Source organism: Mauremys reevesii, linkage group 10, assembly GCF_016161935.1.
Source record: "Mauremys reevesii isolate NIE-2019 linkage group 10, ASM1616193v1, whole genome shotgun sequence".
NCBI lineage: Eukaryota > Metazoa > Chordata > Testudines > Geoemydidae > Mauremys > Mauremys reevesii.
This window is the reverse complement of record NC_052632.1, coordinates 18,067,970-18,631,813: the sequence shown is the minus strand read 5'-3', so window position 1 is coordinate 18,631,813 and position 563,844 is coordinate 18,067,970. Positions and strand designations below refer to the sequence as shown.

The 563,844-nt window shown below is 43.3% G+C and overlaps 9 protein-coding genes, 2 long non-coding RNA genes and 1 other non-coding gene across 33 annotated transcripts; 9 read left to right on the top strand and 3 right to left on the bottom strand.

Moving 5' to 3' along the window:
- Positions 1–10,931: 10,931 nt before the first annotated feature.
- Positions 10,932–27,015, top strand: USP50 (ubiquitin specific peptidase 50). 3 transcript variants are annotated; one of them, XM_039492355.1, is made up of 8 exons: positions 10,932–11,179; positions 14,378–14,410; positions 15,909–16,109; positions 17,448–17,643; positions 19,870–20,076; positions 22,329–22,471; positions 24,628–24,760; positions 26,721–27,015. In XM_039492355.1, exons 1-8 carry the CDS (start codon positions 11,127–11,129, stop codon positions 26,910–26,912), a joined length of 1,158 nt encoding a protein of 385 aa, XP_039348289.1. In that variant the 5' UTR covers positions 10,932–11,126; the 3' UTR covers positions 26,913–27,015. The 3 variants fall into 3 exon arrangements, with proteins under 3 accessions (XP_039348289.1, XP_039348290.1, XP_039348291.1); XM_039492356.1 differs by having other exon boundaries at positions 10,942–11,069; XM_039492357.1 differs by lacking the exon at positions 10,932–11,179 and adding an exon at positions 12,261–12,355.
- Positions 27,016–30,259: 3,244 nt separating this feature from the next.
- On the bottom strand, positions 30,260–64,246 carry USP8 (ubiquitin specific peptidase 8). 3 transcript variants are annotated; one of them, XM_039492734.1, is made up of 21 exons: positions 63,927–64,246; positions 54,422–54,506; positions 51,809–51,984; positions 50,803–50,947; positions 49,987–50,072; positions 47,720–47,867; positions 46,462–46,519; positions 44,864–45,023; positions 44,280–44,442; positions 42,117–42,261; positions 41,712–41,941; positions 39,424–40,002; positions 37,234–37,308; positions 36,409–36,489; positions 35,766–36,028; positions 33,976–34,188; positions 33,143–33,353; positions 32,577–32,813; positions 31,874–32,016; positions 31,304–31,436; positions 30,260–30,960 (listed from the first exon to the last, which is right to left on the bottom strand). In XM_039492734.1, exons 3-21 carry the CDS (start codon positions 51,910–51,912, stop codon positions 30,775–30,777), a joined length of 3,360 nt encoding a protein of 1,119 aa, XP_039348668.1. In that variant the 5' UTR covers positions 51,913–51,984; positions 54,422–54,506; positions 63,927–64,246; the 3' UTR covers positions 30,260–30,774. The 3 variants fall into 3 exon arrangements, with proteins under 3 accessions (XP_039348668.1, XP_039348667.1, XP_039348669.1); XM_039492733.1 differs by lacking the exon at positions 54,422–54,506 and having other exon boundaries at positions 63,927–64,245; XM_039492735.1 differs by lacking the exons at positions 37,234–37,308; positions 54,422–54,506 and having other exon boundaries at positions 63,927–64,241.
- Positions 64,247–66,909: 2,663 nt separating this feature from the next.
- Positions 66,910–73,798, top strand: LOC120373813. The gene is made up of 3 exons (XR_005585739.1): positions 66,910–66,992; positions 67,339–67,491; positions 73,654–73,798. It is a non-coding gene; the product is annotated as an uncharacterized LOC120373813 (long non-coding RNA).
- A 6,755-nt stretch (positions 73,799–80,553) lies between these two features.
- GABPB1 (GA binding protein transcription factor subunit beta 1) lies at positions 80,554–118,455 on the top strand. Of its 4 annotated transcripts, XM_039491352.1 has the most exons (10): positions 80,554–81,018; positions 81,139–81,247; positions 88,868–88,975; positions 89,957–90,124; positions 90,666–90,860; positions 91,884–91,995; positions 92,363–92,476; positions 99,018–99,203; positions 102,242–102,357; positions 116,728–118,455. In XM_039491352.1, exons 1-10 carry the CDS (start codon positions 80,876–80,878, stop codon positions 116,878–116,880), a joined length of 1,404 nt encoding a protein of 467 aa, XP_039347286.1. In that variant the 5' UTR covers positions 80,554–80,875; the 3' UTR covers positions 116,881–118,455. The 4 variants fall into 4 exon arrangements, with proteins under 4 accessions (XP_039347286.1, XP_039347287.1, XP_039347285.1 ...); XM_039491353.1 differs by lacking the exon at positions 81,139–81,247 and having other exon boundaries at positions 80,934–81,018; XM_039491351.1 differs by lacking the exons at positions 80,554–81,018; positions 81,139–81,247 and adding an exon at positions 81,288–81,310.
- A 17,499-nt stretch (positions 118,456–135,954) lies between these two features.
- On the top strand, positions 135,955–147,543 carry HDC (histidine decarboxylase). 5 transcript variants are annotated; one of them, XM_039490058.1, is made up of 12 exons: positions 135,955–136,092; positions 138,057–138,229; positions 138,750–138,863; positions 140,336–140,458; positions 141,612–141,746; positions 142,572–142,715; positions 142,979–143,045; positions 143,817–143,979; positions 144,094–144,184; positions 145,350–145,448; positions 146,365–146,466; positions 146,666–147,543. In XM_039490058.1, the coding sequence occupies exons 1-12, from the start codon at positions 136,065–136,067 to the stop codon at positions 147,401–147,403; spliced, it is 1,977 nt and encodes a 658-aa protein (XP_039345992.1). In that variant the 5' UTR covers positions 135,955–136,064; the 3' UTR covers positions 147,404–147,543. The 5 variants fall into 5 exon arrangements, with proteins under 5 accessions (XP_039345992.1, XP_039345993.1, XP_039345994.1 ...); XM_039490059.1 differs by lacking the exon at positions 138,750–138,863; XM_039490060.1 differs by lacking the exon at positions 142,572–142,715.
- Positions 147,544–148,699: 1,156 nt separating this feature from the next.
- SLC27A2 (solute carrier family 27 member 2) lies at positions 148,700–178,907 on the bottom strand. 3 transcript variants are annotated; one of them, XM_039490221.1, is made up of 10 exons: positions 178,310–178,907; positions 172,605–172,814; positions 170,874–171,032; positions 169,736–169,860; positions 162,182–162,376; positions 161,411–161,501; positions 158,515–158,713; positions 157,406–157,503; positions 151,854–151,984; positions 148,700–150,214 (listed from the first exon to the last, which is right to left on the bottom strand). In XM_039490221.1, exons 1-10 carry the CDS (start codon positions 178,785–178,787, stop codon positions 150,038–150,040), a joined length of 1,863 nt encoding a protein of 620 aa, XP_039346155.1. In that variant the 5' UTR covers positions 178,788–178,907; the 3' UTR covers positions 148,700–150,037. The 3 variants fall into 3 exon arrangements, with proteins under 3 accessions (XP_039346155.1, XP_039346156.1, XP_039346157.1); XM_039490222.1 differs by having other exon boundaries at positions 158,515–158,653; XM_039490223.1 differs by lacking the exon at positions 148,700–150,214 and adding an exon at positions 150,516–150,627.
- A 17,961-nt stretch (positions 178,908–196,868) lies between these two features.
- Positions 196,869–217,820, top strand: GATM (glycine amidinotransferase). The gene is made up of 9 exons (XM_039491042.1): positions 196,869–196,937; positions 199,209–199,427; positions 207,602–207,797; positions 209,329–209,519; positions 211,633–211,770; positions 212,046–212,210; positions 214,130–214,193; positions 214,315–214,431; positions 216,710–217,820. The coding sequence occupies exons 1-9, from the start codon at positions 196,869–196,871 to the stop codon at positions 216,820–216,822; spliced, it is 1,272 nt and encodes a 423-aa protein (XP_039346976.1). The 3' UTR covers positions 216,823–217,820.
- Positions 217,821–223,458: 5,638 nt separating this feature from the next.
- Positions 223,459–478,551, top strand: PDE8A (phosphodiesterase 8A). 5 transcript variants are annotated; one of them, XM_039491037.1, is made up of 23 exons: positions 223,459–223,628; positions 229,071–229,261; positions 419,970–420,026; positions 424,287–424,477; positions 425,834–425,890; positions 429,098–429,155; positions 430,773–430,861; positions 431,117–431,195; positions 433,691–433,828; positions 440,431–440,519; positions 442,332–442,383; positions 442,481–442,523; positions 446,967–447,044; positions 448,257–448,327; positions 449,432–449,596; positions 453,837–453,885; positions 454,141–454,276; positions 459,334–459,532; positions 463,878–464,095; positions 465,317–465,449; positions 475,037–475,204; positions 476,065–476,194; positions 476,973–478,551. In XM_039491037.1, the coding sequence occupies exons 2-23, from the start codon at positions 229,094–229,096 to the stop codon at positions 477,077–477,079; spliced, it is 2,475 nt and encodes an 824-aa protein (XP_039346971.1). In that variant the 5' UTR covers positions 223,459–223,628; positions 229,071–229,093; the 3' UTR covers positions 477,080–478,551. The 5 variants fall into 5 exon arrangements, with proteins under 5 accessions (XP_039346971.1, XP_039346973.1, XP_039346975.1 ...); XM_039491039.1 differs by lacking the exons at positions 223,459–223,628; positions 229,071–229,261 and adding an exon at positions 259,575–259,653; XM_039491036.1 differs by lacking the exons at positions 223,459–223,628; positions 229,071–229,261 and adding an exon at positions 297,256–298,867.
- Positions 478,552–490,000: 11,449 nt separating this feature from the next.
- On the top strand, positions 490,001–497,935 carry LOC120374039. Of its 2 annotated transcripts, none has more exons than XR_005585855.1 (4): positions 490,001–490,103; positions 491,673–492,082; positions 492,299–492,462; positions 495,954–497,935. It is a non-coding gene; the product is annotated as an uncharacterized LOC120374039 (long non-coding RNA). The 2 variants fall into 2 exon arrangements; XR_005585856.1 differs by lacking the exon at positions 490,001–490,103 and adding an exon at positions 490,172–490,354.
- On the top strand, positions 493,296–493,426 carry LOC120374186. The gene has a single exon (XR_005585923.1).
- Positions 497,936–498,732: 797 nt separating the features above from the next.
- On the bottom strand, positions 498,733–526,628 carry FSD2 (fibronectin type III and SPRY domain containing 2). 2 transcript variants are annotated; one of them, XM_039491576.1, is made up of 12 exons: positions 525,804–526,628; positions 525,619–525,714; positions 524,548–524,781; positions 518,696–518,718; positions 517,420–517,541; positions 514,590–514,745; positions 513,621–513,755; positions 512,119–512,272; positions 511,433–511,566; positions 508,948–509,080; positions 503,158–503,334; positions 498,733–499,825 (listed from the first exon to the last, which is right to left on the bottom strand). In XM_039491576.1, the coding sequence occupies exons 1-12, from the start codon at positions 526,578–526,580 to the stop codon at positions 499,573–499,575; spliced, it is 2,394 nt and encodes a 797-aa protein (XP_039347510.1). In that variant the 5' UTR covers positions 526,581–526,628; the 3' UTR covers positions 498,733–499,572. The 2 variants fall into 2 exon arrangements, with proteins under 2 accessions (XP_039347510.1, XP_039347511.1); XM_039491577.1 differs by lacking the exon at positions 525,619–525,714.
- On the top strand, positions 501,914–556,914 carry WHAMM (WASP homolog associated with actin, golgi membranes and microtubules). 3 transcript variants are annotated; one of them, XM_039491574.1, is made up of 10 exons: positions 501,914–502,146; positions 540,216–540,389; positions 541,765–541,915; positions 543,129–543,298; positions 545,408–545,573; positions 546,589–546,776; positions 548,441–548,527; positions 548,617–548,712; positions 550,864–551,326; positions 555,047–556,913. In XM_039491574.1, exons 1-10 carry the CDS (start codon positions 501,961–501,963, stop codon positions 555,340–555,342), a joined length of 1,977 nt encoding a protein of 658 aa, XP_039347508.1. In that variant the 5' UTR covers positions 501,914–501,960; the 3' UTR covers positions 555,343–556,913. The 3 variants fall into 3 exon arrangements, with proteins under 3 accessions (XP_039347508.1, XP_039347509.1, XP_039347507.1); XM_039491575.1 differs by lacking the exon at positions 501,914–502,146 and adding an exon at positions 508,977–509,072 and having other exon boundaries at positions 555,047–556,912; XM_039491573.1 differs by lacking the exon at positions 501,914–502,146 and adding an exon at positions 534,555–535,322 and having other exon boundaries at positions 555,047–556,914.
- Positions 556,915–563,844: the final 6,930 nt, after the last annotated feature.

The window sequence follows — 563,844 nt, the reverse complement described above, 5'->3', positions numbered from 1 at the left end:
GGGAAAAGCCCCTGGAATCCAAATGGAGAGCAATGTTTTAGAATATTCGTAGATATCTTAATTCCAAAGGAACTTCAGTAAACGAAGCCTGAGCTAGTCTAGTTTCTGGAACTCAGGGCAGTTCATTAACCCCTTCCTGCCTGACGACGTGGGGGCTGCCCACACAGTCACTAAAACTATAGCCGTTTCGATTCTGATGTATTACTGTCTTGGTTTGATTTTTAGATCGTGGAAGCAGTCAAAAAAATTAAGGATGGAGGAAGCTGTGAGAAGATCATCAGGAACAAAAAAATTTGCATCCTTCAGTAGAAGGAACCACGGAATTTAAACCACTGGAAATAGCACCTGGATTCCAAGTTGGGAATAGATTCTTTTAATGACTGTTTTTGTCAAAAAGATGATAAAAATCAGGAAAAAAACCCAAGAAACTGTTCCCTGGGATGCAGAGCTCAAGTGTGTCTTACTGAACTACAATAAAGAGAAATGAGTTCTTTGCAATTTAATTTCCACCTGTGGTTTTTTTCCCTTAACTTTTGTTTACCCTAATTTCGGCTTGAATAGCTATATTATGTATAGCATTCCTGTACTATGCATTGCTCTCAGAAGATTAATGTTGTTTTATTTCAGTGGGCCTAATTTGCAAGGAGATTAAAGGGATAATCACAGATAATGGGAGAAACAGACAAACTGAACTGTGATTGTCACTGAGTGTGGATGGCTCCATCATAGATTCCCTGATCACTGAGATGCTCCATGACTGTGCTTAACTTAAATCAAAGCACTTCAGACAATTAGAGAACCTTATGCTAGAGCAGTCAGATATCTGATGACGCCTGCACTCCAGTACGTTTGCATAGAAAGGAATGTATGTTCAAGGAGTTCATGAAGTTAAGAGCTATTGTGCAACAGATTTTTCCATTTACAGGTATGACAAGTCGTTTTTGTTTTTTTAATCTCTTCCTGAAGTGAAGTCCAATGCTGATTGTTTTACAAGTTCATGCGTCAGTAGTTACAGTCCTAAATGAAATTTCTCATTTCCAAAAGCAGAGCCAGCAGGTGTGACATTAAGGTAGAAGAGCCAATTAAGGACTCAGGTGCCTCTTGTATCTTAAAATTATTCACATCAGGATCACCAGATACTGCAAGCATAAGAACATAAGAATGGCCCTACTGGGTCAGACCAAAGATCCATCTAGCCCAGTGTCCTGTCTTCCGACAGTGGCCAGTGCCAGGTGCCCCAGAGGGAATCAACAGAACAGGTAATCATCAAGTGATCCATTCCTCTGTTGCTCATTCCCAGCTTCTGGCAACCAGAGGCTAGGGACGCCATTCCTGCCCATCCTGGCTAATAGCCATTGATGGACCTATCCTCCATGAATTATCTAATTCTTTTTTTAACACTCTTATGGTCTTGGCCTTCACAACATCCTCTGGCAAGGAGTTCCACAGGTTGACTGTGCATTGTGTGAAGAAATGCTTCCTTGTATTTGTTTTAAACCTGCTGCCTATTAATTTCATTTGAGGGCCCTAGTTCTTGTGTTATGAGAAGGAGTAAACAAACTTTTTTCTACTTTCTCTACACCAGTCATGATTTTATAGACCTCAATCATATCTCCCCTTAGCAGTCTCTTTTCCAAGCTGAAAATCCCAGTTTTAGTAATTTCTCCTCATACGGAAGCTGTTCCATACCGCCAATCATTTTTGTTGCCCTTTTCTGAACCTTTTCAAATTCCAATATAACTTTTTTGAGATGGGGCGACCACATCTGCACATAGTATTCAAGATGTAGGTGTACCATGGATTTATATAGAAGCAACGTATTTTCTGCCCTATTATCTATCCCTTTCTTAATGATTCCCAGCTTTCTGTTTGCTGTTTTTGACTGCCGCTGCACATTGAGTGGATGTTTTCAGAAACTATCCACAATGATACCAAGATCTTTTTCTTGAGTGGTAACAGGTCATTTAGACCCCATCATTTTATATGTATAGTTGGGATTATGCTTTCCAATGTGCATTACTTTGAATTTATCAACATTAAATGTTGTTGCCCAGTCACCCACTTTTGAGAGATCTTTTTGTAGCTCTTTGCAGTCTGCCTGGGACTTAACTATCTTTAGTAATTTTATATGATCTGGAAATTTTGCCACCTCACTGTTTTTACCCCTTTTTCCAGATCATTTGTGAATATGTTGAATAGGACTAGTCCCATGGGGGGACACCACTATTTACCTCTCTCCATTCTGAAAACTGACCATTTATACCTACTCTTTGTTTCCTATCTTTTAACCAGTTACCAATCCATAAGAGCACCTTTTCTCTTATCCCATGACAGTTTACTTTGCATAAGAGCCTTTGGTGAGGGACTGTGGTGGGCCAGCTGCCCCACCCCCATGTGAGAGGGGGCTAGAGTAGGCCAGAGAGGCTGCGCAGGCTGGCAGCCAATCAGGAAAGGGCTTACTGAGAGCCAATCAGTGCCGAGATTGGAGACAGCCAATCAGGGCTCAGCTTGGCCATATATAAAGGCTGCCCAGAAGAGCAGCAGGTAGTGTGTCCCAGACCTTCATGGGGGAAGGTCTGTCTCCAGAGCAGGAGACCAGCACCTTGGACAGAGCAGTGCTGGGCAGGCTCAGGGGAGCATAGTAAGGCTCCAGCCCAATACCTGCCAGACTGCAGGACCTGATAGAAAGGGCCTAGAGGGTGTGCGGGGCCAGAGGGAAAGTGGCCCAGGGACAGATGGACAAGGGGAGAGAAGGAGGGCAGGGAGGCTGCCACTAAAGGGTCCCTGGGTTGGGACCCAGAGTAGTGGGTGGGCCTGGGTCCCCCCCTTCCCCCTTGTATTGCACCTGGCCATGCAGTAAAGTGGCTCAAACAAACTGCAACCGGCCCTTGAGACAAGGAGCTAGACTTTGGAGGTTGTGGTTGGCCACTGAGGCCAGTGCACGGATGGTTGCTAACCCCTCGCCCCCTGGAAGGGGGCGAGGATGGACTAAGGGGAACTGCTGGAGGGCAGTGGCCTGAAGAGGATGCCGCCGAGTGGGGACAACGCGGGTCCAGACACCGGCAAGGAACAGATGGCGGATGGGACCCCACCAGCAGAGGGCACTCCCCATGAACTGAACTAATTCCCGGACGGAACCAGTGGGAGGCGCTGTGGTGGTGAGTCCCAACCCCATCACAGGGACCTTGTCAAAGGCTTTCCGAAAATCTAAGTACACATTATCCACTGGATCCCCTGGGTCTACATGCTTGTTGACCCCCTCAAAGAATTCTAGTAGATTGGCGAGGAATGATTTCCCTTTACTAAAACTATGTTGACTCTTCTTCAACAAATTATGTTCATCTATATGTCTGACAATATTTTTCCTTATTATTTCAACCAGTTTGCCCGGTACTGAAGTCAGGCTTACAGGCAACTGGAGAACTGCATATTTTAGTCTAATTTAATTTAAAAAAACCTCAATTCTCCTGATTTGTTTAGAACTGGTGACAGAATTATTCAGAATACTTGCATACAGCATAATTGTAGAGAATACATTTTCTAGAAATGCTTAGTAAGAAATCCACTAGATGCTGTTAAAAAGAGCCACCTTTTACTCTCCGTAGCCAAGGCATGAGCACACTCCGGCAAGCTGGACCAGAATTCTGTGGCAGGGCCTCTGGATTCTGCAGCATTCTGGTGTGGCAGAATTATATAGCAGCTCCAGATAAATGTTAGAAAGTGCTTTTAAAGCAGTTAAATGTGAAGGTAAACAATACAGTAGGATCAGTAGCGCCTATTTATCTTGATATTAAATTCAGTTTAGTTTTACACTCTCCTCACCCCCCCCTTTCTTATTTCAGTATCATGTTGACTTATATCCTGACAATTCAGATTTGAATCATGTAAGCCACTGGGGGAAGCTGTATTTTTTTTTGGCCACTGGGAAGGGACATGTTGGAGTTTCGGCATTTGGGGAGGCAGTTCAGAATTATTTAACAAGTGTATTAGGTGGATGTTCTTACTAAAATGAAGACTGATCAGCAGTGAGATAGCTAAGTGTTAATAATATTTAAATTGTCATAATTGCATTAACCCACTGAGATGAATGAGGAAATTCACACCTCTTGGAGCTATTGCTTCCAACAGATTTCAGGCTCAGGAAGACAACATCTGCCTCAGTTACACTTTTTCAATATTTTCTTCACAACCATGAGGGCTGAAACTTTTTTTTTTAAACTAAAACCTTAGATTCTTAATCACAGGACTGTGGCTGGCAGTGAAAATTGTGGCAAATTGTACAGTCATAGAATCATGGAACAGATGGAGGTTTGCATATTACTTAAAGGAAAGCCTTCCAACTTGTAGTTTAGTAAGGGACATTGAAATGAATATATAGTTTCTACTTATCTAGTGTCAGGTGCAGCAGCAGTGGATATGGCCATAGATCTTTACAAACTAAGCTCCTGGATGAGCAGTGGGTGTCTAGGGCATTATATTCCCTCTCTTTTAATAAGTTTCTCAGCCCAGACAATTGCAGAGCACAGATGCACGCCCCTGTACAAACCTGATATTAACTTGCAAAATTCTTCTTTAGTGTGAGGCCTTCTTGATTCAGGTATCTTATGAGGTTGCTCTCCCCTGACTGACTGCTCTTGAGTTATCTAGCAGTAGGGCATTAAGTCATCTGAAGCATCACTCCTCTGGTTCCCCAGAACAATTGCTGTATATCCTGTGTCACTGAGATGACACCTAAAGTAAGTGCACTTCAGGTGCACTGGTAAATGTGTTCTGGAAAAGTCCATCGTTATTACAGTGACCTCTTTCATGCAGTGTAATGTGACTTTCATATGGGACTGACTGGTAGTTTTCCTCCATTTGCTTCAAAATATAGCAATCATTGGGTGACGAAGCAGGAAATGTAACTCTACATCACTATCAAACTGACTTCCATAATAAAAATCCTGTGCAATTCAGGAAACCTGCTCTAGTGTGAAGAAAGCAAAACCAAAATAGACAATTTTTTTAGCAAAGAATAACTGTGATGGGTTTCAATCACAGAAACCCCCTTGGGAACTGCCAACTGATGTGCCAAGACTACTTCTGCCCCTGCTTTCCCTGCCAGCTTGGGACTCCAGCACCCTGTCTTGTTGAACCAGACCCACTAATCTGTTCCAACACAGACTTAACTGAAAGCAACTTAAGAAGTCTTCCTGTCTTTAACACTCAGATGCCCAACTCCCAATGGGGTCCAAACCCCAAATAAATCCGTTTTATCCTGTATAAAGCTTATGCAGGGTAAACTCATAAATTGCCCTCTATAACACTGATAGAGAGAGAGATGCACAGCTGTTCCCTTCCCCCCCTCCCCCTGGTATTAATACATACTCTGGGTTAATTAATAAGTAAAAAGTGATTTTATTAACTACAGAAAGTAGGGTTTAAGTGGTTCCAAGCAGTAACAGACATAACAAAGTGGATTACCAAGTAAAATAAAATAAAATATGCAAATCTAAGTCTAGTACAGTAATGAAACTGAATATAGATAAAATCTCACCCTCAGAGATGTTTCAATAAGTTTCTTTCACAAACCTGACGCCTTCCTAGTCTGGGCACAATCCTTTCCCCTGGTACAGCCCTTGTTCTAGCTCAGGTGGTAGCTAGGGGGTATCTCATGATGGCTATCCCCTTTGTTCTCTTCCACCCACTTATATATCTTTTGCACAAGGCGGGAATCCTTTGTCCCTCTCTGGGTTCCCACCTGCTCCTTCTCAATGGAAAAGCACCAGGTTAAAGATGGAATCCAGTTCAGGTGACATGATCACATGTCACTGAAAGATTTCATTACCCACTTGCCAGCACACCCGTATACAGAAAGACTTGCAAGTAAAACAGAGCCATCTACAGTCAATTGTCCTGGTTGATGGGCGCCATCAAGATTCCAAACCACCATGAATGGCCCATACTTTGCATAATTACAATAGGCCCTTAGAGTTATCTTTCATATTTCTAGTTTCAGATACAAGTGATACATTTATACAAATTGGATGATCACACTCAGTAGATTATAAGCTTTGTAATGATACCTTACAAGAGACCTTTTGCATGAAGCATATTTTAGTTACATTATGTTCACACTCATCAGCATACTTTAATAAAATCATATAGAGTACAATGTCACAATAACCTTACATAAATGGCTGCTTGAAACTGTACTCAGACTTTTGGCTACAAAGATTAATGGTTTTTAGACTGTTCAATAAACATCAAATCCTGATACTTTTAAACCATATCTCCAAGTTAACTTAAAGAATCAATCCTCATGGTACATTCTCTGCGTTCAAACAAATCTCACAACAAATTGCAATCCAAGATAAGGCATCGTTTTTTTTCACATGTTGTTGTGACAAGGGCCTAGCACACTTTTTCACACTTCAAAATAATTATTCTCAGGTCAGATAATTAGGAATATCTTCCATTTCTGCTTTTGTGTTTAAAACAAAACAAAAACAGCAGCAACATCAACAAAAAACTTACCAGCGCTCTGAAGGGATCTGTGATTTATGTGAGCATAAATAGACCCATTGTTACGGGCAGTTGTCCGATCTGTTAAGGTTTTTGTAGGCACAGCTACATAACTCAGTAAAGTGATGGCTTTCATGTCATTCTTGGGGGGGGGGCGTGGAGAGAGGTGCTTGTGCAGTTTGATATCACAACAGCACAACTCCCAATAAAATGAAACAGACAGGAGGTTCACTACATGAAAGATTTTTATGCTGTTGGAATTCAACTACCAGAACTTTACTTTGACTTTTTCCTTGAATCTGACACCGCATTATGAGTGTCCTTTAGGCTCAATCCTGGCCCTACCTGCCAGCAGCTGAGAAGTGACTCTCCTTATAACTTCATTATTTATCTTCCACTCAGTAACTTCTCTTTCTACGTAGTGTCTTTGTGACCTTTTATTGAGTTGTCCAGAACGATAAGTCACCTTGTTACCCTTCTGCCTAAGCGAGAGAGAGATTTGCTGCAGCTAGACTGGGTGTTGGCTTCCAACAAACTCCTCAGGACGCTGCCAGGCCTTTCCTTGCCTTGTAGGGAACTTTTAGTGCACCTACTTCCCAAACCCTCTGGAAGAGCATTCCTCTGCATGATCCAGCCCCGTCACTGGATGTCCACAGAATACCAAGTCAGCTGTCTCAAAGAGAAGGAAGAGAAACCAGTCTGCTGGCTCAGCAAAGGATGCCCTCCTTGCTTTAGTATAACAGCACTGAGTGAGATTTATAATAAACCAAAGAGAAGTTCATTAATAAAGACAGAGATTTAAGTGATACTAAGCAGAGATCATAGACACAGAAACAGGTAAGTCAAACAAAAGAATAACATGCTTCTAAGAACTTACATGTAGCCTTAGCAGGCTCCAAGCTTTGTCTGAAGCAGTTTTCTGACTTCTACAGTCCCTTTTTCAGCATCGCCAACCCTCATAGCTGCAAAGTTCATAGACGCAAAGAGCGCTGACCTCTTTGTTCCCTAAGTGATGGGGAACGAGATTTCCTTTTCCTTATATTCTCCAAAAGTCTTCATTTCAAGAGTCAGGTTGACCCATGGGCGTTCAGACGGTGATGTCCTCCAGTGAGCATCCATGCACACCATCCATCCATACATCACACAATGATATTATTGACCAGATGTCACCGGCTTTTATTTGATACTACATGTGACAGCTTTACAGATAAATACTATGACAGTAGTGTGTGAGGTGTACTAAGTGTGTCAGGCCTGATAGGAGTCCACAGAACAGTTAGATTGGAAACATTCATTAACCTGGGAGGGAATGTGTCCGATCCTTTGGGATTGGTAGAACCTTTTAGTTTACATGATGAAATAAGATTTACAGAATTTTTCATCATATTTGACATGGGTACCTGGATGGAGGCTTGAGGTTGGATCACTTTAAGGGAACTATGAGGTTTGGGCTTCTGAGTAACCAGTAAGGTAATAAAGAAGCCGTTTTATGCTGACTTGGTAAATCTAAGTATTGGAATATCCACCAGCTTTTGGGGGTTTAGCTGCCCCATTCGTTGCAGTTCATCCTAACTGAGTGACCACAGCTGGCCCCCACTAGGACCCCAGTCACAGGGGGTATGAAAGGTGGAGCATCCCTGCCCTACTTTTGTTTCATCCACCTATCCTGTTTTATGTGATACCTAGACTGTAAGCTGTCTGGGCAGTCATTGTCTTTTGTTGTTGCAATGGGACCCTGAACCTTGACTGGGGTTATGTGCTACTGTAATATTAAAAAAAAATTAGGAAGGAAATATCTGATGCAGAAAAAATGAGCTGGCACAAATAGCCAAGATAAAACAACACCTGCAAAAGACGCCTGAGGATTCTACTGAGTGCCTGGCCATCCATCTTCCCCATTATTCTGCCCTCTACTGGTATGTCTACACTGCAGCAAGGATGAAGCCTGGGTAGACAGACTTGCACAAGTGGAGCTTGAGCAAGCATGCTTAAAAAATAGCAGTGTGAATGTTGCTGCACTAGCAGAGACTCGGGCTAGTCACCCAAGCTTGGACCCAGCAGCGTCCACACTGCTATTTTTAGCATGCACAAGTCCTATTAGTATGAGTCTGTCTACCCAGGCTGGGAAGCTCACTCCCAGCTGCAGTGTAGACATACTCTAAGAAGAGCCAATGACCAGATACTGCTAACATGACACTGAGACAGCTCTTTGTTACAGGGACCATCTCTTCCTAGGTCTGTACAGCATCTAGCACAATGGATAAATGTGAAATATTTATGCCTTTCATATTACTAGAAAGTGCCAATTTTTGTCAGATATTTATGAATTGTATAAGAAAGAATGAACCTATCATACTAAATGACCATGCTGAAAGGTTGGGACCTGGTTCACGGGCAATAAAACTATGCTGGTCCTAATATGAACACTGCATTTGTAACAATCCAGGAGGTGCAGTGAGTCCCTGAGGAGTGTCAAAATGATGCCTGACTTAGGGAATTTCTATGCCAAGTTCATTACTTTTAAGACCAATAAAGTGAAAGCAGCAGCTTTCAGGGAAGTAGAACATTTTAATGCAAAACCTGGGCCTAACTCTCATCAGAAGCTAATGAAGAGAGAGTACTACTTACTACTGGTAGATGATTTTAATACTGGATAAAGTTAGGAAGAAGATTAATAGTAATGCTCGCAAACTAAAAAGGGCCCAGTAATTTGGAAGGCAGTTGAATGAAAGGAACTTCTTGCTTGGATGGACATTATTCTTCAGTGTGCTTTGTCTGAAGACTTCCAGGGAAGTCCACAAGAGGCTATGGCTGTTGCTTCTTTCCAAGCTAGAGTGGAAAAGTTTTCCAGGGTATGCTATCAGGACATTCTGCACCATCTGTGTGAGATGAATCGGAAAGATGCTGATGCAAAGGTGTTTCAAGAAATCCACCTACTGCAAGCCAGGCTTACAAGGAATTTCCAGAAGGTCTACACTTGTGCACAGACCCTGTGTGTCAAAAAATGCCAAGTGCAGATGAGTGGTGCACAGTCCTATAGTGACTTGCACCTGGCTCTCCTCCTGGATCTGGAAACTGGGTATATATGAAATATCTGTATTTATTCTGTTACATATTTACTTACTATGGGGGAAAATATCCCCTTGATTTATGTCCTACTCAAAGTTCTTACATCTTATTACTATAAGAGATATGTTGTGAAATTGGAAAGTTCTGCTTCCATTAAGGGAATAAGAGAGGAATGTTCTGCCTGTGATATAAGATTGCTCTTTACTGTCTATTGGGAAGAGCCTCATAACTCTGGGTATGTATCATCTCCAGGATGAAATCTACACATGGATAACTATAGAATGTATGGACGTTCTTCAGCTGCAGATCAGCTGAAGGGCTGGACAATGCCTGCAGTATTTCCATTATCCAAAGGAAAAGATGCCTCTCCATTCATTTACCTGCAGGGCTTTTGGCTTCTCATCCACATTGTTTGCATCAAATGTTTGTCTTCTGTGTTCTCTGCAGCTGTCCCAGTCTTCTAGGAAAGGATCTCTAGGTGAGTTGACAAAATCTCTGCTTTGGGGGGATGAATGCATTTTATTTCAGTCACCCCTCTGTTTTTGCACATTTGAACAGAACAGTTTTTACAGATGAAGGAAGTCAATGTTAGTTTGTCTTTTTGAAATATTTTTTTAAAAAGTGTGTGTAAACAAAGTGTGAATGCACGTGAGAATGTGCGTGTTTATTTATAACTACATATATCTATTAACAAAGATGGCTTAACTTGCAAAATTTGGATCTAAATTTCCAACATCTGCAGGTTTTGGTTCTGCCCATTAGAAAATTACAGATCATTTACACAATTCATATCTCCATTGAATTTTGAACATCCCAAAGTTTAGTGTGTCTCTCTCTTTGTGGTTTACTTGGAGGAGGAGGCTCCCCTGACTCTTTAGCCAGGTTCTTGAATGTTAACCAGGTCCTGCTGGATGTACTATGTTAACGTTTTATTGTGACTTGAATAAACAGTTTTAAAAATGAGTTATTTTTTCTTAACCCTCAGAGATGCTCTAAAATGGTGTTTGAAAACCCAGCTCTGTTTTTCCTCCTACTTACAAAAACCAGCACAATTCTTCAATCAGAAGGGGGAAAAGTTTCGGCTAACAAACCAGGGCTAGGTCTTACATACATTAAAGCCAAGGGGAGTTTTACTATTCATCTCTGTGGGAACAAGATTGTGTGTGTCTCTCTCTCTCACACACACACTCACACACACACACACACACACACACACACGCAGCTATGAACTGGAAGATACATGTGAACAATCGTGCAATATAGTCAATTTTCTGACCTTAACTAGAACTCATGGGAACTCAGCAGCATCACATAGCAACAAGGTAGAATGTTGTCTTATGATGCCAGAAGAATCCAAACTGGAATTGTAGGGGAAGAACAATGAGAACTCTAGGGGAAGTACATACTTTTGGGCAATTGTGCTAGAAATGCTATGAAATAAGGGAATGACTGTATGAGAAGGGAAAGAAAAGAGGTGGTGAAATGAAGAGAAGAGGGTAAGAGGTAGCTTCCCAAAGCCAGTGGAAGTAACAAGCTCTTTTTCAAGCCAAGAGATGGCTTCCCAATCTACATCGACACCTGATGATTTCAATATATTTTATTCCCTGTGAGTCTGCATTTTATAACCTAATCTGTGAAGGAGATGATGAATGGTCATTGAATAGAGTAGATGGAATTCACCTGAGCATGTTAAAAGGAGCTGGGGTGATGGGCAGAGCTGATTAGAAAATGGTAACAATTTTCTCACTTGTTGAATTTTTAAAAAATGCGAGAGCAGTTTGAGAGTATTGGTGTCCTTGAGGAGGTTTTGGGGAAAAAACAAATGTATATGTGCAACATTGCTAAGGCAACAAGATAGAATACACATTCTATAGTATTAGAAATAAATATGTATGTAGGAAAGTGCAGTACGACCAGTCCCAGCTGGTGGTGGTTTTCCATCATATGTGGCTTCGAAGAGCAAGTGCATTATATAAAATGGAGTCAGTGGAAGACCCCACGTTCTAGTATGTTACTATTTAATTATACATCAGTTAGTTACTCTACTGGCACTGGCTGGGAGGTGGGGAGCAAGGGGATAGAGCTAACAGAACAAAAGCAAGGGAAATAAGCTCCCAAATGCCTTTGTTGTTCCCCTCTATCTAACCCTGCTAAAGTTGCACCATTCCCAAATGCAGAGGAGGCACCGGGGAGATGTGCTATCATTCTTGCAATTCTATGACCTTCCATAAGTCTCCATGCAAGCATCCTCAGAGAAAACAGATGGAGGATTGCCACAGTATTGTGGGCACTTTTGACTGTGAACCAGACTAATAGGGAAGGGAAACCCTGAGCAATGCTGCTGCTGCTGCTGGACTTGTCTGTAGGAGTAACACAGAGCGTATCCTAGGGTAAAACAATAAGACTAACATTCATTTATTAACAAAAACAAAGCACTGGGCTCAGGCCTGGAAAATGCAGAGAATCGACAGAGGGTCCATAATGTGGAGCGAAGGGCCCTGCCACAGAGCAGGAGAGAGGCGAACCCGTCTGTTCTCCTGAAAAATGATCTCTAGGAGCCTTGGAGGCAGATGTCATGAATGCATGTGGAAAAAGCATGCAGGATCTGTTACAGGTGACAAAACAAACCAAGCCTGTGGGAAACACATTAGGCTCTCTATCCCTCAGGGCTAACCATACAAGGTGCTGCTGAGGTCTCCTGTGAGCTATTAAGCACCCGCCACTACCATTAAAGTCAACGGGAATTGAGGGTGCTCAGCACCTTGCAGGGCTGGACATAAAGGTGAGCAAGAAGAATGATTGTCCCCCTCTGATATTAGCCCAACAAAACATCAATTGATGGTCCCATGTTAGCTCTCCATAGCATGGCATGTAGTAGCCTCCCTAAGATACCCTGTTTGCTATTAATGGTGAGGTTGCAATCTGCTTTCAGAGCTTGCTTGGGGTGGAGGGAGGGGGGCTGTTCAGGCTCTTTCTTGCTATTTGTTCCAACTCTTTGATTCAGAATCAGTTGTGAGAGTAGCCAGCGGGAGGTGAGAGCTGGGCCCAGCTAAGTGTATGGATCCGCCAAGGGGCAGCTTACTGCTAACTGGCTTGGAAGACTTTTCCCTGGTTAGCCAGCTGTGAAAATGTGAGACTTCACATCTAGCCCTCGGTGGGGTGGCGTGGGGGGCACAGCACTAACCCCCTTCACCCCGTAGCATTTTTAATGATCTACTTTAAGATTATTCTGTTGTCACCAAGGGTTGCGAGGTGTCTGGTTTTTGGCCATTAAAATCCAGTGGGCGGCACAGCAGGGACCCGGGACTAAGGCTACCCGCCTGTCCTAGCACCACACAGCTCCCGGAAGCAGCCGCCAGGTCCCTGCAGCTCCTAGGTGCATGGGGGGCCAGGGAGGCTCCGTGCGCTGCCCCCGCCCCCAGTGCCAGCTAAGCAGTTCCCATTGGCTGGGAACCGCGACCCAAGGGAACTGAGGGGGCAGGGCCTGGAGACAGGAGGGCAGTGGGCGGAGCCTCACTGGCTGCCAATGCGCCTGTGGGCTGCACTGCAGGGACCTAGCGGCCCCTTCCTGGGTGCCGCAGTAAGCACTGCCAGGACCCCGAAACCCTGACCCAGCCTAGAATTCTCTCCTGCACCCAAACTCCCTCCTGGAGCCCACACCCCCGAAACACCCCAATCCCCTGCCCCAGCCCCCTCCTGCACCCCAAACCCCTCACCCCTGGCCCCACCCTGGAGCCCTCACCCCCCACACATACCCCAACCTCCTGCCGCAGCCCGGAGTCTCCTCCTGCACTGAAACTCCCTTCTGGAGACCGCATCCCCCACAACCCCCTGCCCCAGCCCTGAGCCTGCTCCTATACCCCAAACCCCGCACTTCTGGCCCCACCGTGGAGCCCTCACCCCCCCCACATACCCCAACCTCCTGGAGTCCCCTCAGGCACTGAAATTCCCTTCTGAAGACCGCATCCCTACAACCCCACCACCACAACCCCCTGCCCCAGCCCGTAGTCCTCTCCCACACTCTGAACCCCTAATTTCTGGCCCCACCTGGAGTCTGCACCCCCATCCCAGAACCCATACCCCACCCCCACACTCCAATCTCCTGTCCCAGTCTGGAGCCCTTTCCCCCTCTCATCCCTGGCCTCATCCCAGAGCCCACACCCCCAGCCAGAGGCCTCACTCCCCTCCCACAACCCAACCCCCACTTCAGCCTGGTGAAAGTGAATGAGGGTGGGGGAGAGTGAGCGACGGAGGGATAGAGCGAGTGGGGGCGGAGCCTCATAGAAGGGGTGGGAAAGGGTAGGGGTGTTCGGTTCGGTGTTATTAGAAAGTTGGCAACCCTAGTCACTATCTCAGTCTCCTTCATCTGCTGCATTCTCAACACCAGGTGCTGCGCTTGCTGTTGGTTTTATTGTGAAGGGTTGTGGTAGATTCTCCACCACTGGTGAGTTTTAAATCAAGATTGGACGTGTTTCCAAAAGATCTGCTGTAGGAATTATTCTGGGGAAGCTCAATGGCCTGTGTGATATAGGAGGCCAGACTAGATTAACACACTGGTCCCTTCTGGCCTCATTAACTAGGACTTGAACCAGAAGGGCCTCAATTTTTCTCTGCAAGCAGATGGGCCACGTTTTTCTTTTCTGTGGAAGTACCCCTCAAATCAGACATTCTTGGCTCTAATGTGATTCTCCAGCATCTCCTCACCTCAATTATAGAACAGGCCAAACATGGGCCCTACATTTTTACAGGCTTTGACACCTGCAAGTATTTACTGCTGACCTGTTTTTCCTTACATCCGATCTAGGCACTTCCTATCGCGACCCTCACGCCCTCCCAGGTGGGTAATGTCTGAGTGCTTCTACTCTACCTTCTGTGTAACCTGACTGAGGTGCTCTAGCGAACGAGTCCTCCCATTTTGACTGTGTGGGAAGGGATGGAAATAAGGTTTGGCTGCGGCATCCCACTGAGTGGTGGGAGGCGGAGGGCTGGACTTCCCCACCTCTGCCGAACTGACACAAGTGCCGTATATGCCTAGCTGGGTTAAAATGGAAATAGCTGTAGTCCTGTTCCACCAACACTGGTTTTTTAAACTCTGCCCTGGATGTTGTTAGGTCCCTGTCAGCACATCCCTCATTAATGATGGGTTTGCCCTCTCCACTCATGTTAGCCCTGATCAGCCATATCCAACCCAACCCACAGTGCTAGTTTTGCTCAGAGACTAGAGACACGTGAAACTGGGCAGGGAACAAGGATAGAGACAAGTAATCAGAGGCAGGGAGGAACATGGAGCGGGCACTGAATGTGGCAGTCAGGGGATAGGATGACCTGGTGGGAGAGATGTGGAGCAGATAGATGGTGGAGGCAAGCCCTGCTGCCACCCTCTATGCTGACATGGGCCGATCCTGAAAGGTGCAGTCAGTACTGTCCCACGGGTGATCGATCCCTCATCCAATAGGGCTTGTAATTATAACACTGGTGCCCCAACAAAGAAGTAACCAAAAAACAAACCCTAAAATGCCCAATGCCAAGCTTCACGGGAATCATATGGGGAAATGTCTATCCACCTGCCAAAAGAGAGGGAAAAATTGATATGAACAAATTCTAGCAGGGTGCTACAAACAGTGAGCTTGATCCTTCAAGTCTCCTGAAAACTCCTAGTAAAGTCAGTGGGAGCTCCAGGAGTAGAGGGCTTGCAAAGTTGAGAGTAATGGCAAGTAAAACAGATAATTGCAAACTAATTACACCTCTACCCCGATATAACACGCATTTGGATATAACGCGGTAAAGCAGTGCTCCGGGGGCGGGGGGTGGCTGCGCACTCCAGCGGATCAAAGCAAGTTCAATACAACGCGGTTTCACCTATAATGCGGTAAGATTTTTTGGCTCCCAAGGACAGAGTTATATCGGGGTAGAGGTGTATCTGAATCCCTTCCAAGCTGAGGTTGGGTCACTAACATCCCAATTTAACATTCCAAGAAGACAGAGACAACTTAGGCGTAGGCTTGGTCCCCAACTTGTGTTAATTTTGCAGCTATAACAATATGCACAACGTTCAGTGCTGATCTGTTCAATACATTTGGTCGCAACTACTCTGACTTGCTCTGAATTTGTCAGTTTTATTTTGCGTGTGATCAGTGGACGTATGGTGCTGTTATTAGATTCAATAAACAAACCACAGTTATGACTATGAGTGAGTATTCTTACAAAAGAGACCTTGACACAGCAGGCAATGGCTTTCTTTGAAATAAGGCCGATTTGAATGTGATAATAAAGAGACCGTTGCATTTTAGGTGACAAAAATACAATTTTGGATTTTGTTCTTGTTGGAAATGCAGCTCTGAAACTGTGCACCTGGAGCATTCGAAGGATTCTAGTGAGGAATCCAACGATGAGACAAGCCAACCATACCAAGGCCTCACTGGCCTGCGTAACTTGGGGAACACTTGCTACATGAATGCAGTTTTGCAGTGCCTCTGCAGTATATCCCCGTTGGTGGAGTATTTTCTCTCAGGGAAATATGTAGCCGCCCTACACAAGTAAGTTGATTTATTTGCTCTCTGTTTTATTATTACTATTTGTAGTGCAGTTGCTCATAGGAGCCCCAGTCATGGACCAGGACCCCATTGTGCCAGGCGCTGTACAAACACAATATTTAGGATGTATTTTTCTGTCTCGATATTTAAAGTTTTTCCAAAAGAAATGAAGTTTCAATTGGAGCCTGGCATTAGAAAGCACAGAAATACTCATTGGTACAAGGAAACCAAAAGCAGCACACTTTGGTCTGACTTCCTGGGCCCCACACACCATCTCTGCCTCTTCCTCAACTTGCTTTTCTTAGCCAATGTTCACCTTCTGGCTTCTCTCTGAATTCCCTCTTTTCTGTCCTATGTGGGCTTTTATACCACACTCGTTGCAGGCTCTGAGAGCCTTTCTGTGGCGCAGTAAGCAATGTGACTAATGTGTCACTCATTTGTTCTCTCATCCCCTCCACGGGGGTGAAGCATGTGCTGTGCATTGTGTTCTGTTTATTTATTTACTTATGTATTTATTGGAGGCAGTTGGTTTTGGTTGGTTGGTTTGGTATGAATATACGTGCTACTGCGGTCAAAGCAATGCAACTTACACTTGGAGCTTTGGAAGGTGGTGAGGTTTATAATAATTCTTAGTTCCTGGGAGAGTTCGTTCCACAGTCTTAGACTGGCCCCTGAGAAAGTTCTGTCTCCAGCACAAATGAGCTTTCCCTTCCCGTGGAGAGTTCTGTCGTGCCAAAAGAGTGAAGTTGTTGACCAGGTCTTGGTCCCAGAGCTTTAGACAATCTTTCAGATATCCTGGGGCCAGGCCATGGAGCACTGCGAAGATAAGGATTGAGACCTTGTAACTGATTCAATATTCTATGGCAAACCAGTGTAGAGAGCAGAGGGAAGGTCTGATGTGCTTGCTGTAGCCTGTGTTAATGAGGAGACTGGATGCAGCATTCTGTACTAACTGGAGTTTCCTGAGTGCTGAAGACTTCATGCCCAGGTATGTTGCATTGCTGTAGTCCAGCTGAGAAGGGACCAAGGCATGAATAACTGAGGTTAGGTCATTCACCAGCAAAGGATGGAGTCTCCTAGTGAACCAGATGATAGAAAGAATTATTCATGGATGCTGCTAAGTGAGAGCTTTGCATCAGCGAGGAATCCAAGAGTACTCCTAGACTACAGACTGAAATAGCCTATTGCGAGTGTGACCCTTCAACAAACAGAGTCTGCACTGTGGCTATGGCCTCCTCACAATGTTTCCTCTGCCCATTCAGCTTGGCTTTTGTGTTCACATTTTAAGCACAGCCACCACATCTTTGTACTCCAACTAAAGCCCCTTTTATGCTACTCCAGGGAAAACGGTGAGGTTGCTACAGCCTTTGCCTATTTGATGGCCGATATGTGGCTGGGAGAGTTTGAGTGCGTCTCACCAGAGGTGTTTCGTTCAGTCATCAGCGACTTATGCCCGGCTTTTACCAAGAAGACTCAGCAGGACGCCCAGGAGTTTCTGATTTATGTACTGAACGAATTACATGAGGCACTTAAGAAGGTAAGACTGCAGGTATGGCCTTCTGGGGCTGTGAAGTGTAAGTGCACATCTGTCTCCTCTCTGCAGTTCATTACTGCATAGCATGGAATACAATAATTGTCTCCTCTCTCCCTCCATACTGTACAAAATGGTGCTGTAAAATCATCATCCTCTCCAACTACTACACACAGTGCAACCTTTAACCCCTTCATTAGCTTCCTGTTACCGCATCCCATTCAAGCTCCGTAGCTACATCACCAAGGCCCTACCTAATCCCCCATCTACACCTCTGCTGTCATTTCCTCCTCCTCACCCTCTAGTCTCTATATTCTTCCCTATCGTGCTTCCTCCCTGTGCCAAGAATCTTGTCTGCCCAGATCCACCTCTGCTTCTTTCTTCCTTCAAATCCTTCCTTAAACCACTCTACCAGCAATAAGTCCCTCCAGCCTATCTGCTCTGAGCACTGTCCAGTGGTTTCTCATCTCCCTTTGGTTCTGTGCCCTTTGTGATATGGGATATGGCTTATTGTGGATATATAAAGTGCGGCATAATAACAGGGCTCTATGCATCATTTTAAATCATCATTAATACCAAATGCTAACTTATGTAGCCGATTGCAAGGCAATCTGATTTGTAAATGCACCAAGTGCTCTCACAGAAGTTATCTGTGTACCAAAGTTCTCCTTTAGAATGATTGTAGAGGGGAAATCAGATGGATTTTTCTTGCCCCATTTACAATTCCAGGTTAGACATCTCAGCACTGTGATTACTTAGCTCGGACAGCAAGTTAGAAGCTAGAAAGTCCATGGCGAAATTAAGTGTTACTGCAGTTCCGGAAAACTTTGACAGTCTCTGGATTCTATCCCTGCTATGTGAGGCTTGGGCAGGGGCATCAGTTCAGTTAGCTCATCCCTAGAGCTCCAGTTTAGAATTGGCACCTTCTTTGTTTGCTCTGGGGTTGAGAACCCTGAAGGTGGTGGAACAAGGGAGTGCTCCATGCTGGACCCTATTGTGAGAAGCAATAGAAAATGGTTCCTTCATGCAGAGAAAATAAAAGAATATGCCTCCCAGGGAAGCACTATTGGAAGGAAGAGAGGGGCAGGGTGTTGGGCACATGAGACTGGGGAGGTGTTTGAAAGTCTTACAAAAGAAAACAATGTGTGGCTGTAGCTAAAGAGATCTTAACAAGGCCTTGACCCTGCAAAGCCTTAGGCATTTGCTCAACTCTACGCAACATGAGTAGCCCTACTGATGTCAGTGGAGCTACTCAGGGTACGTCTATACTACCCGCCCGAGTCGGCGGGTAGCGTTCGACTTCTCGGAGTTCGATATATCGCGTCTCATCGCGCTCCCGTCAACTCCGGAACTCCACCACCGCGAACGGCGGTGGCGGAGTCGACGGGGGAGCTGCGGACTTCGATCCCGTGGCGTCTGGACGGGTGAGTAGTTCGAACTAAGGTAGTTCGAGTTCAGCTACGCTATTCGCGTAGCTGAACTTGCGTACCTTAGTTCGAACCCCCCGCCTAGTATAGACCAGGCCTCAGTGTACAATGTTAAGCGCATGCTTACGACTTGGCCTAATAAAGGCTTCAAACAGAATGGGCTGATGGCTGGAGGTGCTGATAAATGGAGCTGGTTGAACCATACCTTTCAAATAGTATTCATTACAAATATTCCCCCTTTCTTGATTAGCTCATCCTTTACAAACCAGTCCTCGTTTCAGGAAGGTATTTTCTCATCTGTAAGTATTTGCTAGAAGTTCTGAAGAATAATTTTCTGTCAATAAGCTCTTCGCAAACTGTTGATCTCAACTGTTCATTATTTGTATTGTGTGACTGATCTAGCTTCTGCTTCCTGAATGAATGACTGAAGATTTTTTTAAACATATGACTAATAAACTTCTGGTTTGGTTTTGCAGACAACTTCATGCTAAAACTCGTGAAAACATTGGAATTTGTTAACGGAATTCTCACAATTTAACTAATCTCGCCCCATGAGTCAGAATGAACTCGACAGTGATCCTTTTATTCATGAATCACTATTCAACTAGGGCCCTACTTATAAATATGGAATACAATGTCTTATAAAGAAAGAGAATAGATAATGGATTATTATAAATAATCTGTTTTTACTGCCACCTGGGATCACGTGTGCTTCCTTGACAACCGGTACAAAGCATGTTTAGATGTGTTTGTAAGGGTTGGTGTCAGTAGTTTGTTTGGTTTTTTTTGTTTGTTTTTCTTACAGCCATGCAAAAGGAGATGCTATGGGAACACATCCACTTCTAGGGAAGATAGGGGAACCGGCAGTGAAACATCAATCATCACCCAGTTATTTGAGGGGCAGCTCAGTTATGACATTACATGCCTGGCGTGTCAAACCACCACCGATAAGAATGAGGTCTTTACAGTTCTCTCTCTTGCCATCCCTTCTGAGAGTGCCTGCTCGCTACAGGTAGGGTTTCTGAGAGCTCCTCCCAGCTTTTGGTGGTCTCTGTTCAGTATAGCGGTGGAAGGTTTATGTTAATAGACCATCTTACGGAAATATGTTCCCAGCACACGCCAATTCCAGGGCATCATCTAAAAGGGATACATTCTTTTCAGTAGAGAATTTGGCCCTAGGGCTAGAGTAGATGCTAGATCAGACTTCCATTGTCCTTTTGGCTGTTAATAGTGTAGCTTGTGTTGTTTGGAAATGCCCTGAATTGCTGTGGAGTGAGGGATGGTCAGAGACATGTCTCTTTTATTTTATATTGTATAGAAAGTAACTGTGAGGCATTTTCTTTCAAATTCTCACTTATCAAAATGCTTCCGTAGAGGAAAACACATTAAATTTTAGCTGCTTTGTATTCTAAGTGCGCTCACAGAGCTGTACCTAGGCATTTTGGCACCCTAGCATATTTACGCCCCCTACTGGTTTTTTTAGATGATATGAGTTAGGATATTATAGAGCAGCGGTCCCCAACCTTTTCGTCTGGGCGTCGTTTTGAGAGGCGTTGCCGCCGGCCAGACAGAAGCTGCGCCCCCGCGGACAGATGAACTGCCGAATTGCCGCGGCTGCGGGAACGCGCGTGCCGCCCTATGGGCACACGGACTGCCCCCGCTGTCCGGCGGCAATTCGGTGCGCTGCTTGGGGGCAAAAACACAGGGACTGCCGCCCCTTGCAGATTGCTGCCTCAAGCACCTGCTTGGGATGCTGGTGCCTGGAGCCGGCCCTGGACAAGGCCTAAGTGTGGAGACAGAAGAAAGTACAGGGCTGTGAAATCAGATTACGCTGCGCTTTAGTGTGAGACAATGCCAATGCCATGGTTATAGTGGCTAGATGGACATATCAGCGAAGTGATGGCTCTGGTCTCATAGAGAAGGGAATCAGGAGCAGACTAGTTGGGTCACAGCCCAGAATGCTACAAGCACAGGTCACAGCTGACATGTTTCTTCGCCAGTGCATATCTCACCAGCAGCCCCACTCCAGATCTACACCCAATGCACATTTCCCTATTGGTCTCTTCACCTGTGCCCTAAATGGTCTGTATTTGTACCTGTCTGGGCAACTGAAAATTGTCCCTAGCCCAAAATTAAAGGCCTTTTAAAAGAAAGAGCCAAGGTGTGTTCAGCATCCTGGGCCAGTCTGCCCCGAAAGTGTCAATTCCCCGATGTGTGAGTGCAATTGCTGGCCAGTGAATGGAGCATTGTGACAAGCGGATCAGCGGGAGGCTCCTTATTCTGTTCTCTGTAATAAAGTCTGAATCAGGATGGGCAGCAACAAGTCGGGGTCGGTCACAGTAACAGAAAAACAGCTAAAGGCAGGAACAGGGCGTGTTTTACCCCTAGTGAGTGTTGGCTAAAAAGGCCGGTTTTACTTGGGCAGTGTTTACTTTCTTTGTTGCTCCTGTTGCTTCCCCCAACTGTAAATCACAAGCAGCCCAGGACTTCTTCATTTTCCTCTCTGAACACTTCCTCCTAAGCATGGAAGTCCCTTTGCCCCTCCCCCCCCATGTTTTTGCAAACAGGGCAGGTGGCTCATCCCATTGGGGTAACTGTTACCCTTCTGCCCCTCTCTGTGCTGGGGTGTTGCCACTTTGCCCTCCACCACCATCTGGCAGTGCCTCACCCCTGGCTCCTTGGTCCCACTCCTGTCCCTGCCTCCAGCTGGTTGACCCCCTTCCCCGCACAGTCAGTTTCCACTCCTTGCTCAGAGCCTGCCCATTGCCCCCCCGCCATTTGCCCCCTTTTAATCCCCAGTGAGGGCAGCAGTTTCAGCAGATGTGACTGAGCAATGAGCATGCTCAGCGGGCGCCAAGCAGCACTCAGCACCTTGCCCACCTGCTGCCCCACCAGGGTTCTAGTGCTGGGAGCCTGCTCTGTCGGGGGTCACTGGGCCTGCGATCCTGCAGAGAGGCGGGGCCCTGGGCTCCGACCAGATGCTGCTGGGCCCAATCCTGTGGGCCACCCCAGTGTTGCAGCCTTGGTGGCTCTGCCTCATGGCCGGCTGCCCCGCCCTAGTTATGGCCCTGTACACTCATAATGTCACAACCTCACTGAATCATGTGGCACAATTTCCTCTGCGGTGTACAAACAACACTGAGCAAGTTGACTTCCGCAACAGGCTTATTGAGACACCCGCCCTAACCCAGCTTAGTGGTCAGAAATGCACCTCTTACACAGAGGCCTGGTGTTTGTTTTACCAAACATGTTTTCCTTTCACAGGACTGTCTTGAATGTTTCTTTCAGCAAGACACACTGACCTGGAACAATCAAATTCACTGCTCCTTCTGTGGAACTAAGCAAGATGCTGCAGTAAAGGCCAACATAGGCAAGGCGCCAAAGATGGTTATTTTTCACTTAAAAAGGTACAGCCTGCATCTGGTAGGACAGCTACGGCTCCTCTGATTTACATGGGATTTGGGAAGGCCACTTGCATTCACAGGCAAGGAGAAATCAGTGCACGTAGTCTTTTTGCACATACAGTACCTGGATAGTTACAAAACAGGACAAGCATGCGAGTCAGACTTCTGATAAACCCAGAGAATGTGTTACTTTATCCACGCCATCGAATTGCAATCTCAGTGCGTTTTTGTACTGCTTCTCCCTCTGCAATAGAGGCAATTCTGAAAGGGGAGGGGTTGGTCATAGAGGGGAAAGTGACAGAATTGTGGAATAAATGAAGATAGAAGGGTGGTTGTTGTAAAACTGGATTACACTAATAAATGGAATTTTACAGTACAGATGATGCTAGTCCTGATAGCTACTTACAGAGCTACTAACGACTGTGAAGGACAAAAGTAGAGAATAGTGTTCTGCCACATCAACAGTGCGGGTAGGGCATTATTCCTCCACCCATCCCTTTACAAAGCGCAGAGATCTACAATTGCGTTTGAGCCCAAGATTTTAAAATGATGTGTTCTGTAGCCATTTTGCCCTCAACTGTGGAAGTATTATGCTATACAAGGCACATGGGATCTATTTTTTTGGAGGGGGGGAGGCAAATACGCTGCATTTATTGAAAATACAACAGTTAGCATATGCTTCTCTCTCTCTCTCCTGCCAGTTGATGTTTAAAGTTACCAGTCTGTTGTAGCTTGAGTCAATCTAATGGCCAGTTAGATTGAGCACGAATGAGGAGCTGGGCTCAGTCGGTCACGATCCGATGCTCCGAGGCTTTGCAGGACTGAACCCAGAGTTCCATGGCTAAACACCCCAGCTTTATAGTTGTAAATTCCCATTGGAGTCCATGCATTTTGCAATGTCGTCCTGTAATCATTAGTCCTTAAGTGGTGTTAATCTTAGGATTTTCTGCTGTTATCATTTGATGGTTATTGTCCGGGCTTCCCATTGTTATCATCTATTTGTTGTCTCGCCTTCGGAGGTGCCTGCCTCACCTCTGAGGTCATCAGTGCTGCTAACATGTTTAGCATCGGATACAATGGATGTTTTCTGATTGTCTCCTGGTTTTTCCAAGTCTCTCTCTTTTTCTTGACCATCTGGACATTTGTGATGGCTTTCACACCTTATCTTTTCCTGATGCATGCATTCCTCATTCACACAAACAGTCTCTCACAGAAACCTTCAAAGGTATACAGACAGCAGTATTTTATATTCAGCAGAATAAAAGGTAAAATAAGCCTTGCTAAATCTTATAACTAAAACAATTCACATTGGGGCTTCAGGCCCTCAACATTTCTTCTAATCTTCTTAACATAGATACAATACAAGATCCTGTCTCTTACTTACTAAAACCTTAAAACAAGGAAATGTATATTTAACTAGAGTGCCTAATTTGTAATACATATAGGAAACCATAGTAGACATTATAACTTATCCTAAAACAAAAGGGTGACCATAATCAGTTGTTCTGGTCTGTCATTCCTTTCTGCTATTCAAAAAGGGTGACTGATAGGATAAAATCAAATCATACATTAATTCTCATAGTACAATTATAAAATCTTGCTCCTACAGACGTGGGTGAGGAAATCAAGGAATCTGCAAGTAGTTGGCTTACTTCAGTGCCCAGCACTTTTTGTTAAGTTTGATTATGTATCAATTATTTTTAAAAAGTGATCATTTCCTACTCCTTCCATGTATCCATCTTACTCCTTCTCGTTCTTCTCCCTAGCTCCTCAGCTAGTATTACTCTAGCATGGTTAGTGCTGCAATGGCCAGAATCAGCTTTAGTGCTAAAGCTGGATTTAGCGTCCCCTGTTGAGCATGCATCTTGTGACACATTAACTGTGCACTCACTGGGGCCTTCCTTTCACTCCCAACACAAAGCAAGGACCTGCTTGTTCTTACTCCAAAATGTCACTTGCAGTCTGTTTATTTAATCTTTGTTTGGGGCAGTAATTTACAATTATTACTTAGCCTGAAGAGAGCACTTTACATTTAAAAGAACTGCAGGCGGTAGCTATTTATTCCTCCCAGTGCCCATGTGAAGGTAAGCAAATGCAGCATTACAATAACTGAAAGCATTTGTAGTGGAAAATACTGTCTCAAAATGTTTTATTTTCAGGTTTGACTATCAAGGCAGCTATAAAAGGAAACTGGGGACTAACATCTACTATCCACTAAGCAACTTGGATCTTTCGCCTTATATTTATCCACTCTTTCGGAAGAATCCAAAATACAACTTGTGTGCTGTGGTGGTAAGTTGGATGCAAAGTTATATCCTAGCTTTATTGGTAATACTATGAATGTTTGTTTGAATGACATCAGTGATTGATCTTGGTGCTAAGCAAACAAGCAGGCAACAGTCATCTCTGCCTCAGCACCCAAAGTTTACAGATCAGGGGAAAAAAATGGTACAGATACAACCATCACTGACTTATACACAGCTGGCATTTCAAAGTTAGGAGATGTCTCCTCAACTAACCCATTACTGATAAAATTAACACATTTTTCATTAGCTAATGGAAGATGGCAGGGTACCTCAATTGAAATTACCTGGCTGTCAGGATTGAATTATAGTTACAGCAGGCCTGTACACAGATACAGTTTGACTATCAGGGCATCATGGAATGTAACATGCTAATCCTCATCCCTGTTATAACATGGCTTGGTCTTGTCTGTGTAGATTAGGGGTGGGCAAACTATGGCCCGCTGGCTGGATCCAGCCCGCGGGATTGCTCCCCGGCACTGCGGGCCCAGGCGGGGGGCAGAGGGCTCCACATGAGTTGCCCTTGCCTCCAGGCACCACCCCCCGCAGCTCCCATTGGCCAGGAATGGGGAACCCTGGCCAATGGGAGCTTCGCGGGAGGTACCTGGAGGTGCAGCAAGGGCAGCGCACACAGAGCCCTCTGCCCCCACCCTTCCCCAGGGGCTGCAGCGCTTCCTGGAGCGGCGCGGGGCCACGGCCAGGGCAGGTATGCAGGGAGCCTGTCCTGGTCCCGGTGTGCACCGCTGCCACCCTGGAGCCCGAACCCCTCCTGCACCCCGCCCCCCAACTCCCTGCCCTAAGCCCCCTGCCTGCACCTCGCACCTCTCCTGCACCCCAACTCCCTGAGCCCCCTCATACACCCTGCACCCCTCCTGCAGCCCAACTCCCTGCCCTAAGCCCCCTGCCTGCACCTCGCACCCCAACCCCCTGCCAAGCTCCCTGCCACACTTCTTACCCCTCCTGCACCCTTGCCCTGAGCCCCCTGCTGCACCCCACACCTCTCCTGCACCCTAATTCCCTTCCCTGAACCCCTGCATACACCCCGCATCCCTCCTCTGCCCCAATCCCTTGCCCTGAGCCCCTTTGTGCACACCGCACCCCATCCCAGACCCCGCAATCCCTCCTGCACCTCAATCCCCTGCCCCAACCCTGCATACAATTTCCCCACCCAGATGTGGCCCTCAGCCCAAAAAGTTTGAAACCAGTTAAAGAGCAATTTGGGGCAGAGTGGTAACCGTGTTAGTCTGTATTAGCAAAAACAAGCCCACGAAAGCTTATGCCCAAATACATGTGTTAGTCTCTAAGGTGCCACAAGGACTCCTCGTTCTTTTTGCTCTTTAACTGTTATTGGTTTATAATTGTGTTACAGGTCTGTACAATGATTAACACAATTTGGTACTACTTGTACAGTGATATTTATTACTCGGACAGGGTACTATTGTATTATGCAGTGCCCCACAGCGTGCCAATTCCTGTGTAGATAGACTCTGTGTCAAACCAATGAAATAATTAAAAACAGGGCAAACATTGACACTTGATGCAGGCTGTTTAGTGAATGCCCTTCATTCAAGGACCCTATTTCTGATTGAAAGTGCTTTCACCTGAAAGCTTCTAAACACAAGAACAGATGCTCCAGCCGTTGAGTGTGGGTGGCCAACGTGAGTTTTGCTGGGAGATGGATTGCCAGGTCAGAGCTGCTAGCTGGGCTGTAAATTTGATCCCCCAACGTGGAAAAAAATGTAATTATTGTCCAGACAGCATTTATTTGCTCTTCCTGCCACAGAGCTCTACCTATTTCAAGTGTTTCTTTGGGGAAACTGGAATCTTATTTTTCCCCCATCATTTTAATAGCTGAGTGCAAATTAAAATGATCACCAGATTCCTGGCTTTGAGTCTTTGCTAAAATTGAAAGTGATCTCTCTCTCTCTCTCTCAACTTTGTTGTTGTAGAACCATTTTGGTTATCTGGATGGTGGCCATTATACGGCATTCTGCAAGCACACGTTCACCCAGAATTGGTACAGTTTCGATGACGCACAGGTCAGCGAGATTCCACAATCCTCAGTGCAGTCTGCTGCAGCTTATCTCCTATTCTACAGCTGTAAAGCCTTCTCTGTACCTACCAAAACCCATAAGTACTAGGAAAATGTCTCTGTGAGAACAGTCCAATTATTAGAATTCACTGACACTGGTGGCTAAGTCCCGTTTTGCCATTAAACTAGTGCATCTGCATTGCTTGACTGTCTATTGAGATCTTTCTGATTATGCTTAGGAATTGATTTCAAGGGAGAAATCTGAAAGTTGACCTCTGCTGCACAACTTTCAGTGTAATAAGTGGAGTGTCCCTCTACAAAGCCCCTCACTTCCCTCTATTAAGTTATTTCTAAAAAGCCTCTCACTAATATTCTTAGCACCATTATTATTATTATTATTATGGTTTGCACTACGGCAGCACCCATTCTAAACATAGGGGAGATATGGAGCTTGCTTAGAGACCCTTCAATCTATATGGACAAGACAAATCAAATACATGGTAGCTTCTTACAGACAAGCTTTCTTCTCTACTCTCCAGGTGCCCCAGTCCACTTGCTCTGCCATAGTTTCCCAAATGTAGCCTCCTTCCACCCTGCCCACCCCACAGCATTAGGCGCAGGTTCAGTATGAAAGCCTATGGACAAAACAACAGCTGGTTGACAGTGCTGATATTAATGACAGCATTTAAAGGCAGGGAGCTCCCTTGAGGAAAGAGTTCACATGGCCTCACCCCTGTCCTACACTCATTGCTCTACCCCCCACCCCATGTCCTCTGTAGTTGTGAGTGTAGGAACAAGAGCCCACACATGGCCTCATTTGTCCCCTACTGCTTTCACTCCCTAGTCCCTTCCCCTATGCAGCATAACATTGTCTATTAGCGGCACAGAGCACCAGAACTACAAGGTGGGCTCGCTCCAAGAAAAAGCTATTTCCCTCTTCCCTACCGACTGCTTTTTTCTCACTCTGGGTTCTGCATAAAAAGCATGAATGCAGCAGATGGCTGGGGAGATGCACCTTAGTTGTACTGGGATGGTACATATTCTTTTTGATATAGCTATTTGCACTTTATCAAAAGGAAAATAATAAAAAATAACCCCACAGAAGCCAGTGTCTAACCCACTCATCGAACTGACATGAATGTTTTTACTACAACCTCTTGCGTAGGTTTATTAGTGCTGTCTCCATGCTGACCCACCCCCACCAGAAAACAGAGTGAAGTGTTCCAAGTCTACATTGAAACAACCTAATGGAAAACGCCAATGGCTCAATAGTTAATGTTGGGGGCACAGAATCCATGGTCAATATGCCTCCCTCTCCCTGCTTTATGCAAAATTTTAATTTTGTTTTAAAATTATTTCTAGCGCCTGTAGGTGTGAAGGAAGCCTTCCACATGTGAACATGCTGTGTTGTCTTTCTGGAGCTGTGGCTAGAGCGATTTAGATGGTCCCAGTGCTCTGAACTTCCCAATTCATCACTGGTTGTAAATGATGACGCCTGCCTCTGACCATTAAAATGTGAATATTTATTATTATTGGGTTTTGCTATTAATATGCTGAGTCAGAGAGGTTTAATAGCACAGAAGTTAAATATGGCAGACATTGTCATGCTACAGAAGATTTCACTCTCTCTGTGGTCATGTCAGGTGAAATACCAACACCTGCAGACTAGTACAATGGGAGCAAGTATGTGAGTTTGACAGAGGCAATTGTTATTGAGAATGTGCCTTTATGCACAATGCAACTTTGCATGGAAGTCCCACAATAGCATAGCTGCTGTCGTTGTGTGCAGATCACCACAGTCCCCTAGCGTTCTCACTATTTCATATAGAGAGAATTGGAGGTAATTTTCAATGACTTCATATTCCATTAATGCTTGTACCTTGCGAGGTGGAAAGATCTTCTGGAGCAAGTAGGAAGGCATGAAAGGAAGGGTATTTCACGGTGCTGGAATAATTTAAGTTGCATCAGGACATATGGAGTTCACACAGCCCACCATCAGTGGAATATCGCAGCACTGTACAAAATTAAAGAGCACAGTAGTACTTGTGACAGGGTGGCATCCGGCATCTACTTTGTGTCAAGTGAGATGCAGAAGCATGACTAGGGTAGCATCTGACACAAAGCCCTTCTCTACTCTTGGTCGCTGTTTGCCTCAAAGACTTTGCTTATTCTGCTAAGAGCTTAGAAGGAGGATTTATTCTTTAAATGTTGCAACTTGGAGCAAAGTTAAGTAATGGGAGGCACTCTCTGCATTAGGGCAGGATAGATCGTGCTCTCGCCATGTGTGTCCTTGTACCCTGTCAGAGTCAGAACAGCATCAAACAGGAGAAACAAGCAATTAAAGCTTAATGAGCCTGGCTCGAGTAAACATGAAAAACACTAACTGCGTTTCCTTAGGGCAATCATCCCCTGCTAATGCTGGCTGATGGTCTCCTATGCTGGATTCAGCAAAAGAACCCTCTGTGATGATCTTATGCAGGTGTAACGTGGATACGTTTGTATCTAGGCAGAAGGCACAATTAAGTCAGTTTTCAACCTTAAGTCTGTATTGCCTGGGTTTTTGGTGCTTGATTTAACGTTAACATTGCCTTCACATTTTTTCATGACTAACCTCACATCTGCACCTGCGGAATGCAGAGTTCAGCTTGCCGTAGACAGTAGTTTAGCATCTGTAAAATTGTGTTTCCCTAGTTCACTCAACCGTTTGCTCTCAAACAGCTTTAAGTCATTGCCTTCCTCAGTAAAAATGGTGGCAATGTTGACCAGGGTACCAGTTAATCCCCTACTCTTTGAAAGTGTTTACAATCTCATCAACAGGTAAGTTACTTTAAGAGTGTGGTATTCCCTAGTACTGTGCTGCTGTGTTAACTTCTGGGATGAGTTCAAGTGCTACCGCTCTCTAACTGTTGGACAAGAGTCAAACCAGAGTGATATATATTGATAAAAGCTCACCGCAGAGGACTGAAACTTCCAAGAACCAATGCAAGTCAGGAGTGGAAACTATGAACTGTTGCCAGATAATGGAAATGTGTAGCATTGAACCAAAATTGCTCCTAAACTAATTCACTCTGAGCAGCTGGTTGTCCTTCCAGGTGGAGTGCCTGCACTCTATGGAAGAGGTACAAAATGTTGCCATGTATAATAAAGCCCCCAGGGACTTTGACTGATAATCAAATTTTGTAGATGTCCAAGAAAAACCAAATCCCTCAAACAAACATTTAACAGGATAGTGTATTTTAAATAATTTCTTTGTTAATATTCTTAATGCACATGTACATGAAATCTTGTATTAAAAAATTAAAGAAAATCTCATTTCTTTAGAAATAATTTTAAATGCAGAAATATTCACAAAGGCTAACAGAAAAATACAGCTTTGCTTTGTCTATACCTATAAGAATTAAAGTATTGCAGTTATTTAGAACTGGCAAATAAAAGCAATCCTCTGAGTGCTAGAGATTTTCACAAAAGGACCACATTTTATTATATACATAGCTCTGATGTGCAAGTATGCAATCAATATGTACACTTACATTCCTAACTGTTTCCATCATTCTAGAGTATTCACAGTAGAATCAAGCTTAAGGTTAGAAATGTGAAAAGGCCATAACAGTGATAGAAAAGAAAACAAATTAAGATATGCTGTGGGATTTTTCAGGACATTTAAACCTACTTGCTAATTAAGCTAGAATTTCATTTTGGAGCAGACTAAAAATATAGTTTTGAAATAAGCTGTAACTTAAGTATGCTTGTTGTTATGGTTTCATAGAAGTTGCTATTATCAAAAGCATTATCAATCAGTCTTCTGACTTAAGCAATTGCACTGACCAGAAAGACCCTGTTGCAGAGAAGCTGCTGCAACCTTTCCCTAACTAAGTGGCTATATATTTGTCACTGTTTTGCATATTAATATGCATTTCAATACCTGTGTTGTGCATTAATAAAGAGAACCAATTTTCTTCACTCAAAACACTTTATGTGGCTATATCTGCTGCTCGCAGTTCAAAAGAAGTGTAAAAGAGAATATATGCAGCTGAGGACTTCACAGAGGATCCTGAGATCTCAGATACTTCATGATCATCAAACTTATACCAGCGCTGCTTTGTAGCATTTCTGCAGTATGCTGTGTAGTGCCCTCCATCCAACCCTCCGTAATGATTCTGGGTGGGGGAAAAAAAGTGAAGAGATTAAAATAATACTTTTTCTTTTTGGCAAGAGCCTTTCTTACAGTCTGATTCATGATTTAACCAATCTGTGCTTTGTTACCACTTCTGCCCTTAGCTAGAATAATAAGCTTGAATGCCATGCTTTGACCAACATGAAATCTCATTGCAGTAAATACCAGACTCGCTTTCCTTTTTTTCTACAGTTTAATTTGTATCCAGGCAGGAGGCCTAGAAACCCATGTGACCCAAAATGACTTTGTAATACTGGACATACAGAAAGCAGTAAATCCATCTTGTTTAAAAAACTTAAGTTTTAAAGTTGGCTGTGGTTACTTACCGATACTGAAAATAGGTTGTATCTCTTCAAATTACTCTTTGGACCAATAACATATTGTGACAGGTCAAGACTTTCCAAAGGGAAATCTACATATGTTTGTAGCTTTTGCTTCCACCTTCCATCATAGGAGAATCTAGAGAGAGCACAAATCAGCACTAGCCAGAGCAATGGTTCAAGAGATGTCCCAAATTGATTCCATGTTTATAATTATTTCTTACTCACTAATTTTAACTGGGATCTGAGCTACATAAGACTAAACAGTAAGTTTCACAGCTAAGCAGAGTGTCAGGCTACCTTACAAATTTAAGGCTGCAATACTGCAAATACTTCCATTGAGTTCAGTAGATAAAGTTACACACACGTGACAACTCATGTGAGCAATTCCAGGATGGGGGCCGATGAAAATAGGAAGCAGATGAAAACTAGATGTAAATTCTTGATACCCATGGGCTCAGGTTGTCTGTATAACATTCTGTATTTTAAAAAAAAATGTCTATTGCTTTACTGAAGTCTCCATTAAGGCCAAGTTAACTGCATTTATAGATACACATTCACAACTTATTGTCTTACCGTTTCAAGTGCACCAGAAGAACAGGTGGCAATTTCCAAATCTCTATTTTTTTCAAAGAATCCCTTCGTGTTTTGCAATGGCTACAGTAAAATCTGTTGTTATCTGTAAGTTTCTCCTCTTTGGAGAATAATCTAAGGCATTCCTAGGACAAAACATAGAAAACACAATTTAAAGCCTGGTGTTTATAAAAAATAAAGATGTAGCTCAAATATCTGTCTGCTATTGTACAGGAGCTAGCTACATGTGCACCATCTTTCATAAGAATAATTAGGAGACTTTAGTTCATAAATCTATTAATGAAAATAACTTTTACTCCACATAGGTAGTAGTTATGTTTCTAAATGTAGCTACTGCTTTGTTAATAATAATAAAAAAGCAAGTATCCTACTATGATCTGCAATATAGAGTTTAGTTACTACAAAAAAGTTGTTTAAACTACACTAGCACAAAAAGGCACCTACATCTGTCAGTGTAGTCATCTAGGTAAAAATGATTAATTGATTTTTTTTAAAAATCCTCCCCAAATAAAAAACATTGAAAGAAAAAGACAACCATATATACCATGGTTCATCCTAGAGCAAGTTACACTGGCCATACCCCCAACCAAAAAGGCTGAAGCAGAAGTAGCACCATACAAAAAACCTAAAGCGTAATTATTTTATTGCAGTAAAAGCACATATTCCCTCTCTATTACTAACTTACCTGTAGTGTACATTTACTAGTGGATGCAAGTGGCAATGACAAATACATGAAAGCCTCAAACGTTCGGGACTTTTTGTGACACGTAAGACATTGCACTGTAGATTTGAACTGGCCTTGAAAAAGTGCCACAATAATAGATTCATTGAGCTGCTTGTGTTTGTGCCAGGCTAGTTCTGCTGCTTTGAAGTCATCAAGATGATCATTATTTTCTTCCTTATACCTCTTCCGATTGTCAGCCTGGATATCATAAAATTAAAATATCTTATCACCATATAGCATCATTTTATATGTAAGTACAAAGATGTGAAGCTGTATGATAAGGTTTTATACACTATGCAAAAATTTTTAAGCATTCCAACAAGCTATATAATTGTTATCTAGTCATATTTCTGTGTTGTCCTCTTTCGCACTTCTTACAGATGCACAGGATAAACACTTATTGTTAGGATTTCACACCTCATTGTACTGCCATCTGTAGAACACCCCATATGCAATCGCAGCACATGCTTCAATATTAGCACAAGTGCCTAAAATGGAAGTTGATTTATCAGCAGGGGATTACTTACTTTATTTAGGTCTTCATGCAGTCCATCCATTAAAAACAGGAGCAATTCTTGCGAGTCTTGTTGACTGTATCCTGAAAATTGGTCATTGATCTTCCCAATTGTAATTTTAAAATCTTTTGGACTGATATATCGGTATTGTCCTGTCCACAATGCTTTCATTATGATGCCAAACTCTTCTGCCACTTCGCCTTTATGCCCCAAAAAATTTAACCTACACAGTTAAACAGAAATACTGAATATTATATTAAGCCATTAAAACAAGACAAAATATTAATTTCCTTTTTTAATCCAAGATTGTGTAAAGATGAAGTACGTTTTCCCAAGATTAGACAATCACTTATGTCTTGATCCTGCAAACCCTCATGCATATGTTTAACTTTACAAACCCAGAGACAAATGTTTGCTGGAGTGGGGTCTTACTGAGAGTCTTATGTGATACAGTTTAAGTATACCAGGCTGAAGCAGTTAAAACTTTTATTTACTTTGACATTTTGCTGTTCACAGCAAGAGGGTTCCATGGGGCGATTTTCCACTTCTCTGATTTGTACCAACTGTTAGCAAGACTTGCTCTTTTGAATCTCTGCAATACACCCAGGCACCGAGACGGTGGGTGCGATAGAAATTTTTCCTGGCAAAGCAGTCTCACATATCCAAAAGTTTGAAAAACCCTCACAAATTTATAACATGTTACTTTTAATATAACTGAGGTTTTAAAAACATAATGGCCCCATTTTCTATGTTTTGAATGAAAAATAGTTAGTGGTAAATACACATTTGGAATTCGGCCATGGATTAATTAAAATAATCCAAGATAGAAGAAGAGTATTTATTACCTGTTAATGTCATCTTGATACAAATTTCTATTGAAATAATCAGCCAGAAGTGGTGCATTGCAGAGACACTGCAATATGGAGTTCATATAGCAAGTGTTCCCTAAATTACGAAGCCCCGTGAGAGCTGGTCCCGATCCCCCAAACACAGGGTTAAGATTACGAATCTGTGGTGCAGAGAGCCTTGAGATTTCAGCTTTAGTGTAGCATACTGGTCTGTAAGGAAGAAACTGTTGTTAGCAAACTGGAGTTTTCTATTCTTATTACTACGCTTGCCTTATGGCCTATCATAACGCTCTGTTCTGCCATGTGGGCACCCTATCCTTCCCTCATATCGTAGGTCAGAATAAACTGGGAGCTCTGAGAAGCCAGTGAGTTTTAGCCCTTGCAGTTAAACCAGGGGTGGGCAAACTACGGCCTGCAGGCTGGATCTGGCCCCTCAGGGTTTTGGATCCGGCCCGCGAGATTGCCCTCTGTGGCGCTGTGGGTGCCGCGCTGCCCACAGAAGTGGCTGGCACCATGTCCCTGGGGCCCCCAGGCAGCTGGGGGGAGGGGGGGCAGAGGGCTCCATGTGTTGCGCTTGCCTCCAGGCACCGCCCCCGCAGCTCCCATTGGCCAGGAACGGGGAACCACGCCAGTGGGAGCTTCGGGGGAGGTACCTGGAGGTGCAGCAAGGGCAGCGCACATGGAGCCCTTCACTCCCCTTCCCCCAGGGGCCGCAGTGCTTCCTGAAGTGGTGCGGGGCAGGGAGCCTGCCCTGGCCCTCGTGTGCACCGCTGCCACTCCGGACCCGCTTTAGGTAAGCGGCACCGGGCCAGAGCCCGAACCCCTCCTGTGCCCCAACTCCCTGCCCTGAGCCTCCTGCTGCACCCCAAACCCCTGCTGCACCCCAACCCCCTGCCGAATCCCCTCCCGCAGTCCACACCCCTCCTGCACCCCAACCCCCTTCCCTGAGCCCCCTCATATACCCCACACCCCTCCTCTGCCCCAATCCCTTGCCCTGAGGCCCTTCCTGCACGCTGCACCCCCTCCCACATCCTGCACTCCCTCCCACACCCCAACCCCCTGCCTCGGCCCTACATACAATTTCTCCACCCAGATGTGGCCCTCGGCCCAAAAAGTTTGCCCACCCCTGAGTTAAACAGTGTGCCTCATGTCATTTAACAAACTTCTCCAACCAAGTGGTATTGACCAGCTCTGAAGAGATACCGGTCCTTGGCCAGAGATGCAGATCCGTATGCTCAAAGCACATAGAATATCAACAGACCCACCCTCCTCACTAGGAAATAAAATATCCTGCCCAAGGAAGCCATAAAATGCCATCATTTAAGGTATTCAAGACTAGACAAGGGAATCATGGGAGATTCTGTAGCAATTTATAAATACTGGCCTGCAGTGATGCACAGGGATAGAATAGATCAATGTTTCCAAACTGTGGGGTCAAGGAATTAAAACTAATATAATTTATTTCACAATAAACAGCAGCCTAAGGCCTGACAGCACGCGGACAAACAAACGGCTGCCATTTAAAAGTCAGCATTTACCAATACTCCCCACATAGTGGTGTCTAAAATCTCTATATGTTATTGTTGGTAAACAAGGAGAAATCACGGTTCAGTGGGGATCACGGTATACTGTGTTCTGCTTTGAGCTCTGCAGCTATGTAGTTTAAGTCTATCAGAAACATTCCACGTAAACCAATGGGAAAGAATTAATAGAATTCAGGTGGGCAAACTCGAGACCCTATCATATTGTACTAGCTGTGATGTTTTGACTTAATTTATCAGACATACTTATTTTCACGACTGATTGCAGGAGTTGCAGGAATTTTTTTCTTCTCTTCCTCCTGAATGGCTTGGGTTATGTCTGGTGAAGAGTAGGATCGCTTCAATTTGGGGTGTTCTCTGTCCCGTTCAGCAGTCACCTGTGGCTTGGCTTTATGAGTTGGTGGAGTGGATGGAGGGGTGGATGAAGGAGCCATTTCCGGAGGATACATCTGAACAGTATTTGTTGGCGAGTGGTAATAACGAAAGGTCCCAGTGATTGGATCCAGAAACTTGGGTGACAAAAATTAAAGTTTAAAAACAGAGTAAAATCCATCAATAGACTAGTTGATTAATACTATTAAACTACTAAAAACACTGGCCAGAATAATTCTAATATGAAGAGATTGCAGATTACAGTAATGTGACTTGATCTCGGCATCTAGTGAATAGCATCATTCTTCCCAAACTATGCATTAAATACTGCTGACAAAGCTCCAGTCATTTCATTAACAATAATCTTAAAGTTCAGAAAATAAGAACAATCATGTAGAAATGTAAAGAGGGGAAAAAAGTCAACCCAAATCTATTTTATAACGAATGTGCAAATAAAAGTCATTACCACATTCAGGTGGGTGACTTAACTATCTAGATTTTTGGAAATTATAATTACCTTTGCCCAGCCTGCAGGCAATCCTGGTACTATCCTCCCCATTTCCTCACTTCGTGCTCTCATCAACGGCTCCCGCTGGGACTAATATAATACAATTAAAATATAAAGGCACATGAAGTTATTGTTATGCAGAGCAGTGTGTCTAGTTTGTCTTTAGTATTCTGTAAATTCTCCATGTAGCTAAAAGCTTACACATAGAACAATTCAATAAGAACCACTAAGTAGAAATTTGGATTTTTTTTTGTCTAGAGCAGAAAACGGATAGTATGTTTCTATTATTTAGCATCAATTGATCTAAATGAATGACATTCATCGTCACACACCAAAATAATGCAAATCCATCTAATTGTACATATAAAGCAATTTGATTTTCCAATTCCTTTATTATCAAAATCACTTTAGGTATGTGTGTGCTTGTGTGTTCTCACTAAATATTTACGAATAACTCTCCCACTCCCCACAAAAAACAAACAAAACACAAAACAAAACAACTCCACCACAAAAAGGAAAAAAAGGAAAACAGTGGGATGACAAAAAAAAGTGTGTGTGTGTGTGTATACATAAAAAAAAGTCATGAAACACTTGTTAATCCCATAGGAGATATAAAGTACTTTCACTTGAAAGTGTTAAATATGTTTTGCTTTTTACAGGAAAAAATGAAAAATGTATGTAAAGTAACACAAACAGCTGCAGGACACAGCAAAGAATCCTCCTAAAGAGAAGATCTTAAAAATAAATGAGGTGGAATTTAACATGAGATAAAATTACAACAATATGACATCTGCTCTGGGTTTCTTTCAGCTACATACAACACTCTGTATTTACTTTAAGTCTTTCAGTATCTTGTTCAGTATCCTCTTTTTGAGCTCCACTTTCTGGTTGTTCTTTAACCCCAGTGTGCTGTAAAAGATTTTGAAAAGAGACTTTCAATTTTCATATGGAATTACTGAGTGTCAGTGAGTAAGTGGCACCTCGCTACAGCAAGTGTTCCCTAAATTACGCTATAGCAAAAGATTGAAGGGTAAACCTCAGTTTGTTTCAGTGACTACAACAGGTACATACTGTGGCACTCCGTACCTCAAATCAGAATCCTGGAACCCCCATATTCATTCCTGTCATACAATTATGATATATTCCATACAAAGCATGAAATAGAGAATCACAGAAATGTAGGACTGGAAAGAACCTCAACGGGTCAGCGGCCAGCACATCCCTTGGCCCATGCCGCTTCCAGCAGCCCCCATTGGCCTGGGACGGCGAACCGCGGCCAGTGGGAGCTGCGATCGGCCGAACCTGTGGACACTGCAGGTAAACAAACCGTCCCGGCCTGCCAGCAGTTTTCCCTGATGGGCCGCGTGCCAAAGGTTGCCGATCCCTGATCTAAACCATTCCTGACGCGTTTGTCTAACCCAGGGGTTGGCAACCTTTCAGAAGTGGTGTGCCAAGTCTTCATTTATTCACTCTAATTAAAGGTTTCGCGTGCCAGTAATACATTTTAATGTTTTTAGAAGGTCTCTTTCTCTAAGTCTATAATATATAACTAAACTATTGTTGTATATAAAATAAACAAGGTTTTTAAAATTTTTAAGAAGCTTAATTTAAAATTAAATTAAAATGCAGAGCGCCCCCTGGACTGGAGGCCAGGACCCAGGCAGAGTGCCACTGAAAATCAGCTCGCCTGCTGCCTTTGGCACACGTGCCATAGGTTGCTTACCCCTGGCCTAACCTGTTCTTAAAGAACCTCCAGTGACGGAGATCCCCCAACCTCCCCAGGCAATCTGTTCCATTGCTAAACTACCCTGACAATTAAGATGTTTTTCCCTAATGTCCAACCTAAACATCCCTTGTTTCAATTTAAGCCCATTGCTTCTTGTTCTCTCTAAGACAAAATCATGGTGCAACTCTAATTATGGAGCTGCAAGCACACCTTCACGATATTGATAAAGAAAAAAAGGATAAACAAAAAGGGATTTGATGGACTAATTGCTTACATTTAATATGGTATGGAAAGTTTAAAAGTAGGGGGTTTTGTATTTCTATATAAAGTAGAAATGTTTACTTCTAACATCCCCCAGTTATTAGAGCGACGCAAAATGTATGTCAAAATTAAAAGACACTAGATTTGTTCATCTGAGTTTATGGAGCTCCTGCACGATTAAAGACTTCCTTTGCATTAATATCACTGATGTTAGGCATGAATTCCACTCCCCTAATCTGAAGGTCAGAGAAAATGTCAACATCTTTTTATGGTGCATTTTCAAGCTGTAAATGTGGCTATTAACCTGCGGTGAAGCTCAACCTATTTCTTCAGATCTTCCGATTAGCTGATTCTATTTTATGACCACAGAAGGGTAAATGTGACTGATCTTGTTCTTTTCTTAGGCTTTAGTGGGATAAAGGAAGGAGGTATGATGCCAGAAGAGGGAGTGGGGAGCAGGTCTGCTCTCAAACAGAACACTGGATGGGGGTAGTAGACTACTTGTCCTTCCCACACTTGTTAACAATACTATGACCTTTATCCTCTCCTGCAAGAGTTCTGTCTAACCTAGGGCATTTGGGAACCAATTATGGCTGTGTGAGTCTGTCCTTCCCCAGCACAAGCTACAGCAGTAAATAGAAGATTGGTATAAGAGTAGAGTGCCACCATGCCTCTGAAATGCCGCCTATGCTGGGGATGAAAGGATAGACAGAAAATGAGTCAGTTCTACTGGCTCTATATCAGCAGGGATTTCCCAAGCCCCAAGGGCATTCCCTGCTGCCCAGCTCTTGTCAGAATCTGGCCATTTTATGTTGCTTAAATAGCACAAAGTGGGAATGAGGATCTGCCCCTTTGGGGTTTGTTTTGTGTTTTTCCTCTAGTTTTAAATCAAAATGTCAGGTCCCAAACAAAACCCAGTTATTTGCAGTTAAATACCTCAGCACTGGCACTTTCCCAATGCAAGCAATCTGATACACACTGACAAAACTGTGCCAAATGATTACTTTATTTTCATTTTGAACTGCTCGTTTACTAACCTTGCTTGAGACTGAAACCCCTGTCACAGATGTATCTCCGAACGTACGCCTCTGCATTTCTGGTGTTCGAGTTCCCTTTTCTCTTTCTTCCACAGGTACTTTTTCAAGCTCAGGTTTTTTTGCAGCAGTGTTTTCATGTTCAGTTTTATTTTGTCTTTTTGCTTCTAATACTTCTTTGTGTGCTCTCTCTTGTTCTTCCTTTTCCTTTTGTTCCTTAATTGCCTGATCTTCCTCCTGTCTCCTCTCTCTCTCTTCTTTTGCTTGCTGTAGCTTTTCTTGGTGCTCCTTTTCTTCCTGTTCCTGCTTCTCCAGTTTGAGCTTCTCTCTTTGTTTCTCTTGTTGTCTTTCCCGCAATTCTTTTTCCCGTTTGCTCTTCTCCAACATGGAAGCTGTTTCTGCGTGTATGCGGCTTTTCTCTTCTTCTGTCAGCATGGTCTTTGCATCAAACGGTGGCTTTGTGGAACGATCTGGAATCATTCTTCCATTCTGAATAAGATGTTTGTCAAGAGTTGTACCTTCAGATTTTGGACTATTAACATCATCAAGAAATTTTGCTGAAGGCTTTTTAGTACGATCAATCTGGAATAATAAAAACGAAGTATAAAATGAGAATAAAATGTCAACTAGAAACATTTGTTACAGTCCCTAATATCACATAGTACTAGGATCTTCTAGCAACACTACCTTCTTTAACTAAACTGCCTTTGGACTTACACAAGTAAAGCCGACCACATTGTTTTAGCCATCTTGCTTTTCAAAACTTCCATTTATGGAACCTATTAGTGAAAGATGTTCCATCAAAGTTCTGTGCAGACTTCAGTTTACTTACTCCTGGTCTTTATTAACATTCCTTGAGGGCTGAAGCAGACATTTTCGGGGGGGGGCGGCACCACCTTAGATTTGTATTCCTCACGTTTAACATCTTGGCTGCTATGCTATAGATTTATAATAATGAAGCTTTCAGTAGAAAGTCCTGAATAGAAATCAAAATAATAATGTTTCTTCAATGTAAAAAAAAAAAAGTATGTGAAAGGGCAATACTGAAAGACAACTTAAAAATGTCTACTTCTGCCAGATAAAAACAAACATGATGGAAGCAAGCAGACTGTTGTGTCATCCATTTTGTTTGATCATCCATTTGATTTTTAAATGGTTTTGCATAATTCTTCTTGACCTGCCTATTCCACCAGAAGGCAAAGTTGTTTAGTAGTTGGGGAACAGGACTAGAGCTGAGAACTCAGTGTTAAGAGTCTTGAGTGGCCTCAGGCAAACCACACACTGTGCGTGTTTTCGTTTACCCATTAATAAAACTAGGATATTAGGTGAGTATTAACAGTTTGTACAGCACTTTGAAGGTAAGTAGGGTTAAAACTGATTATTATTAGAACTCAACGCTAGTTCTCACGTTGTCACAAGGTGAGCTGGACGTTTAAGGGCATTAAGCCCCAGCTCTGACTTGGGCATATCCTTCCCTTTCTTCTGATCATGTGACAGAGCATGTGACTGAGTGGGGGAGCAGGTATTTAAGAGCTGCCTGTGGCTCAGACCAGGGAGAGACTAAGGGAAGAGCAGAGTGTCTGAGGAGTCTTTTCATGGCTGCCTAGGGAAGGCCCTTGAGAAAGCAGCCTAGGGAAAAGAAAAAGTGAGAGGCATTTCATGGTTTAGGGTTCCTGGGTTGAAGTCTAAATTAGAGGAAAGACCCAGTTTCCCCTTATGCCTCAACTACATTGCCAGGAGAAGGAAGCTAGTGCTCCTGTGATGAAGAGGGAACAGGACTGCTGTAAGCTCCTGCCAAAAGAGGAGAAAGTAGAGAACCAGGAGAAAGGGCTGTGGCAACAGGAAAGTGAAGAACCTTGTGAGCCCCCTGCAGCGAGAAGAGCAAATGAGTGCTTTTTATTTTTGATTGTCCATATGGGGAACATTCTTGCTTCAGTTAGAAGACCAAAGCACACAGACCACTAAAGCACCTTAATAGCCTGGGAAGACAGGCTCCAGAGGCATGGTGACTGGGAAGCTGAGGTTTGAGATAATTAAGAGGTAAGCCATGCCCTGATGTGGACCAAAATGCTAAAGTTCACCACATGCTGTTTGGTCAGAGTAATTGGGAATTTAATTGTATTAAGTCAGCAATACTCAATCAAATGCTGAAAGCTGTGAGGAAACAGTAAAACTAGACTTTTCCCATTTGCAGGTCTCTTTTTAATAAAATATAATTAACATGGACAATACAGAGCTACATAGAGGCTTTCTTTTAAATGAAAGCTTAAACAAGAAAGAACATATCTTACCTGTGGGACATTTATCACAGCATATATTGGGTGGACTTCATGTGAACCATCAGTCTGAGGGGTAGCAGCAACTGGTGCACTTGGAGTTGGTGTGTTATGTGATCCTGTCCTCCCCTCTTGATTACTTCCCATTTCATCATTTTCAGTCACTTCTACTGGAGTGGGCTTTACATGGACAACAGGTGGTGGTGGAGGAGCTGGCTCTTCCAGAGAGGGATAAGTAAAATCCACTGAAAACCACAGAAATATAGAGCTTTTTTAAGAACAAAAACAGATTATGTATGTAATTAGCATCCTAATCTAAAGCAAGAGCAGGAGCAGATTAAGTTTTTAATATATATTTAAATTACTGTATATAATCTTAGATTGCTTATTTATTCTTTAAAATGTCTTCCTTATACTTACAAGAGACAGACACCGCTTCACTCTTGCCACGCGGTGGTGGAGTTACTTTAGCATTTGTTGTGTGTTGGGGATAGCAAAGAAGCCAGGTCTCATAACCTCCTTCTAAGACTAAAGGCTCACTCCGCAGTATAGTTTTACTTTCCCACTGGAAAAAGTTAAAATGAGACAGACATTCTGAATGTAGCAACAGAGCCTTTATGTTACAACTCAAATTATGCTGAAAAAAACTTACATGCCTGGCTGTTACATTTTAGCAGACAGGTTATTGTTCAGATTGACAATCAATCAGTAAAATCATTATTATTTAGATTGTAAACCCTTTAGGGAAAGGATTCTCTCCCCTATGTTTGTACAGCACCCAGCACAATGGGGCTCTAATCCCAACTGGAGCCTTTAGGCACTACCATAGTATAAATACTTACTACTATTAGCAGCAACCCTTGAATTCTGAAAGTATGCCATTTATAGTAAGCATATGCTTGCAAATGCCTCTCATGGGTTGATGTTGTTCTGTGAATAGGTATATTAGCTTTAACATTTTAAAAATCTGCCATTAACAAAACAAAAGCCCAGAATTTCAGACTTGAGCCTGCCACCCTGCCCTGAGCTCACTAGTATGACCAGAGAGCTTTGTGGGGTTCACAAAACGTGTGTAGCAATACATATAGAAAACAGGCTATGCCAGCACTAATTCTCAGTCCTTCTAACTGTGCAGCTTTAGGTGACAGAAAATGTTGTGTGCACAAGAGTCCTTTTACAATCTCAATCTATTTCAAGAAAGCTGAGAGGGGAAACACTTAAAATTGTAGTATGTAAATTCTATCAATTTTATCTTTCACCACTGAACCATTTTTAAATAGAACTGTTCAATTTCTAAACTCTTACTATAGCTGAAAAACTCAGGCCAATCTAATCCGTACTCCCCCAGTAAACAGAACCAGAGAAGATGGCCAAGAGTGTCAATGGGGGCTTCTCACTTTCTCCCAACTCCTCCAATCTTGGAGGCGTCTGGCTCACAGCGATTTACCTCCACTTTGGCAGCCATGGATTGCCTCAGTAGACATTTGGTAGTGGACCTCTTCCCAGAGCTCCAAGGAATGATGTATTATGAGTTAGCAAGAGAGAGGAGAGGGACTGACTGAATATTTCCTTGACATACTAATACAGGGATGGGCAAACTACAGCCCAGGGGCTGGATCCGGCCCACCAGCCATTTTAATCTGGCCCTCGAGCTCCTGCTGGGAAGCAGGGTCTGGGGCTTGCCCCACTTCGGTGCTCTGGCACTCCAGTTGGGGAGCAGGGGGGCCACTCCATGTGGCTCCCGGAAGCAGTGTCATGTCCCCCCTCCGGCTCCTATGCATAGAGGCAGCCAGGGGGCTCTGCTCTGCACGCTGCCCCCGCAGCTCCTATTGGCCAGGAACTGCAGCCAATGGGATCTGTGGGGGAGGTGCCTGTGGGTGGGGCAGTACGCAGACCTGCCTGGCCGTGCCTCCGCATAGGAGCCGGAGAGGGGAAATGCTGCTGCTTCTGGGAGCCACCTGAGGTAAGCACCACCTGGAGCCTGCACCCCTGAGACTCTCCCCACGCCCCAACCCCCTGCCCCATCCCTTATCCTTCTCCCGCCCTCGATCCCAGCCTAGAGCACCCTCCTGCACCACAAATTCCTCATCCCCAGACCCACTCCAGACCCCACACCCCCAACCAGAGCCCTCACCCCCTCCTGCACCCCAACCCCAATTTTGTGAGCATTCATGGCCCGCCATACAATTTCTATTCCCACCTGTGGCCCTTGGGCCAAAAAATTACCCACCCATGTACTAATACGAGGACAGCCGCTTCCCCAAATGATCTGTAGGTCAGGCAGATAAGAATTTTTAAAGAGATGGTTCACAACATTTATCACATTTACTCTCCCCACACAGTTAGCTATGTTGTCCTCAGCCAGAAAGAGGAAGCAAGCAAAAAAAAAAAAAGTGAGAGATGCACATTTGTGGTATCAAAACCACACAGTCTCGTTGAAAACCATAGGAAGAGATGCTATGGGGTTTACCCAGAATGTTTTATCTGTTTTTCCTGCATTTTAGAATTACAGTTACTTAATAACCACTTCTCATCAACCAGGATAATAAAGTTAGACAAATATAAAATACCAAACTTGTGTACCTTAAAAAGTGCATCTTTCAGGCTCTGTAGAGTTGTTCCTAGCTGCAAGTCTCTTGCAGAACTAAACCAGTCAAGTAGTACAACATAATCGACATGTCCCCTCTTCTTCCATGGATCTTTAGAACTATCTGGGAGTTTAGCTTCAATCCAATTAGTAGTGACTCTGGAATATAGGAAAACGTGTTTGAGTACAAACACCACATTTTGTCCAAGAATGCCTAAAAACATTTTTTAGACTGTGTATAGATGATAAAGGTATGATTATATGCAATACATATAGCAAAGAAACAATGAACCTAGATCTGTTCTTATATTAGTGCACCTAGAAGCTTAAACTGGCCAAATGTTCACAACTCATTCATTCACTCATGCCAGTTACTTTCTGAAACTGAAAGCACAAGCTTACTTCACTTTAACAAGTTGCTCATAACTCTTGTATAAGGAAATGGTTTTCAGTCAGTCTAAAATGGAATATGGTAAGTAAACCAGAGAAATATATTTTATTTCTCTTCCACCAAATGGTTAGAGTTCATTAATATCAGTGCATAGTCACAAGATTCTACCACACAAAGGTTATTCCATACCCAGGACTGATGGCCTCTTCTGGAACACTGATGGAATTTGGAATACAGGATTCCTGATAATCTTTCAAGCTTCGAGCATCCATTATGAGCAATTCAATGTTTTTGTCCATCATCATTGGAAACAGTTTCTCAGCAGTAATTGCTCCTTGAGATACAGGAGCTATTATATGCAAAAATATATTACAAAGAGAAACAGAAATCATTTGTGATCACATCTCATGGGAGAGGTCAAGACCCTGGTTTGCAAATAAATAAGACCACGGAATAATATTGTTTCAGGAAAAACTGAATTTAACATCGAGGCCCATTTCCCATGTGAAATTCTGCCCACAAAATCATGAAGGTGGGACATCTGATATGAATATCAGATGTCTTGGCTTCCACTATAAACAGACAGTAGCTGTTCTTTGATTTTATACAATATTTAAAAAACACCAGCTTAAAATAATCAGTATTGTCACACTAGTCTGCACTGGTTTATAGGTTGAAGGAGAATTCAAGAGAAGAATTTCACATTTGTACAGTGTAGAAATGGAGCCTGGGGAAAAAGGTCCTTTATTTAAATCAAAATTTTCTTACAAAAGTCACTGAGACACATGCCTTGAATATTTCATACCAGTTGTAGCTGGTGACTGTTTTTTTTTTTTGTCCTGTTTGACCATGCCACGCTTAGTTCAGTTTACATATGAAATAACTAAATTATGAATTATTGTGTAATGATCAAAATTCAGTAATTCCTAAAAGCAACCACTACCAAATCACCTGATGACACATAAATTGAGGACAACTTTTATGAAAGTCATGGGGAAGTGAGCAAAGAAGTCATAAAAAACCTCAGCGTCAAATGTAATTTTAACAAAAAAGCAGACTGGAGAGGCTCAACTGATATACTGAATGTCATAATTAACAAGTACAATGCTAAATTAAGATGGTACACTAATTTTGATTTTTAAAGAGAGGAAATCATAACTGGGGGGAAGTGAAGGAAGCTATCCGAGAATCCAAAGCCAGAAGGGACCATTGTAAATGTCTAGTCCAGGGGTTCTCAAACCTATTTGACCGTGCCCTCCTCCTTGTGTCTGTGGTTGTTTATGACCCTCTCTCCTATGCTTCTGCTACACAAGTACATATAGGACACCCAGCTATGAAGGCAGAGTGGCGGCTACTGGCTGGCTCGGAAGGCAGCGCTGCTACCAGCAGCACAGAAGTAAGGGTGGTGATATTACGTATACCATGCCACCCTTACTTCTCTGCTGTGGCAGTGGCGTTGCCTTCAGAGCTGGGTACTGCTCTCCTAACATTTCTCATGCCGCCCCCACCTCCTCTCAAAGAAATTCCCCCAGTCTGAGAGCCTCTTTTCTAGTCTGACCTTCTGCATAAAACAGGCCATAAAACTTCCCCAAAATAATTTCTGGAGACTATCTTTTAGAAAAATATCCAATCACAATTTAAAAATGACCAATAATGGAAAATCCATGATGCCTCTATGCAAGTTGTTCCAATGGTTACTTACTCTCACTGTTTAACTAAACTGTATGAAGCTTTTTTTTTCCTGTTAAACAATGAAGACTTTTCCTGTGAAACATTGTATCACTTACCACTCAATCTGTCAAGTTGATCTTTTCTTTCCACTGAACCCTTCTTCTCACCATTGATCTGTATTATTGTAAAAAAGTGTTAGAAGTTGCTGTTTTTATTTTCTAATATAAAGTAACAAGTTCAGTAAGTGGCCTTGACTCGCAAAACATGAATACAACAGGAAGGACCCACTATAGGGAAATCTCTACAAAGATCTGCTGTCAAAATGTCCAGAAGTCCCAAGAAAGAGGATGGGAGGGCAGTTGCCCGTAACCGAGGGGAGCTGTGGAAGATGTAACAAAGCCTGGGACTGCGGTGCTTGTTAGGTAGAGTTGCTGCTGGGTGATTTTGGGGGGGGGAAGGCAGGAGAGAGAAATGATGCATGACTCCCTGGGACACTACTTTTGCCCACTCAAATCACAGATTCCAGGCCCAACTGAAATTTGTCCATAGTTTGCCAGCACCCTCTCAAACAAGAAGCATAAGATTTGCAACATGGAGGATCATTTCCATGCACAAAGCTAGGGATACAATTCCATTCACTGTGTTTAAATAACAAACAATCTGACATAAAATGATAAAACAAAGGAATTCATTATGAAAGCTTGTAATATCTAGACAGAGCAGCAAAAACAATGTCCACTCATGCATTTATCCAGACATAAGAGGACTCTCTCTCTGCACATGTGTAATGTGCCCAGCCATTTGATGGTGTCGTCATCAGCCCGGTGGAGAGCCAGTAGCCTGCCTTTAAGAGGACTTAAAGGACGGAACACAGCTTTCACTTGAACTTGCTCAGTTTTGTTACCATTAAATCTCAAAGTATAAGAAGGCACAAGTGTTGTATACTAATGAATAACATAATTTTTAATTTAAGGAAAAAAATTGAGCTCTATGGAAGAATTGAAGTCTATTATTCTGTTGAGCTTTAAGAGTTCTGTGGGGTCCTGCAGGTATCAAATATGTCCACAAAGGTCTATGACAAAAATTACGTTTAATAAAAATTCATATCTTTCAAAAGTTTCATACTTTGCCATAAAAAAATAAAGCCTTTTACCAAAAATGGTAGAAGTAAACTTAAAATGGTTATCTTTAAATGATAATGTTTAAATTTCTACAAGGTAAACAATCTAGTCATGGGTGCAACATTACTAGTTAACTCAGTTTCTTCAATAAAATAAGTGGCCTCATATTAACAGTTGATTTAATGAAGTGCTCATTTAAACATCATGCAGTTACAGATTTACTAGCATGTCTGTAAATATTCCCCTCCATTACCCTTTGGTTTTTTCCCTTGGAATCTACTGCATTTTCTGAAGAGTGTTTGGCTAACGCCTTTCCATCATCTTTTACTTCTTGCTTTTTCTGCTGCTCTTCTTGTCTCTCTCTTTCTTCAAGCTTTTTCCGAACTTCAGCTTCCTCATATCTAGTAGGAAAAAGTCCATTTTTTAAAATGTTTAACTTCTGCTTCTGTAGCTTTGTGCAATTTTTCCTCCCATTTTAAATATTGAGGTCTCACAACACTTATTCTTGACTTCCCAAATTCTTCCTATTTTCCTCAGTAGCTGTTTGATATTATTCCTCTCTGTGCTTCTTGCATTTCATAACTAACCTTGTTTTTTGGGACCAACTGATGTCCTCTGCTCTTCTCAAGGCTTACAATTTCTTTCCCTCAACCTCAGCTGTTTATGTAAAATACTTCTGCTCTGGCATCACTGAAAATGTTAAATTTCCCACCCTCTTCTGCATTTATACAAAGTACAACTACATGTAAAGATTTAAATAATGTTGACAGCCGAATGTATTAGTCATTCTCCCTGGGCACATTTTTGCTAAGAAAATCTAGTCTGGCATCTAATAAGTAACAGTATCAATAATAGCTAATTACTGTAAGAATAACTGAGCCTATAGTTTTCTATATTTTCTCAGCCAGAGAAGTCTTCAGCCTAGTCTTTATTCAGTATATTTTTAAGACGTACTGCATCAGAAAATCACAACTAATTATGTGCATCAAGTACTTAAATAAGTGGACTGATTTTTTTCCAACAGTTTTGAGCACCCAGTAGCCATCGTTAAAGAATTCAAAACACTGGAGTTCCAATAAAGTCAGTTAGAGTTACTGGGTACTCAGGACTTCTGGAAAAAAACCCGAAACAGGTCAGTTATTTAGGTGCCTCTTTTTTTTAAGACATTTGGCCTAACCTATTTTTTTTTAAATATGAAGTTTTTTGCCTCTCATTGTAAAGATAGCTCTAGTATTGTAAACACGTAGTCATATGAATGACCATTTATCTTAATGAGATGTTAGCTAATTAGGACTTCTTGAAAGTCATCAATTCAACCACTGAACTGTCCCAAGTCAAAACAGGGAGGTTCAATTAATAAACTACATCACTGATGCGAAATGTACCTGTCACATCCTGGTTCACTATCAGTGTAATGAACATTCCATAGGGATGAGGCTGCAAGTTTGGAATCTGATGTTTCTATGTAACTTTCTAGTTAGTGACACAAGCACTGATTCAGGAAGCATCCCTATTTGAGACAGCACATAAGCACACGCTTCAGCCCCCTTAAATACATGCTTAAGTCTCACTTGAAGTTAAGTGCTTTATTGAATCTCAGCAATACTGAATGTCTACCCACCACTTAAAAATATGAATACAATTCTTACAAAGTGAATTAAGTCAAATTTTTCTTCTGCTTCTACGATGTGCAAATTGGATTATCCATATTGAGATTCTCTTACTTCAAGGCAAATGGTGTTTTACTACCTGAACCTCTCAGAGTTTTAAATTTGGTAACTAACTACTCTCCAAAAAAAAAAAAAAATGCCAGAAAAATAGTAAAGTAAATTGGTTCATATACTTATTGTAAAGTGGCTTCTGTGACTGTACAGGAGCCACCTTTTTCTTTTTAAGTATCTTTAAACATGTCAATACATATTTTAATTGCTCAAGTACATATTCGCACAATACACTTGAAATAATTAGTCACTGTATCAACCCTCAAAACTTTGTTCCTTTGAGACAATCCATAAGCTCCAAAAAAGCAGCATTCAAAAACATTGCCTTTGAGCAAAAGTGCAGTTTTCCTGCTAAAAACTGCATCCACACTAGGAGCACTTTCCCAGTATAATATACTGGTATACCTATCTTGGCAAAATGCTCATGGCATACACCTGGCCTTAATATGATCACGTGACAGGAAAGAAAACTAGGGAAGGACTTTTAATAGAGTGACTAACAGCAATTATCTAGAGGTGCAGCTGACATTTGTTTATGGTATAAAGTTCTGTTTATTAAAAGTTAGAGAGAAACTGAAGGTAGATCTAAGCACATGGGTTTGAAGTGACTGGGATGAATGATGGCAAATGAAATCCAGTTTTAATAAAAGGCTCAAATCAGAAAGTTTAATCTTTCTGGATTACAGGTATCAGTACTACTGCAAACAATGTCTAAAAGGCAAAACTACAACAGCAGATGCACAAATTTCAAGTATTCAGCAATATTTACATATAGCTTTGTAAAAAATGTTGCACATACCTCAGTTTCAGACTCTCTGAGAGTCTTTCAGCTTCTTCAATAGCTTTTTTTATGTTTGTAGGTCCCAGTATAGAATGAAAGTAATCCTAAAACAACAAACAACAACAAGAACCACCCCAGCATACAGTTAATACTGTCCAACGTGCATTCAGGATAGAATACTTCTGCAGACACTACCAAGAACAACAACATTTAGCACCTAGTTTACAGAACACTAAAGTTTACCTACTGAAGGAAAAAATAATCTAAAACTAATTTTATATTATTGCCATAGTTACTCTGTGAATAAGTCAGATGTTCTTCTCTTAAATATTTTAAGAAAAATACCACACTATTTATAAACAAGGCAAATATTCATATGTATGTTAATATTTAATTTTTATAATGTTAACAAGCTCTGGTCACAAGGTTGGGAGAGTAAAAAACATTTTATCCACTTTTTAACTAAGGTTATGTTAATTAAAGGAATAAATAATACTCAATTTAGTTTTGTACCAGAAAAGGACTTTAACAGGAAAGATAGCAGGACTCATACTATTTAATGTCCAGTAGATGATATGCCAATGTAATTAGCAAAGTGTACTGTAGTAGAATAATAAAGGAGGCTTACGATAATGGACTGCCTCGCTTATCAACACGAACTACAAAAGTTTATTTAAATAAATACAATTCCTTTAATGAAATTACTGTCTCAGTAGTGCACACAAATGTAATTCTTTCAACTGCACCTAAAGTCTTCAGATATAAAGACCACTGATTCCAAGTACTTCTGTTACTTCTACCAGTATAAAAAATGCAGTCGGAAAGATATATTACCTGTTGTTGCTTGAAATCAGGTCTTTTTTTAATAAGATTATATACAGTCACATATTTCATATATAGGACGTAGGCCTTTTCTTCATCTCTGTCCAACCTGCATTCCTCTGCTGCCTTGAAGATCTTAAGGGCACTCTGCACATAACTTGAAATTGGAGGGAAAGGGTCGATTAAAAAAACCCACAATTATTGACCTAGTTTTCAAAAGAACAGTTAGTTTTGTAATGAACTCTTGACTTAAATGTTCACATTCTGTGCCCATGTAGTTTAAACATCCCTTTGGCATCACTATCCAAGTTTTACAGTTAAAATATATCACAGCTACTTTTTTCCCCCTGAATTATATTTCTCTTTGCTATTGTTTATTAGCTTGCTAATTAAAGTACTGAAAAGAAATTATTCAGTAATAAATTAAATGGCAGTTTAAAACATTTCAAACAAGAACCCATCTACAGAGGGTCTGTTCAGAACCAGTTCTCTCTAGAATGCAGAGTGGACTGGTTCTTTTAAAGCACTAGTCCTATGAAAACATACAATGAAGTGCATGAAGATTCAGTCTACAAATTCCAAAGTTAGGCTGTTTCTATTCCCATGTGATGGCTGAATTTTTCAGCTGATGATAATAACTTGCATTAATATAGCTTGTTGTCTCGAAGAATCCTAATGCACTTAAAAACTTTCACAGATGTCATGTTCACTTCACTGTTGAAACATTATCTCTTGGATGATCTCTCCATATTTAGATTGACAATCCACAGCAACACTATATAGGACTGAGGGAAGCTATGCTATTGAATTGAAACTCAAGAGAATTTATGTACACAACCTGAGCTGGAATTTGGCCAGAAGTGCAGCACTGCTACTTAATGAGTTAATGCTTACTTAGAAAACTGGTCTACATTATCACCATCTCTATAGAAGAGCACTAAACACTGCATCACTTGTTACTTAGCTGTGGAATTTGAACAATTAAAAAAAAGCCAATTAAACAAGGAAATTCACATACTTTTTTGTACTGGTCTTCTCTGCTTTTATTTCTGTTTTCTTGTTAAGATCTTTCAATGAAGTACAGAGGTATAGTTCCTTAGGTACAGAAGCCACAGCAGGCATGTTAATGTATGGTTACTTATGTCCCTTCAAGGATAGTATGGCTGTTTAAATGTCTCTAATATTGGTGTTTTTCTGAAAATAGAAAGATAGGGTATTATTGAACACATTCTGTTAATGTCTTCAACTGATTTTTAAAATATAGGTTTTAACATGAAGCATAAGAAGTTAAATGCAATAAATCTATATGATTAATTAGCTTAACATACAGATTTGCTCAACTTCAAATGAAGAGCTTATTAGTAATAGAACCCTCTGGAAATTATGCAATAAAGAAAACCTAATTAAATGTAAAAGCACAGTTTTTAACTTAACTGAATCATTGGGCGTACTTTGATTTATGAAACAGAACTGTAGTACCTAATCTGTCAATTACAGAATTGGAAAGAATTGACAAAATTGTGGCACTGCTATTTTTAACACTTATCTATATTATTTTAATAGTGTTAAGTGTAACCTGTTAAGTAAAAAATTAATACCAAATTACTAGTTACATAGAAAAGCTTTTTCCTAATTTAAAAAAACAAATTGTCATGTACTACAGGAAGCGATCATACTTTTACATTTTGTATCTGTAATACCATATTTGTTAATTTGTCTGGTATCTCCCTGAGCTTTAATACTCAGCCAGAAGAGGAGGAACATTACCATAGAAGTTTAGGATATAACCATTTAAATGTTAATTTCCTCAGAGTCCTGTTACTAGTCTTATGTGCTAGCAATGCCAGACAGATGTATTTGAGTTTTTGGATGAATATAAATAAATCCCTCAAAAAATTATGGGGGAGTTATTAAAATATAATTCTAGGAAAATAATTGGAAATGGGAGCAATCTGATGTCTTCATGGTACAACAGGAGGAGAGAGAAAGTAATTCTGAAATTTAGGAGGAGAAAAACTACTTTATCCTACAAAGATTAATTTTAATGTAAAGCCAATAAGTATATCAGAAAGAAATTGACCTTTTATGTATTCATAATCTTAAAAGGATAATTGATTTATGACTTGCTTATGGCTGACCTCTGCACACAGACATTACCCAAGAAAGGTGACTGGTAATACACAGGTAGCAGAGAGCGCTCATGCCAAGTGAAGGCAAGCTGCAATAATCCATAAATTTGCAACATCTCTGCCACACCTCCCTAGATATTAATAACTAGCTTAGACATAATTGCTTTTGTTTTTCATATAGAAGATTCCTCCAGGCAGCCATCAGCGTAACAGCTGGGCATCTTGCACATGTCCACCTTATCCAGTATTATTATTTTACAGTAAATATGATTTTATTCTGAATTAAATCAGACTGTTCAATTTTCATGGAAAGAGAAAATACTGATCGATACCCAAAAAAAAAGAGAAGTCTCTTTTCTTTACTCAAGAAGAAGGGTGGAGTGCGGGGAGGAACTTGACTTGCTAATTTAACCACAGAGAATACTGGTTCAGAAGGGGCCACTCTAAAAACTTGCCCTTATTCATTTTTATGCCCAGACTAGTATAAGTATCAAGAAAAGAAAAACAGTTAGCCCTGTATAAGGAATGAACAAATCTCCTAAATTGCTCTGTGCTAAGTATTATCATTTAGAGGTAATTTCACATTCTTGCTTTTATCTCCTGATTTGATAATCTGACAGTCATCTGAAGCAATGCTTAAATTCATCTTTAATATAGTTAAGGACGTATCTTAACACCTCAAGGTCTGACATCAGGAAGAAGCTTTGTTATTTATCTCTTCAAACTTGCAGCCATAATTTAGGAATGGCTACTATCAAAATTGAGTAATAAGTCAGTTAAAAGCCTGACTTCTCTTGGTTATCAACAGAAATTACTTCATTGTTATGCCCATGTGATATAAAGAGTTCTTTGGTAGTTACCACATCTCACTGTTTCATGGTCTATGTGAAATTAGTTGATGGTCTCAGCCCATTTCCTAGTAGTCAGATGCTTAGATCAGAAAACTAACAACATTAAAAGCCCCAATTGTAAGTCTTAGCAGTGATCCTAAGATCGAATGGGAAAGGAGAATGAACTACCCCCCTCATTCTCAAAAGTGGATAAATGGAAGACTTCAGATGCCTGTGTTCTCAAACAAGCACGTTTCACTAACGACGACAAAAATTCATAGAGTTTAAAAGCCAGAAAGGATCATTAAATCACCTAGTCTGAACTCCTGTATGTACTGTAGAGGCTATAAAATTTGACCCAATTACCTGGTTTTGAACAATTGAACTAATTTGTGTTTGGCTAAAGCATAACTTCCCAAAGGCATCCAGTTTTGATTTGAAGACATCAAAATTTAAGAATCCATCAAATGTTTAGTTTAAGTGAAACACAGAATTAAGAACCTTCCCCTAAAAGGCATATGCAGAGATAGTCAATACTTTCAAAATCCTGCTTTGAAAGAATGTGATAGGTTTGGATACCCTCCCCCCCCCCACGTACTACTTTTTTTTTTTTCCCCGTTTTCTTTTTTATTTATGTACATCTGTTATGTCAGATTTACTCCCGAGCCATACGTTTTTGCTTCTTCAGCTTCTTTTGAGAGATCTTTTTCTTCTGAGCAACTTCCTCTTCTGGCTTCTTGCAAGGTAACAGCCTTTTCTGCACAGGGTGGAGCAAATTTGGGGTAATGCTGCAGTTACGTGAGAAGATTTCATTCTCTTTTTAATAAGATTTTCACATTACTTGTTCAATCCCCCATCTTCAGAGGACAGCCTTAGCTGGCTTCTGTCTTTTTCTAAGGACTGTAAATAAAGACTTCATTTCCCTGAAGCTTTAAGTCCTTTCTAAATATATCTTCAAGGTTCAATGTGTTATGTAACTTTTATATTCTCTGAGACTCTTAGCAGTAGCAGGTAATTGAGAATTATAAACTGTCTTACAAGTATTATAACTTTAAGTGTGAATTCTGACACTGGTATGAAAACTCCCTAGTCTAGAAAACAGACATTTTGTAAAATGGGAAAGATGCTAATAAAAATCTCCCAATAATTGACATTAGAAATTCTATTTGGGATCTAATCTACAATAAATATAGAGTTCTATCTGGTCCAAAATTACTCTAAAGATTTTTTTTATGAGAAAATGAGGTGAGTAGCAGTCTAGCCACTTATTCATTTGTACAATTTCTCAGTAGTGAAGCAAACGTCTTCCCAGATTTTACTATTCTGCTGCTGCGGTTATGAGCCCCAAGATCATGCCATCTACACCACAGTGCTAGATTTAGTTTTCTTTTCCTATCAGAAATGTTTCTTCACTCCCCTTATCTTTTTTTCAAGATTTTTCGAAGAGTAAATTAACTGCCAAACAGTTAACGGCTTTGATTCTATCTGTACATGGGGCACTGGTTTAAGACTGGTGCTCCAGATGCTACTGCACTAAACATAAAATTAATAAGGAAAGGATGTAGGAGTACTGTAACTGTCTTTTTGAAAAGAAATCAACAGATTACTTATTACACTTTTTGGTATCAGACACAATCATGATAAACATTTGGCTTTACTGTGGATTTCATAAATTCATCTAAGATTTCTACTGTAATTTCTAACTTAACCTTGCAAAAGTGCAATACTCAACCTTAAGTATGTAACGGTGACTAGCACCTTCATAATTTTCCAGATCAATGGTTCCCAAACTATAGTCTGTGGATTACTGGTGGTCAAAGAAGTACTCTGTGGTGGTCTCCGGAGAGCTGGCCAGTCACAGAGTGCTGATTCTGGGCCCCCCACTTTTTTAAGCTGCTAAAGCATATTAAAAGAAGCTAAAATACCTTAGTTTTCTAAAATTGCTCTTCGTAACATAGAAATATTATTTGATTGCCAGTGGGAAGGGAAGTGGTCCCTGCAATTGAGTGGGAAAGAGCGTGGCCCACTATGAAAGCTTGAAAACTCCCGATCTAGACTATTTTATAAAACGTGTCTTGAATTTCTCCATAAAGTTGTGTTTTCCTTAAGAATCAGAATTCTAAACAAACATGAATCTACATTGCTAGTGCAGTAGGAGTATGAATGAGGTGAATCAAACTCATCAGAAGTGATGAGACATTTATACAGTGGGTCACTGACTCTCTTCACCCTATCTCCAAAACAGATGAAGAGCTAAAAGGTGATATGGAAAAGCTATGGTGACATAATTTGTTACTGACATTGTTGTGCTGGGCTGAACAGCACTGAGCTATAGTGTTATCTGAACTAAATCAGTTCCAAGGTTCATTTTGTTTTTAATCTGTCATTGTTGCTCCTGGAGACCAACTCCAAAATGGAGGAATAATGAACATTTCCAAATGGAGCAATAGCCTCCTTGGGTAGAGATGGGCTGGAAATAAGACCTATTTAAACAAAAAAGCCACATGTAACAGCAACAACTTATAAGACTCTTAAACAAAAGTGTTTGTGCTCTTCCCACAGTTTTTGCAGCAGAGATAATATTGTTAGATTGGTATTAACATCAATTGACAACGTGAGTTCACACAAACATTTGGGCATAATACAGTTTTATGCAAACTGAAGCTGTAATTAAATACAGAAATGTCAATTTTAGATAAAGTCAAAGCACAAAGAAAAATCAATGCTTGACAGGTCATATGCCTATTTCACAAGAAACAAATGTTTTGTACTCTATACTAAGATTGCTTAACAATGTTCTGTTTAGGCTTTGTCATTATATAGACAAAACCAAAGAGATTCAAAGTTAGTATTCTTTCTTTCCTTAACTCACTATTGCATTTAGTTATTGCAGTAGACTCTAAAAAGTGTGTGATGTTGTCGTCCCGCTATGCCCATACACAAAGTGTATTAGGGACAGAGTAGCAACCTGAGCTCTGGATTTCCTAGCTTCTGTTGACTTAAAAAAAAAAAATCAAAAAAATAAATAAATCAGGTGCTGTTTACAATACAGAATTTAACTAGGGCTGTCAATTAATTGCAGTTAACTCACGTGATTAACTCAAAATAATTAATCACGATTAATCACAGTTTTAATCACACTGTTAAATAGAATACCAATTGAAATATTTATTAAATATTTGTCTACATTTTCATATATATTGTATTCTGTGTTAATTGAAATCAAAGTGTATATTTTATTACAAAAGATAGTATTTTTCAATTCACCTCATACACGTACTGTAATGCAATCTATCATGAAAGTACAACTTAGAAATGTAGATTTTTTTGTTACATAACTTCACTCAAAAACAAAACAATGTAAAACTTTAGCACCTACAAGTCCATTCAGTCCTACTTCTTGTTCAGCCAATCACTAAGAGAAACAAGTTTGTTTACATTTATAGGAGATAATGCTGCCATCTTCTTATTTACAATGTCACCAGAAAGTGAGAACAGGCATTTGCATGGCACTTTTGTAGCTGGCATTGCAAGGTATTTACGTGCCAGATATGCTAAATATTTGTATGCCCCTTCATGCTTCGGCCACCATTCCAGGGGACATGCTTCCATGCTGATGATGCTTGTTAAAAAAATAATGTGTTAATTAAATTTGTGACTGAACTCCTTGGGGAAGAATTGTACATCCCTTGCTCGGTTTTACCCACATTCTCCCATATATTTCATGTCATAGCAGGTCATATGACTGTATGACCCAGCATATGTTGTTCATTTTAAGAACACTTTCACTGCAGATTTGACAAAATGCAAAGAAGGTACTAATGTGAGATTTCTAAAGATAGTCACAGCACTCGACCCAAAGTTTAAGAATCTGAAGTGCCTTCGAAAATCTGAGAGGGATGAGATGTGGCGCATGCTTTCAGAAGTCTTAAAAGAGAAACACTCCAATGCAGAAACTACAGAACTTGAACCACCAAAAAATAAAACCACTACCTTCTGCTGGTGGCATCTGACTCAGATAATGAAAATGAACGTGCTTCGATCTGCACTGCTTTGGATTATTATTGAACAGAACCCGTCATTAGTATGGACGCGTGTCCTCTGGAATGGTGGCTGATGCATGAAGGGACATATGAATCTTTAGTGCATCTGGCACGTAAATATTTTGTGATGCCAGCTACAACAATGCCATGCGACTGCCTGTTCTCATTTTCAGGTGACACTGTAAACAAGAAGTGGGCAGCATTATCTCCTGCAAATGTAAACAAACTTGTTTGGCTGAACAAGTAGTAGTACTCAGTGGACTTGCTGGATCTAAAATTTTACATTGTTTTATTTTTGAATGCAGGTTTTTTTGTACATAATTCTACATTTGTAAGTTCAACTTACATGATAAAGAGATTCCACTACAGTACTTGTATTAGGTGAATTGAAAAATACTATTTCTTCTGTTTTTTACAGTCTAAATACTTGTAATCAAAAATATAAAGTGAGCACTGTACACTTTGTATTCTGTGTTGTAATTGAAATCAATATATTTGAAAATGTAGAAAACATCCAAAAATATTTAAATAAATGGTATTCTATTGTTTAACAGTGAGATTAATTGCATGATTAATCATGATTAATTTTTTTTAAATCGCTTGACATCCCTAAATTTAACATTTCTTTTCAGGGGTTAAAAACAGTCATTGGCTCTTTACTGGAGAAAGGAGTTCAAATTTTGTTCTAGTTTCAGGAAAAAGCAAAGTCACAAAGACACTCCTGCAAAAGAGTCACCTGTGATTACATACCTATGAGGAATATGTCAGTACAGTTTAGAGTTCGCAATTTATTCCTCTGCTGCTTTGACTAGCAGCAGTTCTTGAGATAAACTGAACCACTACCACACACACTGCTTCCAAGTCAACCATTTAATTCAGACTGCTGACAAGTCTCACTGGCTCCCTTCCCTCCATTGGGCTGGCTACAGAAGCTTGTCTTATCTAACTACTGTTACTAGGTAGGGTGCTACTATCCCCTCAGAGGGAAAAATTGATTTATGATCAGTTACAAGAGCACTCAGCTTGGCATTCAGGAGTGGAAACATGACAAGCCATGCTAGTCCATTCACGTCTCCGGGCGGAGTTCCTCTGGGCGGTGTCCGCTGGCTCCCTTGACGCCTTCGAGGAGCAGTGGGCGCTGTCCGGGGTTCTCTGCTCGGTGTCCCCGTCAGGCTCCCTTCTTATGACCCTTTGACCGCACTCCTGTCCCTGTTCTTTTATTAGTTGTCCCCCGCAATTAGTGGGTTTCTAAGGTCCTGTAGATCCTCCCCTTAGGCTGAGGGGGGGATCCGTTAGCATGGGGCGGGCTTCCACCCGCCCCGTTTCCTGGAAACCCAATAGATACCTCCTCTCCTAAATTTCTCTCTCCTTCAGTCTCATACTTTTAAAATATTTCCCCTCAGTGTCTTCCCCACACTTTCACCCAATCACTCCTAGCTCACCTCCTCCACTTCAGTTAAAACACTAGTGGTGCTCATGCCACTCTGCTGCTTCAATCCATCCTAGATTTGCATTAATAGCCTCAGGGGAAGAACTGAATAACCCCTTACCAAATCCCTGACCTAGCCATTCCTCTTACAAAATTCCTTTGTGGAATTACAGGATATATGGGTCCCTGTCTATAGACAGTTTTCTGCATAACTGATCTCCAGAGTCTAAGCATTCACTAAGAAAATTGTTTCCAGATATTATAGTTGCAAAAAAACACAATTTTTTTAACCGAGTGTAAGAGCCAGTGTACACTGCATAGATTCTAAGGCCAGAAGGGGCCACTGTGATTATCTAGTCTGACCGCCGATATGACGCAGGCCATAAGGCTTCCCAAAAATAATTCCTAGAGCATATCTTTCAGAAAAACATCCAATCTTGATTTAAAAATTGTTGGTGATGGAGAATCCACCATGACCCTTGCTAAATTGTTCCAGTGTTAATTACACTCCCCATTAAAAATTTTGTTTTATCAGTCTGAATTTGTCTAGCTTCAACTTCCAGCCATAGGATCATGTAATACCTTTCTCTGCTAGATTGAAGAGCCCATTATTAAATATTTGTTCCCTGCGTAGATACTTATACAGTACAAGCTTTGTTTATCTGACAAGTTGAAGGACTGGGGGGGGTGCTGGTAAGTGAAAAATGCCAGTTAACTAAGAGAGAGTGAGTTTGAGGGCATGGGGTTGGGGCACGGGAGGGGGTGCGGGGTGCAGGCTCTGGGAGGGAGTTGGTACAGGGCCGGATAACACAGCTTTTACTGTATTCTGTACTCAAATCACCCCTTAACCTTCTCTTTGTTAGACTCTAGGAGCTCAGTCTATTTAGTTTATCACTATAAAACACATTCTCTAATCCTCTAATAATTCCAATGGCTCTTTTCTGAACCCTCTGATTTATCAACATCCTTCTAAAATTGTGGGCACCAGAACTGGAATCCAGCAGTGGTCGCACCAGCGCCAAATACAGATGTAAAATAACCTCTCTACTCCTACTCGAGATTCCCGTTTATGCATCCCAGGATTGCATTAGCACCTTTTTTGGCCACAGCATCACACTGGGAACTCATGTTGAGCTGATTATCCACCTCAACTCCCAAATCTTTTTCAGAATCACTGCTTTCTGGGATAGTCCACCATCCTGTGAGTATGGCCTACATTCTTTGTTCCTAGATGTATACATTTACATTTAGCCATATTAAAATATATATTGTTTGCTTGCACCTAGTTTACCAAGCAATCCAAATTTCTCTGAATCAATCACCTGTCCTCTTCATTTCTTAACACGTCCCCAATTTGTGTCATTTGAGTACTTTATTAGTGATGATTTTACGTTTTCTTCCAGAGTATTGATTAAAATGTTAAATCCCTGCAGGGCCTCCCTAGAAACATATCCCATTCAATGACGATTCCCTGTTTACAGTTACATTGAGACCTATCAATTAGTCAGTTTTTAATTCATTTAATGTGTGTTATGTTAATTTTATATTCTAGATTTTTATTTAAAATATCATGCAGTACCAAGTCAAACGTCTTATACAAGTCTAAGAATATTACATCAACACTACTACCACTCTAAAGTTTTGCAGGCATAGTTATGTCTGTAAGGAGGGTGACTTTTATTTGTTAAAAGAGATAAGATAAAAGTATAAGCGATAGCAGTATAAGCACTCTAATACCAATAATCTGCATCTACACTAGAAGGCTTTTGCTTATTTAACTACGCTGATATAGTTAAACCAGCAAAACCCTCTGAATGTAGACTAGACTTAAATCAGTAATGTGTCTTCCTGAGTCTGCAGACAGTATAAAACAATAGATCTAAGAGCTGTAAACTACTCTACTCATTATAAGTGTTAATACTGAAGAAAAACAAGTGCCCATATTAACTATTGAATTGCTTGTCATCTTAACAAGATAACCAATTAGTGTTTGTTTATCCCAAGCCCCCACCAGTGTCATCCCAAGTGCCAAGAGCCTACTTAGGCCCCAATCTGGCAAAGATTTACACATGTGCCTAACTTTACTACCACGAAGAGTTCCAATGATTTCAAAGGGATTATTCCCAGTAGTAAAGTTAAACATGTGAACGTCTCTTTTAGGATTGGGCCTCTACTTGCTAAAATTTCCCTCTTTCAACTTTGACAATGCAGTTCTGTGTTGTTACTGCAGCATATTGAAAATTTAGGGGCAGAGTAAAACTGAATTTAAAATAATAATATATACAGGAGCTGTATTGATCCTATTTTAATATTTAATGCAAGTAACACTCCCTTTTTAAAAACATTTACCCGAGCTGCTGTCAAATTTCCATATTGCTGCATCTGAATACTACAAAAACTAACACAGAATCCTGTGGCACCTTATAGACTAACATCCGACCAAGTGGGTATTCACCCACGAAAGCTCATGCTGCAAAACGTCTGTTAGTCTATAAGGTGCCACAGGATTCTTTGCTGCTTTCACAGATCCAGACTAACATGGCTACCCCTCTGATACAAAAACTTAGGGGCTAGTTAACAAGGAAATACATGGGACTTTTTTGTAAACAAACATTTTCATAGAATACCATTTTCACTTCATTTTGTAAATAGCATTTAATCTGTTATGACCAGGAAACTAAATTTTGATTTAATCAGTCCACTAAAACTAAAAGGCCACATCCTATCCTTGGCTCTAATGGCAAAGGCCAAGCATGGCTGAGACACCCTCTAGAAACTCTCTAAGGTTCACCTCACTGAAGTTCCCCAAAAGTTCCTTTCAATGAGACAGGGAGTGATGCTCAACATCCAAGGAGGACCTGGGTCTCCATTTGGCAGATGTCAGAACATCTGCTAGACTGACTACCTCCTACAAGATTCCTCTATTATAGCACAACACCCCCAGAAGCTATGCTGCACTGACAGAGTTAGGAGGATAGGGTCTGTACTCACTGCCTCAGGCTGCCGACCCGGGGCAGGCCCACGTCCGAACAATACCGCTGAGGAGACTCTACATGGCCATAGTTGCTGAGACAGAACTCAAGTGGACTCCTCCCAACCCAATCCCAACCTCTAGACTAAATAACCTATGTGTAAAAGATCTTTTACATAGTTAATTAATGATTGTATTTACAGAGGATATGAGTAAGCAGTGACTATAATAACCAGTGGAAATAATGGAATATGCTACTTGCAACATGACTCTGCTGTCTTTTTGACCTAGACTGACATGGCAAGTATTGCACACCACGTTCTGGTAGGTAGTGAAGAATTAATCTTTTTATACATATTTAATGTCCAAGAATTCAGTAAGTGGGAGACAGGTTTCTCCCAATTTTAAAAGTTAAGTTTACTGCCTACATTCTGCATGCAAATATTTGATCTTGTTTTGTTAGAATTAGATTTGTGAATCTACTCTTAAAATTTTTCAAGATTAACGTTTTAGTGACTGTTTGTCTCAGATTGCATGACTGACTGATTCCAATGGAACTCCACATGGGAATATGGTCCTTCAGTGCAGATTCCCACTGATCCGTGTGAAAAGATTTCAGATTGCAGGATCAAGGCTCATATTATCAACTGTTCAAAAGCACTTTAGCACTTTTGAGGAAGCCCTTTACTTGACTGCTAGATGAATACATGTTGTCAGGTAGTTTAGGCCAGAAAATTGGTTTTGTAAACTATTGTTGTGTACACAACTCTAAACTACTAAAAAAGTTAGTGACTTTAAAGAAAGGGGGGGGGGGGAAGTTCAGTGAAAAATAATTCAATCCAAACAAGTTACTGTAGAAATAAGGGAACCAGAAAGTGAAACTGGCTAACTTGTATATTTATCCAAATTGCGTGAGGTGCCAAATATATTTTATTTATTTATTTAACTTTCTACCACTTATTGTAATTTGTTTTGGTTTTTAATCACTAAAGTGGTAATACAAGGCTACTTTAATTTTTGTTTTTTAACCAGACAGTTTCCTTTTGATATAGCTGTGGGCACCCTAAGTCCTTCAAAATAGACACCACACACCACACCATGGCAGCTCCCAAAACTATGGATCTGCATACTTCACCCAGCATAAAACATTCATAATGCTTGTTAAACTATCAAAATAAAATCATAACTTGTTTCCTGAAGCTCTTACAGTGCTTTACAAACATTAAGCCTCCTGATCAGGTGCCTAGAGCCAGTTCCATTTTACCTACCGGTAAACTGAGGCTGAAGAGGATTAAGTGACAAGGTCACACAAGCAAGTTACTGGCAGTCAGGAACAGGACCCCCAGCCCTGGATACCAGTCCCCTCCGCTAACCCATCCCCGCACCACCCTCTCCTGTCCTGCAGGGCCTCCAGCCAGTCTCCCCTCCTGTTCCCCGACCAGCCCCACTGTCCCCCATGCGCCCACACTGAGCCCCTGTCCCTCACCAGCCCGCACGACTGTCCTGCACAGCCCGGCCTGGGCAGCCCTGGATCTCGGATCGGCTCAGCGGTCCGGGTAAGCGATGGGCTGCCCCGAGCCAGGACCTGCCCCCGGAGCCCCGCCAGCCCTCACAGCCGAGCCCGCACCTACGGCCGGAGGAAGAGGCCGTCTCCCATCCGGGCCTCTCACTCGCGTTCTGCCCTCGAGCCCGGCCACCAGGCCCAGGCAGGCGGGCGGCCGGGTCCGTACTCACCGCCGGGGAGACTCGCTGCCTCAAGCTGCCGGCCCGGGGCAGGCCCATGTCCGAGCACTACCGCTGAGGAGACTCTACGCGGCCATCGCTGCTGAGGCGGAACTCGAGTGGGCTCCTCCCACTCCACCCCCCAAGCTCCCCCTGCGAGGGCGGGCGCTCTCCCGCAGCCTCGCCGGGACACGTCCCCCTGGGGCGGGGAGACACTCCCGGGCTAAGCTGGGGGCAGGTGAAGCGGCCAGGTACCGGCGTCGGCACGCTGGGATGCGACCCTAGGCCGTGTGGGAAGGAGCGTGCGCGGATCTGGAGAGAGCCGGAGTCAGGAGGCCTGGGCTCTGCGCCAGGCTGTGGGAAGGCGTGTGGCGGAGCGAGTCAGGCTGGCAGAGCTCTAGCCCCAATGATCCGGGCCTTGTAGCAGCTGTAGGAAGGAGCGTGGTCAGAACTGGGTACTAGGACTCAGGATTCCAGACTCAGGGGGGTGGTGTATGTTTACACTGCACCCTAAGTTATCCATGACTCAGGTTTGAGCACAAAGCCCCCTTCCGTCCGCACACAAATCAGTCCAACTTGGCTTAGGAAGCACTAAGGACCCTGCTAGAGGAGTGGATCAGAGCCCAAGTCCAACTGTGACTCAAGTCCGAACCTTGTCATTTTTCAGTGTGGACACAGCACAAGCCACAGACTTGAGTCAGAAGGTCTTTGTAGGGCAATATGGACGTGTTAGCACAGCTGTGAGACCCACGTCTAGCTATTGTAAACCATTTGCAATGCACTATTGTGGCTCCCCTTCCCTCTAGAGCAGTGTTTCCCAAACTTGGGATGCCACTTGTGTAGGGAAAGCCCCTGGCAGGCCAGGCTGGTTTGTTTACCTGCCCCGACGCTGCTTCCAGCAGCCCCCATTGGCCTGGAGCAGCGAACCATAGCCAGTGGGAGCCACGATTGGCTGGACCTGCGAATGCGGCAGGTAAACAAACCGTCCTGGCCCGCCAGGGGCTTTCCCTACACAAGTGGCATCCCAAGTTTGGGAAACACTGCTCTAGAGCTCAGATATAGCCTTGAAATACATCTACTTTCCAAAGTGAAGGAAAAAGAAAAAAGGAATTATACAATAGTGTGGCATACATTTTTTATTAGCATGGGTTTGGGATAAGTGAATTAATCATGAATCGCAATGCAACAAGTGAGATGTTCAGGTCATCCCAAAAGCATGCTAATAAAACCTTAGTACCAGAGCAACATGAATTCTCTATATGCCAAATATATTAAGCAAATCACATAAGCATGTGCTTACCTTAAGAATGTATTAAGTACTCTACTGGATCAAGGCCTTAGAGAACAATTTTTTTTAAAAATGTTATTGTTGTATTCCTCTGTCTGTAAAGACAGGTTCCCTTAGTACCAGGAGTCTAGTTTGTGGAAGCAGGGAAAGAAAAGAAAGGGTTTAAGTGCAGCCATTTAAGTGTCAGAGACAGAGCAACTGTTCTGTCAAGTCTTAGCCTAATATTGCAAGACCTGTAGAAGCAGGACTCATGTCAGAAGCGAGTGGAAAACAGCAGAATAGTCAGTGTGACCTACCCTTGAGATAATGATGTTTGAGAAGAGAAAGTGAGAAAATACTGGAATAGATAGAAAATAGCCTAAATAAAATGCAGATATTTTTAATTAATGCATGTCACAAAGAAGTATAAATGCTTGTGTGATTTTGCTTGTACTTTGGAGAAACTGAGGCAGAGATGCTCTCTATCAGCTGTGTTCTTCCCTTGCAATTGCATGTCCTGAATAAAGCTGTCTCTGATTTTGTTGCTTCCAACCTGAGAGTGGAGTTTGTTTCTTCCACAAGTTAAATAAAACTGATTTTTTTTAAATACTTCAAAAAATTACCTGAAATAGTTTTTATTCATATAAAAACATCACAGCTTTAAAGTCCAATATCTCAAGGCCTTCCAGGGCTAGAAGCAAGTTTTTTGTATCCCACTGAAAAGCTATGAAAGAGAAAGTTACTCACCCTGTGCAGTAACTGAGGTTCTTCGAGATGTGTGTCCCTATGGGTGCTCCACTTCAGGTGCGCCATCCATTGGAGATCTTCGGTACCAGTGCCCGGTCGGGACATACATGCGCAGTTGGTGTCTCGCAGCATCATTTGACTCTGCTTGGCGTGTGTGTGTTCCGACCCCCTCAGTTCCTTCTCCACCATCAAACTCCAAAGTAGAGGGGAGGAGGATGGCTAGTGGAGCACCCACAGGGACATACATCTCGAAGAACCTCAGTTACTGCACAGGGTAAGTAACCTTCTCTTCTTTGAGTGGTGTCCCTATGGGTGCTCCACTTCAGGCGAATGTAGAGCAGTACCCACTATGGTTGGGGGGACTTTGGAGTTGCAGGTTTGACAGTGACAGACAGTACTGTATGACTTACTATAGTGTCCCCTCTGGCATCTTGTATGATGGCGTGGTGTTTGGCAAACGTATGGTCTGACGACCATATAGCTGCTTTGCGTATGTCAATAATGGTACCTTTTGTAGGAACACTACCGATGTTGACACAGCTCGAGTGGAATGAGTTCTGATGCCGTCAGGAGGTTCAACGTCGTGGATCTGGTAGCAGGACCTAATACAGTCAGAGATCCACTTGGAGAGACGCTGTTGCAAAATAGCAGCTCCTTTGGAGTGTTCTGCAGTAGATATGAAGAGTCTAGGTGATTTACTAAATTATTTTGTTCTGTCCAAGTAGAAGGCAATTGCCCTTCTAACATCGAGGATATGAAGTGCTGCTTCCTGTGGATTTTTGTGGGGTTTGGGGTAAAAAGTGTGGAGGTGTATCGACTGTTTAAGGTGGAAAGAGGACACCACCTTTGGCAGAAATGTAGGGTGTAGTCGCATCGTGATCTTGTCCTTAAAGAAATTAGTGTATTGGGGGTTGGCCACGAGTGCACTTATTTCCCCGACCTGTCTGGCAGATGTGATGTCCACGAAGAATGCAACCTTCATGGACATGTGGAGTAAAGAAGAGTTGGCTGTTGGTTCAAAGGCAGGTCTCATGAGGCCTCTAAGGACAAGGTTCAAATTCCAGGTGTGTGTGTGGGAAGGGAGGCGGGAGGGGGGTGGTAGACTTCAGGGTAGAGGTTTTGGAGTCTAGCAAGAAAGCATTTTGTAGTAGGGTGTGTGAAGACAGAGGAGCCATCCAGTTTCTCGTGGAAGGCACTGATTGCTGCGAGATAAACTCTGATGGAGCTGAGTGATAGACCTTTGTTTTTGAGTTCTAAAATGTAGTTTAGGATATCGGAAAGGGGTGTGTGCTGGGTCTGAGGGTTTTCTGTAAGCACCACATCGAGAATTGTTTCCACTTTTGGAGGTAAGTATTGCGGGTAGAGTCGCGTCTACTGTGTAATAACACGTGTCTGACTTGCTCCAAACAGGCTAGTTTCGTGCAATTGGAATGAAGGAGGATCCAGGCTGTCAGATGAAGTTTCTCCAGTTGTGGATGGAGGATGCAGCCCTCACTCAGACTGGGAGAGAAGGTCCGGTATCATCGGGAGAGTTATTGGAGGGCAGATCGACATGCGAAGCAGGTAGGGTTCCTATGGGTAGGGCGCCGTGCCCTAGGGTGAGTGTTCCTATGGGTAGGGCACTTGGAGCTAGGGATAGGGTTTCTATGGGTAGGGCACCTCGCACTAGGGTTAGGGTTCCTATGGTTAGGGCACTTGGAGCTAGGGTTAGCGTTCCTATGGGTAGGGCACTTGGAGCTAGGGTTAGGGTTCCTCTGGGTATGGCTTCCCACCCTAGGGTTAGGGTTTCTAAGAGTAGGGCACCTGGAGCTAGAGTTAGGGTTCCAATGGGTAGGGCTTCCCACCCTACGGTTAGGGTTCCTAACAGTAAGGTAATTGGAGCTAGGGTTACGGTTCCTAAGGGATGGGCACTTAGAGCTAGGCTTAGGGATCCTATGGGTAGGGTGCCCCACCCTACAGTTAGGGTTCCCAAGGTTAGGGCACTTGGAGCTAGGGTTGGGGTTCCTATGGGTAGGGCACTTGGAGCTAGGGTTAGGGTTCCTAAAGGTAGGGCACCTGGAGGTAGGGTTAGGGTTCCTATGGGTAGGGCTTTCTACCCTAGGGTTAGGGTTCCTAAGAGACGGGCACTTGGAGCTAGGGTTAGGGTTCCTAAGGGTAGGGCACTTGGCGCTAGGTTTAGGGTTCCTATGGGTAGGGAGCCCTGCCCTAGGGTTAGGGTTGCTAAGGGAAGGATACTTGGAGCTAGGGTTAGGGTTCCTTTGGGTAGGACACTTGGAGCTAGGGTTAGGGTTCCTATGGGTAGGGCACTTGGAGCTAGGGTTAGGGTTCCTATGGCTAGGGCTTTCTACCCTAGGGTTAGGGTTCCTAGGAGACGGGCACTTGGAGCTAGGGTTAGGGTTCCTAAGGGTAGGGAATTTGGAGCTAGGGTTAGGGTTCCTAAGGGTTGGGCATTTGGAGCTAGGGTTAGGGTTCCTATGGGTAGGGAGCCCCGCCCTAGGGTTAGGGTTGCTAAGGGAAGTGTACTTGGAGCTAGGGTTAGGGTTCCTTTGGGTAGGGCATTTGGAGCTAGGGTTAGGGTTCCTATGGGTAGGGCTTCCCACCCTACGTTTAGGGTTCCTAAGGGACGGGCACTTGGAGCTCGGATTAGGGTTCCTATGGGTAGGGAATTTGGAGCTAGGGTTAGGGTTCCTAAGGGTTGGGCATTTGGAGCTAGGGTTAGGGTTCCTATAGGTAGGGCACTTGCAGCTAGGGTTAGCATTCCTATGGGTAGGGCACTTGGAGGTAGGCTTATGGTTCCTAAGGATAGGGCTACCCTTCCTAGGGTTAGGGTTCCTAAGGCTAGGGCACTTGGAGCTAGCATTAGGGTTCCTATGGGTAGGGCATTTGGAGCTAGAGTTAGGGTTCCTATGGATAGGGCTCCCCGCCCTAGAGTTAGGGTTCCTATGGGTAGGGCATTTGGAGCTGGGGTTAGAGTTCCTAAGGGTAGGAGATTTGGAGCTAGGGTTAGGGTTCCTATGGGTAGGGCACTTGGAGCTAGGGTTAGGGTTCCTACGGGTAGGGAGCCCCGCCCTAGGGTTAGGGTTCCTAAGAGACGGGCATTTGGAGCTAGGGTTAGGGTTCCTAAGGCTAGGGCACTTGGAGCTAGCATTAGGGTTCCTATGGGTAGGGCATTTGGAGCTAGGGTTAGGGTTCCTTTGGGTAGGACTCTCCGCCCTAGGGTTACGGTTCCTATCAGTAGGGCATTTGGAGCTAGGGTTAGGGTTACTCTGGGTAGGGCACTGGAAGCTAGGGATAGGGTTCCTATGGGTATGGCTTCCAGACTTTGGGTTAGGGTTCCTAAGGGTAGGGCACTTGGAGCTATGGTTAGGGTTCTCATGGGTAGGGCATTTGGAGCTAGGGTTATGGTTCCTACGTGTAGGGCACCTGGAGTTAGGGTTAGGGTTCCTATGGGTAGGGCACTTGGATCTACGGTTAGGGTTCTCATGGGTTGGGCATTTGGAACTAGGGTTAGGTTTCCTATGGGTAGAGCATTTGGAGCTCGGGTTAAGGTTCCTATGGGTAGGACACTTGGAGCTAGGGTTAGGGTTCCTATGGGTAGGAAACTTGGAGTTAGGGTTACGGTTCCTATGGATAGGGCTCTTGGAGCTAGGGTTAGGGTTCCTATGGGAAGGGCTTCCCGCCCTAGGTTTAGGGTTCCTAAGGGTAGGGGACTTGGAGCTAGGGTTAGGGTTCCTATAGTTAGGGCGCCCCGCCCTAGGGTTAGGGTTCCTAAGAGAAGGGCAGTTGGAGCTTTGGTTAGGGTTCCTATAGTTAGGAGGGCCCTGCCCTAGGGTTAGGGTTCCTGTGGGTAGGGCACTTGCAGCTAGGGTTAGGGTTCCTATGGGAAGGGCTTGCCACCCTAGGTTTAGGGTTCCTATGTGTAGGGCGCCCCACCCTAGGGTTAGGGTTCCTAAGGGTTGGGCACTTGGAACTAGGGTTAGGGTTCCTATGGGTAGGGCTCTTGGAGCTAGCGTTAGGGTTCCTAAGGGTAGGGCACTTGGAGCTAGGGTTAGGGTTCCTTTGGGTCCGGCTTCCCGCCTTAGGGTTAGGGTTCCTAAGGGTTGGGCACTTGGAACTAGGGTTAGGGTTACTATGGGTAAGGCTTCCCGCCCTAGGGTTAGGGTTCCTCAGGTTAGGACTCCCCTCCCTAGGGTTAGGGTTCCTATGTGCAGGGCGCCCCACCCTAGGGTTAGGGTTCCTAAGGGTAAGGTACTTGGAGCTACGGTTAGGATTCTTATGGGTAGCGCATTTGGAGCTAGGGTTAGGGTTCCTATGGGTAGGGCTTGCCGCCCTAAGGTTAGGGTTCTTAAGAGTAGGGTACATGGAGCTAGGGTTAGGGTTCTTATGCGTAGGACATTTGGAGCTTGGGTTAGGGTTCCTAAGGGTAGAACACTTGGAGCTAGGGTTAGGGTTCCTTTGGGTAGGGCATTTGGAGCTAGGGTTAGGGTTCCTTTGGGTAGGGCACTTGGAGCTAGGGTTAGGGTTCCAATGGGTAGGGCAGTTGGAGCTAGGGTTAGGGTTCCTATCGGTAGGGAGCCCTGCCCTAGGGTTAGGGTTGCTAAGGGACGGGCACTTGGAGCTAGGGTTAGGGTTCCTATGGGTAGAGCAATTGGAGCTAGGGTTATGATTCCTATGGGTAGGGCTTCCCACCCTACGTTTAGGGTTCCTAAGGGACGGGCACTTGGAACTCGGATTAGGGTTCCTAAGGGTTCGGCATTTGGAGCTAGGGTTAGGGTTCCTATGGATAGGGCTCACCGCCCTAAGGTTAGGGTTCCTATGGGTAGGGGTTCCTGCTCTAAGGTTCCTGTTCCTAAGAGTAGGGCACTTGGCGCTAGGGTTACATTTCCTATGGGTAGAGCTTCCCGCCCTAAGGTTAGGGCTCCTAAGCTTAGGGGACTTGGAGCTAGGGTTAGGGTTCCTTTGGGTAGGGATCGCTGCCCTAGGGATAGGGTTCCTAAGAGAAGGGCTCTTGGAGCTTGGGTTAGGGTTCCTATTGTTAGGGCGCCCTGCCCTAGGGTTAGGGTTCCTATGGGTAGGGCACTTGGATCTAGGGTTAGGGTTCCTATGGATAGGGCACTTGCAGCTAGGGTTAGGGTTCCTATGGGAAGGGCTTCCCACCCTAGGTTTAGGGTTCCTAATGGTCGGGCACTTGGACCTAGGGTTAGGGTTCCTATGGTTAGTGCTTGCCGCTCTAGGGTTAGGGTTCCTATGGGTCGGGCACTTGGACCTAGGGTTAGGGTTCCTATGGTTAGGGCTTGCCGCTCTAGGGTTAGGGTTCCTCTGGGTAGGGCACTTGGAGCTAGGGTTAGGGTTCCTTTGGGTACGGTTTCCCGCCCTAGGGTTAGGGTTCCTATGGGTAGGGCATTTTGAGCTAGGGTTATGGTTCGTATGGGTAGGGCACTTGGAGTTAGGGTTATGGTTCCTATGGGTAGGGCTTCCCACTCTAGCTTTAGGGTTCCTAAGGGACGGGCACTTGGAGCTAGGGTTAGGGTTCCTATGGGTAGGGCATTTGGAGCTAGGGTTAGGGTTCCTAAGGGTTGGGCACTTGGAGCTAGGGTTAGGTTTCCTATGGGTAGGGCGCCCCGCCTTACTGTTAGGCAGTAAGTACTGTTAGGCAACCTATGGGTTGGGCACTTGAAATTAGAGTTAGGGTTCCTATGGTTATGGTGCCCCGCTTTAGTGTTAGAGTTCCTATGGGTAGGGCACTTGGAGCTAGGGATAGGATTCCTATGGGTAGGACTTCCCGACCCTAACCCATTCTAGGGTTAGGGTTCTTAAGGGTAGGGTACTTGGAGCTAGGGTTAGGATTCTTATGGGTAGGGCATTTGTAGCTCGGGTTAGGGTTCCTAAGGTTAGAACACTTGAAGCTAGGGTTAGGGTTCGTATGGGTAGGGCTCTTGGAGCTAGATTTAGGGTTCCTATGGGTAGGGCTTCCCGCCCTAGGGTTAGGGTTCCTATGTGTAGGGCACTTGGGGCTAGGGTTAGGATTCCCATGGGTAGGGCACTTGGAGCTAGGGTTAGGGTTCCTATGGGTTGGACTCCCCACCCTAGGGTTAGGGTTTCTATGGGTAGGGCATTTGGAGCTAGGGTTAGGGTTCCTAAGGGTTGGGCGCTTGGGTCTAGGGTTAGGTTTCCTATGGGTTGGGCTCCTCACCCTAGGGTTAGGGTTTCTATGGGTAGGGCATTTGGAGCTAGGGTTAGGGTTCCTATGAGTAGGGCTTCCCTCCCTAGGGTTAGGGTTCCTAAGGGTAGGGTACTTGGAGCTAGGGTTAGGGTTCGTAAGGATAGGGTACTTGGAGGTAGGGTTAGGGTTCCTATGGGTAGGGCACTTGGAGCTAGGGTTGAGGTAAGGATACTAGTTCTGTCTGGCGTATGCCGGGGCGATACGTATTACCTTGGCCTTGACATCCCTAAACTTGTGGAGAACTCGGTGTATTAAAGGAATCGGTGGGAATGCATTCATGAGTGTCCTGTTCCATGGGAGCAGGAATGCCTCTCCCAGGGAGCCTGTCCCAAGTCCTGTTCTGCAGCAAAATCATTGGCATTTGCAGTTCTTTGCTGCAGCGAATAGATCTATCGAAGGAGAGCCCCAAAGGGAGAATAGGTGAGATGTGATTGTAGGATTTAATTCCCATTCGTATTCCTGTGTTGTGCCAAGGGTGCTGGTGGAGGGGACTCTTTACTCTCTCTCTCTGTCTTTCCTTACTGCAAGGTGGAGAAAGGCCAGGGCATAATCTATCCCCCAAATAGAGATACACGTCTACCCTGATATACCATGACCCGATATAACACGAATTTGGATATTACGCGGTAAAGCAGCGCTCCGGGGGCTGCGCACTCCAGTGGATCAAAGCAAGTTCGATATAATGTGGTTTCACCTATAACGCAGTAAGATTTTTTGGCTCCCGAGGACAGCATTATATCGAGGTAGAGGTGTAACAGAACAGGATTAGAAGCAGGACTTTTTCATACTGAGGTCATCCATTACAAAGTTTTATGGGAACCACAAACATTACTTATGCTGCTGAATTAAATTTATACTCCTCTGTTACGACAGCAACAATATAATAAAATGCAGCTATTTAACATTCCTCATCCAAGGATCACAAAGCACATTAAAAACACAAATTAAGCTTAACAGTATCTCTGGAAATAATATGCTAATTTTACAAATAAATAAACTTATTACAGAGGGTAAGAAAGCCCACCTACACAAAAAATGTTATCATGTAGAAGGATTGTGAATTCTGATATAAAATAGTTTGGTCTTGCTTGCATGGACATGACCAAACCAAGTTATGGACTTATGTTACAACCTGCCTATATAATTAATTTTACCATGTGGGGCGATCTGTTAAAACATGGTAATATCCTGACTGTGTTATAACATGCTTTGGCGTTGTCTGTATAGCGGTGACAAATTATGTTATAAGAATGTTACTGTATTACAGCCCTGGAAATATAACATTAAAAAAAAATAACCAAGTAGAGAGCATAGAAAGTTAGAGAACAAAGAGTGCTTTTTAGTAGAATATATTCCACTTAATTTATTAATAGAATGATCTTCATGGAAAAAAAGAACTGCCACAAACTAGCAAGATTCAGCCTGCTGAATTGTGCGGAAACTTACTATACTCAACCTTTTCTCAGTTTTGTATTTATTTCTATTTTTATCTTTTATTTTAGACTTAGGTCTGAATTATTACATGGGCATGGAGAGGAAAGAGCCTTAACATTCACCCACAATTTCTTCATGTCCATATTTCGACTAAGAGGCAGGCAAAGATGTCCAATTTATGTGCTACAAGCCTCTTCCTTTTCTGTAGGAACTTCTTTGTTAGCCAGATCATTTGAAATTCAGTATTAAAAAAGAGTCAAAATGTACTAGATGTTTTACGGACAAACATTTTCCTCTCAGCTATAACAACATGTATTCTGAATAACAGCTGTTCTATTTTGGAAAAAATGATACTGACTTGGCAGTCAAGCTTAGGTTATGTCTTTATCCCTGACCAAGGTTAGTGTGTAAACAGCATCATCCTAGGTGTAGTCCCAGAGAAACCTTCTGATACATAATTCTTCCCCTGCTCCTCTCTTGTTCCAGGGAGTATGTATTTGGAGTGGGGAGTGGCTGTAACTTACTGCACCCCTTGAAAAGGTGATGCTTACTTCCCCCATTCATGCATGGCCAGTCACTATAGATCAGTGGTTCCCAAACTGGGGTTCGTGAAATGTTACAGGGGTTTCTCAGGGAAAAATTCCCTAATGGTGGACAGAGTTGTCGCTAGAGACTCCGGGCAGCATGGGGCCAGCAACCTGGAGCCCCTGGACTTCCAAGAGCTAAGCAGACCAAAGCAAGCATATCTATCACACTGAGGAGATTTAAACTTCAAGACTCCTTATAAGTAATGGAAAGGGAAGTGGATATTTTTTGCTGTTTTTAAAATTAAATAGGCAGCTAGTACTGTTTTTAAAATTATTATGAAGAACAAGTTTAAGCTTTGTTGTAACATGCGTTGTTTGCCTGGACTGCTCAAGACCTGAATGCTTGTGTAGGAGGAACTCTTTGAGTTGGCTTCTTAAATCCCTTCATGCTGTTTCACATCTGATACTCCTTGATGAAACATAGGAGCCTTGTCTTATAACAGGCTTATTCAAAGTGATACAAGCTATGAAAGTGAGATCTTGGAAGAGTGGTGCCGTTTTCATAATGTAATAAAAATATTGTAATGATAAATAATAATTAATAATAAATAGTGTGTAATAAGCATGTCATAAAAACAAATTTAATATTTCCAAGATCACTGCTTTTATAACTTATATTCAGGTAAAGGAGAAAATCCCTTGAAATATTTATTTTTAGGAGGGAGTTTGCTAGACTTGACATTTTAGTGAAAGGGGTTCACACGTTGTTAAAGTTTGGGAACCACTGCTATAGATGGTGGTGGATGGGCCAAAGCTCCACCTCCTCTCCATCTCGCCTCACTCATTTGCTCACAGAAGTATCCTGGGATCAGGGGCTTTGCTCCACACCTGACCTAAGCTAGTGATAGATCATACTTGGGTGGGGTAAGTGGCTTGTTCTCATTTACTCAGTTGAATAAAATGGGGATGTAATCTAATTCTCAAAGCTTTGCATAATTTCAGTAGGGAATATACTTTACAGGCATTAAGCTCCTTTCTCTCACTTTTGTGATGAGATCTGCCAGATGTGTATGCCTCTAGATACCACTATTACAAAAAAGTTATTGTCGCCTGCTAAGCTTGCTCAAAAAGCTCCTGAACGGGTCATTCTGTTGTCAGTCAGAATCTCCTTTATTAGTCTACATTAGTTACATTTGTGTAGGTTAGAAATAGTGTCAGGAACTTAAAAACAAACTGCCAATTCCTTTAAAAGAGTTATTTCTTGGTGGGTGGGGGAGGCACAGCTAAGTATAATAGAATGTGCCTTTCATGTAGTAAATTTTGATCTTCACAATAATGAAAGCTCACATACAGTTTAAATGAGACTTGGCTACTAGCCAGAGGCATATTTAATTCTTCTTCAACTGCACTATACATTATTTTTAATAATATTAAGGAGGAATTCTGTTTTGCTATCCCATGGATGCCAGTGCTGTCTGAATCATAAACAATGGTGGTAGTGGTGGTATTGCCTGTCTGTGTTAGGATGGAATAACAATTTTCTATAATCAGCAGCTAATGAATAAATGTAAACCAATGTTATGTGTTCATGAGAAAAATTTTTTATTAAGAGGCACAAAAAGATTTTGAGAACACACTTATCAAACACCCAAACCAATTTTTACATAAGAACGTAAGCGCTGTTATACTAGGTCAGCCTCTGATTGCCAGAAGCTGGGAGTGGACGACAGGAATGGATCACCAAATTTCTGTGATGCTTATTATATTAATATCCTCATTTAATGCCAGGCAGTCTAGTTCACCCATCTTACTATTTAGACTTCTAGCACTTGTATATAAGCACTTGTACATTTTGTCAATATTTAATTGCATGCCTTCATGTTTTGTTTAAATGGAACTCTTTAATGTTTGACTGTCCCTTGCTAGCTCCTATCTGTACTTTACCAATTTCTTTCCTATCCTCTATACCAGTGGTTCTCAAACTGGGGCACAGGGCCGGTGCTACCATTAAGGTGAACTAGGCAGTTGCCATGGGAGCCAAGATTTGGGGGCGCCAAAAAGCAGTGCCCCCAATTTTTTTTTACAGCGGTTCCTCCCCGAGCGTGCGGTTGCTGCTCCACTTCTCCCACCTCCCAGGCTTGCAGTGCCAATCAGCTGTTTGGCGTCGCAAGCCTGGGAGGAGAATTAGAGCGGGGGGCGGCGTGCTTGGGGAGGACGCGGAGCAGAGGTGAGCTAGGGTGGAGAGGTGCTGCACGGCTCCCCGGGGGGAGGGAGCTGCCGTGGGGGGGGTGCCTCAGGGTGGGGGGGAGCTGCCATGGGGGGGGGGACCTGCCGCAGGGCTGGGGGGGGCGCCAGGTGGAAGTTTCGCCTAGGACGCAAAACTTCCTTGCACCGGCCCTGCTGGGGCCACCGCTTCCCGCAGCCTCCATTGGCCTGGAGTGGTGACCCACGGCCAGTGGTAGCCACAATCGGCCAAACCTGCGGACCTGGCTGGTAAACAAACTGGCCCGGCCCGCCAGGGGCTTTCCCTACACAAGTGGCGCTCCCAGTTTGAAAACCACTGCTCTATACTAGGATATAAAGTTCCCTCTTTAATAAATTCAACCCTAAGGGATGTCTCCATCTGAACCATGTGCTTTTCCGTACCTGTCAGCTTTCCCTCAGCCCTTAGTTTAAAAAATTCAATTAAGGTTGGACCTGTTGTTTCCTCATTCTGCTTGCAAGCATTGCAACCCCCCAAAAAGAAGGGGGTATCTCATGTTGCTTTGTAGTGACCCCTTCTGGCAGACATGGGCGCCAACTTATATGGGCTCGTGGAGCTAAAGCCCCAGGAATATTCACAATCAGGGGCTCTGCTCCACCAATATTTGGAGCTAGGTTTCGCCCCTTTAAATCCCAGCCGCAGCCGGGAGTCAGAGGGCTCTGGGCTGCCGGCAGCAGCGGGGAGCCCAGAGCCTTTTAAATCCCAGCCGCGGCCGGGAATCAGAGGGCTCTGGGCTGCCGGCAGCAGCGGGGAGCCCAGAGCCTTTTAAATCCCAGCCGCGGCCGGGACTCAGAGGGCTCTGGGCTGCCCGCTGCGGCGGGGAGCCCAGAGCCCTTTAAATCCCAGCCGCGGCAGGGAATCAGAGGGCTCTGGGCTGCCTGCAACCGCAGGGAGCCCAGAGCCCTTTAAATCTCAGCCACGGCTGGGAGTCAGAGGGCTCTGGGCTGCCTGCTGCTGCGGGGAGCCCAGAGCCTTTTAAATCCCAGCCGCGGCCGGGAATCAGAGGGCTCTGGGCTGCCGGCAGCAGCGGGGAGCCCAGAGTCTTTTAAATCCCAGCCGCGGCCGGGAATCAGAGGGCTCTGGGCTGCCTGCAGGCGTGGGGAGCCCAGAGCCTTTTAAATCCCAGCCGCAGCTGGGAATCAGAGGGCTCTGGGCTGCCTGCAACTGCGGGGAGCCCAGAGCCCTTTAAATCCCAGCCGCGGCTGGGAATCAGGGTTCCGGGCTGCCGGCAGCAGCGGGGAGCCCAGAGCCTTTTAAATCCCAGCCGCAGCTGGGAATCAGAGGGCTCTGGGCTCCCCGCCGCAGCGGGCAGCTCAGAGCCCTTTGAATCTCAGCCCCTGGCCGCTGATTGCCCCCTCCCCAGACCCCTGCCCCAGCTGCCTCCGAGGACCCCCACCCCCTATCTAAGCACCACTGGTCCTTGTCCCCCGATTACCAACTCCCGAGACAACTGCCCCTAACTGCCCCTTGGGACTCCAGCCCCTATCTAAGCCTCCCTTCTCCTTGTCCCCAACTGCCCCCGGCTGAGGCCCCACCCAACATCCCCTAGGACCCCACCCCCTACCTGTCCCCTGATAAACCCCCTGGACTCCCATGCCTATCCAATTGCTGCCTGTCCCCTGACTGCCCCTCCGAACCTCTGCCCCATCCAACCCCCCCTGCTCCTTGTCCCTTGACTGGCCCCTGGAACCCCCTACCCCTTCTCCAACCTTGTAATCTTGTGGCACTGACGCGCTGTAGCTTCATTTTATATCGGCTTACAGGGCGGGAGCGGGGGGGCACCACCATTTTGGGCCCCACCAAAAATTATACAAACCTGCCGCCTATGCTGGCAGATGCATGAAGAAGCACTGATGAAAGACAAGCAACTTGGTCCTCTTTCATCAGCATGTGTTAACACAATGGAAGGCCTTTGAATGTGGTGGAGTAAAATGGGACTCATTGGGGTTTTAGGATAAGTGTGGAGGACTCCGCAGGCAGGAAATGTGCAAGTCTGACAGTATGATGTAGTGGTCTGAGCATAATATGCTTAGGCAAGGCCCTTGGGTTTTATTTGCACATCTGCCAGTAAGGCAACTCCCTTATTTTCTCTGTAATATAGTTCCTCATCCGTAAAATGGGGATACTAAACTGACCTACAGTATTTCACAGAGGCATAGTGAAGTTTAATTCATTGTTTCTGAGGTGATTTCAGATCTTTGGATCATGATGATTTGTACTTTTCCCTGAGGTGTCCGAGGCAATTTATAGGACAAAAGAAAGACCACTCTGAAAAATATTATAATTCCAATAAAAAGATGATCTTTTAACAAAGGAAATCTAGTTATTATTAATGGATACAAAAATAACAAAAAATAAAGTGGCAAACACTTTTCACAAAATTATCACTCCATAGCTGACTTCTCAGGCCAGGTCTACACTAGACGTATACTGGTATAACTAACACACTCAGGGGTGTGAAAAATCCATACCTCTAAGCAACATCGTTATACCAACCCAGCCCCACCATGTAGACAGCACTATATTGATGGCAGAGCGGCTCCCGTCAACATAGCTACCTCCTCTCAGGGAGGTGGATTAACTATGCTTACAGTGTAGGAGCATCTTCACTTAAGTGCTACAGAGACACAGCTGCATCAGTGCAGCTGTGCTGATGCACCGTTTTAAGTGTAGACTTGACCTCAGGCCTCATCTTCAAAGGAAACCTGCACAACACCTTCAAAAGATGAGCCTGGGAACTTAAATTCATAATTTTTCTAGACACTATAAATCCTTAATACAGACACTGGATTTATAGCTTATTACAACAACCTGTAACCGATTAATCTCCCTTTTTTTGTTCTGATTTCCAAAGTGTTAACGGGAGACTTCACCTTCAATGGTCTCTTATGTGGTAAAGCTTAATAATCTGTTCCACCATCTATTTTGCTATGACACTCTAAGTACCTTTAATCCAGACCTGAAGAGCTGTATGTTGCTCAAAAGCTTTTCTCTCACCTACAGAAGTTGGTCCAATAAAAGATCACCCACTTCTCTCTCTCTCAAAAAAGCAACATAACCCTGTGATTCAGGTATCTTTTCCTGGTGGCTATAGGGCAGTGGTTCCCAAACTGGGGTTTGTGAACCCCTGGATGTTCATGAACTGTTACAGGGGGTTCTTGGGGAAAAAATTCCCTAATGGCAGACAGAGCTGTCCCTAGGGACACTGGGCAGCACAGGGTCAGCAGCCTGGAGCCCCTGGACTTCCAAGAGCTACGCAGATCAAAGCAAGAATATCTATCACACTGAGGAGATTTAAACTTCAAGACTCATAAGAAATGGAAAGGGAGGTGGATATTTTTTGCTGTTTTTAAAATGAAATAGGCAACTAGTATTGTTTTTTAAATTATTATGAAGAACAAGTTTAAGCTTTGTTGTATTGTGTATTGTTTGTCTGGACTGCTCAAGACCTGAAAGCTTGTGTAGGAGGAACTCTTTGAGCTGGTTTCTTAAATACCTTCATGCTGTTTCATATCTGGTGCTCCTTGATGAAACAGAGGAGCCTTGTCCTATAACAGGTTTATTCAAAGTGATACAAGCTACAAAAGTGAGATCTTGGAAGAGTGTTGCCCTTTTCTTAATGTAATAAAAGTACTGTAATGATAAATAATAAATAGTGTGTAATAAGCATGTCATTAAAAATAAATTTTATCTTTCCAAGATCACTGCTTTTATAATTTATACTCAGGTAAAGGAGAAAATCCCTGGAACTATTCATTTTTAGGACGGGGTTTGCGAGACTTGACATTCTAGTGAAGGGGGTTCACAGATTGTTAAAGTTTGGGAACCACTGCTATAGGGGCTAGGAACTGGAGCAATTGTGGTAGCAAGAGCTCAAGACTCAGAGTAGTTGGGGGTCGGCGGCGAGGGGCCTTTGGGCGAAGCAGTTTGGGGACCCGGGGCGGAGGTCCAGCAGTCAGAGGGGAGGGCAGGAGTAGCAGGACTGGCTCATTCTGGAGCGGAGGTCCGTGCAGTATGTTCACCGCTCTGGCGCTAGCTTCACCACACGTTCACCGGCGCGTTTTTACAGCTAGTGGACTCACTGCAAACCCACGTGCGGACAATGCCTCGCAGGCTTTGCCGTGACGTACTGAGCCTCGGCATAGCATCGACAAGTACAGTGAGGCGCAAACTCCCCGCGCCCAGTGTCCGCGGGCACTCCTAGGGGGAGCGCTCCGGCTGTCCCGAGCCTGGCAAAGCCGACCCCGCCTTAGCGGGTCCGTGGGCGGGCGGCGAATGCCCTCGGCCCGCCAGACTCGCAGGGAGCCCCTTCGTGGCTGTGCTTTTACAAGGGTTTTGCCCACTCCCTCCCTCCCTGCCGCTGTCATCGCCCGCCTGGCCAGGACCAGCTGAACCCACCCCGCTCGCCTGTGCCTCTCCCAGCCAGGGCAGCATCCCCAGGGCCTGCGAGGCGGCTTCCCCTCCCCCCCCTGCCGGCGGGAAGCAGCGCAGGCACCGAACATGGCGGGCGCTCAAGTCCCAACTCCCCCCCTTGCTCCCGATATCTGCGCATGCGCTGTAGGCTGCGCAGAGGCCGTATCCCTCCGCCAAGCCCCCTTTTGTCGGGGATATTTGTGTAATAAGATAATCCCTGCACCCCAATGGTAAGTGCCATGTGCCCCTCAAAGCGCTGCCGCCTCGCCGGCCCGGGTTCAGCGCAGAGGGGGTGCACTGTGCTGACCTGAGCCGCCTCTCCCCTCCCGTCCGCTGTGTCCCTCCGCTAGGCGCAGCAGCGGGGACTTTTGTGTGGGGCTTTTGGGCGCCGTTGAGAGGCGGCCTTTGGCGCCCGTGGTGGTTGTTGTGGACGGCGGCGACGGCCGGGCAGGCAGCACGGTAAGGCCCCATCGCCGTGCCCCGTCTCTCCCCCACCCCCCCGGGCCGGCCAAGCTTTTCCAGGTCAGTCTGTGCCTTTGTAGGGCCCTGTTACCGGATGTGGAAGTTGATCTCTTCGCTGGTAAAAAATAATTCCACTTCCCCCGGAACCCGGCGCCGCGGCTCCCTCCGCAGCGCCCAGCCCAGCCAGGATTTCCTGTTGGGGAGAGCGGCCGGCCTTCCGGGGACCCCGCCGCACGGGGGGTGCCCGGAGGGCTGGGCGCGGGCAGGGCTCCGCGGGGTGGCTGGGCGGGGGTGGGTGTACGTACGAGGGGCGTGGGGGTGGGGAGGCTGCAGTGTGTGAAGGGATGGGGGCTCTCTGAGCTCGGGGGGGGCAAGGGGTCTGTGTGGCGGGGTATGTGTTGTGGGGTGGGGAGGCTGCAGTGTGTGAAGGGATGAGGGGGGGCTGAGCACGGGGGGGGAGGTAAAGGGTCTGTGGTGGGGTGCATGTTGGATGTGGGGGTGGGGAGCTGAGCAGGGGGGAGGTAAAGGGTCTGTGGTGGGGTGCGTGTTGGATGTGGGGAGGCTGTGGTGTGTGAAAGGATGGGGAGCTGAGCGGGGGGAGGTAAAGGGTTTGGTGGGGTGCGTGTTGGATGTGTGCTGTGGGGAAGCTGCGGTGAGAAAGGGAATGGAGGGGCTTGCTGAGCACTGGGGGATAAGAGGTGTGTGGGGTGGGGTCCAGGTTGGATATGTGGCAGTGGGGAGGCTGTGGTATGTGAGGGGATGAAGGGGCTTGCTGATAACTGTGTGGTGGAGAAATAAGGGGTGTTTGTGGTGGGGTTCATGTTGGATGTGTGCCATGAGGGTGGGTAGGTTGTGGTGTGTGAGGATGGGGGGAGGCTCCCTGAGCAGTGGTGGGATGCAGATTGGATGTGTGCCAGGGGAATTGGGAGGCTGTGGTCTGTGAGGGGATGAAGGGGCTTGCTTAGCACTGTGTATGTGTGTGGGGTGGGGGGTAAGGGTCTGTGTGGCAGAAATACATGTTGAATGTGCATCCAAAGGATGCCTGCATTATCTCCTTCGCTGCCTAGTGCCGAGCAAGTTGGCTTGGTTAATATTTGTGACCTGTGTCCCTGGTGAGTGTAGTGTGAATAATAGTTGTCTCTAAAGCCCAGTTGTGTGTATGCTGCTGTGGCCCCATCCACTTGTCCTGTACAATGTTATAGCGAGAAGCAGGCTAGTGGGCAGGTGACAGGACTTCTCCAGTAGCTCAGCAGTGGACTTTTTCAAAGGGATGTTGTCTCCAGGGTCACAGCATGGCTCCATTCTTTTGCCCCCACTGTGGCAATCTGACTGTGCATTTCCTGTCTTGCTTTGGGCTGGCGTGCAGGTTACTATCGTTTGTAACTATTGTAGCTTGTTTGGAAGTATTTCAGGCCCAGAAGTGCTTATGTTTTACTGATGATAAAATTACCCCATTTTGTAGTGTATCATTTTAAAATGCTTGTAATCTTTTGGGATAAAAGGTATAATATACATGTAAAGGTATTCTCAAAGGTGCATTTGTTTGAACAGTTGACTGTCACCTCTAGGAATCAAATTGGTTTACATGCTACCAGACCCCTGACAACAACCCCATTTCAAATCTAGGGCTGTTAACGTCAAACCCAGACTAGGATTCTAAGAATTTACCTCTTAAATCAGTTTTAAATGATCTCTTATGCCTGCTACTAAAGTGTTTTTTGCTTAATCTAGTTGGGTGTAATAACAGTAGATATTATTCTTAAATTTACGTGGATAGCTATGTAAAATGAACTTTGAAATAGTTATCTGTTTTCACTTGTATTTAAAATTCAATGTACGTATTAGGGATCTGAATTAGGATAAAAGCTGGGTTGAATAAAATGTGCAATTTAAAATAAATTCCATATAAACTGAAACCTTCTTTCCTTCAGAGTGTTAAGGATATATACAACACAAGTTCAATTCCCAATATACTCCAAATCTGACTCTTGCTCCCAATCCAGTTTCTCTTATGCACTGTAACAAGGACAAGTCCAAAAGTAAGGAGTCAGACTCAGTTCTCAATTAGTAGCACCTGGCCACCTACCATTCAAATAAGCCAAGTATGCTCTTCCTGAAAACAGTTTGCCTTCCGGGCTTTGGGCCTATCCACAGAATAGTAATTGTCAAGGGTCCTCATTATAGATGTCTACGTTAAGAAAGTGTGTTTTAATCTGAAGTGGGAACAACACGTGTATCCTCAATTCGTACTGCAGACCTGTTCTGTTTAAAGCTGTAGTACAGTTCAGGGCATAGTTAAAACATAACTAGACCTTGGCTGTCAATACAAGATAGTGTTTATTAGGGGAATAACAGTTGTAACATAGGTAAGAGCCAAGTGTATGCTTTCTGGCTTAAGGAAAAAAATATTTTCTATTATTCTGAATTGTACAATGAAGTCTTATTGATACATGGGCATATTTAAAATTAAAAGGGTGAGAACAAAACTACTGACAAAATTAAATACTTTGACCCACCACACGACAGCAAGTGTTTACTATTCATATCACCTGTTCTCTGAGAGAGCAAACTTTTTCTGAAGCATATATTATGTTGACGTTTAACCAAAAAGTCTAGAAACCGTGGTTAGCTACCAGTAGGAGCAGAATTGCTGCACCGTTAAAATAAAAGGCTGGCATTATAAAACATTATAAATTAAAACAGTTTACTTCTGACAAACTGTATATTAAAATACAATTTTAATTCTGTACTCTAGCTCAGCTTTTTAATATCAACCTGCATACTTATGTTGATCCCATGATGATGTGTGGGAATTACAGAATAATCAGTGAGTTATGACAATTTACAAGGAAATAACTCAGTTTGATGGATTTATTTCCTTAAATTATTAGATGTTAGATGATATATGCATGTGAAAATAAAATTAATGCATCAGAAGTGGTCTTAAGAAGCATTACTGTATGGAAACAAGTAGTTTAGGCTCTATGCAGGTACTAGTAAAACCATTTTTAGTTAGATGAAAGAGGGTTTTCTTTTATTGGTGGTGATGGGGGCAATACCTTGCCCTGAATTCAACCATTGTGGTATTGTGTCCGTACTGGGAAAATCAGAAACAAGTTGATTTTAGTGACAATATTTTAACACTGATTAGATAATGAAATATAAAATGAGATATTTGTATTTTATTTATTAAATAATTTTTGCCAACACATTTATATATCGATATATGTTAGGAATTTTCAGTGTTTTCTTTGACACCTCCCAGGGCATGTATACAAAATCTAATTGAAAAACCATTAGCCTGATTTTTCAGCGATGCCAAATAAGCTTCCATTGAGTTGCGTTCACTAGGAGCGTGTGCTGGTATAGCCATACCAGTATACCCTTTCTAGTGTAGAAAAGGCTTTGCAAACAAACAATTGGTGTAGCGACTACTCATGTTATAGGCTCAAGATATTATCCTCAACCTACTGACATCTTGTTTGTCATGTATGGAACAAGCCTGTTTGATTTTTTTCCAAGTTCCAATTTCAGAAATGCAGCTGGAGCCCAAAGACCATACTATATTGGTCAGATGAAAAGGATGTATACAGTATTTGAAAAGGACCATCTTCCCCCTGCTCTCTATAATGCTCAGTCCCAACTCTACGGAAGTCCAGTAGCACTTAGTTTATAATGGATTCCAGTTTTAAGTGCAAAACTCAACGTTGACTATAATATTTTACTGTACTGCATATAGGGCTAGATTCTTGGTCTTGCTTGTGTCACTTCAAGCAGCTGGAGTGTCACAAAGTGACCTTAAAGTTGTCCTAAAGGGGCAGCTGAGGATTTCTCTGGCAGGGGAGAAATCCTAGGCTGCTGGTATAAAACCCCTCCTGAGATGCTCTCATGCAGGCAGAGGAGTGGTGGGGAATTGTTCTGGGGTGTAGTGTTGTGCTCAACAGATTTTGGGCCAGTGCAGCAGTCTGTAGGGGGCTGTTCTAGCCCTCATACATTAGGACAGCTCTTTGATTGCTCTAACTTTTATGCCAGGGCTGGCTCAGAAGCAGGAAAGTGAAGATGGTGAAGAACCACCCTTGCCAATATCCACCCCAGTATAAGAACATGCACAGTTGTGTCAGGCATGGGCTTGATGCCGCTGAAAATTGTGCACACATTTCTCAGCTCCTAAGGACAGCCCTGAATTCCAAAAGCTACCAATATGCTGAGAAATCTACAGTAGCTTCTGGGAAGTACCATCCAGAAAAGCTGCAAAATCGTATAATTTAAGGTCCAATGTGGTTGTGCACAAGTTTATTTTAAAAAATAACCCATTTTGAGTTTATGTAAGTGCAACAAACAGCACTCCAAAAGTAATATTAGAACAGTGTTTTCACAGGTAATTTTTAATTAAAAAAAAATCAACTTTAGCTGAGTAGTCATGAGAAATATCATTAGTGATACGTTTTTTGTCTATGGAAAGTTTCTAAGTACATAGAAAGTCTTTCAGTGAAAGAACTAGTTGGTTCTCAACAACTATAGTATCACTGCTGCTCACTGCTGTAAGTTATATAATTTGATTTTTATTTTGTTACTGGCTGACAATGTCATTTTTGTTAGGGTTATTTTTACTCTTGTCACCACAAGATGGCTCCGTGAACATTTCTTTTGGTATCCGATGAGAAATAAAATTAACTGTACTTGTAGGTCACTGAAAATTAGATGAGTTTATGAATGTAGAAATTTCAATATGTAAACTCCTGAAAAAGAATACTTTGTCTAACTTTTAACCTAGCCAGTAATAAACATATAATGGATAAATGACATGACAAAAATACTAATTTTATTTGTAATCTTCCAAGTCCTTTCCTTTGCCTTGGTTGGGACGCTACTTATTAAGTATAGTACAATTCAGTTAAACATCATTAAGACATCAAAATCAAATGTTAAGAAAAGCAAAAATAAAGTAGTATAATTTGAAAGGGAATGCTACAGCAGTGATTCAAATGAACAAAACAAACCCCCTGAGAAAGTGTCTTCAAATATCTTCGAGAGTGTGGACTGAAACATCTAGTGGGAGCAACCCCACAGGGCACCATAGCAAAAGTTTATTTACTTGTTCCTCGAGGTGTGGGCTTGGAAATTCTCAAAAGAAGGTTGCATCAGAGTTCAGACACCCCATTGCAAGACTGATGAATTTTTTTTTATATACAGCTTGGTTCCTCCTCCTGTAAAAATACAATCACAAAATCAAAGGAGAGAAATCAGACTGTGAAGTTCATGAATTATGTTGAGAGCGGGTCAAAACTTGGAATTTAACGATTCTCAACCTAATTTGGAATTTGAATTCTGACATTTCAAAAATTCCTTTTGTCCCATATTCGAACGAAAAGTTGAAATTTACCGTGAAATAAAATATCTGAACAATTTTTTGTTTTGGAATTATTGAAATGACCTTATCAAAGGTTAAAGCACTTTGTTTTATCTTTATTCATTAATAGAATGGCTCATTTCCCCCCCCCTCAAAACTATTTTCACAGTTATACTGTAGCCTTTCAGTAATATACTCTTTACTTTTCTCCTGTTCTTGACTTTGTTGTGGAACAGCCATTTGTAAATTATTAGTTTGATGTTTTCTATTGCAAAGATTCTTCCTGACAAGAGTAAAAAGACCCAGTCCCCTCTCTTAATGAGCTGGTTTTACTTCCTTATGCTAAAAGACAGGTTAGTTCCTGATACTAGCACTAATATAGATGTCTACAGTGCTAGTCATCTTGTTCTCACTCCTCCATTTCTCAATCAGGAACTACCATAATTAAAGAAGTCACAAAGAAACTTTACACATTCATTGGTTTTGTGACTGATTTTGGTTCCATTTAAAAAAAATGAAAATAATAGTTTATTGGTATTTCTTTCTGAACTTCCCTATCATTTGTGTGATGGAATTGGAGCTGTTTTGTAATAATTTATAAATACTGTATATTCACCTGGCTCTTGGGATTTTTACTGTATGAATGTATTGATTTTGTTTAATAGGGGACTGTAGGGAAAAGCAAGCAGCGAAGGAAAGAATGGGTCAAGATAAAACACTTGTGAGCAAATATTTGAGAATTAAGAGGCAGTTCCAGTTCAGGAAAGAACTATGGCATATTTAATAAGGGTCTCTTTAGCGAAGGTGTGAGGGGGCGCTTGTTCAGCGCAACCAGGCTGACACAGGCACCCGTTAGACTGAGCGTCTGAAGAAGTTAAGGCCTGCCTAAGTTACCATCAGGCAATGATGTGTCCTTCACTCAAAGCTTTGTTCCTATTCATAAATAAATAATACTTTGTTTTTAAGAAGCCTGACCGCACACTGGGCATCACTAGTCTTGGACTGCCAAAGGGAAGAACCTCAGGTGTCCAAACTCAGTTGGACCTGCAGGGTGAGAACAGTTGACATGCAGGGTACTGTAGTCCAGGCCCTGATTTAAGTGTGGGAGAACTGCGAAATTCCACCCCAGGACAGATAAAGGCATGACGAAGTGCACTCATACATCACGCTTCTCATAAACTATGACTAATATAATATGATCTGACCCCTTTGTCGTGCATGACTGGAAAGTAAATTGGTAAAACCCATTCTCAGTCTTTGCAGATGAAATCATTGATAAAAGAATGAAAAGTTCGTTATGTTTTGGCTGATAAGGTAGTGTGTGAAGCGATGAAACAGCTAGATGTTTTGAATATGAATTTCATAAATTTTAGAAAGCATGGGGTTTTGTGTGTGTTTATATGAGCATTTGCCAGATCAGATAGGAATTCTCTTTCATACTTAACTATTTTTCTGAAATGATGAATACTGGATTTTTGGTTTTATTTTGAATTTTAGTTCAGTCATTTTGAGTCACTTATAGTGAGCATATCCACTGCTTCTAGTGCTTGGCTAAGGATTTCCGTTTCAAGTTTTATTTTTTTGTTTTGTTAATTTTGACAATTGATCTGGCTTTTGTGTATTTACAAGGTGAAGCCACAACTGCCCCCAAATTCCTTGTTATCAAAAGCATTGTGCTTCCTGTCTATCATAGTGTATTTTCAGCATGGAAGCTCCTTAATTAATCAAAGTAAATATCTTTTCTGAGTGTATGCAATGCCAGTGGGAAATATGTACAGGGGACATAAGTAGCCAGAAATCTTTGGTACTGTTTGATACCCTTGGTACCAATGTTGCTGCGCTAGGTTGCAATCAATATCAAGTAAGGGAGTATAAATCATTGTTTATTTAGAGTCTGTTATTTAGTTCAGTCTAATTTGAGGCTGGAGTAACTTTTTAAAAAAAAAAAGAAAAACCTTCCACAGCTGTGGACAATAATGCAAGAAGGAATATTAAGTATTAAACTCTTCACCCAACTTCAACTCTATTTGAATGTCCAAGAAAGGTTGCATGAACGGGTTCGCTGTGTATTAAGCAGGTGAGGAAACTTGTTATAATGCCTAAAGCATCATCTAATTTTTAAAAGTCTTGCGCCCCCCACCCCCAAATTATAGAGAAGAAAAATGATTGGTATTTTTAAAAAACTCTGGTAGCATTTGTACACGTAAGAAGTAGTGTCAATTTACTGTTAAACTTTTCATCATTTTCCTCCTACATTATTTCACAAGATGTCCTTGGTAGATTTGGGAAAGAAGCTTTTAGAAGCAGCACGAGCAGGTCAAGATGATGAAGTTCGCATTTTGATGGCAAATGGAGCACCTTTTACCACAGACTGGGTAATAAATTTTTTTCATTTGTTTGAAATGTTTTTACATTATTTTTGTTTCTCTGTGATACCTTCCCTGGAAAATAGTGTAACTAAATTATCAGAAATCTATACAATCACATTGAGGTTTATATATATTTCCATATTGATTCTGAGGTTGAACATTGGACTATAGCATTGCAAATTGAAACTGGCTAGTTAATTGTATTGTCTGATCTAGGAATTAGGTACCCAGGACTATTTTGGGCACTCTGAAGTAATTGATGATTGTGAACTCTGAATGAGTTAATCTTTTAACGGCAGTCCAGGTGGACTTTGGAAAATATAATAAAGTATGTACATCCTTCATTCAGAAAGAAAGCTCATCCTGATTACGTGACCATGTGTTAGTTTAGGAAGAGGACCCAATTAATACCTTTATTCTAATTGCTGATGATCAGCAGAAGTAAGGTCAATGACAAACACCAAAGCTGGAAGTTGGTAGAGTTGGAACATTTACACCTCTACCCCGATATAACGCTGTCCTTACCACGTTATAGGTGAAACCACGTTATATCGAACTTGCTTTGATCTGCCGGAGCACGCAGCCCCCCTCTCCCCCTCCCGGAGCAGTGCTTTGCCATGTTATATCCAAATTCTTGTTATATCGGGTGGTGTTATTTTGGAGTAGAGGTGTATGTGACCTTGAAGAGGCAAGCCATAGACAGTGGTCTCTTCTCTGGATGATGGGAACTTGTTAGCAGAAAATCTCAACTTGGAACTCTTTCTTTTATATTTTGTTCTTTCAACCTGCTGCTCCTTCTTTCCATGAAATTAAAAGGGAGAAAGATAGGATTATTAAGAGAAATAGAGTTAGAAGTGGTTGACTGATGCCTGGGTTCTGTACCTCCAGGATAGAAGAGACAAAACAAGAGGGTTGGAAGTGAGTACTTCATGCTGTTTTTTTTGTTTTTGTTTTTTGTTAATAGTCCACTTTTGTACCACATTACAGTTGGGAACATCACCGCTTCATCTAGCAGCACAGTATGGGCACTATTCAACAACAGAAGTATTACTTCGAGCTGGTGTAAGTCGGGATGCGAGAACAAAAGTGGACAGAACTCCATTGCATATGGCAGCATCTGAAGGCCATGCAAACATAGTAGAAGTCTTACTTAAGGTAGAAACTTATTTTTATGTTATCTGCCATTTGAAACTGAACCTGAATCTAGAAGACTAGTTAATCATAAGTCTGCATAGATGTAACTTTCTTTAATCCCTCAATTGGCTGAAAATGACTTTTTAAATAATTTAAGGGCTTTTTAAAACTTTAACATCTGTACTAAAGGTACAGGTGGCACATTCTTTTTCCCATTCAGTTTTGTATTTTATTTTTAAATATTTGTTACAATCAGTGTGCTTTCAGGCAAATTGTTTATTGGCATCCAAAAATAAGACTTCTTCATAATGCAGTGTTATATAAATAAAATCTTCTAAAACCTACACATGTGGTCCTAGGAATTATTTAATCCTTTGTGTTAATGTGTGCGGTAATTACTATAAAGTACTTTTAATGAAATAGTAATTATAAGACAGCAGGAAATTCCTTGCAGCAAGCAAGTGAAAGAGTATTTTCATCATCTTGGACATCATTACATTTGCAGAATTTACAGTTAAAACAGCCTGCGCTTATTTGATTTATGTAATGTTTTTGTTTGCAGCATGGTGCTGATGTTAATGCAAAGGACATGCTAAAGATGACTGCTCTTCACTGGGCTACAGAACACAATCACCAGGAAGTGGTGGAGCTCTTAATAAAATATGGAGCAGATGTCCACACACAAAGTAAATTTTGCAAAACTGCATTAGATATTGCAATAGACAATGGGAATGAAGATGTAGCAGAAATATTACAGGTAACTTTTTGATTTATGATGCAGATGAAACTTACAGAAAGATGCTGAGCAGCTAAATTGTTAATTTAGTAGTTGTAGGAGGTTGCATGGTGATGAGCATAGATTTTTCTCCTCTCTGCTCCACAGCGTAGAAGTGAAATGATACTAATACAATATGTATTATGTGTGTAAAAATTGGCTGAAGAATGCTTCTAGCCCCTGCCAATCAAAGAAGGAAGGGCCTTTAGGCTTTTTAACTTGCTCATTCTGATTTACAGAATAGCTGGGATAGTTTGCAGATGGGGTATGGCAGCTAAACTTTAAGCTATGGGCATCTCTGACAATATGTCCTGACTTCAGGACATATTAGGACTTCAGGACGTGTTAGATTAGCTTCCCATGTTGGGGCTAAATTAGTTGGTGAGGATCAGAGACGGAGGAGATGCCCTCTTCTTGTTGACTACGCACCAGCCCAACTTTCTATACTAGTGAGGATTGGATCCATTATAATGCCCAGATTCACATTGCCAGGCTTTGTGGTTTACTGGTATAGCCGCTTGCATGGTAGCTTCAGACCTTTTCAGATGCTGAGATTATGTAGTTTTATATAAGCTTCATGATTAAGTGGGCCGCTTTGGCCTAGAATAAGTGAGGGTATTGAGTATTCACTATTGAAATGCTAGGGAAACAGGTGTTGGTGGCAGTCTGCTGTTTTACTTCACTCAGTTTATGTTGCCTTTATAAAGCAAATAAGATAAAGTCTAAAGTTGCAGCCTCTTGGCCACAATTTACATAATTTGGTCTGAGTCCTCATCGGTCCTTGTTCTTTCCAATCTACCTGAAATAGCTCCTAGATTATTACTTTGGGGGGGGGGAGTGGGGGCTGACTGACTGTAGATTTATATTTTGATCTAGTCTTATTTACCTTCTCCTGTGGAGGAAGCTGTCATTTAAAAAAAACAAAATGTTTTTATTGAAGTATAATATGTTTGTTTTTAATGTTTATTTGCAGAATGAATACTGTTGTTGTCTTTTGACTCCTAGATTGCTATGCAGAACCAAATCAATACAAATCCAGAGAGTCCTGACACTGTGACAATACATGCAGCCACACCACAGTTTATCATTGGACCTGGAGGGGTGGTGAACCTTACAGGTCTGGTATCTTCTGCAAATATATCAAATGCAACAGCTATTTACATGCATTTAGGATAGCTATTGGGATTTTATACATGGTTGATTTGCCATTTTATGCAAAGACTATTAAGAACAGTGATGGTAAGATTGCAGCAGGTGCCTTATTCCTCTTTGTTGTCTTTTGCATATTATAAATATCCAGTTACTTAGAATAATAATGTAAATTGAGGTAACTCATCAGAAACTGCATTAACCTAACAAACTTGTCTTCAGAATAGCACTTTTGGTTTATAACAAGACCAATATATGTCTTCACTGTGAAAAATAGGGACTTGTGTGACATTCTATATAAGTTTGTGAACTGACTTTATTTTTTCTTCTACTAGATGAGACCGGAGTATCTGCTGTACAATTTGGAAATTCATCAACATCAGTATTAGCTACATTAGCAGCTTTAGCGGAAGCGTCCGCTCCACTGTCCAACTCTTCAGAAACACCAGGTTAGAAAGCAAAGTAATTTATTTGCATTGAGTAAACGAACACAAACAATGTGGAGATAAAGCTTTTGGCAGTACAATTTGTCTGAAAATGGATTGAAATTAATTTTAAAAATACTGAAAAGAAATTAATACCCATTTTGCTCAAATCCGCAATGTATGAGGATCATATCATGTAAAATACTTACCACGTATAAGATGTAACTCTTTCAGAGTAGGCCTTTTTTTTTCATTTACAGTTGGTATTTCTGAATCTACTGGAGGCGGAACACATTTTCGTGAAACATGACATCATTCAAGAGCCTATAGTCAGATCAAAAGCTGGTTTCTGACCTGCTGTATTACTAGTTGGGAGAAAAACTTTTAATATCTGAACACTAAACATTTTGTTTACAGTATCAGGGGGGTAGCCATGTTAGTCTTTATCCACAAAAACAACAAGGAGTCCGGTGGCACCTTAAGGACTCTGCCCAAATAAATCTTAAGTTTTCCTGGGTAAAAAACCCACTTCTTCAGATGCATGGTGCCACCAGACTCCTTGTTGCATTTTGTTTAAGTTAATATTTTTTTAAACTAGGAAAAGATGGCCATAGAATACAGCATTCAAACAAAACACACTCATCATGTGAAGACCACTAAATAATCTTCAGTATATTGGATTAAATCAGGGGTAGGCAACCTATGGCATGTGTGCCAAAGGCGGCACGCGAGCTGATTTTCAGTGGCACTCACACTGCCCGGGTCCTGGCCACTGGTCTGGGGGGCTCTGCGTTTTAATTTAATTTTAAATGAAGCTTCTTAAACATTTAAAAAACCTTATTTACTTTACATACAACAATAGTTTAGTTATATATTATAAACTTATAGAAAGAGCCCTTCTAAAAACTTTAAAATGTATTACTGGCACGCAAAACCTTTAATTAGAGTGAGTAAATGAAGACTTGGCACACCACTTCCGAAAGGTTGCCGACCCCTGGATTAAATCGTTAACTAACTTGAGTGCAGTCTATAAAATTGTTACTGAAATGTCAGGTCCGCCTAGCTGAGAGCCAGTGACAGCCAGACAGGGATAAGGAAAGGTTGCTTTATTCTGCTGAAGAAAGGAGAGCTTTGTACCAAGATACAAAAATTCTAACTCCATACAAAAAACAAAAATCTTTTATATACACTCACATACAGGCTTCGGTCGTGTTAGCATTTGATTGGTGGTTAGCAAACCCTGCACTCCTGCAATCTGCTCAGCAAAAACCAGTTCAGGACTAACTTCAACTGCCTCTAGACCGATAAGGGAAGACAGTTCAAAAATTCAGGCTACTGTGTCCCTGAGGTGTCCAATTTCCCCTAATGGTTGCCAGCTATTATAAGCTGCTTAACTAGCTAACAGTCAGGGGAAACTCTACTGACTGTCACAAAATGACATGTGGGTTCTCTCCCAAAACACTGAAGCACCTTACCTACAAATATAACATATGTATGTAGAGCTAAATACTGCCTGGATAGCACTACTAGTGTGACCAAGGATGCTGGAAAATGTATTCACTGTTCTAGGAATCCTGCCAGTGGGGATAGGACTGGGGAACACTCTTCTGGGCACATATTGCTGCTGCACTGAAAAGGAGCAACATGCATCTTCAGCTAGTATCTGCACCCATCTGTAGCATGTCTCACTCTGCAAGGCTGTGGGAGGACAGAGAATCAGTTGACTGCAAAGATAGTATAAAGTGTCATTAGCCCCAATTACTCTGAACATACAACAGCCTACATCTTTTATTCCTTTAAAAAAATAATTAAATAGGGGCGTAGCCATCTCCTTCTCTCTTTCGGGAACTCTTAACGAGGCTTGGGATGGCCTGATATTTTCCAGAGGTGGTTTTTACCAAGTAAAATCATGGTTTTTAGCATGCCGGGATAAACTACTTCATCCCAGTTTAAGGCATTTTCTATTTTAAAAACTGTTTCATTAATGCACGCCATATTACACTTAGTTTTAGTTACATATTCAAATTGGGGCTGCATAAGGCAGTAGATTCATAGATTAATTTAGGGTTGTACAAATAAAAAGTAAAACTGCAGTGGATGTAATACTAATACTTGTAATTATAATTCTGAACATTGGAATATCTATACATTTTGGTTTGGTATTTTCTCAAGTAAATTGTGTCTCATGACTCATATTTCAGTTTTCAATATTATAGTCAAAAACATTTGACTATATGAAAATTACAGTAATGCAGAGTTGTAGACTTGAAGCATTAAGCCATCAGAAGCATGTAGAGTTGCAGACTACCAATCCAAGTTCATTTGACTGTGCAGCATTCTGTAGGGAGAGATTTGCGCTGGTTAATCTCTCTCTCTCAAATAAATAAGACTACATTTTTAGAATACTTCAGAGTTTAAATGCTGGAGAAAATCTACAAGATTAGCAGTGTATTTAGGATTCAGTGGTAGATGTTCTTTGATAACTGGCTGAGAGCTCTCATAGGCTCACCTTCACTATGATGCAGTAGAACCCAAGCCAAATGCCAGAAATCCATTAAAGATGCAAAGCCGTGGAAAAAAATAAGCTTTACAAATAAAACAACCTGAGGTCTCTAATGGCTTTTAAAATGTATAGCAGGAAAAAGAAGTCATTAATTACGTGTGTATCAACACCAATATATTCAAGCAAAAGGCTACAAGAGTGTCATAATTATATGTAAAATAATTTAGCAAACCTTTAGAGTCTAAAACCTCTCCAGCGCATCATCAGGGATCTACAACCCATCCTGGACAATGATCCCACACTTTCACAGGCCTTGGGTGGCAGGCCAGTCCTCGCCCACAGACAACCTGCCAACCTGAAGCATATTCTCACCAGTAACTGCACACCGCACCATAGTAACTCTAGCTCAGGAACCAATCCATGCAACAAATCTCGATGCCAACTCTGCCCACATATCTACACCAGCGACACCATCACAGGACCTAACCAGATCAGCCACACCATCACCGGTTCATTCACCTGCATGTCCACCAATGTAATATATGCCATCATATGCCAGCAATGCCTTCTGCTATGTACATCGGCCAAACTGGACAGTCTCTAAGGAAAAGGATAAATGGACACAAATCAGATATTAGGAATGGCAATATACAAAAACTTGTAGGAGAACACTTCAACCTCCCTGGCCACACAATAGCAGATCTTAAGGTGGCCATCCTGCAGCAAAAAAACTTCAGGACCAGACTTCAAAGAGAAACTGCTGAGCTCCAGTTCATCTGCAAATTTGACATCATCAGCTCAGGATTAAACAAAGACTGTGAATGGCTTGCCAACTACAGAACCAGTTTCTCTTCCCTTGGTTTTCACTCAACTGCTAGAACAGGGCCTCATCCTCCCTGATTGAACTAACCTCGTTATCTCTAGCTTGCTTCTTGCTTGCATATATAAACCTGCCCCTGGAAATTTCCACTACTTGCATCCGAAGAAGTGGGTATTCACCCACGAAAGCTCATGCTGCAAAACGTCAGTTAGTCTATAAGGTGCCACAGGATTCTTTGCTCCTTTAGAGTTGGGCATTCATTTTTGGCTCTTATCTTTGCTGTAGCTTTCAAAATATACAACTGTGAATAGATCAGGAGGAAGAGTTAGGTTTGGTGCATATCTTCTGTGTGGATTTCAAACCTTTTACTTCTTTCCCTCTTTTCCAGGTTGGCCTTCCCCCAGTCCCTTCCTACTAGCCATGTATAGTTTAGCAATTAAAAATAATATATTTTACAAAGCAGCAGAGAGAAAATGCTTCTCACTGGACCAACAAATAGTTGTTTATTTTAATTGCTATTCCAGTGAATACCCCTATGTGAAGAGGGGTCTTGCTTCTAAGTGTGTGGTGGAGCATGGAGTCTCTGCCTGGAGGGAAAAACATCAGAGAAGCACATGGTTCTAAATAAATACTTGGAGTGCAACTGTTCACATCTGAGGTTGAACCCAAGTGTGTGCACAGGATTGCTAACCTGCACCTGCACTTCAAAAAGAAATCCTACCTTTTGATTACTTCTGCATCTCTCCGGATAATGGAACTGCTGTTTCCCTTGGCACTAATATACCTGCTAGTGTCTAAGGTAGTTTGGTGATTGGTCCATTATAAATGCATATGTACAGGGAGAGCAAGGGAAGGGCTATTTTCCCCCCCTCTTTAAATAGAATAACAACTTGGAAAATAATTTTCCATCCCCTAATAAAGGGTATCCCTGCTACAGGCTCCCCATCCAAAAGCACAAGCTTTAACTTTAGTCCCAGCTCCTTGAAAGGTTAGAGCAGTTTGCTGAAGTAACAGACATTTTCACTTTGCAGCCTGAACAGAGACTGTGTGACAGTAGAGTCATCATTTTTGGCAATTATTGAGCAGTAAGCCTATGGTAGAATTTTTTTATTTTGAAAGTTATACATTTCTTTAAAATAAACCAAGTTTATTTTAAATTATTTCCTTGCATAGCCTCATTGTTTAATGTAGTTAAGGCTGGTTTGCTTTCTTGCATAAACACTTCCCGAAGAGTGTTGTTAGTAATTCCTTAGGATAGGGATCTCTACGGACAGTGCTTCAGAAGGCAATGATTGCAATCATTATTTGAATGGCACAGTCATTTTAAATTGCGCTGTCATTAATTGGAAAGATGAAAGCTTCTTAGTTGTATCTATCTGATCTCTGACATTTCTGAGATGACATAGGCTATAGTTTTAAATTTTACTCTGATAGAAAGCCTTCTAGTGTCTACTGCTTAAATCAAAGCCTCTGCTTTTAACATAACATAGGCTGAACATAAACATAGGTTTAATGTGCTTGAAAATGTTCATGATTGTCTAGTGCTTGCTTACATTGCTCTTTGTGCCTTAGTATTTTTTTTATTTTTGGGGGGTGGGGGGAATAGGGGTTTTCCTCCTGACATTTTCAAAAATAAGGGACACTGTGACGGGGCCTATAATTTAAAGGGCAAATAAAAACAACCTGAGATGGATAACACATAGTTTATCAATGCTCTGAATAATATCTTTGCTGGTTTTTAGCTTGATTCATAAATGTAATATAGAAGAATTTGAGTGGGTCATTGCGTATATACATTCTGGAATCATGGGTTTGAAATGCAAAGGTTTGTTTTTATTATTTTTGATCTTGTAAAAGTGTTGTACAACATTTAATTTACCTTTTTAAAGTTACTTGCTTCTTATTACTTTCCCAAAGTAAATATTTTATTTGACTCCCAAGTTTTTATTTCTGTGGGAAATAGACAAGATTACCCAATACTGTTCACTTAGCCCTGCTTGATACCCTCTACCAAGACCATTTAGGTATCGTTTGGCTTTCTGTGTGTGGAACACCCATACAATACAACTTTAAGATCCTGCAGAGGTCTTTTTACCTATTACTGCCTAGGAAGGAGATATCATAACTTGTTGGTCTTGGGCCAGATTCTTAACTGGTGTAAAATGACATCGCTCCACTGACTTCATTGGATCTACATGAATTTATACCACATGAGGATCTAGACCCGCATTTCTATCCAAAACTTTTGTTACAAGTCACCCTGAGATTATTATAACTGAAAATATTAAAGAACAAAATATTATTTTTTCCAGTTTCTTTACTTTATACATGTGACAGGAATTTGACAACATATAGTTAGGGCCCTACCAAATTCACGGCCATGAAAAATGCGTCACGGACCGTAAAATCTGGTCTTTTGTGTGCTTTTATCCTATACTAGGCAGATTTCACAGTGGAGACCGGTGTTTCTTAAATTGGGGGTCCTGACCCAAAAGATAGTGGTGCTGGTGTTGGGGGACGGTCACAGTATTGTCACCCTTACTTCTGCGCTGCCTTCAGAGCTGGACGGCTGGAGAGTGGCGGCTATTGGCTGGGCACCCAGCTGTCAAGGCAGCGGCCCTCCTGAAGCAGCGCAGAAGTAAGGGTGGCAATACCAGACCATGCCACCCTTCTTTTTTTAAAGAATTAGTGAATTTAAAAAAATTCAAATTGATCTTTTAAAGATCTCAGGGCACATTTCAGCAGACTGAGTAAAACATTTGTTTCATTACTAATCTTCTCAGAGTTTCTAATGTACAAAGCTGTGTGCAGACAACACAACAGCTATTGGGCTCTTCAAAAAAATTATCTCACTCTTACTGCAATACTAATACCTAACTCAAGATATCCCAAATTTATTTTACAAAGTATGAAAAATGCCAACTAAAACCAGATTATATTCTTTTGGGCTGAATTCTGCCCTGTTCAATCCCATTCATTGCAGTCAGGGCAGAATTTGTACCAGTACATATATTTTTGAAACTTCACGTTTCTGGCACTGATGAAAGATTACCATTGACTTCAGTGAACTTTGGATTAGATCATATAAGCATAGTTTATATGTTAATAATGCATTAGATTTATAGCTGCAGAAGAAACATTGAATTTGAAGTGGCATGTTAAAGGCTTCTAATAGTTACTAAATTCTGAGTCCCAATTTGTAAATTATAAATATCCTGACCTTCTTTACACTTTATCAACAGTTGTAGCAACAGAAGAAGTAGTGACTGCAGAATCTGTGGATGGTGCAATTCAGCAAGTTGTCAGTTCTGGAGGTCAACAAGTTATTACTATAGTTACAGATGGCATTCAGCTTAGTAATCTCCATTCAATTCCAACCAGTGGAATAGGTCAGCCAATCATTGTGACCATGCCAGATGGACAGCAAGGTGAGTGGAAACAAGATACTCAATGTGAACTTCAAGAATAATTTTAGTTTAAAATATTGATCGTTCAGGAAAATGTTGGACTTTTACATGATCTGTTTCTGTGCACAGCAGATAGAATTGACATTTGCTATATGCAGTGAATTATTTCTCTAGATCTGCTGTGGTTGAGTGAGATGCCATTTGAATTGCATTTTTCTGTAGATGTGTAAGTCCACTAAAATGGATAAAAAATAGACTACGGGGGAAAAATAAAGTTTAAGAAATTAATTTAACCAGTGAGATTTGTGTATGTAAATATATTAAGAAAAGAGTGGGGGAGGAAGAAAAATTTCTAAGGTATAAGGAGGAGAGATAAGATGTTGAAGGGAAAGGTGATGCTTGTCTGAGTTAGCTCTGTCAACCCGGGTTGTTATAAATTCAGTATCAAAAATAGAAAATATAGAACACCAACAATAAAACCGACTTTCAGTAGTTAGGACCCTTCTTCAGAGGAACTCAGGCAGAAAAGTGGGGTGCAGAATTTGAGGACCCAATTCCAGGAACAGCGTTTGCATACCATGGGGATTTGCTCTGTGGGGATCCTCTTTGGACTCCAGGATACCCAGGACTTTTGAGGGTGGTCTGGGAGAGGGGTAGGGGCAGAGCTGGTGGATTCATGAATACACATTGTACCCACTGGAGCAAGAGTACATTTACTGCGGGAGCTATTGCTGCCCTGACGCTGCAATAATGGTTGTGGAGTTTTGTGTAAATATTTCCTGTAACAGCTACTCCTGATGGAATTGATTCCTTTCTTGGTTTCCCATCATCAGATCACTTTGGGATTCCCACACCTGGGATTCCCAATGCAGAGCTTGGCTTCTTAAAGCCATGCAGTGTGGTCCAGGATTTGGTCTACAGTCTGTGGGCAGATACAGCCATTTATCACGAAACATGAATCTATACTGTTACTAATTGAACTGACCTTTAGAAGAGCATATAGCCAACCAAATGAATATTTAGGAAATATGTATACAATGATATAAATATGACCATAATTTTTTCAGGGTTAGGGAACTGCTAGATTTTTTTCAAATTGCCTACATGATTGACCTCAAAAATATAAGCCATGTTACTTTTCACAAATTATTTAAAAGGAGATAGTCTTGTAGCTGAAGCACAGAATTGTGAGTAGGGAGATCTAGTTTCTGTTCCCAGCCCTGCCACACAGATTTTCTCTGTGACGTTGTGACTGGTCACTTAATGTACAGTAACTCCTCACTTAACGTTGTAGTTATGTTCCTGAAAAATGCGACTTTAAATGTAACTATGTTAAGTGAATCCAATTTCCCCATAAGAATTAATGTAAATAGTGGGGGTTAGGTTCTAGGGGAAAAATTCTCACCAGACAAAAAACTATATATTATATAGATATACACACAGTATACGTTTTAAACAAACAATTTAATACTGTTCACAGCTATGATGATTGTGAAGCTTGGTTGAGCCGGAGTCTCTGGGAGCAGCTCCAAGGCAGAGGGCAGGAGCAGCACATGGCAGTGGGGCGAGGGACAGCTGAACTGCCAGCAGTTGATAGGTTGCAATTGGTAGCCTGCTGGGCAGCTGCAGCATAGGGAACTTAGGGGAGCGGGGAGCTGATTACGAGTCCCCACCAGCTAGCTGCAACAGGCTGCTCTTCCTGCAAGCAGTGGACAAAGCAGGAAGAAGGGAGCATTGCACAACTTTAAACGAGCATGTTCCCTAATAGATCAACAATGTAACAATGGATCAATGTTAACCAGGATGACTTTAAGTGAGGAGTTACCGTATGCCTTGTTAACCTGTGAGTACAATGGGGTTGATACCACCTAATCATCACCCCGGCTGTGTTGTGAACCTAAATTTTAAAGACTTTTGAAATCTCTAATACAGGGGTCTCAAACTCAAATTACCATGAGGGCCACATGAGGGCTAGTTCACTGGCCTGAGGGCCGCATCGCTGACACACACCCCTCGCTGCCTCCGGCCCCGCCCCCACTCCACCCCTTCCATTAGGCCCTGCCTCTTCCAACCCCTTCCCCGAAGTCTCCACCCCAACGCTGCCCCAGGGAGTGCAGAAAGGGTGCAGGGTGTGGCAGGGGCTCAGGGCAGGGAGTTGAGGTGCAGGAGGTGTGCAGGGTGCGGTGGGGGCTCAGGGCAGGGAGTTGAGGTGCAGGTGTGCAGGGTGTGGTGGGGGCTCAGGGCAGGGAGTTGGTGTGTGGGGTGCAGCACGGGGTCAGGATGCAGGGTGTAGCAGGTGGCTCAGGGCAGGGAATGCAGGAGGAGTACAGGATGTGTCGGGGCTCAGGGCAGGGAGTGCAGGAGGGGTGCAGCAGGGGGCTCAGGGCAGGACGTTGGGGTGCAGGAGGGGTTCAGGGTGTGAGCTCCAGCCCGGCACCGCTTACCTAGAGCGGCTCCGGGGTGGCAGCGGCGCGCACCGGGGCCAGGGCAGGCTCCCTGCCTGCCCCGGTCCCGTGCCGCTCTGTTCCAGGAAGCAGCTGGAACTGTGTCCCTGCAGCCTCTGGGGGAGGGGGAGGAGCTCAGGGTTCCCTGCATCTGCTGCTCTTGCTGCTCCTCCAGGTACCTTCCACGAAGCTCCCTTTGGCCGCGGTTCCCTGTTCCCGCCAGTGGGAGCTGCGGGGGGTGGTGCCTGGAAGGAGGCAATGCAGGAGCCTTCTGCCTCCTTCCTCCTCCCCCCTCAGACTGAAGAAGCGTGCTGCCATCTGCTTCAGAGAGTGGCACAGGGCTCGCAGCGCCACAGGGGGCAATCCTGTGGGTAGGCAGAGGGGTGGGGGGAGGGCGAGCCGCATGTTTGAGACCCCTGATCTAAGAGAAGATGCACTAAAAGTAGTAGTATAACATTTTGAATTTAATGAGTATTTCATTGAGCTGTAGCTTTTCTGTCGGAAAAGCTGGCTTTTCCGTTTACTCTTGAAAGTAGAATTTTACATATTAGTTTTATGTAATGTAAATACTGGCCCTTGTATTCATATTTATCTATATAAATGTTTTTATTGAAGTATTAACAGTACCAGCAACAGACATTGCTGAAGAAACTGTGATCAGTGAAGAACCACCAATCAAGAGGCAGTGCATTGAGATTGTTGAAAATCGTGTGGAATCTGCAGAAATAGAAGTAAGGAGTCTATTACCTGATGTGTTTTAACTAGAATGTTCAAAACTGAATGTTTTGTTGTTTCTTGTTTTATAGCTGAGTTTCTGTGCAGCCACAGAATGAAGATAACCTGTTTGTATTCCCATATCTTTTGTTAATTTATATCAGAACTTGTGGTTTACAAAATTGCTATAGGAAAAAGATAGCATATATATGTTCAATCCTCAGGTTGCCCATTTGTGCGTATAGATGTCACTTATTTTTGTACTTGGTTAATTTTTTTCTTTTAATGTCACCAGTAAATTCCTAAAACTAAATACTGATACATCATCATCTGATATGACTTTTCATAAACAATGAATGAGAATAATGTCCTTTCATTTCTCTCTTAAAAACACATTTGATTACTGAAAATATATCATGATTTTACCATTAATGACATCTAGGTAAGATATTTAATGAGTGAAAGCACAAAACAATAAGATTCTATCTTGCTGTTATAAAGAGCTTCAAATTTTTACCTTTTTTTTTTTTTTTTTGACTGTGTGCGCAGAAATATGAATAAAGCATCTAATGGCACCATCTGGTATGCTGAAATTTTGGTGCGAAAGTCCTAACTTAAAATAAAAGTGAGATCTATCTTTCTTATATACATGTATTTATTTAAAACCAAAACATTTTTCTGCAATCCACAATTGTGCATTGGCAACCTCTTTGCTCCTTGCTCTATCCCTGCTACTTACTTTGATTGAAAGTCTGTGAAAACTGCTGCCTACCCTGATTAGACTGTAAATGCCAAATTATTTTCTTTCTGTGAACCTTACAGTATTTTGTTTCACAAATGTATTTCTCCTAGTTTTGTTATACTGAATACTGTTTTGTACCTCATTATTGTACAGTGTGTGGAAGGATACCTCATGCATGACTAATAGCTATAATTAGCATATTTTCTCAATGACTTTCTCTCTCCATAATATATCACATGAAGTACATTCTGTCTTCAGTTGTGTGATCATTACAGACTATCAATACAGTTGAGATTTTCTTGCTGCACTTTTTTAATGTATGATTTGTAATAAAAACAAAACTTCTGTTCACACTCTTCTAAAAATCTGCCTGAATTTTTCTTAGTAAAGAAAATTATAGTTCCTTGATCTCAATAACTTAATAGATTTATTAGAGACAAAAAACTGATTGATTAAAAATGAATCAATTCATTTCTAAATACAGTATGTCATCATGGTAATATAAATACTTTTTTAAAGTGACACTGTTAGCTTAAGTTATATATTTTAAACAAGCCTTTTTAACTGTTACTAAAAATACTTAGATTTTTTAAGTGTTTCACTTATCTTTTCAAAAAATTTAAGTATCAAGATAAATTTAGGCCTTGATTATGAAATGAGAGGTGTACAGGCAGATCTGTGCACCTGCACAGAACTCTGACTTTGGGGGACAGGACCACAGGAGTTTGTTTGATTGCATCCATTTTATTGCAGGATTGGGAAATCAGTGGTTAGGGTCTCTTTAAGCTACTTCATGCTGTTGTCATAGCTTTAGATCAGAAGCTGATAAATGCTTGAAACAAGAAAAGAAAATAACCTAATATCTGAAGAGCAAAACTTTCATCTCTTCTTGAATTTAATGTTGCAAACGTCTTTATCGTTGCCTTCAGTTATCTGATACCCCTTTTATTTAAAAATCTAACATTATTTAAGGCTAATAACAGCTTTCTTCACCGTTTTAAGTTCTTAGCACATCTATATACTATGGGCTTTATTTCTGAAATCTTTATGTAAACCAAACTCCCTTTGACTTCAATAAGAAGCATTCCTGTTTAGTGGTTGCAGGATGAGGACTTTGGTTAATTTTTTCAGTTTGACTTCTGAGCTCTAATAAGAGTGTATTAATCAAAGTTTGAATTGCTAGGAATACAACTCACTTAACTGCAGGTTTGTGAAGAATGTCAAAAATTTCAGAAATCACAAACATTTTCAATGTACTTAAGTGGCAAAATTTAACTTACACAAACTTTTATTTTTTGATAGCTCGAGTTAAATATTGGCTTCCATCCATAACTTAATATATTAATTTACAATGATTCATATTCACCATTGAGTTTGACTTCCACTTTTCCCAGAGTAGCTTAGGAAAAGTGACACATATATTAAAAACACCAAGCAAATGGAATTATCATTTCATAAGTCTTTTTAATTGAATTTTATTGTAAGTTCATCTTAAAGGATCACATTTCTTCTTTTTATCAACTGTTACATATTACCTGATATTTTCCATTATTTCTAATTATACACAGCACTATCTGTGCTGCCCATAATAGCACCTAATATAACTATAACTGAACAAAATTCTCTCTGTAAAAATATAAAAATTGGCAATGGGGGTTATGGGGCATTTGTAGTTAGTGAAACTACCTCTAACTCACTTTTTTCTTTTAAATATGTGTCTCTCTTTTTAAAATACAGCCAGACTTCAGATGAATACTTGTGTAAAATAGTGTACAGTGAGAAACACACTTTATCTCAGGGAAACTGTGAGAATGAACTATCTGCCTACTCAAAACCACTACCCATCCATATCTTCTGTAGCGATTCCTAGCACTGATGTGGTTCCTTTGAGTCCCCAGTCCTTCTGTCTCTGGTAGACAGCTTATGCAGTTTATCTCTTCATTTTTGCTGGTGAGATTTTTCCTCTCCACCCGCCCGCCCGTGTTCTGTCTCAGAAAAAATGTAACCGCTGTGCTTCAATTGCATATATGCAGCATACAGGGTGGTGATGTGAGTTCCTCACTCAGGAGCAAGTCCCTCTGTAGTCTATCCAAATTAGAAAAGGCTCTCCTGTTCACTTCAGCCATCTACACTTAAGGGAAGTATTCTAAAACTGGGTTCTTCATCAGGTGGATTTGTTTGTTGGGATTAGAGTTCAGCAATTCTCTCTCTGTTGTACTAGGTATTGGGACCCTCATGTTTGGAGGGTGAATGCCCTCTCATTCAACTATCTGGGGGCCTGGATGTAGGTATTGGATTCCCCCTACTTATAGCAAGATGGCCAGGAATGTATCAAGAGGTTTCAAGCAAAGATTATTCCAAGTGCCCTCTTCTGAATCTGAAGGTCTTGGTTCTCCAATGTGCTTCCAAAATCCATCTTCAGCCCATAGCCTCTCTCATTCTTCAAGGATCAGCTGTATCTCTATCTAGTTCTTCACCTGAACCTGTCAAGGTTAAAGTTAACAGCCAGAAGATTGAAGCTACAGTCCTTTAGCCACTGTACTTGGTGCAAGTTTTAGAAATTCCAGCCACTAAAAGCATCCTTGAGTCCTTACTTACCTACAGTTGTTTGTAGGTTCAAATGTCAGCTGTTGGAGCCCTAAACCTGATTAACTGTTGATATACCCTTCCTGTACATCCTCACGTCTCCTACTTCCACAGAGCTGTCAGTTGTTTAAGATCATGTATCAGAAAGTATCTGATGGCTTGTTGGTGCTTTACTTTTGAACCTCTGTGCTCATACCAAAGCTCTTTTTAAACCCAGGAGTGAATCTTGTTTATATTTCATAGCAATCAAAGTTATCTTTCTTGTGGAAATCACCCTGTTTAGAAGTGTGAGATGGTCTGAGTCCTTTCCTGCAAGGAGCTATTCTTTGGGTGCTTGCTCATGTTCATTCCATTCTAGGTGTGTGCACTCCCACGTGCATAGTCTTCGGAGATTTTTGCCTTAGCGGTATTGGTAGGGTCAGTTGTGGCACCCCCTTGAGTGCCGCGCTCATGCACTGGTATATCAGGCACTGCCAACCCTACACCCTCAAAGTTCCATCTTACTGCCCATGATGGTCAAAGCGCCTTGTCTAGCATTGCAAGAGCATTAGCAGTTTTTTACACTCGTTTATCATCTTTGTATATAGTTTGTAGGTACGTAGTTAGCTGTTAAGTGAAGTGTTAGGTTAGTTTGGTAGTTAGAGTCCCAGCTGGGACTTCACTCTGGAGTGGGGCATGCCATGTTCTCCCGGCTTCAAACCATGCTCGTCATGCAACAGGCCGATGCCTATTAGAGACCTCCACGACTGTTGTTTGAAGTGGTTGGAGGAGTCCCATAGAAAGGTCAAGTGCAGAATAACAACTTTGGCCCTAGCATCTGAAAGGAGTGGGATATCTGCTTGAGTGCCCTCCTGTTGGAGGTTGTGCTTCGTCTTGCATTGGAGCCCTCTTGCTCAGATCCCACGCCAAGCACCTCGGCATCTGTGCAGAGTACATCATCGGCACCATGCTCCGCCTGGCACCTTTTCCCCTTACCAATGCCTAAGAAGCGGCAAAAGAAGAAGAGCCCCCTGGCACCAGAGGTAAAGGGGCTTCAGGCAAAGGACTCGTGTCAGGCCATGTGCCCACCCTGGGGCTTCGTGGGAGTACTGCTGAGGTCAGACCCCCTAGCCCGGCCAGGGATCGGGCTCTTGGGAGCATCAGGGGGCTCTAGCTTTTCCTAGGGCCCTCGTTTCCTGAAGCAGCCCCAGCAGCTAAAGAACAAGCAGGCCGACCAGCATTGCAAACACTGTGCCAGGCGCCAGACTCAGCTAAAACCCGAACACCTGAGGGCAAGCTGGTCATGGGACCACCCCATAGGGTGCAGTGGAGAACTCTTGGTCCCCATCTCTGCAGCCTAGGACCCTGGCATCGCACCCTCAGTCTCCGATCAGAAGGCCCAGGTCCCCAATGCCACACTCTCTCCCTATGAGGCATGGGACATGAGTTGAAGCACTGGTTCCAATACCCCCGGTACCGGCAAGCTTCCCGCCAAAGATCTCAGGTTACCTTCGCCTAGATGTTCTCCCAGATGTCAGTCCCCACCGCGGCGGGATCGTTCCCTATCATGGCACCGATCTCCACCTCCCCAGTACCGCTCATCGATCAGGCACCAATCCTCTCCCTCTTCTCATTGGTCACCAACCAGGATCAGTTGGCAGACTTAGGCCTCGATGGCTTTGCTCTGGTCGCCGGAAGGGCAATGGTCCGAGTTGGACTGGGAGTTCAGCCCGAAGGGGTGATTCGCCGCCAACCCACGAGACCAGGGCGGCATCTGCAGCGGCAGCATGGCAGCAGTGACAGTAGCCCACTCAATATCCATACTGGAACCTGTCGGGCGTGCCCATAATTCCAGTCCCATATTCCCACCAGCCTTCCCTGTCTGCCTTGGACAAGCCCTGGCCGGCACCAGAATTGGAACACAGCACTGAATCCAACGCAGCGCAGCAGGCTCCAACACCTATGGAGCTGTCCCTTCCCCAGCAGTGCCGTTGTTGTCATCATCTCTGGACGAAGCGGTGGCAGGTCCCTCCCAAACGGGCAGTCCCCCCAATGACTTAAAGGAGCACTAGGCCCTCCTTAAAAGGGCGACTACCAATTTGAACTTAAAAATTAATGAGTTCGTGGAGGAGTGCGACGATCTCTTTAATGTTATATCCTTCTCCACCCCAGCCCTTAAAATTGCCAAAAGGCTGTGGCAGACCCCCTCTTCCATTCCGTCCACTTCTAAGAAAGTGGAAAAGTAGTACTACATCCGTGCAAAAGGGTTTGAATATTTGTGTACACACTGTCCAGCAGCATCCCTGGTTGTGTCCACTGTTAATGAAAGAGACAGGCAGAATTAAGTCAGTGGCATGCCGAAAAACAAAGACATCAAGAGACTGGATTTGTTTGGCAGAAAAGTTAATTTGACGTCCAGCCTGCAATTTCAGGTGTCTAACCACCAGGCCCTGTTAGGCAGGTACAATTTTAATCTTTGGGACTCTCTTAACAAATTCAAGGAGTCCCTCCCTTAGGACCGAGCCCAGGCCCTCTCACAGGACCGAGCCTGGGACGCTGTGGACTCAGTGGCCAGAGTGATCACCTCTGTGGTGGCCATGAGATGCAGCTCCTGGTCTCTGGGTTTTCCCAGGAGATGCAGGCCACCATTCAGGACCTCCCGTTTGAGGGGGCTGAGCTCTTCTCTGAGCTCATGGACTCAAAGCTCCATGGCCTTAAAGACTCCCGTGCCATCCTCCGCTCCTTGGGCCTTCATACTCCTCAGCAGGCCAGGAGGCCGTTCCATCCTCCACCTACCCAGTCAAGGTCCCAGGGAACTACCCAGCTGAGCACCCACAGGAGAAAGGATAGAGACAAGAGGTCTAAGTGGAGACATCTGTTGTTTTCCCATTCGTCTGCTCGGCCTGGCCCTTCCAGGAACTAAGGAGGCCAGAAGCAGACGTTTTGAGGGGGTGTGCTCGAGGACGGCACCCCAGTTACTTTCCAGGATCCACCCTCCCACTCTTTCCTCAACCACCTGAGCCCCTTCTGGTCGGCCTTGTCTCATCTGACCTCAGACCATTGGGTGCTCAATGTAATATCTTCAGGTTACATCCTGCAGTTTGTGGCCGACCTTCCTTTCCCCATCCCTCTTCAGAGACCAATCTCATGACCAGCTTCTCATCCAAGAGGTCGAGAATCTCCTACACCTGAGGGCAAAGGAGGAGGTCCTTTGGGACATGAAAGGAAATGGGTTCTACTTCCGCTACTATCTAATCCTGAAAGCAAAAGGGGGCCTCAGATCCATTTTGGACCTACGTCGCTTCAGCAAGTCTCTCAAGAAGTTGAAGTTTCGCTTGGTCTCCCTAGCCTTTATCATCCCCTCCCTAGATCCAGGAGACTGGTACGTCGCCCTTGACGTGAAGGACACACCTTTCCATTTTCCCAGGGGACAGGCACTTCCTCCGTTTTGTGCTGGGCCAGCGCCATTTCCAATTCATAGTGCTGCCATTCGGTCTCTCATCAGCCCCAAGAGTATTCACAAAGTGCATAGCGCCAGTGGCCGCTTACCTGAGGCGCTGGGGTGTTTAGATTTACCAGTTCCTCGACAACTGGCTAATGAAGGACCAGTCCCAGGATCAGGTGCGGCAGCATCTCGATCTGGTTTGCTCCGCCTGTCGCGACCTGGGGCTATTAATAAATGAGAAAAAGTCGACCATAGTTCCAGTGCAACGCATAGAGTTCATTGGAGCAGTCCTCGACTCTACTGAGGCCAGAGCCTTCCTCCTTGAGGCTTGGTTCCAAGCCATGGCGGACCTCATCTCGTGCATGCAAGCCCACCCTCTCGGCACTGCCCACACATGCCTGTGATTGTTGGGTCATGTGGTGCCCTGCACTTACATGGTCCAGCACATGCGGCTCCGCCTCAGGCCCCTGCAGGCGTGGCTGGCGTCGGTCTACATCCCCAACAGACAGCATGGATTGTGTGGTCAGGGTCCCGGACCACCTACTGTCGTCACTCATCTGGTGACAGAATCCTGCATTGGTGTTCGAGTTCCCTTCGCAGCTCTGTCCCCATTGATGACCCTCATTTCTGGTGCCTCGGACCTGGGGTGGCGATCTTAGCACGCAAGGTCGTTGGTCAAGTCACGATCACTCCTTACACATCAGTGTCAGGGAGCTCAGAGCGGTTCACCTGGCCTCCTAAGCCTTCCTACCTCACATAGAAAGCCTGGTGGTCCAGGTCCTGACAGACAATACAGCAACTGTGTTCTATATCAACAAGCAAGGTGGAGCCAGATCGTCTGCCCTTTGCCAAGAAGCCTTCAGGCTCTTGGACTTCTGTGTAAAAGTAGCCATCCTGCAGCAAAAAAACTTCAGGACCAGACTTCAAAGAGAAACTGCTGAGCTTCAGTTCATCTGCAAATTTGACACCATCAGCTCAGAATTAAACAAAGACTGAATGGCTAGCCAACTACAAAAGCAGTTTCTCCTCCCTTGGTGTTCACACCTCAACTGCTAGAAGAGGGCCTCATCCTCCCTGACTGAACTAACCTCGTTATCTCTAGCATGATTCTTGCTTGCATATTTATACCTGCCTCTGGAAATTTCCACTACATGCATCCGACAAAGTGGGTATTCACCCATGAAAGCTCATGCTCCAATATGTCTGCTAGTCTATAAGGTGCCACAGGACTCTTTGCTGTGTGCAACATGACATCTATCTCATAGACGCACACCTCCCCAGGGCCAGGAATGCTTTGGCAGATCGCCTCAGCAGGACCTTCTCATCTTGCCACGAGTGGTCCTTCCATCTGGAAGTGGTCATCATCATCATCATCCAGAGGTGGGGGACTCCCCAGGTGAACCTGTTCGTATCCAGGCAGAACAGGAAATGCCACATTTTCTGCTCAATTCGGGGGATCGACAGAGGCTCCCTGTCGGATGCTTTTATGCTCCCATGGTCGGGGGCTCTGTTGTACACCTTTCCCCCAGTGCTGTTAATTCACAGGGTCCTCATGAAGATCAAGCAGGACAGGCCAAAGGTGATCTTCATAGCTCCAGGTTGGCCATGCATCTGTCCTTTCGGTGGCTGCTCCATTACAGCTACTGCTCAGGCTGGACCTGCTGTCCCAAAACCACTGCGGTCTTCTGCATCCGAACCTGACAACCCTGCACCTGACAGCTTGGCTGCTGCAAGGTTAAATGCAAAGGATCAGGAGTGCTTGGCCAGTGTCCAACAGGTCCTGTTGGGCAGCAGAAAGATCGCTCTGGTGGCGGGCTATCTGGCCAAATGGAAGCGGTTTGCTTGTTGGACCTCAGATCAAGGCATTTGGCCCAAGTGCGCCTTGTTGCAGTTAACACTGGACTACCTTCTGCATCTCAAGCTCCAATGCCTGTCAACCTTTCATCTATCAAGGTCCACTTGACTGCTATCTCAGCCTTCTATCCGCCACTCAAGGGTAGGTCAGTTTTCATCCAGGACATGACTGCCAGGTTTTTCAAGGGCCTCAAGTGCCTCTACCTGCACATCAGGGACCCCTTTCCTCCATGGGACCTGAATCTTGTGTTGTTGCGGCTCGCGGGGATCCCGCCCTCCCCCCTTCGAGCCTCTGGCTTCCTTCTCTTTCATTCTCCTTTCTTGGAAGGTTGCATTCTTGGTTGCAATAACATCTGCCCAGCGGTCTCTGAGATTAGGGTGCTCACCTCGGAACCGCCCTATACTGTCTTTTACAAAGACAGGATCCAGCTGCGGCCGCACCTGGCTTTCCTGCCCAAGGTGGTCTCACAGTTTCATATGGGCCAGGACATTTACTTACCTGTCTTTTTTCCAAAGCCGCATAAGTCAAAGGAAGAGTGTAGGTTGTATTCCCTAGATGTCAGGAGGGCGCTATCCTTCTATATTGAAAGGACCAAGCCATTCCGCAAGTCAACATAATTGTTCATGGTGGTGGCCAACAGGATGAAAGGTCATCCAGTGTCTGCTCAAAGAATTTCTTCTTGGATCACTGCCTGCATTCATTGCTGCTACAATCAGGCAAAGGTGCTACCTCCAGCGATTGTAAACACCCACTCAAGCCTATTTGGCAGCTTTCTTAGCCCAAGTGCCTATCCAGGACATCTGTAGGGCGGCCACCTGGTTGCCCATCCACACGTTCACGTCCCATTACACACTTACCCAACGGTCCTGGGACGACGCTGGCTTCGGTAAAGCAGTACTGCAAGCTGCTAGACTGTGAACGCCAAGCCCACCTCCAAGGATACTGCTTGTGAGTCACCTAGAATGGAATCAACATGAGTAGGCACTGGAAGAAGAGAAAACAGTTATCTACCTTTCGTAACTGTTGTTCTCCTAAATGTGTTGCTCGTGTTTATTCCAATACCCGCCCTCCTACCCCTCTGTCGGGCAAGAAGGATCTGAGAGGGCATAGGGCCGGTGGCACCTAATATACTAGCGCATGAGAGCAGCACTCAAGGGGGCACCACAGCAGACCACACCAATACCGCTAAGGCAAAAATCTCCGATGACTGTGCACATGGGTGCATTTGCACACCTAGAATGGAATGGACATGAGCAACCCATCTCAAAGAACAATAGCTACACAAGGTAGATATGTTTTTCTCTGTTTCTTCTAAAAGACGACGAATGGAATTCACATCCAACATATATTCTCTATTTTCTCTTAATCAAGAAATCCATTCTTCTCAAAGAAATTATTCTTCTCTCCTTTTAAGTACTGTATAGCCATGACAGAAGCCGGATGCTGTCTTTTTGATTTAGGACTGCACCAGGAAAAGTTTTAAAGCATCTATTTGCAGAGGAGTCAAGACTGCCATAATAAATCCTGCATAGATTTAAGAAGTCTCATCTATCAAGAATCCATGTGCATGCTGCAAGATCTCTAGCACCTTCATGGCAGGGAAGAAAAGATCTGCCAATGAAGACATCTGTGAAGATCCTCCTTTAGGGCTTGCTTCATTCTTATGCCATAGGTTTTCTTCAAGCTGTCTGCTCTGTTTGTTTATATTTCATGTGTATATAGTATTTATCTTTTCCAGCACCCTCCCCTTCTGTTTACATGTCTTGTGACGTGAATTTAAATATTTATTTTGCAAAAGGCAATTATAATTGGCCAGTCCAATTGTTGGATGGGTTGATTTAAACAGTTCACATGATGTCTTACAAGGCAGTGTTCTGGTTCCAAAGAGGATAAACTTAGAAGTTGAATGCCAAATTATCTTGTCAAGTGAGTGATCCAGATCATCACCTTTTAAGATGGAGCACTCATTTTATTTGTGCATACTCCAGCTGAGACAAACCTATTTATTTTAACAACGAGGAGTCCTTGTGGCACGTTAGAGACTAACAAATTTATTTGGACATAAGCTTTCGTGGGCTATAACCCACTTCATCAGATGCTGGTGAAGTGGGTTATAGCCCACGAAAGCTTATGCCCAAACAAATGTGTGAGTCTCTAAGGTGCCACAAGGACTCCTCATTGTTTTTGCTGATACAGACTAACGTGGCTACCCCTCTGAAATCTATTGATTTTTATCTTCCCTTTCAGCCCAGTGTTCAAAACCGTGTAAAGCCCCATATAAAGCAACTATAGTATATGTAGTTTATTCCCTTCTCTATTTTGATGACTGACATTTATGAAACTTAATAAAATCTCTCCTTCACCCATTGTTTCTGGTACACAGATGCTAACATTAGCACTGATCAATTAGCTTTGTAATTATACTCTGACATATTCAGCACCACATGTGACAGCTAAAGGTAGCTCTAGCATTGGAGACAATAGGAAGCAGAAGGCATACTATGTGTATTATATTTATTTAACATTTTTAGGTACTAATCATGCAAACAGGTGAGGAGTAGGGTTACTGAGCTGAGAGAGAAGTATTTTATTAAGTATTAAAGAAAAGTATTTCAGACCTGCTTGAGGTCTGAAATGGTCATACAGTTTTGAGCTGCTAGAGTGACGGAGAAAGCATGAGGGCGTATAGTGATAATGTCTTTGTCTTATTTGATAGACCAACATTTTCCTGAGGGCTAGCTTGGCAGCTTAATTTTCTGAGAGTCTTGCTTCCACAACTACTACTTGGTGATTAAAGTGAAAAGAGTGATTGAATCAGAAATTGGCTTATCCATGAAAGTATGGTGCACTTATTTTAATAAGATGGCTTCTGCTTGAGTGAAGATCAAAACAAAGCTATTTCCCAAGGCAGTCATTTTTCAATAGAATGCAGTTTGTCAGGGTGGCTCTTCTGCATCAAACAACATGGCAGCGTCTACATTAATAGCTGAGTACAATAAAAATACGTTCAGCTATGTTTCCTAGGACACAGGAAATGTCTCCTGCTTTGAAATGAAGTGTCTCACTTTGCCTTGAAACCATTCTGTGACATCATATTTAAATACAGCAGATGCAAGGTATGCCAGACAATTGGTTTGTAGGATGGCCAACTATAATTCACTTTGCACAAATTTAAAAAAAATAAATCTAGCCAAACACTTGTTAATTCATAAAAGTACAGTGTCCTTTTGGAAAAATATCCAAAATATTCTTATAGATTATGTAGTCAGTGACTGAAACACAAGTCTTTTTTTCTAAATGAATGAGAATATAGAAGTTAGATAATTGTATTGTGAGCAGCCATCGCTTTACAGCGTGGAGAGCCATTAGTTAAAATGTTAAAATTATACTATCCAGTTGGCTGAATAGAAATAAAAAGCATGGTCTTACTCCCATTGAAGAGTCAGTAAGAATTTTGTCATCAATGGGAAGCAGATCACACTCAAAAGTAATTGTAAAGGAGCTTTGTTGTATTATAATAGTATTTGATTGGCATTCTTCTGCTTTTGTCTCCCAAGTTTATTTTCCATAAAAGCCTGGTTGTCATTTATAGTGAGGAGCAGCAAGCTACTGTTAGCTGTTGACGTTAAATTCTGATCAAACTAACTGTGTATAGTAAGCGCTGTCAAATGCACAAGCTGGTGGGGGTGGGGAGGAGGAAAGAAAAAAATATTTTTCTCTAATTCCTTTTAGTTACAGTAATCTTAAGGGATAATTCTAGGCAAAACTTTCTTGTAACAATACTAGGTTTGAAAAAAAAATTCAAACAAGATTTAAGGTGTCCGAGTCCCTTTTAAATTATTTAGTAGATTAAAAATGTACTTCTGATGGGCTGAAAAACAGTTACCTCATTAGAATGCAGTGTTCATTAATTGTTCAGTGTACACACACAGCCAGCACAGTATTTTATTTGATCACCTATTGTAGTCTGAAATATGACTCGAAGTAATCTTGTGAATTTCCATGTTTGTTGCGTCTCATTAATTTCTAAATCAGATTGCTCACTTTACAAGTAAAATAGTTTTTTTCCCGTTAGTTGTGAATCTGAAAGTCAAGATGTGTCCCTTCTGGTTTCTGCATTGTTGCCAGAAATAAAGATTCTGCAACTGGAACTTAGCCTCTGTCCTTACAGCTGCAGCTGTGTGGGAAAACCCCTATGCCTGCATGGATGCAGATGCATGATTGGCCCTTAGGGTTTGGCTACACTTGAGAGTTGCAGCGCTGGGAGTTACAGCGCTGGTCATCCAGCTGTGCAGGAACAGCGCTGGTGTGTGGCCACACTCACAGCTACCAGCGCTGGTGTGTGGCCACATTTGCAGCATTTGCAGCGCTGTTGGGAGTGATGCATTATGGGCAGCTATCCCAGCGTTCAAGTGGCAGCAACGTGCTTTTCAAAAGAGGGGGGTGGGGTGGTGCATAGTGTGACAGGGAGCGGGGGAGAGAGAGAGAGTGGATTTTTGGAGCCAACACTGTGTGTGAGCTTCCTGCCTTGAAAAATCAGAAAATGTTCCCGACCCCTTAGTCTTAACTCTTAATTGCAAACAGCCTGCATCCAACGGACTCCCTTTCTCTGTCAAGCAAACACTCAATCCCTGTGAATGAGGCAGGCAGGGAGTATCTCATTTGATTGTTCACAGCCAGGTACAGATTGATCACAGCAAACAGGAGCTGTGTTTGTTTTTTAGATAAGCAGCTCCGGGAGCAATGGAGCTACGGAGCTCCGAGTTCACAACAAAACAAAGAGAGGCTGCATAACAAAACAAAGAGAGTAATTTAGTTAAAAGCATTCTGGGATATCTGCTAATACCCTGGAGGCCAATAACAGCGCTGGTGTGTGTCCACACTTGATGAGCAGCGCTGGATCACCAGCGCTGCACTCGCTACACCCCAAGCAGACCAGGTGTTCAGCCAGCGCTGCAGCCAGGGAGTTGCAGCGCTGGATGTGCCTTGCAGGTGTGGACAGTTACTAATTGCAGCGCTGGAAAGCCTCCACCAGCGCTGCAACTTTCAAGTGTAGCCAAGCCCTCTGTTAAGAATTTCATTGATGAGCAAGCTTTTTCTCCCTCCAGTTAGAGATGTATGTGTTGTAAGGTGGAAAACCCCTATTTCACCTCACCGGCGGAAAGAATAGGTTGCCAGTCTAATTGCTTCTATCGTTTTGTAGGAGAAAAACCTTGTTTTTAATATATAGATATATCTGTATCTATCTATATCTATCTATCTCCTTGGCAGAAGTTATTTTTATCATGATATAAGAGAATTAGTCCCTATTAGAAGTTCTCTTTCTATGCTGACGTGTCTATTTTTAATTATATACACACTCATAATGGGAAACTTGCTTGGATATGAACTGTGTATTAATTTTTTAAAGAAGTTTGAACTTTTTAAAAAATAATTCAGATTCTGGAAACTGAGTCGGACATCTGTGCCTGAATATTCAACATATTTTCCAAAGATTTTTTTTTTCCCCTGAGAAAATGTCATAAGAGCATACTCTTAAAGAGCGAGTATTTTTTGGTATATTTGCACTTTAAATCTTGTGAGCGATTGTCTGACCCGATCTTTCATTGTTTACTTACACAAAAGTATTTGAGAGAGTTTTGCCTGAGTAAACTGCAGGACTGGACCTCCTAGCTTCTGATTCTGTGTATGATGCCTTATACCTTGGCTCTCCAAAAACTGCCATTTTATCTTGCACTTAACATGCATTTGACAAAACATTGCTGTTTTGTTTTTAATAGGAGAGAGAAACTCTACAGAAACAGCTGGATGAGGCAAATCGAGAAGCACAAAAGTATCGACAGCAGCTTCTAAAGAAAGAGCAAGAAGCAGAGGCCTATCGGCAGAAATTAGAGGCAATGACCCGTCTCCAGACTAATAAAGAAGCTGTTTAAATATTGAAATGGACATATTGCAAAGTCTGTTACTTTCAGTCAAGAAAACTGCAGTACAATCTTGAACTGTACACTGTATAGGTACAGAAATGGGATTACATAATAGCAAAGATGCTACAGGTTGATAACTGGACTTAAGCCATGAGCTCTGATGAATTTCTTGTAACATAAAAGCTGAATTTAGAAATTGTGAAAAATATTTAAAATGAAATACTGTAAATAGTTGTTTTTTTACAGTTCCAAAGTGAGTTGATAAATCTTTTTGAAGGGATCCAGAAACACAAGAAGCCAATGTTTTTGTGAAATTTTGGATTTTAGTATAAATCTAATTTCTGAAAAACAGAACAGTTTTAAGGGTGATGTTGCTGATTAAGATTGACAGTTTGAAAATGAATTATGTGACAAAATGAATTAGTAGTTATTGAATAAGACATGTCCTGATGGAAATCTTTGTACAACTTTAAGTAGTTGTCTTAGATTTTCTGAAAACCCTTGTTTTAGAAAGTGAAAATTTTATATTTAATTTCCAATATATCCAAGTAGATTTACATGTATATGAAGCTAATATTTTTTAAACTTTTCAGTTTGTACATATGCTGCATGTTTTTATAATTTCTACACACATCTTGCATAGGTATTTTTCAGCAAAGATGAGGAAAATTATGAGGAAAAAATGTTTAGCCTAAATGTCATTTGAAGTAAGCTAGCAGCCAGTTTTATTGTGAATGGTATATTTCTTGGAAGAATGTAATTTGTAAAAATAAAAAAAAACTTAATTTAAGTAATACAGACATTATTTGAAAATGCTGACAGTGAGGGGGCATTGAAACGTCACTTTTCTGTGTCTTATAACTTTCATGTGCAAACATTTTTAAAGTACAGAAGTATGAAAGACTGTCTCCACAGGAACCCACATAGCAATTCCTTTTAAATATTCTTGTTAAGCTGTTTCCCCAGTAATCTTCAGATTATCTCAAGGACACATTTTATAAACAGACTTTTGCATTTAAATTATGCACCTGGACCTGAAAGTTGATGTTGTTTTGGTGCTCTTGTTACCTACCATCATTGTGCTTCACTGTGATAAATGTCTCTGTGCAGTGATCTGTATGAATACTTAGCATTTATATAGTGCTTTACATCTTCAAAGTGTTGTATAATCAGTAAAGAATTAATCATCACTATGTCCCCTATGGTATGGACATTATTGCCCTCATTTTACAACTGATGTAAGCGTGATACAGAGAGGTTAAGTGATTTGCCCAAGGCCACATTAAGTCAGTGGCAGACCCGGGAATAGAACTCAGGAGTTCCCGTCCTTAGGTCAGGCTGCCTTAAGACTGTTTGATGCCGTGTTACAGTCAACTTTGAACTATTGTGCGGATTCCTTTTTTGTAAAACATAACTTGTCTTTTATTTGTGCTTTGCTTTGTCTTTCCATGTTTCACTGCTTTTATGATATTGTTTATATAAACTTAAAGTCTAGTTTACCTATACTGTATTCAAAGGCATTGCCCTTAAAACTGTACTCTGGCCTACTTTTTCTATTTTACAATTAAATACCTTTTCCACATATTCACAGTGTAGAATCCAATACATTTAAATTGTTTTATATGTACGTTAAAAAATCTGAATTTTTATCATGGTTCTGAACAGTATGAAAACACTGTTACACACTAGGTGTTAAGAATATCCTTTGGGGTGGGGTGAGGTGCAGGGAAGTGTGAGGAGAGAATTGAATTGGCAAAATGTAAATTCTGTAATTCATTCATTTATCATGAGAAAAAGCTCTAACCAGTATTTTGCAAGAGTTTTAATATAGCAAAAAGGCTTAAGAACAATATATATAAGGCAATTTAGCTGCTCTTTGGAAACACTTTAAGTATTTAGTGGCTACTGTGAATAATAGTTACTTAGATGTCACTAAGAAAAGTGCCCTCAATATACTCTTGCATGGGGCTTGACAGAAATGTGTTGTGCAATATTTCTAAGTACACAGCATGGAGGCTAGAGCTAAAAAAAGCAGTCCTACAGACTTCAGTTGGACAACTCGTGATTAAGGACTGAGCCTGTGTCTCTTGCAATGTATGCAAAAGAATAACTCCTTGTACCTGTAAACACATCCAAACCTTCCATTGTCCCAGAGCTTGGCTACCAGCACCTAGATATGACAAGGATTGGTGCTATATACTAAGGCCCTGTCTGTGTTAGAAAAGTCTATTATGTAATATCAATAGATTGTTAGTGCTGCATTGCTGTCTTGATACATGTCCCAGAGTTGTTCTTCAAGTAGTGTCCCTATGAGTGCTCCAGTTCAGGTGTGTTTACGCCTTGATTGAAAACTTGTTGGTAGTGCCCATTGTGTCCTACACATCCTCAGGCCCTGCACTGAGGACACATAGGGTTGCCAGGGCAAACCTACCTTCACAGTCTGAGAGAGAGTGATAATGTGTCTTCTTTTCTATTCAAAGCTTGTCCTTAGTCTAATTATTTTCTTTCTTTTCCTTAAATAAGCAAACATTTCCTTAAATAAGCATAAAATTAAATTATGTAGAGGGATTTGTTCTATAATCTCTTCACCTCTAGGGGGGCTTTTTCTTTTGAGATCCACTGTCCTGAGTTTCAATCATTGCCTGACTTGCCAGGAAGCTGTCCTGATCAGTGACTGGCACTCTTGGTGTATCTATAGTTTGAGGAAAACTTATATCCCTCAGAAGCGTGCCATCTGTTCAGCTTTTAAAAGCAGAGCCAGGAAGAACTGAAGTAAAACTTAAGCTCTTAATAATGTAGTGTTATCTCCATCTGGCCTTGGATCCAGGCATCAGGCTCTGAGAGACCATAGTGCCCTGTCAACATCTGCACTCACCCAGACTTCCTCAGGAGAGCCTTAGACTCATTCTCATTTTTAAAGAGTCTGCTTTGAAAAAGCCTCAGTCTTCTCAAAGTAAGACCATCCTGGAGACCTCAAGTCCTGCTCTGGGTACCACTGAGGCTCCAGGCTCCGTCAGTGTTGACCCTATGCATGGAGCTCCAAGCTTTTCTAAGGCTAAATGCACCAAACATGCCTCGGTATCGATATCTTGCACCGTATTGCAGAAGCAGGACACTGCAGCAAAGGAGTTTAAGCCCTCTACTTCCAAAAGGGTGATACCTACAGCTCCCTTATTACCCTTCATAACTAAGCCAGCCACCAAGACATCCTCAGTACTGGGAAGATGACACACTTCTCATACTCTCGCAAATCCTCCTAAGCCATCTTCGTCAGAGCCAGCTACTTCTATCGTATGAGACTTATCAGAGCAGTCTATGCCTGTGGTACCAACTGTGGAACCTTGCATTGTGCCACAAACCCAATACCACAGGAATTCAGATACTCCAGGGACTTACTCATATTAAAGAGCTGGAGTCTCCTCTGCTAGTGGTTACTGAATGTCTATTGGTACCGCGAGTGACACAGTCACCAAGACTGGACATTTCCTCAGTACCATTTGATTCTCCAACCCTCAGAGTGGCAGAGTTGTTCCTTCAGTTGAGGAGTTCTCTTCTGACTTCCAAATCTCAGTGCAGGATTCCCATATTCACCAAAGGGACCTCCCTCCTGACACTTTCCCCAAAAGAGAGGAGTTATACCCAGGACTAACCCACATCCTTTCACACTGGTTCAATCATCATTGGGTGCCACTCCCATGCCTTATGAACTCTCTGGCCATATTGGGGTCCTTAGGCTGCATGTTGACACCAATTTTCACAAGTCCCTTGTCTTTCATGTGGCGACCGCATAAGGAGACATTCTCCTACCCCATCTATCCCTCTTCCATTACCTCAAGTGCAGGAATCCTTTGAAGGGCAAGAGGCCAAAGCAGATAAGGAAGCTTTTCTGCAAATATCTCCTCATCATCTCCAGATGAGATGGTAATACCTCCTCCAGCTTCTCTGGCTGATGATTTCAGACAATTTCAGGGCTGAATGAAATGTATGCAGACTCTTTACAGATCCCCTTAGAGGAGGCTAGAGAGTCATAGCATAAGCTCCTGAACATTCTTCAGTCAACTTCCTCTGTTTGAATTGCCTTGCCAATTAATGAGGCTCTGTTGGACCCTGCCAAGATCATCTGGCAAAGCCCAGCAACACTACCACCGACCTGCAAGAGTGCCAATAAAAATATTATGTCCTGGCTACGGACTCTGAACTTTTATTTTCCTAACCATAACCAGAAAGTTAGGTGATGATAAGGAACAAAAATATCTTGACCTATTTGGCTGTAAGAACTACTTGTCTGTGACACTTCAGTTTAGGATCACAAATTACCAGGCTTTTAGAGCAAAACATAACCATACACATTATTCTAAGTTTACCACCTTTATTGAGCACCTGCTGACAGAACATCATGAACAATGTCAGTCTATTATTAACAAGGGCCAAGGGTTAGCTAGGACCTCACTGAGGGCCTCTTTACTGTGTCTCACTCCATTTCTACAGCAGTGGTCATGCATAGAACATCCTTACTCCAGCTGTCTGAGTTCCCAAGAGAGGTCCAAAACAAGCTCGAGGTCCAAAACAAGCTCAAGGTCCTCCCCTTTGATGGATTAAAACTTTTTGTGGAAAGCACCGACAAATCTTTGCAGGAATTCCAGGGCCCCCTGGAGATTCCCACAAGCAAGCAAATGAAAGTTTAGCAGATCACACCTGGCACAGAGATTCCATTTTCAGTATTTCAGAGACCCACATTGCTGCCCAGAAAGAAGCCAAGGTTTCAAAGAAATAGAACACCCTCTTCATCTGCATACATCACTCAGCCTTCGTCGTCATCAAAACAACAGTTTTGATGGACAGGTCAAGAGTCTGTAACAACCCCACACTACTGAGCTGCACTATACAATTCTACCTGCCTTCCCCACACACACCTTTTGGAGGCCTTCTTTGCCACTCTAAATCCACATGATAGCAGTTTTCCAACATTCATTTGTTCTATGTAGTTATACGATTGAATGGCTCCATCAATTTTACCTCCCTGCACCTCCCCCCGACCCACCTCTCTTCCCCATCTCTTTTCAGGGACCCTCTCACAAGCACTTGCTGAAACAGGAAATGGACTCCCTTTTAAACTGAGGAGGCACAAAACCAGTTCCATCTCAACACGGGCAGGGTTTTTACTCCAAGTATTTCAGGTCCCCCAAAAATGGGGAAATGGAGACCGATTCTAGATCTAAGACTACTAAACAACTTCATGTAAACAAAAATTCAGGATGGTGATTCTTGCAGCTATAATTCCACCACTGGAACCAAAGGATTGGTTCTCAGCCTTCAGGATGCATATTTTCATGTCACGATTCACCCTATGCACAAGAGATTCCTTTGGTTTCTAGTCAGTCAAGTTCGCTTCCAGTATCAGGTGCTTCCTTTTGGCCTTTCTTTGCCATGCAGATGTTCTCCAAAGTACTGGCAGTGGTTGCTACTTATCTTTGACATCTGGGGATAATTGTTTTACTTTGACAACTGACTATTCAAGGGCTGGTTTTAAAACTATGTTCTTTCCACAATGAATTCAGCAAAGGTTCTGTTCTGCCGGCTAGGTCTGCAGCTCAACATCAAGAAATCCACTTTGATCCCGCTGAAAGGATAGAGTTCCTAGGGACCTGCTTAGATGCAGTATCCGCCAGAGCTTACCTTCCCAGGGACAGCCCTCATGACATCAACAAACCTCATCTCAAAAATTCAGATCAGTCCACAGACATCAACAAGAAATTTCCTTCAGCTACTCAGACATGTTGCAGCTTGTACCTTTGTGATGCAACATGCCAAGTTATGCCTTTGATGTTTCCAGGACTGGTTCAGGATGGTTTATAGTATACTGTGAACAAACACAGCCTGAACAAGCTGGTGTCAGTCTCTTGTCAAGTATGAGACTCTCTCAATTGATGGAAAGACCCAGACGTTTGTGCGGGTGTTCCATTTATCCAACCCTCCCCAATCATAACAACAGATGCATCTTTGATGCCTTGGGGAGCACACTTAGGGATCAACACCATTCAGGGCAAACGGTCTGCCCATGAAGCATGTTTGCACATCAGCTTCTTGCAGCTGACAGCAGTCAGGAATGCCTGTATCCAAATGCTGCCACTAATCAGGAACAGATCCATAAAGAGCGCAACAAACAACGTAGCCTGCATGTTCTATATCAATCAGTGAAGGTCTGAGAAAGCTGAGATCTCCTTTTCTTTGTGCCAAAGTGGTGAGGTCTGGAACTGATACGTAGGCTGCTGAAATTAAGATGCAGTTGGCTGTCTCCCAGGAGTACAAAACACAATCGCCGATGACCTCATCAGGCACTTGTCCCAGGACTATGAATGAGAGTTGGACTCCTAGACTCTCACATTTTCCTGAGTTGAGGAGTTCCAGAAGTGGATCTCTTTGCCACCATTACTAACAGGAAGTGCAAATGGTTTTGCCTGAGAGAGGATTTGGGCCCTCACTCACTGGGAGATGTTTTCCTTGTTCCATCAGGGTTCATTTGGTGATTATAACAGCCTTTCATTCCCTGGTTGAGGTGATTCTCATTGCTTGCTCATCCCATCATGATGAGAATCATTAAGGGGCTGAGGAACTTTTCTTCTCATATTATAGAACCCATCCATGATTTAAACGTCATACTCAAGAGTCTGTGAAACCCCCTTTCAAACACATAGCCACCCATTCCCTTCTTCACCTAACCAAGAAAACAACTTCCTTGATGTCCATTCCTTCTGCTTGAAAAGTTGGGGAAATGGGAGTTTTAATGGTGGACCCTCCCTTTACAGTGTTTTTTAAGGACAAAGTCTCATTACATCCACATCCTAAATTCTACCTAGGGTATTGTCTGAATTTCATATCAATCAAGTCATCCATCTCTCAGTTTTCTTCCTGAAACCACATCAGATCAAGGAAGATGCTACCTTCTATATCCTGGATGTGAGGAGGGGGTACTAGCCTTTTATTTGGACAGAAATACATCATTTAGAAAATTTTCAAGACTGTTCATATTAATTGCTGACTGGTCCAAAAGGTCCACAATCTGCACCCAGAGACTCCAGATGGATTTCTGGATGTATTATTTCTTGTTATGGATTTGCCAATTTACAGCCTTCTCTGCGGATTTTAGCCCTTTCTATGGTGTCTCTCTCTTCCTCTACAGCATTACTCAAATGTTCCCATTGCTGATGCAAGGCCGCAACTTGGTCTTTGATGCATACATTCTCCCAGTGCTACATGGTGGTTCATTCTTCTAGAACAGATACCGTCCTTGGAAAAGCAGTTTTATCTTCCGTATTGGACTCGACTCTAAAGGTCCCTCCTCCTGTTGAGGATATTGTTCAGAAGTCACCTGAAGTGAGGCACCCATAGGAACACTACTCGAAGAAGGAGAGTTTGCTCACCTTGTACAGTAACTGGGGTTCTTCAAGAGGTGTCCCCCTATGGGTGCTCTATAGTTTCTTCTATGGGACTTTGCAGTGGAGAAGAAACTATATGTGCCTCAATGCTGGGCATAAGGATGTGTAGGGTGCATGCACGAGCCAAAGGGGCACTACAACCAATAATCTCTGATCAAAGGCTCTTGGAGTGTAAGCACACCTGAAGTGAAAATTCTGAAGTGGAGCACCCAAAGGGACACCCACGTCAAAGGAGTCCAGTTACTGCACAAGGTGAGTTACCTCTCCTTCCTGGCTCTGTTCCATGTCACGTTACATTCTTTGTACTTGTTGATCAGGATTGTAGATACCGCTAGCAGGCTAGGAGAATTGTGGGAGGAGAGGTTAAACTCCCACAATTCCAATGGGGGTACAGTAGGCCCCATAACAGCACCATTTCAATACTGTTCTATCAACATGAAGATTCATTTTTGTACTATGTATTTGCTGTGTTTTAACATACATTTCCATTTCTTGTTGGAAAGACAAATAAAGATTATCAGATGATGTCAAAACACTAGTCTGGTCTTCCAAATCTCGCTTATTCTACTGGGTGAATTTCATCAAATAACAATGGGCTCCTATTTAAAAAAAAAACAAAACCTATAACAAAACAAAAAAAAAACCCACTTCTCCTTTCTTGCAGGAAAGGTAGACTTTTAAAGGAATCAGACTGTTCATTAATCTTCTGTGTATGCTATGTAACTTAATAAGGATGAGACTCCCATGTTTGCATGTACCACTGAAATCTGGTTGGCTGATTCTGGGCCAGTTTTAGCACAGTTGTCATCAAATTCAGTACATAATGAATTAAGAAGGTGATCAGCAGAGTAATTAATTGCTTGGAGCCTGTTTGGTCCAGCACTGGAGGTTCCAGAGAGCTCAGGAGAATGTTGTTCCCTGATAGACCACTTTCTTGGTGGTTTGATAGGACTTCATAATAGTCTTTACCCTCCACCATTGATGAGGTGGCTTCTAGGCACCCTCTTCTTTCTTCATTCTCACAGCTCACCTTGGTTTACAGGTGATCTAAAATGAAGCAAGAGGGAAGACCAGAGGTCTGGGCTGAGGCTGACAGGTTGCAACATGTAGATTTAAAAAAAATATGCTGTGGCAGTGTGTGAGGTGAAGAAAAAGTTATTTTTTCCAACATAGTATCCACAAACTCAGACAGAAGGCATTATCTGGGTTGTAGATAATCTGGTAATCCAGGCTCAACCACTCCTGTTGTGAGGAAATTCCTTGTATTTTTTGTGTATAAAATTGATCAGACTAAGAATGAGATGACTGCTGCTGTGGTGCCAGAGCAAGGTCCTGGGGAGATAAGGGCCTTATCTTCCTGGCTAGAATTTCAATTAGCGGTGCTCATAGAAGTACCGGAGGTGTTGAGACAATTTTTTGCTCCTCACCTACTTCCTGTCTTGTGAAGGCTAGTGGGGAAGTAACTTGGTGTTGTGCTGGTGGAGAGTGTCAACATCTTTCTTAGAGAGGGCAAGATTCTCTTTTGTTTTGAAGGAAGTCTTAGTAAAGCCTCTGCATAAGAAATTATCACTTGACGTTAAGAATCTGGCTAATTCTTCTTTGAATGTCTTCTGCGTATTCCCACTCATGGGATGCACCATCTTAGACAGTGGAACTTTCTCATAGCATTCCCCTTTAGAGCGCTCACACGCCCTTCCTACCCCTCTCTTCACTGTTTCGAATGTTCTGAGGGCGAGGCTAGAATAGGGGGCATGGTGCTCTTTGCTGACTCAGTTCCGTTCCTTCCAGCCATAGCAGCAGATGGACACAAACCTCTCTGGATCCCTTGCTTAGTAGTATCTTAGCTTAGTATAGTTACAGTTTATAATTTATTTTAGCCTTAGGATATGTTAGCTTAGTAGTTTAGAAAAATTACTGAGAGATCATTAGTTTCATTTACCAGTTCCATGGTGGATCCAAAGTTGAAGAGACTTGGTTTTAAAAGGTGTGCACCTTGTCCAGAGGTCTTCCTGGCATTGAATGCTCATCCTGGATGCCTAGTTTGTCTTGGTGAGAGCCACTCTCCTTTGAGATGCTCTGTCTGCAGCACCTTCGCCTTGCAAGCACACAAGGAATAGCAGAACAGGCTACAATCTTTATTCCTTCTAGAAGATTGGTGTGCAAAGCTTCCTGGATCCAGCACCGCTAAAGGATCTGATCTTAATGAAGAAAGGCCAGTAATCAGACACTTCTGGATCTAAGAAAAAGACTGTATTGCAAAAGGTACAAGTCTCAGCTCCAGGAGCCATTCCCAAGTCATTGGATCAGACTTTTAAGTACTTACCACCAAAGCCAGTGTCAGCCTCTGATGTAGGAGCCAAACCATGATAGAAGTCATTGGGTTTGACTCTCATAGTTCTGAAGAAGAACATATTACAGGAGAAGATGGCTCTGATTTGTTAGAAGGGAAAAAGGATGGAAAGGAAAAAGTGTGTGTGTGTGTAAAGACAAGAGACCCCTAATGCTTTGTATCTCCCTAGGTACGGCCTCCCTGTCCAGTGTCTGTCATCTGGTAGGATCCCTTCTCCTGCAAAGAGGACCCCTCCTACCCTGAATAATGAGGAGTCAATTAATAAAGGTAAAATCAAATAAAGTGTATTGAAGGGTTATAACAAAGAGTGGGGCAAATAAAAGGGGAATAAACAGCAAAATGGCATGATACAGTGATTACCCCCTCAAATTCAACCCCATAAAACAAATATATTAAAAAAAAAAAAAACCTTCTTCATAGATCAAAGCGATGGCAGGTGCTTGGGACTTCAATCCTCTGGCTAATAGCAAGCCTTTGGAGAGGAGCTCCAAGGAGTCCCTTGATGTTCCTTCGGGATCACAGGAAAGCAGAACAGATGGGACACTCAGGAGATGTTGTTTCTTCTCCTTCTCTCTTCTTTTTACAGGTGAGGAAGTTGTTGGAGCAAAATCCCTAACCCTTCTATCACAAGGATGAATAGACGCCTGCAGGTAAAACCCATGACCGTCCCTGGCTGCCACTCAGATGGACAGCCCTGAGGCCCTGTCCGGGGCAGCCTTTTATACACTTGCCCGGGAAACCCCTTAGGGAAAAAAAAACATTCTGCCTGGAAGTTGTTTACAACTCCAGGAGAAATAAAAGAGCAGGAAAAATAATCCATAGCTCATGTGGGCATAAAACTCCATTTTGGAACCAACATGGATTCTTGTAGTCACAAAACATCTGAAAGTGAACCCAACCTAACAGGTTGCTGAAATTAAATCATAATTGGGAGACTTCTTGGATCTGTCAGAAGAGGACTAGAGACTAATGGATCCTAAACCAAAGACTAAAGTTTTGGAGTGGGATTTATTTCACAAGATTACCCCCTTGTTCAGAGGACCAGTGTAAATTGGTGAACACTTTAATAACTGAAAGCCAGACAACGTCAAAATGTGCACGCAGAGCTTCCTTCATTGTTTCAGATTTGTCAGTGAGGGCAACGCATCTGTTACGCTACTCTATAGACATGCATCTCTGAAGTCTTCTACTCTTCCTCCTGAAATGAAATATAAAATAGAGAATCTTCCTGTTGAAAGCCAATGGGCTATTTAGTAAGAAAGTGGATGAAATATATTGGAAAAGATTAAACATGATCCAGAGCAAGATCTTTGTGTCTCTTTCAACCTTATAAAAAAGGAATCCCTGGATCATTTTTCAGCTACCATACTGAGTTTTATCCTCCACCTTCGTTGTCTTACAATGCCCAGAAAAAAATCCAAACAGCAATCACCTTCCTCCTTTCAACCTCAGCCTCAAGTGAAAGCAAAGTATTATTCAGCTTCAGTTTCTCTTCTAAATGTCAGGCCTCAAGTTTGAAATAAGATCAAGACCTTCAGACTAATTGGCAACGAACTTTCCTCCCCACCTTTTGGAAACTGGCTTTCCTGTTTCATCAGCCCATGGAATTTATCGCATTGAACTAATGGATTCTAGAGATGATAGAAAAAGGCAATCCCATTCAGTTCAAAATCCTTCCTTCTCTCAACTCCTTTCCTATTCCGGGACCTTTGTTATGAAAGCATGTTAAGATCAGAAATTCAGTCTCTGCTACAGTTAGGAGCAATGGCAGAGGTATTATGGGAGTTCATGAATTTGAGCTTTTATTCCAGATATTTCCTGATACCAAAGAAAGATGGAGGTCTTTGTACAATATTGGATTAGAGCAAGCTTATACCACAAAGTTCTGTTTCCATACGTTGATGTTAGCATTTAGTAATTGCCTGCCTTTCAAGCTAGATTTGTTTGCAGCTCTCAATCTAAAGGATGCACGTTTCTATGAGATTGTGTCATAGAGATATTTACAATGTCACAGTGGGGCAAGATCGTTTCCCTTCTAATGCCCATAGCAGTGTATTTTAGACCACGTTGAATTTTTGTTTAGTCTTATCAAGATGATTGATTCCGAAGACTCATTGAAAGAGAGCTTTAGCTTATCTTAAGACTAAAGAATTTTGAAAGTCCCTTAAACTTTTTTTTTGGTACACTGACAAATACAAAAGTCATGCTATTTCTTCACAGTCACGATCTATGTGGGTTAGATAATGTATAGAAGAGGGATGTAGGATTGCATCTAACACCCTCGACTAGAGCATTGACTACTTCTTTTGTGTGCCTTAAACATGTTCTGATTGTTGAGAGATGTAAGGCTTCCATATGGAGCTCTATTCATACTTTTACAAAACACTGTTCCCAAGACTCCCATCCCTATTAAATTAGGACTCTAAGTCCCACCATCTGTTCATGGAATACTGCTTGCCAAACTATCCTGAGTAGGAATATGCCGAGGACTATCAAAGAAGAACTGCAGTTCTTCAAAGTGGACTCTGCGTAAACACACTCCCTGCTTACCTTTCCCTCTTCTTCGCGGATCTTTAAAATCCTCTGAGGAAGCAGTGGAAACATCTGAGAACTTGGAAGAAAGGGATAGGAGGGGCATGTGAGCACTCTAACAAGACGGTTCTACAATCTAAACTGCACTGGCCAGCGCATCCCATGAGTATCGGAGTCCATCTTGAAGAACTCCAATTACAAGTAACTTCTATTTCTCACCCTTTATTGCATGTTCCATTTTTGAGTAAGATTGCTGAAATGGATGTGGAAGGAAATGCTCAATATCTAGATTCCTCTGATCTACTTGACCTTTGTCAATTTGATTATAGAATTGGCTTCAGCACAGATTACTTTAGTCATATTGGTCTTCTCTCTGCCTGGTCAGGACTCAGAAACAGCTTGTATGTGCTTATATGCCATACTGTCACTTTTTCTGAGCCTGACGTCATCTTGTCCCATCCCACCATCAGTGTCACTGGCCAGTCAAAGCTGCTCTATATGCTGATGGACAGCTTATATTTTCCTTTTAAATATTGTTTTTAAAAATTCCAATATTTTACCCACTCCATGACCTTGGCGGAATTAGTCCTGAATTTCAGATGAGCAAGGGAGAGAAGACTAAGACCAAATTAATTGCAACAGTGCAGACCGACTCTGTTGTCACTAACGGTCTTCAACAGAAATATTACACAAGTATGAGAAAGGGAGAGAAATGACACTGTGGGATCTTTGTTCTTCATGATGTGGTATAAAAAAGAGGCACCCAGCTTCCTCTTCAGATCCTTGTTTGAGTTTGTAGAGCTGGCAGTTAGAAAAAGAATGTTGTAAACTCCAGCAAATTTGACCTGGAAATCATCCTGAGACAGTAAACACGGATTGCCATGATGCTATTTTACAAGAATTATTTTCGAGAGTAGTACTGAACTTTAATTGGTGCTTGTACACTGGGTAAAATCTATTTGTAACGTGAAATTGGAGAGTACGTGACATTTTCATGTCTCTTTGGAATTTGTAACTGATACAGTATCAGTAAAGAATATAGAAACCCAGCAATAGAGTGAAATGTTACCTGTTGATTAGGCACTGCTCCAATTGAACTGCTTCACAATCAAAATAACTTCCATGTCCTTGCATCTTGCAAAACTTAAATACAGTTTAATCATTGTGAACGCCTAGAAATGATGATAAATTCAGCTCTAGCCTGTAAAGTGATAGTGGAAACATTCGTGTCCATATGGAGGATTTCCCAAGGCTTTGGCAACACAGACCTATTTAGCAAATAACAAATAAAAAGCTTTTCTATTCACACTGCTTCCTGTGAGCAAATATTCCATCCTTCTTGGTCTATAACCAAATCAGTTTGAGTGCAGGGTAACTATAACAGAGAATTGTTGTTTACTTCAGGTAATATTTGCCATATGTGCATTTCATTATCATCTATCTAACTTATACCCGTCCTGAACAAGACCTACTGTTTGTTCTTTTCTACACTGAATGAAAAATGCTTGCTCACACTGTGTCATTTTGGAGTGAGAAACGTAAGATAAATGTCATGAGGAATATTTATTACGTGTAGCTTAGGTCTGAAAACATGTTGGAGTAAAATATTGCTCTGTGTTTGTTGTTCCATGTTGAAATCATAAATATAATTAGCAGCCCACTTTATTAAAGAAACTTGTTGGAGGCTTATAATAAGATCTGGAATCACATAAAATTGACACACTGCCTTTTACATGGTTATAAAACCTTTTTAAAAGGTTTTATAAGTGTATGGCTCTGAATAGATTCTTATAGTAATACCTAGCTCTTGTAGGGTGCTTTTTCCATCGGTAGGTCTCAAAGCACCTCATGCTATTTAATGTTTTTTGCCTCACATTGCCCCAGGGAGGTGGGGAAATATTAGTCTCCCCATTTTACCGATGGGGAACTGAGGCACGGGGAGGCTGCTAAGTGACATGCCTACAGGACGTTTGTGGGAGAGCAAGGAATTGAACCTGGATCTCCCAGGTCTTAGGTTATTGCCACAACTATTGGACCATCTTGCTGTCTGTATTACAAATACAGGAATACATACAGACACTTGGAAATGTGCCCATAATTCAATTGTGTAAGTGAAATGATTAATATTAATTTGTTACAGTAGAATCCTGAGGCCCCAGTCAGGGATCAGGGACCCCTTGTGCTAGGAACTGTACAAACATATACCCCTTTGTCATTAGTTTTCAGTAATAAATACTGGAAATAAGGAATAAATCCTTGAAGAGCCAGATGCTTTAAGCATGGGTGTGTTATGGGCTCAGGTAGCCCCTTGCTCTTCTCGAGATTCATGGTGAGGAAGCAGCTATTGGAGATGCTGAGTGCATTGGAGTGCTTGCTAGCACTACCAGCAGCACTTAGTGCCCCAGAGGAGGCATGCCCAAGTGGGGTCAGAGCACGATTATCTGCTCTGCTCACCAGCAAAGCAGTTGCAGAGGTTGTAGCTACTACAGAAATACCTCAGGTTAGATCTGGTGTGGAACAGGTTGGGTTAGGGCCGAAAGAAGTGGTGGGCTGGGAATTCTCTGCATCGTTCTCATTAAAGATGTGGACATTCCTTACGTAAATACTGAGTCAGGATCCTCCTGAGGGAAGTTCTGGGAGCAGCCTGCAAGTGGTGGTTGCCCTTGCAGCACAGAATCAGTGGAGCTGTGCTACCATAGAGGGAGTCAATAGGAGGCAGTACAGAGTCACAGAGACTCCATAGAATTGGAGTGACCCTTTCCTCCAGCAGTTCCACAGGGTCTGTGGATTTTGTGGGCTGTCTCCCCTGTTCATTCTGCTGAAGGGCAAGTTCCCAGCCCATATTCCAAGGGGACAATTTGGAGGAATCTCTGTGAGAAGAAACTCAATGTGTTTCCTTTCAATTACCTGGGTTACTCCCATGCATGCAATCCAAATAATCTTGGGCTATTCTCGGAGCCTGATTAATCTGCATTATAATTCCCTACTACTCAGGCTGTGCTGGTCAGAGCAAAGAGAAATGAAGTTTTTGTAGCATTCCCCAAATTCTAGTTGTGTGAGTTTGTTTGTTCTTTTGCTAAAGGCTCTTTCGTGATAAATACATTTCTGGCATATTTGTATATAGTGGTTTCATGCTTCTGGTGTGAATGCCTTTGTATCAATGTTCCTTCCTTCACTATATCAATACTTCGATTGTATCATTATTTCTCAGAGCAACTTTGTCATATCTCCAGAACAGCTGTTCCTTATCAAATATCTACTGGAAGCAGAGGCTCTGAAAGATACCCAGAGTTGTTATACTGTAGGCTGCTTGAAGGGAAACTAACTTGAAACATCTCTTTATTCCAAAGTGTCCAGCCTGCCTTACAGCACATCCACTATGCAGGCACGAAAGGCAAGCTTCTTTGAAACCCAGCCCTCAGCCTTTTTCATCTTTCACCATGGGACTATTCCCTTTTGACAAATACAATTTTAAGTAAGATTCTAGGTACAGTCCAGGACTGCTTATCGATAGTGTGGAACAGCAAGCACTCACGCAGAGAAAAGACTTTGCAATCAACATTAAAATATAATGTGAAATGCACTAGCAGCAAAGGCAGATGAGGCAGTGTTTTGAGCCATAAAGTGGGAAGGGGTGAGTCCTTTGAGACCAATCTCGTGGGCTGATTATGGTTCCATGTTGAGGGCCAAATTAAGGCAGAGGTGTGCTTGATGGGGTGCTGGGGACACTAGGCCAAGCAAAAGTGCTCAAGCACATTACACCTGGGAAGGGCAAGAACAGACATACAGCATGCTCCCAACATGCCCTGTCCCAGCTCATCTCTCTAGGGACTGTTGGGTCCATGGGACGGGCATGAGAATGAAATACAACCTAGTCCTATCTAGCTACCATTTGGAAGAGTAGATTATCCAGGAAGGGCATAATCACTGTACAGCATCGATGTAACTGTAGCATTTGAAACCATCACTTATGTCTCCTTTCCCTGCCACAGCAGAAGAAAGATTGCTTGCATATAGGGTGAGACTTGCTCCTAAGCCAGAGTGACTGGGCTCAGTGCAGGGATCTCCACATGGGGATAGAGTATCCAAATCAAAGTCCCTGTAGACAAAGTGAGATATGTATAAGAGCCATCCTTGTTCATCTTTTCCAACATTATCTCAAAAAAATATTGTTCAATTCTGAGTCAGACTGTGCCAAGACTATAACTGTGCAATGGCAGGGAATAGTGAGAAGCTTCACAGATTCATAGATTCCGAAGCCAGAAGGAGCCACTGTGATTGTCCAGTCTGAACTTTATAACACAGGTCACAGAGCATCCCCAAAATATTGCTAGAGTAGATCTTTTAGAAAAAGATCTACTCTTCATTTAAAGATTGTCAATAATGGAGCATTCACCATGACCCTTGGTAAACTGTTCCAGTGGTTAATTATTCTCCTTGTTAAAATGTTATGCCTTATGTGATGGAGTAGGGAGTGGGGAGTTTTGACCTGGGAATGTTGCATGGGAGTTTTACTGGTACCGTCTGCATTGGTGCTGGATGGTGGTGGGATATCAGGGTGTGACTTCACTTGAGGGATGATACGTGAGCACGTACCCTGAGCCCAGGAGGAGGTTGGGGCTAGGTGACACCTTCTGCGCAGGAAACTGGACAAAGGCTGGAGGAGGAGCTGGGGTGTGTGGTTGGGTGAGACTGCTGGAGGGGGTTGGGGAAAAGGAGGGAGGCCCAGAACTGGAGTCTGGGCTCCCTACCCCCCAAGATGGACCTGACTGAGGGGTCCTGGTTTCTGTACCTACAAGCTTTGTTTTGCACTGTGTTCCTGTCGTCTAATAAACCTTCTGTTTTACTGGCTGGCTGAGAGTCATGGTAAATCGCAGGAAGTGGGAGGTGCCACCAGTTGTAATGGAGTATTGGGGAGTCACATCCCTGCACCCCCCACTCCCTGCAATTCACTGTGACTCTCAGCCAGCCAGTAAAACAGGAGGTTTATTAGATGACAGGAACACAGTCCAAAACAGAGCTTAGTTCCTGTCTGATTTTGGCTAGCTTCAACTTCTAGCCATTAGATCATGCTGTACCTTTCTCAGCTGGACTGAATAGCCCATTATTAAATATTTGTTCCCCCGGGTAGGTTCTAACAGACTGTAATCAAGTCACCACTTAATCTTCTCCTTGTTAAATTAAATAGATAGAGCTCCTTGTATCTATCACTATAAAGTCAGGATTTCAAAATCCTTTAACCATTCTCATCACAATGATGTGTGGATTTCTTATTTTATTCTATGCTTCAACCCTCTGATATCTTTTATGAGTGATCTTCAGGGTTGGTGGAAAATGCAGGGTTGATAGCCCTGGAGACCAGAGTCTTCTATTGGTCTGTAGAAATGGCAGACCTGACAGCAGCTGTATGAGCTTCCTGCCACTCCACACTCCCAATGTGCCTCAGCCCTGCTCTGGAGAGACCAGCTCTAGGCAGGAGAAGGCAGGAAGAGCAGTTGGATCTCCAAGGACCACACCATCCCTGGCCACTGTGCTTGGTCTCCCAGCAAAGCTGCTGGCTGCTCTGATGGCTTTTTGTAAATGTAGACGCTTACCACTTAAAACTCAGAGGATAACCCCTCCATTAGCATGTATATAATGAACAATGGGTTCCTATAGGCACCCACCAAGGGACTATAATCCCACCCCTTCAGTGCCAAATACACAACTTGAATTAAAACAGTAATTCTGTTAGTAGCCAGTAAGTAGCAGGCTCTTATCCTCCCTGGCTCCAGCCATTACCAGGACACAGAATTTCATGCACTACACCAATATATGGCCCTGAGGTCACAAGACCGCTATCTGTAATGATTTTGGTCCCTACTGGCCTCAGCCCAGTTCAGCCTCTATAATCCACTGTCACAGTGCCCACCCCCCGCCCCGAGACATCCGTTCCTTCTCACATTTATTATTTGTCAGTATTACCAACCCCAGCCATTCACAAACCATGAGGCAGACCGCCCAAAATCACGAGACTGTGAAAGGAAGGCAGATAGGAAGGTTGGGTTCTTTTAGTTTCCTTTCTCATTGTTGCGGATTTAGGGTGCACTTGGGTCAGATTTTCAAGCTTTTCTTTCCAACTGTGAACATTAGTAACATTTTTTTCCCCAAAAAGGAAAACTGACTCTCACATCACCTCGTGCCTCCAGGAGCTTTAAGAAAAATACCAAATATTTCAAGGCTTGCAAGAATTGACAACACTGCTTCTGGCTATTGGGCTATTAGGCAGTTGTCTGCTGCAGCCATCAAAGACTGGCCTAGCCCATGATGTAACATGCGAAGGTTAACAATACTAGGCTGGGTAGGAAAGTAAGTGCCACTGAGACTGTTCCCAGTGGGCACAGACAATATGGAAAAGGATTCTCTCTGCTTTTCTTTATCCCCATGCTGTGTTGGGCTGCTTTTGGAACCATCCTGGTCACCCCCCGCCCCCCATCCTCATCCAAATTGTACATTAACGTGTGTTTGGTTTATTTCATAGGGAGTGATTTACTCTGTGGCTGTTGACAGAGACTGACTACCAGGCTGCATTCCCAATAGTAAAAAGGGTTAATGCAGAAACAAATCATCTGGAGGAAATTATCTTAGACATCAAAAGGGTGCAGGGAAAACACACACACACTCTGAGAATCACAGTGGGGAGGAGTTAGATACATAGTTCCCACTGCATTAATTTGCCTACGCTAACCTTTTTCTGAAATGCGTGGGTCTGGCAGATAAAGAGAGGTATAAAGGCGGAAGGATGAGTAGCCAGCAGTGAAGGAGGACAGAGCTGCCTGCAGCCAACTGAAGATTCACAGCCCAGATTGGAGGGGGTGACTTTGGAAGGAGCCATCATGGAACCAGGGGAGTACAGAGAGAGAGGTGAGTGAGGCAGATCTTCCTGCGGACCTCTCCAGGCTATCAAAATGTGCGCGGGGAAAGGGGGGCATTTGCTTGCTGGGAGAAAATCTGTTGTGGGGCTGGGAGTGGAGCATGGCAGTCCAAGTGGGTTTAGGGTGACCAGATGTCCCAATTTTATAGGGACAGCCCCGATTTTTGGGTCTTTTTCTTATATAGGCTCCTATTACCCCCTCCCCCCCGTCCCGATTTTTCACACTTGCTGTCTGGTCACCCTGGGTGGGTTCTGCACACTGAAGTGAACTTACACACCCTTACCCATGCAGACTGACACTGTGCACTCAGGTTAACGGGAGTTAACATTGTAAAGCAGCAGGAGAGAGATTGGGTGGAATATCCCTCCAAAGATGAGTTTCAGAGGATGGCTCTGATGTCAGTTCATTTCCTTGCCATTATAAATAAAATACTACAGCAGCCTACGGCAATGGTCTGTAGCCCCGCAGTCTAGAATAACCTTATGGGAGAGGGTTGTGTTATGTACCGTGGACCAACTGCCGGCCTGATCGACACCCCATGAAACCCTGCTGATGTCAGCGTGGTTGCAGAGGTGTAAATCAAGGCACAGCTCAGGCGCATTAGAACATGTCATATAGTTTAAAAGTTAGGCACACTCCATGGCTGACTCAGGAAGGGGAGAGTGTCTAGCAAGTGGAGAAGGAGCCCAGAGCCGTGATTGCATTCAGGGAGTGATGGGATAGTCCCTGACTGGCACGGAGAGAGAGAGGACTATGAAAGGTTTGAGCATGATCTTTATTTCCCTGAAACACACCATTTCAGCCAATTTCAGTTGAGGTTGAGACTATCTGAATATCCATCAGTGATTAGACACTGCGCCAAGTTACAAGGCGCTTGAGAAATACCGTCTGATACTTAACACTGACACAGCTCTCTTCAGCTGTGATCTCAGAGCTTTTTACACACACGCTACAAAGGGCTCTAGGCCACTTTACAGATGGGACATGGAAGCACAGAGAAGTTAAATGTCTGACCCATTGACAGAAAGAGCCAGTTCAGAGCTGGGACCAGAACCCAGGTCTCCTGGCTCTGGGCTCCCTGCCTTTTCCAGAGAAAAGGCTGTTTTCCTTCATGAGGAATATTCAGAAACCCTTTGCCTTTGAGAGGCTGTTTCACAAATGCAGCTCAGCTGTGGTGTGCACTGTGTGTTCTTAGGGGAACAGGAGAGTACAGGTCCACGAGGCTGTTATAAACTGAGTGTAGTAATTGAAACTACTACCATGGAGTCTGGTGCTCTTTTATTATATGGGCAACGAAACAAGTATATTGCTAAGCAAATGCTATCAAGGGAGGTTCTTCTTGGGGACAGAGAGAGTCTTAAGCAAACTCTCAAGGCACTAGCCAAAGTCAGCTTCTGAGGAGAGATGCATTTTTAACTAAATTCTAACAATCTGTACTGGAAACCCTGGGGCTACTTTAAAATGGTCACTGAAGAGAAGCAACTGCCAAGCACAGGGGTCCTCAGTATAGGTTTCAATGTAGTTGGCATGTTAAGCATTTTACAGACATCAGTGGATTTCCTTTGTCTTCCTGACCTGCTCTTGAGTTAGGGGGTTGAGACCAAGGCACTTTAGAGTTTCCAGCCACTGTTCAGGGGAGGACGCATGCCACTGTACCGTTGAAAGCCAAAGTCCATCACTCAGGATTTGCTGTCACTGGGTCACTCCCAAGAGACATGTGAGATACAGTACAAGAAGCAGCTGACTTACAGGGGGAAAACATGTCTCTTTTAATGTACTCAGTTAAGTTTTCCAAGCCTTGATGGCTCTGGAGTGTCCACTGTATTCAGTACTGCAGCTATTCATTGAGCAGTTTGATAACTGAGCCCTATCAAATGCAAAGTGTGTGTGTGAGTTGCTATGTGCTGTTGTTCCTATGGCCTGACTTCAAAGGGCACATCCTGCCTCTTCCAGGGAAAGAAATGGTGGATTACATTTGCCAGTATCTGAGCAACGTGAGAGAGAGACGGGTGACTCCAGATGTGCAGCCTGGTTACATGAGAGCCCAGCTGCCAGACAGTGCCCCTGTAGAGCCAGACAGCTGGGACAACATCTTCAGAGACATTGAGAAGATTATCATGCCTGGGGTAAGAACTAGAGTAGAACCGGACTCAGGAAAGTGTCATTACCATCCAGTGTGAACATCTGCACCCTGGAAATGAGTAGTTCATAGTGAACTCTACTTAATTAACTAGCACAGGCATTCTAACAGGGGAGAAGATCCATGGGATTGCAGTTCAATAATGGTGAAATCAATAAATTGCAGCGAACTCCATAAAATACAATTATAAGCCTCCCTGAATAATCTGATGTAAAATAAAGTTACTGTAATGGATGGCTGCCAGAGGACCATTATTTCCTGTTTGAAAATGTATGGCTGTATGTTTAATTTAGATAAATACTTCTGGCTTAGTTTGGAGTTTATCTAGTTACTGCATATTACTATCTTTTGACAATGCTCTTTTGCTGTTAATGTTGAAACTTGCTGTTATCAGATCTTCAGCCTGGAGTGGTGAGCCTTTTCCACCACACTGTTTTAATTTGTATGGCTGGTTCAGAGTCTCTGACATCGTTCTGGGCATAATTTCTCTGCATCCTCTGATCTAGGTTGTCCACTGGCAGAGTCCACATATGCACGCCTACTTTCCAGCTCTTACCTCCTGGCCTTCCCTGCTGGGGGACATGCTGGCTGATGCTATTAACTGTTTGGGATTCACATGGGTAAATAATGTTGGTTTTATATAGTTTTGAAATGCTGTTCCTTGGTCTGTGTTATGCAGAAGTCCAGACCAGATGATCATAATGGTGTTTTTTGGCTTTAAAATCTGTGACTCGATAAATTAATGTATTTACTTCAAACCATTTTAAGCTGTTTGCACAACTAAAATATAAAACTGCTTTAAAAAAAAAGAATCTCCAATTTTTAGATGTCATAATTTCAATGAATGGCAGCAAGAGCAAGGATGATACACCAGTAAGGGCTTGTGCGCATATAAAGTTGTTCCTGATTTAACTGCTCCTAAATGACTCGTGTGGATACTCTTAATCTGGAACAAGAGTAGGGTTGCTAGTTTTGGTTGGATGTATTCCTGGAGGTTTCATCACATGACAATCTTTAATTAAATATTAATCTTTAATTCCTGGAGACTCCAGGACAACCCTGGAGGCTTGGCAACCCAAAAAGCCTTGTGCTTATTTAGTTTAACCCAACCGGGGCTAAGCTAAACTACCTTAATGTGTGCTAACCTGCAAGTACAGACAAGCCCTAAGAGGCAAAATGACAAAAATCAACCATTAGGAAGGAACCTGATCTCTTTGCTCTGGGTATGGAAGTAGCACAGCAACCTCTAGTCACAGTCCCTGTCAATTCCCTTGGGCTTATGTTGGTTTAGACTAGGTCAGTGAGAGTTTGGAGATCACCCTTTCTCAGCATGGGGGCTCACGTTGCAAAAGTGGTCAAAAGTTATTGTGTGTATTGCAGTAGTGATGAGATCAGGGATCGGCAACCTTTCAGAAGTGCTGTGCCGAGTCTTCATTTATTCACTCTAAATTTTAGCATTTTTAGAAGGTCTCCTTCTCTAAGTCTACAATATGTAACTAAACTATTGTTGTATGTAAAGTAAATACGGTTTTTAAAATGTTTAAGAAGCTTCATTTAAAATTAAATTAAAATGCAGAGACCCCCGGACCAGTGGCCAGGACCTGGGTAGTGTGAATGCTGAAAATCAGCTCATGTGCCGCCTTTGGCATGTGTGCCATAGGTTGCCTACCCCATGCTAGATGCTGTCCAGCGTGCTTGCAATCTGAACAGACAAGACAGACCAAGGATGGGAGACAGGAAATGTTATTACACATATTTTACAGATGAGGAACTTGCCTGAGGTTACAGAGGAAGTCCCTGGCAGACTTGGAATTGAATCCAGATCTCCTGAGTCCCAGCCTAGCGCCTTAACCATAGTCCATTGCTTCTCTCTCAGAACTGCCAGTAACAACTTTGGGATATATGGGATATCCTCCCGTTTTTCTTAGACATGAATGTCAGCACAGCAATCCATGGCTTGTCACATCCAAACTAGTCAACTGCAATGGATATTTTAAAAACTGTAGTATTGTCACTTAAGGAAAATATAGGGTATGAGGTTTACTATCAGAGGGATTAAAACATGACTGAGTCTATTTGTTCCAATTTCTAGGCCTCCAGTCCAGCCTGTACAGAACTGGAAATGAATGTAATGGATTGGCTGGCGAAAATGCTGGGCCTTCCAGATACGTTCTTGCACCATCACCCAGACAGCCAGGGAGGAGGAGTATTACAGGTAGGAGAGCTCAGTGGGTGTTCTGCAGAATTGATTTGCACACTTCAGAATGGCTATTCCTTTGCTCAAACAAAACTCCCTTTAGAAGTTAGTGGAAGTTTTTACCTGAGGTAAAGTTTCCAGGAGTCCTGTGTCCAATTCTGGGTACCACATTTTAGGAAAGATGTGGATAAACTGGAGAGAGTCCGAGGAAAGCAACAAAAGTGATAAAAAGTTTAGAAAACCTGACCTATGGGGAAAGGTTAAAAAAAAAAGTCTAGTTTAGTCTTAACAAAAGAAGACTGAGAGGGAACTTAACAGTCTTCAAATATGTTAAGGGCTGTTATAAAGAGGATAGTGATCAGTTGTTCTCCGTGTCCACTGAAGGTAGGACCAAAGGCAATGGGTTTAATCTGCAGCAAGGGAGATTTAGGGTATATATTAGGAGAAACGTTTTAATTCTAAATGTGGTTACATTCTGTAATTTTAAAATCCAATTTTTATGTAGCACCATTGCATGATGGGTCCCTGAGTTACGATATCGGAGCTTTTTCTCTTTGGACCTGTGTTATTGCTAAATGAGGCCAACATAACTTTTCCTGATTTCTTCATTTCACATCATCCTTGTATGCTCCAAAATTATGTGAAACCACCTGGGGATAGTGGACACTTCTCTAGCAACCTTTCTTCATGCCAGTAACCCTGCCCCATTTACTTCAAGTCCTGGGTACTTTGAATGTGTAAGAATTGCAGGATCAGGCCTTGCATTTTTTAATGGTTTCCATAAGCCCTCCTCCAATGCCCACTGAAGTCAATGGAAAAACTTCCACTGACTTCAGTGGGCCTTGCTCCAGGCCCATAATTTCTGTGGATTATAGTACTTTATAGCCAAAAGAAAATGTACAATACTTTGTTCTTGTTAATGCTCTCCTGCTCATTCAAAGCACACAGCATTCAAAATGCATCACTTTTTGCTGCTGGTCCACAGAGACCAGCAGCACAATGGAGAAAATAAGTGGGGTTCCACTGCACATGAAATAACTTGTGGCAGAAATAAAATAGGGGGTGGGTAAGATGATTGCTTTAGTGACTAGCAAATCCATGCCAAACTAGCAAGAAAGGAGGAAAACACTTCTGGATATTCTGCAATTAATAAGCAGCTGTTTCTTTGCAGAGCACTGTTAGTGAATCAACCTTGATTGCTCTGCTAGCAGCGAGAAAAAACAAAATTCTGGAAATGAAGGTTTTGGAGCCAGATACTGATGAGTCCACACTGAACTCTCGTCTTGTTGCTTATGCATCTGATCAGGTAGGTTCCCACTGTTATGCATAAACAAATTAGCTCCTGTGTTATCAGACTGAATAATAACACTTTTCAATTTTATATCAGTAGTCAAAGTACTGTGCTGCTGTGAATGAACCCTGAGGTGGGTGGTGGTGTTTCCGTTTTACAGAGAGGAAGCTTTTACAACAAAGTGAAATGCCTTTCTTAAGGTCATAGTGGCACTAAGAGCAGGGGCGGCTCTAGGAATTGTGCCGCCCCAAGCACGGCGGCACGCCGCGGGGGGCACTCTGGTGGTCGCCGGTCCCGCAGCTCCGGTGGACCTCCCGCAGGCATGCCTGCGGATGCTCCACCGAAGCCGCGGGACCAGCGGACCATCCGCAGGCACGTCTGCGGGAGGTCCACTGGAGCAGCCTGCCACCCTCCCGCGGGACGCCGCCCCAAGTGCGCGCTTGGCGCGCTGGGGTCTGGAGCCGGCCCTGACTAAGAGATCCCCATTCACCTGACTCCCACTCCTGCGTTTAGCCCTTCTTCCTTCCCACTATTGGCCAAACCTCCCATGTGCTCCATCCAGAGCACAGCACCTGAGATCATCTGTTTCCTCAGAACATACATATTGCCATAGAATAGATGCTGGAGCTGGATCTCCCTCACTATAAATGAGAGAGAGGTTCTTGGTAAGGGCCCCTTGTTTTTGGAACTTTCTCTTCTCCCTTGGTTCATCTGTGCCCAGATTTGCTATCCTCTCAGGCACACTGTAAAGCCCATTTCTGTTCTCTCCTTCCGACGTCTCCAGAGGAGGGAATAGAGTGAGGGAGCTGTATTTCTAGGCAGCACTTTCTGTTCTTTTAGGCTCATTCCTCAGTAGAAAAGGCTGGTTTAATTGCTCTTGTGAAGATGAAATTTCTGCCTGTGGATGAGAACTTTGCCCTCCGAGGCGAAGCCCTGAAGAAAGCCATCGAAGAAGACAGAAAGCAAGGCCGAGTGCCTGTCTTTGTAAGTTCTACTTTCGGGTACTGACATATTGGTGTATTACTATTGTCCATGTAAAAATGTGTCTGAATCACTTTGCTACTATGGTAACAATAACGAATTCAAGGTAGAAATACATGTGAATAATTTACACTTTGGTCTATTCAAATAAGAAGATGCAATTTCCATTCTGACTGAATTCTTAGTTCTGATTAGTTCTTGAATGGGTGGGTCAAAAAAAAGCTTATTTAAATATCCCATCTTGACAAGTCTTTGTTTTCTTCCAGGTTTGTGCGACGTTGGGTACAACTGGTGTCTGTGCTTTTGACAGTCTATCAGAGCTGGGTCCAATTTGTAAGCATCTCTTTAACCATAAGATTATATACAGGCAGTAAAGGGAGGCAAGTGTGGGAAGTTTTGTGGAGCCAAGAGCAAACAGGAAACCACTATCCAGCTGACCTTTTAGGGCCTGATCCAAAGACCTCTGGAGTCAATGAGAATCTCTCCATTAATGTCTGCAATGTTTGAATTAAGCCATTAAAATATGTCCTGTTCAAAATGCATGAAATTCACCCACTAGCAGAGGTTCCATGGATGTCCCACTCTGGAAGAGGTTTTGAAAGTAGGGGCTGGCAGGACATCATTGTGGCCACTAGGTCTATGCTTCAAAGGAGTGGGAAGTGATTGTGGATCCTACTCCAACCCAGGTTCTGATTAGTGGGTGCAGAGAGACTGGTGCGCTGCTGCTTACATTGCCATTGGTTGGGTGGGGATTCCATTCTGCTGGGATCCCCCGACTCTGGCTTTATGGTGGGGATGTGATGAGGAATTTCACTCACTATCAGTACAGATGACAGGAGCTCAAACTTTAAGAGGCTGCCTTACAGAGTGGGGAGGATTAGCCAAGGTTCTGTTGTGGAGAAGAGATCGGCCCATCCAGATCCAATCTTTTCTAGTGGATTTAGGTGATGCAGAAACATCTTTGAGATGGACTGGTCTGTCTTGCTTCCAAACTCTTTTCTCTTGTGTCCTAAACAAAATGTAAGCCTACTTCTCCAGAATGGGGAAGCTACATGTTAATTTACTGAGCCACCATGACCCCACACACACTTTCTATTTCTCCAGGTGCCGCTGAGGGACTCTGGCTTCATATTGATGCTGCCTATGCAGGAACCGCATTTCTCTGCCCTGAATTTCGATTATTTTTGAATGGCATAGAATATGCAGATTCTTTTACTTTCAATCCTTCCAAATGGATGATGGTTCACTTTGACTGTACTGCATTCTGGTGAGTAGAGAAAAACAAGCAAAGGGAAGTAACACTCGAAGTACAACATACAAATTGCAAGGTCTTCCTCTGAGGAATTTTTTTACTAAGCACAATTCATTCTACTATTGATAGGGTCAAAGACAAATACAAATTACAGCAAACCTTCAGTGTTAATCCCGTCTACCTCAGACATGCCAATTCAGGGGCTGCTACTGATTTCATGGTAAGTAGCTATCTGAACCAATACTTTACATTTCCTACAGAATGTTTGAACAGAAATTGCCAGATTCCTAATACTCCTGGAGCTTGTTTCATGTGATGATAAGAATATCTCTAATGCAGAGTATAGAAGCAATCATAGTGAAGTGTAAATACAGTTTAAATAGGGGAGCATAGCATGAGCTCTGGCAGTAAATCTGCATTGAGAGTAAAATTGCACAGAAACTCTTCTAGATCAAATATAGAAGCTAGAAGTGATAAATATAGACGCTAGTTAGGTTAATTGAGCAAACAACTCTTGGATATTACAATCTTCTGTTGCCCTGGACACTTTTTGTCTGTGTGTACTGAGATATTGAGCCAGATTCTCAGTTGATGTAAATCAGTAAAGCTCAATTAACTTAATTGGAGCTACTTTAAGTGACATCAGCTGAGGATCTAGCCCACTGCCTCAGCCAGAAAAAGGTCACTTCCGTGTAATTTATTGTCAGAACAGTCCCAGACAATGGGGTTTTTACATGTTTGTGGGGCTTATTCCTACTCTAACCTACAACAATTAAACAATGGAAATTCCTTGATTTGAAACAGCAGTAAAATAATAAAATAAATTAAAACTTCATTGGGCTTTAAATGCAGCTGGTGGTGGTGGAGGAGAGCTAAGAAGCAAATCATTTCAGAGCTAGCTAACTAAAACTGAATACCGTGTTACAAAATAATATTCTATAAGACCAGTGTTTCAGCTATGTGGTCATGAAGGTCCTGAAAAAGGCAATTGTTTTCTTTCTTGGTATGGTATAGTTTATTTCTTTAATTAGCATACATTGCTCCCTCTGGTGGTTAATTTGGAGGCATGTAGTTTTGTGGATTCTTTAATACAGTTTCTTTTCTTTTAAATATAGTCTGGTACACTGTAATATCTGAGTGCAGTAGCCAAAATATAATGGTTTTTCAGAACACCTGGGAAAATAACTACACAGAATCTTCCTTTAATGACTGTTTGTTATGCCAATTTCCACAGTCTTTTTTAATCAGGTCAAACTCCTTGTCTGAGTAAGGATCACTCACCTGAGAAGAGGGGTACAGGACCACACTCTATTATGCTGAAGTGGGACTCTCTTTAAAATTGTTTTTTATTTCAGCTTGTTGATGTGCCGTTGTTTTGTTCACAGCACTGGCAAATTCCACTGAGTCGTCGGTTTCGCTCTTTGAAGCTCTGGTTTGTGATTCGTTCCTTTGGGGTGAAAAAGCTTCAAGCCCACGTCAGACATGTATGTGAATTAACAGGACAAGTGTTAACATATTGATACTGCTTTTCAGCATCTGAGTCCATTAAACACAGCTGTGAGGCTGGGTAGCAGAGATCCTCTCGCACATGAAGTTTGTGTATATCCAAATGCTAATGAAAAATGTATGCTGCTTTTAGCCTGTTAGAGGTCTTGACTCTGTAGTTCCTAGGGAGGCAAAATTCTCATTGGATTTGCTAGGAGTTTTGCCTAAATAGGGTCACAGGATGGGACATACAGACAAAATATTTTTTTTCAATCCTCCACAAACACAAAGACTCTCCATGGGGAGGGGGGTGAGTTATGAAGAGGCCAGGTAAGATCCAACACCCCTCTGCACTCCACAAAGCAGGACTCTACAGAGGCTTTCTTTGGAACAATGTGGGGATAGTTCTGGAAATAGGCAAGGGTCAGTGTGTCTACAACTATGCAAATCCACAGGCCTAAACCCCTGAGTGTAAGTACAGGAAGACACAGTATGATACAGCATCAGCTGTGGAGTGTCTCTACTGGTGATCCACAACCCAGAAGCATGGGGACAGATTCCATTCTCCAGTGTTTCTCCAGAAAACCCCAGCCAAGCCCAGTCATTCTAGTTTTGTACAGATATCAAGAGTTCATCTGTAAGGGTCTGATTCACAACCCATCAAAGTCACCGTCTTTCCATTGACTTCAGTGGGTTGTGGATCAGGTGGTGAATGATCAGGCCAGATATGTTGGCAACTGGATGAAATCTTTATTACATTGCAAAGCTGAGAACCTCAGTGTTTTGGCATTTGGTGTGTGAGGTGGTGGTTGGGGAAGGTAGTTGACTTTATTTATCTACTTAATTTTGCATCTTATGCGTTGTTTGTCATTCAAGAGAAATAACCACTTTAAAAAAAAACATTTTAAATTACAGGGCACTGAGATGGCCAAATACTTTGAATCTTTGGTCAGAAGTGATCCCCTCTTTGAAATTCCTGCCAAGAGACACCTCGGATTGGTTGTATTTCGTTTAAAGGTAAAGATGATGATTATTTGTATTAATTTTGGAATGAATCAGCAGTAGCCAGCATCATGTCTTCCAGCTTGATTGCTATGGGTAAGGGTTATATGAAGGAATGTAACAAGATCACTAGCAATTGTTACAGACTGTTGTAGATCTCTAATATGCAAAGTCCACTGTAATATACATTTCTTCTTATATATTTTTAAAACAGGGTCCTAACTGGTTGACAGAAAAGGTCTTGAAAGAACTGAGTAAATCTGGCCGCCTCTTCCTCATTCCAGCTACCATTCATGACAAGTTCATCATCCGCTTTACTGTAACGTCTCAGTTCACAACCAGAGAGGACATTCTGCGAGACTGGCACATCATCCAACAAACTGCAGCCCAAATCATTAACCAGCATTACATGCTGCATCCCAGCAACTCTGCTGTTGGGGCCAAAATCCCCAACATAATAAGTAACCCCAGTCCTATTGCAGATAATGGTACTTCTCCATTTCACATGGAGGTAGGCGAACACAAAGCGCCTTCCAGAAAGATAATAGTGCAGCCTAAAAAGGTAGCAGTCAGTCCCACTACATGTGTGGTCAGCCAACACCTGGAAGCCCAAGTGGATCCTCTGGATGACTGCTTTCCAGAAGATGTCACCCAACATAAGTTATCCTCTTTCCTCTTCAGCTACTTATCTGTACAAGACAAGAAAAAGACAGCCCGCTCCCTCAGCTGCAACAGCGTGCCAACCATCGGCCACCCAAAGGCAGCAGCCTCTGAGAAAAATGGCTCTCACCCCGGTGATAAAATCCTTTCCAAGCTGCCCAAAGAGGTGATGATGCTCAAAAAAAGTGCCTTCAGAAAACTGATCAAGTTCTACAGCGTCCCTAGCTTTCCCGAATGCAGCATTCAGTGTGGCATTCAGCTGCCTTGCTGTCCTCTGCAAGCAATTGTTTAACAGGAGAAACAGATTGGCCTCCCCAGGTGGAAGAGAACCAAAGTTGGCTTATTCATATGCAATATTACCTGCTACCATGTTTTATAGAGAAACAATGTGAATGATCATTAAGAAAAGTCCTGTGCTTGTACCAAAGCAAAACAGAGTGTGTATTTATTGATTAAAATGACAAATAAACCTCTTAAACTTGTTCTGTGAAGCTCTTCCTTCCACACTGTGGTGGGGTTTGAATTAGATTTTGGATTGTTAATTTCTGCTTTGCCAGAAGGCTGTTCCTAGCTAGCAGTCTGGATTCGTTGCTGATTTAAACGAGGAGCAATCCCACTGGCTTCAATGGGAATGCATGGGGTGTAGCTCAGCTCTGAATTTGGACCATTTATTCCAGTGGCTTGATTTTGATTGAAAAGTTCTTGGGACTGGTTCACACCTGTGGGAGCAGGGGATGCTAACAGCTTCTCCACACTGTGCCAGAGAGAGGAGTTCACTCATGCTGCCCTTCCCAGGAGGGGCTGCCAGACAAAAGCAGCTTCAAGTCAGGGAGGGCTTTGCAGGAGCCCTGCCTGCATATCTATTCAATTAGTTATTGGCCCTCACGGTAGTGGGAGTGGTGGGCAGCCTACACCATTGCAAACCCTGCTCCAGGCAAATCTACCACTGCTGGGCACCTGGAACATGTGCCAGCACAACCTAGGAAGGAACTCTGGCTCAGTAATAGAGCCAGCATTAGGCATAAGTAGAGCCCTGCCAATCCGTGGATATCTGGTTTATATCCACAGATATCCACATCCAGATATGGGTATCCACAGATCATTTTTGCGGAGTGCAGTTCAGATGCAGATACAAATTCTGTTTCCATACAGGGCTCTAGGCATAAGCAGACTAAGCAATTGCTTAGGGCCCTGAGCAGCTCAAGCGGGCCCCCTATTAATTATTAGTGTGTGTTGTGTGTGGGGAGGGGATGGGGCAAGAATATTCCTGCATAAGGGCTCCCAATGAGCTAGCACCAGCTCCGGTCAGTAAAACCACATTTTGCCTGAGTTACACCCATGCAGCACCAGTGGAGGCGAACCTCCCCGCATCCCCCCCCCCCCACGCCGCGCGGAGGTAAATTGGGCTGTACAGATATAAACAAGGGCAGCGTTTGGCCTATTAATCCTGTACAGTGTTTCTCTCATATTGTTTGCCTGGCTTTTTAACCCTAGCAGAACCTAACCCATCCCAAGAACATGTTTGATTATGGAGACACTAGCCTTCCACACAGCCCTATTAATGCCCCACTGTAACTCTGGCAAGGAAAATTCTTGTGAATTATTATAAAAATCAGTCCTTTTTAGCACATTTATTATTCGGTGCATTAAAAATACTTTAAAGTGAGAACATCTCTGCTACAATGAAGAAAAACTAATGAGAGCATCTAATCCAAGGTTCTGAGAGCAGATAAGACAGTAATCTTAGGCCTGATCCACACACACGTCGTGTACCTGTATAGTAATGTTGGTTAGGGGTGTGATTTTTTTTTTAACTGATAGTCATACCAGTAAACACCTTAATGTAGACACAGTTATACTGGAATAAAGGTTCCTTATGCCGGTATAGGTTATTCCCCTTCCTGTACTGGAATAAACTATACTGGTATAAGTACATTTATTCTGGTATAATTGCCGCCACACTGGGGGCGGGGTGGCGGGGGAAAGGTTGTACTGCTTTAGTTAGTGGTATAGTTGGCGTGTACAAAGGCCATGTGTGGTCCGCTCTTCACTCCAGGTGAAATCAGTTAACAATGTGGCGTGGCTCAAGGGTAACACGACTTGAACTGCTTCAGAACTAAAATCCTGAAAGTGAATTACCTGGAGTCATATACTGATTTATAGTGACTTCAGTATATTGGCAAAAAGCCTAACAAGGGACCCAGTTCTCTGAGGTGTGTCTGCAGAGATTGAGTGGCATATGGACACACAAACCTACAAACCCAGCACCACAGCATTCTGATTTATTATTTCTACAGCACCACAGAGTCATTCACGGCGCTATATGACAATCGAAGACAGGTCCCTGCTCTAAAAAAGCTTACAATCTACATACATAACACAAGTCAGAGCACAAGTTGATTGTGATTTGCCTAATAAGCTGTGTATGTGCCTTGCTAATTCTGAATTTCCTCTCCTGTTCCGTTTTGAGGCCCTGACTCAGGAAAGCATTTGAGTACAAGATTGCGCACAAGAACAAGAATGATGGTGCGCTGGGTCATGGAGGCTGTTCCAGGCACAAAGGGCAGTGTGAGAGAGGCACAGAAGAACCAGTGGAGGCAGGGAGCAATATGGTGATGGGAGTGGACAGTGTTGGGTTCGAGAGGGGAAGAGGAAGGAGCAGCCAGCCTGAGATGTAAGTGGAGGCAGAGTTGTTGTGTATCCTGGGTGAAGGTGGGGAGTGTGAAGGTTAACACACAGACCACATGGAAAAAGAAAAGGAGTTTTATGTAGATTGTGTCACTATTAAAACATCTCCATCACACAGAATTTCGGATAGAGGCACTTGGTAACAGTTATCAACTCACCAAAATGGCTTTTTGGACTTTTAAACGCACTAACGTGTTTTGAAAACTGAATATTCTAGACCAGTGATTTTTGGACACGCTCATAGTTTTAGGCTATTGTTATTTATAGCGTTATAAATGTCCTGCGTCATCGGCACATACATCTTTTCTTTGTCATCCAGGAAATACATGCCATCCCTGATGACTGCTGGGTTGAAGCCCTCCTCCACTAATTGCACTTTACGGTGTTTAAAAGTTGCTGTGATCTCAATAGCATCCTAGAAAAAACAAAAAGGATACTCTGACATTGACAAGCAACCAACAGTGGGTGCTATCTTTAAAGCAGTAAAAGTCAAATCATTCAGAAGAAAACTGTCTTGCATTTTCTCCAAGTGCAATGGTTACATGAAGAAAAATGTAAATCCTATCTCCAGTGGTATAGACATTTAATATCTTTGAGATGTGGAACTCAGTTTTGATGCAGCTCTGTAGCCTCATAGCTAGGAGTCAGAGACAAGCTAACAAAAATGTACAAGTACCTAAATTTACCCAAGAATTATTTCTGCAGGTTTCAGCATGTGTGCCACACAAGGCCTTCTGCACTGCCCTCCATCCTGAACAGATCTCTATGGCCTTCAGCAACGAGGCCAGGAGACTCATGTGAGCATACTCATGCATGTTCCATCTGTAACTTAATGAGAGACGATTGTTTCAGGGCCTGATCTAGCAAAGCACTTAAGCACGTGCTTAAAGTTAAGCCTTAAATTTAAGCATGTGCTTAAATGCTTTGCTGAATCAGGGCCTTACTAATGTCTATTAAAGAAATGGTGTGACAGGGTCTATAGCTTCTTTCAGGCCACAAAGGGTGCCTTGCAGCCATAACATCCCCCATCCCAAGATCTTGAGCATCTGGGCTCCAGCACAAAGTGGCCTCCCGGAACCAGAGTGAAGCCAGCGGAAGGCTGGCTCCAAGGGAATCCTTCCTGGAGAGCAGGGAAGCTAAAACAAATCCACTGGCTTCCCAATGAGGCCTGGTGCAGTTAGGAGCAGTTGGAGCCTGTTCTGAGTTTAAGAGAAGTGGGGTGTGAAAAGCGCAGGATTTCACTCAGAAAAGGAAGGGGAGGGAAATCTCTACAGGAGGTTAGGTAAGTCTCTGGGGGTTGCGTTGTGGATGGCAAAGCACAGTATAGTTTGCCTCGTGATTATTCGCATAGCTACCCAAAGACAGAGGCTGGATTAAATAGTTTGGGATGTTAATATCTCTGTCTTTCTTCTGATGAACCATCCCAGTAAATACATGGTCTTCTTAAGAGGAGAATTCTTTTATTTGTAATAAATAGATGCATAGAATCAAATTACCCTCAGGATTGGCTTCCTCAGTTTAACTTAAACATTATTTTTCACCACGAATAATATAGAAAAGGAAGCCTGAGGTTGTTTGTTCATCAGTGTATTAAAATGTAGAAGTGTCAGGGCCCCTAGCCTGCCGTGCTCCAGGTGGGTGGATCCCTATGTCTGCAAGAGCAGTTTGCAGAACAGCACAGCCTAAGTCTGAAACTTAGCTCCCTTCGCTGTGTTAAGGGTACGTAAGAGGAAGTCTGTATGTTTCCACTGAGACACCTTTCTGGTTCATAGGGACACGCGTGATACATTCAGACACATGACAGGCATCCTGCAGTCTCATGTGCTCACCCAGCTTTCTGGTTCCAGGCAGGATGGAAAAATCATGGGCCTGATTCTCCTTTCTCAGTGGTGTAAAACAAGTGTAAGTGAGGGAAGAAAGAGGACCCTAGAGTGCTGCCAGCATAATTATAAGTGTCTGAGATACTCATAGAAACAAGGGAGAAGAGAATGCAGACAGACTAATGCCCTCTTTTTTTGCAGTGAGGCAGGAGACATGTAGGAAGGCTGCCTTACCTGAATCCTTACAAAGCGAGGTCTTGCATAATTCGGTAGGTAGTCCACAATGTGTCTGTATGTCTGCTCCCCATTAAATTCACAGCCCTCCTTTAGTCTAATGGATGCCATTCCTATTCTGCCTTCGTGACCTAGAGGAACAGTTATAGGCAAAAATAATGGTTGATAACTAAATTCCTGTTGTATAAATACCAACACTTGTGTTTCTCAGGTATTTCATTATTTAAAGATCTCTAATGATGGGAACAATACATTTATAGAACTGAGGGGAAACCCCAACCCTGTGCAGGATCTCCCACACCACTTTAACTCTTAGGCAGAAATTGCACTCAGGTGGGACTGAGTGAAATCTCAGAACTTACTTTTAACATTGGGGTTAAGTTGTGCAGAGAGCTCACATGGGTTTTATGCACAGGGTGAATTTGATCCCTAAGTAGAAGAAATATGAACTCTACTGTAAATTGCTGTAAAAAAAGAACCCGGCAACTGAGCACAGAGCATGTCTCATTTAAATCCATCCATCCTCTGTTTGCCAGAAGCTGGGAATGGGCGACAGGGGATGGCTCACTTGATGATTACCAGTTCTGTTCATTCCCTCTGAAGCACTTGACCAGGGGCGGCTCTAGGCATTTTGCCGCCCCAAGCATGGCAGGCAGGCTGCCTTCGGTGGCTTGCCTGCAGGAGGTCCGCCAAAGCCGCGGGACCAGCGGACCCTCTGCAGGCATGCCGCCGAAGGCAGCCTGCCTGCCGCCCTCGCGGCGACCGGCAGAGCGCCCCCAGTGGCTTGCCGCCCCAAGCACGTGCTTGGCATGCTGGGGCCTGGAGCCGCCCCTGCACTTGACACTGGCCACTGTCTGAAGACAGGATACTGGACTAGATGGACCAATGGTCTGATCCAATATGGCTGTTACGTTAATTGGTTCTGGTATTTCTGGCATATAAATGGTTCAGAAATGTACAAAATGGACCCTAATGTGGAATTGTTACAGATCCACAAATCTCCAGTGTTTTTCTGCCTCCCCATCTACCAAGAGTTCTGTTCAAGAGTTCTGTCCTTCTCTGCAACCCTTCAGTAGCCTCCTCCCTAGCCCTTCCAAAATCACTCAGGATACTTAATATACAGCAAATATTTTAATAACTAGGACAGGGAAGGAGGGGACAGAATGGTTTCAACAGGAGATCAGACCTGATATTTAAAATAAATTCCTAGTCATTTTGTGACTAAATGGATGTTCAAACAGGGGCATTATGGAATTAATTTTAATCCATAAAATAATAGAAAACCTGCTAGACCTGATTTTCTCATGCACTGCTTACAGTAGGCCAAACTCTGGCAGGTCCTGACACCTGCAACTACCGCAAAAGTCAGTGTTTACATTATACTATAGAGCAGTTTAAGCCAAATTGCGTGAGGGTTACACTGGTTTCACACCTGATTCTTTTTGGATTTCATACTAACCTATATTTTCCACAGGTGAATCTTTCCCTCCAATCCTATTTTGTTGTTAATGGGTATTTAGAGCCAGCTTTTTTCAAGAGACTCCTATTCCCATTTAAGCACCAAAACAAGTGTCCAGATTTTTAAAATAATTCAGCATGTCAGGTACCGAGTTCCTCTGACAATCTGACCATAAGCATCACAATGGGAACTGCTGGGCGATGAGTGTTTTTGAAAATCTGCCTTCTATTGGGTCCCTAAGTGGGAGCTGAGCCCTTCTGAAAGTCTGGTGTCAACCTAGAGTGCCAAGCACTCTAAAATCTGGCTCTTATTGTTTAAAAAGGAATTTAGGAGCCCATTCTGCTATCTGCTACACCAGTGTAAATCAATGTCTAGATTTACACTAGGGTAACCAAGTGGTAAATATGGCCCAGAATTCATTAATTGCTTTGCAGGATAAAATTGAAGCAAGGTATCACTTTAAACATGCTAAACATTATTCAGTTGTGCAAGCCGCTGATATATGATAATCCCATGCTCTTTTGTCTCTATCTGGTGTCTAGTGCAGGGGTTGGCAACCTTTCAGAAGTGGGGTGCCGAGTCTTCATTTAGTCACTGTCATTTAAGGTTTCGCGTGCCAGTAATATATTTTAACATTTTTAGAAGGTCTCTTTCTATAAGTCTATAATATATAACTAAGCTATTGTTGTATATAAAATAAATACGGTTTTTAAATGTTTAAGACGCTTCAGTTAAAATTAAATTAAAATGCAGAACCCCCTGGACTGGTGGCCAGGACCCAAGCAGTGCCACTGAAAATCAGCTCGTGCGCTGCGTTTGGCACGCGTCCCATAGGTTGTCTACCCCGGTCTAGTGGGTGTCAACAAGAAATACTGTAATTCTGGACATTCCTTCTGGATTTTTTGCTCAAACTCGTACATCTTGGGTGAGGTTGGAGAGTAGGGTGACCAGATATCCCAATTTTATAGGGACAGTCCCAATTTTTGGGTCTTTTTCTTATGTAGGCTCCTGTTACCCCCCACCCCCGTCCTGATTTTTCTCACTTGCTCTCTGATCACCCTAATGGAGAGGAATAAAATCCAGTCTCTCCTCATTCATCCCCATCCAAAAGGGATGTGCATTTGAGTTCTGCATAAATCCAAATAACTGGGTATTTGTATCTGTTACATTCTTGATGTTTTCTTGCCTGAGATATTGATTGATGGGGGGGCGGGCGGGCAGACAAAACAGCATAAGGGGCTGATCTTTTCATGGTATTTCTATCACCCAGGAACACAAACACCATGGGGCAACTAGCCCGAGCAATACTACAATCTCATAAATACCCCCCAAGCATACACCTATCCTATGGTTTTCTGTAGTAGCTTTGTAGCACTGTAAAAAGGACAAAGACATTTTCATAAACCAATGGAGCCCCATGAAGACACAGCTAATATCCCCACAAAAGGCTTTGCAGCTGGCAGTCATGTTAATGCTTGACATAGGGCTGTGTAGAGGCCCCATTATCCAGACAGAATGGGAAAGTGGACGCTAAAGGCAGTGCAGAGCAAAAGAAAAAGTTGTGAGTTTATTGAGAGCAACGGGCATAGCCCACCATCGGAAGCATGGTTCTCTTCCTCCTTCCAGATCACCTGCTTAAAGAAGCCACCTGGCATTCAGATTTGTTTACTCATATTATTGAAAGGTCTGGTTTGGTGCTTTCTATTTTTGCACCTGAACACACTGGATTGGTTAGCTCTTCCCTGAGCTTCTGTATTTTATTTTGTGTGGTTAACCCCCAGGTGCATTAAGAGATGGAAATACAAATATTTGTAGCCTATAAAAACAAGTTTACGTGCAACAAAATCAACAACTGTATAATGCTGCGGTAAGAAGAGAACTGCTTTGAGCAATTACCGTTGCTTTCCCATAAGGCCAGACAGTAATTGGATACTAACACCTCTTCTAGCTGGTTTTACAAGTCCAGTGGGAGTTAGGCTAGATTTCCCTCATCTCCGACAATGTAATCTGAGACGAGGCTAAGGAACTCTGGACTATTCACATGGTTACCTGGCTTGTGAAATCTCTCCCATGGCAATTGTGTGTTTATCTCCATCTCAAAGGCAGGTGCAACAAAGATGATGATTTAAAGAGACAAACTCTAATTTTGCCTTAGTTGTTAATGGTGATATGCAAAGAAATCTTGGTTCTTTGTCCGTTATGGTTTCTTTTGGATAAATACAAATGGCCTGAAATAGTGGTGGGTGGGCTAAGGGGTTTTGCTGGGTTTTGGTTTTGGTTTTTTTTTACCCTGGAAACATCAGGAATGTCCACTATGGTCAGCCCTGCTTTGGCCAGAGGAATTACTGGATGTGTCAGAGATTGTATTGGGAGTTCTCACGCTTTCAGGAAATAGATTGGGGAGTGAAATCTTGAACAAAGACTTCCTAATTCCAAAGTGTTAATTAGCCATTGAAGCTACACACATCTGAAGAAGTGGTCATAGCCCACAAAAGCTTATGCTCTAATAAATTTGTTAGTCTTTAAGGTGCCGCAAGACTCCTCGTTGTTTTTGCTGAAACAGACTAACACAGCTACATTGTAGTGTATTCTAGGCTAGACTGGGCCTGAATTTCAAAGCAGGAAAAAAGCTCTTTCTGAAAAACCTGTTGGTCCTATCACCAAAAGCAAATATGGGCCCAAGGCTACCCTCCCCCCCTTTACAGGAGCCACAAAAACTACAAACAGCAAATGTAAGACAAGTTACTGATTCTAAACTGACATTCTCTTTGTTTGCTTTAGGGTCCCCCAAAGTTTCACTGTGATCCCCCCACATGGATCGTGCTGGGATCTACCATCACAAAGCCCTTTTCAGCAAGACCTGACAGATGGAGAAAGGTGTGCAAATCAGGTGAGCGACATTGCATGGCATATTGAGGGTATCTGAAATGTTTCTATTCTATTAAGTTATTAGATTACAAACCCGTATGGGTAGGGACAGCATCTTCATCTGTGCCCTGTACTGCACCAAGCACACTGGGCCAGATCCTCAGCCACTTTTCACCCTCTGCAGCATAAGGGGCATTTGATGGAATGCAGCGTGCTCCAATGATCCTGGTCTGTGGAGTGGCTCCTTGGGATCTGTCATCCACAGGAACAAATTAGAGCAGCCTTGGGGCTGCTCTAACTTGCTATGGGGGACATTTGGGCCCCCGGCAGCCTCCAAGATAAAGGAGACAGAAAGGTGGTGTAAAGCTACATACTTTGACCCCTTGGGTCAAATAAGGGTTAATCTGACACACCTGAGAATCTGACCCAATGTCAGTGCTCTTAAAATTACATAATGATAATTGCCATGATACAGATTAAATGGGGATGAAAGACTTTATTTAATGTTCTGAGGACCACCTGATTATCTGGGGAGTAGAAAACTGTACATGTGATACAAAAGAGAATATACATGGTTAGAATTGCTTTTGGGGATTCAGCTCATTGAAGAGAGGTGGGAGGAGACTCAATTTCCCAAACTACCTTCTTCTTCCTTTTCCCCAAAATCTCTTTTCACAGTATTTCCCCCCTCTCACTCTACAGTAAGTGCAGATCTGGTAGCTATAAAACATAATGGCTAGTTATCTTCTAGTGTGGTTTCTAAATCTCAAATCCTCTCCTACTTTCCTGTTAACATCCCTCGCCAAATACTAGATTAAAAAGGAAGTTTTTGCTAAGGCTCTGCAGCTAATAGGCATTGTACACACACAAATGACTGATTTCAGAGTAGCAGCCGTGTTAGTCTGTATCCGCAAAAAAAACAGGAGTACTTGTGGCACCTTAAAGACTAACAAATTTATTTTAGCATGAGCTTTCGTGAGCGAAGAAGTGAGCTTTAGCTCACGAAAGCTCATGCTAAAATAAATTTGTTAGTCTTTAAGGTGCCACAAGTACTCCTGTTTTTTTTTACAAATGACTGAATTTACCAGATGCAGCACATGAAGAATAGAGAAGCCATAAGAGAGAGAGCCTTTTTGTACAGTTCACTTAGTATGTGATGAAATTAGGGTAATCTATGTAAAAAAAAGATCTTGTGTTACCAGATTTTCAAATGATTCATTTATACCTGGCACAGGCACTCCATACACATTAACTTCTTGGACAAAGTTGATCAATCCTAAAATATCTGCGACTTCAGTAGTAGCCACATTTTCCCCTTTCCATCTGGAAAACATACAGTAGTGAGCAGATTTCATCATTTCTGATCAACAACAATTTTGTCATGGGCTTACCATTGCACTTGCACTTTAGGGTCAGGGTGCACATTCCCATTGGCACGAGGGACCTGTTTTGATGCCCTACCTGTTGGGGTACATGGAACCTGTGAGGTTCCAAAGAGTTCAAGGAAAGACTTTTGTTCTACCTGTAACTCAGTGTATTGCCTTCTGATTTTCTTTTGTCAACTGTCAATATTGTGGGCCCTAAACACCCTCTCCCCAGCTCTAGTATTTTGGGGTCTCAGTGGCTTACAGGGAGAGAGGGGAGTCCCAGGCTGAGTCTAACAGATTGAAACATACAGATATTTTGAAGTCTTCTGCTGTGGTTATGCAGAGGGTGAAGGAAAGCTATTTTGCCTCCACCATGGCACCTGGGCAGTACCATGCTATAGAACCATTCCTGGTGCTGGTGGTGGACAACATGGTCAAGCTGAGCTGCCCCCACCTGATAGTAGAGATGAGTCTCACTGTTGAGATTTTTCATGTTACTTTGAGGATGAAACCTCCTGAATCCAAATGGAGCTGTCTGCCTCCATGCTGACACAGCAGGGCCTGTTGAAGGGAGGCTTGAGTTCCAAGTGGCTAGACATGTTGGGGAAGCTCCAGCTACAATCTGTGAGCTGGACCCATAACCTCTCTAGATGGTGAAGGCACTTAGAACCCATTACGCTTGTTGTAGGAAGAGACTCCCTAAACCAACCTTTTAGGAAGGCAGGGTACCAGTTTTCCTTAAAGAAGCTACTATGTAGCTCAAAAAACCTTTTGGCAATCTTGCCAGTTAGCAGCTTGCATCTAATCTCCCTTTCTGGAGCCAGGTTTTTGAGAAAGATGCAACAGATAACTCGTTGAGACAAGTGAGTGCTCTTCATCAATCACTGAGAGACGCTGGACAAGGAGTCAGAAGGAACTGAGAATGAATTAATATTTTCTTCAGTCTTAAGTATCTTAATTAACTAACCGGAATGTGTCGCCGACTCTGTCGTGAAAGTAGATGAAATTGTCCTGGTCAACCATTAAAAGGTCACCACTATTAAAATATAAATCCCCTTTCTGGAAGACGTTTGTTAGTTTTTTCTTCTCTGTCTGGTTTTTTGCTCCTGCATAGCCAGTAAAAGGAGACAATGGTGTGATTTTGCAGATCAACAGCCCTGCTTCACCTATGAAGGGGGAAAAAATGTCTGTCATGTGTTTGCAAACCACCACGTAAACTGATGACACTATATATGTGATTTTAAATGATATAATAGCAGTGATGATGTTTGTAGATGTTATAGAATCATTTTAGTCTTCTTTCATAATCACCTGCCCTTAAAATTAGCCGTATAACTCTAGGTTAAGGGCTCAGTCTCATCCTTTCAATACCATGGGCTCTCACAAATACAGCAGATGTTATGAGTTACACAATACTACCAACCATACTCTAGCGGACAGGTGAACAGAGTCATTAAAGATTTAGGCTGAGATTTGCAAAGCCTCTTAAGAATTTGGATGCCCAATTTCCATTAAAATTAACTGAAACTGGGTGTCTAGATTCCCTAGGCAGTTTTGAAAATCTCAGCCTACACAGGGCTTGATCCCACCTGGGGATAAGCAGGATTACTCCATAAGCATCCTCTGAATCGGGCCACTTGTACTCCACTTCCCTACAAACCAGGCTACTCCCATGCTGTATGAGTGCTTCAGGGCTTGTTCACCTCTTAGGGTACGTCTATACTACCCGCCGGATCGTGTAGTGTAGACACGATAAATCGATCCCCGATCGCTCTCCCATCGACAGCTGAACTCCAAGCTTGGCAAGAAGCGGAAGCAAGGTCGACAGGAGAGCCGCGGCTGTCAATCCCGCACCGCGAGGACGGGAAGTAAGTGATTCTAAGTCGATCTAAGATACGTCGACTTCAGCTACGCTATTCTCGTAGCTGAAGTTGTGTATCTTAGATCAATCCTCCCTCCCCCGCCCACCCAGTGTAGACCAGGCCTTAGTCATCCAACAAGCAGCACAAAGAACCAGCTGTGAGGGGAGAATGCATGTAAGGACTCATCCCACTCACTGTGAATGCATAAAAAACCTGCTTAGCGCAGCCACAGCTACAGTACGTTGCTCCCTAGACCAGGAGAAGCTATAGTTATGGAGTGACTTGTGCTGAGGGATGGGAGTGTAACGTTTGGAAGGAGGCGGTATTGCACCTGTGTTGATATGCAAAGTGAAATTCACCCATGTTCAGTGGGAAGATAGGGCCTTGTGTGGGTGCTGTGCTCTGGGGCGAATTTTACCCAGACTGTGTGCAAAATAAATTGCAGCTGCACACTTGGCAGCCTTCTCCATCCTGCTCTCTTGGGATTTGGTGGAGATTTCACATTTATCCATTTTATGGATACAGAGTTTGTTTCTCTAGCACTTCATAATCATTCATAACCAAATGCTAGAAACAGCCCCCAACTCAATGGCTAAAACCCCAACCTCCCCTGATATAAACTTTTACACACAATACCAGGCATGTGCGCTCTCTCCTTCCTGCCAGTCCATGATGTGGGGTTGTGGTTGGAGCGGGGAGAAGAAGACACACCATGGGGCAGATCCTCAGCTAGTGTATATTGTCATTGCCCCATTGACTTCAGTGGCATAGGCCAATTTACACTGGTGGAGGATCTTCCCCTATACATAGAGCAGGAGCATGCATTTCTGCTCCACCCCCCAGCCCTCTCTCACTCCTCCCTCACACAAATATGTATCTGGCATTTTTGTAGTCCAAAGGCCAAATCCCGCTCTCAGATATATCCGTGCAATTCTGCTGACTTCAGTGGAGTTGCATGAGTGTAAATGAAAGGAGAATCTGGCCTCAGCACTGAATTTTTGAGCAGCTCCATGTATGAGATTGAAAAGGACAGCCAGGGAGATGAAGTTGAAAAAAAAAATCGCCTGAATCCTGCACGTGAAATCAATAGCTGTAGGGAGTGTTCAGTTTGAACTCAGAATTGTACATTCCAGTTATAAAGTCATCCTCCATGTGAAAATGCTTAACACATGTAAAGTATCAAAGTAGTTGCCTCACTTTCATAACTGCATTTTCCATTAAAAACAATGAAAGTTTAATCTACAGGGGCACAGATTTTACTATATAATAATTTTGTAAATGTTTCTTTCGGAGTCAGGTTAAGTAAATTTATCAGACACAAACAAGATGGCTCAAGTTTAAAGCCAAGGTCTGTACTATGAAAAGATTGTTAGCTCCAAGGTAAAAATGTTAAAGCACCCTCAGCTAAAAGAGACTGCAAACACAGTGAAGGCAGATAGAATTATTATTTGATCTGGCATCATCCCTTGTCTTTCCTTAAAGCTGCATATCAGATCTCATTCCCACAGCAACAAATTTTCTTATTTGTGTTTAAAAGCTAGAGCAGGGATCCACAACCTTTGGCACGCAGCCCATCAGGGAAAGCCGCTGGTGGGCTGGATGGTTTGTTTATCTGCAGCGTCCGCAGGATCGGCCGATCACAGCTCCCACTGGCTGCGGTTCGCCGCTCCAAGCCAATGGGCGCTGCGGGAAGCAACGCGGGCTGAGGGACATGCTGGCCACCGCTTCCCACAGCCCCCATTGGCCTGGAGCAGTGAACCGCGGCCAGTGGGAGCTGCCATTGGCCGAATCTGCGGACGCTGCAGGTAAACAAACCATCCCGGCCTGCCAGCGGAGGTCCCTGATGGGCTGCGGGCCAAAGGTTGCCAATCCCTGAGCTAGAGATCACCCAACTGTCCTTAACAACCTTTTCCATTAAAATGAGCATAGAGAGGTTAATTTGTGATTTTAAAGAATTAAATTTCTTTGTGATTTATTTTTTTAAGGAGTAAACATTGGTACCTTTAGGAACTCTTATGCAATATCCATTTTCGTCTCGGACTGGTTCATCTTTCTCTACGTCGTATTTAATCAGCTCATAGTGTACCATTTTCTAGTGAAAATGTACAAAATATACATACACGTGAATATCTGAATCGAATTCTCAATATAGTCTACATATTAAAGTGTGGCTTTAAAAAGTGCTAACTTCATAATATTTCAGAAATATGTTCAGTGTCCAAATGCTCTTTTGTCTGAAATGCTGGCAGCTGTAGGGGGCTCTCAGGGCATGTTTACATTGCAATGAAACACCCCGTGGCCGGCCCAGGTCAGCTGACTTGGCTTTGCAGGGCTGAGGCTGTGGGGCTATAAAACTACAGTGAAGATGTTTGGGTTCAGATTAAGTCTAGAGTCCAGCCTCCGGGACCCCTCCCCAGGCTCCAGCCCGAGCCCAAGCATCTACACTGCAATTTTATAGTCCTGCAGCCTGAGCCCTGCAAGCCCAAGTCAGCTGACATGGGCCAGCTGTAGGTATTGTACTGCAATGTAGACATACTCTTAGTGAGATGGCAGCAGTTATGGTGATGTCTAGCATGAGACAGGCACAAGCTAACGTTGGGGAGTGCAAGGATCCCTTCCCTGGGTATGTCTGCATAAGGTTCAGCTGAGCACTGGGCTATGCATTTGCCTCTTAGGACTTAAGTGATGTGGAGGGCCCGGGTAAGCCCTTGGCAATGAGTTGAACTTCTCCCCTGAAGGACAGAATGCCAGCGCTGATGTTATTTTGCTTACCTTATGGAAGTAGTTTACTCTCCCCACGGCACCGACTTTTCCAGTGTAGTTAATAAACCCAACGTTTCCCTCGGTTGCAGCATAGAACTCAAATATACGGATGTCTCCAAATCTTCTGACGAATTCCCTCCAAACATCAGCCCTTATCCCATTGCCTATGGCAATCCTTACTCTGTGATCACCGTCGCTGTCTTTCTGGACATGAAAACCCAACAGACATAGATTAATGATTAGGTTGAGTAAAACGAACAAGTTTAAAGGAAACATCAGTCTGCACACACAAAGCACATTTTGAAGTATAACAGGCGCACACATCTTTACAGCTACACATGCAGTTGAGAGATGGATAGATGGCCTGATACTTACATTCCCGAATATCAGAGACAGGAGAAGGAATGTTGGAGCAGCACTAGGCTGACTGTCTGTCTTCAGCTGAAATCAGTTGCAAAACTGACTTCAATGTGGGCAGGGCTGGCCCCTGAGGGTGAAATTCACCACCTGCAGAGGGTCAGCATGAAATTTATGCCCCATTTTATGTTCCACTTAAGCCTGTTTTGTGCACAAGATTTGTAGTGACCCTCTGCATGGGTTGAATTTCACCCTTAGTGCTGTCAACGATTTAGGAGGTAAAAATGGACAGATTTTCAAATTTCCTATATTTCAAAATGACATTCGGGGGGTGGGGGGGGAGAAGCTTTCTTGGCACTGAAGTCATTCCCTAGGCAATACATTAGCCTGTGAGAGGAGTGCAGGACTGAGCCCATTAAAATGAGAACATTATCCTCTCATTTTTTAATATGCTGCCATAAATGTGCTCTTCACACAACATATAAATATGGAGATGACCAAGACAAGGGTGACAGTTCATCCGGTTGCTTAAACAAATTATTATTTATTTACTTACATCCCAGCAATAAAAGAAAACCGATTTGCCTGTACATATAGTCTATAATACACAAGCAATTCTAATGGGCTTTAGGAAACAGTGAATGGAGCAATAGTACTCTGGGAATTTTGACAAAATCTGGGGACATTGCTCTTCCAGATCTTCTAATTTCTGAGGAGAATTTGCTCCTCATAGTTATGTAACTTAATACCCAACAGCATTTCAAGGCCCGAGAGGGGAGTTTGTTTTTTTTAAAAATACGTGTTGGCTTATTAACCTGGACTGTTTTCACTGTTGCTACTGGCCCAAATTCTATTGTAAACCCACTGTCACAAGATGGCTGCCTCCACGGCACCCCCTTGTGGCCCAGAAAGTGGCCCTCTGTCTCGATTTCCCGCTTCTGGTGTCCCCACTTCCCAGGGCTGATCACCTGCCTGCATTCTCCAGCATAATTTCATAAGGTGGCCCCTTTCTGGAGCGCCCTCCAGTGGCAGGCTACAGCACCACCAGTGCACATTCCTCAGTTTCCCCCTTCTTCCAGAGTCCCCAGTAACTCCACACAAGTTTTCAGAGTATAAATAGCCTTTTGCAGAGTTAGTTTATTACAAAAGGTCTCACAACCACAATTCAGATTTCCTCAGCACAGTCCACACAGTACATTCACATTTCAAGTCCCAACATGCCATCAACACACAAGCTACAGCTCTGGCATCTCTCCCCACACCACACCACACCACATCCCGACTTTCAGGTACAGATCCGGTTTTTCTCACCACACCTCAGCATCTCTCACTTTGCCCCACCCCAGCCCCTCTAGCTGGGGTGCTTCTCTGCCCTGAAGGGATGGTTCCTGCTCTTGCCTGGAGACATACACAGGCTCACCCCTCCATCATTCCCCAGCCTGCAGCCCTCTCTGGCCCTCTGGCTTCAGCTTTACAGCTCAGAGAGCCAACAGGCATTTCTGTCTGCTGTCGTCAGCCTTCAGCCCTCTCTAGCCATACCTCTCTGACCTAGGGAAGTTTGCCTTCCTGCCTTCTGCTTTCACCAGCCTGCTCTGGCTCTGTTCCTCATGAAGGAACTCTGACCCCTCCCTTCTTCCCGGGTATCCCCTCCCTGATGCTCTCAACGCTTCCTCTGAGCGCGCTCTGTCCCTCTCTCTGCCCCGTGGGTTCCAAACTCTTCCTCTCTCAGGGCTGGGTTCTGGACTCTCTCTAGCCTTTGGGCTGTCTCTAATTTATAACTCCAAGCAGCAGCCCCACCCTTATTACACCAAACTAGAGTGCCCCTGGAGTGGAACACGAGAGCTGGACTCGATTTCATTTAAGGGGACAGCTACCCTGTTATATCTACAGTTCAATCCTATTTTTTTTCCCAGGCAGCAGGTGGCATCTCAGTTATCGGAACAAATGAAATCCTGCTTGATAGAATATTAGGCTGTTTGCATTTTCTCAAGCACCCCGACTCCAATGGGACATCAGCAAGACACAGGAATGTCCAGCTGCACTGGATGGATACCTTAGCTCAGTGCATCTCAAAGAACAGTGAGTGCAGGACTAGCCAGATGGGGAAGAGAAGGATGTAGAACAGTGGCAGTGGCAGTGCCAGTTTCCCCCGGCTGCCCTAGCATGGAGAGGTTGAAGGTGACCACAGTTAGTTTTATTTTCCTGAAGCTTCAACTTTCAGAAGTTTGGGAAATGCTGCATTAGCTGAATGTTTCTCACCCAACTGCCGGCGGTGAAATGGTTAAGCAATTTCTTGTCATTTAAATGTTCGTAATGAGGCTTCAAAGTTCATGCTTCTCTCTGTGCTGCTGTCTATCTGTCTAGTTACAGAGACAATGAGCAAATCTCTCCCTGGGGCAAGCCCACTAAAGACAAGGGAGTTTCTCCAGGGAGGAATCTGGCCCCATGAGACAGCAGTTTGGATCCATTTACATTGTTAGATGTTCACAACAAAAAAGGACCAGAAACTTCCATGGTAATGAGGCTGCACGTTTTGAATATGCAAATGCTCTAATTATAGTTTGCTTTTATTTTTTGATTATTCCAGCACATGATATTGTTCTGGACTTTATTTACGTAGCTTCTGGGTTATTTTTGCTTTTCTACACAAGAGGTCCAGTAGTTCTGATTGGCTTTCCTCTTTGATTTACTGAGAGATTTGCCATTCAAATGTCTGAGCAGAGCCAAGTAGCATATAAAACAACCCAGACTGTCTGCTGAAGTTCTGCACACTTGTGCCCTAATCCTGTATGGTAGAGTTCAGTTATTCCAAAGTCTTTCCGGGTCGACAGTAACTTGCGCGCTATCGAGGCCTGCACAATATGTTCGTGTGTCCTGGGAGGTTTTTTCTTACATTGTTTGACTGGGGACTAGTAGGGCTTTGAGACCAAATACGTGTTTCCATTTTGAAATGTTGCACTGGGGACTGTTTGTTTGTTGGTTCACTCCAGACCAGCAGGCTGTCCCTCCTCTTTCAGGGTCCTGAAGTCGCTCTCTCTCTCATTCATTCTTTTCCATTTGTTGGTTATAGAGTCCAAGGCCAGAAGGGACCATTGTGATCGTCTAGTCAGACCTCCTGTATAACGCAGGCCACAGACCTTCCCCAAAACAATGTCCAGATCAAATCTTTTAGAAAAACATCTAATCTTGATTTTAAAATGTCCAGTGATGGAGAATCCATGGGAGGGTGTAAATTAAGGCAGAAGGTAATTTACAGCCAGGTAAAACTTACTTAGGCTGCCAGCTCTCTGAGGCAGGGACAGTCACTTTGTTTGTGCAGTGCCTAGTGCAATGAGACCAGAACCTCAGGGCACTGCCGCACTACAAATAAGAGCTTCTGCCATGTCAAGCTCTTTTGCATGCTCTCTCTAAGGTCTGAATTGCGGCTTTCTGGGAGAGGCACATCTACTGAACATGGCGTACCCGTGGGCCCCCACACCAGACATTTGAGAAGCCTGTAGGCCCTGCTTGTATGGAAATGCTTTCTCCAAAGATGCTGAATCCTATGTGCTGGGGGCGATGATAATTCCAGGGTTAAATAATTAAAATAAAGCTGTGTGTGGGTTTTCTTTTAAAGTCTGATCGCCATATATAAACTGCTCCCACTACCGAGTAATGCCCATGGGAAGCCTGCTTCCCCCACGAAACGCCACTCAATTACACTACCCTATCATTTTCAGGAGTATAATTCTTTCCCTTGGCTTCAGTTTCAGCCTTGCAAGTTTCTCAGCTGATGTAAGACGCCCAGTATTTTCATTAACATGTCAGCAGTTCAGCTGTTTTTGCCTGTGCTGCTAACATTACTGAGGACCTTCACCCCTCTAGGCATTTACAACTGACCTGTAATCAGGTGGCAAAGCTGCCACCAGCAGTCTGAGTCCTTGAGACCTTGGTTAAGCTCAACATGGCTTGTGATTCCTTTGTAGTCTATGATTAAATGGGGCATGATTGCCAAAGGATAAAATTCAGTGAACTATGAGCAACTATAAACTAACCTATTTATGTTAATAGCAAACCCCATGTTGCAACCAAAGTAGTAACTTGTACATAAAATATATTAAGGCATGGCGTGGGGAAGAGTTAGCCACTTGTTAACTAATATAGATAACTGTCAGAATCAGTGCTATCACAATCAGGAGTTCTTGGGGAGGAGGATACTTGAAGTGGTTTTAAGTATTTATTGTGTTAACAAATCCTGGCAGAATGGTCATGACTATTTATGAATGGCTGTTAGACCTTAGTATTCACCAGTATGCACATGCTGGTAAGTTTACTGCCTGCAGAAATAGATTCAGAGTGTATTTTTTCTCTAGCGTGTATCTGTTGCTCCAGCTCCATGGGTTCCTCTGCGGTGGAGAGGGATGGGCCCACATCCTCTTATCCTCTGCCACCCCAATCCTGGGGTGTCAGACTCCCCGGCCCCACCTTGGGCCAGAAGGCCTGTGTAAGTCTACTGTCCGCCACACTAGGACTCTAGACTCGGTTAGTGCTCACCCCTACCTGAGCCCCTAGACTGTGTTGGTGCTCACCCCTACCTGAACCCCTAGACTATCTGGGTCAAAGACTATCTGACAAAGAGTCAGAGCCTCGATTGTGTATTTGCTGGCTGCCTTAGCCTACAAGTTGAGACTAAAGCCTGCGCCCTGCTCTGTCCCGCCCCAAAGGGCCAGAGTCTGCACTCTTAAGTGCTTTCTGCCCCAGCCAAGAGGCGGTGGGCTAAAGCCTGCTCTCTGCTTCGTCCTGCCCGAGGGGCCGACAGCACCAGACTGTCCCTGCATCTCGGCTAGGTGGCTACAGGATTACAGATTCCGTGTGGCTCGGCCCCAGCAGTGAGGCCCGAGCCCAAGAGTTATTGCCTAATACAGTGAGGCAGAATGGCCTCCCTCCTCACCTGAGGGTGATGGACCATGACACCCACTTACACTACCACTTTATTTCACTGCCCAGAGTGGCCCAGAAACTGCAATGAAGAAATAGTATTCGGGACCAACGATCCCACTTACACCCTAAACCCAGAGTAACTCCATTGATTTCAATGAAGTTATTCCCTATTTATAGCCATGTACTTGTCCTACATAGTCCACAAAGTGCTACATAGTTGATACCCTACACACACACAAATCCAAACGAACAACAAGGATTCCAGTGGCACCTTAAACAGCAAGAAACCTCAGGCCTGATTTTGCATGCACAGAGAATGGGGGGAGGTTTCACCATCTTTACACTGCTTCTATTATATGGCTGCTCTAACCACTACACAGGTACCTGTGGCCCCATAGAATACAACAGAAAATGCTGATGGGTTACTTAGGTAGGTAGCACATCTCGTGCTTGACTATGACTATCTCAAAGATTGTGCTACTATGCCAGATGAGTGAAGCTCTCCCTCAATCTGGTTATTTGGGGAACTTTTCACTAACACTTTCACCTGTGAGGGTCACATGACTATCCTGGTCTAGTGTTTCTTGCTAAAAACTGATTCTAGCCAAGTCCAAATGTTAAATGACCAGCTCCTTGATTTCCCCATGGGACCTTTCGTGTTTGGTCTGAAGCTAGCTAGATTATGGCAGGTGTGCACTTCCTCCGTTCATTGTTATGGAATATGAAGCTGAGAGCCTAGTTATGATGTGTTCATATTGTACTACTCTTTGTCAAGATTGTGCAAAAGAAATGCCCACTTTAAGTCAGTGGTAGTTAGTTTGAAAGACATTTCATGTTAATCTAAATTAGACTGTAAACTCCTTGGGCTAAGGAATTTGTCTTGATTCTGTATCTGTAAAATTCTGTGCAAAGTGCTTTTACTTTCTCAGGTGGAAAGAGTTATCTAAAAAGATGTAAAATAATATATTACACCAAAATAGTCATTATTATTTTTTTTTAAATATTGAAAATGTGAATGCGTAAAATATTAAACGAAGGCCCATCTGTTTTTCACTTTAATACTTTTTGTTTTTATAAACTGAGTCTTCACAATATGGAGAGTATGTTACATACTTGCTAATGTCAAAACAGATTCATGTGTCCTTTGCACTAATGGGAGAATACATTGTAAAGTGTGAGCAGTAAAGTAGGCAATGGGAAAATGAGTCGGTCCATATAAGCAGATATTGACTTAAGGAGTTTCTTCTCTCAATATTAAAATAAAATAAACATATTGCATTACCATTAATGGGAATTCTTTGGCTAAGACCTCCCAGAACACAGATTCATTAACTAGGACTTGATTCTGAAACTAGGGAACAGCTTTTAGCAAAGAAACTATGGCTTTGCTCCAGCATGCCCCGTTCTCTTTCTTCCCCTTCCAAATGCTCCTCCCTTCTTCCTCTTATGCTGAGGGGATGCTTATTACACAGGAATAAGACATCTTAATGCTGGAGGAATTCCCCAGTTGCAATCTCTGCACACTCTGTATGTTTACACTGCAAAAAAAACCCCACCAGGGCAGCGAGTCTCAGAGCCTGGGTCAAATGACTCAAGCTCACAGAGCTCACACTACAGGGCTAAAAACAGCAGTGTAGACATTTCCACTTGGGCTGGAGCTCCGGCTTTGAGATCCACCCCCCTCGCCAGGTTTCAGAGCCTGGGCTCCAGCCTGATCCCAAATGTCTACACTGCTATTTTTAGCCCTACAGCACAAGCCCAAGTCAGCTAACTTGGATTCTCAGGCCATGTCTACACTAGCAAACTTACAGTGGCACAGCTGTACCAATGCAGCTGTCCCGCTGTAAGATTGCTCATGTAGTCGCTCCATGTCAATGCTCCCATTGACATAAGTAACCCAACTCCAATGAGCGGTGGTAGCTATGTCAGCGGGAGAGTGTCTCCCTCCGACAGCACTGTCCATACCAGTGCTTCTGTCAGCGTAACTTATGTCGCTCAGAGCGGTGGTTTTTTCATATCCCGGAGTGACATATGTTATATCAACAAAAATGCTAGTGTAGACATAGCCTTAGATTTGCTTCAATGGGGTTCCCCCGCCAAGTGCTGATGTACCATTAGGCAGTGCAAAATGAACTTGGTTGAACAGAGAATCTGGCCCCTGGGTTAATCTGTGGAACATCTGAGGCTCATTATAGTCCATTAAGATATGAGAAGTATTACACAGGTAATCCAGACAATATTTATAATCAGTTGGCAAAAAACACTCTGGCGCATAGAAAAAATTACCTTTGGCACGTTGCATAAATACCGAAGCACCTCCCCAATATACTGGATGACTGTTACGTTGTATTTCCTGCAGTCAACCCAAAACTGGCTGGCTGAAAATTTGGCGCGTAGAGCGAAGGTTGCACCTGCGCAAAGAAGAAAAAGGGGGAAATAACAGAACTGGGCTATAACAAATAGACTGTGAGAAAATGGTACCATTTCCTTTGTAGTTTCAGTGATGAGTGCAGGAAACTTGCAGGATGACAGATTATATAACTTCATCTTAAAAGGGTGCGACCCTTTCCTAAAATAAATTCAGATACAATCCATGGCCAGGAACTAGCTTTATCCTTTAATTCTGTCCATCAAAAAGTATGGGAGTATTCATAGTGGATTAACTTTGTGGCATTCTGCACCACGTAACCCCTGTGGTTGTGCTGCACAGGAGGAGCTGCCTGTGACAGACATTGCAGGTGCATACAGTATCTTGGATGGGGATGGGGGGAGAATCACATTGTATTAAGTTGATCAGTGGTTTCTGTCTCACTGTGGGCCAGAGATTGTATGGAACTCCCTGGGGGAAGGTTACCAGTGCTCTTCCAGGAACTAAAAACTATGTGTGCGCGCGCGCAGGGTGATTATAGCAACTCACTCAGACTGTAAACACCTGCAGGGAGGTACTACCCCTAGGGAGATTTGCCTATACTGGTTCAAACTGAGTGTGCCAGAGACCAGCAGACAAAGAAAAGGCTTTTGGTATAAAAAGGCTGAGTCTGAAGGGCTTTCTTTTTGATACAGCAAACAGACAAAACCTTCTGTCCAGCAGGGGCCCCAACCCTTGCGGAAGAGTTGGAAAGACTTTGGCTTACAAAGGCCTCATAAGACAAGCTTTTGGCCTGTGGAGAGGAACTTCTATTATTTTTTATGCTTTCTCTGTCATGCTTTTGCCCTTAGAATAAATGCATTTTGCTTGTGAGGGCTGGTTGGTAACTGGTATTCATGCTTGTAGTCCCTGGAGACAGGTTAACCACAGGTGCAGTTAACCTTGAAACTGTGACACTGCCATGAGGTTATGGCTGAAGAGCTGGCTCCGGGTATGAATTTTGCTGTTTCTTCCCATATGCACAGTAACTCATTTACACTGTAAGGTGCACTATACCTTGCATGATGCATCCATTAACTCCAATCAGGAGGGCAGCACTGTGGTACAGTGGCAGGGCATTATACACAATGTCCTCAGAGGTCACGCCACTTGTACTGAACAAACCACAAGCTAACAGGATGCGTTTGTGGTTAATCACTGCAGCCTTTGGAAGACCTGTGTTAAGACAATAGAAAAGGTGTGCTCTTTCATACGATTGGAACACCTAATGACCAAGGTGGTTCAGACAGGGACTTCCCTTAGCGGAGGAGTTATTAAAGGGGATACTCTATATCCTCATAAAGATCAGAGGCTAGAAGTTGATAACGTACAGATAGAAACTAAAGAGAAATAGTCAAATGAAAAAGAGTCCTGTTCATTTACATCACGTGAAGGTATACAACTAAATATTGACAAGTTTTATAATTGCTTGTATACAACTACTAGAAGTCCAAATACTAAGATGGCTTAACCTGAAGGCCTGCTACTGAATGAAGATACTGATATAATAGGTATCACAGAAACTATAGGAATGCTAGAGTAGGTCACGCTGGTGGGAGAGTGGCATTGTATGTAAAAGAAAGTCAAGAGTCAACTATAGCAGGGGTAGGCAACCTATGGCACGGGTGCCGAAGGCGGCACGCCGGGTCCTGGCCACTGGTCCAGGGGGGCTCTGCATTTTAATTTAATTTTAAATTATGCTTATTAAACATTTTTTAAACCTTATTTACTTTACATACAACAATAGTTTAGTTATATATTATAGACTTATAGAAAGACCTTCTAAAAATGTTAAAATCTATTACTGGCACGCGAAACCTTAAATCAGAGTGAATAAATGAAGACTCGGCACATCACTTCTGAAAGGTTGCTGACCCCTGAACTATAGTAAAATATGGTACAGTTTGATTCATTTAAGATACAATACACATTTGATTCACATACAACTTGAAAGACATTTACTTCCAAATAATAGTTAATGAGCACCATCACTTTGAAATCTAGTCAATTAAAAGAAAAAGTAGTTTAAAATAGCATCTAGGACTATATCTATCTCTGAGTCCCCCTGCCAATTTTGAAGATTGGAAAATCACATCTGCCTATTTTTTTCCAAAAGTTCTTCTCCCCCCCGCCCCAATTGGTGTGTTAGATCAGGGATTGGCAACCTTTGGCACGCAGCCCATCAGGGAAAGCTGCTGGCAGGCCGGGATAGTTTGTTTACCTGCAGCGTCCACAGGTTCAGTCGATCGCAGCTCCCACTGGCCGCGGTTCGCTGTCCCAGGCCAGTGGGGGCTGCAGGAAGCAGCGTGAGCCAGGCCACTTCTTCCCGCAACCCCCATTGGCCTAGATTGGCAAACCACAGCCAGTGGGAGCTGCGATCGGCTGAACCTGCGGATGCTGCAGGTAAACAAACCATCCCGGTCTGCCAGCAGCTTTCCCTGATGGGCCGCGTGCCAAAGGTTGCTGATCCCTGTGGTAGATGATCCACACAAATAAGGGAAAATGACCGTACACAAAGTGCTTTCAAATGCCTAAAGAAAAGAAAAAGCAAAGAAAAACATATTTTCCTCTAATCTCTTTCATTTCCAGAAATCTTGGGTTTACTTGTAACAACAGCAGGTAAAATATTTTCAGACTAAAATGAGATTTTGAAGATGACGTGTAAGAATTACTAAGCAGAAAAAAGGAAAATTAAAATCTCATTCCAATCATTTCTTCCCCCACGTCGGATAACCCCATTTACATTACCTGTAGTCCCAGAGGTATAAATATACATGGCAGGAGTTTTAGAAGTGACATTTGATCTCCAAGAGTGTGGAACAGGCTCATCTGAAACCACTTCCATTTTGTCAATGAAGCTGTCAACCCCTTCTGTATCGGATGTCCTGCTGAGGTAGAAGACTTTTACATTTTCTTTTTTCAGGGCTGGCAATATGTCTTCAACAGCTGCTTTCAATTCTTACGGAGCAAAGAAAATAGAAAAGAATTCTAAGAAAATTTTGCATGGCCGAATTTGTGTCCCAACTTTTGCCATGGGAGATCTTGTATTTAACTGCACTCAGGAATGATTCATGCCTATGTTGGTTCAGTGTCTAATGAAAGGACTGAGGCCATGGCTATGTGACAGTGACACAGCTGCACTGCTGCAGCTGTGTTGTAGTATAGAAGCTTTCTACACTAACAGAAGTGGTTTTTCCCTTGATGTAGATAATTCACCTGTCCGAGAGCTGCTACTACAGTAAGGGTTAGGTCAACCTAACTATGTTACACAGGGCATGAACTTTTTCACAGCCCTGACCAATGTAACTTGGTCAGTCTCAATTTTAGGTGTAGACCAGGCCCGAGGAAAAACACTTTGTGCCTCCCTGATCCTGAGGCTGACTCAATCGTAAGTACAGGTTAGCTCACCTTTGAGAGGTATATGCCTTGCAAGAACCAAGGAGTAGGAATGCCCCAGACACACTTCCTCCTGCTTGCAGCCACCAGGGACAAGATCCCTGGGATGGGGGAGGAATATATGGCTGGCCTAGCCAGTCTGTGTCTGCTGAATAGGACTCATGCTGAGGGTGTTTCCCAGGGAGCCGTACACCCTCTTTGCGCCCATTTTGTGCCAGATAGGGGGTGGACAAAATGGCCACTGAAGGGTGGTGAATTTTCCCCTGCCAGGGAAATACACTCCTGTGCAGAGTTCCCACACCAGGTCTATATACCACTATGTCCCATCCATCCTTCGTACAAAGGCAAATTTCATCCACAGTGAGCCTGAATGCAAATGAAAAAAAAAAGTTGAAATTTACAATAAAAAGGTCCAGTGTTAGAAATGACAATGCACAGGCTCTCTTCATGTACAGCATGAGGTTTATGTGCTCACTTGTTCTATTAGAAAAATAAGATTATTTCCTTTGGCTGGTATAGTCACCAGTGGCTTGGCTAGTTTCTTGCAACTCAAAGTCCTCCTTTAAACAGCAAATGGCTATATGCATGAAAACAGAAAAGAGAGTCGACATTTTCATAACGTTGGGTGGAATCTGACAAACACACTGCAAAGCAAACAAAAAGACCTTTCAAATCACAGGTATGACAATTTCCCTTTGAACTAGTAAATTCAGATAATTTAACATGGACTCTCATCACCAATTTCACTCAAACAGCAACTGCTTCAGGATTCTATTCTCAAAACAGCTTGAAGCAGGAATCAAACTGTAAAACTCACACACAAATCAAACCAGGGAAAATTCACACCCAGGGACAAATTGGGGTTGACTTACTCATATAAATGCTCCCACTGAAGTCAAGTCAAAGGGAGTTTTATGTGAGCAAGGGGAGGGAAATTTGGCCCCAGGCACATGCTATCAAATCTGTTGATGTGTAGAGAGAGACAAACAAGATTCTCAGCCGGTGTAAACTGTCATAGCTCCATTGACTTCAATGGATGTCTTGACGGCTGCTGGGTGTCAAGGGTGCAGAAGGGAGATCAGGGGGCAGAAGCTGTGTTGATTTCTATGGAGATACATTGATTCACACCAGCTGAGAATCTGGCCCCACATTTCTAGGATGTTTTATAGCACGAAATATGTGTTTTAAATGTCTGAACAAAACCCTGACACCCTGTCCAATTTGATGTCTACAGTTAACTTAAGTAGTACTAAAACCAAAAGTGAGAGATTACTTGTAAAAGGTAGCTGGTTTATGTACTGTCGATATAAATGAGTCCGTATTCTCTGAAGGAAACTGACTCAAAATCCCAGGGACTTTTCTCTTCACTCAAAGGACCTAATTCTTACACAAGCCATTATTTAGATGTTCATGTAATTTGCAAGAGTCCTTTCACTTAATTTATATGAATCCCTTCCCCAAGTCATGAAATGTCACAAAAGCAGGCTGTGTGCAGTTTTCTTCTGTGGAAATGCCATCAAAAGAGTTGGAACTGTTCCCAATATGCAACCTACTGTTGGATTCAGCAACCCAACCTGCTGTATCCAAAACCAAACAGCTCTGCCATTCACTTTGAATTTAGCAACTGGGATGAAAAATTGCTCTTATTGGAACCAATATTTCTAGGGTAGTTGCCTGTCGATGTTCTTGGGAATGGTATTTATAAATATACCAAGCCAACGCCCAGACTGTAAAAGTTTGCCCCGCTAGCAGAAAAGCTACCCCCAAATCTGGGAGGTCGCAGGGCCATCCTTGTGCAGACCCCAGCCGTCTGCTGCATCTCTGGCTCCCACCTACACCCCTGGCTCCCTGCCAGCACAACTCCATTGGTGCTGTACTGCTAAGGACCGCCCCACCCCAACCCTCCGTAGCCTCCTCTGGAGTTCAGGAAGGGGAACTAAAAATGGTTAATATGGCTTCAGGCTGTATTAACATTTTTGGACATCTTCTGCAGGACTGGAAGGGAGAATGATGTGCATTCAGGTGGCCTGCCCCTCCTGTTCCTATCCACCCTCACTCCACCCCCTCCTTCTACACAGACCCTGGACTGCATGGAGAGTTGAGTTGGGTGGCAGGGAGGGGAATGTTCTGCAGAGGCACCTGAACCCCCTTTCTCCATGGAGGGTTTAATATAAGACCCCTCCACAGGTAGATCTAATGAGCCATGGTCTGGCAACAAACACAGATGTAAATACAATACACTCTACTCTTATTTACAATTGAATCAGCATATTCCTTTGCAGAAACCTATTCAAAAGTAAATAACAATGATCACACATGATACAGTTGTGATCAGAAGAGATTTACCTTTGACCTAAAGTAGCACAGAAATGCAGAGTAAAGGTTGAAACTCAAATCAGGGACGAGAAAGTAAATGTTTAACAGAGGGGAAACCTGTCTTTTTTGGTACTCTCCTTATATTATTTTAACAACTGCCAGTAGTGACTACTACAGCTAAGATTGGGGAAATTGTCATTAATAACCCACTTTTTTCAACCATTCGGCTTAAAAAAAAATTCTCATTTTGGGCTGAAACCTCCTTTGTTTGGTCTTTTCCCAGAGCTGAATACTTTTTGGAACACATTTTCCTGTCCTAAACACTATGTCCTAAACACTTTTTCCTATGGTGCTAACTTAAACATTGATTAATTTAGAAAGTTTAAATAGGTATAGTTCCTGTGTTAGGCTTGGAAAGATTTGTTTTTGAGTTCATAAAATTTAGGTGCATTTAAACATCTGCATAGAAATGGCCTTGACCCTCCAAATATTAATGCAGATACTCTATCTGCATACATACATATAAAGCACCTGATGCCTAAGTAAACTCTCTTTTTCTGGAGATTTCCCCTTACTATATAAATTGGAAATGAAAATATATTGCAAATGATTTGGGAACATCCATCGATTCATAGATTCTAAGGGCAGAAGGGGGACCATTGTGATCATCTACTCTGACCTCCTGTCTCACACAGGCCATAGAACTTCCCGAAAATAATGCCTAGAGCCGATCTTTTAGAAAAACATCCAATCTTGATTTCAAAATAGTCAATTACAGAGAATCCACCAGGACACTTTGTAAATTGTTCCAATGATTTATTACTCTCACCATCAAAAACTTACACCTTATTTCCAGTCTGAATCTGTCTAGCTTCAACTTCCAGCCCTTGGGTGGTGTGTTATGCCTTTCTCCGCTAGAGCGAAGAGCTCATTTTTAAATATTTGTTCCCTATGTAGTTACTCACAGAAGGTATGTTACATTCTTACACCTGACTTGATGCATCCTCTGCTTATCCCACAAAGCACCTGGATGTTTAAATGCTACATCTATGACTGCCTGGCTCTTTGACAAAAACCTTCAGCACTGTGGCACAGATCCTACAACCTATTTCATCCGGGCAGACCCTTCTTTGCCCACCTGGAGCCCCATTAAGTCAGTGGGGCTCAGTGCAGGTGCAGGGGACAGAATCAATTTCAGGATTAAGGTTTAAGGCCCAAACTTGATGCTGATAGGGCAGGGGTGGGCAAACTATGGCCCTCAGGCCACATCCGGCTTGCGGGACCCTCCTGCCTGGCCCCTGAGCTCCTGGCCCAGGAGGCTTAACCCTGGCCCCTCCCCTGCAGCCTCAGCTCACTCCGCTGCCAGCACAATGCTCTGGGCAGTGGAGCTGCAGAGCTGCAGCCTGACCTGGTGCTCTGTGCTGTGGCGTGGCTGGCTCTAGCCGGGCAGCACGCTGCCCTGTCTGGTGCTCTGGGGTGCGCAGCGCTGGCGGCGCCACCACACCACCAGGGCCAGGCGCAGCGGGGGCAGGGAGCAGCAGCATGGCTTGGATAGAGGGGAGGGAGTTCAGGTGGTGGTGGGGGGGTGGGGGGGGGGCATAGACGAGTCAAGGGAAAGGGGGGGGGGGGGGGGGGGGGGAACGGAGGGGGGGAGGGGGGGGAGGGGCAGGGGAGGGGGAGGGGGGGGTCGGAAGGGGTCGGGGCCGGGCCACGCCTGGCTGTTTGGGGAGGCACAGCTTCCCCTAACCAGCCCTCCATACAATTTCAGAAACCTGATGTGGCCCTCAGGCCAAAAAATTTGCCAGCCCCTGTGATAGGGCTACTCACAGTGTGTAAAGTTAACCATGTGCATTGGTAGGACTAGGGCCTTAGACTGCATCTTGCTCTTCTGCACTGGCTAAATATTGGAAGAATCCCACCTCCCTTGCTGGAAAAAAACAACTGGGCAAGGCATCTCCCTTGTTCCAAATTATTGACACTGGAGAGGCCAAGTCTTGCCAATGAAGTTGTAGCAAGAGGTTATTGTACATGTTAAAGGAACAACCCGCTCCCCACTCCTGGGGCCTGCCCCACATTCCCGCCTCAGAGGGCTGCAGGGAAGGCGAGCTGTCCCCCTGAGCTAGGGTGACGAGACAGCAAATGTGAAAAATTGGGACGGGGGTGGCGGGTAATAGGCAGGGCCAGCTTTAGGCCTATTCCACCAATTCCCCTGAATTGGGCCCCACGCCTAAGAGGGCCCCGCGCCCAGTGAGAATCCCTTCCCTGGCTAGAGGCACCTTTTTAATTTTTACTCACCTGGCAGCGCTCTGGGACTTCGGCGGCAGGTCCTTCGCTTGCTCTGGGTCTTCGGCGGCACTTCGGCGGCGGGTCCTTCACTCACTCCAGGTCTTTGGTGGCACTGAAGGACCCGCCGCCGAAGTGTCGCCGAAGACCCAGAGTGCCGCCCGGTGAGTACAAGCCCCACGTGTTTTTTTACGTTTTTTTTTTTTAGTCATCCCTGCCGGGGCCCCATTGAAACTGTTCGAATTGGGCCCCGCATTTCCTAAAGCCGGCCCTGGTAAGAGGAGCCTATATAAGAAAAAGTCCCCCAAATCGGCCCTGTCCCTATCAAATCGGGGCATCTAGTCCCCCTCCCCTGAGCAGATGTCGCTGAGCAGCAGAAGCCCAGCAGGTGTGGGCCCAGGTGGGCGGGCGGCCCGGGGCACCACCCCGAGCAGCCTGGCCGCTGGAGAGGGTCTCACCTGGGGCTGCCAGCAGCACCGTGGCTCCGCTGCACTGGAAGCAGTGCAGCAAGGACTTGGCCCTGATGTTGCAGTTGAGGCAGGCCATGGCGCAGCCCAGCTTGGCCAAGCCCAGCCAGACCCAGATGTAGGCAGGCTCGTTGCCCAGGAAGAGGGCCAGGCAGTCCCCTTGCTGCAGCCCCGCGTGCTCGCGCAGCGCCCGGGCCACCCGGCTGCTCCGCTTGTCCACCTGCTCGTAGGTGTGCGCCTCCTCCCCGAACAGCACCAGGGGCTTGCGCGGCGCGCGGCGCGCCCGCTGCATGAACACCTCCAGGATGGTGCGCGGCGGGCTGCGCTCCGCGTAGCTGTGCGCCCGCCGCCCCGCCCGGGCCATCTGCAGGAAGAAGCGCAGGTCGCGGAAGAAGTAGGGGCAGACGCGGCTCAGCAGCAGCGGCAGGAGCAGCAGCCCCGCGAGCGCGGTGTAGAAGCAGGAGAACATGACCCTGCCCGGCCCGTGCTCAGCGCAAGGGACGCGGAGCGCACGGAGCTGCGCCTGGCCCGCTGCTCGGCTCCCGGCTGGGCAGGGGCGGGCCCCGCCTGGCCCCGGCGGGAGGGAAGCGGTGCCCGAGCGGAGGTGGGATTGGTGGGGGTGGAGGGCAGGAATCGCAGCCAGGAGGAGTCAGCACCAGGTAGCCGCCGCCTGGGGCTGGGTGGTTGCGAAGACAGCGCCTACGCGAAACCTGCCGCGTGGGGCACAGCGGGGAGGACTCCGGGCCGGTCACTTTTCCAGAGCGGGACGTGGTGAGAGATCGGGGGAAATGCCCTTGCTGGTACCTCTAAACCCGACTCGCCCCACCGCACCCGAAGTGGTTAGGGACCTGGGAAGGGAGGCTGAAATCAGGACAGTAGCAACCCCGAGTTTCTTTCTGATCCCCCTTCCAGAACAGGTCCCCCAACGGGTGACAGATGCCGCCCTGCTTTGCTGCAGGGCAGGTGGGGTTGGAGAGGATGTTTCACGCACAGCTTATCTAACTCCACATCACCAGGATAACAAAGCTCCAATTACAGCTGAGGGAAACAGCGATTTGCAGGCATGATTTACCCATCTCTGGTTTCAGTGGCAACCACCATTGCATGATAGTGGAGGAGGGACACTTTTGAGCTGATCCCAAAAGTTTGGGGTATAAGGATCAAGGTCACATTGATTTCTCTCTTCAGGGCAAATGGCAGGATTATATTGCGATGTGCTGCTTTCCTTTTCAAGTGCACTACAGCTATCAGACGCTAACGTAGGTGTACAGTACAGAATGAATGACTCATAAAGAGACTTGGGCTCCCGTCCTGCTTCCACTGATGATATCACTAACAATTTCCCATTGGCATAAAGGGAAGGGGACTGGATACTTAGTACAAATCATATCTGAAATGTGTAAAAACCTTACAAAGCCTATACAAATAGGGGTTCCTTGTATTTCATTATTAAGGGCAAAGTCTGATTAGTGACCATAGCACAAAGACGGTGAAAATAAGGCATATGGGAAAGTCTATGAAGACAGTGATGACTTACCGATAGAGGGCAAGCACACTAGCTAGGACATAGGACATCAGCTGCAGCAACAGCCTACACACAGGACAGCTGTGTCCTGTTTCAATTCACAACATGCATGATGGGGGCCTAGTGTGCACAAAGTGTGTAGTATTCTGGGTGAGTATCCCATGGTCCTTTGTTTGAGTGCTGAGCTGTGGACACGCTGAATTTTTTCTTGCTGTGCGTGGTAGGATACATAGTAGAGGCCAGTGGAATCCTGAGCCGTGGGGTCAAACTCCAAAAATCAGAGGACTCTGCTCCCTTTGTCCCATGGTCCTGCTCCTTCCAGGCGGACAAGCGCCATTCTGAGCAAAGCATTGGTTTTGAACTGCTGTCAGGCTGACTCTGATCTCTGTTACACTGATGGCCTGATTCTGACTTCCCACTGCTGTTACACGTGGCCAACTCCACAGACTTCATTAGCATTACTCCTGACTTGCACCAGTGTCAGAATCAGGACCAGCATTTGCAGCCATGTTACTGCATTCAGGCATTATTGCTGATTTGCATTGCTGTAAGAAGAGCAGGTGGTTAGCAGAAAGTCGATAAAAATGTTAGTGTGAGAGAGCAGGAGCGGGCAAAGGGCAGGATTGGAGAGGGAATTTTGTGTTTCAAAATACTTACAGAGTAAAGGATTCAGGGACATGAATGTGTATTGCTGAATGGCTCCATAATTTGACAATCAAGATGTTACTTTTGGAGCACTGTCTAATGGACACGCCAACTATAGGGGCCAAAGCAAAAGCAAGACCAAACAAAGCTTCTGTAGCAACCAGGCAGCTTCTCTCTTCCTTTCTAGAACCCCAAAGGAAAAGTGCTAGCGAAGTGACTGCAAATTCATCCAACCTGACTGTCAGCTGTGCTCACAGCCTGTCTGAAGTGTAGCCAAGTACAGTAGCCAGTTCCGCCCTAGAGCTCAGAGCGTGCTAGTGTCAGCATTGTGCTTGGGTACTGCACGGGTGTGTTGGAAGAGCCACCCTCCCCAAGCCATCACATGCACAGACAACCTGAAGTTAGCTCTGTTCTTTACAGATAATAATAATCAGCTTTCTAGAAAATGGAAAGCCTCCGTCAGCTCGTTCATTGGCAAATCCACCAAGAAGCTCCCCAAATAACAGCAGTAATAGTTACAGGAGTGCATGCCCAAACTGCCACAAACTACAATTTCTGGAACTGCTTCTGTGTCAAGGAAAATCCAACCCTATTTTCTTAGTCCCCATTCCTGTTCAATAATTTTGTTGGGGTTACACCATCTGGGATATTGCAAGAGGAGGGGGGGGAATTGTCAGATAGTTGCTCAGTGCATATTATTGAAGCTATATGTAGATTAATTGCTAGGACAGAACTGTGCACTGCATCCAGTCAGGGAACAGCCGTCCAGACTAGCGCACGGATTATGCACCACCTAAACCTATGTAATCTCTCAAAATAAGGCTCACATGGGATCACAGGTGCTGGAACTAGGGATGCTGGGGGTGAAAAACAATTAGCGAATGAGAAATGAAGCAGTGTTTGGTCCACACATGATTTTGGAAAGGGCAGCCAGGGTCAGGGGAGAAGGGTTCCAGGTAGCCAGGCCTATGGCAAAGCGTAAACAGAGGTAAGCCATGTGGTCTGAGGCGTTCCCCAGGTACTGATTGCAAATGCAGGGGATAGGGAATTTTTTGGGAAATGTGTGCACGTTAGAAGCAGAAAGCCAATAGACAGTGAGAGAAGCAGTCTTGAGTGTGGCCCTGAAAGGGCGCAGAGAGGGAGAGAGCTTCTTGGGGCACAGGACTGACTGGAAAGGCAGGCTATGGAATTCTGAGCCTGATGCTGTTTATTTCTACTGTGTTCAGGGAAACAGGAATTTATTTACAAAGAATGTACACAAACAGGATTACATCAAAGAAGTACTTGACTCATCATCAGTTTCTTCTCTTGAAGGAAACAACTTGGCAAGGCTCTGAATACTGGCTTACTGCTCAGGTCAAAGGGACAACAATATAATGCAGAAGAAATATTGACACTAAGAATACTAAAATATAAGGACTGCAGATTCTGTACATTCTCTAGTTCAGGGGTTCTCAAACTGGGGTCGGGACCCCTCAGGGGGTCACAAGGTTATTACATGGGGGGTCATGAGCTGTCACCTTCCACCCCAAACCCTGCTTTGCCTCCAGCATTTATAATGGTGTTAAATATATAAAAAAGTGTTTTTAATGCATAAGGGGGGGTTGCAATCAGAGGCTTGCTGTGTGAAAGGGGTCACCAGTACAAAAGTCTGAGAACCCCTGCTCTAGTTCATCCCAAGCTCTCATGCATGCAGAAAAATTTAATGAAAATCACATGCCTACATGTTTTATATTTTTTCTACAGGAGAAAGTGAAAAATGGATGTTTCTCTCGTTCTCCATACCAGAACAGATAGGTATCTCAAGCGGGGTACCCCAGAAATGGGTACTCCCAAAATTAGTGAGCATTTTTTAAAATATGATTCCTAACCCATTGGGCTCTGAGGGTATGTCTACATTGCGATAAAAAACCTCTGGCACCGAGTCTCAGAGCCCAGAACAGCTGAGTGGGGCTAAAAATTGCTATGTAGACACTCAGGCTCCACCTGGAGCCTGGGTTCTGAGACCGTCTCCACCACGGGGTCCCAGAGCCCAAGCTCCAGCCTGAGCCTGAACCACTGCACTGCAGTTTTATAGCCTCACAGCTGGAGCCCCAGGAGCCCAAGTCAGCTGACCCAGACCAGCTGCGGCCATGCAGTAGCACTTCTATTGCAGTGTAGGCATATCCTGAGGGCAACGTCCTACTTCCCTTGAATTTTGCTATTGATTTTAATAGAAGCAGGATTGAACCTTTAGTTTTCTCCCTCTGCAAATAAGTCTAGGTGAGGCAAGGATTAGTTCATAACATTTGCACATACTTGGAAGAGGCAGAGTGCTAAGTATTATGGTTATGTGACAGTGATTATCAGCCTGATCCAATGCCTGGTGAAGTCACTGCAGATTCTCACTGACTTCAGTGGGAGTGGGATTAGGTGGCAAAAGCTCAACTCTTATTTATATTCAACCTTGGACATTAGAACCTGCCTTATTGACAGAGGACACATTGTCCAGGTAGTTTATTCACTGCCCTTCCATCCTCTGCTCCAGTGCAGGACTCACTCTGTTTTCCTCATTTTTACTTCAGGGGGTGATTTTACTTATTCTTACTAATTTCAATGATCTGTAGAGGGCTTGTTGCGTTAACACCCAGGTGCTTATTTACAGAGTTAGTTACATTATTCACCTATAGCTAGGAGAGGAAAAAAATGAAAGAAAAGCTAAACCAATTAATCAACCCTTGCATCATGCCCCAAAGTACGTTAGAGTTATGCTCTGGTGAACTGCTCACTGTTGTATCACAAATAAAATTACTGTTCTTTGCAGAAAGCACCATGTAATATTTAACTTCCAGCGGAATGGTCACCAGAGTGGAGCAAATGGTGCTTTAGTTAATACCGTCTTTGAAGGGTTCTGTGTCCAGCAGTGAAGCTGCCCCTTCATATTACTCTCCTGTGTTAGAGCCTTGGTGGGAATTAAACCCAAATCCTACAGGCCTGGAAGTGAAAATGCTGCCAGCTGAGCCGTACAGATAATAACCTAGACTCAAAATAATTCGGTTATTTAATATAGTAATGATCCACCAGGGGTCGTTAGAGGGCAATTTATGCTAGGCAGTTTCTGGTAAAGTGGAATTCAGGACATATGCAATTAAGGGGATGGCCTGGGGACAGGGAGCCCAGAGAAGCTATAAATTCCCTACACCTACTTACCACATGAAGCTCTTGGCTGGAACTTTCTCTGTGGAAGCTTCTAAGTGGAAGAAAGCTGTGGTGTCAGCCTTCTCTCTTGTATTTCTTTCCTTAACTGGCTTGGTCGGGGGTCCTTATATTTGCCTGTAGGTTGAGCCAAGGTTAAGTCAACTTTGAGTTATTTTTAAGGTCCAGCTTGGAATTGGCTTTCAGCTAATTTATGGCTGTGTGTAGTTCTTCCTAGAAGAAACTGTGTTAGCCATAGGGAAGCTGTTCCCAGAAACCTTAGAGGTAACTGATATGAAACCCTAGCAGCCCAGTGATAGTGTTCTTGCTGCCATATAAGAGGTGCCAGCTTTAACCACTGGCACTGGACTAAGACTGGATTCCTGGCACAGAGCCTCTTGTGCTTTGGATGGGCAGGGGTGAGAATGCTGCAGAGCCGGTGTGTTCCTCTAGAAAGGGGAGGGGAGTTTTCTTCCCCCAAAGCGTCTAATCACAATACAAGGTGATAAATTGTAGAAACCTTGTTTGGAGCCACCGGACAGCTAGGGAGAAAATATAATACTGGCATTACTGGATATCTCTTTGGGGTGGTGTATAGTAACTGCTAATTTGGTGTAATGTTACAGCTTGCGCACACTGCCGTTTTAGCTTGATCTACCTGTTGTGGCACTAATTCCCCTTGCAGCATTCCCTCTATTGTTACAAGATGGTGGTCTTGCTTTGCTACACGTGCCTGATTTTTTTTTTTATGAATCAGGAGATGTTAATCATTTAGACAGAACATTCAAAAGAGGATTGCTCAAACTGATCCTTCTAGCAAGAGTCCACTGCACTGTGACAATTTGAAATAGCTATTGAAATTGGTGGAGCCAGATTTTTAAAACAGCTCACTCATTTAGCCCCCAAAATAGTGTCTAGATACTCAAAAGAGCTCAGCACACCAGTTACTGAGCGCTTTGAAAATCTGCTCATAAATGCGTGCTGAGCACTTTTGAACAGCTGTCCCCAAGTGTGGACAGTGATCTCTTTTGAAATTCAGGCCTCATTATGTGTGGTATAAATATACCATTAAGATAGCTTGACAGTCGTTGCTTTAGAGAATGTGTATTACCCAAATCTTAGCAGCAATTCTTGGTTGATTGTGTTAAAAAAAAATCCTACCTAGGCAGGCCTAGCAGTATTTTTCTTATAAAGATATTTCCATTAGGTTTTGAACCTGTAATTTTATTATAGATACAGATCCAGAGTTAATCCAGGACTATACCAACAGGCACTAGGCTACATACTGGTGTAGTAACCCCAGTGGTAAAAAGTCCCACCATAGAGTCTGTGATAATGCAAGGCACCTGCAACTGTCTCGGGACCCCTCATGTGTCTGGAGAAGCCTCAAATGGGGTAGATTGGGGCAGCTGAAGGTACATGGATCAGGGCCATCCACATAGCAGAACATAAAGCTGCCCTCCTCCAGCAAAAGTCATCCATGTCACTTTTTCCATTGCTGTCAATGAAGGCAGATGACATCTGACACGTGTCCAGTGCGGTGTTATTTTTGAACTGACACCAATGTTAGGGCCTAATTCTGAGCTTCTTTCTCAGGCAGAACTCCCACTGACGTTAATGAGCGCTGTGGCTCAGCAAAGTGTTCTGGATCAGACCATGTGTGTAATTTGTTACCAGCCTACAAGCACAGCAGGCTTCTATTTTCGCTTAGGTAGCTTTTGCAAGGAGCAGTAATATTAACCATAGTCACAGAGGCTGCCAGCAGATCATCAAATAATGGAACTGACTTATCAAAGTACAGTATTTTCTAAGAAAAAGAAAAGGGAGGGGGGAGAGGAAGCTTTAGCCTCACAGCCAGATTTACTGAGCTGTAGGAAACCCTATTGAGACGGCTTGTTATAATCCCAATTTAGTCACACAGGATGCGTGTTCTGTGACAATTAATGGGAGTAACAGGCCTGTGCATCATCAGAGAATAGTGCTAAAGTACCATGGGCTCCTATTCAAGGTAAATTTCCCTATCCTATCAAAGGAAGGAATTATTCAGATGAGTGCGTGTTACAGGCTCTGTTCCTTCTCAGGGCCCTATGCTCCCACCCACCATGAAGTGCAGAGGGGAGCAGAGATGAATAGATGAGGCAACAAAGCTGCCAGGAGTGGGAAGAGTGGTGGTAGCTCTGCCTTCCTAGAAGCCTGCAGTGGTCCCTTCCAGCGTACTGTTTGTGCTCAGTACTCACAGGGTATGTCTACACTGCAGTGTAAATCCAGGGTTTGAACTCAGGCTCAAGCCTACCTCCCTCTTGTGTCTACACACAAATCATGCTGATCCAGGGCTTGGACCCAGGGTCCCAAATCTCCACAAGGGTGGAGGATCTGAGACTCAATGAAGCTGGGACCCAGGGTTCAAGCTCTATTATTTTGAAGGGTAGACACAACCCTACTGGACTCGCGTTCTGGGAATCTGCCAAAAGTATTCCACAATCTCACGGGCCTACTTTCTTTGTCCTCCAGACAGTCAAGTTTGGTGGACAGTTGAGTTTCCCCACACTGCATCAAGTAGAGAGGCCACATTTTGGGAGGGCACTCGGATGTCTGGGATATGAGTGGTTGGACTCGGGCCCACGTAATACAGCATAGAGCCACAGGTTGGGACCCAGCATTCAACAATTCCTAACCTGGGATTACAAATGGAGAGGCTCAAGCCCTAGGTTAACAAACACAGGGTCTGGTAACACTGGTCTTACATTGCAATATAGACATACCCTGAGGCTCAGTATAAGGGAGGCATATCGGGATGGGAGGAGGAAGGAAAAAAGCTGCTCTTTGTAGCAGGGTCCCCAGTGGAAATAGGGGAAATACTTCTGGTGTTTTGTGCTGTCCCCACCCAGCAGTGGAGGAGTAGGTCTCGGGCTCACTGGGGAGCCAATGGCAGCATGGTTCCTCAAGAAGGGAACATGTATTGCTCCACTGCAGAGTAGTACAGAGGTTGTGTTGCCAGAGCTGCAAACTCCTGCAAAGACTCTTCCAATAGGAGGGATGGTGATTTGCTTCCAGCTCACTGGTTAAAGGAAGATAATACCATTTTCCTGGACTCCGGTCGCTCTCATTGGCACTGCTGTAATTCTGGACTAACTCCACTGACATCATTCTGTATTTACTCATGTGTGAGTGAGAACAGAATTTGGTCCACTAGCCATATTCTTTACCCAGCGGCTCCCAAGCTTTATTGGTTCACATCTGACCTTCTTAAAAGCTTGTTGTTCAGTAAGTGGGTAGAACATCAAGCTCGTTTACCCCCAGTGATACACATGGCAGAGTTTGGGAATCCTTGAGTCGACTTAATGGGCACATTGTGGAAATGCTAATAATTCCAGTGAATACTCAGCAGAAAACAAATCTGAGCACTTTGCAAATTTGAGACCCAAACATGCTGCGGAGTATGTCATAAAGAGGATATGTATGAGATTTTATGGGATTTCAAATGTCCCCGCACCCATGAAGTTCTCTTGGCAGCCCTGACAGAAAGTATTGTTGATAGCGTACTGGCCACTGGAAAGTGTAGGCAGTTCATGTTACTGGGAGCATGGGAATGTTGGTATGAATGAAATATATCCCCCTGAGTGACTTGCCTTATGCTGTATGACCTGCCTGAGCCTGTCAGCAGTCAGTACTATAGAGTGGTAGAGTGTAAAATGTCACGTATTACGATCACAAACCCTCTTCGTGTTGGAATACACACTCCATCTCTGTCACCTTGCCCTGTGATAGAAGCTAAACAAATATGTACATGGTTTCTAAGAAATAATGTTTATATATATGCACGTATATTAATATTGAAATTGATACACAAGTTTGAAGTATACATATTGAAATGCGCTTTATATGCATGCTTTGGTTATATTTTATAATGAAATTGAAGAGGAACAATTATAAGGCAAAAAGATAAGAGTGGAAATCAATTGCTGTTAAAATATAAATGAGAACAGCTCAATCCTGCTCTAACTGAAGTCAATGGCAAAAACTCCCTTACATTTACATGGGAGCAGGTCTAGGGAGTCTGATCTAATCTAAAAAAAAAAATGCATGCATGACTGATGAGTAGTCCATTCAAACTTCAAACAAATGTTCACAACAATTACACACATACATAAAAAAAAAATATGCATGTGCTTATGTTTGCAGCAGGGGGTGGCCAGCACAGCAAAAAAAAAAAGAAAATCGGGGGGGGGGGGGGGGTATAATATAAAATAAAAGAAAAAAAAAAAAAACTGAAGAAGTTAAGCAATATTTGTATAAAATATAAAGTAATACAATTAGAGATAACTTTATCGTACTACTAAGATGAGTTAAGAAAATTTTAACTTACTGCTACACAAGTTGCATGTAAAATACCTGCAAAGGAGCCATCCCCTATAAGATAGGAGAAGATCTAACTAGTTTTTCTCCTTTTTACTTCTTAAAGATAAGAAATTATATTTTTTTCTTTATGTAATTTAAACCTTCTAGAATGTAAAGGGAGGAATATTTTGCCTTCTCCAACTGGTTAACATGCTGGTTTGCCTTGAAAAAGTACAGTAACCTTTTTCAGCTATAATTTTCACTTGTATTTTTAATGAATTACAATAAAAGAAGAGCTCTTTCTCTGATTTTCCTTTTTATGTGCAGGGTAGTTGTAACCATGTGTGTCCCAAGATATTAAACAGACAAGATGGGTGAGGTAATATCTTTTACTGGACCAACATCTTCTTCAGAGCTCTGTGTGGCTCGAAAGCTTGTCTCTCTCACCAAAAGATGTTGGTTCAATAAAAGATGTTACCTCACCCACTTTTCATTTTTATAAGTGATTAAGAACAGGGAAGTAAAGAAGTTTCTTTTAAGGTCCCTGTGAAGCCTACATAGTATTATTTCCTATATGGCTTTTAAGCAAGGTTTTATATTACATAATACTTGGATAAAATTGGAATCCCTTTCAATGGATTTTGAAACATTTAAATAAGAATGTTTTTTAAAGATTGTGTTTTCATAAGAGTTACAAATAAAATATATTAAATTAATATATTTGGTTTTAAATATTACATAATAGAATACACTCATTGATTATTACTAAAATGTATGTTTACCTATTGAAATATGAGGCTAAAAGGGAAATTGCTTAAACTGCAATCTTAAGATTCTGAGATACATTTTGTGTAAACTTGGGCATCCCAAAGAAACAACTAAGCATCTACAGGAAATTTGAAACTAGATCTTAAATATCCAAGTAATTAAAGCAAAAATATGTTTGTTTTTTTTAACTGCCAACCCTCAAAATTCAACCTGGAATCTGAGAGTTGGGCAGGGTTATTTCCTCTTGCACCACATCTCCAATAGTTAAAGTTCTGCAGGCCAAATTCTGTCCCAAGTGACATGTGTTCAAACCCTTGGGTATAATTGGTTGGAATTTAGTGAACAATAACACTGACTTTGCACTAAAAAAGACTTGAACCCTCTCACAGTGGTGCTAGCTCTGCAGGGCTAAGAGAAAAGAAAGCTGTACAATATGATGGTATGCAGGTGGAGAAAAGTTCTGTTGAGTAAGTATGACCCATTTTCATACTAAAGCATTTTTAAGTTGTTCGGCAAGAAAGAGTGTTCTCAATCCTCTGGAATACTAAAAGCCACTTCACTCAATTTAAACTTCTAAAATGTATATAAAAACATGACTAGTTGAGACAAGATGATTTGACACCAGGTTCTTTAAATTAGTCAGACAGCAAAAATACTGGTCAGACAGGCTCATCTGTTGCTTGGCCTTTAGTAGCACGGGCCACAGAGCACATCAGGTATTACAACTGTAAATGGTTATGGGTGTGCTCACCTGTTATGGTGCTGTGGAACATATGTGGGATAGATATTCTCATTAGCCAACAGTGTATTGCTTTAAGACTTCTGTTTCTCTGACAGGTATATCTTTAAGGGAAGAATCCACTGACTCCAGAGGGAAAGACCATCCAGGGTGATAGTGAAGGACAGCTTGAGTTTATACTTAGAGCTTCATTCACTGTGACTCTTGCAGTCAAGGCAAACACCAATATGATAAGTATCTGCAACCCTTTCATTACAAGGATATAATTCGGAAGCATCTTTTAACTGGAATTGCAGTATCACATCTGACTCACTATCTAAAGCCCTGGGGCCAGAATATGCCTTCATTTACACAACTAGAACTTCAGTGCCATTGCTCAGTTACTGAGGACAGTTGATTCTGTCCACAAACAAATGTTGAGTGTCATTCATAAATGGTGGATGGAATATTACAAAAAATCCAGAGAGCCCAGTCAAAGGAGAGCTACATGTATCTGGGTCTGTGTATGTTAGATATCAGTAACTCAGACAGGAGGTCTTCCCATTCTAGGTTGGAAAATTAAAGACCTTACTCAAAGTTATAGAGTCACACTGAAACAGCATGAGACCAGAGCTGGCTTAGATCAGAAAGTGTTACAAGGTAGGTCAGATTTTACCTGCTGCTTTATGGTCGTTATCACAAGCCCCTCTAGCTATTGACCCATAACCTCCTGTTTCTGCTTGCATCAGGTTCTCATTCATGTTATGCTTCAAGGCAACCTGGAAGCTGTAACACTGATAGGAAGTGTGTAACAAGCAACATTTCCAAACACCCTCCCCTCCTCATTTTGCCCAGCGCTAAATATGCATTGACCGTGATTGTGCCAAGATACACCGCTGCCACTTGTCATCCAAATCATGCACGCAGAAATGCTTTTTAACACGCAGGCCATGATTAAATGATAGAGCCCCACCTTGGAGCCACAATTCAGCAAAGGTAAGCACTACTGAGCTTGCTATGATCCTGCAACCCCCATTCTTATATAAGTAGGTTCTGCAGGGTCAGGCCCTAATGGGCTGTGGATAGTAGCCTATTATTAAAATCCATCAAAGTCTTGTGAAATTTTTACTTCCAATTTTGGGAAGTAATATTACTTCATTTTCATTCATTTGTAAAATGCTACTATGAAAACTATATTGTATTATTTTTAACAAGGATAATTGCAATTTGATACAAGATCCTTGTTTTTAAAAAATCATACAAACGTTGATTTATATGTTAAAAATTGTTACTATAAAGTTAAGGTTGCAAACCAAGCACTCATAAGTCAGGAATGCCAGAATTAAGATTCCACCTTTTATGCACTAAATGAGGCACAAACCCTGTAGAAAAAATGTGATTATGTAATTAAAGACAGTATCATAATGCAGTGATTCTCAAAGCCAGTCCGCCGCTTGTTCAGGGAAAGCCCCTGGCGGGCTGGGCCAGTTTGTTTACCTGCCACGTCCACAAGTTCAGCCGATTGCAGTTCCCACTGGCTGCGGTTCGCTGCTCCAGGCCCATGGGGGCTGCAGGAAGGGCGGCCAGCACATCCCTTGGCCTGTGCCGCTTCCTGCAGCCCCCATTGGCCTGGAGCGGTGAACTGCATAATGCATACTTACCAGGGGGCTGAATTAAGGTTACATGGACAATCTTAACTGAGGCATTTCCTAACTTTTGAGTACTTGAATTTGCAATTTACTAACATTATTTTAACATTTTTTGGTATGCAATTTCCTAGGTCTATTGAGAAAGAAAACAAAACCCCCATGCAACTCTAACAACCCCATCACATATCATCAACAGGTTTTGAAACCTGGGCCTTCAGCATTGATCACGACTACTAGAGCTAAGAAACTAACAACAATGGAGGGCAGCAAGAGGAACCTGCCTTTAGAGGAGGATGAGGGGGACAATGAAACAGTGGGTCAATATGGAGGAGTGTACTACTACTTTAAGGGACAGACTGGAACCTGCAACCAGAACAGTCTGGCTGTGATCAAGGAGGCCAGCCCAGGGGCTACTTAAGCCAGGGCTGCTCAGAGGGGGGGGCAAGAGGGGCAATTTGCCCCGGGCCCCGCAGGGGCCCCCACGAGAGTTTTTCGGAGGCCCTGGAGCGGGGTCCGTCACTCGCTCCGGGGGTTCCAGAAAACTCTCGCGGGGCCCAGGCCCCCGGAGCTTCTTCCGCTCCAGGTTGTTGTCGGCAATTTGGCGGCGGGGGGTCCTTCCGCTCCGGGACCTGCCGCCAAAGTGCCCCGAAGACCCGCGGCAGGGGTCCTTCCAGCACTTCGGCGGCGGGTCCCGGGGCGGGTCTTCGGCAGCAATTCGGAGGCCTTCCGCCCTGGGGCCCACCGCTGAAGTGCCAGGTCTTCGGCGGCCATTTGGTGGCGGGGGCCCCCTGCCGCTGCAGACCCCAGGCCCCCTGAATCCTCTGGGCGGCCCTGACTTAAGCAGGAAGAGGAAACTAAGCAGTAGAGAGAGGGTTAGCAGCTATAGTGGTCTCTTTTTCAGGATCTAGGGGACTAGCCTGACAAGCTTAGAGTGTTTGTTTGCTGACTCTAAGTTTAGGAGCTGTGAAGTGGGGGCCCTGAGGTAAGGGTCTAAAGAACCTTGTTAAGGTTGCTCTGTCCCTGAGATGTTCTTAAAGGGGGATACATTGGTTTTGGCTTCCCCTTGTTTGGATCCTTTATAATCATATATTCCTGAATAGCTGCATTTTTACAGACAGCATAACCAAGGACTTGAATCTGGTAGATTAAAAACAGCCTGTCTGAGAGCTGGCTCTGCCACTGTAGAGATTTGGGTTCCAGTTGCTGCTTGTGTAACTGTTCAGTAATGCCTTTCTGAATGATGAGTGCTATGACAAGTACAGCACTTATTAACAGTAGTGAGACTTATAACCTTCTGATTCCCAGCAGGTGTGGCATGCTGAAGTGAGATGCTATGGGGCATGCTAAGTGATGATAGAACATTCAAGGATTTTAGTGGTCAGCCTCTAGCAAGTTCTACTGAGCAAAACATAGGGGTGTGACAAGTTTTGATAGCTTATAATTTGTCTAAATATCAACAGATTTTTCATGGGGAAAGTAAAAGTGACCTCCCTGACCCCAGGATTATCCTGCTGTCAAACTTCAAGTGCAAACTATGAAGGCACTGAAAATATTTTAGGAAACCTAAATATAGGGGTGGCTACTAATTGCCCTTAGAAGCTTTTATTTTTGGCAAGAATTAGGGTGTGGAGAGGGGAAGTGATTAGAATACAACGAACTAAACAAAGCAAAATTTTGAGATAAAGCAGTACAGATTTAGGGCCTGAGCCTTAGATTGACCAGATGTCCAGATTTTATAGGGACAGTCCCAATTTTTGGGTCTTTTTCTTATATAGGCTCCTATTACCCCCCACCCCCATCCCGATTTTTCACATTTGCTGTCTGGCCACCCTACTGAGCCTGCAAACATTTAAGCACATGCATATTTTTCTTATGTGTATAATTATGTGTGAACATTGACTAAGTTTGAATGGACTACTCATGAATCAAGTCATGCATGCATTTAAGTGTTTAGATCAGACTCTGAAGACCCTATCTTGCTCCCATGGAAGTCAATGGGAGTTTTGCCATTGACTTCAGTCAGAGCGGGATTGAGCTGTTCTCATTTATATTTTAACTGCAATTGATTTCCACTCTTATCTTTTTAAAATAAGCATTAGATTATCTGATTCCCAGAATCTGAAACTCGTTCCTGCAAACAGTTCAATACATCTTTGTGGATTAAATTGTAGAATTATAGGTAAGGAGCAACACCTGTAGCTCACAAGCATCTGACCCAGCATTTGGACGTGGAAAAAGGGATTAACCTGTCAAGTCCTAGTAATAGTTATAGAAGTTGTTATTATAAATTGATATTTTTCTAGCTTCCACAATATACACTTTCCAACCTGGAAAGAAGGAATGCTTCTTGTCCTAAAGAGCACACAGTCTCTAAGGCTCCTGAAGGGAACATAAAAGTAACTAGAATTGATTCACCCAAATTTTTCTAAAATTAAAAGTTCTAGAGCTTCCGTCTTAACCAGCTTCCAGTTACCTTTGTGATTATAAAACCAGTTTTATACATGGGGATAGTCCTGCTTTTTGCTGAGTTAGGGCTCTTTCTTACTCCCAATGGAGTAGATGGCAAAACTTCCATTGTCTTCAAGGGTGTAGGATCAAGGCTTTATTGTGCAAGAGGCAGGGGAGGCAAAGTGGGGTATAATCATACAAACAGGTAGAATCTCTCCTCTGTGCATAAGAGTATGCTGGGAGGAATGGTCTTCTAGAGTACTATGAGGTCAATAGAAGAATTACCATTGACTTTAAGGAACATGTTCTGATGAAGGTCTAGTCTGTTGGAAGAGGTATGAAGGAATGTAGGGAGTGATGAGCAAATACAAGAGTGACTGGTTCCTGTGATAGCATTAAGTTGAAGGGTGAGATTTTTGAAGTGTCCTCGCAGCCAGTGAAGTGAAGGAAAGATTAGGGAGATATGAATAGAGTACAGTGTAGATAGCATTACAAGTATCAAGGCACAAGTGCATGGCCCAAAGAGGGCCCGATTCTGCAATCTTTAATATTTCTTCACATGAGTAGTGCCATTTAGGATAGTGAGATTACTTCTGCAGGTAAATGCTACTCAGTGTGAATGTAAGGTTGCAAAGTTAGGACCTAAGAGAGACAATTAGGAGGGGAAATAAAAGATTTCTGTCTTGGCCACACTTACATTAAGATTAGCTTTCATCCAAGAGGAAGTGAAGGCAAGACAGAATTATGAGACATGGGCAAGAGAAAGCACCATTACTGTAGATTGTGAGTAGGAAAAATGTCACTCAGCAGGAAAGTATATAGGGGAAAGTGTACAGGATTCAAAAAAGCACCCGCTGCTTGAAGTTGGCCAGGATTGTCTTCCATTAAAGACAAACACAGTAAGTAGGAGAAGAAATACTGCAGTGCTGAGTCAGAAAAACTACCTATACCAAGTTGATAAAGAGTGATCCAAAGTTCCAAAAGTAGCTGATAAGTCAGGAAAGACATGAAAAGAAAAGAGACCTTTGGATTTAACCACAAGCCAATCATTAATTCCTTTAAAAGGGGCTATCTGAGTAAAATGACCTGAGCAAAGACTGAATTGGGAAGGATGAAAAATCTAAAAACTTGAGAACACATACAATAAACTTAGATTCTAGAAATGAACTGGAGAAAGGAAATTGATTGGTAACTGGGACAGAAAGCAAGAACAAGAAAAGGATTTTTTGAAGCTAGTGGGAAGAATAGCCTTTTGGAAGTGGAAAAGATAGAGCCTGAGAAAAGATAATTATTGATTAATTGTGATATAGAATTAGATGAGATGCCGAATGCAGTTTAGCAGTTGGTATAGGGCAGGACAAAAGATCAGCTTATGACAGCTAAAAATGACTAAACCTTGGTCCAAGACAATATTGGATCTTATTTAGCTGTTGCAAAGCTGAATGTCATTTGCTCTAGTCTATAGTGATCACTAAGGCCTCAGTTCAGCACAGTACTTAAAGTATGTGAAGGGAGCAATCCCATTGGCCCTTTCTTCACTAGGAAAAAGGTGTGATGTTGAAGTCCTAGTGCTGACAAGGCAAATTGTAGCTTTAACACAGTATCTGATGGAGGTAAATCATGTTACCTAGATTAGCTAGCACATCTTAAAATTACAACGGACTTGTCTATGCTAGGATTTTAACATATGAGATGTATTTTTAAAAAATGTTTGTTCACTTTTTTCCTAGTGTTGACATGGCCATTGACTTCAAGGGACTACTCATGTGGTTAAGTGCTCTGCTGAATTGGGGCCTAGGTCATGTTCAGTATCATAGAATCATATAGGACTGGAAGGGACCTAGAGAGGTCATCTAGTCCAGTCCCCTGGATTCAAGGCAGGACTAAATATTATGAGTATCACATCAGCAAACTCATTTCTTCATAACCACGTCCCAACAAGGTAACATTTTATAGTGTGGATGAGGCTTAGGAGAGACATGAGGGCATAGAGTGGAGGGAACATGTATTAGGTTATGCCCAGGTAAATAAGAGGCACTGTCAAGGGATTAAGAGTGAGGGAAGGATGGAGATTCATACTAATTTTACAAAATAACATGGGGAAAAACCATTTTTACCATATCTGATCTTTTCTTCTGGAAGGCAAAAACAACTTAATTTAAAATGTAACTTGTCTTGTGTAAAGTTGAAGAGTGAGGAACTGCAAAAGAATGTCATCAGGTCAGGTGAGAATTATAGGTGACGAAGCTAAAAGGAGAGCTGGAGGGAAAAACTTTGAGGGAACGGTTCTATGTTAGAGAATGCAGTTCTGTTGAAATCAAAAAGCTTTGTGAAATTGTGTTGATTTTTCCAAAACTTTGTTTCCGTCAGAGAAAGTTCTAATGGTGTCAAAACTTCCTGACACTCTTGGAATGAAACATTTCCATTTTTCCCTTTGAAACAACTTTTTGTTTTGAAATCATTTACTTTTGTATTGTTTATAGTCTGATGTAAAGTAGAAATCAAAACGACGTTTCAGTGTTGTCAAAATGAAAACTTTAGCTCAATCCAAAATAGTTTCCCCCCCCCCCCAGAATTTTCTTTTGCAGAGCATTTCAGACTTTCGGGGGGTTGTTCCTAATTAGAACAAAAACAAATATATTTGAAATCTCAGAATCCTCTATCATCCGTGACAGCTCTAATTAAGAGCACTGGTATTAGTTGATCAGGTAGAGACTAGAATGAGAGACTTATGGAAAGTGTATGAAATTGCAAAAAGGAGCAGCCTGACTACAGAGCAGAGGGTCCTCTTCTTCCCGGACTCCCCCGCCCCCCATCAAAATATTTGGCCAGGACATACTAGTTGAAGCGAAACAAAGCAATGTGTTGTCAATCAAGCTGTGGGGAAGATACCATCCAGAGCAACAACAGGGATTGAATAACGTTGATCACAGGGGCTGCCTTCCATCTTGGGACAGCACCAAGCACCCGAAACCCTAGTGACTAAGGAGAGGGTGCTGTGACTGCTTGGGCTAAAGGGATGTGCCCTGGGACTGGCAGGGAAGGTTGGAACGGCCTCGTCTGCACCCTCCTCTCCCCGGTTAATTTTGCTCCCCCTCTGCAGCCCGGCTGCACAAAGGGAAGGAGCCGGGGGCCGCTTTGCCCGCCGGCCCTGCGGCAGCCAATAGGGAGGGAGCGGGAGGCGGGGGGCTGGGGGAGCCGATATAAAGGCCGGGGGGAGCGGCTCGGTCCCTCGCCGGGTGCTGCGCAAGGGCTGGGCTCGTTCCTGCTGCCAGCTCCGGAGCGATGCTGCGAGTGCGGTGCCTGCGCGGAGGGAGCAGGGGGGCCGAGGCGGCGCATTACATCGGGTCCCGGGTGGGTACCGAGCCCGCCCCTGCTGCAGTGCGGAGCCCGGGGACCGCGGTGCAGGGTGTGAGCGGGGGATGCAGAGGCGGCTCCCTGGGTGGGCTGTGTGTGCAGACTGGGTGCTATGGGGGCGCTGCCCTGGGGATAGGTGGAGGTTATTGGGGGTGCAGAAAGGGGACACTTTGGGGTTATTGGGGTGCAGACGGGGGCACTAGGGGTTATTTGGGGTGTTCTGGGGTTATTGAGGTGCAGAAGAGGGCACTGGGGGTGCTCTGGGGGTTATTGGGGTGCAGAAGGGGGCACTTGGGGTTACTGGGGGTGCTCAGGTCATTATTGGCATGCAGAAGGGGCACTTTGGGGCTGTGGTGGGGTGCAAAGGGGGCTCTAGAGGTTACTGGGGTGATCTGGGGTTATTGGGGTGCAGAAGGGGTACTGGGGGTGCTTGGGTGGTTATTGGCGTGCAGAAGGGGCACTGGGGGTGCTCTGGGGTTATTGCATGCAGGGGGGTGCTCTGGGGGTTATTGGGGTGCAGAAGGGGACACGAGGGGTTACTTGGGGTGCTCTGGGGTTATTGGTGGTGCAGAAGGGGGCACTGGGGGTGCTCTGGGGTTATTGGTGGTGCAGAAGGGGGCACTGGAGGTGCTCGGGGTTATTGGGGTGCAGAAGGGGGCACTGGGGGTGCGCTGGGGGTTATTGGCGTGCAGAAGGGGACACTGGGGGTTACTTGGGGTGCTCAGGTTTTTAGGGTGCAGAAGGGGGCAGTGGGGTGCTCTGGGGTTATTGGGGTGCAGAAGGGGGCAGTGGGGGTGCTCTGGGGGTTATTGGCATGCAGAAGGGGGCACTGGGGGTTACTGGGGCTCTCTGTGGGTTATTGGTGGTGCAGAAGGGGGAACTTTGTGGACTCTGGTGGCGGTGCAGAAGGATGCACTAGGGGTTACGGAGCTGTTCTGGGGCTATTGGGGATGCAGAAGGGGGCTCTGGGCACCGGGCGGGCTATTGGGGGTGTTAGTGTGGTATATGTAGTAGGAGCAGTGAGTGCTCCCCTTGAACCCAGTCGGTTCATGGTTCTTAGACCAGCCACATCCCTCTGGCTGGGAGGAAGCCTCCTTCCTCCCGTTAGGAGCCGGGCGGAGCCCCCCTGGTTATCACTGGGTCTCCCGGTCCTTGAACAGAGAGCCCTGTTTATATACGCTGCCTGCGAGGGCCAAGCTACTTGGGTTAGGGAGAGAAGACCCCCTGGACCAGAGCCTTATGCTGAGCTAACCTGGTCTGGAGCAGCCTGGCTTAACCAGCAGCAAGGCAATGACCCTGTCGCCCGATGGAGCTGGGAGCCCAATTCCCACCCTGCAAGGTGCCTTGGGCTGGGGAGGGAGGAGGGGTTGTGCTGATCCAGCAGATGCCCAGACCTCCCACCCCGTAATGGGGTATGTGTGAACATTAGCAGCCCCCCGCAGGCTCTGCCACACTTGGTGTGTTTGCTATGGCAGGAATAGTCTGACTGGCTGGCTAGTGTTTCCCAGCAGCTGGTAAGTGAACAGCTGGGGCTCTGGGAATCCATTCAGGGGGCTAGTTTAACTAGTGGGGTTTCGGTGGCTAGGGAATTGCTTAGAGCACTGTGAGTGTGTGTGTGGCGGGGGGGAGGCAGTGGAATCTAGGAGAGCCAGGTATTAGTGCTAGCTACATTTTAGTATGCAGGGTCCAGGCTAATGTGACTGATGTGTCTATGTAAATCTTTGGAGGGTGGGGAGCTAGTTTTTCAGGTTATAAATTTTGCTTTCTGTTTTCTAGCTACAATAGTCCACATTTTGATGTGGCACACAATTAATGGAATAGGCTTAATTTGCTACAATTTCACTTGCAGCTTTGAAAAGCCTTATTTGTATTGTGCCCAAATCCCAGTACTTTACATTCCCAGTCGTCCCCAGTTCTGCAGTGCACACGCAATCCGAATTGGTGAAATAGGCACTATAGCAGCTGTTGCAAAGGTAACTTTGCCCCATTTATCGGTCCTATTCCTGCCTTTATGAACCAAATTAGCTGTAACTGTTGAAGCTTGACCATTAAACAGTTAACCATTGTCTAACATGGGTGTATTTTTCTTTAAAGGTGAAATGTCCTTTAAGATTACAGTGGAGTAGCTGTAATAAAAAGCCTTTTGGGTAAAGCACGGTACACTGAAAATATTCTGTAAAATACACTGGGTACTTAATTCTCCTCTTCTTTTTGTGATAGAGTTGTGTGTTAGAGCTGATTTTTTTCCCCTCCCCCTTCCCCTTTAAGCTTGGAAGATCCTTTACAGGATGGGTGCAGCGAACTTTCCAGAGCACCCAGGCAGCTGCTGCCTCCCAGAATTCCTGTGCTGTTGATGACAATAAGGCCACTGCCCCTGTTCCAGAGGACTGCCCTGTCTGCTCATACAATGAATGGGACCCCCTGGAGGAAGTAATTGTGGGGAGAGCTGAAAATGCCCATGTCCCTCCTTTTTCTGTGGAGGTTAAGGTAAAATTCTTATATTGGAAAAAAACCAAAATGCCTTTTTATGTATAAAATTTCTTTTAGTTTGCAGGTACATGAGTACATACGGAGTTTACAAAAATAAGTTTAAAAGCAGAGTTCAAAATACCTTAATACCAATGTTTAACCTAAGTGCTGCTACTAGAACAACTACATTTTTTTAACTCAAATTCTAGAGTGGATAAAAATTGTGACAATTATTAGCTTGATTATTATGTGCATTATTCAAGTCTCTTGTGCACAGTCTGGAAATGAACTAAGGTTGTAGAAAGTTCGAAAGCTACCTTTTTCTTCTCTTCTACCGAAGACCCTCATTTGCTCTTTGGCCAAAGGCATGTTGCTAAGAATAAACACCTGTATTGCCACTTGCTTGTTACCATAACCCAGTGTAATTAGGTTCTCATTTACTTCCTGATTCTGGACTAGTCAGGGCATCATACTGGAGTTATATGTACTGTCTTCAAAACAGCCGTGTGATAAGGATTCAGGCAGCGTCCAGAACTGCGTACATAAAAGTTCAGTATTTTTCAGGATTGTGGATGTATGGGTTTGGGTTTTGATCCTACTTCTGTTCTGACATACTCCCTAGTAGAATTAGTAAGGCAGTTTCTGCAGTATAAATTAGGCCAGATGAAAGCATAGAGGGGGAAGATTCTTCTGGGCAGGTGCATCTGTCTTCTGCTCCTTCTGGCTGAGTGCACGGCTTATAGTCATAGCCAATCTGGCCACTGACACTCTAGGCTTTGAGACAGAGTATAAAGTTCTAGCTGCAAGTTAGGAGGATTGTTTTATTTGACTAGAAAGCTCATCACTGGAAATCCCAGACAGTAGATACAACAATGTATGGAAATGTCTGTTTTCCAAGTGTATTTTGAATTGAGGTTTCAGAACAAACCTGATCCAACCCCTGGCTCTCAAATTTAGTTCTGGTTTCAGGTGCTTTATTTCAACTTATTTTTTGGTGTATATGTTTAAAATCTTCCATTAATTACAAATGAACTGAAATGTTTTTAAAAGAGGAATTAAACTACTGCAGATGCCAAATTTCTAACAGGATTTCTGCTCACTTACTTATTCTAAAAGTGGAATGAAAACGTTTTTAATCTTCCAGAAATGGAGTTTAGAGATTAGATCATAAGGTTTCAGTAGAACTGTAAAGAATGCTCCTCCCCCACCTCTAAACATAAGATTCATTCGCTGCCCCTGTCTCCTATCATGTGGGCGCTTGAGGTAAAACCCTGGTACCACTGATTGGTTAATGGAAATGTTGCCATTGGCTTGAATGGGGCCTGGATTTCATCCATGGAGAGCAGCAGCTTCCAGCTCTTCAGCTTTGATATCCCATTTCTGGCCCTCCAAAAGATTACCAGTCTTCCAGGAAAAGAAGGAAATCAGAACATGCTGTTGATAATGTAAAAGAAAAAGGGCATGAAGAAAAGTTTTGTTGCTGACTTCTGATATTATGGGCAAAATTCTATCCTCTCATCACTTGCCAAATCCCCTTAACTTCATTAAAACGACTGTATTTCTAAGCTGGTAAATATTAAAATACGTGCTATTGTTACTACTCCTTTTTAACCCAGTTCTAGTGTTTGCTTGAGCATTTAGTTTTAGTTAACAATTTGCTCCCTGTGTCAGCTGCAATATCTATAGCACAGTGAGGTATGTCAAATACAGAATTTCACTCTTAACTTAAAAATTTCACATCTTTGTTTAAAGTACTAAATTCTCTGGAGGAAGTGCAGAGATACATACTGCATGTTGTTGGAAGCATTCATTGGCCTGATAATCTGAAAAGCCTCATAGTTCCGTGTATTTAAACAAGTCCTCATAGAACATAGGCAACTTTCATAACACTGCCACCTTCAATAAATTTACAGTATAGTGTAATAAGACTACTCTGCAAAGGGAAGACAGTGGGGCTTATAACCCACTTCGGAAAACTGCAAGAGTATCTGGAACACGTCTAGTGAGCGAATAGAACTCCAAGTCAGACACATTTACGCACATGTATTTTGCTTCTATAGTTTCTCTTTCCTCACTGCAGTTCAGCTGATATATTGTGTCTCAAATATTCATGCAAACTACTTATTTGAAATAGTTGTGCAGTAAACCATGGCTGCAGTCACTGTATCCTATTGCAATTTGTGAGGCTTGCTTTTGGCACTCACGCCAGTCTTTTGGCTGTAATCTGTAAATGATGTGCATGGCATAAGAAGGAGGAAAGGATGAATAGAAGCATGGTACCGCTACATGTCTGAGATGAAAATAATTAGCGTTGGCACTGAATGAACATCTGGGTGGTATAAAGCATGTGGAAGGATCTCCATAAGCATCAGTGCCACATTTGGGACAGGGTTAGAAGCGTAATACAACAGATTTGCTAATTCACGCTAATGACAGAGAGATCCTTTGTGAACTTAAAAAAAAACCAGCCACCCTCACATCCTGAATGTGGTGGTGTGTGGTAATTCAGTTTTAAACTAATATTTGAACTATACAAGTATTTTGTACTTCAGCATATGCTAGTAAATATTTTGTTTGTTTTGTGAAAATAATGAATTCTTAGTAAAGAGGCCTTGTTACAGCTCTCTGATATATCTTTATTAAGTAGAGAAGACAGATTTCACTTTGTGCTAATTGTAAAATATTGTATTAACAAGCTTCTGCATTATTTTGACATGAATTTCTTTCCTCTTTTTGGAGTGTGTGTGTGTGTGTGTGTGTCTCTCTCTCTCTCTCTCTCTCTCTCTCTCTCTCTCTCTCTCTCAACAATCTTCATTGCTTGTTTGAACATATAACTGGAGAACATTACCTTTCATATCTAGTTACGTATTTGATGTATACATAGTAAATTATATTCCTTTTTTTACTCAATATGAATATTTAAAATAGACTTTCACCAGTAATGTACTTCCCCGTTTATTGCTTCTCAGGTAAGTAAGTAAATATAAATTTCTCCAGCTGGAGTCATTAGTGAACTCACAATACCACATTTAGAAACCACAGTTCACTACATAGGAAGTGATGTCAAATGTTGGCTCTGAGAGCACTAAATCTGGTAGGAGCAAGATGCTTAGAAAGGCTAGAGCTGCTCTTTAAACAGGTTCTGACTGTGTGAAGAAAATATAGGGCAGTTTAATAGAGTTTTGGTAAGCTACAATAAGGAACATTTTTAACGTTATAGCAATGACTCTTTCAGGCTCTACTGAAGTATCCTAGCTTATATGTAGGTAGCCAGAAGTAAGAAGGTATAGCTGCTTCATCTGCATGTCTGTCACCTGTCTTGCAATATGGTTAGCATAAATATTACTCTCCCATTTCAAACTTAGTAGCAGGGAAGGGAAATTTAAACTGGCAAGGCTGCTGATGGAAGGCAGAATCCTGGGTCCTATATGCTTAAGATGGCCCATCTCCCAGGAAGGATAAGATTCAAAACTTCATGGATGCATTGTGTCCAATAGTGAACTCTTTGTCAGTACCAGGGTGAGTGTGAAAGAGAGGAGATGCAGAGGAGCTCAGGAGGCGGAAGCTATTCAAGTTCCTGATATGGTTATTGAGATTGTCCTGCCTGTGAACCATGCTTCTTGGGCTGTATTGTGGGAAGCATAAAGATCAGTGTAGCTCACAGGAAACAATGTCTGACTGGACTTGAAGGCAGGAGTGGCTCTAGCTGTATTGCTGACTAGAGCAGAAAATGTGTTTGGAATTATAGACTGTCAGGGTTGGAAGGGACCTCAGGAGGTCATCTAGTCCAACCCCCTGCTCAAAGCAGGACCAATCCCCAACTAAATCATCCCAGCCAGGGCTCTGTCAAGCCTGACCTTAAAAACCTCTAAGGAAGGAGATTCCACCACCTCCCTAGGTAACCCATTCCAGTGCTTCACCACCCTCCTAGTGAAAAAGTTTTTCCTAATATCCAACCTAAACCTCCCGCACTGCAACTTGAGACCACTCTCCTTGTTTGTGGGCCCCTGCCACGTAGCGGGTGAGCCAACCCACCCTGCCTCCCAAAACCCACACTCAGCTGGCCAATCAGTGGAGAAGGAAGAGGGAAAGAGGCTGGGGAAGGAAGTGGGGAAGCTGGCCAATAAAAGCTGAGAAAAAATGGCTGGCCAATCAGAGCAGAGGGAGAAAAAGCACAGTGGTGTGTGATGGCATCCTCTGGAAGTTGGCGCCCACGACAGCTGCCCTGATCACATATCCCTAGAACGGGCACTTCCTGATGGTATCCGAGGACTCAGTGTTGTGGCCAGCTTTGGGAGAAGGCAGAGGACTATACAGAAATGTGCAAAGTGCTCCTAAACATTCTAAAAGCACTTGGTCAATTTCTCAGGTACAACAGAACACACAGAGCACAAGTCAGGGGGTGGTGGGCAAAGACCGTCTAAAGCTCTTTGCTTCTCTCTGATTCTGGTGCTGCCCTGCTGGCTGTTCTCCCTGTGCAATCAGAGCAGCCCTCAGACTGCTCTAAGTTTTCATAGGAGACTGAAATCTCAGCCCAGAGTCTCTGTGGTATAGGGACATCCCTGCCATGCACCCTTTCCCCCAGCTATGCTGAGAGCAGGGATGGTGTGTGTGGGATCATCTTTACACTAGGGTGATCTTTCCTAGGCTGGTTAAGCCAGTTTTGCAACGAGATTATGCTATCAGTGTGGTGATCCCCAATCATAGATCTGTTCTGTTATTTCTTGGGAAGGGAAGGGGAGAGAGGGAAACAGAGTGAGATTGAATGTATAGCAGGGGAAAAGGGGCAAAGGGCTCATTTTCATTGTGCCCAGATATATTCTTGGTGGCTCTGGAAATAACTTGCCTGTATCCTGTATAACAAACTTGTCTTGTTAACTGAACTGGATTCCATTGGAATGCTGAGCGCTTCACATGATCAACACGTGTCTTCTGAACAGCTGGTAAAGTCTGAGAGGTGATCAGATTACCCAGACCTTGCCTGGAAAAGAAAATAGTTTTGCTCACAAAAGGAAGCAAGAGGAGCTGCTTGAACCAGTGGGCAGGGTGAGGCCTCTGTCCCTTCCCTATCCGGGAACTGGGTGGTGTGTTTGGACACATACAATTTTAAAACTTCCTTGTGAGTGGCTGGATTTTTCCTTCACTGCCATAGGTCCATTGCAGGAATAAGTAGTCAGGCAGAGCGTTCTTGGCTAAAGTCAGTCTGGCAAGCCTCCAATGGGCACCATTGCCTGTTCCCCGCAGTGTGGTCACAGCCCCATCTCAAGGCTGTACCCCGCCCGCTGTGGCCCTGCTGCTCCTTGGGGGAGGCAGTGGTAGGGACTGTTGAGGAGGGCTCACTGTCACTCCTGTTCAGGTAGACTGGGGATCCTCTATACCATGAATATCGTTCCCTGTGTGCAGGGGAGCTGGAGCCTCTTGCAGAGGAGGGAGGTCCCAGCTCCCACCTACTCATCTCCTGACACCACTCCAGAAGAGCCACAATGGGTTGGCAGCTGTGAGGGCCCCATACATACAGTCCCTTACTGCATAGTCAGAGTCCTCTCTAAATAGTGGGTTTCAGAGTTAACAGCCTTGTTAGATCAATAGAGCAGTTCACACCCCTCATAGCTGTTGTTTCAGGCTGTCTTCAGATTGAGGCAGACACCACTGCACCCGTGATCCTCTGGTCATGTTTTCTAGCTTTTCTTCACCATCATGAGGGCTAGAAACACAATCCTTCTAAAATGAAGCTGAGACTTCAAAATCATCACAGGCTCAGGGGCTCCAGGCACATGGCTATAGTGTCTGTCTTAATCTGGGTCTGACAAGTGGAAGTGAATTAACCTTCTGCTTCTTCCCCAAAGTATGGGCATAAATCCCCTTCTGCCCCACTGGAGGAGCCGACTATCAGCCCTCAGGATCCTTTCGGAATCCCCGACATCAACAGAACTAGTCTATGACAGTATTGAAGTGAGACTATGAGATGGGGTGGCTGAATGGAATAAAAGAAAATTTAAAGTAAAAATTTCTTTGGGGTGAACAGAGTAGAGGGGAGCACAGTAAGTCAGTTGAACAACTAACAAAACCTGTACTACTGGCATTTCCCCTCCAGGTCATTCTATGACTGTTTGTCTGTTGGGCCTTCTTAAACTGTAAACTCTTCAGGGTGACGTTACATGTCGTGTGTGTTTGCACAGTGTCGAGCATAATGAGGCCCCTGTCTTGGCATGGGCATTTGGGCAATGCTGGAGAATAAATGTTAAGTAATAATAAAAAAGCAATTTAGAAGGATGTCTGCTCTTAGTCACTTCATTTTGTACTCACGTAGGGTTCAGACACACAACTGCCACTGCAGCTTTTCAAATCAGCTCTTTGGTTTTTGCACATGTACAGAGTGCCCCTGTCTGTAGCAGACACAAGTCTTTGCATATGTGAAAGAAAAGTGAAGCCCAGTACTATATTCTCTTTCAGTGGAGTGAATATTTTTTCAAAACCCTCAGTCTTGGTGCTGTCTTAATGCTCCTCCTCTGAGAGAATCTTCAATTTCAGACGTGGTTGAGAGATGTGTTTGTAAAATGAAAAATGGTAACAGATGGTGTGGATGAAAGCGTCATGACTGAACTCAAATTGCCATAACACACAGATGGAGTTATTTATTCTTTGGTATCGGGCTTTAGTCAGGACAACCAGTGAGGTCGGCCAGTGCAGTGCTAGCCCACTGGGGGCTCTAAGCAGGAATATTTCCCCCCTAAAACAGGCAAGTTCTTATAATAAAAAGCAAGTAGTGAGTCCCTTGATCTGCTTGGGCCCGAAGCAATTGCTTAGTCTGCTTATGCCTAGCGCTGGCTCTGGAGGTCACTCTGAGGGGAACGCTTTCTTAGTAGAGGGAAGTATTTCTCTACTTAGGTTACTGGTCTCCTTTTATGGTGACAAGTAATAAGGTCACATGGAGCGGACACATCTGTATAAAGAGCTGTAAGATGAATGGATGAAATAGCTCGAAAATTCTCTCTGAAAGATAACCGCTGACCTTGCAGGTTGTGAAGAAATTTGTGCTCTTGTCACATTCCAGGCCACTCTTATTCTCAGGTCTCTTTCTGCTATTTGTAGATCTCTCAATCTTGGCAGCAGACGGTACATGCAGACTGTAACTGGTGTTGGAGCTATTTATCTTCTGGATGTCTGAACCTTCTCAATATGTACTACTGAAATTTAACTCCAGACACAGATGTAACTGTTGGCTGAGCCGCGCACCTCACGGACCATTCAGAGGCAGATTGCCAAAAAGTGGTCTTCACTGAAGCACATATCTTTTCAAGAACTGACATGTGCAAAAGGCAGGCCATAGAACATAGATGCACAAACCACATCAGTTGTACACGCAAATAGTATTTAAAATATTACACATGTGTTAAGCGCTGCCAACTCTTGCCCTAGTGGCATTATCTGCAGTCATGAGCCTTCTCCTACTCCCTTGTCTCGAGTCCCTAGATGCTAGTGGGTCCCGTAAACCACTGACAATTATTTCTGTGCCTCCTCTGAAGTATTGCAGAAATAGCTGCAAAGCATTTTGAGGCACAGATGAGGGATACAAGTTGGCAAATGTGGAGTCAATAGAGGAACAAGGTTGAGAAACCTTTCACAAGAACAGTCCTGTCTGGCCCTTGAGCTCCTGGCCGAGGAGGCTAGTCCCTGGTGCCTCTCCCACTGCCCCCCTCCCCCGCAGCCATGCCACCGCGGTGGGGTTGCGCGCTCCTGCCGAGCAGCGTGGCAGCGTGTCTGGGTCCGGCCGGGCAGCGCGGCTGCCAGACATGATGCTCTGAGTGGCATGGTAAGGGAGCCGGGGGGTTGGATAAGGGGTGGGGGGGTCCCAAGGGACAGTCAGGGGACTAGGAGCAGGAGGGGTTGGATAGGGGGTGGGGTCCCGGGGGCAGCTAGGGGTGGGAGGTCCCAGGAGGGGGTGGTTAGGGGACAAGGAGCGGCGGGGCGTTGGATGGGTTGGGGTTCTGAGGGGGGCAGTCAGGGGGCAGGAAGTGGGAGGGGTTGGATAGGAGGTGGGGACCAGGCTGTTTGGGGAGGCACAGCCTTCCCTACCCAGCCCTCCATACAGTTTTGCAACGGGCCAAAAAAGTTTGTCCACCCCTGGTATAAAGTATAACCAAATATCGCAGCGTTGTTATGGCCACTTCTCTGTCGTCTCTTATTTTCAGGCCAACACATATGAAAAGAACTGGGAATTCTATCAGAAGTTTGGAGGACAGAGCTTCCCCAGAGATCACTTAAAAAAGGCTATTGCTGAAATTGAGGAAATGTGCAATATTCTGAAAATGGAAGGAGTAATTGTCAAGAGGCCTGAGCCAATTGACTGGTCAGTCAAATATAAAACACCTGACTTTGAGTCTACAGGTAAATAGCATTCCCCAGCTGAGGTACTTACAATGTATCTGTTGGGTACCTAGTCCAAGCAGATAGATCCTTTCCATTTTACTGTGGGATGGGCTAGCAGGCTTTTGAGAGATCCCTGGGGAAAAATAATCAGGAGTTGCCCTTCCAATTTTTACAGTTTTTAAAAAAATTCTTTGTGGCTGTTTGAAAGCCCACACAGATGGGGCAACAGTAAAAAAATGACGGCCCACAGTGTCATCCAATGGAGAAAGTGAACACACTGAAAGATTAGAGAAATGTTACTCTAATCTTTCAATTCTAGTAATTTTAGGTGCAGTAACAGTCAATTTTTTAAAAAGTGTTTTTGATATTTTTTTAAACGATCTTGTCGTTTTTCAAATGATAGACATTCTTGCTTGTAGCATGCAGTGTAGTTGTGTCATTCCCAGAGCAATAAGGTAATATCTTTTATCCAACCAACTTCTGTTGAGGAGAGACATGCTTTCAAGCCACACAGAGCTCTGCTTCAGGTCTGGGAAAGGATTGTTTAGCGTAAGTATTTAGCACGTATTCTAAGGGATCATTCAAGGTAGAGTGGCCCATTAACATCTTTGCAGTCGTATGACAAAAAGAGGGGGTTGGTGGGTTGCAGATTGTTGTAATAAACCATAAATCTATTAAAAAGAACAGGAGTAGTTGTGGCACCTTAAAGACTAACAAATTTATTTTAGCATGAGCTTTTGTGAGCTACAACTCACTTCTTCGGATGCATAGAATGGAACACACAGACAGGAGATATTTATACATACAGAGAACATGAAAAGGTGGAAGTATGCATAACAACAGGAAAAGTCTAATCAATTGAGATGAGCTATCATCAGCAGTAGGGAAAAAAAACTTTTTGAGGTGATAATTAAGATGGCCCATAGAAGGTGTGAGGAGAACTTAACATAGGGAAATAGATTCAATTAGTGTAATGACCCAACCATTCCCAGTCTCTGTTAAGGCCAGAGTTAATTGTATCTAATTTGCATATTAATTCGAGTTCAGCAGTTTCTCTTTGGAGTCTGTTTTTGAAGTTTTTTGGAGTCAATTATCTCCTGTCTGTGTGTTCCATTCTATGCATCCGAAGAAGTGAGCGGTAGCTCACGAAAGCTCATGCTAAAATAAATTTGTTAGTCTTTAAGGTGCCACAAGTACTCCTGTTCTTTTTACGGATACAGACTAACACGGCTGCTACTCTGAAACCTGTCATAAATCTATTGTCTCTGTTCAGTCCATGATTTTAGTGTCCAGCAAAGTTATGAATTTAAGCTCCAGGCTTGTCTTTTGAAAGTGTTGTGCCAGTTTCCTTTGAGTATGAGGACTAATAGGTCAGACAGAGAGTGGTTGCTTTGTGAAAAGTGTTCATCCACAGTCTTTTATCATTTTCCTGTGTGAGTTTATTCAAGAGTGCAGTGATTGTGTTAATTGTAGTCATGCATCCCTAGGCTGGAATAACTGTCCAAATAGCCTAATCAGTTCTAATGTGTTTTTGTTGTTGTTGTTGTAGGTATGTATGCTGCCATGCCAAGAGACATCTTGTTGGTAGTTGGAAATGAAATTATCGAAGCACCAATGGCTTGGCGTGCTCGTTTCTTTGAATACAGAGCATACAGGCCAGTCATCAAAGACTACTTCCACCGGGGTGCCAAGTGGACGACTGCACCCAAACCCACAATGGCTGATGAACTCTATGACCAGGTATCACTCTCACCTTGTCTCCATAACATCAGGGGATGTTTTCACAGAATTTTCTGTGGGCTAGTTTCAGCCTCCAGTTTAGGTTTGGGAAACTTTACAAAACTATTAACATATTTCTTTTAATGCTGAAATAAAAAGAAATCAGTGTTGGTTTGGGTTGTGTGTGTGCGGAGGTTTGGGAGGGCTGAAATGGGGCTTAAATGTTCTCATGCAGTGTTCCTAGCCCAAACTCCGTAGCAAGAGCTGCCCTAAGTGAGAACTAGAGGTGAAACTGACAGTGGTTATAGCTAAATAAATGAACCAGTGTATTTTTATTATCCAAAGGGAGAGAAATGTAAAAAACAGCAAAAGTGGTGAAAAGTGATCTAGACTTCTAAAATCTGCAGACCTGATTGAAATCACAACAATATGGCATGATATAAGTAAAGAACCAGGCTAACACTTACCAGCTAGAATAATCCATTGTCTTCAATAAGAGAAAATACTCTTTGGCCCCTTCTCTGTTCATTAAGGTGAAAGATGTTCAAAATTAAAAAGCTTATCGAAATAGTCTTTGCCGAAGAAATTGGTTGGTGCTTTTGAAATAATTTGCTTTTTGAGTTTTGTATAATGACTTAAATCTCACACTCAAGGGATTCTGTCTTAATTTAGGATGTAATTAAGCCCTCCTTTACTGCAGTTACAATACAGCAGAAGTCAGTGGAAAGTGTCCGTATTAGCAGATTTGGTTAATGGCTATAACTCTCTAAATCATTAGTAAGAAAAGACCATTGAAGGCGTGTTGCTACAGCTGTCTTTTTATTTTTTTAAATGAACTTGAGGTATTTTGAGTGGCCTCATCTTCCAATTCTGACTTTCTTCCTGTAGTCTTGAGGGATAGAGACAGTGTTGGTAGCTATTTAAAGCCCTGAATATTCTGGAGCTGACTACAGAAGAGAAATCTTTTACCTTATGCCTCATTGTAGTAGGTATGGTTGTGGGGTGGAGCTTTCTCAGTGCTGGTGGCAGGGGCGGCTCTACAAAGTAGGCTGCCCCAAGCAGCGCGGAGCGCTGCGCCGCCCTTCCCCAGTCCCGCGGCGGGTCCCCTCTTCCCGCGGCTCCGGCATCCTGGGGAGGGCGGCATTTGGCTCCGGGACGAGCGGACCTGCCGCAGTCATGCCTGCGGGAGCTCAACCGGAGCCGCGGGAAGACGGGACCCGCCGCAGGCATGACTGCGGCAGGTCCGCTCGTCCTGGGCTCCGGTGGACCTGCCGCAGGCATGCCGGCGGGAGCTCCACCGGGGCCAAATGCCGCCCTCCCCAGGATGCCGCCCCAAGCGGGCGCTTGGCCCGCTGGTGCCTAGAGCCGCCCCTGGCTGGTGGCCTGCCAGAGCAGGGTTAGACAGCCCTTACAGCATATTTCAAGGCATATTTATTCCACTTCTTTTGTTCCTTGCGGTATATTCTGTCTTTCAGCAAAGGCATTGGCCCTTTGATGCCCACTCTGGGTAGTTTCACATCATCTGTTTTAAATTGTACCATATCTCTTTGATGCTATAAGTGTTACAAAAACCTTGGAAGGTCTGACCTTCTAGGTTAAAGTACTGTGTGTTTGGGGCTGAGGGGTTGTGGCGTCTCCATTCTAAAATGTGACAAAAGCACAAAGTGCAGCTTCGTTAGACTTTTAAGCCTGCAAGGTATTTACACGCACAGTGTGTGCAACAATTTGTTAGGCTGACAGTTACACAAGAGCTTTTTGTTAACTGAGCCACATCCTATGCCAAAGTTTGGTAATGTCAGTCCAGAGATAACCACCGTCAAGGGCAGTCCATTTTTTGTACACAACAACTGACTGTATTTCTTGATTTAAAGCACCACCTGTTCCTGAATGCACTTGATATGCTGCTGATTACCCCAGCTACTTGAACCTGTATGCCAATGAGCTTCACTCCTGCTTACTTGGTTTTCACTCCAAAAACAAGAAAACCACATTAACTTCAAGGAACATGCCAGATATCAATATAAACGCAGCTATTTCCTGAACTCCAACATACTTATGGCATCAAAGCTTTCCCACTAGTAATTCAACCAGGCTAAATTTGTTATGTATGCTTTGTTTTCTCTCTAACAACCAGGATTACCCCATCCACTCCGTACAAGACCGACATAAACTGGCTGCTCAGGGAAAATTTGTGACAACTGAATTTGAGCCGTGCTTTGATGCTGCTGACTTCATTAGAGCTGGAAGAGATATTTTTGTGCAGAGAAGCCAGGTAGACAGTCTACTTCCTATAATTTCTCGATATTTTAGTTACTGAATTTCTCTAAATGTAAATCAGTATAGTTGACAGTGAAAGTTATCCTACATAAACCTGATGTCTGACATGCAAGATGAGAACGCAGCATAGCTGACACAATAGGTTGTTAGTGAGTGCACAAACTGTTTTTATAACTATATTAAATAATTAGCATTTTTTAAGTAAGCAAGACCAAGTGTTCGGTATGTTGTAGCTTATAAAGCTAAATCTACAATCGGTCACATTTCCAGGTTACTAACTATTCAGGCATTGAGTGGATGCGGAGACATCTTGCACCAGAATATAGAGTTCATACTTTGTCCTTTAAAGATCCTAATCCTATGCACATTGATGCCACGCTTAACATCATTGGGCCTGGTCTTGTGCTGTCCAACCCAGATCGTCCGTGCCACCAGGTAAGACAGTAACAGAGTGTGGGGGAGGAAAAGAAACAAAACTAGATTGCAGTCAGCTTGCCTGGAGTAAATGGCTACTGTGCAATTGCTGATTCATAACTGTGTGGTTCTTTTTCAGTCATGTAAATTCTTGTGCTCCAGCTGCTCGAGGCCCTCAGTCAATCTGAGAGCAGGGATTTGCATAGTGATTGGGTGGCTGTGAAGTATGTCTTTAAATCTGAATTCTGATTGGCTCTGCCATTGGAACTCCACCTCTGAGCACAACAAAAATGATCCGGTTCAGCTCCTCACTCCCTGCACCGCTCCTTCTTCCCCCGTTAGAAAGGACCTGTGGGATACACGTAACATCACCCTTTTATTATGTGGGTAGACTGTAAATATATGAAAGTGGCCCCTTGCATATTAGCAGAATGGAATCTCAAGGCAAATATATAAAATAGCTATTCTACTTCTGTAGCATTTGCACGTTACTTGTGTCGTCTTCTGGGTCCAGAGAGAGAGAGGCTAAGGACCCCTTAGCTCTTCAGCTGAGTATGTTTTCTTTGTATTTATTCTAAAAGCCCTCTTGTCTGTCAGCTGTTACCGAAGCTGTACCAGTAGGAAGAGAGCTCAGAAACCTCTTCCCCATTCAGCTGTGAAATAACTCTGAGAAATACTTTGAAGGGAAAGAGCCAGGACAAATGTAGAAACCCAGCACATACTTTGTTATGGGATTGGAGGTTAATACTCTAACCAGTGCAAGGTGCAGAGGAAAGGAGGCCACACTTCAGTTTAATAACATGCGTATTTGTAATGTGCTAGTACCTGGGGATTGCAGTGGGAACTCCATTGTGCCAGGTACTGTATAGGCACATAACAAAGGTAAGACTACCCCTGTCCCAAAGAGTTACAATCTAGAATGCTCTGTAAACTCAGTAACAAGGATGTGTTGCCAATATATGAAGGCCCTCACCTACCCACCCCACCCCCAAAGTCTCCTGCAGCTTAGATTGCCAGGCCTGTGTGCTAGAGATGAATGTGCACCCAAAGATTTGGAAGGTGAAGGAGCAGGAGTTTTTTTACTCATGATGCTGACCACAAGAGGAGGCAGTGCTGCTTGGTCAGCTTATGTAAGTACACTTGCTGGGAATGTCTGTCCTTTGTTTCTGAAAACTCTGCTGAGTATATCGATGGTATAACACAGTCCCATGTAGTACAGAAGCAGAGCTCCTTTTTAGCATGGAGATCCTGCCAAAGCACCCTCCAGCATGCACCGTTCTATGTCCTGGACTAATAAATATCCGTCAATCTCAAGAGTTTTCTTTAGCCAAATTGTCCCATTTGTTTTGGGAAGGCATTGTGTAGTTAGAGTAAATATTATGTAGTAAAAATAAACTATTCCCTAGGATGCCCATAGACTGGTGCTGTTTGTTAAATAAGATGCACCAGGAACCAATTTATTCCTGCTCTATGTTTTCTGTGGAGCATGATTCATAGGAAGAATAGCAGTATATTCTTCTGCAAAATTCCATGACCTTAAATATAAGTCTCATTGATATAACTAGTCCTTTGTGCAGTAACACACAAAAGAAACACTACTAAAAATATGCAATGAAATACCATTCACCGTTCATTAATCCATTTTAATCTGTGGGACCTAATTGTTTTTACATGAAATCTCTTCTCTCAAACTGTGTATCTGTAGTATGCAAAATCCACAAAAACGAATGCTGGTACTTTAGTGATGAAACTTTGAAAGAATTCGTAATTGTGATTACATGAAAAGTGGATGTGTAGAAGGAACTTGAATGAGGAGAGGGTCGTGGCTTGGTAAACTGGGGTGAGGGAGGGTGTGCTATGACAAAGAGCCTGGACAAAATGCACAGAGTTGGGGGGAGGCAGTGATAAGATACTGAGTGTTTAAATTGAATATCTTTCAGATTGAATTCTTCAAGAAAGCAGGCTGGACAGTGATTTCTCCTCCACTGCCACTTATCCCGGATGGTATGTTGAGTTCACTCTGCTGCTGCTTCTTTTTAAAGACACATTGGTTTTCAGTGTGTGAGCCAAAAATGATACAAAATGTATAACTGCAGTATTGAGGGAACCATTTTAATGCTTTTAGACCACCCATTATGGATGTCTTCAAAATGGCTCTCCATGAACGTCTTAATGCTGGATGAAAAACGAGTGATGGTGGATGCCAATGAGACTCCAATTCAGAAGATGTTTGAAAATTTAGGTATGTCCTGATTTTGTTTACACACTAAGGTTGAAATGGATTATCTTAAGATGTCAGTTATGTTTGTACCTATGAATGAAGGCTGCACTCTTAACAGGCACTGAACCCTTAAAAGAAAGAACTCTCTTAACTGCTGAATTAACGAGTGAGAACTGGTCATTTAATTACATATGGTACACCACTTACTTACATGAATATGGCTAAAGAGATTTTTGTAAAAAACATGAGCACACAACTGACATTAATGCATTTCAATAGCCTTATGTATCCTTTCTAGCCAAACTCCATTAAAAATTTTAGAGTTTTAGTTTGAAACGTTCTGTATACTTTGAATTCTTTTCAGACAAGCGGAGAATAATTGACAAAGGTATTTCAGCTCCATTAGAAGTCACATCTGAAGAAGTGAGGTTTTTTACCCACGAAAGTTTATACCCAAATAAATCTGCTAGTCACCAGACTCCTTGCTGTTTTTACAGGAGTGATAGTTTCTGGGAATAACTCTTTGACAGGGCAAAGTTCATTCCTCCAACTCCTGGAATGTGGAAGAGAAGAGAACTCAAACTGATTACCTACAAGAATTTTATTGCATACTTCATATTAGGAAGGAGATGGGGAACAGCCTGTGAAAATTTGCTACCAGAGAAGAGATGGGTTCAATGAATCCAAGTACTTCAGTCACGTTAGAAAAAGGGTATGCAGAAACTTAAATCTTAGCAGTAGGCACTGTAGACACATTCTATGCTTGTGAGAAGATGGCTGGCAAGTAATCATGGAATCATAGGACTGGAAGAGACCTCGAGAGGTCATCTAGTCCAGTCCCCTGCACTCATGGCAGGACTAAGTATTGTCTAGACGAGTGTTTCCCAAACTTGGGACGCCGGTTGTGTAGGAAAAGCCCCTGGCAGGCTGGGCTGGTTTGTTTATCTGCCACGTCCGCAGGTCTGGCCAATCGCAGCTCCCAGTGGCCGCGGTTCGCTGCTCCAGGCCAATGGGAGCTGCTGGAAGCGGTGCAGGCCAAGGAATGTGCTGGCCACTTTGCTAGCATATGAAATTATGCTAGCAAAGATCATATGAGCAGGACTCAGTATGAGAATCAGGAAAGGTTTTTTTACCCACCTTACCTTGTTGTTTTTGCGGATACAGACTAACATGGCTACCCCCTGATACTTAATAGGAAACAGCTGATTGCTGCAGGCGGGAGGCGCAGGGAGGTAGGGACTGCTGGTGGGCAGGAGGCACTGGGGGATGGTGAAGGGAAGCTGATGGGGGGGACTGCTGGCTCACCCTGGTTCCGAGCCCCCACGGTCAAACAACATTTAAAGTTGCGCGATGTTTGCTTATAATGAGTATGTTCTCTAGTAGATCAGTGACGTAACAACGAAACAACATTAACCGGGACGACATTAAGTGAGGAGTTACTGTATAGTGCTTTGAAAATGTAAAGCTCTTTTGGTGCCAGTCAAGGATACATCCTTCAGACTTGAGCTTCACTGACTGAGTTGCTGGACTCGGAACAAATAATTTCCAGTTCACAAACTCGCTAATAGTCACTTTATAGTGGTGCAGTGAAAAAACCCACCCTAACCAGCTCTTCTGAGCAGCCAGTACTCCAGAGTGCTGCACACTCATGAACTAATGGAGTCCCTGGTGCACACTGTAGAAGTTTTCTGTTCTCTGATCTCAGTCTGCCCTTTGGTGTTTTGTGTGAGCAGAACCATAGCTCAGACATGAGGGATGAAATGAAGCTTGACTTGTTCCCAGGAAATGAGTTTAACTGCCTCTTTCTCTTGAGGTGGACCAAGGAAATGTGTTGTAAGCTCTGAGCACATTTTGAATATCAGATTTTTAGGAAGTCACTATTTTTTAAAAGAGCATATTCTGTATCTACTAAACTCCAATTGCTCGTGCTCGGTAGAAAACAGCCCTACACGTATACTGGCTTTTCTGATTCTTCACATTCCTACAACAAAGGCTGATTTTTTGTTTTTTGACCGGGACATTATAACACACACCACACGTCTCAGCTCCCAGCATTGTATATGCCTGAGGGTGTGGCGGGAATAAACAGACTATGTTCCTTGCTTTCTGTTCTTTGGCTAGGAGTTGAGTCAGTACTAAGCAGAGGAATTCTTAACAAATGGGTATGAAATATTTCGTACGAGACACGTGCAGCCGTGTGCAATCTCTGTGCATTGTTTAAAATTCTAACCAGTGCCTAACGTGTCAATCTTTTTTTCTTTTCTTCTTACATTCTCCAATGGATATTTTTCACTTACAGGCATTTCTACAATTAAAGTGAATATTCGCCATGCCAATTCCTTGGGAGGTGGTTTCCATTGCTGGACATGTGACATTCGCCGCCGTGGTACCTTACAGTCTTATTTAGACTAGTCTTCAGCAGATGAGCAACCATGGTTCAGCTTGTGTGAAATAAGCCTAGGCAATGAACAAACTTACTTCCACTTTTCTGCTAAAACAAATGCATGAGCTGTAGTGCTTAAGCAGTGGTGTCCCTTACAGTGGTCTGAACAGATACTCCACTCTTCATTTTTTTAATTAATAAGTAAAAAGAGATTTTATTAAATACATAGTAGGCAGATGCATTTGAAATTACTCTCATCAGCACCACAGGTCTTCTGGCTGGCTTTTTGAAAGATTTTCCTCTGTTTGTGAAGCCACTTCAGCATGGCTTCAAAAGTAAAAACTTGACAATACACCTAAGGCTCTTGCTAGAATAGCTTGACCACTGATATTAGACGTCTACCTCTATCTAATATTCTATCAAAAAGGCAGCTAGAAATGTTAGACCTGAGTTTAACATTCATTTTTCTTTCCATTCAGTGTTTGTGTGTGCGTGTGTGTGTGTGTATATCACATTTTTTAATACTATTAAAACAGATTTAACCACCCAAAGCTTACATGGAGCCAGATAATTACATCATTATGTATAACACTCTTTAGATTAGTTGGATTATACAAGCATTAAAGGAAATTCTTCAGAATTATATTAATCCCCTCAGTTATACTTTGAAAAAATCTGGTGTTTTTTTTTTACTTACCTCCCTTGTTCCAAAAGTTTCTACTACGTTTTCCTCTTCTAGAGTATTTTATCCAAACATATAATGTTTCACTGACCACTTTTATATTGCTGTAACTGGTTCTGTTACTTAACTCTTCACGTGTGCAATGTGATACCTGAGATGCTTTGTCTGCAAGTTTCATCTTGTGACTGTGTTTACATAAAATTTATGGTTTCTTAATAAACTAAAGCTGATAAGCAAATGCTGGATCTGTAATGAGAGCACACATGATGCTGAGAAACAGGTTTAAAGTTGATTACTGGACATGTATTTTTTATGCTAATAAACTTTTTTGCATTCATGAGATGAGTAAATACGATGTGCTTATTCCCTAGCCAAGACAGGATAGGTTTCTGTATGTATGATAAACTCACAGCTGATCTGAGCTATGAAGCAAAGCCAATTTATTAAGAACTGTATTGCAACTTGTACCTTACACAGACAATGCGTTTTGTCCTCTCCTTCACAGCTGTAGTCATGTTTCTTTATCAGGGAGTTTACTAAATTAATAGTATCATCTAGCACAGGATAAGGGGAAAGTAGGCAAAGTTAAATGAGACTATTTTTCTTGGCAAGCCAGTGCTGCTTAGAAATGTGCTCCAGTGACAGGGATCTCTGGATTCTCCTGTGACTTGACCCTACTCGTTTGGTAGCCCCCGAGAGTTTTGCTATTGACTTCAATAGAAGCAGGATTGGACTTTTAGTCTATTGAGGTAGGTGAGTGGAGGGAGAGGGTAACAACCACTCTTCTTTAAAATCACTCTGCATGGCCCAGTACTGAAATTACACAACTGCATTGTACATTGTCTACAGAGCTTCATATGATCATAAGATATGGCTGAGGACCAGGGCCGGCTTTAGGAAGTGCGGGGCCCAATTCGAACATTTTTGGCGGGGCCCTGGCAGGGATGACTAAAAAAAAAGCCTTTCATTTCTTCCTTCTATTATTTACTTTCCATAACTATATAAATAATAAAATTATATATTATGTACATTGATTCATATATGCTGTTGATTGGTTATTAATGACATGTGTCGCCAATCCCTGGGGTGTGCTGCCCTCCTCATTGAAGCAGGTATGCAGGGTTACTGCCTTGGGAACTGCAGGGCAGCAGTGGACATGGGGCTGGTTGGAGGCAGGGCAGGGGCTGACTGGAGGTAGGGTCTGGCTGCAGGCAAGGCAAGGGGTGTGGGGCTGGCTGGAGACGGGGGTGTGGGGTGGGCTGGCTGGCTTCAGGCAGGGCCACAGGGGAGTGCAGCAGGGGTTGTCAGGGCTGGAGACAGAGGATTGTGGGACTGGCTGGCTTCAGGCAGGGGGGTGCAGCAGGGGTTGGCTGGAGACAGAGCAGGGGGTGCAGGGAGGGGTGCAGGCAGGGGTGTGTGAAGGGCTGGCCGGCTTTGGGCAAGGCCACAGGTTGGCTGGAGTCCGGGCCGGGGGTTTGGCAGGGGCTGGCTGTGGGCACCGGGTGCAGAGCTGGCTGCAGGCATGGGGGGGCAGAGCTGGTGCAGGCAGGGCAAGGCAAGGGCTGCAGCAGAGGCAGCTGGAGCCCTGGCCCTTTAAATAGCCCCAAGCCCCCTCTATCCCAGGGCTCTGGCCTGGGGCTCCCCTGCTTCTACCCCCTCAGACCTTTTAAATAGCCGCGAGCCCTGATGAATGCATAGGCTATTTAAAGGACCGGGGTGGCAGAGACACCTGGAGCCCCAGCCCTTTAAATAGTCCCTGGAGCCCCCCGCTACCCCAGGGCACCAACTGGGAGAGCGGGGCTGCAGGGTAGGGCTTGCCGCACTGCGGCCGAAGCTCCAGCCGGGGCCGTGGGGCTTGCCGCACTCTGGCTGGAGCTCCAGCTGGGGCCGCGGGGCTTGCCACGCTCCAGCCAGAGTTCCAGCTGGGAGAGCGGGGCTGCGGGGCTTGCCGCGCTCCGGCCAGAGCTGCAGCCGGGGCTGCGGGGCTTGCCGCGCTCCGGCCGGAGCTCCAGCTGGAAGAGCGGGGCCGCGGGGCTTGCCGCACTCCGGACGGAGCTCCAGCCGGGGCCGCGGGGCGTGCGGCTCTCCGGCTGGAGCTCCAGCCGGGGCCGTGGGGCTTGCCGCGCTCCGGCCGGAGCTGCAGCTGGGAGAGCGAGGCTGTGGAGCAGCCGCTCTCCCGCCTGCGCTTTAGAGACGGCAGCTGGAGTAAGTAAAAAAAAAAATTAAAAAGGCACCAAAGGTGCGGGGCCCTCTTAGGCGCGGGGCCCAATTCCCAGGAATCGGGCGAATCGGCTTAAAGCCGGCCCTGCGGAGGACACCGTAAGCTCCAGGTGAATGAAGGTGGGGCAGCTGTACATGTGTATGTCTTACGCCTGCAACACTGCGTGAACAACTGTACGTGTTCACATTACAACGTACTATAGGCATGAGTATTGCCACCTACTTGATCAGAGACTATCCTCCAACACAGCCCACTGATGAGCCAGCAGTGCCTCTTTCTGAATACACCCAATACCTATTCATCTCCATCCCATCCCATACAATCTCACCTTCTTAATACGGGTCTCCCATCAGTCCTTTGATCTACAGACAATTAAGGATGTGCTTGAAGCTGTGGCTTTGCTAAATGGATTGCAGGAACTCCGTGTGTCCCCAGCTTCCCCTCTTTTGGCTTTCTGATTGTCCCCTAAATCAGTAGAGTTTGGCTTATTGACAGAGCATTCCATGGAATTTTGGAATTGATCAGATGTGACATTTAAAAGTTACTGCACTGCAGACAGAGAAACCGAAATGGTGTTGAGTGTAAAGCCAATGAGGAAAGACCTAAAAAAATTAACCTTTGTGTTCATTTTGCAAATTTGTTTTACTTTCTAGCCATGGGAGGGAAAGCTCTGGACTAACTTTCACCTTCTGCGTTCGTCTGGACTGTAATAACTGTGTTTCACATAGTCCCTTGCTTGCAGGCTGTTTCTCTGTAGACATGATCTATCACCATGAAACCTCATGCTCCTCTTTGGCCCTAGCAACCTTAACTAAGCTTTGCTGAGTTTTAAAGAAATAGCAGGGCACATATTTCCCTGAAGACAAATACGTGAGCGCTAATGCTGATTCAATCCTGTCTCTAGGGTAGGCTTGTAAAAGCTCCTTATTGATTTTTCTGCTCAAATGAGGAAGCTGAAACGACTCACACTTCAGGAGTGAAAGTGCTGTCTGGGTTTTTCGGGCTTCCTTTCTTAATATTAAAAATGTTTTCACCATGCTTTCACTTTTTGACCTTGGCAAAAGCATATTTCAAGATTTCTGATGCAATGGGTTGGCCTTTGGCTTTGATTGCCTACGTCTAGTTTGAAGGGCAACTTCAGGAATTAGACAGGTTTTCTTTTCCTTTTTTAAATCAGGAATGTCATAGCCTTCGCGCCACGCCTTGTTTTTGGTCAAGAGAGAGAATGTACAGATTGGCTTTTCATGAAACTGAGATTTCTGCTTTCCTGGGTCCTTTTGGACAAGTTGAACAGCATGTAAATATTTAGGAGTCACTATATGCTATAAAAGGGAACAGTTATCTGTCCCAATTTGTAGTTCCCATGACTATGTTTGCTAGGGTCTTTATGTAATAGGGTAAATGCCCATACCCAATTAACAGATATTATTTAAGCACTAATGTTCGATGCAAAATTTCTAACTTTGCCAGACATTTCAACTTTTTTCAGCTATGAATCCTGCATCCTCTGTATTCATATATTACCAGCTTCCCATATGACACCAGGCTTCCTACCCTCTGAGCCATCAGTATATTTCAGTGGAAGTGTGAGGTTGTTCCCCGGCAGGTGCACTATAGGGGTCCTAACCTTGGTGGTTCCCGCTGGTTTTAGGATCGCCTCACCTACACTCCTCTCAGCCAGGAGATGGAAGAAAGTGGAGTTCTACCTACATATCGTCAGGAGCTTTCCTTTCAATCCTGGCAGTGATGTCAGGGTGAAGAGTGGAGATCCACATGCAGAGGGGTCATTGCCATCTACTTCAAGAGGAATATGGTTGGGTGGCATAAACATGAAACAGAGCCCCCTGGCCACTTCTCAGTCCTAATCCCTTCTTTGACCTTGGCTTCCAGTGTTGCCTTGAACTAGTCACTTAATGTGTCTGTCCCCTCATGTGCAAAATGGCAATAACACTAACCTACCCCAGAGGCTGTAGTGAGGATTAAATAATGAATGCTGTGCAGTGCTGTCTAGTCTACAAGTGCCCCGTGTTGTTTGGAAGCACTGTGGAAACCTGTGAGAATTCAGGAACATATTATGGGTCAGAGGAAGACAAGATTGAGAATTCTTGCTCTACACAGTCTATTTTGTAACTTATACCATTATGTTTCCCCACCAAATGACCTTGTTTCTAAATCTCTTTAGAAATGTAAATAGTGTCAACGGAGAGAGAGAGGAGGTAATGTCTTTTATTGCACCAGCTTCTGTGGGTGAGAGAGACACACTGTTGAGCTGCACAGAGCTGCTCTTCAGGTCGGAGTGCTGCATAGCTGGAAAGCCTGTGTCTCTTTCACAGACAGAAGCTGGTCCAATAAAAGATATTACCTCACCCACCTTGTCTTTCTAATAGCCTGAGACCAACACAGCTACAACAACACTGCCAACACTGGTATAAATACACATTTCTGTATCACACTGTTACCAGTGTAAAACCACACTTATTCTCTCAATCATTTTAAAGGTGCTGGAACTAAGGGTGGCTGCTGGGGGTGCTTCCACCCCCGCCCCCTCCTCAGGCTTGAAGTAGTAATAACAACCCAAATACACAGTTTCTGTCTTCAGCATCTCCACTATAAAAATTGTTCCAACACCACGGAATCATTTCTTTCCTTCAATAAATGTCTATATCAGATACAGAACCTTGCTCTGTAGATCTCCCTAGCATAAATCTTTGTAGAGTTTTAATGGAGCGGGGTGGACGGGAAACCACTGACGACACATTATAGAGCTCTGGCAGCTATTCTAGACTAGTCAGTTCAGTTTTTCAAGTGTGCAGGATCTCTCCATGAAGGGCCGGTAAAAAAATTTTGAGCCAAAAATGAGAATTAGCACTTCAGGTTACTTAAAAAACAAAGAAAATCAACTGATTCCTTGGAGGCTGAAACAGTAATGCAGAAAATGAAAGAGAGAGAGTGAGAGAGCAAACCGACTGAAGAGGCATAATGTACCTTATTGTTATGGCAGATGTCACCAGGTGGCACCGTTACAAATAATCTTCCAAGTTCTTTTTCTTGATGTGCAAGCAACTGTTTATTCTTGAGAAATCAAGCTGCGTTGCTTTACATTTTGATTGTTCAAGGGACTTTGCTCCCAGGTTTGGTGTCTGATTACAGTTATTTCTTGAGGCAGAGTTGTCCCTGAGACCTGGGCACTGGCATTGGGTTGAGGTTGCTAAAAGAAAAGAATGCCTGGATGCTGTTTGACCCACCTCTGTTCCAGGACTAATGGATATAGTATAATAAAACAAGTTTCACTTTGATTATCCCCAGATTCCATGTAATTGATTTCTCCTCCGTTGGGAAGCTGACGTGAAAGGCTACTGCTCAACAGAGGGGCAACATAGGTGTCAAAACTGGACAGTGATGTCAGAAGGAAGAGCAACAGTATTAAGGAACATGGGATGGGAAGTTAATTAGATGGAAGAGTTTCAACACAGACTAGTTTTGTGCTTTTATCTTCTACTTTACTATTTGGCTTTTAATGCATTGCGTAACACACGTTCTCCACTTTTCTCCCCCAAATTAAACTGTAGGAGGGGTGTTAAGGAAGAAACTAATCCACTTACTCTGGTTAAAGGAAGGATCATAGTTACCTGCCCCGAGTACAGGGATTTATAGCATAGCAGGGGTGGGATGGGCTGAGCCAGCCAGCTCAGCTGCAGAGAATCAATTAATCCAGAGAGTCAGTGTTTTTCTCCCACTTTTACTCTGGAACTTGTCTGAAGCAAGCTTCACTTTAACCCTTTCCCTTGGACTTTGGCTGTAGGAAGCTTGTTGTATTTGTGCTGGTGCTTAAAGAAGTTGGATATTCTTCACACTTGGATAATACTGGTGGTATACACCCCAAAGGTATAAAAACACCTTAATCTCCACCAAAGAGAGCACATGGAGCGAAGGTAATCTCTTCAGGGCTGAGATCCTCTCTTACTACATGTTTGAGAGGGGATCTCTAGGCACTAATGTAATACAGTTATGACGAATGGGTAACAGTTGAAAAGGCTGGATTGTCTGGCGTATGCTCAGTGTGTTGGTGTATTAGCAGAAGGAAGATAATGCATTCTCTCTTGCAGATAGTTTTAGGCTGAGCAGTAGTAGAGGAAGTTTGCCTTTTGATTTAGGTGCCCTTGTGGGTATGTTTTTCCTGTTTGGTTTAGATATTGTTCCTCAATTTTATGTCTTTGGGCATCGTTACTATTTAGTCCCCAAACTCCAAAATGCTGTCTAGGTGCTTACAATGGATACTTGAGTAGCTAAGTGCACACATGTGAACCCAGCCATCCTAACCTAGGTGCCCAAGTTGAAAACTGGGCCAGTTATGGAAATAAATTCCTCTCTTGTTTTACACTGTGCTGGTGGGGAGTGACCCAGTGGGGTGCACAAGACATTTCTCTACATTGAGAGAGAGCATCACTATTGCATTGTCTGTCCTAGTCTCTCCCAGGCCAGTAGAATCTTTTGGAGCAGATGAGACTCTTTCAGTGTGTTTATAGAAAGAACCTGGTATATTCTGCTAACCCATTTTCTAGCAGAACCCCGGTTCTGTTGCACTCATTACTTCTCAAAAGTATCTTCATTTGGGACAATCTTTTCCTGCTTTGTCTCTGACAGAAAATGACTAGGACTGAATCTGATGGACAGGAAAAGCCTTTATGAAACTAATGATGTGTATTTACTGGACCCATTCATTATAAAGTGGTCTGTGGCTTATTGGTTAATAATGTTGGATATGTGGCTGGATGACATCATTTTCAAACTGACCTCTTGGTGAAAATACCAGTAACTCGTCAGTGTGACAAATCCCGTTGTCACAGGAGAACCAGCTCAGTCTGGTGAAATAAGTACCCACTGTATAACAGGTAAACTGTTTCCCTGCTGTCCCAATATCTAGCAGTGATAGGGAGATGGATGGAAGCTGTTTAGGATTAAGGTAATTCTTTCTGGTGAGGAGAAGCAGTTGGAGGAACTTGCAGGAATCATGGCTGTTTTCTGTTGTGGGGACCTGCCTGTCTGTTAGCTAAGTGGTTCATAATCTCAAGATTTTATTAAACTCCTATCTATTCCTTCAGATTCCTGGATAGCAGCAGTGGCTAAAAAGCCATCTCTAGTTGGCCAAGTGGTTGCTTTCTTTTCAGATGTAGTCCTTACTTACAATTAGCCACCTGCCACCTCAGAGATAAAGAATGAAGGGCAGAGGACTGCATGCCCTGGGGCTAACTTTGAAGGCCCCATGGTAGCTTCAGACAGTGCAGAAAGCACGGCTCCCTCCTTGAGCAAGCACCTTACACTTGTGCTCTGGACAGGTTGCCAGTCCACTTCCAATTGCCAAATGAAACTCAATGTACAGGTTAGTGTCTCTTTAAGAGGGATTTAGGTGCCTAGTGGGATTGTCAATGGGAGTTAGGCACAGAGGTGCCTTTGAAAATCCCACTAGTCACCTTGCTAGGCATCTAAAGATGCAGGTACCTTTTAAAGTCTAGTCCTAGTGTCCAAGTTATTTCAGAATTCACAGTGCTCCAGAATGTCCCTATAACCCACGGGGATTGCTTCAGGTGAATTGAGCATTTTCGGCATTTTCAGTGGTGGGCACTCACCTCTGGCATTTACTGTTGAGTAAAATATGCTATGAGGGGTATGAATCAGATAATCAGTCCCTGGTTACAGTTTCAGCTGAATGACTCAATATTTCTGAGGAGAATCGGTAACAAAATAAGATTCTGATGGTATTGGGGTTAGTTGTATCAATTATGTCAGTTAAGTCAGAGATGAGTGACAGTTTACAGTTAATTAAACTCAGAAAGTGAATAAACTCTGTATAACAATTTGGCAAAGGGCTTGAGATTGGGTTATGGCACTGCCTGAAGGAAGGAAGAAAATGTGTTCGTTTCCAGTTAAGGAGCTTTAGAGTTGAAGCTTTGGGAAGCTTTGGCTTGTGGCTTTGAATACAGTTAGGACATGTGAGTCAAACATGGTCTAGGGTTTTTCAAGGACTAAGGCAACAATGAGAAGCCTTCTAGGAATCCAGAAGGGAATTTGGAACAGTGCAAGTAGCTGCCATCCATCTTAGAAAAGAAATGCACTGAAAAAGCTAAACCATGGCATTGTACACTGTTCCAGGGAGCCCAGGATTTAGACTTAGGCTGTGAGTTCTTTGCTTTAAACAAAGCAAAAAGACTTAAGAGGATTTCTAGCTATGGGTTGTAATGGTTGTATGTGGTAATTGGTAAAGTGCTGGGATGCAATTTAGAAGTGTAACCTGCATTATTCTATATGGGCGAACCTAACATTATTCTGTAAAATGACGATAAATAATAGAAAGTAAGGTTTGTTGTTTAAGATAAATTCCCAAACAACTTCTCAATAAGTGATTGGGTAGTTCAGGCAAACTTTGGGGGAAACAAACAGGCACTGCAGCAAAAGTTTAAGGTCAAATTATAGGCCATGAATCCCATGGTCCTCCACCTTGCTGGATGTTAAATACTATCGAATCAGAAGGCACAAAGCAGTGGAGAATCAAGCCCATAATGTTTCTTCTTGAGCCCACCACTTTGAGAGCACAACTATAAGCTACATCTCATTGTGTATATTCTTTCCTCCCATACCCATGCACAAAAAACATATTTTTTCAGGCTATTTCAGATGGCAAGAAACCAAGTGGTTTCTGTGCATGAGAGTACAAATGACTTGCTCTGTAATGTTCTGCCTCTGAACTGAACCTCTGAATGATAGCTGGCCCGCAGCAGCAGGGAAATGCCTCGATATTTAAAGGTGCAGATGCAGAATGCCAACTCCCTTCACTTGCATAGCTGCATACACCACACTTGGAGCCATCTGCTCATGGTAGGTTTGGAATCTCCTGGTAAAGAGTTATTACCCATCCCTAGTGCCTTTGGGAACTAGTTCAGTTACTGCAGGGAAGAGAGGTGTGTATATACTCCCTTTTTTATTAATATTGGTGTTAGCTCTTCTTTGAAGCTTAGGCGCCGCAAGCCTGGGAGGCGGGAGAAGTGAAGCGGCCACGGCATACTCGGGGAGGAGGCGGAGCAGGGGTGAGCTGGGGAGGGGAGTTCCCCTGCATGCCGCCCCCCCCTTACTTGCTGCAGACGGCCCTCCCCGTGCTCCCCTGCCCCAGCGCCCTCCGCCTAAATGCTGGCGGCGACTGGGGCGGCCGAAGATCTGGCTGCCATGGTCGCTGCCGAAGAAAATAGCGTCCCCCAAATGCCAGCACCCTCGGCGACCGCTTAGGTCACCTAAATGGTTGCACTGGCCCTGGACCTAACCCAACTTTTTGCTTATGTCCAATGGGATCATGGCCTACCGAGGTCTGGATATTCACACATCGGTCTGTACACAGCCTCAGAAATTAATGTAGAGACACAAGCTGGAAACAGGTGGGGCTCTTGACCTCTAAAGTGGATGAAGCTAGGGTAGGGCAGAGAAAGATATGGTTTTATAATGGGAATGCTGACAATATGCTCAGTGACAGCAACACTAGAGGGCGCTGTGGTGATACCATTAACTTTCCCCAAAAATATCTGCCCTGATTTTGTTTTTGTCTTGCTCCTTTGACATTTTAATCTGATTAAATGGAAATGTCCAAATGTCACTTGGAACATCCACCCCCCATGGTGGTCTCTCCTTGTCTGGGTCACTACACTTTAGGTGTGGGGAGTAAGAGACATCCTTGACTGCCGGAGAAGAGGTGGGAGCCTTTTTATCCCGGCTCTAAAAGGCATATTTCTTCAGATGGGCGCTGAAAATCACTGCTGTGGTGCACTACGCTGTAGTCAGGCAGAGGTGTCCTGTAATTTAAGCTTCATGTAGGATGCTATAGTGATCTACCCATATAGGGCCAAATTCAGCTTTGACATGTACCTCGTGAACCCCACACTGGCTTGGGGTGTAAATCAGCAAAGAATTTGTCCCCTAGGCCTTTAGCTTTATACACATGGCCAACAACCTGATTCATCAGGCCACTACCCTCTTCTCTTTCAAAACCCTCCACAGGATTCATTCCTACCTTCGTGTTTACAAGAAATTAATCTTGACGTGCAATATAGCTATATTATGACTGAGACTACAATGAATGAAGGATTTACGGAGCTGTTTCCACCCCACCCCATCACATCACATTTCAAGGGTCTATGTTTCAGTTAAGGAAAATGCAATTCTTACTCGCAGAACTACAAAAGCAACTGACAGTGACCAAGAGTTTAGAGGAAATGTAGGATATAAGAGAGAGAGAGAAGAAATTCCAGTTAATTAGGGCGGAACGCAGTGTAAATCCCCTTGGAAATGAAATTCCCCATGATTCACAACTTATTTGTTTTGCCAACTGAAAGCTCAATTTGATGGAACATCAACTGGTGCAGTTTTCAAAAGCAAATGTAGACTAAACAAGATCTCTCCTTTTTGTGCCAGTCTGCATTATGGCCCTGATTCAGCAAGGTGCTTAAAAAATTAACCATCTCAGCTGACGGGCTTTTATAAATGTATCAGGAGCAGGGTTTGGTCCTGCCTATGGTGCAATACTGAGCTATTTTAGAAGGAGCTGGGGTCTTGTAATCAGGTCTCTGGACACAGCTGATTTCATAGTGAAGATGGGGGAGGGGAAGCTTTAGTTATTTTGTACTTTGTTCAACAAGCAGAAATCTCATTAACAAATGTCTGTCAGTGCTGTGACAGACCTTCAATGCCTGATGTTCTTTTAAGCTAACAATCAATAACAAATCCTTAATATCACATTAAAAGCACCATCTATTGTCACTTAAAATGTCAATATTTGACTAGATACTACTTGGTGATAAGCATTAATCTATCACAGACTTTCCCCATCCCCTGGTCAGGAAATAACTGCAGGATCTCAGATCCCCCTCTAGTAACTGTTAGCAAATGTGGACTCCCTTCCCCCATCCTTTTTTAAAAAGTTCTAATGATTTGTAAAATAGAAACAAACTTGGAATAAAAGTAATTCATGCAGACACGGATAGCTTATCACTTAGAGCTGAAAGGGGATGTTTGACTTTTCAATGGTGACTGTTGTATCATGCTATATGAGGGTGTATATGCCGGCCTCAAAGACCAAATACTACACTCCCTACCAGCACATGCTCAGTTGCATAACTCTAACTGAATTCTGCAAGATAGTTTGCAAAATATTCCGGGGAGGAACCCTGTTCTCTTTATTTGTTCTCCAAAGCACACTTCTGGTCACGGCTCAATGTTCTTCTTTTAATCGGTAGAACTGAAAGAGTGAATGATGGAGAATTCTAAAACTCTGATTTAGATATGCCAGAATGTCATGTGATGCAGTCGTTCCTCTGTCTGAAATTTTTCTTAAGGTACTCTCTGATATACTCAGAAAATGGAGGGGGAGAGAGAGAGAGAGACCTCTCTTCGGACCAAACCATCAGGAAGAGGTAACCCATTGGCAGTTCCATCTCAAACCTACAGGAAGCGAGGGCGAGTTGGCCAGAGAGGGCGAGAGAGAGGCCATGTGACCTGCAACTCTTCTCCTCAGACCCAAAAAAAGGTGAGTTCAAGAGGAGGCAGACACTTTGCAGAAGAAACACCTTCTCATCTCCTGCCCTGCTCTTCCCCCAGACCCTTGCCACAAGAGTAGACCAGGGTGGAACATCAAGGTGACTAATCTGAAAAGTCCAGCTTAGACTCTGTGACAGTATATGGAGTTTGATACAGATACATATGGATGTTTTTTGTGAGCAACCATTTGCTTGTAACACAAACCTGTGCCTTCCCCTTTTTTACCCCCATCTGGGACTGAAATTCCAAGGGTTGTTAACATAGAACAACCAGTGTTGACCAATGAGCGGTTGTTCCTATTGAAAGACTTTGCCTTGGCAGTACAATGGGTATGCTAAAGACAGGGCCGGCTCTAGGTTTTTTGCCGCCCTAAGCAAAAAAAATTTTGGCTGCCCCCTCCCCAGCCCTGGGCTCTCCCCCACACACACCCCATGCTGCCCCAGCTCTGGGGTCCCCCCTTCCCTCCCACCAGTGTCCCCTCACCCACACACCCCCTCCTGCCCCAGCCCTGGGCTCTGCCCCCTCCACCTGCAACCCCTGCCGCCCCAGCCCTGGGCTCTTCCCCCCGCCCCTGCACCCTTCTTCTACCCCAGCCCTGGGTCACTGGTAACTTGCTCCCAGGGCGGGTCATTCAGCAGGAATTTTGGATGTGCACAGAACACAGACAGGATTGGCTCCCATATGGTTACAGAACTGCAGTAAAGTAGAACAATTTTCAGCTTGTGTGATTGGAGGATATCTGGATGCATATTATAAGACTGTCCTCCATAAATGAGGAAAAGTTGAGGTGCCTTTATTATTCTTTTGTTCCACTCTTTCTTTCTATGGGGAATTTGCCAATGCAATATCACTGTCTTCCTTTCAAATAAATAAAACTTAAAAAAAAAAGGCAATGGCTGTTGAAAATAGCAATTCTAGTCCTAAAAACCACTGGGAAGCATTTCTTGCTCAGTTTTATCTACTTTTTCTACAGCAAGTTACAGTGGATCAGTATATTTGATTTGGGAGAAATAAAGTAACAGCTGCCCAAACTGATCTTGAGCACTCCTGAATTTTGAGGTGTTCAAATCTGGAAGGCAGGTGCTAGATTCCCTTTCTGAATATTAGCTAAATTTGGAAAGGAAAAGACAATTTCTGCTTCCATGGCTCAGAAGTAGAAATCCTCCTACGTGCCTGGTACTGTATCTAAAGATGCCCAGGTCCAGTAGAGCCTCCCCTTCCTTACTTTTCATTTTAAATTCTAGTGGGATCCACATACCTCCCTTGCTAGGCTTCAGATAGAGAGGGGCACTGTCCATTTAGTCCACCCAATTCCTTCTCTGGGAGCTGCAAGGTGAGGTCACACCAGTATCCCTAATCCAGTCTGGGGATGTTTTCTGATGGGGATATCTGGGCCAAAGCCTTCTACTCCTTGGGCACAATTGTTCCCCATTCACAGTGCCACCCCACTCCAGCAGTGAGCTCTCCATTCACAGCAAGCTGCAGCATGATGTTTCAACTACCATACTCCCTCCCCCTCCCTTTCCTGTTGATAGTGGCCAAGGGAATGCTGGGAAATGTAGTTCTTTCCCTGCTCCAGGGCTGGCTCTATAGGCAGGGAGCTAACCAAGGAACTACAGCTCCCGGGGCCCCCTGCTGGTTCTCAGCTCCCAGGCTGTATCCCTGCCAGGTGCCGCCCCTGCAAATGGGCTGCCCCAAGCACCTGCTTGCTTTGCTGGTGCCTAGAGCCTCCCCTGGCTAAAGAGTGTAGCCAAAGCTGCAAGAAATCAGTTTTTCCAGCCTGGATTCCAGGTGGGTGGTAACCACGCAATAGGTCACCTGATGTGCGGGGGTGGGAGGGAGGCTTTGAGGCTGACCAGGAGAGTCAGACAACATAGGTGACTGGAAGATATAAAAGAATAAGACCTGCTCTTAGTAGCTAGCTCTCCTACCAAAGCAATGAGACCAGATGGGGTAGGAGGGAGGAAGGAAGAGAGGAGGCTCCTGGGACCCTGAAAAGACACTGATCAAATCCCAAATTGAAAGCTGAGGCAGGGTTTTTGCATGCAGTTATTTTTGCATGGATCTGTAACTCTCTTGTGGTTTGTCTGTGAGTAAAGTGTGTTTTGGTGTAGATATCCCTAAACCGGAGTATCTCTGCAGGGAGCTCTGTTCAACCACTGGGTTCAGAACTGGCCCTGAGGCCCAGAGCCCCATTCCCTAGAAATGGTACCAGACAGAGAGTCTGCATCTCGGGAGTGGGCCTGGGAGGCCAGAAACTGGGACAGTGCCCGGACACTACTCAGACTCAGTGGGCTTAGAAGATTGCAGGATCCAGGGTTTGGATCTAAACACAGCCGCTAGTGACTGCCCAGCAGGGGGAGTTTGACTAGGATCTGACTTTAAAACAAAAAAAAAAGAAAAGAAAAGAAAAAAGGAGGTTGGAGATCACCCTGAGGTGCCTTTGAAAATCCCAGCTGTAGTTTGGAGGCTGGTGATCCTTTGGGGGAGGGGATTACTTCACTCCTAGTGCTGTTATAACCATTGCAAACTTTGTGGCTCAGGAGAGGGGCCTAGGCAGTCCTAAGGTTCAGGAGTTGTGCAGGGGGTTCATTTGCATGAGCTTGTCTCCTCCCTCCACTGATCTGCTGTTCACTGCTGCAGTGGACTCTTCTTTGTCTGTGCGGTAGGCTGGCCTTGCGCCAGATGACTTGCTTATCAGGCATTGGGTATCTAACTGCCCAGGGTTTGGTTTATATGGTTCCTGACCTACTGGGCATACCTTAAAAGGACAGTGAAAGATAGCTATTGTCCCTCCAATTTGAGCAAAGATAAGAGTGAGGGTCTCAGTTGCAAGACCTGGCATTTTTCTGCAGAGTACAGCCTGTTAAAACGACACATCAGCACTACACACACACCTGTTGCAGAGTGACTTTTCTGAAGGCCCAAAATGTCATAATGCTTCCAGTGCCTTCCTTCCAAACCTGTTTATAAACCACGATTCATCAGAGGAGATCAAAGCGCTTCAGAATGATGGGAAAATATTATCATTTTACAAAAAGGGAAATTGAGGCACAAAAGGCTAAGGGGCAGATTTTTAAAGGCACTTAGTTAAGAGACTTGCCCAAGTTCACCCAGGAAGTCTGTGCCACCGCCAGGAAAAGAATCCAGATTGTCTGGGTCCCACCCTTATGCCTTAAACCACAAAACCATCCTTTCTCCCCTGAAAATATGGTAAATTGACACTGGGCATGAAGGGCTAGGTAGCCTGGAATACAATGATTATCTGTCAATTTTCAAAATTATACACCATATTTTCATTGTAAAGCTAACTAGCTAATTGCACTGTGCTATTTACAAATATCAGCATATTCCAGTTGCCGCGCTGTGCCTTTTTACCCAAAGACAAGTATGGTACAGCACAAAATCAGATTTCTTTTCTAAACAAGAAGAAATTCATGAATGCCAAAGCCAACAAAATGCTTTAGAAATCAAGGCCGGTGGCACAGCAAATACTTAAACCCTACAGACATAGTGATTTCTGCTGGAGCTTAATATTTATCCCTTGAGTTCAGCTTGCAACACTTTTATAATCAACAAACAGGTTTACATTAGGTATCAGGAGACAGTGTGTTCCTGCTGCAGCTTATCTTGGGAGGGGGGGAGAAAAAAATCAAATCTTGGTTAGTGTTGACTAATGGCATTAAAGTTATAGCTGGATGTAGACTAACCTGTTCTGATACATGTGTGTACTTACGGTAACAGCTTGCTCCCAAAAGGTGAGGGCCTCTTAGATAAACGGGGAATCTGATCAGGACCTGGAATTAAAGGCCAGGGGTCCAAATCTCATGCATGTGTCTATCTAGTGGGCTGATCTTGCTCTTCTTCTACTACCGTGTGTTGCAGGAGCTTTCTCCTTGGTCTGGAGTGCTGTTAATGTCGTTGACCAGCCAGCACTGCACGGCATTGGGGAAGCTTGAAGCAATTTCTTCCCTCTCAGCCTTGAAGCTCAATGTTCTTCCCCGAGCTAGCTCTGATCTAGTTAGCTTGAGTAGCAATAGGCGTGAAGCTGCAGCAGCGTATGCGACACACAGGCTAGCCACTCGACTATGTACCCTGGTGGGGTTGTACAGCCTGTGCTGCTGCAGATTCCTTGCTATTGTTATTCAAGCTAGTTAGATCAAAGGTAGCTTGGGTCTGTCTATGTATGCTGCAATCACACCGCTGATTGCAGGGCAGACATACTTTGAAACCCCTGTACAGAGTAAGGTCGCCCTCGTGATAGTGCACAGTTCCCATCAGGGCACTGTACCAACCCCAAATCATTTTAATGGAAACCTAGTCCTGTGAAGTCTTGCTGATTATGGTGGCGGATTGTCAGATTGGGGTTAAATTCCAGGGACGTGACTGCCTGTCTAAAAAGAAGCTGTTTAGAAATTCATCGCTGGAAAGAATTTGAAAAGTCAAACGCAAAGCAAAATAAAAGAATCATTTGCCCCCTTCTCTGCTCCTTTGGCATGGATAATGACAGCTTCAGAAAAATGCAGGAGGTTTTTCTGCTTGGTTTTTTTTTTTTAGATTAGAAATTGAATCCCTCTCTGCACTTCTAGAGCCCCTTCCAGCTGAGGCTCTGCAAGTGCTTTCCAATGCCCCGTGAGGTGAATATTACCATTCCCAATCTACAGAATGGGAACTGAACCCCCAAAGAGACGCTGATTTGCCCAACGTCACACAGGAAGCTTGGGGCAGAGCTGGGAATGGAATCAGTCTCCTGATGGCCAGTCCCTGTGCCTTGCCACAAGGGGGTGTCCTTCCATGCTGATTGGTTTTTGTTTTGTTTTTCTGGAGGACTTTGGCAATCTTGGAGGATCTGGAATGTGTCACTGCAGCCAGAGGTAGAAGCAGCTGGGACTAAGGTCTCAATCTGCAGATTTATAGCACATGGCAGGCCCTTCAAAGACTGCCTCAGTCCTCCAGAAAAAGAGAATTTGGATCTGATATTCAGTACTGGCATCCACAGTGAGGTGGGGAAGCATTGTCATCCCTGTTCTACAGATGGGGAAAAAATGACACCCAGAGAGTAATGTGACTTGCCCGTGGTCCCCCAGGAAGTCTGTGACAAAGCCAAAAATAAAGCCCCTGGCTCCTAAACTAGTCCTCTAATAAACTATAACAAGTCCTTCCTGCATTTCTGCACAATTGAAAATAGATTTCTAGTATTCAATTGAAATGTTGCCAGATTTTCAAAGTGGGAGCCTAGTGTCTTTGCCTGTCCATAGTGAAGTATGGAGTTCATGCTGAGGCAGTATGTTGCACAGTTTAATTATGTGGTGTTTGGCAAAAGTGTTTCCTTTTTTATTGGCTTTTAATTAAAAGGTGGCAAATCCAAAATCAGTACAAGGAAATAGATTTTTTTTAACGTAATCCATAATTAAACTGTGGAACTCATTGCCATAGGGTGTCTCTGAGGCAAAGATGTTCACAAGATTCAAAAGAGGGATTGGATATCGATATGGGTAGCAAGCATGCCCAGAGTTCTAATACTGTATGCCAGCACATTTCGGAACCTAGATTAAACCTCATGCTTCAGGGTCTACATTAATCTCTAAATAAAGTGATAAGGATAGGATCTAATGTGGGGAACAGATTCTCCCACATCTGCATAATGCAAGGTTTTCTGTGCCTTCCTCTGAAGCATCTGGTACTGCCTATTGCTGGAAACAGGACGCTGAACTAGCTGGGCCATGGGTCTGACCCTCTATGGCAATTCCTACGTTCCTACCAATGTTTATGGAAGAATTCTATGACTGCTAAACATCATACTGGAGGGAGAGGAGGGGATCACGTGGCTGCTATACGAGGTCGGATCACTTCTGTTGGGCTAAGGTTGTTAATGGCAGATAGTTTTTGCAATCATCTATTCATCCCTAGGGCAGGCTGGCAAACAAGAATTCTGTTTCACAGAAAAGAACATTTATTTCTGTTCCAAAGCAGAATGAACCCAAGGCCTTTCAAACTGGGGGGAGAAAGCACAAGATGCCTGGAATAGCCAATAGCCAGGGCACTCGTCTGAGATGTAGGAAATCCTGGTTCAAGTCCCTGATTTGGATCAGGGACTCGAAACTGGCCTTCCCACATGCCAGGAGGATACTCTGACCCCTGGGCTATTGGCTGTCCTGGGGTGGATTTGTCTTTCTGATTTTGACCAGGAATTTCATCCTGAACCTGGGAATCCTCCCCAACGAAAGTTTTGTCAGAACGGATACATTTCTACCGGAAGCTGAGTTTTCTACCACTCGACATTTCCTGACCCTTCAACCCTCACCCCGCAAAAAACCCCAAAATTAAAAAACAAACTTTAGTTGAAAAGTTCCCAACCAGCTCTAGTTCTTACCTTCTGTTTGTGGATTTCTTCCTCAGAAGACATTTCAGTAGTTTTAATACAGAGAGACCTACTCCTAGACTTTTTTGGGCCCTGTGCAAAGTCATAAGAACAGCCACACTGGGTCAGACCAAAGGTCCATCTAGCCCAGTATCCTGTCTTCTGACAGTGGACAATGCCAGGTACCCCAAAGGGAATGAACAGAACAGGTAATCATCAAATGATCCATCCCGTCGCCCATTCCCAGCTTCTGGCAAACAGAGGCTAGGGACATCATCACCGTCCATCCTGGCTAATAGCCATTGATGGACCAAGTCAGATGTATGGCACTTCAGACAGATTTCTGTAGCTTGTGCAGCATATCTGAGTGTGAGCAAGGTAGAAGGTGAGGGTTTGGCAACTGAGCAGACTGGTTTCATGCATCAGTTAGAAAGAATAAAATGCAATTCAACCCCATTGTGTGGCTCATTGCATCAGTATCTTACACAGTAACAAGACCTGAAATGAATCAGCCCAACTTGGTTTTAGTTTTAATTTCTTTCTTTAATAACCAACCAACAACAGGAGAGCTCTGTCCCCTTCCTTACCTGTCTCCTTGCATCACAGCAGTCTGGTGCTTAGTGCATGGGATTAGCAATTTGGGAACCTGGGGTCTATTCCCACTCCCAGTTCGAATTTGCTGCATGGCATTGGGCAAGTTACTTAACCTCTTGTCTCTGTTTATAAAATGTGCTATTGATCCTTCCCTGTCTCTCGGGAGTGCTATGGGGCTTATTCCATGAACACTAAGCAGTTGTTTTGAGATCAGTGCTCCAGGGTAATGATGAAACTTTTCATAGGTAGATCTCAAAGCTCTTTGCAAAGTTGTCCATCTGTATTCCCAGGGAAGTGTGGCACAGAATGGGGAAGTGACTTTCCCTAGATCAAACAAAAAATCAATGTCATAGCGAGGGATAGCTCTCAGATCTTTTAACCTATAGGGACCACCCACTGGATTATGTAGCAAAATCAAAGAGCTCTTCCAAAGAGGTCAGAGGGGGGAAATCCAGTCCATTTACCTGCTAGTGCTGCCTGTTAGGTAGTACAGTACACTTTCCTAAGCAGGCAGTTATTCACTTTCCCCTACTATGTGATAAACCTGATATCATTCTCATGCGTGAAACAGGGAATTCACCTGCAGCTTATTTTTGGCCTCTGCCACCCAGTGTTACAAGCAATACATTTCACAATTGAACATTATTAAGGCAGACTGACCCAGTGCCACGAATGGATAGGCTTAGTTTTCTAAGAAACACCGAAATGGTCCAGGATGCTGTACATAATTATTCTGTTAAAAATAACCAGGCGTCTTTATGGCCAATACACCCATTAATTGTGTCATCCTTATAATTACCCTTTTGTTCCCTGCACTCAGTGTAAAGGTGCCGTTCAAATATCAAAACATTACCATGAACCAAATAATGAAGCCAAATCTAATTAATTTCTTGCACAGCAGAAAAGCTGAAAAGTTTGCAGACTGATTCATCAAGTGAGAATCTTGCACTGCAAATGACCTTTAAAGAGAAACCAAATAAACACAACAACAGAAACAAAGCAATTTGGAATGTCAGGCTGGCTGGCTGCCTCCTTTGTTTTTAGAATGAATGAATGCGGTAGGGAATTTGTGATCAAGAGGGAAGACCTTCCTCCACCCCTCCCACCCCACAGCCACCAAGCGCTTTATAAGGAGTGGAAGAAAACAGAGAGAATATGCCAAAGGAGTGAATTGCAGTGAACAGCAAGTATGAATGTCTGGACAAGGACTAATTTATAAGGTATTATCATCATTTATATATATTATTTATAATAATTTTGTGGAGATGTCCTCTTTTTTCACACCCGACCCAACCCCTCTTTGCAGGCTCTGCATCAGGCTGATCTGTCTGGCCAAAACGGGCTGAATTAACACCATCCTCTCTCAAGCATCTGAGCTAGAGCTCGGGGGTTGGGGAATCATGCTAAAATGTTTTGATGAATATTCAGTTCAATTGGCTTCAGCATGCAAATTTCACAAGTGTAAATCCTCCCCAAAAGTGACTGGATGTGCAAATATTTGTGGAAGGTGAATTTAAAATACAATTTCTATGGGCATCTGCAGCAGCAATCTGACTGTAAGACTTATATCATCTAGTCTGGGAATGGAAAGTGGGGGCCATCCAATCATAACTTCATACAATAATTGAGAATAACTAATTTACGTGTGTTCTAAACTGTTTGCTGGCTGGCTGGCTGATCCCAGAGGTGAAACTTGTTCATTACCAATTATTTGCTCAACTCCTACTGTTAACACTACTGCTGGGTCAGCTGATGAGGGTGCTGATGATAGTATCAAGTATTTTGCTCTCGTAGAACACTTTTAATTGCTAAGTGCTTTATGTAGCATTGTGTGCTGTGACTATGAAGATGAGGTCCTCTGTGACAAGCTGCTGTGCTCCGTCGCAACTGCATGTTATTTTTCTTAAAATAGATACACTTGTATATATTGTGCGTGACTTTTATTTCGGGAGGTAAAACACTATTGTTAAGTGGGGAAGAAAGAAGTGGGTATGTTCCCGTAACCCACACTCGTGAATGTGTTACAAGTTCCTGTCTGAGCCTGATCCATAGAGGATGTGAATCTTTTACAGCCCAGCTTCAGAGTCTTGGCTCTTCATTTCAAGCTGTGGCAGCTCATGCTTTTAGCTGTAGAAGTCACCGCTTCAATCTCTGGTGTGTTGGCCAAGATGGTGGCCATCACAGTCATTCACACTGGTTTTGTTGACACTCCTGCATAGGTCAATAACAATGTGGCTGTAAAGTTTACCTTTTGATTTAGCTTCCACTGCCACATACTCTACCCAACCCTTAATATCAATTGAACTTGTGGCAGAGGTCATACTTTCCATGCTCCGTGCCTCTGCTTTTCTTTCCTGTATAACCTGTGTGACTGGGCCACTTACAAAAGAGAACAGTGCCTCCAAAATTGTAGCTCCATGTCCCTGCTTGTTGCCAACCTGAAATACAGCGATATGGTTGAATTAAACAAAGGGCCCTCTCTTTTCCTGAAAGGTCAAGAGTAGCTGTGGAGATAACGAACTAACTTGCAGCCCATTAGTGTCGGTAGTGAAACAAAAGGTTTCAGCACTTGAGCCAGTCTAATTCCAGACTTGCCAATCCCCACGTAGTCTGCAGGGAGACCTACAGAATCTGACAATGTCTCAGAAGGGGGATGGAGGGGCAGTGAGAGAAGTGGCTAAGGTACTACCTGTGGGTTAGGCTAGTGGATAGCTCTTTTTTGGGCCACTGGGGACTCGTCTTCTATGCAAAGTCAACTTGAGTTATAACTCAAGTGTTGCTCCTAACTTGAGTCCTGTCCACCCTCACAAACCCTTAATTCCACTACAGTCATGCTATTAACTTCAGTTAGCTGGCCTGAGAGGGCATATAGGCTAAAACTCAAGTGAACGCAACTAGTCAGCTGCTAATATGACCACTCTGTAGTGTGGAGGCAGGCTAGGGTCACTTGAGTGCCAATCAGGGGCGGCTCTAGGCACCAGCAAACCAAGCTGCCCTAGCGCGCAAATCTGGGGGCGCGGGCGGCCGCGCCTGACCTGCGCCCCATGCGCGGGGCCTGCGGAGAGGCGGACAACCGGCACGCCGCGCAGCCGCCTGCACGCATGGGGCGCGCGCTCGGGGCTCGGGGCTCGGCTGGACCTCCCGCGCGCGGCAGCGCGGCTCAAAGCGCCGCCGCCGCGCCCGCGCCGCACGCCCGCCGGCGTGAGTTCGCTGCTGTTCCGCCAGCGGCGCCTCTCCGCCGCCCCATGCCTGCGGTCGCTTCCTCCCCTGCGGCCGTGTCGCGCCAGCTCAGCCGCGGCCGGAGAAGAGCGGACCCGCGGACCACGGGAAAGGGGACAGGCGGCGCACGCCGCAGCTGCCTGGGGCTGCCCAGCCCCTGCAGCTGGTGCCAATAGTCCTCCAATGCCTTCCCACAATTCCCCTTATGTGCCCAGAAAGGACTGATGAAATTCTAACGCAATTCACAGGGAAAGAATTCACAGTGCTGCTTTGGTTACTGCAGGGTAAAGAACCATGGAAGGTACCCCCCAGAAATCTTTGACCAACACACAAGTGAGTGCAGAGCTCACGTAAGCACAGCAGCTCAAGGGTGGTTTCACAGTGTGGCTGCTTTCCATTGAGCTAGGCTAACGCGAGAGGAGTAACACAAATACAGGTAACTCGCGGTAACTCTGCAGTGGAGAGAGAGCCTGTGACGATTCATTCCTCCAAAAGATTTGTCCACTGGTGACTAACTGGCAAATGCAAAAATGAAGACCCATGCACATGGCTGATAGCTAAAACTATTTGAGTGCCAGTGCTGGTCTGTCTGCAGTTCACACTACACCCCAGTTTTTCTACATCAGGTTGGGATGGAAGGATGATCAAATAGAGGAGAATTTTCAGTAGAGTTAGCACATTTTTCCCATTCTTGCTTCCCTTTAATTCTCTCCTTTTTTCCTGAACGCAAGATACAAACTGAACTTAACTAGGTAATTAAGATTATGAAGAGGTGTGACTGGAGTCCCAGTGGGGGCAAGCTGAGGTCATTCAATTAGGGTGAACTGCAAAGAATGGGGCAGATAATCCCCAAAGCTGGTGGATATTTTCAATACTTAGATTTACCAAGCCAGCATAAAACAGCTTCTTTATTACCTCACTGGTTGCCAGCAACACAGTTCCCTTGAAGTAACCCAGCCTCAGGCCTCCATCCAGGTACCCAAGTCAAATATGATGAAGATTTCTGAAAATCTTATTTCATCATATAAAAGAATGTGTCCAAACCTTTGAGATTGGTAGAACCTTTTATCTCCCAGGTTAATCAATATTCCAGATCTTACCCAAATACACACTGCGGCCAATTCTTATTAACTAAACTAAAATGTATTAAAAAGGAAGAGAGAGAGTATGGTTAAAAGATCAATATACATACAGACACGAGTTCAATTCTTGAGGTTCAGATACACAGCAGAGATGGTGAGCTTTGTAGTTGCAAAGAGTTCTTTCAGAAATAGTCCATAGGTTAGAGTCCAATGTTTATATTTCAGGGCTGTCCAGTCAGAACTGGGATCTCAGTCCTTGTGGCTTAGGCTTCCCCTCCATGAAAGCTCAAGCAGATCTGAGATAAAACAGGATCAGGACCCAAGGATCTTTTATACAATTTCAGGTCGTCTTTGACAAGTTGGAGTTCCTCAGGGAACAATAAGTAATGAGGGTGTCTTTGGAGTGGGCCGATCACTGACACTCAGCTATATGAATTAACATAAGACAATTGCCTGTTCCTCCACCATTCACTGACGATTTGCTATACATTTCAAAGAGAGATGAATACAGAGAGATCCCATGTTTACAATTCATTTAAATGCTAGGATGTTCTTTTCATCTCCGAATTATCAGAATACAGCATAGACAGGGACTGTTGATTAAATTTTTGACCACTACCCATATATATGTAAATACACAAAAACACAAACATTATCTCCCCACATGTCTTTAAGGGTTGAATTTCAGTCATTTATTTTGCAGGATGTTTAACTCTTTCTGGCCACGCATCACAAGAGGATATTGGAAATTGATCGGCACCTCCACTTACATTGTCCCATAGCTTGAACAAGTGCTCACTGGGTGAAGCTAATGAGAGCTGCTCAAATAGGCTGGTAGGAGCAATGTAAGAACCTAGAAAGAGGAACTCAGTCATTCAGAAGGAACCACCCTTCAGACTGTGTAGCTGGCCTACTGCAGGAGGTTGAGTCAGATACTGTAGCTGGATTGAAAGGCTGGCTATTGCTGTCCTCCCTCTCCTTCCCTTTTTCAGATATGGAAAACTCCCACATACTGACTCCGTTTTCCCTGTAACCCTGCTTTGCAGGCAAGGGCTGTGAATGCAGCTCTGATGACATCTGGGAGCAGAAGTGATTAAAGGAGTGCCCAGGGGTAAAGCAGTCAGGGGAGTCCCAGCTGTTGCTAAGCTGGAACGTTGTTTGTGGGAAGTTACAAGGTCTCTGCTTCCTTCACCTCCAAAGCAGCCAGCGCGGTGCAGTGAGGGGACTTCTGCAGCCCAGCGGCTGCCGGAGCCCACTCCTCGTCTCATCTCCAAGTTTATCATGGTATTTTGGTTGGTTGGTTGCCTGCCTCTGAGGTACAATGATACTCTGAAGCTTCAGGCATATAGCTGGCTGCAGGAGGCAGGACACCAGGTCAGATGGATCATTCATCTTAACTAAGTTGTCAAATCCTGTGTTCCTTATGAATGGTACAGAGCACAGAACCCAGGTTCCAACACATTGTGTGCACATGACTAGCTGAGATGGTGCACGCTCACCTTGAATTTGTGTAGGGCAATGGGCTGAGTAGCCTGCCTGCCCGGGGACAGAGGCAGCAGGTTTGATGAGAAGCAATTAACGTTTTCAAAGTTTTGTGCAGTTAACTAAGCCTTGCTTCACCCTGGTGAGATAACTGAGCACCACTAGCCCCATTGTACAGATGGGGAAACCAAAGGTACAGAGAAGTTAAATTATCTCCCCAAAGTCACACAGAGTCAGTGGCAAAGACAGTGCTAGCATTCAGGAGTTCCTTTCTCCCAAGATCACATCATAATCCTTAGATTTGCTTCCTCTATGGATTTTTTTTTTCTTCTTGTAACCTTACACTTCAGTTTTTTCTTCCTGGATTTCGTTAATTATTTGAAGAGTTTGACTGCATTTCTTTGAAACACATGCATAACCAATTTTTAAAATTACATCCTACTATTAAATAAACACCATTTGCAGTATTAAGACTGCTTCATTAAAGTGATTTACAAGTGTCTCTTTCATAATCCAGATTGACACTTTCAGCAACCGATCATCTTGTAAAGTTTAAACTTAAAACCCTAAAGAACGGTTTAAAATGAAACGAAACTACCAGGAAATTGAAATTGCTCATGAAAACAAACTTGGTTAATGAAAGTAAGAACATCTAATCTATTGTGAGATCTCGGGCAAGGCACCTAAGCTCTCTTGGCTTCAGAGAGCCTGCATGGCACAGGCAGGAATTAAACCTGGATCTCCTGACTCTTACTCCTGTGCTTTAAAGGGACTCTCTCAATGTGACTATTTTGAAATTGACTGTTTTTTTTAATACTCCATGTTTTGCGCAAGCACTATATAAATAGTATGTTCTGGCAATTAAAAAGAACAACAAACCTATGTAAGGATTTTATTGCTTCCCTGTAAATGTTTATAAGGATCTGTTCAGTGAGAGACAAATTGATAAAATCAACTAATTACACAGAGGAAACAGTGGCCTTAATTTTCAAAAGTAACAAGTGATCTTGAATGCCTTCAGTTTTGGGTGCCCAACCTGAGACACTCAAAAAGAGACCTGATTTTCAGAAAGCGTGGTGCAGACAACCTCTGAAAATCAGTCCCCTCTTTAGGTGTCTCTTGTTAGGCACCCAATATCACTACTCACCTCTGAAATTTTAGGGCCCTGACTATTCACAATGTGCTGCCAAATGCACACATAAACAGACTGTTTCTCCATTCAGTCTTTTGCGAACTGCTTTCAGTTAGTTGTGTTGGCTGTTACTTAACAGCAGGTACAACATTTTCACACTGAAATGTGACATTTCAAGTTGACAGTGTCCTTTGACAACAAGGCTGTCTTTCCTCCATATAAAGAAATAAATATCTTGCTTATGAAAGTTCACTTATTCCACCACCTTTTGACAGAGTCCAAATCTGTCGACCATCAGGTTGTGCTGCAAAGCCCCTTCTATATATCCAGGCTTTTGTGGAGGGGAGTGGGTTAAAGAGGGATTGTCTTTCTTAGGTCTGATCCTGCAAACACTTTAGCATGTGCATAAACTTGCTCCACTGCACAGTCCCATTACTCACTTGAGTAAAATTAAGCATGTGCATAACTCTTGCAGGATTGGGACCTTAGTGTTTCTGGAGTCTGGGCATCACCTTATTGCCAGGAGGTGAATATTGGATTTTTTTTTTTGCCTGAGATTGTGAGGTAGGGTGACTAGATGTCCTAATTTTGTAGGGACAGTCCCAATATTTGGGTTTTTTTCTTATATAGGTGCCAATTGCCTCCCACCCTCATCCCGATTTTTCACACTTGCTTATCTGGTCACTCTATTGTGAGGGCTCAGTGCTATTGGGCAGGCTAATTTTTTATAAATTGATCACAGATAAGAATAGAGGGTCGTTTCCCACTCTCTTCCCCCCCCCCCCCTCCGCCAAGTTACTTTAATCTAACAAAAATATTTACCAACCCAGGCAATAAGTTGAATGTAAGTTGACTTTATTATCTTCAGTGACGTGAAATGATCGGTTGCTGGGTGACCTTGCTTCTGATTTTATGATCTAGACTAGCTCTTAGAGCAGAGGGGTGTGGCTACAGTATTGAATTAGCACTGAGTTGTCAAGTTTTTCTTGAAGTGATCAGAGGTTCAGTGTCAGTGCTGTGATAGTACCAGAGGAGCAATAATCTGATAAAAGGCATTTTCCATTTGTTATGAGAAAGATCTTACTTGCAGATCAAGGTTGAGGGAGATAAATACCTGACAACAGGAGCTGTCAAGTCCTGAGAAAGAAAAGGTCGGGCTTCTGTGCTCCTTAGTGAACCTGTGAAAACCAGATCTGAAATCTTGGATTAGACCAAGTGAACATAAAAAGCTTGTGTGCTACTTACTGAAATGCTTTCCCAGACTGGAACACCATAGTCTGGATGGCATGGTTCGGTTTTGTGCAGAGGGTTATTTGAAGTGTTTTCAGTGGAAATCAAAGCTTTTCAACTAAGAAGACATGGAAGAAAAAAGAGGAGTGGGTACTTTTGAAAGCAGCCCTGTCTCTAACGGTCCTTGGTGCAAGGTGAGGAAAATAACTTATTTTGTTTAATTAAAGAAAATATTTTATCCTTGTGGTGTTTACAGGTGACTTCAGCAGACCAATATCTTTTAAATTAAACTGCACACACAACCTCTGTACCAGCCATTCTAAACAACTGGAAAAAAAATTCCTTGGAGCAAGGCTGTGCTAAACTTTAGAAATACAAATGAAATGGTGAAGTTTCTTAAACTGGAAGCTTCAAATATCTGAGTAACTATGTTTTTGTGCTACAGAAATGAATGAACCTGTTTTTCACAGGTATCCAAACTCCAGAAAGCGCTCATAATTTTAGCAAAGCTGCTGTTCGGCATTTGCAGGTCAACTATGTTAAGTAAAATCCCAGAGAGTATAAAGTAACATATGTATTAACTAATGCAAACAAGTTGACTACTTAACTTCATGTCTGAGGACAAACTTCTAATATTCTACCAAAGTTCCCTAGACACAACTAACTTTACTGATGAGAACAGCTATGCTTCTTGTCAAATCTTGTACAAAGACATTTTGAGATTGTGTTGTGTTTGGTTGTATTTGTAATTTGATAGCATGTAACAACATTGTCCTCAGTTCACATATAACCATAGTAGTAATGTTGACATCCTGCTTTGCTGCCGTGTTTTTTTTTTTTTTTTGTAAAGTATAAAGGCTTGTTTCCTGTGTTTGAAATTTGACAGATTTCCAATTTGGACAGGTGAATGTGTTTATATTAATCTCATCCTGCTACATGAGATTCAAAGATTAAGGCTTCAGGCGCTGGGCATTCAATCTTGATTTTTGGTTTCCTGTAAAATATTGATTTTGTTCTTGTTGTCGTCATCATCCTTTAAGATTCTTCAGGGGGCTAAATATCCTTGGAGTGACTTGTCGTTGTGCAGGGGAAAATATTAGCATGTATATTGACTTGTTAGGAAGTCACAGCCCAATGCATGCGCTGGGTATGAGATGGTGGGGATAGGTAGTATCGCTGCTATTTTTTGAGAAAATATTAAGTAGTGTTACACTCATTCTTGCATAGTCCTATATCTAGTTTTGACTCCTGTTCAAAATGGCGTCAAGGTCCTTTTCAGAAATTTTGAGAGAATGTATCTGGGAAGCTTGGACCCCAAAGAGTATTTGGGTATTTGATGCTGCCTTCAAAATGTTCGTATTGAAACCAGAAGCTGACATTTTAAAAGGAAAGGTTTCACTTCTACACTTGGTCAAATAGTTTAACAGTATTTACATACATTCATTCCCATTCTGAACAGCTGTTTGATTTGATCATCTTGTGTGTGTGTGTCTCTATGCACTCTTCAGGTTTTTGTTCTCATGAGTTTTTAAGGAATGGCTGCTCTCCAGGAGAATCCCCATATTTACATGCGAACGAGTATTCGTTTTTGCCATTTACTGCTCATTATTCTTTACTTTCCTGTTTAAACAGCTTGATATCCAAAAAGGGAGCAGAAACAAAACTATGTGATTTAGGAGACCAGTCACAAACTACAAATCGAGAATGGGGACTAATCAAAGTGAGCAATATTCAAACACACAGCTGAAAATTGTTCATCCAAACTATTTGGCAAGCAGTTACAGATAAAAACATGTTCACAGAAAGCAGGATCAGTTTTCAAACAGAAAAAAGTCTGTATTCAGTGGATAACTTCAGTGGATAACCAGCACTCCTGATATCTAAAGAAAAGCTTAGGGTTATAAATGAATTAACTATTTTGAAGACAACGTAATAAGTCATTCTGTACCTGTCCCCCTTTCTCAGTACTGCAAATTGTTACTAGTTAGATATCTACTTGTTTGTAACCTAAAATCAAGTAGTTGGAGATGTCTACTAAATTTGCACCCACAATTCATTATGGTTGCAAAAATGAATACATGTATTTATAGGCACAAAATTGCACCCTGGAAACTGGAGGATGGGTTATAGCCCAGTTGAAAACATGCCCCTTTATCTGCCAATGTGCTCATCACTGTATAAGATGCTCCCAAAGATGCTCTCAGGAGCTTACAGTCTAAAACACTGATTGGACAAGATGCACTGGGAAACATTGCATATTCCCCCCTCCTCCCAGTTTGTATACCGTTAGTGCAGGGAGCCCATTTTTATTCCTGTTTGTGGGCCTTGAGGGGTAATTTGAATGACAAAGCCCTGGCACACTGGACTGGAAAGTTGTTTCATGGTATGGAGGAGCTATTGATTCTGGCATTACAAGGCAGATGAAAGAAGATGATCATCTGACATGAAGGTTAAGAAGTTTAAGATGGGCCTGGGAAAACCAGTGAAATGATTCTACGGAGGGGAGTTCTGTAGTCTGATCAGGCAAGGGTAGTAGATCACACACTTTAATATTGCCAGTGGATACATTTCATGGAGCTAGATATGATCAGAGAGGTAGAGATCATGATGTTTTCATGAACTGGCCTTTTGGCTTTGGAGACAGGAGTTCAAATCCTGTTTCAACTCACAAGTGAAAACCAGTGTGTTTGGTCTCATACTGGTCCTTATTTGTGCTTATTGTAAGACCATCAGATAATCAGGTAAACTGTCAATCTCTGCTCCAGAGAGGTTTAGGGGAAGAGGTTTTTTTGCAAGCTTGAATTGGTTTGATTTGGAACGCATGCATGGAGAAGCGTACACAATATCTGGCTCAAGCCAGTGTTGTTAGTACCTCGATTTCATAAATACTAAATGCGCTTTCAGATTTTTAAATAAAAAGATGCTGGCCATTCATTAACTCACTGAAATATCTGATTTTTAGGGAACAGCAGATTACAAAACAAACTGGATTTTGAGTCTACTCAAGGGTGAACAGCAAACTTGTTTTCACGCATAGCTAACTTGCTTGTTACATCTCATTGCAGGGTGTTTGGGCCATAGTTCACTTAATTTTTTTTCACCTTTAAATACTTCAAATGCACATTAATTCTTTGGGGCAAATGTATTAGCAAGTGTTAATTTGACACAAGTACACAATGGTCTTGGCAACATAGCTGCAGGCTGGAAAGATTAGCTTGCTAAACACCTTGCACATGCTCTTGAGGAAACTCTTCAAACATGAGCTCTGACGCTTAATTAAATACTTACATGGTGCTGTTCTGTCTCAGCTCAGATGGAAGCAATAGCACCTACTGTGTTAGCTGCTTCACAGAATATCTTCCATATGAAACCGGTAAAGTAGAAAAAACTTTGTAGTGGAAATGGCTTTTCTCCCTCCCTGTTGTTGTTGATTGAGAATAAATGTGCATAGTAACGTTACAGAGTGGTAGTTGTGTTAGTCTGTATCAGCAAAAACAACAAGGAGTCCTTGTGGCACCTTACAGACTAGCAATTTTATTTGGGCCTAAGCTTTCGTGGGCTAAAACCCACTTCATCAGATGCATGGAGTGGAAAATATAGCAGGATATAAATACACAGCATATGAAAAGACTGGAACTGCCTTACCAAGTGAGGGGGTCAGTGCTAACGAGCCAATTCAATTAAGGTGAAAGTGGGCTATTCTCAAACTCATTAGCACTACAAAAGTGATTTTTCCTCCCTTCTTGTCAACTGTTGAGAATTGCCAGCTCCATTGGAGAAGGTTGGTCATATAAAGGACTCTGGTCTTGCAACTAGGGCGTGCATTGAGCTGATACAGGTTGTGCCATCAAGAAGCCACCTGAGAGAGGAGCTGGCTTGTTCTCCAGAATCAAAAAGCTCACTCTTTTCAATGAAAGCCTCTAGCTGTTCAGGTTGTTGAGAGAGCCTTGAAAGCATGCACTGAATATAATAATAATAATTAATAATAATAATGTAACTGGTTCAGCGACATCTGCCTATATTTGTAGAACCTGAGGTCTGAACTGCCCCATTCATCTAGTGGCTGCGAACTCAACTACCCAATGTTGAGATGTAATGTATTAACTATTTCGTGTCTCAGGAGAATCATATTGTGAAGATCTACATGCTATGCTGTGAGTGACAGCTCATTTCAGCCCCAGGGGTGTGGACGCTTAGGACAGTACTGCCACCTCTCTCTCTCTCACACACACACACACCCCACCTGCCCAATCAAGAAGGAGCCAAACCCAACGAGCCTATCAGAGTCCATCAGGTCATCTGAGGTCCTGCTCCTCCCCTCCCAAAGGGGAGCCAAGTTCAAAAAGCCAAACTCCAAGAGCCCAGCAGGGCCCCTGGGTGCATTTAAAGCTGGAGGAGGAGCTGAGCCAGTGGCCCTGGAACACTTTTTATAGTTGGGGGGGAGGGGGTTCTGAAAGCCAGCTAAGGAAGCTGTAAACCAGCTGTGTTCAAAAGCAATGTGAAAAGGCGCAATTCCCACTCAAGCCACACGGGTGCAGCACAGCTCCCAGATTCTCAAGAATGGCAAAATAATGTTAGTTTTGTTCTGACAGCACCAGCAAACTTTTTTCACAGTAAAACCTGGGGGTGCTGCAGCACCCCCTGCACCCCTAGTTCTCACACCTATGAGCTGAGCCCAGACAGCAGGTGTGATTATATTTTGAAATCTCCACAATCTGCTGAGGATGGTCTCATGGGTGGGGCTTATTTTGTAGGTGGAGTTTGGAAAAGTACCATACTTCTCTCCCCCGCATCCCAGTTTTTGCCACTATATAAAACAAGTTTAAACTGGAAGTTACAGTATCATCTGCAGCATAGCCACTTGCCTTTCCTCACTCGTCAGCGGCCACAGCACAGATGTTCCTTATGGTCCTTTCAGTCGTTCATGTAATAACTTTAATTTTAAAATGAGAGCAAGTGAAACCGCATCCCTTCTGAAGAGAGACAGCTCCTCCCTTCAAACAGTTGGGAGATAAGTGTGGCATGACACATTCAGGTTTATCCAAAACTACCGGCAGAAACACTGAAGCCCTGCACCAGGAGTCTAACTTTACAGCTTAGGAGGGAAAACTCTCTCGTGCTCAGCTCTTGCCCTGAATCCTCTGTGGAAGGACAGGCAACTTCCAATGTACGCATGTGCATTAGACATACATAGCCATATGCAGAGAAGACGGTGGAGTCTGGCCAAGTGTCTACTCCAGGGGTGGGCAACATCAGGGAATAGAAATTGTATGGTGGGCCATGAATGCTCACAAAATTGGGGTTAGGGTATGGGATGGGGTTAGGGCTCTGGGGATGAGGAGTTTGGGGTGTAGGAGGGTGCTCTGGGCTGGGACCGAGGGGTTTGGAGAACGGGAGGGGGATCAGGGCTCGGGCTGGGGCAGGGGGTTGGGGCATGGGGAGAGGCTCAGGGGTGCAGGCTCTGAACAGCGCTTTCCTCAAGCGGCTCCCAGAAGCAGTGGTAGGTATGTCCCTTCTCCCGCTCCTATGTGTGGAGTGGCCCCCAACGCTGCTAGCGCCAGAGCGGGGCCTTGCAGCTGCTTCTGGGAGTCACATGATGTGGCCCCTGACCTGATGCCCCGGCTGGAGCGCCAGAGCGGCCCCCAACCCGGTGCCCCGGTTGGAGCACTGGAGCAGGGCCGAGCTGCATGGTGCGGCGCCAGAGCAGCCCCTGACCTGACGCCCTGGCTGGAGCGCCGGAGTAGGGCAAGCCCCAGATCCCGCTCCCCAGTGGGAGCTCACGGGCCAGTTTAAAATGGCTCACAGGCTGGATTCAGCCCACGGGCGGTAGTTTGCCCACCCCAGTCTACTCTAAAGGTAGAATTCAGCTCCAGATATATGGAAGCTAGTTCTTTAGACTGTGAGAGAAGGGAGCAAAATATATATTGCCCAGAACATGCCTGCCTCTGTGCTGGGCCCTAGCAAAGCTCTTCCTTGTGTGCCTAGCTTGATGCAAGTGAGTGCTTCCGTTGAAGTCAATGGACCTACTCATGTGCTTACATTCTTTGCTAGACCGGGGTCTGGTTCTATGCACCCAGAAGCAAAAGTGACAGCCCTGATGTAATCTCATCAGTGCTGAGGCCACTTTAAATTACCTTACTAGGAGAGCTATAAAATTTGGATTTGAACTTTCCCGAAGCTTTGGTGAGTCTGGATCCTGAGCTCTGGGTCGGACCCATCTCTCCAGGCTGTGCATCCCTCGATGCATTTACCTGCACTGTTGTGTATGCCATAAAATCTTCCCCACACACTAGTATTTGACAAACACATAAGCCCAGGCCCTATCCAGAGGTCTATATTCTGGTACAGTTCTCAGAGACAGCCAAGGGATTTTTGCCTGAGCAAGAAATGCAGGATTGGGCCCTCTATCAAGAAAGCACTACCACAGAATGAGATTTTTTTTACCTGGGTAATGCATCTTCTGAGTAGGTGGAGACAATGGTCTCTATCTTCTCCCCTGTATTTCATCTCTGAAGTCAAACAGGAGCAGCACTCTGAAAGCCAGGCACAAGTTGTCTCAGATCGAGCACCCAAAATGCGTGGCCACGTGCCTCAGTTTCCTTGTCTGTACAATAGGCATAATGAAGCTTGCCTGCTTTGTAAAGCTCTTTGAGATCTACAGGTGAAAAGTGCTATATTAGAATTGAGGGTTCTTAATATTAGCTTTTAATGTGAACTTTAGCTGTGTTAGCCCTTCGGTGTCATGAGATCTTCTTTCCGCACCCATTGAAATCTCTCTCTCTCTCTCCAGCAGCCTTTGGGGAAAAGGGCTTAGCAGTAAAATAAGAGACTTAAAAAGAGCATTCTTATAAATTCAAAATATGCAACTACGTGACCTCATCCAATTAAACATATTACAGCAGAAACCGTGCACTTAAAGTCGGACCACGTTACGCACAGCCATGGAGAGCTATTAATCTCACAGGCAAGACAGGGCTGTCAAAATGAATGATAGAACCTAGTGTAAATAACTCTTCCTGCTTGTCAAGGTCTTTCTTACAGTATCTGCATTTGTCTTATCCCTGGTAATTCCACCACATTCACTACAGGAGGGGCTTCTGCGCTGCTGACGGTCGACGTCCGGCTGGGAGACTGACTCACATGAAAGTCTTGCTTAATCAGCAACTAGGCTAGGAGGGTCCAAAAGGAGCTGGTTTCATTCCCTTTCTGATAGCAGCCACTGGTTTTATTCCTTGACAATAAGCAAGGAACCTTTTTACAATTACTCTTGTTTCATAAAGCCAGGCAGGGAGTCACAGCTAACACGTTCATCACTTTATGATGGGTGTTTATGCAAAGGCATAGAAAGGAATAGAAGCTTCATTTATAACCAGGTGGTCTGTAGCTGAGCAGTATGTCTTCCCCTGCTTCAATATCCCAGAGATGTGACTTGAGACAGAAATAGTCATTACTAAACAAAATGCTCCTAATAGCTTCAGATAAAACCCAGACTGCAATTAATCTCCTGCACGGTCATATTTCTGCCACTGGCTACTGTGTTCACTAATTTGTACCTGCCAAATTTTAGTAAAAATAGATGAGAAATGAGCCAAGAACATGTTAAACTGAACTTTTTAAAAGACTAAAGCTCCATGGAGCCACAATCTATCTCGCTGACTTCCAGTCTTGGCTAACTTGGTCAGTAATCTCTCCACAGACACCTGTCGAACAGGCCAGCAATGTAATTTAAGATCTGACCGTGCTGGCAGTCCATCATGCCAGTCTCTTTCTTTTCTTACTTAAATAGTGCCTTCATCCTCTGCGGGTGCAGACTGGCACATTACCTGGTATGGTTTTGGAGGATCAGGATATTTCTGTAGTGCCAATAGAGCCTAACAGAAGTGGAAAAAGACTAGAGCTAAGTAACAGATCAACCGAAGAGCTAGGGAACAAGTGAGGGGTATGGCAAGGGGAGGGGGAGGAAGAAATATGGTGAGAATCCAGCTGAAAAGATCTGTTCAGATTCTCTCTCTCTCTCTCTCTCTCTCTGCATTGAGTGTATGAAGTGGTTGAATTGCTGCCAAGCCTGTCATAATTTTTTAAAATTAAAAATCAAAGTCTTCAGGGAGTAAATCCTTCTTTCTGACCATAGATAGGCCCGGAGCCTCAAAGATACATCAGTGTTGCCCTGCTCAATGCTGCAGCACCTAACCCAAACACACTGATGCCTAGTGCAAGCCTCAGCCCGGAGGGAGGCGGCCAGGTTCCTACAATGCCTGAGGACAGTTCAGAACCTAAGGCAGGGATTTTTCAGAAGCCAGCAAGCTGAGCAGGGAGCCACCTAAACTAGCCAGGAACGAAAGGCTGAGGGGGAGGAGGGGGCGCTCAGGTGCCTAAGCAGCTGACCTACTGCATTTGGATGATGGGGCACTTATGGGCTTAGACAGCAGCTACAATGTTGGAGGCAGCTAAATATTGTTTGTAGACCTGAGCCATAGTTCTGGGAAAGGGTTACCTCGCTTGTGGAGGTGGTGGGGATAGTACTAACACATGGGTGCTTGTCATTTGGGGTAGAGATGAAGGCTCGCAGCCATAACTGCTAGAAAAAGGAATTAGGATCATTCAGTCTAGGCCCTAGTTACATATACAGAGAGTTACCCATCCACCTGCAAGTAGGAATGTTTATATCCATGTCTGGTTAGATCTGTGCCTGTGGTTTCCCAGCTGGCTCTGGATTACCTGTAATTGTTTATGTGTATTCAGATCTTTCAGATGTTTGATCATAATTTAGGGGGGTTAATATAATTTATTTTAAATTTATCCCCTGTAGTAAAACTGTGCCTTACTGAAATTCTGCTCAAATTGAGCACCTAACTCGTCCGAGCAACTCTGAAAACCCCACCCCAAAATCCCATCCAATAACCTTTTGAGGTTGGAAATTTGTGCTTCGTGAAACTTGTTGCTCGGGGTAACTCTGCAATAATCCGGTTCTCATGTTTAAGATAAACTGATCACCCAGAGGGAGCTGGACTGCTGCCGTGTTTGAGCTGTGGGATGTTGCTGTCATCACTTAAGGGAAAAACATTTCAAAAATGCAAGATTCCTGTTGACCCAAACCAATAAACTGACGTATTCTGAACTGGCCTTGCAAGATATGGGGAACTTCTAAACATCCAGCTATCAGCCTGCCCATTCCATTCCACTCTACAGTAGCACACAAGTCTTTCCGCAAGGATATGGGCACCAGGGTATCACAGCTCTTCTGTTTTGTGGGGAATCCTGACTGTGCAGCATCTGTGAATGGTACGGCTGTGTATTGCCGAAGATGTGTAAAGTAGCACAAGCAGCACATTTAGCAGAAAATAGAGCATAAAGCAGTCTGATGACTTCAGCACTCAGTGGTGGTTTCACAGTCAAAGACGGCCACAGGATGTCCCGATTATTACTTGCTATTGCACCAGTCTTGACTGCTGTAGTTAGACAAAGAGTTCTACTTGATTCTTTGTAACGTTCCATGCAAAACCTAGGAATAGCCCTGAACTGGAACCCCAAATCTGAACATTCTCAAGTCTGCATCTGAATTTGACAATTAAGGGATGGCTCTACAATGAGCAAAATTGAACTCCAAATCTGAAAATCCCTGGATTATTGGGTAGAGGCTTTTCAGAATTGAGACTGAAAGTCAGATCAAAATTTTGTGCTTAGGTCCTAGATGCTAATGGGCCAGAATGGAACACCCTGAGCTCTGGGATGTGTGGGATTCATAATCTGAATGTCAGCCTAGATCTCTGTCTTGTGACATAAACATAGTTTTGCCTAGACATTAGTTAATGGCTGGAATCTTAACTGCTGAAAAGTCAGTACATTCTGAGTTATGGTTTCCATAGTGGTCTTAACTTGGCACCATATATGTGTCCGTTTATGCACCTATATTCTATATAGATGTAAAATATATATTATAAAATAACTTCTGTGTTTGCAGATGGATTTAAGTTTAATGCTCACCTGCAGTATGGCTAAGTAATGGTTGCTGTGGAACTCATAACTCTGAATTTTCTAACTCTTGCATGATTAAAATGCTGACCTTAAATTTGCATTAACCTTTTTTCTTATTTCCTTATTTTTATAGAATGAGTAAAGAGTAAAGCCATGTATTTCACTAGGTTGCATGTGTATTTCAATGCATCGGCATTTTGAATAGTCAATCCTCAAAAAGATTCACATTTTTTTAAAATGGTGTGCTGAACAGCACACGAGTCTGAGAGATGACATGTCCGAGAGCCATGTGAGACACTTGGGCTTACAATGGGATTCTTGGAACTGAGTCCCCACTGCATAATTCCCATGGTCAATGCTCCTTTTTATTTTACTTGGGCTTTGTTCATGGGGCCAGAACTTAATCCTCAAGGAGCAGCCCCATCTCTGAAGGGTGAAGCTCAGGCTCCCCTTATTCAAAACAAAACTCCCAAAGCCAATCCTACAGTAATCTACACTAATAGCCCCAACTTCCATTGTGACACTGCAGGAATCTGTGACTTTAGAAGGGGAAGAGAACAGACTCCTAGGGCTGTGGGAGAAGACTGTCCCTTGATAGGACAATCAATCCATTAGGCTACCATCATTGTCCGATTTTTATAGCTGGGGATCTCAGGAGTCTTTTCCACCTCCAGGGTAATGGTGGTGTCCACTGGCAAAGGTTATAGATTTATACTATCTAGATTGTAAGTGCCTCAAAGTAGTGACTGCCTTTTTATTGAGTTCATAGAGTGCCCAGCACAATGGGACCTTGATCAGAGTCCCTGTGTACTACCACAGCATGAATAATAATGGTAAAGGCAGACAGTCAAACTGTCTACTGGAGACTCATTTTGAAAATCTCAAAAAGAATCTGGTGGGTTTTGGCGCTACTAGCACTCAGCACTTCTGTAATAAGCAGGGGTGGCTCCAGGCACCAGTGCTCCAAGCGCGTGCCTGGGGTGGCAAGCCGCAGGGGGCGCTCTGCCGGTCGCCATGAGGGTGGCAGGCAGGTTGCCTTCAGCGGCATGCCTGCAAAGAGTCCACTGGTCCCGCGGCTTCAGCGGACCTCCCGCAGGCATGCCACCGAATCCGTGGGACAGGGGACCTCCCGCAGGCAAGCTGCCAAAAGCAGCCTGCCTGCCGTGCTTGGGGCGGCAAAATACCTAGAGCCGCCCCTGGTAATAGGACCCATAGAAAAGGTTTTATGGGCATTTCAAGGTCTGTACTACGCTGATAGCCATTTTCCCCAGGTCTTAACAAACCATGTGGCCCAGGTGTTTGAGTTTATTCTGAAACCCCAGTCTTCAAGAAAATAACATAAAATAATATTGAAATGGGAACCACAAGCTACAAAAACATACCCCTGGCTGGGAAGTAAAATGAATAAGTAGCTGTTAAATGCAAAGTGAAAAGGTATAAAAGGACAGTGGCAGACTTTGCTTTTTAGTCTAAAGTGTTCTATAAATAAAATTTAGGTTGCTAGGTATTGACAAAACTGGTCACCCGTAATTTAAGCCATGTCCTAGGCAAAGGAATAAGCGGCCCATAGATCTGACTGATGTGGATGGAAACAGAGAGTAATTTGGGGACGTAATGATATAATGTCATGCTTGTAACTGCAGATCCTGCTAGCTGCATGTCAGTTCATGCTGTCAGTTCAATAGCACTTTCCTCCAATAACCATGTGTGGTGATTAAAGTTGATTATCTGACACTGTTTACTTTGCGGTCATGATAATTAAAGCTAGAGTGTCCTCAATGTTGTAATTAATGTGCCTCTGCACCTAATTCATTGTGAGAGCATAGATTAATGATGGTAAATGGTCAACAAGATTTTATCATGAGATGACTTTCTGCATGACAAGCTGCCTCAGACAATTACAGGAAGCGATTGTTAAGTTTAGGCTATTGTCATGGTGTAATGTGCATGTTCACTCATAGCCTTGTGTGTTGGAGTAAAACTAATCTAAAAGGCTCAATAAAGACTTGGTTATGGCCCCTAAGGGCACTACACAGATCTGGGAGCCAGCCTTCCAGCCCAGGAGGACGGACTTCTGTAGCAGAGCTCGCACGTGTGCTAGAAATAGCTGTGTAGACATTGCCTGAGCCACACCAGTAAGAGGGAAGCAAATACAATGCCCAGGCACCAGTGGCTGCAGGCGTTATTGCCCTGATGATTTTTCCCCAAAGTTACTAAGTGCTCACACAGCACCCGTCAAAGTCAATAGAAGCTGGGCTCGTTCAGCTTTTCTGGAAATCAGAGCGATGGTGCCTTTGTAAGGCAAAACGCTGTCAGAAGCTCAGCTGTGCAGTGAGGCTTCCTGTACCATAGAAATGGTGTAACCCAGGGGTTGGCAACCTATGGCACGCGTGCCGAAGGTGGCACACGAGCTGATTTTCAGTGGCACTCACACTGCCCGGGTCCTGGCCACCAGTCCAGGGGGCTCTGCATTTTAATTTAATTTTAAGTGAAGCTTCTTAAACATTTTAAAAACCTTATTTACTTTACATATAACAATAGTTTAGTTATATATTACAGATTTATAGAAAGAGACCTTCTAAAAACGTTAAAATGTATTACTGGCACGCAAAACCTTAAACTCGGCACAGCACTTCTGAAAGGTTGCAGACCCCTGGTGTAACCGATACTTTCCCCACACCCTTTGGGGCCAGATAACAATGTTGGCAGCTAACCACCTTGCTCCTGTGCTCCTGAGTGCAGTCACCAGTGTTATAGTGGCCTCCTAGCTCTGTGTTCTGGGAAGGAAAGATCTCGCTGCACTCTCCTTTCTCTTGAGCGCCTCGAGGAGCCACCATATTGTAACCCTAAGGGTACGCCTGCACTGCAATAAAAGACCCATGGCATGGCTATGGCTGGCCCAGGTCAGCTGACTCAGGCTTGCGGGGCTCAGGCTGCAGGGGTATAAAATTGTCACATAGATGTTTGGTCTCCGGCTGGAGTCTAAGCTCTGAGACCCTACGAGGGGGGTGGGTCTCAGAGTCCAGGCTCCAGCCCAAGCCTGAACGACTACATACAAAGACTGGTCTTTAAACTTGAGCCAGCACTAAAACCCGATGAATAACCAATAAAACCAGTTCAAAATGCTTCCACGAAACTGTAGATCTGACAACAGTCTGAGCTTAGAAGCAAGAAGGTATTTTTTCCAGAGTCTTTGATTCTTCAGTACCGCATGGGTAATCTTGACTTTCAAGCTAAACAGGTCCATGCTAGCTAGAAAATAACATGTCCTACTGCACAAACAGCAATGATCAATGTTACAAATGCAGTTAAATTTTCCAAAACACACCTGACACTCAAATCTTTTATTAGTTCTTGCAAAATATAATTTCATCATCCTCTTACTTACAATAGCTTCCTTGTGTACATAAGTACTTGACCGGGCTTACTGAAACTGCGTCACATATTGCTGCAAGACTACTTGATTAACTGAGATGATGAAAATGTACAGTGCCTTGTGTCAGGCAATAGGAATTAATATACAGTAGTACAGTCCAAAAAAGTCTGATTAGAGTGGAAGTTTAGTCTCTTTTCCTTGAATTTTGATGTGTGAGTAAACAAGGATTAATAGCGGAATCCCGGTTCTATTCTCTGTTCTGCCACAGAGTTGCTGTTTATGAGCTAAGATGTGAAAAAATTATCTAAGTTATTTTGGGCAGGCCACTTTCTCTCTATCCTGTTTTCCCCATTGGACGATGAGATTGCTGACCTACCTCACGGGGTTATTGTGAAGTTTAAATTTTTTGAGATCATTGGATAGAAGCTGTAGCAGTCAATTGGTGGTGGTGGTGGTGGTAGTATCATGCAAGTATACATCAAACACGTTTTAATGCCAGCAGGTAATTGAACAAGCTGAAGGATTGGAGGACCCTTTTGCTGAAGAATTTACAGGTTATATCCTGAGAATCCTGATGGAAATCAGCCCTGGAAACTGGGACTGGACATCAGTCATATTCTGGTTAAGACCGTCAATAAGGATTGGGGCATCTCAATTTGGGTTGATCACACAGGCAAGCAGAAATGTTTTCCCATTGCCTCTACTGGCAGCAGAGAGCCATGTACTAGCTTGGTTCTCTTTGTGGCATACACGGGCCATAAGTCCTCTAGTATTCTTATTTCCAGAAGCTTTAGGCATTGAACTGGTTTCATTGCTCTTGGGGCAATATGCAGACCAAATCTCATGCCGCCAATGTCGCAGCAATCTGTTCCAGAGCAAACTTAGGAAAGGTTTGTAGTTTGGATACCGAGAAAACATTTTGCTAAACCCTGTTTCACCAGCAGGACCCCTCTGTTACCTGCTTGTCATTATGTCCATGTGGAACAGCTGGGCAGCTATTAACTAACTTAGCAGTTTTAGATTTCACCTGGGAGAATAACTCCTCTATGTTCCCCATTAAAGTCACTTTGATTGTGTTACAGATAACACATGGCTAATTGATGTCCATCTATGGAGTGCCATGCAGTTGAACTAAAAAGGCGCTCATGTCTTCGAGAGGCACGGGCAGTATATTTTGCCAAAAAATGTGAAATTATTTTTTAAATCTTTTTTTTCAGAATTCCCAAATAAAATAATTTTGGTGAGGGAGATAAAACACTCCCTTTTTAACCTCTCCCCCTCCATTTATTTCCCCCCTGGGAAAGGAAAGGACTGGTGTTGTTTTGTTTTGTTTTTTAAGGGAGTGGGATTTTTCTCACCGAAACAAAATGAGAATTTTTAAGTTTGAAATTTTCTTTGAAAATGATTTTTTTAACAAAATGGAAAATTTCTTGCAAAAATTTTGATTTTGGTTGGGGGAAAAAAACTCTTTTTTTTTAAATCGACCAAATGGCTGGATGAAAATATTTTGACCAGTTCTAGTTGCAAGAGATTGAAATGGCAAGCATTAGGTGCTTGAACTAAGGGTACTGGGGGTGCTGCCACCCCCCCCCCCCCCAGCTTGAAGTGGTTTCCATTATATACATGGTTTACAGCTTGGTTCAATGGCTCTTAGCACTGCCCCTCCCACCACCCCTCTGGCCCTATAAAAATTGTTCCAGCACCCCTGATGGCAAGGGCAGGCTGAGGACCCAAGCTAGCAACTCCAGAGGCACTGTATCCTAGGGCTTTAAATACCTGAACTTGCAAACCTGCATTCCACATCTGCTTACCTTTGAGAGAGATCTAGCATGGAGGCGGAGCTTTATCTTGAGAGAAGTTTGTGCTGATTGATAAGTGAGAGACCATTTCAGAGTCTCTCAGGGCTCCTGGAATCATCCTTATTTAAGAAGTAAGTTTTAAAGAAGTGAATCTTTGGGCAGCACTGGAACTTTCATTTCCATGATCCCAAATGTTCTCTGTGTGTGTGTGTGTGTGTGTGTGTGTGTGTGTGTGTGTGTAATATGACAGATTTATCTGCGTGTCCTCACACTCTTTATTGCAGTGGATACATCATACTATTTCCAGGTACTACAGGTGTTAACCTGGAGAGGACCTCAGAACACAATGGCCTGGATGGACCCATGTTGTCAAAGTGCATAGAAGTATGGCAACATAAGTCTAGTTGCACAGAACCTGTGTGTGTTCATGTTCTTCTCCTAACCACTACTCCAGGCAGAAGAGCATTATTTCTCTCTGAACTTCCAGCCTTTGATCTTACCACTGGCAATGCCACAAAAGAACAGAGGGAAGGGTTTGACTGACAGGCTTCATGTAGCAAACTAGCAATAGGCCAGTGTTATAAAGACCAGGCACTGATGATTAACTACTCAGCTAACTTCACTTCTGTTCATGCAGGTAGTGAGTAAATTAGATCTGTTATTTGCCTATGACGGTTGCAGCTGAAAGTTTTTGGGAACAGTTTGAAAAAGAATTGGAGTATCCCTGGTGTCTGCTTATACCTCTGGCAGGATTGATTAAGGAATGGTTTTTGCCAGTGGTGGTCGCAAGTGCATTTCAGACTGGAGTTTCTTACCTATTTTAAATATATTCTAGTTATTCCCTGGGATGTGTGCTCTGCCAGGGACATGTACAATAGAACACTGGGCCAGTATCAACCCAGGGAATGGGCCGTTAATTCAAGGTCTCTTTACAAATGTATGAGAGAGCCTTCTTTGCTCAACAGCAGCACTGAGCCATTAACTTCGTCCCGGGTCCTGGCTGCTGATGAATCGGGTATGATGTATGCCATGTTACCGCTACTTTGTACTGGGATCATAGCAACGATCATACAGGGTTATGAATAAGTAGCTGAGAACTGGCCACAAAGACACAGTGAAATGGAGGGAAAAGGAGCAGAAAACCCACTTTTTTGGCACCAAATCTGTTCAAGAGGGGACATATCTGAGCTATTGAGCACCTTTTCCCAACTTCTGAGAATCGACTCCATGTGTTTTGAGTCTTACGCAGATTTGGATGGGGAGGAGGATGTGGCTGAGGGGGAGTTGCTCTCTGGGGTGTCATTCCCTAGTGAAAGGATTTTCTTGTCACACCAGTGTTGATCCTACAAGTTTTATTTGCATGGACTCAGCCTCTGGCCCTTCAGACCTCCCAAAGGAGTTGTGTTGGCATGGGGATGGGATGAGCCAGCATCATAGGCAATTCAAAGTCTGTGCAATGTTTCCCTTGTGGAGCAAAGAACATTCACAGGTTGGGAGTCCCTCATTCTCTCCCTGCTAGGGTGGCTTCATCACTACCGCCTCAGCTCCCCCATTGTAGATACCTCAAATTTCCAGTGTTTTTTCAAAGTACCTTGCCTTCCCCTTTTCATAGTCATGCCCCTCCCAAGAGGACAATTTCTGGCCCTATATCTGCATGTTACTGTAGATTTCTTGCCCATGACCTGAAAAATTTTAAGCACTCATGGAGGTAATAACGCAATGTTTGTTATGGAAACTGGGAATATGCTGTCTGCTTGGCTTCCAACTTGCTTTCCTAAATAACAGCATAGTTGTCTTATGTCTGCCAATAATTTGCTAAAGGGATGAGATAGTGAATCTGTCATTGACATACTAACTTTTTTGGCTGAGTAAAAAATTCTGATGTGAGATGTAGAGCAGCTGGCGACCAACAAACATTAATTACTGGGATCTCTCTGGTTTCAGGCTTGGATGTGCCTAGAGGTTTATGCCATGGGTGTTTTAATTAAAAAGGCTGCATTGGGAAAGTAGACTCAGTGGTGACCCAGACAAGCTCGTCATTGTGCAGTATGTGGTTTGTACTGCAATACACTCTCTCACTAGAAGGCGGTTTTAATGTCCGTGCTGCTAGTTACCAAACATACTTATTTTTTATGGTAACTGGCATTATTTGCACATCAACTCTTTGTATTACTAAATCTGACATGGGCAGTAAAATTGGTTTTGATAAGTTTATGACCCTGAGGCTCTACAGACTAGCTTGAGCAGTGGTTTTACTTCTAGCCACTTTGAGTGCACTGACATAAAGCTCAAAATCTGCTCGTGCTCTACAGCGCGGCTGACTCCTCGTTTGCTTTGGCCTTGTTGGAAGAGCATAAAAACAATGTTTCTTAAAAAACAAAAACCAAAACCATCCCACTTTATTTTGGAGATTCTCCATCGAAGTTTGGTTTTTTTCCTTATAATTGATACAAATAGGGCATAACTCGGGGCCAGATCTTCAAGAGTGCTCAGCCGCTAACTAGGCACCTGAAAATCTGGCCCTCTCATTCATAAGTGCTCCAGCCACTTCACTGGGGTGCAGAAATGGAGTAGAGCTCTTTTGCAAACCTGATGCTAAGAATCTATCTGAGCACAGTGCGTTTGGGTACTGTTTGGGAGATCAAACATTCTCACATTATTGTGTCACCACTAGTTCTCAAGGTTTTCTAATTTCTCACCTCAAAAAATTAATCTCTCTTTAATTAAAACAGCAACTGTTTCCAACTGCTTTGTTCTGTTTTTTGTCACCTGTTCTCTCTTCTCCTTCCCGTGTGTGACTGTTTATCTTCTTTACCTCCGCTTGAAGCAATTTATTCTTCCATTCAGTCATTTTCTCCTACCCCTGATGTCTTTATTTCCCTGACAGATTGCTTTATGAATGTCATATATTGAAGGAACTCTGTCATCTGCAGTCTCCTGTGTTGCGAAGTGTGTTGTACCAAATCAGCACAAGTCAATTTAGTATAGGAAAACTGGATGGTAACTGCCAATCTCCACATCCTTTCAATATGTTTATTGTCTATAGCTGCTATTACTAAACACTAAGGCTTTTTTGTTTTGTTTAAATTAACGTAAGCTTAGGTTGCCAAATTAAGTCATTTAAAGTGCATGGTGACTACGTAAAAATGGTACCTTCCTCACCAGATCTGCTCCTAATGTCTATTCGGAGTCCTAGCATTTTAGTGACAAAAGTAAGTTTTCATAGAAGCATAAAAGATTAGGGTTGGAAGAGACCTCAGGAGGTCATCTAGTCCAATCCTCTGTTCAAAGCAGGACTAACACCAACTAAATCATCCCAGCCCGGGCTTTGTCAAGCCAGGCCTTAAAAACCTCTATGGATGGAGATTCCACCATCTCCCTAGGTAACCCATTCCAGTGCTTCATCATCCTTCTAGTGAAATTGTTTTTCCTAATATCCAACCTAGACCTCCCCCATTGCAACTTGAGACCATTACTCCTTGTTCTGTCATCTGTCACCGCTGAGAAAAGCCTAGCTCCATCCTCAGATAGTTGAAGGCTTCTATTAAATCCCCCACTCACTCTTCTCTTCTGCAGACTAAATAACCCCAGTTCCCTCAGCCTCTCCTCATAAGTCATGTGCCCCAGCCCCCCAATCATTTTCATTGCTCTCCGCTGGACTCTCTCCAATTTGTCCACATCCCTTCTTTAGTGTGGGGACCAAAACTGGACACAGTACTCCAGGTGTGGCCTCACCAGGGCCAAATAGAATTTTACTGCTTTTTATTCCTGTTAGCTATGCAGGATTGTATTTTGACATTACAGTTGCCTTGATTTGTATATCTTTATCGCATACACACTACTGCTACATAATCTTGTTTTGTACATCTTTAGTTGGAACCAAATTTATTCAGCCTTTGATCCCTTATACAAGATTCACATGCCGATCAAATTTTTATCAGTGTATACAGAAGATGCACATTATTATAATTTGACACATGCAAGAGCTCAAACAAGGCTGAATGGATATTGCTGAAACTTGTCCAGAAAAATTCACCTCTGGGCAGAGACCAAGCATGGAAAATTTCAGTCAAAAAAGAATATGCTTGAGACAAATACGAGTAATTGAATAAGTGAGGTTATAATGGAAACTGCCTTCCAACCTTAGCTGGAGTAGTCACTATTGCTATAGTTCATACTGTGCTTTGTGAGAGGAGAGGGGCTTGCCAGTAGCCCCAAAGCTGTAAATATTTTTGTCCAGAAGTTGGAGTGTAAAACTTACATTTTCTCCAGGATCCATGCCAAACGACTACTCTTGGACTCTTTCAGGCATTCCAGCGCATCTGGTGAATGGTTACTCTAGTCTAGCCATCCTATCAGGTTTTGGGGAACCAAATAGTTTGCACATTAAAGCAAGGCTCATGTTATGCAGAGGGAGTGTCTAATGCATTTCAGTAGAGTTACTAACCAGGATACAGTGGTTTTATATCTAGGATAGCCTTATAAAGGAGCATTGCATGTATATTTAAAGGAAGAGTTGTAGGTAAATTATATGCCATTTGATCTCTTCTTTAGAGATTACTCAAGGGTTGGGGTGAAAGGAAGATGTATTTTTTTCAGCACTGAGTGAATTAGGCCGTAACTACACGTGCAGTGCTGCAGTGGAGCAGCTATACCTACACAGCTAAGCTGCTGGAGTGCGTGGTGAAGATGCTCTGCTGATGGGAGAGAGCTCTCCCATCAGCATAATAAAACCACCTCCATGAGCAGCAGAAACTATGTTGGCAGGAGAAGCTCTCCTGCCAACATAGTGCTGTGCACATGAGCACTTATGCCGGTGAAACTTATTTTGCTCAGGAAGGTGGTTTCTTCACCCCACCCCCCGAGTGACATAAATTATGCTGGCATAAGATGTAGTATAGACATAGCCTTAGTTAATTCATTAATTTCAGGTTTTCTTTTCCATTTAAGGCCAGGGCTACATCTAAAACTTAGGTCTCTGGGAGTGGCAGTGAAGCTGACCTAACCCCCAGGGTAAACCCTGCTAGGTCAACAGAAGAACACCGCCTCTGGAGGGGGTGGATTTACTACAGCAATTGGGGAAAAAAACTCTTCCATCACAGTAGCAAGTATCTAAGGCCTGGGCTACACTAGCGGGGTGGGGGTTCGAACTAAGATACGCAACTTCAGCTACGCTATTCGTGTAGCTATTCATGAAGTCGAAGTATCTTAGTTCGACTTACCTGGTCATCCTCACGACAGCGAGTCGACTGCCGCGGCTCTCCCCGTCAACTGTGCTGCGAGGTGGAGTACAGGCGTTGATTCGGGGATAGATTTATCGCATCTAGACGAGACACGATAAATCAATCCTTGATGCATTGAACACTACACGCCGATCCAGCGGGTAGTATATTCGTACCCTAAGCTACTGAGGTGTAGCTGCAGCTGTGCCACTGTAGCACTTGTGTTGTAAACATACCCTAAGTGATGACCCGTTATCCTCCATAAACTAACCAGACTGTAAGATGTAGTAAGCCGCTTCTCAGATAAGCATTGAACTACTTCCAGTAGAAAAGAGCTTGCAGTGTTTTCTGGACAGGCAGCCCATGTTCATACAGGATTCCATTGCATAACCTTTGTTGCTCCAATTGACTAGTGCAGCAATCCCTTTGGCCTCGTGTATACTGCCGACTTGTTCACGTGTCTACACACAAATTTGTCTCCAGTTGATGTAATCAACATGTTACAGAAACACAGTAAAATCACCTCCCTGTAAGGTGTGGCGCCATGGTCGACCTCCTGAGGTTGACACAGTGCAAGTGTAGACACTGCATCACCAGTGTCGACCCTAACAGTGCTCCAGAAGCTGTCCCACAATCCCCCATTACCTACGTCAGTGACCGCTCTGGTCACAATTGTAAACTCCACTGCCCAGGGGTCACAGAGAATGGAAGCCTCCCCACCCCTTAAAACATCCACGTTTTTGAAATGTCTTTTCCTGAGTGCTCACCTTGATGAGCACAGCTAGCCGCTCTCCCTTGTTGTGCGCTACGGCCTAACTGACTGTGTCGGCTTCACCCACCAGGCATGCTCCTGCTTGGAGTAGCCAGGAGGTATTAGCTGTCCTGGGCCTGTGGGGAGAAGAGGCTGTGCAAGCACAGTTATGGACCAGCTGTAGAAACATGGTCATCTGTGAACAGATTGCACAGGGATGCCAGCAAGGAGGGATCAGCAGCAGTGACACAGGAAAACAAAGGAACTGCGGCAGGTGTACCCCAAGGCCAGGGAGGCCAACAATTGATCTGGTTCTGAGCCGCAGACCAGCTGCTTTTACAAGCATGCCAAACTTGGCAGAGACCCCACCCTGGAGACTACCATGGATGCCTTGAAGGAAACAAAGATCCCTACCCTGAACAGTGAGGAGGAGGAGTCGGGAGACATAGCAAGGGCTTCAGCCATGCTGCTAGCTAGGATCTGTTCAAGACTCCTCCACAGTCTAGCTAGTCCTGATAGGCGAGCCTGGAGGAGCCTGATGACGGGGAAGGGAACTTGGGTAAGTGTGTTTAAATTTAAAGATGGCACCAGGCCCATCCCCAAGTGGCCATGACATGGGTATCCACTTTTCATTGTTTTACTCCTATGAGAAGAGGAAGAGGTAAAACAAACAGAGGTAGAGTTGGCATCTGCTTTTCATTCCCCTGTTGGGTTGGGGGGCATACAGAGCACTTTGTTTATGTATGTTGGGATGTCCCTTGCATCCTCCTGAGAGATCTCGAGGAAACTTTTATGGAGGTACTCTACAATCCTCTCCCAAATGTCTCTAGGGATGGCTGCTTTATTTCTTCCTCTCTGCAATGAGTTCGTCTGGCACCATTGAAATGAACCAGCTCGTGGCATACAGGTCTGAGAGAGCTCAGGATGCCCGTAGCAGCTGTGCTCTCTGTGCCTTTATCCTCAGGAGTGAGATATTATCAGGACACAACAAGGAGCTATAAATATTGGGATTTCGTTTCTCAATGACATCCAATCTAGTAAGTAAAAACCACCAGCATCCCTTCAATCTATCAAAAGCACATTCATCAGTCATCCTGCACATGCTGAGTGCTGAGCCAGAAGTGCTGTCAAGATGGCCAGCATATGGCTTCATGAGCAAGGGATGGGCTAGGTCCTCCAGAATCGCTATTGTCATTTCGTCACTGCCAATGGTATTCCCCAAGTCAGGAAAGACTGTCCCTGCTTGCCACTTTCTGGACAGCCCTGTGTTCTTAATTATGTGAGTGTCCTGCATCTTCCCTGACCAGCCCATATTGATATTGGTGAAGTGACCCCAGTGAACCGCCACACTTCCATAACCATAGAAAAATAGCCCTTTCTGTTAAGGTACTTGGTGGCAAGGTACCAAAATAGGGGTATGTGTGTCCTCTGTCACCCTGCTGCAATTCAGGAACTCCATTGCTGGAAGTCCATCCACTATGTCCTGCATGTTGCTCAAAGTCACAGTGTTGCATAGCTGGAGACAATTAATAGCCCTACACACTTGAATGACGACAGCCCCCACTGGGGATTTTCTGTTGGTTTCTGTAGTGTAGTGGTTATCACGTTTGCCTAAAACATGAAAAGACCTTGGTTTGAAATCAGGCAGAAACACATACCATGGCTTTTGCCAAGATGCTCAAGGACACAACCCCATGCTCCTGGTGTCCCAAATCCTCCAACTGCCAGAAGGTGAGAATGGATGACAGGAAATGGATCACTCAAAATTTCCCTGTTCTGTTAATTTCTCTGAAGCATCTGGTACTGGCCATTGTCAGAAGACGGGATACCAGGCTAGATGGGCCATTGGTCTGACCCAGTGTGGCCATTGTTACGCTCATATGGATTTTCCAGCTACCAAATGATTTCCTGCTGACTGGTGGCAATCCAGTGTTTCAAACTTCCAGATTGCGATCGCTACTTGCTTCTCCACTATCAATGCAGTTCTCATTCTGGTGTCCGTGCACTGGAGGGCTGCGGTGAGCTTGACACACAGATCCAGGATTCTAGCCTTTCAAATACAAAAGTTATGCAGCCACTGCTCGTCGTCACAACCCTGCATTATGATACAAGTCAGTGCTCATTTCTCGCATCTGCAGCTACTATGTGAATGCCACCAACAGTCTTTAAATTGCTGAGGGACATAGTGAAAAACAAATTGTCCTCCAAGAAATCATCATCCATTTCAAATTTTATCAAAATTCATTGATAAATAAAGTAGATATGGGAAAAAGAAGATTCTCTCTGAACATAGACATTTTTGTTCAGATATGACAAAAATATACACATCTGGCTACACAAATACCCTTACCCTACCTTTACCCTTCACTAATTGTTCATTATTAACAGACGGGAGACCAGGGCTGAGAAAAAAACGATAATTGCACTTGTAAAATTAGTATTTCTATGAGTAAGTCTATCAGTCTCCTAAGGCAGTGTTTTGTTGGCCAGCTGCTACTGGTAAAATTCTGACTGTGCCTTCATAATTTATTTAAATAAATAAATAATCTCACTGCTGATAAAATCGGGGAAAAATGTGAGGTCGGAGACAGCAGTGTCATGAAGCAATCCTGCCAAACTCATACTTGTATGTTAGTGTGTTCTTTCTTCTTTTGATCTGTACATATGTACAATTGTGTATTTTAGTGTGCATGACACTTTCTGCTTCACATGCTATCCATGCTTCACATGATTGAGTTTGCAGGTGATCGATCATTTTATGGACTTGGGTCGAGTGGATCTTGAGGAGGATAAATTTGTGTTGGCTTCCCTCCATCAGTTTTGGGAACCTTCACAGTAAATAGAGAGTGCTGACAAAAGGATAAACAGAGGGTTTTGAGAGAAGTGAAAGAAGATATACATCTATATCAAAATACTCTGAGTACTTGGTGAGCAAGTTATTTCAAACTATGAGCCTATAAATCATATATGCAATTAAAGCCTATAATATTTATTATATTTGCTTCAATATAGGCTAGTTTTTTTCACTTTCTCAATGCCTGTCTAGAGATTATCAGTTTTTTTTTCTGGTAAATTATTTCTTTCTCTTTCGTGCATATAGCTTGTTTTCACTCTGTATGTCCGAGGTGTTTACTCGAGATTAATTAGTGGTCCTGGGGGAGACAGAGGATAGAGAAGCAAATGCAAAGAGAGATGGCTGCCTAGAAAAAAGACTGCTTGGCGGGTTTGGAGCACACAAGATAATATTTTATTATAGGTAGTATGCCATGTAAAAATTCTTATATAGACTTATAAATCACATATATGCATAATACATTGTGTTTTTATAGTATGGCAAACGAAAAATCCCAACAATTCATTGTTTCATAGCAAAAATTAAATCACAATAAACATTTGTAAATATATTTTAATTATAGTCTGGATAAACTCTGTATTTCCCTAAGAAAATTAATCAAACATTTTTTCCTTTATTCATATGAAAAGAAGGATAATTTTCCTTTTTCATGGTGTAAAAAAACCACAAGTATATATCCTCTCTTGTTTTCCTGTGAGAACATAGACAAAATAGCACTAACTTTCACGGAAATATCCTGGTAAAATAACACAGATTTTTGGCATATATATATATATTAATACAAATATTATTTGTTGTATAGATATATAAATCTCAATATTTATAATATAAAATTATTTTTTTTTACTGGTTTCAATAAAAATGTGTAAGGATTGGGAATCCTCTCTGAAAGCGATAAAACTGCATATATTAAAACTAGCTTCTGCAGCCCTGCGGAGAGCCTTTTTGGCCCACTTTGAATTGGGCAACGTTATGTGTGTGTGTCACCACCACAAGCATTCTGCTGCAGGAGTGCGGAGGGGAGCATTCTAATGTAATATCCGCCCCTTTTGTCTCCCCGTCCCCGCAGGAGGCCCTTGAAGTATAGAACAAAATAAATTCCCTCAACCCTAGCAATTTTCTCCACAGCAGATTAGCAGGCTGCAGACCTATGTTCTCTGGCTTTCTTTGGGCTTGTGCAAGCACACTGAGTTGCATAACATTTTGGATGACTATATTCTGAAGACATGACTCTGTCATTTTGCTGTGCCCACAAAGTGAAATCTGAAAGATGTAACAGAAGGCCAGATTCATCCCTGGTGGCTTCTGTGGAGTTGCGTTTGATTACAGGAGTGCTCAGCAAATCCCACTGCAGGGAGTTTTTTATTCTCAGTCCACTAGACCAGCCAGTTTCTCATTCTGTTGAGCTGACTTTCCAAGTGAAAAACAGACACGCTGGCTGTTCAGCAGAGGAGTCTTCTCTTCCCAGCAGCAGTAAGCAGGCTGGGAGGGAACTTGTGACGGCTCAAGGGCCATCAGGGGCACCCTGGGCAACACTCCTGATCCTTCACCCCTCCAGTACCATTGATCTAACCCAAAATCGAGGGGCATGTGTCTGTGTCTGTCTTTCACAGATGGTCAAAGGCCAGCTGTGGGTGAACATAAGGGAGACCATGAATACATCTTCCAAAGTCCGCTCCATAAGAAAAGGGCTAGAAAAGTCTGAGATTCTCCCTTAAATTTTGAGGTTCACCAAACGAAGAGGAACCTCTGGCCATAGGTTTCATGGGCTTCAAATGCCAGCTCCACATCCAGCAGATCTCTTATGGGGTCTCTGGATATATATACCCCTATTTTTGTGTCCACTCCTCCTCCCCCATAAATATAGCTGTTTCTTTCTTTAGAAAAATATTCCAGCTTTTATCTTGATCGCAAAACCAAACAAACAAAAAAATAAAATCTTTAAAACCAGCACAGTTAAGAAAATAAACAGAGAGAGAAATTTTTTCCTGGTACAATGCTGGTCAGGTTCGCAGTAGGTTTGAAATTCCTCTGAACTGTTGGCTTATACAGGTATATCCTATATAAGAATCTGGCTACAGGTCTACATGGACTATAGCATAGCCACTCCTGTAACTCTAAAACAGTAGGACGTCCCTTTGTGGTCGTTGTACTATTACACTGGCACTTCGCTTTTTCCGCCCTTCATTAAATATTACTTTGACATTTCAAGGTTTTAGTGATGGGTTAACTTCAAAAGATGTGTAGTTTCAAATAACTACCAGATGGTTCTGCTCTTTAGAGCTTATTCAGTTATTATCAGACTGATTAAGCAATTGGAAATAGGTTGATTATATCTTTTTTGATAGCTATTTTGTGAAAGCAACTCAGGAATTCTTAGTATATAGCTGAGCTGTAGCTATACTTCTGTAATGGATGCATTATCCTATGCTAAAAATACAATCAAAAGTTCAAAATGGGGCAAGTACCTTTTTAAAACATTTATTTGATTAGACACACGTCTATAAGTTACAAAGGATGAGCTTGTGTTTAAAGGACTAAGTAGAATTGGATTCAATTACTTCCTATGCCAAAGATGGGGGGAGGGATATCTCAGTGGTTTGAGCATTGGCCTGCTAAACCTAGGGTTGTGAGTTCAATCCTTGAGGGGGCCACTAAGGGATCTGGGGCAAAAATCAGTACTTGGTCCTGCTAGTGAAGGCAGGGGGCTGGACTCAAGGTCCTTTCCACCTCTAGGAGATTGGTATATCTCCAATTATTTATTATTATTACCTCCTAGATGACCTAGGACAAGTCACTTCATTTATATGGGCTTCATTTCCCTATTATGAATTGTAAATTAATCAATGTTTCTGATGTGTTCTGCTCTGACCGGGGGACGCATATAGGTACCAAGATGGGTAAATGGCTTTCTAGTTCATTTTTACTTGTACATGCTCTTCACAAGTAACCCTTTCCTATGACTTGTAGAAAAGGAATATAGCACCAGCTTGATCTACTTTTCTAGAAGAAACCCAGGATTTCTATAATATTCATTTTGAAACTTTTCTATCAAATTGGCTAATAAGGGCCTGGATGGCACAGGCATATTGTAACTGTAATGTGCATAATTTAGTAGAGCACTTAACATTCTTTTAATTACATGGCTGCTGCTCGTCTGTTTTTGTACAGGTTGTTTTTTTTCCCCCACAGCTCAACTACATAGTTGTTCCTTTTAGCCACAGTCACCTAAGGTCAAGCTGTACCCTGCTAGGGAGATGAATTGCAAACAAGTCTGGCTAAACCATGTGACTTCAATTTGTCCCTGTTATTAATCCTCCCAAGTTCTGGGTCTGGAGTCTGGCAGTGCACATAACAGTAAACTTTATGCCTCAGGAGTACATGTTCTCCCCAACTGGAGGATGAGCGTCTGGTTAACCCCTGCTATCTCTTCGGAGAATACAATACAGAAGTTACATAAGATTTATTTGCACAATGCAGGGGCCCATGCAGCCTTCTGTAGAAGACAGACTGACTCTTTTCTGCAAACCATAATTTAAGCTGATTGAATTCCAGTACTTGCAATGAAAAGTTCTTCATTTTACTCTTACTAATTGTGACAGGAATAATATCTATTAATATTGGCATGGGCCTGATCTTGCTCTCTAAGTCTATGGGAATTTTGCCGATGTACTTGCAAATTTTTCTTTGGTAGGCAACTGGTCTGGTTCTTCCAGGAGCGGGGGGAGTCGGGTACTGTCTGAAATCTATCAACTATCTGAAGAATGTTTATTCTTAGCTCTGCTTCTAGTTAATTTGCTTCCTCTCTCTCTTATATTTTCACAACACTCAGCTTCTGTATTGGCCTGCTGTGTGTAAATGACACTGGATGGAAGCAGGGTATAGCAAATTCAGAAAACCCGGTTGGAACCAAAAGAAATGTAGATTAAAAACAAACTCTGGCCTCAGTTCTGCAATCTGATCCATGCAGGCAGATCCCTACACCAATGTGAAACCCCCACTGGCTACAGGCGGACTTCATGTGGACATAAAGGCCTGCCATGCAGCTTCCCACTGAAATCAATGAGGGCAGGACTCAGAGTCTGCCTGTGTAGATCAGATGTGACCAGGATCTAGGGTGACCAGATGTCCTGATTTTATAGGGACAGTCCTGATTTTTGGGTCTTTTTCTTATATAGGCTCCTATTCCCCACCCCCCAATCCTGATTTTTTACACTTCCTGTCTGGTCACCTTAGCAGGCTCAGATAAGACCTCCCATGGGAAAATGCAATATGAGGATTAATGTATAGATGCTACGCACTAACATTGTCATTTAATACTTCATAATTCCATAATATCAATATAAGGAAACTGGATAAAGAGAGTCATTTACACCGAGGGTGACAAAACCGACTCATCATCACAGATTCTATTCTTGGTACTGCAGGTCTTTCATTATGTTGTTTTACAAACACTTTTGAAGAGGGGAAGTTTTAAATAGATCTGCTTCCTGATAGGGCAGGGCCGTGTGCCTTTGCTATAGTAAAGTCACCATGAATGATTTCATACATAACAAAGCCACTTGGGTGGACAAAGTACAGCTGTGAAACAAACTTACTTACTAGGTTTTTTTAAGATTTCTTCTTTTATAGCAAATGTAAAACTGATTCCAAAAATGGTCTGGAAATGCTGGATTTACAGCAGCAAATAAATACGCTGAAAGATGCCTGTCAGTTATTTTTGAAGGAAGGGACTGGGACGAGGTCTAGAAATAGGATTTATTTTACTTTTTTCCCTGAAAACAGGAAGCTCCAGTGAATATTTCTGCTTAAATTTTTTCTTCGCAGTACTGGTAGTTGTCTCTCAGATTGTATGTAACTCAGTGTCTATGAGCATGCATCTCTTAGCAGATCAAGAGTGTTAACTTCACACATTTTGTTATTGAGAACTGCAAAAATAACTGGTTCTATTGCCTTAAAAGCCTGAATTGACTTTGAAACCCCCCTAATGTTACATTATTTGACTATTCTATCTCTCTTGTTGCAATCTTTTTTCTCATTAGAACATTTATAAATAGATTACTTATGAAAAAGACGGCAAAAATAACATGTTAATAAGATCAGCCCTAATCCATAGCAGATAAATATTTTAAAATATCAATTTCTCCCCGCCCCTTTCATTACTGCAGATATGTAGTCTAGCTGCCATTTATTTGTGTATGTATCTGTAAGAGTACAAATCTCATCCTGGGAGGATGACACTCCTGTATCCATTTACATATGTGACTTTTCCTCTGCTCACTGTACAGAGATGTGTTTCAAACCAGTCACTCATATTAAATGTGAACAAATGAAATGCTTAGTGAAACTGGCAGCAATAAAAAAAACCCAAAGTCAAGAAATTCAGAAGTTATTGTTTGCATGGAAACATTAGCTTGGCTGCATTGGACATCCTGCATAATTATGGTAGACATTTAATAACACAAACAGTAGCATATTAAGTTACACAGAGAGAAAACCAGGAATAAATACTACCACACCAGCGCAGTGTGGACAAGCTAAGGTTGCACTAGAAACCTTAACTCTTGCATTTTCTGTCCTTCAGTCAGTGCAACATGAATTTTACATTAACTCCTTCTGCATTTATCTTTCTTTAAAGATAAGAGGAAACCCGCAGATATGCACTTTAGGAGGCAGAACTACGTTTCCTGTAAGTTTCACACTGATACCTCTATGAAGCACATACTTCTTTACTGCATTAATACAGATGCACATCAACATGTGTGTACTTAATAGACACTGGTGCAGTATTTACAAAAACCACTGCAGCAGAGGCAGATTTAGGTTTCCCTGGGCCAGAGACAGTGGGGGGGGGCAGCCCTTCCACCTGTGGCCCGCCCCCATTCTTGCCCCTTTTCTCTGGCAATGCCCACTGCCCCACCTCTTTCTGCCCCTTCCCCGGGACCCCACACGTGTTCCACCCAGGGTCCCCTCCCATTCTGCTGCCCCACAATCCATTTGCTCCTTTCTGCACCCCTCCACAGCAGCCCCAAGACCGGAGATGATCTGTCCCCACGCGACGGCCCCGGGGCCCTAGTGAGAAATGAGAGCTTCTCCAGTCCCAGGGCTGGAGCTGGGGTCTGGGTGTTGCAATTCTGCAGAGGACCAGGGTCGGAGCACTGGGGCTTCTCCCACCCCTCCTGGCACTTCTGCCGGAGAGCAAGGTGAGGCACGGGGCTTCCCCTGCTGTCCCGCGGCTTCTGGTGGGGACAGAGTCAAGGGCACGGGGGGCGGGGCTTCCCCCATCCTGTGGCTTTTGCTGGGAATGGGGTGTGTGGGGGCTTCCCCTGTCCCACCCTCTGGGCGGAAACTGTGGGGCCCCCAGTTGGCCGGGGCTCCATGGGCCCCCCCACCCAGTGGCTAATCCACCACTGCACCCCAGGACTTCTAAGAAATCAGCCAGAAGGCAATTTGCCAACCTAGGCCCCAATCCAGCGAAGTGTTAAGTATGTGCCTAATCTTAAGCATGTGAATAGGTTCATTGATTTCAATAGGACTGTTTAAGTGTTTTAAATAAAGCACATACTTAAGTGCTTTGCTGTAGGAATTTAGTCTCCATTAGGGCAATTGAGGCAGGGATTACCCCTAAGGTTGCCACCTTTCTAACCAGACCCTTGAGACCCTACCCCTGCTCTGCCTCTTCCCACCAAGGCCCCACCCCACCCCTTGCTCCTCCTTCCTCCTCACCCTGTTGCTCACTGGATCATCTCCACCTCCCCTCCCCCCAGCTGGGCTCCCTATGATCCGGTGCTGAGACGGGAGCTGCTGCAGCCTGACAAGGAGCCTGCCAGCAGGTAGGAGGTAGCCCTGGCTAAGCAGGGGCTGGCATGGATTAATGACCTGGCACCTCCCCTTGCCCCCTGGTCACTGGACTTTTGGTGTCCAGTCAGTACATTTGACCAGACACTGCCAGGTCCCCTTTTCGACCAGACTTTCCAGTCGAAAACCAGGCACCTGGCAACTCTAAATGGCACCCAGATACAGAAGCCAAAAACCGGACTGTCTGTGTAAAACCCGGATGGGTGGCAATCCTAATTGCCTCTGGAACTCCACCTGCCACCCTGTAAATGTCCGAGGCAACTGGATTTAATGTGTGAGAGAATAAAGGGACTGGGTGGAGGCAAGAGGATCTGCCTGCTTGGGTTCAGAACTGTGCTCAGTGTTTCATTCATAAAGAGAGAAAACGAATGCAGTTTAAGCTGAACAAGTGGAACTCATTCAATGTTGTGTGCAGTTCATGTAGCTGAGTTGCTTTCACCCAAATGCCCCAGCGTTCCATTTCACTGGTGTCCTGTTAATAACTGTCGCTCCAGGGAACACTGGCCTCCTGACTCCAGTTCCACTGTTCATGATAGGTCAGTAAGTAGGAAATAACTATCTGAAAGTGATGTCTGGCTTACAATATAAGGCCCTGGTTCTCCAAGGAGTTCTGTATGAGTGGACCTTGCACCTTCATGGAGACCTGCTGAAGTCAGTGGAGCTCTGCAGGGTCCACCTGAGCAGAGCTCTTTGCACAACTGGATCTAAGTTTTCTACTGCATGTTTGGTCCTGCATTTTTTTCAGTCATTCATAACTTCAGGCCTATTCCATCTTCTCCCATGGAATAAACTGGGGGGAGAGGAGGGGCAGGAGAATTCTGTAGGGCTTCTTGTGGAGTTTCCTGCTAAGCACTCCCTGAAGGAGGAAAGGTCTGAGGAGGGCATCTGAGTTTCCAGGAGTCAAAGCTTCTCAGCCATGGGGAATCCTGACAATCCATGCAGAAGAAACCCACCTCCAGATCCCCCTGGCAGATCCTGATGGCAGAGACAGCTCTCGTCTTTGTGCAGCTCTGCTGTTCAGCTCCAGCACAGCCATTAGCTGAGCCCCGTTAGGTGCAGACACAGCTTTTATAAATGTAAAACAGATTCCAAAGGAGGCTTTTAAAGCACTATTACCTCCCTCCTTGATTTCCTTGCAGAAATGTAGGAACTGAGCAGGGAATGGTATTGTGAATACAGCCAGTCCCTTGCTCCACAACTTGCTGCCCTAACTCTGGCCCCCAATCAACTCTCCTGCCTCCCCTGGAGCTCCTTCCCTATGGAGGCACAGCAGAGGCCCTTCCATGGAGTCCTCAGAAGGGGAGGGGCAGTAAGGGAGAACAGTCCCTTAGAAACAGCACAATCCCCTTCCAGACAAGGAGAGATTGACTACAAAAGGTCCCCTACTTGTGTCTACGTTGTCACCTGTGGGTGATCGCTATAACACAGTACAAGTTGTTGCCCCAGGGGATCTTTCATGCTGCCTTTTCCCTAGGAGTGCCTAATAATTTTACAAATAATCACTTTGTATTTATGTTAGTGTCAATAGGCCCCAGCTGAGTCTGTAGGCACTGTACATACACATAATAAGAGACAAGCTCTGGCCCAAAGAGATTACAATCTAGACAAGAGGTGAAACACAGGCAGACAGATTTGAAGTGACTTGTCTGTGTGACAGCAAGTCAGCGTTGGAGATGGGAATAGAACACGCTTCCTGATTCTCAGGAGCCTTGATCATTAGATCATGCTGCTTCCTAGGAGAAAAAAAAAAGAGGCTAATGTGTGCCTAATTACACGAGATGACTCATCTTTTCAAATTGGCTTTTATAGTTTAACACCACAAAAGCCATAATGTAAACACATCTCAAGTCAGAACAGATCCCCTAGGCCTCAACTGAGAGTTACAGGCAAACCATATTTTCCAAACAACTTTCTAAAAAGGGATATTATAATAATCAAGTATTTGAATGTGAATTAATGTCCAAAACCAAATAGAAAAGACAAGTGTTTGTCCACCAGTGAGAGAGGAGGGTGAAGAAAGCACCTACTGTAGGCTAGAGATATTATAGTTATACACAGTGGTGCAGAGCCCACCACATCTCAGTTGCTTAGAAATTCACACACCACAGTTCATCTGCAACAAAGAGACATTTAAATATAATTTCCAAAGCTGTCTTCATACCTAACTTGTTTTCCATCGGCACTTACATTGCTCTCTTCCACTTTAATAAACAGGAACCACAAGATTCATAGAAATGTCTCTCAGAAATTTTAAAAAAGGGTCAAAGAATCCCAAACACGCCACTCTTGTATGTAAATAGAATATTGCATCCTTGTGCTAAGGCATGAGAACCCCAAAGTGAAACTGATTAGAAACTAATAAGTAAACGGAAGTGACTAGTCCAAATTCATTGTCCACACTGAGGAAAATGCAAAAACTAAATAAGCAGTTACAGAATAAAAAGTAAATTAGACTTTTAAAATAATTTCAGTTTTAATAATTATTGTTTGTAACATGCATAAGGAAATATTTAAAAAGCTACTGGGTGATAACCTGATTCCATTGAAGTCAATGGCACAGCGTATTGACTTAAATGGGAGAAAGAATTTTACCCATTATTTTTATCTTGGTCCATGGTGCTGTAAGTGTTCCAGAATCCCACATTGATGCCTATCCAGCCCTGCTTTGGATCCATCATCCCTGTTGCCTACTTTGATTTTCTCCAGTAAACACAGCTGAGTTTTTAACCCCAAAAATATTCAGATGTTTACATTTCTCAACTTTGTTTCCTGATGCATTTATAAACATGGGTACAACATCCCCTAGAAAACTGGGAACTAATACAAAATGGGTGGGATTATTTGGTGTGTAAGGCTTTAAAAAGAGTAAAAAAATAGAGCTGATTAGGAAAAAATAGTTTTTTTTTTTAAATGGAAAACACTTTTATGAAGCAATGTCCTTCTGTTTAACCAACTCTAAAAATGTGTAAATTAGGGAGGACTTGATCCTGCAAATTGCTGGGAACCCCCGTGAGATAATGAGCACCCTCCACTCTGTTAATGTTCATGAGAGTAAGGGTATGTCTAGACTACCCGCCATATTGGCGGGTAGCAATCGATTTCTCGGGGATCGATATATCGCATCTCATCTAGACACGATATATCGATCCCCGAACGCGCTCCCGTCGACTCCGGAACTCCACCAGTGCGAACGGCGGTAGCGGAGTCGACGGGGAGCCGCAGACGTCAATCCCACACCGTGAGGACGAGAGGTAAATCGATCTAAGATACTTTGACTTCAGCTACGCTATTCACGGAGCTGAAGTTGTGTATCTTAGATCGATTCCCGCCCCCCGCAGTGTAGACCAGCCCTACACTTGCAGAAGCAAGTCCTGAGGTCTCAATCCTGCACTGGGATCTGCCAGTGCAGACCTTTGCACCTGTTTGGAGTCCTGTCTGGCCTCATAGATCCCTGTGCACAAGTGGAGTTTCACTGACTACTGAAGAAAATCCTGACGCAAGATGGGAGCTAATCATGGTGCAAGGTCATTTACATCTCACGAAGTCAGTTTTCAGCGACAATTTCTTCCTCCCACAACACTAGAAGATTTAAGTCGCAATCAGTGCAGTGTGCCAGCATGGGAATGATGTGCTATAAAAAGTTGATAGAAATGAGGATTCTAGCCATGTGTGTGAGAGAGAGGTCTTTATCAGGGTATGTAATGTTGCATGTAACTCTCTTAGAGATGCTTATCTTTGAACTACTGCTATAGGTTAGTATCTTTTTTTTAATTTATATGTGCACAGCACATTTTGTACCTGTTGAAGAAAATGTACATTTCTTCCCCTCTCTCTTTCCATCCCTCTCTCCAATTTTTTTTAATAGTCCTTTATGGACAAAGTTGGTATATTTCAACTACACTGTAAGCCTGTTGTCTGTATATACATAGCTATAATAGGTATTTCCTAGTACAGTGTTTCTAAACAGTCCTTTCATGCCTATTTATATATATATCTATAAAGCCTAATACTGATAAAAAACCTGCATACAGATGCTGTGAGGAGTGGGGTTTGGTTTTCTTGCTTTTTGTTTGGTTGAGGGTTTTGGGGGGGGGGTTGTGGGGGGGCGGGGGTTGGGTTTTTTTTATTTGTTTTGTTTGGGGTTTTTTTGGTAAAGAGAAATCTTTACCACACAATTAGGGTTATCGTTTCTATTGGAAGATTACTCCAGCTATTTGAAGTCTCTTACCAGCTTATGGGTAACGTCCTCTTGGGTTGTGGCAAAAGGCTGAGGAAAAAAGTCATTTTTAAAAAGAGAAGTGGAAATCTTGTGCAGGAATGAGGCCTGATGCTATATCCTTCCATTGAAGACTATGAAAACTTAGGGTATGCAGGAAAATCAAGTTTGGGTTCCTTGTTACTGAGTTATATATTGCCTAAAAGTCCTGCTAAATCTAGAGAGCTGGATTGTCTCTCTTGTGCTAGGGGTTGGTGGAGCCGGTGGAAATGTTATGCGTTATATGCAAATGTGGCAGGTTCACGTCCTCCTGTCACAGAAGTGGTGAAAATCCTCTGTAAGGAAAACCCTCAGGCAAAGCCAGGAATTTCCCAGTGTTTGTCTCATACAGCTTCCTGGAAAGCCTTACCTTGATGGACAGGGGAGTGCCGGTATCGGGGGGCTCCCCCTTTGGGGAGATCCAGAGCAACATGTGAGCTGGTTGTTGTGGTTTAGTGTGGAATTGTTTCACTTTTTGGGTGTCTCGTTTGAGCAATTATTTTAAGTACATTTATCATATTAACACGTGGGGCCCTCTCCAGCATTCCTGATGTACTCAGCCCTTCTCGTGAAGTCAGCCCAGCATGGCTGCACATGGCAACACACCACTGAGAGTTACTCCTGTAGTGGGTGGGGGTGCTGGTCCTCCCAACATTAACTTCCATGGCTCTTCGGTATGGAATTGTCTTGTGAGCCCCAATGATGCAGGTAGAGGCTAACATATCTGCTCTTAATTTCTGAGCCCTAACCCTGAAGAGGGCTTAAGGAGGCTCAGGGCAGGAAGAAGCATGCGACAGACCTATGCTTTGTAACTCATGCAACCCCCATCCAATTTGCATCTGCTTTTGCCCTGTCTGCCAGTGCAAGTGGATGTGAGCATCAGGCCCAGGAAGAGTTCTGCCCCCCAAATTCCTGATGAATAGTATCTTCCTCCCTTGGGACTGCTTATGAAATAAACGAGTCAGGTTGGCAAGATCTGGCCCTATAGGAGGTGGGTTATATATTTAAGCATAGAACACAATCTAATATTCAGTAGCTCAATAGCTATTTTGTTATTGCGGGGGAACGAAAATCAGAGATTGGCTCCAGGCTACTGAAAGGCAGTGGTGCAGATCATTGCAGCGGGTCATAGTATTGTGTCCCGCTGCCTGCAAATCTGGCTTTATTGGCAAAAAATTAGAGGTTAGTGTATAGCCTGTCAGCACCACACCAGGAGATTATTCTTTGTGACTGTGTGGCGTAACAAGCCCTGCAAGAGCTTCTTGCGTAACTGTTTTATGTACAAGTTCAACCTGCTCTGGGTAGGATTCATTTAGGCAGTTGACTCTTGCCAGCTTTTTTCTCCCCCACCTGTACTTTGTCCCCAGTGAAAGCTGACTAACTCGACAGGGATTTCCTATCCCTCTGGAAAGCAAGCACTGCTGTGCTGGGAGAAGGCCTTGTTAAGGACATTATTCTGAGCATTTTAATAAGGATGTTATGTGCTAGCACTTCTTAAAAATGCCCAGCAGGCTTCTTCCAAGTAAACCAATAGAAATCTGTAGCAATATATAGCCATCTCTTTTTTTAAACTGGCTAGTCCCTTAGGGCCAGATTCCAAGTGCTCAGTGCCCAGCAACGCCCATTGTGACCTTTTTTATGGCCAGATTCTTAGGTGCTCAGCACCCAATGCATTGAGCTCTTGGAAAATCTGGCCACTTGGTGTCCAAATGGAAGCTGAGCTCTTTTGAAAATCTGCCCCTTCCTGGACAGCTGGAGGTCCTGTACCACCACGATGCAAATACTTAATGTGGAATTTCAAAATGCAGAGGGCACCACTGCCATGAGTATAGTCTTTATGTGTGATGATTAACCAAACCTTAACAAGTATATTCCATTCCCCATTTATTCTGTTTACTTTCTAGTTTCATAGTGAAACTAGATCGGTCAGTTTCACTGGTATTATTTATAAAGAGCTTTATTTTTTCAGCTTCTACTGACTTAGCACAGTGCCACATGCTGTTCTTTGAACTTCCAGTACATCAGAGGAATATTTAACTCTCCATCTCTTGGCCTCCCTCCCCACATGCCACCAGAACCACCATCATGGTGTTTCTTTATACTGGGAAGAGGTGAGACCTAGAAATTGTGTTGGACCAGCTCTGCTATTGGGTGCAGGGATACTGTTTTTCACTGTGCCACCTGCAGGTGCTGGCTATAGAACATTCATGTTTCTCTGAAGATGTAGTGCCAGGTTCCTATGCCACCCTCCTTCCTTCTGCAAGTACAGGAGGCATGGCCAGGAAACACCTATGCAGTACTAGTTCCTAGCTCTGACTCTCCTTAAAGGGGGCTAGTAGGGTTGCCAATGGTCCTGTATTATAAGGGACATCCCTTATTTAAGTAAAATAGTATCTGTCCCATACTAAATCAGTAGAGGACACCTTTCCTCCCATATTTCAACCAGGGTAGTACCTCTGGTTGGCAACTTGACCTGGTGCACAGGGTTGCACTGCCACTCAGTTTTGGCCCAGCCATCCCTCCATCATACCTAAGTGGCCCCTGAACCTCTGGGTTTCTCCCATATTTTTGAATTACAGTGCTGGCAACCCTAGGGGCTAACAGATGTAGCCTCCTGATTCAAAAGGATCAGAGGATGGGGGGGATGTCAGAGCACCCGGCCTGTGAGGTCACTGCCATCCCCTTGCAGCAAAGCTTGTTAAATAAGAACTGTCGTCCCTTAAAAGTTGCGTTCACTTAATTTTGCTTCCTCCTGGCAGCATACTCCTCTCTGCCAATAATCTCTTAAAATGAGAGAGAGAGAGAACGTGTGCATGTGTGTGTGAATTAAGCAGGTAACTGCGCTGTGAGGATGTTAAGTGTAAAAATACTTTGTAATGGAATAATTGTTTGAAACTTTACATTCTCAGAAGTCAGGAAGCTCACATTTGTTTCCCATGGCCACCATAAATTTCCCCTTTGTGTGTATGTATCACTTTCTATTACTGTTCCCAGCAATCATTTTTCTGTTTTAAAGGTATCCTTTAAAGAGCTGGCAACGGTATTTAGTTTAGTTGTGTAACCTATCATTACAGGTTGACCCATCAGATATATTATTCTGAATTTACTTTTTAAAAACCATGTCATGAAATCAGGGCCGGCGCAACCCATTAGGCGACCTAGGCAGTCTCCTAGGGCGCTAACATTTGGGGGGCAGTGACTGCGCGGACCGGACCTTCCGCCGCCTCTGTCGGGAGCAGCATTTCGGGGCGGGACCTTCCGCCACCTCTGTCAGGGGTGGCATTTCGGGGGCGGGACCTTCTGCCGCCTCTGTCGGGGGCGGCATTTCGGGGGCGGGACCTTCCGCTACCTAGGGCGGCAAAAAAGCTGGCGGCGCTCCTGCATGCAATTAAAAAGCAAATTGTCACTTATGTGAGCTTTTGTGGGAAGGTGAGATAAGTGCTCTGACATCAGAAAGGAATATGATATACCTTAATGTGCATGCACAGTATGTTAATTCCACTGGCTAAATTCCATAGCAACTTTCATATGTGCCCCACCAGCAGTAAATAAATGATTCAGGGGTCCCAGTAACTGTATTCCCTTCATCTGCTTACAAGGCCGTTAAAAGTTGTGTCTGGTCTAAAACCTTGAACAGCCCAGGGTTTTAACCTTGTTGTCAGCATATGGGTAATGTCCTGTTTCTACTGTGACTTTCCCTGTGTTTATAACAGGAACTACCGACACAGATGCAGCACGAGGAATTCTTCACTGAGAACTAGAACTGCCAAGTCTGAACTATAAATAGGCTTGGAAGAATCAGACTTTTATCAGTAAATATCTATTTTTCTATTTACATCCACAAACCTATGAAAGACTATTTCCATTGATAACTGAAACTTACAGATAGGCAACATAGGAAAAATGCTGCTTGAGAACTTTAGAGTTTGATTAAGGATATTTACTTTGTATATTCTGACAATTTGTGTTTTAACAGTTAGGTCTTGAATCTGAACACCCAATAAATAATTATTGGGTGATATCCCCCCCTAATCTCTGACCACTGTGAAAACCTAGTGATTAAAAATTGGAAAAAAATGCTTAAAAATAAACATTTGATGTTATATGTTGAGATGATAAAGAAATAAAACTCCGATTCTGCCAAGCCTCACTATAAAGCAATATCAGAGCACCAAGAGCCCAGCTTTTGGAGGTGCTAGGTACTCTACTCTCACTGGCACCCTTGGGAGCCCAGCACCTCACTATATCGGGTCCTCTCTTTGGACCTCACCATGGGAGAAAGCAGTAGCTGCTTCTTTTCAGTGCCTCACTCAGCTCAGCCCCTCACTTCTTGGTCACGCTGCAGCCAGTTTCTGCAGGCGCCTGTTTCTGTCTAAGCCTGGATTGAGGCATAATTTGCTGCTTTCTGTACCCAGCCCAGGGAGGCACTGCTGTGATTGGCGTTGCCCTAGCCTCAGTGGTTAAAGTATGCTGAAGCAGGAGAGGGAGCTCTCACCATGCCAACCAAACAGGAGAGGGATGTGTGCAGAAGCACTGTTTACCTCAGCCAGGGAGAGAGAAGGAAGCTGCCCTCTGCTCTGAGCAAAGGAGCAGGATCTATGCTCCCCCCTGAACCTCTGCATAACCTCCTGGGGATGAAGGAGTGAATGTGCTTGCTCCATGACCCTGGAAGATGGGAATTGCAAGCATGTGTAAATATTGGGGTGGGGCTGGGATGAGCCTTCCTAGCCAACACCGCCTGGGTTTTTTAAGAAACACCCAAACTTATTTTTAAGTCTGTCCACACTAAGGATGAAAACCACTTTTGAATTCTGTTCTTCCCAAACCACAGTGATGGGGAATTCTTGACGATAATTTTGGCTAACATGGCTGTATATTACAAAGCCTTGAAAACCACTGGAGCATCAAACTGTGCTAACTACAACTATATTTAAAAAGACTTGCCACACACTATTCTGCTTAATGTGACAGACCCTTACTTGAGAACCAGTTTAGCTAGCCTGGTTTGGAGGAGTGGTGCCAATGTGGACAGAGATGTGGTTACCTCCTGCATCTCATCTATAATCAGAAGACTGACTTCACACACACCCTGAGAGAGCTATAAAAATGGAGATTCTCTCCATCACACTTTTTATATGATCTTGCACCTCCACCTAATCTGAACGTGTACTCTCCTTATCCCTCGCCCAACCTGTCCTCTTCTCTTGCAGTTCTTGTGTTGCTCTTCCTGTTGCTCGGCTCCATGTGCTGACAGCTGTGAGAGGAAATTAACAAGAATCATGATCTGTGAGTGCTCTGCCATGGTACTTGAGAGGTCAGGATTCTTGTAAATTTCTCTTTACAGCTGTCAGCACATGGAGAAAAGTGCAGTCCAGTGGCAGAGAGAGTAACTTCCCTGGCGGCAGCTATAGTATTTGGAATAAAATGTGAATAATCATATGAATCACAAATGGAGTTTACTAGCAAAGCGTGATTCCACTGAAAGAAATACCTGGAACTGAAACATTATTTGGACTTTTTTTTTTTAATATGAACAACGCTAGCTCAATTGTCTCTGACTTATCTGTTTGATGGTAGGATACACCTCTCCTGGAACAATACCCATTTAATTAAATGGCACAGCTTCTGATAGTCAACATGAGTAAGGGTAGTGCCTTATTCCACAAGAAGTCCTAAAATCAATGGGACTATTTGAGTAAGAAGCTGTGAACTGTGAGTAAGCGTATAAGAATCTGGCCCAAAGTTAGGCAATTCACCTCAGAATCTGGTCATTGGTTACACGCGGGGGTCCCGTTTCCCGGCTCGGCTGAGCTCCTCCGCGGGCGGCGACGCAGGTCCGTCGCCCCCGCCCGGGCGGAGTGGGAGAGCTCAACGGAGAGCGGGAGAGGGGACCAGGAGGGGGCGGAAGGGGGCGCGCGCTGGTTAATAAGTATTCACTTACGGCCTAATCCTGCCATCTTTACTCTCACGTATGCACATAGGGTGGGATTTTCAAATTGTCTAAGTGACATGGGTGCACAAGTCCCATTGAAAGTAAATGGGATTAGTGCTCCTATGTTCATAGTAAGTTACTACTCAGCATAAGTAAGGTTGGAAGGATCTGGCCCTTAATCAGTAACTTCAGCAACTGACGAGGGACCACTGTCCCACAAGCACCAATCCCGTCCTTAAAAGTAGTTTTGGACAGCTTTGGAGTTTCTTAATTGACATGTTACCTACATCCATTTCTGTTGCCACCGAGTGTGTCTCTGATTCCTTTCTGTCCCGCTTTAATTTTGCATCGCTCCAAGCTGGGCCAATTTGCCTCGGGGCCCTGTTTGTAAAAATTGATTTACAATAATCAGGGTAACCCAACATAATGGTGTATATATAAAATTCCCTTTTATAAACATTAAAGGAACAGAACTAATGTGGCCAAAAATGGATAAATCAAAAGCAGCTATAAAATGTAACCCTAGCTTCCTAGGACAGAGGGTCTTAAATTGCGGTGCATGTAGCCCACCTGGTGCCTGGGCCGCAGTCAGAGTAGTGAGGCTGGTTTACTGGGAGCGGGAGGGGAAAATCTTTGATATTTGGCTCCATAAATCAAAACATGCCCAGTCATGCAGAAAGGACAGGCCCGTGAGGGGCTCCGCATACTGAATTAAAGACAGGTTGGTATAGAGTCAATAGGAGGAGAGCTGGGGAAACTCACCAACAGGAACAGAGAATTAATCCTCCTTGATCATAAGTGGCTGCATGGAATCATGGAGCAATATAAACAAAGCTGCCTTTGAAACACTGTTGTAATTGTAGAAGTTGGCGGTGGGCAGGGGGGAAACAACATTGACTTTGGTCTTTCCCCTCCCCACAAAAGTTTGGCTGGCTGAAGGAGAGGGCTAGGGCTAGGGCTAGGCTAGGCCAGTGGCTCTCAACCCATGGCTCTCTTGCAGCCCAATCAGCACCCAGCTGTGGACCATGTGACATCCTCGGGGCCATACAGGTAGTATATATATTGTGTGGATGCAGTCCACATAACACATACCATTGTGCCCACAATGGTAAATAGGTTGAGAATCACTGGGCTAGGCAAAGAGAGCAGTCGGAGGCTGCTTTGGGCAGCAGCAGCCTCAAAACTCTCCTCCTTGGTGCTGCTGATCAGCAGTTGAGCTGAGTAGTTAGGTAGAAAGGAGGCATCTGCAGTGCAGCTTCCTATCTCTAGGGAATGCTCTGGCCAGCAGCTGGGCAGGCAGGAGGCTGTACCTGGGTCGTCTTTCTGGAACTGGCAGGGATAGGTATGTGGAGATCTAGTTGCTGGCCTCCAGTAGCTGATCCTCCTGGGAGGGGAGGTAATCCGGAAGACAGAGGGAAGACAGCAGGACCTTGAATGTGGTGGGGGCTCCTCTTTGCTAGGCTGTTCCAGACCCTGGGGAGGCAGGAATTCACACCAGAATCAGGTCAGTGCACAGAGCTATTCTATGCACTCACTGGAAAGAGAGTTAATGGGAGTAAAACATAGTCTCAGGATGGTGACAAGGAACCGTAGCTCCATTGGTGACATGGTCTCAACTGCCCCTTCAGCCTCTATCCCTCAACTCTAGCTTCAGCCACCTCCTTCCCTTTGGGTGGTGGCCAGTTCTTATATGTGGTGAAAGCTCATAGTGAGCACACCTTCACACTGCTCCCTGGGCCTATCTCCCTCCCCTGAATACTAGTTCCACTGAGGCCTGCTGTGTCTCAGCAAGTGCAGCCTGCACCTACGGTTGCCAACTCTGACGGAAGCTATTCCAGGAGATTTCCTGCCCCCCAACATGATGTAATGTCATTTTCTTAAAATATCCTATTAAAATTTCCCAGATTGCTTTCAATAGTCACTGGGAAATTGATGCCGATTCTGTGAGACTTCAGGCCAATCCTGGAGGGCTGGCAAACCTAACTGCACCCCAGGCCAAGTGGTTTCCAGAGCCAACAAAGGCTGCAGAGTGGAGAGACCTGCTCCTCCTCCTCCTTCCCACCCCGTAACCGATCAGGGCTCCAAGTCAGGGTTGGTTTTCACAGCACTGGTGCTGGCCTGTGGCATGAGGGTTTCCACAAAAGGCAGAGAGGAGGAATGGGGACTTGGTCAGAGATGGACAAGGGGGACGTGGATGTAAGCTTTAGAGAGGCCCTGGGGCAGAGGAATAGTGGAGGATGCAGAACGGGATGGATGGGGGTGGGGCTTTGGAAGAGCACAGAGAAGAGGGATGACTAGGGGATTCCCAGGGGACAAAGGAGCAGAGAATGGGGTTGGCACAGCAGGAGGAGTGAGTCAGGAGCTTGGGGGAGTAAAGGGGGAGGGAAAACAAGTGCTGGAAGAGGGTTTTGGAGGAGTGAGAGGGGGAGAGAGGAATTCTGAGGAAAGGGTTTGGGGAGAAGCAGGAGAGACTGAAATCTGGAAAGAGGGTGAAATGTCTGAGGAAAGGGAGGGTTTGGGAGAAGAAGGACTCAGAAAATCTGGAGGCAAGAGAGAAAAGAAGGCAGAGAACTATGGAGAGTGAAGGGGTTTTGAAGGAGGGAAAAGAGGAGAAGAGATGGCACTGAGCAGAGACTGGGGTGAGTGAGGATGCTAGAGAAGAGAGGTAGGCGAGACTGATAAATTTGGTGGGGAGTAGAAGAGGTGGTGAGGGGAAAGAAGGGGTGACCTTGTCTAGCTGTGCTCATAGAATCAGGTGTCTCCATCCCAATGATCATTTTGTGGTTTGATGAGTGTACTGTGTAAACTATATTGCATCAAGAATCCATTCTAACTGCACCAATTAAACTGATGAAGGTAGTGCATACACCAAGTATTTTTATGTTTTAGATATAGGACTCTAGGTACTAAAGTTTGAAAATTGCTGATCATCTCTCTCTTCTGTAGCCGCCTTGGATTCTCTAGCAGTAGAGAGAATTGTGTGAATCTTGCAGCAGCAACTAGTGAGCCTGCAGGCCAGACTTTCAAATCGGGGTGCGTTCAATGTTTAAGGCCCTAGAGGAGTTATGAGATGCAAAGATCTACAGTTTCTTTTATTGGAGGGTGGGGAGGGGGTGTTTTTAGGAGATCATTCTCTGAGCAGAGGGCAAAACCCAGTCTTCTCTGGCAGTTTCCACCACTGTTTCAGGTCACCTCCCACTCCCCTATTGTAGAATACTTCTACCCTGAGGTATGCAGGAATGCAACCTGAGGAACAGAGGTAGATTAGAGTAGGGTGGTATAAGGTAGTGTAATCTTTTGCAAATATCATGGGGGGGTGTCAATCTAAAGTAAATTTAGAGATGGCTAGGAAGCTGACAGAGAACAGGGAAGAAAAATCAAGACTTGATACATAGGTATCAAAAACCCCTGATTTTAATGTTTTGAAATGTAATTGTACTTTTAAATTGTAAGCCTACATGTATATTCTGTAAATGATTTGGAATGTGTTACAGCTCCCACTCATCCAGGGGTCAAACTGTTCACTTAATCATTTCAAGTTCCTCCATTGCCCTCTCTTGTACTCTGCAATCCATGATCACTCCCTCCCTCGTTAAATTCAACTTTGTTCTCTGTAAACAACCTGCCTCCTTCGCCTCTCATCCTTTAAAACTAGTGAACCTCTGAGTTCTCTCAACAGAACAATCTCTCCTGACTCCTCATTTACCGAGTCTATACAGACCTTATACTTTCCCCCAGTCCATTTGTCAGTGCCTACAATATATTTTCCTCTGCTCTTTTGCACTCTTCCATTCTTTCTTAAATAGCAAGGTCTATAGTTTCCTCAACTGCACTGCAGCAAGTAAACAAAAACAAGCCCCTCCCCTTCCAAAACAAAACCACTATGGCACAAGGTGAAATAGCTGTGCTATAACACGCTAGTTCATACAATTTTGAATTTTTTACCGAGATTGTTGCAGATTCTAAATCTTGAATAGCTTTGTATTTTAAAAAGCTTTGCAATTCAAAACAGAAATTCTTAATTTACACAAGAACAGCTTTAACAACTGTCATTGCTGGGTCTAGTACAATATCATAATACTCTGGGAACAGCAGGGAATGCTATTTCTAATATATCAGCGGCCGTTTTTAAAATAAAAACGGGAAACATGACATGGTCACAAGTAACAAGTGCCTGAAAACCAATGCCCAGGCCAATGTCTTTTGTTTAAAAAAAAATTTCCCCTCTTAATTGGATTTTCATTAGTGCAGCGCTGCCTCAGTAGTGTTTTTCCACTCACTTTTAAAAGATTAAGGGCTTAATCATGTATTCCATGGCATCCCAAACTCCTATTGAAAGCAAAGAGAATTCTTGTTTGAAGGGCTTTTAGGATTGGGCATTAACGTGACAGACTTAAAAATACCTGTTTTTTTTGTTTTGTTTTTTTTAAGCTATGTAGTGCCATGGTGGGAAAAGCTTTTGAGAAAGTGGGATGCTGCTGTGCTTCTGTGTGTGTCCATTTGTGTCTGTGTATATAAAGTCTGATATTCTATCATTGTCCGTCTAAATGATTCCCCGCCCCCATGTTTAGGGCCCTATCAAATTCATGGTCCATTTTGGTCAATTTCACGGTCATAGGATTTTAAAAATCATAAATTTCATGATTTCAGCTATTTAAATCTGAATGTTCATGGTGCTGTAATTGTAGGGGTCCTGACCCAAAAAGCAGTTGTGTGGGGATCGCAAGGTTATTGTGTGTGCGGGGGGGTGTTGTGGTACTGCTACCCTTAGTTCTTCGCTACAACTGGCAGTGGCACTGCCTTCAGAGCTGGGCAGCTGGAGAGTGGTGGCTGCTGGCCAGGAGCCCAGCTCTGAAGGGAGAGCCGCCATCGGCAGCAGTGCAGAAGTAAGGATGGCATGGTATGGTATTGCCACCCTTCTGTGCTGCTGCTGGTGGGGCGCCGCCTTCAGAGCTGGGTGCCTGGGCAACAGCTGCCGCTCTCTGGCCGCCCAGCTCTGATGGCAGTGCAGAAGTAAGGGTGGCAATACTGTAACCCCCCCCCTAAAATAACCTTGCAACAACCACCCCCCCAACCACCTTTTGGGTCAGGACCCCTAATTTGAGAAATGCTGGTCTCTCCCATGAAATCTGTATAGTATAGGGTAAAATCACACAAAAGACCAGATTTCACAGGGGGAGACCAGATTTCATAGTCCGTGATGCTGGTCTCTTCATGAAATCTGTATAGTATAGGTGACCAGATTTCACAGGGCCCTACCTATATTTATCTGATTTGGACAGGCCAAGCTATCAATTCAGAAGCATTTTTCTGCTGGCAACTAAAAAAAGGGAAAGCAAAGATCTATTTTTCATGTTAAAAAAATTTAAGATTTTTAACTTTAAAGTGAATATAGTTAGAAAAATGACACCATGGATTTCTGTACTTATTCTCTCTGTAACTTCCAGAGCAGGAGCATGGAGACAGATCATCTGGCCCTAAGAGGTCAGAGATCAATGGTGTGGAAGAAGCTTATGCTACCATTGCCAATGCTTGAACCTGATCTGTAAGGAAAAAAGAGAGAACTTCATTCTCCATAGATGTACGTCCAGCACCAATAAATAAATAACAGCTATTTAACAATGCAAGTAATGTGGTTATACTGGAAAGCCACACTTCTTCAAAGTGTTGGCCATCAGCTTTGTGCCTCGTAACCCATCTGTTTCTGTTATAACCACCTACACACAATCGTATGTTGTTACTTACATAAATATATGTTTTGATTGAATTAATATTTTTGCTGTTATGGTCACCACTTGGACACACATTTTGTTTTTCATTATAGCAGAGCTACCGCTCCACTATACTCACTAAATCTCCTACTATTTAAAGATGGCTGTCCTAAGTGCTCTGAAATACACATGCTGATTTGGATTGTCTTGAAGTTTGCTGTGCCTCTTGGGGATACAGGATAGGGTTAGTGGTCCAAATTTGAGGTCCTCTGAGCAAAGGATTCCTGAGATACTACCTCCCTATAAACACCCACTCATTGAAGAATCGGGTGATTTTGTCTAACTTTTTTTGTGCAGGTCTGGGGCTTGAACTATGGCGCTGGTTCTCCCCAAACTAATATCAACCTTCAGGATTTATCTCAGCTAGTGCACAGCACTTTGGGGAATCAATGCTGAAAAAATTGAGGGTTGGCAAGAGCTAACCTGACATGCCTGAGAGGGTGAAATGTTCATGTGCTAGGGCTCTGTTAACAGCTTGCAATCTGTTGTCACTATAAGTGCAGGGCTGAAGGGGACATGCTACGGTCATTGGACCTGAGCTGCACCCGTGCACTGTGAGTTGAAGCCCTGCCCGTGACAGTTTTCAGAGAATGTGTGTTGTGCACATTATTTGTTCTCTGCTTGCATTTGACAGGGATTTATTTTAAAATGAGACCAACCTTTCAGGTTTCAGAGAAATATTTTAAAGTGCTCTCAAATCAGGGCTGGCCTTACCATGAGGCGAACTGAGGCAGCCGCATCAGGTGACAGACTGTGGAGTGGTGCCACTAGGACCCAGAGTGTAGAAAATTGTGTCTGCTGCTGGTGCATATGTATTCTCTCTGCTCTAGATGCACAGAGATGGTGGAGTGCTGTTCTGGAGGAAGGAGAGCACAAGAGACATAACAGGCAGCCAGGAGAAAAGGTGAGCGGGAATAACAGAAAGCAGCAGGAGCTGCAGGGAGAGAGAGGAGGAGGATCCTCTTATGTACCTCTCTGGCACCCCCAGGAGCCTGGACTGATTAATACCAGCTTCTCAGGGAGCTTCCTGTTTCCTGCTGCTTTCCTGAACCCACTTGAGGACATCAGCCATACTGAACAAATGACTTTAATGGTGCGTTTTTTAACAACAACAGAACCTAGTCAACTGAAGTAGTAGGAGCCAGTTAGGCCCTTAAGATGCTGGTATCTTCCCTCGCTCAGGCCCTGCTACCAGCCTGCTTATTTGTCCCCTTCCATTGAGCGTTGAGAGCCACTACAGCTGGTACAGAACAGCAGTCATGAGTGAAAGAAGAAAACGCCCCTCTGGGGCAGCATTCAGAAAAAGAAAGAAAGCAAAGGAAGCTTTTCTATCTAAGTAGGAAGGAGCTCTCCTGAGATACATAGACACAAATGTTCACGGTGAGCCTTCTGGCCCCAGTGAGGATGTGAGTGGTGAGGTGATGCCTCATCTTCCAGTTAGTCAGACTGCAGGTGACCTGGCAGCTACTGCAGCATCCATATCTCCATCTCAAATGGATGTAAGCATGCACATTCCTGAAGAAAAGTGTAGATCAGAGAAGAGTGTGGAGGAGGCGCAAGAAGCAACTGCTGCTGCTGAGTTTAGTTTCTTAAGTCTAGATGATCCAGGACTGTGGATCCCAGGGGTGGCTCTGTTTTTTGCCGCTCCAAGCATGGCAGTCAGGCAGCCTTCGGCGGCGTTTCTGCGGGAGGTCTGCTGGTCCCGCGCCTTCAACATACCCACCGCTGAATTACTGCCAAAACTGTAGGACCGGCGAACCTCCCGCAGAAACGCCGCCCTCACAGCGACTGGGGTTGAGCAGCGAGACGGATGAGCGGGAGGAGGGTTGGAGCAGAGCAGGAAAGAGTGATGTGGAAAAGAGGGGATTAGCATTGTGCAGTGGGGAATGTTGGGTGTGTGTGTTAAGCTCTGTCCTCCCAAACTGCCCCACACCAATACCCTGCCCCCCTTACATTTGTCCTCACTTCAGAACATGCCCCCACTGTCTCCATTTTGGTCCCAGCACTGTTCCTGCATCTTCTTCCCAGCTCCTCAGCCTGTGGGCCTACATCAGTGCCTACCCCTCTGTGGGAAGAAGGGATGGGTTGAGCTGGACAGACCGACAGATGGGGGACAAGAAGATGATGCAGGAGCAGTACAGGGACTAACATGCAGCCACTGCCTTCTGTAGCCGGTTTCATCACTACCAAGGAGTCAAAGGCACTGGAGGGGGAGAGCTGGGCTGTGGTACGTGGGGATGCTAAGAATTTATTATTAAAAAGAACAAGAAAATTAACTGCCCCTAAACTTGATTAACGCAGACTTAACGTTGCACCGTGGTGACTTGTTCCTTTTAGAACATTGAATTCAGCTACACTCAAGCCTCTGAACACCAGGAAACAAAGAGTTAATGTAACACAAACTTAAACTTCTGGAAACCAGCAATACAGAATTAAGAGACATGCCCCTCCTGCAATGCAACCTTAACTCTGCCCCTGTTGGAGCTGGCAATAGACACTGGGAATGGTCGTGTAAGGGTGGTGCCATGACAAGCAGACCTGAAGAATGACAAAGAGAATATGCCATTGTTTGTGTTGTCTTCTAGAGATTTGAATTCCAGTATTTATCTGCAAGCACTAGCTGCATTCATTGTATTAGGGTAGATGTACTGAATGGTGGAGGGATAAGATAGAGCAGCTTGGCAAAGCTGTCACTGTGATGTAAGGAGAGGTGCACATACACCTTGAAGGATCCAGCATGCTTCATTTCAGTGCTGAGTTCTGTCATCGTGTCAGTAATGATGCACAATGGGTCTTCTTGCCATGGGGATTGTCAGCAGTCTGGTGGCAACACATGACTGATTTCTAGGGCTTGGTGCTGGGGAAGTAAAAGCAATGTCTCTGAAGGACTCCTCAAGGCCTAGGTGAAGAGGTGGTAACATATTACAAGTCTGGGATGACTTGTGTGGAGTAGGTTCATTTGCTCCCATTTGCTATACCTGACCTAAACCGACATTTTGCCTTAGAATATAAAGGTATGTCTTTGTCTGACAGTGCTAATCTGCTTGGTTCACAGTGTTCTGTAGTATCTGTAAGGGCAGAGTGCTCGTCTGTATATTATGGGTGTGTTGGAGTATCACTTGAAGAGGTCAGAGTTAAGGGTGTGTTGTGGGGGTGATGCGTCTTTCAACTCCATATTTCCTGGTTTTCAGAAGTTTGTTTGTATTACCCTACTTCTCAGTTTCTTGTTTACAGAGGTTTGAGCGTAGCTGCACTCAGTGCCCTTAACGCTGCATTGACAAAGTTTTGGAGGTAGCTGTAGGTTCTTTTTTCTGTGTCTGAAGTGTTCGTTGTTGGTTAAATAACTTTTAGGTAGTGGGTATTGGCTGTGCTGACACTTAATACTCTGCATTAGAGACAGTTGCTTTCAAGCGTTTGTAGTGTGTTCTAAAACTGTCTAGCATTTGTACTGTCACAATTCACACATTGGTTCCAGATTAGTTGAACATCTGTGATCTTAAGAGAATTCTTAGAAGTTTGCATTACACTCAGATAACACTTCTTTTTTGTATTTAGTTACATCTATTATTTGATAAAGAGCATTTAAGCAGTTGACATTGTCTATAACATAGAATAGTACAAACATCTAAAGTTACTGCAACATTTTAAAATATGCTTAAATGCATGACATTGGTGCTCTTGCATTCATTGCCTACTTCATAGAGCCCTCCCACCACTAACAGATGTTCGCAGACAGAAGCTAACATTAAGATAAAGTTAAGGCTGAAAGTATATATTGTAAATATAGTCTAGTTAAAGGTATAAAACATTACAGGGATGTTGTAATTATCCCCAAACCAAGCATTACAAATCCAAGAAATTCAGAATTAAGGTTAAAAGAAATCCAAACATTTCAGGGGTATGGAAATTCATAGTTAAGGCATCCAAACAAGCTCAACTCTGCTCTATAGTGATGCCATGTGATGATTACACAATTATGATTAGTGCATACTAGTATCTAGGTTCTAGATTAGATTATTGTTCTTTAAAGATGCTATTCCTCTCCTCCCCCCCCCAATTCATTACCACTACAAGGCAGGGAGGGAGTGGAAGGGGCAGAGGGAAGCAAGTTGTGGTGGTCCTCAGAGGAAGTCTTGGGGGAAGAGAGCTCTTAGGAAGACAAATGCTATAGAAATGGAAGAACTGGGATAGAGAGTTTAGTCCCTGAGTTAACACCTATGCTTTAAGGGCTCCTTGTGTGCTCCTGACTCAGCTCCTGTGGCAGTGCTGCATTTGGTGTGCAGTGGAGCCTTTCAAACACTGATGCCCAAGAGAGCTTGTGGCCACAAAACCTTTGAGGAGCAGTGACAGTCAATTGAGCTAAGCAATGTAACAATGAGAACTCTTGACATGAGTCCATCTTCAGGCACTGACTCATTATAACCAATAGAATTGAAACATGCAAATTAGCTGTAGAGTTAAAGTGTAGATTGAGTTATTTCTACTGTCACCAGCGCTTCAGTTCAGTCAAGTCAATGACCTAAGCTACTGGCCCTCTCCTTGATCATAGTTACTAGTTACAATAGTCACTAACATGAACTTTATTTTAAGGTAATTTTTTCAAATGTACCCTGTGCATGAGACTTCAGTGAGTTAATTATCTGGAAAGTTTGAAGAGTCTTAGTTCCTTACTGAGATTATTCAAGACATAAAAAGATATGTCACGGTGCTACATTTCAAAAGGACCCATTTTTAAACTAACAACTAGCTTTAAATTCTCAGAAAATTCTGTATGCAGCATAAGTGCTGCAATTTGGGGAAGGATATGTCATATTCTTCACACACAATATGGAGGCGGAATCCCTTCAAGTACAAAACCTCAACTTACCCACACTCCATAATGAAGGGAGCAGACCTGGGGCAGGTCTCACTTATTTGGCAGATTAGTTTAAAGAATCCCCCCCATTGCTACTTAAGGATTTTAGTGTATTTTAATGAGACCTCTGAAATCTCAATTAACAAACAAAACTGTTTTTAAATCAAGGACTCTCAACTTGACAAAATAAAACTGCACATTAGAGCAGGTGCAGAGAATAATGTATATAACAGAGCAGCTTCTGTAGGGGTGGTGGTGTGTTCACAATGCTCCTTGTGATTTACCTAGCACAGGGGTCGGCAACCTCTACCCTGGCGGGCCGGACCAGTTTGTTTACCTACCGCCTCCGCAGGTTCGGCCGATCGCTGTTCCCACTGGCTGTGTTTCAGTGATCCAGGCCAATGGGAGCTGCTGGAAGCAGCATGGGCCGAGGGACGTACTGGCTGTGGCTTCCCGCCGCCCCCATTGGCCCGGAGCAGCGAACCGCCAGTGGGAGCTGCGATGGACAGTGGTTTTCAATCTGTGAGCCACGGACCCCAGAGGGGACACGGGCTATGTCTAAGATTTCCAAAGCGGTCCATGCCATCATTTGAAAATGTGTAAGGGTCTGCAAATGAAAAAAGGTTGAAAAGCCCTGCCTTAGGTTAGGACCGTGAACCAAACAACCCCCATTTGGGGTAGGTGAGTATCATCACCACCCTCACTTTACGGATGAGGAGATTGAGGCTCAGCTGGGTGACGCTCGGGGATGGGCAGACAGATGCAAAGCTGGAAATGGAGCCAGTCCTAGCTCCCAGCCACCACAGGTGCTGCAACCAATGGGCCAGTATGGTGGGCTCCCCTTACTCTAGCCCTCAAAGGGGCTCTCGCCAGGTGGCGCCCCAGCTTCCCCGTGGAGACACCCCTGCTCGGTGCACTGGGACTGGCGCTGGCGTGCAGAGCCGGGGGCCAGCCCCGAGCGCGCTGCGTGCGCTAGCGGGACCAGCCCGCGGTGGGTGCGCAGGGGCCCGGCGGCGACGGGAGCAGTTTGAAATTCGCTCCCTCGCGCGGGGCCGCCTGGCTCCGGCCGGGCCGCCGCAGATTGGCCCTCGCCGGCTCATTTGCATTGACGCCAATAAAGGCTGGAGGTCACCGCTGGCGGGTGCTTGTATTGGCTCCGTCGCGCCGCCGCCGCTGTCAAACACCGGGGCAGAATTGCAAGGGGAAGCCTCGCAAGCGGGCAGCTTTGGAGCGCAGGGGGGCAGGAAAGGGGGCTGGGGGGGAGTTTGCTGCGGAGAAGCATCAATAAGATCAGCATCCACAGGCACGGAGCGAGGAAAGGAGACGCCGAGGAGAGGCATTCCCCCTGCCCAGCCTCAGCTGCAGGGAGAGCGAATGCCTGGGAATTAAACCGCTCGCCATTTTAATGCATGCCGCGGAGATGGGACGCTAGGATAATTTTTTTTCAAATGTGTGTGCAACGTTTTGCATCTTTTCTGTGACCACAAAACATGGAGGAGGCCCTTTGATGCCTCCGCCAGCTGAGCCGGCTCCTCCTCTGGATCTCAGCAGCCCCCCTCTGAGTTATGCCGTATTTTTGTTAGGGTTGCTCTTATGGTTGCCCACCCCCCCCTTCCCCGAGTCAACCTCTGAGCTTGCTTCCCCCGTGCCTCCCACCCAGCCGCCCCTTGCCAGGCTGGTGCAGTGCAGCCGGGAGCGCTGGCTGGCTCGCCCCGCGGCATGGAATGTTCTGCTGGCTAGAAGAACCCCCCTGTTCCCGAAGGGGGGAATCTGCCTTCCGAAGCCCTTGCCGAGAGGAGGCTAGCCCGTGAATGTCAATAGCCAGCCTGCGCGGCGGCGGCGGCGGCGGCGGCTCTGGGGCCGGAGGAGGACGGAGAGGAACATGAATCGGACGGGAGCGTGATCGAGGAACACCCTCTAGCTCGGGAGAGGAGGGGGGGTTGATTCCCCCCCTCCAAAAAAGAAAAAGGCTCAAGGCAACGAACAGGATCGGGTCTTGATCTTGGTGAGCGGGATAAACCGACACGCAGCGCCCGGTGAGGGCTGTGGGAGACAAGGTGTGTGGGGGGAGACTCCCTCCCCCCGGCCCCCAGGGTTAATTGGTAACACGTTGCAAACCCCAGTGGAAAATATTCGGTTCTGTGGGCTAGTGCGGAGAGGGAAATGGTCCAATGTTCAGGGCGCTGAGCGCTTAGTCCGAGGAGACGCTGGTGTGGCTGCTCCCCTCCCCCCCCCCCGTCCCTTTTGCCCGGGCTGACCGAAAATCCTACCGCGATTTGGAGATGGCTTCATTTGAAAGAGAGAACCGGTGAAAGCATGAACTCGGCCAGCTCCTGAACCCCCTTCCCGCCCCGCTGCTGATCTTGAGCGCCGCGGATCCCGGTTTCCTGGAGGAGGAAGAGAACACACGTTCCTGGGGGTGTAGAAAGGACCGGTGACAATGCTCCCGAGCGTAGCGGAGAAGCAGGAAGGAGATTCAACCTGTTAACTAACAAACAAAACAGTTATAATAATAATCAAAGGGAAAAGACCCACTGGAAGGAGGGGAAATTTTTTTTAGAAATAGTCCCAAAGTGGTCACAAAGCATGGGCTGTGCTCCAAGCATCCACATCTCTGACAGCAGGGTGGTTTATCACAGTAGCAAAGAGTCTGAGGAGTCCAATTCCCCTCACCAGACCAACACAACCATGTCTCAGCAACAGCAAGGCAACTCTGTCCCGGGATTATTCATTAAATCCTCCAACACATCCACTTATAAGGTGAGGACTAATTCCTCTAAGAAAGACAAGAGGGAGAACAGCCAGAGCATGGAGCCAGACACCCAGACCAGCAGATCCAGCTTGAAGGTAAAAAAAAGTGCTAGACGTATAAGCACTATTTCTCTCAGAACAGGAGTTGGTTCCAGTGATTTGACCCAAGGAGGCTATCTGAGTGCGAAAGCTGATTGTGGGAAAGCTTTAATAGCAGTTAGTTAGTTTATAAACTAATCAGTCTCATGAAACTACTTTGTCGATGTTCTCAAACCTGTTTCTTCATTCCATGGGAAGAGTTTTTGGAGTAGTGGAAAAGGAGAGCTGTTTAAATGTCATTGTCAGTCATTAGATCAAGGCAAGCAGATAGGCCCTCTGCATTCAGCCGCAGAGATTTCTATGGTGGGACAAGGCTTGTGTGAGCCTGCACTACAACTAACATGTATTTACATCTGTTATTGACTTACCAAATATTGCTATTTGTGCTTGCCTTTTGGGGTGCAAAATACCAATGCCATATAGAACTATCTGGTAAATGGGCTGGTCACTTTAAACCCTTTCTTCCCATCAGAAAGCTGGAACAGGAATTTTTGGATAGGGTTCTGATTTACATTAACCACTTGTTGACTTTGCTTGCTTTTTTAGACAAGCTATTTTGTAGAGTATTAGTGTGTGTATACATACATATAGCATAATCCCAGTGTGCCTCACAGAAAGGCACATACTGAAAAAATAAAGAATTTGTGATTTTTAAAATAAGTTAGGAGCACTGAAGAATTGCATTTATATTTACTTTCTGTGAGTGGCCTATATTTGTTAAGTTGCTAATATAGTTTTTGTGGTTGAGTGTTTTCTCAGTTTTTTGAAGCATTCTGCATTTTGTAGAAATAAATAAGTACAAATGAAAAGACAAGTTATGGATGCACAGGAGCTATTATATAACATGGCTGATCCCTGGTTTACCGTGATATCTGTTAAGAGATACACATGCTGTAAATATAAGATATAGGTATGACATACAGAAAGGAACTAACAAAGGGTCACAACATTTTTCAGCTTACAATACCTATAATCATTTGTATAGTTTTCTGAACCTTTTGCAATCTGTATTAAGAACGTGTCTACGTTATTGATTGTGAATGACAACAAATTGTTTCTGTGGTGTGGGTGATTCTCTTAAATTACTTGCCCCCAAATATAACAATGTCACTTAATAGAGTTGAAAAAATGTGGGATGCAAGAAGAAACTGTATAGGTAATAGGATGAATAACTAGAGCAATTATTTGCCAGATTAACATTTGTATTTGTGTTCTAAATAAGACACAAGAAACTGAGCTATAAAACTGCATACACACCAAGGTATGCTTATGGAATCATGGAAACTACAATAAAGAAATACAGGTTATTTGTGGTGTCATCAGAACTCTGAGATTTGTTTGGGTAGTTTTTATTTATTTTTTCTGATTTTCAAGTATATGCTTGAAGGATCTCACAGCATTTTAAACAAGAAAATCATATAACATTCACATGTAAAGATGCCTTAGTCTTCTTTGTGTTTACTCTGTTAAATAATATATATTGTCAGAGAATCCAGGGAAGAAGAAAACAGTTTATTTATTTTTTTATTTTCAGGATGCTTGTGAATACATTGCTTGTTAGTGGGACAGGGACATCAGAGGTAATTCAGCTAGACATGCAGTTGATCTTAGTTCACGTTCATACTTTAATCTTGCCGGTAATTGTCTAGGTTTTTTTCACAAAAAGTCGTATTTCATAGCTGTGATGGTAGGTTCCCGCTGACAACACTGCTGCAAAATGATTGTTTTTCCTTAATGGGAGTGGGGTTTTTGCAAGATCAATTTAATACTAAATGTGATTTCACCTCTCCACCTCCTGGCTTTCTTGTTTAAAATCCTGTGCTATCCTTCAGATATGTAAAACAGCATAGAACTGTACTTTCTCTGCTGTTATTAGCCTGTATATTGTTATCACATTTACTATCCTTACTATGTTAGTTTACAACTATGTTGTCACTGAAATTGTGTTGTGTATAAAACTGAATTGTACTATTGCTGTGTCACACACTCTCAGTGATACAGTAAAGTTCTTTTACAAAGAAATGGAGCACAGGAAAATTGAGACTAAGGGGCCCAGTCCTGCTTCCATTGAAGCCAGTGGGAGGTTGGGAGCAGGATTTGATGCAAGGTCATACAATGATACAACTTTGAAGTTAGTAAGACTCTGGTCCGAGGAGGAACTGTGGAAATGAGCATGGTACCACAAATCATTAAACATTTGCAAAAGGCTGAGAACCTTCTCTGAAGTGCTTGGACACCTTCAGTGGCACTCAGCACTGTGCAGAACATGGTCAGCACCTCATGAGGCTGAGCCAATGATTATCATGTGATACAGTAGTTGGAACGCCTCTGATTTGTGTGTATAGCACAGTTACCTGCCTGAGTGACATTTTTTCTCTGTCTCTCAGCAATATTTACACCTGGGCCAAACTCTCCTCTATTACGTATGGAAGTCAGGAAAGTCACAGTTACACATAAGAACAAAATTTGGCCCACTGTGTGTGCATCACCTGTTTTCACTAGAGTTTGTAAAAACGTTTCCTTGGACCAGTATGTTAGTTATAATACGTAAGATTTTCAAGTAAAAAAGCACCATACAAAAAACCAACCAAATCCAAGATGTAAAAGAAGACTCTCTCTCTCTCTCCTGCTAGCTGATCCTGAGATTTATTCTGTATCTATTTTAGAGTGTTGTCCGATATCCATTATGATTGGATGGCAGGGAATCACTAAATGTAAAATATCTTCCCACTGTATTTTATGACTCCCATCATCCATGAAATATGTCTACAAAGATTAACATTTCTTTCTTAATAAGGAAAAAAATCAAACCTTTTCCAAAGTAATCTTGCAGAAGAGTTTGTGTAGTGTATGTAGGCATAGACGTATGTAGCAATATCTATATCTGGCATAAATGGCTGTGGTGATATCCATGTAATAAGCCAAGAAATCATATCATAAATAGCATTTGGTGTCCCCATTAATCAGTTCTCCCATGAGATGTTCTAACACTACTAATCTCAGAGCCACTTCAAATGTGTCACATCTTCAAAAAATGAACCTGCCACAAAAATGTTTCCTTTTTGCCCCCCAAATATAGAATTTTCAATCCAAAGTTACATTGGTCTTTGGGCAGGCTCTGCCATATTTAGCCCTGGAACAGTGACAAGTTTAAGGTCTGATTATCACACAACCCATCCAAACTAGCAAATGGAGCTTTATAGAATACTGTTGGAAAGCACAGATTCCCAGGGTACCAATGGGATAGCACTTGCTTTTAGCCCCAAAAGGTCCCAAGATCTTGGACTTTAAGGCTCTGATACTTGTATGTATATTTTAAATGTACCAACTATATTTTTTCTCTCCCTCAGAAGTTTATATAATTGGACTCATGGTACTAAAATACCTGGCTTTAAAGAAAGGAGGATTTTAAAAAAATCCATATGTTTTAAAAAAAAATCCTGTCTAAAACATTAATATATTTGCTCAGTTAAAAATGTGGCATAAGCAGAGCAAATGTTGATATGGTGTAAATGTTTAATTGGCACTTGTGTAGAATGACTTGCATAGCTTGCTCATGGCATTGCTCTTTGTGAGCAATATGCTGTCCCAACATCATGTCAATGAACCCTTGTACTTCACCATGCTCTCATGCATTCACTCTGTATTTCATGCCACAGTTAATTTACTTGTGTAATATTTTCTTTTTCTTGTATGGCCCTTGACAAGGTGTATTTTCAACGATATACACACACCAAGGGGTGTGTTTGGGGAGTGGGCAGTAAACCAAAGGCTCTGATATTTTAAGGTAAAAGCAGGTCACGTTGTAAAAGGCTGTTTGATTTTTATCTGCTAGTTGGGGACCAGCAGATGAAATCCAAGGCTTTAGAAACAGTAAGCATTCTTAGTTCAAAACCTGTTGAACTGTCCTTTCCTGGGTAGTTAACCAAAATGAAATAACATCTATAATAGTCCATAAATTAATGGCTCTGTAATACTACAGTGTACACTGACTTTCTCATTTAATCAGATATAATCTGTACGTATTTAATCACACATGATGGAGACTACCATGCTCTCCTGCCCTGCTTGGGCTGGGCATTCCCTCCCCTGGGAACACATGGTGGGCTCTCCCTCTCTTTGAAACTCCCACATGTAGTGTCCCCACTCCCACTGAGGCCATCCAACTCTCTTCTGATTCCTCTCTGCTCCTTCCAAAGCCAGTTCTCAATCATTCCCATGACAACCCTCCTCACCGTCATTTCCCTCCCACTTCCACTGACATCAGCCCTCCTGTATAGAGATCCTTGCTCCCACTGAGATGATCCTTCCCACGCTGAGACACTCTAACCTTTCTCGCTCCCTGCGGCTGCCAAACTCCCAGGCTGCCTTTTGATTCTGTTGTTGCAAAGGACAAACCCTTTCTTTGCCCGTGGACTGTAGATTCCTTTTGAGTTGATATGAAGCAAACTTAAATAACTAGGCCTTTGATGCGTTGAGAGGTATGTTCAATTTTACTTCAGCCTTGCATGCTGAAATCAAAGTGTTTCTTTAGATCGCTATGATTTGATTTGATTTTTGGTTTGAATAGAAGGTAGAAGTGCATCAATTCAAAGAGCAGTCCTGAGGCCACTCACAATGTATAAATTGCTCTGCTGGGAGCATACCATGAACTTTTTTATTTTTTATTTATTTATTTATTTTTTAAATCATTCAGACTAGCCAATGGAACTACTACTCCCAATCCTTGCATAGGTCTCAGTCCTGCTCTTGCTGAAGTCAGTAGGAGTTTGACATAGAATAGGAACATACAAGAATTGCATCTCTGAACTTCAGTGCAGCTTCTTGTGTGGCGGAGGCAAGCAGGATTTGGCCTCGAATGTTTGGAGTGGATAATATTAACTCCATAACGATTCTTTTCAGCTTATACCTTACTGACAGAAGTGAAAAACTCTTTTCTCTCTGCCTCCTGCAGCCATGTCCCTCATCCTCTCTGGCTGGAACTTTCTGTGTGTCAGTCTCCTGCCAGTTTCAGGCTTTGTGGAAATTTTCTTAGCTCTTTCTCTGCTTACACCTGTGTGTGTTAATGTGGAAAGTCTTGAAAATAAATATTTATTTCCATTCTCTTTGCAGTATGTCATTTCGCTTAACACACTGTGCCTGTTGTTATCTTAAAATCTTAGTTAACAGAGGGATGTGTAAACATACTTGGATAAATCCACAGTAAGAAACATCCTAGTGATATGATACACTTGCTCACACTGTTTTTTAACCTTGCCCCAAACCCCAAATTCATCAGAAAGTTAATTATATAGTATCTTTCCCTCCCTCGCTCCCCAGTATTGTATGGTATGAAATTATAGTTCAAGGCACCGGTCTCCGTAGTATTTAAGGTGTCAACAGTTCAGCTTTTAAAATGTGAAGTGATAACACAAGTAGTAAATAATTATCATTGCTGTGAAACAGTCCCACCAGATGTAGATTCTTGCTCCTGGATTATGTTCAATGACAACACTATTGCACACTCTAAATAAGAAAAAGCTTACAAACAGTATGACTATGAAGGGCATATTGTTTCCAGCTTTTTATGTAACCAAATATTTTTTTTAAATGTCGCTCATAGCTCATTTGAAGCTATTCTATTTAGAAACCATTTTGCTTCCATATGTTGCTTATGTTTTTAATATCCATTCTTCTCGTTCAAGAAATTATCCATATTCAGAAACAAAGTCAGAACCTTACAGCATTACTGACTGCAATTTTTATGATATTCCGAACAGGAGTATAATAATAATACTTTACACTTCTAAAGTATTGTGCAGCTGGGGGCAGGGAGGAGAAGGGGCCGTTTCTTCAGTGCTAAGGACTATTTACCTGAGTAAGGACTCTATAATTGGCCCCATTAACAACAATAAGTAAGTCCCTGGATCCTGCACTTTTCGGAAATAAACATGATGACTAGAGAAACATAAAGCCCTTATTTGCATCCAAAGAATAATGGAAGAAACCTAAAGCAAATATGATAGATGAGCAGATTGATTTCTAAACAGAATTATTTCTTAGAAAATTTTCATAAGGCATCAGTCTGTATGTCCCTCCCACCCCATCCCACCTTTTTTGAAGGTGATCTAGTACTATGTACTTAATAGAGTCAAATTGCAAACACATTTGCTAAATATCGGTGGAGTTAAAAGGTTGATAGTAAAGTTTAGAAGAGTGTTCATTAAATGTGATTGCTTGTTATCTGTCCAACTTCGAATTTTCTGTATGAATTGCATTCAGTGCTTTATAGGCCAGATTCATCCATAACTTTAATGGAGTTTGACCGGGGATTAATTTGCCTCTATGACCTTCTGGTGTAAAATAATTAGATATCATGGTTTAACCATAACTGAAACTGGTGAGGGTGACAAGATGCATACTGAACTTGAAAGGCTGTGATTTTTTTTTTTCCATAAAGGCACCCAAAGAGGTTATACACCCAAATCCCCTTGACTTTCAGTGATATTTGGGCACCTAACTTCCTTAGGATCCTTTTGAAAATGCCCGCCTGAAAGCACAGTAAATTATGTTGATAGGGTCATTACAGTAGGGGATGAAATTAAACAGTGAAGTCTCTGATGTCTGCATTCTTCCAGCTCATCCCCTTCTGCTGTGGGCTGAACTGTTGACCCTGAATCAAACTCCCAGGCCCTTTTCTCCTCTTCCTTGTAAAATCTGTAAATATGTCACTCAACATTCCATAAAAGTTTAGTGTTTTATAAACCAGTAGCTGCAGCTTCCACATGTATGTATGCCTTTCTGGAGAAAGGAAGAGTGTTAGAAAGTGACTTTTTTAATTCATTGAAATTACATCATGCTCATTATTCTCCCATTTCAGTGTGGTTTACAAATTAATTTGAAATTCTTCTTTTTAAATAATGTTTTTAACATTGTCTGTCTGTGTATTGGTACCTTTTCAACATCTAAAAACTGACAATGTGATGAGCTGTCCTTAACAAAGCAAAATATTTTGGAACACATTTTTGTAGGATTATCAAGATTTAAAGGCAGCATTTGGGATAAAATGATGTTGCCAATTTAAAAAACAACAGAACCCCTGATCTTCCATGTGTGGACCCAAGGGATGCACTGGAAGATCTCGGTGTTGGACTGGGCCCAGAGGAAATATTAATTTGTTTTAGTTAATTACATTGTGGCCAATTTTTGTTTATTAGCTGCTGCATCTTAAAGACCCTTTGTGGAGTTTTAGCTACTCAGCTCCTATTGGGCCTGATCCTGTTCCCACCAAAGCCAATGAGAGTTCTGTAACTGACGTCAATAGGATCAGGCCCATTAATTTTAATGGCTGTCATTAGACCCTGAATTTGGATTTTGGTTTCTTGTGTACATGTGAGAAAGTTGAACTGCAAAAGATTCTTGTCCCCTAAATTGGATTTGTGCCCTTTTTTCATGAGTGAGAATTTGCTTGGTTTGTTCTTCCTTTGGGAAAAAGATTTAAAGGGGCCATGCTCTCTAGACCCCAAAGGGGTTACATTTAGAAATATCAGGAAGCTTTCTTTTCCCCTACTTTTATTGAAGGCGCTCCTGGGTGTCTTGGAGCATGGCTTGTTTAAGCTCACATTTTAGTGGAAGGGGGTAGAGGTACTGAATCTATAACACAGATTTTTTTTTTCTTCAAAATGTCAGTGATTGAAATTAAATGGGTGTTAACAAAAATAAATGAAGTTATTTTTTAAACACTCTGAGTAAAAATCTTTTCCCCCATTCAGTTACTCAACTTTCACTTTCAGCTGTTGAGGGCCTATTTTTGCTTTTGCAGGTCACCTTTATTGCTGCAGGACCTGATACTTGGAAGTGCTAAGCATTTCCTGTTAGCTGCAGAGCATTCTCCACTCCTGTTCACAGAGTGGGAGCTGAGGACCAAAGCAGTGTTAATATTAGCTCTTGCATGATGAGCTTGGTTATAGGGTCCTCACACTGCCCCAGCACATGGGGCAAAAAATCTGTTAGGGTAGTGTGGCAGCATATAAGTTAATAAACCTCCTGGTCCCAGGACCTACCTGGGGAGTAGGATAGCTCAGTGGTTTGAGCCCTGGCCTCCTAAACTCAGGGTTGTGAGTTCAATCCTTGAGGGGGCCACTTAGGGATCTGGGGCAAAATCAGTATTTGGGTCTACTAGTGAAGGCAGGGGGCTGGACTAGATGACCTTTCAGGGTCCCTTCCAGTTCTGTGAGATAGGTATGTCTCCATATATTATAAGTGTAAACTTCAAAGTTTATGGAGGTATGGGGAACAGTCCACAAGCCCACACCCTGCCTAGGTGCTCCTCTTCCCATGTGTACATGTGCATCAGAGGCAGCTTAATTTGACCCCTAAAAATTAGGGTGACACATTTTTGCTGACTTAATAACAATCATCCAGTTGTTCAGATGTGTATTTCATTCCTGTATGAATTTATCAGTTTTACATTTCAAGTAAGTTTTTTGTTTTGTTGGTATTTTGAGCTATATATAAATTGATAACTTTAAGCTGCTTTGATTTAAGTTGAGTTTTATTGTCTGTTCTTTGGTTAATAAGGAGGGGAATTTACTCTTTTAGTACAAACAAAATAATTATCACTTTCATTTTAAAGTTTCCTGGAAAACTTGCATTTTATGTACTTGGAAAGTTCAAATATTTTTCTTTATACATTAAACATTTTATAAAGTGGAATGAACCGATTTCTGATGGGTGTGGGAGGAACAAGGCAGCCTTGAAATCACTTCATTGTTTGTTAGATTTCCCAGTTTCCTAAATAAATTTGTACAAAGAAAACACAGAATCACTGGGCAAATATAAAAGAATGACATCCTCTACTTCCCATTGTTTTTAACTTCGAGTTAGCAGTGACCTTTAACTCCCTACTGGGATGCAGTGGAAACTTTATGAGGCCCTATTTTACTTGCCACTAGAAGACAATGTATTTTTAATGTTGCATATTTGCCATAACTTTCTATCTTTAACTTTGGGCTGTATCATGCTTAATAAAATTCCATCAGAGACATAGACTTAAAAAGGACATTGCAACATAAACCTAGTTTATAAGAATTTTATTTGGGAAAAGCTATGCTTATGCTTTGTTTTTAAAAAGCAAAACAAAAGAACTCCAATTTGCCTTGGATATCCTCTTTCCTATATTAAGAAGCAGATATGGTAGTTGCCTCATCATTGAAAACACTTGTACCAAATACCAGATACTCTCCTTTTCTGACACTTCTCAGCAGTAGCACAGAGTTTACAAATGTATTGCTTTAGTTTCAAGTTTCTAAATCAGGGGTGGGCAAACTTTTGGGCCACATCTGGGTATGGAAATTGTATTGGGGTTGGGGTGCAGGAGAGGGTGCGGGCTCTGGGGTGGGGCCAGAAATGAGGAGTTCAGGGTACGGGAGGGGGCACCAGGCTGGGGCAGGGAGTTGGGGTGCGGTGGGGGGGGGGAGATGAGGTCTCTGGGGTGCAGGCTCTGCGGTGGGACCAGAAATGAGGAGTTCGGGGTGTGTGTGGGGGGGTCCATGATGATGTATGGGGTTAGGGTGCGATGGGAGAGTTGGGGGCTCTGGGGTGGGGCGGGGGATGAGGGGTTTGGGGTGCTAGAGGGTTCTCTGGGCTGGGATCGCGGGGTTCGGAGGGCAAGAGCAAGAGGGGAATCAGGGCTGGGGTAGGGGGTTGGGGCACAGGAGGGACTCAGGGGTGTTGGCTCCGGGCGGCTCTTACTTCAAGCAGCTCCCAGAAGCAGTAGCATGTTCCCTCCCCAGCTCCTATGCAGAGGTGTGGCCAGGAAGCTCTGTGCGCTTCCCCGTCCGCATGTGCTGTCCCTGCAGCTCCCATTGGCCACAGTTTCCAGCCAATGGGAGCTGTGGGGGCAGCGCGTGGAGCCCCCCGGCTTTCTGTAAACATAGGAGCTGGAGGTGGGACATGGCGCTGCTTCCAGGAGCTGCGCGGAGCTGTGCAGAGCAGCCCCCGTCCCCGCTTCCTGGCTGGAGCGGGACAAGCCCTAGACCCCCCTCCCCAGTGGGAGCTCGAGGGCCAGATTAAATCACTTGGCAAGCCAAATGTGGCCTGCGGGCCGTAGTTTGCCCACCCCTGTTCCAAATGCATAGTATAACATGCTTTATATATATATAATATGCATTCCCCTCAGGAACTTTGAGTTTGCATTCATGTGTGTCTTTTTTTTTTTTTTCTAGACGACTGTCCATCTAAGCTTGTATGCAGTTTCCTTTCAGTATTTCTTTTGGACTTTTCTCCTCCCCAAAAAGTTGTGTTAGGCTGAGGACCATCACCCATGATACTTTGGTAACTTGAAGCAGAAATAACTTCCCTTTTACACTACCACAGTTTAACTGGCTGATAAAATTGCCCTTTTTCAAAAACAAGAAGTTCACCATAAATGAGCACAGTACTTAGAATAAACATGAGGGCCCAATTCTGCACTCACTGAAGTCCATCAAAGGTCTACCACTCACTTCTGTGAAAGCAGTAGATTGGACCTGGGTTCTGAACAATGCCTGTTTATTTATTTGGCTTTGCAAACCAAATAATACTTTTAAAATACTGAAGAGTTTTGTTACTGGGCCACGTTCTCTCTGTAGTTACAATCCCACTGTCTACAGTAGAAGCCCATGGAAATCGGTGAGCTGTCTGGGTGGAGCCGAGGGCAGAACTTGGCCTGCTGTGTTTATATTTTGATGTTATATATGTTGTAGGAATTACATGTTAATAATAGTGCAAAATGCTACATTTGTGTACTTAAGATTGATAAAGATGAATTTGAAGACAAAATATTATATTATCAGTCTTACAGGAGGAATAGAATTGTGGGGGAAGTGTAGTTTCTTACTATTGTATTATGCTAGCAGAGGTATTCATCTGAGCAGTGGGTATATAAGAATGGATACATTGTTGTGACTTCAGGTCATAGGTTACATCCAAGAATTTATTGCAAATCCAGAGAAAATTGCCTTTCAAAGGCAAACTGTTAATTCCTAATAGACTAAAGGAATTTTACTTCTGGATGTTCAGATAGTCATAATCCTCAAGCTATACCTGTTCTTATTATTTGTCAAACAGTGTGTTACATTGCCCAGTGGTTTGTGATCATGTAAAAGACCATATTGTAACTCTCTCATTGTGGGGAGGCAGCATAATCTAGTTTACAGAATACAGGGTTAATATCAGGAGAGCTGGGTTTTGTTCCTGGTTCTGCCATTGACCTGCTGTGTCACCTTGGACAAGTCACTACATTGCTCTACTCATTGCTTAATATTAATTGTGGCTGTAAATACAGGATAAGGGCATTAATCTGTTTAGGAACTGAGGAAATGCCTGGCTGGATCAGACCCAGGGTCCACCTAGTCCAGTATTGTGTCCCCATGTTGGCCAGTACCACCTGCTTTATAGGAAAGTGCAAGAAATTGTATAGGTTAAAGGTTTGTTATTCCTTAATGTGGGCATATCAATTTAATTTTTCTTTATCACAGAGTTGAATGTAATGTTGTCTAACAATTTTGGCATATAATATCATTTTATTAATAAAGCTCTATCCCTGTCAAGACACGGTGGGGTGCTGAATAGATATATGCAATACAAGAATAAAACAACACAGAATGGAATTTTTTTAGTGGAGGAATTATTTACAAATAGTTGTGTTATTTCTTGCAGTAATATCTACTGCTGGGGGAGGCGTGAGTATGAGTATATGACCCCAGTTCTGCAAACACTCTTGGCAGTGGCCAAGAATAACCTGTGATAGTTTTTAAAAGAAAATTAGTGGAACAAATTTGCTATCCTAGAAATCAGTTTACAGTTTAAAGAGGATCTTTAGGACCCCAAGGGCTAGACACTTACTTTATATATAAGAAATATATACTATATATAAAGAAGCTGAGTGTAATGCTGACAGTCAGGGAGTCAAAAAAAATAATAATTGGTGAACCTGTGAATGAAGACCAGAGGTCGGCAACCTTTGGCATGTGGCTCACCAGGGTAAGCACCCTGGCGGGCCGGGCTGGTTTGTTTACCTGCCGTGTCCACGGGTTCAGCCAATCGTGGTTCCCGCTGGCCGCGGTTCGCCATCCCAGGCCAATGGGGGCGGTGGGAAACGGTGCGGGCCGAGGGATGTGCTCGCTGCCACTTCCTGCCGCCCCCATTGGCCTGGAGCAGCAAACCACAGCCAGTGGTAGCCACGATCGGCCGAACCTGTGGACCTGACAGGTAAACAAACCGGCCCGGCCCGCCAGGGTGCTTACCCTGGTGAGCCGCGTGCCAAAGGTTGCCGACCCCTGATGTAGACTTTGCAAATGCAAATTGCTGCTTTTAAAATGCTGCTGTTGATTGCCCATATGTCTCTTTGGGTCCAAGACAAACCTGGAAATGCGTAAAATAGAGTAAGTCGCTTTCATCTTACAGTGTCTGGGCCTAGTCTTGCTCCCACGTAAGTAATTTTCAAAACTCTCATTGGCTTCAGCGGTGCAGCATTAGGCCCCACTGAAGTCGATGAGAATTTTGTAAGTAACTATGTATGAACTTGGATCCTGCTATCTACTTCTTATGACTCTCTAACTTTTAATTTAATTACCGCATTTCCCCCCTCCCTCAAGCCCCCGGTTTTCACACAATCTCATTTTCTCTGTGGAAATGATGCTCTTTCTGCAGAGTTGCAGATAATAGGCGGCCCTGCTTATCTAGCCTCCTTAGTTTTGTTATCGTACTTCTTCACCCTCCAGCTGTACTATATAAATGATGAGACTATTCCTTGCCACTTTATGCTGTGAAACTGAAACCTGTCACTAAAACAGTCCGGTCAAATTCAGTGCTGATCAGTGGTGCAAGGAATGTGAATCACAGGACCCAACCCCGTAGGATCAGTCCTGCATTTCTCCCCCACTTCCTGATGAATTATTAGCATTTGGCCTTCGTCAAAGAATGGAACACTTTATTTTGGAGAGGCTATTTACTTCTTTATGAGCGATTTTCATAAATATCACGGTTCGTTACAGCTTTTTGAAACCAGTGTATGTGTGCTAATGAATGCTAAAGGATTAGCTTGTTGGGAACTGAGCTTTCAGTTCATAAGCCGAAAAAGAGTGTGCTGCAGCCTTCTCACAGTATACTGCTGCTGGTCTTGGCATTGACCAGCAAGGACCAGCTTCTCCAGGGATAAGCAGAGATTTAGTTTTTATGGACCTTGTTAATAATAAAAAAGAAAGAACGAACTTTTAAAAACTGGCGGAGTGTCAAGAGAACATCACATTCTCCATGCAGAAGAAGTTTCAAATGACTTTTGGCATTAACTGAAGCTCTCTTCTCTGTTTTGAAGTTGACACATCCCTCTCACACCTGGCTTGGGTGGGAGAGGAAGGGCAGTGACTGCTCCGAAGGGCAGTCATGAGCTACAACATATTCTGTAGCTAGCAAATATAAAATAGGCTTTTTCGTTTTAAAAGGGTTTGTGTTTTTTTGGTGTTGGTTCATAAGGCTAAATGTTTATGTATTGGCTCATGGTTTTTACTGAGCACCATAAATCTGCTATCACGGTTCATGTTTAGAATATTTGAAAGAAATGGGTGTGTTTTTTTTTTTAAACCTTCGCTTTATAAAAGCACAAAATCTAGATGTTACAGACTGAAAGCTGAAGGGAGAAAGCATTGTCTAGTGGTTAGAATAAGGTATGAGGAAGTATGGAAGGCTTGAGTCCTAATTCTGGATTTGCCACTCACTGGATTTGCAGTCGCATGACGCCACATTTTCAAAGGAGCTCAGGGCCAGACTTTCGAGTACTCATGATTGAGGCCAGACTAGCAGCACCCACTGTGACACCTACAGCTGGATGATCAAAAAAGCTCAGCACCCCATGTGCTGATATCTGGCCATGTATTTCAGAGACTGGTATGGAACATACACTTTTCAGAATCTGGCCCTGATCTGTGAGCCGTTGGAAGAGCTAGCTTTGGCACAAGACTGAGAAGGTGTTGTGGGGAGTGGAATCTTTGTACGCTTCCCTATCCTAGGCCAGCCAAATGACCGTTTAACCCTGGCTGGAGGTTAGGGGAGCCTGAAGGCTTGTCTTAATTTGGTCTTGGCTGTTATGACTTCTAGGAGCTGTTGCAAGGTTCTGTCCCCACCCCTTTAGGCTCATGGTACACTTCCAGCTGGCTGCAATGCCTCACTGGAGTTCTGGGGCACAGTCCCTTGTGCTCAGGTGATGAAGTTCATTTCACCCGCTTAAAGCCTGAGGCAATAGGTAAAGTTGCCTTGACCATGGAAAGAAAATCAACTATTACCGCAACATGGGGCCAAGGCCTGGGATTGCAGTGCAGCTCTCTCCCTCATTTACTACTATTACAGCCTTTCAGCTGCTACTCCAGCCCATCAGTGCTGGAAGATAGGTAGATTCAATTCTCTGCTCCCCTTGCATAGAATATTAGGACTAATGGGTCAGTGTATAGGTGGATCTCTCCTCTGATCTACTGAACTACTCCATCATTGCTCTCTAAGCCAACCGGTGTGGATCAAACATTGGAGACCAGTGCAGGGCTTAAGTGATGCAGAAGGGTCACATGCAGTTTGGTCCTGTGTTGACATAGGGAATGATTTTGCAGAGTAGTCTCTATTGCCCCCAGGCAAGGGAGACAGCAGGAAGATCTGCATAGCAGTGTACCCTCAGGCTTAACCTTTTCCTGGGCCCATCCATGCCCAAGACCACCAGTGGTGTTGCTCCATTGCAGTCAGTTCCCTTTACACAGCAGAGCCACACTAGCTTTGCTGCAGGGCTCCGTTCTAGCCAGGAGAAGAGTGGCCTTAATTTGTGCTAAAATGTTAAGAAACCTCCTCAAACATCCCTTGACTGATATGGAGATGATGTCAATCAGTTGTTTTTGGAAGTCTGTGTTTAATGGTTGGGCCATGTGGCCTCTTGCTACCTCTCCATGACTGACTTGCAGAATTTGCTCAGGAAAGCCTGATGCTTTCAGGTTGTGATCCCTTAAAAATTCTTCCCCAGCTGACTTACATTACAGCTGACAGGGTCTGAGAAGTACCCTCGAAGTAGCCATGTTAGGACTCACTGTGCCGGTGACATCCGTATCAGTACAAATGCATTAAGAAGTTATGGTCTGTTAATCAAATCTGACCAAAAAGGGAATACACGCCCTTCCAAAAGCAGAACAGCCTCTTTGGCTGCAAAGGTTCAGCCTGACTGGCTCAAGACCCAATCTCTTTTTCCATTGCAAACAAACCGTGCCATGTACACATGTGAAATATTATCTGAAGATCCCCAAGTGTTTAACTACATTCATTTAGCCTTGAACCTCTTTGTATGAGTTCCAGCACCCTGCAAGGTAGCTCTGTATTATTACTCACGTTTTACAGAGGTGAAAACAGGCACAGAAGGCCCAATTCACCCCATCCCTCTTGGTTTTTTGCATTGGCTCTGCCAGCATAAAGGGGCCATAAAGTCAGCAGATCCAGCCCTCAGAAAGTCCCCAAAGTACGAGCTGCCTCCAGCAAGTCCAGAGCTAGTATAAAGTCTCTAAGCTATCCCGCATGGGGCGTCTAGGGGGTATTCCCAGCCTATAAGGCGTGGCCAGAGCACCATGTCTGCTATTGTGGGCTGCTTCAACAGCTGCTAGGGGCTGTGGCAGCCTGGGTCAAGTTAGGGAAGCATTTGCACTGAGATCAGCCCTAGTGTAGGGATGAATTGGTCCCAGTGTTAAGGGTTTGCTTATTTTAGAGTTCTTAAACTCAGGTTCATTGATTACCGCAACTCAATTTAACTGTTGCAAGTACTTGTGTCCTGGAACAAATGTTTGTGGAGTGTCCATTATAGCAAGTTCAAATGTTTGCCAGTTAGCTTGAATTAGCTAACAATTACTTTTAGTTTAAAAAACCCATCCATATACCCTCAGGCTTTATCCAGTCTAAACTCTTAGGTGTGATGTTAGCACATGCTAGCTAATATGTACTAACGAACGGACATGTTTTAAAGTCCAGGCAAGGCACACGGTCTTTAACGTGCTAAAAATGTGGGGGAAAAGGGAGGCTAAGTAATTTGCACTCTGTCATAGATGAGTGCTTGGCAGGAAGTATAGGGCTGGGATGGTACGTTGCTGTTCTATCTGAAGCAGTTTTAAGGAGCATAGTTCCCCATCTTGCTCCATGAAGTCTTCTCTCTGCATCCGCTGTGTGTGATGCCTCAGAACACTTCTGCTTGGCTACTCTGTCTATGCCCCCATTTGGCCTCAAGTTTATAGGTTTATAAGAAAGTTCCCTAGGCAGGATCCCCAATCTCTCTCCAGATTAGTTGGATCATTCCGGAGGTCCACATATTTCATGAGGACTTCACAATATTGATTATTTTCAAATGCACTTGCTACTTAACCATTGAATAACAGAGAAGAAGTATGAGGCCACCAGACATGTCGGAATATCCAGCAAGATTTCATACGACACATTGTCAGCCAGTGCTATCTTTCATTGCACGGGCATTTAATTTCTGAGTTCATAGATACACAGTGCGCTCTGCTATGTGGCAGCTAGCAGATTTGTTCATGAAATAAAGCTGTGCATGTCCCGAGCCCACATCTTTGCACAAAATTATCAAACAATGACTGTTAAGTAACTTTGGCTTAATTAAGTTGACAAGTTTCACAGCTGATTTGAACAGTTCATTAATTGTGGGCTACAGCTTCTTTGCTCCCAAGGCCTCACAATGCAATATAGCAAATCCACTAAAGGGCAGGTGCAACTTCCACCTTTGGGCTTTGTGAGATCAGGATTATTGCTTTTCATTACTGAAGTCCTGTCGCTATTGAAACCTAAATATTTCCTCCAGCTTAGTTCTCCTTCTCTCCATCACAGATCTTGAAAATACCTTGGTCTTTAACTCAGTGAGAATTTCTTTGCCTTTGGAAAGTCAGTGGATTTTTCCAGCTGTGGAGAAATGTACACACCACTTCACAGATTAAGGATGTGGCCATTCTGCATATGTTGCTAAATCAAAGGGGGTGTTTGAAAGATCTGATGACAATGGCTGAGCTAACTGCAAGCACGATTTTATGGACTGTGGCTTCTGCCGTTGATATGGAGGCCACTGTGTGGGTGTATGCATGGCTTTTTTCCAATTTTAATGATCCTACAAGTGCACTTTCTCGTTATTCAGGTTTTTTAAAGATACAACATAGTCTAGTTCCTTTTATTCCCCTTATAAATGAATTAATCCTTTTTTTTAGTCTTCCTGCCCTTCTCCAGTTTATCAACTTGTTTCTGAAACGTATCCTTCTTACCCTCGTCTCCTTTTATGCTCCTGTATGTTGGTCCGTTCGCCCTCCCCCCATTTTATTCTCTATGGTGCAAATTAAGCCTTGGCAACTGTTGGTACCAGTCCCACAGAAGTCAGTAGGAGCTGCGCTCACTTACGCTAGGGCAGTATTTGGCTCTGTGGTTCTAAAAGGCTTGATGAAATAGCCAATACTTCAAAAGAAGCACGAGACGTTTGCTGTGCTTGATAGGCTGTGCTGCTGAATGGCCCGGTCCTGAGAGGTCCCAGGTGCTCAGTATCTCTCAGAAAAGACTCAGCACCTCATAGGATCAGGCGCCCAACTGTTGTCATATATGCCAATATCTGAATAATTAAGGCCTTAGTCTACTCGTTACAGTTTTGCAAGCGTAGCTGTATCAGTTAGGGGTTCGATTTCTTATGGATGTGGCTATGCTGGTAAAAACCCTCATGTAGATGCAGTCTTACTGGTTTGTATTGGTATAGCTTATGCTAGCCTCAGGAAGTGGCATAAGCACTTTCATATGGAGATAACTACACTGAAAGGCTATGCCAATTTAGCTAGAAGGGTGTAACTATCTCTGCAAAACCCTCCTAGTGTAGACAAGGCCGTATTAAATCAAGGCCAACTCTGCACTAGACACCTCTGCTCAGAAAGTAATGTCAGTTAGGGGTGTGGGTTTTTACAACTTTTTTTTAATACCAACCAAAGCCCTGGTGTAGATGCAGTTATACTGGTACTTTACTGGTATAGCTTATTTTGTTCAGGAAACTGGTATAAAATACTGGCTTTTCTGCCAGTATAAGCTGTGTCTACACCAGGAAGTTTTGCCAGTACAGTTATACCAGGATATCTTTTCTAGGGTAAGCTAGGCACAACTGTGTAGTTCTTGAATTAGGAAAAACAAAGGGTTTTGTTCTCGATCCCCCTTGAAGTGTTTTTGTGCCTTTCACTTTAGGAAATGTTGCTTTTCAAACTTTTCCATGCTAACATGACTCATCGTTCTGTGAAATAACGTAAAAATGTTAGAGGAAAGTTGACATCTCAATTGATGAGCTGCATCATTTTAAATATCCAATATAAAATTAATAATCAGATGAAACTTGTCTAAATCTTTATTTGAATATAGAGCAAATGATCAGTTATGAGAAAATCATTGTGTAGGGCTCATAGGGGCTACGTTAATACAAATACTCAGTAGATATGTTTTTTTGACACTGTGCAGGTAACATGGAGTTGGAATACTTGGTTAACATTTTAAAATGGTACACTGGTTATGGTGGTGCTACTGCTCTCCTCTGTAACTATTGGCCTTTTGGCTGGTGCTGGTTCCTTCTCCTTGACCTTGGTACTTGGTTAGACTTCATTGGCAGACATTCTGGTATGCGGTTCTGCTTTTGCAGTTCTTTTCTGGACCTGCTTCTCTGAGATGTAGCCTTTACAATTAAAATATCAGGCCACTGCTCTTTTTGTCTATGGTACCTCACTTGTCCTGTTGTGCCAATATCTTTTACCCTGAACAACCATTTTTCTCCTCCTTTTCCTTTTTTTTTTTTTTTTTTCCAACATGGTAAATAGTTTCTTCCTGCTCTTTTACTCAGCCTGTCTTGATAACCTTCATCTCACCTTCCCTCAACTAAAATCTTTGTGTTTTTTGTTTTAAATGGAAGTGCTTCTCTTGGGCAAAGGGAACATCTTCAAACAGAACTCCATCAACTCTAGCTTCCTCCAGAGCAACTTGCTTAAAACAATATACCCTTATTATGCCATGTTTTGTTTCTGAAGAGTCATAGGCTTTAAACTAGGTTCAACAGGGACAGGTGAGCAAAGCCCACAGGTAAGTGGGGAACATGGAGACCTGGGAGATGGGTCGGAAATAGGAGGGAGCGTGGGCCATAATCGCAGAGAGAAAGGATGGTCAGGGCAAAACTAGGAAGCAAGATCAAATCAGTATCTTAGATGCCTATATACAAATGTGAGAAGTACGGGTAATAAGCAGGAAGAACTGGAAGTGCTAATAAATAAATACAACTATGACATTGTTTGCATCACCAAAACTTGGTGGGATAATACACATGATTGGAATGTTGGTGCGGATGGGTACAGCTTGCTCAGGAAGAATAGACAGAGGAAAAAGGGAGGAGGTGTTGCCTTATATATTAAAAATGTACACACTTGGACTGAGATGGAGATGGAAGTGTTGAGAGTCTCTGGGTTAGGCTAAAAGAGGTAAAAACCAAGGGTAATGTCATGCTAGGAGTCTACTACAGGCCACCTAACGAGGTGGATGAGGCTTTTTTTAAACAACTAATAAAATCATCCAAAGCCCAAGATTTAGTGGTGATGGGGGACTTCAGCTATCCAGATATATGTTCGGAAAATAACACAGCGGGGCACAGATCATCCAATAAGTCCTTGAACTGCATTGCAGACAACTTTTTATTTCAGAAGGTTGAAAAAGCTACTGGGCGGGAGCTGTTCTAAACTTGATTTTAACAAATAGGGAGGAACTCGTTGAGAATTTGAAAGTAGAAGGCAGCTTGGGTGAAAGTGATCATGAAATCATAGAGTTCACCATTCTAAGGAAGGGTAGAAGAGAGTACAGCAAAACAGAGACAATGGATTTCAGGAAGGCGGATTTTGGTAAGCTCAGAGAGCTGATAGGTAAGGTTCCATGGGAATCAAAACTGAGGGGAAAAACAACTGAGGAGAGTTGGCAGTATTTCAAAGAGACACTATTAAGGGCCCAAAAGTAAGCTATTCCGCAGGATAGGAAAGATAGAAAATGTGGCAAAAGACCAGCTAGGCTTAACCACGAGATCTTGCATGATCTAAAAAATAAAGAGTCATACAAAAAATGGAATCTAGAACAGATTACAAAGGATGAATATAGGCAAACAACACAGGAATGCAGGGGTAAGATTAGAAAAGCAAAGGCAGAAAATGAGCTCAAACTAGCTACAGGAATAAAGGGAAACAAGAAGACTTTTTATCAATACATTAGAAGCAAGAGGAAAACCAAGGACAGGGTACACCCACTGCTCAGTGAGGAGGGAGAAACAGTAACAGGAAACTTGGAAATGGCAGAGATGCTTAATGACTTCTTTGTTTCGGTCTTCACCGAGAAGTCTGAAGGAATGCCTAACATAGTGAATGCTAATGGGAAGGAGGTAGGTTTAGAAGATAAAATAAAAAAAGAACAAGTTAAAAATCACTTAGAAAAGTTAGATGCCTGCAAGTCACCAGGGCCTGATGAAATGCATCCTAGAATACTCAAGGAGCTAATAGACGAGGTATTTGAGCCTCTAGCTATTATCTTTGGAAAATCATGGGAGACGGGAGAAATTCCAGAAGACTGGAAAAGGGCAAATATAGTGCCCATCTATAAAAAGGGAAATAAAAACAACCCAGGAAACTACACACCAGTTAGTTTAATTTCTGTGCCAGGGAAGATAATGGAGCAAGTAATTAAGGAAATCATCTGTAAACACTTGGAAGGTGACAAGGTGATAGGGAATAGCCAGCATGGATTTGTAAAGAACAAATCATGTCAAACAAATCTGATAGCTTTCTTTGATAGGATAATGAGCCTTCTGGATAAGGGAGAAGCGGTGGATGTGGTATACCTAGATTTTAGTAAGGCATTTGATACGGTCTCGCATGATGTTCTTATCAATAAGCTAGGCAAATACAACTTAGATGGGGCTACTATAAGGTGGGTGCAGGGGTGGCTCTAGGATTTCCGCCGCCCCAAGCAGGGCGGCACGCCGCAGGGGGCGCTCTGCCGGTCACCAGTCCCGCGGCACTGGTGGACCTCTTGCAGACGTGCCTGCGGAGGGTCCACTGGTCCTGCGGCTCCGGTGGACCTCCCGCAGGCATGCCTGCGGATGCTCCACCGGAGCCGCAGGACCAGCGGCCCCTCTGCAGGCACGTCTGCGGGAAGTCCACTGGCACCGCGGAACCAGCAGACCTTCCGCAGGCACGCCTGCGGGAGGTCCGCCAGAGCCGCCTGCCGCCCTCCCGCGGGACGCCGCCCCAAGCGCGCGCTTGGCGCGCTGGGGTCTGGAGCCGGCCCTGGGTGGGTGCATAACTGGCTGGATAACCGTACTCCGAGAGTAATTATTAATGGTTCCCAATCCTGCTGGAAAGGTATAACAAGTGGGGTTCCACGGGGGTCTGTTTTGGGACTGGCTCTGTTCAATATCTTCATCAACGACTTAGCTATTGGCATAGAAAGTACGCTTATTAAGTTTGTAGATAATACCAAACTGGGAGGGATTGCAACTGCTTTGGAGGATAGGGTCATAATTCAAATTGTCTGGACAAATTAGAGAAATGGTCTGAGGCAAACAGGATGAAGTTTAACAAAGACAAATGCAAAGTGCTCCACTTAGGAAGGAACAATCAGTTTCACACATACAGAATGGGAAGAGACTGTCTAAGAGGGAGTACGGCAGAAAGGGATCTAGGGGTTATAGTGGACCACAAGCTAAATATGAGTCAACAGTGTGATGCTGTTGCAAAAAAAGCAAACATGATTTTGGGATGCATTAACAGGTGTGTCGTGAGCAAGACACGAGAAGTCATTCTTCTGCTCTACTCTGCACTGGTTAGGCCTCAACTGGAGTATTGTGTCCAGTTCTGGGCACTGCATTTCAAGAAAGATGTGGAGAAATTGGAGAGGGTCCAGAGAAGAGCAACAAGAATGATTAAAGGTCTTGAGAACATGACCTATGAAGGAAGGCTGAAAGAATTGGGTTTGCTTAGTTTGGAAAAGAGAAGACTGAGCGGGGGACATGATAGCAGTTTTCAGGTATCTAAAAGGGTGTCATAAGGAGGAGGGAGAAAACTTGTTGACCTTAGCCTCTAAGGATAGAACAAGAAGCAATGGGAGGTTTAGGTTGGACATTAGGAAAAAGTTCCTAACTGTCAGGGTGGTTAAATACTGGAATAAATTACCTAAGGAGGTTGTGGAATCTCCATCTCTGGAGATATTTAAGAGTAGGTTAGATAAATGTCTATCCAGGATGGTTTAGACAATATTTGGTCCTGCCGTGAGGGCAGGGGACTGGACTCGATGACCTCTTGAGGTCCCTTCCAGTCCTAGAATCTATGAATCTATAGCTGGTAAACAGATCTTCCATTTTAATTCTTTATTTAGTGCACACAGTGCATTTGATGCCAAGGTCAATAGCCTTCAAAACACTGTTGTTACAGATCAATCTAATACTAAAAAATAAACTATTTTGGTAAAAAATATAAACAAAATCAAGTCTCTTTCTGTGTTTAGAGCCCTGCAAATCCGCAGATGTCTACCTTATATGTGCTGACCATTTTTGTGGATTGCGGATGGATGCGGATCCAAATTTTGTATTTAAAGCTCTGCAAATCTGCGGCTATCCATAGATCATTTTTGCAGATCGCAGATTGGATAAGAACACAAGAATGGCTGTACTGGGTCAGACCAAAGGTCCATCTAGCCCAGTATCCTGACTACCGACAGTGGCCAATGCCAGGTGCCCCAGAGGGAGTGAACCCAACAGGCAATGATCAAGTGATCTCTCTCCTGCCATCCATCTCCACCCTCTGACAAACAGAGGCTAGGGACACCCTTCCTTACCCATCCTGGCTAATAGCCATTAACTGACTTAACCTCCATGAATTTATCCAGTTCTCTTTTAAACACTGTTATAGTCCTAGCCTTCACAACCTCCTCAGGCAAGGAGTTCCACAAGTTGACTCTGCACTGTGTGAAGAAGAACTTTCTTTTATTTGTTTTAAACCTGCTGCCCATTAATTTCATTTGGTGGCCCCTAGTTCTTATACTATGGGAACAAGTAAATATCTTTTCTGTATTTACTTTCTCTGCATCACTCATGATTTTATATACCTCTGTCATATCCCCCCGTAGTCTCCTCTTTTCCAAGCTGAAAAGTCCTAGCCTCTTTAATCTCTCCTCATATGGGACCCATTCCAAACCCCTAATCACTTTAGTTGTCCTTCTCTGAACCTTTTTTAATGCCAGTATATCTTTTTTTGAGATGAGGAGACCACATTTGTATGCAGTATTCAAGATGTGGGTGTACCATGGATTTATACAAGGGCAATAAGATACTCTCTGTCTTATTTTCTATCCCCTTTTTAATGATTCCTGTTTGCTTTTTTGACCACTGCTGCACACTGCGTGGACGTCTTCAGAGAACTATCCACGATGACTCCAAGATCTTTTTCCTGATTCGTTGTAGCTAAATTAGCCCCCATCATATTGTATGTATAGTTGGAGTTATTTCTTCCAATGCGCATTACTTTGAAATTTAATGTGGATAAATGTATTTGCCATTTTGTTGCCCAATCACTTAGTTTAGTGAGATCTTTTTGAAGTTCTTCACAGTCTGCTTTGGAACAACGCTTCCTTAACTCTCGTTCCCTAACGCCCCTACTCTACTTGCGCTACATTGATGACATCTTCATCATCTGGACTCATGGAAAAGAAGCCCTCGAGGAATTCCACCGAGATTTTAACAATTTCCATCCCACCATCAACCTCAGCCTAGACCAATCCACACAAGCGGTCCATTTCCTAGACACTACTGTGCTAATAAATGATGGTCACATAAATACCACCCTATACCGGAAACCCACTGACCGCTATACTTACTTACATGCCTCCAGCTTCCATCCCGGACACACCACATGATCCATTGTCTACAGCCAAGCTCTAAGATACAACCGTATTTGCTCCAATCCCTCAGACAGAGATAAACACCTACAAGATCTCTATCAAGCATTCTTAAACCTACAATACCCACCTGCTGAAGTGAAAAAACAGATTGACAGAGCCAGAAGAGTACCCAGAAGCCACCTACTACAGGACAGGCCTAAAAAAGAAAATAACAGAACACCACTAGCCATCACCTACAGCCCCCAACTAAAACCTCTCCAGCGCATCATCAAAGATTTACAACCTATCCTTAGAGATGATCCCTCACTCTCACAGATCTTGGGAAACAAGCCAGTCCTCGCTTATAGACAGCCTCCCAACCTGAAGCAAATACTCACCAGCAACCGCACACCATACAACATAAACACTAACCCAGGAACCTATCCTTGCAACAAAGCCCGATGCCAGCTCTGTCCACATATCCATTCAAGTGACACCATCATAGGACCTAATCACATCAGACACGCCATCAGGGGCTCGTACACCTGCACATCTACCAACGTGATATATGCCATCATGTGCCAGCAATGCCCCTCTGCCATGTACATTGGCCAAACTGGACAGTCTCTACGCAAAAGAATAATTGGACACAAATCTGACATCAGGAATCATAACATTCAAAAACCAGTGGGAGAACACTTCAACCTCTCTAACCACTCAGTGACAGACTTGAAGGTGGCAATTTTGCAACAAAAAAACTTCAAAAACAGACTCCAAAGAGAAACTGCTGAACTTGAATTAATATGCAAACTAGATACTATTAACTGTGGCCTAAACAAAGACTGGGAATGGTTGGGTCATTACACCAATTGAATCTATTTCCCCATGTTAAGTTCTCCTCACACCTTCTATGGACCATCTTAATTATCACTTCAAAAAGTTTTTTTCCTCCTGCTAACGATAGCTCATCTCAATTGATTAGACTCTGCCTGTTGGTATGCATACTTCCACCTTTTCATGTTTTCTGTATGTATAAATATCCCCTGTCTGTGTGTTCCATTCTATGCATCCGAAGAAGTGAGCTGTAGCTCACGAAAGCTCATGCTTAAATAAATTTTAGTCTTTAAGGTGCCACAAGTACTCCTGTTTTTTTTTGTGGATACAGACTAACACGGCTGCTACTCTGAAACCTGCTTTGGTCTTAACTATCTTGAGCAATTTAGTATCATCTGCAAACTTTGCAACCTCACTTTTTACCCTTTCTCCAGATCATTTATGAATAAGTTGAATAGGATTGGTCCTAGGACTGGCCCTTGGGGGACACCACTTGTTACCCCTACATTCTGAGAATTTAACATTTATTCCTACCCTTTGTTCCCTGTCTTTTAACCAGTTCTCAATCCATGAAAGGACTTTTCCTCTTATCCCATGACAATTTAATTTACGTAAGAGCCTTTGGTGAGGAACTTTGTCAAAGGCTTTCTGGAAATCTAAGTACACTATATCAACTGGATTCCCCTTTGTTCACATGTTTGTTGACCCTTCAAAGAACTCTAATAGATTAGTAAGACACAATTTCCCTTTACAGAAACCATGTTGACTTTTGCCCAACAATTTATATTCTTCTATGTGTCTCACAATTTTATTCTTTACTATTGTTTCAGCTAATTTGCCTGGTACTGATGTTAGATTTTTACTGGTCTGTAATTGCTGGGATCACCTTTTTTAAATATTGGCATTACATTAGCTATCTTCCAGTCATTGAGTACAGAAGCCGATTTAAAGGACATGTTTCAAACCATAGTTAATAGTTCCACAACTTCACGTTTGAGTTCTTTCAGAACTCTTGGGTGAATGCCATCTGGTCCCGGTGACTTGTTACTGTTAAGTTTTATCAATTAATTCCAAAATCTCCTCTTGTGACACCTCAATCTGTGACAATTCCTCCGATTTGTCACCTACAAAAGCCGGCTCAGGTTTGAGAATCTCCCTAACATCCTCAGCCATGAAGACTGAAGCAAAGAATCCATTTAGTTTCTCCGCAATGACTTTATTGTCTTTAAGTGCTTCTTTTGTATCTCGATCGTCCAGGGGCCCCACTGGTTGTTTAGCAGACTTCCTGCTTCTGATGTACTTTAAAACATTTTGTTATTACCTTTTGAGTTTTTGGCTAGCTGTTCTTCAAACTCCTCTTTCGCTTTTCTTATTACATTTTTACACTTAATTAGGCAGTGTTTATGTTCCTTTCTATTTACCTCATTAGGATTTGACTTCCACTTTTTAAAAGATGGCTTTTTATCTCACTGCTTCTTTTACATGGTTGTTAAGCCACGGTGGCTCTTTTTTAGTTTTTACTGTGTGTTTTTTAATTTGGGGTATACATTTAAGTTGGGCCTCTATTATGGTGTCTTTGAAAAGCGTCCATGCAGCTTGCAGGGATTTCACTTTAGTCACTGTACCTTTTAATTTCTGTTTAACTAACTCCCTCATTTTTGCATAGTCCCCCTTTCTGAAATTAAATGCCACAGTGTTGGGCTGTTGAGGTGTTGTTCCCACCACAGGGATGTTAAATGTTGTTATATTATGGTCACTGTTTCTAAGCAGTCCTGTTATAGTTACCTCTTAAATAGCTGAAATCATGACATTTACCATTTTTTAAATCCTATGACCGTGATATTGACCAAAATGGACCGTGAATTTGGTAGGGCCCTATTTATGTATCCTCAATTGCAATTGTCAGCCTTACTCACATTAAGTAATACACATTGATTTCAGATGGGACTGCTCACAGAGAAAAAGTACCACTTAGGTTTGAGAATATAATACTCTACTCTTCAGTACATTTGGGGTGTCTTGATAATCTAGACTCTCACTTTAAGGCACCAGAAATTAAAATTTCAATCAATCAATCCAAACAAATAAGGACACACACGCACACAAATCAGTGAGCCACACATACTTTTGCACCCGGGTGTCACCCTTCTCTTCTTTTTCCCCTCTTGTGTTGAGTCTGGTGATTTTAATTTTAAATTCTCTTTTACCATCAGTAAATGGGAAACTACTAATTTAATTAATCCAAAGGATGAGCAAGTCATCTTCACTGACATAAATGACTTCTAATCGCACATACAACTGTTACATTCTCCTTATGGATAAATAAGAATGATTTTATAATATAGCTTAAAAGAAACAGAGGACATTAATTTCCTGGTAACATTTTTGGGACTGGGTTTTGGGCTTTTTTACATTGTGTGTGTTCTGGTAGTTCCAGCTTGTGCTAGACACAGTACAAACAGAGAGGAAAATATCCCTGGCCCAGTGAGGTGACAGTCTAAAATATGTGGGGTTTTCTTGTTAGCACATTAGTGAAACAATATCTATTTACATCTTAGCACTGTTAACTGGTCACTTCTGATCAAAGCAGGAAAGAAAGAAGAGGGATAAGATCGGCACAAGCTGGATATGCACAAGCTATTGCAAGTGGCTTTGTGGCATCAAAAAAGATACCGTGACAATTTTTTTTCTCAAGCTGATCCCAACTCAGGGATTCTCCACCCAGCAGTCGCCACTGTCCTCCGTCCCCTCCAACAATGCTTTATACATGTATAAAAACAATATTTTGGAATAAATGTACAGTTAGTTCATTCTTGAACATTTCTGCAGACATCTGAAATCCTCAAGCTACTGGAATGTGAAATGGTTTCCAGACTTTTCCCTAGTATAGTCCTCCTTTCTTTTAAATACTACATTAATTATACTTTGAGTAGTACTTGTCGGAGACAAGATTGAAAATCCCCTGTACTCAGAATAAAAGGTCAAAAAAACAACAACCCTGAGTAACTGTCTAGTCAAAGAAAAAACTTCATTTAATTTAGACAAAGCTAGACATGAATTTGCAAACTAACAAATGGAAGCAGTCCTTGCACTATAACTTATCTTTCACTGAGCAGACAAGCTATAGGATGGCCTTGACTAACCATTATACATCACTCAACAGTTAACATTGTTGTATTTTACATCTTATCTTTATGCCTGAGCAATGTGAACCCACAAAGCGCTAACAAAAAAATACCACTTTATAGCAGTAACGTTTCTATAGATGCAAAATGCAATCAATTTCAAGCTGTTTTAAGAGGAATTTGAAGGTTGTAAAGGAATGGCTAAGAGCACTAAAGACATTTTCCGTACTTCATATAATAGGCAGGTCTCCTGGTTTATCTGTGCAATGCTTGCTTTTGTAACAAATTTCCTTCTTCTGCTGTGCAATTTCTAATCCTAGTATGGTAGTTTCCCCCAGCAGAGGAAGAGAAAAGTTTAGAAATAGCTAATCATGGCCCTAATCGACAAAGCTGTGATTTTAATCAGGGCAGCTAGAATCAAGCAATTGCTTTTTCTTAGAAGAGAAGTATTTTTTAAAAAACAAGGAAGTGCTGAGCCACTGACGTACCCTGAGTGTAAGGCAGCATCATGTGAGTGGCATGAAAACAGACGAGGGACTCTTGCTAGGATACTTGCATCACGTGAGTGGCATGAAAGCAGACTAGGGCATATGAGGACTGAATGCACCATGGAGACAGAGAGCAACCAGTTTCTAGTTGGAAGGTGTTTGCCCTGCAATTCATAGATCCCCCTGCCAGCTAATCTGTGGGAAAACATTGGTATGGGCGTCAGAGAGAACTGAACAATCTAATGCTCAAGGAAGATCCGGTGAGTAGATAAATGATGGAGAAAGGGGGGCTTGAAGGAAGGTATACAAATGTCATGGGAAACAAAAAGTAAATGGCCAATAATTTCGATTCACTTTATTTGGGATGAACAGGAAGATCTCAAAATCACAGCAGAATGTAAGCAGAGAACAGAATATAGCAATAAAAATATTTAACAAAAAGAATGACAGGTGGATCAACAAAAGTCTTATCCACAAAACAAGTGACCAGATAAAAAGATTTCCAGTCTAAAGACACAAATATTTTATCGATATGTTGAAACATGTTCTTCTGTGCTAGTTTAGTATAGAGTTAGCAGCTTTTACCAATCCAGGTTCTAGTATGACTCCAGGCTGAGTTGCGAAAAAACCAAGCGCTACTACAGCTGTAAACATTTTGTACTTCAACCCTTACACAGTATGGCACCAAAGCCCTGATTTACTCTAGCATTCCTGAAAGGAGAATCAGGCCCAGTAAAAAAAGATCCCCACATACATTCTTCTCAGAAACCAAAAGGAGATGGTTAATGACACAACATACAATAAAAACAACAAGGAGTCCGGTGGCACCTTAAAGACTAGCAGGCATACAATACATACTGTTGAGCAGCGCCTAGAAGCTCCCTGTGAATAAGTGGAAGCTTGTAAACTGTGTTTTAATAATCAAATACATGACAATTCTGTATACGTGCATCAAAGAGGAGGAAGCCAGAGAGGTCATATAAAGAGACAGAAAAGTGATTAAGTTGATGAAAAAGGGCCTTGATGAACATGGCCCTTTTTTATAAAAAAAAAAAAAAAAAAAAGAGAGAGAGATTGGGAAAAGGTGGTGGTGAGAGAGGTGTTTTAATCTCAGATTCTATTCTCTACCTTTATATATTTTATTCCATTTCTACCTGTTGGTCCCTGTAATAGACATAATTGCCAAAAAAATCTACCACATGTAAGAAATGAGGCTTTAGGTGTCGTTAGCTCAGGTAATGTCTGCAAGATCCATAATATTCTGCAGAGAAAGGAAATTCTAAAATCTATAAAACAAAGATCAATATGGAAGGAGTGTATGAGCCATTATCATTTTGCCATGAAGAATTCAAAGCCATGTGCATATAATGGGAATTTGCCATTTCCCATCAATGTTAAGAAGTTTGATCAAAAATATATACTCAATTATACTAGGTAGAGCAACAGGTATCCATACTGTAGCTGAAAGACAGATGAATGTTACAAATTAATACTCTAAGCTTTCTTTATGAAATCTGTCAGCATCAGTTGTCTAATACAACACCAAGAGTCATGTTTAATGTCACTGATGACAGTCTCGATTCATATTTAAATCAAGTAAATGTCACATACACAAATGGTAATTAAGGAACACAAGGTTTACACACCATCTGATTATTTTTGTTTTACCCTATGCAAAAGATTTTCCTCAAAATACAGGTTCTTATTTTATTTCGGTAAAACAACACAAGAACAAATTACAGTCTGAAGGGTCAATAAGGAAAACTTAACATCCCTCCCCCCCAAGTTATAAAAAAAACACTACAATTATGAAAACCAATGGAAAAAACTGTTCTAAAATGACAATACAGATAGAGCCTTGCACAGATATAAAATTTCTATCCATATTGGGGGAGGGGTAGCTTAGTGACTCGAGCATGGGCCTACTAAACCCAGGCTTGTGAGTTCAATCCTTGAGGGGGCCACTTAGGGATCTGGGACAAAATCAGTACTTGATCCTGCTAGTGAAAGCAGGGGGTTGGACTTGATGACCTTTCAGGGTCTCTTCCCATTCAATGAGATAGGTATATCGCCATATAAATAAATCTGAAATTTCACAGCATTGTAATTGTAGGGGTCCTGACCCAAAAAAGGAGTTGGGGAGGGGGTCAGAAAGGTTATTGTAGGGGGATTGAGGTATTACTATCCTTACTTTTGCACTGCTGGTGGCTCTGCCTTCAGAGCTGGGCAGCTGGAGAGTGGTGGCTGCTGGCTGAGATCCCAGCTCTGAAGGCAGAGCCGCCCCCAGCAGCAGCGCAGAAGTAAGGATGGCATGGTATACTCTTGCCACCCTTACTTCTGTGCTGCTGCCTGCAGAGTTGGGCCCTTAGTCAGCAACTGCTGCTCTCTGGCCACCCAGCTCTGAAGGCAGCAGCGCAGAAGTAATTGTGGCATGGGATGGTATTGCCACCCTTACTTCTGTGCTGCTGCTGGTGGGGTGCCACCTTCAGAGCTGGGCACCTGACCAACAGCCACCACTCTCTGGCCACCCAGCTCTGAAGGCAGTGCAGAAGTAAGGGTGCCCCCCCTAAAATAACCTTGCAACCCCCCTGCAACTCCTTTTTGGGTCAGAACCCCCAATTTGAGAAAAGCTGGCCTCTCCCGTGAAATCTGTATAGTATAGGGTAAAAGCACACAAAAGACCAGATTTCACCGTCCATGACACATTTTTCATAACTGTGAATTTGGTAGGGCCCTGTACATAAACCACTCTATTAACAGAGAACTGCTGGCTCAAAGATCTTCTAGGTAGATGAGTTTACCCCTTTATTACTGTATAGCTGGGAATTTGTGAAGTTGTGGCATTAAATCAGAGGGGAATGAAAAGCTCTACCAAAGCAAAACATTCTGACATCTGAAATTAAGGCCTTGTTTACACTACGTGGGTAAGTCTACCTAAGTTATGCAACTCCAGCTATGTGAATAATGTAGCTGGCGTTGACGTATCTTAGGTCGACTTACTGCGGTATCTACACTGTGCTGGGTCAAAGGGAGACACTCTCCTGTCGACTTATCTTACTCTTCTCATTCCGGTGGAGTTGACAGGATAGCGGTCTGTGGTCGATTTAGTAGGTCTTCACTAGCCCCATTAAATTGACCCCTTCTGCATCAATTGCGGCAGCATTGATCCCCGGTAAGTGTAGACATGCCCTAAAGCTGGGGAGCTTTGGTTTTTTTTGTGTTCCTTTGGGAGACCCACACATCTCCTGAGGCAGCATGAAAAGCTAAACAACGGCTGGATTGAAGAAGTTGACTAATTTTCCTGAAAAACCAAAACCAGGGGAACAAAACTGTAAGACTGTGCTCTCTTGACACAGCTTTCCCATAATCCGCTACATCTCTTTGCAGGGCACAACATAATCCTTCCCATTCCTCAATGCAGTCAGCCAGCTCTGCTGGTTAGTACATGTCGGGGGAGCCATTGCTTTGCTGATTCACTGTCCATTGGGGTGTATTGGGCATACAGCTCCTGCTTTCTTTGCCCCATTCCTGGAACCACAATCTGGGCAGGTCTAGTGCAACTGTAGAGGCATTGTTAGTCGCCATTATGGCTATGGTTCCTAGCCATAGTCTAGCCCTTAATATTGAAGTTTGTAACAAAATTGCAAACTCCCCTTATTTATGTTTTCTACTTTGATTTCTGCTCAAGTCATCATAGGATATTTCAGTATTATACTTCCTCCGTTAGGGTATGTAGTTCAGGAAATGCTCCCACAGTGGACGCCAGATTCACAGTAGGTAGCAAGGCAAGGCTGGTAAATCTAGGGAGAATGTTGTACCCCACAACATGGCAAAAATATATCTTGCTGTAGAGACACAAGTCTTATGAATCAATTGGTGTGTGTGTGTGTGTGTGTTTGGGATAGATGAAAGTCTTATTTCCATAACTAAAAATGTGATTTACTGATCCTAGTCTTGTTTGACCATTCTTTGGCCAATTTTGAGCTAACTGCTACTGACTATATAACAAGCAAGATAGGCTGGTCTAAGAGGTACCTACTTCTCAAAAATCCTCTGAGCCAGAAGGAATACAAAGGAACATTTACAGATTTTCTGGGGAGCAGGTTGAAGTGAGGAGAACCTTAAAACTCAGGAGCAAGAGGAACTTGATAGCAATGAATGAAACAAAAAATTCTCTATGATGCTAAACTATTATTTTTGTTTAAAAAGGGAATCAATACAAATGAAGCACTGGTAAGGTTAAGAGAACCCCTATTCCAGTAATTCTGATGAGAGCAAGAGATGGAAGCATAGAGCTGAACTCATATATAATAGGAGTTCTTAAATTTTTGTAGAAATCTGAATGCTTCTGAGGCAGCTTTAGCAGCTAGGAAATAAACCACCTTTTAAATTCCTAGATAAGATTTTGGATCTAGAGTCTGATTCTAAAATCAGAAGTTCAAGAAGAAGATAAAGGAGAAGGTAGTTGATCCTGATGGTATAGTAGCCAATAATATGACTGCCACACTTACAAAGTAGATGTTTAACTACTCTTAAGAATCTTTCCCTTCCCAACTGAGTTTGCATCTGTTCTAAAGAATGTAGCCCCCAAAGATGTTGGGCAATTTCCTTAGTAAAAGTTGGCCTTAAGATGCCCTAATGTCCTGGTACGATAAAAACTTTTGCAATGATTGATCCATGGGGATTAAGTTGGATTTGTAAGTGGCTGTTGTGAATTGAATGTTCTCTACTCAACCCAGTCAAATGCTGCACATGAAACAAATTGTTGAACCAAATGCCATTGTCACCAGGGAACCATTGGCAGTGGGAGAGATTTTTGCCTTCGATTTGGACACACTTTGGCTCCTCCATAATAGAAGTTGCATTTATAGTACCATCCATCTTCTCACGAACTTGTAGAAGTCTCCTCATGGATCTGAAGTCCATGTCTTCATTAGGAGGCAGAGACTGGTTAGCTGGGGAAGGAGTAGGCAAATCAGCACCAAAGCTGGTAAGGATGCACAACTTTCCCCTTCATGCTCCATGTATCTTGGCTAGAAAAGAGACCATGATTATGAGTGCAGTATAAGTACCTGAACAAAATGGAGTGTCCTGGAAGCAGCTGCAGTTTAGTGGGTAGTCTCTGGTAGTTCAGGTAGGTCACCAAAGGCCAGAGTTAGTGTGGGAGCACAGCCCTCCCATATATTCCCCTAGATACATATAGAACCCCTGGAGTCATCTAGGTTTGGGGTGGGAATCCATTGAGGAGCTCAGCAACTTTTTGTGATGGAGTCTCTGTATATATGCAAATATTTGGTCTTGCACAGTGGATACACAATGTATCATTAATGGTGTTGCAGCACATCCAGAGTATGTGGACATGCAGAGTTTGTGCACTCTAGAAAGCTTTATACCTTTTCTTCTAGACAGAGCCCTGTATCTTCTGATCTCTTTGATTGGTCCCATATGATTCTGTTGTATCTTAGTTAAGGCCTGGAGTTCTGTAGAGCTTTTTAACTTAGGCTGCCTGTCACTCACAGTTATGCATGCATCTGTTACACATGGGCTGCCTGCTTTTGTAATGAAAGCAGGTAGTCATTACCCCTAATGGTGGAGTAGTTTCCAAAAGTAACTTTGTAAAAATGACAGCATAGGGTTCCATATTTGTTCTCTCTCAATTACTTTCCGATCAAACTTGCTTAGTTTACAAGTCAAAAGTGATTTTTTTCCCCTAACAGCCAATACTGCTCTCTCACATCAGGACCAAAATCAAGCTGCTTTCTGCCTGCATCTTACTTCATTTCCAGTAATAAAAATTCCAGCTCATGTACCATAGCTGTATTGGTTTTGCAGTGCTAATCATAGTAAAAGCTTTGTTTTTGTCACTAAATTTAGCAGACAGGTCTCAAAGACACACAACACAGCAGATGTATAGGAAAGTGCTCTTTTTATAGCGAGCCCCCCAGCTGATACCACACTGTTGAAACAAACAAGCATCTGCTGTACCTTCCGTCACTCTGCATTCTCTTCCCTGGCTAAAGGGTATAAGCCCATCCTTGTGAAGACTTGTGAGGCTTTATTCTAATCATTACCTTTGTGGTCTGTTGGTGACTTTTTCTGTTGGTGAGCCTACTATCATTACTAAAACAGCTTTCCTCTTCTTCCTTAGCTTCAGGAGCATAATTTGAACCTTTTTGCAGTTAACCAGTTTAGTATCAGCAGGATTTTTTGTCAGTCAGTTTTCAAGCAGAATTCACCATTGTAGCCAGCAAAGTTTTTGTTTAAAACTGGTGGCCTGATGTAGCCCATTCTTTATCATTATTTCCTTACTACGAGGACCTTGTACATTTTCTGTTGTAGCTTACTCATTAAAGTGAAGGCTTTCTTTAAAGAAAGAAAAATGCATCTGTGTAGTTCTATGTTTGTTACTTTGCAATCTGTCATCAGAATTAGCCTTCTGTCTTCCCAATCTCCTGTTGTTTATTTTCCTTCCTCTATGGACATTGTATCAAATGCCTCTTTGAACTGGGGAAATCATTTAAAAACCCAATCTGTAACACTCCTGTTAACATTAACATGTTTTCTTCTCTTTTCATCATTAACTTTCAAATGTGAATATTAACAAGACAAGTATTTTACTATAAAACACAGACATTGATTACTATTAAATACAATCATTTAGTATTTGAGACCCTGGTTATTTGAAGATTCAGTACAAAGTTCATCAGTAGTGTAAAGGGATGTGACTGCAATAAGTTGACAGAGTTGCATTTGCTTCAGTAGTGAGTTTTGCACTTTATATTACTAGTGCATTGATAGCAATGGTGTGTGGGAGTGCTAGTTCAGACAGGCCCTTTGCATTTTAACCAGTATGTTGCATAGCAGGTGTGCCCTGGAGATAGCATCCCCACTCCAGAACCAGATTGCCCAGCTGCAGTTAGAGAATGCCTCCCTCCAAATGCAGGTCCAGTCCGCTCAGGGACCCTTGGACTCACCTATCGCAGAAGTATTGCAGCATGGTCCAAAAATCCCCTTGCCAGAGTGGTTCGATGGCGACCACCCTAAGTTTTGAGAGTTTATTAACCAGCGCTGCTTGCTGTTCCTGATGCAGCCATCCTTGTACCCAGATAATCAGACGAAGGTCAGACTGGTTATCAGTCTACTATCTGGAGGAGTCCCAGATGGAGCATCACCAATCCTGGAACAGGCTGACTCAATGCTTGGCTGCTTTGAGGACTTCATCCACTCCTTCTCATTAACATTTGATGACCTCAGCAGAATTAGCACTGCCAAAGCAACGCTACAGTTTCTCACCCAGGCTTCACAATCCGTCTCCACCTATGCAGTCCCATTCCAGTGTCTGGCTGCCCATATGGTGTCACCACTTGGAAGGCATGTGTTTCCATGTCTAGGTATTTACCAACCATAAAAACTTAGAACACCTGCTATCATCAAGGTCCCTCAACCAGCGCCAGATCTGATGGTCTGTGTTTTTCTTGAGTTAATGCTACATTATTGGCCTGGAAGCTGCAGTGGCAAGCCTGACATGCTCTCCCACCAGAGGGGGTGCTTTGATAGCCAGGAAGGACCATTGGAACCCTCCACTATCCTGAAGCCCCACCATTCCACCACTGTGCTAGTGACCAATTTGTGATTAAACAGATGTCACCTAATGCCGAGCGTGACCCAGGCTTCTCTGTCAGAAATTAGGTACTTCTGTTCAAAGACTGTGTTTATGCCCCCAAATCCTCACCCCGACTGTACCATGATTCACCTCTGGCTGGCCAGTTTGGATACTTGAAGGCCATAAAACGAATTGTGTGATATTTCTGGTGCCCCAGGTTGCACACCTCCATGAGATCATACATCGACTCATGCAAAGTATGTTGTCATATGATGGTCTCCCATATCAAGCCTTGATCCTCCTACCTACTCCTTCCTGATGACCACTCCAACCACCAGGTCTGACTGCCTAGAACCCAGAGTCTGACACATTGGTAGTAACAATGGTAGTAAATTTTGGAGAAGAAGGCTAGGCCATTGTTTCATTTCTCAATGGCTCTGAATTGTGTATCTCTGAGCTTGCGATGTGGAAGTGTTGGGGTAGGATTACAGTAGATCTCCACATTTTTATTATGTCTTGTGTTCTCTAGTCAGTCTTTATTCAGTGTATTGCTAGTTCAAGATCAACTGGTTTTTGGACCAGACAAAATCTCTAGACTGAAAACATGAAGATCTACCAATTATTCTTGGATCTCAGTAGAAGTCTAATCTAGTGTCTTTGATTTGTCTCAAGAGCATGAGAAAGTTCTGAGACCTTCTGACTTGCTGATTGTTGAGTCCCTGTATCTCACTTTTAGAGACAGGGTATTTGTATGTAATGGAAAATCTGTGTGCAAAGTTGAAATCTGTTGTAGCCACACTAGCAAAAAAAATTGTACAATATATTCCACGAACAATTGTTTTATGATTCCTTTTTGTGCATGTCATGCTCCATGGCACCAGTGTCTTGGCATGGTTTGGTGATGTGGCCTCTACATATGAAGGAAAGATCTATCAACAAGGCTCTTGATTAGGCCTATTGTGAGGGATCACTTATTGGTTACATTTCTTAACTTATTCCTCCTTTGATGGCCCTAGCTTAAGGGTTGTCTTCTAACATCTGCCTATAGTGTGTCTCAATAACTTCTGTCTGTAATGGCAAGCATGGGGATCCACTAGGTAACTGAAATTAAGTGTGTGATGAAGGAGTTGATTGTTAATTTGGTGCAAGGGTAGAAGTTTCAGGAACAGGGGGTATGTTCTCCATTTGAGACGCCTGCTAGAGCCATTAATACCTCCATGCTATTCTTTTGTAGTCTCCCTGAGTCTAAGAATCAGGGATTCTATATCTCTTCTTTTGTTGGGGGGATACAGTATCTTTTCCCCCCCAAAACTGGCCTTTGGTTTGGCCCCCAAGCACCCATCATCTGTCATATCTGAGCTCCCTCTACTCCATCTTTACTGGAGAGTAGGCATCAGTGTATTGTTTTGGAGGCAGCATATCAATTCATTAGTGAGATATGGTAACAGTCACTTGAGGGATAAGCAACTCCTGAAGGATTATTTCAAACATTGTGTTTTTTTCTTACCCCATCTTCCCCTCCCCCCAGTCTATTTGTTCCATTAAGATCCCCATCACCTCTTTGCAAGGCTTATGTGTGACATCTACTAACACTGAACATTCTGCTTTATTATAACTACTATGTCCAACTACTTATGTGAGGAACATAAATTGCAATAGACACTTATCTGTGTGAGGAACTTGCTCTGAGCTGACTTTGAAACCACTTCCCAACTGCTCTCTCTTGGATTCAGCTGTCCCTTTTAATTTGGAAGAAGAAGCATCACCCTGAGATTATTTTGCCCATGAAGTGTCTATTGGAGATGGTGTATCAATGTTTGCTGTTGATCCTGAACCCTGTCTGGCTCAATAGAGAATACAGAAGCATAAACAAAAATAAGTGAGATGCTGGCAGTTTGTGGTTTTCCCCCCCTTGTGGTTTATAGGCTCAGGCGGTGAATCAAGGGGATTTTGTTGCCACAGCGATCTCCTAACCAATCAGAAGTGTGTAATTTCTTTGACTCAACTTGGCAGTTTTTGCAAGTTCAGTGGAAGAAAATGATTTTCACTGATCTAACATTGCTAGTTTTCTCTTTTTAAGATCTCAGTTAAAAAGTCTCAATTTTTAGAGTTCTGAGGGAGATTTTTATTTCCCCTTGGACCAAATTGGTGCAGGTGCCAGGTATGATGTTTCTGGATGGATAGTGTGATTTTTTTCTTAAGAAGCCTGCACAAAGCAGATTCTGTCTTACAGTCTTCCTTTTAGAGACTCTGTTTCAAACAGTCCCTTTCAGTTTACATTTGTTCCATGCTTTGCAGAAAAGACTGTTACTCTTAGTCTTATATGTTTTTGTTTATTCCCATATATTTCTGGCATTGTTTAGTTAAAGCCTGGAGTTCAATGAAACTCTCTGGCTCAGGCTGTGTTGTACTGTTGTGTGCGCAATCATTCCATGACTCTCACTTGGACTGATTGCCCCTCCCCTGAAAGGAAGTGGACATTGTCTGTAGGACTCTTCGGTGGTTAAAGAAACAGCCACCCGTTGCCCCCTCCCTAAATCTTTACAAAGTGCTTATGCTTGTAGAAGCTTCACAGGCTCCCACAGCTTATGAAGTAGAACAAAATCCTAATTTATAGGGTATACCATGATCTGGACCAGTTCACTCAAAGTCATTTGACTTTTACTGAATTAAACCTGCAGCCCCTAATGCTGATTCAGGAGATAAAATTGTCTATGTAAAGCTGCAGCAAACTGCCACTCTGGTGTTTCATACTGGTTTATGTATATGCTTGTGTGGATGCTTTAGAGCTGCCTTTCCAGGGGTACAGAGGTTGCCCTTAAAATGGTTTGTGTCTTGGGGGAGTTAAGGCCCTCTACAGCTGACTGACAGAAAGCTAACTGATGACTGCCATCTTCAGGATCTAACCTCATGGTGACTTCAAAGTTGCTCACGTATAGAATGAGTTGCGCTATAGAACAAGTTTTTTTTCTTGATTGAACAGAGATGGATGCTAGGCATAAAAATAAGCTGTTTTTTTGTAAATGAAAGTTTCCTGCATGTCACGGACATAAACATGATTTCTGATGCATTTTAAAAAAGTCAACATTCCGGACATGGAAAAACTAATTTCTGACCCTTTTAAAGCGGACAAACTTCTGTGGTTTGTGTATGGAGCTGATTAGCATGATCCCTCTACCCATGATTGCCGGTCTGTGTCAAGCACATGTGGACCTAAAGAAAAATGACATTCTGCAGCCAAGTCCAGCTTCTGATGAGTCACTTGGCTGGGTGTGGAGCCAAGATATGTACCCTTCAGCTATATGAAAACCACAGCCCTTTTGTGGCAAGTAGGGCCCTTTTCCTTTATGTACAGGGAGTGGAACAATTTAAGAGGGTTTGCGAGAGTGGTATGTTTTCTAGAAAAGTGAATTTGCTTTTCAAAAATGGGCCCTGAAGAAAAAGGATTCCTCTTTTAAAGAAACATCACTGAGAAAAAATAAGGAATCTTTAGGTAAATCCAGTCTGGTTAAGTATTGGTGTACACACAAAGGAGATGAGAAATGTCAGAACATATGGTTTAGCAAGGATTGATTGAAAACATTTAACTCGTATGAAAACAGGCAAAGTTGGAAAAGCCAAACTTAGTTGTTCCAAGATAAGAAACATGTTTCCTAGTCACTGACTTTTAAAATATATAAAACATCAATTTCAATATGGCCAAATTGATGAGGATTCATTCAGTTTGGGGATGCATTTTATTTGTTGCGGCTAGATCTAAATAACACTATAGACGTTAAAATGATAAACTCCTGGACAAATCAGTAAGTCATCCTCAAAAATGACAATCTCCATCCATTTCAAAATTATATTTCTAATAATAAGCAAAGTAAGGAGTCATAATATGCCAACCCTTGGGTTTGAAACAAAGCCATTCTTAAATTTTCTGAGTTTGGAATAACACAAGCATCTTATACTAAAAAAAAAAAAAAAAAAAAATCTGCTTTTTCACAGTCCTTCAAGTTGTAAAATGGGTGAACCAATCTAATCTTGATGAAATATTTTTTTCTGTCATAAAACAAGCATGGAAAGCTTCACTTGAGAGGAGTACCAGTACTTTTGCTAAAAATAACTGGTTCAAAATGGAGTTTTGAACAAAAATCCTTTCTTGGTCTTAATTATAGTCTAGCTCAGGGCTTGGCAACCTTTGGCATGTGGCCTGTCAGGGAAATCCGCTGGTGGGCTGGGACAGTTTCTTTACCTGCAGCGTCTGCAGGTTCGGCTGATTGCAGCTCCCACTGGCTGTGGTTCGCCGTTCCAGGCCAATGGGGGCCGCAGGAAGTGGCAGCCAGCACATCCCTCAGGCCACGCCGCTTCCAGCAGCTGCCATTGGCCCGGAGTGGCAAACCGCAGCCAGCGGGAGCTGCGATTGACCGAACCTGCGGACGTTGCAGGTAAAGAAACTGTCCCGGCTCGCCAGCAGATTTCCCTGATGGGTCACATGCCAAAGGTTGCCGATCCCTGGTCTAGCTAGAGCAATATGATGCAGCAGTACTGAGATGTAATAATCGACTCTCGGCCCTTTCCTGTGCTCAGTCAAATCAGGGGGAGTTTTGACTTTGATCTCACCCGCATGGCCCCACAATATGCCAATATTTTTATGGCCGACCTGGAACAACGCTTCCTCAGCTCCCGTCCACTCACGCCCCTTCTCTACCTACGCTACATTGATGACATCTTCATCATCTGGACCCATGGGAAGGAGACTCTGGAAAAATTCCACCATGATTTCAACAGCTTCCACCCCTCCATCAACCTCAGCCTGGACCTATCCACACGGGAGGTCCACTTCCTAGACACCACGGTGCAAATAAGTGGTGGTCACATTAACACCACCCTATACCGAAAACCTACCGACTGCTATTCTTACCTTCATGCCTCCAGCTTCCATCCCGGGCACACCACAAGATCCATTGTCTACAGCCAAGCACTGAGGTACAACCGTATCTGCTCTAACCCCGCAGACAGAGACCAACACCTAGAAAAACTCCACCAAGCATTCTCAAGACTACAGTACCCACACGAGGAAATAAGGAAACAGATCAACAGAGCCAGATGTGTACCCAGAAGCCTCCTACTGCAAGACAAACCCAAGAAAGAAACCAACAGGACTCCACTGGCCATCACATACAGTCCCCAGCTCAAACCCCTCCAACGCATCATCAGGGATCTACAACCCATCCTGGACAATGATCCCACACTTTCACAGGCCTTGGGTGGCAGGCCAGTCCTCGCCCACAGACAACCTGCCAACCTGAAGCATATTCTCACCAACAACTGCACACCGCACCATAGTAACTCTAGCTCAGGAACCAACCCATGCAACAAACCTCGATGCCAACTCTGCCCACATATCTACACCAGCAACACCATCACAGGACCTAACCAGATCAGCCACACCATCACCGGTTCATTCACCTGCACGTCCACCAATGTAATATATGCCATCATATGCCAGCAATGCCCCTCTGCTATGTACATCGGCCAAACTGGACAGTCTCTAAGGAAAAGGATAAATGGACACAAATCAGACATTAGGAATGGCAATATTCAAAAACCTGTAGGAGAACACTTCAACCTCCCTGGCCACACAATAGCAGATTTTAAGGTGGCCATCCTACAGCAAAAAAACTTTAGGACCAGACTTCAAAGAGAAACTGCTGAGCTCCAGTTCATCTGCAAATTTAACACCATCAGTTTAGGACTAAACAAAGACTGTGAATGGCTTGCCAATTACAGAACCAGTTTCTCCTCCCTTGGTTTTCCCACCTCAGCTGCTGGAACAGGGCCCCATCCTCCCTGATTGATCTAACCTCGTTATCTCTAGCTTGCTTCTTGCTTGCTTATATATACTCACCTGCCCCTGGAAATTTCCACTGCTTGCATCCGAAGAAGTGGGTATTCACCCACGAAAGCTCATGCTGCAAAACGTCTGTTAGTCTATAAGGTGCCACAGGATTCTTTGCTGCTTCTACAGAACCAGACTAACACGGCTACCCCTCTGATATTTGATCTCAGAGAACAGGAGTGGGCCCATTGGAATAGAGCTTTTCAGGAGCGGCGCCAGGGTTTCTGGCGCCCTAGGCAGGGGTCCTTCTGCGCTCCTGGTCGTTAGCGGCAATTCTGCAGCGGGGGGGGGTGTCCTTTCGCACTCCTGGTCTTCGGGACACTTCGGCGGCGGGTCCCGGAGCGAGTGAAGGACCTGCCACAGAATTGCCGCCGAAGACCCAGAGCGCGGAAGGACCCCCCGCCGCCGAATTGCCACCGAGGGCAGCAAAATGCCGCCCCCCCAAATCCTGGTGCCCTAGGCAACCGCCTAGGTCGCCTAAATGGAAGTGCCGGCCCTGGAGCTTTTACTCTGCAGAGTAGGAGCTCAGTGCAGCAAGAGGTGCTTGTGAGGTGCTGATTGTCTTAACTAATTTGAAATCAGTGAAAGCAGCAAAGAGTCCTGTGGCACCTATGACATGCATCCGACAAAGTGGGTATTCACCCACGAAAGCTCATGCTCCAAAACGTCTGTTAGTCTATAAGGTGTTACAGGACTCTTTGCTGCTTTTACAGATCCAGATTAACACGGCTACCCCTCTGATACTTGAAATCAGTGGGAGCTGAAAGTGCTCAATGCCTCAAAGGCTTCAATGCCTGTTCTGTTCATTCCCTCTGAAGCACCTGGCATTGGCCACTGTTGGAAGACAGGATACTGAGCTAGATGGACCACTGGTCTGACCCAGTATGACTGTTCTTATGAGGTGATCAGCACCTATCAGGATCAGGCTGTCATTTATCAAATATGGTCCCTTAATTTTATAACTAATAACCAAGTCATGGGAATCAATATCTATCTACAGAGTGAAGTAGTATAGTCTTGGAGATCATTCCAAGTGTGCCCAGCACCAATTACCTTTAAAGCTTACGAAGATTAAATAATTAGGGAGAGCACAAATAATGTATTTTTATACAGGTTACTGAGGAGTTGTGACAATTTTATCCTTAGGATCTTTCATCTAGTTATCGTGTATGTATATCCATAAACCAGACCTATTTAAAATTGATTTTTTCCCTTCTTATTGTGAAATAGCAATGCTAATTTAAAGATTAATCCAGAAACAGAAGCTAATGCTACTTGGATGCAAATTACATTTTTAAATTGTAGTTCATTTTCCTGTTATTTCTATCAAAGATTTGTTTTTTCTTCTTGTTCCATATTTTTTTCTATTTTATACCCTTAAATATTTCTATATGAGCTTTTTAAACAAAAAGATCAGATAGGTTGAACTCTCTGCTTTCTTAAGGCACTGGAATGCGGCACAAATAGATTCTTACTCATCTTCTGAACTGTCACCAAAAAAGATTTAAGGGCTTTCAATGAGGGTTTAAGTGGCTGGATTTAACTCTCTGTCTTGTTCTCGCTTTTTTTATCCAGTTGATTCTGTAATATAGGGCTTTTTGGTGCTTCATAGCAAACCCACAAACTCCCTCTTTCCTTTTAATAATAATTTTTTTTTTGAAATTGCAAATATCAAAGTTTAGTCAATGTAGTGTGCTGTAGACACTGGATGATATTCTAACTCTGACTTAAGAATTTCATGGAGGCAGCAGAACTATAGTTGTTATATGTGAACTAAAAATATAATTATATTTTTAAAAATATCCAGTTTGCAATATCACTAATATGAAGAATCCTCTTTTTTTTCCTCCCAATATTTTGAACCAGTCTCCGTGATGAATGGGGTAGAGGAAGAGAGTCCGGGATTATAGGATGTCAGAGGAGAAGGTGGGAGACTGGGACTGGCTGAGCACGGGGCCTGGGAGCTGGGGTGGGGGCAGGGAAAGGGGGAATGAACTGAGATAGGATAAAGATATGAGGGTGGAGACCATAGGTGCCAACTTTTCCCGGCACCAGTGGGTGCTCGCACCCCTGCCCCAGCTCCACCCTGCCCCACCCCTTCCCCATTGGACTCCTTCCCCAAATCCCCGCCCTGGCCTCGCCTCTTCCCTGACCGTGCTGCGTTCCCCCTGCTCCCCCCTCCCTCCCAGGGCTTGCCGCCACGAAACAGCTGTTTTGCAGTGGGAAGCGCTGGGAGCTAGGGGGCGAAGCAGGGACACGGCGCGCCCAAGGGAGGAGGTGGAGCGGAGGCAGAGGTGAGCTGGGGCAGGGTGGCGGAGTGGGGAGCTGCCGGTGGGTGCAGAGCACCCACCAGTGTTTCCCAGTGGGTGCTCTAGCCCCAGAGCAACCATGGAGTCGGCGCCTGTGGTGGAGACTGGGGCTGGGAGGACAAAAAGACGGGTACTGAGAGCCAGTAGGGTGAAGGGTAGGAGATGAGGGGCAGAAGTCTGTGCAGTGGATCTAAAAGTTCCAGCCCTTGCTGGTGAACCATATAGGTAACAAGATAATACCACAAGATGGAATTTCTGTTTTTTTTTTCAGTATGCTTTTTAAAAAAAAACTATGAAATCTCACACAAATTACATTAAGAGAACATAAAAGGTTGCAAATTTGAGCTCTCAAAAGTTAGGAAGTGCCAGAATTAAGATTGCTGTGCAACGTTAATTTGGCCCCCTTGCGCATGTGCATTATCATAGTTTTTTGTTATATTACTTTTTTCCCATAGGACCGCTGTCTCATACAGTCCATAGGATGCACAGTGCTCACTTAATTAGCAGCTCTTCAATATTTTGCTTTTTTCTTGTTGTTCAGTGTATGCCCCCCACACCTTAATTTCTGCACTTTAGTCAAACCCTGCTCTGAATATAGAATTATTAATTTCCTCATAGGTTTTTCTGTGGTGTTCATCACTATAGTATCTGAGTGCTTCACAAGCATTAATTAATTTTCACAACACCCCTGTGAGGTGAAATTGTATTATTATGGGAAACTGAAGCACAGAGTGACTAAAGTAAAAAGTATCCACTAATTTTGGGTGTCCCACTTAAGCAGTTTAGGACCTGATTTTTCAGAGTACCTAGCAATGCATCACACGTTATATGCTCAAAGCAGAGCTCCCATTGACTTCAGCTGTGAATGCCCAGCACATCTGCAAATCAGAATGCCTGGTATCAAGGCAGGCACCCAAAAAATGAGGAACACACAGCTAGTGACTCTTGTGAAATTTTGGTTTAAGTGACTTGCCCACCATCATGTAAGAACTCTTGTTGCAGAGACAGGGATAAAATCTAGTTCTCTAGGGCAGCATTCCACAGCCTTGATATGAGACCATCTGTTCTTTTCCTGCAGTCCCCTGCCTCATTCACTACACACCTTCTAAGTTCTGCACAAATGAAGCAGGGGACCTAAACAACAGTCTCCTTCAGTATACAACCCTGATTCATCCCCAGAACACTGTCTGTTCTATGTGTTGAATGAGGCTGGGGGTCCTGTGGGGAAAAAATGTGATCATGTAATTAAAGACTGTATCAAAATGCATAGACACAAGGGGACCAAATCAAGGCTGCACAGGCAACTTAAATTCTGGCATTTCCTAACTTTTAAAAGGCACTTTGCGAACTTAATGTTCTTTTAACATAACATATTGTATATGTGTAACAGTATCTGCTTCTATAGGACATCTGTTTACTATCATAAAATATCTATGGGAATGATACAGAAGAGTTGGGTACAAGTCAAGAAGGATTTGACTAGCCTGCAAAATGCATACACATGTTCTACTTTGCTGTGTTGCCTCTGATTGATTGTGTTCTTTTAACACTCATATTAATGTAAGACCATGGTAAGTGTCCAATTCCATGTTATATTAAGGAATACTTTAATCTTAATGAGTAGTTATCTTTATTAGTGTTTTAAAAAATGACTGTCCTGTAAATCTTTCCACATCTCTTCATGTTAACAAGTGTCTGGGAAAATGGGGGGGGGGGCAGGGGAGGTGGGGAAGCAATGTTAAGTACTGTAGTAGGAGGAGAAATGCTAAATTAGATTATTTTGTTAAAGAGGAAGTTGCTACATACTGTACATTTCAGGAAGTCCAAAACGGTACAAGGGTAGAAAAAAGAAAAGGAAAAAGTAATTTAAAGAAACCAAGTTCATGTCAGTTTTCACTAGGCTCTGCAGCCGGTATGCACCATATAATTACAAAAAGGTAATATTTTAAATCAGGGGTCGGCAACCTTTCAGCAGTGGTGTGCCGAGTCTTCATGTATACACTCTAATTTAAGGCTTTGCATGCCGGTAATACATTTTAACGTTTTTTAGAAGGTCTCTGTATAAGTCTATAATATATAACCAAACTACTGTTATATGAAAAGTAAACAAGGTTTTCAAAATGTTTCAGAAGCTTTATTTAAAATTAAATTAAAATGCAGATCTTATTAGTTTAGTGTGATCCTTGCCCTTGCTTTTCCTTGCTGAGTTTTCCAATGTCTGGTGCACGTATTTGGATACTTTAAGCTGCACACAGGCTTCTGAGTGATCAGTTGATATCCGGCTGGCAGGTGGTCAGCGGCTGGAACCCCAGATAGGCAGCTGAGGTGAGTGGAGCTGGCGGCTGGTAGGGCTGAGCAGGGCTGGAGGCCTGGACCCTGTCTGGCAGGGGGCCTGCGCTGGAACTCCAACCGGAAGCAAGGTGAGTGGGGCTGTGGCGGGGACCCTGGCTGAATGGGTCAGCCCGCCCTGCTCTGGGGTTTCAGCCGCCGGCTCCTGCCAGCCAGGGTCTCAGCCCACTGCCAGCCTGAGGGAAGAAACCCCAGGGCAGCAGCGGACGCTGAGTGGGACCGGCTGGCAGGAGCCGGTGGTGAAAACCCCAGAGCGGTGGTGGGCTGAGCGGCTCAGCCCGTCGCCGCTCTGGGGTTTCGGCTGCCGGCTCCTGCCAGCTGGGGTCACAGCCTGCTGCCAGTCTGGGGTTCCTTCCCCCAGGCCAGCAGCGGACGCTGAGTGGGATCGGCAGCGGGACCCAGGCTGGCAAGGGGCCAGCAGCGGGAACCCCAGAGTGGCAACGGGCTGAGTGGCTCACGTGTGCCGTAGGTTGCCGACCCCTGTTTTAAATAAGTGTCTAACCTAATTTCCATGATTTTGCTCATCTTTGCGTTGCACTTAATAAAGCCATCTGTACTACTACATGTTGCATTATATAAATGTGCATTTAGAGATATTTAGTGCTACTGTATTTTCAAAGTACATTAAAAATTGCCTTTAAACAGAAAGTGATCTTTAAACATTACTAAGTCCCTTGTTTTCATTGCTTAAAATTACCAAAAGAAGTTGGCTTTGTACTCCACTAATGGCCTGTACATTTTGCTGTCTGATGCTAACTTTTTTTTTAATTGCTGGTGTAGGATCTGACCCTTCAGTCCTTACGCAAGGTAAAAAAAAACTTCACGAGTTATACATTTCTAAAATCCTGAGTTTGTAATAGAAGGGCTGACAGACATTTTATATGTAGGCTAATAATTATAATACATGATACCATCATGGATCTGTGGACTGCTTTTATCAAAAGTATGTCCATCTGGTTAAGAAAATACCAACTGGATTTATTAAAAATATTATGACTCTATTCCAGATATCATCCAGCTTAAATTGGCTAACTATATTATGGAAAACTGAGCCATGACTCAGCCAGATAATCAGTTATTCTTCATATATACAGTATTTTCAGGAATGTCTCTCTCCCACCCCCTCTGCTGAAAGCTACAATATGTGAAGCATTGAACTATGGAACAGTAACAGAGAGCATTGCAGCACAGGATAAATGAAATGCCTTACATCATAGTTTATTTAGAGGGGATAAACTGACTAGCATGCTACAATGAGTAGTATCTTGTTTTTGGCTGGATCCACTGTTTGCCATGAACTTGTGAACTAACTACAGTGTCTTTCTTCTTAAAAAGTCAAATTCTGAAGTTTTCCGGGCTCATGCTCTGAGAGAAAAGAGCTGTTACGCTTTCAAGACTTGTTAGGCTGAAAAGAATTTGAGGGCATTCCTGCTCTCATTGCAGTTTTGCCATATATTTAAATAGGAACAGCATTTGGCCCTTATCACTTCATGCCATATGTAGCAGGCCACGCTCCAGGATTTCGCTCATAGGCCCAGCCCTGTAAGGTCGTCCATTCGTGGTATTCAAATCAGCAGGGCTCTGAGCAAGCACAGGAGTTCATGCTAGTGGATCGCTTGTAGGATTGGGGCCATAGTGAACTCAAAGAACAGACTGAGTGGTGGAGTGGGGAAGGGTGGTTCTTTCACATTTCCCCCTCCTTGTTAATACCTCTCCTCAGATCACTTGAACGTTTTAGTGAAGACCTTACAGTCCGCCGAATGGGCGGGACAGCAACTCCATCGAAAAAATGGAGTAATAGTTGCTCTGTGGATTGGTCAGCATAGGAGCTGACGTCATTCTGCATGGTTGTCTTTTCAGCATAAATATGTGGAATTTCACCTCCTATCAGTTACTCCCTGCCATGGGGAGGAGAGTGATAGTTTCAGATAATACATTTTCATCTAGAAAATCTGAAGTGATGCAACTTAATGGGGGGGGGGGTGAAGAGAGCAAGAGCATCATAATATGGCATTATAACAGTTCTTAACTTGACCCTTACTTTTTAACAAACTAATAATTTGCCTCTTAGCTATGGATACAATACTTCTATTATCAGAGTTTTGGGAAAGAATTGAGAGTGAAGAAACTCAGAAAGAACTTTTAATTAAAAAAAAAAGTGGGGGTAATGAAAGACGCGAGTTAGATGGTAAAGGAGACTGAAGTCCTCCTCTTATATACAGAATTGGCATAACACTGGTAGCAATGCAAGCTTCCTTTCTACTGCCCATCAATGTTCCTCAGCTCTGTTTTGGAGAGGCTAATCTCTAAGGGCCATAAAATAGTTCCACCTCCTTTCTCGTTCCATACCTGACCTCTCTGAGGAGATGGAGAGCAAGGGTGCCAGTTGTAATGGCACAGGATAGGACTGTTGTGTCTCTTTAAAACTTTGGCAGGCTGCGGGGGGAGGGGGTGATGTTGACAATGGTTGCTTCAGTATAATGGGAATGATGTCTGAGTACTCAGTCGAAAGACAAACACATTATCTGAAGACTAAAAATCCCTTTATTCTGACTGCCATAAAAATTCCGAATATTAAAATATAATTAATGAAAGATTTTAAACTTTATAAAAATCACGTGCATTATTGTGAGAGTGTTTTTCTGAGCTGGATCCAGGGGTGGAATTATCACATCTGTATTTTTCAGTCTTTCTATTTAAAAATGGGTTGCTTTTTTCTGATAGTTGCCATACTTGTATAGTTAAGTAATTGACAGGATTGTGTCAGCGTTTCAGACTAAATTATTTTGATTTAGTGTAGTGGGGATGGGATATTTTCACACAGATTAGTCCCAAACACTTAAAAAAAAATAGCTTCAAAGGCCAGTCTTTTTTTACTGTTGACCTTTACCTTCTTAATCTCTAGGGAGAGGGAGGTTGGAAAAGCAGAGCTGACTTTTGCAGCTATGATAAACAGGCATTTATCAAGAGTAGTCTGCTCAGACGGTGGGTTGTGGAAGCGCACAGCATCAGATTTCAGGTGACTAGAGCCCTTGCTGAGGGCTCTGTCCACCAGAAAATATTTGAGGTTTTTTAGGCTGTTGAAGCCCTAGAAGATTGCAGATCTTAGTGCCATAGGAGGCTAAATTATGTAGGGAAAACTGTCTAGTTGTAGAAGCCCAGAAGCCCTAATCTGTCAGACTGTCAACTCACTCACATTCGGATGGTGACCCCCCTCAAATTCATTCGGTCAACAATACGCTCTCCAAAATTCCCTTATCACTTGCATTTGGAAAGTTGCTTGGGTTTACCAGATAAAGTGGGTGGGTAGAAATGGAGGGGGAAAAAAGCCTGGACAGACACAGGAAAGGAGGAGAGAGTGGGGAAATGTGGATATAAACAGGGCAGAAAATCAAAAAAGGCAAAATGCCGTGAAGGAAAGACAGAAAGTGTTCTAAAAAGAAGAAAAGTGAAAACATTAGTGTCAAAGTGGGTAAATCAGGGCACTGGGAAAGAATGATTTTTTTTTTAAAATCAGGATACTGCAGGAAAAGTGAGGACTGGTAAGAGGAAAGGGAAGATAGGGGAAAATCTGTGTGTGTGTGTGTGTGTGAGAGAGAGAGAGAGAGAATATTCTATACACACTAATATTTTATAGACTGTGACCTCTAAAACATACACAACTAGATGAGGATTTGTCTGTTTCTAGAAATAAATCTGAATGTGCCTGGCTTTTGGTTAGGGAGGAGATCTCAGAACCTGTTTCCTTTGAATGCTACAGATCACACTCATTCTCTTTGGAGATTTGCCATGGTCAGCCCCTTTCCTCCATGTTGGCAGCTATGGAGACTCATTTTAAAATGGATTGAGACCTTAGGAAACATGCCTATAAACATGGGTGATATTTATTTTAATTCTTCTAAATTTGCTTGAGTGGAATAATAGTAAAATAGACTCCTTGATTCAATTGTTCTGTTTCACCAAGGCTGAAAGTTATTCTAAGTTGAAGAACTGAATTATTTAATGAGAGCAGTTGGAAAAAAGTTCAAGAAATATTCCTGTGTAGGAATAAGGAATCTGTTTAAGAGGTGGATGGAATGAAACAGATTCAGTAATGTCAAATCAAGTACAGAATAAAAGTGCAATTGCATTGCAAGGTTCTAATCACATCATAAACTGCCCAAATGAAGTATCAGTGATTAATGTGAATAGTCTTGAGAAGAATTACAACCAAGTGATATATCAGCCTTCAAACATCTCATAAAAATGTATGGTCTGAGCAAAAATTCTACACTCCTGCCCTTTACCGTGGTGATTGATAATGGCGAAAAAAACCTAATGATGATTTACCTTCATGTCAAAAAAGTAACTAGCCCAAGGCAAGTGGAAAAGTAGGATTTTGCAAGGCTGCAGTATGTGCACAATTTTGGGTGAGGTTTTTTAGGAAGGTTTTTATTGTAGTTACAAGTGGCGGAGGCAGCATTTAATTTCTTTTGTTTTTGTTTTTCCTAAATCAGAATCCAGGAGCTCATGATTTCCATGGTAGCACTATGCTCTAGGAGGAGATACAAAAAAGTAATGTGTTGCCAGGAATGTTAAAGCAAGTGTCTTGGGCTGAATATTTTGACTAAATAAAGATTAGATTGTAAGTTTCTCAGGGGAAAGATTGTCTGTTCCATGTTTGTGCAGTGCTTAGCACAATAGTGTCTGGGCTATGGTTGGAGACGGTAGGCATTGCTACAGTACAAATGACTAATTAATAAAGTGGTGATGGAGTGGGTTGGTTGCCCTGTGAGATCTCAACTCCTCTTTTGTAGACCTCGGTGTTGGAATTTCCTTGACATAAGCTTCTAAATGAAATACCTTTGTTTTCCTTGAGAGATTCCACTTCACTGCTTATAATATCTAAGGCCTTGATCCTACAAAAGCTAAGCACGAGAGAGGGTGTTTACAGGCTCTGTGCCTGTAAGTAAATATTGACATGGTTGTCACTAACTTAAATAAAAATCTGTGGCTGGCTGACATCAGGTTTAAAACTTTTTCTATACTGTATATCTGCATGTTTTTGACTATTTTGTTTTCTGGCACCTGTAAGGTTATACCTACCTTTTATTACAGTATTTTTGAACAACTATAATTAAAATATGTTAACCCAAGCACATGTTGGTTGGTAAAAATGAAAAATAAAGACCTATTTTGCTCAGCTGTGCAAAATACCCCCCAAACGAGACTTGTACAAGGAAGAACAATTTTGTAGTCCTGTTAGTACAGATTAATGCTCTGACCTTGCAAACACTTAATAGGTGCTTAATTTGTGTAGCACGTGTGTAGTCCTTTGTAGTTAATTGTGTGCTTAAAGTTAAGCATCTACTAAGTGTTTGCATGGTCGGTGCTAACTTATTTAACTGCAAAGTTCTCTGATTTTATATTCCCTGCACTTTACTAAATCTCTCATTATATGTTATACAAAATGAAAGAGACTTAGGAGTTCTGTGGTAATGCAGCATTGATGGTCAGGTGAAAGTATCTTGACATAAACCCCATATTCTATGTGGGAATATAGGAGTTGCCATACTGGGTCAGACCCAAGGTCCATCTAGTCCAGTACCCTGACAGTGGCCAACACCAGAAGCTGCAGAGGGAGATTGTAAGAACCGTGCAATAGGAAGACATGGAATAATCTGCCTCCCACATTAGGTTTTATTCTGATATTTAATAGTTAGAGATTGCATTATGCCCTGAAGCATGAGGTTTAATATGCCTTCCATAAAATCCATCATTAATTATACCCCTGGATATTCCTGATAGTCATTTGAATCCCTTCTTGGAGCAGGTTGTTTTTGGCTTCAGCAGCTTCATGTGGCAATGAGTTCTACAGTCTAATCACACAGTGTCTTACAAGTATTTCCTTTTATTAGTTTTTAATTTAATTGCCCTTGCTCTTTTGTTATGAGGCAGAGAACAGAAATTCTCAGTCTTCTTTCTCTAGACCACACATGATTTTATATGCTTTTAACATGTCCCCTCATATTAATCACGTTTCTAAGGTGAACAGTGCCAAACTTTTCAATATCTCTTCATATGAGAGTTTTTTTCAGGCCCTTGATCATTCTCATTGCCCTTCTTTGAAGCTCCCCGCCCCCCCCAAGTGTGCAAAAAAATTTGAGATGAGGTGACAAGTATTGCATTCGCTATTCTAGGTGATGACCAAACCACTGACTTAAATAAATGCACAATAGTCTGCATATTACTTGTCATTCTATTTTTCTGCAATGTAACACTTTTTTACTTTTTTTGGAGGCAGCTGCACATCGAGCAGAGGTCTTCACTGAATTATCTGCAGGGATCCCTTTTTTGAATCAATACAGTTATTTTAGATCCTTGTAAGGCATATGAATAATTGATTTTTTTCCCCCAATGTGCTTTTGTGATGATTTGGGGAATCTCTTGTTTGTTTTTACACTTTTAGCTATTTGAGATCCATTTTAGCCCATGTAATTTCCCTCTTATTTATTTCCTGATCTATAACCCGCTGAAGTAAATGGGGGTATTTCTATTCACTTTGGTGGTTTATGGATCAGGCCCTATATCCCTAGGTTAATTGATACTACTTCTTAGGTTACTGGATATTGCTCCAGTGGAGTCAAACCAGGGAGGAATTCTTTGGCCCACATATCTGAGAATATTTCAGAATAAGTTCTACTGCTACATGGATTTTTCTTTTTTACGAACAAAATCTTCTTCCTCCCTTCCCAAACTAGGATACTGGTGTAAAAACATAATGAGACTAATGCCCGGGTTGTGTGTGGGTAAACTTAACTGTATTTCTTAAGGATAGGCTTTTACACTAGGTGCAGAGTTTGCCTCAAACTTTGGAAAAGGAAAAAGGGCAAGTCTAGGGTGTCTGTCTAACAATTAAGAGACATTTGGACATTTTAAAAGACAAAAGGCCTCCAAGTTGTTTGTTTTGGAATTATTGCAGGATTAGGTTAATGTGGGGAAAGCACTGCCAGAATGTAAAAAGCGACAAAGAGTCCTGTGGCACCAGACGTACTGTGGAATGCCAGGGAGTAGAGACTGAAAGCATGGCGGGGCCAACAACCTGTGACGCTTTGGAAGCAATGCTGCTGTGGTGTTCTGAGCTTCATACACACTGTTATGTTTCTTAGGGCTCCTTTTAACTGCATTAATACAAGCTATTGGCGATGTCTGAATGCTATTGCAACCTTTTCCCCCTTCCAGTGCAGCCTGTGATCATTGAAATAATTTAATTTCCAAGTTGGTATGTGTTATGCTATGCACTTCTGAATGTGGAATGCATTTTGACAGAAATAGGCACTTAATTCATGCTGAATGTGAACTCTAAAATCCATTATAATATGGACATCATAGTCCCTCGCTGAGAATTAAACCAGATAATTAGAGAGTGTATTGTGCCTAATCAAAATAGCCATTTGTGTTCTATCCCAAGAAAATTAGAGACTGTCACAAGTACAGCACTTCTCACTCGATGAGGAGTTGTAAAATATCACTTCCTGAAATGCTCCAGGAGTCTTCCTCTGATCTGTAATCACCATTTTAGGTTAAGGGAGATTAAGTGTTTGCTCTGGATAATTAGGCAGCCTAGTACCAGTGCAGAGTTCAAGAGACACATTCATGAGGCAGAAGAATTTATATATGATGACTTCATTTGTTCTGGACTTTCGGAAGAGAATCCTAAGGTCAAATCTATTTTGAGTCTGAGAAATCTCTTCTCTTTAAGTACCGGATCCTGCAGGGTGCTGAATGCCTCCTGCGGTGTGTCAAGTAACCTCAGCTCTAGCACCTCTTAGGGAGCCACTCAGCATCCTGATGGGTCGCTCCTGTGTCTGTTGCAGGAACTTTGTTCCTTCTTTCATTCTGTAGTCTGTGATTCTTGTTTTGTTTTCTCCTGCTGTACTTGTAGGACCATAACACCCTGATTGATGTATTGATAGGAGCAAAAGGGACGTGTTGCTTCCTACAAACTGATTTTCTCTGAGCTCAACTTCACACTTTTTCCTTTCTTGAATGAGAAGAAAACATGTGGAGGGTGCCATTCAGTGTTTGAATCTTTTCTGCTTTTGAGATCTCCTTCAGAGGGATTAAACCCACAATGATGCTAGGACTGACTGCCTGGAGTAGTTCATTTATAAGTGAGAAAATGTCTTTTTGTTCATTTTGTGCCATATCTTTGGAAGACAGGATGATGCACCAGATTACAAAAGGGAGACTATAGGTGCTGTTCCAAACAGCAAGTTCTCACTAATTCTGGGGAAAGAAGGGAGTGGGGATAGGATGGGTATGGGCAAAGAGGAAGAAAACATTACTGTTCAAGCATACAATATGATCCCATTGGGGGAGGCTGGTGGTGTTTATTGTCATTTTTTCCACCCAAACACCGGCACTGGCATATCTTCTACATCCTGCAACAAGATAATGTCAATACTGCTTATTTCGTATTATAATCCTGGCCCTATAAGTGACTGGGAGTTTTGCCATTGACTTCAATGGGAACAAGTTGGCCCTTAAGGGAGAACTTGGAAGAACCATATTTTGATTAACAGTCTAAAACACTTGAGTCGTGTATTTTTAGGCAATCAATCACAAGATCATAAATATGGACTCAAAAATAATATAGAGTCTAGGCTCATAACTTTTTTTTTTAAGTTGTAGCTGGAGATTAGCATGTGGTGGTGGAAGCAGCTTTAAATCAGAAAATTGTTTTAAGTTAGAAAATGTTGCCAGTTCTGTTGGAATTTTATTTATGCTTCTAGATGTTCTGATTGTCAAAAATGAGTATGCTGAACACAGACAAGGTAATAAAAAAAATCTAAGAGCTGGAGATGAATAGAAAATACCAATAAAAATATTTGAAATGCTCTTTAAACAAGCAAAAGCCAAATAAGCTGCATTGCCACATAGTACAGTGTCTTGCTGATCTCTTCAGTCCAACGATATAATGATAAATTACGGACCGTCTGTGCCCAAAGGCCACTTCAAAGACACTCTATTCATGTTTAAAATGCTAGTGTATTTGCAGTCAACTCTGCTCCTCATCACTTTAGTTTTGGCGGAATTGCAAATAATTGCCTGCAAACAGCCCTCATAAGATGTCACAGCAATCAGAATGTAGAGGGAAAACAGTAAGAAAAGAGAGTATTTTGGATGGAACATAAATGTGGGAAAATATATCTGATTACAGAGCACTCTTGGTTGCTGTACATTTTAAACGGCCACTACCACTGTGAGTTCTTTCCTACATTGTAAAAGCAGTTACTTAACTCATTCCCTTAACTCCCTCTCTTCCCAGACAAACTAATGAACGTAAATGTCTTCCCCCAAATTATATGCCAACCAGGAACAGTCTCACTGGTTCTGGCTCAAACTACTGATGGCTTGGCCTTTGTGTTTTGAAAACCTGAAAGCTTTGACATGGTGCACACCATGAATTGATGCCAAGTTTTGACTAAACAATCGTATTAAAAAAACGCAAAGGTAACTGAAGCAAATCTTTTCTTTGAAGAAGCACTATCAGTTAAGTGCTCATTTCCTCTTTTAAGCTTAACATTAAAGGGGCAAAGACAGGTGGTCTGATAAGAGTGAGATAAGGCTTGTTGAGTCAGTTTACCAACTGATTTGGCAAAAAAGCAGTGCCTTGTTTCATGCAATTTTCACAGCTTGTATCGCTTGTATTTGTTGTACAAGATATCGGGTGTATAATTATCTAATGTAATCATGAAATGGTTTTGTATGCACATGGTAAATTGATATATTTACATATTTTCCGTGAATTGTAATGTCACTAAGATAAGATCTCCTTACCTATATAAACTGCTCCTGCACTCTCATTCTAATGCTGTGTCTCAATCTAAATGGATCTTTCTTTTAATGAAAGTGAACCTAAAAAAGCTGTAGCTGATTTTCCCGATGTGGCAGTCGTCTATATGTTGATATTATCATAAATTATTTGTACTGCAGTAAAGCCTAGGAGTCCCAGTCATAGACCAGAACCCCAATGTGACAGAAGCTATACAAACACATTACAAAAAGACTGTTGCTATGTAATGATATACGTATAATTTTTCGGTATTTTTGCTAACTTACAAATTTCTTACATTTTCTTAAGATAATAACCTGGCCCTGCCCAAGCATTTGGCTTGAAGCTCCTGCACGTATCATTAAAAACTAATTAAATTGTCTGAAGACTAGGTGGCACACACCTGTCTGCTGATGAGGTACAACAGTTACCTGTGTTCTCAATCCTGTGCTCCCATTTTCTGGGAGAATTTGTATTTTGAACTGGCCTTTGAAATCTGCTGCCAAACATTTCACATGTATCCCAGGGAGGACACACCTTCTCTGCATGTGGAGCTATAGTTTTGTGTGGACATTCCACGGACATCAGTGGAATGCTAATAGAGCAGAGGTGGGCAAACTATGGCCTGCGGGACAGTCCTGCCCGGCCCTTAAGCTCCTGGCTGGGAAAGCTAGCCCCTGGCCCCTCCCCTACTACTCCCCCTCAGCCACGCCCCTGCTGCCTCCCCCTGTGCCCCATCACCTCTGACCCCTGCAGTCTTTGTATCTGCCTCCCCAGCCAGGGCTTAATTTGTCTCCGGGCTTGCCGGGGCAGAGTAAGTCTGTTGTGAAAAGTTATATTTGTATGTTTGTTAATATCACTTTTCACGGCACACTTATTAGCTAGCAAGTCTTTAAAAAAAGCAACCAAAAAAAGCAAAAGAAACAATAAGAAAAAGGACAGGAACGTTCAAAGCATCCTATTTGTGTTTCTGTTCTGTTTATGTCCAATAAAGAATAGAGACAACTGTACAATATTTTTATTTATTGAGTCTGCAAAAAAATCCCTAGATAGATAGATAGTTTACAATGATTTGGACATGTGTCTGTGCATATTTGTTTTTCCTAAATTTAATTAAATATTTTAGGAAAAATTGTCAGAGCGGCCACCAGCAAGAGTTGGTGGCCGCGTTCTGAGGCCACCAAAAAATTTGTTGTGAGAACCTCTGGTTCTAGGTCTCTCTCCTCCTGTGACAGTTCCTCCCCTGCACTCCCAAGCCACCTCATATATGGGTTCTCACATTTAAGATTCTAATGGAATGTAGCTGACCTGGTAGGTCGTGAATGCAGAGTTGATTTTTCAGGTAGTTAGGGCAAATTTCATGGAAGGCGTTGGGTATCAGGACAGAGATCATGTACTGGACTCTATTAAATAGACAGGTTGCGTGGCAGTAGAGCACTGAGGTGATGTGTTCATGGAGACTGTGTTGCTAAGCAGGCTGGGCTGTTGCCTTTTGTGGTGTCTGGAGCCGTTTGGGGTATGTAGATTCATTCCTAGCTCTGTCTATGCATTGCAATAACCAACCCTGGAAGTCATGAATGTGTGGATCAGCAGTTCTGGTTCTGATAGGTTGGGGGCTCAGTCCTCTGGCTAGCTGCGATGAAGTGGGTGTGTTCTGGTGCCTGTGAGTATCTGGCAGTCTACCATTGAGGAATCCAAGGCTGCAGGCTCACTTAATCATAAGACAGAAGCCCATGGTAGTGAGGGGTGTTATAGAAGAGGCACGTTCTCTGAAATGTTTACAATTTTCAACCAGAATCGCCATCGCCTTACCTGCGTTCAGCTTTAGCTGGGAGATGGTGCTGATTACATTTGATGTCAAGGAAATGTAGAGCTGGGTGTCACTTATGTCCTCTTGGCTTGTTGGCCTGTTTTGACTCCACAGTTTCCCAATAGACTGAGTCAGGACTTCAGGTTTTGGCTAACAGTTAAAGATTTTCAGGAAGAATAGAGATCTACAGAATATTTGAGTGTGCGATTCTCTTCTTCGTCAGTAGCTCTGTGTTCCATAAAAGTGTCCTGACAGCGATGCTATCAGATTAGCAATATGTTCATCCCTGTATGTTTTAAATATGTACGTTTCTTGTTCATAACTACTGTAGGTCGTCTTTAGGGATATATGCTATTTTGTACATTCTGGTATGGGTGAAAGCTGAGGTTTTGATTCCTGTAGCTTATCGTATATTTTGTCCTAAAATGAAATTTATTGAGGAGCACTGCCCTAGTCTTTTCCCTATAAAAGGGAGGCAGAGGACTCTGGCTAAAAATATTCTGAAGTGTGCAGGTATCTCAGCATATTCACACACTGGCATCTTTGTCAATGAACCAGATCTTTTGCTCAATGCTGTGAAAAGAGGTTGTGTCCTATGGAATGTTTGCTACATAACTGTAAATCTATGCTGTCTGGTACTGGATACATTTAGGGTGGATGGGAGGGCTTTTGTACACACACCTAAGTTTTCTTTGTGAAATAGGAGGAGACTTCACACCTTCTGAACTTTATAAACTGCTAGTTATTTTTAAGTTATAGCAAGTTTATTTGATTTAAAAAAAAATCTTAATATCAGTAGATGACCCAAAACAAATACTTCAGTTTTAAAGACTCTGTACCTCCTGCATAGGAAACAAGTTATTCCTTTCCATAAAACTACTATCATCCCTGTATTGTCTTAAAACAAAAACAAAGGGGGAAAAAAAACCCTTACAAGTAGATTGAGTAAAAATATTAGCATAGTTAGTGGTGTTTTGCATTTTAAAGTAGTTTTCACTGAGGCCATTTACAATACGATAAATATGGCAAATGAGGCATACTCACTTTAAAGGGCTATTCTATCATGTTTATCAAATAAGTGTTCTGGTATTTACAATGCTGTATTCAGTAGGATAAAATCAGAAGCTGTTTTGTGTATTTTTCCTTCAAGGTTAAAGCTTTGAATCATGGGATAATGTGTGATAGCTCTAAGGCTTATTGAAACAGTTCAAGAATACCACGAAAGACTGTGATTTGTGCGATATTTACATGGAATTTAACATGGTGTTCTTTTGGCTTAGGAGCAAAACTGAAGATATCAAGGAAACTTAAAAGTTCCCTGTGTTTTAGAACTGTAGCATAAATTATACTCCCCCCAAAAGAGCTATTTTTATAAGATGCTAGCTACTTTCACACCATTTTTCTCTGTACTGACTTTCCCTTAGACTTGCATATCACACAGGTGAAAGGAATTGAGGGAAATGCACTTCAAGTTAAAAACTTTCCATTCTTCAGCTAAAATTAATTCTTTAAGCAAAAAAAAATATGCAAGTGACTTATACTGTGGAAAGTTATAGTATTTAAATTGGAAAATCCTTTTCACATTTAAAATAATTGGCTATTTAAACAGAAATCATTATTTTAATGTTTTTAATGAAAGCTGTAGATGCTTACAGTCATTAATATATATTGATAAAATATAAGCTTCTTGTTTTTTTAGTTCAAATGACCCATGATGAGCTATTAAGGTGAAGTTCTGCAATGAGAATTAAGCTTGTCCCCAAGCTAATTACTATTTCTTGTTTAATTGCTAGGCATATGGTCATAGAAGTCTCTTCATACTTCCATTAGCAAGCAAGTTAGATTTGTACTATTTAGTTTCATAGCAATATTTGACAACTACATTTGTCGCCTATTCATTTGAACTGTGTTCTGCATAATGGTAATTTTCACAGTATTCCAATGTGAATGTGATCTTATGTATCAGATGTGACTGATGGGGAGTATTTAAGGAGAGGGAGTTGTACTAGTAAGGTATAAGAATTTAATAAAAACAAAACTATCTCTCTCTTACATCCAAATTTATATCTGTTAATGTGACCAGTATTCACACAAGACCACTAGGGTATTCTGCAGCAGCATCCAGTTGTTACAGGTCCCATATACAACGCCTTATACACTTAAGCACATTTGCGCCATTGGCGTTATAACCAGCCAAATTTCCCATAAAGCAGTGGGATTTACATTTGTAAGAACATTCCATTTTAAGTTCTAGGACTAGATTTGGCTCCACTACAGCTTCTTATGTTTCTTAATTTTTATCATTGCTTAAATGTTCATTGTCCTTTGCTCTTAAGATTAATACATTTATCTTGCCATTATTTCAGTTTTATTTGTTGCCTCTTTATTGTTTCTGCAGCTGATAAGTTTGCTAGTTCTAGATATTTTAGATACTTCTACATCTCCCATTACCATAGAACCTGAGCCCCTCATAATCTTAAAGGTACCGGTACTTATCCTCACAACACCCCTGTGACGTAGGGGAGTGCTATTATGGGGAATAGAGAGAGTAAGTGACTGGCTAAGACTTACACTGAAAGTCTGGGGTAGTGCAGGACTTGATCCCTGGTTTTCCAACTCCTAGGCTAGTACCCTAATCACTGGGTGGGGCAACAGTCCTCTAATTACTGCTACGTATTAGATCTCACGTGTGTCACTAAATGCATGTTGTGTTATTGGGAAGAAATTTGCTTTATAAAAATGAATATTTAGGATATATTCTGGCTGGATTTCCATAGCACTGGAGTCTACATATCTTGTATTTACCTCTTCACTATGTGGCGTGGGTACCTCAGGCAGACCCCATAATCCTCATCATTCCCATATCACTTTGGTTAACGGATGAAGAGCTAACTGGCAAATCCAGCCTTCTCCGTCACACAGTCAGGAAGTTTAATTTTGGAGCATTTTAATATTCCTTCCTGCCTTCCTCTTTGTTCTGTTAATTTTCTCTGTTAAAAATACACTCATAATAAAGTTGCTGTTCTCATTGGCATCCCTTCTTACCCATTCAAAGACTGTCCCAGGACATCTTTTGAGTGCTGGAGAGTTGTACTGGCTTACGGAGCACTGGAAACTGAAGTCCTTTATCCCTGTAACAGGCACAACATGGCTGGCAGCATCGCAAACTTCCTCTCATTGTCAGGACAATGTGCCTCAACTCTGGCCAGAAGAAGGGACCACACCCAGGTGTGAGAGGGTCCTTTGGCCTCAGAGACTGTTCAGTCCTTGGCCTCTCAGTTGAGATTGCCAACAAGGTTCCAGTGATGTTGGGAGATTTCATAATGCAAGCATGCATCTACTAAGAACTCAACTATGATCATTAACTTAACTAGAAAAGTTACTGTGAACAGTCAGCTTCAGTCACTACCAGTTTGGGCTCTATGAGCCGATGATTGGCTTCATATCCATTGCCATTACCAGTCACCTTTTCTACCTCTTCTGTTTCAAGAGGCTGGGTGAGGTGCAATTTGGAGTAAATGATTTCTGAGATGTAAGATTCAGTACACTAGGCTGCAGAGAGAATTTAGCAATACTCTGAAGGGCAGTTCCTCGGCTGGTATAGATTTTAATAGTTCCTTTGACTTCAGTCAAAGATTATTGCTCCGGTTTTACTGCAGTTAGTTATATGGCATAATTTTATATACACTCTTTCTTAAAGTGTTTCAGTTAGAAAAGATCTTGTTTGAACCACTGATAATCTCTTCTGGAAAGGCATCCAGTAATTGATCCTCACTCTAATTTGATATTGAATTTTATAATGGATGATGTGAAGAAATTTGCATAATATACTGTGTTGTTGACAGGAAATGTTTTAATACAATAATATCAGGTTTATATATAAAATGCATTTGCTAGCACTCTGCACCATGTCATGAAACCAAGGACTTCTGATACGTTGAGTGACTTACACATAGATGGAGGTTTCTCTTTCATCCTTTTTTACACTAAAATATTTCACTTGCCCCCTCAACACTTGTAACGTTGTTTCTCTCAGAGTTTGAATTCTTTCCTTTAAAAAACAATGTGATATTTCACAAATGTGGAAAACAAAGGTAATTTTGGAAATGTGTGTTTCTAACATGTAAAAATTGATGGCTGTTTATTCTTGGATTGAGTAAAAATCAAAGTACTGTTTCTGATCTCCTGGATCCCTTTTAAGAATGCTGTCTGAGCATGTTTTCAGTGGATTTAATATACATTTGCAACTGACAGCATGATAATCTTAGTGATTCAACAGTTTCATTACAACCTTGTTGTTGTCCAAGTTATTTTTCAAATATTTTGAAAGGTTTTTAAAAATCTTAAAATATTCCTCTAGTCTCTGTATATACATGGATGATCAAATGAAGCCTATTATGATTAAAAACCCTAGAAGAATTAATGTTAGCTTATTACAACCTCCCTACTTATGAGCTGCCAGTTGTTCAAAATGCTGCATCATTCTTTTTATCTTACAGTCATTTTACAACCTTGTTGTGGATAATCTTTATTGGCTGTCTTTGCCAGTGGATTGATTGTATGGTTTTACTGTTTGTTTTATATTGTTTTTTCTGGTTGCTTTTTCCCTTCAGTGATTTACTTTAGATTTAAAAGAGGGCAACTTAGCGTCAAGCAACTCTGCTTTATTCACAGTGTTGTTGGTTTTTTTTATGTCAGAGGAGGCTGCAGAAAACCCTAGAAATAGTCTTAGAAATTCTCAGCTGTGGTAAATTGTCACCGCTCCATTGACTTTAATAGGACTGTAACAATTTACACCAGCTGCAGATCTGCTCCTTGCGGAAGACAGAGCAGAATGCTCCTCTTCCACTAACCTTTGCAGCTTGAATTTTTGTTTAGCTCTTTAGAAGGAGATAAGATTTTCTAATGAAATAATAGTCTTGTTAACAGCAGAAAAACAAGTGATGAGAACAAGACATTTTATGAGGTAGACACAACGTGGCAAAAACCACTTACAGATAAACTGTTCTTCTCTGCTGTTCTACAATTGGGATATAGTGCTATAATAAATTCTAAGGCCTAAAGTCCTGTGCTGTTCCTGTACTTAAAAAATATCCACCTCCCCCACTTTCTTGGGACCAAATAAGGGATGTAGTGTAGTCTGTTGTGTTACCAGACTATTCTGATTTCTTCATATGACTGATGAAGCATTTTTTGGAATCTTCTGCTTTGCTTTGGGCCCGTATGATAATTGTGATCACTTCAAACAATGGAGCATCAAATTTGGTATAATTTATCCAGTGAAAGACCCTTGAGTATTGCAGTGTGATACTGAAGAGCTAATTTGAAACTAGGAATATCAGAACATGTACCATCTCTCGTTCACAATGAGATTGTATACTGCAACAACTACCGTCACAGGAAGAAAATGCCAAGTACTAAAGGGCTCTTTAATCCACTGGAGAAAGGCATAACAGGAACCAATAGTTGGAAGCAGAAGCCAGCCAAATTCAAATTAGAAATTAAGCATATGTTTTTAACTGTGAGGGTGATTAACCATGGGAACAACTACCAAGGGAAGTGGTGGATTCTCTAACTATTGATGTCTTCATATCATGATATTTTTCTGAAAGATATGCTTTACCAAACCCAAGTTATGCTTTAGTCAAACACAATTTATTGGGCTCAATACAGGCTAACTGGGTGAAATTTAATGGCCTGTGTTACACAGGAATTAGAGTAGGTGATCAAATGTTCACTTCTGGCCTTAAACTCTGTGACTTCATGAAGGGTACTGCTTCTTTGTGCAGGAGGTGGAACTTTCTCAAGGGCCAGTCCAAAAGAACCACACACCACTCATCGCCTTCCAATGTAAGAGCAAGGTGCTCTTCTCTGATCTGGCCTTTACTGATAAAAATTAGGGCTGTGATTAAGCGTGATTAATTGCACAATTAATAATAGAATGCTATTTATTTAAATTTTTTGGATGTTTTCTACATTTTCAAATATATTGATTTTAGTCACAACATAGAATACAAAGTCTACAGTGCTCACTTTGTATTTATTTTTGATTACAAGTATTTGCACTGTAAAAAAACAAGAGCATTTTTCAATTCATCTAATACAAATATTGTAGGGCAATCACTTTACAAATATAGAATTATGTAAAAAAACTGTATTCAAAATAAAACAATGTATAATTTTAGAGCCTGTAAGTCCACTCAGTCCTACTTCTTGTTCAGCCAATTGCTCAGACAAACAAGTTTGTTTACATTTGCAGGAGATAATGCTGCCAGCTTCTTGTTTACAGTGTCACCTGAAAATGAGAACAGGTGTTCTTACGGCACTGTTGTAGCTGGTGTTGCAAGTTATTTACATGCCCGATGTGCTAAAGATTCATGCTTCAACCACCATTCCAGGGGACATGTGTCCATGCTGATGATGGATTCTGCTGAATAACAATCCAAAGCAGTGTGGACCAACACATGTTGATTTTCATCATCTGAGTCAAATGCCACCAGCAGAAGATTGATTCATGTGCTAGATGAGGGTAGCAACAGTAGGTCATTAACAGTAAGCTCTAAATTTCGCTATTATTCTTTGCAATACAGAGATGGTAAACACCACAACGGTGGTACTTTCATCTTCTAATCATAATAAAAAGCTTGTTTGGTTTTAGTGTCAAAATTGTAAAATCTCACTTCTTCTGAAGAAGCCCTAAATTCCCAGCCTGACCAAGTTAAGCCTGGTTTAAGAGTTAAAATCACTATTTTAAAAAAGAAACGGCTCTTTTTCTATCATGGTCTAGGACATTGCTGAATGAAATCCAGCTAGATCATGCAAAAGACTTCAGTCTTGCACACAAGTCTTCAGGAAATTTGTGCAAGTATTCAGAATTATAAGAAACCACTTATCACATTGTAAGCTAATGTCACATATGTTTTTTATAGATTTCCCTCCAGTTATGTAATTGTATGCAAGTGACTGAAGAGAAGCAACACTATAGTACTAGATTCAGAGATTCAAATGGCCAGCCCAGCAACTAGGCAACAATGTAATGTTTGTTGACTCAGTAAAGCTGAGTACAGGAACCAACTCAAGTTTCTCATCCTGTAGAAACACTTGCATTCAAAAGGAGGAAAGGGTGCCACCTGCTAGAGAGAGGACATTATGAGATGGGAGTATAAAAAGGGTAAAAAATGGCAGCTTGCTGGAATGGAGGCCCTAGTCAGAACACATCTAGATTAGCCTTTCCTGGAATGGACATGGATGGGGACACAGGCCGCTCCAAATGCCAGTAATTGTGCACACACCTCATCACCTCTAAATAAATAAATACCATGTCAAAATCAGTTATTTCAAAATATAGATTATGTTCAATAATCTACTCGATCCAACCAGGCCTTGTCTTCTGAGCTCTGCACTACTGAGGGATACGCCTTCTCCTTTAGAGCTCATAGAAAACCAAAGTAAGCAGAGCAGACAAAAAATTGCCATTATTTGCCAAACTAGGGAGGCTCAAATTTTCAAAAGTGTCTGCCAATTTTGGAAGTCCAACTTGAGTCACCTAGGACATGTTTTTCAGAGGTGCTGAGCACCCACTTTGACTTCTTTTGGAAGCAGGGGCGCTTAGCCCTTCTGAAAGTCAGGCCCCAGACCTTCCAAAAATAAAGGCACCCCAAACAGTGGACCCCTTTGAAAATTGGTATCCATGCTTTTCCCTGTATCAGCCATCAGGCCATTGATGCACGTTAAACTAAAATTAATTGGATACAAGTGGCCCATTACAGACAGTTGGCAAGAAAGGAATAAATGGACACAAATCTGACATCAGGAATCATAAGATTAAAAAACCAGTAGGAGAACACTTCAGTCTCTCTGGTCACTCAATAACAGATCTCAAAATGGCAATTCTTCAACAAAAAAACTTCAAAAACAGACTCCAATGTGAAGCTGCAGAACTGGAATTAATTTGCAAGCTAGATACCATCAGATTAGGCCTTAATAAAGACTGGGAGTGGTTGGGTCATTAAAAAATTTAAACTGAATTTCCCCAATACTAATTTCTCCCTACTGTTACTCACAGCTTCTTGTCAACTGTCAGAAATGGGCCACTTTCTTACCACTTCAAAAGTTATTTTTCCTCCCTTGGTATCCTGCTATTAATTGATTTATCTTGTTAGACTGACCTCGCACTTGGTAAAGCACCACCATCCTTTCATGTTATTTATACCTGCTCCTGTATTTTTTACTTCATACATCTGACGAAGTGGGTTCTAGCCCACGAAAGCTTATGCCCAAATACATTTGTTAGTCTCTAAAGTGCCACAAGCCTTGGTTTTTTTTTTTTTTTTTTGTTTTGTTTTTTAAAACCTTTCTCAGTGTTTCTCTATGGTGCAGGACTGCAACTTCAAAGTCATGCTAATGCACACACTATCAGTGTAACAGACACTGGTATGCTGGCACCTGTTGCCAGCCTCAGACCTGTTTTGATTCAGGAGATTAGCAGGGTAATAATATGGGGTTCCTAACACATCTTTGCAAAGGATAGCTACTTGTAATATAACCTTGAAGTGTGAATCAATTTTTGGCTAAATAGTGTTTCAAAACTTCTTTCCAGGTTCCAACAATCCCTCAAACTAGATAATTAATTTTTGTCTAGATTGAATTTATACTCGTTTATTGGTTCATGATATTTTTATTCCTCACAGATTTCAAAACAAAAAGGTTGTTGCTTAGTTATCTCTTCGGCGTGGTGGTCTCTCATCATTTTGCCATTCTGTAATCGATTATTGCATTTGTTATTTTTATTCACTAGTCTTTTATACAGACACTCAGGGCCACCCAGAGGATTCAGGGGGCCCCTGCCACGGAAGATGCTCCAGGGTCCCGGGCCCCACAAGAGTTTTCCGGGCCCCCCGGAGCGAGTGAAGGACCCCGCTCCAGAGGCCCCGAAAAACTCTTGTGGGGGCCCCTGCGAGGCCCAGGACCTGGGACAAAATGCCCCACTTGCCTCCCTCCCCTCTGGGCGGCCCTGCAGACACTCTTGGAATATTTTACTCTCCAGGAGTGGAGAATATGAGTACTGTTTCTTTAAAAATATAGCAGGAAGGCAGGTCAGAGAGGGGTTGTGGAAAGTTCTAAATAGAAGCTGTACAGTGAAGCAGAGCAATGGGTTGCCGTAGGTTTAGGGATAATGGTATTATTCTGATAAAATCCCTTGCTCGGTGTGAAAGTTGTTTCCTGTGGTTCTTTGTCATTGTCCTGCGATATGGTGTCAGAAGCCAACTCCTTTTGAACCAGTATAAATAGGAGGAAAAGCAAATGCCAAACAGCGATCTTCTGCCAGACATTTAGTTTGGTAAGCCCAAGACTGGCATGAGAGGAAGGAGCACCAGATTTTGCACAGCAGTGATGCGTACTCCAGAGAGCAGCAAAATACAGGTCAGCTTATTAATTCATGTGTTGAGGAATGAGGCTGAAAAGATTTATAAATCATTTGTCTTAAGGGAAGAGAAGTCATCCTCCAGATCCGTGGCTCCCAGCTCTACCCCTTTTGCATTGCACCCACAGTGTAAAGGCAGAAGGAAAGCTGCTTTAACAGGGAATTTCCTTGCATAGGGAAATCCCTAGATGTATAAGGTCAGTATATACTATAGACCATTCTGTGTCATCCACTCCCACCTCTGGCTTCCTGGGGAAGTGACGTGCCGGAGGTGGAGGGGGAGGGGAGAGATGGCCGGAGCATGCTACATTGTGGCAATCTTGGGCCAGTGGAACAATGCTCAGGGTGATACAAGTTAGAGCAGCCCTGGGGTTGCACTGGTCAAACTGGCTCCTCATTGCATCTTGATCAAGGGAGTGGGGGAAGTTGGGGACTGTTCCCTCTTTCAGGCCTGCCAAGCAGATATGAGCCTATCTGAGGCTCTAACCCACAGTCTCTAATTTAACTGGTGCCAGCAATATTTTTGTCACTAGGTGCAGCTACTGGATGATGGCAAGTTCCACTCCACCCTGCAAGTACTATGCCAACAACTTTTAGCCACAACTTTTCCCTTCTAGCATCGTTAGGGAAATCAGTATATATTTCCCAAAAGTGTGTTGCTTGAGAGCACTTATTTTTTAGTAGTAAAATGATCATAGCCGCTCACATTATCCATCTGTTTCCTAGCTGTCTTTTTTCCCCTGCCACTCAGAATGTGGTCTTCTTGAGCCACACCCATTTTGTGTGGAAAAATTCTGCCTCTGTATCTTTTTAAAAAATTCCTAGTCAGAGGGATTGGGGAACTCAGGTAATTAATTGGATTAATGAAAGGTGCTGTCTTTAGATCATTGCTTTAGATCCAGCTCAGTTTAGGAGCATGTTACCGCCTGACTGGTGTAGCATATGTGCAATAAATCAGACCAGTTCCTCTAAGGCAGGTCATCCACCCTCAGCATTAGCTTTGTTGAGTCTCCGCATAGAGGTCCATGGCTGACTATATCTGGGAACTGAGCAACCCTCTCATCCATTGAGGTGGCCCCTATGGAACAGGGTTGTGGCACATTGCCAGAGCAGTGCTGGGGAGCGTGCACTGCCAACACTGAGACTGTACTTGCTGTGTGGATAGATAGAAAATGTCAGTCTCTCTTCTGTCAAATTGGAAATGTAAATGAGTACTTAATTTCCTTTAAATGAACGGAATATATCCATGTCTCAACATTAGATTCTGATGGAACATCATCTGTGCACATCTATGAGGTCTATGTATTATTTGTAGTGTATGTAATCTATATATGGTCTAGTTTTTCCCCCTTGACTCTACTTTGGCACATCAAAAAAAAAAAAAAAAAAACCACTCAAAAACTTGAAAGGCTGCAGGAGCTGATAATTCTCCCTGGGAAGAAAGAAATGTGAATGGATCCCAGGAACAAAAGACCCTCCTCCCCAAAAAGTGGATGAGAGGGAAGAGGTGGGCATGACCACCCCCTCTTCTCCTCATCATCCCTCCAGCGGCAATGTCAACATTTCACCCCTCCCCCTGTTTCAAATTAGATTTCAATGAATCAAAGCTATAGAGAAGAATTGAGTCAGAGCCAAGGCCAGGCTCTGGCTTGAATCCACTAGCTAAAAATGAGCAAAGCTTTTGAGTCTGACTGGAATCTCTCTTAAAAAAACAAACAAACAAAAAACCTTCCCAAAAATTCTTTTTATTTTTTTAACCATCCCTTTCTTTATTTCCAGTTTTTCTAAGTTTCCTTTCTCTCCTTTTCATTCTGATACTTTTTTTCTTTTAGATGTTTTCAATCAGTTGCGGAAAGTGTTCCTTTTTGTGGTGTTTTCCTTGAGACAATCAGGGGCAATGTTCTTGTGGCAGTGCCAGGTCTAATACCACAGGAAGAACTGTGTCCGCTGGAAATACCACGTAAAGTACAGAACCCGCAGTATTTTCTAAAAACAAAAAATGGTTTTGAAAGCAAGGCGAATACTGCAAGGTCAGCTCAAATTAATACTTTGCTTTGTCTTGTCTGTTTGTTTGTTTTTGATGGGTGCTGGGGAATCTCAGTTACATTTTAACCAGGTATTGCTGTTGTACCCTTCTATTTACAAACACTGCTGTATGTTAGTGGAAATGTAGTTTGTGCATCGTCTCATATTCCTTTAGTAATGTATAGTTCAACTAATAACTGATAGGAGTCAGTCGAACTTGAGCTTTTGTTGACACTGAGTTCTCATTTTTGCAACTTACACATTCCAAAGGCATCTTATATCTATGTCTCTGGTCCTTCGTGTGAGGTAGTTGTACTGAAACAAACAGGGCTGCTCACATATGTAAGTGTTTGCAGGATCAGGGCCATTGAATATAATCAAGTATGCCAAGATTAAAATGGCTACAATAATCTTGAATGCTTTTCAGTGGGGTAATGAAGATGTACAGTAAATAAGAGAGTGCTTATTCCAAATCTGTGTATAGTGTGGCTGTTTTTTAACTTTCCTGGCTGCTGTGGTCAGAATTCAGGAAAGACTGACTTTATACTTTTACCAATCCAGAGTATTTTGTTTTTGTTAAGACTATCAAAATGCCGTAAACAAGCCTATTGAAAACTAGAAATGGATTTCACCCCATACAAATCTTCTTTTTAAATCATAAATAGAATAGGTTGGAAGGCAAGTGGTAGAGTAATCAAGCTTTGGAAACAGTCTTATGTTTAAGGACCAGTTTTCTTTTTGCCCAATGATGGTAGCCAGCTAAAGATATCAAGTAAATGATTTCCCAGTGACAATGAGTTAACAATGGCTGTTACACAAAGGATAACAGATGGCCCCTGGAGTGGATACACTCATGGGCCTCGGCTGACGTTGTAAACCATAAGAATGTGGCTCAAGTGGTTTGTGAACAGCATCAGAACTGCTGGCATGAGTTCTCTCCGTGGCCAGTGCTTGGTATTGGTGAGACAGGGTACACAACTGAACTCTCAAACATGTAGCTTTGAATTCTCAACTGTAAAGTTAAGTTGAACCATTTAATTTTCACTGTAAATTTTACTACCTTTGCTGATGCCAACAACATGTTATTACTGGATTCTATTTGATAGAGGTTTGAATTCTACTCTTGTTAAGTGGTCAAATACTGTCATATCCACGGATGTGGCATTATATTACAGCTTGGGAGAAATCTTTAAAGAAACAGTACCTCACTTTAGAATATGTATGACCCTCCCACCCCCTTCCACTGAAAAACACACTCATGAAGGGGACATTTTTACAATTTTCTGCATGCTGTTTTTAAGGCATCATTCTCTCAGGGGAGAGGTTTGTAGCCATGTTGAAAGAATAGAGGCCAGAATAACAATTGCATAGATGTCCCAAGACTCAGGGAAATCTGGATCCATCCCTATAGTTGAGACATCTGTGCAGAGAACTAATAATCCCCCTATTCCTCTCCTTAAATTTGATAGGATGGCTCACTCAGGCTGGGCTGCCACTGGCTCTCTGGAATTTGCTGGTGGATCGCTAGCCCTCCCCAGGCACCTCAGTTATGGATTGGAAGCCATTGCTGCTCTTTCTGTCAATGGCCTCTGATGGGAGCTGCACGCAGAATAGTGCAGATTTCCCAGGGACCAGTGACATGTTAAGTAGCTGTTCCCTGACTCTGACAGTCTAGCCCATCAGTCCCTCCTGAATCCCACAGGAGCCCACCGTGCTATGTTCTCACAAAGGACCCTCTGCAGGCTTGGGGACTATGCTCACTAGCCATATCTGGCCAGTATTTGTGCTCATTTAGTCCTGTGCTCCTCGGCGGAAGGGACGATTAGTCTCTTTAATATTTTATTAAAACCCCATTTAGCTGTCATGTATTTTCTCCACATTTTCATTCCCATAATCACTGATTAGCAAGACGCGTGTACAAGCAGCTTCTTCCTTTCTAATTAGCTTATTCCTAATGCCAGTTGATTCACTGTCATAATCCAGTTTTATGTGACCTCACAGTCTGCTCTCTCTCTTTTGCCCAGCTGCTACATTGTGACCACTCCAGACAAAGCACACTAACAATGCTGTTCAAGTTGACCTTATGTCTGCAATAAGTAACCCCCTCCCCTCGTTCTTCCCAAGGCACAGAAAATAAGACATTCTCCTCTCCACCCTGCCCAGCCTGCAACCTGCCCTGAAGGTCAACAAAACAGGCTCTGCTGGACAAATTAAACAGAATGGCAGAGGTTTTCAAAATCCATATGCCATGGAGCAGAGACAGTCTAAATGTGTGAAAATAGGCCATGCATTTCTGATGCAGCTTTCTTCAGATACCCGGGGTTTATAGATAATTATTGCTGTATATGATTTTCTAAATAAATCCATAAACAGTGAAGCAAAGTTAGCTAAGTGAAATCAGGTTAGCACATGGCAATTTGTGAAAGTTCTAGGCAGCGAAAAAAGACCCAGTGTGCTAAGTCACGGCTTAATCTGACTTCATAGTGGTTATTTACCACTGTTGCACCACAAGTACTTTGTGCCACCAGAGCAAAGCTCCCTTTGTCTCAGTGACTTGAATTGATGGCCTCCAGAACAAATGTGATATAGATTTGGAGAAAACTGGAAAGCTGTAGCATTCAGCCAGAATGGAATTTCATGTTTCACCTAAACAGAGTTCTCAATCTAGATCCATTTTCTATTATTAGTCTCAAATCTTTCAGGATTTCAGTGTAGTCCACAGCATTCAAGATACAAGCTGAAAAAGTTGTTGCTTGTGTTTAATTCTTCCATAACAAATCCAAGCATTCATATCTGTTAAGGAGGGAAAAAAAACCCATTGCTTTGTTAGGTTGCAGAAAATATTTCGTATTGAAAATTTAGTTATAATGACAGTAGTAATTTTTCGTTCACATTATCCTGTGTTCATTCCTGTTAAAGAAAAAGACTAAAGAGTCAATTGAAGAGCTGTGAAATGTTTCTGTGAGTGTAGAGCCTGGGGCCTGTACAAATATCAATAATAATGTATAGGCTGTTAAAAATGATTTATAATCTATTGAACGTTTTGAGGTAGAGATGTAAGCACTACACCAGTTTGGGTGTATACACGAAATGGTATTGTGTGTTATTCCCAGAGGCAGAGATGTTTTGCTCTCAGGCAGAGGGATTATAAATAGAGGGACAAATCACGTTGAAAGGAACAGAAAGGGAGGGCAGGTCTGTAGCTGTCCTGTCAGTGGCACTCTGTTGAAAATCAGGCAGGGGGAATCCCTGGTGATCTCTGTCCGGCTTTGCAAACCGTCAAGCCCCATCTGGGCACTTCTAGCCTTTGACCTGCCCTGCGACACTTCTCTTGTCGCATCTGACCTTCCCCAATTGCAGGCATTCCCTCTGCAATGTGGGGGGCGGGGGCATGGGGACAGGCATGGAGGGGAGTTAGGACTGCTCCTAGTTGTGGTAATGTAATGCACCATGCTAAATAATGGAAGCCCTACAAGTCTCTGTGGATGGATAACTAAAATGCATCGTAAGTCACAACAGGCTTCGAAGGGAGCATGCCATGAAGGCCAGCTCCTCCTGATTCTTCAAGCTGACTACATCCTCCTCAGTATGTACTGGTGAACTCCATAGCCGCAGCCATCGGGATTGGGGGCAAAGGTGACTGCCAATGTTATAGAATAACTTCAAGGACCACCTCGTGGCTAGTCAGAAACTCTTGGCAGTCCTGTGAGCGGAAAGCCTGCAGGCTACTCAGCTGGACCACCACCAGCTACCGGTCAAGCCTGGACCTTCATCCATCCTTCTGCTCAGCTCCCATCTGCCCCAGGTGGGTGCTGATTGCAGTAGGGCATAGGGGGAGTACAGGAACAATAGGGAGCAAAGAATGGAAATGAACTATGAGGAATGACTAAGTGAGGCAGAGAGCATGAGGGGGAGATAAGAAGGCGAGAGCAAGGGAGGGAAGATGAAAGGAGGAAGAAGATTGAAGCACGAGGCAGGAAAAGGGAGAAAAGGTCAGAGGCAGTGAGGAAAAGAGGAAACTAAAAAAGTATAGACCACAGTGAGAGGGAGGAGTCGTTCTGTTTTCTCTCCCTGGGCCTGCTGAAAAAGTCTTCTCTGACCCCCATCAAAACAGCTCCCAATGAACTGCCCTCCCTGAGGACAAGATACCTGCCTTGTCACTTTGACTATTCTACTCCATCTCAGTAAGTGCCGGGGTGAAAGGTGCCGGGACAGTCAGCATTCCGTGGTCGCATACTTCCTTTTTCGTTCTGAAAGAACCAACCCCTCACATCGTGACAATGCTTTTGGATTTCTGACTGTGTCAGTTTCCTGTGTGCTACATATTTAAAATGGTCCAATCCTTTGGATTAAAGCTTAGGTTGTTTGATTTTTCATAAAATGGAAATAAGTGTGGCGTAGGTTGTTGAAAAAAGATCCAGCAGGAAAGATCTACTGTGTCAAATATATAGTCTGTAGAGCATGACACTCAGTAAACAAGCACATACATACAAAAGGCCACGCTCATCCCTGCTATGACCCCCCTTGAGTGCACTGGAGCTAGGTATAAACTGGATCCAAAGAACTTGCTTTTCAAATATTGAAACTGGTTTCCATGGCTTTAAAAAGTTTTGCAAGAGGTTTTAGAGTCCATAGGCATTAGAAAGTTCCCGACCTCTCTATATGCTTATGTCAAGCTCCTCCCATTTGTCTCTTGGCCTTGGGAAAAGTTCTGGCAGCATGGACTTTGCTGGGATTGCTATTGGCTCATCTCCCTTACCCTGGCTAGCTCTGGAGAAAGTTTCCCCCCTCTATATTTCAACACACTGGTTTCCCATTGTCAGTGGGGCTTGCAGGACCATGGCTCCGACTGACAACCTATCATCATTAACTTTTCAAAGCTGGGCCCCACAGCACATGCCTTTGTTTCCCAGGGGCTTGTCTTGACCTCAGAATACACAGTTGTTCTTATTTCTGATACCCTATTAGCTCTGCTGCCTCCAGGGAAAGGACTCCACGTGCACGTCTTGAAAATGTGACCCTTCAAACACCAAACTTTCATGTTAGTTAGTTAGTTAAAGAGTTGTAACTACCGCTATGCTCAGTGCCTGGGCACTTGTGTGCCTTTTGCCAATTAAAACTACCACTGTGTTAACAAAAAATGTCTTTCAAAATAAAATTTAATAACAAACTGCCCCTTGCTTCCTGCTCATTAAAAATAATCTAATAGTCAATTAAAAGCTTGGCTAAACAATAACATAATCTATGTAAAACTGCGATGTGGTGCTCTGTCCATACTTTGCCAGAGACTATTAATTGGGTGTCTGTTTCTGGCCAGTGAGGAAGTAGGAGAGTCCTGTATGGCATTATCTGGTGATACTAGGCCTGCTGTTTGTATCACACAATCAGACTTTCTGTAGATCCTAGAGACTTCAGTGTGTAACCTATGCTGCAGTAAAAGGAATTTCATCCTCTACTGTAAATTAGTTTCCGGCATTAAACTGGGAACACACCTTCTTTCTATAGGGACACAGTATTTGGACTGTATGCTGCTTATCTTGGGAACAGTTCCTTGTTTTAAATAGTAATAATAATAATTAATAATGCAAGAGGGTAAAGATAACCAGATTTGAGTCAACTTGATTAAAGTGGATAGAGATACGGAGTTATTCAGACCCAAGAAAGGGTGAAAAGGCAGCACAAACTGTACCTAAGCCTCTGAGTCATCTCTTCCTGCTGGCAAGGAATCTTTAACCCTTTAGCGGAATTAGCAGAAAATCAGTTTTCAAGTAGGGACAAAATCAAGAGGCAGGTAAGCCCTTAGGGTCTGTCTAGGTGGATTAGGTTGGGAGGAAAGCATTTAAAGGGATAAGAGGGAGGGTTCCCCTGTGGTAGATTGGATGTTGACTGAAACTGCTCCAAAGGTAGAGGGGGAGAAAAGGAGCAATGGGTCTGGAGGACCTTGTTTTAATGGCTTGGGGTCAGAGTGCTGCTAGGACTAGAGGAGTTTAAAGCAACACAAACTACACCTCGACCCCGATATAACACTGTCCTCGGGAGCCAAAAAATCTTACCACGTTACAGGTGAAACCGCGTTATATCGAACTTGCTTTGATCTGCCGGAGTGCACAGCCCCCCCCTCCCCCCCCGAGTGCTGCTTTACTGCGTTATATCCGAATTCATGTTCTATCGGGTCGCGTTATATTGGGCTAGAGGTGTATACACACACAAGAGAGCAATGGCTTACATGAGAGTCATTAGTGGATTTGGAGAATCAAAAGAAATAATTTTATTTTTATTATTATTTGTGTTGCAGTAGCCCTTGGGGGCCTCTACCAACATCAGAGCCCCATTGTGCTAGGTGTTGCACATACACATAGTAAGGCACAGCTCCTTCCCTGAAGAGCTTACAACCTAGATACATACAAGGCACATGAAGGGTATATGACATACAAGAAGAAGGTTGAGAAGTGAGTCTCAGAGATTTAGTACCTCTGTCAGAGTCACACCGGGAGTTTGCGATAGAGTCTGGAATTGAACCCACATGTAGTGCATCCCAGTTCAAGATTTTCTTGAAGTACAGTTTCTGAGGAACCAATAATTATGTCTGGAAAGGATTTCTCTCCCTTCCTTCCTAGCCTGAGGTGCTAAGAGCTGGCTGTGGTATTAGGGGGTGTCTACGATATCTTGTCTTCATGTAGCCATAATTTAAATATGCTATGCAAGGCATAACGTGCACAGAGGCTTTTTCACCCTTCTCTGAAATGTCAGGTACTGTCTACCAATGGAGACAGGATACCAGACTAGATGGAGCTCTGTTTGCTTGTGATATGATCGTGCACATGTTCCAAATGTGAGGGTGCATGACAAAAAAAAAAATGTCCACAATCTTAATTGTCCATATTCTCCTCAGCAAACCACTGTTAAGTAGGTCCACTACTTAAACTTATTGCACTAAAATGTTGATTATTAATTCATATGAATGTTTGTTTACATCTGTGCTTAGTAAAAACCAAATGTTTCAGTGCTTTTTTTATGTTGTGAATAAATGAATGCCTTTGATGTGGTAACACTGTGATAAGGTTAATGTGATTATATTTATACAGTTGCAAAGAAAGAATTGCATGGATGGGTATCCTTGCCAAATGGATTGCTTCATTTTCTTAGTCATTTTATAGTCTGGGTAATAACGCTCAGAAAGACACAAGAAAATAACATTACAGGTAAACAGTGATTTTTTTCATAATTAAAATAAATTAATAGAAAACACCTTTAAAATCCCAAATCACTAACTGAACTGGGAACTACATGTAGGCTGAAGGTCAGAAATGTATTTGGATTTTAAAGTATTTGAAAATCAATTCCTTTTCCCCTTACCTTCCAAAAGTCCAAGTTCTCTTGCACAAGATCATAAATCCCTGAAGCGGAGCAGAGAGCTGCACTGCCTTGTGTATCAGACACGTCCAAAGAGGGTTGCTAGATAAGCAACAGTGTTTAAAAAATAAAAATAAAAAAAATGGTGCCCATAGGAAAGCTACTAATTGCATATTTAGTTGCAAAGGGTACATATTTTAAAAGCATCTAAGTCAAGACTTTCCCTGGGACTTAGGCTGCTGGGTGAATTAGGTGCCTTTGAAAATGGAACTAAGGCACTTTTTTGAAAATTTTACCCATAAATAATTTGGTCTGATTTTTCAGAGGTGCTGACGTCAATGAAAACCTGGGTACTTATCACCTTTGAAAATCAGCTCACTCTTAAGTGAGTACCTAAATATGGATTTTGGAGCCTAACTTTGGGCACTTGGGTTTGAAATATTATATAATACTTACTTGCTAGTAATAAAAAAGAAGCTTTCCTTGGTAAATGAAGGGCCCAAAGTCTTCAACTTCTGCAGAATCTAAATCCCATGCTGCAGCACAATGAAAAGTGACCAGATTCTTGTCCCCTTTCACTGCAGCTGTTGAGTACCTGGAAGACAGTGAAATTTACAAGGATCACAACAATTTTAGTCTGTTATGTGGGTAAGCAGTAAATAGTAGGTGCACAACATGTTTGAAAATCAAGCTTTAACTGTGCACATTGGGTACCCAAAAACCAAGGGACCCAGAATTAAAGGTCATCTTCAAAAATGTGTCCCCTAATGCCTAACTGATAACTTCCCTAAGCGTCTAAGCTCACCTTTCAGTATAGCCCTGAACTCTGCATTTGTTAGGGAAAAAGAATTGGAAAAAGCAGAACTATAAAAATTCAGTGCTGTAAAAACTGTAGGTGATTTTTCCTTTCCCTACATTGTGCACATACAACTCTGAGACCATAGTGCCGGCTGACACTTGTCTCCGATTTTACTGAAAATCAAACTCCCCCCCGCCCCCTTCTGATTGCAAACTCTTTGCTTTTCTGTACAGAGTGCAAACATGTGAGAGAGGAGAGAAAATACAGTAACATGCTGTGCTTCAAGGTATGCACCTTTTCTAAGGAAAGCAGTCACTTTTTTTCAAGGCCCAAACCTTGCATGTAGACTTTTGAGACTGCCTTTCAGTCAGGGCATGGTTGTAATTATTTTTAACGTATTAAAGGCCTAAAGAGCCAAAGTCAATAACTTTTATGACCTGTTTAATGCCAAACATAAAACCAGAAGACTTGATTCTTCAATCACTCTTGCATTTGTTTTGCTTCTGAGTTAGGAATGGTAGAATAAGGGAGTTAAACTAAACATTAGTTTTCAAATTCTGACTTCTACATTTTTTTTCTTTAATACTTTTTTAAATGTACTAATACTTTTTCATGAAGTCCATTAGGCTATCCCACTGGCTAAATATAGCAAAAGAACAAGCTGAAGACACACATTCATACAAAGGAAATCAAAATGTGCTTTTTTGCTTCTTTATGATATATAAAGAAGATCTGAAAGTTTTTCCCTTTTTTTAATATCGTCTCTCCCCAGACAAGAGTTATTTTTTCAAATTAGAAATTCATGTTTGGATTGCCATTGGGGACTCTATGCTAGAGTGGTTTTATCTATCCTAGAGATTTTTTTTTCTGAAACTTTTTTCCACTGATGCTATTATTGGTGCAGTTCCACTGGTGGTAAGAATGCTAGACAAACTTGGCAGTGATTAGGCAGCTAGTGTGCTGAGACCACTGCCTATCATACTGACTGGTATCTTCCCATGGTTTTCTTATATCCCCATCTGTCTCTCTCCACCTCTTGTCTCTTGTCTTACACTTAGTTTAGAAGCTTTTGTGGGCAGGAATCATCTTTTTATTTGTACGACGCCTACCTTAGTCGGGTCCTGGTGCATGACAGGTGCTGTTAGGTGCTACTGCAATACAAATCATAAATAATAATAATAATTAATAGCAGTGGTGTGTGAGTGGTGTGGATAAGGTGCTGGCGCTCAGAGGAAGTCTACAAGCTATGGTGATAAGAAAGCCAGTGGCTGCTGGCTCTAGGAGAGCTAGTGTTCCCAATGTTGATACCAATGATATGTTTGCACTATATTTTCAGAGTAAAGCCGACTGTGGAAAGGCATTAGATGATATGAGCACTAGTGGAATGATGACATCACAAGAGGAAGTGACAAAGCTGGACAACTAAGGAAGGGAGGGATTTTTAGATAGATTGTTTAAAACACTATGGTTTTATTGTATTTTTGTTAACACCCATTTAACTTCAGTGACCAATTAACAGCTTGGAGAGCAAACTTCTTTGTTATCATTTTAATTACCCCGTCCTTTCAATGAAGGTTAAACATTTAATTAAACATGCTTTGAAACTTCCAGTAAAATGAGGAAAGACCAGATTTGACATCCTGATATTTGAAAAAAACCTACACTGGAAACAGGAATAAAGAGCACAATACCAATCTTGGAAAATCCTTTGCTGATTACCATTACAACAGAATCTTCTTCTGGATCTCCTCTGTTAACTGTCTCTTTAGGGCTTGATCTTGTGATCCTTACTTGTAGTTTCAGTGGGGCTACTTGGGTGAATAAGGATTGCAGGACTGTAGACTGCAGAATCATTGCAACAGGGACCAGGTTTTCTGTAGTTTGTATACTGCACCAGCACTTAACAAGAGTAATGAATGATAATAGTCACCTTGTTCAGGTCATATTTCCTGTATGTTTTTTATGTTGTACCAGGCCAGCCAATTTTCTCGTCAGTTCCTAGCTAGCTAGTAATGATTGGACAGTTTTTAATCATAATGCAATTACAAGTTTGTTTTCCACCCTTCTCCCCTCCACACAAACCATTGTTTAATTGAGTAAGTACTTTTTCAGGTCTACAGACTTAATTGATTTATTTCATGCAAGCTCCTTTTTAACTGTCTGCATTATTACTATGGCAACAAAAATATAAACAGTATAAATGAGTAATAATAATAAGGAATTGTTTCAGAGAGCACGTTTTGACTCTGTGTAAGTTTGTTGTTGAAACAAAAGAAAAGGATGGATTCCTTCTTTCACAGGACAGTGTCCAGGAAGAGAATATACTGCACTAGCAAGAGGATGGATCACCTCAGTGGCAGCCTTAGTCTCATGTATCCTGTGTAAAAGCATTGGGACCTTGCAAAGAACTATGCAACATTTTGGAATAAAGACCCAGAAGTTATCAGAATTAGCCTATTTTGAAGTCTGAGCTTCTTTGTCCAACAGGCAGCCTTTCACTGGGAATTGTTTGTCTTCTGTGAAATTTTTGTTGAAATTTAACTCCCTAATTCTGTTTACCTGATTCATTTCCCTCGCTGCTCTACTACCCTGAGAGATTCAGTGCGCCAGCAGCTTTTTCAAGCTCTCATCCTGAGGTTGTTACACTCCTCCAACCAAGACCAGAAACAATACAATGAGACTAATCACAGTCAAACCATACAGCTCAAACACTACTGGTGAACTCTCTAATACCCACACATTCACAATCAATCCACAGAGTAAGCACTTTAGGGCAGGGACTTTCATTTATATATTTGTACAGTGCCTCGCACAATGGGACCTCAACCTTGTTTGGCCTCTGCAATATAAATGTTAAATAATAAGAGTTTAAAAAAGAAAAGCTTATGGAGTGAAAATAACAATGTGCCAATGGACATATTCCATGAACAGAAAAGGATGCTAAATACATAAGGGCAGAACCTCTGCTGGTGTAAATCAGTACAGCTTGATTGACTTCAGTGCCTCTACACTAAGAACTGATCCCTAGAATAAGTTGTTTGCCTAGTTCCACCAGACCTTGTCAGTAGTTTATGGGAAATGCTGGGGAAATCTATTGAGATGATATCCTGAACTGCAGAAGTAGTAGTACAATGGCTTGCAACTTATGGAACAATGGAAGTTCGGTGGTAAATTGGTGGTGGGATTTGGGCTTGACCTTTTGTCTTCTGTTGGTGTTTAAGTTGTTTTAATCCCTTCTATGAGGGCCTTGAATTTTTGGATAGGCATTTCTTTGGTTCTCTAATACACCTACACAGATGTGGGCAATGGAATTTATTCAAATAAGCACTGCTGGGAAAATTGTAACTCTTTAAGGAATAGAACATAGAAGGGCCAGATTTTCAGCTGGTGTCAACTGGCTTAGTTCCATTCCAGAGGAGCAATGCTTTTTTTTTCCCCAGCTGAGGATCTGGCCCATAATGTAATACTGGCTCCAGATACTGGCCATTTGGATTAGGGTAATAACAGTAAATTGTAGATACACCAGAAGCTACTTTCTATCTGTAAAAGATGACATTGAGATTAAATTATCCAGAAATTCAAGATAACAAGACTCAAAAGCCACTTAAGATGGTGTTCTTGGGAGGCAAATATACAATTTTAAGAGCCTGGACATAACCCACTACCTTTCACCTTTAATAACTGGTTCCTTAGTACATGGTATAATGTTAAAATGGAAAAATTAGCATATTCTTTCCAAATAAATGGTCTGTTTTTAACAGTATAGATTATAGTGCAAATTCATCATTGGTGGAAAGAGTGCATCTCTCACTGAAGTCTATGGGAGCGATGCCTGCTGATGCCAGGACTGAATGTGGCTCTTCGGTTTTGGATTATGCATTTGAACACCTGAAAAAGCTGCCAAGAGAAACAATCCATGTACCAAATCTCCTGAGTGAGGTTGAGGCTAATAAGACCCTTCTCCATAGACTTTGATGTTCCATATATTCATGCACATGTATGTGCAGAAACTTGAGGTGATTTAAAAGATGCTTACCATGTTATCTTCCCCACACTCCTCCAACCAATACACTTTTGTTGAGTTAGGGTAGAATTCTGAGATGCCTTTACAAGAGAGGGAGCTGCTGGCAAAACATTGTCCAGGAAGGTCCCTCAACTTTAGATTTCACTTGGTAGGAAATAGCCAATGTTTGCTGGCCTTTAGGATGTGCTAAAAGGCCCATGTATTTCAGCGGTTGAGAGGGATGGGGTTGTGGTATGCGAGATGGGAAGCTTTTATTTATTTATTTATTTTAAAATTCAGTGTAGGGTCTCAATGGGATTTGGCACTTCTGTGGTATCTGAGATTAGGCGGTTTTGGTTATAAGACCGGACACTAGTTGTTTTGCTGGTGAGGTTTGGCTGCTGGTCTGCTATTGTTTTTATGGACTGTGATTTCAGTCCCATCTCCTTGAGCATCTTGAGCCATTGGGTAGGAATTTTTGTTTGGTGGTTTTATTGTGTGTTCAAAGTGAAATAAGCAATGGTTTGTTTAAACAACAATTAAGAAAATACTTTTTTTCTGAATGGAATTTCACAGAGTGTGAATTTTAAAAACAACAAAGTGGGGATTATAGTAAACACAATCATGGCAATTTCTTTATTAATGCAACAGATTTGCTATTGCATGGAAAGCAAGAGAGAAAGGAGATGGCATATGAATTTGCTGTTATCAGAGTTGCTTTTGCTGTTAGCTTCCTAGTCCCATTAGGACACAAACTCTGATTCCCTTGACTTACTTGCAAGTAAACAAGATTTAATACACAGTTAATTACTTTTGTGCTACAATGTTAAGCCCACAGCTTTCCACCAAAAAAAGCATATTCTGTTTTCAGAATGGTTAAAGGCTTAGCTGATATTGTACAGTATGTGCACAAAGCTTTTAAAATGTTTAGTTGACTATGGGCCTAATTTGCTATTTAAGCTGTGTCATACTATGAGCCATTCCCCTATAACAAGCCAAGATAAAAGGAGAAGCAGTTTTCCATTCTAAGCAATCATTAGACATTACACAACAATTTCCTTTTTGCTTTTTGGTCTGCCAGAGCCTCATTCAAGTTAAATAAGATAAGCGCAGACAGTTTATTGTTTTCTTTTCAGATCTGAAGTAAGCTTTTTTTTTTCTTCTTTTGCAAATCTTTGCAAACTTCTTTAACAAGCTTATATTCTCTAGAGGTATCACTAAGGATTGGTTTTGACTTGTGTTTTATGCTCTCCTATCCATGTGGAATATAATTATACAGAAACCTTGTAGTCCTCAGATCTCTGGTGTCTCTAATACAGCACTTAGTTAATACGAGCCAAACCTACATTTCAATTCTCTTTTAAAGACTGTCTGTCAAAGCCAGTCCTACTGCCGTCTTAAAGGCAAGATGTATTCATATAAACCTGAGTTGATTTTACTAAATATGAATATGTAGTATGGTCCTTGTGTCACATAAGCATATACTTAACTTTAAATTCTGTTGACTTCAATGCGACTCAGGCATGCGCTTAAGTGCTGTCCTGAATAGGATGCAACCCTGGGTCAAGGCAGGATGTAATGCTGATTAAGGGTCTAATTTTTCAAAGTGGCAGCCCACAGCCGTGTGCAATTGAATGCCTAGTCTGTACGTACATTTATTACAGATATGCCTACAATTTGGGGATCTGCACACCCAAGTAGACTTTATATGCCTAACTGGCCATTTGTGCGTGCACGTGCTTACACATGCATTCACGATAAATGTCAACACAAATTAAGAAAACTATTGCATAGAGCCCAGGCTTCTTGAAAACCAGGCACTACATTGTTAACCCATAAAACCTGTAAAATGCGTACATTCTTTAATTGTTTGACTATTGACTGAAACGGAAAATGAAGAGTCCTTTATACCCACCAAGAGTCCTTTATACCCAGAGAAAATATGAGCTCTCTTCATCTCTCCTTCCATCCCCAAATTAATCAGTCTCCTTCCTCTGATTGCATAGGATGATCCATATCCCTGTCTTGATTTTGTTCTTCCTTAGCTCCTCCTATGGTATCTTCCATACTGGGTCATGCAGGAGAACCTGGTCTCATTTAGTTTCTTTGGCGATTGTTTCTTATGTATGTTAGGCCTTGGTGCTGTTGTTCTACTGCATGACAATCCAACATTTTGATCTTCCCATCTCAGGAAACCCTGGTGATTCAGTGTTTCCTTTGAAAACACTGGCTCAGATTTTCAAATTCAGGTGCTGAAAATTAAGTCCCTAAGTATGGATTCAGGGGCCTAACTCGAGTCACCAAAATGAGAATATTTTGATACCTACCTTTTTACCTTCTCTTAGTGCTTAATACATCTCTGATTTAGATTCAGAGTCAATGTTTTTGACACAGTTCTACTAAATGGGCATAGTATTGCCAGCTTCAGATGTTTTAAAAATCATGAGTTAGGCCCCCAAAAAGTCATGGGATAGGCTTGAGGCTAATGAGTTTAAAAAAAAACCAACCCAATTTTGGATTCTTTCTGTTTGCCTTCTGGGTTTTGAGCCTTTTATGATTCAAATTTTCAAGCTTTTTTCTGCAACCATGAGGGCTAGAAACTTATTTCCTTTTTTAAATGAAAACTGATAGTCTCATGTAACCCACGACTCCACAAGCTGGGGCTTTCAGAAGAAAAAGTCTAATGCCATGGCAGTCGTTTGAAAATCTCTAAAATTGGTAATACTGATGAGGACTTGGGAAAGAAGACAGAACAACTGTGGGGAGAAAGTGGAATCAAGTTATTAAAAAAAAAAACCCTGAATTTCCTCTAACCTTTATTTAGAAGGCCCTATCTGAGCATTTTATAGCATAGTACTTCCATGTTCTGAGTAGCGTAAAGAATTTCCTGGTGGGGGGGTCTAATATATTTCAGAGTTGAGAAGAAGTCTATATAACAGTCCTGTTTTCAGAGACATCCTAAACCTAGAACGCTTAGTGATGTGTTGATTATTCAAAAACATTCTGCATTATTATTTTTAAATTATATCTCGCTCAGAATTTTTCATTGTTTACTCATATTGAGAACTCCCAGATACTGTCACGTTCTGGCATTGATTCCCTTGGGAGTTCCTCTCCAACCAGAGTTGAAGGCAGCAACTTAGATTTCTTCATTCTACTGTGCCTTTACGTCTTGTCTCTCTCTTAGAATTAAATTTTAACATAGCATTTTATACAAGTTTTGGAATTTCCAGAGTCAAAATAACTGTGCTTAGTTGATGGTGACTTCAAGAAATACATCTCTTAGCTCAGGGGTGGGCAAACTTTTTGGCCCAAGGGCCACATCTGGGTATGGAAATTGTATGGCGGGCCATGAATGCTCCCAAAATTGGGATTGTGGTGCAGGAAGGGGTGAGGCCTCTGGCTGGCGGTGTGGGTTCTGGGGTGGGGTTGGGGATGAGGTGTTCGGGGTGCAGGAGGGTGCTCCAGGCTGGGACCAAGGGGTTTGGAGCGCGGGAGGGGGATCATGGCTGGGACAAGGGGTTAGGGCACGGGATGGGGTCAGGGTGGAGGCTCCAGGTGGCACTTACCTCAAGCAGCTCCCAGAAGCAGCAGCATGTGTTCCCTCTGGCTCCTGTGCAGAAGCATGGCCAGGCGGTTCTGCATGCTGCCCCATCTGCAGGTGCTGCCCCTGCAGCTCCCATTGGCTGCAGTTCCTGGCCAATGGGAGCTGTGGGGACGGCGCTTGGGGTGGGGAAAGCGTGTGGAGCCCCCTGGCTGCCCTAAACGTAGGAGTGGAGAGGGGACATGCTGCTGCTTCCGGGAGCTCGAGCAGCCCCTGACCCTGCTCCCAGCTGGAGCATAGGAGCAGGGCAAGCCCCAGACCCTGCTCCCCAGTGGGAGCTCAAGGGCCAGATTAAATCATCTGGAGGGCCAGATGTGGCCTGTGGGCCATAGTTTGCCCACCCCTGTCTTAACGCTTCGTAAAAAGGTTGTGCAATGTGGCATGATAGCCCTTATGGTGAATATAGTACATTTAACAAGCTAAGGACAACATCATATTCTTGATGATCCATTTGAAAAATAAACTTATTTTTTTCATTTGTAGTTATATTTACTTGCTATCTTAGCACTGTCATTCTATTAAGGCTTGACTGATGAGTATTGAATATTTGTGTAGAAAACACAGCTTTCCTTCTAAAGTGATTTTAGTGCTTGTTCTGTTCAAGGATACGAGACTGACAGCACTGGTAACACAAGTCTTCTATTTATCAACAGAACAGGAACTACATAGGCCTCAGCCAGGCAAGCTTTTCAACACATTTCCCTGTCAACAAGCTTTGCACCCTTTTGGGAGAAGTAGCCTCTAAGGATGAGGGTAGTTTAGTCCACAAAACTATTGAATCTTAGGCATCTTGGTGTGGATTGCCAAGTGTGCCAGTTTTGATAAAGTAGACAGGTCAGATTCTCATCTTGTGAAAATCGACGTAGCTCAGTGGCTGAGGATCTGGCCTTAAATGTATCCGCGAGGAAACTACTGAGACTCAAAGTCACCTAGATCTTTGAATGATCGGTAGCATGCCTGTCACAATAGACCTGAGTCAATCTGAGTCAATCTCCCTGGGTATGCCCAAGCCCAAATGTGTCTACTTCAATTTTACAGACCCATAGCTCAGGCCCTGCAAGCCCGAGTCAGCTGACATGGGCCAGCTGCAGGTGGTTAATGCAGAATAGACATACCCAAAGAGGTCAGACTCTGTATCTCAGTGACAATCCTTTGCGCTATCAGCAGTTCCCAAACTGTGGGTCGGAACCCCAAAGTGGATCGGGACCCCATTTTAATGGGGTCACCAGGGCTGGTGTTAGACTTGCTGGAGCCTGGGGCCAAAGCCTGAGCCCTGCCGCCCGGGGCCAGAGCCCAGCGGCGTCAGCTCTGAGTGGCAGGGCTCAGGTTACAGGCTCCCCTCCTGGGGCTGAAGACTATGAGCTTTGATTTTGCACCCCCTGCCCCTCCCACCTGGGGCGATGAGGCTCACGCTTTGGTCCTTCCCGCCAGGGCAGTGGGGCTCAGATTTTGGCCCCCCCGCCTGGAACAGTGGGACTCAGGTGGGCTCAGGCTTTGGTCTCCCCTCCAGTGGTCATGCAGTTATTTCTGTTGTCAAAAGAGGGTCGTGGTGCAATGAAGTTTGAGAACCCCTGTTTCCTCCTTAAATAAACAGTGTTTTCATGATCTGCAATGGGTACCTACCTACCTATCATATAATTATTTGTTTTCAAAGTGCATCAATGATTTTCTTCTGAAACAAGTATGCCAAATGCATTTTACCTAGTTTAATGAACAGTTTAATAAATGATTTTGCATTTGATGCCATTGAGGTTAACTATTTTATGAATTTTACATTTTTACAGATCTTGGTATTTTCTCATTCATTTATCTGGGAGTTTATATCACACACACGTAGTATTCTCTAAGCACCTCACAAGTAGTTTATAACCATACCCTGCTGCATGGCAACTGGATTATATGTGCACACAGGGCTATGTGTATGCAAAAATTCCAATGTGGACACACACATCAGGATATGTCTGTGCCTAAGGGCTTGTCTACACTACGCGCCAGATCAGCGGGCAGCGATTGATCCAGTGGGGGGTCAATTTATCATGTCTAGTATAGATACAATAAATCGACCGCTGAGCGCTCTCCCGTTGACTCTGGTACTCCACCAGAACAAGGAGCACAAGCGGAGTCAACGGGAGAGCATCAGCTGTCAATTTACCGCAAAGACAACACTGTGGTAAGTAGATCTAAGTACGTTGACTTCAGCTACACTATTCACGTAGCTGAAGTTGCGTATCTTAGATCGGCCCCACACTGTAGTGTAGACAAGCCCTACATTTGGCACAGATTTGAAGATTTGGCCTATATGTTTTGAGGGATTAAAATTACTCTCCAGCCCTTAAGATTATTTGGATTCATTAACAATAATTTAATAAGCAAAAGCTTGTTAAATCCATGAATTGAATATAAAACATCCCAAGAAATGGGAATACATTTTCTCAAACACACGTGTGTGCAATTGTCTTTCCTCATAGGAAATGGACACCTGCAGACCTGTCACTCATAGTACTCATCACAAGACAGACTTCCCAACCTTCCAGAACTACTACTTCTCTTTATAAGATGTCTTTGCCTTCTATATTTGGCTGTTTGAAATTTTGCTACCTAGGCAGCATTCTTGCACTGGAAGGAACAAAGTAGTCACTCTTAAAAATCAGTTTAGACCAAGAAGAATCTTATCAGGGATTGCATCAGGTCTCTCCTTAACACCCGTAAAAATGAGCGTGCATTATTTTGTGTGATCCTTTGATTACATTAACATTGTTACAGGGTTCATGATCGTTTGCTGATTATGAAATGTAAGCTTTGTTGTTTCATTTAATGGTTTTCCATTCCCTCCTTTCCTTCTTCAGTTTTCTGAATTCCTCTCGTAATCTGGGGTAATTCTCCCCATTTAGCTAGATATTTCCATCCCCACCTTCAGATAACCTACAATTATCTCCAAATAGGCAGTTCTGTCCACCCAGCCAGTAGAAATACATTGCATTGTTTTCAACATTTCCAAGCACTTCTGAAATGAAGTATTTCAAAGTATACATTCTTATTTTATGACCTCTTTGGCTATACGGTGATTATTAATCATTACAGAAGCAAGAAAGAGGAAATGACATCAGTAGATAAGATGAACTATGCAATAGCAGAAGCTTTATTCACATTGAATACACTATTCATTTACACAAAAAGATCATTTCTCAATTCAAAGAGGAATATTCTAATTTAAGGTCTAACTTCGGCCATATGTCAAAATCTCTATGGAAACAAAGCTTACTACTGTGTAGTGATCCCATAAGAAACACTTTCCCCTTTGTAGATGAGCTAGTAGTAGGTGCATCTAATCTTTGGAGCTTTAGATTTCTTTTTTTCCAGACAAGCACTTTTTTTTTTTAACATCAGAAAACATTCTTTTCCTTTTTAATTTGTTTTTACGATGATAAAGATGAGATTTTTGGTTTTGGCCAGTTTGCTAATCTAATGTAATTAAAAAAAAAACAAAAAAAGACACACAATATTAATTTTCCTCCAGATTGCCGGATGGCTTTATGAAACGTCATCTTAGATTCTCTTTGATTATTTAAATCCATTACGTGGACAAGCAATGAAACCTGTAAAGATTTCAGAATAATCTATTAAATACAATATTTGTATATAAAATTTTCAAAATAATAGAAGCGAGAATGACAAACATCTCTATATAATAAATTTGAAAAGAGGAATCCATAATAGCCTATTTGGAAATATGATGTGGGGAGATATAGCAATCTTGTTTGCAGTGTATCTCACTGCTTTGCTACTGTATAGAAAATTGGAAAATGCTTGACCATGTGCTTTTCATTTTGTATCGCATCTTCCAGCCAAGGATTTCAAAGTGCCTTAGAAACATTAAATCAGCCTCACAACACTGGTATATGTGGGTATGTGTGTGTTCCCTCCATTTTACAGATATTAGTCTGAGGCACAAAATGGTTGAGTGACATGCTCAAGGTCACAAAACAAGTAACTTTCAGATCCAGGAATAGAACATTGGCACAGTTCCCTCTGCTCCCACCACTGGATCGCAACGTCTGCAATACAAGTGCTCAAGAAAGGATGGTTGGGGTTTTTTTGTTTTAAAGTGGAAGGGAAAATTTGAAAGCTGTTTTCCAGGAACTTTCCTCCAATTATAGCTATCGCCACACCTTCAACTGAGATGCTTTTATAAGGGTTCAGTTTGCAGAAATGTAAAGAGGGGAGATGGGGGAAGAAAGGTTCCTCATAATAGTTCTGACAAGAAATATTAAAAATAATATTTTTATTTTATTTTATTCCCGCCCCCCCATCACCTTATCAAGAGATTGGTCAACCCAGCCACCCACCCTTCCTTTGCTGTGCTGGCCTTTGTGCTGTCAAACAATAGGATTCAGCAGCTTCCCTCATATTTAAGGCGATACACTGCCTGCCTGTAGTCACCATGTGTAACTGCCATTGAAATAAATTAGAGTTTGGTGGTTGCTAAGTGACAATTGAAGGCCCTAAATAAATACACACATATAGATAAGAAATGTATGGTCATCTAAAATCCAGTAGTTTTAGAAAGCCATCAGATCAGAGCACAACTTCTTTCACTATCCATATACTAAAACACCAGGGCTTAAAGGCCTGAAAATAAAAGGACAATGCTAGCAAAGAATGGTGATAAGATGGCAGATACAAATTTTTTTTGCAAAAAGCAAGACTTCTGATAAAACAGGTTAACTTATTAGACTGGTTGACACACCCACATGAATATTGTTCTCTGGTAAATATTTTCGAGTTTCTCCAGGATAATCTGCTTATTATTGGAAAGTCAGCTAGCAATATGTTTTGGAAAGGAGGGTTTAGGGCACTCAGCGTGTCATGAGAGCATGCCCTTAATTTAGAGTGCTCTTTCTTTGTTATAAAAAAAAAAAAAAAAAAAAAGGAGGGCTAAATCCGTATTTGATGTAAACGGACAGAACTCAGTAGACTTTAGTGGAGCTATGTTAATTTATACCAGGGGTTCTCAAACGTCATTGCACTGCGACTCCCCTTCTGACAATAAAGTTATGACATGACCCCCGGGGTGTGTGTGGGGGGGAGGGGGGTTGGAGCCTGAGAGGGCGGGATAGGGACCGCAGGCCAAGCCCTGCCTCCCCAGGTGGGGGGAGAGGGTGCCCCAGCCCTCGGTCCCAGGAAGTCTAATGCTGGCCCTGGCGACCCCATTAAAATGGGGTCACGATGCACTTTGGGGTCCCAACCCACAGTTTGAGAACCACTGATTTATACCATCAGAGGATTTTGGCCTTGAGAACGTTATGTTTATACATACAGATGTCCATGTCCTACTTAAGATTTAGCTCCACCAGTGGAAGTAATCTGGGCTTTTTGTTACATAGCCTACACAGACTTTATTACCCACCCTCAAATATGGGAGAATTGTTGCATTTTTAATAAAATTGGAAAAAACTTAAACACACCAACAACATGCCTGGCATTTCCAGCTTTATATATGAGGCCTGTGTTAAATTCAGGGATTTTTTAAAAGATCAGTGATGCTATTATTGCTGTTAAAAACTAACACGTGGGTATGACTGAGGGAAAATATGAAAACAGAGAGCCTGAATCTTCTCTCACTTACACTTCTTCAGATCTGACCCAGCTCAGTAGTAGCCAAAACTTTTTTCTATTTGATGACTATTCAGTGCTCAATATAAAATGAGTTGGGGGTGCTTGTTCTGATTCATAGTAAATTATTGTCCTGTACCATCAAACTTCTACCTTGGTTTGCATGAAATAGCACCCTTGTTGGCAGACTCAGCAGAGAAACTAAGACCTTGTCTACACTACAGAGTATTGTCAACACAAGTTATGCCCAGACCAAAAAAACAGTATAATTACATCGCTTGTGCATGTTCACATAATGCTTCTGTCGGCAGGACGCATCCACAGTTGGTGCTCTAGCACAAGGGTCCCCCTACACAAAATTTTTGGTGGCCTCAGAATGCGGCCACCAACTCTGGCTGGTGGCCACTCTGACAATTTTTCCTAAAATACTTACTTAACTTTAGGAAAAACAAATAAATATACACAGATACATTGTAATCTATCTATATAGGAATTTTTTTCAGACTCAATATTAAAAATAGCGTACAGTTGTCTCTGTTCTTTATTGGACCTAAACAGAATAGAAACACAAATAAGGTGCTTGTCATTTTTCTTATTGTTCCTTTTGCGTTTTTTGGTTGCTTTTTTAAAGACTTGCTAGCTAGTAAGTATGCTGTGAAAAGTGATATTAACAAACATACAAATATCGCTTTTCACCACAGACTTAGCCCCAGCATTAAGCCCTGGATGGGGAGGTAGATATAGAGACACCAGGGGCCAGGGGTGATGCGGGCGCTGGGGAACAAAGCAGCTCTTACAAGGAACCTTCGGCATAGGATTTGCGAGTATCTGCAGGAAAGTTTTTCCTAGAAATCTCTCTGAAGGATTCATGTGAAATCTCTGTGCATTAACACACTGATCCACTGCACCACTTAGCTGCACAGGGAAATGTGGAGCACACACAAACACAGCTAATCTTGTACATTTCTATCCCTTCACCCACTTCTGCAATATACAGAGCAAAGGACAACTCTGCCTCATAACTGAGCAGCATCAACTCAAAAAGATCGCTTATCAGGGCTTTCCTCTGCTGCATCATGAGTGCCAGAGACTGGCTAGACCCCTTCGGAGTGGAAAAGAAGTCTTGACTCGCTGTGCCACCGGACAACCCTGCCATGTGCTCCACATCATCCTCCAATTTGACCTCCTCATCCATAACTTTGTCCTCAGGGTTGAATCCACTGTCCGTCGTCTCCAGTCCTGCAGAAGTATCCATGCGGTTCTTGGCAGTGGAGGTGGGGTCGCTGCTGTGGATAGCGTCCCGCTCCTTATAGAAGCAGCAGGTCTTCGGTGCAGCACCAGAGCAACAGTTTGCCTCCCGTGTCTTCTGGTATGCCTACCTCAGGTCCTTTATCTTCGCACAGTACTCATGTGTCCTCCATTCATAGCCCTTCTCCAACATGCCATGAGAAATCTGATCATAGGTATCTAAGTTCCTACGGATGGAGCAGAGCTGGGACTGCACAGCTGTCTCTCCCCACAGTGCCAGCAGATCCAACAACTCAGGTGTGCTCCAAGCAGAGTGTGTTTGCTGTGTGGAGCTGCCATGGTCAGCTGGGAAGATGCAATGTGAGCTGTCCACGCCGAGCAAACAGGAAATGAAACTTAAAAAATTCCCAGGCCTTTAACGTGGGAGGGGTAGATTCCTGGGTGCAGGGCAGCAGAGTTCAAACTGTTGACCAGAGTGTTCAGGATGGGCATTGTGGGACACTTCCTGGAGGCCATTTACAGTGACATAACCAAGCACGGTGTCTACACTGACACTTTGTCGATATAACTTTGCTGCAAAAACTCTACACCTCTTGTTGAGGTGGTTTTATTTTGTCAACAAAGCAGCACAGTTTTGTCAGCAGAAGGAGCATTTTAGTGTGTACGCCTCTACTGTTTTGTCGACAAAACTGTGTAGTGTAGATGAGCCCTAAGACTTGAATGAGTATAGAAATTAAACTACCTCCAGAGCAGGTTGGCTGGTGTGAGGAAGCTTAAACATCTGCAATCTGCTTAGAACATACATTGTTGTCAGAGGTCTTCTAACTTGGCCCCCAAGCCAGCACATTTCCAAATACTTCTGTGAAGCTTCTCTGGTGCCCCCACTCTCCTTACTGTTGGTTGCTTCCCCTAATAGCTACATAGCAGCTAGGGAGGAGAGCTAGCAAGACTGAATTGTGCTTGAACTATTATGTTAACTCCAGATCTGAATGCCAAATAGGTATCCAGATGCTCTGCAGGAGAGCAATCTTCCACAGCTTCCCCCACATCCTACCCCAGCTTCCAAATTCAGATGGAGCCATGAACTCATAGTGTATCTTCCTATCCTGGTGTGTTGGATTGTAGACGTGGGTGGGGGGCATAATCTTCCCTCCCTCTTAAACAGGCAAAAACGTCTATTTTTGTCGGTGGTGTAACTCCATTGAAACTACAAATTAATGGAAATAGGATAATTCCAAGGGGGTGGGGGAGAGGGTAAGGGATGAGTGGCAATTTGTATGTATTTATTTATGAAGGGGCAGGCATATGTTGGTCTTTGAGTGTTCTTATTGTCTAGCCATGTGTTGTCCTGTACCTGCTTGCCAGCATTAAGAAGAAGTAACTCTAGTGACTTCAATAGACTTTAATCAAAGATGCTTTGGTCCCAAAGTGTTTGCCTTGCCTTGCAGTGTTGACATGGCTATTGCACTGTCTTTCTCGCTAGATGTTATATTACAGGGGTCGGCAACCTTTCAGAAGTGAGTCTTCATTTATTCACTCTGATTTAAGGTTTTATGTGCCAGTAATACATTTTAACGTTTTTAGAAGGTCTCTTTCTATAATATATAACTAAACTATTGTTGTATGTAAAGTAAATAAGGTTTTTAAAATGTTTAAGAAGCTTCATCTAAAATTAAATTAAAATGCAGAGCCCCCCCGGACCGGTGGCCAGGACCCAGGTAGTGAGTGTGCAACTGAAAATCAGCTTGCATGCCACCTTCGGCACGCATGCCATAGGTTGCCTACCCCTGTTATATTATATTTTCCCTCTCTCAGCGGAGGAAGAGTTTGGCCAGGAGATCTGAAGAGCATCTGGCTCTTTCCTGTTGTTCCCTTTTCTGTTATTAAAAGTAAGATGATTTTCTGGACTGTTCCAAATTTAGCTGCTGATTTTCATCTTAATTAAGTGTTTGTTCTCCTTAGACTGTGGCTATGAGCAGGCCCGTTGAAAGAAATTTAGGGCCCTGGTACATCGTGTTCACTGCTCCTACATTTCACCACAGTTACAGATGTTTGGGGGGGAGGTCCCTTTTCCTCATTCTCGTCAGCACTGGCTAAAAGCAATACCTAGATGACCGGAGAGCCCTGAAGTTGTACTCATTGAATTCTTAGCCTTTTGGGAAAGGTCTCTAGGTGTTTGCTCTGAGATTCCCAAAGAGATCATAGCTTCCAGGTCTGTATCAGTTTGACAGATTAAATATTATAACAAATAATCAATCACTTCTTCTGCCTGTTTAAAAAGATCTAATATTTTTTGGGTAGATATAGCTCAATGGTAGCTCAGAAGGCAGAAGAAAGGACTAGATCCAGCAACCTCTTTACCGACCGTTAGCTTGTTTTGCAGGGTAAAGGAAGAGATAGGAGGATGCTGCCTTTGTTCAGAGGGGGGCACCTTTTATTGAAACATGACGCTTGGGAAGCAGGAATAAAGCTCTGTCTTTATGCTCAATTTTTACTCTGTACAGTTATGCGTTGTCTAAGCTGCTTTGACAAGTGCAGCCTGGCATTCCATTGGAACAAAAATTCTGTCCTACGCTCTGCCTGCCTAGCAGAACCTGGATTTGAGTCATCCCAACATCTAGTTAACAGGTTATTTTTTCAGGGCCTATCTGTCATTTGCCTACAGCTGAAAGATATTAAAGCAGATTTTACAAAACAAACATTGGAATCCAGAGATGAATGGTTCTGACCTGCTGCACTATCCCACAATCAAAGTGCTGGTCTTGTTTGATATTAAAATATTTTACTATCATATATTTTAAGATTGACACTATATGATGTGATCATATTGAAATGAAACCTACATTCCTGGCATTGCTATACCTGCACTGATTGGAATTTACAATTAAATCACTTTATATTCAAATGAAATGTATTTGTTTAAATTTAAATATTTGAGGGCTGGCCCCTCCAGCAGTATAAATCAGCATAGCTTCACTGATTTTAGTGGATCTGCTCCAGTTTACACCAGCTGAGAATCTAGCTTTATATCACTGAGACACAAATTTTCATGCAAAACACACCAGACATCACAGGATTCCAGTAGTTCCGGGCCATTTGTCTGCTGCTGCTAGGAAGTTGTTTACTCTTTGTATCACTCTCTGCTGACGTCTGCTCACTGAACAATGTCATCAAATTTCCTGTTTTTTGGCCTGTGGAAAGTAGCTCCCCCACCTTATGCAAAGGCTTTGCTGCATGGAGATCCATGGAGCCGGATGCACCCAGCAGACAGGATGTAAGGTTAAATGCAGCATAGCTAAGTAAATAAAGTAGGTGTTCAGATGTGAACTATAGTTGTCTGCTTACCATGAGGATAAAACTGACAGCTTTAAATAGGGTGACCAGATGTCCTGATTTTTATAGGGTCAGTCCTGATTTTTGGGTCTTTTTCTGATCTAGGCTCCTATTACCCCCTACCCCCTGTCCCAATTTTTCACACTTGCTGTCTATTCACCCTAGCTTTAAACATTGAACTGGGTCATAAAAAACCCACATTTGTTTCATTGATTTTTTTTTTAAATCAGAAATATAAACTGCTTCTGTTTTTCTTTTATTAATGGAGTTTCTCTCTAAATCTTGTCAGCAGATTTCTTCCTAATATGATTTGGAATACATTACAATTTGGTTTTATATAATGCCACCTATATCAAGGTATTACAAAAATATTGGTAGTACCATAGTTTTGTAGACAATGAGATTTTGTAGACAGTGGAACCGCCATACTGCAGTAATCAATATCTCATGCACTGACTTGAACAAGAGAGCCTTTCGTACTGAGAGTGGGAACGCTGGAACATTTCTTGGGGTCTTAGCCCCCTCTTTTTTTTCTTTTTCTTTTCTTTTTTTTTTTTTTGACCAATGCCATGAGATTAAGTACTTCTTGGACAGCAACCAGGAATGAGCAAAACAGACTTTGTTTGGTTCAACGTGTTCTCCACAAGAGAATGTGGCAGCAACCCCACATCAGTAATATTAACAATATCATCCTATTAGCGTTCTGAAATTCATGGTGAAAGGAAGTACCTTTTGGAAAAATACCCCAATAGGCCCGACTGTACATCTGGTTCACACTTCCCTGCCTCTGCTGCACATGTCTCTTGCTCAAACCAGCTCTTCCCCCACCCCCCTCACCGTTACTCTGCTCTCCCATATCCTGTTTTCTCCTTCCTCCAAAACAGCTTCTGTATTCTGCTCAGAGCAGCTCATCGCTTCATGAAAGCAGTTTTTGTGGAGAGTATTTTAAAGCCCTTTCTATAAAAAGAAAAAAAGACCAAAAAAATGTTTGAAATATTTGGAGTTGCCCTGAGTTGCAGTCAGAAAGTAATTGGAGTGCAGATGAGGATTAGGCCAATGCTCGTTTAAGTGGCATGTGGGTGTTGAACTGTCCTCAGCATTTTGAGACTGTTCCATTAGTCAAGTTTTTTTTTCTTGTTTTGCTTAATTCTTTGTTAAGGAATAGAAAGAGCAGCTCGTGTAAAACTAACATATTGGTTTTCTTCTCCTCTGCCTACAGCTATGTTGCATTGACTCAATAGTGGTTTTAGTGAGTGGGATTTTCAGCATTAGCGAATTATAGACTGAACCTGAAGCATGTTCTAAAATCCCCTGAGTACCTTTCCCAGATCTGAGGAAGAGCGCTGTGTAAGCTCAAAGGTCATCTCTTTCACCCACAGAAGATGGTACAATAAAAGATATTACCTCGCCTACACTGTCTCTCTAAAATCTTGTGGTGGTCACCTCACTGTAATGATGGACTAACCCTTTTATTTGGATGAGGCAGAGACAAAACACGCTGATTCTTTTGACTAGCCCCATCCCAACAGAAGAAAATAAATTAACTGGCCCCTTCCGCTGTAGGCTTCCTGGACTACTTGCACCCAATTTGGCAAGCATACAAGAATTTACTTGTCACAATATCGAAGTGATCACAGGGCATCCATAGGCCACAGAGAAACACATGGCCAAGTCAAATCAGAACAAAAATGGGAAAACTTTGTTGTTCCTCATTTTCCGTTGCTTTTGACCTTCATCTATGAATCTATGCACACGTAAATATGGTATTGTTTCATAACTATCATTCAGTAGGCTCTGTTCATTAAGGGCCTTATACAAAGCCCATTGATATCAAGGAGTATTCCATTGATTTCCATAAGCTTTGGATCAATCCCTACATGGAATGCTGTCTGATATAGGCTGCCTGGCTAAAGCTTGGTTCTTCAGAGAAATTCAACATACAGTGTAATTAATTAAAATTATAGTAGGATACCTTGCATAGGTCACAAGTGAAAATACACTGGATGATCTAACCCTTGTTCCTAGTGGATATTTGTCTGTACCACAGAACCTCACCTTTTGCCTCACATTTTGGAGAGATTGTGGTCTTTTTTCCTTCTACATATTTTTCTCTTCTTCCCTATGGCTCCTCCCATCAGATAATGGGATGGGGGTGATTCTTTTTTCCTGCGCTGGATAGCTCTCCCCTTTTCTCTGCTGTGATTCCCCATTTCTGTTCTTGTTCCACCTCTTCTGCTGTAGCTTGAGTATTTAAGTATTGCACTTTTGTATTTAAAAAAAAAAAACAAAAAACTTATGGCTAGATTTTGCCCCTGTATGTCAGCATGGAGGATAAAGCTCCTTCTTCACCCTACAAGGTCAAGAGTTGTGTCTCCACTGCCTCCCCGTGAGTGAGGGGATGGGAAGTGGACTCAGCCGGAGCTATTTTACCTCACCTACTGATCAGCAGAACCGGCTGTACAAAATGCTGAGCCTCACGGGGGCTGACACAGCATATTCCCCTCCTCCATTGGAAAAGGGGAGCTCTGGAAAAACTGTGCCTCAAGGATGTATTTGAGGTATAGTCCCTATGGGGACCCCATTGCCTAAATGCTCAATTTAGCTCTTGCAATTAAATTTATTCAGAACCTGTCCTTATGGAAGAGATTTATATCGACACAAGTGCATACTAAAATTGTTAAAAAGAGGTGGTTTATTTTATTTCTGACATACATTCTAGATGTTGTCCTCTATATACTGGAGCTGCCAAATAAAGCTTGAGGCTATAGTTGTTCAATCTTGTGCTAGACGACAGAGTAGAGAGTAAAATGAAGAATACCACCACCACTGGTACTCGGCAGTCAAAGGAACGCAGTTGACAGAGTAGGCCTGTTTTTGCCCAACCTGGTAAAATATAGACTGGGGGAGTCATCTGTCAAGAAAATAGTCCATTCATATTGCAGTGTGAGAGGACAGGGAGAACTAAGTTAGAAAGAGTAAAAATATACTCACATCTCATGTATGTTAGAAATAATGGATCATGTCATAATGAAAAATGTAGAATAATGTACTTTTTAAAAATGGGTCTGTACTTTTTAGAGTTTGGTTTCCTATACACTATGCCAAAAGCTTCTTCTGAGTTGGAGTACTTTACCTTGAATAGTGTTAATTATCTAAAAAGCTAGATGAGAATTTAGTTGTCAAATTCTGAGCAACAAAACACATTTTTTCATTAGTTTCAGACAGATTTATTTTTAGTTTTATAGTGCTTATTTTTTACAATGCTAATTCAACTTTAATTCTTAATTTAAAAAAATGTGAAACCATAAATCCTAAACTCACTAATCCAATATTCTACAAGAAGGATGGGCTGAAAATACAGAACAGAATCGGTGATCAAATTACTAATTGATCATAAAATGAGAAATTGTATTATACACTGTACATAGTGGACATATAAAAACATTGGTATGTTTTACTTTTTGTTTAAATGTAAAACTAACTTTTTGGTATATGAACAGAGACCCTATATGTCTATATTTATGGTATCAAAAATACTCTCAAACTTAGGATGTGATATTTTTTAACATAAAAAACAGTCTTAACTGGCATAAATTATATTAATTTAGGACCCATCTCTGCCCCCCTCACATTGCATAATACCTTATTCCATGGTAGTAGGATTGCATTCTTAATTAATTAGAAGGGTCTGTGAGATGGAAATACCTAACACACCAGGTATCCAAAATACATTTCATGTTTTAGTACTTCCAGTTACCTGAAAAAATTACCCATTTATGGCTTGTGATTCAGCATTCAAAACCAGTTTTATAGAATGGAGACGATAAACTCAGAGTGGTGGTGGGTCTTTTTCAACATTTTTTTATTTTGACTAAGCTAAGGAAAAGGAGGATGAACACACGGAGACAATGAGTGCACAAAGTGTTCTTGATAATCTCTCTGGCCCATGGCTGCTAAGCAGCCTTCCAAAAGAATGAAATTGTTGAACATGTGGCAAAACCACCGTAAAACATACTTGCTTCACCCAGAAAGTATTTCTGCACATACCCTTATTATATGGCCTGCTGATTTTGCTGATTTGTTTTGTTAAGAACATCCTGTAAGCAATTTATGTGTAATGTGGTGGTGGTTTGGTGCCACCCCTAATTTTTTCTACAATCTTACAGGAGGTAGTGTATTTAAACAAGCCATTCATTGCTTTTTAACAAATGTACATTACAGAGAATAACTGGATGAAATGATGCATTTCATAACGTATTCTGAAGTCACCCGGAGTATGACATGTTGGCTCTAATTAAACAGGAAAAATGAAAAAGTAATAAAAGTGCAGAGAACATCCAGATCCCAAACTCTCAGTCCATTTGTGCTCAGTGCAAATGTCTGTTGTTCCTAAAGTTTCAGGGCAGCTGTGTAGACTATACACATTATTAATTCTAATAGTTAGTCAAAATATCTGACTGATGCAATGTAGCACTACATGGAAAACAAAACCATTCAGCAGTCCACCATCTGTTTTGTCTTGGGTAAGAAGGACAAAGAGATCAAGAAAAAACTGCCAACATCAATGGGGTCAGGACATTTCTCCTGGCTCAAAGAAACATAAAAGTGCATAAAACATATAAAATGAAATTTCCTGTGATTGGAAAAAAAACTTTCACAACCAAAACACAGTTTCTCTCCTCTGTCCGTGATAACTATTACAGGCTTATTTTTAAAACTCCTAGCAGCAGAAGAAAAAGAGATGAGCTGGTGAACCATCTAAGCAGAATAACTTTCCAAGAATCTCATCTAGGTTCTTCATCAACAGGTCTGTTGATACATTTTTCTTTTAATTCTTCAAAACAGCACAGGAGCTGGGCAGCCTCAACCCTTATTGGAACTGGTGATAGCCTCCTGAGTCTGTCTCAGTTTTTCTATTCCTTGACTTGTGACACTGCCCTTCTTCAAGAAAGAAAACTCTTTATTCATCCCTGATATCTGGCTAGTTCTTTCATGTTATAATTACCGTTTCCCGCAGGCTTCTTTTCCCGTTAAACTGGGTTATAGGAATGCAGTAATATTTTTGCTAATGCACACTAATGGGCCTCCTTTTCTGCATCCAGCTGATGAAATGTCACATTAGGTTTTGCAGTATGTGAAATCAGGTCTAATTCTTCATTACCCAATAGAACTCCAATAGCTTGGATATTTTGTGAACAGAATTGCTCTAAGATACCATTGCTTTAAAACACAGAAATCAGTACAGCTGTTATCTTACTCAGCATTGCCAGAGATCTGAAAGTTTCTCCTTTTGTTGCAGGCAGATCTGAGCTGCTTTGATTCTCCTATGTTCAGTTGGGCAGATATAACTTCTGTCTTGCCCAAGGGAAGACACTGAGGCTTACAATGAAACATTTCCTGATAAAATTTCTGGTAAAAGCTCCCTGCCAAAGCTATCAGCGGTCTGGATCACTGTCTGGGAAGAAACACTTGGTGCAGGGGAGGAAGGAGGAAATGGTGCCTGTGAACTTGTTAATGGTGTCACCAGACGGGACTTTAAAGTCTATTTTCTCTTGTTTATTCTCATACTTTGGTGTCATTCTTTCCCACTTCCAGCAGTATTCTTAGATCCACTGCATCCTGACTTTGAAAAAATCAGCAAAGTGAGACAGTAATTATCAGTTTGGAAAAATATTTTCGATTGTCTCAAAACTGATTAAAAGTTCTTCCATCTTATCAGCATCTGTGCCTCAAAGGAGATGGTTGCTGGGCAGTTGCTCCCTGTCGCCAAAGCTAGACATGCATTATATGTGTTATATTAGCACCATTTTATGCTACTCTGTGTGCTGAAGCCTCTCTCTCACTAATGGCTTCTTCTCCTAATTTACCATTATTTGTGCTAATTAAAACGTCATTGTTAGGCTAAATGGTAGTACGGAGTTCTGTGGGACATGATAGAATTGCATAGACTTTTCCTAGCACATTGTTAGACCTGCAGTGTGAACTCTGCAGAGTGTGAGTTCTTCACGATTTTTTAGCTATTGCATGGGCACAGGAGCTTGCTTCCAATATCTCCTATTATGTAACAACAGCATAAGACCCAACTTTACAAATTTAGTGAAAGTGGTCATGAATTTTTTTGTCAAAATGTTTGTCAGAAGATGCTGATTTGTCAAAACCGAAACTTTTCACAGGCACATTGGTTTTGACTAAACTTTTAGTTGGGAAGGTTTCTCAGATCCAGGAGGCAGTTTCTGGTGAGAGAGAGAGAGAGAGAGAGCTTGAACTCAGAATGGCCAGTTGTTTAGGGCACTCACTTGGGATGAGGGTTGTATTCCCTGCTCTGAATCAGGAAGAGTAAAGACATGAACGTGGTTCTACCTCCCAGGTAAGTGACCTGACCACTGGGCCATTGGTTATTCTGGGGCAGATAGCTTTCTCTTTCTTGTTTTGCTGCCCCCAAAAATTCAAAAGGTCTCAGTTTCATCCTGATGTGGCATGAAAACAAATTCCAAAACCTTGAACTTTTTCACGGAACGGAATTCTTGTTTCTCAGCTAGCCCTGCAAATTAGTCATTTTCAGGCAAATGATTTTATGGACAAGATGTTGACAAAATTGTGCTGAAGGCAGTAGGTAGTAATAACTTTAAAAAGCTGCCTTGCTGCACAGTTTAGTCTAGGCAGTGACAAGTACAAATATTATGGCCCTCCCACAGGGACATAAAAGAAAAAGCCCATTTTATAAAAATGAACAGTGTGTAGGATTTAACCCAGCCAGTTTGTTTTGAAAAGAACCTCTGGATGGTTCAGGTGGACTCACAGCCTGGAAAAGCTGATAAAGTACCTGAAGGAACCATTTCAAAAGTATCTGTGTAAATTACACAAACAGATCCTGCATTTACCTGGCTATCCATATTAACCAATATTAACCCTGCACACAAACATGCTAGATATTTTGCACACCTATGTGCTTATGCAGTTTACGTGGTGTGACAGACCCAGGCCAGTGGGGTACAGGAGTCTGGTCCTATTAGTATCCAGGAAGTGGGCGGGCGAAGCCCTCCCACTGCTAAAGGACCTCCCCCCAGCCTAAGGGGAGGATCCACAGGTCTGGGATACTAACTAATTACGGGGGACAACCAATGAAAAAAACAGGATCGGGAGTGAGGTCATAGGGCTAAACGAAGGGAACCTGATGGGGACACCGAGCAGAGAACCCCGGACAACGCCCACTGCTCCTCGAAGGCATCAAGGGAGCCAGTGGACGCCGCCCAGAGGAACTCTGCCCGGATGCGTGAACGGACAAAGGAGCGGAAATAGTCCCCACAGTCACAGAAAATCCCGTCGGCCAACCTCCTCTCCCTGGTTTTGTTACAGGAGTCTGGTAGAGGGCAAATATACTGGTCACTGTGTGAGTAGTTTTCTGTTCCCTGAGTGACCAGAGCAGGGGCTGCACTAGAGTAATCAGGAACCTGCTAGAACCAATTAAGGCAGCCAGGCTGATTAGAACACCTGCAGCCAATCAAGGCAGGTTAATCAGGGCACCTGGGTTTAAAAAGGAGCTCACTCCAGTCAGGGGGTGGGGAGCCAGAGGAGAGGAAGTGCGTGTGAGGAGCTGGGAGCAAGAGGCGCATGGAGCTGAGAGTGAGAGGGTGAGCTGCTGGAGGACTAAGGAGTACAAGCGTTATCAGACACCAGGAGGAAGGTCCTGTGGTGAGGATAAAGAAGGTGTTTGGAGGAGGCCATGGGGAAGTAGCCCAGGGAGTTGTAGCTGTCATGCAGCTGTTACAGGAGGCACTATAGACAACTGCAATCCACAGGGCCCTGGGCTGGAACCCGGAGTAGAGGGCAGGCCTGGGTTCCCCCCCAAACCTCCCAACTCCTGATCAGACACAGGAGAAGTTGACCCAGACTGTGTGGGGAAGATCACTGAGGTGAGCAAATCTGCCAAATAAGCGCAGGACCCACCAAGGTAGAGGAGGAACTTTGTCACAGTGGATGCAACTGAAAATCTCTAAATTCAGTAATCTGTAGAATCGGTTCATCCCACTGAAGATGCTCTACACTTTTTCCTGTGCAGGGCCTGTGGCAGGTTTCTGCACCCTCTTGTTTTATTTTATTTCCTTTAACATTTTTTAATGCGATCTTCCCACCTGCACCAAGGGTCTTTGTGAAGGTTCTGGTCCCACACTAGGGGCAGTCCAAAAGGTATAATGGGTGGTTATATAAGCATCTTATTGGTAGAGATACCTCCAGATTATTTAGGCTGGAAAATTTACACCTCTCTTTCCTTCAAGTCTCAATGTGATGTTATATAATGGTGTAGCTGATAAGTTATATCAGTGGCATTCAGCATATCTATATTATTTATACATTTATTGCATGTATTTACCATGGAAAACGGAGCAGTAACACCTATAGGGGAAATCCTGGTCCTATTGCAGTCAATAGAAGTTTTGCTATTAATCAATGGTGCCAGGATTTCACCCATAATCTTTACTGATGTTTATTTGGTACTATTCAATCTTATTAGCTGAACTTGTCAGAGTCCCAGTATTTAGTGTTTTAAATTGCTGATGGCTTGTTTAGTAGAAGGAGAGGTCTAGAGGGAAACTAAGTCTGCTGAGAGCTGAGTTGCTATAGATACAAGTCCTTCTGTGAGGCTTCACAGGAGGATGGTAACATATTGGCCAGGTAGGCATTTCTGTTTATTAGAAAGAAACATGCTGCATAATGCATCAGCTTACATGAATAGCCACTATTTTGCAGAGCCAGCAATTTTTTGGTACCAGAAGCATCTCTTGTATACAGAATGTACATAAAATAGTTACGAGTCAAAAGCTACATAGCTAAAGCATTTCTTCAACAAAGGGTTTTTAGTTTAAAAGTGGAGTATGCCTATGACAAACTCAAATAGAGTAAAATTCTGTTTATAAGAGCAGTAGAAGAAAAATCCCAAGTTGCTTTAATGTATTGAAGTATGCTGATTGCAATTCTAATTATAGTGAACCGTCACTTACAGTGCTGGAGGATCGACATAACTGACAAAGGGTATCATTATACTTTACTGAAGATTTAATCCCATTTATTCAGAGTGTAATATTTAACCAGCCCCATGGGCTGGCAGAAGCATTGTGTGCTACTGTATCAGACTTGCGTACAAGACCAGTGTCCAGTTTCAAACTCCCCTGTAGTCCACAGAAGTGAACAAGCATCTGCATAAGGTGAAGTTAGTAACTCAGATCCAGATTTTTAAAGGTATTTGGGCATTGCTGCGCTCAACATTGTAATGCTGAACTGATGTAGGCCACTAAATATCTTTAAAAATCTGACCTCATTCCCCTGGTTAGAGAATGAGCTTCTAGCCTTTAAAGGGAGAAGAGATCCCTTTCTATCTTCTTTCTAACAATGCCCCATCTGGATTTGCCTGTAGTAGACGATGGGGTGAAAAGAATAACACTGCTGCAAACGGGAAAGATCTGCCTATTTTTGAATGAAAAGACAACTCAGAAGTACACCTGTAGCTACTCCAGTACTAAGCCCAAATAATTCTCAACTCTTTATCATCATATGCTTCTTTAAGAAGTCGTAGTTCTAGAGGATAATAAATCTACTCTTTAAAATGTTCTGCATTTTCCAAAGTAAATAAGCAATTGTATGTTGTGCTTAGGACAGGAAAAGTAGGGTTTGATTAAACAAAAATACTGAATGTAAGTGTTTATTATCGCTATTTAACATTTGTATTGTGATAGTACCTAGAGGCCAATGAGATCTGGGCTCTGTTTGGTTAGGTGCTGTACGTGCACAATTGACAATTCCTGCCCTAAGGAGCTTACAGTTTAAAAGTCAAGACATAGGTGGATGAGACAAAAAGTGAGCCAGTGTGGGAGGTAACAATAATCATAGGTTTTGTGCTGTTCTCAGCCAGTCAGGACCAGTGATCTCAGCAAGCCACCTGCCTGGCTATTAGCAGATTACAGTTTTCAGCAGGCCTTTTCCAATTGGTCAGAAAATGAATTCTGTTCCAAAAGCTGTGGCCGTATGGTACCATATAATATCATGTAGAAAACATTCAGGTATAGAGATTGGCCCAGATGGTGCCCTCCCACGGTCAAAGCCTCAGGAGGTGACTTTTTATGAAGAAATTTTCAAAGATTTCCTCATGGTGATTTCCCATGAAGTATTGTCAGGGGTGTACAAATCCCCTGGCCACCAGTGCCATCTGCTCAGAGGCCCATAAGCCCCACAAGAGCTCTGTTCCCAATAGTCCTCCAGCTGGGGCAGTTTGTGTTGCACCTGTTTTTTCTATATATGGACATACTTATGGTTTTTCTTTTACTATACTGTTTTGCCTGCTTTTCAGATATGCCAAGTACCCATTTACTTCAATGGGTACTCAGCAGCTTGGGAAATCAGGTTTGTCCCTTAAATAAGAAAAGCTTCTTAGTTTAGAACACACTAAAAAACAACAGCAAAAGAGCCTGGCTGACTCACAGTCAGCTTTGACCACTGTGTGCTATTTCTGCATAGGAGCTACGTCTCTCTCTCTTTCTTTTTCCTTGTCCATTTCTAATTATTGCACTATTGATGGATTAAGGCATGAAAAGTATACCTGGCATAGAAAAATGACTGTACATTTCCCTCATAGACTTGAAAATGTCTTTGTAGTCAGTGACGCCCATTAAAGTACAAGTGCTATGACAATGAATGCTATAGAAATGCATATAAAATCAATAAATGAATACCTTAAAACTCACCAGGATAGTAGCAGAGTCCTTTTGTATCCTGGCATCTCTGTGATCACCCTCAAAACAGAGCTAACAAGTGGTCCCCAGTAGAAAGAAGAAATATAGTAGGTGAACATGAAACAAATTAGAGCTGCTTGTTGTACTCCAGGATCTTTAGGCGTCTGCAGAATTACAAGAGGGTAAGCAGTTTTAATAATATTAAACAATAGAACTACTGTGACATATTTAAATCTCCCAGAGTGCAGTGCAGTGCAACTGTTAAAATGCAAGCAGCAAGAATTCTCCTCTGAGCCAAAAGAATGTACTATTTGTACTGAGAGTCTACAGAAGCAGAAGGAAAGGGCAGTTCTCAATCTACCTGTAAAATTAATACACCTAAGGCAGTGGAAGGTGAATGAAAAGTGCTGTTTCAGTTAGACAAAAGTTGAGAAAACTGTCATTGGATTTATTCTCCATTGTTCAGAATGCCATGGTCCCAAACATCTTTAATACGTTATATTTAAAGGTTTCTTGGTTGATCACCAGCCAAACTGAACACTAATCTCTCTTCAGTCTTCTATTCCTGTCCAGATAGTTGGGTATAGTTCCTCCTCGCCAGCAGATGGAGACAGGAGGACAGTATTTTGAAACTTTTTAGTGATTTCATTCTCCGTATATAAGGGGTTTTCTAGCTCCCAGAGCTCAGTTATACGTGTCTTCACCTAGTGGGAGCTTTGAGCAGCTGTAGCCTTGTCAGATGCGGAGGAAAAAGAGAGAAGGAAGTAGGCCTCAGATGCCTATGGGAATTTCTACCCACGCACCGTTATCCAGCTGCCTCTGAAGCATTATGTGACACAAGACAGCTGGAGAGCTCTTGGTCCAGCTTGCAAAGGAGAAAACAGAGAAGGGCTCTGAGTTCTAGGAGAATAAAGAATAGAGTTCTCAGAGAGCTAGGAAGGTTTTCCAGCCACACACTGGTAGGCAGCTCGTAAAATATGACCTCTTGATAAAGGTCAGCGACTATGATTTGCTCCTGCAAGCAGCTCCTATCCACCAAAGATGCCTAGACGCTATGGAGATCAGCACGATTATAAAATAGAACTAATCTAGCGCATTCCTAGCTGACATCCTTTCAACATGATCTAAATAAGGGGCTGACACTTCTTCCCATAAATGGCCTCTTTTCTCATTTAAAATAATTACATTTCTATGTAGTGTGCATTGTTTGTTCATGGTGCCATTACAGCTTTCTAGAGTCTTCAAAGATATTTCTTCAGAAGTTATACCCTGAAGTGTACTTGACTTTGCAGAACTCTGAAGAGCTAAAAGTGTCCTTAAGGCTGTTTTTGCATTGATAGTGACAGCTATTTTTGCAGCCTATGTATAGAAAACCATTATTATAGGGTTTTAAATTTTCTTCCAAAATACAAGCCAGGTCATTGAGCTGCTGTTTTCTCTTTAGCACAGGATATAACTCCAAATGCATTTCAGCATGGCCTGACCACATAGAAATATGTGACCATAGTGTACTAAGAAGAGACGGGGAGAGAGAGGGAGAGAGCAACCTGTAAAGGCAAACACTTCTCAGTGGGATCCTGAATTAAGACCCCAAATGGGAGCAATCTCAAACTTTTGGGTTGTTCAGATCCAGATCTGAATGTTGCATGTCAGGCCTGTTTCTACTTTAAATGCAACAATGTTAACTTGCCTAAGAAGTGTCAGAGGGGTAGCCGTGTTAGTCTGGATCTGTAAAAGCAGCAAAGAGTCCTGTGGCACCTTATAGACTAACAGATGTATTGGAGCATGAGCTTTCGTGGGTGAATACCCACTTCGTCAGATGCTTGCCTAAGAAGGTGGTCCAAAAGATTGTCAGCTCTCTAGAAGTGTCATCTAGCTTTTGTTTCGTGTTTCTCTTGCCTTAAATTCGAAGTGCGAATGTTTAGTGGAGTGTAGTACACAGATCAGTAAAGGACTGCCAGGTTGGACAAATGTTGAAGCAAATCCAACATTTGATTTGAACGCTGCTTTTTGTCAGCATGCTATTTGCTGCTCACCATCCTTGCTGTTATATATAGAGAAAATCAATGTTATTCCTTAGGGCCAGCTTGTGGCTTTGGCTACACGCCCACATATAGTAGGGGAGAGTCAGAATTCCCACCACTGTTGTGTGGGCTACCTGAATCTTGAGTCCTGGAGCACAGGAGTAAGCAGCGCTGTGTTGCACAAATACCTAGTTACGATAGAAACATTTTGGTGCTGCTGTGCATAGACTCATAAATATCATCTGTGAGAGCTATGGATAAAGAGTGCTGCAGAGGTGCTGAGTGTTCTATTGTTCATTTTATTTTATGAACTATTCTGCTTCACAAGGAATTGGCTTTCTAGAAACCTTCTAGCCTGCTTTGTGAAACAGTTCTTACCTTTAAATAATCAACTTTGACTGTCTTTATGAAGCAGGTCTGGTCAGCACCTAGCATAATGGGCCATTGATCCATGACCAGGGCCCTAAGTGCTACCACATTACAAATAATAAGTCAGTTTGGATAGCATAATTCACTTTTCCTGACAAAAATGGAATGATTCATTTCTATTAGCTCCAAGCTTGCAGTGCTATAAAGAGAAAGTTCCTGAATCCACACAGAGGAAATGTATAAGGAACAAATTGAGCATTCTCAGTTTCCCCAAAGTGCACAAGAAGCAGGGACCCTGATTTACCATTGCACGACTCCAGCTTTGGGCTAGTGTAACACTGCTGATCTCATTGGAGTGACACTGCTGTTAAACTGGAGTAGTGCAGCCAGGAATCAGTCACTGAATATTTAAAAAAAAAAAAAAAAAACCTTAATAGTTAGAATGCATAAAATGCTTTACATTTGGAAGGTGATGAACAAGCACTGACTTACTAAAGACATTCAATTGGACTGTCCACAATTTATTAATAAATATCTGTTAAATAGGCTTCTCAAATCATTTATGGCCAAATTCTTGCCTCAGATCCATGCACATGACTCCCACTGAGAATTCCCTCTTGGGACATTCAAAAAAGCTCTGTTTCTGACACATCTTCATGTTTGCCATATCACTTAGGCCTGGGCTACACTAGTGGGGTGTGGGGGGGAAAGGCTTCAAACTAAGATACGCAACTTCAGCTATGCTATTCGCGTAGCTGAAGTCGAAGTATCTTAGTTCGATTTGCCTGGCTGTCCTCACGGCGGCGAGACGACTGCCGCAGCTCCCCCGTCGATTCCGCTTAATCCTCCTGCCGAGATGGAGTACGGGTGTCGATTAGCGGATCGATTTGTCGCTTCCAGATGAGATGCAATAAATTGATCCTCGATACATCAAACACTACCTGCCGATCCGGTATAGATGTACCCTTAGTGTTAATGATGTACTACTGTGTCCATCTGAGGCCAGAATTTGGCCCTCCAGATCTATACAAAACTAAAAGAGTCTCTGAATTGTACATAACATTTTAAAAATGGAGTAAGTGAACAGTAGTGAAAATTAAATCAGTGCTTGTTTACACATGAAAATTAATCCGGAATAAGGTATGTATTATTTTTAAGTGGATTAATTAATCCTGATTAACTCCATGTGTGAATGCTCTTATTCCAAAATAAGAGTGCCTTATTCTAAATTAGCTTACTCCACGCTGAGCGTCTACACACACAATTAATCAGGAATAGTTAATTGGGAATAACTCCTCATCTAGGCCCGTATTCTTCAGTTGGCTCATGCATCACCCTGCCTACATTCTCTTTTATGTTGCTAAACAGTAGTGTCAGAATGTCCTTACACATTCAAGTTCAATGGGAATTTTGCAAGGAATGTGTAAATGTGCAGAGTTCAAGATATGACCAGTATACATAGGTTTCAAAAGGTGAGAAGGAAATGTTATACAGGAAGAAAAATGGATTAAAATCCAGTAGTCAGAAGCTACAGCTGGTCCTGATCATGGAGAACTGCTTGCCTGAAAGTGTTAGCCACAGGGAGTATAATGCCTTTCCCACTTCCAGGTAAAATCCATATGCTGGTGTGCCCTATGTAGTATGGATCTTAGCTATCTCAGGAGCTCCCTAATATACTGTCTTGTCAGTTGAGATCCAGGAGGGTTACTCATGCAAACAGCCCCATGATGTTGGCTGAGATTTTTCAGGGGATGGCTCTTGACTTTGGAATTCATTTCACCCTCTTGATTTGATAGACAATTGACTGTCAGGGTGTGATCTGAAGTCTGTCTGTTCACTTGGGCTAGTGCTTGATGGGATGGGTATATCTAGGCTTACTAAAGCCAGTTTAAAAAAAGTGTAAAGAAGAGCTAATGTAAAATTAATCCAGTTTTTTATTGAAAAATCAAAATTTGGAACATTTGAACCAACCCTAATGCTTACAGCTTAATTTTGGGATTGAGTCTGTTTAAATTTAGCTAAAATTAGTCAATTCTTATTTGTGATGATTAATAATGTACATATACACAGAGGCAATATTCAAGAGTATATTTCAAAATTAAATTAAAATGTATTTATACAGTTTTAAAATATCAGTAAAATTATTAATATTGCTGGCAATAGACTATTATGACTATAAAGAAGAAATGTTAGACGTGATGAATAAGTTTTGATATTGCAAGCCCACTGACTTAATATACAGTCATTTTGGATACATTTTAAAACTCTCCACTAGTAACCCTGTACATGCAGTTAGGTAAATTTACTCACAGCATTGCTGTGTTTGTGTATGAGGTAGTATAGCCTATTGTGCCCCGTTAATAAACTGTATTTCAATTTTGCTGAAGCAAATCTGGTAATAAAACAATACATGGATGATGCAGTACTTATATGCATAACACACTTGCTTTTAAGCATTGGAACAACGTCATAGTGCTGTATCTAAGAAAGATTACTTGTTAGTTGGGCATATTATTCAATTAATATATTATGGTGTAGTAGTAAAATACCACTCGTATCACTATCAGACATTTTCATGGGAACAGACATTAGGCTTGAGACTTGTAGTAAAGCTTATATGAACAGACAGTTACTTAGTGCTAAACTGTTATCAGGAATATCCTTATTGTTGGCTGAATCCTAAATCCTAGGTTCCCTGTACATCTGTAATCTGTCCATCCGTAATCCATTTAATAAAAGTGGCTGCACAATTGATAATATAGAGCAAGTGTGTCTCACTTCTTTATTCAAATAAGTAGACTATAAAATTCTCAATAATGGTAATCATCTAGGACCAAACCCTAGGGCTGCCTATGTGTCCTCATGAAAGCTGTGACCTTTGAGGAGGAGGGAGATGAGCAGCAGTCTGGAGACTCCTGCAGAGATGCGTACAGCTCCCCCATGGGAGGAGAGATTAATGGTGAGCCTATGTACTACACAAGACTCTGTGGGGGCAAAAAGTAACTTCCATTGGCTGTGCAGCCACAGCTGTTGGTGGAGAGTCTGAAAGGAAGTGATGGAGTAGATCGGGGTAGGCAACCTATGACATGCGCGCCAAAGGTGGCACACGAGCTGATTTTCAGTGGCACTCACGCTGCCTGGGTCCTGGCCACCAGTCCGTGGGCTCTGCATTTTAATTTAATTTTAAATGAAGCTTCTTAAACAATTTAAAAAACGTATTTACTTTATATACAACAATAGTTTAATTATATATTATAGACTTATAGAAAGAGACCTTCTAAAAACATTAAAATGTATTACTGGCATGCAAAACCTTAAATTAGAGTGAATAAATGAAGACTTGGCACTCCACTTCTGAAAGGTTGCTGACCCCTGGAGTAGATGCAGATTGTGGAGGATTCATTTGTATGAGCACTCTTTCTCCCTACTACTCCACTGCTCCATAACTCCCTCTGCAGCAGGCCAGCCTTTCTCCTGAACAGGTTGGTCTCCAGCAGAGGCAGCAGCCATGCCTCTAAGGGCCATGGATATATTGGGCTAGCCAGGGACCTGAATTAAAGCATCACACAAAAACTTCAGGAAATATTTAGAAAAAATCAGCCTACAGAAGTAATGTATTTGCTTCTCTTTAACATGAATACTGTTTGGTATTTAATAGCCAAAGGCTTTTTTTCCAGCTGACTCTGCCTCTTTTGAGGGTTAGCTCTGCCCTCCAATTAGTAATGGCAACAGAAGCATTTTAGACTAAGCCAAGATATGAGAAGTCTGGTAAATAGGAAACCTACGGCATGTAGGCACTTTTGATGTGTCCTACATTCTAACCAAGTAGTATATCACCATAACTAGCACATAGAGTGAGCCTGCCATTTCTGTTCTTTGTTCTTTACTATAAGTATTCCATGAGCAAGTTCATATAAGGTTTCTCTCTCTGTAGGAATGAAAAAACATGAGTAGGTCTTTCCTGTAGATTCTGCTCTGGCTGAGTTGTGAAGGATGACTCATAGTAAGATGAAATCGAAATGTTTTAATAGGTTACATCAGATCACCGTCTCGTTGGTTGAACTTTAATCAGAGCAGTCACAGTTGTTTGGGCCACTCTGTTTTAAGCATATTTCAGTTGTGTTTGGTCATGAAACATTCACTTATCTGGGTAGGGCACTTTGAGCTAGGGTTAGGATTCTAAGGGTAGGGCAATTGCAGCTAGGGTTAGGGTTCCTATGGGTAGCGCTTCCAGCCCAAGGGTTAGGGTTCCTATGGGTAGGGCACTTGCAGCTAGGCTTAGGTTTCCTATGGGTAGAGCTTCCTGCCCTAGGGTTAAGGTTCCTTTGGATAGGGCTTCCCGCCCTAGGGTTAGGGTTCCTAAGGGTAGGTCAGTTGGAGCTAGGGTTAGGTTCCTATGGGTAGGGCTTCCCACCCTAGGGTTAGCATTCCTAAGGGTAGGGCACTTGGAGCTAGGGTTATGGTTCCTAGAGTTGGGGCACTTGGAGCTAGAGTTAGGGTTCCTATAGGTAGGGCACTTGGAGCTAGGGTTAGGGTTCCCATGGGTATGGCACTTGGAGCTAGGGTCATGGTTCCTATGGGCAGTGATAAGCTGCCAAAACATTAACAACCGGTTCCCTCCTCCTCACCCCATGAGGGGGTCTTGCGCCCCCCCCCCCGGGACTCCTACCCCATCCAACCCCCCACCTTCCTTGACAGCCCCCGCCCCGGACTGCTGTCCCCTCCACCCCCGTTCCCTGTCCCCTGACTGCCCCCTGCTGCCCCATCCAACCCCTGCTCCTTCCTGACTGCCCCCCTGGGACCCTTGCCCCCATTGAATCCCCCTGTTCCCTGCTGTCTGACCGCCCCAACACTAATCCACCACCCCAAGTCCCCTGCCCTCTATCCAACACCCCCTCCATGCTCTCTACCCCCTTACCGCGCTGCCTGGAAATGGGGGCCGGGCTGGGCCGCTCCTCCGGGGCTGGGACCGGAGCCGGGGCCGGAGTCCGGGCACCCAGCTGGCGGGGGCCAGGCTGGAGCCACGCCGCCCGGCTGGCCGCGGTCGGGACCAATGGTTCTAAAAGGGCTTCTAAATTTAACAACCGGTTCCCGCGAACCGGTGGGAACCGGCTCCAGCTCACCACTGCTTATCTCTGAATTATTTTACCAGCAGTTTCAGTGACATAACAATTTAAAGTCCAGATCTTGCAAACCCTCTGTAGTAAGCATAGTGCTTAGTAAGGCACAGAGCCCTCAGTCTAGTTCCCACTAAAGTCAATTGAAAGACTCCCACCGGTTTTAATGGGAATCAGATCACGATTTATTCCCCTTGACTTCACTTTGACTCCTCTTGTGCCCAGCCAGTTTGCCCATGTAGTGGGGACAGTCTAATCCATCTAGGTGTTTACATAGCCCCTGTTACCGTAGTATGTGAACACCCAGAACCACCAGCCTCTCAGATTGGGGTGAGTAAAATGTAGGGCTCTGGTGGAGAGGGCTGCACCTTTGGAAGGATGATGCACAGTCAGAACTCAGCAATATTGGCCCCTCCTCACTCTACATCCAGGTTGGGCCCTGGCTCAAAGCTACAGTCTGGTCTCTAGGAGTGTATTTTAAAATACTTAAATTCATAACCAGTTCACGTTGGGTATTCCGGACTCAGCTCTTGTCACATCCATAGACGCTTCGCTGCTCGTGAGACACTGCTCTACAGCCAAAATGCTTCTGAAATAAATGTAGTCAAACTTTACTAATTCTGGGTCACTGAGAACGAAAATGATGCTTAAAATTGTTGATTGGCTCTAGTTTTCAAGTTATGCTATTGGGTCAGTATATACGACCCTTGACTTGGGAATAGCGGAGGATAAGTTAGTTATAAAGGGAAGGGATCTCAATTTAAACCAGAAATGACTAAAATACATCTTTGACTGGATCTATGAATAAATCTATGACTGGGTTTGGACAGTACTTGCTTTTTAGGCAAAACAATGAATGATGCAATCTGAAGCTGGTATTGCGTCATACATGATATGAATTGCATCATGTTATTCCTAGAAGTCATGGATGATGCAATCATAACGAAGCTTACATCACTCTGCTGAACAAATTGCCCTATATCAGCTCTAGAAATCATACAGTGTCGTGCTCTCTTATTTGTCAGTGTTTGATTTTGCAAAAGGACACATTTCTGTTTAGCCAAAGTGAGCAGAGATGCCTCGTATTTGTGTGAACAGTGCAGATAACTTCTGCTATGTTTGTGGTGAAGTGACTTTTGCATCACAAAAGCGCAGTATAACCACTATGGTTAAGAAAGCCTATCACCTTTATTTTGGCTACAAAATTGGAGATCAGGACAAGAGGTGGGCCCCACACATATGCTGCAACACTTGTGCAACAAATCTTCGCCAGTGGTTGAACAGGAAAAGGAAATATATGCCTTTTGCAGTGCCAATGATTTGAAGACAGCCAACAGATCATACCAGCAATTGTTACTTCTGCATGATGCCTCCAGTTGGGAAAGGTGTGTCAAAGAAGAAAAAGTGGACTGTGCATTATCCAAACATTCCATCAGCTATACGCCCAGTACCCCACGAGAAGGACTGCCGGTTCCTGATGCACCAGAATCATTCTCACTTGAGTCAAACGAGGAAGAGGATGAAACTTCTGGTCCTGAACCATCAATGGCACAGGACCCACATTTTCTCCCATCCTCCTCCTCTGAACCACACCTCATAACACAAGGTGAACTGAATGACCTTGTCAGGGATTTGGAACTATCCAAGAGTAAGGCAGAGCTGTTGGGCTCCAGACTACAGCAGTGGAATCTCCTGGCAGGTGATGTTAGGGTTTCCATGTTCTGTGACCATCAAAAGGATCTTGTCCCATTCTTCTTCATGGAAGGTGATCTTGTAGCCTGCAACAACATCGATGGTGTGATGGCAGCCCTCAACATCGTTCACGATCCAGATGAGTGGAGACTGTTCATTGATTTATCGAAGACGAGTCTTAAAGCTGTTTTACTGCATAATGGCAATGTTTTGCCATCAATTCCAGTTGGTCATGCAGTCCATATGAAGGAAACCTATGACAACATGAAACAACTTTTGAGGTGCATAAACTATGACCAACATCAGTGGCAGCTTTGTGACGATTTGAAGGTTGTTGCTCTCTTGCTTGGTCTGCAGACTGGATACACAAAGTACTGCTGTTTTCTCTGCGAATAGGATAGTGGTGCAAGAGATTCCCACTACATCAAGAAAGATTGGCCACTCCGACAGTTATTGGAGCCTGGGAGGAAAAATGTTCAGCATCCACCACTTGTTGAATCAAGGAAGATTTTGTTACCACCCTTACACATCAAGCTGGGTCTGATGAAGAACTTTGTCAAGGCCATTGACAAAACACAAGCAGCTTTCAAGTACCTCCGTGGAAAATTTCCAAGGTTAAGTGAAGCTAAGATAAAGGAAAGTGTCTTTGTTGGTCCTCAGATTCGTGAACTTCTTCGAGATGATGCATTTGACCATGCACTGCGTGGCAAGGAAAAGACGGCATGGAAAGCCTTCCAGTTAGTGGCAATAAATTTTCTCGGAAACAACAAGGCAGACAACTACAGGTTGTTGGTGGAAAACCTCCTCAAGGCATACAAAAGCCTTGGTTGCAACATGTCACTAAAGATAAATTTTTTGCACTCTCATCTAGATTTTTTTCCACCGAACTGCAGAGCAGTGAGCGACAAGCACGGCGAGCGATTTCACCAGGACATTGCAACAATGGAGAAACGCTATCAGGGCAAATGGAGCCCATCAATGCTTGCAGACTATTGCTGGACAGTGACAAGAGATGCTCCATTTAATGAATACAAGAGACAAGCCAAGAAGCGCCGAGTAGACGCTGAATAGGACTAAACGATGTACATAATAGTTTTTAGCCTTTTGTTTCATAATAAATTTTATTTATATAACCCTTTTGCTGATTTTTAAAGTGTTACATAAACAGGACAGGTGAAATATCATGTAAAGCAACCATAAACAAATGAAAAGACCTAGGTTTACAATTTATGATTAAAACTCTATCTACACAATATACATAGACATAAAATGTAAAAACTTACATAACTTAGAAACAGTAGCCAATCAGTTGTTTTAATTGTCATATTTGAATTCAGCACATCAAAATACATAATAAATAGCACATTTTATCTCTGAAGCAGACGACTTCTCAAAAATTGTAGACCAGTGAGATTAATGTATGTGGGTCCTTAGCAATATGTGGACAATTCCAAGGACTGCAGGTAGCCTTATAATATCTTTGTTCTCCTTATATGATCTTGTAAAAAATGTTTGTCCCTTCCTTGACACAGCTATTAGGATCATTAATCATAATTGTTAGTATAAAAATGTTCTGATCGCTCTTTTTAAAGCAGGATGAATGTAAAAGAAGAAATGACAAAACATACAGCTGGATAAAGGTGCATTTGTGCAATTGTTATACATGTAGGCTTGAGGGAAAGGGGGTTAATTATAGTTTTAGTTGTATTTTTAAAGCTTATTTAATCCAACCAGACTTCAGAGTTTCTGCTTTAGTGCCGCATTAAATCCTTGTTGAAGCCTTTACAGTGTCATGGTTGACACAGTACTTAACCAAAACTTTGATTTCTTGAGATTGCCAGCTGCATAAGTAGTACTGAAATGATTAATCAGGTTATTTGAACAGATTTCAACCAGATTAAGAATTAACCAGACTGCACCAAAACTTTCCAGCTGAGATGCAGAAGAGGGTTTTTCTTCCACCTGGGACAGAAAGTTAACATCTAACAAGATAGTTTATCACATGCAGGCGATGTCTGTAAGTGGAGCTTAAATGTCACGTTGGCAAAAAAGTGTTTTGTAGACTCAGCTAACTCCCTGTTGGACAACTCTTGCTTGGTTTATTGCAGTGACTAGTCCCATTGTTCTCATGAAACTATCTATGTGAGGAGAGTGAACAGAAATTCGTTCCATGCATGCCCATTTCAAAACTATGGTGAAATAGGACATAACTGATCATGGTTGATAGTGTCTACTAAAGGGAAGTTCTGGTCTGAAATAGTCAGGAGTTTCAGGTGAAATTGAGGTGATGGATTGAGAGATCTGTACGGGGAAAACTGTGCAGGGCCTTCCAACACAGTTCTGACAGTGCCTGGCTCCAACCATCGCTATTAGCACCCAATCCTGCTAAGTGCAGAGCACCTCCTGAGAGATGCTGGGCTTCTGTAACTCCTACAGATGTCAACAGATGTTGAAGTTGCTTGACTCCATGCAGGATCAGACCGTTGATCTTTTAATGCTTCTATGAGCAAATGAAAGCAATAGCTGGCAGTAGTAATTGTATCTTACTGTTTAATATTAGACTTGGCACTGGTTCTAAATACCTGTAAACTTTGGGAAAGTTCAGCTCTGGGTCTGAACCTTACAGCTCAAAGCCATTGTTAGTTAAAATTGAAAACACTTTCTGCTGGCAGCCTGAATGCACAAAAATAAATCTTTCAAAATGTAATGTAAAGTATGGTTATGCTCAGAAAAGTGACTGTAAAAATGGCAACTCTTACTCTATAGATATTCTCCCTGTATGTCCCTGTATGTCCTCCAATAAAACCATGGCAGAGAAAAATGGATTTGCACCTGCCTCATGCATCATCAACTAAATTACCAGCTAATTTCTTAGTGCAAAATCCTTACGTGGTGATGAGGTGAGAGGCAGAACAAAGCAGCTTGATTTTTTACATCCCATGAAGAATTTTCAGTGTTTGCAATGAGAAGAATCACCTTTGGGGAGTGTTTAAAATGAATAAATCTGATCTGGAAGCTATTGAGAAAGTAAATCTGGAACCCTCTCCATGTTGATTTTACAGTCATTGTTAGAGCCACACTTTAATAACGACGGCATAAAGTGTTCCTGGATTGTTTTCTCAGGTGTTACACTGGAATTTTCCTCGCCTCATATTTCTTTCTCATTTAAATGTATATTGGTGATTTCCAAATTGATAAACAAATAAAAGCTCACATGAAGTGCCTTAAGGGCTATGCAACAGAGCAATAAGGTCATAGAGAGAAAAGAGCATGTAATTTTAAAAGGTTTTCATGTGGTATATGGGATGTAATGATGGTTCTTTAAAATTACTTATTGGAAAAATTCTAGACAGCAAAGGATTAAATCTGATCTTAAAGTGTGGTTTTACTCTGAAAAAACAACAATGTAAAAATGCCACCTCTGTACTCAACAGATCTGTTCCTTGTGTGTATATGATCCCGAGTCCTCTTTACTACATTGCCAAAAATAAGTTTCTTCTGCTTTTTTACCCCAGTTAGCCCTGCAGCGCCTGCACAGCTAAGTGAGAACCAGCTGGATTTTAGTTGCCCTTTTTACATCAAGAGAATTCTTTACTAATTGTTTGTGTTCTGTCTCTCAGGGTACATCATCAAACCCATCCCCCCACCCACCCCCGCAAAAACAACAACAACAAACAAACAAAAAAACCAACCCTGTGGCAGTAAGTCTCAGAGCCTGGGTTAACTGACTCGGGCTTGCACTGCAGAGCTAAAAATAGCTGTGTAGACGCTTGGGCTCAGGCTGGAGACCAGGCTCTGAAACCGGGGGGTGGGGGGGGGAGAAGAGAAGAGGTCGCGTCTTGCAGACCAGGCTCCAGCCTGAGCTTGAACATCTACACTGCTGTTTTTAATCCCTCAGGGAGAGCCCGGGTCAGTTGGCCCAGGCTCTGAGACTTGCTGCTGCTGCTACGTTTTGGTTTTGCTGTGTAGATGTACCCTCAGAGACCAAAAATACAAAAGGCCAGATTTTTAAAGGTATTTAGGCCCTTAAAGATGCAGATAGGTGCATAAGCGCGTCTGAAAATCCCGCTAGGCACCTATGTGCATCTTTAGGCACCTAAATACCTTTGAAAATCTAGCCCAAAGCCACTTAAGAGCCATTCCATTTACTCCTGTTCCCATCTTCAGGCAATATGCCTAATAGTCTGTGGTATTAAAGACAGTTAGTTGGTGGAGCTAGTAAGAGCAGCAGACATACCTGGTCATCGTTACTTGTAATGGTGTAAGAGAAGGAAAGATCCTAGCTTGACTCTCGGATCCCAGGCTAAGTTTGCACTTAGAAAAAGACTCTCTTCATGTGTAATTCGTGCACGCTCGATATGGACACACAATGACATTTTACAATCACTTTTCAGAGTAGAAGTGCATTTTAAACAAAATGCCTTTAAATGCTTATCTCAGAGTTCTGCAGTCTTCAGGTTCTGAGGGCTCTCATGGTCTCCACCAGCATGGCCTTGGGAAATAATGCATCAGAGCATACTTTGGGAAATGAAGTGTGCATGTTTATTTGTACAGCTTTCAAGCACTCATCATTATGTAGCGAAATCCATTACTGATAAGGTTTCTAAAGCAGTGTGTGACAGTCTGGCACCTCCTCCTGGCTACTCTGGGGATTAGCTCATCAGGTTGATGCCCCTTTGCCACAGTCGTACACCATCACACCTGCTCTCTCTCAGGTCTGCAGCTCCTCTTTCGTCCCAGGAAGCACAGCGTCCTCTTCGTGACTCAGCCCTCTGGGCCGATCACTCAGCATTTTCCCCCTTTCTGGGATATATCAAAGTCTTTCCTTCAGCAGCCTTATGCAGTATTCCCATTCACTGCCTCAACCCAGCAGTTCTGGGCTTTACTCTCCCAGCCCTCATTGCTCCTTCCCTGGACTGCTTCCTACCGCTCATTTCCCCCCACTTTCTCTGGCTGTACTAGCTCCAAACCCTGCTCCCTCTACCCAAGGAGTGATTGCTCTTTCCCAGCAGCCCTTGTCTGTTGCCAGCTTCCTGGCTTTATAGGCCCTGCCTATTCCTGCTCAGCTGAGCCTGCTTTCTATCAGTTCTCTGCCTTCTGGCTCTCCCTCCAGGTGCAGTCTGTGCAGTTAATTGGCCTGCCTGGTCGTCTTAACCCCTTCCAGTCCTGTGTGGGGTGGACACCCCTCACGTAGTTCCATACTTTTACCTTTCTTTTCTGAATTAAATGCTTATTTACATTTTTAAAAGAAAGCTATTTCTGAACATTTGCCTGTGTTGTGGAACCGCTTAAGTGATACTGCGAATACAGAAAAATAACGGGCTGTCTAGCATACTCACAGGACTAATACATAGCGTTATGTTTGAAATGACAATAAGAAAGTGACTGTAACCCGCTTGTTGATTTGTAACCTTGTTGTTGCATTGAATAGGAATTTTTAAAAGCAACACAAAACCCTCATAGATAGACAGGCTGATAATGATAGCAATATATTTGTGACCCAGTGGTAAATAGGAGAGCTCTTCTTTTAGAGAGCTGCTTTTCCTTCCTCCGTGAGCAGGTATGTATTTATAAAATTCTCTTCTGTTTTGTAGGCAGCAGTGACAGATGTGCAGTTTGGCCCTATGAGACTCCACCAAGATCAACTTCAGGTAACACTTTAGGAAATACTGAAATTAAGGTGAAGTTTCATGATCATCACACTGCATTTGTCCTGTAATTTACAGTATGCACATTGATGTTCAAATAAATATTTCACAGCTCAAACTAAAGACCAAATTTTCAGCAGGGCAATGTTTGTGATTGGATCCATTGTGTGTGCACAACCCTTCCCCAGGGCATTTTGGCATGCCAGGCAACAAGCATGTTATCTAACAGATACAGCACTTTGTAAGTTTTCCCATCCTAAAATAAATCCCCACCCTATTTCCAGCCTCTCTCCCTTCTCCCCTGCATCTCTCAATGTATTGAACATGATATCTACAACTACTTCTCCTAGTTTCTGTTCTCCACTTCTACCTGTATTCTAGTCCAATCTGGTTCTCACCCACTACGCTTCACTATACTGAAACTGCTCTGAACAAGGTTGCTCTTTAATGATCCAAATGGACAAATCTCAGATCCTCTGCTCCATCTTCATCCTCTTTGAGCTTTCGGCAGTCCTTGACACTGTTGAGCATAGCCTCCTTCCTGAAGCCTCATCCTCTCTCAGCTTGTGCAACTCCATCCTCCCTTGGTTCTGCTCCTACCGCTCTGGTTGTTCCATGAGTACCTCTCTTGGTGAATCCACCTCTTCACCCCCTCACCCTTTCCAGGAGTTATCCCATAGTGGTCCATCAATGCTCCACTCATCTTCTCCCTCTGCACCCCATCTCTAAGTAATATCCATTCACATGGTATCAGCTTATACTTAATAATATGGCAAAGGCTGAACTCGTCTTCCCAAATCCTTCCTACTTCCTAGTTTCTCTGTCACCGTTGAAAACACCACAGTTCTCCTTGTAACTCAGGCCTATAACCTGGTGTCATCCTGGAGTCCACTACCTCTCTTGCTGCATAGATTCATTCATAGATTCATTCGTAGCTCGTAAGGCCAGAAAGGACCATTGTGATCATCTAATCTGACCTCTTGCATAACACAGGCCTCTTATAGGACTTCCCTGTATTAATTCCTCTTTAAATGAGATCATTGCTTTTAGAAAAAGAATCCAATCTTGATTGAAAAATTCCCAGTGATGGGCAGTCCACCACAGCCTTGGTTAATTACCCTCATTTTAAAAATGTACACCTTATTTCAAGGTTGAATTTTTTTAGCTTCAATTTACAGCCATTGGATCCTGTTGTATTTTTATCTTCAAGACTGAAGAGCCCTCCATTATTAAATTTCTGTTTCCTGTATAGGTACATACAGACTTTGATCAAGTCCCCCATAACCGTATCTTGGATAAGTCAACATGTTCTTCCATCCTTTAATCGTTGCTATGGCTCTTCTCTAAAACTCTCCAGTATTCCTTGAACTATGATACCAGAACTGGACACATTATTCCAGTACTGGTCACACCAGTGCCAAATACAGAGGTAGAAGTAGAGAGGTTACATTACTCGATATTCCCCTGTTTTTATACATCCAGTGGATCACAATAGCTGTTTTGGCCACGTCATTGCAATGGGAGCTCATGTTCAATTGATTAGCCATATAGCCATCATGGAGTCTGAAAAAGACTTGTGGGTCACCACTTCCCAGGATAGAGTCCCCCATCCTGTAAGTATTACCTGCATTCTTAGTTCCTAGATGTATAGATGTACATTTAGCTGTATTAAAAGACATATTATTTGCTTGGGTCCCTCTTACTAAGTGATCCAGATCGCTCGGTATCAGTGACCTGTCCTCTTCATTATTCACCACTCCCTCAATCTTTGTATATCTGCAGTTTTTATCAGTAATGATGTTATAGTTTCTTCCAGAGTCATTGATAAATATGTTAGTGTGGGGGGCCAAAAAGTGCTTCCTTTGAGACCCCACTAGAAATACACGCTCTCGATAATTATTCTCCATTTCTGATAACATTTTGAGACCTATCGTTAGCTAGTTTTTAAGTCATTTAATGTGTGTCATCGTAGTTTCTTAATTAAAATGCTGTGTGGTATGAAATCAAATGCCTTACAGAAGATATTACATCAACATTATTACCTTTATCAATCCAATTAATAATCTCACCAAAAAAAGATATCCAGTTAGTTTGACATGATCTGTTTTCCATAAACTCATACTAATTGGCAATAATTATATTACCCTCCTTTAATTCTTTATTGTTCAAGTCCTATATCAGCTATTCTATTATTTTTCACAGGATCAATGTCAATCTGACAGAAATACTGGCCAGGTTGTCCCATTGACTTCTTTTAAATATTGGCACTACGTTAACTTTCTTCCAGTGCCCTGCAACTTCCTCACTGTTCCAAGCCTTATTGCAAATCTGCATTAATGGTCCAGAGAGCTCTTCAGCCATCTCTTTTAAAACACTTGGATGCAAGTTAGCTGGACCTGCAGATTTTAAAATGTCTAATGTTCAGTAGCTGCTGTTTAGCATCCTCCCTAGTTACAGTTGGACTGGAGAGTATTTCGTCGTCATATGACTGAATACATCATCCTGCTTTTGCCCCAAACGAGAGCAGAAATATTTCTTGCACACATCCATCTTTTCTGCATTATTGTTGACAATTCTACCATTTCCATTTAGTGATGGTTCAGTAAATCAAGCCTCATAATATCCATGGGAGGTAGCTAAGTAGTAGTATCCCCATTTTACAGATAGGGATACTGAGGTACAGAGAGGTTAAATGACTTCAAATCTATGGCAGAGCCAGGAATACAACCCAGATCTGCTGATTGCTGTTTTGTGCTTTTGCTACAAAATGATCCTTCCTTTCTTAAGATTGTTATAAATTAACTTCACTAAAAATAGCCCAAACTATTACATGTTTTTACAGAGAGTTTAGCATAAACTACTATTCGTTGCTATAAAAGGAATCTGAGCTAAATGAACACAAAGTCCTTCACTCTTACAAAAATATGCACTACATGTAAATGTTAAGATTTATTGATAGACATTCCACCAACCAGGTCCAAAGTGTAGCTACCACTGGAATTCTTAAAATAGCCCAGAAGTATAAAGTTCAGCAGGATGTGGTGTGAGTTACAGAAGCTATACATTATTGTTTGACCACAGTATACATATCTTACTGTAGTTTGATTAAATTACTGAAAGTTTTGGTGTTGTGTGACAGTGGCCAAATTCTGAAAGTGACTTTATTGCCCCTCTTCCAAAAATGGGGACACACACTGTATTATCTGAAAAAGCAGCATTAATTAAAGGCCCATATTCTATCTGCAAACAGCCCAAATCAAGCTTCTTCCTCACTCCCTGCACAGTGTCATCCTGATGCAGTGTCATCCTGATGCGGTCAATCGCAATATTTCTGTAGACTTTAATGACCTTTGGATCCGTCCCTCTTCAACTTCTATAGCACCTTCCATCGTGGTTCTCCGAACACCATACAAACATGAAGGAATTAAGCCTCCCCCCACCCCTATGAAGTGGGTAAGCATTATTATCCCCATTTCAAAGAAAAAAGAAACTGAAGCACACAGACACTAAGCTTGCCAAAAGTTACAGCGTGAGTTTGTGACCAAGCCAGCCCTAGGTCCCAGAATTCCTGACTCTAAGATTTTTATTTTAACCACAGCACACTCCCTCTGGAATAAATTGCAAGGCAGACTCTGCCTAGGAGTCATAGCTGGGGCAAGCTGCATGCACAAGAATACCGCCCTTGACCTCAGAACCCCATGAGCTCATCAGGACTCCCATAGTTCGTGCTAGTCACAATATTTCAGGGGAGTCAGGATGAGATGGAAGGCCCAGCACGTTTTCCATCATGCCACTGCAGCATCTGTGCAGATTTCCCCACAAATTCTTTAGTCTGTGATTCCAGCAGTGTTAGCAAGTGGGCATCCTGTACAAAGGCCCAGTCCAGCAAAGCCCTTAAGCATGTGCCTGGGACTGCTCACATGCTTGCAGTGACACCCCTTTTAAGTGCTTTGCTGGAACGGGGTCAAAGCTGGCAAAATGAATGAAAGTTACTTGTATGTCTATACAAGGACATATCACAGACTATTTCTATGATAAACCATATGTTTATTGTTATTACACACTCTGTATTCTAGTTTTAATAGTGTTCCCATTAAAATATTCCTTGGCTCTATCAAAAAGTCTTATTAAATACTGTATGTAAATCTTGTAAGTGGACTTCACTAAAGTTTTCATAAAGTGGCTTAGGACTTGTAGAAATAGCAGCTGTACTGTATATTTAAAGATCTTTTAAACATGATTCACTCTGTTTCTTTGACTCAGGTACTTTTAGTGTTTGCCAAAGAAGATAACCAGAGTAATGGGTTCTGTTGGGCCTGTGAGAAAGCTGGGTTTCGGTGTAATATTGCCAGGACACCTGAATCTGCACTAGAATGTTTTCTGGATAAACAGCATGAAATTATCATTATCGACCATAGACATTCCAGATATTTTGATGCAGAAGCTCTATGCAGGTAAGTTCCATAACAATGGGAATTTAAAAAATAGTATTTTTATTATAAAGGAATAGATGGAAACTCAGAATGTGATTATAGGCAGGAAGAATGTATAAAGCTATAGTGAATCTGTTGCCACAAATTTGTCATTTATATATTAGCTTTTTGATAAAAATCTAGAAATGTGCAAAAAGCAATGAGACCTGAGGGGTGTACACAATTGCTTTGTCATTTGCAAAGTAATAAACAACTGCTGAGACTTCATTGCCAAAGTGAGGCTGAAGTGCTGGAGTTTCAAACACTTAGACCCACAGTTGCATACCGAATCTGCAAACAGAAATCTGGGAATTCCATACATAAATTCATTTAATTAGCCATTTATATGCATAGGTGCTGGAACTAGGGGTGCTGCCACACCCCTTGGCTTAAAGTAGTTTCCATTATATACCAGGTTTAAAGTTTGATTCAATGGCTCTTGGCACCCCCTCTCTAAAAATTGTCCCAGCACCTCTGTTTGTATGCTCAATTTCTTGAAATTTCCCATGCAACTACATATGCAAAGGAGGCAACATTTTGTGTGCACAGTTGCACACCTACAGTGTTTGTAAATCTGGCCTGAAATACATAATCTTTCTCAAAAGCCTTGTACGTATTATAAATTTACTCCAAAACAACCCCCACAAACTACTATAGCACATGAATAAGGGGGAAAATATTCTTTCATAGCTCTTCAAGGACTGACAATGCAGCAGTGTCTTGTTTCACAGACTTTCTAGAGAAATACTCCCTATGTCTAGACTAAATAACTGATAGGGATGGGGGTTCTGGGGTCAGAGTTCTGACTGCGGGTGAGTGTGGTGGGGTCAGGGCACTGGGACAAAGGCTTTACTCCTTGTTAAAATAAAGGAATTAGTTTAAGATCTGTCAGGAGAAGGCAGGAGAGCATTGATGTTCCCCTGGTTAAATTTTTACCACTCAATTCTTGAGCAGAGTAAAATGCTTGTTAACTGATTGAGGACAAGTCTGGAACATGCATAACTTGCATGTTATGGCTTCTTTTGGAATGGAGTATTGTGAATGTAGTGTCAATATGGGCTTTGTCATTTGTGAGGGGATGATATTTGCTATTCCCTCACCGGACTTGGCTAAAATCTAGACTAATCTACAATTTGCATGTTGTTCTTTCCACTGACTCTCATAAACTGTTAATTACAAAAGAAGACTATGTTTACCAAACAAGCTGGAGACTCAGTTTTGATTTGGTTTTGGTTTTTTAGAATTAAGCATTTAAGAAAGGGATTTTCTAAAGTCAGTGTAGGGTTTATTGAAGGTGAACTACAGAAATGTTAAGTGATCATGTTTCTTTATTTTAAGGTCTATCAGAACAACTAAAGCCTCAGAAAATACAGTCATAATTGGTGTAGTACGAAGGTAAATTGCAAATATCATTATTTTCCAATGTAAACAATCAAATGAATGTGAATCTAATCATTGCAAAGGCAAATACTAGAATAATAGCTCTAAATTAGAACACTTTATTGTGTTGGTGACACTATACTTTTACTGTGCTGTGTTCACCATCCTCTGCTGTAGGAGGAGTGTAGCCTTGCCTTTTGATTTCTGCATTGTACCAGATATTTTCCCCCCATCACTGAAGCTTTTAAGAACATGATTTGACCAAAAAACATAGCACTGTGTGCAAAGCTGGGGAGCCTTCTGAAGGCTGGGTGTTTTAGCACTCATGGAAGACCCTCCTTGAAGCTGTCAGTATCCCTCGATACAGAACTGCACTGTAGGCCTGTCACCTGTCATCCCTTCTCCATGCCCTCTTTGAGTGGATGCTTTGTTCGCTGCTGTCTAAGGAGACCATTTGTCCCAGTTTGCTAGGATTGCCCCTGTATCGAAGTCCTGTCCTGCTAGTCTTGCTTGTTCTCCTGAAACTAGTTTTGTTGCTGTTTCAGTGAAAGCCTCTGGGAGCCACCTTTACCCACCCCCTGTTCTAATCTCTCCAACTCCTTCTCTCTCCACTACAGATCCAGCTCTGTTAGTATTCCTTACCTTTCTGCTGAAGTCAGGCCCAATGGCTGCCTCTGTCCTGGCCTAATGAGTTACCCCCACTCAGTCAGTCTTGATCTTGGCTACCTCCTCCTCTTTTTCTCTTGTTTGATTCTGCTGCACTGTGTTTGGCGTACAATCTTAGCAGAAAGAAGCATTGGCCAAAAGAAAAATAAGCTGGCAGGTGGCACTTTAGGCCAGGGCAAAGGAAGCTGCTGGCAGATCTTATGACTGTGACAACTAGGTCACATCCACAACCATGACAGCCCTTAAAGCTGGATTGGCTTTTATGAGAATGATTTAAAAAAAGAAAATAAGGGAGGGGAGAGAGGAAACAGCAGTTCAAGAGCTTCTTGTCCTTCTTGTCCTTCACCAAAAAGAAAGAAAGAGGAAAAAATGTGGCACACCCTTGATACTGCAGACCAGCTGCTCATTAGTAAGGTAGGACCAGTTTGAACCTGGCTTGCTAAATCATAGCCATGGTAGGAAGTTACTCAAGGGGTTTTTCTGCAGTTACTTTTTCTTTTTTTTAAAAAGCTCACATTGTGAATGCTGTGATAAGGATAAATGCTCTTCAAGAGAAGATCTCATTAACTTGAGCTCTCCAGCCTTTCAGACCACTCAATGTCCCAGCCTGGTGTAAAAGGCTAAGAAATAAATTTGCATTGCCCTGGAGGTATGTCTACAATGCAGTAAGAGGTGTGGCTGCAGCTCGGGTGGGCATACCCGTGTTAGCTTTAATCTGGGAAGCCCAGCTAAAACTAGCAGGGACAATGCGGCAGCCTGGCCCCTTGCACGGGATATCAATGCAGGTACGTATCCAGGGTGTGGGATGGGCTTATACAGACCACGCTGAAGCCTGTGCTGCCATGTCTTCACTGCTATTTTTAGCCATGCTAGCTAGATGAAAGCAAGCATGGGTATGCTTTCCCAAGCTACAGCACACCTCCCATTGCAGCGTAGACATGCCACAGGACCAATTTTCTGCTGAATAGTGCATTATACCACTGTGTCTTCACTGACCAAAAATAAAGTTATCCCACCAGAAGAACTTGGCAAGTCAAGGCACTGTACTTTTAGCTCAAGGTAAACAAAGTGAGCCAACCGCAGGCAGAGGGTATAGTGCTGACCTCACCTAGCAACCTGACAGTAAACGCAAATGTCTTGTGTCCATTTAGGATTTTACTGGTAGCTAACGATCATGTGTCAATTATCTTACTGTAGAAAAACCACTTTTGTGCCAATGAAGACAAAGCCCGTGTTAGCTAACACTTTGCAGAGGTTCTTCTGTTGTGCATAGGATCATTTCTCTCAAAGCAGGTTCCAACAGTTCATTTAGTTTTCTTGCCAGTGCCTTTCTCTTATTTCTTTGTACTCCTGGGAGGCAGCATTATCAAGTCGTTAGAACAGGCAGGGCTGGTGCAAGGATATTTCGCGCCTTAGGCGAAACTTCCACCTTGCGCCCTCCGCCCTGCAGCGCCCCCCTGCAGCAGCTCCCCACCCCACCTGCGGCAGCTCCCCACCCCAGCTCACCTCCACTCCGCCTTCTCCCCTGAGCATGCCAGTGCCGCTCCACTTCTCCCGCCTCCCAGGCTTGCATGGCTCTTCTCTGAACCCTCTCCAATTTATCAACATCCTTCTTGAATTGTGGGCACCAGAACTAGGCACATTATTCCAGAAGCTCTCTCACTGGGAGCTAAGATACCTAGATCTGTTCTCTGCGCTGCCACGGACTCTCTGTCTGACCTTGGGCAAGTCCCTTAATTTAGCTATGCTGTTTCCCCATCTATAAAATAGAGATAATCATACCCACTTAGAGTTCCCTGAGGTTTTCAAATCAGAAGAACTATTTAAATGCAAGCTATTACGTCATCTGCTTTACCAGCCTCCATTACCTCTGATATACTTTTTAACCACACCTAAAACAATTGCCATTCCTCCAACTTCCTGTATCCCAAGATATACACATATTTTTTAAATATTGAAAGATTATATGGCCAAGATTTTCAAAAATAATGAGTGATTTTGGTGCCTCTTTTTATGGGTGTCCACCTTGTCACACCTTAAAGAGTTCTGATATTCAGAAAGTGCTGAGCACCCGACGTTGGAAAACCAGGCCCCACTGAATGTCCCAAGTTAGATATCAAGATTTGAGGCACCCAAAATCACTAGTCACTTTTGAAACTAGTTGGCTATGTCAACTTTCAAGTTCACCATATTTTCCATTAGCCAAGGATAGCAACAACAGTAAAGAGTCGAGCATAGAAAAACATGGACTAGTCAAGCGATTTCTGAAGTCTGTTGGCTTGAAGCATTGATTTTTGTGTTGCAAAAAAGTTAGGGAGGCTACTTGAAAATAGAAATGGTAATTTTGACGTAACATTAAAATTAACTGAAAATTAAACTTAACATTCAAGATGATTATCAAAGCACAAGAAGTGTGTTTGATTTACAATAACAAAACTGTAATGCTTGGCTACATAGTGTGCGTTTTAGGCCTCAGGCCTGCTAAAGAGTCTTTTGTGGCACCAAGACTGAATCAGCAAAAGAGGCATTTCTGACTTTGTCATTCTGTTTTGAAAGACATAGTGATCGGGAGGAGTCATCAATATTGCCACTGATTGCAGCAGGCTTCACAAGGGTACGTATGTATTGTCAACCCCTGGATTGTTCTGTAATGTGTGAACTATGATGTAATATGAGAAGCTGTGTTGTGGTTTGGTTTTCAGTGGTCCGGTTTGTCAGTAGTCCAGTCTGCAAAGCCTCACCTTCTGTAGTCCATTGTTCTATATTGTTTCCTTCTGAGCTAGCATATCCCAATGGAAACAAAAACATGACTACTTCAGAGATCATCCTAACTATCAGAGACTCTTTGTATGCTTATTTTAAAAGAAATTTAAAAGCATTAAACTTCTTTTCATAAGTATATATGGGCCAGACTGACCCATTAGTAGCCATACTGTAGCAGAGCTGGGAAGTAGCTTGTAGTGAACAATAGAACATCCTATGGGGAATTTATGCTATCAAATACAAATTCTCACCTGTAAACGGGCTTCAGACATTATCAGGTGCTATTATCTATTGTCTAGAGTCATCTGGAATGCATTACACTGAATCTGTTCCCTGGCAACTATCCCAATTAAGCAGGCTTGGTGCTTATTACTGTGTGTCAGTTAGGTGGATTCTTTAGTACATTAAGCTGACAATGGAACAAAAAGTGCATGATTTATAGTGAGACGAATGGTGCATGTTCACTAGTTTGTTTACTACTCTGTCATAGCGCATTTGCATCCCTCTCCTTATTTGTAGTTAGACCTCAGTGCTGCAAATGCTAAAGGATGGGAGTAATTTTATTCATCTGAGTAGATCTAGTGACTTCAGAGGGACTACTCAGATGAGTAAAGTTATGCAGAATGCTTAAGTATTTTCAGAATTAGGGGCTTGACAGCCTTGGCATTATCTGGAGCCCATTCCTGCAATTCTTACTCCTGATCAACTCCCCTTGAAGTCCATGGCACTTTAGCATGTATGAAGATCCAAAGAGCTTGTCTACACTTGGAAGTTGTTTTTGATTAAAGTAGGGGATGTATTTCTGCTGTTCCTGAATAACTCCATGCATGGATAGCCTTATTCTGGAACAAGAGTTCCTTGTACCTGTTTAGTTTAACCCACTTTGGTTAAGTTAAATAGGAAGATGGCACTTTTACTACAGAATATGTGTCCACACATAGAGTTATCTGGGAACAGTTAATCAGGAACAGATTAATGAACAGGAAAATGAATATACAGTAGACAAGGGCTAATATTTTGTCATGTAATAGTCAAAAAAAAAAAAGCATTGTTTGTTTCTGTCCATGAAATTTTGACCTGGAAAGCTATACACCATGTAAAATTAGTGTTGAAATTTGACTTTTTTGATTAACAATACGATTTAATTGTTGTTTAAACTAAACAGCACAAAGACAAATCATTTTAACATAAATTAGTTTGATCCTATTTATTGACGTTGTTGATAGTCACGTTGACACAGCATGCTCCTTTTATCTTGTTGTTACACTTTATTTTCTATTGCTTTTTTCAAAATGTAACACCTGAAGGAAATGCACCAGCCTGATGAAGTTTCTAGAGCTCTTTACTTGTGGAAGTGTTCATTTTATGCATTCCTGATGTCATTCATAATTTATTTTTTCTTTGAAACAGCATATCTTTATTGACAGAAAAGTCAACTGCTGAAATACTTCTAACTTTTCATTTACAGAGATATGTAGAAAATTCCAATATCACGGCCTGTTACAATGAGCTAATTCAGCTGGAATTTGGAGAAGTGCGGGCACAATTTAAACTAAGGTAATTTTACCAATTTCAAGAAAACATCAACAATAAAAAAGGCCAAATTTATTCTCATCCAAAAAAGAATATTTCTTCTTTCTGTATGGATGCTCACTATAGAAAGTTAGTTTGCCAAATTAGTATGTCCCTATTAATCCTAAAGCACAAACTCCTGCCAGAATTTGTGTTTTGTCTGTTGTATGATATTTTATATATACCTTAAGAGACAAGTAAATTAAATCTAATCTATTGGGGTTTTTTTCTGTCTACAAGGGCTTGTAATTCAATATTTACAGCACTCGAGAAAAGTCAAGAAGCCATTGAGATCACAAGTGAAGATCATGTAATACAGGTTTGTTCTCGTTATTTTTATTAGCATAAAATATTGTTCTGTGGATTCACTAAATTTTATTTCATCCACAATTATATGTACTCTTTCTTTAAAAGAAGTTCAAGCATCTGACCTAATAGTTCTGGACAGATGAGTCAAATTCAGCTCTCATGTACAATTTCCTCAGTTTAAAATATCCTGTATAAACCAAGTCCATTAAAAAAAATAAGTAATCTTTGAGGTTATGTTGCAGATCTGGCCCTCAGTCTTTTTGTGATGCTTATTTCATATGTTGCTGATAACTGCTGGTGAACACAGCCATGGTTTTATAAACTTTCTTTTCCTAAAGTGTTGCAAATTAATTTAATTTTATTTTAAAACCTAGCTGCAAGCGAAGCTAATTCCAAGTGTAGACAAGGCCCCTGAGTGTAAGTTTTAGTCAAGTTTTAGCAAATGTCCACAAATGACTAGAATAAAATCACAAAACTCATTTCCTTGAAGCTCATTGTCCTTGAAGACTTGAATCCATCCCTCTGTACACACTGGGGCTCAAACCAGTTTAAGGAACAGAATTTACACTAAATTTGAACACAACCCAGTTAACCTAGTTTCTGTAATGGTATGGCCAGCTAACGTGGATGAAGCCAAATCATATTGTAACTCTGTTTAAACAAGATTAGAATACTTTTTTTAAAATGTGGTATTGAAGTTGTTTGTTCTATCTACACTCACGTGCTAAACTGATTTAGAGAGTGGCTTGGTTGGAACCATATTTTTGAATATGGTTCCCCAGTTCCCAAACTAAAGTCAGCACAGACAACACCTAGCTCTCCACTCTTGAAAGGCTAATACACTAATCCAGTCTGTATGGGTGAACTTTATTGCAAGTCAGAGGTGGCTAAACTTACCGACCGTCTGAGCCACATATGACAGTCTTCAGAAGTTCGAGAGCCGGGGTGCATCTGCTGGAGCTCGGGGCTTCTACCCCACTCCTGTTGAAGCTATGAGCCCCGGCAGGTGTGCCCCGCAGGCCTGAAGCCCCAAGACACTCCCCCCTGCCCCCCCGCCCGCTGGTCAGAAAGCACCCTGTGGAGCTGCAGGGAGAGCTGCTGCTTTTGCCTTTCTGCATGGAGCTAAAGCAGCGGCCCCGCCCTGCAGCTCCCAGCTATTTTCCGCTGCCTCTCCACACAGAGCTAACACCTGGGAGCTGCAGGGAGGCGGCTGCTGAGGGTAAGAGGGGGTGGGTGCCTGGGGAGACATGACTCAAGCTGTTGGATGGGGCCAAACCTTTAAATTGTGCTACCACCCCATCATCAAGCACCAGTTGTCACTGGCAAAAGCCCCTAGCCCCAGCACCCTACTGCAGGGCAGAAGCCCCAAGCTCCTCTCCCCCCCCCCCAGCCTGGTAGGCAGAGAATTGGAGCGGGGAGCTCCACGAGCTGCACTTTAACTGTAAAAGAGCCACATGTGGCTCGTGAGCTGCTGTTTGGCCACCCCTGTTATAAGTGAACAGTTTAAATTTAAACCCCCGTTCATTACAATATGCATATGAGTTGAGTCCTCTTGGCACAGAGCTTGATCCATGGAAGTCACACAAAACGATTGTGCATCATCTTCTGCTTCAGAGTTACAGAGGCCAGAATTTGGCCCCAGATTGTCTGAAAACACCTTTTTTTGGCCAAACGCTGTCCTCCACAGAAGTCCCTAAACACACCAGTTCTGCAGCCTCTTTATTGCTCCACCACAGTGCAAAGAGGAGAATTTTGGGGTCGAGGAAAGACCAGTAGATCTCTGTGCCACAGAGGTGCTGTGGGGATAAATACATTAAAGACTGTGAGGCATTCAAGTACTATGGTCATGGGAGCCACATAAGTACCTAAGATTAGAGTGAGTATAGGCGGCATGTAGGGACCCCATAGAATTGGAGTGGCAGTGCAACCCTTAGTTTACGGATAACGATTCCTGCCTCCCAGCACTCTTAGATTCCCCTTCACACAGCCCATTTTCTTCAGCTTTGTGGGGGGCCCAGAGACGACCCCCTCTCCCCAGTCCTTGACTGTTTCATACAGAAAAAACAGAATTTAGCAACATTACCGTTTAATACTCCTCGGCCCTACAAAATCTCTCCATCCTGTTTGTGGCTTTCACAACACTGAGATTAGCTTCGGTTTGAAGACTGAAAGAATTCATTTTTCAAGAGTATTTGTTGTCTGTAATAACTCCTTAGAAATGCAAAAGTATGTTGTATTTCATAACAAAGTATATTTCCCTCTCTCTCTGCTCATGTATGCATACAGGCTTGTTTTGTAAGAGCACCAGGCTTCTGGAATGGATTTTTATTTTGTTGTACTAAAAAAATATTGAAGTGTATATTTTTATGAATAATACATACAAAGACTTTTATCTCAGCTTAGTAAACATACCATTAGGTTTAACAAGGTAGATCAAAATGCAGGTCTGTCTTGACTTTCTTCCTTTAAGTATTGTGTTTAATGAGCTTTGGTTTTATTTCACAGTATGTAAATCCTGCATTTGAAACAGCGATGGGCTATCAAATAGGTGAATTAATAGGAAAGGAATTAACTGAAGTGCCTATAAATGAAAAAAAAGCTGATTTCCTAGATACTATTAATTCCTGCATAAAGATAGGAAAGGTAAGTAGCAGTATATCATTTATCATTCCATGATATTATGACACACTACCTGTATGAGCGATAATTGTCCATGCGTAAAATACAACATAGACTTTACAGGCATATAACATGTGTTTGCTTACTCATACAAGTAATCCCATTGAAGTCAATGAGACTAATTGTGACGAGCAGGATTTGGCACATAACATACTAACCTGGGGTCCAGTTCTCTTCCCACTGAAGTCAATCGCATTCATCTTATTGACTTCAGTGGGAGCAGATTTAGCCTAGTCCTCTCAACTGCGATAATTATGGGCTCAATCATGCAAGGTACAGAGGAGAGGCATGTACTCCTCAACTCCCATTGGTCCTTTGCTGCTCCTCACTATAGTTTCTATTTTATCCGCATTGAAAACCAATCTTGTGGGATCTCACTCTCATTGTTGTAACTCCAAACACTGTAAATTATGGATCTGAGGATGTGGACAACCTTACTGATGCTAAAGAAATGAATCCCACATCATTCAAATCTTCTCATCCAATTTGTGTGTGTGTGTGTGTGTGTACATATGTGCCCATGCGCCCCTTCATTGTATCCCATTTTTGGTATGCTTAATAATGGTGAAAAACAATTAAAAGAAATCCCTGAGAACAATAAATATTCTATGTTGGTGGGAAAATTCTTATCAGTGGTAAAAAAATTTTTGACATTGTCAAAACATAAAGCTGTGTAATTTATAGTGTGAGAACGTGATAAGATGGTGTAATACATTTCTAGAATGGGAACTGAGCTGAGTTTAAAGAGGTTTGGGTCTCATCAAGAATGACATTTTCCTTTTTGTAAAGGTTACTTTCAGTTAAGTTGCATGGAAAAGTAAGAGAGTAAAACACACTCCTGTGTTGTTTCTATGTAGCATGTGTTACATGTATGTGTATTACTCACTTTACATATGTAGGACATATGCTGCATGCACCAAAAGGTACGGAAATCTAAAAGGGAGGTGGAGAATAAGGAAAATAAGGTAGCTTGATATGGAAGAACAAGTTGTCCAGTGGCAAGTAGATGAGAACAGACCCACACTCCAGTTTCAACATGATGCATTATAGCTGATTAGCAAACTCAGAATTTAGAAGCCTCAGGAGAGAGGCATGTAATCGCTATCACCCTAAAGAGACATGTCAGCTTTCAACTGCCAGGCCCTTTTCTCCAACAAGAGGTAGTTCTCTAATGACTAAGGAACTCTCTAGTGGATTTCCATTAGAAATACTTATTGCACCAAGGAAGTGCAGGGGAGTCAGATGGTTTCAAAGTGCGGATATGGAGGTTGATAACAGAGGTTTTGCTGACTGCCGCATAGCACTGTGGTGTTCCTTTGACTCTATTATTGTTGTGGCATTATGTAAGTGTGCATCCTAGTATGTCTCAGAGCTGACATTTGCATCTTGACAGCAAAGCGTAAATGCCTTCTGAGGTCAGTGAAAAGATATGTCATGGTACCCTATCTAAGGAGACACTGATTGTGGTGGTAACATGAGGAATTTTCTGAATCAGCTGCATTTGCAAAGATGTGCCATGGCATATCCACGAGGCTGAGTCAGGGTAGCTAACTGGGTCACACTGGCTGTCTGCTGGGAAACACCGCGTTATTGACAGTGTGGTAAGATGTTAAAATTAATTACTAGTGTTATGTACATCTAGGTATTGATGCATCAAGGCACCAACGCAAAGATGTGATTAGTCACACTGTGTACATCAAGGTAGTAACATGAGTATTCGTCTAGAAAGGCAATGATGTGTCTCTGTGCAGATGGAATGTGCATCTGAACATGAAACTGGATATTGACTGGAGTGCTGGAACAGATCCAAGAGACATCCAAGGGCTAAAATGATGGTGCTTCACAGTTCTGTTGCCTCTGTGAAGGTGCATCCAAATAAAGACACATGGTACAGGTCTGATACCATTATGTGGTGTTCATTAAGTTAAGAATACAGACCAGTTAGTTCTATTGGGCCTCATGACTATAGCATCTAGTATTCACTATATCCAATGATCACATTTTCAATTATTTTTAAGTAATAACAAAAATGTCTCTAACAGAAATGTATTTTTAGACTACTCATGGTGTGTGTGTAAAAAACAAACAAACAAAAAAAACCCCTAATACTGAGTAATATTTTTCCTCTAAGTATGGAGCTGTCAAGATTTTCGTGTTTTAGTATTCTGATTTCAGGACACCCTCCTGTGAATATTAGTGAGATATTAAACTTTAACCCTACATTTCTGGAAGGTCTTAAACTCTCCTCAATGTAGATCTGTGTTTGTTTCATATGTCTTCTTATTTTCCATTGGGACACTTAACATTTTGTAATCTACATAGATTGTAAAAATGTAGAATTTTACCTATTAACACAAAAGGAGTTCTTCCATGAAACAATCGCAGATGCAATTTTACTGTGTGGTTCAACGTTTGAAAGATCACAATACTTTGAAAGTGTTTTATACTGAATTGTTCCAGGAGAATTTGAAACTAACTTGCCTCTGGAAGGATAACATTCTCCAAAAAGTTTTGGTTGTGTCAAGATAAATCTGATTTGACTTATCTGTCTCCCTCCATGTTTGTGATTTCTTTGTACATATGAAAAAAGACTGCTTCCAGTTAGCAACCAACTATGTGGGCACTGTAACTTGATTACACCAGCTTATAACATACCAAGCAATTTCTCTAGCTCAGACAAAAAACTGTGCTGTGATGTTTTCTGATCATCCAGCACATAGTAGGAGTTCTTATCTCGTGATGAGACTAACCCTTCCCAGTTTGAGACTACGTAGTATCATAACAAACATAGTAACAAACCAGAATTTCTGATAGAGCTGCGCTAAGGATTTGGGGGAAATGTTTCTAGTTGTACAGTGGGATCCAAGATGGATCTATGCCTGTTCATCCACAGCTGTAGTATTTTAACTCCTGTGTTGAGAAACATTAATCTGTGGCTAAGTTTAGCATCTTCAAAGAGCATGTAATTGGCATTTTACACAGTAAAGCAAGGGACTGTTTTAGCGAATGGACTTGGACAATCCATGTAGTATACAGAGATCAGGAAGAATATTGTAGAGCCAAGCAAAAAGTTGTCTTTGGTTAATGTATGCTGGCAGTACTCACAAGAGACCAGCACTACCAAAAGGCATTTTCCTTCTGTTCTAATTTAAGAAATTAAGACACAACACTTGCATATTCTTAACTCATTGAATGAATCAAATTAGATCCACTGAGGTGAAATGTGAACTAGCTGATCACATCTGACTAGAAGTTTTGCTGAATCTGATCCCTATGATCTGGGACAAAAAAATCTTTATTTGAGATAGTTTTCACTTTTCATAAAGTGAGGACAAATCTACACCACAGTGAGAGTGTCTCCCACCAACATAGTGTCGGTGCAGACAGCACTTAGGTTGATGTAACTTATGTTGCTCAGAGGGGATGTCTTTTTCACATCCCTGAGCGACGTAAGTTATATTGACTTAAGCGGTAGTGTAGACCAGCCCTCATGAAATACCTATTGATAATTCAGACAAGGCTCCCAATTTCTCTCACTACTTGGGAGTTACTCCACAGAAGAATATAAATCCTGCACACTATAGGGGAAGTTCTTTAGTTATCTAAGGCAAGTGAGTAGTTTGTAAGGGTGCACACTGTGCAATTTTATATGAAAAATGAACCAAACTCAGTGGCCCTTCCCTGGACTCAGATTACATTGTGGAAGATTTTGTACTCGACATTGGTGTTTACAATGAGCTTTGGTGTCTTACTGTATATATGAATCCATGGGATGATGGGTAATGAAGCATTGCCTTCCGAAGGTATCAGAGCATTAGATTATTATATCAAGGATGTTATTGATTCTTTCTTTTCTACTTACACCAGACGTTCTTAGTCTTTATTTTAACACCAGAACATTAGGCCACACTGAAGTGACTGTGGCACCATATTTCTAGGACAGTAATTCACTCATAAGGATGAGCTCAGTTGAAGGCATGTGTCGAGAGGTACATATTCTCTATTTAGCTGGCCGACAGAGGTTCTTGGAGAAAGCATATGGAGTTCTTAAAATATGTTTATGTAATATCCTTGTAAAAACTTTACATTACTGGGTGAAAAACTTTATCCTTGTAAAAACTTTACATAATGGCTTAGACCAGAACTGAATTGTTCTGACCCTTCTCCTCCACACGTTGCCTTTCAAGGTTTTCTTGGTTTTGTTTTTTTTTACAACTGTGAATTTTTGCCTATTGAATGTGAAGCAAAATCCATTAGTGACTGCTTCTATCCTGACATGATGGGAAGGCACTTCCAGCTCTAGAATTATTCAATCCGTGCATTATGACTTCATCCCTTTATGCATATTCTGACCTTATTATCTGGGTTTAGAAATTGATTACTCATCTCTCCCTTATCCTGGTTGTCAGGGAACTATTGCTATGTATCATTTTAATTCCAAGAGCATAGAACTGTGTAATGTTTGCTTAGTCCTCATTTATATTCCTCATGCAACATATGGGAGAAGATATTATGCTTGATTCCCAGTTTGTTGTGCACAGTTCTTTTCTCAGACCGATACATGGAAAAACCTTTCAGGGTTTTTATTTTTTTTTTATTATTCCTCTCCTTCCTCCCCCCCACTGCTTGGCATTATGCACTCCTTATGAATGCTGGATTCTTTGCTTGTTGGTTCTCCTTCCCCAGTGCAAATTACATTAGAATGTAGGGCAAATTCTACCCTCAGTTATGCCTGTGCAGTCTTGGCCCATCTGTCTATTGGTTTCTCTACAATATAAGGATAAATGTAGGTGTGTATATACCTTATTCTGTACTATGTGCATGTGCACATGGCTACACATATGCATAGAAAACCTGATCAATTAAAAGACTCCCTGTGACTTCAATGGGCTTTGGATGACGCCCATATACAGTAGGCAGTCAATTTGTTGTTCATCGTTGGACGCTCTTTTACCCAGATTTTCCAGACTCTTTTTTTCTTTAAATTTATGCTACAATGGACAAACTTGTGGGCATGACTTTGAATCCATTCAAATATCATGGGTCTACAGACTCCTTCATACTGAATGTTATTGGCTTTGCATTATGCTATGGAGAAAAGAACAAAAAGAGGCGTGTGGGAGAGAAGTCAGGTGAACAGTAGAACAGAAAGCATACAGAATGGGGAGAGGGTTGTGGGAGAAGACTGAAGAAAGCTATAGAGAGATAAAAAGAATTCTACTGGAAAAATATGGGATGTACAACATCTGTTTGTGCCAGCCTCACTTGTGTAGTTTTTTCTATTCCCCAATACATAGAACAGCCTCTGCTTTAAGTAGAAGTTGTTGAGTTATATATATGAAAATAATAATAGGAGTAACTGGGTGAAATCTGCCAACTATTATACAGGAGATCAGATAATGGTCTCTTCTGGCTTTAGAATCAATGAATAAAAAATATTTTTTTTAACAGGATGTCCTTTAAAAATACACCTCTACCCCGATATAACGCTGTCCTAGGGAGCCAAAAAATCTTACCGCATTATAGGTGAAACTGCGTTATATCGAACTTGCTTTGATCCACCAGAGTGCGCAGCCCTGCTCCCCCGGAGCGCTGCTTTACCACATTATATCCGAATTTGTGTTATATCGGGTCATGTTATATCACGGTAGAGGTGTATAGGTTTAAAACAGGAGTGGAAATAGTCAGTTTCTGAAAATTACATCCAGGGCTGATCACAAATTTTACATCTAAGCTATTTTTTGACAGAAAATTTGGTTTTCAATTAACTGCAACCTTCACTAGAAGTTTCTGCCTTCCATAGAAAATTTTGACTATTTAAAAAAAAAAATTCTGAAAACCAAAAGCTTTCCATTTTTTGGATTTTTGACAAAAAGTTGAAATGTTTGGCAGAAAAAAAAACACAGGTGTTTTCTGACAAACTCTACTCACCCGATAGCCTGAAACCCAAGAGTGTGGATCTATTATAACTACACAGCTAACTTCAGAGACCAAGAAGTAGACATGTTTCAACCCCTCCAGAGTTGGACTCCGCTGGAGCCCATCAACCAATGCTCCCCAATTGGCTGGTCAGTGTGCTATTATATATACAAAACATTTCTCATGTTTTCTGTCTCTGAAATTCAGCTTCAAAATTGTGTGAAATTATTTTGGAGTTTAAATTCTTAAATTTCTTTCTATAAATAACATATTGGGGCAGAGGGAGCGGCTGTCTGTGTTTTCTGGAGAGGAGGATAATTTCTCCAATGAGCTAAAAGAATGAGACACTTGTAAGTGGAGTGAGAATCCACAGCCTTAGATGCATCTTCAATTCCTCTTCTTTCATATTTCTTCTTTCTGAGTCCACGTTTCTCTGACACATGCATTGCCTCTAAGACCCCTAAGAATGAATGTCTAGGTCTGGGATTGCAAAGCAGATTAAAATGAAAATATATCAAATTTAGATTTATTTTTTTATTTTTTCCTGACTTTCTCGGCAGTAATAAATGAAGAGGAATTTGTAGAAAATAGCCTTAGATTTGTTGATTATTTAATTGAATGTAATTACCCTTGGACTACTCTTGCAGGAATGGCAAGGAATGTATTACACCAAAAAGAAAAATGGAGATAGTATACAACAAAATGTGAAGATAATACCTGTCATCGGACAGGGAGGGTAAGTACAAAAGTTAATATGTATTTGAGGTCTGATACAATGCTCAATGAAGTCAGAGACTCCCCCTGGCTTCAGTGGGCCTTGCATCAGTCTCTATTGCTTTCTAAGTGAAATCCATTCCTGCAGAGCTGGGAGCCTGCAGTGGGACCGATCCACACTTAAGTCCTTAGGGTAAAATCCGCTTGACTCACATAATGCTCAGCTAATAGCACTGTATGCAAGGGAAGTGAAATCCAACCCCCAATGCAGAGCCAGGGTTTGGGCCAAGCTCCCGTGTGGCTGTTATTTCAGCCTGTAGGCTGGAGTGGTGAGTGCTCCATTATGCCTTGTGTTGAGGCCACCGGAGGGAGCCACGTGAATCTAGAGCCTATTTCCCTCCCATCATCTCCATCCATGCTGGCCTATGCAAGGCTGGAATACAGACTGGTTCTGTGGTGCAGCTACTTGATCTGTGTAGGTCCTTGACACTTACATCCCAGGTGATCTTCACCCAAAGGGAGCTAGTATTCCTTACTCAGGCAAAATTCCTGTTTTCCCAGCACTTCCAGTCAGCAATTGACTGGGATGTTTAGAGCAGAATGGTAAAGTCTGATTATTAGAACATTTATGGTAAGTCCCCCTATGCAATTTCAGTAAAGAAAGGGGGACTGGCATATATTGTAGCAGTCCCTAAACTCTCTGAGAATTTTCTAAACATGCACCTTACCTTACACCTTAGTTCCTCCTTTCCCACTGAAGCATCAGGCAGTCCAGTTCCTCCATTGATTATCATCACGGGCTAGTTGTGATGCTTCTTCCCAGGTGATGCCAGTGGAAAACATGCAGAGTTATTAAAATAATATGGGCCTGATGATATAAGAGTACACTTTCCTCCAGGAACCCCCACTTCTGTATGTCCCTTCTTTCTCAGCAGGGGAGGCTCCAGGCACCAGTGCAGCAAGCACGTGCCTGGGGCGGCAAGCCATCAGGGGCTGCCTGCTGGTCGCTGTGAGGGTGGCAGGGCGTTTCTGCGGGAGTTCCACCGGTCCCGCGGTTTCGGCGGCAATTCGGCAGCGGGTATGAGGAACGCACGGGACCGACAGACCTCCCGCAGAACCGCCGCCGAAGGCTGCCTGACTGCCATGCTTGGGGCAGCAAAAAACATAGAGCCGCCCCTGCTTCTCAGGTTGATCTATCTTACCATGAAGGAAAGGTTGTATGCAACTTCTTTGCTATCCAACAAACATTATAGGTTAATTAAATGAGCGGGGGAAACTCCACTCTTTATAGGCAGAAGAAGTGGGATGTTTTAAATTGCTGGCATCCCTTAGTAGTAATTCATGCTCTCTATTCTCCATCAGTGGAGAAAAAGCATCTGGCAGCTTGTAATTCAAAGCAGAGGAGAGGGACCCCTACCTCCTGTATACATTACCTGAGTACAAAGCAAACGCGGCTGGCACACTGAGTGTCATGGCAATCCGGAGGCATTTAGGATGGTACTAGCCTAGGTGACTGCTCTGCCCCTAAACCCTGTAGTCTGTGTCTCTGGACCTACATCATTGCAGATGTACCAGCCACACCATACACCTAAACTTCCCCCAGCAGCAGCAGAGAATGAGCCCACATAGTATGGCTATACAGCACATACATCCCTCCCTTCCTCCCTCCTGCCCTCCAGTGCAGCTGCACTGCATTGGTTCCAGGCCCCCACAGAGTAGAATTTGTCCTGGATGGATTTATTGCTAGTATGGATCTTGTAAATTTAAAATGCAGCTAGATGTGAATCAGAGCTGGGAATCAGAACGACAATAACACATTGTTTTTTGCCTACAGAAAGATTAGACACTATGTGTCAATTAGTAGACTGTGCAATGACAACAATAAGGTAAGAAAAAAGGTGATTTGTCCATTTTAGATTAAGCAGAAAATATCACAGTGTGATCAGGAAATTGATTAACTGGATTTCTTATATTGATTTGTAGGCAGAAAGAATATGTGAACGTGTTCAGGCTGAATCTCAGACGGGTACGTTATTGCATTTTTGTAACAAGAAGCATGGGATGCATGCAGGAAAAGATTAGATAGGTCGCTAAGATCAGACTCAAACGCGGGTTACACAGCGCAGTGAAAACAATAATATTTTGATAGCAATAAAACGGTATTCCTGGGGGAGACAAAATAAATGCAAGTTATCTATGCCAGGCAAATTTGTTTCAGAAGTGACATAAATCAAACAAACCTTGAAAATGTGATGTGTCTGTGTTAGAACCATGAGTGGGTACCACTTTTGGCTCTATTTCACATTCCAGTCGTAGGTAGTGTAGTTGATGCAATCTCTATGACTAGATTAGAAATGTCAAGGACACCATCTAGATGGAATTTACGTCATGGCTCATATAATTCATGGCATGCACCTTTTGCTGCTTTATTAAAAATCTGTTGCCTTTGCTATTTTGGGATATTGCACGTGGATGGATACGATGATGAATGCACATAATTTAGGGCTTGGTCCTGCTCCCATTGAAGTTCACGGCAAAATTCGCCTTGCCTTCTATGGGCCTTAGAGTTTCAGAGTTTACAAGATGGTTTCAGCCCCAAATCAATCTGTTTATATTCTGAACAATTATGATTAGGAAACTCCCAGTTGGTTTTTTATTTAATTTAAATTTAAACCCAGATAACTGCCTCCTCCCTTAAAAAAAAAAAAAATACTGACGTATTCTAGCAGGATTTGCCCCAAACATTACAGCTTCCAGTAGTGCCACTTCAGGATCTGGGGCCAGTGCTGCAGGAGACAGCAGTACATTTTTACAAGGGGTCTCATATAGCAAGCGTGCCTCTAGGCAGGGCCGGCTCCAGACCCCAGCGTGCCAAGCGCGCGCTTGGGGCAGCGTGCCGTGGGAGGGCAGCAGGCGGCTCTGGTGGACCTCCCGCAGGCGTGCCTGCGGAGGGTCCGCTGGTCCCGCGGCTCTGGTGGACTGCAGGAGGTCCACCGGAGCCGCGGGACCAGCGGACCCTCCGCAGGCACGCCTGCGGGAGGTCCACCGGAGCCGCGGGACCAGCGGACCCTCCCCAGGCACGTCTGCAGGAGGTCCACTGGAGCCGTGGGACCTGCGACGCCAGAGCGCCCCCCGCGGCGTGCCGCCCTGCTTGGGGTGGCGCAATTGCTAGAGCCGCCCCTGCCTCTAGGCTCTTTCCCACCTAAAGCAGGCGATGTGTGGGACCAAGTTATGTTACTCTGCCTTCTGTTACAAACAGAAAAGCAGAGGAATCAAACCCACATTCCTCATGTGCCTGTGGTGGAAGCCATCTTCCATTGGAGGGTGTGGAGGAACAATGAGGTAGCTTAGGGAGTGAATCAGAAGAAAGCAATACCCTAGCACTCCAGGGAGTTCTGTACAAGCAGCAACCATGGATTTTGCTGTCTAACTCTACCAGGGCCGCCCAGAGGATTCCGGGGGCCTGGGGTCTTCGGCAGCGGGGGGCCCTTCCGTTCTGGGACCCGCCGCCGAAGTGCCCCGAAGACCCGCGGCGGGGGCCCCCTGCCGCCGAATTACCGCTGAAGCGGGACCCGCCGCCGAAGTGCAGCCCAGTCTTCGGTGGTAATTCGGCGGCGGGGGGCCCCCACCACGGGTCTTTGGGGCACTTCGGCGGCGGGTCCTGGAACGGAAGGGCCCCCGGCCGCCGAATTACCGCCGAAGACCGAGCTGAACTTCGGCGGCGGGTCCCACTTCGGCGGTAATTCGCCAGTGGGGGGTCCTTCCGCCCCGGAGCGGAAGGACCCCCCGCCGGCAAAGATCGGGAGCGGAAGAAGCTCCTGGGCCCAGCCCCGCAAGAGTTTTCCAGCCCCCCCAGAGCAAGTGAAGGACCCCGCTCCAGGGCCCCCGAAAAACTCTCATGGGGGCCCCTGTGTGGCCCAGGGCCTGGGGCAAATTGCCCCTCTTGCCCCCCCCCCCCCGGCGACCCTGAACTCTACTCTGCTGCCTGGCAGTCTTAAGACACACATACCCCATCAGTGCTGAGATTTGCCCCTCCAGTATTGGCACTTTAGAGGACTTAAAATAAAACCTTTGTTCCTCCTCTCCTCTCTGCTAAGCCCTTGGGCTCTGCTCATAATTCAGCTCCCCTTTTGATCTTCCCACCCTAAACTAGTTCCTTTGAAGGGATGAAGGAGTATGTACATCCACACTTAGGCCTTGGCTACACTTGCAAGTTACAGCACAATAAAGCCGCCACAGCACTGTACCTCACTCCCCGTCCACACTGGCAAGGCACGTACAGCGCTGTGTCTCCGCGGCTACAGCGCTGCTGGTACTCCACCTCCCTGAGAGGAATAAAGTTTATTGCGCCACTGCTGCTGTGCTGTGGCGCCTGTGTAAACGGGGAGTAACATTATTACACACTGATTGACCTCCAGAAACTCCCCATAATCCTTTTAACGGAAGCATCCTCTCTTGTTTTGTTGTGAACTCCAGATGCGGAAACGCCGTTTCAAAGCTCCGTTTTGGGGGCTACTTATCAAAAAAACAAACACAGCTACTGTTTACTTTGAATGAGTGAGAGGCAGGCAGCGGGGCTCCGTTTGGAGTGCCGACAGCTAATGTTTGCTTGAAGGGAGAGGCGGCGTGAGGAGGGCAGGGTGGGGTTCGGGTCCGTTTCGGCGAGCGGCTGCTGATCTGGTCTATGAGGAAAAAAAAGAAACAGCTGCTGTTTGCTTTCAGTGAGTGAGAGAGAGGCGGGGGTGGGAGGGGGGGGTCTGAACTTACAAGACAGGGTGCTGACACACTCTCAGCACTCCAAAAACCCACTCTCTCTCCCCCCACACTCCCTGTCACATTCCACCCCGCCATTTGAAAAGCACGTTGCAGCCACTTGAATGCTGGGATAGCTGGCCATAATCCAGCGCTCCCAATGCAGCTGCAAATGCTGCAAATGTGGCCACGGCAGTGCGCTGGCAGCTGGCAGTGTGGACAGACTGCAGCGCTTTCCCTACTCAGCTGTCCGAAGGCGGATTTAACTCACAGCGCTGTACATCTGCAAGTGTAGCCATACCCTTAGCGTCCTAGGCTGCAACTCTGTGTCTGCTCCTTCTTGTTGTACTCAGTAGTAATGCCCCCATCCCCTGCCTTAGGCAATCTCAGCTCATTGACAAACACTTATCTGGTATGAGTCAATTAAAACTAAAAAACAAGCAATGGGCCAAACCCTGTCCTCTGTTATCCTTGTGTAACCACTTTCTGTGCTAATTAACCACATGTAATGGGACTGCGTGGGCCTAAGTGAGCTCAGAAATTGCCCTATTGACTTAAGTCACTGTATCTGCCTTTCAGTTCCCCCATCTGTAAAACAGGGAGAACAGACTCCCTCCCATAGGCTGTTCTGAGGATTAAGTAGATAATGTCTATACATATGTCAAGGTTGGCTTACTAAATATTATTATTAATTGTACAGTCCAACAACTCTTGCATGAAGCCATTTAATGGTGATTTTCTAAGATGTCTGAATATTTCACAACAGAGAACTCTTGTCTACTGAAGTTTCTATCTTGCCTTAGAGCCAAATGCTGTCTGCCTCCGGCCCTGAACACATCTAGTGCAGGGGTAGCCTCAAAGACAACGCAGACTCCGCCCAGAGTTTGAGGGATTGGTAGGGGTGGGACAGGGAAGTGGTCAGCGGCTTCACCACTGTGTAGACCCATAGGACCTGAGGAAGAGCTCTGTGTAGCTAGAAAGTTTGTCTCTCTCACCAACAGAAGTTGGTCCAGTAGAACATATTACCTCACCCACCTTGTCGCTGTAGATCCATAAGGGGTGTTCAGGGGCCCCTCTGACCTGTACATCTCTGTTACTGGCAGTGCTGTGACTGAACCGCCACTCTGCACCAATGCCGTGGGTTGAGAGAGGACTCTAAATGCTCTTAGCCCTGGTCTACACTAGGGGGGAGATCAATCTAAGTTACGCAACTTCAGCTATGTGAATAACGTAGCTGAAGTCAATGTACTTAGATCGACTTACCGTGGTGTCTTCACCGCGGTGAGTCAACTGCTGGTGCTTCCCCATCGACTCTGCTTGCACCTCTCACAGCGCTGGAGTACAGGAGTCGACGGGAGAGGCCTCAGGGTTTGATTTATCATGTCTAGACTAGATACGATAAATCAATCCCCGCTAGATCGATCACTACCCACCAATCCGGCGGGTAGTGTAGACATACCCAAAGATCCTCTACACAAAGGCCATTTACTCTTGTGTCTTTGCTTGAGGCAAGAGCAGCATCCAAAGAGTATGACGTGGGAGCATCCATGGCAAGGCCAGTGTGAATACAGTTCTAAGAAGCTCTTTTCCAACCAACTGTAGCATTGTCCACGTTGCTCCGCTGCTATCAAGCTTTTACCTGTGTTTAGTTTCCTTTAACATATAATCTGGGAAGAGCCTTTGTTGCAGTCATTGTATAACACTGATGTCTTTACAGATATTCAGACTTCCCGACACAAAGATAGGAGGAAAGGATCGCTTGATGTCAGATCCACAACCTCACGAGGAAGTGATGGTATGTTAGATAAGTGGATGTTTATATATTTTTCACATGGCTTTTAAAAACTCTCAAGACGTGAATATTTCATATTTATGCAACTACCCCATGTGTTTTGCCTCTGAGCAATATTTTTTATCCTATTTTTTTTTGAAAACTTTAGAAATGAAAGGCCGTATTCTGCCACTCTTACTAACATTAGGTAGCACTTACTGTCATGAGTAATCCCATGGAATTCAATAGAGCTACTCACAAAGTAAGTTACTCTTCCTCATTAGTAAAGATAGCAGATTCTGGGGCCCCCACAAGCACTGGGGTTTGTTGTAGTTTCCCTATCTACTCTTCCCATTAAAGTCAAAGTTAAGTTTCTTCTTAGTTTTTGTTTGTTTTATTTGCACTATGTTGTGTCATACATCAGGGAGTTACACTTCATCATGGCATATCACTCTTCACCTTAGTAGGTAGTTCACATACTGCAGGGTTTTGCTGGTGTTTATAAAGCTTCTGTTAAAACATGTCTCAGTACATTCCAGGTAACGGTCAAAGTCTGGTGAAAATTTGAGAAGTAACAGATTTACTTCTAATTTTCTCCAGACTTTGACCATTGCTACAAAAATAGCCTGGATTCTGATGCTGAAGATGTGCTCAGCATCAGCACACAGAATAGCACAGAAGTAGCCACATCTTACTAGGTTACAGAACAGGAAGTAGCCTAGTTTGGTCTTTGCTGCCAAAAATTGCTAATTGACACACAAGATTTCCAGTCCCTGATTAATGACATCGGTTGTTATAGGCCAGAACCTCAGTTGGCATAGCTCATCATCACTGAATTAAGTTCAAAGAACCTACGCTGATTTACACCAGCTGATGATCAGACTCATTATGTCTTGTCATGTCTTACACCCTTGTAGTATTACAGGCCCCTCTTCTCCCCCCTAAAGGCAACATATATGTGGCGCTAGTGGCTAAACATTTTATAAACCATTTAAAATATAAAAACAGCAACTATGTTGCCAGGCCATTATGGCTGCTTATCTCTGTTCTGTGGTGGTGGTGATTCAGCCTGCATCTATGTGAGCATCCTTATCAACATAGCAGGACAAGTGTGCATATGCCTGCTGTTATAGGTGGTCCTAAAGGTCATGGCAAATGAGGAATTCTTGGCTAACTCTGGATGTCATGCATTGTCATTTTAATCAGAGTGCTAATTTTGCTTTGTTTTTTGCACAGGCAGTTCACAGAGGCGACACTCCTCCATGGCCAGGATACATTCCATGACTATCGAAGCACCCATCACCAAGGTAATGCACCGCACTGTTAGTGTTCATGAAGTCAGACAATCGGAATTTACCTGGATTTTTTTCTGAAATACTGTGGCAGAAACCCTCTGCACAGCACCTGACCAGAGTAGCTGGGCCACATGCAATGGCTGTAGAAGCTTATGTTCGCCCTTACGCCACATCTTCCCTTTCTCCCATCTCCCACAGTGAGTGACTGGAAGGATCCAGGAAGTGGCAAATGCTCTGTTCCCAACCCACCCTCGCCCCCAATACTGTCCCTGCCTGTCCCTTCCACCTGCCACATAGGAGTGTGCACCCTCTGCATCGCTTTCCACATTCAGCCCCCTCTTTAGCACAATCACACTGGTTCTACTGCCTGGAGGCTTTCTGCCCATGCAAAGGAAGGGACTGGATTTCCCCTTCATACATATTCATTGTAATGCATAGGGGCTGACTTTTATTTTTCCCCAGAGGTGCTCTGCCCTGAGGTCCTGCCCCCACTCCACCCCTTCTCCCGAGACCCTGCCCTCAATCTGCCTCGTCCTGCCTTGGCTCTGCTCCATTCCAGCGGCCCCACTCTCGCTCCGCCTCTTCCCACCCCCGCTCCAACCCCTCCCTGAGGTCCCCACCTGCCTGCCGCACGCTGCTCTCTGCCCTCCCCCAGCTCCTTCCCCAGCCCCAAACAGCTGATTGGCGCCGAGCACCTGCTATTTTTTTTCTGTGGGCGTTCAAGCCCTGGAGCACCCACAGAGTCAGTGCCTGTGTTGTAATGTATCTGAAGAAATCATTCAAGAGACCAACAAATATCAGTTGCTTAATAAAGTGACCTTCTGATACAGGTAGTAGGGGATTGTACTGAGTCTGTTTGGAGATACTTTGGGCGAGTGTCTTAAGACAGGAAGTTGCCAAATAAGAATGGCCTCTTTAAAGCCTCGATCCTGCTCCCACAGTCAGTAAAAGACTTCAGTGTTTCACTATTGATCCCCTAGAGATTTCACAGTAGTTCTACACAATCTGAATTAAATACTGCTATGGTTAATAGCGATGACTTCTCATATTAGTCACTGAGAATCTCTCTTTTCTTCAATCGCTTCTAAATTTCAAGAGTTTCTTATATTAACCTAGGTAATCAATATTATCAATGCTGCACAAGAAAGCAGTCCCATGCCTGTCGCAGAAGCTTTAGATCGAGTGTTGGAGATTCTAAGAACCACTGAGTTATACTCTCCGCAACTTGGGACAAAAGATGAAGATCCACATACAAGTGATCTCGTTGGAGGATTAATGACAGTGAGTACAAATGATGGCAAACGATTGCTGACATAAATGCTGGGGCCTGGATTCTCCTTGCATTTACTCCAGTTTACATCAGTGTAGCTTCAGTGGAACTCCATTGATTTAAATGGATTCACTCCTGATTTTTACATTGTTACAAGTGAAAGGAGGATCAGGCACCTTGATTTTTTTTTTTTAAATGGAATACTCAAGTATACGTATTAAAGTTCTGTGCATAGGTTGGGAGCCCAAACTGCATCATATGATGCACACATGTGAGGCAGGGGAGATTGTGCAGGAGGTGGAGGTGGGCAGGCTTCTGTGGGAGGCAGAGGGTGGGTGTGGGTGCCTACAGGAGTCTCAGGCGGCGGGGGTTGTAAGGGAGGTAGGGAAGGGGTGCTGGCTGCCTGCAGGAAGTTAGGAGGCAGGGGTGCCCCCCAGTTCGCTCTCACTCCCTGTTGGGGCCAGATGGCAAGTGCCCAGCCAACCCTGCATCTTACCTGCCAAGCCCAATGAGATAGGAGGCTGCTCCCACTGTTGCTTCCCACCAGCAAGCCTGGCTCTCCTGCAGGGCACATGCACAGAGGCCTCTCCAAGCCCAGCTCCCCTGCGGCCTGCCTGACCTGAACAGACTACATCAGTGTAGCACGTGCCAGCAGAATCTATATGGGGCATTAAAGCACCACCCATTAGCGCACTCTGCACTTCGTACCACTGTAGACCAGTCTGCAGCCCCATGGAAAATTGTTTCTCCCAGAAATCTGCCCCCCCCAAGGCAGTTGTCTACTTTACCTACAGCTTGAGTGCCTTTGCATCTTGGTCCTGCTTTGAGCAGGGGGTTGGACTAGATGACCTCCTGAGGTTTCTTCCAACCCTAATCTTCTATGATTCTATGATCTACTCTTTGAATTGGCACATATCAGTAATTCATTGCTCACTTCATTCCATCTGAACCAACCTCTGTAAACGTGTGTTCTGATCCCACACAACCCCCAACATCAGTCCATGATCACATGGCATAAGGAGTCACAGAAAGTTAGGGTACCATAATATACAAAATCCTCACTGGATATAGAACAAAAACTTTTACAAAGCAAAGGGAGAGTCAGAGAAGGGATGTCTCAGAGGATTAATGTATCGTTTATATTTATTTTTAAAATGATCTACAAGAAACATTTATTCAGCAAAGGATCAGTTGAAGATTGAATTAAATTATTCCATCTCATGTACAAACGGCATTATATTGATAATCTGGCAGCACAAGCAGAGGATGCACTGCTCATGGTGAACAAGGAACCGTCTACGAAATGACGTGGCTTATCAGTGGTAAATGGCAGACACCAACAAACACTCTCATCAGGAATAAACAAGGACACCTACTAACAACCGAAAAAGAACAAGAAATGCGCTGGACAGAGCATTTCAAAGAATTGCTGAACAGGGAGCCACCTAAAGAGGAAGCAAACATCCAGGAGGCAGAAGAAGATCTTGATATCAACACAGACACCCCAGCTAAGGAAGAGATCATTCAAGCCATCAAATCCTTAAAAAATGGGACAGCTCCTGGCAAGGATAGCTTGAATGCAGAATTGTTCAAGGTAAATCCTAAATTAGCAGCATCTATCCTGGACCCTCTATTTACATCAGTCTGGGAAAGGAAAAAAGTGCCAGATGAGTGGACCAATGGGGTTATAGTGAAGATACCCAAGAAAGAAACTCTCGGTGATTGTAATAACTGGCGTGGTATCACACCTTTATCTGTGCCAAGCAAAGTATTGTGTAAGATCATAGTCCAGTGTATATTAGAGGCAGTTGATAGTGTTCTCAGAAAAGAGCAAGCTGATTTTCGGAAAGGGCATGGATGCACAGACCAAATCTTCACTCTACTAAACATAATAGAACAGTGTCTAGAATGGCAACGGCAACTCTACATAAATTTCATAGACTTTGAGAAGGCTTTTGATAGCATTCACAGGACCAGCCTATGGCACATTCTGCGGGCATATGGAATTCCATTCCATATAATAAATGTCATCAAAAGCTTCTATTTCAACTTTACATGCAGTGTTGATCACAGTGAGCTCAGTTTTGAAGTCAAAACAGGAGTGCGTCAGGTGTGTGTCATATCTGCAATCCTCTTCAGCATGGTCATCGACTGGGTAATGCGGCGTACAACAGAAGACATGCCAAGAGGCATTAAATGGACACTCTCTTCTCATCCCTTGAAGACCTGGACTTCGCTCTCCTATCACATACCCAACACGATATACAAGAAAAAACAACTCGACTCAACACATTCAGCCAGCAGATTGGACTGAAAATCAACCGCAATAAGACAGATATCATAACCTTTAATATTGCCTCACCATCACCAGTCTGGATAGAGGATTATGTTCTCACCCATGTAGAAACATTCACATCCTTGAGCAGCACCATCAGCCAGGATGGTGGAACAAGCCAGGGCATCTGAAACAAAATCAATAAAGCCAGGAACACCTTCAGGAGTTTAAATACAGTCTGGAAATCATCAAAATACAATAACAAAACCAAACTCAAGATTTATCAGAGCTGCGTACTTCTAACACAACTTCATAGTGCAGAATGCTGGGGAATGAGAAAGTATGACATGGCCAAACTGTCTTCATTCCATACAACCTGCCTCAGAAAAATCCTCCGTATCTTTTGGCCCAGAACAATGTCAAACCAAGATCTATTGACACAGTGCAGCCAAGAGAATCTGAGCACCATCATTGCCAGGAGGCGTTGGAGATGGATCGGTCATGTGCTTCGGATGGAAACTGATTCCATCACCAGAGTAGCAATAAGATGGACACCTGAAGGCAAGCGAAAATGAGGCTGCCCAAAAACAGCATGGCGAAGAGCTGTGGAAGCCGAGCTGAAAAACCCAGGGCACAGCTGGGGAACCTCTGAAAAACTTGCCAGAAACAGATAGGAGTGGAGGAGTTTCGTCACTTCCCTAAACGCTAGAGGTGTAATAGGAACATCATGATGATGATCTCATGTACAGGAGTGTCTGTGTGTCATGTAGGCTATTATTATTTGAATTTTATTAAACTCAATATGGGAAGGGCATTCAGAATCAGAACATAGATTTGCCAGCTGTAATTGGATCTGGTATCTCAACTGTAACAAAATCTAGTCCTTTATTCTCGAGGACACACTGAGTCTGGTGTCTTGAATATTTGTGTCACAGCAGTGCTATTGAAGAAATGTTTAACTTGCTTTAACAGCAGGACAGCCTTCCCCATAAGTCACAAAACTCCAGACTAATTTACTTACAAATCTTAAAATAGAAACTAGATGTAATAATTCTTATAAGTGCAGACATTACACAGGTCAGATATGGCATCCAGATTTGCTTCTGTTGTACACTAGGCATATAATGTTATTAGTAAGTTAGAAAGGTGTGTTTATAAAGGGATTTTTTTAACAACTAGTTTATACACACAGGGCCAACATTAATTCACTGCATCTAAAAGATGTTGGGCTAAATCCTGCTTGCATCTGTGAAGCAAGCAGGAATTGGTGCAATATTGTTAAACTGATGAGTTTAAGGGTAAGTATCAAATACATAATTCTGTTTATTTTAACCACTAAGGGCAAGATTGTGCCTTTAGGCACCAGCCCAGAATTAAACCAGGGAAGCACTGACTCTCAGGTATATATCTCTGAGGCACATTTCCCTCCCACTTTCTCCTTGCCCACAGTAAAATGTTGCTGGCCTGAACTAGCAGCAAGTCACAAGAGCCATTGTACTGGGCTACCAGGAGAGGTGGGTCGAGCCAACACTCCACCTATTCCCTAATACTGCTCACCCACTTGCTCTACAGGGAGTGAGCGGACACATCCAGACCCAAGGTCCAGATAGCACATACAAAGATGGAAGCAGAGTTCTTGCTGTGGGCATATTGTCTGAAACCACAATACTAGGCTTAAGAAATTACTGCTCAGATAGAACTTAGTTAATTTTGTGACCTGCATCTTGCTATCTCCCTTCCATTATGATCTACCGAGAAGGTGAAGTATTTCTATGGGCATATCTAAAACATTTGGATATAAGCAAAGACAGACAAAGTAAGATAAGATAGCTTCTAAGGATGAAACAAGACTAGTCAAGCTTATGCAGAATCATTGCACTATTAGTTAGTGCCATGTTAGATAACTTATACAGTACTTTACATTTGAAATAGAGAGTACATGAGAACTTTTTTGATTATCAATTTTTATTTAACAGGATGGTTTACGAAGATTATCGGGAAATGAATACATATTGTCAGCAAAACGTAAGTTTTTCTCTTTGCAATTTTTGGAAAGCAAAAAATTATGACCTAACAGATTTAAGAAACATAGTAAATATTTTGATCAAATGTTCCAAGGACTTTTTATTTTTTTATTTATACACAATTTTCTACTGCATTACAAACAGCAGCAGAGGAATTGCTAAGAAAGTTTAAGGTTTTGCAGAGAAGAGAAGCCACAGTGTTTAGTAAAAGTATTGCAGTAAATTAATTGTATTCCCCAAATATATCCCTTAACAGAAACTCATCAGGTTCCTGGCAGTTTGATCTCCCCTATCTCCCTTAATGACATCCCACCACGGATAGCACAAGCAATGGAAAATGAAGAATACTGGGACTTTGATATCTTTGAACTGGAGGCTGCAACCCATAAAAGGTTAGTAAGGCAAAAGAATTGTAAGTTAAAGCTACCAAGAATTAGCTGCTGCTTCGTCGTCATCAGTCAGTATTTTAATTTCTATCTCTCTACTTTTCAAACTGGGATCCCTTTTTTCAAAAGGAGAACATGTGTAACTTCCTCATTTGCGCATGTTCCTTGCCTTCTTGCTTGCTTCCCATACTTTTAAATACCTTCTGCACTACCACAAATTTATTTTCTGCTGATTTCTACAGAGAAATATTGGCTGCATCTGAAGCCCTCATATATCTTTTGATGTGGCATTGAAAAAAGGCAACGTCATTTTGGAAGCCTTCCCTTTCTTTTCACATTACTAGAAAATCTTGATAGAGCTTGCTGTTGGATTCTGGGGATCCAAATTATATCCATTTTGAACTACAAACTACGTGCAGTGTGAATTTACTGTGTTTACAGAAAGTATTGATAGATCACACCTTATTTCTGCTCCTTGTAGCCAGAGTGTATTTATTTCTAAAAACACTTACTTCAGCTGGGAGTAGGAGAAGGGCCCCAATTCTGTAAACTCAACAGACTACACTTTTGTTCATACTACCAGATACAGACTCCTTATCTATCATTGCATAGCTGTAGATCAGGAGTTGTAACAGACTCTAATATACTTCAGTAACAGGAAATGCAATAATTAACCTTATAACTCCATTATAAATCCCTGTTTTTACTCGTTAATACCTGTTAAAATTTCCCTGTGGGGCTGAAATTTTCTATGCTTTGTCTTGGCCTAAAGGTGAAATATACTTTTGGAAATCTATTACGTCTGTTCAATGTTTGTTCTGATATCATTTGAGATTCCACAAGATTCTAATTTAGGGGCTAGATCCTGCAAAGTACTGATTATCTTACTTTTGTGTCAACGTCCTTGATCTTTACCCAGGTTTATTTGAGCTCTTTTCTGCATAAGCACCAAAAAAAACACCAAAAAACCCCAAGAAACAACAAACACATGCATTTGGAAAAAATCTGATGTTTTATTATTCCTTAACATGACATTGTAACTTAAGATTTTATTGCAAATGGAGAAACTTATGTCCTGAATGTTATGCCTTTTCCTTTGCGTCGTGTTCCCATAAGTAAAGAGGTTACAGATACAAATACTTTTAAACAAATGGTATTCAGTCCATGTGAATTATTGTGTTAAATGTGAATTTTGCAGTTAATGAAGCGTTAATTATATCACCGTCAATACATATCGGCTAACTAGGTAGTTTCTGTGTTTCTACTGGGAAGAGGCAAAAGGTGATAGATTGTTGCAGCTTTCTCTAATTAAAAGAATTATAATTTACATCGCTCACAGGTTCTTTCTTGTCCTTTCTATGTTTAAATAAAAGCTAACCATTTGTTAAGAAAATTCAAGTGAGCGTTCTGTGAATCATTCACAGCTGTGAATAAGTTATTCATGCTCTTTTCAAGTCCAAGTAGTCATATGGAAGTGGTGCCAAGACAAAAAGCTCATTAAATCTAAACTCAGTGCTGTGAGAGTGACAGTTCCCTGATACAGAAGCACAGTGAGCTCTCTGCCTACTAATGCTACATAGTAATAACTCTCTCCTAGCTGCCACACATGTGAGGGTAGTTTGATTTGAAGGCCAGATGTTCTAGCATGTTATGGTGATACTATTTAAGTAGATGAACATTTTCAAACATGCCTACCAAAAGGGTAAGATGGGCGAGGTACCGTATATACTCGTTCAAATTTTTTTAGTAAAAAAGGGAAGCACCAGAGAAGGGGGTCGGCTTGTGAACGGGTATAGAGAGGGAGAGGTGGGACACAGTCCCTCCCCCCAACAGAGGGATCAAGGAGAGGCAGCAGAGCCAGAAGGGAAGAGGCGGGGCCAGAGTCTCTCCACTTCTGGCAGCGCTGCTCTCGCCCCAGCCTCCGAAGCAGCTGCAGCTCCGGGGCTGGCAGGCTGCAGCCGTGCCTCTCGGCCCCGCCCCCCAGAGCAGGCTGTGGTCACGCTGCCCGGGCGCTGGAGCACAGTGCAGCCACGCTGCCCGGCCCAGCCCGCTGGAACATGCTGCGTCCGTGCCAGGGGCGGCTCTAGGGATTTTGCCGCCCCAAGCACGGCAGGCAGGCTGCCTCAGGCTGCCTCCACCAAAGCCGCGGGACCAGCGGACCCTCCGCAGGCAAGCCACCAAGGGCAGCCTGCCTGCCACCCTCGCGGCGCCGGCAGAGCGCCCCCCTGCGGCTTGCCGCCCCAAGCACTCGCTTGGCGTGCTGGGGCCTGGAGCCACCCCTGGTCCGTGCCGCCCGGTCTGGCCAACCGGAGCAGGCTGCGGCCGTGCTGCCCAGCCTGCCGGAGCAGCTCCAGCCAGGTCAGAGACAGCCTCCCCTGGCCCTCCCCAGATAAGGTGGGATGGGGAGAGTGTGGGGGTCCTGGTCTAAAGGTGGGGTCATGTGGGGGGTGGTCCCAGGGGTTACTCCCCTGACTCCCAGCTTTTCCCTCCCCAAAAAATTTCCCCACCAATTGCTGTCCCGGCCCGTCAGGGTAAGCAGTTGGCGCGCCAGGACACTTTGTTTACTTAGATTTACCTCTGTGCCTGCAGACACTCGAGCTAAACAAAGTTTGCTGACTCCTGAATTATGGGGTCGGCTTATGAACGGGTTATACAAATTTTTCATTTTTACTTATGCATCTTGGGGAGGTCGGCTTATAAACGAACCGGCTTATGATCGAGTATATACGGTAATATCTTTTATTGGCTCAACCAACTTCTGTTGGTGAGAGAGACAAGCTTTTGAGCCATACACAGCTCTTCTTCAGGTCTGGGAAAGATGCTCCCAGCATCACAGTAAAATGCAAGGGGTTTGGATGGGAGGCTAGAAACTGGGGCAAACTCCCTGGAGGGAGCGTTGAGTGCTGGGGGGCAGTCTTTGGGGAGAGGGGGGTCCTGGGTGCATGGGGAGAAGTTCCTGGGTGGGGGACTGGATGCTGGAGGGGCAGTCCCTGGGAGGGGGGTGTTCTGCCCTGGTCAGGGCACCCTGTCTCTGCAGGACTGTGCTGGCCCAGTGTTGGGGGGGGTCTGGATGCTGGGGGGACAGTCCCAGTGGGGTTGCGTGATTGGGGGAATTCCCTGGCTGGGGGAAGGAGTCTGGGAAGGGGCTCCTCCGAGGCTGCGGGCGCCGGTGCTCTCTGTCCCCAGCAGGCAGGGAGCTGTGGCTCCTCTTGAAGCAGGAGAGAAGCCGCGGCCCCGCACCTGCTGGGGACAGAGAGCACCGGCACCCGCAGCCCTGGAGTTCTCTGTCCCCGGCAGGCAGGTAGCCGCGGCTCCTCTTGTAGCCGGAGGGAAGCCGCGGCCCCGCACCTGCCGGGGACAGAGAGCACCGGCGCCCGCAGCCCCGGAGTTCTCTGTCCCTGGCAGGCGGGGGGGGCCGCAGCTCCTCTCCCCCGCTGGGCACTAGGCACCAGGGGCACTAGGCGGTGCACCTCAATGCACCGCTTTGGGGACCACTGAAAACCTGACTGATTTGATTCCTTTTTGATTTTCAGGTCATTAAAGAGCTCCTGTTAGAGCCATATTGGCCTCTTACTGTTCTTCCTTTCAAGTTGTGCCTTTAATATTGTGTCCTTGGGATACTGCCAGTTCTCTTGAACTCCTTTATCCCTTAGATTTTCTTCCATAGGACCTTACCTGCCAGTTCTCGGAGTTTATTGAAGTCTGCTACTGTCTGTATTCTGCTTCTCTCATTCCTTCCTTTGCTTAGAATCATGAAATCTATCATTTCATAGTCACTGTTACCCAAAGTGCCTTCCACCTTGAAATTCGCAACCAATACCTCTCCGTTGGTCGGATTCAAGTCTCAAATGTCTCTCCCCCGGTTACTTCCTCCACTTTCTGAAATCAAAAATTTGTCCCTGATACATTCCAAGAACTTATCGGAAATTTCATGTTTTGCCATATTATTTTTCCAACAGATTTCTGGGTAGTTAACGGCCCTCATTACTATCAGGTCTTGTTTTGGCTCTTTCAAGGCCTCATCCACCTCCTCTTCTTAATTTGGTCATCTATAATAGGCCCTTATCATGACATCACCCCTATGTTGTTTCCCCTTTTATCTTTACCTAGAGAAGTTCAGCTGGTTTGCTTCTCACCTTCTTCTGGACCTCAGAACATAATGCAACACCTCCTCCCTTCATTCCCTGTCAGGTCTTCCTGAATAGGCTATACCCCTCTATACCAATATTTTCTCTCTCTTGGATTGAAAATACTGCTTGCTCTCTGCTTTGGGATTAGACGTTATTCCAGGCTGCTTTAATTGTCCTGTGATTTTTGTTCTCTAGTACAATGTCGGGCTTGATTCCTGCATTCCAGCTGTTGCTTCCTGAGCTGGCATGAGCAAGGAGTGCTGGAGAGAGCGTGGTGACACTCTGACCTTATCTACACTGTGGTGTTAGTTTTAATCTCTACATGTCCCCCCGTCACCCAATGTCCCACCTTTGCACTACCACTGCTGCAACTCCCCCAACATTGGCAAGAGTGGGAGCGCTAATATAAGCAAGGTACCATTGACTGGTGTGCTCTAGCACTCCCTCTGGTGGAGCTGTAACACTGATACAGCAACAGTGGGATATTTGAAGAACAATGTGAATATAGACTGCAGGGGAGCGAGTAGTGCCTCTTCTCCCTGAGCAGCAAGCACTGCGTCACCTCCAATCTCTCTCTACTGCAGGAAGGTTGATGAGCCATGGAATCCTGAGGGTAGGCTGGCGGGGAACACAGAGCCCTGAGAGAGACAGAAGACTCCCTAGAACAAAAATTGTAAATGGATTTACTGGGAGGATAGAACCTGTTCAGTATTTTAATAATTCTCAGGAACTTCCAGAAGTATCCGTCCCAAACATTGTGGTTAGGTGGAAGCTTTCTACAAATCTTGAGTATATTTTTATGAACAGTTGAACTGTTATACTTAATCTGACATATCAACAGTTTAGAAATGCTTTTTCTGCTAGTCTCATTTGCTCTGTCTAGTTTTCCTTCTAACTCATTTGTTTTAAAACTTTGTTTCTTTTTCTCTCCAGGCCTTTGGTTTATCTTGGTCTCAAAATGTTTGCTCGCTTTGGAATCTGTGAATTCCTAAACTGTTCAGAATCAACTCTGAGGTCGTGGTTACAAGTTATTGAAGCCAACTACCATTCCTCCAACTCCTATCATAATTCTACTCATTCTGCAGATGTCCTGCATGCCACTGCCTATTTCTTATCCAAAGAAAGGGTAAAGGTAAGTGTACAGTTATAAGAAATACAGTAGAGGTGGAAAATACGCGAGTAGTGGGAACATTAGCAGAAATCAACCCTAATAATAGATATAGAAGGCCAGAACTTCAGCTGATGTAAATCAACATAGTACTTGTGAAGTCAAGGGAGCTTTGCTGATTTACACAAGCTGAGGAGCTGACCTGTAGTATATTAGATAAGAAATTGTGTCTGGTAGTAGTTTCCAGCACCACAGAGCTGGGCTGTACTTGGAAGGAGGTAGAGAGAGCCTCCTTTTAAAAGAAAACAATCCATTACAGTCACCCCAGCAGTGTGAAAGTCAAATGGGTGAGCAACATTTTCTCATTGGAAATACACTCTCCAATAGATCTTTAAAATAAAAGCCCATTTAAGGCTGCTTTGCACCACACCATCAGAATAAAGCAGCCTTGTTCCCTGTCTGTCCTTTCCCAGGAGACTCACCCCCATGTAGAGGATACCCAGGTGTCATGGAGAAAGCATAGCAGCTCCAACGCCAAACCTGGCCCTTTGCTATTGCCAACATCAGTGGTGTGGTGGCAAAAAAGGAAGCATGTCTGGGGTTTCCTTATGCCCTGTGACCATATTGGTCCATTGGGGCCTGTGATGGGGTGTGTACCTCTCACAGGCCCTGACAGGGTTTATGTGGACCTTAGAGGAGCCTGGCTGCACATGGAGGGAAAGCCAGGCTTAATTGAACATGAAGATCAGCTCGGCAGGAGCTGGTGACTATGAAGCCAAGACGTTTACAGCAGAAAGGGGCTGTGGGCAGAGAGTCTGCAGTCACTCTTGGGGGGAATAGAAGAGGTAGGCAGCAGTACAAGGAGGCAGCAAGAAGTGTGAGGGAGAAGACCTTGACTTCCAGCTATAGGATCCCTGGGCTAGAACCCAGAGTAGAGGGTGGGCCTGGATTCCCCTACTAGTCACTGAACAAGATGAGGCGAAACCCCCTGAAGTAATGTGTGTAAGGACTGTGGAGCCCAGAGACAGGCGGAAGACCTGCTGTAAGGTCACTGGACTGCATCTGGGTTGGACTCTTCGTTACACCAGAAGTGGTGGACTAAAGTGTAACCTGGCTGCAGGGCCAAGTTGCTGGAAGAGAGACCACCACAATGACAGAGCAACTATCAGCAGGGGTCACCTTACAGGGAGACAGCTGCTGTGCCATGTCCAGCCAATGGAGGTGAGCCTGCGGTGAGGGAATCCTTTACAGTTACAGGACCGTTGGCTGCTCTAAAATATACTGGGGGAACAGACTGACGTACAGCTGGCCTGGGATCTGGGGAGTGCAAAGGTAAACTAAAGCCACACTTACACGCGCGTGCCCTGTGGCATTGGGTGCTTCTCTGCCACAGCTTTGGACCAAACTTCCTATCCTGAATTGGCCTCCCTGAGGCTATTGCTAGTGGTGGAACCCTGCTCAAAGGGACATCATTTGTGATTGTAAACAAGTTTCTAACCTCTCATTAAAGCTGGGGTGTGTATTACAACCTGGAGCTGCAGCTCATTATCCTGCTCTCCAGAGGCCGACTCTCAGGCAATATACACCAAGGAAGAGAGAGAATTTCACTGGAAGTTTTCAGTCCTCAAGTTGCCAAGGGTTTGGTTGCCGTCCCGTGACTATCTGTGACAAACAGATGTGATCTGGAATCATTCCAATGCCAAAGAAGTGCGACCGCCCTTCCCTTTTTGAAAAAGTTTTTTATTCATCTGCAGGATGCACAGGAAGAGAAAATTTGTAATAAAACAAAAGCAAAGGAGATACCGCATGTATCTGAGCAGTTACCAGTTTTGTTAACTCCAATTCAAGCTTAACCGAGTAGAATGCCAGCTTCTGACACCCATACTCACACTGAGTAATAACTTACTCCTTGAATAGACCTATTGAGATCATTGGGACTATGTGGCAAGCCAGGTGCTACTCAGTGTGAATAAGGGTTGCCACTTTACTGCAGTATTTCTGAGCCAGATTCTTGACTGAGCATTAAGAAAAATCATATCTGGGCCACAAAATAATGAAACAGTGTTTGTAGAACTGTGTTTTCTTTGGTGTGCAGTAGGGTTTAGCATGACATCAATGTGATATCAATGTATGATGGACTGTAAATTCATCCAAAGCTGGACAGAGCATAGCGATCTCATCAAACCAAGGGAATAAGCCTGAGACACATTGCTGTTGCCCCAAAGAGTCTATAGCGGACAGTACATAGATAAGGAAAGCATCCTGGATTTCCACCTGGACTGTGTCAGCCATGGCTATACTGTTCTCGTTCTCTCTGTATGTCCAGGTTTCATGAAAGGAGTATTGCAAGCAGGTGCTGGTTTGTTGAGCTGAAATTTTGATGATCCAAATAAAGCTGGAGTTTACAAGTTGTTCCTGATGGCCCCAATGTGGTTGGTTTGTTGGTTTCCACAGACTGCTGATGCAAGTACCAATTAACCTCTACAATTGGTGTGTGTCGTCGAAGGGCCCGTTAACGCTAGCAATGCAAGTGGACCTGCTACAATTGAGGGCTTCTCTATACGGCCCTACGGTGCAGACTAAGGGGGTATCAGTTGCAGCGCACTAGAGTGTTGCGCTGTAACTACCCCACGTAGACCCTGCTAGCACCTAGTTCATGCTAACGTAGTCCTGTTTGAAACAGGACTATGTTAACACAACCTAGGTACCTTTTCATTCGCACTAGCTATGTCAACGCAGGGCAGTTTACAGCACAAAACTTTATTGCACACTGCAGCTCTCGCTCCTGTAGCCTGCACAGCAGGGCCATATACACAAGCCCCGAGTTAACACAATAGAAGCACATTTAATGGAGTGCGTATTTCTTCGGGAAGGTGTGGCTTTTTTATGGAGGGCTGTTGTATATTGGTGGATAATTCAATGCATTGCTTTGGTGGCTAATTTTTGGGACCAAATCCCGAAGACTCTATTCAGGCTGAACTTCCATTGAAGTAAGAGAACTACAGGATTTTCTCCGTAAATTGAAAGCTCAAGCCATTGGTTGTGTGGGAAGATCCAATGGCGGGGAAGAGGATAGGAGGGAAGGACTCCATCTCCCCCATCAGCTGGCTGGAATAGCCCCACAGATCATTTATGCCCCTTATGCAGGGGCTTGGGGGTCATTGGATCTGCATACGTTTAGATCCCGTGATCCCTTCCCTGAACCATCCCCACGACCTCATTTCATGCCAATCTGTTTGCAACTGGCATGGAGAACCCCTCCTGTGGCTCTCCTGGGGTGAAGATGCACCCCTTCACAGCCGTTCCATCTGCCATTCCTTACTCCCCCTCCTCCCTAGTCCAGCTGCAGGGCTTACGTCGTTCTGAGACCCTTACGTGGGGCCCTTTGCACTTGGGTGAATTTCAGCCTGAGTGAATTGTAGATATTCACACTTCCCATAAATGCCCAAAATGAGATCAAGTGAGTGCTGTACCATATTAAAGAGGGCAGTGCTGAGAAGATGCAGATTTCCTGCTCTCTGCTAACTACTGCCTACGCTACTAAAGGCCTTCTAAGGCCGAAACAAAAGCTGCACAATTTTAGACAGTGGATGGTGCATCCCAAGAAGCTTGCAGACGTAAAGAGGCCCATACCCCCCAACCTTACCGCAGGAAAAAGATCAGAACATATTAACTCCAGAAAATGCAGCCCCAGAGCCAGTGAGGAGCATTGAGGCTCCACCAGAAAATAAGGAATGCCTTGCACCTGGGCCATGGGATGGGCTGAAAGCATCATTGAGAATGTAATTATCTCCAGTCGTCAAAATGTAACAGAGATAACTACTGCACTGGGTAGGGTACTACTTAGGCTGCTGGCCAGGCCATGGTGCCGAGATTGCTCTTAGACAGGAAAGTACATCTTCACTCATCCTGCAGAACCAATCTTCCACAGCTGATTCGGAACTCAGCAAAAATTGGCCTATTGTACATGATTTTTTTTTTTGATTTTTTTTGCCAAAAATGGGCCTGTTTTCTGTCAAAACTGAGCCATTTTTGAGCAGCAACAGACCTTTTTCCAGGTCAGAATACTCATTTTGTAGTGAAGGTGGAACGCGGCAGAACGCGGAAACTCAGTTTTACAAGTTTGATGCATTTTGTCCAAATTGTGAATAAAATAAAATTTAGAGGGCACAAAATGTCCAAAAATGTCATGCAAAGTTCCATGAAGCTTACAATGAACTTTCCATGGCTCTTTAGAACATCTAACCCTAAGCAGTCTGCAGAATCCTGCCTTTTGCCTCTAAGCAGCTCAGTTTAACCTTTAAGGACCAGTGCAGGATTTCTAGTGATTCTTCCAGGAAACCTAAATGTCCCTGACTTCTCTTTTCAGCAAACTCTGGATCCCATAGATGAGGTTGCTGCTCTCATTGCTGCCACTGTCCATGATGTGGATCACCCAGGAAGAACAAACTCCTTCCTGTGCAATGCGGGGAGTGAACTAGCGATCCTGTACAATGACACCGCGGTGCTAGAGAGCCATCATGCAGCGCTGGCTTTCCAGCTCACCACACGGGATGATAAATGCAATATCTTTAAAAACATGGAGAGGTGAGTTGAAAATATGGGACATTTATCAGTCCATTAACCACAATATTCTTATTCTACATATCTTACGGCAGCATAAAGAAATGCAAGCAAACACACCAGAGGAAAATCGCAGCTTCTGGAGGGGTGGAGTTAGCCCCGTGGTAGGTTTGCTCATGAAACAATACCTACCGCGCTCTCTCATACTGCAGAGAATGCCAACATCTAAATGATATTGCTGATGATGATGATTTGTATTGCCACAGAAACTAGGAGCCGTAGGTGTGGGCCAAGACTCTGCGCAAACACAGAACAAGGAGCTTACAGTGTAACTCTCGATATGAACACGTCCGCTGTTTTTATAGCATTAAAATAAGGGCGAATCTGATTGCTTGTAAAATTGGTGTCAGTTCCGCTTTGAAAAATCCATTTTATATCATTCGACCTCTAAGGCCAAGCAATGGTTGGCCTGTGCACGTAACTGGATGGAAAGGGGAGCCCCTTCCCCTCAGCACACCCGACTAGTTGGCAGGTGTAATATGGCTGGCTGATGGCTAAAGGGAGAGGCTGCTGCATTGTGGGGTGGGAGCATGGCCATAGCTCCACTCTCCCTACTCACCCAGCTGTGTTAGCAAGAGAGTGATGGCGGAAGCTTGGCTGGAGCAAGACCCTCTGCTAAGTGTGCTGCCCAGAGCACCGTGGGAGGCATGTGCAGACATAGTGTCTCCTGGCAGCACTGCTGAGGAGTTGGCATCTCCTCTCCCACCCAGCACGTGCAGCCCTTAGAGAGACAAAACTGTGCCCCTAAGGTATAATTCACTGCACACCACTGTACAAAAGGAATGCATCTGTATAGCACAGATTCAGCTTACCAGCCCCTTCTCTCCGTCTCTCCCTTCCCCTACCCATCTCTGGAACACCAGTGCTCTATAGTGTTGGGGTAGCCGTGTTAGTCTGTATCCACAAAAACAACAAGGAGTCCGGTGGCACTTTAACAACTAACAGATTTATTTGGACATAAGCTTTCCTGGGTAAAAAACCTCACTTCTTCAGATGCATGGAAGAAGTGAGGTTTTTTACCCACAAAAGCTTATGCCCAAATAAATCTGTTAGTCTTTAAGGTGCCACCAGACTCCTTGTTGGTTTAGTGCTCTATAGTATTTTTTTCAGAGGGATTCAGTTAGTTTAAGCAAGCAGCCCTCAGCGAATGAGCCCTCATGTCTAATTGTTTCCTTCTTTAAACAGGAATGAATATCGAACCCTTCGTCAAGCCATTATTGACATGGTCCTAGCAACAGAAATGACAAAGCACTTTGAGCATGTCAACAAATTTGTCAACAGCATTAATAAACCCTTGGCAGCACTAGAAGAAAATGGGGTAAGCAAAACAACAAATTCTCCCTTAATTAACAAGCAGACAAAAGGGGATTGAGGCATTCGAGCTACTGGTAACGGGCTGTACCTAGACAGTATGGTGATTGGCCCACTGGAAATACAGAGAGAGTCTTTCACCTCTAAGTCACTGGTCTGAATGCACATACGTCTAGACCGGTCATCACAGTTTTGCAAGTTAATGGGACTAATTTGGACATCACTTACGCTGCAATGTGGTGATGTTTTCCCAGAGCCAGCAGTATGTTTGGGACCCATTAACTCATCAGAGTACTTACGGGAAACAGATTTTCTTGTTAAAAATGGGATGATTCCAGAAAAACTGAATGGGTGGTAATCCAAGCACCTTTTGGCTACTAACATTTGATGACTGCGTAGTAACCTTAGTGACAGCCCCACCGCTGAAACCTGGTGCCCCGAGCCCCGGCGCTGAAGCCGGCACCCCCCTTCCCCAGCCGGGAGAGGCGTGGGGCCGAAACCGGTGACCCCTGCCCTAGCCAGGAGCAGCGTGGGGCTGTAAGCGGATCCCTCCCAAGTCCCTAAAGCCGGGAGCAACGTGGGGCTGAAGCCAGCAACCCTCCCTTCCCCAAGTTAGGAGTAGCAGGGGGCTGAAGGCTGGAGCCCCAGGGCCACCCCGCTCCCCCCACACTGAAGCTAGGAGCTGCGCTGGGAGCCCCCCTGCCCGTACACAGCCCCTAGCTACCCTGTGCCTGCACTCTGAGCTACCCCCTTGCCCGCACACAGCTCCTAGCTACCCTGTGCCTGCACTCTGAGCTACCCCCTTGCCCGCACACAGCTCCTAGCTACCCCCTCCCTGCACCCTGAGCAGTTTTCAAGCTTTTTGAACTGAGCCCCCCCTTTGAGTTATATTTTTTGATTGCGTCCCCCCCCAGCCCAGACAGGCTGAGTTGCCTCCTGAGTGAATCAGCGAGTGGAGGTGGTGCTACCTCCCTGGACCCTGCTGTGCAGAGCTGGCTTGAGCCCTGCCAGCCCTTGCTCCCCACCCCCCCCAAATAGAAGTAAAATTATGTCTATGCCCAAGGGTCCCCCCCCACCCGGCCCAGAGCCCCACGATCTCCCCCTCCCCACCCCGACGGGGCCCTGGCGTTTCTATAGCATGTTGGGGCAGGGCTCAGCAAGAACAAGCTTGGAACCCTGCTCTATGAGATATAGTGGGGGTCTCTCTCCAGCACCCAGAGGCGATGACAAGTGTCCCTTCTGGAAACCCATCATCACAGTTGGCAGTGACTGGTATCACTGTTGGGCTTTCCTGCAAAGGGGCCAAGGACCAGGGCCGGATTCCCCATTAGGCACAGTAGGCATGTGCCTAGGGGCGCTGGCATTCTAGGGGCGCCTAATCATTTAAATTTTGCTGCTCCTGGGTCCCAGCAGGGGGCGGAGCCTGCTGAGGGGGAGACGGCCCTGTGCAGCCCTTCTGGAGCGCTCCTCACTCAGCCCGGCAGACAGAGGCACCTTCCAGTGGGGCCGATGAGCGCGGCCGGAGGGCATGATTTGGGAGAGTGGGTCTCTGCGGGCGCTTGCGGGGGAGCTCTGGGCAGTGGGGGGTCTGTGAGGGGCACTGGGAAGCTGTAGTGGGGCTGTGTGAGGGTCTGTGGGCAGCGGGGCAGTTAAAAGTGGCGGGGTGCCCCTGCTGCCCACGGAGGTTAGGAGCTCCGAGACGTTCTGGGGGTGGGGGCCCCCAGAGCTCCGAGTTGCCGTGGGCAGCAAGGTAACCCCACAGCTCCCGTTGGTGGCATCCTGCAGCTCGGAGCTGCCGCAGGCGGTGGGGTGGGGCTGGGCTCGGAGCCCCTGCACCTAGGGGCGCCCAAGGTGTAAATCTGGCCCTGCCCAGGACTGAGTGGGAACAGAGACTGAATTACATTCTTAGAGTTGGATGCTCAGAGTCAGGATATGAGCCCATCGTGGAGCAGTGTGGGGATGTGTATACTGAGCTGACCACGTGGCACGTGCTCTGCCAATAAAAGACAGCAGTTTTCAGTGCTGTCAGTCTGGCAGCAGTTGTGAGTCTTTTAAAGATTTTTTTTTTTTTTTTTTAAAGAAAGTGGGCAGAAGATCCGATTGTGGCATTCAGTATCATATGGGCACAATCAGTAGCCAACTGGAATCCTGTGGACTCTACAAAATTGCCTGTTAGGAAATCGTTCTTTAAAAAACAAACACAAACAAACCAGTTTGAATAACAGCTGCAGCTAGCAGTTCTGTTGCCAGTGTAAGTGGAGTGCAATTTTGTTGGAATGGTTTTTGCAAAGAGAAGAGTTTCAAAAACTGTTCTATCAAAGTTTATACCCCAACATCACTGCGGGCAAAGCCCCATTACAGTAGCTGAAATGATTTTAGAAGTGTTTTCCTGATGTAGTCAGAGCAGTTTTTGTAAAGCTGTAGCTGTGAACTCTGTGTTGAATGGTGGGGGCAGTGCTTCTGTGGCATAAGAGATTAGGGGAGGCGCAGGTCTGGTATTCACCCATATGCTGCCTGTACAGTCATGCTCTCTCTCAAGATGTTTGGAGCAAGGGGGAAGAGAGCAAGCTTTTGTCCAGTGGGAGTTATCGCTGCTCTTGGCATCCTAATGATGCAAATGGAACTGGGTGAATTTTTAGTGTGAAGCCAAAGTCTCCTTAGGATACTGCTGTCCTGAATAAAGCAGGAAAAATGCTGGTAAATCGGTATTATTCCCAGCCACCTTACTCCGATCAATGGTGGGCGTGATCCATTTCCCACTGAAGTCATAGAAAGACTCCTGTTGATTTCAGTGGGCATTGGATCAGGCCTTGTGTACTTAACAAGTTGACTGTCCATGAGCCATGGTGTATCAGGATGCCTGTCTCCTGCTACCAGACCCAAGAGAAGAACAAAACTAGCTCACAGATGTATCTCAAGGGGGCCAAGTTCACATATTTTTGTGTGTTTAGTTTGATCATTTCAGTAACTAAATATTTTGTAATGTGGCTGCTTCTATAGATATATCACACACACACAAAGTGCATTAGAAGAACATTATTAAGGTTGCAAAGTCAAGCATTCAAAAGTTAGGAACTGCCAGAATGCTATGACATGTACAACCTGAATTCACACATGCTACCCTTTTACGCTGTGATACGGTTTTTATTTACATGATCACATACTGGTGTGGTATTGGGTTTTTTTTTCATCCAATCAGTGTTTCTCCACCACTTGGCTCCTGGTCCTAGACTCTTTGCTCAGCCAGTCCCAATTCTCCCCTCCCCGTGCATCCCGTCTCCTCATAAGATTTATCTTCCCTCTCTGCCCACTTCTTTTCACTCACTCACTGGTTCTCAGTCCCAGGGCTTGGCTACACTTGCGAGTTAGAGTGCATTAAAGCAACCCTGGGCGCCCTAGCTCACTACCCGTCCACACTGGCAAGGCACGTAGAGCGCTCTGACTCCAGGGCTAGAGTGCTCCTGGTATGTCACCTCAACGAGAAGATTAATAGTTCGTGTGCATTGGCTGAAACACCCGGGCATCAGTGTGAACGAGGTGTTGCATTACTGTGCTCTGATCAGCCTCCAGAAACGTCCCATAATCCCCTTAAGTCAAGTGGCCACTCTTGTCATTGTTTTGGAATCACTGCAGGCATGCCGATATGCCCTTTGAAAGCTCCATTTCTGACAGCCAGCATGCTTATCTGCTCCGAGACAAAGCAACCATTACTGTGGAATACTGTGTGTGAGAAAGAGCGAGAGAGAGAGGCGGGTGGGAGAGGGAGGTCTGTTGCTGTCTGAACTTACAAGACAGCATGCTGACATGCTCTCAGCCCCCCAAAACCCACCCTCTCTCCCCCCACATACACACAACACACTCCCTGTCACATTCCACCCCACTCCCCCCATTTGAAAAGCACGTTGCAGCCACTTGCATGCTGGGATAGCTACCACAATGCACTGCTCTCTGTGGCCATTCCATAGCTGCAAATGTGGCCATGCCAGTGCGCTGTCAGCTGTTAGTGTGGACAGACTACAGTGCTTTCCCTGCTGCGCTCTACATCTGCAAGTGCAGCCATGCCCCCAGTCTCCTTGCCCAACCAGTTCCAATGTCCTCTGCCCTCCCGTAGCTCCCAGTCCCACTCTCCTCGGTAAGCGAGTCCCAGTCTCCCCCATGAACTCCCCGTCCCAGTTCCCCTCTCCGTCAACCTGCAGTCCCCAAGCACAAACACCCTGGATCTTGTCCCAGCATAACCCTCCTACCCCATCCCAGATATGGCTCTTGTCCACTCTGCATTTGAATCATGCAGCTTTCTCCTCCTCACGGCCCAGCAGGGGTGAGGAGTGGGGGTGTCATTGATAGCAGTGGAGGGGCAGCTCCCTGCTGTCAGTTCTGGACTTGGACTTGGCATGGCCCAGAGCAGCCAGGAACTTCAATTACAAGGAATGACTGCTCAGCCCCAGGCTGGAGCAAGATTAGAGTAGATGGAATCTTTAAGCAATTAAGCTGTGAAGAGCTAGCAAGTCTCTACTGAGCTTGTGTGAACTGTGATTTTTTTTCAAATGCTTACAACTTGGCCAAATTTGGGTGGATCTTCACAGAGACAGCAAAGGCATATCCTTGACTCAAAGGCCACCTCCTGCCGAATTTCAAATCCCTGCTCCAAAGCGTGGGGGCACTAGAGCTTCTCAAAGAAAAGGTTGCCAGAATTTTTTAATATTGGCAAAACCAACATTTTTCCTTTACCTTGTTTTTAGAAATGGCTAAAATTTTACAAAACATTTCAGCCTGAAGTATACACCAGCTAGGGAATATTTTAGACCAAACGATTAAAGTTTGGCAAAGTTACAAGCAACTGAAAACACAGGGTCTTACAATAGATAGTGTCAGGCAATCTTAATAATGGGCAGCAGTACCAGCCCAGGCTAAAATTATATTTTTAAACTATCAAATGGTCTCTCTTTCATTTTGCCATTTTTGTAATTTTAGTAATTTATGTTTTGCACAATGTTTTTGATAAATTATATTTTACTTAAGAACTACAGTAAGAAATAATCAAACTCTCTTTAATTGTTTTATTGGGAAAATGCTGATAGATATTTTAATGGACATATATGGCCAGTAAAACCGATAGAGAATTTTTAGGCTAAAAACCAGTCTATTGAATTCCAGGAATTTAATGAACATGTAAAAATAACTTCCATAGACTTTACGGCCAGAAGGGGCCATGGCGATCATATAGTGTGAGTTCTTGCACATTGCAGGCCAGAGAAACTCGCCCACTCACTGCTGTAATAGACCCAGAACCTCTGGCAGAGTTATAGAAGTCAAAACAGTCAAAACCTTTGATAAAAGAAGCATCAAGCTGCAAAACACACTTCTGCAAATTGTTGTACAGCACAGACTTGATACTGAATATTATTTTGTTTCTCCAATAAAAGGGGTTGTTAACATGTTTTGGGTAATTGCAGGGTATTTTTGGATAATAAAGGTAATTATAGTAAGTGCTTGGAACATAGGGATCCTTTGGACACTACAAATAAAAAGATAAAGAATTTTTAACATAATAACACAACCCCCAAGTGGATGTTAAATAAACACCTGTGAAATATAAGCCAGGCCCTTTAGCTGTTAGGCTACACAACGTCCAGGTGTTAAATTAGCTTAGCATCCATGAATGCAACAGAAATGTAATGAGGTTAAGGGCTAGTCTGAGGCTTTCAAGCTGCTCTGAGAAAGGGAAGTGTAGCACACAGCTGCACGGTCCCGGGAGCAGACCAATGTACAAATGGACTCAACTGTCACAATTCCTCCTGATCTGCTGCTCCTTTGCTCTGAGAAGGAGTAAAGTACTTCACAGCTTGCTCCTTCCTGTGAGCAGGGGCGGCTCCAGGCACCAGCACGCCAAGCGCGTGCCTGGGGCGGCAAGCCACGGGGGGCGCTCTGCCGGTTGCTGCGAGGGCGGCAGGCAGGTTGCCTTCGGCAGCATGCCTGCGGAGGGTCCGCTGGTCCCGCAGCTTCGGCGGACCTCCCGCAGGCGTGCCGCCGAATCCCCGGGACCAGGGACCTCCCGCAGGCATGCCGCCGAATCCCCGGGACCGGGGACCTCCCGCAGGCGTGCCGCCGAAGGTAGCCTGCCTGCCGTGCTTGGGGCGGCAAAATACCTAGAGCCACCCCTGCCTGTGAGCCTCGCCCGCCTGGCAGCAGGGAGGGCAGAACTAGAGCCCCGCTTCACTCACTGCTTCTGCAGCAACAGTCACAGTCTGAGCCGGGAAGAAAGTTCTCTGGGTTGGAGGTAGGGGCTGACAATATCACACTCCTCTGTGAGATCAAATGGCAGCAGTGACAAGCCGTACACACGTACAGGTTAGACTGGACTCAAACCAAGTCTAAATGCTGCCCTGGCTTACATCCTGCACAGCCCCATTGATTTCAGGGGCAAAACCTGTGCCAAAGGGCAGGGCCGGCTGTATGACCCACGGGGCCCAATTGGAATACTCGGCAGCGGTCCGGGGCTTCGACAGCACTTCGGCGGCGGGGGGTCCACTCCGGGTTTTCTGTGGCACCGAAGAACCCTCTGCCACCGAAATGCCACCGAAGACCCCTGGAGTTGGACCCCCCACCACCGAAATGCCGCCGAAGACCCCCGGAGCGGGGCCCCCTTAGGCAAGGGGCCCGATTCCAGGAAATCGGGTGAATCGGCTTAAAGCCGGCCCTGCCAAAGGGTCTGGTCTCATTCCTAGCAGTGTGACCTGCATGTACATTTTCTGGAGAAAAATAGGGCTTAATTTGCTGTTTGACTTAAATAATCAAATCAAAGTGTTTCCCTCATTTGAGCTGTGCATTTCTCCAAACTACAGACTCCTGTAAAAATGTTTGCTATGTTTGAGTGCGTAAAACCACTCATTTGCAGGGCTTGTTATTGGCAGGACACTCCACTCCAGCAGATCTTCCCTTGAGTTTGGTCCTGTATTTGGTAGCAATGGCAGCGTGCTTCTCTGAGCTTGGCTTTGGCTCACAGCTGTGACTCGACGGATTGTTTGTTGGCAAGCTGCCATCTGTTTGTTCCATATGGGACAGTTCCCCCTTTTTAGTCCTTTCTGTATGTATTTGTTCAATGGGCCATGATGGGAAGTTGTTAGGTTTGCTCCTCGTCTTCTTTTGTGTCATAAACTGACAAAATCCATCCCAGCTCCAGCATCCTTTATCCTCCTATTTCCCTTCATGAGGTCACCTAAGCTTGTGACAGGAAGCCTAGATCTGGCCTGTAGAGACACCCCTGTGCTCTCAGCAGGATGCTGGAACTAAGCTCTGAGTAGAACCATAGCTTTGGTTTGGACAGGTTCCAGTTCATAGAAGCAGAAATCCTTTCTCAGCTCCTGGAGATGCACCTATTGATCTCTGCTGTCATTTACGGAATGATCTCTAATCATTTTCAGCAGTTAAGCATTTTTTTTAAAGCGCCAGTGTCTAATTTGCTTTTGCTGTGGTTTATCAGTGTGGCCCTGCAGGAAGAACTTTCTTCCCTGTAATTAACAATGTGCACTAGGAAAAGATCAGAACAGTGGGAAATTCAGATTCCACCCTAGCTGACCTCAATCCGGTGTTTACTTTTGTGCAGTGGAGCGTGGAATTCTGCCTAGTTGGTACCTCTTGCACAAATAGATGTAGGAGCTGGCTGCATTATTAGTGTTGCAATTGTCACGATTACCGTAATGCTAGAAGGCCCAGGAGTGCACCAGAACCCCATTGTGCTAGGCACTGTGCAGACATAGAACAAAAGATGGTCCCTGCTCCAGAGAGCTCACAATCGAAATACAAGGTAAGAGATAGCAGATGGATGCAGACAGACAGGGAAGTACAAGGAAGCGATATTGGTCAGCATGATAAGCTATGGTCTTAGCACACTAGCAGCCTAACCATTGTCAAGTTTTTGTAGGCATCTGAGAAAAGGAGAAAATTAAGAAGGGATGTGAAGGCAGATCTGCTACCGTGCTTCACATCTGCATTTCTCACAAAGGGCCTCATCCAGCTCCAACTGAGGTCAATGGCAGTTTTTCCACTCACTTCAGCAGGGGTTGGAGTGGGCCCAAAGTACAGTTAGGCCAGTGAAGGAACAGCTGAAGTGACGACTCCATAGTCAGTAGCCACACTTTGTGTTTAAAGACCAGTGGAGATCAAACGAGGGCAAGGTACAAAATTGGGGAAACAGAACAAAAGCTTGTTTCCTGGGAGACGTGTTGGACAAGTGAATCTGACTCGGGCCTGGGAACTAAGATACCTGGGTTCTATTCTCAGTTCTGCTACTGACCTGCTGTGTCACCTTGGGCAAGTCACTTCACCTTTCTGAGCCTTAATTTCCCCAGCTACCAATGGGAAATACTGTGACTTCCCTTCCAATCCATTATCCAGAGCTAACCCAGGGTACATCTACACTGCAAAAAATAAAAAAGACCCACAGCAGTGAGTCTCAGAGCCTGAGTTAACTGACAAGGACTAGCTTTACAGGGCTAAAAATAGCAGTGTAGACATTCAGGCTCCAGACAAAGCCTGAATGTCTACACTGCTATTTTTAGCCCAGCAGCGCCAGCCCAAGTCAGTTGACCTGGGCTCTGAGACTCACTGCTGCGGGTATTTTTTTGAAGTGTATTCATACCATCAGGCAACATTCTGTTAGGTGGAGTTTTAGGCATCTCAGCCTTGATTCCCTACCCCTAGAAACAATTTTAATCAGAGCTCCATAGTAAAGGTAGCTTCAGCCCCAGCTCATAAAAGGCCAATCCAATCTTGCCACTCCCAACTGTGTGAACTGTCCCACATAGTGCAGGCTGGGGTCCAAATATAGCCATATATTCTAAACAAGTGTCCCTTTGCCACTCTCTGTAACTGCATAGGATAAAGCTCATCAAACGCAGGTGTTTTTAATGAATTTATCTGATAGTGATGAAATAAAAAAAAACAGTTAATTTGCATTATAAGCCAAGCAAGTCAGGCACTGTAGGGAGGGGGCGGATGGAAAACCAGGTGCATGGGATGGGAAGAGGGAGCTGGCCCTGGGAGCAGTACTGCTGTCACAGTAGTTTGTACTCATGATCATGAGACCTGCTAGCACTGACCAGACATGCATCGAGTCCCAGCCTTTTCCTGAACAGTTGTTTGCTCCACTGCTAACATGTAACTCAGTGTATTTTGTGGGTTTTTTCCAATTATCATCTTAATCCTGCCATGGAAAATTATATACATCTATCTGTGTAGTTACATGGCCTTTGTACTATCTGCACATTAATGAATTTATCCTCACAGCACTCCTGAGATGGGAATGGAGCCACAGAGAGACTCAGTGACTTACCCAAGCTCACACACTAGGTCTGTGACAGCGCCAGGAATGGAATCTAGAGCTCCAGAGTCCCAATCCAGTGCCTTAACCACACAACCATCCTTCCTCTTGATTTGATGCATTTGAGCACCTGGAATTGTCTTCAGTGAAGCATGCAAGGAATGCAGGACTGGGTCCCTGCGGGATACACTGGAAACATTCCCGAAGTAGAAAATGTTTTAATGTCTGTTTACAGAAAATGCTGATTTGTTGTTTTTAATTTTGAAATGTTGCAGAGTAATAATGGTGATGGAGATTCAGTCAAAAACGTTCTCACGTCTCCTGAAAATCGCATACTTATCAAACGTATGTTGATAAAGTGCGCTGACATTTCCAATCCATGCAGACCCCTGGAGCAGTGCATTGAATGGGCCGGTCGCATCTCTGAGGAGTACTTTGCACAGGTAAGATAGCTGGAGAAGACTAAAAATTCTACCTGGGCACTTCTTTTGATAGGATGGGAGGAATCAGCAAATGGACTCTACTTATATCCAACCAAGATCTTAAGGCTACACTATTAATTTGTTTATATTTTATATTAGTTGCTCATCATCAATATACATGTGAATATATGGAAGCTGGCTGCACTGCAGTGTAATCTGAAAAAAATTAAGTTTCTAGAGTGTTCAATTTGCAATTTGTTTTGCCTAAAAATGCACTCCATTCACAGCCTGTGGAGGAAAAGGACCTTATGTATAGCTCTCTCGCATGGATATGATGATAGAGTACTAGTGTTAGTGAGGGAGCACATAAGGAGACAGCAAGGAATAAAGTCATGTTGGAGCAAGCCCCTAGGGGGCTGAGGTTTTGGTGGGGATTGCTTGGTCTTCTACCATCACAGATCATGGCCAAATTCTGAATTTAGACCTGTATTCCTCAGAAGTAAAAGAAATGTTTTGTAAGATATTTTCCTGCCCTCTGGTAAGTTTGAAACTCCATTTCTGGTGGAGACAGGCAATTATGGAGCATCTTTAGCTCCAAAATTGTCATAGCTTTAAAAAAAAGTTTCAGAGTGCCACAAAACTAGCTTTGTTTGTAGATCTGGAAGGCGGTAAATGTGTCACTTTGTGGGAGCCAATAGGGAGCATTGTTCAGTGTTCTGTTGCTCCTAAACATATACATGATTAGATCAAGTCTGTTCACACTATGTCACTCCTTTTATTAAGCATCTGAATGCACCAGTTGGTGGCCAAAAGTCTGCTGCTAGTGGGAGTTCACTGGTATAATGTGTCAGCCAAATAATCACAAAATCACTTCTTTGCAGACTGATGAAGAAAAGAGACAGAGTTTACCTGTGGTGATGCCTGTTTTTGACAGAAATACTTGTAGCATCCCCAAATCCCAAATATCCTTCATTGATTACTTCATCACGGATATGTTTGATGCATGGGATGGTAAGCAAGTTTCTATAATATATTTCGTATCATAAGCCTTTGAGGGTACTATGAGATAAAAGTGCTGCATTGTGACTCCAAATGGGGGAAAAAATGGAAATTTGCTACATTTCAAGTAAACCCGATAGCTTGCTTAATGCTAACATGTATTTTAACATTCCTATGAATAATTCTTATGACTTCATTTAATAGGTGAACTTCAGGCAAAATTTAGTTTCTTCTCAGTTATTAAATGACTAGCTAGCGTTCCATAAAGGAACAAGGCATGTTAAGTGAGCTCACTTTGTTACCATACTATTCATATTCACCTGGGCCACATATTTTTTTATAACAATTTTCTAATTCTTGAAAATGCTATAGAAAAAACAGGTTGAATTCCTTTTGAGAACGGCTTACAGTATATCAACCATTTCTTCTCCATTGCTGTCATTAGTGATTACAAGTAGTCAGAATTGTGACACACTCATAAATGGCAAATCAGCTGTGCACGTAACTGGAATTTTATCAAGCATAATAGTTACAGTCACAGTATCTATGTCCTTGATAGAAAACTGGTGCCTTCCTGATTGCAATACAATTGCTAAATATACTTACAGTATTCTTGTAACTTTCCTGGGAAGATGTAGAAGACAAGAACCATTTCAAGTATCAGTATAACAGATTTAAACCATCCCACTTAATACAGTTCCTCCTGTATTTCAAATTATATTTAAGCAAGTAGAATCATGGAACCATTTCGGTTCTGCTGGCTAACTACATTGTGTCCTTTCTTTCCTAGCATTTGCAGACCTACCAAATTTGATGCAGCATCTGGACAATAACTTTAAATATTGGAAAGGTCTAGATGACAAGAAGCTACGGAGCCTTCGACCACCACCTGAATAGCAATTAGGCCACAGCGTGTAACTTACCTGTCCAGATGCATTTATACTCAAGCTCACTTTTGTTCATGTGATTTCAAATTAGTTTTGATCCCTTCAGTATTACAGTAAGGCTAACCCATGTGCTTGTGGACCTTTCACATTCAAGAGAACATGAGGTCAGCAGCTGACTCCTGCAAACTGCCGTGTATGGACTCAAATGAAGTGAACTTATCAAGCTGAATTACACTGGATTGCTGCAGTACCTGTACTGAAGAGGGTCTATTAGTGAACATATTTTTGCATTATCTTCATGCCAGTATGTGAAGCTTGAAGATCTCCTCCTGAAAAGGGGTGTCCTATAGAAGATTTTGCTTAGTCCTCAAATCTGCAAGTGAAGGAGAAGTATCTGTTAATAGTGACTCACAGCTTTTATGAGAAAGCTCCTTGCTTTTTATAAGCACTTAAGAACAGTTACATATACCAGTCGGACATTTAAAATGCAACTCTTCATGAAGGAGTTTTTGATCTATGAAAAATAGATGTACTCTATTTTTTCACATCACAGAAGGTGCAATCATTCACTTCTGAGCACTACTGAAAGTGAGTTCTCTTAAAGAAATTTAGTAGCAAATGTAAAAAATAACACAACAATTTTTTGAAGTTGATCGTTAGCATCTATTATTAAAATATGTTTTATTTATTTTGTTAGATGTTCAATATTTTCTATGAATTTATAAATACTTAAAAGCCAAAGCCAACTTTAGATGCATTACAAATTTACATGATTCATACTCATCAATATACATTTAATTGATGTACAGACCTTTTATTTTCATAATGCAAATACAAAATACTATACAATGACACATTTTTATTGCACTGTAAGGATAGATGTGTATGTTTAAATATTGTCTGATTTTATGTTAATTAAAATAAGTTTTATTAAAAGGTCTCACTGGAGAGTAGTAAAATAAACAAGAAATGCATACTGTATAAGCACCAGAACTCCAGCAGTTCTCTCTCACTCCCTGCTGGTGACCACAAGATCTTCCCAAGGTTGCTACTCTTGGTAAAAAATAATAATAATAATAAGTTGGGATGTTCATTTTTTTTTCTTCCCTGTAATTTTCTAATTAAATTCCCTATCAAAAGTCTGCCTTATTTTATACAGTATTTCTACAAAGCATTCCACCGCATAGATTAGGGGGGTAAAACAAAATATTTAATGAATTTCAACATTTTATAGCCAATGTATTTTCCTCTTCAGTGGAAAAAAAAAATAAGAAAATCTTTAATTCCAGAAGTTTGTAAAGGTTGTATACCTTCACCATTTGAATGAAACATTCACAGCAAACACCAGAAAATAATAAAATGTATATTTTAAGAAGTGTCAAAGTTCTAGCAATTTTATTTGAAACATTTTCTTTTTTTCTTTTTTTTTTTAATTTGCACACTATCAGATAGATATGTGAAATTAAACAATTTCTTTTAAAAATATCCCTTGCTGGGTTTTTATTTGTGCTTTGTTTTGCTTTTGGCTTGCCAGCTAGAGTCAGAACTTGCCATCGAGAACTGAGAGTCTGAGCTGTGCCCGTCACAGCTTTCTGAGAACACATGTTGTGCACATTAGTTGCTCTGCCGCTATAGAGGACGGCTCGTCCCCTGTTCTGGGCGCTCACTTGGGCAATCGAAGACCCAGGTTCAGTTCTGCTAGGGTTTGTTTTGAAGGGCTGAAGGTGACGTGGAGCTGTCTGCTGAGATGCTATGAGCAATAGAGCTAGTATGATATCGGTGTATTGTAGTGTAGCTATTATCTGTGAAAGCAAGGGTGAGGTGTTGAATATGCCAAGGAGACAGCAGGACTTGCAGCAATTTATGCCCAGGCAGACAGCCAAGCTTTGGTACCGGAGGCTGTGACTTACATCAGTACAGTCTGCAGTGGGCACGTAGCCCAAACCGGAAATGCTCGGTGTTCAGTCGGCGGAGGGTGGCAGGGTGCCTTTTGATCCTGATGCTGGATATAGGATATATTGCTGAATGGCTGTTGCTGTTGATGGTTGGTTTAAGATGCTGTAGTTGCCTATTTCAGGTGAGGAAGGGTAACAGGTGGGTAGAATTGGCCTGAAACACTCCATTAGCAGGTGTTCATCTGGCAGGAAAGGGTTAATCAGGTTCTGCTGACTCAGCCAGCTCCTACCCTGCCAGAGGTAATGGAGGCAGGAGTGGTGCTGGAGAGCGTGGGCTGAGCAGTCCAGAGGGTGGCGTCCTGGGAGCAGCCGGCCCTGAGAGGGAGGGATTTGAGCTGAATTTCGTTACATTACTGATGACTTTGTGTTTTAGTTACTACAGTCACTGCCCAGGGAGGGGGTGAGATTTGACCCTGCCCACGGGGTGGGTGGGCTCTATTTTGGAACAGGTTGGGAAAGGCTCCTGCTCACATATGCTTTTCAGGTGGGATATTTTGAGCTGCAGAGAAGTATAAAGGGGGATCTGGTTCAGTGCTCCAATCACATCATGCACCCCTTTGTGTCTTGCCGTGCCCCTGCCCTCATCGAACACAAAGTCCTGGTCTTTGCCTTTAAGGCCCTTTGCCAGTTAGCTCCATCCTACCTAAGACATATTAACTTATTGAACCATTGTCCTTGATGGCCCACATTCTCCTGTGCCATCCCACATGCATGAGGAAAACCCACATCAACATTGATAGCGCCTCCACCTTGTTCTCTGTTAAATCCCACCTTAAAACCTGCCTTTGCTGTGATGCCTACAGGTCACTACCCTCGGGCACTGGCTAGGCCAGGGAATAGCTGTGACTTCTGCTTTGCTGCTAAACTCTGCATCATTGTCACATCTTCCTCCTAGCCTACCTCTGCCTATGCGTGTTGTCCACCAGTTGCATGTGTAGATTGTGAGCTGTCTGGTGCAGGGATTGTCTTCTTTGTTACATGCTTGTACAGTACCTACTACCAGGAGGGCCCTGAATCTTGACAAGGGTTCCTAGATGCTAATAATAATAGTGTTGAGTGATTCCAGTCCTTGTAAAACTTGCAGATAATTCCATAATCTGTTATGCAGTTTAAGGGACAGGGATGCTTCATGCAGAGGGATCAGGAGTTCTGCGTCTTATTTTGTCAGGAACCAAGACATCTGCAACCCCCGTTCACCATCCACTTTTGCATAAAGGGCCTGGAAGGGGAGGTGGCCATTCAGCTGCCAGATAATTTGTTTTCCTGGTAATATTGCATCTTCTTTTTCATATAAAGGTTTATTTTTATTCTGTTGTGATTTGCTGTCAAATGCTGGCCAAGGCCCTCCCATTACAAAGGGCCTCAATGTAGGTGATTCAGCAAAAAGGTTCATGCTGACTACATTAGCAAAAAGATTGATCATGGCTTCATCAGATTGTCTACAGTGGAAAGAATACAATGTGGAGGAAGTAATTGCAGTGTAATAACAAGAACCACACATGGGTCAACAGCATCTTAACATCTAAGGGTCAGTATTTCTTCATAAGCATAGTTAAGGCACTGAGTTGTATTAATATTTGGTAGAAGTGATTTGCTTTCCTGTTATAAATGTATGATGCATCATCACTGAAACCATCTGATCGATATATTTAATTCCCTGAAGTTCACACTGAGTCATTAACACCATTACCATCGTGTATGGAGCCATGCTAACCGGCCTCCCAGACCAGATAGATATATAGTCATATTTAATCTGACATAAAACAATCCTTCACAATCACTTAATGTGCAGCCACTGAATGCAGCTCTGTTCACTTCTTTTCCCAATTAAGACTTATTGTCACCTGGAGTAGATTACAGCTAAATGTGATGCACAGCCACCACTGTGTCTGACCCTCCCCTAAAACATCTTCCCACCCAGTAGGCACCCACTGAATATAGTCTCCTTTCCTCGCCAGCCTTGGCAGCTCATGCCTTCCCTCCATCAACCCCAAAAGATTCTCTCTCCCTCTGTTTCTGCAGGACCCTCTCCTCTTTCCTCCTTAGCCTGACAGTCATCTCAGTCCTAAAGACCAGATTTCCAAAGCTCCCTTCAGTGCTGGGGGATGCAGCTAGAGTGCTGCTGCACACCAGCAATCCCTAGCTTCTGGAATGATCTCTTGGGGCCATATGTAGCTGGGCAAAACTTAGTGCCGTCCTGAGGCTGCTCTAAAGTTGTGCCAGGAGCCTCAGAATCAAAGAGATGCAAAGATAGCACAAAGCTGAATTTATCTACCATGCCCCACACCTCCTTTCAGAACTTGTGGCAAGAACAACTCAGCCAGACCCAAAAATCGGGGCCTATGAATTGAGACTATTTCTATCTCTTTCGGCCCATTGCTGCAAGCTCTCTGCCGCTTCCCCCTTCAGCTTCCACCCAGGGATTTTCTCCCTTGCCTGCAGCTAAGTGATCAGGAAAGCCCAGGACCAGAGGAGGGGCCCTTAGGTATATTAGAAAAGAATAGATGACCCTAACTGATTCTCTTGCAGTTTTGTAAATGCAGGACAGAAGACAGTGATTGGTTAGCTCTGGAGGGGCATGGAGGAAAGTGGTGGTGGTGGGTTTTTTGTTTGTTTATTTAATAAAAAAAAACCTTGAGTTCAAAGGGGCCATGGGGCCAATTTTATTTTATTTTTTAAAAGAGTTGGGGTAAAATCAGCATCTTCCTAGCCTCATCATCATCATCATTCATGCCCGTCACCCCAACCGGGGTATGGGCCGCCAACAACAGATCTCCATAGTCTTCTATCCTGGGCCATTCGCTCTAGCCTCTGTCTTTTTGGCATCTCCTTGTAGTGCTTCACTTTCCCCACTATCTCCATTTCTTTCTGGTTCTGCAGTTTAAGCCACATAATGCCAAACTGCTTTCACAAAGGGAGAAAACAAATCCAGAAGACTTTAACTTCAGTTCCGCACTAACAAACCGTATGTTCCGATCAGAAAACTAAAGACAAACCTACTATCCTGTAAGCCTCTGCATCACCCAGGAACAAACTGTTAGTGTTCACAGAAAAGACTTCTGAGAGTGACATCACGTGTTTGTTGCTGGGGAAGCGGCTCGAGGCTCAGAGGGATGTTTGAAACATACATTGTACAAAGCGTTTTCTGACAAATGTCCAGGTTTTATTCCTTATTAGAAGAAAAAGACTGGATTTTGTGCTGGGGAGACTCCAGGCTGCCATGCAGTTGGAAGTCCTCCATGTGGAATCTCCGGCGGCGGGTGATAACTTCCAGCTGCACTCAACTGGGCTAGATTGAACCAGTGACCTACAGGTGAAAAGCTCCACATCCCAATGCCAGTTCCTCAGCCATCCAGTTGCCCCTTTTCTTTCTTTGGTGGCTTTCCCAGATTATACGGCAGCATTGCAAACTCCCTGGCTTCTGGACCCCTTTTAGGCTGTGACTCCACCATTCTCTTTCCTGAGTACTTTGCCATTGATGCCTGCACTGATGCTTCTCCACTGGTGGCAGGAATGATGCTGGTGTGGCAAGGCTCCAGCTGACTGTTGGTGTTTTTTTATCTGCCACGAGCATGTATCTACTTTGGAATAAATTCAAGAACTCATTTGAAATGTGGCCAGGTCTGCTCTGAGCAAGTTTAAATGATGCAGCGTCTGTCTACATTGAATTTTTACCCATGGTTTAGCACATGTTAATTAACACAACTAAATTCTAATGTAGGCAGAACAATGAAGGGTTCTTTTTATGTCTTCAAGGTTTCATGTCTTCAAACAGGATTTTTTATCACTTCCAGGTTTTCAAACAAGCTATTTAGCTTTGTTTGTTGATTTTAAAATATTGTAACTTTGTTGAAACAGTTCAATAGCTAAAACAGCTGGGATTGAATGCTGAAATTTAGCATGGAGATAAATCTCAAACAGCAGATGTGGACATGCTGCAAGATTCATTTTCTGGCCTTAAATTTTATGATCAAATGAGACTGTAATAATGTACCTGTGAGTATAGATGTCAGGAACAGAAGCAGCTCAACCTAGACAGTATTTCTATGAAGTACAGTACATCAGAAGAACTGGCTTTTGATGTTACTTTCAGAGAAAGAGAAAAATCCATTTGTCTGAATAGAAAGTTTCCTGTGAAATATCACTGCAGATTGAAATTTTGCTCACCACAAAATCACTGGCAGTATCAGTGTGAATGTACTGTTCTGTGTTATGACAAAAATCTGACAAGCCAAATTCAGAAAGCTCTCCCCACTATATCATCACAGGCAGAAAGGAAAAAACCCTGAATGTATTTTAAAATAAGCTGTTTAATAGCAAATTTCTTTAAACCACATCAGAGTATATGTCTAACTGTGTTTAGTTAGTTAAACATCAGTGACATATTTAATGCTGGCTCAGTAAATCTTAACAATGTGATATTTGTGTTGCCCTTGCTGAAACTAGAGGCTGTAGTGTTCCTAGATGAGGGGCTGAAAAAGTTGGATCAACCTTAGAAGTACACGTACAACCCCCAGCTTCCCTAAGCAAAATACCTTTCCAATTATATCAGACCATATTCTGAGCTCAATCACTTGGGGGGTAACTCCACTGATTTTAACATAGATACTCCATGTTTACAGCGATTTTAGCTGAGCTCAGCGTCTGATTCAATGAGCATTGTTACTTACCAACAGATCCATCTCTTCAATCTTTTTGGCTTCCTAGGGTGAATCTGCCAGTAGACGGGTCCCTGACACACAGACTCTACATTTACATAGCTCTGTCCTGAGCCTGCAAATGTCAAGGCTGAGTAAAGTTCAGACCCATCCCGCACATTCCAATTAACTCCTCTGTTTTAAGATTTGTGTTCCCAGACTTCAGAATTGGTGTTTGTCAAATCAGTCCCACTGGGAACTCATTAAATGTGTCTTGCATAATCCTGGTCTCAGAACTGTGGGAGACTTTCTAGAGAAGAAAGGCCATAAAGGAACTGTGAAGTCTGGTCTAGCTGAAATTATGCAGATTTTCTAAGACAATGGTTTCACCTTCAAAGACGAAGTACCTGGGCCGTGTAGCTTTACTTGACTGTCAGTTGCCTCTGTGGTATGTCTACACTAGCAACTAGTGGACCTTTTTTAACCATTGGTGCAGCTCCTCTGACGATAGCAATGGAGTGAGACCAAGCATAGACAGGGTACAAGTGTATTTACCGCTGTTGGTCTAACCCTGCAGAGTTACAATGGTACAAACACCTGTGCTCTTTCTACTCTGGCACTTCCAACACTGATATTGCTGGTGGAGCTGCACCCATAGTGAAATACTGGTCTAACTTTTCCGATGGCAGATAAGGTCCATTTACAAAAGGTGCCTTATTTGTTGGTTGTTTTTTGTGTTTGCTTTTCATATGAGAATTAGCTCCTCACTTCTTATCATACAAAAAGGGCACTGTGACCAGATCACCTGTGCTATAACATATCCCCGAGAATATGGAAATTTTGAGATGATTTCACATCAACAAGACACTATTTTTCATAATAAACTAGTTGTCAAGTTTTTTGTACCCTAAACGGGTAGACCACAGTGCAAGAGCGACTGTCTCAGAACCAGGAAAGTTTCTACCTAGGAATGTACTTTTCATGTGTTATTACCCCATACAAAGCTTGCCTTTGACTGTCCAAAGGTTAGGCCAGTCCTCCAATTAATATTAATTTTCCTTCTCACTTTAGGCCTTTTACAATGCACAATCTGACCTTTTCATTTTTCTATTGTCTCCCAGGCTTAAATGCTCCCCGATCTGCCAGCCCCCATCTTCTGGAACTATTCTGTCTAATGCATGTTACTTTTGGTGAGCCATTTAAAATGCATTTTATGTGGCAATAATTAATATCAACAAACAAAACAAAGGGGCAGCAACAGGGCTTATGACTAGGGCTTCTAAGTACTATGGTATATAAAGATCTTTTTTCTCCAAAATTGTCTATAAAAGTACATGTGTATAGACAAGTTTAACTCTTTGCTCTGGCTACAAATACAGGTGACAGCAGTTAGAGCCTTCTACCGGAGCTTGAAATACAGCTATTCTTTCACCCCATAACGGAAAAGGCTATTATGTTAGGGATCCAAACACTGGGTTTGGATTACAGTCATGTCAAGGCACTGGGAAGATCTGAATCCCAAGTCAGTTACACAGTTTCATTCAAGACATACTGGCATCATAAAGAAGGCAACCAATCCAAGAGACACAACTCAGCCTCAGAAATAGGGTGTGTGATGCCTTTTTCACACATGGCAACAGCTAAAAAGTCTACATTTATTGCTAGATAAAATAGATAGATCTATATGGGGGGGTGCCCCTTTTGCCTGATTAGCATATTTATGTATCAAATCAAGGGTTAATATGGAGATGGCTACCGAGCAAGAGAGCAGGTTGCAGCTATCATGATGCTAGGTCTAGAAAATGGTGGTTGTAAAATTCTGGTAGACGTGAGCCAGAAACATGTTTTCTTTAAGACTGATGGACTGTAAGGAAGTTACACTGCATCTGAGAACCCTTTCTCATGTGTCAAAGTGAGTGAGCTCTCTGAGCATGCTCAGAAGATTGGGGCTTAGTGGAATTGGCATAAATCATTGTAGGCCCTGCACTTCCATGTATGGGAATGGGAGAGATGTGACCTTTTCCCCCGTGTTCGTGAGGGGGTGTTGTTGAAGAACAAAGTTCAAGCTCTGAGGGATCAGAGTGGAAAAAGCTGTAGCTCATAAATCAGACTTAAGCTTCAGTGAAGTCAGGCCACTGAAGTTACATTAAGGGTCTGCAGACAAAATGGACAGATTTTATCTGCAAGCAGCGTCATCACCGGTCAATACTGTGGCCTCTTTCTCTTCTTTAAAGCTTTAATATCAGAGCAGTCAAAGCCCCTGACCTCCCCCTTCAAATTGCCTCAAGTTAATAATAGAACAGCCAATAGTTAGCACAGGCTTGAAAGAGCCTTTGCTCTTTGCCTCCCATCGCACATGCTAGGCTACTGAAGTGTTTACTGTATCAGGTTTCAGCAACATTTGGAGCAACAGTCATTTTCCAGAAGGCTGATGACCAACTCTCCTTTTCTGCAGGTCCAATTTACTTATACCAGGGACCGGGACATTCAGCACCAGGGTCTGAGAACCTAAGTTAGCCTAGCTCACTGAAGTTACTCTGGCCACACTGGTGCTGCACACGCCTCTGTGTGTCAGTAGGACTTCAGGGGCTATATCCCATAGTTCTTTGTGCTCAGTAAGCTGACCTGCCCTATGATTCTTTCCCAGTGAACTGTGGGAGCACTTGTCTGTCCCTCTGGGCACACAGGGAATTGTGGGAAGACACTGAAGGACTATCAGCACTCAAGTGATTTAGCCTGCATCCTCGTTCCCAAGTGGGCAAGTTACTAGCCCAAATGAAAGCAGAACTGGGGTTCTAACCCATACTCCCACCTGGGCCAGCTAGTGAAGACATACCCCCAAGCCTCAGTCTGTTCAGATTTATCTAAGCACTATGTCCTTCTCCCTTTCACTGTTTGCTTCAGTTGGCTCTGCACTTCCCAGCGGATTTCAAAGTGAAACTTACTGTGTTCATGAATTTCTCTTTGTAGTGGAGATGGTGGCAGAATAAAACAGCATAGGGGAACTGGGAAGAGCAGCTCTGCTACTATTAGTAGCCTACTAACCCCCACTAAAAGAAAATTTTACAAATCTAGACTATAAATAGACAAACACAATGCTTATGGGACATATTTATTTGAACAAGAGTTTAATTACATAGGAAATCATGAAATATTTCTGATTCTGCACCAGCACAATATATGAATGGATTTACTACTGCAGTCTACTTGCAGTTCAGCATCAGAACAAAGATTTAAAGTGACCCTCTGCAATTTTATGACCAAAACAATACTGTAAATATAATAAGGGAATTAGTCTCTAGAGATCTAAAAGTATCTTGAAAAGAAAAATTTGTGGGTGTATTCACATAAGAAAAATTACCCAAAGTTTAAAAAAAAATCAAAATGGTCTTTAGCACCCAGTCCACCTGAAACTGTCAGCAGTCTTGGAGGCTGTAGTTACTGGTTTTGGAGCAATGAAAAGCTTGGCCTGCCAGGGAAATGAAGATCAGGAACTCCACCAGCTCTGCTTCAAACACTTTTGAGAATGACTTTACTGCTTCAAAAAAAACAGGAGTACTTGTGGCACCTTAAAGACTAACAAATTTATTTAAGCATGAGCTTTCGTGAGCTACAGCTCACTTCTTCGGATGCATAGAATGGAACACACAGACGGGATATTTATACATACAGAGAACATGAAAAGGTGGAAGTATGCATACCAACAGGCAGAGTCTAATCAATTGAGATGAGCTATCGTTAGCAGGAGGAAAAAACTTTTTCAAGTGATAATTAAGATGGCCCATAGAAGGTGTGAGGAGAACTTAACATAGGGAAATAAGATTCAATTGGTGTAATGACCCAACCATTCCCAGTCTTTGTTTAACCCACAGTTAATAGTATCTAGTTTGCATATTAATTCAAGTTCAGCAGTTTCTCTTTGGAGTCTGTTTTTGAAGTTTTTTTGTTGTAAAATTGCCACCTTCAAGTCTGTCACTGAGTGGTTAGAGAGGTTGAAGTGTTCTCCCACTGGTTTTTGAATGTTATGATTCCTGATGTCAGATTTGTGTCCATTTATTCTTTTGCGTAGAGACTGTCCGGTTTGGCCAATGTACATGGCAGAGGGGCATTGCTGGCACATTGCTTCAAACACTCTTGATTCTCAAAGTTCTCTTGGCACCTTAAAGACTAACAAATTTATTTAAGCATGAGCTTTCGTGAGCTACAGCTCACTTCTTCGGATGCTGTAGCTCACGAAAGCTCATGCTTAAATAAATTTGTTAGTCTTTAAGGTGCCACAAGTACTCCTGGGTTTTTTGCGGATACAGACTAACACGGCTGCTACTCTGAAACCTGTCAAAGTTCTGTGGCTCTCATTCATCTATGGGCCAGCGCTGAGCCCAGTCCACAGAGTGAGTGCGGAGGCAATACAATTGCCAGAGGCCAAAAAGTTATCTGCTTAAATCTTTGCAGGCTCCAGCCCTAAGTATAAAAAGGAAAAGAAGAACAAAAGGGCCAAGAGGCAAAGTGCAAGGGACACCCAGAAGATGGTGACATTTGGGGGAAAGAAGGAACATTCATGCAAAGAGTAAATAAGAGTCAAAACAATGAGAGAGGCCAGATCCTCAGCTGGTGTAAATAGACATAACTCCCTTCTCCAGACTTCACTGCCCATCTATCAGCTGAGCCTCTGGGCCCTGTCAAAATCACTTCTCAAGAAAATGTATCTTTGAAACTAATGTAGGCCCTAGAAATAAGAGTCTGGATTTGTCTAGCTCATACTCCCCTCTCTGCTTGAGCCTGCACTATACTTGATGAACTGTCTGTGTGACTGCTCTTTGGCTTGCTCCAAATTCTAAAGTTAGCTGCCTCTTCCTTTGCAGTGAGAAATTGCCGCTGTGTTCTGCTGTACATCAACTTTTCTAATTACTGGCTCTGGTGTGTTTGAACAGTAGCAATTTGTTACGTGGGCTCTGGCAGCCTCCCACAGAATGTGATAAAGGGAGGAAGGAGTGAGGTCTAAGCAGATGCTTATCAGAAACCTAGTGACGGTGCCACCATTGAGAATCAGCATGAAATGTATAATTATCCTGTCTTGGGGAATGTTTTACTTTAGTTATGGGGCTGTACGGACTCCTTTCTCTGAAAATGCATGTGAGCAGCAGTTGTAATGTTCCTTCCCACAACAGGATCTCATTAACTCATTGTGCAGGAGGTCAGACTAGATGATCATAATGGTCCCTTCTGACCTTAAAGTCTATGAACTACTGTTAAGCCCCTGTGAGGTTTGTGGACAAAGGGCTAAAACACCAAAAAGCTGCCAAAAAGGTAGGCTCTTCTGACAAAATCTAAGCTCCTGTATGAAGTTTAATCAAGTGCTCAGGGTAAACTGTTCTACCTTTGCCCTGGTGTTGCAGCCTGGCTAGATAAACTGCAGCAGCAGCAGCAAAGGTGAGAACTAGAACTATCTAGCTACCCAGTTTCATCTACTGCCATCCATCACTGTCCATCCCACCCAGCTCTATTCATTTAGGGCAAAAATTTCAAACCTGGGTACCTAAAACGAGGCTCCTAGGCCAACATTTTCAAAGGTGGCTAGTGATGTTGGGTGCCCAACCTGAAACACCTCAAAAGATCCTGATTTGCAGAGGGTGGGTCCATAGCACTCTCTCTGACAAGCAAGGCCTATGTAGTTCAAGCTGGGTGCCTATAATTGTAGCATCCAAAATCACTAGGTACTTTTTGAAAAATGTGCCCTAAATCCATATTTGTCTCCTGTAGCCTGTTTATTTTGCACTTGCATAAAGTTAAACACGGGTGTTTTGGGGGTTTGTAGGATCAGGGCCTGAGGAAACTAGACCAAGGGCCTAGCTCCCTTGGAAGTTAATCTCAGCCGTGTGGGGTCAGAACCTTTGAAAAAGGCTTGAGACGCTCAAGTTTAAAAATCTTGGCAGCGGTGTCTGCATTTATAGTGAGTTATAACTAACCCCGGGAAAGATGCACGTTGTAAAATTACAACTGTCTGTGTTTCAAACAAACCAACCAGCTTCCCCCAAAACCAGCAACAGGGATCGTGGCTAAGGAGCCAACCCGAACACTGCCCTGCACCCTGTATCGGCCCGGGGGGGTTAGGGACAAATTCCGAACAGGTCCTAGTGCTCCGGCAAACAACAGGCTCTTGCAAGGGGCTTGAATAGGCCGCGCCCCATCTCCCCTCCCGAGTGTCAGTCACAGCTCGGCGGGCCAGGCCGTGGCCCCCAGGAGTGGGGAATGGCTCACACCGAGTCAAGGCTCTGGTGCATCCCCCCACCCCCGGGCAGCCGCCGCCGCCGCTGCTGGAGGGAGGCGGCTACGCGAGGGCCGGGCCGGGCCCCAGCGCGCTAGGCCCGGCGGGCGGAAGCAGGAAGTCGCTGCAGCGTGCGGCGCCTTTGCAGCCGTGCGAGAGCGAGCGGAGCCGGCCGCTGTAAGTGCCCCGCGGCCCTCCGCGCGCCAGCGTCTCCTCAGCTGCCGGCCGGCCGGGCTCGGGCTCTGGCCCGGCACGGGAGCCTCGAGCGCGGCGCCCGTGGCGATGGCTCCGGACCCCCGCGGGGGTCGCGCTGCAGCTAAGCCCTGGGCCTCCCGCTCCGCGCAGCCCCGCGGGCAGCTGCACAACGGCCTCGCCTCTGCCCCAGGCTCCCGCCTCTCGGCGCCGGCCCGAGGCCTGGCGGGATCCAGGTAGGGGGAGGCCGCCCCGGAGCTAGACCCCGGTGGGGGTGAACGGGCGGCCCCACCTCTGCACAGGGATTTAGTTCTGGCCTAGCACGTGCTGGGCTCTAGGTCGCTGGTATTTTACCCAGCGGCGAGCAGCGGCCCCTTCGCTGGTTGAGCCAGGAGTCCCCCGGCTGCCTGGCGCCGCGCCCGGACCGCGCCAGCTTCTTGCCTTGGGTGGTAGCCCTGGGAGGGGAGTGTTTCAGCCTGGCCCGCACGTGGCTGCAAATCGTTCAGTAGGATGCTTATAACTCGCTTGTGTTGCGTTACAGCGGAGGTCAGGGCAATATTGCATAATGTGCTCCCTTGAAATGGTTAATTTGAAGGTGTAGATAATTCCTAAGGAGATGGGAAATCTGCCTCGATTGTGGCAATTCTGTGTGCCGCTTTCATGGGGTCTTGTCCTTTTTTGTACCTGCTCTTAGTTTCATAGTGACACACAGGCCTTGTCTTTGCTAGGGTTTTTTCCCTAGAATTTCCTGCCATTGGACACTGGCCGTAGTAAAGGTGGGCGCACTGGTGTAGCAGCTCAGAATCCTGGGGGCCTCCTGGACTGTGACTCCTGGAGAGACAAGCATGGAGTCTCAGTGAAAAGTGCCAATCTGTGTTACTGTTTGAGACAGTCTGGCTTTAGATTACAAAGGCTGACACTCTCTTGAGTTAAGGTTTGAATTAAGTTATGCACACAACCAGAAATGTGTGTGGGATTTTTTTAAATGTTGAAATAAGCAATGAAAAGACTCCGTGGGCTCCGCCTCACCACAAGTCTGATAATGCCAGTGTATGGCTATCTAGCATGCAGAGGTGCATGTATATTCTAATATGTAGTTCTATTTGTGCTGTTAAAGGTGCATGTTTAAGGAATTGTGTGTTCCAGCCAAAGAGTGTAATTTTAGTAAGTGCTTAAGTGACTTAGGTGCCTAATTCCTATTTTCGGAAGTCAGTTGGGAACCTGAGTCTCATTGACTTTCAGTAAGATTTAGACTCCTAAGTCACAGAAAATGTTACCTTATGTCACACGAGCATCTGTCTTAACTCTGCAGAGTTGGCATGATCTCATTCCAGGTGATGGCCTACCCATAACAACAGCAACATGGACATAAACTGATCATAGGAAACATTTTGTGCTAATTTTAGTAGAAAATTAATAGTGCAGTAAGGCACATAGAGGATCATCCCAGTAATTACTGCCTTATCTTGGAACAGGGAAAAAAAACTTGGCCAGGATTTTTTTTTTAACTTCTTTCTATCAAAGACCAACATAAAAAGTGTGTGTTTTCCTTAGGCGTGACTGAAACTGGCCAGAAATAAAATGACCTTAAAGATGGTGGTGATGAGAAGCAGCCTTGAATCTTCTGCTGAGCAACTTTGGTCACCTGGGGAAGGTTCACAGGAAAATAATGCCAGACGCACAGCAACACAGTAAAAATTCTGGCCTCTCCCCATTGATGTTGCAATGGAAATGCCATAAGGGCGAATATCCTCTGTGCAGATGCCCCTGTGCTGGTGCAGAGCCAGCACCATCAGCTTTGTGCTGCCTCCGCAGCAACCCTGGGCAAAGGGATGTTCCAAGGCGGAAGTGAATTATGGACAAATTAGAGGAAGGAAGAGGCATGGATGGGGCCTGCATCCCAGCAATTCTGCACCTTGCGATCTACCACCATAGAAGAAGAGTTTGAAAAAGAACCATGCATTGTAAGTAAAATTAATTGTGCTTAAAGGTTTGGCCTTTTAACAGCAATAAAACTGCATGTAGCTAGCCCTCAAGGCAGATGGTGACTGCTGCTCAGTCTCTAGCACCCTCTTGTGTGGTAAAGGGGCTGTGTGTGATTGTTAAGTTTGCTGTGTAGTAAGCCTTAGAATACCTTCTTATTTGTAACTGTCTGTCTTCATTGTATACATTCATTCTAGGTGCATCAATTGATGGGATCCGCCAGCATGACTTGTAAACACACTGGAGAAGTCCCTTCCGTCACTTGAGTGCCTCTGCACTTCTTCCAACAGTGACTTCACTGGGCCCCTTGCCAGCTAGCATAGAAGCTTCTCTGACCTCAGTGTTTTCTCAAATTGGAAAGGTAAGCACTGCAGGAGCCAATCAGTCTTCATGTTGTCTACGGGATTCTTGCTGTTGGGGGTGCATTGGCCTGAAAAGCACTCGTAGACCAAAGCTGTGTCAAGGGAAAGCTCAGACTGTCCATGCAGCCATCACTGCACTATCTCAGGTATTACAGTTCACACTAAAACTAAGTCTTGTGTCTACATAGGTTTTTGTGAAACTCTCACACTATATGACTAGCTCCATTCCAGCTCCACTCGTGGTAGGAATGTGGTGCGCTAGTATAAACTGGCCAGTGGTGTCTTCACCACCGTAACCATGGCCATAACTCCTACAGCATGTGTTGGTGATGCAGTGGGAGAAACACCTGAGCCCTATGTACATTCTTTGTAGCACCACTGGAGCTACGCTAGTGTTAATGCAACTGTAAGAGGGCAAAAACTTCTGTGTAGACAGGGCCTCTCCAATGACCTTGAAACCAGTGAAAATTATGTGGTCAGCTCTTAGTGGAATGCAGACTGTGGGTTAAAGCTGAATATTAAATAAGAGTTTGTTCCATTACTGTGGTGCCTTCTGCACATTTTATGTCTGTTTTAATATGCATCTCCAAAGCATAATACCGTAATATGGTTATCAGTGCTAAACATTATTGATCAAGTGCCTAAAATAGGGTGAGTATAAAAATGCCTATGGGCTTCAAACCTATTAATCCTTTAATAGAAAAAAGGAGGGTTAAGCAACAGCTCCCAAGGGGAGTGAGGAAGCCAAGTGAGTTACGGCACTGGACTCTGATGCAGGAGAGCTGGATTCAATTCCTGGATCTCCTATGAGGAGTTTCTTACTGATGTTCACCTGGAGGACTAAGAAAGTAGAGCCCGTGAAGTCAAGTTGACTCTACTGATACTATCCTCCTAAATCAAACGGTAGAAGAACAGGGCCTGTCTCTGAGGTGGAGTCAGGACCTACTTAAGCTACCAACAGTCACTGTTCACTTATTTTGGAAATTCTTATGGCAGTTAAAGGGATGCTGCCAAGTTAAAAATCAAGTATTGTAAAGAAAATGTCCTTGTTATGTGTCTGTAAGAACTAATTAGCTTGTTAAAATGGAAGGAATTTTAAAATTCCATTTACCTTTCAACCCCTTTCACAAGTGGCATGGTGTTTTAAGCCTGTCACATTGCATGTTGTTAAATTCACGCTATTGGCCTTTTGTATCTTGTGTAACCTGGATTTGTTTGCTTGTAGCATCCTAGAGCCCTTCATTCCAGGCTCCTCTTCTGACTGGATGGTGATAGAAATGGGATGGAAAAAAAGATTGTTAACCAATTGCAAGCTGTAATTGTGTTTCCTTAGTATCCCTTGCTTAGTGACTGTCTCTTGGACTTGTCAGCTCTGCAGCTGGTAGATTCATGCTGCATGTCCACAAAATGCAGTCTTTTAAAACAGCGTCATTTGATGCCCTCAAGTGGTGACACTGTGTACTGGTGCTTTGAATTAGCAGTGGACAATTGAGATGAAATAGCAACAGTTACTGTAGATTGACTGGTACTAAATATTTGGTACCACTGCTGGAAAAAATACCTAGTGCCTTAGTGTGTTTGATCAGGGGGGATGGAGACTCTTGCAGTTAAGGCACTGTTCTGAGATTCATGGGATCTGGATTCAATCCCCTGCTCTGCCATAGACTCCCTGTCTGACCCTGGGTAACTTATTTATCATTATTATTTGTATTATTGTACAAAGGACCTCTGTGTATCTCGGTTTTCCCATCTGCAAAATGGGGTTGGTCTTTCCTTACCATGGACGGTAGTTTGAGGGTAAATTTGTTAATGTGTGTGAAGTACTCACATATTACAATGATGAGGAGGCGCTATTAAAAAAAATAGATTTTTAGAAAAGAGATTCCCTTCCATCCGTTGGTTATACATATGCTTTCTCAGTAACCTGATCCCATATTGTTGTTCACATCCTTGTCAGTCTAGAGTAATAGAATAAAATATCCCTGTGAAGAACAATGAAGAGAAATCTAAAAAGTAAAACTTTTGACATTCTCTAAAATCCTAACACAGATTTAGCCCAAACACCAGCACAGAAAGAGTCATGTGCTCAACACAACATTTATTGCATTTAAAGAGCGAATGAATCCAGCATGCTCTTTAGCAATTACAGGAAGCTTGTAATCTAGTCAATTAAAGAATAAAGGAGTAGCTTGGGTATTATCCCTGCTTCTCAGCCTCCTGCCAGGGTTTGTGGCCTTACCATCATTTTCCTGCTTACAAAATGGTTTTTTTCCTCCCCTCTTACTCTGCAGAGACCCACTCATGAACCAAAAGGGGAAGCTCAGAATACAGTGACACAGCCACAAAGGGCCACCATCAGTGTTGTCTTAGTCTTTTGCAGCAGCTATGCTTGCCCAGAGGGGCTGTACCTCTTGCCCCTGGTAAACAGCACCAGCACAGGAGTCTCTGGGCTTCCCTGGAAGAAGTTCCCAGTCCAGAGACATTCTGGGGTGGATCTGGGGGAGGCCAGAGGTGGGAAGAGCTGGGGTGGTCATACGCTCTGGCAATTCCTTCCTGCTATATTACTGCGAATGCAAGTTAAAGGAGCCTTTGGGGTTGAGCCTAGCCTATGCTGGGGGGCTGCAACATGCCCTAAACAGGAAGGGCACAAGCCACCTTCCTTCAGTGCTGCCCTTGTGTGAGGAGGAATTTGGTTTTGTGCTGTCAAATGCACAAAGTAAACTGAGGATGTAAAGAAAATACCGATGGCGCTCAGGAGATATTAGCCTTGGGTGGTGGTGTAACAGAAGTGAGCAAGCCATTTTCAGAGAGAAGCATAGCTTGTTTTAAATTTCCTGGTGTCTCTTTACATGGGCTACTCCGACAATGAGCCAAACTTTCATTAGCCAGTCCAGAGGGGAGACTTGGTTTTGCTTTATTCAGATAATCTTCCTGCCCAAAGGAATGGCTCGGGCACTTAAATCAATAATTAAGCAAATGTTCTAACTGTACCATTCTTCTATCAAATAAACCCGTATGGCAGTGTTATTAGTCTGCTGTGGGGTTGCCATGGTTAACAAGTAAAAACCCATTCTAGCTCCAGTAGGAACCTCATCCGTTATCTTCAAATGCAGGTTTCAGTCAGGCATGCTCTCATTATCTTGTGTAAAGATGCACTGAACTTTCTCTTCTACAGTTGGCACATGTGCAAAAACTCTGGGCTGATGTAACTTCCTACGGCTCAATAGATCTTGAAATGGAAATGGCGTCTTAAATACAGAGGGGTGTGTTTAAAGATTACTCATAGTGACAGCTGATTTTAAAAAACTCAGGTTGCTTGTGCCTCTTCTTCTGCTTTATAAATATTTAAGCAAGCAACAAGCTTTGGATTCCCTAGAAAGATGCTTGGGCTACAGCCAGCCAGTAACGTTTTTATTAAGCAAAAGTCAGCAAGCTCATTTCCTCTGTTTGTAACCTGGTAGCTAACTGTTGTGTATTTGTTCTTTTTTAGATGTTTCTGTGGCTGTCTTTGCCAGTCATGTGCCATCCCCTATAGTGAACACAGAATCCTATTGTGCTCAGCACCCAGTTCAGTAGTAAACCACCCGGCTTGCTCCATCCATCAGAGTCATAAAGCAAGCAACACGATGACCTAGGTCCGGTACTTCCACAGGCCCCCATTGCCAGAGCAATCTGAGCCCCTCGCAATGATGTATCCCCACTGCATCCTGGGGAGGTGGGGAAGTGCTATGGACTCTGATGACTGCTTACCAGCTGGACTATGTTCTGGACCAGGTTCTTGGTCACCGTGAACTAAAGAATACGTGGATGGTGCAAGAATATAGATATGGATGAAAGACTCTTTAGGATGTAACGCTGTTAGTGGTGAGTGGCATCATTCGAGCCGAGGTCAAGGAGAACACCTGTGTCTGGATGGAAGCCAGCAGTCATTTAATAAGCCTATTTTGGGAAAGGTTCTTCCTCCTCTGCCTTAAATGACATGGTTAATGCTGCCTCCTCAGAAGGTTACTCAGTCATCTTAATACTTCTCTTATGTCGTCTTGTTTTTGTTTTTCTTCCAGATTTTGAGTAGTTTTTCCTTCAACATGGGAGAAGATGTCTGATTCTAGAGGACTCTTTAATTTGGCAGATAGGGGCATAACAAGGTCCAGTGGCTGGAAGTTGAAGCTGGACAAATTCAAACTGGAAATGATGCCCTTATTTTTAAGGAAGGGTAATTAGCTATTGGAACAACTTAGCAAGGGATGTGATGGAGACCCCATCACTTGAAGTCTTTAAATCAAGATTTAAGGGACCGATTCTCAGCTGGTGTAAATTGTCATAGCTCTGACGTCAGTGGAGCTAGGACAGTTCGCACCAGCTAAGAATCTGGACCTTGACGTCTTTCTAAAATACGTGCTCTTGGCCAACTGCAAGTTATTTGACTCAGTGCCAGAATTACTGGGTGAAACTCTCCGGCCTGTGTTATACAGGAAGTCAGATTAGATGATTGCAATGGTCCCTTCTGACCTTAGAATCTGTGGATTGTTGCTAGGATCAACTCTAAAAGGTGATGCTGTACCTTGATAGATTGCTATTGCCAGACATCTTCAGAGAGGAGCTAGCAGCAGTCATTGCTTTCATCTTAAATTGTCAGCACGCACCTGAATTGTTTCTCTTATTCCTGTAATGCTGGTATCTGGTTTTTCAAGGCCTGTGTTTATTCCTATGGAATGTGTATTTTGCAGACTTGGTTCATTCTTGAAGCATCCTTTGGTATGTAAAGATGTACCAATTATTTTGTAATATGAATACTAAATAAATGTGCATTACTGCATTTAGCTAATTATTCTTGATTTAATGTAAATAGCTTTGTTGCACTTGGGAAGCTACCTAAAGCTGGAATCCTTCCAGGCTTGACAGCTGGAATATAGCAAGCCTTCCAGTACCTTAGTGTGCCTGATATTATTCCTAAGTGAAGTCCAAACAAATAAATTGCAACTGAAATCAAATGTTGGGTCAAAGTACTTCAAACCTGGGTTGGGGAGCCCTCACGCCAAGGGCACAGCATCAAAGACAAGCTCCTCGATTCTGTTCTCCTTTGCTGCAGTCGTGAGGTGTGTATGAATAGATTTGAGAGTGGCAGTACAGTTGGCATCTAAGGGTGTGAGCGTGGCTAAGTAGCGCATGCTAAAAATGATGCCTGCAGCTTTTATTTGCAGGCAGCATAGTGCCATGAAGAGCCTAGTCTGCAGTTTTGCTGAAAAACTGAATGAGAAGCATGGGCATTTTATAAAATGTCTTTAATGACTGAGCGTATAATGCATAGTTGATTATTTCACAAGGCCTCACTTAGTGGCAAAAGCTGATGATTCACGTGAGAGGGAGGCGTATTTGATTATCTTGTTTCATAGACTTCATGCAGCTGCGAAATACCTGACTTTAAGATTAGCTTTATGGTATTTGTGTAAATTATGAGCATGTTTGGCTTCATCTGACAACTGTGTGGTGATTAAGCTCTTTGCTTTTCTGGTCATCTTTGTACAGCTCTCTGTCAAACATAAACAAGAATAGAAATCACTTGCTTTTGTGTAAGAAATGATCGTCAAAAGATACTGGCGTTACTTGTGCATAAAAGCAATGCAGACTGCCATCCTCACTCTGGGTACCTCTCTTTGAGCTGGGAGGTATGATTCCAAGCATGCATAGATATAGTGGGGGTAGCATGGATGGTGCCTCAGGCTAGCCACCTCACAACATACCCAGGGCATCTGGGTGGGTATGTACTTGGGTGCCAAGCCTGAGTCACCCCCTGTGCTACCCCAGCTACATGCCTACATTTTAGTGAGTTAGCATGGGTAGGAGTCCTTGTGGCACCTTAGAGACTAACAAATTTATTTGAGTAAGCTTTCGTAGGCTACAGCCCACTTCATCAGATGCATAGAATGGAACCTCTCTGGTCACGCAATAACAGACTTAAAGGTGGCAATCGTGCAACAGAAAAGCCTCAAAAACAGACTCCAAGGAGAAACTGCTGAACTTGAATTAATATGCAAACTAGATACCATCAATTTAGGCTTGAGTAGAGACTGGGAATGGCTGAGCCATTACACACATCGAATCTATTTCCCCATGTTAAGTATCCTCACACCTTCTTGTCATTATCACTACAAAAGATTTTTTTTCTCCTGCTGATAATTGCTCATCTTAATTAATTAGCCTCTTAGAGTTGGTAGGGTAACTCCCACCTTTTCCTGTTCCATTCTGTGCCCACGAAAGCTTATGCTCAAATAAATTTGTTAGTCTCTAAGGTGCCACAAGTACTCCTGTTCTTTTTGCGGATACAGACTAACACGGCTGCTACTCTGAAGCCTGGGTAGGGAATCACACCTCCCAACTCAAATGTCCCCTCTGTGTGTCAAACCTCAGCTGATGCGATCACCTCTGGAAAGGACAAGGAAGGTAAATCTCCATACCTGTTTGGACCTGGCCCTCTCTGGAGATTGCTGACAATGGAGCTAAGTGTGATGGCTCTTGTGATCTGAATTCCTCTCCACTAAGAACAGGGCTGACCCTACTGACTAATTTCCCATTGACCAAACTGCTTGTCACTGTTAGCTTGGGCTGGATTCAAACCAGTGCCCTAAAAGGAAGAGACTTTCCTTTCCCAGGATGTCAATCCCTGGAGCTATTTCCTCTCTTTCTGTGAACATACCCTTATAAGCTTGTGAAATGTCTACACTACAGGTAGGAGCGAGCTCCCAGCTCAGCTAGAAATATTCCTGCTACCTCTACCTGAGAGCATGAGCTCCAGCCCAAGCCACAGTGTGCACGCTGCTTTTTTTAGTGTGCTAGCATGAGCCTGTCCACCTCCAGCAAGGTGAGAAACTTTCTGAGCTTATGAAGCCTCTGAATGACATAGGACAGATATAGCCGTCTGCGGGCTTGATCCTGCAAGCCTTCAGCTGATGGTGCCTTCCACTGGAGTTCTGCATGCAGTACTGGGCCTTCAACTATTTGCTGAAGCATAAACTGTGTACTTAAAAGGGAGAAAGTGATTGTGGTATAGGGCTTTTGTCAATTTGTTACACAGATGTGCCATGCTCAGCAGCTGCCACTCAAGCCATAGATCATAAAAGAGTAATAGATGTGGGCATCGCAATGCCATTACGTATCCTTAGGACCCCAGGCTTTTCTAAAGCAAAACAGGGGTGCACATAGTGCTGGAAGTGACTGTTGAACGTATAAAGGTGCTGTGCAATATCCAGATTAAAAAAAGACAGTTTCCAGTTGTCGTAGTCCAGCAGGATGCCAATCCTCTTGGGGGGAATTGTAATCCTAATGTCTGGCGTTGTCCCACTGTGCAAAAATTCATATTTGTGCCTGCAAATTAAAATAGGAAGAAATGAACAATTGTCTGCCCCCTACCGCTTGTAGAGGGAAGCTGCTTCCCACAGTGTATGTACAGCCCTACCTCGTCCTCAGTGTATGTACAGCCCCGCAACACCATCCCATTCTGCCCTGCCCCACAATGTATGGACCGTCCCTCCTTGCATACAGTGTATGTACTGCCCTGCTCCACCCACAATGTACAGACTCTCTCACCCCACCCACAGCATGAACAGTCTCTTTAAAACTGCAGACGTATATAGTTGTCAGCTTCAGTCTTACAATCTTTACACAGGCCCAGATTCTCCCTATCTGGGAAAAATCAAGGTAGGGGGCTTTGACCTCCAATGTTTTTCCCCATCCCTGCTACATGTGCAGGGGTTTGGCCTCAAATGAGCGGGTGACCTGAGGTGCAATAGGCATCTGTACATCTTCAGAAGCCACCCCCATCATATAGGAGTTATGCTGTACCAGCCACCTCCCCTTCCAGCTGCACAGTAGAATCCACTGGAAGTTAATCTTGCTTAGAGCAGCTTTATCCCCGGCTCAGATCTGCAGTTGGATAGCTGCAGGCTCTGGCAAGGAGCATGGTCTAAAGAACAACTGTTGTGCTACTCCACCCCCTCTAGATCCAGCCCTATTATCCCTTGAGCCCAAGTCCTGTGGAAAGTGCTCCAGGGGACGTAGATGCTGCTGAACCATCTTCCCTGCTCCTTTGGGGGTATGACACTGCTTGCTCCTGTTAGCAGATGGAGGAATTTAGCCCATTGAGCAAAGATTGTCTAATTTAGTGGAGGGGTTGATGGCATCCAAAGTAACTAGCTCCGGTTGTAAAGCTGTATTTTCTAAATTGCATCTCTGGCTACTTGTCTCAAAAGAACTCCTAATTCAACAAGAATGGTTCTGCTGAGAAAACCCACTGGGTTCTAGCTATGCATATTCATTTACTAGATGATGAGCTCTTTAGTCATGACTCCTGAGATACAACTAAGCGTCACAAGCAAACAGCGTTCTGATTTCAGGGCTTGCTGAGTCAGGTGTTTGTAATGGAGTCAGACCTTTTCTCCTCCATTAAGTCACATTCAAATAAAGGAGACTTCCTTTAACAGTTGCTCAGACACTCGCATACCAGCCCCCTAGTGCAGAGCGCTGCAACCAGAAACACAAGCCTTTTAACAGTGTCGAGATTGAGAATACGCAGCCCTTGTTCCTGTGGGAGCACTTTGGAGTGAAAATGGGAACCATTTTTCAGTAGCAGCAGTGAAGTGATCCGGCATTTCACAAGGGACAGCTTCTTCCCTCACCACCCGCTCCTCCCAGCCCGTTCTCGAAGGCAGCCTGCTTTCCCTAAGTGTTCCCAGAAGAAGGGCCTGGAAGTGACTCAGAAAGAGCCTTGCCCATGTCAGTTTATCTTTCCCCCTAAAGTCCTTATTCATGAGATTCCCCCAGAGTCACTAACTGCACGTCTTAGCCACATTTAGCAGGGAAATCAAACTAGCCTTCTTGCAGGGGCAGAAGAGGTAATAAGTTGGGTAGGTCTGGCCTGGGAGTGAGCAGCATCCCTTTCTGTGTGAGAGGCGAGCCCAGATATTAACAGGGCGGTTACCTAGCCGGGGTCCAAATTGAGCTCTTGATCCACTGAATGGTGGTGAGCGTGGGGACTCCCTCAGTGGTGGTGCCCTGGGTGAGGCATACAGGGGGAATGCCTCAGGGAGTGCTCTTAATGCTCGCTGCAAACCAATGCAGTGTGTGCTGCATCTCCCACCTGCCCCTGGGTGCTCATAGGGAAGCAGGGGTCTTGGGAATGATTTATGGAACCTGTTTATGACTTATGAATTCTGGTTGCTATGGCAAAGTAGTTACTGTGAAAACTGCTATATCATGAATGCCCCTCTGTTGCTGTGTATCCATCACTTTGCATCACATGTCCACCAGACCCTAATGGTGGGTCATTAGAACCCAGCTACCATCCAGTCAGGATGAAGCAACTTGGGGCAGTGGATTTGCTAAGGAGGTTGCCTGGAGCTGGCAGAAGATGCTTCATCCTCTTGTCTGAAGGGAGGGGGGGAGTGGAGAGAGTGGAAATTCTCCAAGCACGACAAAGAGAGAGAGAGGTCACAAAGAAGGAGATGATAAAAGGACTTGCAGGGAGAAGACTCAGAGAGGCACACACAGGAAGTTTCGGGCAGAAGAGGGGAACGTGGCCGGTCAGAATAGGCAAGCCGGGGGCAGAAGGCTCCATGTTTCGGGGCCCAAGCCATGAACTGCAACAGAAGGACCTTGGATGGCGCCAGCCCAAAGAATGCTCTGGACCGGTGAGTAAAATGAGGCAGGGAAATGTGTGTAAGGTTTATTATTTTTGTATAGATCTGCCCGTTTCTCATGCTATTAAGGAGCAAAAATGCTGTAGATTCCTGTGCAAAGAGTCTGTATATTATATGCTATGCCTATCGTGTGCTGCCTTGAAGAGGTAAACCAGAAAAGCTCACACATTTGGGTGGATTCTGGGAGACTGCGTGTTTACTCTGTGGGGTGAGGGGGTGTCTGGGGTGGATCCCATGGCTGCAACTCTCATGAGGATGTGCTAGATAGAGGATCTCCACCCTGGGAGCATGCCTAGGGACCTCAAGAAACGGACAGTGCCAGGGCTCTGCTGAGACTCCCATACATGGGGAGCCAGCGGCTGGATCCACTTATAGCAGTTTGGTGAGTGGCCCAAAGGAGGCACCAGACTACAGCTGTGACAGCCTCCTTGGGGCCATGTTATACCACTGGAAGTGCTACCCTGGCAATGGCCTTTGTGCTCAGGAGCACTCAGTGTTCTCTCTGTGTCCTGACCTGCAGGCTTAGCTGAGGAGCAAGAAAGACACCTTGCATCTAGTTATCTCCATTAAGTGTCTCGGCAGGGGGAAAGGAACCAAATAAATTATGTACTTCTGGGTTTAGCCAAATACCTGCATCATTTACAGTCTAAATGGATCCATTACCTGGGCTGTTTCCAGTTGGGGGTTTGAATGACCTAAAAGGGGGTCTGTGACTAACTTTTACAACGCTGGTTTTGTTTGGATTTAAATGTGGGATGGCCCACTTCATGGAGAGGTGGCTGCTGCTGACTAGAACCATTAAGCAGCTTAAAAGACCTTTGTATAATGTTTCCAATATATCTTTCCATTACCAGTTCACAGAGCCAAAGATGGACGTTCACAACCACACTGTTCAATGGCTGGCTTAGGCTTTTTGTAATCTGCCCATTGCTGGATGCCACATACAGCTCTCTTTGCTGTGGCTCCTGAAGGATCTGGAGTGATGCAGCCTAGAGTGTTTACCTTGCTGGTGTGACAATATGCCTCATGCACCAGGATGAGCTGTTTGCACCCAAGTACCCGTGTCTGTGAGTATTTTCAAAAGCCACGCCGACCCTGTATTCCATATTTTCATCAACTTCCACCTCCCAGTAATGTTTCCCTTGGAATGGTATCATGCTTCCCAGGATAGCAATACATCTGGGGAAGGAAAATCAGAGCATGTGATTTTAGATGCATACCATTTAACATGCTTAAATCTTCTGCACAAACATTCAATATTTACCAATAAAAGTGGATCCAGCTGACTTGTCAACAAAGTGGGTTAGCTCCTCAGCAAGCATAAACTGACACAGCTCTCCTGAAGTCAGTGGAACTGTTCCAGTTTACACCGGCTGAGGCTCTGGCCCAGCGAATACAAAGGAAGTATTTACTCATCCTGTTAAACCTTTAAAAAGTCATTAGATGTATGTCTATGCGTTTTATAGCATACAATAAAAGTGTGTGCTGAGATCTTACAGGAAGAGAGAGAATAGCACCATATATTTTTTGGTTGTAGGCCAAATAGTAATTTGCTAGAAACGGAGTCCCAAGATACAGGTTGTACACACCGTTGTTATACCATAATGAACATGATGGGGTTTAACATACCATAACTAAAAGGCTAGATAAATCAGGCTTGTGTGAGAGACTGTTTGAGCAATAAGCTTCAGTTTCTGTTCACTGTGCATTTTCATTTCCAGCAGCACATACAGCAAGCAGCATAGAGCCAGACAAATGTGCTTTAGCGGGGTCTTGATCTTGTATTCATTGACATCAATAGCAAAACTCCTATTGACTGCAGTGGTGCAGGATCAGGCTTTATAAGAGCCACAGTTCCATCAGGGTGTTTTTTAGCTAAAAATTCCACAGGCTGGTTATTGTAGTAAAGGTAAAATCCACAGAAACCCAGGATCTAATCCTCTGGTATGGCACAGCCACCTTGTGCCACGCTGCCAGCAGAATCGAGTCCTACATCTGCTTAACTGGCCCAGAGCAGTCATGATCCACTTGTGGTCTAGAAGCAAGATTGGGACCCTTCTAATATGCTCCTTGCTGTCAGTGTAGCAGGGGACATGGCCAAGCTAACCCTTAGCTATAAATGTGTGTTTCTCCCATGCAGCCAGGGCTTTACTGTTACCTTCCAATTCACCCACCCACACACACGCATCCCAAAGTGTTAGAAGTAATGGGGCTACTTACTGAATAGGATAAGACTCAGTGTGAGTCAGAGTGGCAGACTCTAACCCCGTATTTGTATGCAGAGTAGGATGGGTGTCAAAACTGCTTCTGAATTTGTTCCCTCTCAAACTTGTCTTTATATCTCATTGGCTCATGGGGCCTTTAGACAGAGGCTGAATTCATTTGTTTAGTGCCTTTAGCAATTTGTATGTTACTTAAACTTCTCAACTACACTTAATCAAGGGCAGTGAGTCCTAAAGGGCTAGCCAGCTGTATTCAGTCTTCCTCTGGAAAGATCAATGCTGTGGCCCCCTTCATGTCAATGTCACAGAGCAGAGCTGGTGATAAATCACACAAATAAGTTTTAATTGCAGATTTACAGGCTCGGTTTTTATTTTATGGAAGTAAATTACAAAGGCAAAGGACTTAGCTGGCAAAAGTACAGAACTCAGCTGCCTCTAGGTATGATTAAAATCCCGGCATGCTGGGAGCTTAATGCATGAAGAGCGGCATAAGCAGCAAGAGACAATTCCTAGGCCATGCAGCACCTAAGCAGCAACCACTTAAAGCAATTCTGTAGTTCATTAGAAGCCCAAGTAAATGTCTCAAGACCAGAGAAAGACACTTGAAATTTGACTTCAGAGAAGAATTCTTGCTCCTGCATTTTGTATGAGTTTGGGGGGTGGGGAGGGGAGAAGAAGGGGAGGACATGCCAAAACAGATGTGCAAGCATCTGGGAACAAAGGATTGCCATAGTAATTCAGTTTGAGAAGCCAGCATGGCAAGCCCGTCTCTGATTTAGAGGGTTAGGAAATGCATTATTTGGTTTCAGATTACATAACCTTTCAGAAAAAAGTTTGCTGCAGAATTTCCTTGTAGCACTAGTGATTTTGGCACAGGAACCGTTTTCAGTATCCTGGCATAATAGAGGGTTCAGAGAGTTCACAGCAATTTCAAAAACTCAGTCTCGGAGTTCAGAATTATTAGTGTGCCAGCACCAGCGATTTATGTGCATCATAAAAGAGCCCCTAGGAGGATGTCTGAACTCCCATTCAGAATCATCGGATGGACTTTAATGGAGAGAATCGTCTAGTTCCTGGTTCCTTTACCATTGTGCCATTTAGTCACACACTCATCTATTGGCAAAAAGGCCTGATGTTTTCCATAAAAGTTCTAAGTTTTATGCTTTCTCCACCTCCAGTACTAATGCAGTATCCATACTGCTTCTGTGATATTTACCTGGCAGTGCCTGGAAATGGACTGTGTATGGCTGTAGCAAATGCATGCTTCACCTGAGCAATGGTGGGTTGGTTCTTTTAACTATAAAAAGGCCTAATTTTTGGCTCAAAATCAAAACACTGAGGTTCAAATCCTCTGGGCTAACTACTGTTCTGCACATGGAAGAATGGTGCTAGGATGTGGGGGCCCTCACATAGGCACAGGGCAAGGCACATGGGAATTCCCATACTGGGCCAGACCAGTGGTCCATATAGTCTAATATCCTGCCTCTGACAGTGGCCAGTGACACATCCTTCAGATTTGGCCTAGCACTCCGGACTCCTGGTTGGGCCATGTTGAAATGCTGAGACTAGTGTAATTTAAATGAATGCAGCTAGATTCCAGTTTTTAAAACTCACTTCAGAATTGTTAATAAAAATAGTTATTTTTGCTTCAGTTTAAGCAAATGGGTAACAGTTGGAGCCTGAATCCCATTTTCAGAAGTGACCTAGGCCCAGATCTTCAAATGGATTTAGGTGGGCAACTCAACTGAAACAAAGGGAGACAGGCACCTAACTCCTATTGAAAATTTCTAACCTGCTTAAGCACATTTGTCAGTCCTGCTGGGCACCTATCTTCATCTGTAGTTGCCTAAATACCTTTGTAAATCTGACCCTTAGGCTACTAAATTGCACCAATTTTCAATTAATCTTAGGTTCCTAAGGGCCAGATTTTAAAATGTTTAGGCACCTAAAGAAGCAGCAAAGAATCCTGTGGCACCTTATAGACTAACAGACGTTTTGCAGCATGAGCTTTCGTGGGTGAATACCCACTTCTTCGGATGCAAGCCAGAAGTGGGTATTCACCCACGAAAGCTCATGCTGCAAAATGTCTGTTAGTCTATAAGGTGCCACAGGATTCTTTGCTGCTTCTACAGAACCAGACTAACACGGCTACCCCTCTGATACTAGGCACCTAAAGGTGTTGAAATCAGTGAGAGTTAGACACCTATGTGCTTTTGAAAATTCTACTAGGGGCCTCTCTGCATCTTTAGACATCTTAATACCTTTAAAAATCTGGCCCTTATGCATCTGAATACCTGTGAGGATCTGGGCCTTAGTACCTAAGTTACTGTTGAAAACGGGATTTAGGCTCCTATGTCAATTGGGCATTTTTGAAAATTTTAGCCCTGGTTAATTGTTGGTAAGAAGCAGGTTAGGTGTTTTCCTTTCAATAGCAACAGATAAAAACAGCCCCAAATATCACCATCCATGAATAGCAAGAATAAGAACTCATAGACACATCCCTGTGTTCCATTATGTGTGAGGCGGCATTGCCATGGCAACTTTGGCAGTGTTTAGTAATAGGAGAGGGAGGGAAGGAACTCCCACTACCTCTTGAAGCCTATGAAGTGTGCAAATGTTGGATCACTATATTAAAAAAAAATCTAGTAATTATGCTAATTTTCAAATCCCACTGCTGCCGGATTAAGAGCGTATGGTTTTGAGCGGTTTTTGTGACATTCATCTTTGGGCTTTGAGCTCTGTGGAGAATTAAAAGGGAAATGAGTTTCAAAGGCAAGAGATCAGTCTACGTGCGCAAGTGTCATGCAATGAGAAGGACGATATAATTTATATAACACAAGCTGAAGCAATCACAGAGGAACTTCTAATGATACTACAAAATGAGCAGCAAGCCAAAAAATATGAAGTTCAATAACAATGTCCCTCTGAATGGCTGGGGTAGTTTTACAAAGCGACATAGCCTGGAAGCCGTTTAAAGGAGTTCTGCACTGAAAAGGGACTAAGTCAAAAATGAATGTCTGAGGGTCAGAGTCTCAGTTCCCAAGCTATGCTCAGCCTATGCATGGTGTAGAGGCAAAGGTGGCTCTTTACACTACCTATCACCCCTATTCTGGGCATGCAGGAGCGCTAACACTGAAGGGAGTTTCAAACAATCACCTTTGCGCTGAGATTGAGGGCATGTCTACACATAAGTGATCTCTCTCCTGCCATCCATCTCCACCCTCTGACAAACAGAGCTGTACCAATGCAGCTGCAGCACATGTGGTGAAGATGCTGTATGCTGACGGGAGAGCATTCTCCTGCCGACTTAGCACTGTGCACACAAGCGCTTATGTCATCATGGGGGTGGTTTATTCACACCCCTGAGTGACATAAGTTATGCCAACATAAATTGAATCAATAATGAAATTTTTTGAAATTTTCAGCAAATCGAAAAATCAGACCAAATTGCCTTTCGGGTCAAACAAAATATTTTATTTTGACAAAATCAAAAAGATTTTTTAAAATTTTGACCATTTGTAACTGTTATTGTTTTTTAAATACAACTAAAGGAGATTTTGAAACTCAAAGTTGTATCTAACTGGAAAAAAAATCAGTGTTTTGTTGTGAAAATATCTAAACTAAATGGTTTGATTTTTATTTGTATTTACTATGACAATTCTGTGTAATCCACATTAATTTACTAAATGCTTCAGTGTTGCTGAATCTGCATTTTATGCTTGAAAAAAAGTTGTGTGATAAGTTTCACCCACCGCTGGCTCTTATCAAGCTCATGGTGTGAATCACATCAGTATAATGGCCTACCACATTCCAAAGTGACTAGTGATTTTGATGGCACAATTTGAAATGCCATAAAGGACCTGATTTTCAAAGAGCAGGTGCTCAGCACTGAAAAATCTGGCCCCTCTAAGGTGCCTTGCATTTGGAACCCAAAAATGAAGGCATGACTTTAAGATTAAGCTAGATAAGTTTATGGAGAAGATGGTATGATAGGATAACGGGCTTAGTCAATAGGTCAATTAAGTGCCACACTGGTAAATAGTACAATGGGTCAATGATATGATATAACCTTTTTCCAGAGGTTATGGCTGGAGAGTCTTGCCCGCATGCTCGGGGTTCAGCTGACCGCCATATTTGGGGTCGGGAAGGAATTTTCCTCCAGGGAAGATTGGCAGTGGCCCTGGAGGTTTTTCGCCTTCCTCCGAAGCATGGGGCAGGGGTCGCTTGCTAAAGGAGTGGGTGGATCGGCTTATGTGGCCTGCTTCTAGCAGGAGGTCAGACTAGATGATCATAATGGTCCCTTCTGATCTTGAATTCTATGATTCTATGATTCTATTGGCACTTTTGAAAAATGCTATACATTATAAACACAGCGCTAAAAGAGCAATATGCTGCCCTGAGGCTTTCATTTGGCATGGTAGAAGTTAATCTCTGCCTAGATTGAACATAAAGAGGGAGATCAAGTCAGTAAGCCCTTTGAAGAGAATTTAAAATTATTGCACGTAAACAAAAAAACAACCAGCTATGAAAAAAAGTACATCTGCTGTGAGTGCTAAATTCCTATGTGTACCTTGTAAAACCGTTATCACGGAAGGACAAATCACATTCTAGGTTTTCTATTTCACTGCAAGCAATTGTTAATCCATCTTCTAGAACAGACAGCAAAGGATGGGCAGTGTCCTCATTAAGATAAAAGTAAGTGCCTACAAGAAAGCAGAATGGTTGTAATTTATTTGTCTCAGCACCTCAAAATTGCATTAAGTAATGTATACATAAACTAACACTGGGCTGGAGAGCAGTGGCTGGATCCAGATTAGGGTTAATTAGGGAACTGGAAATGGGTCAGAGGCTGATCTTGTGAGTTTCCTCCATTACAGGCCAAAAGTCACTCTGATACAGAAAACAGGCCTCATCTGGCCTCGGACCAAAAGCCAAGAGTTGGGTCAGGAACCAAGTATTAAGATGTTACACCCTCTCAGAAATATTATGGGGTGGGTTTTGACGTTCCAGTTTTGGCTCATCTCTATCATAATCCAAAAGGTATTTTAAAAAAATAATGACTTAGGAAAGGGGTTTGAATTATTCACTATGGCCTCTATCCTCAACTGCTGCCTGTAAGTACTGGTTGCAGAAGCTGCAATGGAGCTATTTGCAGCTCCCCAATCCAGGGGTCTTTTCGGCCCCTAGTGTAGGATTGCTCCAAACTAGTCCTGACTGAGCGTGGCCCCCACGGGTCAGCGTGCCAGCAGGGGATCAGCAGAGCACAATGCACTTGCTGTCTTATTCCTTGGAATGTGGAGCTAGATGGTGCACTGCACCTCCTAGGGATTCCCCTATGCAAGGAGAATCAGCTGGGGAAATCCCCAGACAGCACAAAGAGGCCAAAGCAGGGCTCAGGAAGTCACCGTAGGGTCAAGAACTTTTTGCACTAGAATCTTACGCTAGGTAGCAGGTAAGACCTGCTGGGTCACTGCCACTGACACACCAACAAAAATGAGCAAAACCGAAGCTGCCCATCCAGCAGAAGCAAAAGGCTGCTTTTTTGTATTTATGTTAATGCTGTTATAACCAGCAGAGAAAGAGAGAAACGTGGGGCCCAGTTCATTTTTGCAGTGCAGCTACTGTACATTAGTTCCACTGTGTGAAATGACTATCAAGCAACGGTAGGTGCTTCCCAGGGAACTCCTCCTATCTAGGGGGGAGAGGTTCACTGGCAATTGTGGAGAAGGCTTAGCTGTCTACAGGAACACTCAGGGCAAGGGGTACGCCAGGATATTTTAGGGAGTATGGAGGGATGGTGAAGGCTGCTGAGCTTCAGTTATTCCTAACTGGCACCATGGCACCTAGAGTTTATAGTAGGGTTGCCAATTTTGGTTGGATATTTTCCTGGAGGTTTTATCACATGACAATCTTTAATTAAATATTAATCTTTAATTCCTGGAGACAGTTTATAGGCAACTGGATGTAAGTTAGAGCAGTCCTCAGGCTACTCTAACTTGACCAGGGGCCAAAGCAGCTTTTGGCCAGCCCAGCAAAGGGGAAGTCCATAAGTAGCGTAAAACAACCTTTGTCCCTGTCTTCTATGAGACAGCCCCCAATCCTGGCACTGGTGCAGCAGGGATGCTTTGGGTCCAGGGCATGCTGGAGAAGAGCAACACGTGCTGCAGGGGTAATAATGAAAGTGTGTGTTTCATCCCCAGCAAAAGCACTTTTTGATGATAACCCAGGGCATCCATTTTCACTGCTTGCATCCCAGTTTTGTGTTTCCCGTTTCCAGTAATATCAGGAGTTTGCATAATGTAGACTTTGTGAAGGTAAATCTCTTGGCACTAATCCCACGGGAAATCAGCATAATCAGAATGCAGTTACTTCAATGCAAATACAATACAAACAACAGCATGGCAATTATTGGCATGTGTTACTGAAAGCAGACACGTGCAGGGCCAACAGACGTCAAGCGGCTGTTTGTAATTTCAAATACCTAGATTGATTTCTGCAGGTTGAAATGTCACACACTTGATAATAACATGGTTACAATTGTAGAGTAAAGGGAACCAGACCACATAATCATCCTCATGGCCAACAATAGAAATTCTGTGCAGGAGGGATTTGCGTAACTATTATGAAAAGTGCTGATTGATTGATTCTTCCATAATTCCCAGAAGCGCCATCTTTATGAGGCAGTAATTCTAGGAGTGAAGAAAAATTACCAACTAGCCCTCCTGGTTTGTCTGCATGTCAACATTTGACATGGTGTAGGTTCATGGCAAATACCCACGGTCACTGGGTTGATTTAGTCTTTCAGTAGCATTTTGAAACATCAGTAATTTTTAAGCAACAAATATAAGCCACAAATATCATTTTGAAATGTAGCGTTAAAATGAGATATTTACTATTACAAGAAATTCAGTTCACAAGAAATACCAGAAGTGTGACTAGATGCAAGAGATTTAGAGCCTGATCCATAGCCTGTTGAAATCAGTGGCAATCTTTCCATTGATTTCAGTGGGCTTTGGATCAGGCTTTTAAAGCTGATTAGAGATTTATCACAGCACCTGTGGTGTGGATAGAGACAGGTTCACTTCTCTCGCTTGGGCCACCCATGTTTACTGCTCTTACAGAGATGATATAACTTTGTCCTGGCTCCAGTTGAATTAGAGCTTCACAATTAGGAATTCCAACAATAGATCTGTAGAAAATAAATAAATGGAAAATTAAAAGATGCAGAATAAAGGTAAGTTATTTTGAAGCTATTTTCCAAACAACACAATTAAATGATTAGCTTCTCTTTAAACCTAGAACCATTTACAGTATTTTACTCTTTCCAGCTTAGCTGCTACCAGAGTGAATAGAGGAGGGGGAAATGCCTGTTTATTCAGATTTTAAAGTTACTGCACTTCACCCACATTCTAATTCCTTATAAATTCACTTTGCATAAACATTTGTGCAATCAAGTTTACTAACGTCACAGAAAGTGACTCCTCTCTTATATGGAAAGCAAATTTTAAGTCTGTTTTCTGTATGTGTTCACACCAAAATACTAATAGGAGTGGAACTTATCCAGTCAGGAAACAGGGAACACGCTCATGATTCTCCAACGCTTGTGCTGTGCATCATCCACTCGTATATTTCAGGGTATATTGTCTCATCTTTTTAACCTAAAAGTGCTTTGAAATATACTGCATGTCATATGACAGCATTGTTTCATATCCCCAAACTGTGTGATAGATGACTGACTCACTCTGTAATGATATCTCCATTCTCTCCATTTGTTAGTTTGGACAATTCAACGGTGTAGGAGTCAACAGGATTCATGTTTCCAGATTCCCAGCACACCAGTGCTGCATTTTCACAGCTTCGGCTCTCTTTTCTTTTAATGATAGGCGGTGAAGGAGCTAAAATGTAGATAAAATAGATTCTAAGCCATTTTGTTATGGGATTATCTATAAACATGCTTTGTAAATAACATTCCTGGGTTGTTTAATTTCCACAGAATTGATATTTGATATTAAATGTTAAAATCATTCATGACCTCCCCAATGTACAGAAAACTCTTGGGTAGATAAATGCCAGTGCTAGTCAGAAGCGTTCTTTGACCTGTTAAAGTTCCGATAGCAACCACAAAACAAATTGATCAGAACGAAATGCGAATCCTTGCTGGTCCAGCACTCCTGTTCTTTTTAATGTGGGTTTATCCTTGCCATTGTCCTTTATCTTCACTGCATGGATTATTAATTTAAAACAATAGAGCATCAGCCAGCTATCCTAAGGCCCTAAGAGATATTCTGGAGAGAGGACTTCACTCTAAATTGCTCTTGGGGAGCTAGATGCCAATGTGTTAGGAAAGAGAACAGCAAACCAGGGACTAAGAACATAAGAACCGCCGTACCGGGTCAGACCAAAGGTCCATCTAGCCCAGTATCTGTCTACCAACAGAGGCCAATGCCAGGTGCCCCAAAGGGAGTGAACCTAACAGAGAGTGAACCTAACAGAGAGAGAGAGTGATCTCTCTCCTGCCATCCATCTCCACCCTCTGACGAACAGAGGCTAGGGACACCATTCTTTACCCATCCTGGCTAATAGCCATTTATGGACTTAGCCACCATGAATTTATCCAGTTCCCTTTTAAACATTGTTATAGTCCTAGCCTTCACAACCTCCTCAGGTAAGGAGTTCCACAAGTTGACTGTGCGCTTGATTCTGATGCATTTCAGATTTTATGAGGCATTCCATAGACTCTACTTAAATTGCCTCTAGTCTGATAGCACTGCCTATTCAAAAGTGCTCCTTGCACTCACGTTTGCTTTTTAAAAAAAGTTAAAATTAAACCTGAGCACTCCTGAATGATCTGGATCTGAACGTTGTGGCTCTGTCTAATCACGAATCAAAATCTACTTTACTGCCCTGCGATTACAAAGTGCGGCCAGGTGGACAAAATAGCAAAAACTTTACAAACGGTGAAGAGAGAGTAGCATTGTCCATTGCTTAGATATAGGAACCAGCAGAGCTGGGTTCCATTTCTAGCTTAGCCAATACCTTGTTTTGTGTCCTTGAATGCCCATTCTTTATTATTCTAGTATAAATCAGGAGTAACACCACTGAATCCAATGGAGTTACACAGCACTAAAAGCACCAAGCCAGCAGAATCAGTTTGAATAAAGTATTATTATAAAATCCAGAGAGTTATCATTAACTTCAATACTAAAGTCACTTACTCATATTATGGTCATTAAGTACATTTACCTGTCACATAAACTGCTCTTTCACTCACTGGGCTGACGCCGGCGGTGTTTAAAGCACTGACCCAAAATTCATATTGTGTATTTGGCACCAGTTTAGTTACTGTGCAGTATGCTTCTTTCACTTTTAGCATGAGCTCTGAAATAAAAAACACCAGGTATTCATGCAGTTCCTTTACACAGACATTCATCCTTCTGAACCATGGCCCCAACTGCTGGAAAACATTGCTTTTTATTGTGCCTCTGAGCTGAGTATCACATCATTCTTCGGTCTTGTCCGTTTGACTAGCTCTGAGATCACATTGCTAACTCAGTCATGGCACAGTTGCTGGTGCCTGCATCCATCTATCCTATATGGGTACATAAAAGCATCATCTTCTGTAGCATTAATACTACCCAAACTAAACAAAAATAAATGATGGTTACTCGCCTGTCAGTGGAGTTTCTTCAGGATGGACTCCGCACATTCCCAAGCACTGTCAATTTATCCCAACAGCGGAAATGTGCAGAGGCCATTCAAAGAATGTAGTTTTCATTATTTGGATCTTGTAAAGTTTACATGGGCTTGGCTTTCCTTTCTAAACAACCCATTCCTTTCTAGACAGCCCTGTCTCAGGCCTCCATCTATGCTGGAAAATTGACTGTGCTCTGGAACTGTTTTCAACAAGCGGTCTTACAAACAGGATTAGCTAATGCAATTTTGTAACTGGGGTGGCTGGGCAGGAGGGGAGAGTTGCAGCCTATTTTTGGCATTGAGCTAAACTGCAAAATGATTGTGGTTTTTTAAGTTGCCGTGTAGATAATCTGGTGAGCTGTGCTCTAAAATACCTCAGGTTAGATCAGCTACCCATCCCCGGAGCACTAGCAGCAGCAGGTTCAGCTGTATTCACTGAAACCCTTTTTGAGACTGCTGTTGAAGATGGTTTCAGAAGCCAGTCGCTTTCTGAACTGGAGCCTACATGTCCCTTCTTACCAGCCTGCTCCTCACTAGGTGTGTCATCACTGACTTGTTTATAATATAGCTGGTAGAATTCGACAGTGTCATCTGAGAATAGGCCCCAGCATACTCTCACAGAGGTGCCAGTCGCTGAGTTGGGAGCTTGGGGATTTATCACTGGAGCAGAAGGAGCTGAAATGAAGACAGATATTTCAGTTTATGAACACGTCAGTGATGGAGAGGAACATTAAATGGCATGAGGGTACTTTCCCTCAGTGGAAGCATGGTATGTTACTATCAGAGAAAAACTAAAAAGGTACCTAGTGTGCATTGACATAGTCCTATTGCAAACAGTACAATACTAATGTTGGAACCTTTCAGAGCACATCAGCAGGGTCTACCCGGAGCTGTTAGAGTGCAACACTTAGCATGCTCTATTTACACACATACACACACACACACACACACACACACACTCTACACATTGCTGCACAGCATAGACCAGCCCCATGTTAGCACAGAGCCCTGACTCTGATTAGAGTCTACACACACTGGGCCTGATTCTACCCTCACGAACATTGGTGTGCATCATGAGTAACACCATTAAAGTCAGTGTGTAAAACTAGTGGGAATGAGAACCAGGCCCCTTAGTGTTTGGTCCAAACTCACCCACTTCTGGGGATTTGCTTTAAATCAACAAAAACATAAACCTCAGCCTACAGCAGCTCCCTAAACTTGGTTGTCCTGAGAGCTGCAGGCCCTGTGCATATAAGTTAATTTTACTCTTTGTGAAAAAGGGAGGGAAAACTGGAAGCTGTTTCATACCACACAGGATGCAGAGCTAACAGGATGAAGGATGCTGCAGCAGAGAAGTCTACAGTGATCTGCACTATTGCCTACCTGTTCTATCAACCAGGCAAGGTACGAACAAACTTCAACAGGACTTTATTTTTAAAGTGGAAACCTCTTTTCCAAGCTGCTGCTGCACCTTCTGTAACTCTCACTCTGCCTCCTCAATTCCTCCCTTCTCCTTCCTGTTTCCTGTCCTTTCAGACTCCCAACAGCCAGTGCTCCCAGTGCTAATAATTACAAGGAACATCTAAACACTATACTACCAACAGATAAAGCTTTTAGTTCCAGTATTTAGGAGCCTCTGGAGGTAATGTTGAATGCACAAACGTGAGCGAACATGTTAAATACTTGACTTGCATAATGCTCAAGGGCAAACAGGTTACATGACAAACATTTCAATACAACATTTAAAGGTGACCAGCAACAAGAAAAAAAAAGTGCCATGCCTTTTCTGACTCTTTATGATACATAAAGAAGGCCTGAAAGATCTTATTTTCAATGGGGATTTTTTTTTAATAATTAGAAAGTCAAACCTTATGTACCCTGTTTTCCTTTGTGGACTCCAGGGATGACTGGAGAACTACAGGGTAACATCAGGAGAGCAAGCAACTGAAATCTGATTAATTGAGAGAAGTGGTTCAAACTGCTTTAAACTTTTGTTTTTGTTTTTTATTAATCTCCATTTAGTACAATTTGCTGGAAGGGTAGACAAGTTTGTTACAAAGTCAGCACCACTGCTACTTCAAGGAAAAGCTGAGAAAACTCTGAACCCACTTCTCTGAGTCTTCCAATAATGTCACCCAGCAAAACTGGGGAAGACCATACTTGACAGTGTTGATAATTCTAAGGTTAAAAAACAAGCAGGAAAAAAAATCTATGACAATAACTTCCAAGCGTCTTTTATCCATCATAAATATACAAACAAACAAAATATATAAGCACACAAGCTAACTTTTTGTCCTTGCAAGTACCCTTTAAAAGAAATAATTATTCCTGGAGGAATTCTGCACCAAAAAATTAAAAATTCTGTGCACAATATTTTAAAATTTGCAAAATTCTGCATATTTTTGTCAAAATAATGCAATATAATCCAGCTAGTTTCAATTATTTTGGTAATTTATTTAGACTACAATGGATAGAGAATGGGAGTGGGGCGCATTGGAGGAAATCACAACCCCCCCCATCTAATATTAATGTAGCTAGTATTGACCCTTTTCTTCTAATTATTAGTCAACAAATATATGCAGCCATCTGCTCAATGTTACATCATAGGCAACTGAAGAGCAAATAAGGGCTGGAGACTCAAACTCACAATTTATATTGGCTACTGACCATCTCCAAAAAGGTCAGTAGAAAACAGTTCATGGAGCAGGTTTTGATAGGAATTTTTTTCAGTCCAAAAATTTAGACCTGTTCTGATCACTAAAGCAGCATAAGGCCATACTGTCCTTTACAATAAAGCTCCTTTACACCACTCTGACAATGTAAAGGAGCCTTGAAATTTTTACACCTGTTTTATACTCCTGGGGGAATTCACTAAGAACAATGGGAAAAATTCACTATGCAGGCAGGCTACTACATTCTCCTCTGCCTGAGGGAACAGAGTCTGCCCCATGCCTACCTCTTCAGAAACACCCCAAAGCCCTGCCCCTCCACACTGAGCGTGCTGCAACAGACAGAGTGTCTCTCTCTCTCTCACACACACACATGACTACCCAGCCCTACCCCCTGCACCCAGGTGGTGATTTATGTATCTACTGGCTGCTCTGGGTGCCCAAACCAACCTGTCTGCACTGCCAGGGAATAGGCACATGACCGCTCTTGTGGCTTCCCTTTGCTTCCCCATCAGAAGTCATTTTTCTGTGGGTAAGCAAAGAAATCTGCGGGGGCCCTGAATTCTACGCATGCACAGTGATGCAGAATTCCCCCAGGAATAAATAATAGGTTCCATTCAACATGACCTTGATAATGAGTTTTAAATAGGATTGAAATAAGGATCAAATAGAATGAGTACCTGCGATGGTATTAATGGAATCCATTAGTTGTTGAACATCAGAGAAATCTATGACTCTGTCTTCAAAGTCTGGCAGTGTTGAAAGCACTAAATCCATATCTTTTTTTAAAAATTCTCCCAGCCTGTAAGTGTAAAAGAGCCTAATTGCTATAAGATGATAGTACCATCCTCTCTGAGAGATCCTTCAGGCTACAACATCAGTGTTAACAAGCAGAGAGAGCTCTTTATTTTACCATTCAATAAAGAAGCTGCCTTATCTGATACACTAAAAAGAGAGCAAAGTCCTTTCTTAAACAATGTCTAGATGGTTGCATAAGACGTACCTTGGCTTCCATTTGTCACTTGCTCACATCATGTATTCAGAAATGTATTCTCAGACCTGCATAAGATTAGTGCTCACATTTTGTTATATCCAAATTGGGCGAAATTCTGCTGCTAGTTCTTACAATCCATCCCCTTGTCACTCTTGGTCTTGCACTGGTTTGGCTGGCATGCTAGATAGGGTGGTCCCATTAAGCAGGTGACTGAGAACATTTTCCCCTAAATCTCTAATTTTGAAGGAAGCAAGCTGTTGCCTCCAAAAACTGCATTCTTGTTTATTATTCATATTACAGTAACCAGGTCAGGGCCTCAGTGGACTAGGTGCTATACGGTCGTTAAAAAGACAAAGCCGACACTTTTTTCTTCTACTTGTTTTTATGATGGACTGAAGTGAATTAAAACATACATTTTGCAATTGATTTGGCATATCCCAGGGCTCTTTCCTGACCATTACTATATTTCATGTTATCAGTTTTGAGCACCCCCTGGCTGCATTTACTAAACCTCCTTATTAATGTATAAATAAGCTTGTTACTAATCTGTGTATTTAGAGAGCCCAGTTTAGGCAGATTTTGTATCCAGAGCATTTCTTTAAGACTTGAGCAATCCTATTTTTCAGTCACTGCAATCAGTTTTCTATCACTAAAGCAAAGTGACACTGATTTAGTTATGCTCTGTCTTATATATGTGCTTTATTCAATTAGTTCAGAGTCAGTTTCAAGCTGTTAAACTTGTTTTGGAGACTTTTCCAGCAGCAGTTTAAACTAGAATGATGAAAGACTCGCAGAGCTCTAATTCCTAGCGTCAGTAACATTCGGAGCATCCCATCAAAGATAGAACGTTGTCACAAAATCAGTAAATACTTGAGAACACGGGATGCCCAACGTTAGCGTTTTCAGAAGATTATTTTGGATGAGAAGGAGTGAAAAGCAAAACAAAATACTGTTGATATTACCTGTCCACCACTGGTACTGCAGCCTATAAAGAGAGAGAGAGAAAAAGCTAGAAAGTCTTCCACGTACACAGGAGCAATTTAGCTTATTAACCCAAAAGCAGACTATACAAGACCAGATTTGTCTGACTGATTTTGTTCTAAATGTTGCCACGTAAAGCTAAAGAGCTTGTTTTCTCATAACACTTCTGATACCAAGAACGAAGCTCAGGCTTACTCTTATTTTCAGCTGACCAGATCCTGAGCTAATTTGCAATAGGATTGCATGGGATGTAAATCATCACCAACCAACCTCTGTCCCCACACCTAGCTTCTACTAAATCAAGAGTGCAAAGACTTGCTATCATGCCCACAGGTTGGCTCTAGCAGGAACAAGCAGCATCTCTGAGGTGAAAGGACAATCTGTGGAGAGATCTGGATGTTCTTTGCAGATATGAAGGAAAGGTACATTTGTTGAATGATCTGTCTCCTTTTCCTGTAGAAATTACAATGCCCTCCACTCCCTGTGATGGACACTTATTTGATGGAGACTGAGCACCACCCATTAATATAAGACAAAGCTGCCCAAATTTTGCCTAACTTAGGGCAGGCTCATGATTTTCCAGGAGTCTGAGGGCCACTCTGATTTGAATTCAGGGAGGCAGGCTGTGGCCATTCTCATCTATAATATAGAGATGCAGCCAGTGGAGAGTCCAGGTCACAGCATGTGCTGCTCCATCTCAATCTGAGCAGCATGCCTGAACCTGTTGGCTGCAGGAGTTTGTGATCAACATCTATTTCCTCCCCTCAGGGCTTGGCTACACTTACAAGTTGCAGCGCTGGTGGAGGCTTTCCAGCGCTGCAATTAACACCCCGTCCACACTTGCAGGGCACAACCAGCGCTGCAACTCCCTGGTTGCAGCGCTGGCTGAAAACCCATCCCGGCAGGGGTATAAGGAGTGCAGCGCTGGTGACACCAGCGCTGCTCAGCAGGTGTGGACACTCACCAGCGCTTTACCTGTCCTCCAGGGAATAAGGAGCTATCCCAGAATTCCTGTTCAGCCACTCTGCACATCAGTTTGCACTCTACTGCTCTTGCCTCAGGTGACCCGCCCTTTAAATGCCCCGGGAAATTTAAAAATCTCCTTCCTGTTTGCTGCAGCCAGGTGTGGAGTGCAATCAGTTAATCAGTTACAGGTTACAGGTAACCATGCCTCCACCAAATGAGCCCCAGCATGGAGCACAGGTGAATTGCAGGACCTCATCAGTGTTTGGGGTGAGGCATCTGTTCAGGCACAGCTGCGCGAATTACGATATCTTTGAGCAGATAGCAAGGGCCATGCTGGATAGGGGCCATGAACGGGACGCACTACAATGCAGGGTGAAAGTTAAAGAGCTGCGGAGTGCCTATTACAAAGCCCGCGAGGGTAATCGCCAATCCGGAGCTGCTCCCACGACCTGCCGTTTTTACAGGGAGATGGACAAGATACTTGGGGGTGACCCCACTGCCAATCCCAGGGTAACGATGGACACTTCTGAGCAGGCTGGGGGACAGGAGGAGGCTGCGGGGGGGGGAGAAGAAACCGCGAGTGAAGCTCCTGGGATGGGGGAAGAAACCGCAGATTCCCTGGAGGCATGCAGCCAGGAGCTCTTCTCAAGCCAGGAGGAAAGTACCCAATCGCAGCAGCCAGCAGTTGCAGAAGGACAAGCAGAGGAGCGGGGTACCGGTAAGCGGCTTTTATTTTCTGGGTGGAAATGTTTCTGGAGAGGAAGGGGGGTTATGGATGCATGCATGGCAGCGTCTAGATGTGGAATAGCCCGTTGATGTGGTCTATCACGTCGCGGTAATCTGCTTCAGTTATCTCAGCAAAAGCTTCATCCAGAGCGTGGGCAATATGCCTGCGCAGGTTTATAGGCAGAGCCACTGTGTCCCTTGTCCCAGTGACGGTGACGCGTCCGCGCCACTCTTCGGCCAGTGGGGACCATTTCTGAACACAGGCACGCCGCATAGGGTCCCGGCGGAATCCACATTGCTCTAAAAGAGCCCCGCTGTTCCCTAGTGACTGCAGTAGGGAAACATCTTCCAGGATTAAGTCCTGTGAAAAATGTTGGGAGACTCTTTAGTGAAGAGATAGGAGATAAGATCACCCTGCATCTGCATCTTCACTCAACCCCTCTAGCACTCCAGATTACCCAAGCAACCAGCTCCCTCTCACTCAAGCCCCTCTTCTCCCTATATAAGTAAACACTCCTCACTCACCATTTCGTGGCTTCTGTTGTGTTTTCCTTTGGGATAAAGAATGCAAGTGAGAACTTGCAAGTGAGAACTCCTCAGTGTAACAATTCATGTCTGGAGATAGTGGATACAATGCTGCCCGTGTTAAATGTTGTCATTTTTGTGTCTACAGTGACCTTGAGTACTGGACTGCCCAGATGTTCAACATCACAGAGGCTTCAAAATTTGAGAAAAATCCCGAAAGAGCAAAGAGGACATGCTGAAAACTGTTCTTCAGCACTCTGCTACAGAGAGAAAAGAATTGAAGGAGTGGCGAGAGAAAGAAAGCAGGACCCGCAAGAGAAATGCAGTGGCCAAGAGGAAAAGCACGGAGCGGCTGCTAAGCATCCTGGAGCGCAGCGGAGTCTATAGAGTCACTCGTTGCCATGCAAGCAGAGCACTACCGTGCTACTCCCCACCCGCCCGTCCTTTGTGCGTTGTGCCCCAATGTCAGCTCAAACCACCTTTCCCCAGCATCCAGGCTCTTACCACCACCAGCTGCCTCCAACACCTGTACGTTCCCCAACCAGCCCTGATACCTACCACCACCCTTACCCTCTGCATTCAACCCCATCACCATGCAGTATATGAACCCTGAAGTGCAGGATTCATTAAACAGCAATCCAGACATGGCATATGCAAACTTGTGACTGTACAGTTCACCAACCCACACCATTGCCCTCTTGTGTTAATGAAATGTTGTGTGTCTGTCTGTCTGTCAAGGAAGTTTTTCTTTTCAATAAAACAATTCTTGGCTTTGAAAACAGTCTTTATTATAGCAGATAGTGAAAGATACCTTAGCCCAGTAAAGAAAGAGGCACTGCAAATCATATTATTATTATGGATAATAGAATAACAGTGTAAGCAGTGCAATTCACTCCCATGCAAGGCAGCAAACATTACTGTTGGCTTTCAGCCTCAAATTCTTCCCTCAAGGCATCCCTAATCCTTGAAGCCCTGTGCTGGGCCTCTCTATTAGCCCTGCTCTCTGGCTGTGCATATTCAGCCTCCAGGACTTGAACCTCGGTGGTCCATGCCTCACTGAATGTTTCACCCTTCCCTTCACAAATATTATGGAGGGTACAGCAAGCGCTTATAACCGCGGGGATGCTGCTTTCCCCCAAGTCTAGCTTCCCATACAAACATCTCCAGCGAGCCTTTAAACACCCAAAAGCACACTCCACAGTCATTCTGCACCGGCTCAGCCTGTAGTTGAACCGGTCCTTGCTCCTGTCAAGCTTCCCCGTATAGGGTTTCATGAGCCAAGGCAGTAACGGGTATCAAGGATCACAGTGGGCATTTCGACATCCCCTACTGTGATCTTCCTGTCTGGGAAAAGTCCCTGCCTGCCTCTTCCTGAACAGGCCGCGGGTCCGGATGATGCGTGCCTCATGCACCTGTCCGGGCCAGCCTGTGTAAATGTCAATGAAACGCCCGGTGATCCACAAGCGCCTGGAGAACCATAGAGAAATACCCTTACGATTAACGTACTCTGATGCCAGGTGGGGCAGAATAGGAATATGCGTCCCATCTATCGCCTCCACAGTTAGGGAAACCCATTTGTGCAAAGCCATCCACAATGTCCTGCACGCTCCCCAGAGTCACGGTCTTTCTTAGCAGGATGCGATTAATTGCCTTGCAAACTTGCATCAAAACGATTCCCACGGTCGACTTTCCCACACCAAACTGGTTCCCGACCGACCGGTAGCTGTCTGGATTTGCCATCTTCCAGATTGCAATAGCCACCCGCTTTTCCACCGTCAGGGCAGCTCTCAATCTTGTGTCCTTGCGCCGCAGAGTGGGTCGAGCTCAGCACACAGTCCCATGAAAGTGGCTTTTCTCATACGAGAGTGCTGCCGCCACTGGTCATCATCCCAGTCTTCCATGCCGATGTGATCCCACCACTCAGTGCTTGTTTCCCGGGCGCCAAAGCGGCGTTGAACGGTGCTGAGCATTTCCGTGAATGCCGCAAGCACTGTAGTGTCGCAGACAAATCCATATTGATATCATCGTCGGACTCCTCACTGTCACTTTGGAGCTGAAGGAATAGCTCGACTGCCAAACGTGTTGTGCTGGTGACACTCATCAGCAGAGTCCTCAGCAGATCGGGCTCCATTTGCCACAGAAATCGCGATTCACAGAGAGTAACAGAAAGACACTCACAATGGCGCCAAACGCTGCCGGAAAGAGTGAATGCTGGGATGTGAAGCGATGCACCACGGGGCGCTGGCAAACAGGAAGCGGAATGACCCGCACACTTCCTTCCCCTTCCCACAATACTCAGCGCCAAAATGGGACGAGGTGCTCTGTGGGATAGCTGCCCACAATGCACCTCTCAATACAGCGCTGGAAAGTGCTGCAAGTGTGGCCACACTGCAGCGCTGGTAGCTGTCAGTGTGGCCACACTCCAGCGCTGGCCCTTACACAGCTGCATGAGCAGCGCTGTAACTCCCAGCGCTGCAACTTGTAAGTGTAGCCAAGCCCTTAGTGCTACATGAGGGGAGCATTCTGACCACAGAAGAAATTGAAAAAATGGCTACTAGGGCTAATGCAAAACTGCTTTGGGCTATTCCCAATGAGGCAGCAGAAAAGGGGAATGTCAGAGCATGAAAAGCACCTCAATAGGCCAAATCAAAATGATCAAAATAGAAAAGATCCATGAGGTGGGGTGGGATAGTTCAGTGGTTTGAGCATTAGCCTGCAAAACCCAGGATTGTGAGTTCAAAGCTTTAGGGCAGGATTTGGGGATTTAGTTGGGGATTGGTCCCCCTTTAAGCAGAGGGTTGGACTAGATGACCTCCGGAGGTCCCTTCCAACCCTGATATTCTAGGTTAGACTTCAAGTGATATATGGTGTTATGTTATGTTTTGCAATGTCCAGTTCTGAAGTTGCTGCTGCTGTGCTACAGAATTGTTTCCCAGTCCTCCCCCCACAACCCACACACACCAATCATGGGACAGTTCAAGTTAGAGTGATCACTCATCAACTTTGAAAATTCCTGTTATCTTCCCAGAGGAGGGGCACCTGTCAAAGAAAAATATTTCTCTAAGTTGCTTCAGTGGCAGGTTTCATTAATCATTTTGCAGGAGTCCCTCGTGTGTGCAGTTGGGGCCTCCTATTTAACTGCATATTTGAACTTCCTGGCAAAATGAGCAAAACAAAGTGATGGGAAACAACATCCTACCGATGCATTAATCTGCCTCTGCGAGCCCAAACTAGAGCTAGAAATTTAAGACTGTATGCAGCAATGAACACTGCTAAGCACTTCAAATGTTTCTTACATGGTTAGACCTGGAGAACAAACAGTATTTTCTCCAAGTCAGAATGACACTCATGAATCATTGAGTTTACCAGTGACAAACCTCTGCTGATGAATGTTAGTAATGTTGAACTTCTTATGACTGAGTTAGTACCATGTGCAAAGCACCTGGAGCACTGACATCATCATAAACATAGCAGGTAGAGTGCATGACCAGCTTTGAATGTTCTATGGAAAGTCCATCACTCATGATCTTAATGCTGGATCCTTCTACTCGTGACTGGGCAGAATTGTGAGGAAACAGACCATGTTTAAGGGGTCTTGCCAGTTTAATTACTTTACCTTTATAAAATCAGCTTTCTCCTTGTCCTTGCACATCTCTTGAATTGTTTCCATCAGCTCCTTACAGGTGTCAAGATTTTCTCCACAACTGACCAGTTGCCCATACAAGGTTTCTAGCTTCTGTTTCTTCTCTTCCCCAAGGCCTTCTACCTTTTCTTCATATCTCTGAGTTAGGGTTTGCATCACTTCATTGTAATGCATCTCAAAGTTCTGCTCTTGGCGCCCAAAATTTTCCTGGAAGGCATTTGGGTTTTATTTCATTCATCAAAGCCCACTGAGGTCAGTAAGAAGGAAAATCTTACTAATATCAAACCAAAGTGATTGTTACAACTAAGACAATCTTGTTACATATAAATAGTTACTAGACTCTGTAATATTATCATTAGATTATAAATAATGACCATATTTTATAACCATTTATTAAGCTCCCTCACCCCCCACAAAGGCACTGGGGATGCTAGACATTCATGCCAGATATAATACAAACATAGCAAGGTGTAATAAAACAATAGTGTGAGGAATAAAAGCAGCCTCTAAACTAAAACCTAGAAACACGAATAGGTGCACATTCCAGTTACAATAAGTAGGTATTTCCACCTATATATTTGCACTGGGGGTAACCGTAGCACCCCATTGGGGATTCATGCATTCACTCTAGGGGAGCTGAGCAGCTAATGCTTATATCCTCACGCTCCTGAAGTGGGGGGTCCAGTGGGAGGGAAGATTTAAGTGCAAATCTGGGCTTCCTGGCCAGCAGCTTTTTACTGTTCAGGCAGCGTGGCCTGGCTGTAGCCACCGTCCACTACCTTGTGCTACTGCAACCTTATTCTACTCAGATTTTCCACTATCGGGGCCAGGCACCCTGGGATGAGCTGGAATAAGCTAAGATTGAATCTAGTCCTTGATATACTGCAGTGCATTGTATCATGTTGCATTTTGTGCACGGTAACCATGGCCTCTATTGCTGTAATTACTCATCCTGTATAAAAGTGAACACTGCAGTCTTGTCAAAACAGCTGTGTACTCAGCTGGTCCCACACTGCGGAGTTAATCAACGAGCAAATTGCTCACCTCTACAGTAATGAAAATTTCCTCCAAGTGACTGGCAAAGTTTTCCATTTCAGTAACCTGTTCTTCTAATTTACACATGTTTTTCTGAATCTCCTCCTACCAAACAGAGCATCATTATTAATAGGCGTGAACACTATTTAACAGATATGCAGAATAATGGAAGAGACCATGTGGATTATTCTTACCTTTGCACTTTCCACTGCATTGGAAAGCTGGGTCACCTCATGCTCCTTATGATCGCCAAACAATTTGTCAAAGGCTCTAATTGGAATCTTGCAAGTAGCACAATAAATATCAGCAGCTTCCTCTTCACTGTTTGGTTGAATACTCTGCTCATCTTGCCTGTCATCACTCCTAAGCTCTTCTTTGGAACTTGCATGATTATGCAACTCATCATATGCTTTCGCATTGTGTAGGTGTTGAGATTCATCTTGAGAATCCTTGCCAGGAAGTTCCTGTTCCTCTGTGCTTTCCATGTGTTCTTTATGCTGAGAGCCGTTTACTGGTGAACTGCTCTTTGGTGCATTATATATGGAGCCATATGATCCCGCTGCTACATCTTCCTTGAGAGCTGGTGTCTCTTTGCTCTCTAAAATCCCAGCTGTAGCTATATTCCCACCAAGAAGCTCCTGATCTATTTCTTTATCCTCATCAAGTCCATATAGCTTTGTTAGTTCATCAACTTCCTTTTCCAAGTCATATGCACTTCGGTCAGAACTGCGAAAATCTTCCCCTGGCCCTGTTGACACTTCACTGGTTTCGCCTAGAACCCCATCTCCTCTTCCAGCTGGCTCTTCAGGAAAGATTTCTAATCTTCCCTTTGATTCATAGAGATCCATGTGATAAAAAGTTAAGCCTTCAGGCTCATTTTCATTAGATTCTGGAAACATCGTGGATGCTGATGGATCAGTGGCTGGATCTAAAGCTGCTGTATCACTACTGAAAACAAATTCATTCTCCATTGCAGTGGCAGGGCTGAATGCCAGCAGTACTGTATCCCCAGTAAGGCCTTCCAGATGAAATGTGTTTTAGTCCTTCAGGATAAAAAGAAAAGAATTAGTCGTGTGTTTGCTTTAAAATGCACAGACAGAAGAGGTTGTGTTTAGGACTGCCGTTGATCTGGACCTAGGCCCTGGCTGGAAAATACCAGAGTTAATAGATGGATTTCCCAACAGGGCTCTACTTTTGTCAATGGATCTGCCATGGCTCACCCAAAACACACCTAAGGCCTCTTGTGTGCATGGGGATAGAAAGATAAAACGGAGACTGATGTTCTGCAGAAGTGGCTAGTGGAAACCAGAGTTTCCACCAGAACAGGGGGAAGAACAGCCTAGTCAAGGTGACATGCAGGAGTGACACAATACGAACATCTTAAAAAGCAGTTTTGTCACATCCTTCTGTTATTATATTGGATAATGGTAAAGTGTCAGTTGCCAGGTAGGGGCCAATACCAGGGACTAAACTGGGGGACCTCCAGTGCGAAAAGTGTAACTCTACAGTTAGTGCTAATGAACCAAGGTGGCAAGCAGAGAACTGCAACACATGCTCAGTAGACTTCTGAGATTTTAACAACTAAATGCCCATCTGCACTGGGCATGCTCCAGCCTGGGGCTGAGAGAAATTTCCCTGCAATTGAAGCTGTGGGCTGCTGTGAAGCATGCCAGCTCTATGCCCCTGAACTAAGCACAGGGAGGGAGCCTGTCTCTCCTTGCTCTCGGTGACCCAGGCAGCCCAAAGGAGAAAACTGCCTGAACCAAATGCAGAGAGGACAAAAGATGGACCTGCGAGGATGAAGGAAAGAGCAAATTTGTACAAAGAGACTGGGATTGGCTGGGCAAGGAGACTGGACTGGGCACCATGGAGGGAAGCCACGGGGGGACTACGAGCCAGTAGTTGGAAGTGGGAGGGGGAAACTGAGTTCAGATGAGGTGTCTGAGGAGACTGGGACTAGCTAGGCAGGAAGACTGGGACTGAGAATCTGTGGGGCAAGGGGAAAGAAGTGAAGGGGAAGAAGATTTAGTTGGGGATTGGTCCTGCTTTGAGCAGGGGGTTGGACTAGATGACCTCCTGAGGTCCATTCCAACCCTGATAGTCTATGATTCTATGAAGAGACAGGCCTAATAAGGAGTCAAAGTGCAATGGGAAAACTGGGCCTGGCTGGGCAAAGAGACTGGGCCAAAGAGCTGGAGGTTACACACTGAAATTGGACAAGGAGCCTGGGGATCGACCTTGGAACTGGGAGCCAGTGCAGATAAAGAATGTGAGCAGGTGGTGGGACGACTGGAGGCCAGGGTGGTGAAGAGAGACAGATTGTGTGAAGAACCAGGAGGGGAGAACTGGGATGAGAAGCCTGTGGAGTGGAACTGTCTAGGTAGAGGAAAGACAGGCCTGAGACAGAGACTACTGAAGGAGACTGAGTAGAAGGGGGTTGTGTTTGGAGAAAATGGGCAAAGAGTGTCTCACCCACCTCTAGTGCTGGTCCACCCAGAGGATGACTTCTGAGTGCTTGACTTTGCAACCTTCATAATGTTCTTTTAACATAGGAGTTTTTTTGAGGGGTTGGGAGAATTGCATGTAATTTAAGTATAATTTTCTAAATACATATGTATAGATTCCTACATATGTATGTAACTATTTCTGTATCTATAGACATACAGAGGCATGGAGACAACCAATTACTGAAGGTGGAATTTACATGCCGTTCATCATGGCATAAAGCATCCTGTTTTACTGAAGTAATGCACTCCACCTCACACACTCCTGTTGTGTTTTGCCAAAGTCCTCTCATCGTTTATTGAACAGTCCCCACCCCCGGTCTTCTAGCAAGCCTGGAATTGAGATCATAATAAGAATTTATGTTAATATTCAGAGAACATTTGGTGTGCACTGTCAGGTTTGAAAATTCACTATACCGCCATGCAGCTCATCAGCACTAATAAGATCATGGCCATGGAGAGCATAAATACATTTGTTTTTGTCTCCAGCAGTTTATTGCTATGGTGAAAGAGTTCATAGAAATACTTCAGGAGTTAGTTCAAACATTTCCATTGCATGTTAATGAACATATATCACAGTTACATCTAATCACACCTCAATTGGGCATTTTAAGGCTTCTAAAATGACAATGTGAGTTTCTTCCTCTCACAGAAAGAATCAAAACTGTCAGTCATCATCAAGCTTATTGAAGCCATTTTAGAAGCTGTAGCGTTTGGGAGGTTTCCAAATTGCCATTTAAAGCTCTTACAGTTTCCATTAGCTCCTATCCCTTCACATTTTTTTCTGTGATTTTATTGATTTCCTGGCAGTTAATTGGCCAACAATGTTTTATTAAGACTTTTTTTCTCTACTTTTGTGAGAGATTAAATTTTTCCTTTTAAAACATGTATCATGGAATAACAGCCAATTTCCAGCAATATGATTAGTTCACAGGGATCTTGGCTTAATAGACATCAAATATTACTATCACTTTAGAGATGAACTGGTGAGAATTTTTGTGGAGAACATTCCATTCTCCAGAGTTACGTTGATGTAACTGAGAACACAGTCTAGCCTCTGCTTTTATATACAAACACAGTAATTGAAGATATGAAAGTTGAACTTAGACTTAACACATTTTACTGTACCTAAAAATATTGATAAAAGACAGACCATATTATATATGACACAGGCAATAAAATAAATCACATTTATATCTTGGGTGTCATGCAATATTAACAATAGTCTTGAAATATATTGAAAAAAAGTCTAACTCCTGCAAAGATTTTTCATAATTTAACAACCAAACATTCCGTTTTACTATAAATTATCTGCTACTAAAGCCAAAACTGAACTATCAAGTATTTTGCCTAGAATGTTGTAATTCAATTACATACATTAAAACAAATATAATTAAAAGTGTCTGGAACTCTCCTGCCAAAAAACTTTCTGGATTATGTGGTTTGCTCAATTTACAAACATAGATACAATTACAATGCAGTATGTTTAAAGTCCTGGAGGTTCAACAATACAAAACACATAAGAAAAGATGAACTCTTACTACCTAAAAACTTGCCTTCTTATCTTAAGAATCCATAAATTCTTCTTATAACCAAGATGAACCAAACTTCACAGCTATTTTTCCTAGCAAAAATTTATTCACATGAAGGTAATTCCCTGCCAGCTTCCTGTGACTGTAGCTGGAAGATGTATTAAAGTAATTCTAGACCATTTCTCAAATGACATGTCAGCTATGAGCAAGAGTGACAAATATAGATCTGTCCCAGCTGTCATTCAGCTGCACACTACGTAAGTGTCACCAGGAAGAATGTCATACACTGAAAAAAATGACTCCAAAAGTTTTGTGGGGTTCCCAGGCTTGAAGTACTTTAAACAATTATGCAATGCTCCCTTAAAAATAGAGAACTCTGCTGATATTATTAAAAGTGTCTGCGGTGTCTGTCAGTGAACCTAGACATGTTTTACAAAGTAGTGAGTCAAGAGTAAGTAACATTTCTTATGCCTTATGTAGGGAGCATATATTCTCTCTCTCTCTCTCTCACACACGCATGCACTGACCTAGTTAAGTTTAAATATCTGTTAGCTTCTTTATAAAAGTTTAAATGGCACAGGCCTGCTCCCACTTCAGTCAGTACAAGTACTGCCATTTATTTCAAAGGGAAGCCAAGATCAGATCCTAGAAAACATTATGATACAAGTAATTAATTTGTATATATATTTAAATACATTTATTTCTATTAATACTGTACCAATACATACTGTACCAATACATACAGACTATCTGGAGGCTGAATATGGCAGAGAAAACAGCTGCTGGCTAGGTAAGTGGAGTGCACTGGCTTATCTGATCAAAGAACAGCCCCTATATTATTAATAATAATGATTAGAAATTATTTAGATTGCAGTAGCCCTTGTGACTTATGTGTCCAAACAAATCAATTGAGACTGAAATAGGTAATACTCTCTAGCTTGCAGACAAGCTACAGCGCAAGCATTAATTGTAGAAGTTCTTGAATGCCTTACAAATTATTCACCCATTTCCTCTCTTGTATAAGCCTGGAGTGACTGGCATAGTTTTGTTTAAAAGGACGGTGCAGTTATTGCAGCCTCAGAAATATCTATTTTGTGTTTCACGGGCCACACAGGCCCGCAAGGAAAATTCTCCGCTTTATTTTTGAGTTTCTTCCTCTCATTTTTTCTCACTCCTGCTGTTTGTCCACTAAGTGATGAATTATGAACTAACTACCAATGTGGCCAGGCTCATTCTGCATAGACTCCTGGCATCTCCTCTGTTATTTTTGAAGTCAGAGAGGAAATATTTCCACATGAATGGTGTAGCCTTAGTTGCAGCCATTCTCGGTATTTTGACAAGACTGTCTATATTAATTTTCAAATTAGAACCAAATTTTGCTCTCAATTATCTTGTGTAAATCTGGAATAATTCCTCCCCTCCCCCCAGAATTATCCTGGTGCAAAACTGGCACTCATGGTGCATGCCCTTATTTTAGAAGACCACAACAGAATGTTTATTGAAATTCACCAGTGTACAGCAGGGCTCTGTGCTACCTAAGTCCTACTTAACCTTTTAAAAAAGGAGCTGTAAGTGGGCGTTAAGCCTTGTGCTTACCCTCTGCACAGAGCTGCATTTCAGCTGCAGTGTCTCTGTTTCATGTTATGCATGCTTCAAGTTACTCAATTTGGAGGAAAATGTGGTGTTTTGTTTATGAGGTAAATGTATCCATTTGAAAGTAGACAAGTTCTTTACTTGCTCTTCTCAAGTGATCCCTTCACTGTTTTGTGTCCGGCACTTTCCTAGTGTCCCCGTAAGTTTCTCTATAATTTATGCTTCCCTTTTAAATTATGAAGGCTGAGACAATCTTCAGAATTTGAACAGATGCAGTGCTGTTTGGGTCTACAGAGCGGTAGATAGGGACACTAGCTTTAAGAGGGGTGTGGGTTTCCTCCTTTTACATCAAAGGTGTATTAATGCTGAATGCTAATGATGACAATTTAAATATCAACATTGTTAACTCTTTTGCTGCTGATTTTTTGGCAGAAACATTTAGCAGCTCTGGGACTGGGGGCAAAGTACTATCAGCTTTTCCATCATTCTGACCCCAGCCCAGTATTATCTTTTATCCCAAAATTGCCATTTCTAGTAGCAGCATCCTCTTAACACCATGCTGAGACATTCAGGTTGAGAGAACTGTGACTACATCATTGTAATCTCCCATCTATCAAATGAACCTGCCCAACCTGCCTTAATTTATAAGAGCTGATAACTTCACAACAGTGGTGTATGACTGCCACTGAAGAGCATAACCTAAACATTGTCACATGTGAGCAACTGTACTCACCTAACTAGTCCCATTATTTCCAGAATCAGGTTCTAGACTTGCTATACACTTCTATACAGCTCTATATTTACTCTTCTGTGTCTACAAGACAATGCCTTTTGAATTAGTGATTTTTATTAGTAAAGTACCAGTTCTCCATGCAATTATATTTATCACATATCCTGGGTAAAGTGTATTGATCTCTCTCCATTACTGACTTCACAATTGTTATTGATTTTATGTGGAAAGCAATCAGGCCCCGCTCCTCAATGGTATCTAGATGTCTAACTACCATTGAAATCAATGGCGGCGACAAGGTGAGTCAAGTAGTATCTTTTACTGGACTGTCTTCTGTTGGTGGAAGAGACAAGATTTCAGGTTTAGGATTATTCTTTAGGATTAGCTCAAAAACCTGTCTATTCCACCACCAGGATATTACCTGGCCCATCTAGTATCTCATATCTTGGGCCAACATGGCTACAACTAGGGTGACCAGACAGCAAATGTGAAAAAGCAGGACAGGGGGTGAGGGATAATAGGAGCCTGTATAAGAAAAAGACCCAAAAATCGGGACTGTCCCTATAATATCAGGACATCTGGTCACCCCAGCTACAACAACATTAAAAGCAAGGGGAATTAGGTATCTAAATATATTTGAGGATCTGGGTCTCAAATACTAAAGTGATGGGCAAACCAATTAGATAGTTTCTGCTGAAAGGCCTACTACCTGTGTCACAGGGAAAGCTGGTAGAATACTACAGAGGAAGACAGTGAGATGACCATTCAAGGAGAAGCTGAAGCAGTGGATGAGAGATGGCTGTGTTTCAGCTATGGTCAAACTAATGCTAAGATAGTGTGATTGTGGAAGTGACTATGCATTTTATGATTCTTGACTGAGCATAATTTCTCAGTGTTACGTTGACATAATTCTCTGTGGCATACTAGTTCACAATGCACAGAATGAAAATCTCTGTTTCCTAAACTGAATATCGGTTAGGTGTCACCTCTGTTGCCCACCCATCAGTTCTTTATGTGCTCCCCCTCTTGCTGTCCTCTCCCTGCTTTGCCCCTTCACCTGCCCTGCTCCTCCTCTATATCCCCACCGCCCCCGGCATGGCACATCCTACTCACAGCACTGGGCGGAGAACCAGCCCCTGATCAGAGCGCTCAGCTCACCAACAGCCTAGCTGGCAGGCTCCTTCCTTCCTCCACTGCCTCTGACTAGGCCGGTACCCTGGGAAAGCCCAAGACCCTCCGACCCAGGGCGCTGGCCTGCATGTGCCAAAGTCCTGCACAGTGCTGTACGGGGAAGCCTCTCCGCCCCTCAGCTAAGCTCTGGGAGCGATTTCCAGCCTGTTCACACCCCAAACCTGCAAGCTCCACAGCAGCTCCCCAGGCAGAGGCTTATTACCCGCTTCAACTGTTTACCCCCACCTTGGGTCCTGCCCCTGGGGAGCATGGGGCTGCTCCATCCCCTAGGCACCATCCCCTGCAGAGCCACCTCTCTGGCCATGTTTGCTGAAGCCCCTGCAGTCAGGTTCCCTGGGCCCTGGTGCACAATGCATCCTTAGGGCTTATCACTTTCCTGCCCCTGCTGTACCCAGGGGAAAGGAGGTGGCTAGGTTGTGTCAGTAGCCAGCAGTAGCCTGGAAGTGTTAGCTGCCTTTCCACACTGCGTGCTCAGGAAGGGACAAGCTGCTTCCAGCCACAAGGGAGGGAGAGAGTAGAGATGAGCTCTGCAAAGACATGGATCAGGCCATCCTTCCACACACACACACACACCCCACACACCCCCTGCAGCTGGAAGCAGCTCCTGTCCCTTCCCTCCTGCATAGTGCTGAAAGGCTGCTGCTGGCCACATTCTGATGAGAACCCTGACAGAAATCTGGGCGGGGGCATGTAACCCTATGTGCCCCCCCACCCCCCGCACACATGTTGCCCTGGGAAGATGCAGTGCCAGGTACCAGGAGAGGCGGGTCTGTCCCATGGGCCCAGCCAGGCATGGAGAACGGAGAGTGCCAGGCAGGGAGGTTCAGGTTGATTGGTCACTATCCCATGTGAGAGAGGAGTACGTGTGTGTGTGTGTGAGAGAGAGAGAGAAGGGGTAGGTATGTGTGTGTGTCACCCCACCTCTTGTGAACCCTAAAGCCTTACAGATAAGCAGGTAAATAAAAATAATCCAACTACACAGTATTTCTTTTTGACAGGGGCTCAGTCAACTTGTCAATTTGAACTTTTCTACTGCATAGCTCTGACTGATTGCTATTGAACGCTTTTGAATATGAGTAATTTTACCCACTGTCCCGTCTTTAGCATAGGGAAGTATGGTCACCCTAATTATTCATATCAACTGCCTTTGTGATTCTGGTTTAAATCAGGGAATGTTAACTACATTTAAGAGGGAGAGATGTGTGCATGTCTGCGTGTTTACTTTTTTTACTTAGCCCCTCCTTTTAAAGGCACAGGCTGACTACGCCTCCCAGGAGCGTCTGTTTTTCAATGAGCTCCACTTCCTAGGGCAACTCTTTGGCTCCGCCCCCAGGCCAAGGAACCAATCAAAAGCAGGGGCTCTGGTGACGTGTATCCCTCCCGCCTACTTGCCCCCCTCCCCGGGCTGCCCTTTAGGAAATGTCACTTTCTGTTTCGCTCCGGGCGATACCCAGTAGCGGGGGGCGGAACGTTGGGGCCAGCTGGCCGGGCAGCGAGAGGCGCCCGCGGGCGGCGGGTCGGGCAGCCTGGCCGGGCTCTGAGCCGCCTGCCCCGGGCTGGGCCATGGAGGCCGAGCCGCAGCCCGACAGCCTGGAGGGCTGGGTGGCCATCCGGGAGAACGCGTTCGCCGAGCCCGAGCCGCACAAGCTGCGCTTCCTCGTGGGCTGGAACGAGATCGAGAGCAAGTTCGCGGTGACCTGCCACAACCGCACCCTGCAGGAGCAGCAGCGCGGGGCGGCCGGCCCGGCAGCCGGGGAAGGGGCCGAGGAGACGCCGGCCCCCGAGCAGCAGCAGAGCTGGGCCGGCCTGTTCTCGGCGCAGGCCCTGCTGGGCGTGCACCGGCAGCTGGCGGCGCTGAGCGAGCGGCTGGAGCCCTGCTTCCCCCAGCTGCCCCCGGTGCTGCCCGGCCAGAGCAGCGGCAGCCTGTGGACGCTGCTCTTCCCCAGCGGGCCGGTGCTGGAGGAGGCCGAGCTGGAGGCGCTGTGCCGCGGGCTGGAGCGCTACCTGGGCTGGGCGCTGGAGCTGTGCGGCCGCAGGGTGGTGCTGGACTCGCTCTTCGCCCAGGACCAGCAGCAGGAGGCCGAGTACTTCGAGAACCTGCACGAGTTCCGCAGGAAGGCCCTGAAGGGGCACCTGGTCCGGGCCAAGGAGGCCCTGCGGAGGGTACAGGCGCCTGGGTTGGGTGTTTGGGGGTGGGCGTGATGGGACCCAGGTACCCTGAGGGGCTGGTGCTGAGACCCCGTAGGGCAGGTGCACAAGGAGGTGTGGGGATGGCCTCCATGCCAGCGGTGTGGCCTTGGGGAGGTGGCTCTTTGTGCCGAGTGCCCCTCCCAGCTCCGAAGGCGCCAGCATTACCATTAGTAACCCAGCCACAGGCCCGTGGGTGAAGCCTGAACACATGGGAAACCCAGACTCCTCCACAGGCCTTTAGTAAGGCCTCCAGTCCCTCCAGCCCAAAAGTGGTGGTTTTGGTAGGGTTAGTACAAGCCACTTCTACTTTGGTTAGATGGACCTTTGGTCTGACCCAGTATGGCCATTCTTATGTTCACTTTCATTTGGATTTCAGGCTAAAACGGACCAATAACCAAAACTGCCATTTTGGGTGGGGAACATGTGAAATTTGATGGCTCTATTTCATGGTGACCATGCAAAAGCCATGTGCCCTGAAAGGGATTGAGTGATTTCAGCAATGCTTGTTGGGCTTAGCCTGATTTTTGAACATAATTTTGCACATCTCTAGACCAATATCCTAATGCACACAGGGCTCTGAGCTCTATTTCTTTTTACATAGCACTTTTCAGCCCCAAAGTGCTTTTCCAAGTTGATATACAAACTATACAGATGGGTCACTTATACCTCGTTTCACTGGAGACTAAAATACAGTAGCTGTCTCCATGAGGCAAGGATCAGTAATACCACTGCTGGAACCTGTTCATGTGCCCTTTTGGGCTCCTAGTAGAATGTTATATTTCTGCATGAATGGGTGATGTCACTATAAGAGCATCTGCTGAAGGAGATTCATGTATTTTTTTATTAGTTAATGGGGCAGTGAAAGAACCTCACAGTTCTTTTGGGATGCCTCATTTGGACCCCAACCCTTCAAATTTGGACATAGTGTAAATTTACTCCTATCCCATAGCTCTGTTGATTCAGCCACACTCTCCTGAAGATGCCATTTTTCTAGGTTGTGCTTCATCAGTCAATATATACCAGGGGCGGCTCTAGACATTTCGCCGCCCTAAGCACGGCGGCATGCCGCGGGGGGCGCTCTGCTGGTCGCCGGTCCTGCGGCTCCGGTGGACTTCCCGCAGGCGGGAGCCGCGGGACCAGTGGACCATCCGCAGGCATGCCGCCGAAGGCTGCCTGCCTGCCGCCCTCCTGGCGACCGGCAGAGCGCCCCCCGCGGCATGCCGCCCCAAGCAGGCGCTTGGCGTGCTGGGGCCTGGAGCCGCCCATGATATATACATTGTTTTAGTAAATCTTTAAATTATGGTGACTTCCTAATTGAATCAGTAATGCATCCTCTTCCACCCTGTCATCTAGTCTGATGAAGTTTTGGAGTGTGTGTAAATATGTGGATGTGACCCAGTGGAATATTGCACTAGTGTTAAGCTTTGTGTTTACATGAGTAAACACTTGTATATCCAAAAATAGCTAAGCCACCAAGCTCAGGTATTCTGAATATGTCAGTCATTCCAAAGGCCATGTCTATAAGAATATGGAATGAAAGTGAGTTTCAAGTGCCCTATAAAAAGTATTGTGCAAGATACTCAAAGTTTTATATATATATTTTAAACATGCCTCAGCTAAGAATATCCACCACCTGTGCCCATAGAATGTCTACCAAAAATAAGAGCACAAATTAATGTGAACTAATCACCGCATAATCTTAAAACTACGTCCCCACCAAAAAGTCTGTGAACATCTGATGTATGTATAATAGCAACTGGTACACGCACACAACTGAAGATTTTATAGTTTGTATCTAAGTGGCCTTGTGCCTGTGCCAAATATCTGATTTATGGATGCCTAAGTGTGAGATTTTGGCCTAGTTGTATCACCATTAGTTTATACACCAAGTTCTTATTTCTTATACATATAAAAGCACCTTCTGAAAAACTGCCAACTATGATTCATGAACAGACAATTAAAACAAACAAAAAAAGATACTTATTTACTTCAAGGCACTACTATTGAAAGTCTGTTCCTTAGTATGTTAGAGTCACAGCTATATTTTCAGCAGTGTTAAGAAATCACTTTTTAAAAAATGGTTCCTAGTAACCTAGGTGCAGATAAGATATAACTCTTAAAACAGCCTTTAAAAACAATTGTCAAGACTAATTATGCTGCATCCACACAACCACCTTTGCCGTAACTAAATTCTGCTTCCTAACAGCAATAAGATTTGGGGTTTTTTAGGACACTTACTATACTTTTTAGGTGGTTAAACAGGCAGCTTTTGGCCTCTTGTTTCACACAACCCGATGCATCATTGTTTATCTACACAATAATCAAATTTTTCCAGAATGACACACAATGTTTATGCATACTCCTCACATGAGATGCTATTTACATTTTAATAAGTAAAAAGGACTAACTGGATCACCAGAATCAACCTATCCGCCTCCTGACCCAACTAAAGCACAGCGGAGTCTTTCCGTTAAGTTGGAGTGAACACTGTATAAATCTGTGTTCCTGATCCATGCAACAGCCTTGGACTTTGGCAGGCCTTTAGCATGCTTTGGGAACATGATTTAAACCATGGCTCAGTTCCACCTATACTGCAATCTGGGACAATAATTTAGCTATGTCAGGGGATGCTTTAAACAGCACTATTGTCTCTAGTGGCCTTGCAAATTAATGCAACTGTAAGGTGGGTTGTTTATATGCATTTTAGAGGTAAGGACATTGAGGTTCTGTTGTTCTCCCCCAGGTAACAAGGGACACCTAGAGCAAAGCCATCAATAAAACTGCCTTCTCCTGACTTGTCTTAAATACAAGATCATCCTTCTGGTGTTATAACCAAGTCCTTCCATTAATGGTGGTAGTGCCAGTGTAGATGGAACTAGAGGCAAGAGTAAATATATCCTGCTTCTATCTACTGCGCCAATCAGAAGTGTAATACCTTCCTTTCCAGCGTACAATGGGCCCAACAAAGACGCATGGAAATATACAGAAACTTCATCTATTTTTGTTCCAAAGTGGAGTTCCTGCAATTATAGCAATGCCAACTGAACCGTTAGAGCTAACAGTCAGCCAGACTCTATTAAAAGAAAATTAGGTCTTCTAACTGCAGGGTTTTACAAAACTTAAGAGGAATTAAAATGTTCTCATGAGTAGTCTTTAATATTCACTGATTATTTCCTCCCAATTATAAACGTTCACCAGCAGCGACATGAAACTCCATCGCCCCCACCTTGTACGTGAGAATCAGGAATGAAGCTAACCACTGTGCATTCAGTCCAACTTTATTGTTCATTGGCTTGGACAATGGAAAAAAACAGATCATTAAATTGCTGCAAGTCACTTGTGGGGGACCATCTTAGTTACAACAGCCTTGTGGGGCAGCCCTATGATCCCCAGCGCTGCCTGGAATCTCAGCAGGACTGTGTGGCGTTGCCCCTAACAGGCCCCTCCTGTGTCAGCACCTGTGAGGTGTGCAGTGGGGCAATTCTCTCCTATCTGAAACTGAGGCTTTTAGGGCCCTTTGAAACTTCTCCACCCCTTTTACCCAGAATAAAGTAGCCAGAACAGGGTGAGGATTTTCACTTCTTTCAATAGCAACCTGGTCAGGTCCACATTTCCCATTTATTTTTCCTCTCTGCATAGACGACTTCATTTCCCTGTCACATTCCTGAGTATCTTCTCTTTTTTTTTTTTTTTTTTCCTCCTTTCCACACTTTGAGGCTTGGTATCACAACTAGCATCCTTCTAGGTAAGGATGATGGTTCCCTGTGGAGCCCTTCTCAGCTGGGCTGTTGTCAGTTTCTCTCTGGCAACACACAAAATTGTTAAAAACTTTGATGGTCTTTTGCCCAAACATCCCAAAATAAGAAAAATAAATGGGGGTTACATTGTGTCATGCAAATGTCATGGTTTTGTGACGAGCGACTAATATGCATGATCTATTGGCATTCTATTACATTTGCAACTTTGAATAAAACATAATTTATATTGCAGTAGCACCTAAAGGCCTTAAATGAGACTGGGCTGCACATTACAGACATGTAGGAAGAGGAAGTCCCTCCCTAAAAGAATTAAAAATCAAAATCATATTATTGGCATAGTTAAGATTAAGTTAAAGGTTCATACATGCCATTCTGATACTGCATCTTTAGGAATATAACTATAATATGCTCCAGAAGTTATCAAGAATAAAAGCCTGTGTCTGAATTTCTATTTTTAAATGAAAGTTTGTATCTTTGTGTCCGGAGTCAGATCTCCGGATGCAAAATCAACTTCTCGTTAGTAGGCTTTTAGTAGTCGTGGGGGAGGAGGAGAAGATGCAAGAATGAGATTTTAAGGAATACCTTCTTTGTCCTTAGTGTCCATGGTGTCTCATCTACTTACTGTGCAAGCCATCCATATTTATAATAGGCAATGACAAAATCATTGTGAACATTTAGAATTTTTTTACAATAAAAAGTAAATGTCCTAGGCACCATTGTGTAGTCATTCTTCTAATGTAATGTTCAGCAATTAGTACCATTACGAGTTTGTCATTGGTGATATTTCCTGCTGGGTATAATTGCTGAATGCCTTGAGTACATCTCTTGTAAGTGGAAATCTTGACTATTTCATCTAATGATAAATGACAGGTTCTTTCCACTCACATATGTCAAGGGTGACCACACACACACACACACACACACACACACACACACACACACACACACACACACACACACACACACACACACACACACACACACACACACACACACACACAAAATATGCAGGCTCTGAGGTATAACAGTGGTGCTCCTTCTGTCCATTCTCCCGAGAAATGTGCACGTACTGCAGCTAATGCTAACTTACAAACCTTTTATCCATTAGGTTCTACAGAAGCATAAAAATGCTGACACAATGGTGGCTTTAATGAAGGTTTATGAAGAAGAAGATGAAGCTTATCAGGAATTAGTTACCATGGCAACACAATTCTACCAATATTTACTGCAGCCGTTTAGAGATATGCGAGAATTGGCAACATTATACAGACTGGAAATCCTGGTAGGTTTTCCTTTTGAGAGATCAAACTCCCTGGCATGTGATATACTCCATATGCCCCTAGTGCAATTTAGACTCTGAATTACTTAAGTATGTCCAAGATTTATATTTACTGGCTTTATTCCCCAAGTTCATCAACTTGTGAGTAACATGATAAAAACCTGAAACATTCAAAGTTAAAGCTCACTTGTTGTCAATAGCCCGTATAAGATCCATGTTGTAAAGGCTTGAATAGCATCTCATCCACTGGCTTCCGCTTAATACTCTGTTTAGTTTCCCCCACGGTGGGTGTGATGGTGTATTTTTTTTTTTTTTAAAGCAAAAAAACCTTCAGCTCTGTGACATTTTTCCTGGTATTCTGAGTTTACAGGGACTTCAGCGACAAAAGAACAGCAGTTGTATTAACTTTCAAAAGGACGTGTGCTCTTTATTCACTTTTGAAAATTCCAACTAATGTCAGTATTTTGTGGTTTTGTATCTGATGTACCCTGCAATTGTATTATACTTTGAAGGAAAGCAGTCATGCATTGCTTTGATTTTTTATTTTAATACACTGTTAAAGAAGTGTTAAAATAATGTCTTAGGTGAAACTAACAGAAGCAAAGTGGTGCTGAGTTAGGGCTACAACATCATGATTAATTCACCATATTGGGCCTGCAAATTGAAAGTCTAAGATCAATGCACAAGGTCTTTACAGTTTCCAATGTGCTGCTTCATTTATGGTGAGAGAAGTGAAGACTGCAGTTAATGGACAAAACTCCGAAAAATTTTTTTGTTCTGTTTATGTTAAAATCTTAAATGGAATATTAGACTAGATTTCAATTGTTTTTAAAGTATTTTCAGGTTCTACACTCACACTTTTCCCCTGCCAATTTTTGTGGATTTTACAAATGCACTTTTCTGCTTCTTAAATCTTTGTGTACCCTGTTACAGTGTGAAAGATCCTCACAAACAGATAAGAGTGTAAAGTGCTGTCAAATGCATGAAGTAAACGTGAAAAAAAAATAGAGACTTTCACTGTAACTGAAATAGATCAGAATAAGCTTGAGCTACTCTTGGTCACATAAACATTTTCAGACAGAAGTATTTTATTTTTTTTAAGATGAAGGTTAACATTACTTTAAGACATCAATTAATCCAATGTGTTTCTAACTAGCAATGCTCAAGCGATTGTTATAGAGCAAAGGTGGCTCTTTGACAATGAGAACAAAAATAAGGTAGCTTCGATTAATGAGTAATGACTCACTGCACTACAGTAGCCGTAGAGGTTACGACAGCCGTCATGGCCTGCCTTGGCATAATTTCCACTGTATTGTACAGGCTGAGTTACAACACTCGTGATTGACGTTTGGTTGAAGAATAACGTGTCTCTTTGTAGAAATCCTTACAGATTGGTAGGCTGGGCCCTAAGAGAATAGAAGCCTTGCAGAAAGAAGCTGAAGACTGGACTGAGCAAGCTGAAGAAGCCGTCTGCTCCATTCAGGACATCACTGTGAGCTACTTCAAAGAAACTGTAACGGCGCTGGCAGGTAACGAGGGAGAACTTACTGAAGAGTTGACTTGAAGGCACATATGCCCTCGTGTGGCTGAGCTGTGCTCAGTACAAGACAGGAGATAGGAAGAGAACACCCTTGAACCACTTTGGAGCCCCTCCCACCTGCAAATCCTGGGGCCAGCACGAGCCAGTCTCCAGCATAAGTAATAAAAGTGTCTGCACGATAACTTGCACAAATTTGACTACATTGGTTTAAACCTCGCCATTGGTTAAAGCAGCGCAAGTTTGTTTGTAGACAGGGCCTGATATTTATGGCTGACAAACTTCTCAGCCATCTCTGACAAATATTTACTCTAATTTTTTTTGATGCAGCCTATTAAGGATTTCATCCTGCTAATTAAATCAGAGGTTTTTTTTTAATGCTGTATCTAATCATGTGCATGGTGGAACTTGTGACCAAAACAGACCATAAGAACGGCCGTACCGGGTCAGACCAAAGGTCCATCTAGCCCAGTATCTGTCTACCGACAGTGGCCAATGCCAGGTACCCCAGAGGGAGTGAACCTAACAGACAATGATCAAGTGATCTCTCTCCTGCCATCCATCTCCATCCTCTGACGAACAGAGGCTAGGGACACCATTCCTTACCCATCCTGGCTAATAGCCATTTATGGACTTAACCACCATTAATTTATCCAGTTCTCTTTTAAACGCTGTTATAGTCCTAGCCTTCACAACCTCCTCAGGTGAGGAGTTCCACAAGTTGACTGTGCGTTGCGTGAAGAAGAACTTCCTTTTATTTGTTTTAAACCTGCTGCCTATTAATTTCATTTGGTGACCCCTAGTTCTTGTATTATGGGAATAAGTAACTTTTCCTTATCCACTTTCTCCACATCATTCATGATTTTATATACCTCTGTCATATCCCCCCTTAGTCTCCTCTTTTCCAAGCTGAAGAGTCCTAGCCTCTTTAATTTTTCCTCATATGGGACCCTCTCCAAACCCCTAATCATTTTAGTTGCCCTTTTCTGAACCTTTTCTAGTGCCAGTAGAACTTTATTTATTATACAGTGATTTCAGCTTTTCTAGTCCTATAAATTCAAAACAGCATGGTCGATACATAAGCAATTCCCTCAAAATATTTAATACCATGCAGAGTTCATGTGCTCCCCTTTCAGTAGGACCTGAAGAAAGTTATTCGTGCCACAGCATTTATGATGCTTTGTTGCAACCCTTTAATCTGGCAGCAATGCACAAACAGATGGAACAAGATCGGAAGAGATTTGGCCAAGCCACCTGGGCGTCTGCTTCTCCAAGACTAGAAAACCTGAAGTACATGTTAGCAAAAGAGACTCTTCAGCACATGAGAGCAAGAGAACTGTGTCTGAATCACAAGAGAACTGACATCCGGAAAAATGTAAGACCCTAGCAAAGAGTGATTGAATTCTTTTCTGTTACTCCAGTGTAAGGACCTCATCCAAAGCCCATTGTAGTCAGTGGGAGATGTGCAGGGTCAAAAGGCCCATTTCCGCAGAGTGGTGAAGTGCTATGCTGAATGGTAGAACTGTCTAAAAAATTTGTGATTGAAAAATTTGTTTAAAAAAAAAAAACCCAACCAAGGTTGCCTCAAACAATTTTGTGGGGGGAACCTCCCCCTTTCCCAACTTATTTGATGAATGTTTAGTTTTTTTGTTTGCTTTTTTTAAAATTTGAAACAAAAAAGGCTCACCTGCCCCTTTTGATATTTTCAAAACTTCTTGTTTTGAAATTGTGGAGAAATGCACACTTTCTCTCTTTTTTAAATTACTACTCCCCCACCAAGTGTGCATGGGATCGGGGAAGAGGAGTGCTTAGAAAAAAATTACAAATTAAAGTGTGGTTTTTACCTTTTTAAAAGAACTCTTCACTTTTCAATGTTAACTCTGAGAAGTGAGGTATTTTCAGAGAGGAATAATTTACAGTAATTTGGGATATATTAATAGCACTGCATCAGAAATGGGAAATTTTGTGCCTTGAATAATATAAAAATTCAAAATGATACTGTCTCTAACTACTACAAATCTCTGATTTTTATTTTATTTCCAAGTGTAATATACTACACTGTCTCCAGTTGTTCTTAAGACCATTTGTGTTTTATAAAAGGTCCTTTATAATAGATTTCTGCATAGTGCTGTTAGCGGGGGGACGGGGAATTATGAACGGCAAAATATTCTATTAATTTAAAAAAATATTTGTGATGCAGAGTCATGCACACTGGGTGGTATTTTTATTGGACAGAGCTTTTCATCAGTAAAATCCACAACAAACCACTGGAAATAATTAAGTACTATTGTATTATCTCTGATCAGTGTGTGGAGCACTAATTCATAGCACTTGTTTGGCCATTTTTGTTGTATTTCATTTTGGAAATAACACAGACTTTGGGTTTCAGTCCTTGATCTTGATTCTGTCTTGTAAAATCAAATGCTGCACATGCATGTCCAAACAAGCAATGCAACCCAGGCCCTTGTGACTGGAGATCATGTACAGACCTTTAAAATTCAAAGCTTTGTTTTTTAAGGACTTGATCGAAAGACTCACCTTGACTTTGATACGTTTTTTCAGGAGGCCCTAAGAGATTTTTTTTTCTTTAAATGAACGGTTAGCAGGAACTCCTGGTTAATGAGTTTCTACCTAACCCCTTTCAGTTTCTGCTTCAGAAAATCAACCATGTCTGTCTAAAGCATTTGTTGTGTCCATCACTCTGGCTGCTAAGCATGTGTCATTGTGGTCAGAATTTTCACATGTGACTGTGCCCAGTCACGTCCCCTAGATCTACACACAGAGCAGCTGTGTTTAGTAGGCATTAGAGTTAAAGAAGGAACTTGTGATGTCATCATGTCTCTAGCTCTCCAGTTGCTATAGAGAGTTGTCCTGGGAAGACACGATTTTAATTACTAATGGAGGTAAAACAAGATGGGGGAAAAAACTGTTTAGGTGGGTGGGATTTTTTTATGTATGTAATAAGATTCCAGGATTGTCACTGGGTCCCTCTGAAACCTAAAATATTTCTTGAGTCAGTGTGAAGCAATGGAAACAGCTACAAGCATGGCTGAGAGCTCTTTTAGTTCAGAATATACCAGATTTAATCACCACTGGGATTTGTGGTTTGTTACTGTCCAGTTTTTAAGTTCTCAGCCATTTTCAACTTTCTTTTATACACGATTTGACCAATTCTACCCATGCAACGGCACAGGCTTTCAGCTATTAGTTTATTTATATATTGCACACCATTCTTTCAGGTGGTCTTCATTCATTCATAAATAAGTGCCAAAAAAAGGGCCCAGAGCTATGTCTCATGTCTCTCTTTTGCTGGCCACCTTTAGAAACAAGCATCTGTTCTCAGTTGAAATGACTAAGTAGTCAGTCTGTTGTTTTTACTCCTGCTGTTTCCGTCTGTGTCGTATAAAGCTAACCTTGGAGTGTGTCGGTGTGTGTGTTCGCTCCCTGATTCTTTGGTTTTTTTCTCTTGTTCGGAAACGTGCAGATGGAAAACCTTGATGAACAAGAGGAGAATATAGCTCTAGTAGAGAAGCTGGAAATAGAGTATTATGAAATCCAACTGGAACTGTATGATGTACAATTTGAGATACTTAAACATGAAGAAATGCTGCTTATTACACAGCTGGACACTTTAAGGAGACAGATAAAAGGTAAGAAAGAAAATCACCATTTAAAGAAAAGCAGAAAGCCAAACGTTCTAACACAGAGGTGCACACATCCTATGAAAAAGTAGATCACCCTTACTCGGCTCTTGATGCCAAGGGAGCATTACTGGATTTTCTTGGTGCTGAAACAACTTTTGATTTGTTGCCTTACTAAGCAAAGTTGGTAACACTTTTTGATAAATAGACATTAAGGGCCATATTGACAACTTACCTTCTTAACTGCCTCTCTGATACGTGCGTGCATCTCTTTTGCACGTATAAAACAAGTAACTGTATGTACATGTGTGTCTCTGATCCTGCAGTTACCTGATTTGTGCATACAAACTGATGTGCTTGTGACACAGTTGAGGAGACCCATTAACAATTGGGTCCTAGTGAAAGTGTCAAACTGCAGCAGAATTACGGTAATGCTGCAAAACACACAATATTAAAACCAAACATCTGATGCTCCTGAAGTACTGATGCGTTCTTGTTGTTTTTCTAAACTACTGTATATGTTTGACACACAATGTTAGACATTTCTCATGTTCATATCAATCCATGTTAAGTAGTCTCCATTATTTGTAAGTGCAGCGTCCAGTGAAACAATGTTGTCCATTGTTATTTAATAGTAGAATTAACTGCTTAGTGTTTGTCTCATGACACTTGTTAGTTTGCCACGAGACTCCAGTGGGTGAATGAAAAGTTGTACACGTTATCCCAAAAAAGAAGATATTTAAAATAGAAAACTAAGTGATGGCAAGAGTGGGAGCATAAGCTTGATCTTGCAAACATGAGTAACTTTACTCACAGGAGTCAAGTGATGTATGTGTGTAAGTGTTTGCAGGATCAAGCTGAATATATGCAAGTGTAATCCGCTTTGTTTAAAATTGTTCTGTCTAACAAATTACTTATTGGCTTCAATGGCTTTTAAGGTGTCATTAGCTCTCAAAGTATTTAAACATTTAAGGAACTCTGGAGTTCTCTCTTCTTTTTTTTTAAATGCCGACTGCCTTTTTAGAGAAACAGGAGGAAGTTGTTTACTATGATACCTGTGAAAATCCTGAGGAGCTCCAGGTCATTGAGCAGACAGTGGGACAACATTGTGCTTGCTCATCAGAAATCACTAAGCTGAGGCTGAAGACTCAGCGGCTGGAGGCTAAACGTGGGACTATCTGTGCGAGACGAGCCTACCTCAGGAACAAAAAAGTAAATGTGCTCCTGAAGCTGTGCAGTTTCTTTAGCTCATGCCACAAATCCTGCTTGCTGAGGAATAGACGGGAAGCGTTGGGAGGAGTATACAGGACAGTATGTGACTAGGTACTGGTCCTTGTCAGGAGGAGGGGGTTTGAGACAGCTTCATGCTCCACTCATCCTGGGTCAGTTCTGGGACAGTCTCCCATGATACGTTAGAGTTGCTCTAACTTACACTGACTGCTGATGACCCCAAGGGATTGATAGACGCCTGGGGTTAGTAGAGTGCAGTGAAGTCCCGGCCAGATCCCTTGCCAGCAGATGGAAGGAGTATGGGCTAAGAGCAGTAAGATTGGCTCTGTGCCACCAGAGGATCCACCTACATGGGGGAGAATCCTCCCTTGGCTGGCTATGCCAGGTTTAGGGCTGCTTGTTCCCTAGCAGTATTGCAGAAAGCAGCTGAAGGGCAGCAGAGAATCTGGCCCAGACTGTAGAAGGCTGCAGGTACAAACAACAAATGCAGTGCCATGGTTCCTTCTTTACCTTTGAGGGCGATGGTCATTCAGAAGGGCGTTGCTGCTGCAAATCTGTCCAGCCTTTTCATTTCGGTGGTTTTTTTGTTCACTCACTGTTTCATATTTGTGTTAGTTGCAGTGAGAGCAGCACAGTGGAAAGACAATGAGATCGCAATTGGCCCTGGCAGCCCACAAAGCTTGCTGGGATGCATTTGGTTCGTCTACGCCCATGTAACCACACCGAACTAAATTCAGAAAACAGAGTTTGGCCTATCTGTCCAGCTTCCTACCCCCCTCTAGACTGAGCTTTCCTAGAAGAGCTAGAAGAATCTCATTGGAGATACATCTGGAGAACAGTCAGTCATTCTGTCTCTTGTGACCACTTCCTTGGCAGAGAACGTATTTTGCTTCTGTTTTCATTCACTTAATTGCTCTCTTTCTGTTGTTTAACATTGAAGCCAAACCCCAGCTGATTTGTGAATGCCTAACCAACCGCATGGATAAAATCCTCCATGTGGACAGTGACAAATAAATGACTGAATGATGACTCGGGCAGAAAATAATGAACCTATGTCTTCTCTGACCTGTTCCTGTTGAAGAGTATTGTACTGTTAAATGTTCCCCATGCTATATGTGCAGGATTCATCTGTAATTTTATATATAAAGAAATATCGGGAGGGGGAGCATCAAGTGGAGGGGAATAGAGGGAGTTTCCATGTAACGTATAGTGCCCACTTTCTTTCCTGCGTCTCCTCCCTCACATTTCCACCATCCTTCTGGCTGAGGCCAGGTGGATACCGTTTCTTCAGTGCTTGTCAGTGCTGTTTTTGAATGGATTGCAGGGGAGAGAAGCAATGTCAGATGCCCCCTCCCATGAAAGGCTGAACATGCTTCCTCTGTAGCATTCCTAAGCCCAGTCTGCCAGCCTAGAGTAGTGAAAGACTGAGACCCTGATCCAAAGTCCACTGAAGTCAGTGCTGATTCCTACAGACTTCCATTTTTAGGGCCTGATGCATTGTCTCTTGAACTTGGGACTCCTACATGGCAGGACAAGGCAAGGCCCTATGTAATAGACATTTCAACTGCTTTAATAGCACAGATTTCACAGACGCACTTTTAAAAGTGAACTAACTAAGGTTTGCATGCATTATGCCGTTCCCTCAGGATCAGTGCGAAGAGAGCCACCGGTTTAGACTACAGCAGGCACAGGAAAACACAAAACGCTTCCATCAGCATCACAGCGTCCAGCTAGTGAGTACAAAAAAGGAACATGTCTTGCAGAGACCGTGTAGCTGCACGTTTGCATGCACGCCCGTTGACTTGCTTGTCTTTAAATGCAGAAAAGAGACAAGATGAAAGAGGAAGAGAAGAAGAAAAAAGCTTGGATAAGCCAGGAACGCCAGAAAACTCTGGAGAGGCTAAAAACATTCAAAGAGGCAAGTACTGTAAATAACGTACTCACGTTTTAAAAAGAGACATATGACTATGAAGACGCCATGTAAGTAACAGGATTAATGTGAGTGGCGAGGGGAGGGAAAGAGTCCTTCCACTTCAATATTGTTTAGTCACTAGTCCTTTACAACATTCTTTAAATATCATTGAGACGCTTTTGGAACACTACTGTGGAGTCTAGTACTTTACCTCAGAAAGGGTCAGAATAGTATTGCAGTGGCTTTTGCTTACTATGAACAGAATTTAAGGCAACAGCTTTTCCTTTCCTCCTCCCACCCCCTAAGAAAACCTCCACAATCACTTATCTGCATCTTTGCTTAAGGAATAGCCTTATCATTGCCTTCAGATGCTTGGCATATGGGGAGGGTTAAGCTGACCTCAGGAGGCATGTGTCATTCCCACACATGCCAATGGGCACTTGGCAGACAGAGTGGAGACCTGATCCTTAGCGAAGACAGTAAAGTTGATACAGTTGTAGAGAATTCAGGTGTTAAGCAAAGAAGAAATGTGGCACTTAGGCATCTCAATATCTGGCTTTCATGTTCTGCTGCGCACATATGCCTGATTTGTGGGTATGCACTGGGCACGCAAAAGTGGGCATGTGAGTTTGAAAATCTGGACCAAAATGTCTTGCGTATTTTGTGATGGTAACCACAGTTGGCATAGGACACGTCTGAAGCTATAAATGTTTGCTGTTACCTATACCTCTATTCTGTTCGATGACTAGTATGCAGAAGCACAGTAAACTGTTTTAAAACTGAGTTGTATTTTCAGGACTTCTAAACCCCTGGCTTTCCGTGTTTAAATGGACAATCTGAGAGAAGAACATGTCTGTAGGATAGCAGTGGATGGTCTTTAGCATTTCTGACCATTGACTTCTGAGTGAAATCATTAAGAATTAATCCATCATGATCCATGCTAAGTGAGGTGAAGAATAGAACGTATAAATATATACGTACACACACATAGTCTTGCAGTTAAGAGTGAATTGTTTTTACTTAAGAAAGCTGATCAGTAGAGTTTTCCTTTTTTTGTAAGAACCTGAAATCTCATCTTCTCACCTTCCAGATGGAACCATGTCACATTGTTACCCTTTTCAGTAGTTTGCCTCTGGTTACATAAAACCTAGCAAAGAGAAGATAGTCTTACCCATTTTGCAAATCAAATTGTTTAATTAGAATACGTGGAGCCTATTCCTTTCCACCACGTGTGGGAGGCTAGGCTGGAAATCAGGCTCTGTGTCTAATTTAAGTCTCACTCCTTTTAAAACTGTGAGCACGTCTGCTTATTTTTACAGGAAAGACAAAACCTCTTGTTTGTGACACCCACGTTAGTTTCCATAGCAAGGACTTTTGCTATCGAAGTGGTTATTTTAGTCCACTTGTATAAGTTAGCACCAGGTTGAGAGAGAAGGGCCAGAGAACCTGTGACAAGCACTAGTGTTGTAAAACAGTGGCTCTCAACCTTTCCAGAGTACTGTACCCCTTCCAGGAGTCTGATTTGTCTCGCGTACCCCCAAGATACACCTCACTTAAAAATGACTTGCTCTCACAATCAGACATAAAAGTACAAAGGTGTCACAGCACACTAGTACTGAAAAATGGCTGACTGTCTCATGTTTCCCATACAATTATAAAATAAACCAATTGGAATATAAATATTGAACTTACATTTCAGTGTATAGTATATAGAGCAGTATAAACAAGTCATCGTCTGGATGAAATTTTAGTTTGTACTGATTTCACTAGTGCCTTTTATGTAGCCTGTTGTAAAACTAGGCAAATATCTAGATGAGTTGAGTACTCCCTGGAAGACCTCTGCGTTCCCCCAGAGGTACATGTACCTCTGGTTGAGAACCACAGTTGTAAAGGGACACAACATCATTAAGTCAAGAGAGTAGACCCACCCTGACTGGTCCCACCTGCCAAGGCTTCCCATCTCAATTGCAACAATGTTTGTTCCCTAGTCACCTCCCTGCTTTATCCCAAAGTGTGACAAATCAAAAAAACAAGGCGTTTCTCTTTCATAGCTTGTGTGTCTGATATTGGCTCCTGTGTTCAGTCTTTTCCTTGGCATATATTGTTTTTTCCAATACGATGGGGATGTTAACTCCTGGCTTCTCATTTTCTTTGCAGAAGTGTCCAGCTGAGTTTGTGCTAAAAACATCTCGGTCGCAGCCTCGCAGCCCCAAGCAGCCGCAAAGTATTTCCCGTCAGACTCCAGCGCTGTCCCCTCAGCCTGTATCAATAACTAGTCCATCCCCAAAGCAGCTGAAAAGCACTCGGCCAGCACAAGCCAGAGGTTTAAAAGCAGCATGTGGGAATACCCCTGCAGACATCCCTGTCCAGATTTTTGTTCCTGCTGGTGACCCAAAGCAACAGAAGCACAATGAGGGGCTGATTATGCCACCACCTCCACCACTTCCTCCTCCACCACCACCACCACCACTACCACTGCCAGTCTGCCAGCCTCTGCCCTTAAAGACATCAGTGACAACCAAAGATCAGCTGCTTCCCCTCAACAGCGGAGGCTCTACGGAAAGTGCTGCCACACGGAGACTAGATGACTCATCCAAAAGATCTGTAAATAATTATACAGGTAAATACACTAATGCTGACTGATCTTTTCCTCCTCCTTTGGGATTCTGACCTCTCACCCACCCTCTTGAAGTAACGAGTATTGTCGCAGGAAGCAGAGGTTCTCCACAGCTACTCTCTCTGCTGTGGGCTAGGAAAATCTTCCATAATTCTGCTCCCAGAGACAAGGGCCATTAGCATTGACCTCTCAATGAACCAGCTGTCAATATATGTGTTTCTCCTGCACTTGTCCACACAGGCCAAGATTTTCAGCAGTGACTAGTGATTTTGAGGCACCTCAAAGGGACCTGACTTTCAGAGGATGGGTGATCAGCGCTTTCTGGAAATCACTGTCAAAAGTTGGGCCCCCAAGATTACTGGTTACTTGAAAATGATGTTGGCTTTAGTCTCTGCTAGAATGACAGTTCCGCTCTTGTTTCTCCTGCCAGGGGTATAACTATTAACAGCTTTTAAAAATTAATGTGAACAATTCTTATTGCCAGTTCTGCAGGTCAGATATAATGATCCAAATTCAGCACCTGCGCCTGCTCTTCTTACGAATCCAACTCCCATTGACTCTTGGGGGAGTGGTTCTGGATGTACAGTGGCACTTTTAGCATCGTATATTGGGCAGAACCCTTTTCTCCCGAACAAACTCTTGCCATAATCTTAGGAGAAGGATGTGTGACACACTCAGGCAGACTGCAGCATTGGGCAGCTTTGTACCCCCAAGTAATCCTGCACTTTAATGTTGACTGTTTATGCAGTGTGAATGTTTACTGTACTCTGATGTTACCCAAACTCTGAGCTTATGGGGTTCCATGTTTGTGTGACCAGATGAGATTTGCTTGGCTTCCAAGTAAGCGTTTACTGTAAGTGGTTCTGTACATACTCCACCCAGGGTCTGAAAGTAAAGTTGTTTGGTTTTCTAGATCGTTCATTGGTCACAGGAATAGTTCCTGCAGCCAAGTTCTGCTCTGTGTGACAGCATTGTCCCCCTTGATGGGGTTGCACAGGTGTAGCCAAAGGTTGACTTTTGCCATTGGAACTTAACTAACAGTTCTTATATATGTATGAGAACAGAACTCAGCAAACCTCCCATAACTGTGTTGGCCACTTCTTGCGAACAGGCTTACTCTTGTAACTAAAGTAAGTAGATATGATATTCTGAGTACTGCCAGGAAACAGATGTAAGTAGGAAGACAGCAATCCTACAATGACGCTTTACAGAGCAGCACTGCATTTTGAGCGAAGCGATTCCTTAAATGTGGTGCCCACCTTTCATTTTTTTAAATATTCACAATACATCTGTCCAACCATTGTAATCACTCAGTTCGCCCCCAGCAGGACTGCCTGTTCAGTGTCTTCAGTTCTTCCAAGGTGCTGTGAAAAGTAGTCTTATCGCAGGTCCATAGACCAGTAGGGTAAGACTTCAATCACTAAGGTCATGGGATAAATGCTTCCCATAGATGCATGCATGTGATTGGCATCAAGAACTGCATGCAAGAGCAGAATTTTTATCTTTTTCTATAAGAACTGCTTTGCTAAAATTCATTCACAATAACAATAATATGCTACTATTTTTGCATAAACAAAGCCTTGGGTTTTCCAGCTTTAACCGCTCAGAACTATACACTTCCAAAAATTAAAATTCAGAAAAGCTGTAGCTTTGAAGTTTAATCTTGTATTTCTTTAAAGAAAAAAGCCAGCATTTTAATTGCTGTAATAGTATCCAAATGAACAACATCAGGGCATTCTGATATGGTCACACTAAAATATCCTGTAGCAACTTGTTTATGAAGCTCCACTTCGCTATTCAAAACCTTTGCATGTAAAATATGCCTGCATGGATGCTTAATATGGAAGGCTTTCATATTCAGATTTTGGAAGAGTACAGTATTCTGATAGATTTGTATGCAGCACATATGATATTTGGACTCGCACAAATTAGCTCTCTTAGCCCTCTTAAAATGCTAACAGTTAAATGAGCACCTGTCTTAACATTATCAGTCTAAAAGGCCTTTGTAATCAGGCAGTGTGTCTTCATCTGCAGACTTAGTATACACCTTTCTAAGTCAAATTTAAACTAAGTGAAATGAATTTTTGCTGAGTCCTTACCTGGCATCTGCAGTTCAGTGTCCCAGTGGACTGCACAGAGTTCAGTATTGTATTACATTCTCAGTACAGTGTGTGAAGTATTAGTCACACAGCCTTCATTGTAGTGCACATGAAGAAGTACTCCCGACGGTGAGCAGCTCAGCAGAGGGCTTGGGCCTATTGATGTGCGGAGACTGCCTCTCTTGAGTGCTAGACAAGGTGACCTCCTCCTTGCTGATTGAGTCTGAGGTCATCAACAAAGAGTCCAACAAAAGAAGAGAAACATGAGCTGATGCCAGAGTACTGAGAAAAGAGAAGAGAAGCATGTAGCCAGAAACTTGCACAGTGTGATTCTTAAGTTCAGAAACTAACACTCAGCATTTGAACCATTTTTTTCACTCAGCTCTGAGTTATTTTCAGAATTAACACACAAGATCCCCCTGCTTGCTTAGAACCTGATCCAACTCCCACAGGGGTCAATGGCGATACTCCCACTGCCTTCACAAGTGCAGGAGAATCTAGCCCAGGGGTGGGCAAACTTTTTGGGGCGAGGGCCACATCTGGGTGAGGAAATTGTATGCAGGGCCAGGGCATGGGGGGTGGAGTGCGGGATGTGGAGGAAGGGGCTCAGGACAAGGGATTGGGGCAGAGAAGGGGTGCAGAGTGTAAGAGGGGGCTCAGGGAAGGGGGTTGGGGTACAGGAGGGGTGCGGAGTGCAGGACGGGGCTCAGGGCAGGGAGTTGGGGTGCACGGGGCGCAGGGTGCAGCAGGGAGCTCAGGGCAGGTGGTTGGAATGCACAGGAGTGCAGAAAGGGGCTCAGGGCAGGGAGTTGGGTGCAGGAGGGGTGCGAGGTACAGGCAGAGGGCTTAGGGCAGGAAGTTTGGGGGTGGTGGGCAGGAGGGGTGTGAGCTCCAGCCCGGTGCCGCTTACCTAAAGTGGCTCCGGGGTGGCAGTGGCGCACACCAGGGCCAGGGCAGGCTCCCTGCATGCCTGCCCTGTCCCCATGCCACTCCAGGAAGTGCTGCGGCCCCTGGGGGGGGGCCGGGGGCAGAGGGCTCTGCGTGCACACATGGAGCCCTTTGCCTCCCGGCCCGGGAGCTGCTTCTGAGAGCAACGCCGGGCCCACAGCACCACCAGGGGTAATCCCGCGGGCCTGATCCAAAGCCCTGAAGGGCCGGATCCGGCCCGCGGGCCATAGTTTGCCAATCCCTGATCTAGCCCTTATGCTGTAACCTTCATCTTTTCTTTTTATCTTCCTTGAGGAAGAAGACAATTGACAGTCACAGCAGGCATCTAACCAAACAGAGGGAAAGCTAGATTGGTTCTAATACAGAATGTGTGCTATCTTTCTTGTGTTCAGCAATATTATTTTTAAAACATGTCCTCCTTTGTAATTTTATTATATAGAGAGATATACCAATCTCCTAGAACTGGAAGGGACCTTGACAGGTCATCAGGTTCAGTCCCCTGCCTTCACTAGCAGGACCAAGTACTGATTTTTGCCCCCAGATCCCTAAGTGGCCCCCTCAAGGATTGAACTCACAACCCTGGGTTTAGCAGGCCACTGCTCAAACCACTGAGATATCCCACACTCCAGCCATTTTTCCCCTTCTGAGAATAATAATTTGATTTGATCTGTCATAGGATCCATGGATGAAGTTTTGGCTTCTTTAAGACGTGGTGAAGTTCTTCTTCGTAAAGTGGAACAGCCCAGTTTGTCACCTTCAAATGACTCTATAAAAGACAGCATCCTCTCTGCTATACGGCAAGGAGTTAAGCTAAGGAAAGTGAATCAAGATCCCAAGAAAGATATCAGTAAAGGATCCGACAGTGAACTGGAGAGAAGCATAAAGGCAGCCATCCAGAGAATTAAAAAAGTGTCTGCTGACTCTGAAGAGGATGAAAATAGCGATCACAATAATGGAGAATGGGACAGTTAACCGATTTAGAGCAAGAGATGTATTGACTGGAACGTTGTGTCTTCATCAGTTTGCACACTTCAGAAGCTGAGTTCTGTCGTTGGAAAAATGAATGCGTACGCGTGCACAGGAGAACTAATCCCGTGATAGTTCAAAAGCTCCTATATATTATTTTAAACAGTCCTGTTGATTCTTTGCAGAGGTTAAGTGTTTTTTGTTGATACAGACAAAGCATAGATTTAAAATATATTCTCACGTCTTAACAAGAGATTCCAGTTTACTCAGGCAGACTGAGAGTTCTTCAGTATAGCTTCAGAGAGCTTAATCCAGGAACACAATCTCCAAATTACTTTGTGGTGCTGACTACTGCACCACAACCTTTTTTTAATAATAAAAATTAACAGAAAATCTACTTCAGACTAAAAAAAAAATAAAAAATTCCTGGCATTGAAAAGGCAAAAACAAATCCGGAGAGATCATTTTAACGTAATTTGAAATTCTTCACATTATCTCCAGAGCCTGTTTTCCTTGAACTCTATATTGTCCATAATACAGATTACTCTCAACATTTGTGAATAAGGGCTTTGCTACTGATTAGTAAATAACAATTTACCATGACATTGTAAGGCCTGCGCTAGAGAAGAGCTCCGGACTCACGGTTAAGCCTGTGAGTCTATCATGGAAGTCACGGATTCCGTGACTTTCTGGGACCTCCGTGACTTCTGCAGCGGCATGTGCAGCTGGCCTTGGGGCCATCTAAGCAACTCCGGTGACCCCCGGGCCAGCTGCACCGGCCGCCAATGGGAGCTGCAGAGCAGGCGCTCGGGGCGGGGACAGCGCACGGAGCCCCCCTGGCCGTGCCTCCGCCTAGGGGCCGCAGGGACATACTGGCTGCTTCCGGGACCTGAGCGGAGCCGGGTAGGGAGTCTGCCAGCCTCTCCCCCCCAGCCACCCCAGTTTTAGTCAGGGGTATATGGTACAAGTCATTGACAGGTCACGGGCTGTGAATTTTTATTTACTGCCAGTGACATGTCCCTGACTTTTACTAAAAATACCTGTGACTAAAATGTAACCTCATGGTTGTAAAGAGGAATGATGGATATTGAAATAAGCACTACTGTATTAAATTACTGAAAGTTTGTTTCAGAGCTAAGAAAATAATGTGCTTTCAAACTTACATGACTGTGTTTCTTTTTAACGTTTAAGATGTTTTGAAGCATGTTTTTAATACTCCAGCAGTCATAGTGAATTGTTGGCATAGGAGAGGATGCCAAAATATTTTATGTACTGCATTTTCTGGGATCCAGAAGTGTAACACAGTGCTGTTGCACTTCTGTGTAGGGAAAATGAGACTTTTTATATCTGTCCTTATAATTTTATAGTAGTTGATACAGCCTTATAACAAGTGGCAAGTATTTACATTATGCCTGGAACCCAACTATTAAAAAAAAATACAACTAAACTATATTTATAGACCTTATTTTATCTTGGGTTGATGGTGAGACGTACAAATGAATCAAGTTTGTTCTTGTGGCTTATATTGGCCCTTGATTAAAAACAAAACCTTACACTACAGAAGGGATGTCATTTATTCTCATTTTTAAAACTATCAATAGTTTGGTGTAAGTTATTGATTCCTTATTTCCTTCAGTGCAAAGCTTTAAGCCTGGCGCCTCAAAAATCTTGACAAGTGCCTTCTTTGTAGTGAGTGGCAACCTTACCGTGATTGTGCTCTGCCACAATAAGGGCAGCTAAATGCCCTTGCTGTCTCAAAGATTTTTGTATTGTAATTTGGCAGCAAACGTGGACGGATGGTAGAGCCTTAACTCCTTGTTCTTCTGCTGTGGAGATTGGTGATGTAGCTCTGAACGAGAGCCACCGGCCACCACATTAATGGAAGCTGTTGACGATTCCGCAAGGCAAAACAAATGCAAGTGGGGTGAAGAGTAGGGGAGCGGGAGCTTCAGCAAGAATGTTGAGGGGGGAGAAAGCTAAAGCAGTTCGACGTTTCACGGCTCTCTTGCATTTTTCAAAAAGTTCTTAGTCTAGGTGGTTTTTGAAAAACAACTTATAAGATTCTTTCCCTTTTTAAAATGAAGTTAAAAGCATTTGAATTATATTCCCATTATGCACTAGAAGGTTCTAAATCTGGGTTCCCTCTCTTCTTTGATAGAAGATTTGTTAAGGTCTGAAGTCTTGGTACCTTTATACAGCCAATCTCTGGAGCCTTGTTGTGGCTGTGGGTGGGTACATTTTCATCAGGGCTGAGGCATCATGCGACTGAAAGAGAGGCTGGCTTTGTGAAATCTAGGCCTGTAAATACTATGCAGCAAACTACAGCAGCTTGGGGCAGGGGGAGGAAAACTGTACTAAAGGCAACTGGTAATGACTCTTCAGCTGATGAAAATATTGGCATGTCACATGTCTGCAGATGAGTTGATTTTTTTTTTTTAAATATTACAAGGGGAGGGAATAGCTCAGTGGGTTGAGCATTGGCCTGCTAAACCTGGGGCTGCACATTCAATCCTTGAGGGGACCATTTAGGGATCTCGGGCAAAAATTTGTCTAGGGATTGGTCCTGCTTTGAGCAGCAGATTGGACTAGATGATCTTCTGAGGTCCCTTCCAACCCTGAGATTCTAAGGTACCAGCTTAATCTCTTGTTTTTAAACAAAGAATATCAGAGGCATTGTTAGGAGCAACAGAATCTCCCCACTCTGGAGAGGTTCTTTCACCAAAACAACTCACTTACACACTTTGGGTTATAGATTTAGCTGGTTTTAACTGACATAATACCACTTGCTTTCAATGGTGCTACCTTATTTTCAGGTAGCTGAGGATCTGGTCCTTTGCTTTTCTTATTAATCTAACAACTGTGAAAGTTACTCCAGGCAGTGGTTAACAGTCATATACTCCTGTCATTCCTTCTCCCTTTCTCTTTGTTATAGCAAGCACAAGCTTAACTTACATAAAGGGAGGTGCATCACTAAAGCTTGTGTCCTGCTCTAGGGTCTGGTGCTGCTTTAGAACTTGCATCTCTAATATTGCACAGCCCTTTATTTTGTTCCTTATGGGAAGCAGAGGAAGCTATATCTGTATTTGTTAGTCTCTAAGGTGCCACAAGTACTCTTGTTCTTTGTGTGGATACAGACTAACATGGCTGCTACTCTGAAACCTTTTATAATGCTATAACTGTATCCACACTAGTTGGATTTAGCAGTATAACTATGCTGGTACAATTTGTGTGTGTGTAGACATGACCTAAGTATCATTGAAGCTCAATGGGGTTTAGGCACCAAAGTCAATTTTAGACACTTTTGAAAGTTTTTCCCCTTGAGTCACAAAGGCGGACTTTATTCACTATTTGCAGTTAACAATAGTACCAGCCCTTCCATTCTGAAGTCATAGAACGTAGTACCCAAAACTCACTCAAAGCATCCACTGCCCACTTGGGGTTAAGTTTCCACTTAGTGGACATTCATATCTGGGAGTGAAAGAAAACTCAGTTCCTTTTTTATAGTGGGCACAGCTGGAAGACCATACCTTACATTGATAGTAATGCTCCATTGTTTGTTTGTCAAGTTTGCGGGCATGTGAGGATGTGTGTGTCTAAAATAAAAATGAGTCTTATGTTAAAAAGCCAAGCATTTTAAGTTTTACAGGCCAAATCCTGATCTGAGTTATGCAAGTGTAAATCATGAATAATTCCGCTGGCATCAAAATAAGCAAAGACAAAAGCAGCAGTAGAACTGGCAAGGGGACTCTAATGGAGCATTAGATGGGTCAGTGGAGTTGCTGCTGATTTAGGCTGCTACCATGATAGTTAAGTACTGCTCAAATTTATGAAGTGCACACGTAAGATATTTCTCTTTCTCCCATCCAGTGAGCAGATATCATCTGTGGTGTGTGTTACAAGAAGGCCAGAGTGAAGAAATGGGCTTAGCAATTTTGTCTAAAAGGGCCGAGGTTCTTGATCTCTTCCAGGAGTGAGTTCCAGCTTCACTAACGTGTACAGAGAGATCCAGTGGCTGCTGACACAAGTTTTACTCTTGAGGTTGGTTGGTTAGTCTGCGGAACACAGCTGGCCTGGAAGGCCACAATCACAGAGTCAGGCAGGCCCTTGCACCTATCTGATGTACAAGATGAGGATCAAGGTGTTCTGAACCATTTAGCACCACCAGCTGCATTGGAAACACCATCATTTATATCCACCTTTATCTGACAACAGCAATGCAATATTAGACCTGGGACAAGTTTTCCAGTCAGTCTATTTGCCGAAACATGCAACAAATGCGGCATTGGGGAGGACTTAGCTCGAAGTTTTGTAAATGGTGCCTCACTGGTTAGGGCTCTCACTGAGGATGTCAGAAACCTGGATTCAAGCCCCTCCTCCCCATCATCTGTAAAAGGGAGGGGAACTTGGGTCTCCCACATTCCAGGAGAAGACCGTAGCCACTGGCTATGGGATATCCTCATGTGGGGGGAGGGGTGTGTCTCCTGTTGAAGCTATTCCCCTTTGTATAAATAATCACTGAAGCACAGACTTGGCCTTGGATCTCCCACACCCATGGTGAGTGTTCTGATCACCAGGCTATCACGGGATTCTCAGAATCTTTCCTGGCACAATGACTGTTCATTGTCATTCATAGTGGTCATTCATTCATCTGAGCAGTCACTTCTCATACAATTCTCTCACGTACGGACCGGGCCTTACGTTGCAGTCCCCTGTGACTTATGTCCAGACCCTGCAATTCCCTTCTTTCTGGTGGCAATAACAGTAGTAGTCAACCAGCGCCTTAAAAGAGATTGTGACTGCTTTGCAATCTACTGCTGACAAGTGCGATATAAGAGCTAGGTGTTATTTCAGTGAAAACAGATTGTAAATAATAAAACAGACTGTATCTAGCTTTTCTCTATGGCTTACCAGTCCCTGGATCAGGGAAAGCCCATGCCTTCGAGGAGCAGTGGGCGCTGTCCCTCCTGTCCCTGTTCAAACCCAATAGATACTTAGAGTCCTTCTGCAGGGTCAGCCCTTCTTGCCACTCAGGGAAAGGCTTTTAATGCTTTGGTGTTCCTTTGAGCACTAACCTTTCCATCCTTAGCAACATAAACATGCTCCCTATCAGAGACCAAAGCCGGGGTCCTGACACTAACAGCATGACACATTGTCTTTCAAGTGTGGCTTGGGGGGTTCTTATCTATTGTAGTGTTTCCTGTTACCATTGATCTGCTTCAATAGGGTGCTGTAGGAAGACCAATCATACAGGAAATTCTACTAACCCAAGACACAAAAGCTTCCCCTTGTTGGCCGTGTCTCACACAATGGTTATACCTTAGTAGTGATAACTACTATCCAGTGTCAGTCACACTAAGGACCATCACAAACCTCTGCACACCTGCTCCAAGTGAATTTCTTAGGCTGCCTTTGCTAACAAACACATGCATAGCAGTGTCAACGAAAAGAAACAAAACATTCCACAACACGCACAGTTCTCCTGCCGGGGAGTGGCTGGTAGAGTGAATGGCCCACAGTTGACAGATGTTAGTCACATTGTTTAATGCGCTATGGGATGGTGTGCTGATACTACAGCAATGGCACAAGAACCTGTATAGAACAGCTTTTTAAGCCTGGTGGTTTCATGGTTATATGGCACATAAACTGGTTCAGTTCAATTACAGCACAGTCATGCGTTGAAGACCATATTTCTGACATGCTTAATCAGCTCCTCCTATCCCAGTATTATAGAAAATATTGCCATTAGCATAAATGTGTTTTAACCTCTTCTTTGTGCAACATCCTAGGTACAGCTGGGACAAGCACTCTGCGGGTGTGACTGGCTAGCACCAATATGCGGGTCCCAATGCATCTAACCAGCTGTTCCACAGCCAGCTGCTGCAGGGGCTTGTGCAGCCTGACAGCACTAAAAGTTAATAGTCTGTCACCCTTATGTGTGGCCTGTTATTGCACAGTCTACTAGGAGCAGCGTGAACTCAGTGTTAACCCAAAGACCGCTGAAGTGCCAGTAGAAATTTAAGTATAATCTCTTGCATGTTTCCGCTTAACTGCTGGCACCACTTGCTGAGCAGAGCCAGAAAACGCTATGGCTCAATATATCCTGCTTTTTCATCATTTCATTGGGTACAAACAAAAGCGCTCACCCACCCTTCCCAAGGTGGCAGCAGTAACTCTGGGTTTATGCTGCTCTGCTAGCAACAGCTGCAGCATTGTTTAAGTTGCTTCCTCTTAAAGTAGGGCTATGTTTGTCAACAGCAGAGCTAGGTGTCCTAACCTCTGCCTGCCTACATACACTTGCTCTCCCTGTCTCCCCCTATACACACCTTTTTCCCCTTTCAATGCTCCCCTCTTCATTTGCTTTTTGTCTGCTTCTAGGATTTTCATGGCCTACTTCTCCCCTTGCTCCCTGTATTCCCACCCATGGTGTGAGAGTTCTGTGCCTGCAAACACGCCCCAGCAGCACTTTGCCCCGCCCTGGTAGGTACATGGTGTAGCAAGATGTTGTGAATTAAGCAGCGTGGCTGAGTGGGAGCAGCATGAAGAAAGACATGTGGGTGGGGTGCGAGTGTATGAGATCGTCCCGTATTTACAGTCTTTGGACACAATGTGCACATTCAAACCAGGAGGGTCTGCTATGCCTGTTTGCTGTAGGGTCTGTCACACTTGCTTTAAAAACTGCACCTTTAAAAGGCATCGTGCGCCAGGGGTTCATGCCAGAACAATGTCAGAGTCTTACATGCTTGTGTTACTAAGGGAGATTCCCTCAGCTGTAATGGTGGGAAATAACGCTGCTATTTAAAATGCACATGGGGCAGCCTGACCGCCGTTCCCCCTACAGACAGACAGTTTGTGGGTTGACCGTCAGCAATTGTACCCAGTAACAGCAGCCAGAGTAAGACAGATATCGGCCAATTACGGTGTAGTCCTGAGCATTCTTTGGCAATCTTTTCTAATACACAGGTTCTGACAGAAAATGCTTTTGCAAAGCATCATCTACCTAAATATAGCTGAGGCAGACATAACACATCAAAGCAAACATGATTATATTCCAAGGCTCATCTGTCATTTTCATTTGCTGGTCACCTGTTGGCAAGAAGATTCCCGTATGAAAATGTGCTAACACCAATTTGCTATTAAGACTGATACTATCGCTTGGAAAAGGCTATCAAATAGCCTTAGCAACTGATTTGTGTGTTAAAGCCAACAGACTGCGCTAGGAACTGCAGGTGGGCAATGTGCCCTTAGGAATCTCAGGTCAGCACCCAAAAATGGATTCATCCTACACTTCAAAAAAAAAAGAAAAACAGAAAAAAAAAGAAACAGGGTGAAATTTTCTAAGAGGTCTGACCCATTAAACTCTTGCTCAACAATGGGGTCAATAACTATGTCATCTGACAGTTTTTGGTCAATTGTGATGCTCAGTGGCATGATTTTTCGCTTTTGCTGTATTGCAAGGCTAATGGACAAGCTGCAAAGCGGTCAAATGGATGGATGCCTTGTTGATGAACAGTGCTGTTGGAGCAGATTAATATTAATTTCCAGAGCTTCTGTGTGACAGTATTTTGCAATTTACCACCCATCCATGTATCACAACCAGGGCTAGTAAATGAACCCTTTTGCATGAACTGTGCATTTGCATTAGATTTTTTTAACACCAGGAAAACCCAACCACACAGCACTACAGAGTTAATACTGTACACAGAAATATCTGGTTTAGCAGGCAATGAGGTTAAAAAGGCCAATTTATGTTTCAGCAGCCGCCCTGGTTGCTTGCGATCCCTCTAATTAGGAGTGGGCAGTACAGTGTTTAGCTGACTATTTTTGGGGATTCGGGGGGCGGGGGGAATGGCTTAAAGTTAATATATTCAAAGACTGTTTGGTTTGACTGAGATAATGTCACTTTGAAATCTGAATGCTTTGCTCACAACAGCTTTAGCTGTCACACTGTGTATTATAGCAGTACCTGGTACAGCAGCACCAGCCCAGATATGGCTTTGTCACCATTTCCGTAATTAGCTCCCATTTTCAGGAGGTTATAAAAGTCCTCCATAAATATAGCCATAGTTCAATCACCGGCACTAACTGACAGGTTGGATACAAATGTTTTTGTGCACAATGTAATTGACTCAGGTTGCACTTTTTGGGGTGGGGGGGGAGCCTGCATGCCAACAAATAAAAGTGATGCAGCCCAAACACAATTACCCGAGTAACTTTACTTCTGTGAGTAGGCCCATTGACTTTAAAGGGCCTGCTCATGAACTGCCAGCAAGCATGAACATCCATGTTTGCAGGGACAAAGCCTAAGCTATACCATTTAAAAGTTGACATCAAATGTGCTTGTGTAACATACGTGCACAATGTATATTGTGTCTGCTATTAGTGGCCAGGCAACATAGAAGGTAACAGGCTACTACTGTCACCAGATAATTCTTACTCCTTTAGCTCAAGTGGTAGAGGTTTGTGCTTTGGTGCAGACAGTCTTAGGTTCAGAGCTACTGCTAATCCAGG

What these genes read in the sequence shown, in the direction of transcription:
- USP8 (XM_039492734.1), bottom strand. Translation starts at nt 51,912, where the DNA reads ATGCCTGCTGTGGCTTCTGTACCTAAGGAACTATACCTCTGTACTTCA. An exon ending in TGAAGCGGTGTCTGTCTCTT is followed by an intron (nt 41,942 to 42,116) that starts GTAAGTATAAGG and finishes TGTGGTTTTCAG; the next exon opens with TGGATTTTACTTATCCCTCT. An exon ending in AAGATACTGAAAGACTTAAA is followed by an intron (nt 36,490 to 37,233) that starts GTAAATACAGAG and finishes GTATTATATTAG; the next exon opens with TCCCAGCGGGAGCCGTTGAT.
- GATM (XM_039491042.1), top strand. Translation starts at nt 196,869, where the DNA reads ATGCTGCGAGTGCGGTGCCTGCGCGGAGGGAGCAGGGGGGCCGAGGCG. An exon ending in TTTTTGTGCAGAGAAGCCAG is followed by an intron (nt 211,771 to 212,045) that starts GTAGACAGTCTA and finishes TCACATTTCCAG; the next exon opens with GTTACTAACTATTCAGGCAT. An exon ending in ACTGCCACTTATCCCGGATG is followed by an intron (nt 214,194 to 214,314) that starts GTATGTTGAGTT and finishes TAATGCTTTTAG; the next exon opens with ACCACCCATTATGGATGTCT.
- USP50 (XM_039492355.1), top strand. Translation starts at nt 11,127, where the DNA reads ATGGCTTCCCAATCTACATCGACACCTGATGATTTCAATATATTTTAT. An exon ending in TTCAATATATTTTATTCCCT is followed by an intron (nt 11,180 to 14,377) that starts GTGAGTCTGCAT and finishes CATCCGATCTAG; the next exon opens with GCACTTCCTATCGCGACCCT. An exon ending in ACAACTTGTGTGCTGTGGTG is followed by an intron (nt 24,761 to 26,720) that starts GTAAGTTGGATG and finishes TTGTTGTTGTAG; the next exon opens with AACCATTTTGGTTATCTGGA.
- SLC27A2 (XM_039490221.1), bottom strand. Translation starts at nt 178,787, where the DNA reads ATGTTCTCCTGCTTCTACACCGCGCTCGCGGGGCTGCTGCTCCTGCCG. An exon ending in GAGTAAACTACTTCCATAAG is followed by an intron (nt 161,502 to 162,181) that starts GTAAGCAAAATA and finishes CATTTTCACTAG; the next exon opens with AAAATGGTACACTATGAGCT. An exon ending in GTATGGAGTGCCTGTGCCAG is followed by an intron (nt 151,985 to 157,405) that starts GTATAAATGAAT and finishes CTGTTCCTCTAG; the next exon opens with GTCACGAAGGCAGAATAGGA.
- FSD2 (XM_039491576.1), bottom strand. Translation starts at nt 526,580, where the DNA reads ATGGAGAATGAATTTGTTTTCAGTAGTGATACAGCAGCTTTAGATCCA. An exon ending in AGAAAGCTGATTTTATAAAG is followed by an intron (nt 518,719 to 524,547) that starts GTAAAGTAATTA and finishes CTCTCTTTATAG; the next exon opens with GCTGCAGTACCAGTGGTGGA. An exon ending in TGTCTCTATCCACACCACAG is followed by an intron (nt 509,081 to 511,432) that starts GTGCTGTGATAA and finishes GCTTTCTTGTAG; the next exon opens with GCACTTACTTTTATCTTAAT.
- HDC (XM_039490058.1), top strand. Translation starts at nt 136,065, where the DNA reads ATGGAACCAGGGGAGTACAGAGAGAGAG. An exon ending in TTGCTTATGCATCTGATCAG is followed by an intron (nt 141,747 to 142,571) that starts GTAGGTTCCCAC and finishes CTGTTCTTTTAG; the next exon opens with GCTCATTCCTCAGTAGAAAA. An exon ending in ATCAGAGCTGGGTCCAATTT is followed by an intron (nt 143,046 to 143,816) that starts GTAAGCATCTCT and finishes CTATTTCTCCAG; the next exon opens with GTGCCGCTGAGGGACTCTGG.
- WHAMM (XM_039491573.1), top strand. Translation starts at nt 534,579, where the DNA reads ATGTCACTTTCTGTTTCGCTCCGGGCGATACCCAGTAGCGGGGGGCGG. An exon ending in TATACAGACTGGAAATCCTG is followed by an intron (nt 540,390 to 541,764) that starts GTAGGTTTTCCT and finishes GTCTCTTTGTAG; the next exon opens with AAATCCTTACAGATTGGTAG. An exon ending in GGCTAAAAACATTCAAAGAG is followed by an intron (nt 548,713 to 550,863) that starts GCAAGTACTGTA and finishes TTTTCTTTGCAG; the next exon opens with AAGTGTCCAGCTGAGTTTGT.
- PDE8A (XM_039491036.1), top strand. Translation starts at nt 298,607, where the DNA reads ATGGGCTGTGCTCCAAGCATCCACATCTCTGACAGCAGGGTGGTTTAT. An exon ending in TCCACCAAGATCAACTTCAG is followed by an intron (nt 420,027 to 424,286) that starts GTAACACTTTAG and finishes TCTTTGACTCAG; the next exon opens with GTACTTTTAGTGTTTGCCAA. An exon ending in CAGCACTAGAAGAAAATGGG is followed by an intron (nt 465,450 to 475,036) that starts GTAAGCAAAACA and finishes GAAATGTTGCAG; the next exon opens with AGTAATAATGGTGATGGAGA.
- GABPB1 (XM_039491352.1), top strand. Translation starts at nt 80,876, where the DNA reads ATGGCGGGCGCTCAAGTCCCAACTCCCCCCCTTGCTCCCGATATCTGC. An exon ending in ACGGCCGGGCAGGCAGCACG is followed by an intron (nt 81,248 to 88,867) that starts GTAAGGCCCCAT and finishes TTATTTCACAAG; the next exon opens with ATGTCCTTGGTAGATTTGGG. An exon ending in CAACTCTTCAGAAACACCAG is followed by an intron (nt 92,477 to 99,017) that starts GTTAGAAAGCAA and finishes CTTTATCAACAG; the next exon opens with TTGTAGCAACAGAAGAAGTA.